At 40.5% G+C, this 576716-nt stretch overlaps 1 protein-coding gene, 1 long non-coding RNA gene and 1 pseudogene across 2 annotated transcripts; 2 read left to right on the plus strand and 1 right to left on the minus strand.

Moving 5' to 3' along the window:
• Nucleotides 1-39212: 39212 nt before the first annotated feature.
• Nucleotides 39213-42847, minus strand: LOC128054831 (UDP-GalNAc:beta-1,3-N-acetylgalactosaminyltransferase 1-like; annotated as a pseudogene).
• A 2905-nt stretch (nt 42848-45752) lies between these two features.
• On the plus strand, nt 45753-146792 carry LOC128054298 (uncharacterized). The gene is made up of 3 exons (XR_008200001.1): nt 45753-45823; nt 103023-103113; nt 146745-146792. It is a non-coding gene; the product is annotated as an uncharacterized LOC128054298 (long non-coding RNA).
• Nucleotides 146793-146970: 178 nt separating this feature from the next.
• Nucleotides 146971-318033, plus strand: FUT8 (fucosyltransferase 8). Its single transcript, XM_052646732.1, has 9 exons — nt 146971-147173; nt 208834-208949; nt 209066-209228; nt 224216-224330; nt 254237-254474; nt 293574-293820; nt 298344-298520; nt 306834-306984; nt 317036-318033. The coding sequence occupies exons 1-9, from the start codon at nt 146971-146973 to the stop codon at nt 317351-317353; spliced, it is 1728 nt and encodes a 575-aa protein (XP_052502692.1). The 3' UTR covers nt 317354-318033.
• Nucleotides 318034-576716: the final 258683 nt, after the last annotated feature.

The raw sequence follows: 576716 nt of genomic DNA on the forward strand, positions 1-576716 counted from the left end.
TGCCCGTTATATCAGTAGGTTGGTCTGGAGGGGGAGCTAGTGCCAAAGCAAAGCATGGCTTAATATATGTTTGAACTTTTTAAAACACCCCAAACCAGATTTTTATGACCAGAAAGAAATTTAATTTTTAGTTAAAAGAGGAAGGGAGTTGATAATGGATATATATCTTATCTGTCCATAGTTACTTGTGGAGTATATATATTGTATATTACAAATTAGTTAGAAGTTTTTTTCGTGATCTGAAAATAAATGCATAAGGTTTGTTAAATTTCTCATTTTAAACCTCTGAAAGTATGTCTCCAAACTTAGGGTATATGATGATAGTTTCTTAACCTTCTTATGCATTGCATCAGAAAGGAAGCAGTATTTGTTAACCCTTTGTGCATGTTGTATCTCCTTAAGTTTTTTCTTTATAATATCTATAGTCCTAAAATTTCAAAAGAGCTTCAAGTAGAGTCTTATAAGAGCAAAGATATCAAGTGTGTAGTATTTAGCTAGGTATTTATCAATAGCTAGGTATTTATTTATCAATGAATACTAGCTAGGTATTTATCAAAAGTAAAGGTAATTGCAATAAAAAAAAAGGGTCCTTTAAACATCTGGAGAGCAGGATCCCAAGGTCACTTCTTAACATCTCTCTCCTGCAATATAATGCAGTGAGTCCAGCTGATCTATGAAATTGAACTTGTGCTTTTGAATATGAAGCAGTAATTTTTTTTATCTGTGACACTTTATTTAGGTTTCTGAACTGCAATCAGTTTTGATTTTACTTCTTACGGTTCACATATTTTTCAAATTCAAGGTTAGGATTGATTGTGTGTACATTAAAATCAGAATATTTTAGTTTTCTGAGGGTAGTAGTTGAGTTGTTCTCCATTGCTATTCATTGTGTAAATAGAATTTCGGTGGTGGTAAAATAAAAAAGTAGATTCTTTGAAAGGAATGAAAATATCTGTGAGATACAGAATAGTGAGGCGTTTACTGTATTTAAAAAGTTAATGCTATAAATTAATCAGTTTAATAAGATATTCTAGAATATTTTCTTATTTTTTTTCATTTCTTTAATGGTTCTTTTTGATTCACTGCACAGTATGAGTAAGTCTCTTGGTTTAATTAAATGGTGAACATACCCATTTCATATTATAGCACACTTATAAAAGTAAAAGCATTTTCATTTCATAGTCATAAAAGCAAATGTAAAAATAAACATGTAATTAAGTTTCTTTACTTAAAGATAAAACAAAATTCAGATTCTAAACAACTCTGAAACCAGCATAATTTTTCTACTCAGGCATCAATACTAGTCCTACTGGTACTTTTCAAATGAGATGTCAATCTCCAGTCTTCTGTAGTCAACAGTAGTATTGTAGATATAGGATTTAGAGGATCAATACCAAGTTTCCCTTGGTTCTCCTGTTGATGATTCTCTGGCTTATATTTCTGTACCATATAGTATATGGTTTTGCAGTTTGAATTGATATTGAATTATACTATTGAATTGTAGCTTGTTATAATGAAAGAAACATGTCTAAAAGTAAGGAATAATTAAAACTGATTCTTTTAAAAAAGACCTGTTAAAATTCAGAGCAAAGAAGGTTATATGGGTATATATATATGTATATATATTTCTAACAGATTAATCTCAAGTCTCAACCTTCCTTTCTCTCTACATTCTAGTTTCCTGATTACATCTACCCTTCTCCAACCATCTTCCATCATTCTGTGATTTTCTCTTTGTGATAATTAGGAATCAAACCAATAAAATGAAACATATCATTCACTTAGCATAGTTTTTTCTTCCTTGATTAAATGACTTTATATCAGTCCATATAATATTTTAAAGATAAAGCCCATATGGACTTCATGCAGTAGTCTAGATTTTCCTTTTAATGGAAGAAGAGCAAATAGGGCCTGTGGGATTATAGCATGTATTTCAATACAAGAGTTATTCATGCTCTTTACAGAAAGTAGAGCTATAGAGTTAATTTCATTTACATTTTTAAAGATACAGGCTTTATTTGCTGAAAACCCAATATTACACTCATTTACTACTTTTAAAAATATCTTTTTGTGATAATTTTTTGTCAGAAAAGAACATGTGAAGAGGAAATGTGTTGAATTTTAAGTTTAAAAAAATTGACAAATTGACACATAAGGCTAGAACAGATGTAATTCAAACTTGCCTTTGCTATCATTCTCTTTTCTTTTGCATTGGTTCTATAGTATAACTTCTTCACTTAAGCACTGGAATAAAGCTTTGAAGATCACTCCTGAAATGCTCTCCTGTATTTGTTGTGTCTAAGAACTTGGGTTTTTTTTGGAAATTAAACTAATTCAGGGATAAACTGAATAAACATGATTTAACATATTTACATTAAGAAGATCAGGCTTAATGTTTCTACTTGTCACAGTCTCAGTGACTGGTAGGTGTAAATAAGGCTCATATTAGAAAATAAATAATAAACTATTGATGCTAATCTTTGATGTAAATGGGACATTAAGCTCATGTTTATTTTAGCATCTCAGTTATGAGAAGTGTTACATCATGTGAGTTGTAAGTGCTGTAGCTTTCTGTTTGTAAATGAACAAAAGTGAAGGGAAATGGAAGATTGTTCTATTTGATTTATCCCCAAATTTGTAACTAAAATGAGCCTGTTTTGTGTCTGTGTAAATCTTATTTTTTTTAAGACTGTTAATGAACCATGAATGAGTTTTAAATTTTTACTAATTTATGGCTGGCTGTTTATATTCCTTAGATGAGATAAATGCCATTTAATATGACTTAACACCTAGAGCTTTAGAATAAATTTGTCTGTAGTAAAAATGGTATTTACAAACCATCAAGCTGTAAAAGCATCCCAATGTTATTAAATGAGTTAATATTCCATAAGCTAGCTTTTAAAATCACTTCTATAGTTTTAAAAATTAATTTATTGTAATATCTTGATAAATAGTAAAGGTGGAAAAATATAGTTTGTAGCTTTTATATTTCATTCATTGTCTCAGCCTTAGGTAAGCTTGGGACCAGTGAAGGGTGGGAGACAGAGAGGGGATGTACTGGTTGATGAACCTGCTTTCTTTAGAGGTGAGGGAGATTTCTTTTCCAGTTTTTTCCACTCCATCCACTCCCTAGAGATGATAAATCTGTCTTTTCCAACAGTGGTGACAAATCTGGGAGTTACCTTTGCAGGATTTTTTTTTTTTTTCTTTCTTAGAGTTCATAGAATATTTCCTGGTAAAACATTAGCTTTTATGTTAACAATAATTTTTATTAAAATGGCTTCATTCTCTTGCAACAGTAGGCAAGAGACTGGAAGAAATACAGATTGACATGGGGTTTAATTATTGAAAGTCACTCAGTTGTGTCTGACTCTTTGCAACCCCATTGGCTATATATAGTCTGTGGAATTCTCCAGGCCAGAATACTGGAGTGGGTAGCTGTTCCCTTCTCCAGGGGATCTTTCCAACCCAGGGATGGAACCCAGGTCTCCCCCATTGCAGGCGGATTCTTCACCAGCTGAGCCACCAGGGAAGCCCAAGAATACTGGAGTGATACTGGAGTGGGTAATCTATCCCTTTTCCAGTGGATCGTCCTGACCCAGGAGTTGAACCGGGGTCTCCTGCATTGCAGGCGGATTCTTCACCAACTGAGCTACCAGGGAATCCCAATTCATTATTAAGCATTTATTAATGATTTTGTATAAAAAGGGATATGGGAGGTGTTGGTTCATTGTTAGGAGTCCTGTGTCAGTCATCTTATTGTTCTGCTTGCTATTAAATACATGGCAGTCCCTTCTTGCATTTCTTGAAATGCAGTCTTATGCCTTCTCTGTTATTTCTGTCTTCGTCTGTGGAGTTTCTGACTACACGGAATTGCTTTTTAGAATGTCTCTTTACCTCCTTCATCTGTCTCATTGGAATAATTTAATGTTAAAAAAAAAAAACAACTAACAAACCCAAACAGTAGGAACCTATGTCCATTGAAGAGAACAGCTCTGAAACAAAAATGGACAGTAATGTTCTCCTTTCATGGGAGTAGTTTTAGCAGACTTAAGCCAGTTATTGTGGAATATTCACAAGGAGAAAGTATATATTTGATGATCAGGGCCCTAGTCATTAGAGATCTGACTGATTCAATTTCTCTAGCATATGGAGTTGTACCTGAAAGAGATATATTCAGTAGAGATTGTAATTTTTTTTGTATGTGTTGAGTTTTGTGAGTAACTACTTAATTCAGTCAGTTACCAAATGGCAAAAGGTTGTAATTTTGAGAAAAATCTATTCTTTAAAATTAGAACTTAAGCCAGGGTAAATATTTTGTTTTCTTTTCGCAAGTTTCAAATTTTTATTTATCTTTTAGAAAGTTATTGAAATTCTAGGGTTTAGGAGGTGGTAATTGAAGCTCTTGAGTCAAAAAGTCTTTCTTTAGCATTGGTTAAATAAGCCTCAGTGGCATGAGAAAGGCAGATGTACTGAGTAATTCTGACTGCTTCCTCTGACATGATTATGGACATCTGGGCCTTCACCAGTTAGAACTGTTTGTTTTTAAGAACCAAGCAGTAGATTATCAGCTTGATACTTATGGTGTAAAGCATTCATAGAATGAATGATATAATGTTATTTTTAATTTGTAAGTAAATGAGGACTATGCTTCTTGTGCTGAGTAGGCTAAAGAGTTGTATACCTAATAAGGATGTACAAATAATAAACTAAAGAAACTTGCTAATATGCAGTTAGGAATGGTTCCTCTTATTAGTGTTTATAATGGCACAAATTATAATGGTGAAAATGAAATCAGCGAAGAACTCTGTTTTGGAGCAGTTTGTTAGATAACAGATATCTGTTCTATAACTGTCTGCAGAAGTTCACTTAGAGCCCTGCAGAATCCTACCTAAAAGGAAATAATGATCAACAAGTAAAGTATTTTGGAAGGAAATGTGAATTTTTTTTCTGTGTATATTTGCACAGTGCCTGTCACCTTCTCTTTCCATGTCAAATATAAGGTTAGAAAGTCAGGTATTTAACTTTTGAAAATTCTGAAGGGAAAAGGATCTGAAGTTTGGAAAAAGGCTGGTTTCTTCATGTTTTAGTACTCCTTTTTGACATAAAATTTTCTGAGAGCTCCACAGTTGTAGAGTTAAAATCTGAGTTCTTTCTTAGCAATTTTTTTGGATTGCTTTATTGAAGTTTATTGGACGGGGAGGCCTGGCGTGCTGTGGTTCATGGGGTTGTAAAGAGTTGGACATGACAGAGACTGAACTAAACTGATTGAAGTTTGATTTATATGTCATAAAATTCACCGTTCAAATTTTAGTAACTTTATATAGTTAGTGTCTCAGTGGTATAGAATCTGCCTGCCCATGCAGGAGATGTGGTTCAGTCCCTGGGTCGGGAAGACCCCCTGGAGAAGGAAATGGCAACCCACTCTAGTATTCTTGCCCGGAGAATCCCATGGACAGAGGAGCCTGGTGGTACAGTCCATGGGGTTGCGACTTCGTGACTAAACAACAATAATATAGTCATACAACAGCTATCACAATCCAATTTTAGAACATTTTTGCCTTCCAGAAAGCGTCCTCTTGCCCACTTGCCCAACCCCTATTCCTCCCCTCAGCTCCAGGCAACCACTTGTCTGTATTTTGTCTCTGTAGTTTTGTGATTTATAGAAATTAGACATTAATGGAGTCATACAGTAAATGGTCTTTTGTTTCTTGGCTCTTTTCACTTAGTATGGATTAAGAATGGATAAAGTAGAAAAGCTTTGAGCTTGGAATCTGGAGACCTGGATAGGAATATTATCTCTGCCACCCAGATGTGTAAACTTGGGTAAGCCATTTGCCCTCTCTGGGCCTCTGCTTCTTTCTCCATCAAGTGAAATATTTTAATTTTCTTCTCTTTTGGTTTTCACACCTTGGTAGACATTCACTGACCTTTCCCTGGAACGTACCTTAATTCTTTCCTTTAACACTTTATGTCTACATAAGTTTTTTCTGAATCAAAAACAAGGCTTATGGTCTTAAGAGGTGACTCAGCAATGGACAAATCTGAGACTGCCTTGAAGCATCAGGATGACTGATTAAACCTTTTCTTGGGCATTTTTTAGTTCATGTGTACAACTTTGAGAATAGGGATAGTCTTAATTGCTGACTTAATAATTAAGACTTTTGAAGAGAATAAAAGCAAAGTTGAATAATTGTCGGAGGTAGGGCTTTAAAAGTGATGGAAGCTTCTTAGGAACATATGAAAAAATTATGCTTTTTAGTTGTGTTTTGTTCTGGAAGTAGAAGGTGGAGTAGAGCATTTTTAATTAAGTTTGAGTCAAGTTGGGCTCCAGGAAGAAGAGCCAAAGGAGATATATGGCTACTGTCCTAGGGCTCATCTGGAGGCAAAGCTGACAGATAACATTCAGGTGACAAATTAGGGGAAATATATGTATATAGGGAATTAAAAATGAGGGGTGTGCATGTGTATACGTATGTGTAGCAGGTATAGACCACAGACTGAGTAGGCTGGTATCAGGTATATGCCAAGGGTGTAATTTTCAGTATAGTATAGTAAAGAATTGATGCTTTTGAACTGTGGTGTTGGAGAAGACTCTTGAGAGTCCCTTGGACTGCACGGAGATCCAACCAGTCCATTCTAAAGGAGATCAGCCCTGGGTGTTCTTTGGAAGGACTAATGCTAAAGCTGAAACTCCAGTACTTTGGCCACCTCATGGGAAGAGTTGACTCATTGGAAAAGACTGATGCTGGGAGGGATTGGGGGCAGGAGGAGAAGGGGACGACAGAGGATGAGATGGCTGGATGGCATCACTGACTTGATGGGCGTGAGTCTGAGTGAACTCCGGGAGATGGTGATGGACAGGGAGGCCTGGCGTGCCGCAGTTCATGGGGTCGCAAAGAGTCAGACACGACTGAGCAACTGAACTGATAGTAAAAGACAGGGTATTGAAAAACAACTAAATTTAAAAATGAGAGTGCTGTGACTACTTTTAAATATTCAATAATTTTGACTCTTAGAAACTATCAGAGGTTCTTATATCATTTGCAGTAATAGGAAGTATGGCTATAAAATGATTGAACCTTTATTTTATCCAACATAGTAGAATATACGAGTGGTGACCTGCAAATCAGGCCTTGTAGAGGAGGGGAATGTAGCTGTAAATATATTTTACTGATGGTGTCATTAGAGCAGCATAAAAAAATTTGTTCATGCTTTATAGTCACACTTTTTTGCTTGAAATGGTATTTTTATTTTAAATAAATCATCCTATGATAACCAAAAATATCTCCAAATCAAACCTGTATTAAATGAAGATTTTTCACTTTTGATAGTATTATAAAGATTGTGTTAAGACTTTAAAGGAGTTCCAAAAGTAGAATCCCAAAGCTTATTGTGCAATGGCAGCATTCTAGGAATAAATTTAAAGCTTTCTAAGGTGACCATTTTTATGACAATAATATTCTTTTGAATATATGCTATACCATGTATTTTTAAATGTCCCACTGAAATTGTGACCTCATGGACGGTAGCCTACCAGGCTTCTCTGTTCATGGGATTCTCCAGGCAAGAATACTGGAGTGGGTTGCCATTTCCTTCTCCAGGGAATCTTTCCCACCCAGGGATCAAACCCAGGTCTCCTGCATTGTAGGCAGATTGTTTATTATCTAAGCCACCAGAGAAGCCCACATATAAAATACCTAAATATAAATTATGTAATTGAAAAAATTTCAGTGTAAAGGAAGGGGAAACTTCTTTCTATAACTTATGAAGCTTCAAAATGTTAAAGATAATCATCATTCATATTTTCCCAGGGAATTTTAATTTTCAATCATAATAATAAGTGACAGCTGTCAGAAAGTATAGCCATTTCTACATTTAGAATTCTTTTTCTTTATATGAAGAAAGTGAAAGTGTTAGTTGCTCAGTCATGTCTGACTTTTTGCGACGCCGTGGACTGTAGTTCTACAGGCTCCTCTGTCCATGGGATTCTCCAGGCAAGAAAACTGGAGTGGGTTGCCATTCCCTTCTCCAGGGGATCTTCCTGACCGAGGGATCAAACTGGGGTCTCCCACATTGCAGGTAGATTCTTTACCATCTGAGCCACCAGGGAAGGATAGTTCTCTCAAATACTTGTCCTTAAGAAAGTAGCTATTAGGGATTTTTTGAATAATCAGATACTACTTTCATATTTAAGCAAAACACCAAGCTAGACTAGGAACTACATTAAAGCAATAAAAATGATTAATTTCTAAGTTTTAATAAATTCTTAATGGGTGCTGCAAAATACTTAACATTTGTTTAACAATTATTTTCTGACTGAGTTCCTACAGGGGCTATTTCAGACCTTTTCTACCTCTTTCCTAGCCTGTAATGGTATACTGCTCTCAGACTTTGCAGGTTATTTCACTTGCTTTTTTTTTTGGAAAGTGTAAGACAGTTAAGACCATCAAACAGAGGCTTCCTCAGCTTTGGTTTCTTTATCAGTAAATTGTGTAATTTCCCCTCCTCTGTACCATTTGGTGTCAGGGATGTGTCCGTTAGGCTTTCTCGACTACTTCATGACCATTTGTATCCCAGCTACTCTTTAGAATGGGTTTTCCCTGGTGGCTCAGTGGTGAAGAATCTGTCTGCAATGCAGGAGATGCGGGTTTGATCCCTGGATTGGAAAGAGAAGATCCCTTCTCTTCCCCAGGAGAAGGAAATGGCAACCCACAGCAGTATTCTTGCCTGGAAAATTCCATGGACAGAGGAGCCTTGTGGGCTACTGTCCATGGGGTCACAAAGAATTGAGCATGACTGAGCTACTGAGCACACAAGAGATTAAAAACAAAATTCAGTGTCGAACATTCTGTAACAAGATGAAGCTGTGCTTGTTCAAGTACCTTTAGAATATATAGGTTCATTAAGTTCACTCCTTTATCATTTTAATTTCAGTTTCTCCTAACAGCATCTTTACTGGCCTAAAAAAAGCAACAACAAAACCCCAAACCACTTTTCCTTATTCTTTCTGCCACTTCCTCCATCCTCTGCTCTTGCCCCCCACCCCCACTTCTTTTGGTGTTACCCACAACCCAAAGTAAAAGCAGTATGTCTCTTGCTTTAATTTTTCTACCTTCTTTTTCAGTAAAACTATTCTTCTTGTCTTTGTTAATGACCTTATGAACTGCCAAACAGAGGCATTTCTAGTATTAGTTTTAGCTTTTTAATTTTTCAGATCAGACAGTGTGAATCCCTTCTCCTGATTTTCCTTGTAACTCAATAGTCTTGGTTCTCCTATATATTCTAGAAACTCTTCTTTTCTTTCACAAGGTCAACTTCTTCATTAAGTATTAGCCTTATACATTTTTCTTAATCTAGACTTTTTTACTTGTAATGTTACAGTGTTTTTTAGCTTCAGTGAATACCTCTTTCAGACAACTCCTACCCATATGGAAGCTGCTTGACTTTCAGTTTCCAGCTTGAGAGCGCCACCTGTTTGTTATTCCATCAAGCTCAACATACTCAGTACTGAATCTTCTCTCATCCAAACTGTATTATTCTAACTTCCCTTTCTCTATTATTGGCTCATCCCTCTCGTCCAAACTTGAACTCTTGAGTTATCTTTGAGTTCCCTCCCCATCAGATCCTTTCCTTTCAAGCTGTAAATTCTGTTACTACAGTGTTTCTGTACTTCATCTGCTCTATTTCCTGTTTTTTAACTACAGAAATTTAAGTTCTCATTACTACTAACATAAATAATTATAATTTTGTAATTGTTGCAATAGAGGGAGAGGGGGAAGAGGCAGTTCTCCTAGGATGTGATCGGTAGGGAAAGAAAGTGACATTTAAGCTTAGCACTAAAGAATAAGTAGGGAAATTCTAGGCAGGCAAACTGCATAAAGACTTATTCAAAGTTTATTGTATGTTGTCAGCTCATAAGACTTTTGCTTCAGTCCTTACTGCATGTGGGTGTTTTTCCTATTGGCACGTGCTGTTGCCTTTCTTCAGATATTGACGATCCAGAGAATGAATAATGTAAAGCCAGAGTGACACAAAATAGTGTATATCTTATATTACCTAGCTTTGAGTGAGCAGAGTGGTGAAAATGTGAAGGGCTGAAAAGGGAGTACCGTTGGCACTGGTGACTAGAAGCTGTCTTGAAGGTCCCTGACACTTGGAATGTAAATCTTCAATGGGCAGCTGTTTTCAGTCTGCCGTTGATCTTAAACAACTCAGGTTGGACCTGTCCAGGTCCACGTATACTTTATATTTTCAGCAGTAAATGCTACAGTACTATAAGGTCTCTGGTTGATGGAATTTGTGAATGTGGAGGAACTGCAGTTACTGAGGGCTGACTGTAAATTACACTTGGATTAACCCCCACACATTTTCAAGGGTCACATATAACTCCATATGGCTTTATCTTTTATTTTTGCCTCTTTTCACACTTGTTTGATTGCCCTATAGTAGGACTTGGTAATATCTTTATATTAATAGTCACTAATAACAAAAGTAAATTAACTGAGGATCACAGCAAGTAAAGAAATGACTTACTATTTCTGTTTCCTTTGAGAAGCAAGATGTTTTGTGCTTTTCAAATGGGGAACACTGAAAATAACAACAGTTCTACAATGATTAAACCAAAATATAACTTTCTGACTTTGCAAGTAGAACAACCTAGGCAGCATATTAAAAAAACAGAGACGATACTTTGCCAACAAAGGTCCATGTCATCAAAGCTATGGTTTTTCCAGTAGTCATGTATGAATGTGAGAGTTGAACAATAAACAAAGCTGAGTGCTGAAGAACTGATACTTTGGAATTGTGGTGTTGGAGAAGACTCTCGAGAGTCCCATGGAATGCAAGGAGATCCAACCAGACCATCCTAAAAGAAATCAGTTCTGAATATTTATGGGAAGGACTGAGGCTGAAGCTGAAACTCCAATACTTTGGCCACCTGATTCAAAGAACTGACTCATTGGAAAAGACCCTGATGCTAGGAAAGATTGAAGGCAGGAGGAGAAGGGGACGACAGAGGATGAGATGGTTGGATGGCATCACCGACTCAATGGACATGAGTTTGAGTAAACTCTGGGAGTTGGTGATGGACAGGGAGGCCTGGCGTGCTGCAGTTCATGGGGTTGCAAAGAGTCGGACATGGCTGAGTGACTGGACTGAACTGAGAATGGAGATAGAGCACTCCAAGAACAGCCAGATCCAAAAATTTAAATGTCTTATGGATCTTCTCCATTTCTTGACTTCTCTCTTTGTGTTGGTCTTATTATCTGCTTATGTTAGAAGGCTTTTTTTGGCAGGAATGTATGGACTCTGACTACTGAGAACTTAAATTTCTGAAGGAAGACCTATAATTGGACCCATCCTTGGAGAATTGTCATTGTCACCAGAACCACATAAAATGACAGAGGGTCAGTTTCCCAAAGCATGGGAATACTATAAACCAGAGAAATGAGAGAAGGAATGAGAAGTAGGCAAAAACCATCCATAATCATTAGACAGGAGGAGGAAAGGAAGGGAGTAGCAGATACAGGGAAAGGAGAATGCATATACAGGAGAGAGAAGCAGGTTAAGGGAAAGGAACTGTTATTAGCTGAGAGTTTACTGTGTGCTAAGCCTTGGATTCCCCTTCATGGATCACAACCTTGTCGTGACTAAGGGGATTGCATACCTCAGTGATGCTGTGGGCCATGCCATGCAGGGCCACCCAAGATGGACTGGTCATAGTGAAGAGTTCTGACATAGTGGGGTCCACTGGAGGAGGAAGTGGCAACTTGTTCCAGGATTCTTGCCTAGAGAACCCCATGAACAGTATGAAAAGGCAAAATGATACGATACCTGAAGATGAGACCCTAGCTGAAGATGAGGAAGCATGGTGTCCAGTATGCTGAGGAAGAGCAGAGGGCAATTGCTAGTAACTTCAGAAAGAATGAAGTGGCTGTGCCAAAGTGGAAATGACACTCAGTGGTGGTTGTATCTGTTAGTGAGAGAAAAGGCCGATGTTGTAAAGAACAATATTCATAGGAACATGGAATGTTAGGTCCATGAATAAAGGTAAACCAGATGTGGTCAAGCAGGAGATCCCAAGGTTGAACATTGACATCTTAGGAATCAGTGAACTAAAATGGACGAGAATGGGCAAATTTAATTCAGATGACCATTATACCTACTACTGTGGGCAAAATCCTTTAGAAGAAATGGAGTAGTCCTCATAGTCAACAAAAGAGTCCGAAATGCCGTACTTGAGTGAAACCTCAAAAACAACACAGTGATCTTGATTCATTTCCAAGGCAGCATCACAGTAATCCAAGTCTATGCCCTAACCCCTGATGCTGAAAAAGCTGAAGTTGATGAGTTCTGTGAAGACCTACATACAACACCTTCTAAAACTAATACCAAAAGAAAAGATTCCCTTTTCATCATAGGGGATTGGAATGCAAAAGTAGGAAGTCAAGAGATACCTGGAATAACAGGCAAGTTTGGTGAACGAAGCAGGGCAAAGGCCAACAGAGTTTTTTTAAAAGAACATGCTGGTCATAGAAAACACCCTTTTCCAACAGTACAAGAGACAGCTCTACACATGGACATCACCAGATGTCAATACTGAAATCAGATTACTTCCCTCGTGGCTCAGTGGTACAGAACCAACCTGCCAGTGCAGGAGGCTTGGGTTCAGTCCCTGGGTTGGGAAGATACCTTGGAGAAGGAAATGGCAACCCACTCCAGTATTCTTGCCTGGGGAATTCCACGGACAGAGGAACCTAGAGGGCTCCCATCCATGGGGTTGCAAAAGAGTTGGACACAGGCTTCCCTGCTGGCTCAGATGGTAAAGCGTCTGCCTGCAATATGGGAGACCCGGGTTCGATCCCTGGGTCAGGAAGATCCTCTGGAGAAGGAAATGGCAACCCACTCCAGTACCCTTTCCTGGAAAATCTCATGGACAGAGACTGGTATGCTACAGTCCATGGGGTTGCAAAGAGTCAGACATGACTGAGCGACTTCACTAGTGACTAAACAGCAGCAGTGATGTTCTTCGCAGCTGAAGATGGAGAAGCTCTATACAGTCAGCAAAACAAGACCTGAAGCTGACTGTGGCTGAGATCATGAGCTTCATATTGCAAAATTCAGGCTTAAATTGGAGAAATCAGGGAAAACCACCAGGCCATTTGGGTAAGACCTAAATCAAATCCCTTATGATTATACAGTGGAGGTGATGAATGGATTCAAAGGATTAATTCTTGTAGACAGATCAGGTAGTGTGCCTGAAGAACTGTGGATAGAGATTTGTAACACCATACAGGAGGCAGTGGCCAAAACCATCCCAAAGAAAAAGAAATGCAAGAAGATAAAGTGGTTATCTGAGGAGGCTTTTACAAATAACTGAGGAGAGAAGAGACATGAAAGGCAAGGGGCAAAGGGAAAGATACACAGGACTGAATGGAGAGTTCTAGAGAATAACAGGAAGAGATAAGAAGCCCTTCTTAAATGAACAATGCAAAGGGACAGAGGAAAACAATAGAATGGGAAAGACTAGAGATTTCTTAAAAAAAAAACTGGAGATATCAAGGGAACATTTCATGCAAGGTTGAGCATGATGAAGGACAGAAATTTTAAGACCTAACTGAAGTAGAAGAGATTAAGAAGAGGTAGCAAGAATACACAGAAGAACTGTACAAAAGAGGTCTTAATGATTTGGATAACCATGATGGTGTGGTCATTCACCTAGAGCTAGACATCCTGGGTTGTGAGGTCAAATGAAGTATTACTACCAACAAAGCTAGTGGAGATGACAGAAATCCAGCTGAGCTAGTTCAGTTCAGTTCAGTTCAATCGCTCAGTCATGTCCGACTCTTTGCGACCCCATGAATCACAGCACGCCAGGCCTCCCTGTCCATCACCAACTCCCGGAGTTCACTCAGACTCACGTCCATCGAGTCGGTGATGCCATCCAGCCATCTCATCCTCTGTCATCCCCTTCTCCTCCTGCCCCCAATCCCTCCCAGCATCAGAGTCTTTTCCAATGAGTCAACTCTTCCCATGAGGTGGCCAAAGTACTGGAGTTTCAGCTTAGCATCATTCCTTCCAAAGAAATCCCAGGGCTGATCTCCTTCAGAATGGACTGGTTGGATCTCCTTGCAGTCCAAGGGACTCTCAAGAGTCTTCTCCAACACCACAGTTTAAACGCATCCATTCTTCGGCGCTCAGCCTTCTTCACAGTCAGCTCTCACATCCATACGTGACCACAGGAAAAACCATAGCCTTGACTAGAAGGACCTTAGTCGGCACAGTAATGTCTCTGCTTTTGAATATGCTATCTAGGTTGGTCATAACTTTTCTTCCAAGGAGTAAGCATCTTTTAATTTCATGGCTGCAGTCACCGTCTGCAGTGATTTTGGAGCCCCCCCCCCACATAAAGTCTGCCACTGTTTCCACTGTTTCCCCATCTATTTCCCAGGAAGTGATGGGACCGGATGCCATGATCTTTGTTTTCTGAATGTTGAGCTTTAAGCCAACTTTTTCACTCTCCTCTTTCACTTTCATCAAGAGGCTTTTAGGTCCTCTTCACTTTCTGCCATAAGGGTGGTGTCATCTGCATATCTGAGGTTATTGATATTTCTCCCGGCAATCTTGATTCCAGCAATGGCCAGAGGACTGAAAAAGGTCAGTTTTCATTTCAATTCCCAGGGCAATGCCAAAGAGAGTTCAAACTATTAATACCATACAGTTGTGTTCATTTCACATGCTAGCAAGGTAATATTCGAAATCCTTCAAGCTAGGCTTCAGCAATACCTGAACTGAGAACTTCCAGAGGTACAAGCTGGGTTTAGAAAAGGCAGAGGAACCAGAAATCAAATTGTTAACATTTGTTGGATCATGGAGAGAGCAAGGGAATTTCAGAAAAACATCTACTTCTGCTTCATTGACTACTCTAAAGCTTTTGACTGTGTGGATCACAACAAACTGTGTAAAATTCTTAGAGATAGGATACTAGACAAACTTATCTGTCTCCTGAGAAACCTGTATGTGGGTCAAGAAGCAACAGTTAGAGCCAAACTTGGAACAATGGACTGGTTCGAAATTGGGAAAGGAGTCCATCAATGCTGTATATTGTCATCATGCTTATTTAACTTTTATCTAGTGTACATCATGCAAGATAACTGGTTGGATGAGTCACACGCTGAAATCAAGATTGCTAGGAGAAATATCAACAACTTCAGATATGCAGATGATGCCACACTAATGGCAGAAAGCAAAGAGGAAATAAAGAGTTTGTCTATTCATCTGTTTAGAAGTTTGAGTTGCTTCTAGTTCTTGGCAGTTATAAGTAAAGCTGCTGAAAACATTTGAGAATAACTTTGTAAGAACACGAATTTTCATTTCCTTTTGGTGAATACCTAGGAGTGGGATTGCCGAATCGTATGGTAAGTGTATGTTTACTTTTCTAAGAAGCTGCCAAAATATTTTCTAAAGTTGGCTTCACCATTTTGTATTCCCGTGTTCAACATGTTTGAGCTCCAGTAGATCTTCATCCTTGCTAGCACTTGGTATTGTCAGTTTCTTTTTAAGTTCTTTTCATAGATTTATGTCATTGTGCTTTTAGTTTGTATTTTCCTAATGACTCATGATGCTGAGTATATCTGTGATTTAAAATGCATTTCTTTAACATTCTAAGAATGTGTATTTGTTTTTAAAAAAATGATTGCATTTTTTTCCCCATGTCATACAGTAAATAGCTTTGACAAGGCCTTTGATGAGCATTTGGGTTATTGCTCCTACATCACACAATCCAGAGGACACCATTCACACACACACACACACACACACACACACACACAACCATTCACACACACACAAAGTGCTCTGTGGAGTTGTGCAGTGCAGCAGTCCTGGCTATATTTACAGCTATTATCTTGAGTTATTGATAATTAGTTTCCGTGGAAAACTTGACTAGTATCAACTGATGCATTTAAAAAATAAGTTTTCAGGATTTCCCTGAAGTGAAATTTTGTCCAGGAACAGGTTCTGAAAAAATGCCTTACAGGCAGTATGGCTAACGGATCAGTCTTGGGAGATAGAAAGGCCTCTTTCAAATTCTCAGCTCCTCCATTTACAGCATTTACAGTGACTTTGGGCATCTTATCTGGCTTCTTCTGAAGCCATTGTTTTCCAGCAAAACAGCATTGATAATATCTCCCTTTTATAGATGATGTGATAAGAATTATCAGTAATGCATGCAGAATACCTGACACAGGGTCTTTTCCGTTCAGTTGCTCAGTTGTGTCCAACTCTTTGCGACCCCATGGACTGCAGTATGGCCAGGCTTCCCTGTCCATCACCAACTCCCAGAGATTGCTCAAACTCATGTCCACTGAGTCGGTGATGCCATCCAGCCATCTCTTTCCTCTGTTGTCCCCTTCTATAATCACGGGTGTGTTATAAAAAAAGACTTTGAAATATAGCAACTATTTCAGTTCAGTTGCTCAGTCGTGTCTGACTCTTTGTGACCCCATGAATTGCAGCACACCAGGCCTCCCTGTCCATCACCAACTCCTGGAGTTCACTCAAACTTAGGTCCATTGAGTTGGTGATGCCATCCAGCCATCTCATCCTCTGTCGTCCCCTTCTCCTCCTGCCCCCAATCCCTCCCAGTATCAGAGTCTTTTCCAATGAGTCACCTCTTCACATGAAGTGGCCAAAGTATTGGAGTTTCAGCTTTAGCATTAGTCCTTCCAAAGAACACCCAGGACTGATCTCCTTTAGGATGGACTGGTTGGATCTCCGTGCAGTCCAAGGGACTCTCAGGAGTCTTCTCCAACACCATAGTTCAAAAGCATCGATTCTTCGGTGCTCAGCTTTCTTCACAGTCCAACTCTCACATCCATACATGACTACTGGAAAAACCATAGCCTTGGCTAGACTGACCTTAGTCGGCAAAGTAATGTCTCTGCTTTTGAATATGCTATCTAGGTTGGTCATAACTTTTCTTCCAAGGAGTAAGCATCTTTTAATTTCATGGCTGCAATCACCATCTGCAGTGATTTTGGAGCCCCCCAAAATAAAGTCTGACACTGTTTCCACTGTTTCCCCATCTATTTGCCATGAAGTGATGGGACTGGATGCCATGATCTTTGTTTTCTGAATGTTGAGCTTTAAGCCAACTTTTTCACTCTCCTCTTTCACTTTCATCAAGAAGCTTTTTAGTTCCTCTTCACTTTCTGCCATAAAGGTGATGTCATCTGCATATCTGAGGTTGTTGATATTTCTCCCGGCAATCTTGATTCCAGCTTGTGCTTCTTCCAGCCCAGCATTTCTCATGATGTATCCTGCATAGAAGTTAAATAAGCAGGGTGACAATATACAGCCTTGATGTACTCCTTTTCTATTTGGAACCAGTCTGTTGTTCCATGTCCAGTTCTAACTGTTGCTTCCTGACCTGACTATAGGTTTCTCAAAGGGCAGGTCAGGGGGTCTGGTATTCCCATCTCTTTCAGAATTTTCCACAGTTTATTGTGATCCACACAGTCAAAGGCTTTGACATAGTCAATAAAGCAGAAATAGATGTTTTTCTGGAACTCTCTTGCTTTTTCCATGATCCAGCGGATGTTGGCAATTTGATCTCTCGTTCCTCTGCCTTTTCTAAAACCAGCTTGAAGTTCACGATTCACATATTGCTGAAGACTGGCTTGGAGAATTTTGAGCATTACTTCACTAGCTTGTGAGATGAGTGCCATTGTGCAATAATTTGAGCATTCTTTGGCATTGCCTTTCTTTGGGATTGGAATGAAAACTGACCTTTTCCAGTCCTGAGGCCACTGCTGAGTTTTCCAAATTTGCTGACATATTGAGTGCAGCACTTTCACAGCATCATCTTTCAGGGTTTGAAACAGCAACTATTTAGGGACTGAGAAATGCACTTTACTTGAGACAAGAAGATATGCGACTGAATACTTCTGGATACCATTTGTTCTGACCAGTGAAGTCAGGATATGTGAGGCACCCGTGAACTTTATAAGATTTTTCTAAACTTTATAATTTCTTGTTGTGATTCCATGGTGATTACAGTAAATGCTGAAAACAACAAGCCAGCAGAACCAGGGAGATTCTGGATACAAAGAGAGGGGTTTACCAAACAGTAGAGTGAGTATGGAAAGGAGTTTAGGTTGAGTTTCTGGACCTGGGAAGTAACTTAAAAGTCTTAACTGTAAAGAGTCATAAAATGATCTTGTTTGTTTGCTTGCTGTTTTTTTTTTTTTTGGTTTGGTTTTAAGCCGTCTCTCTACCTTGGTGTTTTCTGTTAGACTTATTGGTTTCTACTTCTGTATAGTAAGGAGGTTTCACAACTTTGAGTCACACTGTTTGGGCTCACAGTTCTGCTACTTTCCAAGTGATTTTTTTTTTGGGGGGGTAACAATACGAGGAGGAGTAAGAAATAGCTTAAGAAATAGAATTAAAGGTTCTTCTCTTTTTCCATTTCTTCTCTCTCAGGTAATATTTCATTCTAGTCACTTTGTAGCTTAGAGAAGGAGGATTTGCATTCACATGTCCTTTCTTCATCTGCCTCTCTTCCCTTTGATCTATTATGTCATGTTGTCTGTTTTTTTCAGGTTAACAAAACCTAAATATTTAGCACTATCTCCAGTTGCTGCCGCCAACCTCCATCCTAAGGCAGCTCCCCTTCTCCTGCTTCTCCGTCTGTGGTTAAACTCTTGGTACCATTTCACTTTTGCATTTCTTAAATTCCCGAAGTCTCTACTTTCAACATTTTTTGGTATATGTTTTCACCGGCACAGGATTACAATCAGAAGCAGTTGTAAGGGCTACTTATGTGGTTTCCTACATTTTAATTAGTTTTAAAGAAGTTTTTAAAACTGGTATATAAATTAATGTGTAAATGTAGTTGCTGGTATTTTGTTTTGTACTGAAAAAGATATAATTCCCCCCAAATCATGTGTAGCCATGAAGTACTACCACCACCCCCTCTTCTCTGCCCCCTAGTGGTGGTTTTTTTAAATTAAAATTTTCTTTCTTTTCTTTTTTTTTAAAAGGATAGTGAGGCCCCCGCTTTCAGGGTCTGTATTCGTACTGAAAATCAAGATCAAGTGAGCTTCTGCCCTTCTGTTCCATTGGAGGTTTCTGTCCTCCCTGAGCTTGCCTTAGGACACCTGCGTTACTGTTTGACAGGTGTACTGCCCCAGTCAGACTCCCCACCTGGCACTGTCCCCGGAGCGGATTGCGCCTGGCCTAGCCGGGCGCTTGGCACCAGAAGCGAGAGCCCCTTGGGGCCCACCCAGTGGTGATTGACATAGATTAGTTTGGTTAATTAGCCACCAACAACTCCTCCAGTGATTATGTCTAACTCACTAATACCCTCCTTGTAAACTTGTCAGTATTGCTGCCCAGACTTGACAGAGAGGCACATTTTCTTAGAAATTTATGTCACCTGTTTTGAATAGGGACACTTTTATTGTCTTAGACGTCTGTTTTCCTCTTTGTTAGGCAGTTTAATAGTATGTTCATCAAATGTTGTTTTATTGAGAAAGTACTGTATGGCAGACATTGTATTAGGCCCCAATTATGTCAACAGAAACGAAAATCCTCAAAGGGAAGGCACCTTAATCTCTCTGTACTAAAGTTTTAACTTATTTTTTCATTCTATTTGTAACTTTAAACTGCAAAAACAAAAACATTGCATTGAATTTCCATGTAACATCATTACAAAATTCAGCTAAGTAAATTTGAAAATTTGATTGGCTTTATTCAGTGATTCATGAATTGGGCAGCATTCCATTCTAGCTAGCAAATAGAAAGGAGCTTTGACGAGCTGAGCAAAATGGAAGGGAACAGGAACAGGGACAAAGAAAGAGCAGAGTTGCCTCATCTTTCTTTGGGGTAATTCAAGAGGTCTGTCAGGTGGTTTCTCTACTGCTAACCAGGAAATTCCAGATTGACTTGTTTAAGATTGCATTCCTGTGAGAGAGTGAAATTGTTTTTGGGTTAGGTATTAAGTCTTGGTTTGCGGACATGGGTCTTAGCACAAACAACTCCATTTTGGGCCTGTTGTCTCTTCCCTCAACACCTTTTTTGATGATATATCTTGATGAAAATCCAGAAATCATGCTGTTTTATCCATGAATAGAGAAACTTGAATTTCTTTTTGTAGTGTAATTACAATGCCATTGTTATACTTAAAAACAATTAACTGTAATTCTTAAAATTAACTGATACTCCCCTATTATGTACAAAAAGTCCTTTTGCATTTGGTTTGTTTAAATCTGGATCCCAAAATGGTCCAGTCACTATAATTGGTTGTGTAACATCTGTTTTAAATTTCTTAAAAAAAAAAACTTACTATAATCGGTTGTGTAATGTGTTTTGTTTCTTTGAAACTAGGATAGCCTGGCTCTCTATTTTTCCCTATGCTATTGACTTGTTGAAAAAAAAGTTTTATTTTGGTGTTTTTTTTCTTATAGAATTTAGTTAGATTTGGAATAATTAGCACTTGCTGCAACACATTTTATCTGTATTACTTCCACCTGATAAAACTTAGCTTTCCAGGTTGTCAGTTAGTTACCATAAGTGCCTTCTGTGTCTTCACTGAATTCTCTGAATAACTGCCTTAAGATGCATGCATCTATCTAGAATCCTTCTCCCTGGGAAAGACTTAACTTCCTGGTGATTTAAGGCCTTTAAAAAAACAACCAGCTCTTAGATTTTTATGACATTTGTGACTAGTATGTAAGTCACAGGTATTAACAAGAGTTAATTAGAGCCCATGAAGAATCAATAAAAGCATAAAGTGAGATACTATACATATTAGGGGAACATTTCACCATAGTCCAGTGATCTCTTTTGTTGTAGATGAGAAGTATCCTTGACTTGAGGAGAAACTTCCTTATCTGTGCAACAGTTTAGAACAACTGCATCTTGTAGTAATTATTTTAGGCCCAAGGTAACAAAACTGAAACTATATTTCATAATCAAACCACATCTGCCTTTAAAAGAAGAAAAAAGTGAATGAGTGTAGTGAGCAAGTTATACAGAAAGAAATGTGTTTTCACACATTTTAAGTGATTCATTTTTTATTAAGATGATATTTTGGATAAGTGGCAAGATATCTTTTACAGAGACAGTACATTGACAAGTAACTGATTTTCATTATAATTTTGGAAATTTACTCCCTTATTTAATACATGGAGACCTGTTATACACTTTGGTGATGCAGTTAGAGATCAGGGTTGTTGAAATGTAGATATCATTTTAATTACAGTTTATAGTACTTGTACCTTAAAATATTTTCATATATTTGTAGAAAAATATACATGTTATTAGTAACTCAAAAATTTGAACAAAGCTTTGGTTGACAATAAAATTTGTTTAATAAGTAAAAAATTTTAAGTTTAAAACTGAGTATGGCACAAAACTGAGAGAGGTATCATACCTACAAAATATCTCAGAACTCTTGAGTTGTTAAAAAGAAGGAAGGTTTGAAAAACTGTCATAGCCAGGAGGAACCTAAAGAGATATGACAACTAAATATAATTTGGTATATTAACTGGGATCCTGGAACAGAAATAGAGGTTTAGGTAATCTGCAGGCTTTAGTTAATAATAATACATCAGCATTTGTTTATTAATTTTAACAGATGTACTATACAGGGCTTCCCTTGTGGCTCAGCTGGTAAAAGAATCCACCTGCAATGCGGGAGACCTGGGTTCGATCCCTGGGTTGGGAGGATCCCCTGGAGAAGGGAAAGGCTACCCACTCCGGTATATTCTGGCCTAGAGAATTCCATGGACTATATAGTCTGTGCGGTCGCAAAGAGTCAGACACAGCTGAGCAACTTTCACAGACAGATAGACGTACTAATGTAAGATGTTACTAATTAGGGGAAACAGTGGGAAGGCAGTATATGGGAACTCTGTTATCTTCTGAATTTTTCTTTAAATTTAAAACTATTCTAAAAGAGAAAGACTTTAAAAAATGAGAAAGTTAATTTTTTAAAATTATGAATAATAACTGCTTGAGAACAGGGTCATTTGATATTAATATTTGTATGCATAAAGACTAAGCACTCAATAAATGTTGTATGACACTGTTTCACTTAGGTTATTTTGTGGAAGGCGTTTTGGGAAGATGAGAAGCAGAAATTGATAAGGAAGCTATTTAATTTTCTTAATTTTTATTAAAAAGTTGCCAAAAATTTGAGTTGACTTTATTTGAATACATTTTATACTGAATGAATTAAAAATGTTTGTATAAGGGTTCTATTTTTTCTTGAGGCCAGTTTGAAATTTTCAGTATTGTAAATGATTCTGCATCAAGCTTAGTTTAGTTTATAAAACTGTTTCATTACATTAACAGGCTGAGTGCTAAACATTAAAAGTAGTCCTTTAATAAGAAGAATTAAATATAATATTAAAAAAAACCCCGAGTATTTCAACATTATTAGCCATTAGGGAAATACAACTTAAAACCAGAAAGAAATACTACTGTGTACCTTTTAGAATGGCAAAACAAAACAAAGACACAAAACTGACAATACCAAGCTGGCAGAGATGTGAAGCAGCTGGAACTCGTATACATTGCTGATAGGAATGCAGAATTGTACAGTCACTTCAGATAATAGCTTGGCAGTTTCTTATATAAAATTAAACATACACTTAACATGTGGCCCAGAAATCTCACCAGTAGGTATTTGCCCAAGAGGAATGAATTTATGTTCCCTCAAATTATATACATGTCTGCTTTATAAGGAATTTGGTCTAAGTACTGGCTAAATAAACTTATGTTAAGTATTATTTGACATTTTCTTTATTAGATTTTTTCACTTTCAAGGATTTATACAAGAAGTAACTGATAATAAAAAAAAATTATATCAAAGAGTACTATAATCATTCTGTGCAAAGAATTTGACCTAGCAGTACAATGCCACATTTTTGAATAGGTAGTAATTATTTACTGAAATCATAACACTATCCAGTGAGCACTCTGTGAAACATTTTAACTATATGTTTTGCTCAGTATTATGGTTATTATTTTCTCCGTTTCACTCATGAGGAAACTGAAGCATAGAGTTATTAAATGACTTGCCTAGGATCACACAACAGGAATGTGATAGAGTTGGAATTTCAACTGTGTCAGACTCAAAATTACTTTCTTTCTTTTTTTTTTTTTTACAATTTATTATACAACAAAATATAATTATTATGATTGTAAAAATAAAGTACAAATTCAAAAAAAGACCACACAGAACAAGTCTATTTAATGTATTGTAAACTAACACAGTTATAGCCACCACCCCGGAAACTTGTAACTGTTTCCCTCCCAGTAGTAACAATTATTTTGATTTTTTGTGGTAATACAGTTTTATCACCCGTGTGTGTGTGTGTGTGTGTGTGATAGTACACATTAATCTTACCTATTTCAGTTTTGAATTTGGTATGCCTTTTGAGCCTTTTAATCTGTAGGTTCCCCCTCTCATTTCTTTCTTTTCTGCACAGTTTAGCTGCTGAACCCTGGCTGACGTGTAGAGTTTCCCACAGTTTGGTTCTGCTGATTGCATACTAATGGTTAATTCAACATGCCTTTGTCTTTTTTATGTGTCCTGCAGGTTTTCTGTGGGATCTAGAGTCTTGATCAGAATCAGGTATGATCCTGAGAAGACTATATGAGGTTATATTCATTGGGGGGACTTGATATCTGCATGAATCTTTTTTGTGATGTTACCAGCCATGGATATTGAATACCTGCTTGCTGCTGCTTAGTCGCTTCATTCGTGTCTGACTCTGTGTGACCCTATGGGCCATAGCCCGCCAGGGTTCTCTGTCCAAGGGATTCTCTAGGCAAGAGTACTAGAGTGGGTTGCAATGCCCTCTTCAGGAGATCTTCCTGATGCAGGGATTGAACCCAGGTCTCCTGCATTGCAGGAAGAGTCTTTATCACTGAGCCATCAGGGAAGCCCATTTAATACCTACATCTAGTAATTCATTGGGGATTGCAAAATGGTGATATTCTAAGTAATTTTTATTTATGATTTAGGGTACTTCCATATAATATTATCTTCAACTGTTATTTTGTTACTAGCACAATTTACAAGGAAGTTCAGTCACTCAGTCGTGTCCGACTTTTTGTGACCCCATGAACTGCAGCATGCCAGGCCTCTCTGTCCATGACTAACTTCCGGACCATGCTCAAACTCATGTCATTAAGTCAGTGATGCCATCCAAGTATCTTATCCTCTGTCATCCCCTTCTCCTCCTGCCTTCAATCTTTCCCAGCATCAGGGTCTTTTCCAGTGAGTCAGGTTGTCTCATCAGGTGGCCAGAGTATTGGAGTTTCAGCTTCAGCATAGGTCCTTCCAATGAATATTCAGGACTGATTTCCTTTAGGATGAACTGGTTGGATCTCCTTGCAATCCAAGGGACTCTCAAGAGTCTTCTCCAAAACCGCAGTTCAAAAGCATTAATTCTTCGGCACTCAGCTTTCTTTATAGTCCATCTCTCACATCCATACATGACTACTGGAGAAACCATAGCTTTGACAAGACAAACCTTTGTAGGCAGAGTAATGTATCTGCATTTTAATATGCTATCTAGGTTGGTCATAGCTTTTCTTTCAAGGAGCAAGCATCTTTAAATTTCATGGCTTCAGTCGCCATCTCCAGTGATTTTGGAGCCCAAGAAAATAAAGTCTGTCACTGTTGCCATTGTTTCCCCATCTATTTGCCATGAAATGATAGGACCAGATGCCATGATCTTTGTTTCTTGAATGTTGAGTTTTAAGCCAACTTTTTCACTCTCCTTTTTCACTGTCATCGAGAGGCTCTTTAGTTTTTCACTTCCTGCCATAAGGGTGGTGTCATCTCCATATCTGAGGTTATTGATATTTCTCCTGGCAATCTTGACTCCAGCTTATGCTTCATCCAGCCTGGCATTTCACATAATGTATTCTGCATAGAAGTTAAATAAGCCGAGTGACAATATACAGCCTTGACGTGCTCCTTTCCCAATTTGGAACCAGTCCATTATTCCATGTGTGGTTCCAACTGTTGCTTCTTGACCTGCATACAGATTTCTCAGGAGGCAGGTCAGGTGGTATGGTACTCCCATCTCTTTAAGAGTTTTCCACATTTTGTGGTGATCCACACAGTCAAAGGGTTTGGCATAGTCAATAAAGCAGAAGTAGATGTTTTTCTGGAACTCTCTTGCTTTTTCGATGATCCATTGGATGTTGGCAATTTGATCTCTGGTTCCTCTGCCTTTCTAAATCCAGCTTGAACATCTGGAAGTTCTCATTTCACATACTGTTGAAGCCTGACTTGGAGAATTTTGAGTGTTACTCTATTAGCGTGTGGGATGAGTGCAACTGTGCAGTAGTTTGAACATTCTTTGTCATTGCCTTTCTTTGGGATTGGAGTGAAAACTTGGAACAAAACCTTGTGCGCATCAGGACCCAGGAGGAGGAACAGTGACCACAAAGAAGACTGACCCTGACTTGCCTATGAGTGTTCACGAGTCTCCGGCAGAGGCATGCGCTGGTGATGGCCTGCTGCAAGGTCAGGGGCACTGAGTGTGGCAGTGCGTGCATCGGGCCTTTTGAAGGAGGTCGCTATTTACAAGGACAGGCAGGATAAATGCCTAATTCTTCATTTTTAATTACCCGTTTTCAAGAAAGTGGATATGTGCGGTAAAAACTGCTGAAAGTGTTTTAGTTATTTAAGGATCATTATGAACTCAAGGATTTACACATATTTAGATTTTAATATATTGCAGTTAATACAGTTAATGAAGCTCTAATTGTCCCATCTTTGACCAGTGAGAACCTCTTTAGGAGTGTTTTGAATCCTTTTATATGTCCTTGCTGCTGCTGCTGCTGCTGCTGCTGCTAAGTCGCTTCAGTCCTGTCTGACTCTGTGCGACCCCATAGACAGCAGCCCAACAGGCTCCCCCATCCCCGGGATTCTCCAGGCAAGAACACTGGAGTGGGTTGCCATTTCCTTCTCCAATGCATGAAAGTGAAAAGTGAAAGGGAAGTCGCTCAGTCATGTCCGACTCTTCTCGACCCCATGGACTGCAGCCCTCCAGGCTTCTCAGTCTGTGGGATTTTCCAGGCAAGAGTACTGGAGTGGGGTGCCATCGCCTTCTCTGGAAGATGACTATATAATAGATGACTATATAATAGAGTTAATACTAGTTGAGGAGAGCCTCAGCTGAGCCACCAGTAAAAACAGCAGGGCCTGGAGCATAATAGGAACTCAAGAAATATTTGTTGAATGGATATTAGGATGTGAATATCTTTACCTCTGTAATTTTGTACCTCTTCCCTCACAGTGGTTGACTCAGAGGTACTCAGTAAATGTAGTAAAGTGAATAATGAATAAGATCATGGCCTTTGATAGCGTATTAAAAAGCAGAGACATTACTTTGTCAACAAAGGTCCGTCTAGTCAAGGCTATGGTTTTTCCAGTAGTCATGTAAGGATGTGAGAGTTGGACTATAAAGAAAGCTGAGCGCCGAAGAATTGATGCTTTTGAACTGTGATGTTGGAGAAGACTCTTGAGAGTCCCTTGGACTGCAAGGAGATCAGTCCTGGGTGTTCATTGAAAGGACTGATATTCAAGCTGAAACTCCAATACTTTGGCCACCTGATGCGAAGAGCTGACTCATTCGAAAAGACCCTGATGCTGGGAAAGATTGAGGGCAGGAGGAGAAGGGGACGACAGAGGATGAGTTGGTTGGATGGCATCACTGACTCAATAGACATGGGTTTGGGTAGACTCCAGGAGTTGATGATGGATAGGGAGGCCTGGCGTGCTGTGGTTCATGGGGTTGCAAAGAGTCGGACATGACTGAGCAACTGAACTGAACTTGGATAGCAGACCTCATTCCAGAACCAAATATTAATGGTACGATGTTGAAGAGCGAAGTAAATTGACCACATTTCTATTTCTCTGTCTGTTAAATGGGTTTTATAACTAGCATTGTTATTATGAAGTTTAATTGAAATAACTTAATGCCAGCCAATAATTTTAATAGTCAACATAATGGCTGTTACATGGTAGATGCTTAGTAGAACTTAGCTCTCATTAATGACTGTTGTTTTTGGGTTTATATATTTTCTTCAACTAATTATCTCATTATATTTTATTTAGTATCAAAATAAAATACCAAATAGATGGAATATATATATATATATATACACTAATGGTGGGTGAAAGCAGCCCAACAGCAATGTGGGTAACAAAAATGAACCTGTTAGTATAGATTTCCTTTCGCAAAAGAATGTAGTTATAATGGTTGATGTATTAATAATTTAAGCTATAATGTTCACCAGATTGGCTATTAAGCATTGTGTTTATAGCTATGCTCCTCAAGTAGAAATAGATTAAAAAGGAACATAAAGATGTGTTTTCTGCAGTATACCAAATTAGCTTATAACATGGTTGGCTTTTGACTTATACATACACTCTATAGATATAAGTGCTCTATAGAATAGAGATTGCCTGAAGAAGTGAGTGATCTCTGTGTAGAGCAGTGCTGTCTCTTTTGTGATTGTTTAGGTTTTCCAGCAGAGACTATTAATTAATCTTCTCTGACCCTAGGCTCTGCTGCCGAATCCCTGCCTCTCTGCAAGGCTACCATGCTGCCTTAGGTGTCAGGGACGTCTCTGCTTTCACTGACAAACAGGCAGACAAATGAATTCTTGAGATCACAACTTGGAACTCCAAATATTAATACACCCACACTGCGCACCCTACCGCAATATGTATATTTCCCTATATTTATAAATAGTGGCTAAGTATGGTTGATAAATTACCATTTAAATATGGGTTGGCCTGGGACTAGAGTTATCAGTTAGCATGTTTCTCCATAAAAGGAAAGTGCATTCTAAGTTCTGAATAGGTTTTGGAATAGCTTGTTTATAGTGGACTGTTTATATATGAGGACCTTTTTGCTTGTCAGGGGCCAAGCATGAAATATTTGGTATATTTACTAATTTGTAATCATTAGGGATTATATATCTGAGTTTGGGGTTAAGCCATGTACTACAGATGATTTACATTTTTGTGTAATTGAGACTGAATGATACTGTTGCTGATATTTATTTAAATGAATGAAAGCTGTAATCTTTAATCTGTGTAACTTGGTAGAGTGGAAAAAAACTGTGGTTTAGTGTCAGATCTGAGTTCAAATTTTAGCCGACTAGTTACTAACTGAATTTGTTTCCTAAGCTGTAAAATAGAGATGATAATTACAGAGTGGTTATGAGATTTCAAGTGATTTAGCAGTAGCCCATGTAAAACGCTTAGTCAAAGCACTTGATACACATTAAACACTCAATAGCATACCATTAGATCCTTAATTCCTCGCATTAAGTTTTTTTTCACATAAGGACTTGTTTAAAAGTGGACATTTTTCTGAGCTACAGCATGGAATTATGTTTAAAAGGCATAATAGTAAATAGGTGTGATAGTATATGTTGATATTTCTTTGGCTATGTTGAATAAAAGATGGCTTTTTAATCTTTCACAATTTTATAATGCTCATAAACACCACTTATTAAGTACTTATTTGTAAAGCTCAAGTGGCAAGTAAAAACAGTGAATAAGGTAATGTGCTGTTTTTTGTTCAGATTATTATTTTATATAGTAATGTTTGCCTTGCCAGGAAGTCTTATTTTATAGAGACATTGGCTAAATTTTTATTTCCTGTTTTGAAATAGTCAAATTTTGAATTGTATATATGCTTCTGACATGCAAATTGGTTTATTAGTAGCCAGAACTGCTTTCCAGTGTAGATGGATATAGCATCACCAACTCAGTGGACCTGAACTTGGGCAAACTCTGGGAGATAGTGAAGACGGGGAAGCTTGGTGTGCTGCAGTCCATGGGGTTGCAAAGAGTTGGACACGACTTAGTGACTGAACAGCAACAAGCCAGAACTGACCTATAAAGCTATTTCAGTGAAAGTAGCGAGGAAACCTTAAAATGTAAATGAACTTGATAATTGTTCTTACAGGAACCTGATGATAAAAATATGCAACTCTAGTTAGTATAATAATGTTTACAGTTCAGTTTCAGGTTAATAAACTGAGCATAATTTAACAAAAAACAATAGTGTTTTTGGCCTTGGGCATTGAATATGGTTTGTGAGAAAGTTTGTCTTAGGTAACAAGTGCTTCATTTAAGCAGTGCTCTTTGAGTAGGCCATAGTAAGTATGAGATACCTAGAGAAAATTTGTCTGTGGGTATCATGTACTTAAAATGGCCAGCCAGCTTTGTGGAAGGTAGAGTTAGCAGGTCATTCATGCTTCTCCTCTCCTTCTATTTCCCCCTCTCCTTACTCCTACTCCTTGCCGCCTTCTCCTCGCCGCCTTCTCCTCATCCCTCCTCTTTTCTTTTCCCTTCTCTTCCTCCTTTTTTCTCCCCTATTTTTTTCCCGTTTCCCTTTACTCCTATAGTCTTTGCTGAGGTTTTTTAACCTGTGGAACATTTCAGACATATTAAAAGGTATAGTATATCAGATAGCAGACATTATCCACCACTGAAATTAATGTATTCCATTCCATCCAAAACGATTGACTATTTTTCAACATTAATGATACAGTAGGAATAGAGAAATTTGGAATGAGAAAATATGTAGTTCTAAAATTTCCTTCTCTTATATTGGAAAAAAATAGGTGAGGGAAAATGTTTGAAGATTAATAGCAGTGTTGCATTTTTGGAACATTTGTTTTACTTGTACTGAATTGAGTGGAGCTCTTCCCAAGTGGTTCAGTGGTAAAGAATTTGTCTGCTAATGCAGCAACTACAGGGGACACGGGTTCTATCCCTGACTTGGGAAGATCCCCTGGGGAAGAAGTGGCAACCCACTCTAGCATTTGGGATTTCCTGGTGGCTCAGATGGTAAAGAGTCTGCCTGCAATGCGGGAGACCTGAGTTTGATCCCTGGGTTGGGAAGATCCCCTGGAGAAAGAAATGGCAACTTACTCCAGTATTGTTGCCTGGAAAATCCCATGGATGGAGGAGCCTGGTGGGTCACAAAGAATCAGACACTACTGAAGCTACTTCACCTTATGCTGATCATAGGGCTTCTCAGGTGGTGCTAGTGGTAAAGAAGGCCCCTGCCAATGCAGGAGACATTAGAGGCACTGGTTCGATCCCAGGGCTGGGAAGATCCCCTGGAGGAGGGGATGGCAACCCACTTTAGTATTCTTGCCTGGAGAATCCCACGGACAGAGGAGCCTGGTGAGCTAAAGTCCACAGGGTCTCCAGAGTCGGACATGGCTGAGGTGACTTAGCACGCATACAGGCACATGATAATAATCACAGTTTTTTCTTTATTTCTAATTCTGTAGAGATTAGAGGAAGTTTTCTGACAAATCAGTTTGCTGCTTAATAGTAGTAGTTCTCAAACTTATTCTTAAGACCCATTTTACCTTATTAAAAAGTATTGAGGGAGACTACAAGAAATTTTTTTGGTGATTATATTGATATTTGCCACATTAGAGTAAAACAAATTTAATATAACTATTCATTAAAAATACCAATAATAAGCTCATTACGTCTATGTAAATAATATTTAATTAAAAATAATTTCCAAAACAGCCAAAAAAATTAGATTGCCTTTGTTTTACATTTTTGCAAAACTCTTTAGTTTTGCAGACTCTTAGTAGAAGATGTCTGGATTTTTATATTTGCTTCTGCATTATATTGTAATATATTGTTTTGGCTGAAAGTGAAAAGAAAGTGAAGTCGCTCAGTCATGTCCAACTCTTTGTGACCCCGTGGACTGTAGCCTACCAGGCTTCTCCGTTCATGGGATTCTCCAGGCAAGAATACTGGAGTGGGTTACCATTTCCTTCTCCAGGGGATCTTCCCGACCCAGGAATTGAACCCGGGTCGCCCGCATTGGAGGCAGACGCTTTAACCTCTGAGTATTGTAATATATTGTTTTGGCCCAAGTATATGAATAAAACATGGCTATTTTATGGAAACAGTGACAGATTTTATTTTCTTGGGCTCCAAAATCACTACAGATGGTAACTGCAGCAATGAAATTAAAAGACGCTTGCTCCTTGGAAAAAAGTTATGACAAACCTAGACAACATATTAAAAATCAGAGACATTACTTTGCCAACAAAGGTCTGTGTAGTAAAAGCTGTGGTTTTTCCTATAGTCATGTATGGATGTGAGAGTTGGACCATAAAGAAGGTTGAGTGCTAGAGAATTGATGCTGTTGAACTGCGGTGCTGGAGAATACTCTTGAGAGTCCCTTGGACTGAAAGGAGATCCAACCAGTTCATCCTAAAGGAAATCAGTCCTGAATATTCATTGAAAGGACTGATACGGAAGCTCCAATACTTTGGTTACCTGATGTGAAGAGCTGACACATTAGAAAAGACCCTGATGCTGGGAAAGATTGAAGTCAGGAGGAGAAGGGGACAACAGAGGATGAGATGGTTGGATGGCATCACTGACTCAATGGACATGAGTTTGAGCAGACTTCAGGAGATGGTGAAGGACAGGGAAGCCTGGCGTGCTACAGTCCACAGGATTGTAAAGATACAGACACAACTGAGCTGAATTGATAGTTTCTCAGTACACAGACTGTAAAAAAGGTGTGAATGTTTGAAATTTTAGAAAATAAAAATAATTTTAACTCTTTATTAAGGATATTCTTAAGTAATACTCACTCCCTTCTGCCTTCCCCCCAACTCCTTGCCAGTTGTTTGTCAGTAAAACATACACTGACTACTAATACAGTTTGATACCAGGGCCTTTGTTCATTCTAAGACACCGTCAGTTTTATCCAACTTGGTTTTTGCACTGTGCATGCAAATGCTAATTTTATGATAAAGGCGGTTACCATCTCAATGTTACCATGAAGATAGTTTTGGCCTTGTGAATCCTTGAAATGATTTGTGGGATACCAGTTGATTCGTTAATCATCCTTTGTATGCAGTGAGCCAATTTTTGGATATATCTTAATTATTAGAGGATAGTTATTTACTGATTTTTGTTACCTGAATTTTCCTGTTCAACTTATCTTAAATTAAATTTCATAGCTTTAAACAACTGTCCATTTTTAAGGAATCCAGATGTAGAAGGTTCTTGAAGAGAACCAGGTTTGACTATTGATTATTTAACAGTTTCAAAGACTTTAGAACAGGGAGAGGAAATAATTTTGCCTTGGTTTTGAATGGTTCTTTAGATCAAGGTTTAGAGAGGAAGAGTTTTTTTTTTTTTCTTAGCAATAGAGGGTGGTGCAGTAACTTCAAAATTAAGCCTGTCCTTTCATCTTTAAATTCTCAGAGCTCTGGAATCTTGAGAAATGGTGTTGGAAGAACAGACGTTAAGGGTTTCCAAACCTTCATTAGATTTACACCAAAACTAGAGTCACTGCACTTAAAAATTTTTTTTTTTTCCTGTTGAGGTTCTGTTTAGGATTTTAGTAGAAAAAAGTATTCTGTGGCTAAAATATGTTTAGAAACTTCATGTTTATCTGTGGGACTTATTTCTGAATAGCTTGATTCATTTTCTTAATGCAGATTATTTTTGCTGGTTGTTATTTACATATGGGTTCATCCATTTAATACATTTATTAGAGCATACACTGTGTTGCAGTCACTAGTTGAATATAGGAATGAGTTAAGACAGAAGGCAGACACTGATAGACATGGTTCTATTTCCAGTTATGTATATACTATACAGTTTTGGACCTTACACTCTAGCAGAATTTTCTCCATCCTTCAGCTGGTCCTGGGTCAGGTTCCCTATATCTGTTTTCCAGTTTCAAAATTATTACCCCAGTCAGTGACCTTTGAAGTTTTGTATTTTTAAAATAATTTCAGACTCACAAAAATGAATGGTGCAAGAACGGTATAAACAATTCTTCTGGGGCTTCCCTGGTGGCTGAGTGGTAAAGAATCTGTTTGCCAGTGCAGGAGACACGGTCTCGATCCCTGATCCAGGAGGATCCTACATGCTGTGGAGCAGTTAGGCCCGCGAGCCACAACTGCTAAAGCCCCCGTGCCTTAGAGCTGGTGCTCTGAGACAAAGGAAGCCACCATACTGAGATGCCTGCACCCTGCAACTAGAGGGTAGCCCCACCCACTGTAACTGGGAAAAGCCTGTGCAAAGAATAAACACCCAGTGCAGCTACAAACAAGCAAATAAAAGTATAAGCAAAAAATTATTCTGTACCTTTTGTCTAGTTTCCCAGATTTAATATTTTACATTTTATTTCTATCATTCTTTTTTCTGAACTATTTGAAGGTCACAAATATGATTCTCTGAAACTCAGTGTTTATTTTATGAAATGTAAGACAATTTCCTGAAGTAACCAAAGGACATCAATCTGTCTGTAAATGAATAATAAGTGAGGAATAATAATAAATGAATAATGAATAATATTCATTTAATCTGTCTATATTTGTTAAGTCTTATTTACTTTGTCTATGAATTTAAATTTTACCAACTGACCAAATAATATAGCACAAGAAAAAATATTTTTCTCTAGTCCAAGATCAATGGAGAAGGCAGTGGCACCCCACTCCAGTACTCTTGCCTGGAGAATCCCATGGATGGAGGAGCCTGGTAGGCTACAGTCCATGGGGTCGCTAAGAGTCGGGCACGACAGAGTGACTTCACTTTCACTTTTCACTTTCATGCATTGGAGAAGGAAATGGCAACCCACTCCAGTGTTCTTGCCTGGAGAATCCCAGGGACGGGGGAGCCTGCCGTCTATGGGGTCGCACAGAGTCGGACACGACTGATGTGACTTAGCAGCAGCAGCAGCAGCAGTCCAAGATCAAATTCAGAATCATGAGTTACTTTCGTTTTCTTTAATTTGGAAAAGTTTCTTTTATGACACTGACTTTTTAAAAATGTAGTCCATTTATTTTGTAGAGTGTCTCTTGGTTTGGGTTTGTCTAATGTTTCATCTTAAAATCTGATTATACATTTTTTCAGGGCTATGGTTGTGTCCTTCTCAGGTGGTTTTATCTGGAGACACATGATGTTGATTTGTCCCACTGTTGGTGATTCCAGTTTTGGTCACCTGCCAGTTTTATTTTTTATTCCCTACTCTGTGTTTTTCCTTTGTAATTAATAAGAATGTTATGAGGAAATACTTGAGACAATGTTAATATTCTGTTTCTTATCAGACTTTTATTAAGTACTGTTGCATTCCTTTGAGGAAGTTTGTGTGCTGTGTCTGCTGAGTTGTTCAGTTGTGTCCAACACTTCACAAACCCCTTGACTGTAGCCCGCTAGGCTCCTTTGTCTATGGGATTTTCCAGGCAAAAATACTGGAGTGGGTTGCCATGCTCTTCTCCAAGTCCTTCTCCTGCATTGCAGGTGGATTCTTTACCAGCTGAGCCACCAGGGATGCCCAATAATACTGGAGTGGGTAGCCTCTCCCTTCTACAGTGGATCTTCCCTACCCAGGGATCAAACTGGGGTCTCCTGCATTGCAGGCGGATTCTTTACCTGCTGAGCTACAGGGAAGCCCCCAAATTAAAACTGGAGTGGGTTGCCATGCCTTCCTCCAGGGGATCTTCCCAACCCAGGGATTGAACCCAGGTCTTCTGCATTGCAGGTGGATTCTTTATCATCTGAGCCACCAGGAAAGCCCAAGAATACTGTAGTGGGTTGCTATGCCCTCCTCCAGGGGATCTTCCTGACCCAGGGATTGAGCCCAGGTCTCCTGCATTGCAGGTGGATTCTTTACTGTCTGAGCCACTGGAGAAGCCCATTATTAATATGGTGGTTGCCAGTTGGTGAATTTCTCCTTTAATTAGCTGACATTCTAGCATGTACATACACACGGATTCTCATTTTACTTAGTACTGTCAAATCGATACCATTTATTTTGATTCTTGGCTTGTCCCAGATTTGGTCCCTTCAGACTGACTGCTGTATCCTTAAGACATAGTTCCATCTTTCTTTGAACATTTCCTTAGTTTCTGGAATAAGATGCTCTTGGTCTGTCTTGTACTGTTCCAGCCTTTGAAATGGAATGAGCTGTTTTATCTAGAAGTCTCAATTCCTGTTGGGAGAGAACAGGATTTAGATAAAAGGTCTGGGTGCTAGTTGTCCTATTCATTGTTAATGGGGTGTCATTGCTTCCAAGTTCCCTCAGTTGATAGAGTTAGGAGATACACACACTCACATGTTCTTATCTCTCTATTTATGTGTATGTATATCTACATATATAGTTCAAGTTGATACCTTCGATTTTAGTCCAGCACCATAAGATTCATAACTTTTTCAGCATTTCTAATTCCCTTTGCTAACAGTGATAGAGCTGACTTTGATTATTTACAATACATTCACTTAGTAAATCAATTCTAGTATGCTTAAAAGATAGTCTCAAAGTTGATCAGTCACACTAGTAGTAAAAATTAGCTAGTGGTCTTTTTGTTTTCAGCTTGACAGTATATAGGCAAAATAACATGTTCCAAAGTTACTTCAGTTAGTTCTTCCCAGTGGCTCTACCCATCTTTCAGTGTGGATATATTCAGTATAACTATTTGAAATACTTTTATGTCTAGTTCTTTCTGTCTGTATAGCACCTTAGGGGTTATTCCTCCTGTATCCTTGTTGATTTTCTTTATTTTTTGAGTATATGAAACATTCATATGGTTCAGAACGATAGGGATTACTGTCCTAACAGGAGTCAGAACTATATAGTTTGAAAGTCATTCGCCCATCTCTTCCACTCCATTTTTCACTTATACTCCCAATAGGCTGAAAGGTGGTCCCATGGGTGACATTCAAGTGCTAATCTCTGAAATCCGTTAATCTGAAAAAAGCATTTTTGCAGATTTGACTAAGACTCTTGAGACAGATTATTCTGGGTGGGCCCTAAATACAGTCTTGGGTATTCTTCTTAAGAGGAAAGCAGACAAGAGATTTGACATAGGAAAGGAGAAGGCAGTGTGATCATAAAGGCAGAAGCTGGGTTGGAGCCTCATGTCACAGAGTGTTAACAACTACCAGATGTTGTCAGAGACAAGGAACAGATTCCTTCCTAGAGCCTCCTATGAGTGAGGCCTTATTTACACCTTAATTTTAGTTCAGTGATACTGACTTCAGACTTCAGACCTTCAGAATGATGAGAGAATAAATTTCTGTTGTTGTAAGCCACCAGGTTGGTGGTAATTTTTTACAGCAGCCACAGTAAACCACTACACACCACTTGTTGGTAACCAGTCTTATTATTTTCTTGGTTAAATATTTTATTCTGATTCATGGGTATTTCTTATTTCATACTCAAAAGCTGTGTACAGTAAATAGTCTGCCCTTTATTTTGTTTTCTTTTATCTTGGAAGATCTTTTTCATCTTTCTAGAACAACATATTACTTAATTGTGTTGTTGCAATAATTTAGCCAACCACACTCCAATTTAAAATTTTTTGCATTTAGGGTTTTTCCATTAATTTGCAGTTGAAAGCAGTGATGTGGGGAATAACCTTGTCCATATATGTTTGTATACTACTATTTTATTTTTTTTTCATGGTATATTTCCAAAGTGAAATTGCTAAGTCAAAAGGTGAATATATTTATGTTTTGTTATATAAATTTTGTTTGTTGTTGTTCAGTTGCTAAGTCGTGTCTGACTCTTTGTGACCAAATGGACTGTAGCACACCAGAGGTCGATGTTTTTCTGGAATTCTTTTGCTTTCACTATGATCCAGTGGATGTTGGCAATTTGATCTCTGATTCCTCTGCCTTTTCTAAACCCCAGCTTGAACATGTGGAGGATCTTAATTCACAGAATGATGAAGCCTAGCTTGAAGGATTCTGAGCATAACCTTACTCGCATGAGAAAGGAGTGCAATTGTCTGGTAGCTTGAACATTCTTTAGTACTGCCCTTCTTGGGAATTGTGATGAAAACTGACCTTTTCCTGTCCTGTGGCCACTGCTGGGTTTTCCAAATTTGCTGACATACTGAGTGCAGCATATAATAGCATCATCTTTTTGGATTTTAAATAGCTCTGCTGGAATTCCATCACCTCTACTAGCTTTATTGACAGCAGTACTTCCTGACGCCCTCTTAACTTTATTCTCCAGAATGTCTGGCTGTTGGTGAATGACCACACCATTGTGGTTATCCAGGTCATTAAGATTTTTTTTTGTACAGTTCTATTCTTTCCATCCCTTCTTGGATCTCTTCTGCTTCTATTAGGTCTGTTAAGGCATTAATGTAAGGCACATTGAAAAAGAGGAAGTCAAGTTATTTGACATGGGAATGTAAAGGGAATGACGGTGTTATAACCAATGGAAATTTCAGTAATTTGTCTTCTGATTTCAGACTAGCTGAAAGGATGATAACTAAAAGGATATTGACTATAATAGATAAAGATATAATTTTTATTTCTAATTTCTCAGAAATATTATTCTCATTTTTTGTGATTCTACAAAGCTTATATGAACGAAGTTATGAATTAAAGATGACAGAAGTCACTTAAATATCTGTTCCAGTAATTTTTGGCATATAGGGCTGGCTGGAGGAAGAGGAAGAAAAAATGGGAATTGACATTTTACTGTCAAATGGAACCTACAAATTTACCTAGACCAAAATAGGAATAAAAATTTATGTGGGCCCTATTAACTGGTAAGAAAATAGATAAAGTTCATGGATTATTAGTTTATGTTGTCCATGTAGACAACTTCAGAATAGGAGAGGAAGTAGTGAGGACTTCTTCTTATTACTAACTTGGTTTTTTATTTTGCTTCAAAGGAATGTTACATTTCAAGATCATTATAGGAAATATTGCTTACCAATAATTATGAGTTTAACAGTCTTAGAATAGTGAATTCACTTTTGTTGAAACAGTGGACAGAACAGGCTTTTCAGTGTTTTTATTTTTCAAATTCATACTGGTTATCAGTTCAAAATATTTTCTTTTTTGTTCTCTTTTTATTCTTAGAATGATTGTTAATGAGAAAAAACATGGCACAGTTAATGATGTCACTTGAATCTTTTAGTTTTCCCTGTCCCTCAAGTATTGAAATATGACATTCCTTTCATGATATTCCTTCTGGCCATCATGTTCTCTTTCTTTTTAGCGTCAGAGTCCTTTCCAAAAAGAAATATGCTGCCTGGCATTCTGTATTACCCCTGATTTCCAGGTGGAACAGTGAGCCAGATGCGCTGACATCTAAAAACAAGGGGATTATATTTCTACAAACAAGACAGTAATTCAGATCTTCTTGCTTTAATTCTTCTCTGTTTTACCGTAATGAGATTTTTATCAAAGTCCAAGAGATGACTGATACACAGTAGTGACCAATGGCTTCATATTAATAGAGCTATTCATAATAAACTCATCAGTGAAGTATTGGAAAAAATTTAAAGAGTGATTTTTCACTGGTCTGTTTATATAATATTGAAACAACCATAGCACTGAAACACTCAGAAAGTACAAAACACTAATATTAAATGAAGATTGATAGCTTTGAAATACTGCAGCATCTTAAAGTATCTTGTGAATGACCAAAACCAGATAAAATTTTGGTATAACTTTAGTTTTTTTCCACAGAACTATATATTAAAAATACTGGTAATCCATGCAAGATGTATACAAAATCCTGAACTGACTAGATTGTTCAGTGAATAAATAATATTCCACACTGTTTTATTGTTACGGACAAATGAGCTTTATAATTCAATGAAACCCTTTTAAGAAGTTCTAGTCCATAGAATGATGTCCTCAAATTATTTGGTCCTATTAGTTTTATTAACAAAAACATTGCATCCTTCTTGGTGGTGGTGATGATTTAGTCACTAAATCGTGTCCAACTCTTGTGATCCCAGGGACTGTAGCCCAGCAGTCTCCTCTGCCCATGGGATTTCTCTGGCAAGAATACTAGAGTGGGTTGCCATTTCCTTCTCCAGGGGATCTTCCTGACCCTGGAATCGAACTTCGGTCTCTTGTATTGCAGGCAGATTCTTTCCTGATTGAGCTATGATGCTTAATTCCTCTGAATATCATCTTTAAAAGGCCCTACTTGATACTTGTCAGTATAAACCATAGGTCAAGTGCAACCCTCCCATCTTCAGTCTATGGGCTCTTCGTGAATTTCTGTTCCATGTCCAACACAATGACTGGCCCATGAGTTTTCCATTGGAGATTTAATGGTCCTTACTTCAACACTTTCCACAAAGTATCCCTTCCTTCTCTAGGTGTTGGGTAGAATGTCAGATTAATAATGGCATGTGGTGTTCTGTAGCATACCTGCCAAAATGCGATACTTTCCTTGGAAGAAAAGTCATGGGCTTCAGTCACGCATCTGAGTTGACAGACATCCAAGTGATTCCTATATAAAAAGAAAAGATTGGTGTTTTCTGGAATAGAATGTCCACTTTTAATAAATTCAAACAGATCCAAACATAAATATCTTCAGACCTGATGGATTTTATGTGCCTTGTCATTTTACAAATTGTATCGGCACCAAACCTCTGAACCTTATATAACCCAGTCCACTGCATTTGGGGGGAAACATCTTGAAGGTACACATGCTGAGTCACTTCAGTCGTATCTGACTCTTTGTGACCCTATAGACTGTAGCCCGCCAGGCTCCTCTGTCCATGGGATTCTCCAGGCAAGATTACTGGAGTGGGTTGCCATGTCCTCCTCCAGGGGATCTTTCTGACCCAGGGATTTTATGTCTCTTATGTCTCCTGCATTGGCAGGTGGATTCTTTACCACTGAAGGTATACTCCGAGTATGAAATGTGGGCTTTTTGGTAAAATCTTTTATAGGGATAAATATAAATTAGAAGATAACCTGTGAAAAACTTCTCTGAGTGGCTTAAATTTAAAAGATAATACACTAACTTGCCAGTATTGATGAAAACATCAGTGTCTGTCTTCATGATGTACCTAGCATTGGGGCAAAACTCAGTTATCCACCTAAATGCCATAATCATCTTCAAGATCAGGTTATTGTTGTCATTTAGTTGCCAAGTTGTGTCTGACTCTGCTACCCCATGAACTGTAGCCTGCCATTTCCTTCTCCAGGGGATCTTCCTGACCCAGGGATTGAACCCACATCTCCTGCTTGGCAGGTAGACTCTTTACCACTGAGCCACATGGGAAGCCCCAGGTTATTGTATGTGACTATAAAAACTCTTGTATTATATTGCCAGAACGGAGGTGTTTATCCTTTAAAGATAATGCTAACACTTCGTCTTCACTTTCAGCCTGTTGGCCAGTAAGAAAAATGTAAGAACCTTGTATCCCCACCAAGACTTCTTTTCACCCCAAATGACTCTAATGGCCTGTCTGACCTTCTCATCCGAGGGGTGCAAAATCACTAGGATGACAAGCAATGAGTTTTGATGAGAATAGTTTGAATGCTCTTGAAGTGTGAAGTGAAAGTCTTGTCTGTAAATGGACTCATAGAAGTACATCTGATTCACACACTGTCACGTGGTGGTGATGCAGACTGAGGTGCTACATCACCAGGAAACGGAAGAGCAACAGCAGCAGGAGGCTCCATTGGAGGGATCTCAGTGACATCCTGCCCGGAAGGGTGGAGCACTGGGGCCCTTTACAGCCACTCAGCAGCCCATGAGCCTCAGGTTCTGGCTGCTAGACACCGCACAACCCTAGGGGCTCCATTTAATCTCCTTGATTTATTCCTTCTGAGCAAAAGACCTTCAGTTTCACCAACAGGACATTCAGTAGTAAGAAGTAGTCAAAAATAACACTTGGAATTTCTTCTGAAAAACAGAGACTCTCAGATTGGCTTAAAATTCTGCCATATACTGCTTATAAGACACATGCCTGTAGAATTTCTGATGAAACCAAAGCAGTAGCTGAAGTTTTTGTTTTCCATACTCCATGCTATAATCAAAAGATTTGCCGTGAACTACTCTCAGCCGCCCGGGGAAAGGTTAAACTATTCCCATTTGAAGACTCCAAACCCAGATGTTCCTTATCTCTGGTGGGGCAGCTGATTGTCGCGGCGGCCTGAGCTTCTGGGTGCTTATTTTACCTACTTACTGATGTCTGTTTGCCAGCATAACATGTATGTTGGAAGCAGCAACTTCCCTTGTTATACCAGATTCATTGATGTATGTATTAATGCTACAGGAAAAGAGAGACAACATAGTATGTTTTTCTCCTTTGGGGCTTACTTTCCACCTCTTTGTGTATTCTCTCTTAATATTGTATGTGTGCTAATTGCCTATTTCACTTTTATGGTTACTGTTCTGAAATTCAACCACATAGTCTGCATTTATTATATGGTTAAGGATAACTTATTAACATGGTGAGTGGTGTTAACTGAATACATCTAATTTTTGGAAAATTTCAGCTTTCAGTGCAATCACAAAGTTAGATTAATTCATAGTTCGGGCTTCCCTGGTGGCTCAGAGGTTAAAACGTCTGCCTGCAATGCGGGAAACCTGGGTTCGATCCCTGGGTCGGGAAGATCCCCTGGAGAAGGAAATGGCAACCCACTCCAGTATTCTTGTCTGGAGAATCCCATGGATGGAGGAGCCTGGTGGGCTACAGTCCACGGGTCGCAGAGAGTCGGACACGACTGAACGACTTCACTTTCACTTTCCTTTAAAATAATTAAAATAATGCTTCCAGCCAAGTTGGAGTGACAGGGATTGGTATCCTTTTACTTGAAATAACTAGGCAAAAAACATGAAACAGCAGTTCTTGAGGCATTTGCCATCAGGCAACCCAAGACATTGATCCCTGAGAGACAGGAAACAGCCGAGACCTATGCTTGGTCTAGCCTGGGGAGTGTTTTTAGGCATGGAATAGTAGAGCAGTAGAACCCCAGAGAAGGCTAGAGAACGGCCTGAATTGAGGAGACGGTGCTCGGAGCCTGAGAAGCTGAGGCAGCTAGAGCTCACGGGGCAGAGTACCAGAGAGGAGAGGGTGGCAAGAGAATGTTACAGATCCGCAGAAGTCCCTTCCAGTAAATCAGCTGAGTACTGATCAGTACATGCCTGTGAGGAAACTAAACCACCCAGAAGGAATCCAGTACTCAGCTCACACACGTTAGGAATAGGGCCTGATTCACCGAGTGTCAGCTAGAGCATCTCTAACATTCTAGCTTTCATTTTTAGATGTTCGATTTGGGTCTTTTTTCTGTGTTTTTAACTGAAATTGCACTCAAGTCTTTTCTCTAGCTTCACAGCATATAGAATACATTTATAATAACTTTTAATCCTAGTTTCCTGGTTTTATAAAAACTGTGTCCTTTCTGGGTTGGTTTTCATTGATACTTCTCCTCATTTGTCTCTTATTTTCTTGTCTTTTTTTCTTGAAACCTCTTGGCAAATTAGTGAATGCTTGTTAGGTATGTAACAGAAGACATTGTAAATTATGCTTTGTTGGGTGCTGGATATTTTTGTATTCCTCTACATGTTCTTGAAGCTTTTCCTAGAATGTATTTAAGTTACTTGGGAAGTATTTAATCCTTTAAGGTATTCCTGTTTGGACCATTTAGTATAATTCTGCTGTATTCCTGAGGCAGAACCTTTCTGAATACTTTACCTGATGCCCTGTGAATTATGAGGTTTTCCATTTAGCTCACCATCTGTTTACAGATGTTAAGTTGAGGATCAGGTTGTTCCTTCAGGGTTTGTTTTTAAGCTCTGCTGGCATCATCATCGATTAATCTTTATTCTGGGACTAATTCAGCCCTGCTGAGGCCTCTGCTTATTGTCCAGAGTATGCAAGGTTGCTCTCCTCTGGTTAGGTACAACTCACATGTCCCTAGCTCTGAATGAACTGGTCATTTTTCTTAGCTCCCCAGCAGATTCCCTACCCCCCTCACCTTTGCCTTATGGAGTTTTACCCTGTGTGGGTGCATGCTAAGTCACTTCAGTCGTGTCTGACTTTTTGCGACCCTATAGATCATAGCCCACCAGGAGTTTTAATCCTAAGTATGTGCAAATTAGCATGAAGCCAAAGACTCAAGAGAAGATGTCTGAGACTATTTTCTTCATTACTCCCTCCTCTCTGGTATAGTATTCCAGTAATAATTGCCATATATCCCTTCGCTCATCTGATGTTTGTCTTTTCATGTTGGTGACCCTGCTGTGCTCTACTTTGGATCTCCCTGCCTGCAGTAGTGTCTGTAACATGTCTCTTAGCAGAAAGTCAAGGTGTATGTAGGCTTATCTAGCTTGTTTTCATCTCTTAGAGAATACAGATCTACACTAATTGTTGTCCAGTGTCTGGAAACTGTCCTGTCATCTATTTTGCCTAGTTTTGCAGTTGTTTACTGACTAAAGAGAAATCTGGTACCAGTTACTTCATGATGAAGTATAAATCCCATAATACTGAATTATTGTGGGAGGTTGGTGAAGTTTTGTGAAGGAATCATGATGAGCCTTGACTGATTTTGTAGTTAACGGCCATTTAAGAATTGTCAGTTTATGGGCCCTGGGGGTAGTTGACTTGGGAGTGGTTTGTCCTTTTCAATGAGAATTTTCAGAAAAGATAATGGAAATTGTAAAGTTTTAGTCGCTCAGTTGTATCTGAGTCTTTGGACTCCATGGAATGTACCCTGGCAGGCCCATCTGTCCATGGGATTTCCCAGGCAAGAATACTGGAGTGGGTTGCCGTTTTCTTCTCCAGGGCATGTTCCTGACCCAGGGATCGAACCCGGGTTTCCTGCATTGCTGACAGATTTTTTTACCTTAAGACAATATACAAATGTGCTTGCTTTTGGTTTAGAATTATTTATTAAATGTTTTTATAGGCTCTTGTGTCTCAGAATAAATTTTTGACTCTTGGAATTTAGAATGGACATAGTTGGATTACTTTTGGGGAGATGGAACTGGTAATGATTTTTCTGTATTATTTCTAATCATCAGAAATTGGTTTCAATAGGCTTTGCTGTCATTGGAGAAAGACTACATCTGACAATTTGAAAATAATCTCATGTTGTAACGACAGTAAATTAACTGGCAGAAAGACATGTTTCCATGGAGTGTTTTGTGTCTTTATGTTATTCTTGGTTTTTTCTACTTGGTGAGCTGCACATATGTACACACTCAGTGAACAGCATATGATGTGTGAATCTTCATTAAGACCATTTCACTTGCCGGTCAATCATAGTGCTGTGTGTCAAACATGTTACTAGATAATGGGGACTAGGTGACGAAAGAAGTAGGAGATAGTGTTGCTAACCAGAAGACTATATGGGATGGCACATATCAAAGGAAACAAAATATTCTTGCAGAGATGAATGGAGTACAGAATGATTTTATCTGCTCTCAGGCAGGAATGAGGAGCTGCATTTTGAGAAAGCTGATGAATATGCATTGATTAACAAAGAGGATAAGGGAGGAAAAATCCTTCTTTTAAAAAGAAGGAATGCTGTGTTGCCTGGTGACAGCTGAGAATGACAGAATTGTTCTGTGGAAAACAAGCAAATTAAATTGACTTGAATCAAAGTTTGTGTGGAATATAGTCAGAAATGAGATTGTAGAGCTAACTGAGGTATAGGGATGTAGATGATTTCAAACTTTGATCTGGAAAGAGATGTTTCTGATTGACCTTGTGTTAAGATGTAGACAAAATTAAGAATTTTGTGTTCACAAAGTAGTTTTATAGGTGCAGATTTATTTTAAGATGAACTATGAAGCAAATTAAGACACTGAGTGTTACTATGTTTGAATATAATTTGCAAAATGAAAGGCTGTTTCTTAGTGGGATTTGAAAGGCATTGTTGGTATTGTTCAGTCGCTCAGTCATGTCCAACTGCGACCCCATGGACTGCAGCACACCAGGTTTCCCTGTCCTTTACCTTCTCCTGGAGTTTGCTCAGACTCCTGTCCATTGAGTTGGTGATGCCATCTGAACCATTTCGTGCTCTGCTGTCCCTTTCTCCTCCTGCCTTCAATCTTTGCCAGCCTCAGGGTCTTTTCCAGTGAGTTGGCTCTTTGCATCAGGTGGCCAGGGTATTGGAGCTTCAGCTTCAGCATCAGTCCTTCCAATGAGTCTTCAGGGTTGATTTCCTTTAGGATTGACCAGTTTGATCTCCTTGCAGTCCAAAGGACTCTCAAGAGTCTTCTTCAACATCACAGTTCAAAAGCATCAATTCTTTGGTGCTCAGCCTTCTTTATGGTCCAACTCTTACACCCATATGTGACTACTGGAAAAACCATAGCTTTGACTATACGGACTTTGGTCAGGAAAGTAATCACTCTGCTTTTTAATACGCTGTCTAGGTTTGTCATACTTTTTTTTCTAAGGAGCAAGCATCTTTTAATTTCACAGCTGCAGTCACCGTCCACAGTGATTTTGGAAGCCAAGAAAATAAAGTCTGTCTCTGCTTCTATTGTTTCCCCATTGATTTGCCATGAACTGATGGAACCAGATGCCATGAGCTTAGTTTTTTGAATGTTGAGTTTTAAGCCAGCGTTTTCACTCTTCTCTTTCACCTTCATCAAGAGACTCTTTAGTTCCTTGTCACTTTCTGCCATAAGGGTGGTGTCATCTGCGTATCTGAGGCATATTGAAAGGTGTGGCCTGAAGAATAAGTGAATATGCAAAATTTTTACATGTTATGAGTAGCTACATAAGGGGAAAAAAGGGGACTTTAGAAAAGTATATAAAAGGGAACTTTAGAAAAGTATATAAAAGCTACATAAGGGAAAAAAAGGGGAGTTTAGAAAGCACATAATGGTAACTGAAGTTTGACTGAGGTTCATATTATATATGTATATTTTTTGTTCCAGGTTGCTGCTTTTTCTAAGAGAGCACCAATGACCCTGATGGTGTTTCCAGTTTTGATAAAGAGTTCTATTGCAGTTATTGATTAACTGAACAAATTCAGGTTAGTAGATTTTGTGGACAGTACTTCTCTTTTCCAATTATATGTTAATATTTTTAGAAATGGATAATTTTATATTTTGTTACATATGTATACACCAGTGAAGTAGAAAGGCCAAGTCAGTTTAAACTCTTACTGAATTATGTACCTACCACACTACCTATTATGTACAATTTGCAGTGCATAAAATGAAAAATGTTTTATTTCCTATTTAATAGTTTTTTACTTTAAGGTGCTGGGTAAGTTGTGGGTGAATATTGTATACTGTACCTTTTCATCATGTGGCATCTTTAGTGCTGAAAATAAACTACTCATCTTGAAATAGTTTGAAACTTTTAGTAGCTTATTTTGAAAGATTTCATTTTCATTCATATTTCAGTTATACATTCACATTTTTATTTTTTAATTTTTTGTTAAGTCTGTTAATTTTGACAAATATATGTTCATTACCATAATCTTCTAAATTCACTCTTGTTGCCTTTTTGTAGTCAACCCCTCTCTCCATCTCAATCTCTAGCAACCACAGATCTGTTTTTTTGTCCCTGTAGTTTACTTTTTCCAGTATACCATTTAAGTGAAATCATTTAATGTGTAGCTTTTAAAATCTAGCTTCTTTCATTTAGCACAATGCATTTGGATTTATCCATGTTGTGTGTACCAGTAGTTCATTCTTTTTTGTCACTGAGTAGTGTCCTATTGTATGGATATACTGCAGTTAGTTCCCTGGTGGCTCTGACAGTAAAGAATCCTCCTGCGGGGTAGGAGACCTGGATTTAGACCCTGAGTCTGGAAGGTCCCCTGGAGAGCGGAATGGGTTTCTACTCCAGTATTCTTGCCTGGAGAATTCCGTGGACATAGGAGCCTGGGGTCCATGGGGTGGCAAAGAGTCAGACATGATGAGCGACTAATACTATCTATCTATCTATCTATCTATCTATCTATCTATCTATCTATATACATATACAGTTAGTTTATCCATTCACCATATGATGGACATGTGGGGAGTTTCTAGTTTTTGGTGATTATTGCAGTTGCGCTTTCTTCTTTTTTAATCCTGTGATAAAATGCACATAAAATTTACCTTAACCATTTTAAAATCTACAGCTCAGTGGTGTTAAGTATATTCACATTGTTATGTAGCCGTCACCACCATCCATCCTCATAACTTTTCATCTTGTAAAACTGAAGCTCTATACCCATTAAACAATAACTCTCTATTCTCTGCTCCCCCAGTCCCTGGCAACCAGCACGATGCTTTCATCTTTATGATTTTGGCCACTCTAAGTACTTTATATGAGGGGAATTATACAGTAAGTTTCTTTCTATGACTGACTCATTTCACTTAGTGTAATGTGCTCAAGGTGCATCCATTTGTAGCATATTGCAGATTTTTCATCCCTTTTTAAGTTTTAATAGTATTTCATTGTGTGTATATATCACATTTTGCTTATCTACTCATCAGTTGATGAATATAGTTGAGTTGCTTCCATGTTTTAGCTACTGTGAATAGTGTGGCTATGAACATAGGTGTACAGTGATCTCTTCAAGGCCCTGCTTTTATTTCTTTTTGTGTATATACTCAGAAGCAAAATTGCTAGATCATAAGATAATTCTATTTTTACCTTTTTGAGAAACCACCCTACTGTTTTCCACAGGAGCTACACCATTTTATATTCCCGCCAGTAGTACACAAGGCTTCCAGTTTCTTCACATCCTTGCCAGTGCTTATTATTTTCTTTCTTTCTTTTTTTTTTTTTTTAAGTAACCATCTTAATGGTTATGAGGTGGTATTGTACTTAAGTTTTCATTTGCGTTGCCGTAATGATTGCTGACATTGAGCATCTTTTCATGTCATTTCATGTTGGTAATTTATATATTTTTGGAGAAATGTCGTTTCAAGTCCTTTTCTCAATTTTGAGTCATGCTGGTTTGTTGTTGAGTTCTAGGGTTCAGTTCAGTTCAGTCGCTCAGTTGTGTCCAACTCTTTGCAACCCCATGAATCACAGCACGCCAGGCCTCCCTGTCCATCACCAACTCCCAGAGTTTACCCAGACTCACGTGCATCGAGTCAGTGATACCATCCAGCCATCTCATCCTCGGTCGTCCCCTTCTTCTCCTGCCCCCAATCCCTCCCAGCATCAAAGTCTTTTCCAATGAGTCAACTCTTCGCATGAGGTGGCCAAAGTACTAGAGTTTCAGCTTTAGTATCATTCCTTCCAAAGAAATCCCAGGGCTGATCTCCTTCAGAATGGACTGGTTGGATCTCCTTGCAGTCCAAGGGACTCTCAAGAGTCTTCTCCAACAACACAGTTCAAAAGCATCAATTCTTCGAAGCTCAGCTTTCATCACAGTCCGTCTCTCACATCCGTACATGACCACAGGAAAAACCATAGCCTTGACTAGATGGACCTTAGTTGGCAAAGTAATGTCTCTGCTTTTGAATATGCTATCTAGGTTGCTCATAACTTTTCTTCCAAGGAATAAGCATCTTTTAATTTCATGGCTGCAATCACCATCTGCAGTGATTTTGGAGCCCCCCAAAATAAAGTCTGCCACTGTTTCCACTGTTTCCCCATCTATTTCCCATGAAGTGATGGGACCGGGTGCCATGATCTTAATTTTCTAAATGTTGAGCTTTAAGCCAACTTTTTCACTCTCCTCTTTCACTTTCATCAAGAAGCTTTTTAGTTCCTCTTCACTTTCTGCCATAAGGGTGATGTCATCTGCATATCTGAGATTATTGATATTTCTCCCGGCAATCTTGATTCCACCTTGTGTTTCTTCCAGTCCAGTGTTTCTCATGATGTACTCTGTTAAATAAGCAGGGTGACAATATACGGCCTTGACATGCTCCTTTTCCTATTTGGAACCAGTCTGTTGTTCCATGTCCAGTTCTAACTGTTGCTTTCTGACCTGACTATAGGTTTCTCAAGAGGCAGGTCAGGTGGTCTGGTATTCCCATCTCTTTCAGAATTTTCCACAGTTTATTGTGATCCACACAGTCAAAGGCTTTGGCATAGTCAATCAAGCAGAAATAGATGTTTTTCTGAAACTCTCTTGCTTTTTCCATGATCCAGCAGATGTTGGCAATTTGATCTCTGGTTCCTCTGCCTTTTCTAAAACCAGCTTGAACATCTGGAAGTTCACAGTTCACGTATTGCTGAAGCCTGGCTTGGAGAATTTTGAGCATTAATTGTGCGGTAGTTTGAGCATTCTTTGGCATTGCCTTTCTTTGGGATTGGAATGAAAACTGACCTTTTCCAGTCCTGTGGCCACTGCTGAGTTTTCCAAATTTGCTGGCATATTGAGTGCACCATTTTCACAGTATCATCTTTCAGGATTTGAAATAGCTCAACTGGAATTCCATCGCCTCTGCTAGCTTTGTTCGTAGTGATGCTTTCTAAGGCCCACTTGACTTCACATTCCAGGATGTCTGGCTCTAGGTGAGTGATCACACCATCGTGATTATCTGGGTCGTGAAGATCTTTTTTGTACCGTTCTTCTGTGTATTCTTGCCATCTCTTCTTAATATCTTCTGCTTCTGTTAGGTCCATACCATTTCTGTCCTTTATCGAGCCCATCTTTGCATGAAATGTTCCCTTGGTATCTCTAATTTTCTTGAAGAGATCTCTAGTCTTTCCCGTTCTGTTGTTTTCCTCTATTTCTTTGCATTGATCGCTGAAGAAGGCTTTCTTATCTCTCCTTGCTATTCTTTGGAAGTCTGCATCAATTTCTTATCAGATATAGGATTTGCAAGTATTTTATCCTATTCTGTGGGTTTCCTTTTTATTCTATGCATAGTATCTTGTGCACAAAATTTTTAATTTTCATGAAGTCAAGTTTGTTTTTTAATTTCTTTTTTACATGTGCCTTTGGTGTCCGCCTGTCCAAGAAATCATTGTGAAATTCAATGTCCTGATGCTTTAGTGCTTTGTTTCTTCTAAGAGTTTTATTATTTAAGTCTTACATTTAGGTTCTTGATCCATTTTCAGTTAATTTTTGTAAATGTCATTAGGTGTGTGGACCAGTTTCCTCAGCACTCATTTGTTCAAAAGACTTACTTTTTCCCCACTGAATGGTCTTAACACCCTTATCAAAAATCATTTGAGCATATATGTGCGAGTTTATTTCTAAGCTGTTTTTCACTAGTCTGTGTGTCTGTCTTTATGACAGTGCTGCACTGTTTTGATTACTATAGCATTCCAGTGAAAATTTGAAATCAGGAAGGGTGAATCCTCTAGTTTTTCTGTTCTTTTCCAAGATTTTCTTGGCTAGTTGAGGTCTCTTGAGAGTCTGTGAGAATTTTAGGATACTTTTTTCTCTCTTTGTGCAAAATTCTTTGGGATTTTGATAAGCATTGCATAGGCTTTGTAGATTGCTTTGGGTAGTATTGACATTTTAGCAATATTAAGTCTTTTAGAATATTAGCGTGATATTTGTTTCCATTTATTTATGTCTTCTTTAATTTCTTTCAGCAATGTTTTATTGTTTTCATTGTACAAGCCTTTCACTTCCTTGGTTAAGTTATTTCCTAAGTATTTTGTTCTTTTTTATGCTATTGTCAATTAAGTTATTTTTCTAATTTTCTTTTCAGTTTGCTCATTGTTTGCGTATAGAAATGCAACTGACTTTAGTCTTTGTATTTTTTTGCTGAATTCATTTATTACTTCTAACAGTTGTTTTGGTGGAGTCTGTAGGGTTTTCTACATAGAAGACCGCATTATCTGCAAGCAGAGATTATTTTATTTTATCTTTTTCAGTTTGAATGCCTTGTATTCTTTTTCGTAATTGCTCTCACTTCAGCTTTCAGTGCTGTAGCCAATAGAAGTGATGAAAGCGAGCATTCTTACCTTGTTCCTGATCTTACAGGAAAAGCTTTTAGTCTTTCACCATTGTGTATGTTGTTTGCTGTGAGCTTTTCATATATGGCTTTATTATGTTGAGGTAGTTTCCTTCTATTCCTGTTTATTTGAGTGTTTTTTATCATGAAAGGATGTTGAATTTTGTAAAACACTTTTTATGTGTTAGCTGAGATGATCATGTGAGTTTTTCCTTCATTTTGTTGATGTGGCGTATTACATAAATTTTTGTATGTTATGCTCTCCTTAGTTTTAGGAATAAATTCCACTTGTCATGGTATATAATATATTTACTGTGGAGTCATACAGTTTAAAATAAAAATGTGATTATATATTCTTTATTAAAATAATGTTACTTGTTTTTAAAGAGATCACAATGATTTAACTGTTGCCTTTTTGGATTGGGGTTGCATTTCTTTTTTAAAATGTCATTAAAAATTAACTAGAAAAAAATTAACAGATCTTATGGGTATGGGAAGAGACTTGCAATTTATGATCTTTTTTTAAATGATCATTTGAGTATAGAAAGAGGGGTGATGAAAATTATAAGATGGGGGTATATTGGAACTTATGTGTTATCCTTATTATGGAAAAATTAGGTAGCTTTCCTCAGTATAGTGGCAGATCAGAAATGTACAACTTTTTATGTAGTTAACCCTCATATAGGGAGCTCTAGGAGTTACCTGTTTAGAAAAGTCAAGTATTTATAAGAATTCTTTTGTCTTAAAAATGTATGTAAAAAGGACAAAGGTTGGGCGTGAAAAGTCAATTTAAACTTTCTTGAATGAATATTTGGGATGAAAATGATGGAAACTGTCATTCTGCCTTGGGGAAATTAAATTAGTAATATGAAAGATTAGCTTATTTAGTGGTATCGAAAAGCTATTTAAATATTTACAAGGAATATCTAGTTCATTATGTGCTTTAGAAATAAAAATATTTTGAGCAAAATGTCATGCTTAGATTCAGAAAATGTTGGTTTCAATTTCACCTCCAAAGCCTGAACACTAAAAAGAGTCAGTGCAACTTTGACCTGTTCTCATGTTTCTGTGTGTCTTTAGATAAATTATATAGCTTTCATAGTCTCTGTTAGATAAGTGGTATGCTATATTATGTTCTCAGGGAACGTTTCAGAAATAGATAAAACATTTTAGGCAGAGACAGAGCATTTTAAAGATGTTCCTGAGAGAATGTTTGTTCATTGGGCAGATTCAGCACAGAGTCAAAGATGATACTATGCTCAGAAGTTCTTCAGAATTTGAGCTCTTTTGTGAGTGTCTTATTAATTCTATTAGTTATCTGGCATAACTTTATAATAAACATGAAAAACATTTGTTGTTGTTCAGTTGCTCAGTCGTGTCTGACTCTTTGCGACCACATGGACTACAGCACGCCAGGCCTCCCAGTCCATCACCATCTCCCAGATCTTGCTCAAACTCATGTCCATTGAGTCGGTGATGCCATCCGACCATCTTGTCCTCTGTTGTCCCCTTCCCCTCCTGCCTTCTATCTTTCCCAGCATCAGGGTCTTTTCCAGTGTTTCTAAAACATTACTGAAAGCCAAATATTAGAAAAAGAGGTGAATTACTAGTTTGTGAAGTGAAGTCGCTCAGTCGTGTCTGACTCTTTGCGACCCCATGGACTGTAGCCTACTGGGCTCCTCCGTCTATGGGATTTTCCAGGCAAGAATACTGGAGTGGATTGCCATTTCCTTCTCCAGAGGAACTTCCCGACCCAGGGCTAGAACCTAGGTCTCCCTCATTGTAGGCAGACGCTGAGTTTGTAGGAATACTGATTCCATTTGCTGAAGAGCATGTCATGAAATTTTAAGGTAAATATTATATAGTTCCTGAAGTCTATTAGAATTTCATGTACCTACATTCCCAAGTAGACGATTGAACTTCTTCATGGTGAGGGTCATTTTAGATTTTGGTGTTTTCTAAAAGAATTATTTCTACCGCAAGTATTACTACTTGCTGAATGAATGACTTAGTCCCACCCATTAGTGGACTTCTTTGAGTTCATTAGAGCCCCATTGCATCTGTGGATTCTTCAAGCTTGTCAGGGCAAGAAGGAGAAAGTTAATTTTCTGAAATCATGAGAAAATAGAATCAATCAGAACTGTGAAAACTGTACTTGTAGAACTGTTAAGTGACATGGACCTTAAGGAACATTTAGTCTAATACTTTTTTTTTTTTTTTGTAAATAGGAAAGTGGAGACCTGGAGAGGTGAGGTGATATGATTTAGTCACACAGCTATCTGGAGACATGTTATGTAGTGCTCATTTTGCTCACCATATTGCCTCTCTTCCTCCAGGGATCATTGCTTGATCTTAGAGTTGAAATAAAGTTAAATTGCTCAATTTAAAATTGTTTATTTGCAAAACTCAGTTTTAATTTCTCTTTCAACTGATTTTAAGTTAAAAAAGGTTACTGTTGAAAGGGTATGAGATAGGATCTTCATTTTTAAACAGACCGCAAAAATATGCTGATATTAAATATGTGGCTAGAAAAATCTAGCAAATTATGTTTTATTTTTCAACAACCTTAAAATTTTTATGTGGATTAATTTAAAATGTATAATATTAAATGAGACCCAAAGTTTTACAAAGTTTAGATAAATTTGGACCTTGGATTTCTGGGTTAAAAATCTAAGTACTCTAAAATGTGGATTATATTCTGCTCTTGAGGATTTCATTTAATAATCGTATTTACAGGTAAAATTGGTGAAGTTCAGAACTAGTAAACAGTTTTCTATTTTTTTCTTTTAATTTTGGCTGCACTGCACAGCAGGAGGATGTTCAGTGTCCTGACCAGGGACTGAATCTGTGCCCCCTGCCGTGGAAGTGCAGAGCATTAACCACTGAACCTCCAGGCAAGTCCCTGTTTCTCTTTTTTTTTTTCTCGAGCACTACTGAACCTAGAAAATTAGCAAACAAAACAAAACAAAAACCCTCATTCAGTATACTCTTTTGAAAATGTAATAGTTTAAAATAAAAGTAAGAATCAAACATATAATTATTTACTTTTGTGTATTTGATATACAGGCTTGTTGAGAGAGACTGTTTAAGACACACGAAGTGGTTTTAGGTTATACAGGTAGTATACCTTTTTGTCTAAACGTTTTCTTCCTGGAACATTTTCTACTCATTGCTTTATACTAACTTCATCCTGATTTCCTAAAGTCTCTAGCCCTTTAGGACAAGGGAGATACCTATTGAGAGGTGATTCTCTATGATCTCTTATGCTTTAGCGCATCTTCTGAGCCAGAGACATTGGCAGCTTTTGTTGAGGGCCCTCTTTTGAAAGAAATTTGCATCACAGACAGCCTGAGAAGATAGAAATAGTATTTCCATAACAACAGAGGGCAGATTTCCTTACTGTCCAGGATAATCAAGATAATCTCTCTTGGGAAAAGGTGGGATATTTTTGCTTGCAACTCCTTTAAAATATTGACGGTTCCTAGGTTTCAGCTTTCTTCTCCTGTAATGTAACCCGCTGTGTGTGCAGCATCACCTGGCTTTCCTTGTATTGCCCTTTAGGAATTGGAGCTTGGGGAACCAGTGCAAAAGATGATACACTGGCTACAGCTGTTGTTTTGAGTAGTAAACTTCTCTTTGTTTCTGACCCAGGGGTATCATATTTTCTGCCAGGATTATCTGATACTGGCTCACCAAATATTACTAACACAACCTATTGATAAAACAAAGTTGAGTTTATTGCTTACTGTGGTAAAGGAGAATACCACCTTGACAGATATTTGATAATACCTTAAAAGGGCAAAGTCAAGGGGAAAATTTTAGAATTTGAAGTTTGATTTTATTTGAGTCTTGCAGTGGTGATGCTGGAGCTTGATTAATATTGAATAAGTATCACGAATATCAATACAACAATTTAGAATTGATCAAAACAGCAATGCAAGTATTTAAAAAACTGTTGATGCTTTCTGTTGGAGTCTTGATGAGTCTTTTGTGAAATTTCTGTAATGAACAATCAAGGTATGTTCCCCGTAAGAATATCCTGGAATAGTAGAGTATGCTAATGAAGACTTTGGACTAGTAAAGCCAGGCTTGTGTACACAGAAAGGGGTGTGTGTATGTATGTGTGTAGGTGTTTTAGTTTCCTAGGGATGCTATAACAAATTGCTGTATAATTAGTGACTAATTAGTCACTTAAAAGAATAGCCTCTAGGGGAATAATTTTTTCCTCTTTTCGAGCTTCTGGTATTTTTAAGCAATCTTTGGTGTTTCTTGGCTTGTGGCAGCATACCTTTAATCTCTACCTCCATCTTCACATGGTGGTCTTCCCTCTGTGTGTGCGTGACTCTTTGTTACTCTATGGACTGTAGCCTGCCAGGCTCCTCTGTCCATGGGATCCTCCAGGCAAGAATACTGGAATAGGTTGCCTCTAGGGGATCTTCCCTCTGTATCTCTGTCCAAATTGCCTTTTTTTTATAAGGATACTAGTCGTTGGATTAGAGCCCACCCTAATCCAGTATGACCTTACCGTTACCTTGATTACATGTGCAGAGATCCTGTTTCCAAGTGAGGTCAAGTTCACATGTTCCAAGTGGAAATTTGAGGGGTGGGTAGTATTAAATGCATTGCAGAGTATATGGTTTCAGTTCTGTGTTCAGTCTGTGTGTGGCTAGATGCTTTTGGTTCTCAGTAGCCAGGAAACTCTCACAGTCTCATTGCTTTGCATGCATGTAGGTTAAAAATCTCAGGCTCATCAGAGTTGTTAACAACAGCATGGTATATTGTGGAAGGAATACCAGTATGGAAATCAAGATGCTTTGGTTCTAGTTTCTGTCCAGTTAGTCAGTCAGTTTGGTTGCCTACTTGTGTCCGACTCTTTGTGACCCCATAGACCGCAGCACGCCAGGCCTCACCGTCCATCACCAGCTCCCGGAGCTTACTCAAACTCATGTCCATTGAGTCTGTGACGCCATCCAACCATCTCATCCTCTGTCGTCCCCTTCTCCTCCCGCCTTCAATCTTTGCCAGCATCAGGGTCTTTTCAAATGAGTCAGTTCTTCGCATCAGGTGATGGTGGAGAGTTCTGACACAATGTGGTCCACTGGAGAAGGGAATGGCAAACCGCTTCAGCATTCTTGCCTTGAGAACCCCATGAACAGTATGAAAAGGCAAAAAGATACTTTCTGTCCTGCTGTTAATTATAATAGCTTGGAAAAGTTACGGTTTTCTCCAGCTGTTAGTTTCTCAATGGGTAAAAGGGGAGGTTTGAAAGAAGAGAATAGGAATGTATCTCTGAGGGCCTCTCTAGCTCTCAGGTTCTAAAGTTCTGTAATTGTTGAGTGTCTGCTGTATACTGTATTGGTATTAGTTTTGTTGGAGTGACAAAATTAAAAAAAGAAATAGAGAATGCTTTAAGTGCTAATCTGATGTATTCTGACGTGAATATAGCCTTATTTATGTTTTGTTTGCTTGAGTTAAAATCATTAATGAAGATATTGGGTAAACATGGAATTAGCCCATTCTAGTCCATTCCATTCTCTCTGACTTACTATATTTTATTTTTCAGTATGAATGTTGTATTTAGACTAGAGACATTCTTCAGGTCAGTTGATTCATTTAAAGTTAGAAAAATGTTTTGTTGCTCTACTCTCTCAGCTGACTTCAGAAAATGAAATAACCTTTTCTGAAGCAAGCATGATGTAGACTATGGAAGTATTTGATTCCTTTTGTGATTCACAGTCTTCACTTTCTCTGTAGTATTTATTTTTTTGATTTTTGGATGCTTGAAAATCTAGAAAATATCTTTACCCTCCTCCCCAGCTACTCCTGCAATTCCGCAGGAAAAAAAGCAAGGAAGGAAGACCATGTTGAACACATTTTCCTTTTTTAAAATTTTCTTTATTTTTTATTGAAGTATAATTGACTTACAGTGTACTAGTGGAAAGTGATGAGTTGTTTTTTCAGCTTCTTTGACCAGTATAGGCCTATTCACATGATCTGTTTCTCCTTGAGTTTGCATTGGCAGATTGTGTCTTTCAAGGAATTGGTCCATTTCTTCTAAGTTAGCAAATTTGTGGGCATAGAATTATTCAAATCTTTCTTTATTATCCTTTTAATATCTGTAGGATTGCTAGTGATGGCCTGTCTTTCATGTCTGATATTCGTAATTGACTTCTTCACTCCTTTTCTCCTTAGGAAGCTTGGCTAGCAGTTTATTCATTTTATTGATCTTCTCAAAGAACCAGCTTTTAGTTTTGTTGATTTTCTTGTTTACTGTTTTTAATTTCACTGATTTCTGCTCTGATTTTTATTATTTATTTTCTGCTGCTTATTTTGAATTTAATTTTTTCTTTTCCTTGTTTCCTAAGGCAGAAACTTGAGTGGTCAGCTTTACTTTTTAAATTTAAATATATGCATCCAGTGTTAAGTTTCTTTCTGAGAGAGAAAATGTAGTACGGTATTTGCTGTATCCCACAGATTTTTATGCTTTATTTTCATTTTTATTTAGTTAAAATTTTTTTAAAAAATCCTCAACACGTTGATTCATGTATCATTTGTATATGTTGTTAATATCTACATACTTGGGGATTTTCTGGCTGTCTACTGTTACTAATTTCTAGCTTAATTTCATTGTGGTCTGAGACCATATTTCATTTGATATCTGTTCTTTTAAACTTGTTAAGGTGTATTTCCTAGCCCAGAATATAGTCTGCTTGGTGAATGTTCCCTCTGAGCTTGAGAAGAATGTATATTCTGCTATTGTTGAATGAAGTAGTCTATAGATGTCAATTGTGTGCTGTGTTCACTTATGTCTAACTCTTTGCAAGACCATGGACTATAGCCCACCAGGCTCCTCTGTCTATGGAATTTTCCAGGCAAGAATACTGGAGCAGGTTGCAGTTTACTGCTCCAGGGGTTCTTCCCAACCCAGGCATTGAACCCACGTCTCCGTGTCTCCTACAGTGGCGGGGGCATTCTTTACCACTGTGCCACCTGGGAAGCCTCTATGGATGTCCATTAGGTCCAGTTAATTGATGGTGCTGTTCAGCTCTGTGATATTCTTACTGATTTTCAGCCTGTTGGTTCATTTACTGATAGTGGGGTATTGAAATCTTCAGATATAATAGTGAATTTATGTATTTCTTTTTGCAGTTCTACTAGTTTTTATCTCAAGTATTTAGTTCTGTTGTTAGCTGCATGTATATAAGGATAGTTATATCTTCTTGGAGAATCAATGCTCTATCATTATATACTGTCTCTCCTTATTCTGGAAATCTTCCTTGCTTTGAAGTCAGCTCTTTCTGTTTTCTTTTGGTTAGTGTTAGCATAGTGTATCTTACTTTATCCCTTTTCCTTTAGTAAATCTATGCCTTTATAAGTGGGTTTTTGCAGACAACATATAGTTGGGTCTTGTCACTCTGAATTGGTGTATGTAGATCACTGACATTTAAAGTAATTATTGATATACTTATTAGTATTTACTGTATTTTAAATGTTTTCCAGAATCCCATGGATTGAGGAGCCTGGTGGGCTGCAGTCCACGGGGTCACAAAGAGTCAGACACGACTGAGTGACTTGACTTGACTTGACTTTATTACTTGCTCTAGTTCTTAGTTTCTTTTTTTTTTTTTTTTTCCTTTTTAATTTTTTTTTTTTTTGGCCTTCCACTCTGTTTCTGCTGTCTCTCATTTTAATTGACCATTTTATATGGTTCCATTTTCTATCCTCTTATAGCATATCATTATGTATCTTAAAAGAAACTTTTTTGAATGGTTGCCTCAAAGTTAACATTTATACATTTCTAGGTAATTCAAGTTCATTTTCAAATAATACTACACTACTTCATGGATACACAAGTACCTTAGAGTGTTCTCAGTTCCTTTCTCCTATCCTTTATCACATTTCTGTCATTCATTCAAGTTTCCTATAAGCTATGATCACAAAATATATGGTTTTGAACACATTATTTGTTAGATTAAGAATAAGAAAAATAAGAGTTTTAGTTTTGCCTTCATATATTGCTTTTCTTATGCTCATTTCTTTATATAATCCATGTTTCTTACCAGTATATAATTTTCTTTCTATCTGAAGAACTTGTTTTTGCATTTCTTGCAAGGCAGATCAGTAGGTTTTCAGTTTTCTCAATTTTTGTCTGAGAAGGTTTCCCCCCTCCCCCCACTTTTGAAGGATAATTTTGTTGGGTACAGAATTCTAGGTTGGTGTTTATTTCACTCATTTTGTTTGCATGGTTTCTGAAGAGAAAGTTCAATGTAATTCTTATTTTACTTCTTTGTAGATAAGGTTTTTTGGTTTTTTTTTCTCTCTTTGTTTCTGTCTCTTCTTTTTTCTGTTGATTTACACATCTGTTTCTCTGCAGTTTTAATATGATATGCCTAGGTGTTAAGTATTTTAGTATTTGTCCTGTTTGGTGTACACTGAGCTTCCTGGATCTGGTTTGGTGTTTATTACTAAAGACATTTTTGTTTTCTATTACATTGTTGTTGATTTGTAACATTTCCTATTGATCTTTTCTTAGAGTTTCCATGTTCTGCTTTTATTACCTGTTTGTTCTTACATGTTGTTCAGTTTTTCCATTAGAGCCCTTTGCATATTTACCATAGCCTTTTTTTAACCCATTGCTAATTCTAAAATTAGAGTCTGGTTTTGAGGCATGCTTTGTTTCTTCAGATTGTGTTTTTTTTTTGCCTTTACAATGCTTTGTAATTTGTTATTGCTATCCAAACATGGCATATTAGATAAAAAAGGGGAGGTAAATAGATCTTTCAGTTCAGTTCAGTCCCTCAGTCATGTCCGGCTCTTTGCGACCCCGTGAATCACAGCATGCCAGGCCTCTCTGTCCATCACCAACTCCCGGAGTTCACTCAAACTCATGTCTATCTAAATAGATCTTTAATGTGAGGCTTTATGTTTATCTGACTAGGATGCCATGCCATGCATATGTGTTCAGTTGTGTCTGACTCTTTGCAACCCAATGGACTGTAGACTGCCAGGCTCCTCTGTCCATGAGATTTTCCAGGCAAGAATATTGGAATGGGTTTCCATTTCCTCTTGGGATCTTCCTGAACCAGGAATCCAACCCTTGTCTCCTGCATTGGCAGGTGGATTCTTTACCACTGAGCTACCTAGAAAGCCTGTATTTGATGTCAGAGGCTAACATTTCTTGCAGTGTCCTTATTTGGCTTGTTCTTTTGTCTTTGGGTTATGTAGAGAATCTTTAAATGGGGTCTCAGACTTTGAAGTTCTTTTACCTATAATGCTCTGTTATTGTATAGAGTTGTACTGATATGGAGGTAAGGTGGTTGGGAGTTCTGTGGTATTGTGATCAGGTCTCAGTTTTTTAAACCTGATTTGTGTATCTCTTCTGTTCTTTGAAGGCTGGAGGGAGCTGGAGTTAGGTAAGGTACTTCCTGGTAGGCTAGGTTCTGTTAAAATAATTTTCTTTTCAAACTGTCCTTTTTAAGAAGAACAGAAAGCTTTGGGTATATTTTAAGAATTATTATGTCTCCCTTCCCCCTGCTGGAAATAAAGAAATTTTTCTCAGATTATCACAGTTGAAAACCTGGTAGGGCTCCTGGAGGTAAAACTCGAGAAACTGTTGGGGCCTTTCAAAGACTGAGCACTCTCACGGTTTTTCATTCTAAGCTAGTCTACACTGAGTCTCCAGCAGTTTGTCATTTACTGTTTATAGTGTTCCTACTGATATTGGCTCCAGCTGAAGATTTATCTTCCCAGGCTTTGCTTCTTGCACAGTGTGATTTTCTGTATCTACCTGTCTCTGTAGTTTTCAGGGTAGAGGTTTGCCCTCTGGCTTCAATTCCCTGATTAATTTAAGAAGAGTGGTTGATTTTCATTTTTTCTCTTCAGCTTTTTTATTGCTATAAGGACAAGTGTGATGAATTTCAAGTTCTTTACATGTTGGACCTGATTGAAGGTTATTTTTGAATCTTTTTGACAATGGTAAAGACTTGGTACAATACCCTGTCTGATTTGGCAGTATTACTCATTTGGAATGTGATTTCCTTCTGGAATCAGGTTTGCATATTTTGAGATCATGCATTGTAATTTGCGAGGATGAGTAAAGAACTTTTCCTGAGGGAAGTTAATATTAGGACTGATTTTCGTTATTGGTAAGATGGCTCGTTCTGAGCCCATTTACTGTTACTCTGCAAATTTGGTTTGGGGGCAATAGCAGCCTTTGTTTCCTGTGTTGATAGAGTTTCATTTTTATACCTTACAAAAAATATCTGATTTTACAGTCTGTTTCAGAATAAGGTCATGTCAAGTTATACCAATTTGCACTCTGATAACTATACTGATGATTCTAAGAGTGGTTATTAAAATCTTGTACTGATATTTTTGTATTTATGGAACCAATTAATTGGATGACCTATTTATGTTGAGTATCTTAATTTAATTAGATTTCCCACTAATTATTTTTATGAGTAGAATAAGGTAATGTTAATCCTTAAATTTTCTCTGATGTGGTAAAAAACTTAATGTACATCTTGCATATTAGATATCTTGATAACATGATTGTAGCTACAGGTGGCTGTATGTACCTTCCAGTACTTTTCTGTATATAGACTTTTTTACATAGTTGTGATCACGATTTATTTTAAAATGTGTGCTTTTCTTTTTGCAGTTAGTAGTATATTCTCTCATTCTGCATCATTGTGTTTCAAAAATAATATTTTTTCATTGAGTAAGGTATTATTAGATTGACCAGACTGACAGTTTATTGTACCTATCGCTGTCATGAACTGTATGTGCATTTAGCTTTTCCATGGTTAGCTTTTCTCTGTGCTATTTCCTTGCCTGGATTTTCAGAAGTCTCAGTTTCTCTTTCTTTCAGTTTCTCTCTCTTTCTTTTAAGGAGTATTTTATATATTTCATGTTCTCTCCCACAGTGCTAATTAGTTTTTACAAAAATGGATTTTTTTTTCTCATATGATCCGAAAGCAGTGCTTTCAGACTTATAGTGCCACAGTGATTCCCACAGTTTTGTTCTAAAAAGTTGAAGATTTTCACCTGGATGATAAAATGATCTCCTAGATATATCAAATTTGGTATTCTAGACTCCCACCCTTAGGCTGTATTAATAAATTGTCTTTATTCAAATAATTTAATATTTTACAAATTAGATTTTTTCTTTCCTCATATTTATGGGTTTAATATGATTTCTGTGTCAGGATTCCTTATTAGATTTTCTGTGGTCTTCTGACTTTTCCCCTGTCCTGTCATTTGTGCTTAGAGTTCAGTTGGATCTAGTGATTTGAATGGAAAGTCAGTACTCAGAGAAACTTACAGAAACTTCTGCTGAGTCTGATGATTTTGAACTTACCTAATTCTTTATGCACAATCTTTAGCAGCTTCTCAGCAACCATTAGTTAATTTTTATTGTAAATTATACACTAGATTATTGAGTGTTTTTTAAATGGGAAAATTGTTAATTGAACTTTTACTCTCTTGAGTGCCCAAGACAACTGCATGGATAAGATACGAATTAAAGTCTTGAGGAGGCAAAAGTCCAAAGGAAAGACATAATGCGCTGCAATCATGCCAAACAGGGAGCTATGCTCATATGAAAGATGCTTTGTGAACAGGGAGAGAGTAATGCTGTCCCCAGAGTGGAAGAGCAAGGAATTTGAGACCTGAAGGAAGTGACAGCTGAGTTATGGCAGAGATAGTTTTAAAGCTAAAATTCAAGTATCTGTTCTCCAAAATTTCTTCAACTCTAGACTTCTCTGGCGAATTTACAGTGTACCATAGCATTCAGTTACAGATCTATACAAAGAGAAGTACTGCTTCTAGTAAGGACCCTGATACTTGGCGTGGTTCAGGATCAACAAACCAAAACTATGTTTTCCTTGGCATATTCTGCTTGCTAGTCATATAGCTGTGGCTGCCATCCTGCCGCTGCTGCAGCTGCCTCTTCCGCTGCTGTCGCTGCTGTTGCCCCAGCAGTGCTGTTTCTAAAGCTGCTGCTCTCACTCCTCCTGTGCCTTCTGCCACCATCCTGCTGCTGCTACCTCCGCTGCTGCTTCTCCGAGTGATACTTGCTTTCACCAGGGACAACTTTATGCTCCTTACAGATTTAAGGTGGGAGATTAGATCATGGTTTGGGTACAGTTTTCAAGAGAAAAAAGGGATTATTTTCATAAAAACTTAAAATTACCCCCATTTTCAAGAAGTATTCTGGTAATTTCAAGTTCTGCTTATGAATGGTTATCCTGTGTTTCCCCTTTCTTTATGTTTCTTGGTAAGTATTACTTTATGCATGACAGTATGATTGAACTTTAATGATTAGATTTATTCCAAATAAAAAATCAACCTCAATGTGAAGCATTTCTCTAGTTAAATGTATGCTTTTGTTGTTGTTATTATTGTGTTCCTGAGGATTCTGATCATTTCTCTGAGCATTCAGGTCAATCAGGGTATTTCTAAGGTGAGTTCTAGGGTGTTTGTAGGGAGAGTTCTAGGTGTTGGTAGGGTGAGTTCTAGAATTTCTGTAGAGAGTATAAGCTATGTAGTAAGACAGGTGTGGTCTGATTCCTGATTTGGATTTGCTAGCTGTGCTTGGATAGTTAAATTAGATGCTGAGTTTCCAAATCTGTAAGATGTGGATAAATAATAATACAGAGTCTTTAGCACAGTGCCTGGTGTATGCATGAAGTAATGACTCAATAAATGTTAACTGTTATTACTGTTAACTGAATAGGCATTCCTTAAGTTTAAAGCCTCAAATGTATGGACCTTGAAGAATATCAATATTAATATCTTGGGGCCACTTCGAGCCAAGACTAAATTTTAGGAAGCACCTTTTTATTTATTCATAAAGAGTGATTTTTTTTTGCATTTTTTAACTTTAGCAAAATACATAAGATAATTCTTTTTATTTCTTTGCATATATATTTTTATAGAGAAGATTGCTTATAGAATGACCAGTACTCATGTGCCTTTCTGACCTGAAGCTAATCTAGTGTCTACAGATTTTGTCAAAAAAATTTTCAAAGAACCTTAATATTGTAAAACAGTAGTACAGAACACTTAGCACAGTACAGAAGAACAGGCTCTTGGTTTATGTTTAAATTCTGGCATAGGATGAGACCACAGGTTGTATAGGTTTCCCTGTGATGTGTATGTGTGTGCTAAGTTGCTTCAGTTGTGTCCAATTCTTCACAACGCCATGGACCATAGACTGCTAGGCTTCTCTGTCCATGGGATTCTCCAGGCAAGAATACTGGAGTGGGTTGCCATCTCCTCCTCCAGGGGGATCTTCTCGGCCCAGAAATCAAACTTGCATCTCTTATGTCTCCTGCATTGGCAGGAGGGTTCTTTACCAATAGCCCCACCTGGGGAGCCCCTTCCTGTGATGTAGATATTATATTATAGCAAGAGTTGATGAGAGAACCTTTTCACAGCTTCTAGTCTGCGTAAGTTGACTCACTTGGGATAAGTTAGAGTTATCTGAACTGTGTTGACAAACTGTAGGGAGAGATGTCTTTTTTTTTTTTTTTTTTTAAGTTCTTAAAGTACCTTACTTTAGGTGTTATCAGTGATACCTGATGAAGGCAGCAGAAAAGTCAAGAGACAAATGTAGTCAAATCTAGATTCTATCTCCTATAATCTTTTCAGTCAGGAGTTCTAGGTTCTAGAACCAGGTTTGTAAAATATTGAGGGACCTTCTAAAGGAGCCCACTGATAGTCAAATAATTAATATCTTTTTCTTTGTCTTTCTTTCTTGGGCAGTGGAGGTTGGAAATGCATTCAGGGTCACGAAACCTTTTTTTGTATGATTAATTTTCTGAAAAGAAATATTCCACCTTCCACCCAGATAGTGTTTCTCTTGGATACTTATATTTTTAGAACAATTATGTTACTGCGTTTTTAAGTTCTGAGTTCCTGACTTGGAATATGGTATAGACAGTTGCAGAATAGGTAAGTCTTACTTAAAAAGTATTCATTACTTCCTGTGCCACCAAATAGTACTAGTGCCTAATGTATACAGATCTGTATACTAATGTATACAGATACATTCTTAAAAATGCCAGGAGAGTTATCTTTTGGTGATAGTTTAATTTATTGATACACTGTGTAGTTTTGAGATATTAAGAAAGTGCTACTTTTTTAAATGAGAAAGGAGATGGCTTAAAAACAAGTTTCTTTTAAATACCAGTAAATTACTTGACAGTTTGATTTATTGTGATTGAAAGGGTTTTTAGTTGATCTAATTTTAGATTCTAGAGAATGCTTCACAAAAATACCTGGTTAGTCAGTTAGAACAGTGGTGGACTTTCCTGGTGGTCCAGTGGTTAAGACTCTGTGCTTCCACTGCAGTGGGCACGGATTGGATCACTAATCGGGGAAGTTCTACATGCCTCGGAGTACAGCCAAAAAAAAATTAATACAGTGGTATTTTTCATACATATTGTTAAAAATCAGAATTTGTGGAGTGATAGGGGTCGCTAAGAGTTGAACACGACTGAGCAACTTCACTTTCACTTTTCACTTTCATGCATTGGAGAAGGAAATGGCAACCCACTCCAGTGTTCTTGCCTGGAGAATCCCAGGGACGGGGGTGCCTGGTGTGCTGCCATCTATGGGGTCGCACAGGGTCGGACACGACTGAAGCCACTTTAGCAGCAGCAGCAGTGTTACACCGTGACACTTTATCAAGGAGACTGTATTAGTAGGCAGCGTCAGATAAGCTTTTCCTGACCACTCAGACTAAATATCTTGTAACTTTTTGTCATATTATCTTGTGTATAACACTCTTGTTTCCCTTGTGTATATATGTATGTATGTGTGTGTGTGTGTGTGTGTGTGTGTGTGTGTGTGTATTTGTATTTAGTGATTATTTTCATGCTGGAATGAAAATTCAATGAGAAACCTTTTTTTCTTTTTTATGAAAAGCTTTATTAAGTGCCTAAATGCACATGGCCTGAACTATGTATGTGCAGTTTAAGGCCTGAGTGCTTGGCTGAAGCCAGGAAAACCATTGGCCTTTATCCTGTTTGCAGAACGTCTACTGTTCATAGTTGGATCAGTCCTGTGGCATGCAAAGGAGAAGATAAATATCCCAGAGCAAGATTATGCTAAAGTGGAATAATACCGTGGGTATGGACACTGAGCCATCCCTTCTAGTTAACCCCTTGGAATATAACCTGAGCACCTAAATTATAGCTTCTGACTCATAGTGGGTAGTCAGTAAGTATTTGATGGTGAATGGAGGATATTCTTTTCTCTCTCTTCTTTTTTTTTTTTTGAGGGAGGAGTAGCAGGGTCAGATTTGAGTGCAATATAAATAACTTGAATTCATTTTCATAAAGACTGTGCCAGGAAAATATATCTGCTTACTAAAGAATACATTTAACAGTTTAAAAATGAAGAATTAAGAACTCCTTAGTTTAAGGCTTGCTGATTTTCATCATTGTAACTCTTAAAGGAAAAAATAAATTGTGATAATTAAATTGAAAATTCAAGAGAAATTTTGGTTGATGAAGTGATAATACATTTGTGATAAAAGTTATAAATACAATTAAAATTTTAGAAAAACTAGAATACCATGAAATCACTAAAAAAAAAAAAATTAAAGGAAAAATCTCTGAGGCAGACCTTTATTCTAGAATCTGGAGGAAAAAAGAAGTATAAGGTAGACTTTAAATAGGATAAAGATTGCCAGAGCAGGCCAATCTGAGGCTAAATGTCAGCCAGGAAAAATGCCCTAGAACAGATGTTAGATGGAGGAACCCAGAAGTAAAACCTGCAAGCTGCTGTTGAGTTAGATTGTGTTGGATCCATCATGGACTCCCTTGTTCAATGCAATCTTCTATGTCCAACACGATGTCTGGCATTTAGTATTCTCTGCATAAAAATTTTTCCTGAGAGCTGCATTCATATATAGGTAGTAAATTCCTGAGAGCTGATTTCAGACATTTTAGAACTTCCCTGGTGGCTCAGACGGTAAAGCGTCTGTCTACAATGCGGGAGACCCGGGTTCGATCCCTGGGTCGGGAAGATCCCCTGGAGAAGGAAATGGCAATCCACTCCAGTACTATTGCTTGGAAAATCCCATGGACAGAGGAGCTTGGTAGGCTACAGTCTGTGGCGTCACAAAGAGTCAGACACGACTGAGCGACTTCACTTCACTCAGAAGTATCTTTAATGCCAGATTGTGGTAGATTTTTACCTATATATAATTTTTTTAAAATTCTTTTAACGTTTTAGGGCAAAGGATCGGAACTTGTGCCTTTGGCTCTTGCTAATACAGTTGATCGTTGAACAGTGCAGGGGTCAGCAGCACTGACCGAAAATATCGTAAATTTACGTTGTCTGTTTACAAGATAAACCTAAATTGTCTGTCAGATACTAAGACTAGACATCAAAAAATGAAAAGAAAATATGAAAAAGAAATTTATATTTATAGCTATAACAGTTCATGCACTGATAACAAGGAATCTGATTGCTTTATTGTAGCCTAGTATAATTGATATGATTGCTTTGTAGTAGCCTAACCTAACACTAATGAATGAATCATTATAAAATTTTTATGGCGTGCAGTGTTTCAGTCATATTCATAATACAGTATTAGAAACATTGTTACAGTAAAAACACCCCACTTACTTGTGATGATAAGCAGTTTCTCCAGTTATGACAGAGCGTTTTGCTCTATTGTAATGTAATTGTTTGAAAGCAAAGTTATAAAACAGTAAGAAAACTAACACATTATTAATTTTGAATACCACTTACCTTATGCCTGTATAAGAACAGGCTGTCCACTTCATTGCAAGTTTTGCATATGATGTATTACCCAGTGAATACTTGGGTGATGATGATACAAAAAAATCTCATACAGTTCTTCTGTGTAGTTACTAAATTTTTCAAAGGAAGACCATACATATGCATTAGATGAGTTTGTTAACTGTATGGCATGATTAGCATTTACTGTTTAAGTGAAAGTGGGTCATAAGAAAGGTCTTCATCCTTGTCTTCACATTGAGTAGGCTGATGAGGAAGAGGAAGATAAGAAGTTAGTCTTGCTGTCTCAGGGGAGGCAGAGGTGGAGGAGGTAGAAGGGGAGCAGGAGTGGCAGGCACTTGGTATAACTTTCTGGAAATATTTCATAATTTCTGTCTTTTTTTGCTTTTTCATTTTTCTGAAACTTTCTGTATGGTACCCATCTTTCTACCATTTTGGGAAGATTCCCCTGGAGAAGGGAATGTCTACCTACTGCAGCAGTCTCACCTGGAGAATTCCATGGACAGTATAGTCCATGGGGTCGCAAAGAGTTGGACATGACTGAGAGACTTTCACTCTCACTTTCCTACCATTTGCTTTAATTTCAGTTCCTGTATCATAAAAGGGTCCATGTTGTAAAAAAAGAAGTCAAAAGCAGTCTTGAATAATCAGACCTTATCTGCCAGACATTAGATTCTGTCTAACGTCAGTTTGTTTCCTGGCACTCATTCTTCTCTCTCTCTCTCTCTCTCTTTTAAATTGAAGTATAGTCCATTTACACTGTCGTGTGAGTTTCTGGTGTACAGCAAAGTGATTCAGTTTTATATATGTATTCTTTTTTGTATTCTTTTCAATTATGGTTTGTTATAAGATAATTGGATATAGTTCCCTGTACTATACAGTAGGACATTGTTGTTTATCTATTTTATATGTAGTTTTTTGTATCTGCTAATTTCAAACTCCTGATTCGTCCCCTCCCTCCCTATTCCTCTTGGTAGCCATAAATTTGTTTTCTTTTTTGTGAGTCTGTTTTCTAAATTATCACATTGGTATCATATTTTAGATTCCACATATAAGTGATGTCATGTGATATCTATCTTTCTATCTAACTTACTTCACTTAGTATGATAACTTCTACATCCATCCCTATTGCTGCAAATGCCATTTTTTCATTCATTCTTACAGCTGTGTAGTAAGTACATTGTATATTACACATTGTGTATCCTGGTAGCTCAGCAGTAAAGAATCCACCTGCAAGGCAGGAGACACACAGAGATGGGGGTTTGATCCCTGGGTCAGGAAGATCTGGAGAAGAGAATGGCAACCCACTGCAGTATTCTTGCCAACAAAATCCCATGTACAGAGGAACCTGATGGGCTACAGTCCATAGGGTCGCTAAGAGTTGGACATGACTGAAGCGACTAAGCATGCACATATATTTATACTTGCTTGCTTGCCAAGTCGCTTCAGTCGTGTCCGACTCTGTGCAACCCCATAGACGGCAGCCCACCAGGCTCCCCCATCCCTGGGATTCTCCAGGCAAGAACACTGGAGTGGGTTGCCATTTCCTTTTCCCATGCATGAAAGTGAAAAGTGAAAGTGCAGTTGCTCAGTCGTGTCCGACTCTTAGCGACCCCATAGACTGCAGCCCACCAGGCTCCTCCGTCCATGGGATTTTCCAGGCAAGAGTACTGGAGTGGGTTGCCGCTGCCTTCTCTGATATTGATACTGCATCTTCTTTATTCATTTATCTGTTGATGGATATTTGGGTTACCTCCATGTCTTGGCTATTGTAAATGGTGCTGCTGTGAACATTGGAGTGCACATGTTTTCAAATTAGAGTTTTCTCTAGACATGTGCCCAGAAGTGGGACTGCTGGGTCATATGGCAATTCTGTTTTTTAGTTTTCCGAGGAACCTCTGTACTGTTCTTTATAGTGGCTGAGCCAAGTTACATTTCCACCAACAGTGTAGGAGAGTTTCCTTTTCTCCACACCATCTCCAGCATTTATTATCTGTTGACTTTCTGATGATGGCCATTCTGACTAGTATGAGGTGATGTCGCATTGAAGTTTTCATTGGCATTTCTTTAATAATTAGCAATGTTGAGCACCTTTTCATATACCTATTGGCCACCTAAATATCTTCTTTGGGAGAAGTATCTGATTAGGTCTTATGCCTTTGATTGGGTTGCTGCTGCTGTTGTTTTTGTTACTGAGTTATATGAGCAATTATTTATATATCTTGGAAATTAAGCCCTTGTTGGTCACATTGTTTGCAAATATTTTCTCCCAGTTGTAGGCTGTTTTATTTATGGTTTCTTTTGCAGTGCAAAAACTTATAAGTTTGGTTATGTCCCATTTGTTAATTTTTTGCTTTTATTTCTGTTGCCTTGGGAGACTTATCTGAGAAAATGGTATTATGATTTATGTCAGAGAATGTTTGCCTATATTTTCTTCTAGGAGTTTTATGGTGTCATGTCTTGTATTTAAATCTTTACACCATTTTGAGTTTATTTTTGTGTATGGTTTGAGGGAATGTTCTAACTTCATTGATTTACATGTAGCTGTCCAGTTTTCCTAAACCCATTTACTGAAGAGACTGTCTTTTCTCCATTGTATATTCTTGCCTCCTTTGTCAAAGATTAACTGCCCATAGCTGTATGGGTTTATTTCTGGGCTCTCTAGTCTGTCCATTGATCCATATATCTATTTTTTGATTGGTACCATACTGTTTTGGTTACTGTAGCTTAGTAGTATTGTCTGAAGTTTTGGGAGGGTTATGCCTCTAGCTTTGCTTTCTGTTTTTCAGGATTGCTTTGACCATTTTGGGCCGTTTATGGTACTGTATAAGTTTCAGGGTTATTTGTTTTAGTTCTGTGAAAAATGTCATAGGTAATTTGGTAGGGATTGCATTAAGTTTGTAGATTGCTTTGAGTAGTATTCTAGTCTTCTTCCTCATTGTCTGGCACTGATTCAGAAACACTCATCTCTATCAAGTCATGTTCTTATTAATTGCTCTTGTTTTGTGTATGTAAGCTCTTGAATTTTTTCTCCAAAATCCTTATCCTGAAATTCTTTTACCCCCAAAATTTTTTGCCATCTCTTTGAAGATCTCTCAGAATTGCTTTCAAGTCCTCAATTGGCTCTGTCATAAATCCTGTGAAGTCATGTAACATCTGGACACAGTTTTCTCCATGAGGAATTTGTTTTGGGTTTAATGGCTTTTTCTGTAACAGTGATAGCACTTTCAGTGGTGTAATCCTTTCAGACTTTGTAGATCTGTTGGGTTCTCTTCCATAGCTTTGATGGTCCTTTCCATAGAGTCCTGCATGTTATGAGCCTTAAAGGTCTTTACTAGAGAGGACTTTGGGAGCAAGTGGACCATTTTGATGCCTTTGACGTTGAACTGATGGGGTTCTGGGTGGCCACATGGACCTTTTCCCAATATCAAAAGAACTTTAAAAGTCAGTCACTTACTGGTAAGGTACTCCCTGACTTCAGGGACAAAACATCAATGGAACTGGCATTAAATTCTCTAGTTTTAGGGCCTTCTCCTTTCTGTTGCTTTAAGTTGTCATATAATGACTTCAATTTTTTTCTAATATTACATTCTATAGATATGCCTTTCTTATAGGAATCCTGTACCCAAATAAAAGCTGCATTTTCAATATGTGATAAAGAGGTATTCTGCAAAACGTGCAAGGTTTTCACACTTGCTGGCTTTATTGCAGTGATGACTTCATGAATTTTCTTTTCTTTTTACAGTGGTCCTTACAGTGGATTCATTTATCTTGAAATGGCAAGCATTGGCATCTGCAGACTTCAGTCTATGGGGCATATTGGGCAATTCAGATTTTTTTTGCAATGTCATGACTTTGCTTGTTAGAAATGTTTCTGGCATCACTAGTGGCATTTCATATGAGTCCCATGTTGTTATTCTGAGTTTATAGTATTGTATTGAACATGATAAAAAAAATATGTGGAAACTGGGAGAGATCACTTTTTACTGCAGTGCACAATTTATTGGAGAGACAAACTGTTCATGCAGAGGTGATTAGCATCACATGGCATTTTAAGCAGATAACTCAACACTTGAACTCATCACAGTGGAAATAGGAGGTGACTCTGAAATTATTATAGTATTAGAGTATGTACTGTGGTTAATTTTATACAGTTATGCTTTACTACTGTGTCTTTATATTTGTTTGCATTTTCCTTAACTGTAAAAGTCACTATGTATGGTCTGTGTTTGTGTGCCTAAGTTTTGATAAATTTCAACTTTTTATATTGAATTTGTGCATATTTTATAGTCATAAATGAAAAAATAGATTTGGATTTACATATATTTTAGGTATTCATACCTAAATTTTTCTTAATTTTTAAAATATTTCTAGGCTACATAGTTCATCTATGAGTTTTTTCAAATTGTCGCAAATCTCCAAAAACTTTTTCAGTATTATTTATTGAAAAAAAAACTGTGTAAGTGTAATGTTGTTCAAGAGTCAACTGTAATATGCTTATAATTGTTTGCTGCTTTATTCTTATCTGTAGCTGGACCCTTATTTTCATGAAAGATAGAGGGCAGGCCTCCCTGGTTTTTTGAGTTCTGATAGCTAGAATTGGAGTCTATGACCAGTGCACTAATACCAGGATAGAAAATCTTATATTTATTTTGTTCAGTTCAGTCGCTCAGTCGTGTCTCGACTCCTTGTGACCCCATGAATCGCAGCACGCCAGGCCTCCTTGTCCATCACCAACTCCCAGAGTTTACCCAAACTCATGTCCATTGAGTCAGTGATGCCATCCAGCCATCTCATCCTCTGTTGTCCCCTTCTCCTCTTGCCCTCAATCCCTCCCAGCATCAGGGTCTTTTCCAATGAGTCAACTCTTCACATGAGGTGGCCAAAGTATTGGAGTTTTAGCTTCAGCATCAGTCCATCCAATGATCACCCAGGACTGACCTCCTTTAGGATGGACTGGTTGGATCTCCTTGCAGTCCAAGGGACTCTCAAGAGTCTTCTCCAACACCACAGTTCAAAAGCATCAATTCTTCGGCGCTCAGCTTTCTTCACAGTCCAACTCTCACATCCGTACCTGACCACTGGAAAAACCATAGCCTTGACTAGACGGACCTTTGTTGGCAAAGTAATGTCTCTGCTTTTTAATATGCTGTCAAGGTTGGTCGTAACTTTCCTTCCAAGGAGTAAGCGTCTTTTAATTTCATGGCTGCAGTCACCATCTGCAGTGATTTTGGAGCCCCCAAGAATAAAGTTAGCCACTGTTTGCACTGTTTCCCCATCTATTTCCCATGAAGTGATGGGACCAGATGCCATGATCTTTATTTTCTGAATGTTGAGCTTTAAGTCAACTTTTTCACTTTCATCAAGAGGCTTTTTCTTTCCTTTTCACTTTCTGCCATAAGGGTGGTGTCATCTGCATATCTGAGGTTATTGGTATTTCTCCCAGCCATCTTGATTCCAGCTTGTTAGATCTTAGTAAATAAAGTTCCACAGGATTTAATTGCCCTGCTAAAGAAATCTGTATTACTTAGTTATATAAAGTTATGACGATTGAATAAAGGGGTGAGGAATGAGTCATCAAAGTTTTTCTCTTGCAGTTACTGTTTTCAAACTTGTGTGTGTGTTGGTAGCAATGAAAAATCACTTAGTCCTTGATGGACTTGAGAAAACACCTGGAATCTTAAATTGTGTCTTCACGGAGTCAAAGAGGTTGATTAAATTGCCCTATCACAAGTGTAAATAGGAAAAGGATTTAGTCTAGATTTTCTTCTAGGCTTCTATTTCATTTACAGTTTTTTTAATACTCCATTTTAATACATCCTATAAATTGATGAGTATACTTAATATGTTAATGTGCCCCTCCACCCAAAAAGTTACATTAAAGCAGTGTGGTGCTTTTAATCAGGAATATAATGTTAATTTGTTGTTCAGTTGCTCAGTCATGTCTTACTTATTGCTATCCCATGGAAGCAGAACGCCAGGCTTCCCTGTCCTTCACCATCTCTCAGAGCTTGCTCACACTCATGTCTATTGAGTTGGTGATGCCATCCAGCTATTTCATCCTCTGTCGTCCCCTTTTCCTCCTGCCTTCTGTCTTCCCCAGCATCAGGATCTTTTCCAATGAGTCGGCTCTTTGCATCTGATGACCAAAGTATTGTTAATTTCAGCATCAGTCCTTCCAGTGAATATTCAGAGTTCATTTCCTTTAGGATTGACTGGTTTGATCTCCTTGCTGTCCAAGGGTCTCTCAAGAGTCTTTTCTAACACAACAGTTAGAAAGCATTAAGTCTTATGATATTAATAGTTTAATGTTATGTCAACCAAAACAATCTTCCCTGAGGGGGAGGGTTTTGAAATTTACCACATAGTGATTATGCCTATGAAAGAATAAATAGATTAATCCTGTTATCAATGCCTGTTCTAATTAAAACCAAAGTATACATATTAGTAAGAGATATAGTAAATACTAGATTAAACCATTTTAACAAGAACAAAAAGAATAAACATAAGTTAAGACTAAGATACTGCCAGAGGTGGGATTGTTTGATAGGTCAAGGCTGTGAGTGCTATAAGAGGATTATGTGTGTTCTGCACATTATCTGCCCTGTAAGAGGTAGTCAGTACATAATGAGTGAGAAGTAACTGCTAGTTTATTAGCGGAGGGATTTCAGAGAATGTCCAGGAAGGAACAGAGGAACAGGAAACAGAGGGTTGTTTGAGCTGTTAATTGCCAGGAACCAGAGATTATATAAACAAGTGCTATCTAATATGGTAGCCAACAGCCACATGTGGCTGTTTACATTTTGAAAGTTAAAAATGTAATTTTTCAGTTTCACTAGGCATATTTCAAGTGCTCTGTGGCCACTATAGCTAGTGGTATATATATTCGATACCATATTGAAAAAATATATAGAGAGAACACTTCCTCATTGTAGATATAGCTGATATGGACATTTTCTCAAAGATTTTAATGATCCAGATAATCATAGTTTTTAAGATAAGAATCTTAGGATTTTTTAATTTAATATTTGTACTGTGAAATTTATTTTGATTTTCAGTTTTATCATGGATACTTCACTAATTTTTAATTGTTATTTTGTGTTTTTAAATGTTATTTTAATCTGATTTTGAGAATAGCTCCCATTTATAATATAAATTAATGGAAAAATGTGAAATGGTAACTGGAACTTGTCCTTCCAGTTAATGAAAAGCATCAATTCTGTTAAATAAGATAATGAATAGAACAGTGAAAATTCCTTTTAAGGTTTTTCCTGTCAGTATTTTAGGAATATGAAACTTTAAAAAATTGCTTCTACTTCTTTTGGTTAAACATGATAATGTATTTTTCAGTATAGTGCCAGGCTTATAAAAGTTTCTGATTAGGTGTTAGTTAGTTAATTCTTTCAATGCATTCATTGGGTCATGGATCCAAAACCAGATGATCATAAGAATTCCCTGAGAAGCCTTTTAAAAATACAGATATCCATGACATATAGCCTATGTATTATATATAGCATGTGTATTAGTATACAAAAGGATTTTGTCTAATTTTTCCTTAGCATTAACTCCTTGAGAGAGAATTGTTGGCTCAAAAGATTTAATCATTTGAGATTCTTGATTCATAGAAACAAATCCCCTTAAGAAAGTTTGTATCAATTTACAAACTTTCCCTCACATTTTCTCTACACTGGGTGTAGAGAATCTACTAGGTGGATTCTTTTACATATTTCAGTCTGTTCTCTCATAAATGATGTTTCAGGAGTGATCAGTTTCAGTGTGAGTGTGGGGGAATTGGATTAAAATTTTCTAGTATGAAGAAATCAGATATTTTGCTACTATCATTTGAAAACTGATCATTACAGTTGGTTCTGGGTGGTATTGGAATTAGTTTGAAACCATGCCCTTAATAATGCCATCTGACAAAACTATTTGTTGTACATAAATATGGTTACAACAGAATCCCCTTAATTTGGGGACTGTTTATCTTTGCATCCCTAATGGCTTATAGTATCTGGTCCTTTAAAAGAAAACTGATTTACTTTAGTCACTACACTTGATACCAGACATGGGTTTTCCACACCAAGAAACTCTATGATTCTCTAAGAACAACTGAGGGTTAGCACAGACTCCACAGATTAAGGGCTCAGGCCTACAAGACTATCCTTACTTCAGGTATCAGTTGCGAGTAGTGGGTGCCCAGGTTACCTGTACTTTTGTTTGACGTGACTGTAAATCGAGGTGGGGTGGGTGGGAGACTCCTGCAATCTCCTCAGGTTTGATCATTGCTGTCATGGTTCACAGAACTCAGGGAAGCATGTTTGCTAGTTTATTTTAAAGGATACAGTAAAAGATAAAGATGAAGAGCCAGATGATGAAGTACACAGGACTAGGTCTGGGATGGGTGTGCCCCCTCCCAGTGCATGGATGTGTTCACCAGTTTGGAAGCTCTCCACACCTGTAGTTTATGGATTGATCTATGGAGATGTCCTCGTGTAGATGTGATGGATTATTGACTCAGTGTCCAGCCCCTCTCTTCTCCATGGCAGACAGGAGCTGAAAGTTCCAAGCTTCTAATCATGACGTGGTCTCTCTGGTGACCAGCCTCCATCCTGAAGCTATCTAGGAGCCCACCAAGAGTAGCCTCATTAAAGTAAAAGAAATTCCGAGGGACTCAGGAGTTCTGTGTAAGATGCTTCTATCACCCCCATCACTCAGATGATTGTTAGGATTTTGGGAGTGCTGTGTCAGAAACTAGTGTCAAAGACTAAATATCAGGGAAAAAAATTGCTCCTACCACCTCTGTCATGCAAGCAATTATAAGGGTTTTAGGAACCCTCTGGTTCTGTATTAGGAACCAGAGACAGAGACCTGTGAATATGTTTCTTATTATGTCATGCCATGATTGGGGGGGGTTTAAGAATGCTCATTGATGTGATTGCCTTTTTATCTGAATCTGCTCTTTCTACTTTATTATTATGGTAACATCTCCCTTTTGGGACTAATAAAGCTATAACAAAGTATAGAAATAATCTCTGCTTTTCTCTTTGAAAATTATTTAAAAGTTAAAAATTGTGATAAAATACACATAGAACCTAAAATTTGGCATTTTAACCTTTTAAAGTGTACAGTTCAGTGGCATTGAGTAGATTTACATTCTTAATGCACTCATCACCACCATCCACCCATAGAACTTTTTTCATTTGCAAAGCTAGTACCGTTGGGTGGTAACTCCCCATTCCCCTACCCTCAACCCCTGTTAACCACCGTTCTACTTTCTGTTTCTGAATTTGACTACTCTGTGTTCCTCTTATGAGTGAAATCATATAGTATTTATCTTTTTCTGACTAGCTTATTTCTCTTAGTGTAGTGTCTTCGAGGGTCATCCGTGTTGTGCGAGGGTCAGAATCTCCTTTCAATTTAAGCCTGAATAATATTCCATTGTGCATGTTACACTGTATTCTGTTTATCAGTTTTTCTATCAGTGGACACTTGGGTTGCTTCTGTCTTTTGATTATCATGAGTAATGCAGCTGTGAACATGGGTATACAGATATCTCTTCTAATTCTTTTGGGTATAAACCCAGAAGTGGTATTGTTGAGTCATATGGCTTACTCCTTGGAAGGAAAATTATGACCAACCTAGACAGCATATTAAAAAGCAGAGACATTACTTTGCTAACAAAGGTCCGTCTAGTCAAGGCTATGATTTTTCCAGTAGTCATGTATAGACGTGAGAATTGTACTATAAAGAAAGCTGCGTGCAGAAGAGTTGATGCTTCTGAACTGTGGTGTTGGAGAAGACTCTTGAGACCCCCTTGGACTGCAAGGAGATCCAACCAGTCCATCCTAAAGGAGATCAGTCCTGGGTGTTCTTTGGAAGGACTGATGCTAAAGCTGAAACTCCAATACTTTGGCCACCTCATGCGAAGAGCTGACTCATTGGAAAAGACCCTGATGCTGGGAGGGATTGAGGGCAGGAGGAGAAGGGGATGACAGAGGATGAGATGGTTGGATGGCATCGCCGACTCAATCTACATGGGTTTGGGTGGACTCTGGGAGTTGGTGATGGACAGGGAGGCCTGGCGTGCTGCGGTTCATGGGGCTGCAAAGAGTCAGACACGACTGAGCAACTGAACTGATGGTAATACTGTTCTTAATTTTTGAGAAACCACCATAGTGTTTTTAACGTTGGCTGCCCCATTTTATATTTTCACCAGCAGAGCACTGGGTTCTAATTTCTCTACATCCTTGCCAACACTTATTTTCTGTATTTCAATAATTGCCATCTTAATGAGTGTGCTGCAGTGTTTCATTATGGTTTTGATTTTTCATTTCCCTATTGACTAGTGATATTGAGCATATTTTCATGTACTTATTGGCCATTTGTACATCTTCTTTGGAGAAATGTCTATTCAAGCAAATCCTTTGCCCATTTTTTGTTTTAGGAATTTTCTTTACATGTTGGGTATTAATCTAATTCTCTATATCTGGATATTCCCACATTAATTATACATTATATAAAATGTTTTATGATTCTGTAGCATATATTTCATTTTTCTTATAGACTTCAATATAGTATTTTTGGGGGGGTGATGAGGAAATATGGCTTTATTGTTTTTAGAGCATATTTATTGATATATGACTGACATTCTAAGCCCTGAATAGATTTGAAATATGCAATGTGATAAGTTTTGACATATGCATACATCTGTGAACTCATTGCCACAATTAAAAGTAGTGGACATATCTGTCACCTTCCAAAATTTCTTCCTGTCCCTTTGTAATTCCTTCTCTTACCCTCTCCTGATCTTCCCCCCTTTCAGGGAAATACTGATATACTTTCTGTCACTATAAATTAGTACATTTTCTAAAGTTTTACAAAATGGAATCTGTAGTATGTCCTTTTGGGAAGAAGTTGCTTTTTTCACTCAGCGTAATTATTTTGGGATTCATCCATGTGGTCGCACCTTAATTCTCTTCTCTTTGTGCCACTCAGGTACTCTCTTGAATGCTGTAGCAATCTGGGTCCAGTAAGGAGATGGAAACCATACAGTTGGTTAAGTAAGGAAAGTTTAGTATCAAGAATTATTAACTGTGACTAAAGAGTTAACTGTGAGATAATAAGGAAACTTTATACAGCATTGTAGGGCTTTGGGAGAGTACCCAAGGAGGGCAGATTTGGAAGGGGTTAAGATGTCATTGGAGAAGATGGGGTTCAGTTCACTGGATAGCAGAGAAGTTCATGGTTTGTATAGGCCAGAGGTGGTCTGAAGTTGCTGGATGAGCAGTAGGCAACTCATTGGAGTGTGAGGGGAGAGCAGGGGACAGAACTGACAGAATGGGTGTGTAGTGGGAGTCCAGGTGCCAGCAGGGGCAGGAAACTTTTGGAGTGGGTGGGCTGTCTTGGGGGCTTGCAGGAGAGACAGCTTGGTGTGTGTCCATCTGGGCCACAGGCAGCTATGTTCAGTCTCAGGGCTTGTAGAGGGAGTGTAGATGCTGGTGCTGGTAAGAGACCAAGCCCGTAAGGGACACTGACACTTTATTATACCAGGTTGAGGCTTCAAGGCCACAGAAGGATTGTTTTCTCTGCAGGTGGCTAAGACAGTACTCTATTGGAAGTCCTCATATCTGCACCTACTTCAGTGTCTCTTGAGTGCCCTCTATTGAGAGAGCTAAACATGGGGCATGTTGAAGGAATGAGCATACTGAAGGAATTTTCTTGTCTGTCATACAGCATATATTGATGGATGCATTCAGAACTGAGGGGAATAAATTGATAAGTGATACACATGGATATATCACAGTTTGTTTTTCCATTTATCTATTCATGGGCATTTTGGGTTCTTTTTTAGTTACTGGTTCTTACAAGTAAAGCTGCCATGAACATTTAATATACAAGTTTTTGTATGAACACATATTTTCATTTCTCTTCATTAAATACCTAAGTGTGGAATGACTGGGTCATAGAGTAGGAGTGCATATAACTTTTTAGGAAATTACCAAATAGTTTTCCAAAGTAGCTTTACCAAAAAAAAAAAGTAGCTCTTTTTATTTTTGGTTTTGTTGGCAGTGTATAGTTCTTCTGTATCTTACCAACATTTGGTATGGTCATTCTTTTTAATTTTAGCCATTACTAACTGGTGTGTTTGTGTGGTCATATCTCCTTGTGGTTTTAATTTGCATTTCTCTAATGACTAATGATATTGAGTATTAATTCATGTGTTTATTTACCATTTGTGTATTTTCTGTGGTAAAATGTTCAGATCTTTTACCCTTTGTTTTAATTGATTTAATTCCTCATTATTGAATTTTGAGCACTCTTTATATATTTTTTATTCTATGCTTTGCAGACATTTTCTTCTAGACTGTGGCTTGTCTTTTCATTCTCTTAACAGTATCTTTTGAGGAGCACACATTTTTAATTTTGATGAGGCCCAGGCAATCAATATATTTTTATATGGATGATTTTGTTTTTGTATCTAAGATGTATTTGGCTAATCCAAGCTTAAAAAGGATTTTCTACAAAGTTATCTTCTAGATGTTTTATGGTTTTAGGTCTTACACTTCATTCTATGATGAATTTTGAATTGTTTTTTAAAATATGGATCATAAGCTGCATGGAGGTTCATGTTTTTATGTAGTGATATCTAGTTCTAGCATCATTTGTTGAAAAGGTTGTCCTTTTGATATTTGTCAAAAATCAGTTTGTCATATATACGTGGGTTTATTTCTACCAGATTTGTTCCACTGAACTCTTTGTCTGTCTCGATGCTGCTATCATTTTGATTACTGTGACTTTATAAGAAGCCATGAAGCCAGGTCATGCTACCCCTCCAAATTCATTCTTTGTTTATGGCCTATAAGATATTGGCTGTTGTACTGGTTGTCAATTTATTGCCTCTCAGCTCCAGATTTATCCTTTTTTTCACTGCTTTGTGAAAATGTATCAGGTCCTTTAAATGTTTTTCTTTTGCCAGCTTGTACAGTGTTAAGCTTTGTCAATAGAGAATGCTGGAGAGACATTGCAGGAGAGTTTTGCTTCTTGGTTCTTGTGTGCTTGCTTTGTGGTCTCCAGCAGCATACTCATCTTCTCCAGTGTCAGCCCACATAGCTCCCCGAGCCTACATCTCCTGAGCATGTGCAGCTTTTCCTGCGCTAGGCTCCCTGAAGTGCGGAGAGAGCAGTGGCAAGCGCAGCCATCAGCTAGCAACTTCTCTTTCTATCTCTCCTTTGTGTGGTTTGTAGCAGATTACTTCGGTGGGACACTTCCAGGTCAACAGCTTTTTTTTTCATAGCTCCCTAAAGACTGGATTTCTGGCAGGATCCACGGGCAGATTTTCAGCAGGTTCTGCCTGCATGTTACCAGAGTACCTTCTCTACTTCAGTGAGATAGACCTGTGCCCTCTCCAAGTTCTGAATGTCAGCCCTGAAATCGCCTGAGAGGAGTTGGTAGAGGTTCTTGCTTAGCCACTCTGTCTGAGCCTTAGGAAGTATTGGCTGCTGTTGTGTTCTTTAGAGTTCTGTTTACTTCTCACTAATTAACTGCTATTACTTCAACCTCTTGTTATAGTTAATGATTCTATATACTTCACTTTCAGTTTTCAAATCTCTGTAGCTACTCTCCTGATTCAGTCCAGAGGGATGCAACTGTACTATGTCGTTTACATTTCTTTGTGAATTTTAGAAGCAATTTATAAATGTCTATCTGAAAAAAGGATATTGGGATTTTTGCTGTATCTGTAGAGAAATTTGGGGGAATTGCAGAGGATCTATAGATAAATTTGGGCAGAATTGAAATCTTAACAGTGTTGTTTTTTAACCCATGAATAAGGCTGTCTCCATTTACTTAGATTTTTAACTTTTTCTTAGATTTTTAATTTCTTTCAGCAGTGTTTTATAGTTTTCAGTGTACAGATCTTTCCCACACTTTGCCAGACTTATCCCCAAGTATGGTATTTTTTTCTCTTATATATGGTGTTTTATAGAAGATATTTTTAAACGGTATTTTTTAAATCAATTTTTTATAAATGGTATTTTTTTAAAATTCAATTTTTTAATAAATGGTTTTTTATGCCATTTATAAATGATGTGTTTAAAAATTCCAGTTCTGTTTGTTCATTGCTAATATATAAAAGTACAATTTATTTTTGTATGTTGGCCTTGAATTTTGCAACCTTGCTAAGTGAACTTTTCCGTTCTAGATTTTTCTTTTCTTTTTATCGATTCCATTGGATTGTCTACATGGACAATTGTGTCTTCCGTGAATAAAGAGAGTTTCATTTCTTTCAGTCCAATACAGATGACTTTTCTTTCTTTCTTTCCCTTTTTTTTTTTTTTACTGACTTCACTGGCTGGACCCTCTAGTATAATGTTGAATAGAACTGGTGATAGTGGATATCCTGGTCTTGCTTCTAGTCTTAGGGGGAAAGCATCTTTTCTTTCATAATTAAGTGTGATATTGATTATAGATTTTTTTCCTAGACCCCTTCATTAGATTGCTTTCCTTTCCATTCCTAATTTGCAGACTTCAAATCAGGGACAGATGTTGGGTTTTGTCAAATAATTTTTTGATGTGTTTATTGAGACGAGAGTTACTGTTTGTGTTCCAGCCCTGCTGCTGCTGCTGCTGCTGCTACTGCTGCTAAGTCGCTTCAGTCGTGTCCTACTCTGTGTGACCCCAGAGACGGCAGCTCACCAGGCTGATGCAAATGTCTGCTGTGCACAGTTTTGTATTGGCCGTTCCCCACCCCCCCCCAACAGAATGCTCCCTTCATGAAAGCAATCATTCTGCCTGTATAATACCTGGGTTTTAAAAAGTATTTTATTTTCAAATATCATTTATAATTGTTTAAAATATAAACTAATTATTGAACTATGGTATGAAAAAGTAGAGAGAAAAATTAAGAAATATTTGGAATAACATATACTGAAGTAATTGTTAACTTACAGTTGAAACATTGTATTCATTATGTTCAGCATTACTGATGGGAGATAGCTATAGGATACTTAGGCCTTTTTGTGAATGAGTTGCCCTGGGATAGTTGGGTTTAAGTCTTGTATTTACCAGTTGCTAACTTGATAAGTTTCTTAAACTAATTTTCTGATTTCTGAATCTGTCGAGTGAATATAAAAATATTCATCCCAAGGGTTATAGTGAGGGTTAAATAGAATCAACTGCATAAACGTACATAGCAGTGTTGTTAGGCACTTAATAAATGTTTTTGTCTCTTATTTTCTGCTAAGTTTCTAATGAAAGTTATCTTGGAACCATCAAGAAAATAAAGCAAATTCCTGCTTCTGGAACTTTTAAGCTCTGAAAGAGTTCTGACTTGGGGAAGGATGGTAGAATTTTTTTTATAGTGCTTTAGTAGGATGGGTGCAGGCATAGTACAACTAGTTTGGGGGAATGGTTGGTTAAGTATAACTCTCAGAGAATTGGTCTTGTAGATGAGCAGCCATTGGACAATTTAGATTTTATCAACAGAGTTGGGGAGAAGCAGCCTCCGGAGCATGAGAGGGCCAATGGAAACTTCCCAGATTTTTAGAGTCATCATAGTAGATTTTTCTATCATTGGCTCCTGAAGTCTTTTCCCAACCCCACAGTCCTCTTCCCCAAACCCCGAGTATGAGGGCCCTTTACCCTGGTCATGATTTTAGGCCTTTCTAGCTCTTGATCTCAGAAGGAATATCTTTATGAAACTTCTAAGAATAAGTAATTAAGTATTTTGTAGTGTTAAAAAGTCTTCTAAGTCTTCCTGTCTTCTTTGCACCATGTTTTGGATCTTGTTATATACCTACTATGCAGTAGACAAAACGATAATGTATAATAATGAAAAGCTTCAAAGTAGACATATGGCTGGAAGGGAGGGTTTTGCAGCAGCTTTTTTTTTTTTTTTTTGTCTTATAAGAAGTCGAATGAGATAATTTTTAATGGCTAGTTTGCAGACTTCAATATGTGCAAGCAACCTTTCAAAGCCTACCTGTGCATTTGCGGGAGCTCGGTTTGTGACTGAATGGATCAGCTATTCTCTTGTATCTTTTTAATGCATTACTGGTTTCTAGCAGCTGGTACTTAACACTGTTCAGTTATGAGTTTGGTTACTTGTCTGTGCTTCCTGTGATTTCTTTGCTTTTATGAGGTACTTTTTGACTACAGGTGGATACAGTATTCTATAAATATAATCTATGCTTTGAAATTAAATTATCCTTGTCCTCTTTGAATACTCAAATCGTCTTATTATCTGTGAGTTTGCCTCTTGTTTTGTGACTTCCTGTGTTCTTGTAATGCTTGCTTACGTTTTAGTATAAGTATAGGCATCCATGAAAGACTTCGGTCTGTTTAGATTTTAGGGAAATATAATTATTTGACCATCATATTTAGGATTATTGGGGTGTTTCTTCCTAACTTTTCAGAATATAGAAAAAGAATTGAATTTCCTATTCTTTCCTAATCAAGCTCTCTAAGCCCTTTCCTAATCAAGATCTTGCACTTTTCAAACTAGCTTGAATGAAAAATGATATGAAGTATAGTGTATCTGTTATTTCTACATGGATATGCTTACCATAACTATGGAAAATAATTTGATTTACTGTGAAGCTCTTTTAGGGTAAATGTGTCAGATATAATCAATATTTTAGTATTATCATATATACTTAAGTACTTTTCCATAACTTATGAGAACTTTATTTATTTATTTTTTGTTCTACAAAAGATCACGAAAATTTCAATAATGGAGCTTTCTCTTTTTGATATTCAGAGGAAGTTAGAGAACAGATTTATCTACATTTATATAATTTTATTTAAATTTGTCTACATTTTGCCAGTTACTGGTAAGAACCTTTCCTTCATGAACCCTACTTTGCTCCTTAAATGACATTTTACTCCACTTGTGATGTTTGGTGCTTATAAAGTAAATGTTCACTGTTCTAGCTTTCTTTAATTTTCTGGAAAGTATTTTTTTTTAGCCTCTATATCTTTAAATGTTGGGAACTCTGAAAGACAGCCTTTCTTATTTCTTCTCAAGAAAGTATCTTCATTTATTCTTGAGGTTTTTCTAGAAATTCCTGCTACCCACAGGTAGAAATGCAAATATGCAAATATAAAATCTCAGCCATTTAGGATATTTTTAAAATGACCAAGTCAGTTTATTTAAAAAGTTCCATTAGATATGTGGTTTTTTAATAACTACCCCCCAACCCCCGCTTTACTGAGTCATACTTGACAAATAAAATTGTAGGATATTTAAAGTGTACATTGTAGTGCCTTGATCTGTGTGTGAATTGTGAAAGAAGTCCCACCATCTAGTTAGTTCACATATCCATCACATCACCTATTTTATCTGTCTGTCGTTTTTTGGTGTGTGTGTGTGTGTGTGTGAGAACATTCAGATTCTCTCTTAGCAAATTTCAGGTATGTAATACAGTGTTATTAGTGAGTGTTGTTGTTGAGTCACTCAGTCGTATCTGACTGCAACCCCCTGATCTGTAGCCGACCAGGTTCCTCTGTCCTTGGGATTTCCCAGGCAAGAATGCTGGAGTGCGTTGCCCTTACCTTCTCCAGGGGATCTTCCCAACCCAGGGATTGAACCCATGTCTCCTGCATTGCAGTTGGATATTTTGGCAATGGCTGAGTTACCAGGGAAGCCCCAATATCAATGATAGAAACCACGAGAGGAGGTGAACTCAGAGTCTTTCTATTCAGCCATCTTAGTGAACTCTCCTTAAACCCATTCAGCTTTTATTTGCCTGGAAAACCCTTTATCTCTTGTTCAATTTTGAAGGACAGCTTTGCTGGGTAGAGTATTCTTGGTTGGCATTTTTTTCTTTTAGCACTTTGTATATATTATTTTACTTCCTTCTGGCCTAAAAAAGTTTTCAGATTTTGCTGAAAGAATCTGCTGAATATTCTATTGAAGTTTTCTTTTACTTAGCATGTGGTTTTTCTCTCACTGCTTTTAACATTCTGTCTTTGTTTTTACCTTTTGATAATTTAATTTAATGGGACTCAGTTTAGACTCGTCTTATTTGAAACACTTCAGATGGACTCCCTGTGTCTGGGTATCTATTTCTTTCCTCAGATTAGGGAAGTTTTCAGCCATTATTTCTTCAAAGAAGCTTTCTGGCTCTTTTTTTTTTTTCCTTCTGGGACTCCTATAATGTGTAGAGTCCCATTGGCTTTCAGAGCTAGATGATTTGGGGCCCAGTTCCTCAGATGAAGTCTTAAAAGTTGGAGTGGTAGATGTTGGGTCTAAACTCTTCATTTTTCAGGGAGAAGCTAGTAGTGGTGAATTCCTTCCCAGTTGTATATTGCTGTGCTGGGATTGGAGTTTATGAAGAGAATGTTTCTCAGCTTTTCCACTCATTTGATGTAGGTTTTTCCTTATTTACCCTCTTTGCAGTAGTCACTCGCTAGTCTCTGATTTTCTTTCAGAGGAACGTGCATGTTTGGGTGTAGATTCAGTGTGTCTGAGGGCCTCTTATGTAGCTGTTTGAGAGCCTCTTATGTAGCTGTTTTTGACCAGAATGAGATTTGTGATTTTTAGATACTGAATGAATAATGATCCAGAGAAATGAGATGCTGTTCATATCTTAAATATGATACAAAAATGAGTCTACAGTGTGTATAACTTCATTTGTGTTGTGTATAATGTAACCTTTTTAATGTCAGTACACTATTAGAGAATATATTTGAAATGTTATCAAAAGGACTCAATGTGTTGTTTATTGATATCATACCTATTTCTAGTTTGGGTCATATACTTGTTTCATAAGTATGCCAAGTGCACGGCATGGTGAGGGAGAAGAAATGTAAAATGTGAGTTTATGTAAAGATACTTAAGGAAGGAAGTGCAGTGTACACTTTCTTATGTGTTTTTTTTAATGTTAAAAAAACATTGAAAACTTGGACATCTGAGAAAGCTTAGAAAGCTTCTTGCATTTTGTAACAATTCTTATCTACTAGTTGCAGAGCAAAAACAATAGAAAATTAATTATATAGTAAAAAAGAAAAAACACCTTTAACTATGAAGTCCTCCTATCAAATTCTTCAGTTCATTAAACCTACTTTTGGTTCTTATTATTTAAAAAACGTATTTAGCAGTTTCAAGAAAAGCTTCAGAACAGCTGTAATTACAGCTGCCGTCTTAGTCAAAATAGGGGTTTTTAAAGGCTCCTCACTCTGCTTTCGCATCTCTTTCACTCACCCCAAGCAACCCAAATTTAGTTGTCAAAGTTTTGGTAAGCTCAGAATTCCCGAAACTGGAGTACCATGTGTTTAACTGCGTGTAGATGCAATGATTATCTGTGACTCTTTATTAAAGCTCCTGGAAACGTCTTCATTTTCCTGCTTCTCTGTGCACAGTTATATGATTGTTGTCTGTTCTGCCTGTTTCTGCATTGAATTTTATAGATATATGAATATTCCAAACACAGGTTAGTGATTTTTATGAAGGCCTAGGCATCTACTAAGAATATTTAGAGGGATAATAGGTTTCAATATAAGTTAAAGCTAATGTTGACATAATTACACGTTGATTGGAAATACCTGAAAAACTGTATGTCTGTGTTTTTAAAAATTACTTCCTCAAATTTTACTGTAATATAAACTTGCCTTTCACCTTTTCTGAAAACAAGTTTGGTAAATTTCTTGAAGCAAGTTCTGTTGCTTCTTGGAGCAAGTTCTGTTGAAGCAGTGAATCAGAAGTAAAATACATATCCATGTTAATGTTTCCCTTATTCTTCCTTCCTCTAGTTTTATGATCTGGGGATGTGGATGTCATTCTGAGGTCTGGTTTTCATGTCATCAGTTGGGAAATGGCTCTAAGGGTTATGAAGAACTGTGACTAAGCACAGGGTTTGGGGCCAGTCTCCCTGTCCCAAATAATTACCATCTCTTTGGCAGATACTCATTATGCTGAATATTGCTCATGGGCTCTAATAACTTAACTTGGGTTCTAACCAATTTTACTGTGCCTTCTCAGAAATTGAGGTGATTTGCTGTTGAATCACACGTAAGGAATTGAGAGTCTTCTGTCAGTGCTAACAGTTTAACACTTAAGGTAGAAAGGCAACTGAAACACGCCTGTATGTGCATAGCACCGTGTTAGCACCTCTTACGTTAGCACCATAAGCATCTCTTATCCAAAAGTATAAGGCTACGAAGATGTATAGTTCTTACCTTTAAATAAAGTAGAAAAGGTGCAGATATGTGCATTAAAATAATAAATCAACTTTTATAGGGTAAATAAACTTGGACTTAAATCGGCAATCTCAGGAACTCTTTAGAATTTAAAAGAAATTCCAAAGATCTAGACCAGTGTTTTTATTATCATACACAGTAAAACAGATTCAGAGAAGTTGAGTGAATTACATTGTCATTGATTAAATGGGAGGTTTATAGAACATTCTAAATATGAACTCAGTAGTGAAATAGGTAGCAAGTTAATGCTTTTATTATTATTTTAGTGTCAGCTGATGTTGGTTTATTGTTCAGTGTAGGTTTTCTAGAGAAGCTGCCAATTCGTTTCTCACAAAAGTATAGTGTATATATTAGTGGAATGTGGACTTAGATAGGTTATTTTTAGACAGCATAGCTTTGAACAAAAATCGTTTTAGAGAATACTGGCAAATTCAAGTGAATAATAAAACATTCATTAAGACAGAATAAGGAAACTATATTTACAAAATTACATAACCTTTAAAACATAATTTGGCTTATAGGCATGAGGGCAGATAGCAGGTAAAATTTGAGATGGAATGTAATTTTAATGATGAAAGTACAACTAATTTTGTGAGAATAAAGGAGGAAACTCAACACAAAGAAACTTGTAGGAAGGAAAATAAAACTTTGAGACTTTAATAAGATAGGAAAAAGGAAATGTGAAAAGCAGTTCAGTTTTATTTAGGGATCAGTCATACATTTATCTCATTATCAAAACTTGTTGTCAGTGTCTTCTTTGACTTCCTCCCTTCCTTTACTGGTTCTCTCTGAGAAAGGCCCTACCGTGGTGTGATATGGCACAGTGCTGTTCTGGCTTTGTCACTTATGACCAGCATGGTCTTGGACTAAAAATTTGCTTATTAAGACATACTAAAGTGAATAACTTTTAGTTAGTTAATCAGACATTTGAAATTCAGGTACTTCGTAGAAAATGAGACTATGTCTTTGCTGTGACTGTAGGATCATTGGAGTAATCAAGTGAAATCACGTGAAATTGTTCTAAAAACCAAAGACTTCACAAAGGTAAATAATACTGTTTTATGCTGTAACTATAAATTCAGTCTAACAAGACAAATATTTGTCTATCCAATATGTCAGAATTAAGGTTGCAGTTTTGAATTAGGGAAGATACAGTTCTAGCTTTTAAGATGCTTTTTGTCTAATTTGACAAAGTAGGAAATAAAATATATAGTGCAGTTGTCTACAGTATATGACAGAATATGAAAAGGGTAATGAGAGGTTAAGCTGAACTGAATTTTGGCTTTTAAGTTAAAGAGCTGCTTACCTGAATCTACTCCAGGTCCCTGAGACTCAGTACGCCACAAGTGACAAAGTGAGTATTTTGACCTTTGATGTATATGTCTTCTGCTTCTTGGGCTTTTAAGAGTGGACAGATTTTAACGTGAGTTGCCACGTGATAGAGGTCTAAACTTAGGCTTTCCAATAGATGCGGATAGGAACTTGTTAATTTTTAGGTGTACAGATATGAGTCAGTAGCTGACTCAAAGTTACAAAGAATGTACAATTTTTAGTCTTGTTGAGTGTTATCAAGGAGATATGTTCCAGGTTTTAACATCTGGGTTGGATACTTTGATAGGGGCATAGAGGATTAAAAGGGGACTTTAGGAACATCTGTTTCAACCCCCTGGAATATACTTTGTACAGGGTCCCAGAATTAGCTTGACTATTTATCATGCTGAGGAATCTTCTGGTTATGTCACATAGTACACTTTCTTATGGGCTCTTGTGTTTGGTATTCTTTTTTTTTTTTTGGCTCCGAATGACCTCCCTCTCATTGTTGTGTATTCTTTACCTTTTGTTGCATATGCTGCAGGTTTGGCTGAAGCGAGAACCTGTTGATGGAGCAGCCAGGAGTAGAAAGAGGAGAACGATAGGTTCAGGACGCAGGACAAGAAAGGAAATTATAATAACAGTAATAACTAATACTTATTAGCACTGAAGTCCCAGATGCTGTTCTAAATGCTTTTCTTATATTAATATGAGATGAGTTAAATGAAACATAATAGTATTTACCCATGTTACAGATAAGGGAACTGAGCTATAATGCTTTGCACAGTGGACGGCAGGGTTCATGATTTTGGATTCTAGAGAGTAAACCCTGAGCACTATCACAGATTGCTTATTAAAGATAACCTGGAGGCCCCTTTGTGAAAATTTCTCTGCCTTTTCTTCTCTAAATGTGATAGCCATTAGAGATAAAAGATGAATATTTTAAAAGATGAATTGGGTTGGGTGGTGATGCTGGTGGAGGAGGTGAAATACTACAGAATTTATTCAGCATTTTAAGACTGAATGATGGTATCAGAAAGGAAGGAACCTGAATATAATCTACTGTGCAAATCAGGGGGAAAGGGAATTTTGGTGAAGACCAGATTTTATGATGCTATAGAAGCATGAAAGCTTGATCCAGGAAGTTTAGTAAGGGCTTATGGTCACTGGTTTAGGTAGATCAGCACTGTACAATAGAAATACAATGTGAACCATGCTTGTAATTTAAAATCTTCTGGTAGCCACATTAAATAAGGTAAAAAGAAATAGGTTAAATTAGTTTTAATAATGTATCTTATTTAAATATTATTTAAAATAATTATTTAAAACTAATGAAATATTTTGCCTTCTTTTATTCCTACTGAGTCTTTGAAGTTAGCGTGTATTTTACACTTAGGGCATTTTTCATTTTAAACTAGCCATATTTCACATGCTCAGTGGCCACATTTGGCTACTGACTGCCTTACTGGACAGTGCATTTTTATACCATTAAAAGATAGGTTCTTTAAAAAGTTTCTGATTGAATTACACCTAGATGGCTTATTCTTCCTCTGTGAAGGAGTGGAGGGAGGTCTGGGGCCTAAAGGTATCCCTATTCAGTTGTGTCTAGAGAACCTTCTCATTACGGGGAACATATTTTTTAATACTTAGTACAAAGAGAGTGGGGAAAGATTTACCAAATGTTTAGGTTTCCTATCATTTGAGGTGCGTGGGTGTTACGCAGTTAGAGGGACTTCTAGGCCGTTCCAAATAATTTCTGTGGTCATATTAGTTCTGGGCTCTGGTTTCCATTATAAAGAGCAGAGTGCTTTTTCTGTAGACAGAGCTCTGGAAGAGAAGCACACCGTTCTTGAAACGTGGTGTCTGTTGGTTCAGGGACTCTGTGCTGCCATCTAGAACCCTTCACAACATCACTGATTTCACTGATGTGCTTTTATGGGATTTGATGTGTTTAAAGTTGCATTATTCCTCAGGCAGGGATTTCTAAAATCTGCTTTTTCCTTAAAAAAAAAAAAAAAAAAAAGAGAAAAGCTCCCACTAAATAAACTTATCACATTAAAAAAATGGCTAAATCTTTTGTAACTATTAAAGTGTAATATGCATTCTTTATAAAAATCTAGATAATAGAGTTAGCTGCTTTACATGTTTAATAAACAGATCTCGAGCACAGGGAAGTGTTCAGTCTGTGTTCAGTCTTTGGGTTCCTCCTGCCGTAATAAGATTCTTTGGGCAGTAGCTCTCCAGTGAATCAGACTCTCTGCATGGGACAGGTAGTGAAAAAGAGACAGTGAACAAGTGAGAAGTATGTGTTCTTTCTGCCTAAGATATATATGTATATTGTTCTGTATTATGGATCATATGTTATTTAACTAAGAGCCTAATTTGAATGCATTTCATTAAAAATCTTCTTAGTTATCTGTAAAACTAAGATCTATAAAACTAAGTAACTACAAGAGTTGCATTAACTTGTTGAGAGATACCGGGTTAAAATACAAGTTCTGTCCTGTACAGTTGAACAGAATAGTGTACACGTTATCATATCAGTAGTTTTCATTTTCTGAGTTTGTAGTTTTAGTGGTATGCTGATGTTATCAGGCTTCCCTGGTGGCTCAGATGGTGAAGAATCTGCCCGCAGTGCAGGAGACCTGGATTCAGTCCCTTGGTAGGAAAGATCTCTTGGAGGAGGAAATGGCAACCTCCTGGCAAGTATTCTTGCCCAGAAAATCCCACAGACAGAGGATCCTGGCGGATTACAGTCCATGGGACCGCAAAGAGTCGGACACGACTGAGTGACTAATACTTGCTTTCATTTTTTTGATGTTATCAGTGAATTGTGTTTTACTTGTGAATGTAGTTGTGGTTCAGGTGGGAGCAGGGTAAGGGATGTTTGTGGAAACCATTGCTTACCATTTCGGGGATGCATTGTGGGAAGAAGCAAGCGAGAAATATATTAATACTTGAGAGATAAGACAGTAGCCACATGGGAGCAATTTGAGATACTGGGAAATACATATTTTGAGAAAAGTTAGAGTGTTTTAAAAAATGTACAAAACTTAATCATTAGGAACATAATCAAATTTTATAAAATTTGAGTAGGAAACATTAAAGAGCATTAGAGAACTTTGAATTTCATATTTATTATGTTCATATTTTGTGTGGATGAAATATAGAGTCTTGTTTTGAATTGACCCCCTTGTGGCTTCTTAGACTCTTAACTAAGGATCATAGTCTTTATGTGTGGAGAGTTCCAAGACTGAGTTTGTCAGGTTATTGAATCTAAAGTCATTCAGTGTTAGCTGTTTAGATTTTATCAATCTGTATCTTCATATTTTCTGCTGGAAGGTTAACAGTCATATTGACCCTTGTCAAGGAGTTATTAGTAATTTATAATTCTAAAGTGCTGTGAAAGCATTAAACACTCTTTAAGTATTATACTTATTTGAACATTCCTTAATACAAAGTAGTTTATTCATCAACCCCTACCTGGTTTTGGTTACTATAATTACCTGTTCTCAGACGTCTGTCACAGTCCTGTGCCTGTCCTTCTTTAGTTATTAGCCTTGTAGGAACATTTGTGAGTGTGTGCTTAGGTCATTCCCCATGACTGACCTGGGCATAACTCAGGAAAATTCTTGTAAAGTGTGTTTATGACTGTGGAACGGTTTTGTATTGACTGTTGTTGCCTGGCTTCTTGAGGAAGTTAGCTTAGGTTAAAGAGTTCAGATTTTGGAATTACTTGGTTTCTCATGAATCCTGTCTCTTCTCCTTTACCACCTCTAGGCAAGTTACTTGCCCAGGCAAGTTGTTAAACCTTAGTTTCCTTAACTGCAACTTGAAATAAAAGCGAGTGCCTCTTAGGCTTGTTAGGACCCCTATAAGATAATCTCTCTACTATTAGGGATATAGCATTTTGCTGTTTGTTTGTTTGTTTTTGAATCAAGATGATTTCCTTTTTAGAGTGGTTTTAGGTTCACAGCAAAACTGAGAGGGAGGTATAGAGGTTTCCTGTATGCCCTTTGCCCCTGCACATGTATAGCCTCCTCCATTTATCAGCAGTTCCCACCAGAGTGGTACATTTGTTACAGTTGATGAACCTGCATTGACACATTGTAATCAGAAATCCATAGTTTACCTTAGGATTGACTCTTTAGGTTGTACATTCAGTGAGTTTGGACAAATGTTTAATAACATTTATGTATAATTATAAAACTGCCGGGAGCCAGCGTGAGGAACTCCACCCATGGGCAAAGGTCATGAGGAAGGAGGCTTCGGCATACGCAAAGGCAGGATCAGAGCCTCAGGAAACCCCGCTGTTCTTGAGCATCTACCCCCAAAACCAGAGTCCAGCCCCTCCCCCGTATATCCTCTGTGCCTTTTCATCACTTCTCCCCAACTTCCAACCCTGGACTATTCCTAATCTTTTTACTGTCTCCATAGTTTTTTGTTTTCCAAAATGGCATATTAGTTGGAATCAAACAGTTATGTAGCCTTCTCAGATTGACTTTGTTTACTTTAAGATTCCCCCCATGTCTTTTCATGACTTGATAGTTCATTCCATTTTAGTACTGAATAATATTTCATCGTCTGCAAGTACCAAAGTTTACTTATCCATTCACCTACTGAAGGACATCTGGTTGCTTCCTAGTCTTAGCAATGATAAATAAAGCTACTCTGAGCATCTATGTGCAGGTTTTTGTGTGGCCATTAGTTTTCAACTAGCAGCTACTTTTATTGAGTGTTTATTTATTTTAGCCAGACACTGTACTATATTTTATATGCAAAATATCATTTAATTCTTATTGTTTAGTCACTCAGTCATATCCAACTCTTTTGTGACCCCATGGACTACAGCACGCCAGGCTTATGTACGTATAATAGATTGTGAAGAATTTACAGCCCATAGTAATATATGTCCAATAACTGATTGCTATTGTTTTATCTCTGTGTGAGTTCTGAGCATGTAGTTTAAGTAGAAATTGAGGCTTTTAAGATGAGACTGACAGTGAGCATTCTGATCAGACCTCAAAGAATTATTAAGAAGTTGACAGTGGATTGAAGGTGAAGTGTATAGTAAATTGTAGTTCAAGGATAATCCACATGGTAATCATTTAGGAAGCCTGTTAAAATGTAGAGTTTGGGGTTCATTTACAGAAACTCAGGCTTTATGAATCAGAATCTCTGGCCATGGAGCTCAGGTTCTGTAGTTTTACAAGCTTAATAAGTAATTCTGATTCACTATGAAGTTTGAGAATCATATTTTTAATTTATTCTTCCTGATGAATACAAAATGATTCTAGTGATTTTAAATAGTTGTTTTTCTTTGATATAATAAGCTTTCTATTTTATTGGTGATGGAGCTGGTAAACTTTTTCTGTTAAAATTTTTCCATGTTATGAGGGTACGAAGGTAGTGATATTTGTTCATTCAACTATTTTTTAGTAAATGTCACTTCTTTAAGGTATATTTTAATTTTTAAATTAAAGTAATTTATAATAATAAATTACTTTATTATTCAAATAATATAGTCTTTTTGGATAAGAAAGGATAGGCATGCTTCTATGCCTATTATGAAGGTAGGTAGAGATGCATGCTATTATGAAGAGCATACTATTACGAAGATAGGTAGAGACACAGAGAGTGTTTTCTGGTACTAACTAGAAAGGAAAAAATAGCTATAAATAATTTATATAACTAACATGAATGATTAAAATCTGATGGAAGTTTTCAAAGAGTTTTGGTATGGGTTACTTTATTAGTCATATTAGTTAATGACAGAGTCATATCAGGAACGCTTAGCTTCTGTTGTTTTTTGACAGTTCCTTTCTCTCCTAAGAACACTGTTCTTTTGGGTTTTGTCTTTGTTGGCTTCCTGGGAAGTCTTATTCCAGATCCACAGTTTGGGAAATCAGAATTCATCCCTACAGTGCTTCACATGCACCTAACTTTCTTAGATTCTTCCGGTAAAACCTTACCCAAAGGAACCAATGAATTCAAGTCATAATTTTAAACTTAGGTCTTTAGAAGACTCCATTTCAGTGAGTCTTTGCATTTGTATTTTTAGCCCCCAAATCTTTCTGGCTCCAGCATCCACTTTAATAACTCTATGGGTTAAGCAGTGCTATTTTTTTTTTTTTTTTTGATGGAGCTATATTTAGGCTTTATTGACTCTATTTTTATTTTTTATTTTTTTATTTATTTTATTTTTATTTTTATTTTTTATTTTTTAATTTTAAAATCTTTAATTCTTACATGTGTTCCCAAACATGAACCCCCCTCCCACCACCCTCCCCATAACATCTCTGTGGGTCATCCCCATGCACCAGCCCCAAGCATGCTGTATCCTGCGTCAGACACAGACTGGCGATTCAATTCTTACATGATAGTATACATGATAGAATGCCATTCTCCCAAATCATCCCACCTTCTCCCTCTCCCTGAGTCCAAAAGTCCATTATACACAGCTGTGTCTTTTTCCCTGTCTTGCATACAGGGTCGTCATTGCCATCTTTCTAAATTCCGTATATATGTGTTAGTATACTGTATTGGTGTTTTTCTTTCTGGCTTACTTCACTCTGTATAATCGGCTCCAGTTTCATCCATCTCATCAGAACTGATTCAAATGAATTCTTTTTAACGGCTGAGTAATACTCCATTGTGTATATGTACCACAGCTTTCTTATCCATTCATCTGCTGATGGACATCTAGGTTGTTTCCATGTCCTGGCTATTATAAACAGTGCTGCGATGAACATTGGGGTACATGTGTCTCTTTCAATTCTGGTTTCCTCGGTGTGTATGCCCAGCAGTGGGATTGCTGGGTCATAAGGTAGTTCTATTTGCAATTTTTAAAGGAATCTCCACACTGTTCTCCAAAGTGGCTGTACTAGTTTGCATTCCCACCAACAGTGTAGGAGGGTTCCCTTTTCTCCACACCCTCTCCAGCATTTATTGCTTGCAGATTTTTGGATCGCAGCCATTCTGACTGGTGTGAAGTGGTACCTCATTGTGGTTTTGATTTGCATTTCTCTAATAATGAGTGATGTTGAGCATCTTTTCATGTGTTTGTTAGCCATCTGTATGTCTTCTTTGGAGAAATCTCTATTTAGTTCTTTGGCCCATTTTTTGATTGGGTCATTTATTTTTCTGGAATTGAGCTGCATAAGTTGCTTGTATATTTTTGAGATTAGTTGTTTGTCAGTTGCTTCATTTGCTATTATTTTCTCCCATTCAGAAGGCTGTCTTTTCACCTTGCTTATATTTTCCTTTGTTGTGCAGAAGCTTTTAATTTTAATTAGATCCCATTTGTTTATTTTTGCTTTTATTTCCAGAGTTCTGGGAGGTGGATCATAGAGGATCCTGCTGTGATTTATGTCTGAGAGTGTTTTGCCTATGTTCTCCTCTAGGAGTTTTATAGTTTCTGGTCTTACATTTAGATCTTTAATCCATTTTGAGTTTATTTTTGTGTGCAGTGTTAGAAAGTGATCTAGTTTCATTCTTTTACAAGTGGTTGACCAGTTTTCCCAGCACCACTTGTTAAAGAGATTGTCTTTACTCCATTGTATATTCTTGCCTCCTTTGTCAAAGATAAGGTGTCCATAGGTGTGTGGATTTATCTCTGGGCTTTCTATTTTGTTCCATTGATCTATATTTCTGTCTTTGTGCCAGTACCATACTGTTTTGATGACTGTGGCTTTGTAGTAGAGCCTGAAGTCAGGCAAGTTGATTCCTCCAGTTCCATTCTTCTTTCTCAAGATTGCTTTGGCAATTCGAGGTTTTTTGTATTTCCATACAAATCTTGAAATTATTTGTTCTAGTTCTGTGAAAAATATGGCTGGTAGCTTGATAGGGATTGCATTGAATTTGTAAATTGCTTTGGGTAGTATACTCATTTTCACTATATTGATTCTTCCGATCCATGAACATGGTATATTTCTCCATCTATTAGTGTCCTCTTTGATTTCTTTCATCAGTGTTTTATAGTTTTCTATATATAGGTCTTTAGTTTCTTTGGGTAGATATATTCCTAAGTATTTTATTCTTTTCGTTGCAATGGTGAATGGAATTGTTTCCTTAATTTCTTTTTCTACTTTCTCATTATTAGTGTATAGGAATGCAAGGGATTTCTGTGTGTTGATTTTATATCCTGCAACTTTACTATATTCATTGATGAGCTCTAGTAATTTTCTGGTGGAGTCTTTAGGGTTTTCCATGTAGAGGATCCTGTCATCTGCAAACAGTGAGAGTTTTACTTCTTCTTTTCCAGTTTGGATTCCTTTTATTTCTTTTTCTGCTCTGATTGCTGTGGCCAAAACTTCCAGAACTATGTTGAATAGTAGCGGTGAAAGTGGACACCCTTGTCTTGTTCCTGACTTTAGGGGAAATGCTTTCAATTTTTCACCACTGAGGATAATGTTTGCTGTGGGTTTGTCATATATAGCTTTTATTATGTTGAGGTATGTTCCTTCTATTCCTGCTTTCTGGAGAGTTTTTATCATAAATGGATGTTGAATTTTGTCAAAGGCCTTCTCAAGCAGTGCTATTTTTAATATCTGTAGTTTTTCTCATTTTCAGAAACTAGGTCAACCGGGCTTTGTCAAATGAAAAAAGGTACACTTTATTTTTTAGGAGTATCCTTGGACTGAATGTAGCTAAAACATAGACATTGTTGCTCTTCTTTAAATACTCATAGGATATAATTTTGCTTATTTTAAGCTCAGTCTGCCCAGTACAATAATATATTTATCTCTGGAAACTCTGGCTTTTCTATTGTACTGTTCAGAATTCACATGAATTATTAAAACTTTCTAGTAGGCCTTTTATCAATAGCCTTTTATCTGACCTCTTCTTTAAAGTTGTCTTCAGCATTTTCAAAAGAATCATCTGGGTCTTTCTGGGGCTGGAGATTTTGCTTCTGTAATGACAGAAGCAGAGAGTGAACTTTTTGGAAGTTAGTAGTAGTGGGGTACAAAAGAAGAGAAAAATCAGACTAAATTATACATCATGCCATTTCATTGTAAAAAATAATGATAACCTTTTGTCCTTTTCAGAGAGTGATGGTGGTGGTTATAGGAAGAGTATAGGGTGAATTAAGGAGACATCAAGGAAAATATGTCTCCTAACATAGAGCTTTAATTATTTCCCAAAGGTAGATAGTAAAGTGGTTCTTTCCAGAAATTTTTCATTCATAGGAACCCTGTCTGCAGTATTGGTATACTTATCATTCACCCTAGAATATTGACAACGTTGATGTTATAGGTGGTAATCTGAGTTACTGCTTTTGTGTCATATTCCTTTCTGTTTTAAGTGTGGGCTACAGACCTATAACAGTGTTGATATGATTGTATTACTATTGTAACAGTTTTTCTTTTTAAACCAGAGTAAAACACTCTGATTTTTTCCTTTGTTCTTATAGTATTTTTATTTTCAATAAGTACACTTCCTTCTGAATTATTTCAACATATTTGGTCAGTCGCTCAGTCGTGTCTGACTCTGCAACCCCATGGACTGAAGAACGTCAGGCTACCCTGTCTATTAGCAACTCCTGGAGCTTGTTCAAACTCACGTCCATTGAGTCAGTGATGCCATCCAACCATCTCATTCTCTGTCCTCCCCTTCTTCTCCTGCCTTCAATCTTTCCCAGCATCAGGGTCTTTTCCAGTGAGTCAGTTCTTCATATCAAGTGGCCAAAGTATTGGAGTTTCAGCTTCAGCATCAGTCCTGCCAATGAATATTCAGGACTGATTTCCTTTAGGATGGACTGTTTTGATCTCGTTGCAGTACAAGGGACTCTCAAGAGTCTTCTCCCACACCACAGTTCAAAAGCATCAATTCTTCGGCGCTCAGCCTTGTTTATGGTCTACTCTCACATCCATGCCTGACTGCTGGACAAACCATAGCTTTGACTAGACAGACCTTTGTTGGCAAAGTAATGTCTCTGCTTTTTAATGCATTGTCTAAATTGGTCATAGCTTTTCTTCCAAGGAGCAAGCATCTTTTAATTTCATGGGTGCAGTCACCATCCACAATGATTTTGGAGCCCAAGAAAATAAAGTCTGTTCACTGTTGCCATTTTTTTCCCCCATCTATTTGCCATGAAATGATGGGACCAGATGCTATGATCTTAGTTTTTAAATGTTCAGTTTTAAGCCAGCTCTGGATGTAGCTAGTCTTTAGATCATATCTTGAATATTAAAGTCATAGGCGGTCCCACTAGTGGTTCCGAATCCCTCTGTCAGTGCATTATAAACCCTTGGGTGTTTTTTTTTTCTTTAAACATGCCTAGACTCTGCCTCAGGCCAGTTAAGTCAGATCTCTGGCTGCAGTGTTCTGGACATGATCATCATCATTGTTTTTAAAATAATATTCTGTCATTCTCATATGAATAGCATTAAGAGCTGCTACTTTATTAATGTGAAGGAGAGTCATTAAGCTAGGTAACTCCATTTTATGTCCTCATTTACTGTTATCTTCTATCATTTTAAGCATCTGAAGGATAAGCATAAACTGGTCAGAATTCTTTAACTGGGAGGCAGCTTATAATGTTGGCTTGAAGTTTTCTTCACAATATACTGGACAGAAAAGTTTGACTCCTTGAACCCTTCTTCATGGCTTTTATTTCCTAGTGCTCTCATAATTTTCGTAATCTTCTATGGATTCTCCCTAATTTCTCAACAGCTTCTTGAAAGTATAGTAATCCAAACTCAATATAAAATTAACAAAACTGAATAGTGGCAGAAGCAGCAAATAAATTCCTTCTACTTCTTAAATTCTGTGATTTTTATTAAAGTGGAAAACATATTTGTTTCAGACTTTTTATTGGAATTTTCTTTATGCTTTAGGGAGTCAAAATGTGTTTTCTACCATGATGTTTGTTTTAGTACATTACTTTCTTAGGTTACATTTCCTCTGTTTTCTTTCTCAATTGTACTTTTTGCCACCATTTCCCTGTATGTATTTGGAAATAGTCAGTACATATTTTCTCATGGATTATCATGTTTTGGGAAAGTAGTTTTCCACATTGATCAAGTCATGGTAAAATTTTATTCCATTTACATATCAGTTAGAATCTAGACAGGGAAGCTATCTACACTATATTTCTGCCATAAAATGTGATACAGGGAGTAGGTTATACAGGCATTAATTAGAGGCTGAAAAGGCCAAAGGGAAATAGTGGAGTAACACAGAGACAATAATTGAAGAAAGCATCAGTCATCCAGAGGACGGGAACTGAGAAGAGCTTAGAGTAGAGTTTGGGCTCAAAACTTCTAGATGGGGTACTGACTATTGCTGGTACTTCTTGGAGTGTCAGAAAAACTTGTGGCTCTCACCAACTGCTGCTGTTGGGATGGAGGGCTTGTGCTAGGTCAATGCTGAGTGGAAAAAGCAAGCTTCTCCTTATTGGCAGCATGAGGAAGCTGCTGCTGCTGCTAAGTCGCTTCAGTCATGTCCGACTCTGTGCCACCCCATAGACGGCAGCCCACCAGGCTTCTCCGTCCCTGGGATTCTCCAGGCAAGAACACTGGAGTGGGTTGCCATTTCCGTCTCCAATACCACTACATGTGAATGAATGTGAATGTGAAGTCGTTCAGTCGTGTTCGACTCTTTGCGACCCCGTGCACTGTAGGCCACCAGGCTCCTGCGTCCATGGGATTTCCCAGGCAAGAATACTGGAGTGGGTTGCCATTTCCTTCTCCAGGAAGCTAGCTGGCAAAAGAGAAAAGTAGTTTCCACAGTTCTATTAATATTATCAGCATTACTGAGCTGAGTATTAAAGGGTGGATTTGTTGCTGAGAGACCATACCTGAATAACCAGCATGTATAGCTTTCTCTTCTGGTTATAAGATAGCTTTTGGTCTCTTGGTCTCCCTCTTAGCGACGGGAACCCTGCATGTTCTTGGTGTCTAGGATTTAGAATGAAAGGAGTTATTATTATTTTTAAATAAGTTGTGTAGCTAATGTGATTTGATAACTGTCACAGCCTTTCTTGGGACCTGAGATTTAATGATTATTCATTACTTTGACTCACAAGGGGTTTCTGTATTTCAAGATCCCTTATTCAAAATATAAAAATTGTAAGAGTGATGATAAACCAGAGATTAAAATTGGTTGCTTATCGGCCAAACTGTGGCCTATAGTGGGAACCAATCTTTAAACAGAGGAATTATACTTTCTCTCTCATTCTAGTATTCTTGCAGCAGAGCTTCTCAACTTTTAATATGTATATGAATTATTTGGAGATCTTGTTAAAATGCAGATTCTGATCCAATATGTCATTGGTTAGGGCCTGAGATTCTGAATTTCTAACAAACTCCCAGTGGAACCTGAAGCTACTGGTCCCTGGACCAGACTTTTTTTGTCTTCCCTTCCCTGGTGGCTCAGCTGGTAAACAATCTGTCTGCAATACGCAAGACCTGGGTTCAATCCCTGGGTTGGGAAGATCCCCTGGAGAAGGGAACAACTACCCACCCCAGTATTCTGGCCTGGAGTATTCCCTGGACTTAGCGTCCGTCGGGTTGCGAAGAGTCAGACACGACCGAGTGACTTTAACTTTCACTGCATTGGGAACTGTTGGTTTGGCTTGGATCCACTGTTGGACCTGGTTTTGGGTGGTTGAATGGTGAGTGGATCATGAAGTAGAGCTTCATTCAAGCTTATTTTCCAGAGATGTTTTGAGCAATTTTATTAGAGGTATTTATAGCTGTTTCTTTCCAGGTGGGCATAGAAGGGCAGTGCCTCCAAATAGGTTGACTTTTCTTCCATAATTTTGTTGCTCCTCTAGATGTAGAAGCATGCTTATCACTTGTAGTTTTCCTGGAATATCTGAGGCTTTTTGGTAACTGTGTACATGTTTAAGGGAAACTAAACTAATGGGAGACAGGAGAGGAGGACAGTTAGAAAATTCATGTATCAGATAGCTTGTGTTCTTTAAAGCCATTATTCTTGATTAAATATAGGGCTATCTATGCATTTAAAAAATTTGGTTTCAATTTCACACTAAATGCATTTTCCCACTTTTGACACTTTGGTATACTTAAAGTATAAGGTCTTCCTTGAGCCAAATAATAATAGTCTATCTTAATTGAACTTCATATACAGCCCAAATTTATGAAGTTGTTAATTGCTCTTTATATTTGGATTTTACTTTACCAAGGCATACCTGATAACATGAATAAAAAGTTAATCTTTTATTCAGTTGCTGACTGTCAAGCTCCTCTCCCTGCTTTCCTTATCCCCATTACCCCCAATTCCTGGATTTTTCTTTTTGTCTTTATAGACCTAGATTTTTTAAGACCGTAGGTTGTTTCTTCTTGTCTATTGGTGCTTTATATTTGTATGAATGTTACTCTCAAAATTTTTAAATTCAGGCTATAGGTAATATAATTCAGGGCATGGAATTGAAATAATTGGCCGCTTTATCAGTTGAGGTGAAAGGGTTAAAATGAAAGTTAAGGATCCAGGGGACCCCTACAGAAATGAAGGGTAAAAAAATGCTCAATTTTAGGATCCTAAACAAAGCATTTTGATTGGCATATAGAGACCCTTGCATGCACACAGACGTCCATATTTGAATATTTATAGAAGATAATCTGTCAAAATTACTGTTATTTTAATTTGCCAAGCTTGGCTGATTGCTGCAGTTGAATGTTAGTTGAATTCTAGATGAGGAACTGTAAATATGATCTGGTCTGGAACATACTTTTTGTCCTTGAAGCTGTTTGAATAGTACCCTCTTTTTTTTTTTTTTTTTTTTTTAATAGTGGGACCTTTTTATATTAGCTGAACTTTCATGTTTTCCTTTTTTTGGGGAAAAAAAAAAGTAGGGTGATAACAGTAAATGTTAAAATTTTGTTGTGTTGTTGTTAAAAAAACTATTTACAGTTAGTGATCAGCGATTATTTAAATAGTTTTCAGCTATTTGTCCAATCTTTGCTCAAAGAAGCCTTCCCTGGAGAGTTTAAACCTAGGGACATATATCTCTTCAAGGCTTGAGGTTTTGTGTCACATAAGTTTCTTGTTAACAAAGAAATGTATAATTGTAGATAATTAATGTTAACCCTTTCTTTGTCTCATTTTAAACAGTTGATAATTATAGTGACCTGGTTTCAAGCAGTAATATCTTCCATTGGAAATATGTGATTTCATCAGCTTCTTACATTCCAGGGGAGAAAAGGTAAGCCATTTTTCATACTTAATATTTAGTAACTTTGTAAATTAGTCAAATTTTTCTCTTTTAAAAAAGTTAAAAAATGCTTTTCTCTTTAGGTAGTGTTTTCTCATGCAGAAAACACTGTGTTATTTATTTACGTCATATCACTATTCCTCAAAAGATTCTGCTGAATCTACATTATTTCAGCTCTAGAGATAATATGATGGAGAAGGTAGCGGCAACTCTTGCCTGGAAAATCCCATGGATGGAGGAGTCTGGTGGGCTGCATTCCATGGGGTCGCTAAGAGTCGTACACGACTGAGCGACTTCACTTTCACTTTTCACTTTCATGCATTGGAGAAGAAAATGGCAACCCACTCCAGTGTTCTTTCCTGGAGAATCCCAGGGACGGGGGAGTCTGGTGGGCTGCTGTCTCTGGGATCGCACAGAGTCGGACACGACTGAAGCTACTTAGCAGCAGCAGAGATAATACGATGACTTTCTAAAAATCATACGACAGCTTTTTGGAGCAGGACTACATTCTGTGTGCTATCTACTGGGCTGTCTTGTCCCTTTACATAGCTATTCTCCCCTGAGTTTCTGGTTTTACATGTATAACCACTGACATGACTAGATAGTCTTCAGAGTTTTGTTTTCTTGCTTTTGATGTTTTCATTTCTTTATCTCTTGTAAACTGACATAATTGGATCTTGCTTTAGTAAGATAGTTGGTTATTACTTTTGTTAGAAACTATGTCAAGTACTAAGTCTCAGATTTACTTAGACACTGACTTTATTTTGGGGTTTGAGGAATGTGGGGGTCTCAGGAATATATTTTACATTTAGCAAATTGGGTGGAGCTTACAGAGCATTCTTTTCTTTTTTTTTTTTTTCACAAGCGTCCATCTTCTTTCTCTTTGGACAGTTCTTTTTTGTGTAGATTTTCTTTTTTCTATGAGTGTTTATATTACTGTTCACTTATTACTGTGATCTCTTTTCTCAGTTCTTTTTGTGACCATCTCTACTATCATTTCCAGTATATTTCTTACCCTAATTCCTCAGTGATCCTCCTAAGAAAATTATTTGTCCAACTCTGTGGTAATCCTCCGAGTGAAGAGTAAGATTCTTAATAATTCCTTAAGATGTTAGGCTTGCTTCTAGTTTTGTAGTGGTTCACCATCTGTTTACTATATAAAGGACTCAGAAGTATCTGTTATACCTAATGTATCAGGGATATGGATAATAACAAAATGAAATTTACATTTATGCAAAGCAAAGGTGGGGTTAATATAGTCCCTTGGGTTTGGCCATTCTGATATTCTTGCTATGTTTGGAGACTTATTTTGCAACCTACTTTCAGATTTTTTAAGGTGAATTAGATATGTTCATCTTATAATCAGTTTGCTTTTGGTTAAGTATGTTAAAACTCAAGTTGAATAAAATTTAAGTTAGTAATATAAAAAGTAATGAGCTGTTCTACAGTATGATTTGGAAAAAAATTAGCTGTACTTCTTGCTATAAGAACAGCAGATAGCACAACTAAGATTTTCTAAGTAAAGTAATTTTGGTAAAGGTTAATTTCATGGCAATAGAAAATGTTGGGATTTGGCATCCAAATGTCAAATTTCACATACAAATCCTAGCTTTCTACTGACTTTTCTTTTACCCCCAGAGGATAAATCTTAAAACTTATAATTTGTTTAGAAGACACTATAGTGCTGTTTCAGGAATAAGAAACTAGCTTTATTTTTCTATAATTTAACAGTAAGGGTAACCAGTGCATTACAGTACTTGTTGATAGGTTTTTATAAAGCTCTTATGGAAATTTAATATTCAAGTGTTTATGCAGAAAAAATTTTAGTTGGTCATAATGATGTGGGTTCTAAATGATAACCCATGATATTCACCTATGTGTTTTCATTGTTTCAGAAAGAAAGGATGAAGTGGATTGTTTAATAGTTTGCCTTTTGGTATTATTTATTGGGTAAACACCATGAGTAATCATATCTTAGCTAATTTGTGTGCCAGTGAGACAAATATAGATCTCCATTTGTTTCTTAGCTCCTTTATATCATAAGAGGGTTATATTATCACTCTGTCAGTTAGTTAAAGGGTAACAATTGAAAATGGATTTTTGTTTGTTTGTTTCTGGTATGGCATGTAAGAAGCTTAGAAGTCATTATTCTAGCTTAACAACAAGTGAAATAGTGAACAAACTAAGAAATCAAAACTCTTCTTAGATCCATCAGAGAAGTGAGGTCACAGGGCAAACCACTGTTCTCAAATTGAAGAGACAGGCAGATAGAGAATGACAGCTTAGCAGCAACCTCAAAAGAAACCTCTGGTGTGTAGGAAAAATCTAAAGTGTGATTGACAAATTATAGGAAGCTCCGTGTGGACAAACCTGACACGAAAACTCCAGGGGGACCTGGTAGCAGGGGATCCCCACATTTTCATGATTTTACTTCTAGGAGCTCTCTCAGGTCCTCACAGTGACTATCTGAGAAAAATCCCCTGGTGGTTCCTACAGGGGGAGGAGAAAATAACCATTTTGAGATATGCCAAGGCATCTTCCTTTTCTTAACAAGATCTGCTATCAAGAGAAAGTATTTTACCAGAGAGAGCCTCATCTGGTAGAGTGTTATCAGACACTAACTGACCTAGAAGAAGGGAGATACCCAACTCTAGCCTTCCATGTTGGAAGGAGAGAAAGATCCAGTTCTTGCCCTCTGTACCATCCTGTTCCACCTAGGAGGGGAGTGCAAGACTGGAAAGAACTTGTGAAGTTCACAGCCAGAGGAGCACAGTTCCACTGAAAGGCTGAGACCTAACTTCTACTCCCGCCACACCTTACAACATTAGTAAATTTCTGTTTGCTGTAGTTCCTTTTATTCTGTGAGTGATGTCTGACTTCCAGCAAAAAACTACAGGGCAGACTATAAGAAAAACCGCAGTTTAAAGAGAGCAAGCATCAGAATCAGACTCAAATGTGACAGGAATACTGGAATTATGAAACAAGGGATTTAGAACAACTGTGCTATACAAAAAAGATCTTAATGACCCAGTGAACCACTATGGTGTGATCACCTGCCTAGAGCTGGACATCCTGGAGTGGGAAGTCAAGTGGGCCTTAGCAAACATCACTGCAAACAAAGCTAATGGAGGTGATGGAATTCCAGATGAACTATTTCAAATCCTAAATGATGATGCTGTTAAAAGTACTTGCTCTCAGTATGCCAGCAAATTTGGAAAACTCAGCAGTGGCCATGGAACTGGAAAAGGTCAGTTTTCATTCTAGTCCCAAAGAAGGGTAATGCCAGAGAATGTTCAAACTACCACACAATTGCACTCATTTCACATGCTAGCAAAGTAATGCTCAAAATACTCCAAGCTTGGCTTCAACAGTATGTGAACTGAGAACTTCTAGATGTTTAAGCTGGACTTAGAAAAGGCAGAGGAACCAGAGATGAAATGGCCAACATCCACTGGATCATAGAAAAAACAAGAGAATTCCAGAAAAACTACTTCTGCTTCATTGACTATGCTAAAGCCTTTGATAGTGTGGATCACAACAAACTCTGGAAAGTTCTTAAGAAAATGAGAATACCAGACCACCTTATCTGCCTCCTGTACACAGGTCAAGAAGCAGCAGTTAGAACTAGACAAGGAACAACGGACTAGTTCAAAATTGGGAAAGGATGACATCAAGGCTCTATTCTGTCACCCTGCTTATTTAACGAAGGCAATGAGTAGAAAACGGTAACAAATACAGTAGGTATTAACCCAAGTTTATCAATAATTGCTTTAAATATCAGCAGTTTAAATACACTAAAAGACAGATTGTCAGATTGGATCAAAAGTCAAGATACATTGTGTACAGAAACTCTTTATATATGAAGACACATATAGATTAGACATAAAGAGATGGAGAAAGATACACCATGCTAACACTAAATAAAATAAAAAAGCTGAAGTAACTATATTAGCTTTGACAGAGCAGACTGCAGAGCAAGGAAGAGTTTCAAGGATAATAAAGAGCATTAAAGGTGAAAGTGCTAGTCATTCAGTTGTGTCTGACTGTGCGGCTCCATGGACTGTAGCCCCCCAGACTCCTCTGTCAGTGGAATTATCCAGGCAAGAATAATGGAGTGGATAGCCTTTCCGTCTCCAGGTGATCTTCCAGACCCAGGGATTGAACCCAGGTCCCCCACAATGCAGGTAGATTCTTTACCATCTGAGTCACCAGGAAAGTCCCAATAGGAGCATTATATAATAATAAAAGAGTCAGTTCTTCAAGAAGATATAATAATCCTTAATATGTGTGTACCTAACAACAGCTCATCAAAATATGTGATGCAGCAACCAACAGAACTGCAAAAACACATTGCTCAGTCCACTGTTACAGGAGGCGACACTTCAGCACTTCCGCCAGAAATGGACAGACATAGCAGAAAAGCAGTAAGGACACATCTGAACTCAACAGCAGTATTAATCAACTGGATATGATTGGCACATCATCCAGCAACAACAAGGACTACATATTTTGTATGATTTTTTTTTTTGAATAGGATTTGCATCCATACATGGTCAAAAAGAAGAATGAGGAACTCATTTTAAAAAATACAAAAAGCTGTCACCTGCCTCCCTTCTACTTCTTACATAATTTAGGGTATGAATTTTAAAATTTTGATCTTTTAAAATACTGAAACATTTTTCTTGCCTCAAATTTGGTATAATGATTGGAATAGTTGTGAGGGTTACTTTTCCAAATGAAACCTATCTGGCACTTTTTCATTTATTGATATTATGAAGGAATACCTCCTACAACCAACCCCTTGGTTCCATATAGCAAAATTTGAAAACTGAATCCCTCATGACCTGGCCAGTATTTGATAATTATTGACTTTTGCTCCTGAATAATAGACCTCTAGATACCCAGATTCTTTTGAGTGATATAGCGGGAAGAGCAGAAGCAGATAAGAAAGGCCAGGGGCGAGTTTGTAAAAGGAAGAAAATATTTATTATTATCATTTATCTGCCAGGTAGACTTATGATGGTGAAACCAAAGGGATTAATAACATAGGATTCTCTAAAGGATATAGATATCTGTTAAAATCAGTGAAATTGTTCCCATCCCTGTAGAATTAAAAACAAAACAAAACCAAAGATAAAACACATCAAATGAACTTTTCCCCTTTGGATCACAAGTAGTGGTATGAAGACAAGCTGTACAAACCTTGATTAAGTCAAATCACGTCTTACTTTGTTTCCTCATCTTCAAAATGGAAATAGTGCCTGCCTTACAAAACACTGGTAAGAATTAATTGAGAAAACATGTGTACAGTGCCCGGCTCATATTGGGCATGCACCAGGGTTACTTCTCCTCCTAGCTCCTTTCAGCATCAGTAGTAATATCTGGACTTCAGTCCTTGAATTCACTAGTTACTTGTCATGAGATCTTTATAAGATCAAATTATTTTGTCTCTCTGAGCCTTATTTTCCTTTGGTATAAGATCATTAATATCCAAATTATAAAGCTGTGGTTGTAATTCATTTCCTTGTATCATCTAGGAGATTTTCATTGAATCTAAATCTGATGTTAAACTGCTAAAATATGTGAGTTTTACTGAATAGATATTTTGGACACCAAATTCACATTTTTTTAAAGGAATATATAGTAGGAGGAATATAAGAAGGAAAAGTAAATCTCTAGTTTTGTTTTTTAATGGGAGGACTCTATACTAGCTTACTTAATTTTTGCTTAATATAATTCATTGGGAAAGTGGGGAAATTATGGGTTGAAGGATTTATTTTCACTTGAAATAGCTACTTCTAGAAAGGATATACATAGGGCACCAAGTTAGGGATTCCAAACGCTTGAATGTACCTCTTTCTTTCTTTTTGTTCTTTTTATCTTAGGTGACATTATTTTGAAATGAGACTTCAGCATACGGTAATGGTTTCGTGGGCAGATACTAGAAAATGATACTGTATGGTATCTTTTATGTGCAATTTAAAAACAATACGAATCAATACACATGCAAAACAGAAGCAAACTCAGATTTAGGAGCTTCACTGTTGGTTCACTGATAAGAACTTGCCTGCCAATGCGGGAGATGTGGGTTTGATCCCCTGGAGGAGGAAATAGCAACCCACTCCAGTATTCTTGCCTGGAGAATCCCATGGGCAGGGGAGTCCATGGGGTTGTCGAGAGTCAGACACGACTTAGCAACCACACAGATTGGAAAATTATTAAGTACTGAAAATTTTCTGGCTTGTTAATTACCAAAGAAAGAACTAATAAACTCTTATTAAAATTTAATATTAAACTTTAGTTGGTAAATTAAGACTCATAAATGAATCATGTTAAATGAGTTTGAATTAGGTCAATATTATTGGTGAATTCAGTAGTGTGTTAAATCAATATAAATTCTGTGACATAATCACAGAATAGAAATTGATATATGTATGGTATATTGTATTGAAGGGTTGCAAATTGATGAACTGGGAAGTTGGTATTTTTAATGATGTTATAAATCCATGAATTTCAGTTAGATTTACTTGAATATGAATCACTTTTATGAAAATTAGCAGTAAAATATTATTGCTTTCATATTCTGTAGCAGTTGTGTCAGCTTTTGCATATAATCAAATGAATGTAAAATTTAACTTATTTTTTTGCATGTTTCCCAAAGTTTAGAAAATGATGTAGCATATAGAGTGTTAATTACTGTTAAGAATTCCCAGTTTATCATTTTATTTGACAATATGTAGCTCCTTAAAGTGAGCGATTTCACTTTGACTTTTCACTTTCATGCATTGGAGAAGGAAATGGCAACCCATTCCAATATTCTTGCCTAGAGAATCCCAGGGATGGGGGAGCCTGGTGGGCTGCCATCTATGGGGTTGCACAGAGTGTGCACAGAGTCGGACACGACTGAAGCGACTTAGCAGCTCCTTAAAGTGAAGTTGCTCAGTTGCGTCAGACTCTTTGTGACCCCATGGGCTGTAGCCTGCCAGGCTCCTCCATCCATGGGATTTTCCAGAAAAGAATACTGGAGTGGGTTGCCATTTCCTTCTCCAGGGAATCTTCCCGACCCAGGGATCAAACCCTGGTTTCCTGCACTGCAGGCAGACTCTTTACCATCTGAACCACCAGGGAAGCCTGTGTAATTTCTTATTAAATGCTTATTAACAACTTTGAAAATGACCTACAAAGTAGAGAATAGTCTCTGCATGCAGTCTTTACCTGCAGGAAAAAGAATAGATGAAAATATAATAAAAACTAAATTGTGAATGCATTGAGTGCAGACAGGTTTCTGCTGACAAAATGGATGTGAATTTATGTGTGAATGTTAAGGACATGTGGATATGTTGATTATAGCAACTGTTAGTATTGTTGTAAAGCAAATGATTTGCAGAGTTAGGTTAAATGCATTGTGGGTATGGCTGAGATCAAAATAACATTAATTTGTTCAAAGTTTTTTTGTTTTTTGGTATTAAAAAAAATATTTATTCAGCGGCACTGGGTCTTAGTTGCAGCATACACGATCTTTTAGTTGTGACATGAGAATTCTATTTGTGGCATGTGAGGTCTTCAGTTGCAGCATGCCATTTCTTACTGTAGCATGTGGGACCTAGTTCCTCGAACAGGAATCAAACCCCAGCCCCAGTGCATTGGGAGCTTGGAGTCTTAGCCACTGCACCACCAGGGAAGTCCCAGCATTGTGTTTGTTTTTTTAAGAAGCCAGATACTTTTGTATAATACTAGGTAACTTAACTACTTTTCTGGTAATAATTTAATGTTAAGAACAAGTAGATTTTTTATGATTGTACATTTATAAGATATTATTTGGACAAGTCACTTATAAAGTAATATGATTCATATACTTTTCTTTTTTACTGTGATAAAGTATGTATAACAGAATTCACCACTTAACCATTTAAAGTGTATGATCCAGTAGTGTGAAACGTGTTCACATTATTGTGCAGCCATCACCAGTGTCCATCTCCAGAACTTTATCATCATTCTGAGTAAAACTGCACGTTAAACAGTAACTCCCCATTCTTCCTGACTTCAAGCCTCTGTCGCATGGAGTTGATATCCAAAATATTTAAAGAGCTCATAAAACTCAACATCAGAAAAACAAAAAGCCCTGTTAAAAAATGGGCAGATGATCTGAACAGATAATGCATGAAAAAATGCCCAGTATTGTTAATTATCAGAGAAATGCAAATCAAAGCCTCAATGAGATGTTACCTCAAGCCTGTCAGAATGGCAATCATCAAAAAGAACAGAAACAAATAATTGGCAAGGATGTGGAGAAAAGGGTACCCTTGTACATTGTTGACAAGAGTGTAAATTGGTGCAGCCATTGTAGAAAAAAGTATGGTAGTTTCTCAAAAAACTAAAAATAGAACTACTATATGACCCAGAAATTCCACTCCTGAGTATATATCTGAAATATTGAAAACACTGATGTGAAAACAATACGCGCATGGCAATGTTCTCAGCAGCATTATTTACAATTACCAAGATACGGAAGCAGCTTGTGTCCCTCAGCAGAAGAATGGATCAAGAAGATATGGTATGTTCACAGACACATACCCACATATACAAGAATGCTGCTCAGCCATAAAAAAGAATGAAATTTTGCCATTTGCAAAAACATGGATGGAGATTTAATATGGAGGATATTATGGTAAGTGAAATAAATCAGACAGAGAAAGACAAATACTGAATTTTATCACTTATATTTGGAATCTAAAAAAATAAAACAAATTAGTGAATATAACAAAAAGAAACAGACTCACAGATAGAGAGAGCAAACTAGTAGTTACTGGTGGGAGAAAGATGGTATGGGGGAGGAACAATATAGGGTCTAGGGGATTAAGAGGTACAGCCTACTATGTACAAAATAAATAAGCTATAAGGATATATTGAATAGCACAGTAAATATAACTGATATTTATAATAATTGTAAATGAATTATATAACCTTTAAAAAAATGTATCACTATGTTACACACCTGAAACTTACATAATATTATACAACTACAAACTAGTAAAAAATATCAAAATAATGGAAAGCAAAAAAACAAAGAATTCACATTCTCCCTAATACCCAGGCCCTTTAACCACTGTTCTGTCTCTGAATTTGGCTACTCTCGGTTTCTTATGTGAGTTGAATTATACAGTATTTTCCCTTTTGTAATTGACTTCTTTTACTTAGCATAGTGTCTTCAGGGTTCATCCATGTTGTCCCATGTATCAGAATTCCAGTCTTTTTAAGACTAATATTTCTTTATGCATATGCCACATTTTGTTTATCCATTTGTCTGTCGTTGAATGTTTGGGTTGTTTCTACCTTTTGGCACTTGTGAATAGTGCTGCTGTGAACACTGATGTGCAAATATTTGTTCAATGGTGGTCATGTGTATTTTTAATATATATTTTAACATTTAAAGATATTTGAGGTAATGAAATTCTATTTGAATGGACTGCATAAATATCTGTGTTTTCACTGATATCAGTGGTGGTTTATTGAATACCCCTCATGTATTCCAGCCCCCGGGCCACAGGCCACAGAGGGTCCCTGGCCAGTTAGGAACTGGGCCACACAGCAGGAGGTGAAATGTGCAAAGAAATGAAGTACTCCCCATTGTTCACATTACCACCTGAGCTTTGCTTCCTGTCCGATCAGCAGCAGCATTAGATTCTCACAGATTTTCATATATCACAATGTAGTGATGATAATAGAAATAAGTGCACAATAAATGTAATGCACTTGAATTGTCTTGAAACCACCCCCACCCACGTTTGTGGAAAAACTGTTTTCTACAAAACTGGTTCCTAGTGCTAAAATTGTTGAGGACTACTGTTCTAAGGGATATAAAGAGAATATTTATTGAATACTTACTGTGAATTGGAGATTAGGGACATAAAGAGTAATAAAACCATGTTACTAAAAAAAAAAAAAAACCATGTTACTGTCTTTGAAGAACTTGCAATCTAATAAGAATGATAGGATGTGTATGTGAAAACAGAACAACCTGGTAGCATATACTTTTTGAAGCTGAAGAGATGTTCACAATCTGATCCAGACCAGCATCTTCTCATGCTAAGATTTTTGCATGTCATCCTAATCAGTTAAGAGGCAAAATACATGACCATAATCAACAAGCATATGCCATTCAAGTATATGTATTTAACATTCAAGCATAAATTTTGTTATCAATCATTACACTCTGCAAAACAGTCTTCTCCAATAACAGCATCCTTAGAATGGCTTATATTCTTTTATCCAAACTCCTACCTTAACTCTGACTTAATCTCCTATCTTCACCTCCACCTTGAGTTGTATAATTTTTTGTTGTGGATGTGTTTATTATGCGTGTAAACTGACTGAAGTGTAGGTGAGTAAAAGGTGAAATGATGAACTCTGTATGTGTTTCAAGTTTCTTTCCAGGCTTAGATGATTCTAATTTTATCCCTATAGTACCTGGATTTCCAGGTGAAAGAAAACAGAATAAGCAAGTCTAGAGGTTTCTCAACAGATCTATTTCATAATAATTTAAAAGGAAAAAATTTTATTGGAATAAAAACATTTTGGTGTGCTTTGGTGTTTCAGTGATATTTCTCCCTCCCTCAAGCCATTTTTTTCTGGAAAAACAAAATTAATCCTTTGTGAATTCAGTCATAATTTTCGAGTTTAGTTGTATTTTTAAGGTTTTTCTGGCTGCACCGTCTGGATCTTTTAGATACCACTCTTTTTTTTCCTATTTCCTAACGTTTCTAACTGAAATGTTAGAAAGACCAAAGGAAGACATACAACCAGCTGTTAGATTCATATTTCCTTTGGATGATGTTTTGAAGTTCAGAAAAGGAACTTTGAAAAATTTAAACACAGCTGAGCAGAGTTTCCAAGAGGCAATACCGTAATACTACTTCTTTCTCCATATTTATTTTCTTGACTCAGTACTGAGCCTGAATTCTGAGTGGTGAAGACATTTATAGACTCATTACTCTGTAGGGTGAAAAAAAAAGGAAAAAGCTAATTTCAAAGTTAAAACTTAGAAAAAAAAAGATAATTGTAGAAGTGAGGAAGGATGAATGAATAAGGATGATCATCCATTCATTCAGCACACATATGAAAGTCTGCTATGTACCAGACACACCACTAAATACTGGAAATAAAGCAGTGAATAATATAGGATCAGTACCACTCCTGGAACTTTGATTGCTGGTAAGAGTGAGTAGGACCTAATAGGCTCTTAAAAATAACTTGAATAAATGAATGTCTTAAATAAATAAACTTGAATAAATAAACTTCAATAAATAAATATGTTGTGGAGAAGAATTTGGGGGTAAAGGACATTTTAGTGAAAAAGTATGAAGTGTCCTGTTCATTGTGTTTGAGATACTTCATTTAAAAAATGGAAACAAATAAAATACTTATTAATGGGGAAAATGACTTAGTTATGGTAATACATAGAATGTAATACATTGGAGCCCTTAAAAATAATGACATTGAAGTATGTTGGCTAACATAAAAGATGTTCTTTACTTAATGTCAAATTAAGCAAAGTAGGCTATAGAATAGGATGTATGGAATGATTCTTTTGAGATTATTTACATTTATGTAAAATATCTTTAGATATAGTGGAAACTTTGGAATCAGACATTCTTGGGTTCCATAAAAGCGTACTTCATAAAAGTTATTCGTTAACTACTGGGGTCCAGCCCCGGTTGGATCCAGGGTATCTGAAGTGTGGATGGCGAGGCGAGAGAGATATATAGATATAGAGAGAGATGAGGAAAGAATTTGCAGTTAAGAGAATAGAGGAGAGAAAAGAGGCTGATATTCCTTGGTTTACAGAAAGTCAATAAAGCCTCAGACAAGAGACTTGCTCTGTTCATGTAGGCCACAGACGCCCTCTTGAATAGCAGAAGGTGCACTGCCTTGGGCTCCCTCTCACGTGGGTCTTAGAAGCCCGGGCAGGAAAGTGAACTCAGAGGGTCCCCACATTCCAGGGGATGAGCCTGAAAAAGAGATAAAGAGAGAAAGAAAGTACGACCTTGGGAGGCCAAGCTTGTGCAAGACCCATAACTTTATTTTCAAAAGCAGGTTATATACTCTAAGTTTTACATAATGGAATATGCAGAGTCATGCAGGGGCAGTAGTCCTGACCCTTATCGATACCAGGCTTTCTTTCTGCATACCTTTCTGTATTCATTAGGTGATTTACATTATCTTCTGGCCAGGAGGCCTGTTAACATTGTATGGCTTTTTTCCTTGATAAATGTTAATCAACCAAAAAAACTCATTTTCCCTTGAAGTGTTTTTTCTTTAATCTGCATCACCCTCAAAGTTCTAAATAAAGTTACATTCTTATAGAACAAAGGTGCAGTAGGTTACAACAAAGAAAGTACTTAACTCAAAGATCTAATGTTGCTAATACCAGGGCTACTACCTGTTTTTTCTATATACCAACTATATCAACAAATAAAAGATATGAAAACTTGGCAGCAAGTATTGGCTCAGCAGTGAAACCCTTAACCAGTTCTATTATAATGGTTTTTAACTCCTCAAAAGGCTCTACATTCCTAGGGAGTTTTAAGCTCCCCGTGCCTCTTGTGGTTGGGAGGCCGTAAACAATCACATGCATAGTTGTAAGTGTCCGGATAAACCTATCAGGCAAGTTAGAAAGCTGTCAGAGGGGTTTGAATTGAAACACTCTTATCATGCCCAGGAGACTTATTAACTAGAGTTATAAGGTGATCAGGGACAGCCCCCATTAATATCAGAAGAGTTTGGCAAAAAGCATAAGATAGTAAGATGGACAAATTCTGGTTTTGGGGTAGGTGCTCGAGCAGGTCCAGGGGATCCCTCGGGTCCTGATCCACCTTGCCCGTCAGGTCTCTCCGCATGACCTTGTCATGGGTGGGATCTCCCGTGCTGGCTCCCGGCAGTTAACATGTGTCAGAGTTTTATCTAACTAATGAGGGAACAATCAGGAAGACCAAAGAACCTCTTATAAGAGTTTTTGAGCATCAGGAGTTCTTGTATTCATTTAGGAAAAGGATGCTAAGATAAAATTGCTAAGCCACACAGAAGTCTCATCAAATTTCTGAAGGAAAAGGAAACCATATCACCTTGGAAACTTGGAATGTAAAGCAGTAAGTTCAATTTAAATATCATCATGGTCTTTATCATCATCTCCAGTATCATCAAATATATCAGTTTCATTGATTTTAGTATGGTTTGGAAGCTTGCTATATGCCTTCAGAGTTATAGCTTTATCTACATTGTATTTTAAAATTACATCAGCTTTGTTACCCTATTAGTCTGGCAGACCAACCAATAAAATATCTGAGGTATTTATTTAAACCATTTTTCTCAACTTTCCTTTGTTACAGCATAGCCTCTTTACACATCAGAATACATTGCTTCTACTCATTCATTTCCCAACATTTTGATTTCCTGAGTATACTCTTCTTCATTCATACTCTTCATGCACCAACTTTTTGTATTCATTGTCTTTCTTACCCTTGCATCTGTTTAACCTCCTTAACCTTATTTTTGGGCATGGCAATGCCTCCCAGCATCTCAGGTGTGTTTCTTGTGGTGGCAGTGGTGGCTGCTCCTTTGAGTGGCACACGGGACAGAGTAGCATATAGTACAGATGGAACCACATATGTGGGCAAGTTTTGACTGAATTTTTCTAAGATATACTTAGCAGCATAAAAATTCTTTCCTTCCTTCTTCCCTTTCTGTGTGTGTTAATGTTTTAAGGTGTTGTTTTATTTTGGGGGGTGGGGAGGGCAGGTACAGAGTTATCTTTACTCTCAGCTTTCTTAGCCTCATTACTAAGGTGGACCTCTCTTCTTCCGTCTTTACTAATTGTCCCAAGGATTCCGTGAGGACTTTTATATCTTGCTTGTGAGAACTTGGATGATTCCTGGCCCTGTGTACGCACTGGGAATTACCTCCCTTTTGTTACCTGGTAATTTTTCTTGCCCGGAAGTTGTTTTTGTTCAACCATCTCATTTTATGCATATGCAAAATTGATATTCAGGTAAAATTTAAATAGATCTTTCCCCCTCTTCTTAAATAGGCCTTTGTGATGCTCTCAGTTCAGGACTGTAGCCAGTCAGCCTTCTCTGTCCATGGGATTTTCCAGGCAAGAATAGTGGAGTAATAGTAATAATGCCATTCCCTTCTCCAGGGGATCTTCCTGACCCGGGGATTGAACCCAGGTCTCCTGCATTGCAGGCGGATTCTTTACCATCTGAGCCACCAGGGAGGCCCCAGTTGCTTACATATGGAAGTTAATTCTGGATTCTGTTATTCCCTCATGGGTGAAAGTAGAGATTTCTTAACACTTTTAAATTGGAGAATGATATTCTTAGTGAGTGATATATCCTGCTCAAATTGTTATCAAATACTATTATGTGTAAAAATTCATTTTTAAAAGTGTTGCCTAAATGAAATTTATCTTAGTAACAACATCTCTTCTACACATAGATGTAAATAAAATCTGCTTTGGCTGCTTTTCTTCTAATATTAGTTACCAGTCAACTGATGCATTAAATGAAAGTTGGTGTAACCCTAATGATTTATAATAGCTGATACTTTTTGGTACTGCTTTGCTTCACTGAAGAGCACTGCTGTTTTATGGTGCTTCTTTTCTTTTAAACATGATTCAATTTAGCTAAAAGAACAAAAACAAAAGCAGTAACCTTAACATAACTCTTTATAGAAACTTTTTACTAATAAAAAATCTGTTTTATATTCCATCTATTGAGATACAGTGAAAAAGTATTAATTTAGTTACTAATTATTTCTTTGAAATTCTTTCAGTTAGTTTAAAAGCATTGGGAAGTGGTAGTAGAAGTGAATTGAGAATGTCTCATTAAGTTTGGAATTAAGAAAGTAAAGGATGTATTTGGTGAAGAACAATACAAATTTTGTTGTTTTTGTTTGTTTTAAGGATCTGAGATGTTCATGAAAGAGTTAACAACTGTCATGGTTACGGTTGATTCAGTTCGCAACATGAACTTCATTCTTTATCTTTAATGTTTCAGTTACTATACTAGGTACAAGGTGCCCTATCTAGTAGTCATTTTGTGTCTATTGTGTCCTTAAAAGAGATACTTGAAATTGTTAGGGGAATGTTTGAAAATGAGTCAGTAGTAGCAGTGTGATTTGAATGTCATATGCTGAGGCTTAAGGAAGGTATTTTTGTCTCTAGCATCAGAATTACATATAAGTAAATCTTTAAAAAAAATCCTAAAGAAATTTATAGCCCTAATTTACATGTCTCTCAAGGGATGAGGGTTAGGATTATAATTATAGATGAGAGAACTATAAAGGCACTAATTCTAACAGATGGTAGCAAAATGTCCAAATTTTTGTTACTTTTGTTATTTCTTAAAACTGTTTTCTAATACCTTTAAAATGACTGTTTTTAGATACAGCCATTGAGTTTGGTATAGCAATAGACTGTTTACTCTTTAATTTTTTCATAGCAGATACAAAATGCAGACATCTAATTATTCAGAATCTTTTAGACACTAATGGCTATTTACTTGTGAGAAAATTTAAACTGGTATGTGACAGTCACTAGATCCATCTGCCAAAGCAGCTTTAGGTTTTGGTCTGTTATTACTAAAAGCGATGGGTCTTACCATAGAGTGACCTAGGCCACATGGATGCACTGCATTTCTTTCCCTGAGATGACTTACCACTGAAAGTCATGGATTCAGTTTGTTATTTTGGTTGCATGTTCCCTTGTCACTTTGCTACTAAAGTGTAATAATCCCTCAACAATAATGGTTTTGGTCAGCCAAGCCATATTGCTTTGATTCATTTGGAGTCGAGAACAGGGACTCTGTAGTGAAATAGATCTGACTATGAATCTCTGCTCCTCCTGGTTTTGTGACCTTAGGTGAATTACTTAACCTCTGCTGATGCATTTGATATTAGTATAGTTTACTAGTTTAAATGTGTGAACTCTGGAGCTAGTTTGTTGGGATTTGAATCCTGGTTGTGCTGCTTATAAGCTGGGTGACTTCAGGCATGTTTCTAACTTTTTGCCTCCTCTTTCGTATCTGTAAATTAGAGATAAGAATAGTACTTATCTGTAAACACTTTGAGTTTTTTAAACCTACCTGGAATGTAATAAGTACTCAATGCATGAATACTAGTATTATCTATGTAAAAATGAGGACAGAAATAACATAGAAAGCTGTTATGAGGCCTGAATGGTAAAATAAATAAAGCACTTCACACTGGGACTTAGTAATGTTCAGTAAATGATGGTACTATAAAGAGATTGGGGCTTCCTGGGTGGCGCTAGTGCTAAAGAACCCACCTGCCAGTGTAGGAGGCATGAGATCCAGGTTTGAATCCTGGGTTAGGAAGATCCCCTGGAGGAGGGCATGGCAACCCACTCCAGTATTCTTCCCTGGAGGAATCCCTTGGACAGAGGAGCCTGGCCAGCCTGGTCCATAGGATTGCACAGAGATGGACATGACTGAAGTGATTTAGCATGCACACACATAAGGAAATTAATATTAGGATGCAGTAGATATATCTGTGGAGTAAGTATAGATCCAGGATTTGTAATAAAAGAGACCACACTGAAACTCCATTGCTAGTTGGTTAGGACAACAGTGAGTTCCAGCATTCTGTTAGGTCACTTGTACAAAACAAATCAACTTTTCTATCCCAACTGACACACAGATGGGGCACATGAAAAAATCCTATCCAGTGCTGGGCTGGATGAAGCACAAGCTGGAATCAAGATTGCTGGAAGAAATATCAATAACGTCAGATATGCAGATGACAACACCTTTATACCAGAAAGCAAAGAGGAACTAAAGAGCCTCTTAATGAAGGTGAAAGAGGAGAATGAAAAAGCTGGCTTAAAACTCAACATACAAAAAATTAAGATCATGGCATCTGGTCCCATTACTTTATGGCAAATAGATGGGGAAAAAATGGAAACAATGACAGACTTTATTTTCGTGGGCTCCTAAAATCACTGCAGATGGTGACTGCAGCCATGAAATTAAAAGACACTTGCTTCTTGGAAGGAAAACTATGATAAGCCTCAGTTCAGTTCAGTCACTCAGTCTTGTCCGACTCTTTGTGACCCCATGGATTGCAGCACACCAGGCCTCCCTGTCCATCACCAGCCAACTCCTGGAGCTTGCTCAAATTCATGTGCATTGAGTTGGTGATGCCATCCAACCATCTCATCCTCTGTCGTCCCATTCTCTTCCTGCCTTCAGTCTTTTCCACCGTCAGGGTCTTTTCCAATGAGTCAGTTCTTTGCATCAGGTAGCCAAAGTACTGGAGCTTCAGCTTCAGCAAAAGTCCTTCCAATGAATATTCAGGACTGATTTTTCGGATTGACTGGTTTGATCTCCTTGCAGTCCAAGGGACTTCTAAGAGTCTTCTCCAACACCACACTTCAAAAGCATCAAGTCTTTGGCACTCAGCTTTCTTTATGATCCAACTCTCACATCCATACATGACTACTGGAAAAACCATAGCTTTGACTAGACGTACCTTAACCTAGACAGTGTATTAAAAAGCAGAGACATTACTTTGCCAACAAAGGTCCATCTTGTCAAAGCTATGGTTTTTCCAGTAGTCAGGCATGGATGTGAGGGTTGGACCATAAACAAGGCTGAGCACTGAAGAATTGATGCTTTTGAACTGTGGTGTTGGAGAAGACTCTTGAGGGTGCCTTGGATAACACGGAGATCAAACTAGTCAATCCTAAAGGAAATCAGTCCTGAATATTCATTGGAAGGACTGATGCTAAAACGGAAACTCCAATACTTTGGCCACCTGATGCGAAGAACTGACTCATTGGAAAAGACCCCAGTAGTGGGAAAGACTGAAGGCAGGAGGAGAAGGGGACAACAGAGGATGAGATGATTGGATGGCATCACCTAATGGACATGAGTTTGAGCAAGCTCTGGGAGGTGGTGAAGGATAGGGAAGCCTGATGTGCTGCAGTCCAGGGAGTCACAAAGAGTCAGACATGACTGAGGCACTGAACAGCAACAACGGAGATTTCAGAATTAGAATTGCAGTCTTGGTGTACCTATTGTGACACAGTTTGCAACTGGCCACACTCCACAGCTGGCCAAGAAAGTAAATGCATTTATTGGGAAAAGCTTTTACATCAGCCACTAAAGATACGACATCAAAGTTTTCCCAATATGAAGGGTTATTAGAAATTTTGAAAAACAAAGTGAGTCATGATGCAGGCTCCTAATATTCTACTCAATCCTAAAATCTCATATTCTAGTCAATTCTAAAATTTACCCTTCTTCTGTAGTAATAGAATCCTGACTTTTTGTTTTTAGCTAGGCACATTGATGCCTGGAATAAAGACTATTTCCCAGCTATGTGACTAAGTTCTGGCAAAAGAGATAAAAACAGAAGCATTATGTGTGTGCTTAGAAAAGGCACTGACTCAACTGTACGAGACCCCATTTTGCCATTCAGTTTCTCTTCTTCTTTTTGACCTGTATTGAAGACATGATAACTGGAGCTTTAGCATACAGTTTGGGCCATGAGGTGATTTTGATGATGGAAGCCAGGGACCTAGAACGGTAGAGAAGTTAGAAACTTTGGTCCCTAAGGATACTTGCAATTGACATCTCTACATCACCTGTCTCTAGACAACTTTTACAAAAGAAAAATAAATCTCAATGTTGTTTAAGTTACTGCTGTGTTTGGGTATTCTGTATTGTGCAGAATATATTATTATACTGAGGGGAAGGAATAAATATTAAAGCACTATAAATCCCTTATGATTATACAGTGGAAGTGAGAAATAGATTTAAGGGCCTAGATCTGATGGAGTGCCTGATGAACTATGGAATGAGGTTCATGACATTGTGCAGGAGACAGGGATCAAGAACATCCCCATGGAAAAGAAATGCAAAAAAGCAAAATGGCTGTCTGGGGAGGCCTTACAAATAGCTGTGAAGAGAAGAGAGGTGAAAAGCAAAGGAGAAAAGGAAAGATATAAGCATCTAAATGCAGAGTTCCAAAGAATAGCAAGAAGAGATAAGAAAGCCTTCTTCAGCGATCAATGCAAAGAAATAGAGGAAAACAACAGATTGGGAAAGACTAGAGATCTCTTCAAGAAAATTAGAGATACCAAGGGAACATTCCATGAAAAGATGGGCTCGATAAAGGACAGGAATGGTATGGACCTAACAGAAGCAGAAGATATTAAGAAGAGGTGGCAAGAATACACAGAAGACTGTACAAAAAAGATCTTCACGACCCAAATAGTCATGATGATGTGATCACTAATCTAGAGCCAGACATCTTGGAATGTGAAATCAAGTGGGCCTTAGAAAGCATCACTACGAACAAAGCTAGTGAAGGTGATGGAATTCCAGTTGAGCTGATACAAATCCTAAAAGATGATGCTGTGAAAGTGCTGCACTCAATATGCCAGCAAGTTTGGAAAACTCAGCAGTGGCCACAGGACTGGAAAAGGTCAGTTTTCATTCCAATCCCAAAGAAAGGCAATGCCAAAGAATGCTCAAACTACCGCACAATTGCACTCATCTCACATGCTAGTAAAGTAATGCTCAAAATTCTCCAAGCCAGACTTGAGCAATACGTGAACTGTGAACTCCCTGACGTTCAAGCTGGTTTTAGAAAAGGTAGAGGAACCAGAGATCAAATTGCCAACATCTGCTGGATCATGGAAATAGCAAGAGTTCCAGAAAAACATGTATTTCTGCTTTATTGACTATGCCAAAGCCTTTGACTGTGTGGATCACAATCAAATGTGGAAAATTCTGAAAGAGATGGGAATACCAGAGCACCTGACCTGCCTCTTGAGAAATCTGTATGCAGGTCAGGAAGCAACAGTTAGAACTGGACATGGAACAACAGACTGGTTCCAAATAGGAAAAGGAGTACATCAAGGCTGTATATTGTCACCCTGCTTATTCAACTTCTATGCAGAGTATATCATGAGAAATGCTCGGCTGGAAGAAGCACAAGCTGGAATCAAGATTGCCGGGAGAAATATCAATAACCTCAGATATGCAGATGACACCACCCTTATGGCAGAAAGTTAAGAGGAGCTAAAAAGCCTCTTGATGAAAGTGAAAGAGGAGAGCAAAAAAGGTGGCCTAAAGCTCAACATTCAGAAAATGAAGATCATGGCATCTGGTCCCGTCACTTCATGGGAAATAGATCGGGAAACAGTGTCAGACTTTATTTTTTTGGGCTCCAAAATCACTGCAGATGGTGAATGCAGCCATGAAATTAAAAGACGCTTACTCCTTGGAAGAAAAGTTGTGACCAACCTAGATAGCATATTCAAAAGCAGAGACATTACTTTGCCGACTAAGGTCCATCTAGTCAAGGCTATGGTTTTTCCTGTGGCCATGTATGGATGTGAGAGTTGGACTGTGAAGAAAGCTGAGCGCTGAAGAATTGATGCTTTTGAAGTGTGGTGTTGGAGAAGACTCTTGAGAGTCCCTTGGGCTGCAAGGAGATCTAACCAGTCTATTCTGAAGGAGATCAAGCCTGGGATTTCTTTGGAAGGAATGATGCTGAAGCTGAAGCTCCAGTACCTTGGCCACCTCATGTGAATAGTTGACTCATTGCAAAAGACTCTGATGCTGGGAGGGATTGGGGGCAGGAGGAGAAGGGGACGACAGAAGATGAGATGGCTGGATGGCATCACGGACTCGATGGACGTAAGTCTGAGTGAACTCCGGGAGATGGTGATGAACAGGGAGGCCTGGTGTGCTGCAATTCATGGGGTCGCAAAGAGTCAGACACGACTGAGCGACTGAACTGAACTGATTGAGATTTAATCACTTGTGTATAGGGTGGGGGTGTATGAGAGGACTTAAACATAAAGGAGATTGAAGGGCAGTAGCAGAAATGATTAAAGAATTGAGAAGATTGTAGGTCTACTTTTATTATATTGGTGAAATTTTATTGTATTATTCGGAAATAAACTTCATGGGAAAATATTTCAAACAGTGACATTTGTAAACTACTTATTAAATTATATTTTGTTGGTTACAGGGCGTGGTTAGAAGAGCTGGTAAAACTGATGGGGGAGCATAGATAATTTTTACTTTACAGCATTAATAGTCTTTTATATTGCTAGGTTGTTATGCCATTGTTAAATAAAGTATTTATAACAGTAGATTTTTTTTTTCTGGTAAAGTTATTCTAATTAATGATATTTCACGTGTCCCTTGGAGAAGGAAATGGCAACCCACTCCAGTGTTCTTGCCTGGAGAATCCCAGGGACGATGGAGCCTGGTGGGCTGCCGTCTATGGGGTCACACAGAGTCGGACACGACTGAAGTGATTTAGCAACAGCAGTAGCAGCACGTGTCTCTAAAAATTTTGGATTGGCAAATATGAAAAAAAAGTTAGAAAACATTGGATTGACCATTTTCTCTAACATAGGTTGAGAAAAGATTATTTTGGAGCCTACACAGCAAATGTTTAAGATTTATTCACTGTTTTACATAAAGATTATTCTAAAAAATTATTTGTGTATTAATACTTGGGCCCTCACTTTTAAATGGTTTGTGTGACACCAAAAAAAATTGTTTGACATTTAATTTAATAGCTTTGGCTAGACAAAGGTTTAGATGCCTGAGCTGAAAATGTGATAATCTCTCTAATAATGTTGCCTAATTTATGACTTGGTTTTATTGGATTGTGTGGAATTACAGACCTGTCTTTAATGTAAATGTTTGCTAATTTGGTGTACCTAATGTGACTGATATGATGTGTTTTAATATATCTTTATTAATGAGCTTGAACATCTGTCTGTTTATATTATAATCATTTGTATCAACAGCATAATACAGTCTTAGGCACAAGAGCTTCTTTTCAATTTTGAATCCTGTGTCTTCTAGTTACTAATTATTTGACCTTGAATATGTTTCTGTGACTGATTGGGATGGGAGCACAGTATTGTGATAAGGGCATTACTTTTATAGATAAAAGACCTCGACTCTGACCTTCGCTTATACTAGCTTTGTAAATGCTTTAAGCAAATTACTTGATAGCTGTGAGCTATCGTTCCTCATCTGTAAAGGGATGGAGAATTAGAGGGTTTTTTTTTTTTTTGAGGAATAAACTGAAATAATTATATAGCGCTACAGAAATATAAAACATTAAAATACTTTATCTTCACTTAAAAAAAAATCAAGAATATTTTATTGTTCTAAGATTTTTTTTTTTCCCTTGGATTTTTTATCTTATAACTGGAAGTTTGTATTTGTTTGACCATTTTCATTCAACTTGCCTACTTCCCACATTTGTAGCCTCTAGCAACCATCAATCTATTCTCTATATCTATGAGTTTGGGTTTTTTTTTTTTAAGATTCTGCATGTAAGTGGGATAATGCAGTATTTGTCTTTGTCTGCCTTAGTTTACTTTGCATAATGCCCTCAATTCATCCAGATTGCTTCAGATAGCAAGATTTTCTTCCTTTTTTTATGATTGTATACGATTCTGTTGTGTGTGTTTGTGTAAGTGTGTGTGCATGTATGTGTATAAAATCCATTGTGTGTGTGTGTGAGTGTATATATGTATGAATGTAAGTATATTTTTTGAGGAACTGCCATACTGTTTTCCATAGTGGCTGCACCAATTTATACTCCTACTAGCAGTACATGAGGGTTCCTTTTTCTCAACATCCTCACAAGCACTTGTTATTTCTTGTCTTTTTGGTAAAAACATGTGAGGTGATATCTTGTGGTTTTGATTTGCATTTGCTGATTAGTGGTGTTGGGCACCTCTTCCTTTATCTGTTGGCCATTTGTATATTGTCTTTGGAGAAATGTCTGTTTAGATCCTATGTCTGTTTTTAAAATGGATTGCTTATTTTTTCTATTGAGTTGTATGAGTTCTTAATATATTTTGCATGTTAATGCCTTATGTATATATGGCTTCCAAGTGTTTTATAGGTTTCCTTTTTATTTTGTTGATGGTTTCCTTTGCTATGCAGAAGCTTTTTAGTTCAGTGTAGTAAGCAACAGTTACAACTGGACATGGAACAACAGACTGGTTCCAAATGGGAAAAGGAGTACGTCAAGGCTGTATATTGTCACCCTGCTTATTTAACTTCTATGCAGAGTACATCATGAGAAACACTGGGCTGGAAGAATCACCAGCTGGAATCAAGATTGCCGGGAGAAATATCAATAACCTCAGATATGCAGATGACCCCATCCTTATGGCAGAAAGTGAAGAGGAACTCAAAAGCCTCTTGATGAAAGTGAAAGAGGAGAGCGAAAAAGTTGGCTTAAAGCTCAACATTTTGAAAACTAAGATCATGGCATCTGGTCCCATCACTTCATGGGAAGTAGATGGGGAAACAGTGGAAACAGTGTCAGATTTTATTTTTGGGGGGCTCCAAAAATCACTGCAGATGGTGATTGCAGCCATGAAATTAAAAGACACTTACTCCTTGGAAGGAAAGTTATGACCAATCTAGATAGTATATTGAAAAGCAGAGACATTACTTTGTCAACAAAGGTCCGTCTAGTGAAGGCTATGGTTTTTCCTGTGGTCATGTATGGATGTGAGAGTTGGACTGTGAAGAGATCTGAGTGCCGAAGAATTGATGCTTTTGAACTGTGGTGTTGGAGAAGACTCTTGAGAGTCCCTTGGACTGCAAGGAGATCCAACCAGTCCATCCTAGAGGAGATCAGCCCTGGGTGTTCTTTGGAAGGACTAATGCTAAAGCTGAAACTCCAGTACTTTGGCCACCTCATGCAAAGAGCTGACTCACTGGAAAAGACTCTGATGCTGGGAGGGATGGGAGCATTAGGAGAAGGGGACGACAGAGGATGAGATGGCTGGATGGCATCACCAACTCAATGGACGTGAGTCTGAGTGAACTCCGGGAGTTGGTGATGGACAGGGAGGCGTGGCGTGCTGTGATTCATGGGGTTGCAAAGAGTCGGACACGACTGAGTGACTGAACTGAACTGAACTGAGTCTCACTTGATTATTTTTGCTTTCATTGCCTTTTTTTCATTTGCTGTCAAATTAAAAAAATATTGCCAAGACTGATGTCAAGGAGATGTTAAAATTTTATGGTGCCAAGTCAATGGAATTAAGGAAAAGCTGATAACTCCTTTAATTATTGAACTGTTAATTAGTTGTAGCTTTTATTTATCAAACCCATACTACATGCTAGCCACCATGACTAGCACTTACATACATATCTTAGTTCAAGACTACTTTAAATATTCATTTAAACTAATAAAAGTAAATAGAGTTAATAGTCTCAACCAGTATATAATAATAGCTATAATTGTAATTATTATATTTTTATTTTATTTGGTCCATAATGAATGTTATTAACTAATTTACAAAGAGGTTAAATTTTGGCCACAATCACACAGCTAGAAAGTTGAGGAGGAAATGGGCAAAAATTGTTCTTAGTGACTCTAAAACTCTCTATTAATTCTCCAGTTATTACATTGCTAAATATTATTGAATGTATCCCCTTGTATAGATATTTTAGTAGTAGCTTTAAGGCTTCCCTGATAGCTCAGTTGGAATCTGCCTGCAATGCAGGAGACCTCTTTGATTCTTTGGTTGAGAAGAGCCACTGGAGAAGAGATAGGCTACCCACTCCAGTATTCTTGGGCTTCCCTTGTGGCTCAGCTGGTAAAGAATCAACCTGCAATGCCGGAGACCTGGGTTCAATCCCTGGGTTTGGAAGATCCCCTGGAGAAGGGAAAGGCTACCTACTCCAGTGTTCTGGCCTGGAGAATTCCATGGACTCTGTAGTCCATGGGCTTGCAAACAGTCGGACACGACTGAGTGACTTTCACTTTCACACTTGAAGTATCGCATTAAAAATATATGTAACTTGTTAAAATCTACTGTTATTGAAGTTTTACCAATATGAAGTGTAGAAAATACCTCTAAAGTTCCTTTGCCCTCCTGTCATTTATAATATGATGGTCTTAAAATATCTCCTCTACATATATTTAAAACTGCAACAGACAGTTACACTTTTTGCTTCACTTGTCAAACATAGTGTAGAAAACTCAAGAATAGAGGTTAAGTCTATTACATTTACCCATGTTTTTGCTCTTTTTTATGCTTTCTTCCTTCTGGGATTTATGAGGCAAAAAAAAAAAAACAAAAAACCCCAGACCTCAGAGAACTTACTGCTGTGGTGTTCCTTTAGTCCCTAGATCCTTGCAGGTCTGCCTTTGCTTTCCAAGTTACCTTATATTTTTTAATATAGTGGTTGGGGTTTTTAGCTGTTCTTAGTGGGAGGGATGGGGAGAAGCTTGTGTTTTCCATCTCGGTCTGGAACTGAAAGTTACTTCATTGTACTTTCAATAATATATATATATATATATATATATATATATATATATATATATATATATATATATATAATTGGCTATGCTGGAGTTTTATGTTGTTTTCCTGATCGTGTGCTATTTGGGAGGAAAAAGCTTGGGGCCTTTAAATCTCTGGATTGAATTAGACTTGACATATCCTAGTGGTAGAGTTGCCCATCACTGGGGTTAAAAAAGTACATATAAAGGAGATTCTCTAGCTGCCCTTTCAATTCTTGGAAGTGAGCAGTTTCTTAATAATAATAATAATAAAATAGCTGTCATTGATTTTGGTTCTGCCATTTATTGACTTCATGATTTTGGGAACGTTATTTACTCTCAATGTGCCTTAATTTCCTCCACTGTAAAATGGGGATAATAGTACTTGAAAGGTTGTTGAGAAGATTAAATGGTATTATAATTGTAAAGTAATGAGAAAAAATACCTTACATTCAGGAAGAACTGTATAAATGTAGCTGTTATCTTCATTATTCTTAGAGTAATAGGCCCATATGATAGACGTTATTACATTCATTTTAAGAATAAAAAATTCAGGTTCAGAGAGAGTAAGATGCCTTGCCTGGTTCTTTTCTGGCCCAGTTCTATATAGGTATTCTTAGGATATACACGCAGAGCTGTATGATCTTACACTGTATGCTTTTCAAGGTATGATGCTATCCATCAACATCATCAAATCCCCATGCATCCTGTATTTTCACCTAGCATTATGTGTATTTCTCTTCATACTTGACATTTTAACCCAAGCTGTAACATCTCACCAATCATTGTACCATAATTTATCTAACCTTCTCTTATTTTTGAATATAAATTGTCTCTCTGTCATCCATCTGGCTCATGTATTAATGAATGCTCACCAATATCAGTATATTATTTTTATAATGCAGTAGTAATGATTGACCTTTAAAGGGCTTTATGCCTTTTATATGAAGATAGCAATGTGTTTTATGAAAATGTATATCCCACTAAAAATTTTCAGTAGCATAATATGTTTATTATACTTTTGAATCTCTTGTTCTGTAGAAACTGCTTTAAATCTGTTTGAATCTGAATTTTTGAATCTTTATTGTTATTTAGGAAGAGTTCTGTAGAAAGATTGTGCATCTTTATTCATTAGTTGTATTGTATGAGACTTGGAACTTTTGCCATATGTCTCCTGGCCCTTATTAAATGTAATGTGGGAGGACTGTGCAGGTTATCAAGAGTTGGCTTAAACGTAAGTCTTTGATTTGAAATTATATTTGGATATATTTCTTTCTGAGCATCTACAGTTTACATTTTCTGAATGTAAATATGGATGAATAAAGATGAAATGACTTTGAATCTTAGCTCTGATTCTTCAAAGTCTTTATTTTATGTTTATTTTGCCTAGGATTTTGACTATAGATATTAAATGAATACATGCACACTGTGTAATAGTCATACATTCACTTTTTTGTTCTACAAATATTATTATAGGGCTTGCTTTGTTTTAGACACTGCTCTAAATCCCTGCTCTTCTGATACATACCTTTTAGTATAGAAAAGAAATAAGCCAATAATTATTGTGATAGTGTGATAGAGAATAATGGGGGATGGTGAGTGCTTTTTTTTTTTTTTAAGACAAAGTTTTGTAGCATTCTTATAGCATTTTATAGTCATTCACTTTTTCTTGCTGCCCAAGGTCCTGGTTTTGTTCTGCAGCCCACCCTTGGGAATAAATTCTATTAGTCTAAGCATAATGTAATCCCATTTCACTTGTCAGTGGTTGAATTTTCAAGGGATGGGTTGACTCACTCTTGTTTAATAGGATGCACAGATTTGGGGGAGACTTCTTTTAGTAGTTTCTCTCCTTTATAATGCGAGTGACTAGAACAGTTGTTCTTTTTCACACAATTACCTGTGGCTACAGTTAAGATAGCCAACTTGTTACCACGAAGAGAGCTAGGGCGAGGACAGAAGCCGATATGCCAAGCGGGAAGAATAGATAGATGAAAAGAATTTTTTGACTGTTTCATGGAACAGTTGAATTAGTCAACTGTAAAACCTTTCTTTAATCAAGTAATCGATTTCCTTATTTTTGAACAATCATTTCTTTGGCTGTGCTGGGTCTTCGTTGCTGCGTGGGCTTTCTCTAGTTGTGGTGAGTGGGGGCTACTCTCTGGTTGCAGGGCAGGGGTTCTCATTGCGGCGGCTTCTCTTGTTCTGGCGCATGGGCACTAGGCTTATGGGCTTCAGTAGTTGGGGCACATGGGTTCAGTAGTGGTGGTGCATGGGTTTAGTTGCTCTTCAGCACGTGGGATCTTTCCAGATCAAGGATTGAATTCGTGTCTCCAGAACTGACAAAGGCGGAATCTTTACCACTGAACCATCAGGAAAGCCCTGATTTCTTTATTTTTAAAGCCATTTAAAGTTGGATTTTCTCTTACTTCTGTCCTAACATGTCGTAATTGATACGTGTTGTCAGGGACTATCCCTGAGAAGAGGGGACATTTAAGTAGAGGTTTGAATTATGAAGAAAAAGCCGAAGGGATTGTAGGTCAGGTAGAAGGTACAGCAAGAGTGAAGATCCCATGATAGGGAAGAACTTCCCATATTCTGGAAACAGACAGAAGGCTGGAATACGTAGTTTCTATTGACCGGGGAAAAGATAACAGTATAATATTTATAAATTGCATTACAGTTTCTAAATCATTTTTACTTATTTAATATGATCTTCACCGTTAAATGAGGATATACTATTATTACCATTTTGTATTTTGGTAAACTCCCCATATATTTATAGCTAGTGATTTATTTGAAATAGTTACTCTTTCTACTTTATCATGTTGGCATATGAGTATATGTTATGTCCAAAATCCCCTGGAGAAGGGCATGGAAACCCACTCCAGTATTCTTACCTGGAGAATCCCATGGGCAGAGGAACCTGGCAGGCTACAGTCTATAGGGTCACAAAGAGTCGAACACGACTGAAGTGACTTAGCACACAGCATACGTATGTTATGTATATATTTGATAACCAGATAAAATGGTAAGAGATATGTTTTATTTGAATTTGTTAGTGTTACCACTTTTTGGCAGTATTGATATGTTTAGGGCAGAAGGAACAGATGCCAAGGCCAGTTTTCTGGATCCATTTGAATGGTATAAATTAATTGCATCAGTAAACACAACCTGGTGTGTTGAATTAAAGTGAGTGACATGCTCCTGATAGAAACCATATAAATGTGATTATGTGTTTGCACTTCATAACTAGGAAGGTAAATTTCTAAGATATTAGCTGGTTTTAGTGAATTAATAGAGTATTTTGTGCTCATGTATTCAGGATGCCTGGCATTTTAAATTCATATGTGCATATACTGTGACCTTACTCATAAGTGTACTGTGAAAGCATGATAGATAACTGTAAGTAATGAATAAGAATTGAATTTTGTAATCTTGGTCGTTGCTATATGAAAATTTCCTTTCCTTTCCTTTCCTGTTACTCCCTCTTTTCCCCCTCCAGGCTTTCCCTTCTCTCCCTTTCTGTCTTCCCATCCTCTCCGCCTTCTCTCCCTTCATTCCACTTATCAGTTTAGTTATTTAGATTTCAGCTGTCATTAAAGGACCATTTTAATTTATGATTCTATTTTTACTTGTTTTTTCCTACTTCTTCCTTAAATTATTAAACAAAATGTTGTTACTGCTCTTTTCACATATATGGAGAATAGACAGAAAGATTTTAGGTAAAATCTTTACTTAATTTGAAAATGAATTAAGATCAGTTGAGAATATGTTTAAATAAATAGTTGTGGACTTGTATTAATCTGGAATTGACTTGAATTATATATACATAGGGCTTTTTAAATATTTGTACTTTATAATTGATAATTAGCTTTTCTCTAAAAGTTTAATTTGATTTCCTTTTATCAACCTGATGCCTTTAAAATATAACAGTTAAGCTTAACCTTTGCTACATTATAGTAGTCATTCTTTAAATTTGTTGAAAATGATTTTAATTTTCTTTTGAAGTTTTAGGTTTATTCTGTTACATTGAATTACTTTAAGGAGCACTCTGTAACAGTGATTTGCTGTTTACTCTTTCAGTTACTAAAAAATCATCCTAAAGATGATAGCTCTCTAAACCATAGTATACACTTATTATAATCTAAGGAATCATTATTATTTGAATATTTATGATCCTTTCTTTTGGATTGAGAAGAAGTTAGGTTACTAGGAAGATACAGAAAAGTTGCATTGTAGTTTGTTAGTTTTATAGTTACTTCAGTGGAGTCTCATTTTCTTTGAAATGTGTAAAAAATAGAATTTTCACATTAACAATTGGATTGAAGTTGATCATATCTATAGAATAATTACTTTTGATTTCTTTCATTAAAAGTAAGTATGTATACTGATGATTTTGCTGAGGAAAATCTCATAGAAACTCAAAATGCAAGCAAATAATTTAACCATTTACTGAATTAGCATTCTTCAGTTATTGACATTTTCAGTTACATTCACAAGACAGTTTAAATTTTATTAAAATTTTTCTAATAGATTTTTCAACTCTATTGAAGCATTACTTACATGAGCAAAAGGTACATATAGTAAGTGTACACTTAGATGATTTTTCTTAAATCTGTACCTTCATACAACTGTCATTCCCCTTTTTAATCAGTTGTATGCATGCTCCCTGGCAATCAGTAATCTGATTTTAGTCACTATGTGTTAGTTTCTCTGTTCTAGAACTTCATAAATGTGTATTTTTGTGCCTGGTGTCTTTCAACAGGCGTATTTTTGAGATTCATCCAGGTTGTTTTGTAAATCAGTAGTTCTTGTTTGTTAGCCGCTCTGTCGTGTCCGGCGGTTTGCGATGCCATAGACTATAGCTGTGGCTCCCCTGTCCATGGAATTCTCCAGGCAAGAATACTAAGTGAGCAGCAATTCCCTTCTCTAGGGGATCTTTCCAACCCAGGGATTGGATCCACGTCTCCTGCATTGCGGGCAGATTCTTTACCATCTGAGCTACCAGGGAAGCTAGTTCCTATTTACTGCAGAATAATATTCCATTTATGTGAACCTGTTACCTGTTGATTAGACACTTGGATTTTTTTTCAAAGTTTGATTCATTGATAAAGTGGCTGTGGTGTCTTCTATAAATATTTGGTGGAATTCACACATAAAGCCATGTGGACCTAGAGTTTTGTTCCTGGGAACATTTACTAATATACATTCATTATCTTTAATAGATATAAGGCTTATGCCTATTCAGGTTATCTATTCTTTTTTGAATAGCAGTTGGCATTGGCAGTTTGTTTAAGAATTTTATCCATTTCGGGTCCGGTTTCATATATATTGACCCTAAGTTGTTCATAATATTTCATTATTATCCTTTTGTAGAATCTGTAATGATGCTTCCCTTTTCATCCCTTATATTGGCAATTTATGTCATCTTTTTTCCCTAGATTAGTTCATCTAGAATATTATTAATTTTATTGATCTTTTCAAGGAACTGGTTTTTAGTTTCATCAATTTTTTTCTTGTATTGTTCATCTGTTTTATATTTTATTGTTGTTCAGTCGTTCAGTCGTGTCTGACTCTTTGCTACTCCATGGACTGCAGCACACCAGGCCTCCCTGTCCATCACCAACTCCCAGAGTTTATCCAAACTCATGTCCATTGAGTCGGTGATACCGTCCAACCATTTCATCCTCTGTTGCCCTCTTCTCCTCCTGCCCTCAGTCTTTCCCAGCATCATGGTCTTTTCCAGTGAATCAGCTCTTTGCATCAGGTGCCAGTGTATTGGAGCTTCAGTTTCAGCCATCTGTCCTCTCAGTGAATATTCAGGGTTGATTTACTTTAGGATTAACTGGTTTGATCTTGTAGTCCAGGAGACTCTCAAGAGTCTTCTCCAGCACCACAGTTTGAAAGCATCAATTCTTGGGCTCTCACCCTTCTTTATGGTCCAAATCTCACATCTGTATGTGACTACTGGAAAAACAATAGCTTTGACTAGACGGACTTTTGTTGGAAAAGTGATGACTCTGGTTTTTAACACGCTATGTTTGTTATAGTTTTTCTCCAGGGAGCAGATGTCTTAATTTCATGGCTGCAGTCACCATCTGCAGTGATTTTGGAGCCCAAGAAAATAAAGTATCTCACTGTTTCCATTTTTTCCCCATCTATTTGCCATAAAGTGATGGAACCAGATGCCATGATCTTAATTTCTTTTAATGTTGAGTTTTAAGCCAGCTTTTTCACTCTCCTGTTTCACTTTCATCAAGAGACTCTTTAGTTCCTCTTCACTTTCTGCCATAAGGGTGGTGTCATCTGCATATCTTAGGTTATTGATATTTCTCGAGGCAATCTTGATTCCAGCTGTGCTTCATCCAGTCCGACCTTTCCCATGATGTACCATGCGTATAAGTTAAATAAGCAGGGTGAAGCTTTTACCTATTTCACCAAACTTTCAAATGCCTGCCTTCTTCTTGAAATATAATGTAGACTTTAAAACTATATTGTTTTTTCTGCTTGTCATACATACATCTTGTGACTTTGTTGTAAACTCTATAATATTTGTGATTTTAGTTTTAAAGAATCAAATTTATTTTACTTTTGAATTAAATTTATTTTAAGAGATTAAAAATGAGGAAAAACTTCATTTATATATATTCATACATTTATTCATTGTTTACATTCAAATTTCCATCCACAATCATTTTCTTTCAGTCTGAAAAGCACCCTTTTAAGTATATCTTGTAGTGTGTATCTGTTGGTAACAAGTTCTTTCAGCTTTTGTTTCCAGAAAATGTATTATTTTGCTTTTATCTTTTAAAATCTTTTTATTTTACAATTACAAAAAATTTTCAAAGAAAGAGTTTTCATACACTTTTTGTCAAGGCTAGCCTAATGTTAACATCTTACATAGTCGTAGTGCATTTGTGAAAAATGATGAATTAACAAGGTGCAATATTATTTGCTAGACTACACACTGTATTTGAATTTTACCAGTTTCTCCATGGTGTCCCTTTTCCAAGATCTAATCCTCGATACTCTGTCTCCTTAGACCTCTCTTATCTGTGACAGTTAGTTGCTTCATTATTTTTTCATGACCTTGATAATTTTGAAGAGTATATTAGGGTCAGGTATTAATATTTGGTTGGATGTCTCTCATTTTGGGTTTTTTGGTAGTTTTCCCATTTTTAGACTGAAATTTGGGTTTGGGGGTTGAATACCACAGAGATAATGTGCCATTCTTCTGTACCAATTTAAGAGTTGTTTCATCGCTGTAAAAATTTTCCTGAAACACCTTGGTGATCAGCCCTTACTTACACCTTCAGTCCTTGGCAACAGCTGATCTATGTTTCATTCTGTAGTTTTCTTTTTTCCATAATATCAGATAAATGAATCACACAATATGTGTCTTTTGGTTCTATCTTCCTTCACCTAGGAAAATGTCTTTTTAAGATTCACCCATTTTGTTGAGTGGGCCAATAGTTTGTTCCTTTTTATTGCTGAGTAGTAGCCCTTTATTTTTGATAGATTATCATTTGTTTTGATAAATGAATGTTCTCATTCACTTATTGAAGGCCATGGCGATTTTCTTCCCGATTTTTGTCTATTTATATATGAAGCTGCTATAAACATTTATGTAGCAGTTTTTGTGAGAATATGAGCTTTCATTTTCCTTGAGGTGATACCTAGATAGGAGTGGGAATCTTGTGTAAGTGTATATTTTTAACTTTGAAACCTTAAACTTCTTAAAGCAAACATTGGAGAAAATATATTGACCTTGGATTTGGCATTGAAGTTTTAGATATAATAGCTAAACCACAGTCTATTAAAAATTATATTCAAACAAAAGATTAAATTTTTGCTGCATTCAGGACACTGTTAAAATGCAAAGACAAGTTACAGACTGGTGGAAAACAATTGAAAAGTTACATATCTGATTATAGACATGTATCAAGAATATATAAAGAACTCTTAAATCTCAAATGTAAACAATCTAATAAATAAATGGACAAAACATCTCAATGGACATGTCACCAAAGAAGCTATATGGATGGAAAATAGGCAGAGGAATAGATGATTACATGCTTAGAGAAATTGAATGCAAATGAAATCTGCATTGAGGCACCACTACACATCTATCAGAATTGCTTTAAAAATGGAAAATACCAAGCGCTGGAGAAATTGCAGAGTACAGGAACACTAATTTTTTGCTGGTAACAATTTAGGATGTAAATTAAGGATGAAGAAGTTGCTTTGGAATACAATTTGGCATTTGCTTATAAATACATATTTTTCATACGACCCAGCATTCTCAATCCTAGATATTTACCAAAGTTAAATGAAAGATTACAAAAACTTGCTCTTCTGTTTGAAGGTATTGTGAGTTCAGTTCAGTCGCTTAGTCATGTCCTACTCTTTGCGACCCTATGAATCGCAGCACACCAGGCCTCCCTGTCCATTACCAACTCCCAGAGTTCACGCAGACTCATGTCCATCAAGTCAGTGATGCCATCCAGCCATCTCATCCTCTGTCGTCCCCTTCTCCTCCTGCCCCCAATCCCTCCCAGCATCAGAGTCTTTTCCAATGAGTCAACTCTTCACCTGAGGTGGCCAGAGAACTGGAGTTTCAGCTTTAGCGTCATTCCCTCTAAAGAAATCCTAGGGTTGATCTCCTTCAGAATGGACTGGTTGGATCTCCTTGCAGTCCAAGGGACTCTCAAGAGTCTTCTCCAACACCACAGTTCAAAAGCATCAATTCTTTGGCGCTCAGCTTTCTTCACAGTCCAACTCTCACATCCATACATGACCACAGGAAAAACCATAGCCTTGACTAGATGGACCTTTGTTGGCAAAGTAATATCTCTGCTTTTCAATATGCTATCTATGTTGGTCATAACTTTTCTTCCAGGGAGTAAGCGTCTTTTAATTTCATGGCGGCAGTCACCATCTGCAGTGATTTTGAAGCCCCAAAAAATAAAGTCTGCCACTGTTTCCACTGTTTCCCCATCTATTTCCCATGAAGTGATGGGACTGGATGCCATGATCTTCGTTTTCTGAATGTTGAACTTTAAGTCAACTTTTTCACTTTCCACTTTCACTTTCATCAAGAGGCTTTTTAGTTCCTCTTCACTTTCTGCCATAAGGGTGGTGTCATCTGCATATCTGAGATTATTGATATTTCTCCCGGCAATGTTGATCTCAGCTTGTGTTTCTTCCAGTCCAGCGTTTCTCATGATGTACTCTGCATAGAAGTTAAATAAGCAGGGTGACAATATACAGCCTTGACGTACTCCTTTTCCTATTTGGAACCATCCTGTTGTTCCGTGTCCAGTTCTAACTGTTGCTTTCTGACTGGCATATAGGTTTCTCAAGAGGCAGGTTAAGTGGTCTGGTATTCCCATCTCTTTCAGAATTTTGAAGGTATTGTCAGTGGATAGCAAAGGGTATTTGCCGTTTCTTTTTATTTCAGCACTTTTTAAAGATAGTGTTCTGTTGCCCACTAGCTTGTATTTTTTTCTGATAAGAAGCCCCCTGAAATTCTCTTTGTAGCACCTGTGTATTTTCCCCGTGTGACTAATCATCTTCTCCAAATTATGGTTTTATTTGTATTTAAAAGTACATTGGAAATTCTGCATGTGCCCATGACTAAGCTAGTTTTCAATATGTTACTTCAAGTTTGATGATAGGTTTTGTTTTGAGAAGTCCTTTTTTGAACTGAATGCCAAAATGGGGGGAATGCCTGTACATTTCCAACTGGCCCCAAAGCGATTAATGTAAATTGTTTTCTTGCTAATGATGATGAGTGGCTTTAAAGTTTTAGCACCTGACCAGATTTTAGTTCACAATGATAGTTACTTTAAGGTGATATGACTGTGCTGAAAGCTGTTAAACACTGTAGTATCTGAAGATAGGTGCCGTTAACAGTGGCTGCTTGAAAAAGTTACTTTTTTTTAAGTCAAACTTTCCAATTTTTTTCTTTCTGTATAATTTTCTCTTTGAGTAATTTTTTTAAAAACTGACATGTTACATTGTATTAGTTTTAGGTATACAACATAATGATTTGATACATGTATATTGTGAAATGATTACTGTATGAAATCTGGTTGACATCTGTCACCATATATAGTTACAGTATTTTTCTTGTGATGAAGATATTTTCTGTCTGTCTTCAAATTCACTTAACTTTTCCTCTGCAGTGTCTAATACGCTCTTAATCATTACCAGAGAATTTTTTAATTTTCTAGATTGAAAAAAAATGATAGATGTTGCCTTTTTGTTAGTTCTTATTTCTTTTATCAATGTATTCATTTTCTAAAATTTAAATCCTAGCATATATTTTTAGTAATCATTTTAGGGTCCTTATCTGCTGTTACCATCACTTTGTCTTCTGGGTCTGTTTTAAATTGACTGATTTTCTTCTTGGTTGTGAGCCACATTTTCCTACTTGTTGCTTCATAGAAAAAATATACATTTCTTGAAAAGTAATTCAAAATTTCTTCAACCATGTTTCTATTGATGAGCAATTATGTTATTTGTAGTTTTAAATTGTTGCAAACAATGTTTTAATGAATATCCTTCTGCTGTGTTTTGTTCACATGTTAAAATTCCTCTTGGTATAAATTTCTGCTAGTGGAATTTCTCATCAAAGGACCCGCTTATGCAAATATTTGACATATTATGCCATATTTCCCTTTCCATAGGATGTACATATTTTATATTAAATAAATACTGAATTTAAGTTAAATAAGTACTGCATTATTTTTAAGTTTAGAAGAAAATCCTGTAACGAACATGGTTCATGGCAGAACACGCCAGGCTCCTAGAGATTTGCTTCTGTAGCACGTTGTCACAGATTCATCTTTTGACCTTAACCTTAGTAAACCCACTTGAATGTAACTCTTGGAAACTTTCACATAGTCAGATGCTAAAAGAAGTAGATATTGTGGTCATTTTTTTATATTTTGAATATGCGTGTGTACTAAGTTGCTTCGGTTGTGTCCAACTCTTTGCAACCCTGTGGACTATAGCCCGCCAGACTCCTCTGTCGATGGGATTCTCCAGACAAGAATACTGGAGTGGGTTGCTATTTCCTTCTCCAGATATGCTGAGTATAAGAAAAGTTAATTTGATAGTGTTGTAATAGTACTACATTTTGTTGTTGTTCCTTCTAATGGAATGGTTACACTATTTTTAAGGAATTAATTGGGTGATATTGTTTATATTTAGTTTTTACTGAATTAATCAGAATATTAATTGCTATAAGAAGAGGCTTTTGGGGGGGCTTGTTTTAGTGACAGTACTGCCCTTGCAATTTGAATCAACTAGGATATTATCCTCGAGGGTAGAAATTTTTTTGTCTTTCTTGTTGTTGCAGATCCCTAAAATTCCCAAGTGCTGCCTTATTTTTGGTTTGGGGCTTGAAATGCTGGAGTGTTTGCTCTTTTTTCTAGTCACTGCCGGTAGCCTTTAACAGCTTTTGGAATACCACAGGTGATCTCTCTCCATGTTCTTTGTAATTTTTGGTTAGTTGCTGGACAGTGTGAACTTTATATAGTTAAGTGTCTATTTTATTGCATTTCTTTAAAGAACATTGAGTTTTATTTTGAGAGGCATTTATTTCCTTTTGGATCACTTTGAGCTTGCTTTTACAGCTTGTTTTTAAGTTTTATTGTAAATCTTGTTAGCATAGCCTTTATTCTGTGGCTGGAGTCATTAGACTTGTCTCATGAACAGATCTGGGCTACAGCCCTTGAGCTAAGAATAGACTTTACATTTTTAAACAGTTGTAAAGAAACAAGAATAAAAGCTAAGAATATGTGGTAGAGGCTGTATGTGTCCCACATAGTCTGAGATATTTACTGTCTTGCTCTTTACAGAAAACATTTTCTGATCTTTGCTCTAAGACTTGCTTAATCCTAACTTATAAGATGTTTTATTTCTTGGCTTTCTACTGAATATCCCAGGTTTTCTGTGATATTTTCATTCTGTTTGATTGGAACTTATATGTCTTCCCTTTATAAAATCTCTGAAAGATGTACAGCTTTCAGCTACATTTAATTTTTCTTTCCCTGGTATTCTTTGCAAGTCTCATGTGGTCTTACTGTGCGTGCAGAACTTAGTATCTAGCCGGAGACTCTGAGGATCACCTCTGCACATTTCTGGAGCCTTTTCTCTGGGTAGCTGTTTTCACTTTGGTACACTGACTCACAGATTCCAGCCACCTTACATTCCCTTAACTTTTTTTATTTTAATTTTATTTATTTTAAAATAAGATAATGTTTTAATACAATATATTTTTTAACTAAAGTTAAGTTTTAAAAACATGAGTTGACCATGTATTTCTGGGTTTATTTTTGGACTCTCTATTCTATCCCATTGGTGTCTGTGCTGGTATCATACTGTTTTTTTTTTTTTTTTTTTTTTTAACTTTCTATTTTATGTATGGCTGAGTCACTCTGTTGTGCACCTGGAACTATTAAAACATTGTTAATTGGCTATACTCTATAAACTTTTTTTGTCTCTTATCTTTTCACCTCAAAAAGATAGCTGTGCTTTGCTTGAATTATCCATTTTTGTTCTAGTGTTCAATAACGTTTAGTTAGAAACCTGCAGTGAACATAGGACTTACATTTGGTTGTTGACCTCCTCTCAGGCATTACAGTCTTGTCTGACCTTTGCCCAATGTCTGAAAACTGTTTTCCTAAATTTTTTTCTTTTTCTTTTAGTTTTCTAGTTGTTTATATGTGAGGCCAAGTCTAGCATCAGTTATTTTTTCATGGTGAGAAGTGGAAGTTTGTTTCAGTTCAGTTCAGTTGCTCAGTCGTGTCCGACTCTTTGAGACCCCATGGACTGCAGACCACAGCACACCAGGCCTCCTTGTCCATCACCAACTCCCAGAGCTTATTCAAACTCATGTCCATTGAGTTGGTGTTGCCATCCAACCATCTCATCCTCTGTCATCCCCTTCTCCTCTCACCTTCAATCTTTCCCAGCATCAGGGTCTTTTCCAATGAGTCAGTTCTTCACATCAGGTGGCCCAAGTATTGGAGTTTCAGCTTTAGCATCAGTTCTTTCAATGAACACCCAGGACTGATCTCCTTTAGGATGGACTGGTTGGATCTCCTTGCAGTCCAGGGGACTCTCAAGAGTCTTTTCCAACACCACAGTTCAAAAGCATCAATTCTTCAGTGCTCTGCTTTCTTTGTAGTCCAACTCTCTCATCTATACTTGATCACTGGAAAAACCATAGCCTTGACTAGACAGACCTTTGTTGGCATAGCAATGTCTCTGCTTTTTAATATGCTATCTAGGTTGGTCATAACTTTTCTTCCAAGGAGCAAGCGTCTTTTAAGAAGTCTGGTTAGTAAACATTGATAGAAATGCTTTTAGACTTTTGATATATTATAAATTAATAATTATACTTTTTAAAAATATCTTATTTGTTGTAAATTGAATTTAATTTTTATAGATTTGTAAAGAGGTATTAGCAGGATATTAAGGAAACTGATTAAGATTCAGTTCTGTTCTGCATCTTGAATGCCTACTCTGTGTCTCAGACTTTGTACATCTTGCTGGGGACAGAAAAAGTAACATGTGATTTGAAGGCCAGGTACTCAGTCTGGTAGGGAGAGTAGACCTATGTATTATCTATTGCTGCATGACAAATTACCCTAAGACTAAGTGGTTTAGAAAACTTAATCTCTTGGCCAGGAATCCAGCCATGGCTTTAGCTGGATCTTCTGGCTCAGGATCTTTCAAAAACCTGAAATTAAAATGTCAGTCAAGCTGCAGTGGTATCAAGGCTTGACCGGTGGAGGATCCATTTCCAAGTTCACTGACATGGTTGTTGGCAGAAATCAGTTCCTTTCCACATGGGCCTCTTGACAGGGCAGCTCACAGTGTGGTAGCTTATATCTCTTGTAACCTTATCTCAGAAGTGAAATTCTGTCATTTTCACTGTATTCCATTTAAGAAGTAAGTCCTTAGGTCCTGCCTACACTCAGAAGGAGGGGATTACACAAAGATACGGATATAGGACACGAGGATCGTTAATAGCCATTTCAGAAATTGCTTTAATAACCCATGGTATATAAATTGCATAAAATATTATAACTGGGTCTATAAAATAATGTTTTGTTTTATAAAGAAATAAAGTTTCAGAAGGAAACCTGGTACATTTTGATCCATTTACTATTTGCAGATGAAGGGTTGTATGTGAATCTCAAACAGAAATGAATTCATAAATACTTGACAAGAAAACAACCCACTCAGAAGAAATCTCAGCAAATACTGTTTATAAATTTTAGTCAGAAATTAGCTCATATTGTTAATGTTGAAATATTTTTGCTAATAAATTTGAAATATTTTCATTAATAAATTCATCCACAAATTAACTGAGTGACTCATTTCAAAGGCTGTACACACTTCCTATAGCTATCTCATTGTCTTTGCAAAGGGAATCTTCTAGATGAGGAAAAAATTAAGACATAGAGAATTATTTTTAATGGTGAAAGGTAACCATAAGATTGCTGATCTTATTGGCTTTTTAGACCAGTTTACTTTAATACTTAAGGGGGTGTCTTGTAAAATATATGTTAATAATAATAAACCCTAAAGTTGTTGAATGATTTTATTTTCCTTATAATGGCACTGTCCTCTGCATTCTACATTCGTATTTGCTTTCTGGAGCATAAAATGCAGTTGAGGTTGATGTGCCCAGATTTTGTATCATGTATCATAGAGGCACATGCCATTATGACATCTTCACTCACTCATTCATTTATTTTAAAAAATATTTGTAATTAAGTTTTAAATACTGTTCTAAGTACTTTGGATATGTCAGTGAACATGGATAAAAATCATTAAGTTAACATTTTGGTTGGTACGGTTCAAAAATAAACAATAAACATGATAGGTAAGTAAGCACACATTCATTATAGATAAGAAAAAATTATATATGTGCTCTTTTAAACCATACTAAGGAAAATTACATAGAAAGCTACTTGGTTTTCAGCTTATTTTTGTTGATCACTTTTTAAAATATTGATCAAGACAACAAACTTTGGGGAAATATTCTCTCTAAAGACAGAATTAAAATCATGCTATTAATTAAGAAATGACCATGTTTTGCTCCTACAATAATTTCTTGCTTTTCATATGCAATATCAATATTACTCTAAAGTGCAGTAATTTAATGGGTTTCTGAGGTGGCTCAGCAGTAAAGAATCTGCCTGCCGATGCAGGAGTTGCTGCAGACGCAGATGCGATTCTTGGGTCAGAAATATACCCTGGAGGAGGAAATGGCAAACCACTCCAGTATTCTTGCCTGGAAAATTCCATGGACAGAGGAGCCTGGCGGGCTCCAGTCCATGGGATCACAAAGAGTCGGATACGACTGAGCAACTGAGCACAATTTCTCCTCTTCCACGTACTAATTTAATATCTTAAGTATTTTTGGTGGTTTATAAAATCCCAAAGCACTTGGTATGACAAAATTATGTTTCTGTAAACTTGTTACTGTTCGAATTATTTTATACTTTTGCTGGCTTTGAATATTTATGATAATTGTTATAATTTTAAGTAAAATGTTACAGCACATCTTTTATTATTTGTTATTGAGGTGATTCTTGTTTAGAAAACTCTATAGTTTTGTTTATCACATTTGTCTTTCTAGGTTAGTTTTTTCTATGAAGGGGAAGATTTAACACTTTTAATGTCTTATTGGTAAAGGTCAGTTTTCATTCCCATCCCAAAGAAAGGCAATGCCAAAGAATGCTCAAACTACCGCACAATTACACTCATCTCCCACACTAGTAAAGTAATGCTCAAAATTCTCCAAGCCAGACTTCAGCAATATGTGAACCGTGAACTTCCAGATGTTCAAGCTGGTTTTAGAAAAGGCAGAGGAATGAGAGATCAAATTTCCAACATCCGCTAGATCATGGAAAAAAAGCAAGAGAGTTCCAGAAAAACATCTATTTCTGCTTTATTGACTATGCCAAAGCCTTTGACTGTGTGGATCACAATAAACTGTGGAAAATTCTGACAGAGATGGGAATACCAGACCACCTGACCTGCCTCTTGAGAAACCTACATGGAGGTCAGGAAGGAACAGTTAGAAATGAACATGGAACAACAGACTGGTTCCAAATAGGAAAAGGAGTACGTCAAGGCTGTATATTGTCATCCTGCTTATTTAACTTCTATGCAGAGTACATCATGAGAAACGCTGGGCTGGAAGAAGCACAAGCTGGGATCAAGATTGCCCCGAGAAATATCAATAACCTCAGATATGCAGATGACACCACCCTTAGGGCAGAAAGTGAAGAGGAACTAAAAAGCCTTTTGATGCAAGTGAAAGAGGAGAGTGAAAGAGTTGGCTTAAAGCTCCACATTCAGAAAACGAAGATCATGGCATCTGGTCCCATCACTTCATGGTAAATAGATGGGGAAACAGTGGAAACAGTGTCAGACTTTATTTTTTTGGGCTCCAAAATCACTGCAGATGGTGACTACAGCCATGAAATTAAAAAACGCTTACTCCTTAGAAGAAAAGTTATGACCAACGTAGATAGCATATTGAAAAGCAGAGACGTTACTTTGCCAACAAAGGTCCATCTAGTCAAGGCTATGGTTTTTCCTGTGGTCATGTATGGATGTGAGAGTTGGACTGTGAAGAAAGCTGAGCACGGAAGAATTGATGTTTTTGAACTGTGGTGTTGGAGAAGACTCTTGAGAGTCCCTTGGACTGCAAGGAGATCCAACCAGTCCATCCTAGAGGAGATCAGCCCTGGGTGTTCTTTGGAAGGGCTGATGCTAAAGCTGAAACTCCAGTACTTTGGCCACCTCATGTGAAGAGTTGACTCATTGGAAGAGACTCTGATGCTGGGAGGGATTGAGGGCAGGAGGAGAAGGGGACGACAGAGGATGAGATGGCTGGATGGCATCACTGACTCGATGGACGTGAATCTGAGTGAACTCTGGGAGTTGGTGATGGAGAGGGAGGCCTGGCATGCTGCGATTCATGGGGTCGCAAAGAGTCAGACACAACTGAGCAACTGAACTGAATGTCTATTGGTTTAGCTTAGTATTGAGTAGAATGTATTATAGGTTCAACATATGGTAAGACAACATTTTACAGTGGTGCATGTATTGTCAGACAGTATAATAATACATAAACATTAATACTTCTTTTGTCAACTTACTGAATTAAATAAATCCCTTAGGCCATTAGGGTAGATTTTTTTAAATTGAGATTTGGGGTTCAAAAGGACAAAAATTGTAGTCATGTTCTTTAATTGTTGAAACCGTTTCTTCAACTTTTCTGTGTAGTCTTTCATAACTACTTAATGAATGGTTAAGCACCCATCACATTGTTTTATATATAGAAACTATCTTTTCTCTCTTTTACAAGGACCTCAGTGCCTGGAAATAAGACTTTTCTTACATAGCTCTGAACTTGTCAAATGGTATTAAAGTTATATCTTTGCCTACAGATATTTTTCTTGGGGAGAAAATTGTTTTGTTTCCAAAAAATTCAAAGCTTCGTGATGTAGAAGTGACAAATGAAACCAATAACCTAGCCTGAGACAGCATATCTATTTTGTAGTGTAAGATGCACAGTAACTAGAATTTAACTGGTATTAGACTTCTGTTGCAATTGTTGGTATTTTAAAAAAAAATTTGAGGAAGGAATAATCTACCATAATCCATATGAATCTTTGCTTATGAATCTTTGCTTATGTTTGGAGTGGTTGCCAGCTGTATAATGGCTGTGATAACCTTTACTTGGCTAATTGCCTGTCACCTGCAGAGTGAAATGGTATGACAGCTGAGCAGTGAGAAGGGGGTGGAGTTTAAATTTTGTAGAAATGAATTCATTCATACAGAGACCATGTTTCAGTTTGAGATAATGGAAAAATCAGCCCAGAATATGTAGTTGAGTACATTTGGTTTGGTTTTGAGTGAATTTTCAAAGATACAGTCTTTAAATCTCAGTATCTGTGCTATATTGCACAGTGATGTTAGAAGGAAAAGTAATAATGGCGTTTGGAGGACTTTCAGTCTTAGAGCTAATTAATTTATGTTGTAGAGCCTTGATTTAATATGGAGATGTAAAAGCTTTTCCTTTTTTCTTGTTACATTATTTGCCAGCCTATTGGCTACTGAAAACCAATATGTTTCTTTTAACTCCATGAATTTCAGCTTATGCTATTTTATACATCCTAAATAATTTAAATAATTTCCTTCTCTTTCCACAGCATGTAGAGTCCATGAAGCACAGGAAAATAAAACTTCCTACTCATACCACCAGGAGGATCTCTTGAAAAGAGTCACCATAGGACTACAGGAGAGACTAATTTGTCTGAAGCATCATGTGTTGAAACAACGGAAGGCTACAGCCTTTGCACTGCTTAGAAATAGAGTGATGATGTTTTTAATTCTGTGAGCTCCAGGACCCCAGGAGAGTGAGTTGAAACTCTGAAAATGCGGCCATGGACTGGTTCCTGGCGTTGGATCATGCTCATTCTTTTTGCCTGGGGGACCTTGCTGTTTTATATAGGTGGTCACTTGGTACGAGATAATGACCACCCTGATCACTCTAGCCGAGAACTGTCCAAGATTTTGGCAAAGCTTGAACGCTTAAAACAGCAAAATGAAGACTTGAGGCGAATGGCTGAATCTCTCCGGTAGGTTCCAAGAAACTGGGAAGAATGGTGAAATGTTGTACTTGGTTTTTAGGTGTAGGGCTTCAGTCAGCTATTAAAAAAACGCGTAATGATTTCTGTAAACTGCTATTTTTGCAAAAATTTAAATATCTTAGTAAGGTACTTTTTGTACTACTTCTCTATGTAGTTAACATAGAGAATTACTCTAGCAGATTTTGTATTTACATATGAATTTTAGTATAGAAAAACTGTGCTATTCAATTTATGTACTTATATTTTGTTTCAAATTATCTTCAACATTTTGATTATTTTAATTAAGCTTTGTATGATTTGAATTAGTCCATATTAAAATGTTCATCATGGACTGTAATAAACATACTATAATAATTGAGAGACTAAGTTAGTCTAACTGTAACTTATGAAATGAAAAAAATTCATTCTTAAAACAACTGTATCTGGAATCTAGAGATTTACTGTAGTTGCTACTTCTAGTCTATTAAAAAATGTGACAAATATCTGTTAGTCATCAACTTTGGGGAAAAACAAAGTTCTGTATTTTGGGGGGCAAGTGAATGAGGTGTTAAATAGATAATCTATATTTGTTTTCAAAGTTATTGAATTTAGAAGTTCTTTAGTATCTTCTCATTCCTCATACTTAAATGTGAAAGTGATTGTATAGTTAATGCTTGCTGTCTCTCAAGAGAGCAGTTGAAGATTTGAGAAGATGAAAAATTGAGACTCATCTACAGGTGGTAATTGGCTCTAAGGGAAGTAGTGTAGAGAAAAAGAATACTAAGTCATTTCTTTTTTGAGAAACAAATAAACTGAGGAGTTGAAAGTGGAAGCGTTCTGTTGTGCATGGAGCCTTCAGAGTAATTGGAGAAAGAGAACTGAGAGAGTGATGCTGTGGAGGCTGAGGAGCCTTCTCCATTTCTACAGCCTTCTACATTTCTACATTCTATGAGGAAATGTAGGTGGCAGCATCATCCACCCTTGGTGCCTCACTGCCCTTCACTCTTTACCTAGAACTCAGTTCTTTCCTTTTGTTTAGTTCCATAACTTTTCTTCACCCTGATATTATTTTTGATCTCTTTATGTTCTTTGGAAAGCTGGGATATGTGTTAAATGAGTTTTACAACAATGAATGAAACATCATCCCTGTTATTTGTAGGAGTAGTACCAATCAGCAAAGTACAAAGTAATCAGGAATTAGAAAGCAGACAGATAACTTTTTGAAATTTGTGTATCATTTTATTTCCTTGTTGAGAAGAGCCAGGGAGGATCATGGAAAGGATGGTCTTTCAGTAGAGTCTTACTCATTTGTTATGGGAACCAAAGATTGATAATTAGAAGATGGTAACAATAGCTGTCATTTGTTGAGAGTTTATTTTGTGCCAAGTACTATGCCAAGGACTTTATATTATCTCATTGAATTCCGCAACTTTTTGATGGGATGCTGGTTCTGATTTTATAACCATTTTACAGATAAGGAATCAACAGAATATTAAGTGATTTAATTTTTCCCAAGATTACAGTTTTCACAAATGATGGCACTTACTTTGAATCCTGGCAGTTTGAGTGGACAGCCAGGGAACTGGTGAATTGTTTTGCCTCTGAATAGAGGGGCTTCCCTTGTGGCTCAGCTGGTAAAGAATCTGCCTGCAATGCATGAAACTTGGGTTCCATCCCTGGGTTGGGAAGATACCCTGGAGAATGGAACAGCTACCCATTCCAGTATTCTGGCCTGGAGAATTCCATGGACTAACTGAGTGACTTGCACTTTCACTCTTGGGTAGAAACCAGTGAGAAGTAAATGATTCAGAAATCTCAACAAAACATCTCATGTAGCAAATCAGCAAGAGTAGTTAATTTTGGAGAATCCTTGTAGTAAGATCTTATTCTATATTATAGGAATTTTGCTCCTTGAAAAAAGAATTGCCTCTTAATTTAGGCTTATAAAAAATTGCCAATTTTCCCCCTAATTTCAACTTAAGTACTGATACTTCAGTTGGCTTATTTCTAACTGCCAGGCATTAGGTTGGCCAAAAAGTTTGTTCAGGATTTTCTTTAAGATGTCATGGAGACATCCTGAATGAACTTTTTGGCCAATCTAATATTTGTTTCTATTGCATGAAGGAAAACTTGCCTTAATATGAGTTATTCCTTCTGAAAAATAATCTTTGAGTTTCTTAAGTCACTTTCTTTGTAGTCTTTCATGTTTCTGAAGAATTAAGTTCTCAGCTTCTCAGATGTAGAGACAACTTCTAAGAGTGTAGACATTTAATATGTCATGTTATAGAGCATATATACAATCTGAAAGCACAGATGGAGCAAATGAGCCTATATAGACACACACAAATAATTTTAAGAAATGTAATTAATTAGGGAAGAAAACTTCCTCAGGCCTTTCCATCAACTTTATTGATAGGACCATTTGTGTTTTCTCCAAAGAGATTTTATTTTAAAGTCCCTGATACCAAAGGAAGAGCAGTAGAGGTGCTAGTGGCATCGGTTTCTTTTTCTCCCTTTATTGTAATATTTCATACTCAGTTTTCTGTGTCTTTTTTTAATAAGAAGATTTGTTCAGAAGGTAGACTGTGTAGAATTAATTCAGATGTCTGTAAAGCTAGATTATTTTTTTGAGATATGGTATGTGGATTGGAATTAGAAAGTAACCCAGAAGCCTGCATGCGTGCATGCTGAGTCGTGTCAGACTGTTTGCAAATCTATGGACTGTATAGCCCACCGGGCTCCTTTGCCCATGGGATTATCCCTGCAAGAATCCTGGAGTAGGTTGCCATTTCCTCCTCCAGGGGATCTTCCTGACCCAGGTATCAAATCTGCATCTCCTGTGTCTCCTACATTGGCAGGCGGATTCTTTATCACTGGAACCACCTAATTCAGATGTCTTGTAAAGTTAGGTTATTTCTTTTAGATAGGGTATATTGCTTGAAATTGGAAAGTAAGTCAGAAGTCTGATTTACTTAAACATTCAGGACAGTCATTTTTAAAAAGCAATTGCCCAACCCTCTAGCTTGTGTTTGCTAGTCTCATTGATAGGACTACAAATTTAGGAAAATAATTTGAAGATCATTACTCTGAGGGATACAAATGTTTTAGATCAACCTGGGGAGGTTGCTGTATGTTGTTGTTTTCCAGTCGCTAAGTCATATCTGACTCTTTGCAAGCATGCCAGGCTCTTCTGTCTTCCACTGTCTCCCAGAGTTTGCTCAAATTCATGTCCATTGAATCAATAATGCTGTCCAACCATCTCATTTTCTGCCACCCGCTTCTCCTGTTGCCTTCAGTCTTTCTCAGCGTCAGGGTCTTTTTCAATGAGTTGGCGCTTCACATCAGGTAGCCAAAGTATTGAAACTTCATGTTCAGCATCAGTTCTTCCAATGAATATTCAGGGTTTATTTCCTTTAGGATTGACTTGATTTGATCCCCTTGTAGTCCAAGGGACTCTCAAGAGTCTTCTCCAATACCATAGTTCAAAAGCATCATGCTGTGTGTATTTCTGTGTGTATCTATATGTATATTTAATTCTGAATTGTTAATGAATAATTCCTATATGGTAAAATTCACTCCTTTTAGCATAAATGTCTATGAATTTTGACAGATTCTTACAGTCATGTAACCAGCACCGCAATCAAATTATAGAATTCTGTCTCACTCCAGAATTCTGTTGTTCCCTTATGTAGTTAAAATTATATTCTACCTTCTGTCCCTGGCATCTACTGATCTGTTTTCTATTCTGTGTTTCTTTTCTGTTCCAAAATGTCGTATAACTAGAATCATGCAGTAGGTAGCCTGTAAGTCTTTTCTTTTTCATTTAGCATGGTATATTTGAGATTCATCAGTGCTGCTTTGTGTTCTGATAGTTCGTTTTTGAGCAGTATTCCATAGTATGTTTGTGTCAGTGTTGTTGTTGTCTTTAAATGCATTCACCAGTTGAAAGATGTTAATATTTCCATTTGGGGGGCTATTATGAATGACGCTGTTAAAAGCATTTGTCCTGAGTTTCTGCGTGTGAGTTTTTGTTTCTCTTGGGTAAATACCTGGGAGTGGAGTTGCTGGGTCATGTGTAAGTGCATTTTAACTTTATATAAGAGGCTACCCAAATGTTCTCCAGAGTACTTGAACTATTTTTTATTTCCACCAGCAGTGCTTGAGAGTTACAGCTCTCTCCTTTGCTAGCACATGCTGCTGTCAGGTGTCTTTACTGTAGCTGTTTTAATAGATCTGTAGTGTCATCTCCTATAGTTTCAGTTTGCATTTCTGTAATGATTAATGACGGTGAGCATTTTTTTTATGTGCTTATTTCCTATTCATATATGTGCTTTGGTGAAGTATCTACTCAGATTTGTTGCTTATTTATAAATTGAGTTATTTGTTTTCTTATTGAATTCTTTTTTAAAAACTGGGGTATCATATATAACAAAATGGATTATATATATATATATGCATAGATATAAAATAAAAACATAGTAGCATAAACCAATAAACATTTATTTGCTTCTGATTATTCTATTTCAGTTGGCCTCAGCTGGACTGGTCACTGATGTGGTTGTAGCCATCTGGTAGCTTCATTGTGACTGGGCAGTCTGATGACCTGACTCATGTTTGGTGATTAAGGGACCGTCAGCTGCTTCCCCTCTATCTGGCTTCTCTAGAAGGATAGCCCTGGTTTCTTACCTTGCAGTGTTCTAAGCAGGCAAAAGTAGAAACTGCAAATCCTCTTGAGGCCAAGCATGAAAAGTTACACAGTATCACTTCTGCCACATTCTGTTAATCTTTGCAAGTCAAAGGGACTTTCCACATGCAGGGAATAGAAGTAGGAACTGCAAAGAATTTGTAGCCATTTTGACCCACAGTTCTCATCTCTAGATATAATGTTGAATAAATTAGGTCACATTGTAGTGGTCTTGAACAGCCAGAGTTTAGTATAGGCTTGGTTGATAGATAACAAGAAATCATAATTGGTTTTTCAGCAGAGGCGTATCACTGTGAAAATGGTTGAGGAAGATTTAGATTTTCAGGTAGATTCGGCCATGTACTTGACTGGAGTGAAATTAACTGGGAAATACAGTATTAATCTAGACGAGGTGTTGTTGACCTTAATTAATGATTGAATTGCATGGCTTTGGTACCAAGGTACATCTGCTTATTTTCCCATGTTTCCTCCATGCTTTTATCTGGCTTTCCCCAGTCATCCTTTTCTTACTTGTTGATTGCCAGCATCTTGAGTATACATGTAATATCCTTCTTTAAAAGCTTAGAAGTCATCGCTTTTTAGCGTACCACCCTACAGGAATGCCTTTTCAAATTTCATATTTGTCTTGTTTCAACTTTTACTAATGTGAAGTTGCTATCAGTTTACAGAATCTTTGCTTCTTAGGATTTGAACCTGCCATTCTGCCTCTCAGAGTAGAAATTAGCAGAAAACACCTGGAAAATTACTGAAACTTGTTCTGAAACTCCGTGAGCAGTGAACCTCATTGACAGATGTCAGAACTGGACAGAACTTGTAAAATTTAAGGAGTGCTTAACTGAAAGCTTTCCTCTTAATTCCTTATTCTAGTTCCATTTATTTTGGGGAGCATAATTTTAAAAATTCAGTGTGAATTTGTAGCCTTTTTTTTTTTTTTTCTTTTTTTGGTCTAGGAAAGAAAAGATTTCTTCTGGAATTTAGATATTAGCTATAAGCTAAATTTTACATGAAGATATAATTAACTTACGATTATCTGTGTTTCTGAGCTACATGCTAGTCTCCTCAGTTGGATTAGAGCCAAATCATGAATCTTCCAGTGGAAAAATTTGTCTGATACAACGAAAGTATGAAACACTGCCATGGGTAGGAAGGAAACTGATGCAGTTTTTCGTAGGTCATACCTTACTTCAGTTTGCGAAACTGATATTAGAAATTGAAGATGCCTTTGTTCCTGCTGGTTGTTTAGAGGATTTGCTGTAGGCAACCTTCTCCATAAATGCTTGTCTCATTTGTAAAGAGTGTACTTGTATTGAGTCGCTCAGTCGTGTACGACTCTTTGTGACCCCATAGACTGTAGCATGCCAGGCTTCCCTGTCTGTCAACCATCTCCCAGAGTTTGCTCAAACTCATGTTCATCGAGTTGGTGATGCCATCCAACCACTCATCCTCTGTCGTCCCCTTCTCCTCACGCCTTCAGTCTTTCCCAGCATCAGAGTCTTTTTCAATGAGTCAGCTTATGCATCAGGTAGCCAAAGTATTGGAGCTTCAGCCTTAGCATCAGTCCCTTCCAATGAATAAAGGATTGATTTCCTTTAGGATTGACTGGTTTGATCTCCTTGCTGTCCAGGGGACTCTCAAGAGTCTTCTCCAGCACCACAGTCCCAAAGCATGAATTCTTAAGTGCTCATCCTTCTTTATGGTCCAACTTTCACATCCATACACGACTACTAGGAAAACCATAGATTTGACTATATGGACCTTTGTCAGAAAAGTGATGTCTCTGCTTTAGAATCTGCTGTCTAGGTTTGTCATAGCTTTTTTGCCAAGGAGCAAGGGTCTTTTCATTAGAAGAGCATACTGATTCTATTCTTATAGCAAGTGAATAGATTGGAGTATATAGAGCATCTAGCTATAACCTGCCCCCCACCTTTTTTTTTTTTTAACTTTTATTTTTGCAGTCTTCCATCCATTATTCCTTGTGCTATCAAGAATGTCTTACTTTTCCATATGGAAAATATTCCTTTCCTATGTTAGAATATCTTAGTGAGATTTTTAGTCAATATTCCTAGTCTTCTCAGTCTAACAATCAGATGCTTTCTCCCTGGAATTTGTATTAACCTTTTCATATATAGCTGTATTAAATTTGCTAGTGGATTGTTTGCTATGTTAACAAGACATGCTTACCTGTAATATTTCCTTCTTACAGTGTCTTTAGGGTAGTTTTAAGGTTATACAGAAAAATTTTATTCTCAGATAGTGTTTGTGTAAAATTGGAATCCATTCTATTTTATATCTTTGTTACAATTTCACCAGTGAAGCTGCCTGGGCCTGAAGTCTTTATTTTGGGTGAGTGGGGGGAGAAACATAGGTTGGTTTTCGTAGAGACAGGAGACATGTGGGAAGGCTTCAGATTCTAAAAAAAAAATTTGTTTTTCTTTTTTAATAGAAATTGGACCATGCATATTTTCTTTTTTTTTTAATGTCAGTTTTGGAAAATGGATTTTTCAAAAAGTGGTCCATTTTATCAAGATTTTCAAATGTATTAGCATAAAGCTGTTCATAATTCCTTTTTACTTTTCTACTTTATACCTATAATATCTGTAGTACTTTTTCCTTTTTCATTCTTGATTTGTTTATATTTTCCCCTTTTATCTTGCAAACAGTTTATTGATTTTATTTATTTTTTCAAAGAACTTCTCCTGTTTTTTTCCCCCCTATTGTATGTTTGTATTTTGTTGATTTCTATTCTTAGTTTGTTAATTTCCTTCTTGTAGTATCTTTGGAGGTTTTTTTTTTTCCCCCTTTCTTTCTGTTTAAAGCTTTTTCAGAAAGAATTTTTATATTATTGATTTTAAGCCTTGCTTTTTTCCTAACATATGCCTGGAGAGCTATAAATTTCACACTAATCAACTAATCACAGCTGTAGAGAGCACAGTTGCATCTTGACAATTCTGTCAGTGACTTACTTTAATTGATATTCAGTCAAAAATAGTTTCAAATTTCTTTTGTGATTTTTCTTTTTAACTTGCTAGGTATTTAGGACTGTATTTTAACCTACTGTCTGTTACAAAGTATGCATTATGTTATTATAATTTTGATTTAAATTAATCATGAAGTGAAGTGAAGTTGCTCAGTTGTGTCCAATTCTTTGCGACTCCATGGACTGTAGCCTACCAGGCTCCTCCCTCCATGGGATTCTCCAGGCAAGAGTACTGGAGCGGGTTGCCATTTCCTTCTCCAGGAGATCGTCCCAACCCAGGGATCCAACCCCAGTCTCCTGCATTCCAGGCAGATGCTTTAACCTCTGAGCCACCAGGGAGCCCCAAATTAATCATATTGCTCTATAATTGACTACATATTTATTCTTTCTAATGTTGTTTACTCCTTCCTGCAGTTTATTTCTTCCATGCTGATCATTTCCCCTCAGTCTAGAGAATATCCTTTAGTATTTTTGGTAGTGCAAATATGATGGCAATAAATGTTTTTTTATTTTCTTTTTCTGAAAACTTTTAAAACATGTGTTGAGATAATGTTTGCTTGTATAGAATTTAATTTGGCACATTAGAATTTAATTTTTTTTAGCACTTTTAACATGTCATTCTATTGTTTTCTAACTTACATAGTTTTTGTTGAGAAGTTAGCAGTTTTACTTGAAGTTTATCTTTTTCTTTGGCTACTTTTGCATTTTAATTTTTGTCTTGGTGTTATACAAGTTGACCGTGATGCCCAGATATGACTTTGTTTTTATCTAGTTTGAAATTCACTGAGCTCAATTCTGAGATTTGATAAATCGTAGGTTTTAGAAAATCCTCAGCTATTACCTCTTTAAATACTGCTTCTGGACTATTCTTTCTCTTTTCTCTTGAAACTCCAATTATACATGTTAGTACATTTCCTTTTATGGTGTTTCACATGCCTTTTATGTGTCTTTCACAATCTAATTTGTTTTTGTACTTGATTTTATGTGTTTTGTTTTGAACTGTCCTCCAATTTATTTAATCTGTCTTCTGCACTCATTCTGATGTTAAGCACACCCAATTAGTAATTTTTTATGTATTTTGATTCCAAAATATCTAGTTTATTCTTTTTTATGATTTCAAAATTCTTTGTAAATTTTCTATTTTTCATCAATATTGTCCATGTTTTTAAAATAATTTCTTTAAGTCATTATTCTAACATAGCTATTATATTGTCTACTAATACCTGGATCATCTTTTGTTCATCTTTTCCTATTGATTATTGGGCGGATTTTTTTCCTCTTAACATGTCCAGGATTTTTTTTTTTTCCCTCGTTTTTAAGAATACTGGTGTGGGTTGCCATTTCCCACTTCAAAGGATCTTTATTTTTGTTAGATAGTGTGACAAAATATTTTGAAAATATGTTGTCTAAAAGTAGTTTGGAAATTATGGAAACTTCCCTCTGATATGGATATATTATTTCTGGGACTATTATTTCATCTGGTACAATTAGGGATTGAGCTGGGTCATGGCTAAATTATGGTTTTAGTAATACTTAGTCCACTTCTTTTTCTTGCTTGTTGCTGCTGCTGGGTTGCTTCAGTCGTGTCCAACTCTGTGCGACCCCAGAGACGGCAGCCCACCAGCTCCCCCATCCCTGGGATTCTCCAGGCAAGAACACTGGAGTGGGTTGCCATTTCCTTCTCCAGTGCATGAAAGTGAAAAGTGAAAGTGAAGTCACTCAGTCGTGTCCGACCCTTAGTGACCCCATGGACTGCAGCCTACCAGGCTCCTCTGTCCATGGGATTTTCCAGGCAAGAGTACTGGAGTGGGTTGCCATTGCCTTAGGCATAAATCTTTCATGCTTTTTAATTGAGGACTTGATGGATTTCTTTCAGGACTTAAATACGGTGGGAAATTTAGTCTGCCTTTTAGATGTGTTTAGTCTTGCTCATTTGCGTGTTAAACCATGTATCATATAAATATAACAAACACTGGGAAAAAAAAAAAACTATGACTTTAAGGTAGGTCTCAAATAGGACTTTGTCTTGTAATATCCAGGGCTGAAAAATTTTAGTCTGTCTTAAAATTTCTGTCTAGCATCCCATGACCATTGGTCAGCAAACACTGTCTTTCAACAACACAAGAGGTGATTTTACACATGGACATCACCAGAAGGTCAGTACCAAAATCAGATTGATTATATTCTTTGCAGCCGAAGATGAAGAAGCTCTTTACAGTCAGCAAAAACAAGACCTGGAACTGACTATGGCTCAGATCATCAGCTCCTTATTGCAAAATTCAGGCTCAAATTGAAGAAAGTAGGGAAAACCACTAATCTATTCAGCTATAACCTAAATCAAACCCCTAGTGATTATACAGTGGAAGTAATGAATGGATTCAAGGGACTAGATCTGATAAGAGTGCCTGAAAAACTATGGACGGAGGTTCATAACATTGTACAGAAAGTGGTGACCAAAATGATCTCCAAGGAGAAGAAATGCAAGAAGACAAAGTGGTTGTCTTAGTAGGTCTTACAAAGAGCTGAGAAAAGAGACATGAAAGGCAAAGGAGAAAGGGAAAGATATTCCCAACTGAATGCAGAGTCACAGAGAATAGCAAGGAGAGATAAGAAAGCTTTCTTAAGTGAATAAATACAAAGAAATAGAGGAAAGCAATAGAATGGGAAAGACTAGAGATCTCTTCAAGAAAATTGGAGATACCAAGGGAACATTTCGTGAAAAGATGGACACAAAAAAGGACAGAAACAGCAAGGACCTATCTAACAAAAGCAGATGAGATTAAGAAGAGGTGGCAAGAATACATAGAACTATACAAAAAAGATTTTAAATGACCCAGATAACAACAATGGTATGATCACTCATCTAAGCCAGACATCCTGTGATATGCAGTCAGTTGGGCCTTAGGAAGCATTACTACAAACAAAACTAGTGGAGATGATGGAATTCCAGCTGAGCTATTTCAAATCCTAAAAGATGATACTGTGAAAGTGCTACACTCAATATGCCAGCAAATTTGGAAAACTCAGCAGTGGCCACAGGACTGGATAAGGTCAGTTTTCATTTCAGTCCCAAAGAAAGACAATGCCAAAGAATGTTCAAATTATCATACAGTTGCATCCATTTCACATGCCAGCGAGAATATCCTCAAAATCCTTCAAGTTAGGCTTCAATGGTACGTGAACTGAGAACTTCCAGATGTATAAGCTGAGTTTAGAAAAGGCAGAAGAACCAGAGATCAAATTGCCAACATCCACTGGATCATAAAAAAAGCAAGGGAATTCCAAAAGAAAATCTACTTCTGCTTCATTGACTATGCTAAAGCCTTTGATTGTGTGGATCACAATGAACTGTGGAATATTCTTAATGAGATGGCATTACCAGACCACCTTACCTACCTCCTGAGAATCCTGTATGCAGGACAAGAAGCAATAGTTAGAACTGGACATGAAACAATGGGCTGGTTGAAAATTGGGAAAGGAGTACGTCAAGACTGTATATTGTCACCCTGCTTATTTAACATATATGAAGAGTACATCATGTGAAATGCTGGGCTGGATGAATCACGAGCTGGAATCAAGATTACCAGGAGAAATATCAACAATCTCAAACATGCAGATGATACCACTTTAATGGTAGAAAGTGAAGAGGAACTAAAGAGCCTCTTGATAAAGGTGAGAGAGGAGAGTGAAAAAGCTGACCTAAAACTCAGCATTCACAAAACTAAGATTGTGGCATCCGGTTGTATCATTTCATAGCAAATGGGGAAAATGTGGAAACAGTGTCAGATTTCATTTTCTTGGACTCCAAAATCAATGTGGACAGTGACTGCAGCCATGAATTAAAAGAGTCTTGCTCCTTGGAAGAATACCTATGACAACCTGCTACTGCTAAGTCACTTCAGTCGTGTCTGACTCTGTGCGACCCCATAGATGGCAGCCCACCAGGCTCCCCTGTCCCTGGGATTCTCCAGGCAAGAACACTGGAGTGGGTTGCCATTTCCTTCTAGACAGTGTATTAAAAAGCAGAGACGTTACTTTGCTGACAAAGGTCCATATAATCTAAAGCTATGATTTTTCCAGTAGCCATGCATATGCGAGAGTTGGACTGTAAAGGAGACTGAGCACTAAAAAATTGATGCTTTTGAACTGTGGTGTTGGAGAAGACTCTTGAGAGTCCCTTGGACTGCAAGGAGATCAAACCAGTCAATCCTAAATGAAATCAACCTGGAACATTCATTGGAACGACCTGCTGAAGCTGAAACTCCAGTACGTTAGCTACCTGATTCAAAGAGCTGACTCATTTGAAAAGACACTGATGCTGGGAAAGATTGAGGGCAAGAGAAGAAGAGAGCAACACATGGTGAGATGGTTGGATGGCATCTCTGACTCAATGAACATGAGTTTGAGTAACCTCGGGAGGTGGTGATTAGGTAGGGAAGCCTGGTGTGCTGCAGTTTGTGGGGTCGCAAAGAGTGTGACAAGACTTGGTTACTGAACAACAACAAGCATCCCTTCAAATTAAGCTACTGTACCGTGGACAAAACTGGCTATAAATTTGTTGTTCCTATAGTTCCCAAAGTTTCAAAATCTTTTGTAGAATCTACACCTGTACCTCACGTCGTAGCTAGAATCAGTAAGTGCTCCCTAGGTAAAAACATGGGCTAGTTATACAATGCTGTTCTCTGGACTGTTAGTTAATTTAATCCTGCATTTGAAAATATCTCTCTAATGGCTTTAAATGGGTTATATTTTCAAGTTACTTGTTTTCAAATTATTTTTATTGTTATTGTTACAACAGGGTTTCCCTGGTTGCTCAGACAGTAAAGAATCTGCCTGCAGTGCAGACCTGGCTTTGATCCTTGGGTTGGGAACATCTCCAGGAAAAGGGAATGGCTACACACTCCAGTATTCTTGCCTGGAGAATTCCATGGATGGAGTTGTCTGTCGAGCCGACAGTCCATGAGTAGAGTAGGGTTTGCCATTAACTATTATATTCTACCTGAAACGAAAACTACCTAGATTGAAAATTGTTGGAATTCATTTATCTTAATACAGCTGCTATAAAGAGATTTCCATTAGTTCCTATATTTAGGTCCCTAGAGCTGTTCTGTTTCTTGCCCATTTTAAGGTCTGATTGTTCAAGTTTTCCTTTGATTTATTTTTAATTTTTCCTCCCATTGTACCCCCTGTTGTGTGGTAAAGGAAAGTAGGATTTTGGGCAGGTTGGAAGTTTTTTTTTTGTTTTTTTTTTTTTCTAATATCAGTGATCTCTACTTCATTGACCAATATAGTGTATCTCTTAGGAGAAAGAGATCAAGATGAAATCTAGATAGATTGAGCTTGATGTGCTTTCTAAACCTATCCAGTAGAAGGTCGGAAAGTTAATCTAAAAGTCAGGGAAAAAGTCAGGATGAGAGAGAAAGATACCTTTGGGAATAATCTATATAGAAGTGATTGCCAGAAAATGTGTTGCACAAGGTAAAATTTGTGTGTTTATTTCAGGTAACCCACAGTCATCATAGGTTTGGAGAGAAGTAAGTGTGGGAATAGTTTTAAAGGAGATTTTAAAGCATATCTGGAAGAACTCCTTTCTATTAGTAGTTTGTCAATAAATAGCTCTTTAGCTAATGATAGTTGATAATTAAAAAAACCACATAATTTAAATACTTTTCTAGAACTCAGAATACTTGTTTCTCTTTAATAGACAGGAAAAAAATTCATATTAAATATTTAGCATAACACATTAGATTTCATAAAATGTACATGTTCCTCAGAGTGACTGTTTTCCCTGAGAAAATCAGTTGACTTCTTTTGGCCTAGAATACAAAAGTAGAGAAGGTTGATTGGGATAGATGATCATATTGAATAAATTTGTAAGTCTTTACAGAGACAAAATAATTGCATAATATACTAGGTCATGAAGGAGTATAGAATAGGTTTTGTTCCTTAGGATTTGGCTTTTATAACTGAATTATATGAATTTTTTTAAGATGATTTTTGCTTTTATATGTGGGAATTATATTTGCCCACCATGAGCTTTATTTAAAATACATAAATTTTAATTATTCATTGTAAGTACTCAAAAAGGCCTTTAGGGAAGACTGCACCATTCTTTGAGAAAGGTGTCGCATGAGTAAAGATATTAAAAATCCTAACTATTCATTGGAAGGACTGATGCTGAAGCTGAAACTCCAGTACTTTGGCGATGTGATGCGAAGAACTAATGCATTTGAAAAGACCCTGATGCTGGGAAAGATTGAAGGCAGGGGGAGAAGGGGATGACAGAGGATGAGATGGTTGGATGGCATCACTGACGTGATGGACATGAGTTTGAGCAAGCTCTGGAAGTTGGTGATGGACAAGGAAGCCTGGCATGCTATAGTCCATGGGGTCGCAAAGAGTCAGACACAACTGAGCAATTGAACTGAACTGAACTGACCATGAACTTTATTTAAAATATAGAAATTTTAATTATTCATTATAACTACTCAGGCATTTAGGGAAGATTGGACTGTTCTTTGAGAAAGGTGTCACATGAATAAAGATATTAAAATCTTAAATAACCAAGATGAAGTTATTTAAACTTTGTGTGTTAGTTTTGTCATATAGACAAAGTGCTGCTGCTGCTAAGTCACTTCAGTCGTGTCCGACTCCGTGCGACCCATAGAGGGCAGCCCACCAGGCTCCCCCATCCCTGGGATTCTCCAGGCAAGAACATTGGAGTGGATTGCCATTTCTTTCTCCAATGCATGAAGGTGAAAAGAGAAAGTGAAGTCTCTCAGTCATGTCTGACTCTTAGCGACCCCATGGACTGTAGCCTACCAGGCTCCTCTGGACATGGGATTCTCCAGGCAAGAGTACTGGAGTGGGGTGCCATCGCCTTCTCTGATAGACAAAGTGAGTGTGCATTAGATATTTTATGATGTTTGGATATTTGAATTTAGGGGCCTTGATTAAACATTTTTTTAATCTTTTATTCTTTTATGTTAGTATTAATGAACTGATAATGGTTTCAAACACATATTACTGATAATTAAAGGTAAATAATAATACGAAATATGGCCATAGTGATTCATCAGTTTCAGTGTTACTTCATTTATAGATGATGCATAATCTGCTATAAACAGTGTACAGGGGAAAAAACTTTCCTGAGCTATTTCTCTCATTTTTTTTAGGTGTACTTTTATTTCACTGGGAAGTTTTTTTAATGTTTTTGAGATGTCATATTACCATTTTATAATTCATTTAGGTAAAATCATGAAACAAAGTGGTTGTTTAGCTTGATCAGGATTCTAGACAAAGCTGTCTGAAAGAGAATGAATGTAAAAAAGTCTTCAATGTATTTTAACTTATGAATTACAGTAGCTAGAAGGTGGTCTTGTTGCTGGTTCAAATAGCATGAATTTGATCTTAATACAGTCTTTTTGTTCTTTTAAAATGTATGCAGATGTGGTTGCTTGGCGGAGATAATTGTACATCAGAAATGCATAAGAGAGTATAATGTTTGGAGAGAAGCCGGGGTGCACTTAATAAATACAGAATACTGTATCTTCAATAAAGACAAAAAGAACACTCAAAAGTATAGTTTAATGTTAATTCTCATTTATATTCAATAACACTTCAAAAATATTATCTGTTACCAAATGTTATGTACAGAAACTAAAATGACTTAGTCATTTTTCGGTAAGTCAGTGTCAGAAGTAAAAGCAGAATCTTCTGAGGATTTAGGAGTTTGTATCTAATTTTCAGTACACTCCCTATTGGTCATTTTTTAATACCTTCTCATGTTCCCCTTCTGTTAAATATTATCTTCAGAACAATGTGTTTTACTAGCCTACAGATAATGAAAACTATCCTATTTATTATTACTATTACTTTTGATAATTGTTCAATGTGATCAAAGATGTCCATATACCAGTATTAGAGAATTGTCACATCTTTTAGTTATATAAATGCACCTGTGTAAGCTATAGTGATGGTGTTTCATGTTTATTGAACTTAAGTGTAGTAATAGTTTATAATCTGTGTAAAGAAATACAGATGGCACATTTGACACAGTTTGCTGTGATCACAGTACTGCAGTGTTTAATGAGGGTCACAGAATCTGTGGGAAGAAACCACATACTGTAAGTTTAAGTTCTAAATTTATTTGGTCAACAATACATAAATATTTTAGAAGTATGACCATATGGAGTGGGAATAGATGTAATGCATCTACATGTAGCTTCCCTTAGCCCTTTAGAATTCCTGGTACAGTCATAAACTGCTAATGCAGTTGTCCACATTAGGTAATATCTTGCCATATCTGGGTTCATTTCTTGTTATGCTATAATAATCCTTATATTTGGGCCCAGTGTCACATTTTTTGGAAGACTGTACACAAACTATTTTTCATTTAAGGAGATATGTACAAACTGAGATTTATTAGTTTTTGAGCCAAACCTAGCATCAGTCCTTACTCTGATCCTTGAGAAGAATACAAAAGTCATTTCACTGTATCTCAGTCATCAATGTACTTCCTAGCATTATGAATAGTACATTTCTCCACATACTGATAGTGGTATGTACTGTGCCTGTGCGTGCATGCATACACACACACACACACACACACACACACACGTGCATGCATAGAAGTTTGTTGTAAACCAGCCAAGTCATTATTAATTTGATTTTTTTTTCTTTAGTGCTATTGGTAGCTTTCAAAAAGCAGAGGTCAGTGAGGAAGATAAAACTCTCCCCCATAATTTTGCTCTCTTTAATATGTTACAGTGTTAGCAAGACTCAGATCGAGTCCTGCCACACACAAATGTTTGTAAGTGGGTACAAAAACAGTCACAATCTGTTCTGTAACTTTGTCAGAGGGCATGCTCTTAGTCTTCTTTAGTTGTTTTTATAGTGTCTTTTGTGAAGGGCTCTCTTGAGGCAGTTGTGAGAGTCGTTCTGATAACATGTTTTGGTGTACTTTCTGTTCGGATGTTAGAGAATGTCCGAATGAGCCCCTGGACAACATATGGTTTTGAAACCTAGGCCTAACATGTAATTCCAAAGGTTGTGATCTACTGGAGTTACTATGTTTGTACATATTGTTCACAAAATTGTTCGCAAAATTCTTCTACAACATTTCTAGGTTCCCATTTTCATATATATTGAATTAATTTTACCAGTAAAATAATATTTATAGTATCTGCTGCTAAGTCGCTTCAGTCGTGTCCGACTCTCTGCAACCCCTTAGACGGCAGCCTACCAGGCTCCGCTGTCACTGGGATTCTCCAGGCAAGAACACTGGAGTGGGTTGCCCTTCCCTGGTGGCTCAGAGGATAAAGCATCTGCCTGCCAATGCAGGAGACCCGGGTTTGATCCCTGGGTTGGGAAGATCCCCTGGAGAAGGAAATGGCAACCCACTCCAGTATTCTTGCCTGGAGAATCCCATGGACAGAGGAGCCTGGTGGGCTACAGTCCATGGGGTCGCAAAGAGTCGGACACAACTGAGCGACTTCACTCACTCACCTACCTAATAACAAACTACCTTTGATTGTAAATGCATGACCTGACATGGATGTATGCTCAGTCATGTCCAACTCTGCAGCCCCGTGGACTGTATAGCCTGCCAGACTACTCTGTCCATGGGATTTTCCAGGCAAGACTATTGAAGTGGGTTGCCATTTCCTTCTCCACGGGATCTTCCCAACCCAGGAATCAGACCTGCGTCTCCTGCGTTGACAGGCAGGTTCGTTACCACTGCACCACCTGGGAAGCCCTTGATTAGAAGCAGAGCTGGCTAAGGAACTTTAATATCAATCACAGCCCAGGTAGTATGAACTTTTCCCCAGCTTTACTGACCTACAGTTGACACATATCATTGTGTAGATTTAAGATGTGCAGCGAGATGAGTTTTGGGGGAGTGGGAAAGGCTGCACTGGGTCTTAGTTGTTGAACGTGGGGTCTTTGTTGTGGCACACAGGCTTTTCCCTAGTTGTGGTGTGTGGGCTCAGTGGCTGTGTGCAGGCTTAATTGTCCCACGGCATGTGGGATCTTAGTTTCCTGACCAGGGATTGAACCCACCTCCTCCGCATTGGAAGGTGAATTCTTAACCACTTAACCATCAGGGAAGTCCTCAACGTGATGATTTGGTATATGTATATATTGTGAAATTTTTTACCATAATTAGGTTAGTTACACATTCATCACCTCACAACATAGTTATCTTTTGTCTGTGTGTGTTCTGTAAGATTTTCAAAATCTACTCTGTTAGCTCTCAGGTATACATATAATACAGTATTCTTAATCACAGCCATCATATTGTACATTAGATCCCCAAAACTTATTCATCTTATAACTTGAAGTTTATTCTCTTTGATCACCTTCGTCCACTCCCTCACCGTCACTCCCCTATCCTTGATCCTGGAAACCACCAATATACTCTTTGTACTATGAGTTCAACTTTTTTAGAGTCTTTACATAAGTGAGATCATACAATATTTGTCTCTTTTTCTCTGATCTGTTTGATCCTGGAGCCATGCTTTCAAGGCTCATCTGTGTTGTCACAAATAGTAGAATTTCCATATTTTATCATGGTTGAGTAATATTTGATTGTATGTATATACATCACATATTCTTTATTCTTTCATCTGTTGACAGACACTTAGGTTGGTTCCATGTCTTGGGTATTGTGAACAATGCTGTGGTGAACACGGGAATTCAGATATCTCTTGGTGATATTGATTTCGTGTTTTTGAGATGATAATTAGTGATGTTGAGCACTTTTTCACGTACTTGTCAATTTTTATGTGTTTTGAAAAATGTCTATTGAGTTTCTCTACCCATTTTTATTTATTTATTTTCAATCTTAATTTTTTTAAATTATTTTTTTTTAACACCAAAAGCATTTGGTATTGGGGTATAGCCGATTAACAATGTGTGGTAGTTTCAAGTGAACAGGTATACATATACATGTATCCATTCTCTCCCAAATCCCCTTCCCATCCAGGCTGGCATATAACATTGAGCAGAGTTCCATGTGCCTCTGCCCATTTTTAAATCAGATTTTTTTTATTTTTGTTATCAAGTTCATGAGTTTGTTATCTATTTTTGACTATTAACCCACTGCATATGGCTATCCAGTTTTCTAACACTATTTATTGAAGAAATTACCCTCTCCTCATTGAGTATTCTTGGCTCTCTTCTTAAATGTTAGTTGGCTGCATATTTAAGGATTTATTTCTGGGCTCTTGATTCTTTTCCATTTATCTATGTGTCTGTTTTTATACAAACACATGCTGTGGGATAACTATAGCTTTGTAACATAGTTTGAAATCATGAAATGTAATGCCTCCCACTTTGTTTTTCTTTCTTAGGGTAGCTTTGGCTGTTCAGGATATCTTGTGGTTCCGTACAACTTCTCAGGTTGTTTTTGCTACTTCTGTGGAAAATATCACTGACATTTTGATGGGTATTGCATTAAATCTTTAGATGTAATGTCCTTTCCATTTCTTTACTTTGAGCCTGTGTGTGTCCCTAAAACCGAAACGAGTCTCTTGCAGGCAGCATATATAGGTATATCTTAAGAATCTCAGGTTCAATTCTAGACCACCACAAGAAAGCAAATAATGCAGTAAAGCAATCACACAAATTTTTTGGTTTCCCAGTTATAAAGTTTATACTATATGGTGGTCCATTATACAATAGCATTATATCTAAAAAATATGTATATACCTTAATTTAAAAGTACTTTATTTCTAAAAACTCCTAACCATCATCAGAACCTTCAGCAAATTGTAATCTTTTTTGCCGGTAGAAAGTCTTCCCTCAATATTGATGGTTGCTGACTGATCAAGGTGGTGGTTGCTGAAGGTTGAGGTGACTGTGATAGTTTTAAAATAAAACAATAATGAAGTTTGTAGCATCTTCACCAGAAGTAGATTCCATCTCAGGAAAGCACTCTCTGTACTCATTCATAAGAAGCAACTCCTCGTCCATTCAGGTTTTTCATGAGATTGCAGCAATTCAGCCACATCTTCAGGCTCCCCTTCTGATTGTAGTTCTCTTGCTATTTCTGCCACATCTGCAGGGACTTCTTCCATTGGAGTCTTGGACCCCTCAAAGTCATCCATGAAGATTTGAATCAGCTTTTTCCAGGCTTCTGTTGATGGTGATATTTTGACCTCTTCCCATGGACAGAGGAACCTGGAGGGCTACAGTCCATGGGGTTGCACAAGTCGGACACGACTTAGCGACTAAACCACCACCACCACCATGAATCATGAATGTTCTTAATGGCATCTAGAATGGCGAATCCTTCTCAGAAGGTTTTCAGTCGACTTTGCCCAGATCCCTCAGAGGAATCACTGTCTGTGGCATCCATAGCCCTACAAAATGTAAATCTTAAAGAGTAAAACTTTGTTAGCAGGCTTAAAAGCAACTTGAATCTAGTCAATCTGTATCTTTTGATTGAAGAATTCAGTATATTTACAATTAGAACAGTCATTGATATGTAAGGATTTACTAATGCCATCTTAATATCTGTATAGGCCAAAATATTGGAGAAGAACAGATACTCCCAACACATTATGTGAAGTCAGTATTACCCTGATATCAAAGCCAGATAAATGAAGCAAAGCAGAAAACTACTGACTGCTGTCTCTGATGAATGTGTAAAAATTCTCAACAACAACAAAGCATATCTTTTAAGTATTTATTCCCTAATAAAGAGTGAGATATTTGCCTAATAGAGTGAAGTCACTATTCCTAGAGTGTAAGTTAGAGCATACACCAGTATACACAAACACATACACCACATGTACTACGTACTAAGGTATTTTACTGACCAAATGGCATAGTTGTATAGAGACTGACTATTAGCATAATCCTGTGTAAATTATGGTTTTTACCTTGTTTCTGTTATGTTTCTAATAGCATTTGTATACATAGAACTTCTGTTTTAGATCAGATGCATGTTTGCCTGATCTACTCATCTAAAAGAAATAAAAAGTTTTGCAGAAATCATAAATTATATACATTTTTTTAATGACCACTTTAGTTCCACTAGAGTATAAAATTGTTACACCTGTAGTTGTTTGTGAAGTGATTATCTGTAGTGAGGGAAGAAATCTTAAGTTACATGAATAATTCTTCAGTTCAGTTCAGTTGCTCAGTTGTGTCCGACTCTTTGCGACCCCATGAACCGCAGCACTCGAGGCTTCCCTGTCCATCACCAACTCCTGGGGTCCACCCAAACCTATGTCCATCGAGTCGGTGATGCCATCCAACCATCTCATCCTCTGACGTCCTCTTCTCCTCCTGCCCTCAGTCTTTCCCAGCATCAGGGTCTTTTCCAATGAGTCAGTTCTTCACATCAGGTAGCCAAAGGATTGGAGTTTCAGCTTCAACATCAGTCCTTCCAATGAACACCCAGGACTGATCTCCTTTAGGATGGACTGGTTGGATCTCCGTGCAGTCCAAGGGACTCCCAAGAGTCTTCTCCAACACCACAATTCAGAAGCATCAATTCTTCAACACTCAGCTTTCTTTCTAGTCCAACTCTCATATCCATACATGACCACTGGAAAAACCATAGCTTTCACTAGACAGACCTTTGTTGGCAAAGTAATGTCTCTGTTTTTTAACATGCTATCTAGGTTGGTCATAACTTTCCTTCCAAGGAGTAAGTATCTTTTAATTTCATGGCTGCAACCACCATCAGCAGTGATTCTGGAGCCTGGAAAAGTAAAGTCAGCCATTCTTACTAGTCTAGTAAGTGAAAACAAGCAAGTATTTGCTGAATTGAATTATGGATTATACTATGTATTAATGTGCAAAGATAAAACAGACTTAATTTAATAATAGTTTAAGCTTCTATATTTAGAGAACCAAACAAACTAAAAAGAGCATTTTGCTTTCAAGGTTCAAACCTGAAGAGAATGAAGTTTGTGTATATATTAAATATATCTATGCATGTCTAAATGTCCATACATTCATACTCTTCTCCCCTGCCCTGAGTTACTAGACACTGTATTAAAAATATTAATAGACTGTTTTATATTAACCCTTTCCTTCCTTTGTAACTCCCTTAAAAAAGGGACTGTTTCATTCACCTCTGTATATTCTGCAGTATTGAGCATAGCACCTCCTTCACAGTAACTTTGAATATGTTTTTAGGAAAGCATTTATTCAGAGTTCTAATACCAAAATATTCCAGAGAAATTCACTGTAAGGATTATGTTTTGTTTTTTTTTCACTAATTGTTCTACCTGTTCTTTATTTTTCTTTTGTTGAATCCAAACTGCTTCAAGGCAAGATTCTTGAGACTAATTAGTTTGGGAAGCACCCTGACATTTTCTATGAATATTTGAAGTGTAGGAAAAAAGAATATGTATCTTTAATCAAAGTGTAAAAATTGACAAGAATTAATGGTAGCTATAGGAAGATGGGTGTTTAAAGTGTATACCATATAGGTGGCCATTTTGCCTCCCCTGTCTTTACTGAATTCTACCTTTCTCCTTTCCGCATATTCAATCACTAGGAAAGAGTAGGCCTGGAGTTGTTTCTTTGACTTTAATTGCCAAGATTATTAATGGTGTTTAAAAACTTTATAAGACTATGATCTGTACTTCAGTTGATGACTGCTTTTGTTACTTTATAAATGAGAAACAGGATGGTTTACATGTTTAATGTAAAAGACAAATTAAAAATAATTTCATACTCTGTATTTTCTTTAACAGAGTAATTAAAATTTTTTCATTGGGGTATAGTTGATTTACATTGTTGTATTAGTTTCAGGTGTACAGCGAAGTGAATCTGTTTTACACACATAAATACATCCACTCTTTTTTAGATTCTTTTCCCACATAGGCCATTACAGAGTATTGAGTAGAGTTCCTTGTGCTATATAGTAGGTCCTTATTAATTATCTATTTTTATATAGTAATGTGTATATGCGGAGAAGGCGATGGCACGCCACTCCAGTACTCTTGCCTGGAAAATCCCATGGACGGAGGAGCCTGGTAGGCTGCAGTCCATGGGGTCGGTAGGAGTCGAACACGACTGAGTGACTTCATTTTCACTTTTCACTTTCATGCATTGCATAAGGAAATGGCAACCCACTCCAGTGTTCTTGCCTGGAGAATCCCAGGGATGGGGGAGCCTGGTAAGCTGCCGTCTATGGGGTCGCACAGAGTTGGACACAACTGAAGCAACTTAGCAGTAGCAGTAGCAATGTGTATATGTCAGTTCCAATCTTCCAATTTATCCCTCTCTTCCTCTCCTTACTCCCTGGTAACTGTAAGTTTATTTTCTACATCTGTAAGTCTGTTTCTGTTTTTGTAAATAAGTTCATTTGTAGCCTTTATTCTTTTAGATTCCACATTTATAAATGAGAAATGAACGCTTTGCATGTTATGTTTGAAAATGAAAGTGTTAGTTGCTCAGTTGTGTCTGATTCTTTGTGACCCCATGGACTGTAGCCCTCCAGACTCCTCTGACCATGGGATTTTCCAGGCAAGAATATTGGAGTGGGTTGCCATTTCCTTCTCCAGGGGATTTTTCCGAGCCAGTGATCGAACCTGGGTCTCCTGCATTGCAGGCAGATTTTTTATTGTCTGAGTCACCAGGGATGCCTTCTGAATGATGGAGCTCCAGTCCAGAATACTGGAGTGGGTAGCCATTCCCTTCTCCAGGGGATCTTCCCAACCCAGGGGCTGAACCCAGCTCTCCCTCATTGCAGATGGATTCTTTACCAGCTCAGCCACCAGGGAAGCCCAAGAATACTGGAGTGGATAACCTGTTCCTTCTCACAGATCTTCCCGACCCAGGAATCAAACCAGGGTAGATTTATAAATATAGATAAATATTGATTCCACATTTAGAAATGAGAAATTGATGCTTTGCATGTTTAGTGTTTAAAAAAAACTTGAAAATAATTCATACTCTGTAATTTTGTTCTTTAATAGAGCAGTTTTTTTATTTTTTTAAATATAAATTTATTTATTTTAATTGGAGGTTAATTACTTTACAATATTGTATTGGTTTTGCCATACATGGACATGAATCCTCCACAGGTATACACGTGTTCCCCATCCTGAACCCCCCTCCCCCTCCCTCCCCATACCATCCCTCTGGGTCGTCCCAGTGTACCAGCCCCATGCATCCAGTATCATGCATCGAACCTGGACTGGCAATTTGTTTCATATATGATATTATATATGTTTCAATGCCATTCTCCCAAATCATCCCACCCTCTCCCTCTCCCACAGAGTACATAAGACTGTTCTGTACATCTGTGTCTCTCTTGCTATCTCGCATACAGGGTTATTGTTACCATCTTTCTAAATTCGATATATATACGTTAGTACACTGTATTGGTGTTTTTCTTTCTGGCTTCCTTCACTCTGTATAATCGGCTCCAGTTTCGTCCACCTCATTAGAACTGATTCAAATGTATTCTTTTTAATGGCTGAGTAATACTGCATACTGTATATGTACCACAGCTTTCTTATCCATTCATCTGCTGATGGACATCTAGGTTGCTTCCATGTCCTGGCTATTATAAACGGTGCTGTGATGAACACTGGGGTAAATGAGTCTCTTTCAATTCTGGTTTCCTCAGTGTGTATGCCCAGCAGTGGGATTGCTGGGTCATATGGCAGTTCTATTTCCAGTTTTTTAAGGATTCTCCACACTGTTCTCCATAGTGGCTGTACTAGTTTGCTTCCCACCAACAGTGTAAGAGGGTTCCCTTTTCTCCACACCCTCTCCAGCATTTATTGCTTGTAGGCTCTTGGATCGCAGCCATTCTGACTGGCATGAAATGGTACCTCATTGTGGTTTTGATTTGCATTTCTCTGATAATGAGTGATGTTGAGCATCTTTTCATGTGTTTGTTAGCCATCTGTATGTCTTCTTTGGAGAAATGTCTGTTTAGTTCTTTGGCCCATTTTTTGATTGGGTCATTTATTTTTCTGGAATTGAGCTGCAGGAGTTGCTTGTATATTTTTGAGATTAGTTGTTTGTCTGTTGCTTCATTCAATCAATGTAATACACCACATTAACAAATTGAAAAATAAAAGCCATATGATTATCTCAATAGATGCAGAGAAAGCCTTTGACAAAATTCAGCATCCATTTATGATTAAAAAAAACTCTCCAGAAAGCAGGAACAGAAGGAACATACCTCAACATAATGAAAACTATATGACAAACCCACAGCAAACATTATATTAAATGATGAAAAATTGAAAGCATTTCCCCTAAAGTCAGGAACAAGACAAGGGTGCCCACTTTCACTACTACTATTCAACATAGTTTTGGAAGTTTTGGCCACAGCAATCAGATCAGAAAAAGAAATAAAAGGAATCTAAATTGGAAAAGAAGAAGTAAAACTCTCACTGTTTGCAGATGACATGATCCTCTACATAGAAAACCCTAAAGACTCCACCAGAAAATTACTAGAGATAATCAATGAATATAGTAAAGTTGCAGGATATAAAATCAACACACGGAAATCCCTTGCATTCCTATACACTAATGAGAAAATAGAAAGAGAAATTTAAGAAACAATTCCATTCACCATTGCAATGAAAAGAATAAAATACTTAGGAATGTATCTACCTAAAGAAACTAAAGACCTATGTATAGAAAACTATAAAACACTTGTGAAAGAAATCAAAGAAGATACTAATAGATGGAGAAATATACCATGTTCATGGATTGGAAGAATCAATCTGATGAAAATGAGTATACTACCCAAAGCAATCTATAGATTCAATGCAACCCCTATCAAGCTACCAGCGGTATTTTTCAGAGCAGTTTTTTAAATATAAAATTTGGAAAGAGAAAAATCCTAGAATGGTTTATAACTAGACTTCTGTTTTCATGGAACACCCCAAAGTAGTGGCTTTTGGTGTGGTCATTTGAAAATGGCATCAACATTTCCTTAAAATTCTTAGAACCCCAACATGTTTAAGCCCCATCCCAGAATTATTGTATCATACACTGTGGAGATGTGGCTCAGTGTTCTTTATTTTAGCTAGCTCTTTAGGTGGATCTGATACATGGTAAAGTTTTCAACCACTGCCCTGAAGTATAAAAATTTGATATTTAAATTCCTGACAGAGAAACTTCATAACAGAAAAAGGAACAAATATAACCAATGAGTGAGTCATCTTTGGGAATTTATCATGACAGTGTTAATCTTGGGCATCTGGAAGAATTTACTAATGAAATAAACATGTACATCTTGTTTCCTGTTAAGTGTAGAACTTCATGTAATATGATAGAAGTGATGCTCAGGTCAGTTCAAAAGCATTTATTGGGCAGTTTCTATTTATTCACCTTAAGAGGACAGATTTTAAGACCTGTATTTACTCATTTATATAGCCAGAGCTGTTATATAATAGCACTGGCCTTGAAAGAAGAGTGTAAATTGATTATTGTTGTATGTGTGTCAAAAAATATAAACCAACATGTGCAAATTTTAGCTTACCCATTCCATCCTGGTTTTCCAGTTAAAACCTACTAAGATCTTTTTCCTTCCATAATTCATCCATATGTGAGTTGGTATGTTTTATTATTAATAGTAGTAAATATATAGATACCAACTATTTTTACTTTTTTGTTCTACCCATTTTTCCTTTCTTGAATGATGCCTTTATTTCCAAATCAGCAAAGATATATTTATTTATCATTTCTCTGTTTTCTAATAGGACTTTTGCATATTTACATAAAAATTATAGTTAAAGTAGCTGCCTGTGCTTTGACAGTTTTGACATTTTTATTTTCTCAGTCTTGGCTGACTACAGCTTATTTTGTCTATTACATCTGACTGAGACCATTAGAGTCTTGTTGCTGAAACTGTAAGTCATGGTGTTAAATTTACCTTTGAGGTATACAAAATAGAACTGTATACTTGAGTGCACTTTGCCTCAAAGGGGTGTAGCCTAAAAGGAGCATAAATGTTAATGTGGCAAATATAACCAGATTTTTCTTCATAGTATTTCTTTCATTTAAATTTATGTAACTTTTCCTGGAAATTTTATGCTATCCTGAGATATTTTAATATAAAATATATTTACCTTGATATTATTAGATATTTTAAGAATGTTGCCATTTCATGATCTCTGCTTACCTCACTAACCTTTACTCTTAGTACTTTCTAGTTTGCCTACTAAATAAACGTCTGCTTTGTTGAGCAATTAGTATTTCTTCAAAAATACTATGCTTTCTGACTCTGTTCCCTTTTACATTTTACTACTTTGCTGATTCAGCCCCCACTCTTATCTCTCCTGAGCATTTTTAGTATGTCATAGAACCAGCCATGAAACAATGGACTGGTTCCAAATTGGAAAAGGAGTACATCGAGGCTGTATATTGTCACCCTGGTTGACTTTCACCATGGTTGTCACTTCTGTGCAGAGTACATCTTGTGAAATTTCAGGCTGGATAAAGCACAAGCTGGAATCAAGGTTGCCAGGAGAAATATCAGTAACCTCAGATATGCAGATGATACCACTCTTATGGCAGAAAGCAAAAAGGAACTAAAGAGCCTCTTGATGAAGGTGAAAGTTCAGTTCAGTTTAGTAACTCAGTTGTATCCAACTCTTTGTGACCCCATGGACTGCAGCACGCCAGGCTTCCCTGTCCATCACCAACTCCTGGAGCTTACTCAAACTCATATCCATCAAGTTGGTGATGCCATCCAACCATCTCATCCTCTGTCATCCCCTTTTCCTCCTGCCCCCAATCCCTCCCAGCATCAGAGTCTTTTCCAGTGAGTCAGTTCTTCGCATCAGGTGGCCAAAGGATTGGAGTTTCAGCTTCAGCCTCAATCCTTCAGTGAATATTAAGGACTGATTTCCTTTAGGATTAACTGGTTGGATCCCTTGCAGTCCAAGGGACTCTCAAGAGTTTTCTCCAACACCACAGTTCAAAAGCATCAATTCTTCAGCACTCAGCTTTCTTTATAGTCCAGCTTTCACATCCATACATGGCTACTGGAAAAACCATAGCTGTGAATAGATAGACCTTTGTGGGCAAAGTAATGTCTCTGCTTTTTAATATGCTGTCTAGGTTGGTCATAGCTTTTCTTCCAAGGAGCAAGCGTCTTTTAATTTCATGGCTGCAGTCACCATCTGCAGTGATTTTGGAGCCCAAGAAAATAAAGTCTGTCATTGTTTCCATTGTTTCCCCATCTATTTGCCATGAAGCGATGGGACTGGATGCCATGATCTTAGTTTTCTGAATGTTGAGTTTTAAGCCAGCTTCCTCACTCTCCTCTTTCACCCTCATAAAGAGACTCCTTAGTTCTTCCTCACTCTCTGCCATAAGAATGGTGTCATCTGCATATCTGAGGCCACTGACACCTCTCCCAGCAATCCAGTCTCCAGCCTGTGCTTCATCCAGCCTGGTATTTTGCATGATGTACTCTGCATATAAGTTAAATAAGCTGGGTGACAATATACAGCCTTGAAGGTGAAAGAGGAGAGGAGAGTCCATGGGGTTTCAAAAAGAGTTTGACACAACTGTGTGACTGAACAACAACAGCAGCTAGTTTTTAGGACTCAGCCCAACCATGTCTTTGTCTGAGAATCCATTCTTGATCCTTCTCATCTGGATAAGGTCCTTTTTCTGTCCATTCCTGTGCTTGGCTAACTACTGTCACTGTACTTATCATAGTATGAAAACTTTATACAGTTTTCTCTTTGAATCTTCAGTCTTTTGAAGTAATGGATCATATCTTAATCCATTGTTGTATTACAGTGCTGAGCTCAGAACCCAGTACATTTAATAAAATGCCCATCAAATGAGTGAGGAACAAATACATGAATGAATAATACTGATTGATTTGGGGGGGCATTTGTATTTGACTGAAACTCACTCCTGTAATATCAGTTGATATTTGTCATTTTAGATGTGCTAATCCATGCTTGTTATATCTTTGATCCCGTACCTTGGACCTGGTGAATATTGTTACATAAGTGAATTGGACTTTAGGACTATATTTTGTGTAAAATCATTGTGTACAATGACATATTTAGATTTAGGCATTTTATAATTAAACTCTAATCTTCTTGGAGGCCTCTTTCTTTTAAAGATTTGTTGATCTGCCTTATACCCCATTGGTCTAAGTATTCCTTTTGCATATTTGGGTTCCGTTTGGAGTTACGGGTTCCATTGCATTGTGGATTATTTTGTAACCTAGATAGAGGATTCTTGTTAATATCATATAGTAGTTTCCTCTGAAATTCTGTGTTCTCATATCATTATGGTAGATATTAGACATAATAGTTTTGTACTTCAGTTAACTATGATAGTTATCAATGTTATAAAATATAAACATATACCCTGTTATTCATAACCAACAGGAAAAACTAATAACTGACTTATAGTTTCCAGCAACTTAAGCAATATTGAATTGATTTGGATTGTTGAAAACAAGAAGCATAAAAAGAAAAAGGAGAACCCAGAGTCAAATGTAATTCACTCAGCATATTACAATACTTTGATTTTTAATGATTAATCAGAGAGCACATAGAGATCATTGTTTTTTCTTCCAACTCCTTATTCGTATATTAATCATCTCCTTTGTTGTGTAAAGGAAGATATTTAGGAAGACAGGTTTCATATTTATTTCCTTTAAACTTTTTGGATTAGATCTGAATTGGCAACTAGGAGTTTTTGTTTTCTTCTTAATACCAAACCTTGAAACTTCTTATTCAAGGAAGTGAATTGCTATCTATAACTGTTGCTATTTGCTTACCAAGAACATTTATTTTTCAAAACTGGAACTAAGATGGAAAGGTGGTAGATTAGGCTGTTAACAAAGAGCAAGTAGAGAGAATAAGTCAAGATTTTGAAGGTATGTTAATTCAAAGTAACATTCTAATATTTTAATCTATTCTGTATGCCATAATCTAGGTACTTTCATTTATGTTACTTTTAAGTTATTTAATCTCAAGTGAAAATTGTGGTTTATTTTGCCATAGGCTCTTCTTTTATATCATTTCAGTGCTTAACATTTTAGTTTATATATGTTTGCATTTGACATATTAGTTGGTCAAATTTTATTCATTTTTATATACACTTAGCCTTTGTAGTCAGAGAATTCTGAACTTACAGTTCATCTCTGTTGTTCAGTTTTTAGCTAGGTGAATTACTTATCCTCTGAGCCTTAGTTTCTTCATTCATAAACCAAGAAATTAAACTTCTTGATTAAAGCTTATTTTGGTTTCAGGCTCCAGAATTCCACTTAACCACAAAATGGAATTATTTTTAGGACTACATGGATATCTTTTGGAACTCACAGTAAAGTCAGGAAGCAAGTCAAGACCTCATAAGACTCTAGAAATGGAATTGGAAAGCTGTTAGAAACCCAGACTTTTAATTTCTGTCTCTGTCTGTCTCTTTGTGTCTCTGTCTTTTCCTTATTTATTTTCTCCTTATCTCTGATTTCTGACTCTCTTTGTATATCTGCCTTACTCTTCTCTCTCTTCCCCTGCGGATCCTCTTTTGTTGTTTTAGTGTGAATTTAGCCAAACACTAAACAGGAACCTGACAGCTCCTAAATTTGTATAACTTCAGTTTGAGTGACCAGCTGGGACTAAATGGTGGCCCTTAGTTTATATACTAAATCTCCAGGAGAAAGAAGCTAATTGATCCAGCTTATGTCAAGGCATGTGTACCTTGTCCAGGCCACTGTGGGTTAAGGAGGGAGGGCTCCGTAATACAAACACAGCTACTCTATAGTTGGTGGCAGGGGTTAGTGTTAAAGTGGGTGATAGCTGGTAGCTGTCCACTTAATGGTGTGTACACATAGACCACACACACACACACACACACACACACATATCAGATTCAAAACATGAGTGATTATTTAAAATTGCAAAACATAAGTTAGTTTGTAACCAAAGGCTATGGAAGTTCTTAACTACTTCATTGCTAGGCAGTCTTTGAAGGGAAGGAAGATGAAGAGATGGGCCTAGTGGAGTATTAGTTGCGTTGCTCATGCTGTCCCTGTCTGTTTTAACAGTATGAAAGTGGAGTAATAAACTCATTGAACTAATAAGTCATATGTAAGCACTGTCATTGATTGTTTTTAGTCATTAAGATAGTGTCAGTTAGTTTGTATGTATTCATTGTGTAAGTAAATGTGTAAACTGGTAGAAACCTAAACTTGAAGGTATTTTTGGCATTTGTGGTGGCAGAGTATAAATCATCTGTCATTCTCAAAACATGCCTGTGGCATTGGAATAAAATTCCTTTAAAGAGTTTTCTGGCACTCTGAAAGGACTAGTTAGAGACTTTTCAAGATGTAAGATAATATTATCCTTTTTGTTCAGAAATATTAAGAAAACAACATCAAGTGATTTCTTTAATCAGATGGAAAGTTGAAGCAATCTTGATGAATTCACTAAAATGGTTTGCTATGGTTGAGTATTATGAAACAGTTTTCAGATGTTTGTGTAGCAGGTCTAAAAGTGACCAACTTACAGAACAGGAGGCAGATTATTTCATTAGCTTATATGTTGCTGTTGTATATGCAGCGAATCTAAGGTAAATCTGCACAAGGTATGTGGCTTCTATCCCTGGAAAGTCTGATGTAGCATCAAAGGCTAATTCTTTTTAATTGATGATCTGTCATTTTATGTAGGCTTCCTTGGTAGCTCAGTTGGTAAAGAATCTGCCTGCAATGCAGGAGACCCCAGTTCGATTCCTGGGCCGGGAAGATACTCTGGAGAAGGGATAGGCTACCCACTCCAGTATTCTTGGGCTTCCCTTGTGCCTCAGCTGGTAAGGAATCCATGTGCAATGCAGGAGACCTGGGTTTGATCCCTGGGTTGTGAAGATCCCCCAGAGAAGGGAAAGGCTACCCACTCCAGTATTCTGGACTGGAGAATTCTATGGACTGTATAGTCCATAGGGTCACAAAGAGTTGGACCTGACTGAGTGACTTTCACTTATATAAGACTTCAAGAGAGCTTATATATTAGTATAAAGAAGTTCTAAGTTTTAGATGTGATTAAAATAGAAGTTTAGCCCCATATTAAAACAGACTAGAAGATACAAATTCATTATCTAAAATTAATATTTAAAGCTTCAGAAAAAATTGTTTATGTTTTTGAATAGATTATCAATCACAGATTTTTTTTTCCTCCAGTTAGATGGTATTTTGGGACTCTTCGGATGTTACCTACCTTCAAAATATATGTTGCATATGACATATCATATGCAGTTTTGAGCATGTTAAAGTTTATTGATGAAGGAATTAATATAGAAATGACTTAAATAAAAATTTGTTAATTGGACATCTGTATGAAGGAAATCAGAATATGTAAAGAAAATGGGAATTTGGAGGCTGGAGTAAGCATGCTGCTTATAGCACTTTTCCTTCTCTATTGAAGCTCAGAAATTTAGTTGGTTTGTGAGTAGCTATTAATAAACCATTCATTACCTTCTGCATAAAAGGCAAATATAATTCCACCAGGTTTATAAAACAGGTAGCCCTCCCTGAAGTTAAAGGCATATGTATGGTTTTAGGAATCATATAGTTAACTGCAAATCTATCAGCTACAGTGATATGAGCCCAGTGACTATGTGACTGTGCCTCTGGCTGATAAAGACATTAATGTTGACAAAGTATAGCAGCAGCGTCAGGTAGTTGAGGGTTATGGCTCAAGTGCAGTATATCATTTTATGAGAAATACCCCTTTAAACTTTTACTAACAAACCACCTTAGCTTTGAAATGAGGAGAGGCTTTAAGGCAATTTTCCATCAGAGAAGACAAGCACAAAATTCCTTGCCAAGTAATCTTTTAGAATTTCTTAAATTGCAGACCTCTGCCCCCAAAGTATATCCATCATCTGAGGTGTAAAGAGCCTCTCCTGACAGTTTTTGTAAACCACGCTTAGGTATTTAATTTAGTCTCATATAAATTCCCATAACTTGCAGAATACAAAGCAATCTAACATTATTTCCTACAAAAATAACTACCAAAGTTTACTTCTGAAACAACTGTTAGAATGGCATATTACCTTTTAATTCAGGCTGTTTATCACAATGATATGGAGTTTGAGTCATTTGGCCTAGCTGGTGTCAAAGACCATGATTTTAAAGAAAGCAGCCACAAGTTGAATCCACACCCAAAACTGTTAGATTTATATAGAGAGAAATTCTCTTTTATAATTAGAGATAGCATTCTTCATCTTGTATACCTTCAAGTACCTGTCTTATTGATTCCTTACTCTGTCTTTGAACAGTGCCTATTTGAGAGGTGGGTTAAATTTTTCAGGCAAGAAAAGAGAATAAACTGCTCAAAGCATATATTCCATTGGCCTAGTTCTTTAGTTATCTATTTTTACACTGGGATTCTATTTAGGTGTTTTAATGTCATTTCATCTGGATTCCCCCAGAACAAGTAGAAGAGTAAATTGGAAGCTGCATTAGAAGTCACACTTCGTCACTATGCAGTATTGTATCAGTTACTACACAGATCATCGCTGTTCACTGTGAGAAGGGACCTGTTCAAGAGAGTGCACACCAGGAAGCAAGGCTCTTGGGGCCATTTTGTAGGCTACCTGCAATACCTCGTGTCTGACTCTTTGCAACCCCATGGACTGCAGCATGCCAGGCCTCCCTGTCCATCACCAACTCCTGGAACTTACTCAAACTCATTTCCATTGAATCGGTGATGCCATCCAACCATCTTATCCTCTGTCGTCCCATTCTTCTCCTGCCTTCAATCTTTCCCAGCTTCAGGGTCTTTTCAGATGAGTCAGTTCTTCGCATCAGGTGGCCAAAGTTCGAGTTTCAGCCTCAACATCAGTCCTTCCAATGAATATTCAGGACTGATTTCCTTTGTGATGGACTGGTTGGATCTCCTTGCAGTCCAAGGGACTCCCAAGAGTCTTCTCCAACACCACAGTTCAAAAGCATCAACTCTTCAGCACTCAGCTTTCCTTATAGTCCAACTCTCATATCCGTACATGACCACTGGAAAAGCCATAGCTTTGACTAGATGGACCTTTGTCAGCAAAGTAATGTCTCTGCTTTTTAATATGCTGTCTAGGTTGGTCATAGCTTTTCTTCCAAGAGAAAGCATCTTTTAATTTCATGGCTGCAGTCACCACCATCTGTAGTGATTTTGGAGCCCTTCACAATAAAGTCTGACACTGTTTCCCCATCTATTTGCCATGAAGTGATGGGACCGGATGCCATGATCTTACTTTTCTGAACGTTGCACTTTAAGCCAACTTTTTCACTCTCCTCTTTCACTTTCATCAAGAGGCTGTGTAGTTCTTCTTCTTCACTTTGTTCTTTTAGAGTTTATAATGTCACCATTGCCAGTAGTAATGTATTTCAATTAGAGGATATATGGAAACTATTTATTTTAATAAGTATTAATATTCCTACTTGTTCTTATTTAAAAGCACTTCTGTTTCATTTTCTTCCTACATCCGCCCATAGAATATTCTCCCTCTCTTTCATTTCATCTTCCTGTCTCACTTTTATGGTTTCCTGACCTAAGTAATGGTTGATTTGAAATGATAGCCAAAGTAAGGTTCTAGCTGTATAGAATATGAAATAGTAGGAAATAGCATAAACCTGCAGTTGTAAATCTGGATAATTTAAGCTGCTCCCCTTTATAATTATTTATACTGTTTATTAAAACTTCATGCTAGAAGCAAAAATCAAAGAGTAAGTATTATTAAAGGGATGTAAAAAGAATGAAGACTGAGGAGTGGCATGTCTGGTTACCATAGTTCCCTTTGGAAGTAATGGCTCCTGATTTCCTCAAAATTGAGAAGACTCAGCATATGGAAGTCAGACTGCCTTGCCTCAGAAAGATAATGTTCTTCATGGTATCTTAAAACATAATTACTGAAATAAATAAAGTGCAAATAGCAAGGGATAGAAATAAAAGCTAAAAATTAAATTACTGGCACTGAAGTAAAGCTTGACTCCTGTTACAGAGAGTGAAGAAGAAAAAGCAAGAAATTAAAACAGAGAATATAATAGATAATAGAGGTCCAGCAAAGATCCAACAGTAAGATAATTGCAGGAAGTAGGGAATGGAAAATGTGGAGGAGAAAAATTATTCAAAGATATAATAAAGTTTTCTCTGAGAAGAATTAACAATTGAATCCTCAAGTCAAAATGATATTTTGAGTCCTAGGGATTTTGAGTGCTTGGCATACCTAGGTTAATTGATAGAACTTTTGATATTTCTCCAGGTATTCAGAAAAAAAAGGGCATATCATTTCAGAGGAGAAGGGCAAAATAAGACTCTTAGTAAACCTCTTCTCAGGGACAGCCAGTGCCGGAGATCAACGTAGCAATAGCTAAACACTTCTGAAATAAAGAGGATGTGATCCAGAAATATTGTTCCTAGCCAGGATACCATTCATTTATAAAGTCAGCAGGCAGACATTCCCAAATACTCATGAGTCTCTCTTGAAAAAAAAAAAAAATCTCTTAATATGAAATCCAGCCAACTAAAAGGTAAAACAAACTGGTAACAAGATTGGCAGTGACTCCATTTAATATGAAACATAAGATATTTATGCAGTTTATGATTGTGGATCTGATAAGTTTGACTGTGAAAAATAACATGCCAACAAAATTTTGTTTTGATAGGATGTATGAATAATCTCGTATTTTAGTTAATAACATCTAAAATTTTAAGTATAATTTAAAGTAGATATTATTCTACAAATATTTTCATATTTTTTAACCTTAAAGCTTTTAGAAAATATCCATTTGAAATTGAGGAATTCATATATTTTCACTGACATGTTTCTGTTAAATTCAGGTAAGATTAAATGTATTATATTTTAAAAGCACAGACAGTATCATCCAATTTTTATGAAAGCTTCTAAAATCTGTTTTCATATGGGCATTAAAATGGCTAGAATTATGTTAATGTAAATGTTAGCTTATTGTAACTTTCTGTGTAATCGTATTTGAGGTATCTCTCTTCATACTTCTTATTAAATCACTTTAATCCTTTCAAAGAGTGTGTACTAACTTTTATAAAAATTATTTATTTAATTATTTTGCCCCATCCAGTACCTTATATTCTCCTATGTGCCATATACTCCAGCCATATAAAATTATTTCCATGTTTTCTTGAATGGAGTGTGCTCTTTCATACAGCTCTTCCTTCTGCTTGAGGTAACTTTCCCTTCCTTCATCATCTAAAATCCTTAATGTTTAGAAATATAATTCAAATTTCAGAATTTGTGTCTGACTCTTCCACCTGGTTATGAAATTCTTAAGGATAGTAGATGTTTCTGATTCGTGTTTGTGTCCTTCTGTCATGTAACAAGCACTAAATTGTTTTTTTGATTGAGCTATGATTCTTGCTCCTACAGAGATCATAGTATCAGATTTTCCTTCTTTCCTTTCTTTCCCTCCTTTTTATCTTTCTCCAACATTTCTTTCACTCTCTTTCTCTTTCCCTTATTCTGTCTTTTTTTTTTCTTCTTCTTCAATGATATACAGAAGACAAGAAATTTAAGTAGTAGGTGTTTGCCAGACAGAAGAGAGTCCAGTTTTTTAAAAGATGATCCATAGACACAGTAAAACGTACAAATACTACAAAGAGATATACACTGGCAAATAATTTCCCATACCGACTCAGCCTCCAACTCCTGGATTCCCCTTCCCTTTGTGTATCCGTTCAGAGATATCTCCCTGTCTGGGAGGAAAGAAACAAATACGTGACATACCAATGTATTACTTCTCTGGTTAGAATGATCTCCTAGCTCTGTGTTTGGTGTTTGAGAGCTCTGCCTACTTGATTTTGTCCTTATGAGTTCATATTTTTTTTCTTTATGACTGTATAGAAATCACATTGTTGACCATGAGTTCACAGGTAGAAAATGTGACATTTTAATAGCCACTTAAAACATGAAAAACATTAATTAATTAATTCTAAGACTCTGGAATTGGAAATTACTTTGCAGTGAGTCTCTTCAACCCAACAAAGCCAGTTCGTTTTTCACATGGGATAAAAAGAGACAGGAAGGGGGCAGAGTTTGTGCCTTTGCTGAAGTCTGAACACCTTGACCTAACTAAAGAGTTGTTCTTATATTTTAGATTCATGGGGCCAAAAAATAGATGCCGTTGGGAAAATCCCTTGAAATGTCTCTCTCTCTCTCTCCTCTTTGGCAAACACTGGGGAATACTTATAACTGAAATGGTTTCATTACCTAGAGAGCAGCATGCTGGCACCCAGTATGCTCACTTGTCTATTTCCTAAGTGTGGATTGGTGTCCAGAATATATTAGGCATATGAATAACTTACAGTTCTTTTGTGAAACCTATAATTTTTCCTCCGGAGAAAAGGTTTCAAGACATTACCGTGTAACTATAGGGTTCAATACCTCAGTGAAATCCTACTTAAGGTGTTGTTTTCTTAGTTTCCTGGTATTTGTTGGAAATAGATTTCATACATCAGGCTGGGATTTATATGCCTGAGGGCAAAGGATAGTAATCTTTCACCTCCTTCTGCCACTCCATCTGCCTTGATAAAAATCTCTGTGGGAAGAAGTGTTGTTAGTGCTATATTTTGGGAATTTGACACATTTGTAATTTCATTGGAGAGGAAAAACAAACAAAAGCATTTCATTATTGACTTGGGAAAATGTCACATCCTGTAGCTTGGGTTATTTTATCTATGTTTTGTTAATACACATGAGTATACACACACACACATATTTAGCACGTCAGTTCAGTTCAGTCACTCAGTCATGTCTGACTCTTTGCCACCCCATGAACTGCAGCACGCCAGGCCTCCCTGTCCATCACCAGCTCCGGGAGTCCACCCAAACCCATGTCCATTGAGTCGGAGATGCCATCCAACCATCTTCCATCTTTTCCTCTGTTGTCCCCTTCTCCTCCTGCCCTCAATCTTTCCCAGCATCAGGGTCTTTTCCAATGAATCAGCTCTTCACATAAGGTGGCAAGGTACTGGAGTTTCAGCTTCAGCTCTTCACATAAGGTGGCAAGGTATTAGAGTTTCAGCTTCAAAATCAGTCCTTCCAGTGAACACCCAGGACTGATCTCCTTTAGGATGGACTGGTTAGATCTTCTTGCAGTCCAAGGGACTCTCAAGAGTCTTCAACACCACAGTTCAAAAGCATCAATTCTTTGGCACTCAGCTTGCTTTATAGTCCAACTTTCACATCCATACATGACCACTGGAAAAACCATAGCCTTGACTAGACAGACCTTTGTTGACAAAGTAATATCTCTGCTTTTTAATATACTGTCTAGGTTGGTCATAACTTCCCTTCCAAGGAGTAAGTGTCTTTTAATTTCATGGCTGCAATCACCATCTGTAGTGATTTTGGAGCCCCCAAAAATAAAGTCAGCCACTGTTTCCGCTGTTTCTCCATCTGTTTGCCATGAAATGATGAGACCGGATGCCATAATCTTAGTTTTCTGAATGTTGAACTTTAAGCCAATATTTTCTCTCTTCTCTTTCACTTTCATCAAGAGGCTCTTTAGTTCTTCCTCACTTTCTGCCATAAGGGTGGTGTCATCTGCATATCTGAGGTTATTGATACTTCTCCCGGCAATCTTGATCCCAGCTTGTGCTTCTTGCAGCCCAGCGTTTCTCATGATGTACTCTGCATAGAAGTTAAATAAGCAGGGTTTCAATATACAGCCTTGACATGCTTTTTTCCTATTTGGAACCAGTCTGTTGTTCCATGTCCAGTTCTAACTGTTGCTTCCTGACTTGCATACAGGTTTCTCAAGAGACAGTTCAGGTGATCTGGTATTCCTATCTCTTTCAGAATGTTCCACAGTTTCTTGTGATCCACACAGTCAAAGGCTTTGGCATAGTCAGTAAATCAGAGATAGATGTTTTTCTGGAACTCTGTTGCTTTTTTGATGATCCAGCAGATGTTGGCAATTTGATCTCTGGTTCCTCTGCCTTTTCTAAAACCTGCTTGAACATCTGGAAGTTCTCGGTTCACGTATTGCTGAAGTCTGGCTTGGAGAATTTTAAGCATCACTTTACTAGCATGTGAGATGAGTGCAGTTGTGTGGTAGTGCCTTTGGCAGTGCCTTTCTTTGGGATTGGAATGAAAACTGACCTTTTCCAGTCCTGTGGCCACTGCTGAGTTTTCCAAGTTTGCTGGCATATTGAGTGCAGCTCTTTCACAGCATCATCTTTCAGGATTTGAAATAGCTCAATTGGAATTCCATCACCTCCACTAGCTTTGTTTGTAGTGATGCTTCCTAAGGCCCACTTGACATCACAAATTCAAGATGTCTCACTCTAGGTGAGTGATCACACTATTTAGCACTCATACACACTATTTAGCACATACTGTAGTATAGTCAATTATGGAAGAAAATAGGAAGTTCTTTGATGTTACCTGAAAACAAAGCCTAGGGCATAAGATGAATTGTTCCTTCATAGGATTAGTTGTGTGAATACATTTGAGTGTAGTATTAGTTTAAAATTTCCCATTTCAGTATGAAAAAATTCAAATTTCTTTTACCTTTGAACTTGATATTAGTAGTCTGTGGCCAATCACTGTCTTTGATGAAAGGCTAAAAAAAAGTTTTTATTTAGTTCAGATTTAGATTGAAGTATTTAAGAACATGAAAGTGGCATAAGATTCTACCTCGGAAAGCTTAAAATGCATTATGTCTTTTAACTTCAGTTTCCTTGTTGTGACAAGGCAGGATGGCATACAAAAAGAACGGAAAAGCTCTGAAAGGGTTAGCCCTCAGTTGTTGATAATGTTTACCTCACTGGGGTGTTGTACAGCTTCCTTAGCACTAGCAAAGCAACTTAATACCGCTGGATGAAAGACAGTTAAGTCATTAAGGGTATGGTAGTGCTGTTATGAAGGGGTGTGGCAAACCAGTGATCATTTTTCCATTGGTGACGTGGAGGGAAGCTGTGATACAGAGCAGTTTGAATCTAGAATGCTTGATGAAGTAGCTCTCATCTTTAATCTATCAGCTGAAAATCAGTGGTTGCCTTTCTCTTAAACTATTCTGGTGTGTAACCAAGACAAATGTATACTTTTACAGCAGACTTTTGCGGTGTGTGTGTTGCAGGGAGGGGGTTGTGTAACCCAGTAGCAGTGTACTTTACAGATACAGTTAACAGTGCAAACAAATCTCAGATTGATTATAACAATTCTTTACATGACTTGGTTGTGACTAGAAAGGTGTAAAATCTATTGCAAGATGTAATAAAAAAAGTTTTAACTGGGAATAAACAAAGGTCATTGCTTCTAGATCTCACCTCCTAGTTCTTCAGGAAATTTCCAGTTGCTTATTAACTGAGGGATTAATTATGAGAGCTTTTCTGCAGCTTTGTGCATTTGTAGCCGTATGTGCAGTTGATGTTTTGCCAGCTCCATTCTTAAAATAGACACTGAATGCTTTTGGATATATATGAGGCTTTTTCACTTTGGTTCTGTGTCATCATTGTTTCTTTGCTGAAAAATTGTTCACAAAAAATGATTGTGTGAGTGTGACTTGAAGTAAAGTATGCATTTATTTATAATTTGTGGACAGAATGATTGGGTTCCCTTTATTCTAGCAATGGCTTCTGATAGGGAATGTGATTGTTTTCTTTTAGAGAATGAATACACAAGTGATGAGGTCTTCATTAATTATCAAAGACAAAGATCTGTTCAAACTTCAGCCTTTGGTGGAAAGCAAAGAAAGACTCTGCTAGAGGATGAACTTGCATTTGGGAAATGTCATTCTTTCATGCAGGTAGCCTAGTTCTGTCTTAATAAGGGCTTCCCTGGTGGCTCAGTGGTAAAGAATATGTCTACCAATGCAGGAGATTCAAGTTCGATCCCTGGTTTGGGAATATCCCCTGGAGGAGGAAATGGCAACCCACTCCAGTATTCATGGCTGGGAAATCCCATGGACAAATGATCCTGGCAGACTCCAGTTCATGGGGTTGCAAAAAGAGACATGACTGACTTAGTGACTTAACACCGACAGTTTCTAAATACTAGTGGAAGTTTGCAGACATGTTAATCACCTTTTCCTCTAAAATAATCCCTGTGGACCTGCCATCCAGTGATATACTACTATTTTGTTTGAACCTGAGTGGGTTATTAGCAATGGAAATAGCACATTTTATGTATTTCTGTCTTTTTTGGGGGGAGGAAAAACTTGTTGGGAAACTATCTCCAGTCATTCTTCAATGCATCATTCATTTGATAGCCATTTCTTGAGCATTTACTATAGGTCAGCACTTGGGCTGGGTCATGACATGTTTATTGATAGGATATGAATATGATATGGTAGCCGCTGTCTGAGTGGAGAATTATCATTTATGGATGTATTGGGTGTTTTGCACTCATTCCTTCCCAGGATCCCTCCCTTCTCCACCTCCCTTCCTTTTTCATTCAAAGCAACAGATAATATTTGTGGTTATTTTATTAATATGTTTCCTCTGATACTGTAGCATATCTTCACTGAGTCTTCCAGAAATTCCTTAGCAATGATAAGATGGTTACTATTCTATAAAGTGCTTTTTGTTTTCAAACAACGTATTTACTTTGTCCTTCTATGTGTCTTAAAGTATCAGTGTACTGTAATATCATCTGGGCTATATTAACTTAACTAATAACAATGGAATCCCAGGCCACCTTACCTGTGAAAGTGTAAGTTGTTCAGTCATGTCCGACTATTTGCAACCCCATGGACTATACAGTCCATGAAATTCTCTAGGCCAGAATACTGGAGTGGGTAGCCTTTTCCTTTCCCAGGGGATCTTCCCAACCCAGGGATCGAACTCAGGTCTCCCACATTGCAGGCAGATTCTTTACCAGCTGAGTCACAAGGGAAGCCCACCTTATCTGAATGCAGAAACATAGATGCAGGTCAAGAAACAGGAGTTAGAACCAGACATGGAACCCTGGACTGGTTCAAAATTGGGAAAGGAGTATGTCAAGGCTGTATATGGTCACCCTGCTTATTTAACTTATATGTAAACTATATCATGTGAAATGCAGGGCTGGATGAGTCATAAGCTGGAATGAAGATTTATATTGCTGGGAGAAATACCAGTAACCTCAGATATGCAGATGACACCACTCTAATGGCAGAAAGCAAAGAGGAATTAAAGAGCCTCTTGTTGAAGGTGAAAGAGGAGAGTGAAAAAGCTGGCTTAAAACTCAACATTCAAAAAAATAAGATCAGGGCATCCAGTCCATCACTTCATGACGAATAGATGGGGAAACTGAAAACAGTGACAGACTTTATTTCCTTGGACTGCAAAATCACTGTGGATGGTGACTGCAGCCATGAAATTAAAAGATACTTGCTCCTTAGAAGAAAAGCTGTGGTAAACCTAGACAGCATATTAAAAAGCAGAGCCATCATGTTGCCTACAAAGGTTCATCTAGTCAAAGCTGTGGTTTTCCCAGGAGTCATATACATATGTGAGAGCTGGACCATAAAGAAGGCTGAGTCCTGAAGAATTGATGCTTTCAAACTGTGGTGCTAGATAAGACTTTTGAGAGTCCCTTGAACTGCAAGGAGATCAAACCAGTCAATCCTAAAGGAAACCAACCCTGAATAGTCATTTGAAGGACTGATGCTGAAGCTCGAATCCTTGGCCAGCTGATGCAAAGAGCCAACTCATTGGAAAAGACCGTGATTCTGGGAAAGATTGAGGACAAGAGGAGAAGAGGGTGATAAAAGATGAGATGGTTGGATGGCATCATCAACTCAATGGACATGAGTTTGCACAAACTCGGGGAGATGTTGAAGGACAGGGAAGCCATGCTGTCCTTGGCTGTCCATGGCATGCTGCTGTCCATGGGGTCACAAAGAGCTGGATATGAATGAGCAACTGAATATCAATAACAAACAATGGAAATGAAGTTAAACTGACAAATTGCTGATATCAAGTCTAATCTTTGTCAGTAGAATTGAAATTAATTTCTGTTCCACTTAGATTGTGTTGATTTTTTTTTTTTTGACCTTTGGAATGATTATTTTTTAACTTAGCTTAAATAAATATACACAGAGATGATTCCATGTAAATGCATATGCAAAATGGAAAAGTATAATTTTGACGTGGTATGATTTTTAACTATAGATCTATATTAGAAAAATCAGTTTTTACTTCGTGTGAGCATGCATGAAGATTAAATGTACTTATTAGTCATTGATTTGACAGCAGCATTGTTCAGTCAGAATTCCTTGATACTGGTGTATAATTTTTATAGAATTCTTTCCAGAGCTATTAATTCACTTGCAGCAGCTATCAAGGCTGGTGTTCTGAGGAAGGATTGTATTCCTTTCTTCATGTGATAGGCTATTTTAATGTGACCAAAATTTTTAAAAGCCACCCTTCTTTCATATTCCTTCAGATTTTCCTTGGAGACTATGGTGTGAATGTGAAGAATAGCTAGGGAAGTTACTAAATCTTACTTACTATCTTGATAGTTTTCAGCTAATGTCTCCAAGATAGCATATTAAGAAACCAGATACGAAACTATACATTCTTTGAAGACTTAATGATATTCTTTTTAAAAAAGTAGATCATAGGTTAAAATTTGTGAAAGTTTCTCTCATAGGACTTACTATATTCTAGTTTATTGAGTTTTCCAAGCAGGGTGCTGTGTAAACACTTACTTTGATATGGAAAATTTTATTACTACTTTTTTAAAAAAGATCAGTCTTTCTACTGATCAGTTTTATTACTGATTTTTTTAAAAATCAGTCAGCTGAATTCGTATGACAAAACTTCATATTCTTTATAATGTTTATAAAATTTTAGGAAGGTACTATAAAGATATTCCATAATAGTATGTGCTATTCTACAATAGAACATGGTAAAAATGTTAATAAGTAACATTTATTGAGCCTCCACCTTTTTGAAGCATTTCTTCTTCAACATGAGTCTTTGTGGGGTGATTGTTATTTTCATAGTGCAGATAAAGAAATTATTATCAACATTATAGTTATTTAACCTTAGAAAGGAAATTATTATAAATGTATTAATAACCTTTCTAAGGTTAAATAACTTGTTTAGAGTCCCATAGCTAGTAGCACCCTGATCAAAGTCCTTCTTCCTCTAGAACCTATTGTTTTAACCTTTGTACAGTTACCCTAACCAGCAGTTAAGTAGACATTGATACAAATGACCTGTACAGTGAGGGTGATGAATTAATCTAAATTATTCACACTTACGAGAATGTTATATATCCCAGAGTCGCTTGGCTTGGAGTAAAAGACATGCTGGTGTAACCAAAGTTTTCTTTGGAGGCCTAGAGACTCTTTGTCTATATCTTTAAGCAACTAGGATAATTAGCTCTACCGTCACTGCCCTACATGAACAAACATATCCTGGTAACATTGAGATGGATATTTATAGCTTATGCCATCTCACAGTGAATTTGTCTTTCATGTATTTTGATTTATTCTGTTAACTAACAGAAGGGAAGAATAACAGAAGCCTGGATTCTGGTTCTGGCTACACTGCTTATTAGCTTTGGAACCTTGAACAAAGTTGCTTAACCTCTCTGAACCTCACTTTCATAGCTATAAGGATACCTCTTTTTTCTTGATTGTTCTGAGTTGTTGTAAATGAAATAGTTTTCTTAAATGTCAATCATAGTACCTTGAAGATAATGAGAGTACCATATGTGATAATAGTTATTATTATTTTCATTATGGATGTAGAAAAAGAACAGGGAGTAAATTTTAAAAAACAACAGAACTTGCTTTACAAAGTTGAGTGTTTTGGAAACCAGCAGTTCAGTGATAAGCATTAAGATGGACTAATGAGAAATGCTGGACTGGAAGAAACACAAGCTGGAATCAAGATTGCTGGGAGAAATATGAATAACCTCAGATATGCAGATGACACCACCCTTATGGCAGAAAGTGAAGAGGAACTAAAAAGCCTCTTGATGAAAGTGAAAGAGGAGAGTGAAAAAGTTGGCTTAAAGCTCAACATTCAAAAAACGAAGGTCATGGCATCTGCTCCCATCACTTCATGGCAAATAGATGGGGAAACAGTGGAAACTATCTTTTTGGCTCCAAAATCACTGCAGATGGTGACTGCAGCCATGAAATTAAAAGACACTTACTCCTTGGAGGAAAAGTTATGACCAACCTAGATAGCATATTGAAAAGCAGAGACATTACTTTGCCAACAAAGGTCCGTTTAGTCAAGGCTATGGTTTTTCCAGTGGTCATTTATGGATGTGAGAGTTGGACTGTGAAGAAAGCTGAGCGCTGAAGAATTGATGCTTTTGAACTGTGGTGTTGGAGAAGACTCTTGAGAGTCCCTTGGACTGCAGGGAAATCCAACCAGTCCATTCTGAAGGAGATCAGTCCTGGGATTTCTTTGGAAGGACTGATGCTAAGCTGAAACTCCAGTACTTTGGCCACCTCATGTGAAGAGTTGACTCATTGGAAGAGACTCTGATGCTGGGAGGGATTGAGGGCAGGAGGAGAAGGGGACGACAGAGGATGAGATGGCTGGATGGCATCACCGACTTGATGGATGTGAGTTTGAGTGAACTCCGGGAGATGGTGATGGACAGGGAGGCCTGGAGTTCTGCGATTCATGGGGTCGCATAGAGTCAGACACGACTGAGCGACTGAATTGAACTGAATGAAACCTACCCTTATTTTAAAAACATTATAGTCCTGGAAATCAGAGTTTTTTAGTGCAAACTGCATATTCTCTTGCTTGGTGTTTGGAATAAGCCTTTCTCTGCCCAAATAAGCAAATAGAAGCCCCCAAATATTATAGTCCTTGCAGTCTGTCAATCTGTTTAATTTAAATGTCTTCTAAGTATACATGTTTATATCTTTAGATGTGTCTGTGTGCATGTATATGTGTGTGTGTGTGTGTGTGTGTGTGTTTGAAAAAGAGTATATGTATGCATTTGTTTAAATCTAGTTTGTTTGGTTAGTGGTCTTATCCTTAGTTTACTCGGAATTTTAGTAAAAATTTAGTAAGAATTTTTGTAATTTTTGACCTTTTTTTAAACAAGCCATTTAATATGAAAACTTAATTTTTGCCTAAGCCCAGTTTTCCACCTTATAAATGGAAAATAAGCAAAAACAGAACCAGTCATCAACAAAAAGAGAAAAATATGTTTTCAGAATATGGTATCCACTCTATATCAGGAATATAAATAAGATAATTTTTCTGAAAAAGCTGGAGGAGAGGAGAAAAGAGAAAACCTAAACTCACTGAGAATTATTTGTGTTTTTACCCTCCTTTCCATGCATATTTTTAAGTGGTTCAACTCTGCCTTATCTTAAAGCATTTCTTAAAAATTGGAAGTATGCCTGAAAAGGAGACAGAAGTATTCTTTGGGAAATATGTTTTCCAAAATGAGCATTTTCTAAGATGTTCTAAATTTTTACTTATCCTCAGAAATGGCTGGTAATGGGTTATCAGCAAGCTATTCAAGTTTGTACCCTTGTTGTATATGACCTTACCGCTGTGTTACAGGGAGCATCTGCTTAGAAGGATTTGGGGATATGTTCCTGGGCCAGACATCCAGAAATACGGGTTTGCAAGGTTTTCAGTGTTTTGTTGTATGGGTTCGGTTTCACTTACTGAGCTAATAGTAACAGTATTATCATTTTATCCTTTGAATCTGACAAATCTAAAAGATTTGCAGTAGATTTGAACTGGCAGACAACCAAGGTCTTTGCATTTCTTAATATTGTCATTCACTGCTTTCTTAATTTGTAAGAAGAGCTTTCCAATAATAGTTTATTTTAATGGGCCTACTTGGTACATAAACTCTGACAAAAATTCAGTAATCTGCTGTAAATGCAGTGCCCAGCATTTTCTCACCAGATCCTTGCCCTTTTGAGAATATGAGGTAAATTAGCTGTTACTATTGAGAAATGTTAAAGCTCAACATTCAGAAAATGAAGATCATAGCATCTGGTCCCATCACTTCATGGGAAATAGATGGGGAAACAGTGGAAACAGTGTCAGACTTTATTTTTCTGGGCTCCAAAATCACTGCAGATGGTGATTGCAGCCATTAAATTAAAAGACGCTTACTCCTTGGAAGAAAAGTTATGACCAACCTAGATGGTATATTCAAAAGCAGAGACATTACTTTGCCGACTAAGGTCCGTCTAGTCAAGGCTATGGGTTTTTCCAGTGGTCACGTATGGATGTGAGAGTTGGACTGTGAAGAAGGCTGAGCACCGAAGAATTGATGCTTTTGAACTGTGGTGTTGGAGAAGACTCTTGAGAGTCCCTTGGACTGCAAGGAGATCCAACCAGTCCATTCTGAAGGAGATCAGCCCTGGGATTTCTTTGGAAGGAATGATGTTAAAGCTGAAACTCCAGTACTTTGGCCACCTCATGTGAAGAGTTGACTCATTGGAAGAGTCTGATGCTGGGAGGGATTGGGGGCAGGAGGAGAAGGGGACGACAGAGTATGAGATGGCTGGATGGCACCACGGGCTTGATGAACGTGAGTCTGAGTGAACTCCGGGAGTTGGTGATGGACAGGGAGGCCTGGCGTGCTGCGATTCATGGGGTCGCAAAGAGTCGGACACGACTGAACGACTGAACTGAACTGATTGAGAAATGTTGAAATTTAGAAATTTCTCCAAAACCCAATAAACATTAAAAGTGGAATAACTTGGTATCTGATAACCGTGGCTAGAACCATGTCTCTTCGTATTTTCTGTTTCTTCCTGGTTCAGTCTTGGAAGGTTTTTCTTTTAAGTATTTATCTATTTCTTCTAGGTTGTTCAGTTTATTGGCATATAGTTGTTTGTAATAATCTCATATGATCCTTTGTATTTCCATAGTGTCCATTCTAACTTCTTTTTCATTTCTAATTTTATTGGTTTGGATCCTCTTTTTTCTTGATGATTCTGAGAAAACATTTATCAATTTTGTTTATCTTCTCAAAGAACTAGCTTTTAGTTTCATTGATCTTTGCTATTGTTTTCTTCATCTCTATTTCATTTATTTATACTATGATCTTTATGATTTCTTTTTTTTACTAACTTTGGGTTTTGTTTGTTTTCTTTCTCTAGTTGCTTTTAGGTATAAGGATAGGTTGTTTATTTGAGATTTTTCTTGTTTCTTGAGGTAGGATTATATTGGTATAAACTTCGCCTTTAGAATTGCTTTTGCTGTGTCCCGTAGATTTTGACTTCCCTGGTGGCTCAGACAGGAAAGCATCTGCCTACGATGCAGGAGACCCGGGTTTGACCCCTGGGTGGGGAAGATCCTCTGGAGAAGAAAATGGCAACCCACTCCAGTTCTCTTGCCTGGAAAATCCCATGGATGGAGGAGCCTGGTAGGCTACAGTCCATGGGGTCATGAAGAGTTGGACACAACTGAGCAACTTCACTTCACTTCACTTCACTTCACTTCACTTCATAGATTTTGAACTGTGTTTTCATTGTCATTTGTTTCTAGGTAGTTTTTATTTCCTCTGTGATTTCTTCTATGATCTCTTTATTAGTTGGTAATATATTATTTAGTCTTCATGTGTTTGTGGTTTTTTTTTTTTTCCCCTGTAACTGATTTCTAATTTCATAGTGCTATGGTCAGAAAAGATGCTTGATATGGTTTTAGTTTTCTTAAATTTACTGAGGCTTGATGTGTGACCCAAAATGTGATCTATCCTGGAGAATGTTCCATGTGTATTTGCGAAGAAAGTGTATTCTGCTTTACTATGGAATGTCCTATAAATATTAGTTAAGTCTCTCTGGTCTAACATGTCATTTAAGGCTTGTGTTTTCGTACTTCTGTCTGATTTGTCTGTTGGTGTAGGGAAGGTGTTAAAGCCCTCCGCTGTTACGGCGTCACTGTCAGTTTCCCCTCTTAGGGCTGTTAGCACTTGCCTTGTATTAAGGTACGCCTCTGTTGGGTGCATGGTGTGGAAGTATTAAGTCCCTTAGTCGTGTCTGACTCTCTGTGACCCCATGAACAGTAGCTGCGAGACTTCTCTGCCCATGGAATTCTCCAGGCAAGCATACTGGAGTGGGTTGCCATTCCTTTCTCCAGGGGATCTTCCCCATCCAGGAATCAAACCCAGGTCTCCTGCATTGCAGGCAGATTCTTTACCATCTGAGCCACCAGGGAAGTCCTATGTTGGGTGCATATATATTTACAATTGTTACGTCATCTTCTTGGATTTATCCTTTGATCCTTATGTAGTATCCTTTCTTGTCTTTTGTAACAGTCATTATTTTAAAATCAATTTTTTTCTTATACACGTATTGCTATTCCACTTTCTTCTGATTTCCTTTTGCATGGAATATCTTTTCCACCCCTCAGTTTAACCTGATTTGTAAATCTTGCCCCAAATTCTTTGTGTTAACAAGGATGCTTTTCTCTTATTTGAAGTGAGCAGGGACAACTGTCAGTCTAGATTGTTCTGTGTTTGGCTCCTGGATAATGAAACTATGGTCTAGTTTACACTTTCTATTTCACTTGTCAAAATAAACATCGACACAGATTTCCTTGGAGAATTGAGCCTAAGACCTACTTAATGTTGATATCACAGTATCTTGGAGCTGAATTTCCCTCCAGACTTTCCCATGTGATTATTCTTTTAAAACTGATGTTGTTGCTTAACCCTTCTACCAATCCTTGGGTTCCATTTACATTTTTACATACTCTGTAAAATGAATAAGCATAACTACAAGAAGCAGTTCATTTGAATAAAATGATACTTTCTCTCAATAGATAGATCTCTTCCATCTATCTAATTTGACAAAGCTTGACATTTGAATAAATGCGTTTATTTTTTGTGATTTTGCTGCAAATATTTTAGTCCCGTGAGTGCCCATTTAAAATTCTAACTGAAAAAACCAACACACAAATTTAAAAAATGAGCATATGTCAAGTACTGAGTATAATTCTTATTTTCAGCCAGTTTAGTTCATATTTATAAATGGTCCAACTTTATGACAGGCCTAGTAGTTTATTGGCAAGATGCCAATAATATAGATGATAGATTGCTTTTTTAAAGAATTCTTTTTATTGGGTGAAATGATCTTATCTTAGCAGTTGTAGTCTTCCATTGAAATGACAGAGTTTAGGCAGATGATGAACAACTATGTTGGTTAATCTCGTCTAAATAAAAGATATTTTAGTTGGTATTTTTACAGCAATATTCTTTTTTTTCTTTTTAAAATTTTAATTATATATTTGTATATATCGTTTAGTAAAGTTGATTTACAAAGTTGTGTTAATTTCAGGTATACAGCAAAGTGATTCAGTTATATATATATGTGTGTGTGTGTGTGTGTGTGTGTGTGTGTGTGTGTGTATATATGGAGAAGGAAATGGCAACCCACTCCAGGATCCTTGCATGGAGAATGCCAAGGACAGAGGAGCCTGGTGGGCTACAGTCCATGTGATCATAAAGAGTCGGACAAGACTGAGCGACGGACACATACACAAAAACATGTATACATATATTATATACATATATATAATTATTATGTTCATTTATATCATTTTTTTTAGATTCCACATATAAGTGATATCATATATTTGTCTTCATTTTACTTCACTCTGCATGACAGTCTCTAGGTCCATCCACATTTTTACAAATGGCATACATATTTCTGCCTATAATATGTATATAATATATATTCTTTTTCAGATTCTTTTCCATTATAGGTTGTTATAAGATATTGAATATAATTCCCTGTGCTATATAGTAAACCGTTACTGCTTCTCAGTTTTCTTTAACATAGTGGGTATATGTTAATCCCAAACTCTCAATTTATCTCTACCTCCTGCTCCACTTTGAGAGCCATAAATTGGTTTTTTATGTCTGTGAGTCTTTTTCTGTTTTGTAAATAAGTTCATTTCTATCATTTTTTTAGATTCCATATATAAGTGATATCATATATTTGTCTTCATTTTACTTACTTCACTGTGCATGACAGTCTCTAGGTCCATCCACATTTCTACAAATGGCATAATTTCATTTCTTTTTATGACTGAGTAATATGCCTTTGTGTATATGTACCGCATCTTCTTTGTCCATTCATCTGTCTGTGGACATTTAGGTTAATTCCATGTGCTGACTTTAGTAAATAGTGCTGCTGTGGACATTGGGGTGCATGTATCTTTTAGAATTAGAATTTTCTCCTGATAAATGCCCAAGAGTGGGATTGCTGGATCACATGGTAACTCTATTTGTAGTTTTTCAAGGAACCTCTGTATCATTTTCGGTGGTACCTGCACTGGTTTACATTCCCACCAATAGTATGTGAGGCTTCCTTTTTCTCCACATCCTTCCCAGCATTTAATATTTGTAGACTTTTTGATAATGTCCATTCTGACCTGTGTGAGGTGATATATACCTCATTGTAGTTTTGATTTGTATTCTCAAATGATTAGTGATTTTGGAGCATCTTTTTATTTGCCCGTTGGACATCTGTAAGCCAAAGAGAGAGGCCTCAGATGAAACTACACATGTCAACCTTTGATTTTGAACTTTTAGCCTTCCTAACTATGGGAAAATAGCTTTGTATGAGCTACCAGTTTATGGTATTATGTTATGGCAGCCCTAGCAAACTAATACAGCATATGAGAGTTCTAATTACTCTACATCTCACCAACATTCAATCTTATACTCTTAATTATTATCATCACTGGTCATAGCAAACACCCTCTTCCAACAACAAAAGAGAAGACTCTACACATGGACATCACCAGATGGTCAACACCAAAATCAGATTGATTATATTATTTGCAGCCAAAGATGGAGAAGCTCTATACAGTCAACAAAAACAAGACCGGGAGCTGACTGTGGCTCAGATCATGAACTCCTTATTGCCAAATTCAGACTTAGATTGAAGAAAGTAGGGAAAACCGCTAGACCATTCAGGTATGACCTAAATCAAATCCCTTATGATTATACAGTGGAAGTGAGAAATAGATTTAAGGGCCTAGATCTGATAGATAGAGTGCCTGATGAACTATGGAATGAGGTTCGTGACATTGTACAGGAGACAGGGATCAAGACCATCCCCATGGAAAAGAAATGCAAAAAAGCAAAATGGCTGTCTGGGGAGGCCTTACAAATAGCTGTGAAAAGAAGGGAGGCGAAAAGCAAAGGAGAAAAGGAAAGATATAAGCATCTGAATGCAGAGTTCCAAAGAACAGCAAGAAGAGAAAAGAAAGCCTTCTTCAGTGATCAATGCAAAGAAATAGAGGAAAAGAACAGAATGGGAAAGACTAGAGATCTCTTCAAGAAAATTAGAGATACCAAGGGAACATTTCATGCAAAGATGGGCTCGATAAAGGACAGAAGTGGTCTGGACCTAAAAGAAGCCGAAGATATTAAGAAGAGGTGGCAAGAATACACGGAAGAACTGTACAAAAAAGATCTTCACGACCCAGATAATCATGATGATGTGATCACTAATCTAGAGCCAGATATCTTGGAATGTGAAGTCAAGTGGGCCTTAGAAAGCATCACTATGAACAAAGCTAGTGGAGGTGATGGAATTCCAGTTGAGCTGTTTCAAATCCTGAAAGATGATGCTGTGAAAGTGCTGCACTCAATATGCCCGCAAGTTTGGAAAATTCAGCAGTGGCCGCAGGACTGGAAAAGATCAGTTTTCATTCCAATTCCAAAGAAAGGCAATGCAAAAGAATGCTCAAACTACCGCACAATTGCACTCATCTCACATGCTACTAAAGTAATGCACAAAATTCTCCAAGCCAGACTTCAGCAATACGTGATCCGTGAACTCCGTGATGTTCAAGCTGGTTTTAGAAAAGGCAGAGGAACGAGAGATCAAATTGCCAACATCTGCTGCATCATGGAAAAAGCAAGAGAGTTCCAGAAAAACATGTATTTCTACTTTATTGACTATGCCAAAGCCTTTGACTGTGTGGATCACAATAAACTGTGGAAAATTCTGAAAGAGATGGGCATACCAGACCACCTGACCTGCCTCTTGAGAAATCTGTATGCAGGTCAGGAAGCAACAGTTAGAACTGGACATGGAACAACAGACTGGTTCCAAATAGGAAAAGGAGTACATCAAGGCTGTATATTGTCACCCTGCTTATTTAACTTCTATGCAGAGTACATCATGAGAAACGCTGGACTGGAAGAAACACAAGCTGGAATCAAGATTGTTGGGAGAATTATCCATAACCTCAGATATGCAGATGACACCACCTTTATGGCAGAAAGTGAAGAGGAACTAAAAAGCCTCTTGATGCAAGTGAAAGAGGAGAGTGAAAAAGTTGGCTTAAAGCTTAACATTCAGAAAACGAAGATCATGGCATCCAGTCCCATCACTTCATGGGAAATAGATGGGGAAACAGTGCAAACAGTCTCAGACTTTATTTTTGGGGGGATCCAAAATCACTGCAGATGGTGACTACAGCCATGAAATTAAAAGACGCTTACTCCTTGGAAGAAAAGTTATGACCAACCTAGATTGTAGATTCAAAAGCAGAGACATTACTTTGCTGACTAGGGTCCGTCTAGTCAAGGCTATGGTTTTTCCTGTGGTCATGTATGGATGTGAGAGTTGGACTGTGAAGAAGGCTGAGGACCGAAGAATTGATGCTTTTGAACTGTGGTGTTGGAGAAGACTCTTGAGGGTCCCTTGGACTGCAAGGAGATCCAACCAGTCCATTCTGAAGAAGATCAACCCTGGGATTTCTTAGGAAGGAATGATGCTAAAGCTGAAGCTCCAGTACTTTGGCCACCTCATGCAAAGAGTTGACTCATTGGAAAAGACTCTGATGCTGGGAGGGATTGGGGGCAGGAGGAGAAGGGGACGACAGAGGATGAGATGGCTGGATGGCATCACTGACTCGATGGACGTGAGTCTGAATGAACTGCGGGAGTTGGTGATGGACAGGGAGGCCTGGCGTGCTGCCATTCATGGGGTCGCAAAGAGTCGGACATGACTGAGCAACTGAACTGAACTGAACTGAACTATCATTCAATTAAAAGATCCTTTTATAATTTTTATTACCTTTATATCCAATCAATTTGGTCTGTGATTACTTCTTCAGGGAATATATGATATTTGTCATGCATATCTTAGTATTGTTTAGATTTATTCCTTCCTTATCATTTTGTTTGCTGTTTTAAATGTGATGTATTTAAAAGATACATCTTGTAATTTGTGGTTATTGTTTAGGGATATTAAACTAATTTTTTATATTTTTATACTGTGTCTAGAAATTTCCTTGAACTCTCTTAGTGCAGTTAGTTTGTACATTATATTGGATTTTCTACATTAAAGATCATATCATCTTTGAATATCAACAGTTGTTTCTTCCTTTCCTATGTTGGAAGTCTTACTCTTTCTTACTGCCTTGACTAAGACTTCCAGAACAGCGGTTAACAGCAGTGATGGCAGACATTTCTTCTGCTGTTTCTAACTTTAAAGGGAATACTTTTAATTTTGATCCATGTGATTTTTACTATGAAGTTTTTGATACATACTCCTTATCAACTTAGGGAGTTTACCTTCTATTCCTTAAGAATTTTATAATGGATAAATTTTAACTTTTGTCAAATGATTTTTTTCCTGTTTCTGTTGAGGTGGTAATTTTATTATTGCCTTTAACTTGTTATTGCATTGAATTTACATTAGTATCTTTTCTAGCTATAAACCAACTAGATATTCTTGATAAAGTCTAGTCATGGTGTATTTTTTAAAACATTGCTATGGTAATATATCACTTAGGATTTTGAAAACAAATTTTTAGTTGGCCTTTAATTTTCCTTTTTTTGACCTTTATACCACTTTTCTATCAATTTTTTACTAATTTCAGGAGTGGGAGTTTGGAACTTCTTCTCTTTTTATTTTCTGTAGGAAAAAAATTTATATAATTATGAATATTTGTGAAACTAATATATAAAAATGCCTGGTCCTAGAGTTTTTTTACTTAAATAGCTTTTTGATTACTGATTAAATTTCTGTTTCTTCTTGAATCTATTTTGATATTTCAGTTTCCTCTAGAAGTTATTTTTTCCCATATCTTAACATTAAGTGCCTGAAAATATAGTATTTTATGATGAGTTAAAATTCTTCATCTGTGCTTGTAATTCTCTTTTCATTCCTAATATTGTTTATTTGTGCCTAGGTTCTCTTTCTTAATAACGATCTTTATTGTTTCAGCATTCATGGCAAAATCATTGGAAGTATTAATATTTAAGAAAGGCAACCTATTTTAAATGAACTATTAAATACATTTCTGATGAGAAAAGTTTAATTTTTCTGAGAGAGCTGTATAATCATAACACTTAGGCTACAGATTCACTGTTTTTCATATCTGACCACAAAACAGGAATTTACTGATTTTTATGTTTTCAACAGAGCCACTGAATTCTCTGAAAAGTGGCTTATGTTTGTGTATTAGAAGGACAACATCATGTTTGAAAGATTTTCTTCAAATGGTTTATTCCAGAGAATTTCATAATTTTTGAAATAGGCATAATATTAGAAAACCTGAACATGTTGACATTTTTAATGGGAAATGAATATCATCTACAGGAAACCCTGTTTCATATTCCATGACATTAAATATAATCAGTGTAATAGACCAGCAACACAGTCTGCTTTCCTTTCATTCTCTGATGACTAATGATGTTTAATCTTTTAATATGCTTATGTTTTTAAAATTTATTTTGTGTGTGTGTGAAGTATCTATTCAAATCTTTTCCCTTTTTCCCCCTGCTTGGGTTGTGTTCTGATGATTGGATCCTTTATACAATTTAGACAGAAATCTTTTAATAGATATAGGATTTGCAGATATTTTCTTCCAGTCTGTGTCATGTCTCACCATTGTCTTAACAGTGTCTTTTTAAATAAAGAGTTTTTAATTTCAGTGAAGTCTGATTTATCAGTTCTATCTTTTATGGATCATGCTTTGGTGTCATATCTAAGAAAACTTTGCCTAACTGATGATCATAAAGGTATATTTTTTTGTTTTCTTCTATGAGTTTTATTGTTGTAAAAGCTATTCTTTCTCCACTAAATTGCTGTGACTTTATAATAAATCAGTTTTGCATACTATGTATGGTCCTATTCCCGGATTCTATTCTGTTTCATTGATTTCTTCATTTATCTTTATGCCAGTACCTCGCTATATTGATTATTGTAACTTTTCAATCTTGGTATCAGATAGTGTTGGTCTTTCAGTTTTCTTAGTCTTTCACAGATTTGTTTTAGATGTTTGCCGTTCCATATGAATTTTAGAATTGGCCTGTCAGTTTCTAAGCAAAGTTCATCATTTTTACTTTGCAGATTTTATCTTTTTCACTGCATCATATTTAATTTTTTCATGATTTTGTTACTTTGAAATATCAGTTTCCCATTGTTTTTTCCTAAATATAGAAATATATTGAACTTTATATGTTGATTTTGAATTCTGCAACCTTATTAAACTCCCTCAGATTTTCTACTTGGGAACTTACAAGTTTCCTGAATTTAGATGTTCAAATAACTCACCAGAGTTGGATATTATTTTTAAAAATAAGCCTTCTGTCCCTTCCTCTTTTTCTTTTCCTGTTAGAACTCCAGTAATCATAGATTGCTTTGCTTATGGAATTTATAATTTGATTTTGGGAATATATAATTTCCTTAGTCTTCCTTCACTCTTCTTTTTGTTTCTTTTTGCTCCTCTGAGTAGATAATTTCAAATGAGCTGTCTTCAGGTTCACTAATTCTTTGCTTGATCAAGTCTGTTGCTGAAGCTTTGTGTTGAGTCATTGTATTTTTCAGGTCTAGGTTTCCTGGGTTTGTTTTGTTGTTGTTGTTATGGTTTCTGTTTTCTTATTGAATTCACAATTTTGTTACATGCATTGTTTTCCTAATTTTTATTAGCTATGTTTTTTCACAGTTCACTTAATTTTTTTCAGAGGATTGCTTTCAGTTCTTTGTTAGACAGTTGATAGATCTTCATTTCTTTGGGTGTAGTGATTGGAGCTTTATTAGTTTCATTTGCTGGTTTTATATTTACCTGATTCCTCATGATCCTTCTGTCCTTGTGTGGATATATTCTCCTTTGAGAAAGTGGCATCTTTTCCAGCCTTTACTGAATTAAGCAGGGAGAGACCATTACCAGTCAGCCCAGCTTAGGGTTCTGGATGGGCAGCTGGTAGCAGCCTTGGACAAGGAGTGCTTACATTCAGGGTCTTGAGTTAGAGAAGGCTACTGTGTGTGCTCTGAAGTTGAGGGACAGAGCAAGTGTTATTTTTCTGCATTTGAGTAGGTCTCAGAGCTGGGCTTTGCATTTTCAGACTGAACTGCTAGCTGAGATCTGTGTTCAGGTAGGGGTGCTTGCTGGGCTCTGTAGTCACCTAGTCAGGCAGGGTTGTGGGCCACGTTCTCTGGCCTGCTGTCCAGGGATTGCTGTTGGTTGCATTTTGGGAATGAGCAGGGCCATACACTTTGCTCCACATTCATCCATGGTTGGATGGGGCCTCAAGCTATGCCCCCTGACTTGATGATACCATTGGGAAGATTCTGTATTCAGTTAAAGCCATACACAGAGCTCTATGATCAGACGGGAATTCAGGGTGTACTCCTAGATCAGATTGGGACATACACTGTGCCCCAAAACTGGGTGGGCCTATAGGCTGGGTTCTGTCACTTATAAGGCTATTGTCTGTACTCTGCTGTTTGACAGTCTCTTGCTGGGCTTCTTGGCCAGGTAGGCTGCCAGTTGTACCCCACAGTTGCATGAAGCTTGAAGCTATGCTCAGTGGTTGAGGGGTTGCTTTTTGGGCTCACTGGTTGGGTGGAGCCATAGGTTATGCTTCATGATTAGGTGAGGTGGCTACCTGGACATTCAAACTGGGTGGGTTTTCATGCCATGCTCAGCAAATGAATGGGTTGTAGGCTATGCTGTGCTGCTGTACAGTGCCAAGGGCTGGTCTCCACATAGTCAGTACCAGAGGCTAGGCTTCACAGCTGTCGAGGGATGCTGTTTGGACTTCCTCAGTCAGACAGGACCAGTGGTCATGCTCTGCAGTTGGGCAGGGCTGCTGGCTTGTCTGTCCGCTTGAATGGGCTTATAGGACGGGCTTCAGAGACCAGGGTCTCTGGTCACCTGTGAGGCTGGAGACTATGTTTAGCAGCAGAGTGGTGCTTCTGGCTCAGTTCTCTGCTTGAACAGACCTACAGAACAGGCTCTGTGGCTGCCTGAGGTCCCTGGCCAGGTTTCCTGGTCAGGTTGGCAGTACACTGGGCTTCGCAGTTGGGTGGGCGTGCTGACTTGCTTTCCTCCTAAGTAGGCCATAGGATGTTTTTCATGGCTGCCCAGAACTGTGTGGCATCTTTTGCCAGTCTTCACTGTTGGATGGGATCGGAGGCTATGCTCAGTGGTTGCATGTGGCCAGTGACTTTCTTCCCTGCTTGGGTGGCCATAGGATGTGCCGAGTGACTGCCTAGCATCTCAGGCCAGTCTTCCTGCTCAAGGTGGGGTTGAAGGCTATGCTCAGCAGCTGAGTAGGGCTGCTTGCTGACTTGCTTCCCTGTATCAGCAGAGCCCTAGAATTTGCTCCTCCTCCAAGACAGCGCTCTGGCTGAGGAACCAACCAGGCAGAACTGCCAGCCAAATGCCCAGACCAGCTGAGGTCATGAGCTCAGCTCTGCAAGAGGTCAGAGTTGCTTGATCAGGATCTCCGTTCAGGCCCAACTACTAGTAGGAATGTAGTCTGCCAAGATCTGCACACTGACTGCTGTGAGCCCTTTCCTCCTCCTCTGTCTCTAGCTGATTCTCCTAGTAGTCCCCATGAAGTACTTAAGTGGGCCTCCCAGGAAGCATCTGGAATGCTGGGGAAGCTTCATGTCCTCTTACACTCTTCTTTTCCTGCAGGAGAAACTTTAGGCCGAGGGGATCTCTTCAGTGCAGCACTGTGCTGAGCTGGTGAGGGTTGGGGTTGGGGAGCTGGTCAACGTGAACTCACTCCTCTTGCTCTTCTAATGCCCTTTTTCTTGGCTTTTATGGTTGAAGGGGATACTTCATACTCACCCTTTCGTTCTGGGATCTTTAAAAAGGTATCTAGTCTGTGAATAGTTGCTAGTTACTCTTTCCCTGAGGAGTACTGAAGCCAAGAATCACCTATTTTGCCCTCCACCTTTCTCCAGATTCCAGTTTTATTAAACCATTGTTTCATATGTTTTACTGGGTTTTCACATGTTGTTTTTGTTGCTGTTGTTCGGTCGCCAAGTCATGTCTGACTCTTTGTGACCCCATGGACTGCTGCACACCAGGCCTCCCTGTCCTGGGTTTTCACTTGTTCCAGCCTTAATGATAAATCTGACCTCTGTTACTTCATCTTGGCCAGATTCTATATATCTTTTTGCACAGTGAATGTAATAAAACATTCAGTTACCTAAATATTCAGGTAAAGAGATTGTTCTTACAGATTTACTCTTTTCTGTATGGGATTTGGAAAGAAAAGCCCTTATTGTGTTCATTTTTTGCATTGACTTTTCTATTACTTTTCTTTATCTATAGTTTATCCATAGTTGGGTTACATTATTACATATAAATCACTAATTCTTTTCTGTTCTATTAGGATTAGATCGGATTTAATGCTTAATGGAACTCTGCTGAAAAGACCTTATGCTGCTTTTCCATGCCTGTTTTCCCCTAACATTATTCCATCAAAGTATGAAGAAATGAGATAAAAAGGAGAACCTGGACATATCTTTCTATTGACTGAAATTTTGTATCACTAAAATGTAATCTGGAAAAGGACATCCTAATCCTATGGTATATTGCTGCCATAATAAATTACAAGAGGTGGTAATTTTATTTTGTTTTCAAATTATTTCCTACAAATCAGCCATCTAATTCAGAAAGCGGTTAAGAGCCAAGTTTTAAAAATTATGTACCAGGAAATGCCTCATTTATGAATGTATACGTATTTGTGCTCATAAATTGGGTAATTGTGCACCTAACAACTCTCTTCATTTTACCATTATTCTGTTGTTTGTATACAAATGAGGCTTTTTTAAATTCAAATTCTGTAGCCTGGAACATTCACGATTAATGGATGACTATCATTTCTGCTTCTGTTCAGTGTTAATGCATACAATTTCATGTGAAATTATAGAATATTTTATTTACTCTGGTATAACTGTAGCTTCCCTGATGGCTTAGACAGTAAAGCGTCTGCCTGCAATGCAGGAGACCCAGGTTCAATCCCTGGGTTGGGAAGATCCCCTGGAGTAGGAAATGGCAACCCACTCCAGTACTCTTGCCTGAAAAATCCCATGGGCGAAGGAGCCTGGTAGGCTACAGTCCATGGGGTCACAAAGAGTCAGACACGACTGAGCAACTTCACTTTCTTTCTTTCTTTATAACTGTAACAAGAGCTTCTTTACTAAGCATTCATTCTGAAGTTAATTTGGTTTATCTGTTATATAAAAATGCTAGAAAAGGTATTTAAGTTTTATATTACTTTTTTCATCAGGTTGATATCTAAATTTAAGTTTGGTCAAGTATAGTTTAAAAATTGGAATGATTGCAATGGTACAAATTAATATTCCAGGCATTTTAAGGTTACAGCTTATCTCGAAAATGACTGAGCCCAGATACAGTAGTCCTGAGCCCAGATACAGTAGTCCTGATGAGGTTTATTGACAGATACTCTGCTAGCTATTTAGAGACATTTTATCATTTAAATAGATTATGGAAGAAAAAATCAGCCATTTTTTAATTTTCTCAATATTTTTCCAAAAGTATTCCTCAATATATTTCCAAAAGTATATATGCATATTTATATATGTGTATGTAAATATGTGTGTATGTATTAGTTTCCTGTTGCTGCTGTAACACATAACTATAAACTTTTTGGCTTAAAATAGTAGAAATTTATTATCTTACAGTTTGGGAAGTCAGAAATGAGTTACATGGAGCCAAAACCTAGGTGTCTATGGGGCCACATTCACTAGAGACACTCCAAGGGAGAATCTGTGTCCTTGCCTTTATCAGCTCCTAAAGATGCCTTTCTTGCATTTGTTGCTCATGACCCATTCCTCCATCTTCAAAGTAATAGGTATGACCTTCTCCTCTTTTATAATAAAATTTCCTTCTACTCCCCTCTTATAAGAACACTTGTGGTTATAATTTATGACTCACTTGGGTAATCCAAGCCTATTTCCCCTTCTCAGGATCCTTAATCACACATATAGTTTTCTGTCACCTAAGATAGCATTACAGATTCCAGGATTAGGATGTGAATATCTTTTATGGCAAAATTGGAGTATAGAATACTGTCAAAAATCACATAAAAACAAAATATGTTAGAAATAAGTACAGTTTGGAAAAAAGTTGTACAGGTTGATAATATAAGCAAGAAATCCTGGAGTTCCTCTGCTATGTTCCAACATTTTATATTGACTGGTAGTTTTCATAAACATAACATAAACATAAACATAAACAGGACATTAACTGTCAGGTGTTTTTCCTGGTATTCTTCATCTTCTATTCTTGTCTTTCCCTTCCTTGTAAAACCAATGCTTAGTAATCTAAGGTCATAAGTTCATGAACTGGAGCACAGGTCTACAACGGCCTGATATTGTGATTAATTTAGAAATAATTTGCATTTGATATTTGAACATAGACACATTTTCAGTTACATGCTTTCATACTCCTTTTAAGCCTTTTTGTCACCCTCTCCTTCATCTTTGTTTTTCTCAACAGCAGTGAAAGAATTGATCAGTTTGGCACTAATGATGTTATTCAGAGTAGTATGAGTTTTTAGGAGACAATTCTAAAGGTTCCTTAATTCTTCAAAGATCATACATCTCTGAGCTAGATTATTTTTTTCTGTGTTCAGTATCATTCCAGTGTTTATGTCTTACCCTTTTACCTTTGGAGAGAAAATTTCATTTGGTACTTCTAATATGTGTTATGGTCCAGTGACTTCTAGAGTTACCAATAAATAGGTTTTAGCAAAGTAAGCATGTATTTTCTTGCATAATGTATAAGCTAAATGTTTACGTTTTCTTTCTTGAACTACAGAATACCAGAAGGCCCCATCGATCAGGGGCCAGCTTCAGGAAGGATTCGTGCTTTAGAAGAGCAGCTTGTGAAGGCCAAAGAACAGATTGAAAATTATAAGAAACAAACTAGGAATGGTAGGTAATCATATACTGTTTCTCCTCTTCAATATACTGATATTAGTACAAATAATTGAAAGTTTCCTTTCATCAGAATGTTGGAAATGCTAATACTCTCCATTGCTTGACAACAGGTTTGGGGAAGGATCATGAAATCCTAAGAAGGAGGATTGAAAATGGAGCTAAAGAGCTTTGGTTTTTTTTACAAAGTGAGTTGAAGAAATTAAAGAATTTAGAAGGAAATGAACTCCAAAGACATGCAGATGAATTTCTGTCAGATTTGGGACATCATGAAAGGTACTTCCTTTACGTTTCATTTGGGATTTAGTAAAGATTATAATCTAAGAATGGGAAATGGAAACCTTTGTTAATTTCCCTGCTGAATGGCAAATGATATCTTCCATGCTGGGAAAGATTGAGAGCAGGAGGAGAAGGGGACGACAGAAGATGAGATGGTTGGATGGCATCACCGACTCAATGGACATGAGTTTAGGTAAACTCTAGGAGTTGGTGATGGACAGGGAGGCCTGGCATGCTGCGGTTCATGGAGTCGCAAAGAGTTGGACATGACTGAGCGACGGAACTGAACTGAATGTTTAGAAGCAGTAGAGTGCCTGAGGGCTCAATGGACAATAATCACTGAAAGTAGTTCATCACCAGGAAATATTATTTTAAATGAATTTCTAGAAACCTTTATGCCCTGAATAAACTCTGAAGGTAGTGCTCAGTCAGCTAGCAATACATTAAAATATCTTCCTTTATATCTCCTTGTTATACAACTGACATTTGAAGTGGAGTGTGCAGTTTACATTATAGTACATTCATTGGAACACATACTGAGGCTGGCAGTTATGTTTTGAATTGAAACACTGAAAACTTCAGCAACTTTTTGAGATTTCTAGTGAAAAGTTAATAAGTTTTTGATAAAAGGAGCATGCTATTAATTGCTCTTCCATTTAGTTGCTAGAAAGAAGAACCTAAAATCTGCCTAGTTAAATTTGTTTCTCCTGTTTGCACATTTCTGAAAATGTGGAGTTTATCTTCCGTGGCAAAGGACACATTTTGGTCTGGTGTGTTCATGCAGAACAAAATGTATCTGAGAATCTTTATAGATATGTAAAACCTGTCCATAGGCCTATTATATTTGCAAGTCTATATTCTCAGTGGGATTCTGATGGCAATTACTGTCTCATTAGTGAACAATAAAAGAAAAATTGTTGTATTAACACAGTCTACCACTGTGAAGAGGAAAAGAATTACCCCACAACCTAGAGATTCATATATATTAACATATCAGCAATATTGTAGTTATTTTAAAATATTGCTTTGCTGTTTTAAGTGAAATTACAAATAAAATCTGTCAGTTTATTGGAATCATTTCAGTATTAGTGAATCTATAGCAGTTTAAGATAGCATAAATTTCAAGGGGCATTGATTTACTAGGCCACAGATTCAGCAGTCCCTTTGAAATTTTTGCCTAACTTGCAGTCAGGCCATACTTAGACCTTTAAACCAAATATGGACTGATTCTGTCCTTAATGCTTCTCCACCCTAAGCTGATTCTGGGCACCAAGGTTCTGTTATTTGGAGCTTTGTGCTTGCGTGCTTTGCTTATTGCAGTTTTTTAGGAAAACGCAGATCTGAAGAGGATTTGAGTTGGGCAGACTATATGGTATTTTAAAGGATAAATTTTGGCTCTTCTGATAGAATATTTAATTTTAAAGTTTGAATGATTTAATTACTTGAAAATTTCATTTTTCAGTTCAGTTCAATAACTCAGTCGTGTCCGACTCTTTGTGACCCCATGGACTATAGCACACCAGGCTTTCCTGTCCATCACCAACTCCCAGAGCTTGCTCAAACTCATGTCCATCGAGTCAGTGATGCCATTTTATTTTTTTGCCTTTTCCAAATTAAAATATTTAAAAATTATTTTGTGCTTAGGTTCTGTGACTGTATGTAGGAATTGAAAAAATATGTGGAAATAAAAAATGTTGGGCCCTGAAAAGTTGATGTAAATCAGTGTTGATTTTTTTGTGAGTTGAGTTCAATCTTAAATACATTTTGTTTCTTGCCACTGCCTCTTAGTTAAGTAATAATATTTTGCTGAAAACAAAAAGGGAAAGAGACCCAAAATACCCAGTTTCTTTTGCTGTCTTAAGCAGAACTTATAATGAACTTGGGATACAACTTCACAGGGTAGTAATTTAACTCCAGGCAGCCAGATTAGAATGCCGTATTACAATAATGAACAAAGGACAACCAAAAATTAGAGAAATAACCTTTAAAGTAATGAATGTACAAATAGAGAGGATTTGTATGTATGTAGCATATGCTGTCTTACTGTTAATTTCCAAGATGTTAAGTATAAAAATTAAAATAGACCTTTGTCTCTGGTGATATTTACATTACACAAAATCCCCATTTTCTTTTTATGCTGGCCAAAATTATAGCATACAAGTGGCCTCTGGACTGAAAGTCTATGTTCTCTGAAAAATTAGTTAGAGGTTGTGTCTATCAGTTTTCTTGTTCAGATTTCCCTTTGAATCACTCATGATTTTTTTGTTCAGAAAGACATCAGTTATAGCGAAATTACTAATGAGCTTTTGTTTTTTCAGAAGGGCTTTCTTTATGTCTTAAAATTTTGTTCTCATAGAAACTCTGATCTCCTTTTTTTTTTACTTTCTAAATCAACTTTATTGTGTCATAATTTATTTACAATGAAATGTACATAATGTAGTCTATAGTTCTGTGAGTTTTGACAAATGCTCCTAGTTTTATAACCATCACTGCAATCAAGATACAAAATTGCTACTGCCCTAGGAAAATTCCTTCTGCTCCTTTATAGTCAGCACCTTCCCACCCCCAACTCCAGTCCCTTACAGTCACCAAATCTGTATCCGTCCCTATAATTTTGCCTTTTCCAGAATTTTATATAAATGGAATTATACTATGTAGATTTTTGAGTGTGGTTTCTTTCACTTGGCATAATGCATGTGGGATTCACACATGGGAGAAAAATAGAAGCAGCAGAACTTGATGACTGATCCAGTGTACAGAGATGGGGGACTTAAAAGTAATTGAGGACTTTGTATTTTGCTGGAAGGATAGCTTTCATAAGTGGAGATCATTGTTTCTTGTGTAGTAATTTGATTTTTTTCCCTGACAAAGTATAGTCTCCTGAAGACTAGAACTCTAAATTCAATACCTTCTCTACCCTGCAGTGCTAAGCACTCATTATTTAGTCTACATTCAGTAAGTTATGTCTTTTTTATTTAATATGTGCATTCTTTGATTATTTCACACTCTACTTTGCACCCTGTGCAAAAACAAAATCCTACTCCATCGAAAGATTTGTTAATTTTGTGCAACTAAAGAAAATTATATAACTGAGGTCAAAATTGTAAAATTTTGTAATTGAGAATTGCAAAAGGTATAAAGGGTGAGTTATAGGAGAAAAGTCATTTACCTCTAAGTATAAAGCTAGAAAGCTCCAGTTGATTTTAACAGTGAATGCTGCAAAACAGAGTATCTGTTAGAAAGTGTTATCAGAGTCATGCTGAAAGGAAGCCTGTGGGACCAGAAGAAAACCTGACATTTTGTATTTTTGTACTCAGTGCTCTTGACTTCATGTTTGATTTACTTTGGAGGATTTAAGTGATCCCTGTATCTAAAAGTAGTCATGAGACTTCAGTTATCCATGAATCACTAAAAATATAGTGTTTCCAGTTTGGAGTATAATTCTGATTCTAAGCAATGAAGTATGAACTTTCTTTGAATGTAAATGATAAAAAATAATGTTGCTTACTGAATATATCTGATCATTTGTTTATATTTCATGGGCCCTGTGCTCAGTAATTTTTTAAATGCATCAAAAAATATATTGAAATTGAAGGGGGGGAAAACCCACTTTGCCTCATCATAGACTTACTAATATGGTTGTTAGAGTCAGAGAACTAGTTTAGATTTTATGTTTTACTCCATAGTGCTACTCTTCCTTGAAAGAAGAGGAGAAAAAGTAAAATGAATATGGAACATTATTTTCTTTTGATGACTGTGAGCTCTTGGTTCCAATCTATTTATTTTACAGACACAACTGGAAATTCAGTTTAATATTGAAAAGGAAAAAATATGTATCCTTTGTTGTTTTTACACATTTTTTCATACTCAGCTTTTATTGTCTCTTAGGCCTTATAGTTTCACTTATATGATAAGTGAAATTGCACGTCTTTCATTTTAATTCTTAAAAAAGTAATATACTGCAAGTATATAAATCAGAAGTCCTTTTGTATATGTTTATTAGTGTATATTAGATTTCTTTTTATTTGTGTGAACAATATGAATGGTTTATAGCAATGTTATTATGGAAAGTATATTTTAAATAAGTCAATTCTAAGAGCAGAACTCCTTATTCAGTGAATAAATTTCCTAGAACCCTAATATAGAACACTAAATGTTGAGTAAATCACAAATATTGCTAATGTCTTCAATTGTCATACTAAGTAGAAAAATTTTAATTTCTAAACATTTTTAACTTGTGAAGTCATGGTCATAGATATTATGAAGATATTTGAAATTCAGTACTTTTCATCTAATAAATAGAGGCATATCTCACAACAGTCTCTTCTCAACATACAGGTAAATTAGAAAGTCAGTGGCAAAATCAAAAGTGCTCCGTGCCAATTGTTAAGAATTTTTGTGTGTCGTCATTGCTGCTACTGCTGCTAAGTCACTTCAGTGTCGTGTCCAACTCTGTGTGACCCCATAGACGGCAGCCCACCAGGCTCCCCCATCTCTGGGATTCTCCAGGCAAGAACACTGGAGTGGGTTGCCATTTCCTTCTCCAATGCATGAAGGTGAAAAGTGAAAGGGAGGTCGCTCAGTCGTATCCGACTCTTAGCGACCCCATGGACTGCAGCCTACCAGGCTCCTTCGTTCATAGGATTTTCCAGGCAAGAGTACTGGAGTGGGGTGCCATTGCCTTCTCCGGTGTGTTGTCATTACCCTAGTCTTTTTCAAGCTTCAGCAAGGCATCAAGAGCACCTGGAGCACGTCTTAAAACACGGATTACTATATCCCATCCTCAGAGTTCCTGATTCAGTAGGTCTGGAGTGGGGCCGGAGAATTTGCATTTCTAACATCTTCCTACGGAGAAGGCGATGATGGCACCCCACTCCAGTACTCTTGCCTGGAAAATCCCATGGACAGGGGAGCCGGATAGGCTGCAGTCCATAGGGTTGCGAAGAGTCGGACACGGCTGAGCAACTTCCTTTTCACTTTTCACTTTCATGCACTGGAGAAGGAAATGGCAACCCACTCCAGTGTTCTTGCCTGGAGAGTCCCAGGGACAGAGGAGCCTGGTGGGCTGCCGTCTATGGGATCACACAGAGTCGGACACGACTGAAGTGACTTAGCAGCAGCAGCAACATCTTCCTAAGTGATACTGTTGGTCTTTGAGAACAAAGGCTTTACAGAATCCCTGGTTCTTTTTATTGGTTCACCACTGATAGAGGCTATGTTAAGTTTCTTGGGAAAAGTCACATGTCTCTTTAGGTTGGTGTGCCTTAACAGTAAACTGTGCGGGGGGGGGGGGGGGGGGGGGAATACTCTTTTCTTTTGCTCCCCACTTGATGCTGTTTCTTTTAGTGAGGAGACCATATTTCTGTTCTAGAATGTAGCTTTCTCACTGTTCATTACTCAAAATACCTACCATTAATGCAGCCTGGATTCCAGATATCATGTGGGTTTCAGCTCTCCTGAGATTTTTAGCAAAATGCTGTTGACCTGATTAGCCTATTACCTGGGAGCTAGTTAATTAATAATATTCCTTGACTTTTAGGAGTTTTTATTTTTTATGAATTTAGAGGGGCTGATGGCATAATAAATAAATACAGAGTAGAATATTATTATTACCTGGTATATTGATCTCAAGCATTAATATCATTTGATCTTTCAGTTGATGGTCATTCTAATGATTGTATGTGACCATGCTCCATAGTAATACCATCACATTTACTTGATGCTTCTGATATCATTGACCATGAATTGACCCTGGCCTCTTGGAAATAGCAAGAGGGGAATTAGCAGTTTAGAATGGTTATTTTTTGTCATCATGACTTGATTTATGTAGTAGTTTTAAGTTCAGTGCTTGGATTTATGATTTTTTAGATTTGGCCCTTAGTTTCTGAGGGTATCATGGAAAGTTTTATCTTACCACCCTTTTTGCTTGTTCAGAAATACATTTCACTTAATCATTGTTGCTTTGGCTCTTTTTGTCATCTTTATGGCGCCAGACACCAGCTTATGAAATAGTTAACTGGAGTTGCTTCTTTCTTATTTTAAATCATACCAATTATTAAAGGATAGGAGGGCTCACAGAACTGATAAGCTATTTCTCAGTTAAGTTGACTGAAACTGTTGAGATGCAGCCTAGTAAAGTAGCAGTCTCATTGCTCCGGCCTGGTTTGTATCATCTCATTACCAGTAATTTGTAAAGCAGCTTTGCTAAGGCTGAGAACAGCTATGTTTCCCAAATGATGACTGATTCTTATGACTAACTAAGCTGATTAGCTTTTTGCTACTGTAGGGGAATATGTAACAAAAATACTTCAAATCAGGCAAGGGGTGTGATATCTGACTGGTTATAAGGGAATATTGGTAGGTTAATATCTCACAGGTTTATTTGATCAGAATTGCTAGTCATAACCATTGTGGTCCAATAGCTTGGTTTTTTTCCTCTCTTTATAAAGTAGACTCTCCTCAACTGTCTTTGAAAGGTCCAAGAACTGAAATTTTCATTCTTGAATAGTTAAGTTTTGTGAACCTTCAAATCTATCATTCTTTGTGCTCTATTTTATTATATACATGCACTTAATTTTTTTAACATGTGTTTTGATTCTTACATGAAGCTGAAATGTAAATATTCTTTCTCCAGTTGTTAGTATCTTTAGGCAAAATGTTTCTGTATGATTGTTTTCCTACTAAGGAATTTAGTGATACTAAATATCACTAGATATCACTAGGTACTATCTAGTGATACTAGAACATTCCTCTTAATGTCCTTGGACAAAGAGAGACATTGTCACATGAAGTTACTCTTATTCAGCTTGTTACTGAATTTCTATCAGCCAGATTGTGATTCTCCATCTTCTGTAAGGGAACATTCTATCCTGAAATAAAATTTGCATTGGAAGGAGAATCTGGTAGAAAAGTGTGTCTTATCTAGTGGCCCTAATTCTTGTTTTGCCTGTCCCCACCTTACGTCTCCTTGGGTGTGGTTTCCAAGCTCAAAATATTTTTTGACACGAAAAATACTTAACTTACTAAGGATATCCTATGTGCTAGTCACTGTGATAAAGGCCATTTTCTTGTTTTATCAACATAACAGGAGACACAAGAGACACAGGTTCGATCCCTGGGTCAGGAAGATCCCCTGGAAAAGGAAACCCACTATTCTTGCCTGGAAAATTCCTTGGACAAGGAGCCTGGAGGGCTGCAGTCCAAGGGGTTGCAAAGAATCAGACACAACTGAGCATGCACGAACAATATTTTGTGGCAAACCTCCTTATTTTATGATCAATACTGTGTGGCAAACCTCCTTATTTTATAAAAAAGCTATACTCAGGCCTAGAGAATTTAGATAGCTTATGCAATTAAGTTAGCAGAGCTGTTCTATCTAAATTTCTTTCTCTTAATTGCTAAATACTTCTCTGAGCTTTATTTTTCTCTTCCACACGTGGGGATATAATTCCTGCAATAGTAACATTGTGATGATTAAATGTGGGAAAATAAATAAAACACTTTCCACAGTCACTAACACATTGTAGAATCTGGTAGACTGTAGTCAGACCTGCCCAAGGAAAGTCCCATAGAGGATATATATAGAAAATTCCTAGATCCTGCAAGGAAGGCACCATTAAGGGGAGATTGTCACAGTGCTAACAGGAAGAATTTCAGGGTCTGAAACCTAAACATAAGCCTAGTGGAGCTCACTTAACGAATAGCATAATTATTGCCCTGTGTTTTTATTGCTGCCCTACTGGACTCCCCTCTGTCTGTGTGGGCTGTTGGAATGGCGGTATTCTAAATTCCTCCTGAGACAACATGGGACGCAGTGGGAGTACTGTCTGCCTTTCTGTCTACTGGTCACAGTTTTATCCTTTGCACTGTTTTCTTCTGCCCCAGGAGCAAACCACAGTATTGCCCCTGATGCATATTGACCTGTGGGTTAGGTTTCATAGTGTACCCTCCCTTAGTCACATTTGCTTTCCGTTCAGTTCAGGTGCTCAGTCATGTCTGACTCTTTGTGACCCCATGAACCACAGCATGCCAGGCCTCCCTGTCCCTCACCAACTCCCGGAGTCCACCCAAACCCATGTCCATTGAATCGGTGATGCCATCGAACCATCTCATCCTCTGTCGTCCCCCCCTTCTCCTCTTGCCCCCAATCTTTCCCGGCATCAGGGTCTTTTCCAGTGTGTCAGCTCTTCACATCAGGTGGCCAAAGTATTGGAGTTTCAGCTTCAATATCAGTCCTTCCAGTGAACACTCAGGGCTGATCTCCTTTTAATAAATGCCAGTTCTTTCACTTTGGACTTTTCTTGCTTGAATTACATCTTCTCTGCCAACCGTCTGGGGGAGAATCCCTCTTCAGCATTTTGAATCAGGTATAAACAATACTCTGCTCGTGGTTCTTCATTGGCATAATTGAGAAAGACTTGAACATTTAAAAACAGTTCTGTGAATATTAATATGTATAAAAATAGGAAAATTAACAGCAAACATAAAGAATATAAATGTAGGCCAGCTTTGGAAGAAGCTGACAAATATCAAACTCTTGCTGTTAGAGTCACAGGTGTTTGTCTCATCTGTCACTTACCTTCAGACGTGTGTATTCTACCCTGAAATGACCAGTGCTGTTCTACTGGTCCTTTGCCTGGATTTGTATTGATATTTCCCAGGCTTTAATACCTCAGGACTTTAGATTCACCATCCACCTCCTAGATTTATGGTAATCTTCATAGTCAAAACCAAGTCAGCTAGATTATCCCAGCTTTTGGGACACTTCCAAGAGATTTGATTTTAGGAAGGAGTCACTGAAAATCCAGAATTTCTGTGGAATGATTTTCAGACACCATGTTTCCCAGTAATGGGCTGGGAAACTGAATCTTTCTATTTGATTATCCTCATGTCTTTCGCTAACAGGTGACAAATTTTGCAGGATGGTAACTTATAAACATTATTGGATTAGCAAAGAACTACAGTTGACCCTTTAAAAAGTGTGGAGGTTTGGGACACCAATCCATTGCACAGTCAAAAATTCACATTTTGACTTCCCCAAAATGTCACTAATAAATAGCCTTCTGTTGACCAGAACCCTTACTGATAACATAAACTGTGGATTAACCCATGCTTTGTATGTTGTGTATCAATATTACATACTGTAGTCTTACAATTAAGTATACCAGAGTAAAGGAAATGTTATTAAGGAAATCATAAAGCAGATACATTTACAGTACTGTACTATATTGATACCAGAAGTTTATGTCCTCTGTTTACAAGATGAATTGTCTCTCAGTAGCTTCATCTGTCGGAGAAGGCACTGGCACCCCACTCCAGTACTCTTGCCTGGAAAATCCTAGGGACGGCAGAGCCTGGTGGGCTGCAGTCCATGGGGTCGCTAAGAGTCAGACACGACTGAGCGACTCCACTTTCACTTTTCACTTTCACACATTGGAGAAGGAAATGGTGACCCACTCCAGTGTTCATGCCTGGAGAATCCCGGGGACAGGGGAGCCTGGTTGGCTGCCGTCCATGGGGTCACACAGAGTCGGACACGACTGAAGCAACTTAGCAGCAGCAGCTTCATCTATACTATTTTATAAGATACAAAACACGATAGGTATTATACATATTATAGTAGAAAGCAAAAATGAAAAGATAGCATAAAAAACAGCTATAGCAATACATGTATTATACCTGTATTAACAATGATTGCTTTAAAGGAGGAATATAATCAATATAATTACTTTGTGGTAGCCTAGACTATACACTAATAAATGAATTGTTATAAAATTTTTATAGCAAACAGTTTTATAGTCATATACATAACACAGTATTAGAAATATTACATTTTTTTAAAAACCTATGATAATAGGCTAATATGCAGTTTCTCTAATTATGAAGAAGAAATATTCTATAATAATATAATTCTTTGAAAGCAAAGTTATGAAACAGTAAGAAAACTAGCATATTATTAATTTTATATTAAATATAATTCACTTTATGCCTATGTAAGCATGGATGAGTACCAGCATATATTTTACACATTTATGGTACATCTTTTTCTCAATTTTTTTTTGTTTTGCTATTTCCATAGTATGTGGTTCATCTGTGAGTTTTTTCAAATCATCTCAAATCTGAAAAAATTTGTCCAATTTTTATTTTTAAAAACCTGCATATAACTAGACTACTTTCACAGTTCAAATTGTGTTGTTCAAGAGCCAACTGTAGGTTGAATTTAAAGTCATTTCCTGGACTTGTCTTCGTTACGTGATGTGCATGGGGAGGCCAAGAAGAAACGATGTACAAAGCAAGCTCAATTTAGTTGACTCTAGAAATAGAGTGACTTATTTTGTGATTCTGACTGCATCATCATAAAAAATTAGTGTCTTTTTTTTTTTTGGTCTTTGGTCTCCTAGTTATGAGACTGGTTATTCCACTTTCGTGACAGAGATTGAGATGAATATGAATAATTGATTGCTAAGACTTAGTACTGATGTAGCTTGGTAAAAAACATTCACTTTTATGTTTTCTAATTTATTAAAAAATACAGAGATCAGCTTTCATTCCCAGTGGTAAAGTAATGATTTGATTACTATGACATGAAAGCATAAACCATGCCAATTTTTATATTTCAAAGAATTTTCCCCTCTAAATTATACCTAATGTAGTTTTACCTGCTTGAGTCTGTGTAGTGATTGTCATGGAATGTATTGCTATTTGTTTGTGCGTATGTTTATTTTTAATGTAACACCATGCAGAGCATATTGAATTTCCTTTATTCCTTCGACATTTGCTGATAGACTGGTTATTTATCCCGCTGTATTATTACCTCTCCAGAAACAACACTGTTATTTAGAGTTGAGATTTGCGATAAAAATTGTGATTACTCCTATTTAATGGGTAGGAAAAAGCAAATGACCATGTTTGGATATGATGAAACCTATGAAATATAAAAAATAATATGGGAGGAATGGAAAAGAGGCCTTATAAAACTGAGAAAATAATTTAAATAAAATTCAAGAGCCCTATAACACCATTATAGTTAAAGACATCTCCTGTTTCCATGATCAAGTCACACAGTTTCATATGAGTGGTGACTTTTCCCCTAGCAACTATAAAATGATATTGTAGGCTACGTGATAGTCCATAGGGGCCTCAGTTTTGTAATATGAAGAAAACCTGAACTTCTGTTCAGTGTATAAGACTGTAAGTTAATTTCCTAGGGAGGCATTAAGTTGTAGATACGGTTTATCCAACTAAAATTGCTCTTTCAATGAAAAGAAGTGTTTTGAATCTTAGGTTGGAATAATAAGTATAAAAATAGATAAAACATCATGTATTAGATTCTTGCCCTATTTTTAAAGGGTAAACACGGAAATAGGCAAGCTGTGAAGTGTCCTGTGCATGAATAATGTTGACACATTGAACAAATGCCTGAAATGGTTCACAGATGACCCTGTTATTCCAAAGCACTGTATAAAACTGTTCCACTCTTAGTTGTGTGAATATTCTAAACTGTAGCTATGATTTTGAATTTTTGTGTATATATTATTAATAGTTTTGCTTTATTCAAAGGGTCTATTACCAGATATTCTCTGTTTATTGCGTGTCATTCTGATGGTTTTCTATAACAGTAAATAAAACTTTAATTTTTCCAGTGGGCTGCCATTTCTTTGTCCCTAAATGATTTATCATTTAGTTAAGAACCAGAAATAAAAGAGAACTGAGGCTGTCATGTACTCCTACAGAAGTCACAGTTGTTAAGGGCTGGTTTCATTATCTGTTAAATGAGTCCTTACTGATCAGTCCCTTTCTTCAGGGTGCTATAAAGCACTGACTGTTGGGTCATTTTTCTGAATGGCCATTAGTCCCACATATACTGTCATCCTCATACCCAGTGGATCCGTCCTCTTAGTTGTAGAATCATTCGTAGGTCCTCCTCAGACACGGGTAAAAGCTCTGAAGCAACTCTCTGAGTCATTCTAGCATAAATAGCAGTGTCTTAGTATATTTGGGTTACTGTGACAAAAATACCACAGATGCATAGCTTTTGAACAACAGAGATTTATTTCTCACAATTCCGGAGGCTGAAGTCCTAGATCAACATACTGGCTGATTTGGTGTCTGATGAGTGACCTCTTTCTGCTTCATAGAGAGTGCCTTCTCACCATGCCATCAATGTGGCAGAGAGGCTAGAGAGTTCTGTTGGGTATGTTTTATAAGAGCACTAATCGCATTCATAAGGGCTCCACTCTCAGGACCTAAGCACTTCCCACAGGCCCGGCTCTTGAACACCATTGCACTGGGCATTGTTTCAATGTGTGCATTTAAGGGGACCGCAGATGTTCAGTCTGCAGCAAGCAACAACCACATATATTATTACTTTGTTTCTATTATCATTAATCCTTTAAAAAACTATGGCAGGCATTAAAAAACTATAAGGCAGGTATTATAATACTTATTTTTAAAATGAAGTAACTATATCTGTGTTGTTCAGGACTTTCCTGGTGGCTCAGATGATAAAGCGTCTGTCTACAGTGCAGGAGACCTGGGTTTGATCCCTGGGTCGGGAAGATCCGCTGGAGAAGGAAATGGCAATCCACTCCAGTACTATTGCCTGGAAAATTCCATGGACAGAGGAGCCTGGTAGGCTACAGTCCATGGGGTCCCAAAGAGTCGGACACGACTGAGCGACTTCACTTCACTTCACTTCATATCTCAAAGATGTCAAAAAGAAAGCTAGTAAGAGGTAAATCCCAAACTGAGAGACCTATCTGGTTCTCAAAGCTTTTTCTCCTCTGATGTGGAATCTTTCTGATTTGCATATTTACAATGAATGGTGTCCACATTTTTGTACTCTGGACCCCTTACTTTAATATTTGTTGTATGTGTAACATACAAAATACGTTAATATTGTTTATGTACTCAGTAAGGCTTCTGGTCGACAGTAGTGCTATTAGTAGTTAAGCTTTGGGCGAATAAAAAGTTGTATGCATTTTCAACTGTGTGTGGTGTGGGTACCCCTCATCTCTGAGTGTCTCAAGGACCAACTGTATACTTTTCTGATAAATAGAAATAAATGTCTAATTTTATAATTTTCAGAAACAAATAGTACATACTTAATAAGCATTCTCTAAATGGAAGAGTTAATACAAAATATGGTGAGGGAGTAAAGCTGGAGTTATAACTAGTTAAGGATTATTCCCAGAAATTCTCTAGCACAAAATTGAATTTATGAAAGATAAAAATTATCAATATTATCTCATCTAAAATTCTTGAAGAATTTTTTTGCTACTTTTTCATTTAATTATCTATTCAAAATGTCTACTGGACATTTTCTATGTGATCAGCACTGTTCTGTAGGCTGATTTGTGGTGGTTGGTGGGTTTAAAAAGTACTCTGCTACCATAGAGCTTAAGTTCTAGAAGGTGGAGGAAGATAATAAAATAAGTAAATGATGTATATTAAAAGATGATAATTGCTTGGAGAAAAATAAAGCAGGGAAGGAAAAGAAAGAAAATTAAGGGATGTGATGGTAACTGGGTGTTGAATTTTTAAGTGAGAGTCTGGAAAGCCTTTTAAAACAGAAAGTGAGCACAGATTTAAATGGTATTTGGGTGAGTCACGTGGAGGATATCTGGGAAAGCAGCATTCCAGGAGCAAGAAGAGCAGATGCAAAGGCCCTGAAGTAGGAACAAGGCTGACATGTTCTGGGGTTAATAACAAGATTATGTGGCTGAAATAGAGTCCACAGTGAGGACAGTAGTAGGAATGAGATCAGAGAGATGAAGGAGGCCATATTGTCTGGGGCCTTGTAGTTCAAAGTAATAACTTCCAGTTTGATGAAGTGAGATGAAGAGCCAGTTCATAAGAGCAAAGATATAGCATCATTTGACTGGCATTTTCACAAGATCTGGCTGCTGTGTTGAGAATAGACTATAGAGACTGGCAAGCGTGGAAGCAGGGAGACCTGTTCAGAGGTTGCTGTAACAACTCAGGTGAGAGAAGATGGTGGCTCAGTTGATAGCAGTGCCAATGATAATGCTTGGTCAGAACCTGTTTCAGTATTTGCTGATAGGTTGTTGGGGGTTGTTAGAGAAAGAGGAGACTTGCTTTTTACTTTTCTTTATTGGTAAAGGTAAGTCATAGCTTATATTTAGTGTAATGTAAGTAAAACCATCTGCACCAGCCATCACGTTTCTCTTACCTTGTATACTGAGCATTTTAGTTTACTTTGCAGGAAATTCAGCATGTTTCAATTGACACTACCAATTCTATGCAGAATGGCAAAGTGTCTTACAATCATTTTATTAATTTAGACCAAGAATTGTCAAATTATGGGCCAAGGGCCAAATCTGGCTCATAGCCTGGTTTTGTGAATAAAGTTTTATTGGAACATACACACATTTTTTTTTTCCCTGCATATTGTCCATGGCAGCTTTCCTGCTTCAAAAGCAGCAGAAACCCAGGAATCCTAAAATATTTACTGTCTGGCCCTTATAGAAAAATGTTTGCTGACCTTTGGTTTCAACTATTGTGTCAGAATTGTGCCAAGATTTTCCTCTCATCTTTTTCCAAGTATGAAGAGGAAATTTAAGAGGGGTCAGAAAGTGACAATAGGGGAACAGAAAGGTAACATTCAAATACTGGCACCAGCGTATTTCTCTCCCTTATGTTAATCTGCCTGTTTCTTTGCTGTGGATATCCACTTCTCCCTAATCTCTGAAGTGCTCTGTGTTGAGATATAAGTACACATAACCGGCCTAGGGGAAAAAAAAAAAAAAAGATTTGTTTTTCTCAATAGTAAAAATTTACTGTAGGAATGAATCTTGGATGCTAGAAACTAAATTGTTGAATTTGATAGAAAATAAAAGACAAGTACCACCATCAGCGTGAGCATCAATCTTTATGAAGAATTTGACTCATCTTATGATTTTGCATAGTCCTGTACAAATGAAGTACAAATAAGTTAGACCCCCATTGTTGTTTGGTTTTTATAGGTCTATAATGACGGATTTATACTACCTCAGTCAAACAGATGGAGCAGGTGATTGGCGGGAAAAAGAGGCCAAAGATCTGACGGAGCTGGTGCAGCGGAGAATCACGTATCTTCAGGTAAGAAGGTTGGGGTAATAAATAAATTCCAGTGGACGATAGGAGGAGAGACATTAGAACTAAGAGCTGCTGCTGGTTTTTAGTTTTCCTAGCCCTTGCTTTTTGAAAGTATTTGTCCATTCATTTTACGAATTTATTCAAAAAGACACCATGTCATGCCTTGAATGGAATATAAAGATGGCTAAAACAAGATCCCTGCCCGAACAGGAGCTACTTCTGACACACGCACACACAAAAACGATAGTGCAAGATAGAAGTGCTGCAGGTATGAGATACGATGAAATGCTCATTGGAGGAAGATGTTGCAGATAGCTTTCTGGAGAAGATATCATTTGACCGAGCTGCAAAGGATAATCATATAGGATTTAGACGTCCAGAAATGGAGAAGAGCGTACTAGCTACAGCATGCTATTTGCTGTGCTCATTCGCTCACTCGTGTCCGACTTCAGATGATGTGAGTAGAGCTCCTACCTGGGAAAGAGCAGTACAGGAGCCCAATGAGAAACAGGATATTTCAGTTTGTCTGGAGTTTTGGTTGTGTGAAAAGGAGAGTTGGTAAAGGTAGGTTCAGGAGCCAGATTGCCGAGGTCCTTGTGTACAGGTTAAGCTTTATGGTACATAAGCGGCAAATGGTTGCCGAAAGATTTTATTTATTGCCTAACATCATTATAACAACAAACAGGAAATATAAATCAAGGGTAAACTCCAAGTCCCAGGCCCTTTTAAATGTTCTCTCTTCACTTTGTGTGTGTGTTTTCTTCTAGTTCTTACTTACATGCTTACCCAGTCTTAAAACGTTTGTAAAGACAGAATTGATTTAATTTTGAATTTTTTTTTTTCTTAATATACCATAAACCTTTCTTGTTTTACAGTCACAACCTACTTTTGAAAAATTTGTGTACATAAGAGTATCATGATAAGAGTGGTGCTTTAGTTATACTAATCTGAAAGGTAGAATTTTGCTTGAACTGGATTCATTGGCAGAGACTGGAAGGAGACTGTTTAGGACAGGAGTCCCCAACCTCCAGGGGCTTCCCTGGTGGCTCAGCTGTAAAGAATTCGCCTGCCAATGCAGGAGACACAGGTTCAATCCCTGGGTCAGATGAAAACCAACTCCAGTATTCTTGCCTGGGAAATCCCACAGACAGGGAGGAGCGTAGCGGGCTGCAGTCCATGGGTCACAAAGAGTTACACAACTTAGCGACTAAAACAACAGCAACTCCAACCAGTGCCTCCTGCCATAGGTTAGAAATAAAGTGCACAATAAATGTAATGTGCTTGAATCATTCTGAAACCATCTCTCCTCCCCCCGGATCCGTGGAAGAATTTTCCTCCGCTGAACCAGTCCCTGGTGCCAGAAAGGTTGGGAACCACTGGTTAGGATATAAGGACAGTATTGCAGGTGAGAAATATTGAGGTGTGTGGCAGTTTGCATTGGAAGGGAAGAAAGGAATTTGAGAAGATCGAATAGATAAGCCTTTCCAAGAGGCTGAAGGACCTGGAATGACTAGGGTAGTGGGGTATTAACTGAAAAGGAACTTAATAAAGTTGAATGCAATCATCAGGAGGAAACAATGAATTAGTAAACAGAATTCTGTAATGCTCCAAACACTTGCAGTTGGGATGATCCTCCCCATCCACTTCTGGTGATGGTATGCTTTCTGTGTATACTCACTCTGTTTCCCTTTGAAAAGTAAGGTGTCTTATAACAGCGAAATAATAGCCAGTGACTTTATTTTGTATATTTTAAGATGCACATTTTCATACACTTAAATAGGAAAAAAGTAGAAAATCAAGTGCTTCAAGACATCATTAAAAACAAAACTGATCTTGGCATGCTGTCTTGTCTCGTGCCCCATGGCCATTCATCAGAGGTGTCTGTAGAATGAGCAACACTTGCCTCCTGTAGGGAAGAGGTAATTATCTCCTATCAACTAGAACCTCATTCAGTGAACTATAAACAGCTGGTGGTGCAGAACTATCATCCTCATTTAAAATGGAAATAACTATGGTTTCTGAGTTTCTTCCATTTCCACATATTCATTAAGTTTTCACCCCACGAAAGTTATTTAAACTATGATTTGGCCATACTTTAGCTCCCCTCACTGTAAGGAGTACCTACCACTTGCTCTAGTTTCTTTTTTCCTCTTGGTTTTTAAGAGGCCAAGTGCTCTCACCGGTAGCATGCAGTTCATCTTCAGTGTGCTGTTTTCAGTGGTTCTGTTTAGAGAATTTCACTTGTAAATCACTTATAGCAAAACATCATTTCACATGGACCTAACTTTGAATAGGTATTCAAATATTACCTATTTTAAAAATTCTTGCTTTTTTGCTTTTCTTTTATTTTTTTTCTATTGGAAAAGAAAATGTGATTTTTTTTTTTTTAATATTCAAGGAGATGGGGAAAATCTCAATAGGAAAAAATGTATTTTAGAAAAAATATTTTTCTTTAATTATTTAATGAATTTATGATCATTTTTTTCCATTTTTAAAGAACTATATTTTTAACATATTATTTTTTAGAGGTTAAAGTTGCCAGTCACTCAGTCTTCAACTTCTTTGGATATAGGTGAATAAGCATCCTCTCTCCCATTCCAACAAAATTAAAGATATGTATTTGTAAGGAGGACTTGCCCAGTGGCTCAGCAGCAAAGAATCCACCTGCAATGCAGGAGATGCCAGTTTCATCCCTGGGTTGGGGAGATCCCCTGAAGAAGGAAATGGCAACCCGCTCCAGTATTCTTGCCTAGGAAATCCCGTGGACAGAAGAGTCCAGCAGGCTACAGTCCATGGGGTCATAAAAGAGCTGGACATGACTGAGAGACTAAACAAGAACAGTAGATCATAAGGAATCTTTCTCTGACTTGGATTTTTATTCCTTTTAAAAAAGAATGATTTGGGGACTTCCCTGGTGGTCCAGTGGCTAAGACTCTATGCTCCCAATGCAGGGCGCCGGGCGCCGGGGGGCGGGCCGGGTTCAATCCTGGGTCAGGGAACTAGATCACACAGGCTGCAACTAAGACCGGTGCAGCCAAATAAATAAAAAAATAAATAAATCATGATTTATCCCTGGTTTAACTTAATGGATTAGAGAATTAATCAGAATAGTTAAGCTATTTATACAGATGTTTTAGAGTGATTGCATTTTTTCCCATTACATCTTTTCTTGGTATTCAAATCTATTGATGTTTCCATACTATTACTTTTAAGCCTTTTATTACTGTTAAAAGGATATTTAAGCAACTTAGATTCTGAAAGACTTCAACAGGGCTTACAAAATGAGAAGTATACTAGGAAATAAAGCTAAAAAGGGATAAAGGACAACGTCTTTGACTTTTGATTCAGTTCAATTCAGTCACTCAGTTGTGTTCAACTCTGCGACCCCATGAACCACAGCATGCCAGGCCTCCCTGTCCATCACCAACTCCTGGAGTGTATTACCCAAACTCATATCCATTGAGTTGGTGATGCCATCCAACCATCTCATCCTCTGTCGTCCCCTTCTCCTGCACTCCATCTTTCCCAGCATCAGCGTGTGTTTGGTACCTATATTCAAAATAAAAACAAGCATTTCATATAACTTATAGATGGAGATTTTAGAAGGCTTTCCTTCTTTAGCCCATCAGCCAGCTATTATATAAAGATGCTAATATTTTTTATCTAAGTAGAAAATAATAAGGAAAAGGTACAATAGAAACAAATATTTTCAACATTTTAAATCTCTGGGAGATTTTAGTCACTGAAATACTTGCTGTAGTCATAAGTAATTCAGATAATTTTATAATTTACTTTTAATGGTTTGTTTGAATAGGTGAAAAAACATTTTCAGTTTTACTAGATTTTTACTTATTAAACTTGTGACTTCTCATTAACACAACAAGAATTTTTTAAAAATCCTGATAGATTTAGGTATAATGTAAGACCTAGTACAAATAGAAAAAACCTAGATTAAACCCCTGTCTTAATCCATAATAGGTTTCTTTTTAAAATCTAAGCCTTTCTTTCTGCAGTTCTCCAGTCCTCTGAATTGAGCAAATATCCATTATGTCTCATGAAGATCCTGCTTGACTCACAGTCGTATAGCACAGTGAAGTTTGGTTTCAATATTAGATTTCCATTCAGTTATTATCACATATGTCATGTCTCTCATGTTTGCTGTGCGCAGTCGTGTCTGACTGTGTGACCCCATGAAATGTGTGTAGTCCATCAGGCTCCTCTATTCGTGGAATTTTCCAGGCAAGAATACTGGAGTGGGTTGCCATTTCCTCCCCAGGGGATCTTCCCAACCCAGGGATCGAACCCACATTTCTTGTGTCCCCTGCACTGGCAAGCGAGTTCTTTACCATTGTGCTGTCTGGGAAGCCCTTATTGTCATATACCTGGATTTTACTTGGGAGAAGTAATTGCACCATACACTGGAAGATAAGAAGGTACTAGAGCAAGTGGACTTCAGTGGGACAGAGTTCTATAGTTGTCTTAATTAAAATTATCTTATCCTTAGAGTTCAAGGCCCTAAGGCATGGCATTAAAGGACTAAACTTACTAAAAACTATAATAATCTTTTTGAAGACAACCCCAGGTATGCTGTGTTAGTCTCAAGTAGAATGGACCAAGTAATTCTCTTAAGGTCTTAATCTTTTGTATGTTTATCTAAGAAGTTCTTCACCCATACAGTGAACAGGTAGTATTGGGCTGTTTAAAATACTATGTTGTTCTGGTCTTTAATCTTGTGCTACATGAATCATAACACATTGAAAAGTTTGTTGAATATATTTCTCTAGTTTCTGATGTTAACTTCAGGCTCACTTTAAAAAACACACTGCTAATATATTTGTTATGTGTCTGCATTCTCCTGTAATGCATGTCATTTTCCTAGACTTTTGAATGACATGGAAGAAATTCTTTGATTGTGGTTATTAGAATATACTTTGCAGTTTCTAATCTGCTCATATTAAGCACGTTGGAAGAGATCACAATGCCTTGTTTTTCCTTAACTTGCTTGAAACAAGTTGTAAGTTGGTGACTCTGGTGAAGAGAGCAGCTAGTTAGGGCACATAACTTATAACAGAAGGCATTTTCCAGTTTAACTGGAAATTATCCATGTTTTGGTACTTAAAGGTTCTTCTTTTGTTTTTTCTACCCAGCTCTAGAGTTGACATTTTAAGCAGAATTGAACCCATTTCAGGTAGAATCTAAGTGTATAGAAAGTAGCACTAGTTGGAAGTGGGTTTTTGTTTTTGTTTTTTTCTTTTCGTGGCTTCCTTTGGGGGCTTTGCTTTGTTTATTTGTGTTTTGAATAGGACTTTTCTTGGAAATTGGTAGGTTGATAATTTTCCGTTTTTTGAGAGAAAACTAAAAGCTATGGAAATAGAGAAGATTTTACTTTTAAAAAGAGAATAGAGCTTTGTTTTTCCATTCAAAAGTAGACTAGTTGGAGATAATACAGATTTCTCTTTTCCTATATGGATTCTAGTGACTGCGGACGGTCTTTGGAATGGAAAGTGGCCAGGTTACACTAAGAATGTATTATTGAGGCTGTTAACATATTTTTCAAATATTTTTCAGATTATGGGGAAACCCTCCACTGTAACACAGGATGTGTCTAACCCCCTTTCTCTTCAACAGGACAATCTTTAAAAATAGATTTAAGGCCAGACTATAACTATAAACTTGATTCATCTGCTAGTATGCTCACCATGAGATCAAATCTTTCATCTGGTGCCCTCAGAGTTGTGTGTTCTAATGAGTAATTCAGTGTATTTCTGCCCAAATGGGGACCAAAATAAAGCCAGAAGTGGTAATAATTATAACTCACTAGAAAATGTCATTAACTTAGCTACATTAGGACATTCATTAAATGCTTAAAACAATTGGCGTAAAGAGAAACTTTCAGGACTTTTCCCTGTTTGAAAGATATTAGTTTGAGGTGAGATCCGTTAGGGAGAAGGAAAGAGTATTTCAGAATTAAGGCCTAAGAATATACTGACAAAGAATATCTTTCCCAAGATAAAAAGTATAAACAAGTTCAATGAGGAAAGAAAAAGAAATGGTAAGTGAATATGGTGGCAAGGGTAGCTTTCATGAAATGAAAGAGGGAATTACTCCACTGGAAGTCAGCTGAGGACAAAGGTGGTGATAGGAAGTAAAAAAAGATTTATTAAAGGAAGTTTTCTAAGCATTATTAAAAGCTACATTATTTGGAATCTTACAGATTTTATGGAGCCCTTGCATGTGGGTATGTAGGTCTCATAGAATTATTTATTTTTTCATTTATTCAGGAAGTATTTGGATGTACTGGATATCCTAGGCATTAGGTGCATTGTTACGGATTTAGGGTGAACCAAATGGACATGGTATGGTGTCTGCCCTCAGAAAGCTTGAAGTGTGGTAACATTCTGAGAGTATCTCTGAACTAATTATCTTCACACACACACGATTTATTTTACCCCTCCATTGTGTAGTTTTGACATTTATTTCTCTGACTCATCATTTGGATATTTTATTGCTTCCCCTATTGCTGTTACACACATTTTTCCTATCTATGTGGTTGCTCAGTCATGTCCAACTTTTGCAACCCCATGGACTGGCCCCTGCCAGGCTCGTCTGTCCCTAGGATTCTCCAGGGAAGAATACTGAAGTGAGTTGCCATGCCCTCCTCCAGGGGATCTTCCCAACCCAGGCATCAAACCAGGTCTCCTTCACTGCAGGCAGATTCTTTACCGACTGAGCCACCAGCCACCTTTATCACTCCTTCAGAAAAAAAAACCTTTTGTTGTGGAAAACTTCAAGTTATGTAAGTCAGAAACCATTGAACCCCTAGTACCCATAACCCAGCTTTAACAGTTACCAATTCCTGGTCAACTTTGTTTCATCTGTGCTTCTACCACACCCCTTGCATATCCAGGATCATTCTGAAGCAAATCGCAGACGTTTTATCATTTCATTTGTAAATATTTCAGAACGAATTTCTGAAGGTTAAAGATAATTTTTTAAGAAAATAGCCACATGCTAATCATATCTAAGATTACTAACAGTAGTTCTTTAATATCATCAAAATAATCATGTAGTGATCATATACCCCTGATTGTCAAACACATTTTAGTGTGCTATTTAAAAACTGATTATCTGCAGAGGGATTCCAAAAAGATGGTAGACTAGGAAGCACCAGGAATTTGTCTCCCTACCTATACTGTTGCACTGGCAGAAACCACCTGATATAACTTTGAAGTCTGTTGAAGGCTTACAGCTCCGGGGGAAAGTTTGTACCATAAATTGCAGTTAATTTTGGTTTTCAGCTCTTAGCACAGTAGAAGCTATCCATTCCCAGCCCCAGATCTGTGGTAGACAACAGTGCACTTCTTCCTGAAATGCATAAATGGTTCAACATGTGAAATTTGATCATTGTAGTATGCCACATCAACAAATAAAGGAAAAAAACACATGATCATCTCAACTGATGCAGAAAAAGCATTTGACAAAATCCAGTACCCTTCATGATAAAAACACTCAACGAAATAGGAATAGAAGGAAACTGCTTCTACATAATAAAAGCCTAATTTTTTAATGTTGATCTTATATCCTGCAGCTTTACTAAACTTATATATTCTAACAGCTTTTTTTTGTAGATCACGTTAGATTTCCTATATAAGTTATCATGTCATATGCTAATTAACATCTTTATCTCTTCATTCCCAATCTGGATGCTATTTTGTTGTAGTTGCTTAATAGTTATTCACCTTAATTAGTATATTCTGTTACTAGCAAACCCAGAGAAGGCAATGGCACCCCACTCCAGTACTCTTGCCTGGAAAATCCCATGGACGGAGGAGCCTGCTAGGCTGCAGTCCATGGGGTCGCTAAGAGTCAGACACAACTGAGTGACTTCACTTTCACTTTTCACTTTCATGCATTGGAGAAGGAAATGGCAACCCACTCCAGTGTTCTTGCCTGGAGAATCCCAGGGACGGGGGAGCCTGATGGGCTGCCGTCTGTGGGGTTGCACAGAGTCAGACACGACTGAAGTGACTTAGTAGCAGCAGCAGCAGCAAACCACTTAGGGTTAGTAAACTGCAAATTTAATTCCTTCTTTTAAAATCCTTGACAACATCTGATTTGGGATTTTAAGTTTCTTCACAAGAGTTTAAAACCATCTTGACATGCCTGATGGCTATAGAGGAACTTATTAAATTCCTAGCAGTGCACTTAGCACAATTCTATCTGCATTTTGTCATTTTAAAGTTTAAATATTTCTTATATATTTATATCATCTTGATTATCAATAATACAGGTTTTTAAAACATCATTCCTTATTAAAGATATATGAGAATGCATATGAGGTCCTTAACATTTACTATCTAGAAATAAAATTAGCAGCTGATGGAAATCTAGATGCTGCTCCCTAAAATCATTTTATCTTTTGAGAGTAGCACCACCTAATAAAGTATCTTTTTACTTTCTTGAATGTAAGTTGAACTTAGATTTGACTCTTATTTAATTTAGGTATATCAGCCCCAGTGTTACTCTGTTTCCTCAGTAATTTTCTCTTTCTAGAAACATACTCTTTTTTTCCTAAGAAAGGAAAAATTTTTATTATAGTTTGATCCTGCCCTAGATCACAATATACATAGCATAATTATAGAAACAATTTTCCAAATTTTAAAAGAAATCTGGGTTTCATATAGTCATAGTGCAATAATTGGGGATTTTGGCCCTGACTATGAGGTCCCAGGCTGTAGATTCCTCTTCTAGAATCCTGGTCTCAATCCCAGTGAGGCAATAACTGGGAAGTAGCAAACTCTCCTGAGGGGGAAATGAAGGCTCTTGACCAGACATGGATCCAGATTTAGAGAACGGGCTTGAAGCCTCTAGTTTTTAGTACTCTCTTTTATGTAAAGAAATACAAATATAAAATTAGATATTAGAATAAATTCACTTGATTCTCATTATTTGCTCCAGTTGTATTCTATAGAGTCACACAGAATTATTGAATAGTGAAACATTGATTCTAAATACCTTTAAGTCTCTGATCAGTTAATCAGTATATAAACTTGATCTATGTGTTTTCCTGTTTGAAAACACCAAATATGTATTGTTGACTCATTAGCATTAAACTGATAGCTTTATGGGCTTCTCTGGTAGCTCAGATGGTAAAGCAATGAGGGAGACCCGCAATGAGGGAGACCTGGGTTTGATACCTGGGTTGGGAAGATCCCCTGAAGAAGGAAATGGCAACCCACTCCAGTGTTCTTGCCTGGAAAATCCCATAGACAGAGGACCCTGGTAGGCTACAGTCCATGGGGTCGCAAAGAGTCAGACATGACTGAGGGACTTCGCTTTTACTTTCATAGCTTATAGCACAATAACTCATACTTGAGTAGAACTTGCCTAACACATATTTTTCTCTGGAAGGCATCTCGTAGCTTTCTAGTACTTAGGAACCCTGGACAGCTTACGAACACTTCAGCACCACGCTTATGTGCCATTTTAAACAGTGAAATTACCAACAAAAAGCACCAAAATGAAAAGAAAAAAAAAGGCTCTAAATAGACTGTCAAAAGGACCCCTGTTCATAGAATGAGAACTGAAACAAGAAGGTAAATGGCACCTTATTTGACCTCAGCAGAGAGTTTGTGTTTAGGAGGCTCCCATTTTTCACTGTATTACACTTGTCCACAAGTGACCTGAAAGCACATCAAGTGTTGATTTTGAGGTTACAAATAAATTTTAGCTAGTAGGCAAATTTGCAAATATGGAATCTGTGAGAGTAAGGATCAACTATGTATAATGAAAACAAATCCCAACAAATTACAAATTTTATGAAGTTGACAAATACCACAAACACAAAATTCCAGAAAAATTAAAAATTTTCTGACTCTTTATAATACTGTTTCCTCACATTTCTCAGGTGCATACTCTTCGATTACAGTTTGTCATATTTTCTATAAAGTGAATTGACAATGATTTTGTAATATTTTTTATAAAGAGAATGGAAAGATTAAATCAGATTTTTGATCAACAAAATTTTGTTTTTAATTATTCATATTTGTGATACATAACCTTTGCAACTTCAAATACAGATACCTCGTGTTTGTAGTACTGCTATAAGCTAGTGCCCTACATAAAAGGGAATTTGTATAAGTTTTATTTCATGTGATTCTCATCCAATAAAAAAGAATGGAACATATAGTTGTTTTATGCTATAATTTTAATAGTATATGTTACATTTTTGAGGTTATTAATAATAGAAGAGAACTTTTGTGTTAATTAGGCATCACTGAGAACCGACTCCACTTCTCCATGGGGCACATTCATATCACAATGCAACCTCCTGCCCTGTACCTATATTTATGTCACAAAAATAACTGTGCAAAAGCAACCATGAGCACATAAATACATACCTCTAAATGATTACTAAATTAATAAATCTAAATTAAATTAATTCCTTGCTTAATTTTCCCATAACAGGACCTCAGGAATGTTGAAGACCACTTTATTTCCTCCCAACACTGATACCAACACTGGGGAAGTGAGGTGAATGGGAGGGGGCTTCACGTGGGAAGAGACAGCTGTCTTTCTCCCTGTGGACAGATTTTGCAAATTTTGACTGGTTGAACATACTGCACAAGTCCCCCTGCTCGCAGGGCCTTTGAAAGGATCTGTGTAAATGAGGCTCCCTGAAGCATACATTTCAGTAAATCCACTGCACCCACAAGGTAGTCCTTCTCATTGAACTAGGAGGGAACCTGGTCACTTAGGGGTTTTCAGTCCTGCTCCAGACGTGAGATTACTCAAGAACACTTAATGGTAAGCAGCCTGAAATAGAGAAAGGCTTTGCAAAATTAGATGAAAAGTGATAAATACCGACCTTTATGATTCAATGGGTTCTGTCTCAAGCACATAAATACAGTAAAAACTAGGTTGCTTGCAATTAAAATTTTGCTTTAATTTGATATTAGAACAGCAACTTTCCATTAAAGAGCTATAACTTCTGACTAGAACATTCACTTTCATCTCCAGGACTCCCTAGAGTATGCGGCACTTTCTCTTATTGACAACCCCAGAATTATCAGTCTCTCTGTTCACTGACTGCTCACAATGTTTGTGAAGGGCATCTGTGCTCTTGGTGTGAGTCCTGGTTATTGTAAACCAAAACTGAGCAACTTTTCCCTGACTTTTCTGTGTATGTCCAGTAGGCCTCACTGCCCCTTCTCGTAATTGCTTAGCTCAGGATAGCGTGTTGACTAAGAATCTAAGACCAAATAAGTCATAAATATGGCTCAGTGATGTCATTAGAACATAAAACTACATGTCTGTGTAATCAATTAAAATACGTATATCAGTTCAGTTCAGTCGCGCAGTCATGTCCGACTCTTTGCAACCCCATGAATTGCATGCAGCACACCAGGCCTTCCTGTCCATCAGCAACTCCCGGAGTTCACCCAAACTCATGTCCATCGAGTTGGCGATGCCATCCAGCCATCTCATCCTCTGTCGTCCCCTTCTCCTCCTGCCCCCAATCCCTCCCAGCATCAGGGTCTTTTCCAATGAGTCAGATCTTTGCATGAGGTGGCCAAAGTATTGGAGTTTCAGCCTCAGCCTCAGTCCTTCCAGTGAACACCCAGGACTGGTCTCCTTTAGGATAGACTGGTTGGATCTCTTTGCAGTCCAAGGGACTCTCAAGAGTCTTCTCCAATACCACAGTTCAAAAGCATCAATTCCTCAGCGCTCAGCTTTCTTCACAGTCCAACTCTCATACCCATACATGACCACTGGAAAAAACCATAGCCTTTACTAGAGGGACCTTTGTCAGCAAAGTAATGTCTCTGCTTTTAAAGATGCTATCTGCTATTGCTAAATCACTTCAGTCGTGTCCGACTCTGTGCGACCCCGTAGACAGCAGCCCACCAGGCTTCCCCGTCTCTGGGATTCTCCAGGCAAGAACACTGGAGTGGGTTGCCATTTCCTTCTCCAATGCATGAAAGTGAAAAATGAAAGGGAAGTCGCTCAGTCGTATCCGACTCTTAGCGACCCCATGGACTGCAGCCTACCAGGCTCCTTCGTTCATAGGATTTTCCAGGCAAGAGTACTGGAGTGGGGTGCCATTGCCTTCTCCGAAGATGCTATCTAAGTGAAGTGAAGTCACTCAGTCGTGTCCGACTCTTTGCGACCCCATGGACTGTAGCCTACCAGGCTTCTCTGTCCATGGAATTTTCCAGGCAATAGTACTGGAGTGGATTGCCATTTCCTTCTCCAGCGGATCTTCCCAACCCAGGGATCGAACCCAGGTCTCCCGCATTGGAGGCAGACGCTTTACCATCTGAGCCACCAGGGAAGTCCTAATGCTGTCTAGGTTGGTCATAATTTTCCTTCAAAGGAGTAAGCGTCTTTTAATTTCATGGCTGCAGTCACCATCTGCAGTGATTTTGGAGCCCCCCAAAAATAAAGTCTGACACTGTTTCCACTGTTTCTCCATCTATTTGCCATGAAGTGATGGGACCAGATGCCATGATCTTCGTTTTCTGAATGTTGAGCTTTAAGCCAACTTTTTCACTCTCCTCTTTCACTTGCATCAAGAGGCTTTTTAGTTCCTCTTCACTTTCTGCCATAAGGGTGGTGTCATCTGCATATCTGAGGTTATTGATATTTCTCCCGGCAATCTTGATTCCAGCTTGTGCTTCTTCCAGTCCAGCGTTTCTCATGATGTACTCTGCATAGAAGTTAAATAAGCAGGGTGACAATATACAGCCTTGATGTACTCCTTTCCTTATTTGGAACCAGCCTGTTGTTCCATGTCCAGTTCTAACTGTTGCTTCCTGACCTGCATATAGGTTTCTCAGGAGGCAGGTCAGGTGGTCTGGTATACCCATCTCTTTCAGAATTTTCCACAGTTCATTGTCATCCACACTGTCAAAGGCTTTAGCATAGTCAGTGAAGCTGAAGTAGATGTTTTTCTGGAATTCTCTTGCTTTTTCTATGATCCAACGGATATTGGCAATTTGATCTCTGGTTCCTCTGCCTTTTCTTTTTTTTTTTGGGGGGGGGGGGGTTTAGATTCTGTTAGTTGTCTATTGCCCATAACTTTTTTTTTTAATTTTTATTTTTACTTTATTTTACTATACAATACTGTATTGGTTTTGCCATACATTGACATGAATCCACCACAGGTGTACATGCGATCCCAAACATGAACCCCCCTCCCACCTTCCTCCCCACCACATCCCTCTGGGTCATCCCCATGCACCAGCCCCAAGCATGCTGTATCCTGCATCGGACATAGACTGGTGATTCGATTCTTACATGATAGTATACATGTTTCAATGCCATTCTCCCAAATCATCCCACCCTCTCCCTCTCCCTCTCCCTCTAAGTCCAAAAGTCCGTTATACACATCTGTGTCTTTTTCCTGTCTTGCATACAGGGTCGTCATTGCCATCTTTCTAAATTCCATATATATATGTGTTAGAATACTGTATTGATGTTTTTCTTTCTGGCTTACTTCACTCTGTATAATTGGCTCCAGTTTCATCCATCTCAACAGAACTGATTCAAATGTATTCTTTTTAACCGCTGAGTAATACTCCATTGTATATATGTACCACAGCTTTCTTATCCATTCATCTGCTGATGGACATCTAGGTTGTTTCCATGTCCTGGCTATTATAAACAGTGTTGCGATGAACATTGGGGTACATGTGTCTCTTTCAATTCTGGTTTCCTCAGTGTGTATGCCCAGCAGTGGGATTGCTGGGTCATATGCCTCTGCCTTTTCTAAACCAGCTTGTCCATCTGGAATTTCTTGGTTCACATACTGTTGAAACCTAGCTTGAAGGAGTTTGAGCATTACCTTGCTAGCAAAATTCAGACTTAAATTGAAGAAAGTAGGGGAAACTGTTAGGCCATTCAAATAGGACCTAAATAAAATCTCTTGTGATTATACAGTGGAAGTGACAAACACACCCTGAGCTGCCCATTATATCATGCATCTTTCTTTCCATCTGATAAAAGATGAATATCTTTTCTATTCCATCCAGTTTTCCATTGTGTTCTATACATAATAGAATAAGTCCTTCAATATTCCAAGTACATTTATGAATTGTTACCAAACTAAAACATGGATCTGCTCACCTGACACTGGACTGTGGTAAAGGAAAATACAGCATTCACTACAGGACACTAAGCAAGGAGAGGAGAAGGCAATGGCACCCCACTCCAGTACTCTTGCTGGCAAATCCCCTGGACGGAGGAGCCTGGGGGACTGCAGTCCATGGGGTCGCTAGGAGTCGGACACGACTGAGCGACTTCACTTTCACTTTTTACTTTCATGCATTGGAGAAGGAAATGGCAACCCACTCCAGTGTTCTTGCCTGGAGAATCCCAGGGACAGGGGAGCCTGGTGGGCTGCTGTCTATGTGTCGCACAGAGTCGGACACAACTGAAGCAACTTAGCAGCAGCAGCAGCAAGCAAGGAGAACAGACACCTCATGCTCAAAGACCCAAACCCACCAATGGTTTTCTGGGGAGCATTTTTTTTTCTTTTTTTCCTTTTTTTTTTACTTTACAATACTGTATTGGTTTTGTGAATCTGCCATGGGTGTACATAAGTTCCCACTCCTGAACCCCCCTCCCACCTCCCTCCCCATACCATCCCTCTGGGTTATCCTCTGGGGAGCATTTTTAAAGGCAACATTTGGGTGATGGTTGCAGTTTGTGGACTTGCTTCTATTGGTTGGAGGTGAGATGACAGGCTGATGTTTCAGGACTCTTAATCATCAATGATTCTAGCTAATCTGGGGGCTGTGTGCTTGTGGTCACCATCCTCCACCAGGATGAGGGTCTTAGTTTTTGCTGAACAACTGAAAGATATGCGTCAGATTGTTGTGTATATCCCCTGAGGAGGAACTAGGGCTCTGTTTAATAATCATTACTTTACTTGTTGCTTTTGCTTTATTTCTGCATTCCCTCACTTCCCTACTTAGTAAATGTTGTAAATCTGTTCCTTGGGACTCAGAAGGCCTAGGAGTTGTTGTTTAGTTGCTAAGTCATCTCCAACTCTTTGGCAACCCCATGGTCTGCAGCCCGCCAGACTCTTCTGTTCATGGAATTCTCCCAGGCAAGAATACTGGAGTGGCCATTTCCTTCTCCAGGGGATCTTCCCACCTGGGGGTCAAACCTGCATCTCCTGCATTGGCAGGCAGATTCTTTACCACTAGCCCCAAAGCCTAGGAGACTAAGCCTTTTGCTACAAACAAATGGGGGACAGAGTGGGGCTTTGGTACCCAGGGGGACTCTGCAGGGTCCTACTCAGTCCCCCTTTTATTTGATAATTCCTTAGTCCCATTGGAAATATGAGTGGGACAAGAAAAGAATAGAGTTTTGGATAGAGAAGTTAATCATACCTTAGCAGGGAAACTTGGTGGTAGGGGCACTCAGTTTGACTAGGTAAAACTAGTCATCAGAAAGATGAGTCTGAATTTTAGCTACTCAGACATTAGGAAAATAATGATGCTGATTTAAGCAGAAAGTAATATGGGCATTAGAAAATCTCTTTAGGTTTATTGAAAGACTAAATCCATGTGACTCACTAGTGGTAGAAAGTCTCCAAAGTTTTATCAAAGTAGAATACAAAACAGAGCAAGATATAATTTCTTAAATCTTTATGGAACATGTATTCCTTTCCATCTTCTCCGATGTTGCTTTTCCTTTAGCCACACTATTTTTACAGATTTTGCAGGCCTAGACTAGAGGTCAGCAAAGTACTGCCCTCTAGCCAAATTCAGCTCAACTGTTTTTGTAAATAAAGTTTTATTGGAACATGCATACATGCTAAGTCACTTCAGTTGTGTCCGACTCTTTGTGACCCCATGGACTGTAGCCCACTAGGCTTCTATATCCATGGGATTTTCCAGCAAGAATGCTGGAGTGAGGTACTATCCTTCTTCAGGGGATCGTTTGCACTCGGGGATAGAACCCACAACTCCTGCATTGGCAGGCAGATTCTCTACCACTGAACCACCAAGGAAGTCCCAATTTTTATTATATCTACCTTATTCTAGGTGAACATTATGAGAAATATTTCCTCACTGCTCTCATCAGGTGTCTTACTTGTAGAGACTGCACACACAGTGATGTCCTCCATGCCTGCCCTGCAGTGAAAAGGGCACCCCTACCTCTCTCAACTGGTGTTACAGTTGCAGAGACTTTGGACAAAGCCTTGTTCACCACCACACTGCAATAATGGGGCAGTTGCCGTTTCCCTCCCATCTGGAGTAGAGGAAAGATTATGAAGAGAAGGGAGTTAGATAAAGAGATTTCCTACAATCTGTGTTTAAAACCCTGGGCAGACCTCTGAAAGTAATCAGAATCAATATAGAAAAAGGTTTGAGAACTGAGCTCTGGTGTGGTATCCATCAGGCTTCAAACTGGCCTCTGGGTAGTCCATAAGTGGAGCAGAACAAAACACTGAAAAGGCATTAACAATTAAATTGACGTTTGAGCCACAGCTCATAAAGGTGAGCTTGGAGTCCAAAACAGTTTGCCTACTAAACTAGGTAATTTAAATAGAAAGCAGAGTCTCAGAACATAATACTCATCATCATACCAAGAACCAGGAAAACCATAATTCACATGACAGAAGATAATCAGCAGACATCACACTGAGATGACACAGATGTTAGAACTACCTGACAAGGATTTTAAAGATACTATAGTAATGAAAATGCTCCAAAAAGCTATTACAGGCTCGAAACAAGTGAAAACATTTAAAGTCTCAGTAAAGAAATAGATTATATATTTAAAAAATCAAGTGGAAATTTTAGAACTGAAAAATTTAATAACCTAAGTAAAAAACTGGCTCATAATAGAATAGCTATAACAGGGAAGAATGACTGTGCTTTAAGTTAGATCAATAAAAATTATCCACTATGACGACAGAGAGAATAAAGATTTTTTAGAAAGTAAACAGGGCCTCAGGGACCTGTGGGCAATAACAGCGACAACAAAAATTGTACGTTTGTATCTTATGATTGAAGCAGTGATTTGAAAACTTCCTAAATTTGGTAAACTCCTAAAGGGAAAAACCCAAAGTAATGTATTCCCAGACACATCATAAGTAATTTGCTGAAAACTAAGACAAAGAGAAAATTCTTCAGAGCAACTAGAGAAAAGCATTTTATTAGCTAATATGCTTCTGAATCAGAAAACATGGAAGCCAGAAGAAGTGGTAAGATATTTTTAAAGTGTCAAAATGAAAGAACTAACAACCCAGAATTCTTCATGCAGTGAAAATATAAGATGATATAAAGACATTTTCAGATGAAGGAAAACTAAGAGAGCTTTTTGCCAGCAGACTTGCTCTAGAAAAGGAAATTCTTCAGACAGAAAATGATAACAGAAAGAAACTTGGACTGTCAGGAATAAAAAAAAAAGTACAAATGAGAGAGTAGATGTAGGGTAAATGACTGGTTTTCTCCCCTTATATTTTTAAAATGTTTGATGGTGAAAATCAAAATTTATAACATTGCATGTTATAGTTTTCAGTGTATATAAAGGTAACATTTTTTCATTCTCAGTTTTTCCTGAGATGTAAAGGTAATTTTTAAGACAACTATATCATAAAAGAGGAGCGATAAAGGGAACTAAAAGTTAGTAGGATTTCTGCATTCCACTTGAAATAGTAAACTGTTGGTATGAGTAGACTATAATAAACTCTGTGTACATAAACTGTAATACCCAGTGCTGCTATTTAAAATACTCTATGACAAGATGTACTTTAGGAGGGAAAAAAAACACTATAGACAAGTCAATATTGAATGCTAAAAGAGGTTCAGAGCATGCACAGGAAAGCAGAAATGGGTGTTGGATTTTGTCAAGTGCTTCTTCGTATTAATTAGTGTTAATTAAACTGTTAATGGTTACACTAAATCAGTTTGGAATACTTAACCAGCTTTGCTTTCCTAGAATAACCCTACTTGGTCATAATATATATGTGTGTGTGTGTGTGTGTGTGTGTATAAATGATAAAAAAATATTTTGACATATGAATATTTAACATAAATAGAATCATACAATATGTGACCTGTCTGCTTCTTTCACTTGGCATAATATTTTCAAGTTTCATACATGCTGTAGTTTGTTTTAGTACTTCATTCCTTGTATGGATATCCAGTATTTGTCCATTCATTTGTTGATGGACCTTTGGGCTGTTTCTGCCTTTTGTTATTTGAGTACTGCGAAGACATGCTTCTACATGTATTTGTTTGAGTATCAGTTTTCAGTTCTTTTGAGTATATACTTATAAGTGGGGAATTGATTTTTGAGAGGGTGCAGAAGCAATTCAAGGTTGGAAGCATAGTCTTTTCAATGTATGATGCTGAAATAATTGGAAACCTCATAAGCAAAATATCGCCCTTGACCTAAACCTCACACTCTACTTAAAATTACTTAACTCAGAATGAATAGTAAATCTGACAGATAAAATAAATGTGATATGTCAAACTATAAAGCTTTCTATATGTGAAACTATAAAGAAAAACTTAGGAATGAATCTTTATAACTTAGGCTAAAAAGTTCTTAAACATGACACCAAAATGGTTCATAAAAGAAAAAGAAATAAATTGGACTTTACAAAAATTAAAAACTTTTGATCTGGGAATGTAACCCTTTAAAGAAGATGAAAAGGCAAGCCATAGACTAGGAGGAAGTCTGCAAATCACATGTCCAAGAAAGGTATTGTATCCAGAATGTATTAAGAACATTCTAATCTCAATAATCAGAAACAGTTCAGTTTAAAAAATGGGTAAAAGTTTTGGACAGCTTTACCAAAGAGTAAATATGAATGACAAATAAGCACATGAAAAGGTGTTTAAATCATTAACTATTTTTAAAAATGCAACTTAACAATACAGTGAGATACCATTACATACCTATCAGAATGACTAAAGTAATGTTGAGCAGCTAGCCCTCTCATAGATTCTTCATGGGAATGTAAAATGATAGAACCATCTGGGAAACAGTTTGGCAGTTTGCTATAAATTTAAACTTGACCTTATCGTGTGATTCAGCAGTCATACTGCTGTACACTCATCCTAGAGAAATGAAAATTCATGGACGCACAAAAATGTATATACTCACATACATGGCAACTTAATTGTAATGATCAAACCTTGAGAACAACCCACATATCTTTCAATGGGTAAATTAACTGTGGTACATTCCACATAGTAGAATACTACTCAGCAATAAAAAAAGAATGAACTATTGATGCACACAGTAACTTGGATGGATCCCAAGAGCATTGAGTGAGTGAGTGAGTGAGTGAGTGAAGTCGCTCAGTCGTGTCCGACTCTTTGCGACCCCGTGGACTGTAGCCCACCAGGCTCCTCCATCCATGGGATTCTCCAGGCAAGAACACTGGAGTGGGTTGCCATTTCCTTCTCCAGGGGATCTTCCCAACCCAGGGATCGAACCCGGGTCTCCCGCGTTGTAGGCAGACGCTTTACCGTCTGAGCCACCAGGGAAGTCCCAAGAGCGTTATGCTAAGTGATAAAAAGAGATCATTGGTTCTGGAGATTAAGGTTTGAAGAAGGGTGTGACTCTAAAGGGGATAGTGTACAAGGATTTCTTGGTCTTGATGAAACGGTTTGTGTACTGATTATGGTAGTAGTTAAATGAGTCTGTATAGGTTTTGAAAGTACTACACCAAAACAAACAAACAAAAAAAAGGTGTGCGTGTAAAAACCAGTGAATCCAAATAATATCTGTTTTTGTTATTCAGTCACTCGTGTCTAACTTTGCAACCCTGTGAACTGCAGCATGCCAGGCTTCTATGTCCCTCATTATCTCCCGCAATTTGCTCAAACTCATGTCCATTGAGCCAGTGATGCCGTCCAACCATCTCATCCTCTGTCACCCTCTTCTGCTGCCCTCAATCTTTCCCAGCATCAGGGTCTTTTTCAGTGAGCTGGCTTTTCACATCAGGTGGCCAAAGTATTGGAGTTTCAGTATAAGTCCTTCCAATGAATATTAAGGTTGATTTCCTTTAGGATTGACTAGTTTGATCTTGCTGTCCAAGGGACTCTCAAGAGTCTTCTCTGGCAGCATAGTTCGAAAGCATCAATTCTTCAGTGCTCAGCCTTCTTTATGGTCCAGCTCTCACATCCGTATATGGGAAAAACCATAGCTTTGACTTTATGGACCTTTGTTGACAAAATGATGTCTCTGCTTTTTAATATGCTATCTAGGTTTGTCATAGCTTTTCTTCTAAGGAGAAAGCATATTTTAATTTCAGGGACCATCTGCAGTGATTTGGGAGTTCAAGTAAAAAAAGTCTGTCACTGTTTCCATTTTTTCCCATTCCTCTCCCCCCATCAATTTGCCAGAAAATGATGGGACCAGATGCCATGATCTTAGTTTTCTGAGTGTTGAGCTTTAAGCCATCTTTTTCACTCTCCTCTTTCACTTTCATCAAGAGGCTCTTTTAGTTCCTCTTTTCTTTCTGCCAGTAGGGTGGGATCATCTGAGGTTATTGATATCTGAGGTTATTGATATTTCTCCTGGCAATCTTGATTCCAGCTTATGCTTCATCCAGCCTGCCATTTCGCATGACGTACTCTGCATATAAGTTAAATAAGCAGGGTGAAAATATACAGCCTTGATGTACTCCTTTCCCTATTTGGAACTAGTCTGTTGTTCATGTCCGGTTCTAACTGTTGCTTTTTGACCTTCATACAGGTTTCTCAGGAGGCATGTAAGGTAGTCTGGTATTCCTGTCTCTCTTAAAAATCTAGTTTGTAGTTAATAATGTTGTTTAACATCAATTTCCTGATGTTGATAATCAGGAATTCGGTGTTGTAGTTAAGTAAGATGTGTTCATTGAGGAAGGCTATGTGGAAGGTACACAGTAACTACTGTTTTTGCAATCTATTGTGGATCTTGAATTATTTACAAATAAACATCAAAAAATGTAGAGTTAAAGATTTTCAAAAGTAAAGAAAATAACATGAATTGGTTAGAGCACTGTTATACTGAGGCAGTGAGAAAAGTGATCTAAGAGGTTTTTTAATTAAAATAATAATAGCTAAGGATTTCAAAGAAATTTTTATTCTGCTAATAGTAGATTCTCAGTGCTTGGTCAGCTACATGGGAAAGTGGGACAAAGCCTCTATCCAGGAGAAGTAGCAGCAAGATTTGACGTCTGGTTTAATTATTGTTGATGGTTTGATTTAAAAATCAGTGAGGGACAAGTGATGTAAGTATCGTTTCTACTCCAAAGAATGGCATTTTGCAGAATGTAACAGCTGGCTTAACAGTGTTAAGTTATTCTTTTATTTAAAACAAAACAAAGCCTTTGCACAAGAAAAAAATTCCAGCTACTGTTTCTCTTTTGTGTCTGCTAATCTATTTTAGTTTTGAATCCTATATAAGATACAGCTAACCTTTCTGGGAGGGATTGGGGGCAGGAGAAAAAGGGGACGACAGAGGATGAGATGGCTGGATGGCATCACCTACTTGATGGACGTGAGTTTGAGTGAACTCCGGGAGTGAGTGATGGACAGGGAGGCCTGGCGTGCTGCGATTCATGAGGTCGCAAAGAGTCGGACACAACTGAGCGACTGAACTGAACCTTTCTGGAGCTTGCCTTATTTTTATCTTTCTTTCCCCTTCTTCCCTCCTCTTTTCCCTCTCCCACCCCATTCCCTCAGCCCTCTACCTACCCTCCTTCTCTCTTCCCTCCCTTCCTCTCCCCTCTCTTCCCTTCTCCTTTTCTCTTCCCCCTTTCACATACTACTGCCTTCTCCCCCTTTTTCTCCCTCTCCCTCTTTTTTTTTCTCCCTGTAGAGACTATCTGCCAGTATCATCCTTGTATTTTGATTTTGAGGAGGAAAGCCCCATAAGTCTTGTTAAGTAGAATAATGGTGGATGGAAGGGCTTTCCAAAATTCGACCTTAATTTTGTAAAGCAGGCTGGTTTTAACCTGACCAGTTCAGTTGGTTCTGAGACCTGGAAATCAAGCTGTCAACTTAGGAAGAAACATTGAAGGTACTTGAGGAAATTCATTTTCTGTGCATTCATGTAGGATTGGCAGAATCTGGCTCCTCATATAACAACTTTTCCTCTGTAGCCTTGGAGGGAGTTGTGTTTACATTCGATTTTGAATGAGAGAATTAAGCTTGGATGCATCTCACTCCTTCTCTGTCTCTCCTCTGTGGCCCTTATGGAAGCAGACAGTGTTCCTAAGGTTGCACTGGTGTACTGAACTTGACACAGAGGTCTTTTAGGGACTATCTGGAATACCCAGAGCTGATAGAACACTGTCTCAGAGACTATCAGTGGAAGACATTCTCCACTTTGTTGCTTTCTACTGGATCTATAGAATTTCCATCTTTTTAAAGATGATTTTCAGACATTCAATAGAGATTTCTAGGCAAAGGGCAAAAGTTTAAAAAATGCATTTAAAGTAAGCCAGTTACTGGCTTTACTTACCATGAAGAGCTTTTCTCTTCTATAACCATGTAATGACTACCTACCTTTTGCTTCAACCCATCAGGATAACAGTCTGTAAACTATGTATCTTGATCTCTTACTCTTAAAATGTTACAAAATACCCACAGGGAAATTGAGTTCCTGAAGCAGTGGGTGGCCTACTTGTGAGTAAGCTAGTTTTTTCCTTACTATTAATAATTACAACAGATTGTTCTTCTCTGTGTGTGCGCGCTCAGTCCTTTCCAACTCTTTTCAGCCTTATAGACTGTAGCCCTCCAAGATCTTCTGTCCGTGGAATTTTCCAGGCAAGAATACTGGAGAGGGTTGCCATTTCCTACTCCAGGGGATCTTCCCGACCCAGGGATCAAACCCATGTCTCCTGCATTGGCAGGCGTCTAGAGGTGTGAAAAGCACACCTTAAACTACTTTAACTTTGCTATGAAAATATTCTTAATATGTTAAAAGACAATGATTTCCGGTGTTGGCTTTTGAAAATGGGAATGCTTTTTAACTTTCTCTTTCATGGTTAATTATGCCCAGAGTCTTTATTTTAATCACCACTATGCAATACTTTAATTCCGCTGTTAGCTTCATTACATTCTCTGCTTTGGTTTCTGAAAATAATTTTAGAGAAATAAAACCAAATTGTTTCCAATACAATGAATTGTTTTCACCGCACTATTAATGAATCTTTTCTTCATTACCACCACAAACCTAGATGTTGCGAATGTTTTTAAATAAGCAAATTAAACACTATTTAGTCTTGTGATTATAGTAAACAAAGAGCACAATAAAATTTAACTTACCTGACTCAATCCTCTAGTTTTTACTGACCTTTCTTTATTGGAAATAGCTATCTGTCGTTTAACTTCCCCCTATAGAGGTAATGTTATTAGAGAGAAGCTGGAAGGATTCCCAGGGTTTTGATTCTAAAGTGTAAGACTTGAAACTGTAAAACCAATAGAAGAAAAAAGAGGGGAAAAGCTCTTTGACATTGGTCTTGGAAGTGATTTTTTTCAGATATGACACCATAAGCCTAAGAAACAACCACAACAAATCAATAATGAGACTATATAAAACTAAACTTCTGCACATCAGGAGACATATGAGGAGTCTTCAGGTATATGCAAAGGTGCTCAATATTCCTAATCATTAGGAAAATGCAAGTCAAAACCACGATAAGCCAGATCACCTTGTAATTGTTAGAATGGCTATCATCAAGAAAGACAAAAGAAAGTAAATGTTGTAGAGTATGTGGAGAAAAGAAAACCTTTATACCCATTCCTGTTGGTGGAAATGTAAATTGGTAGCGCTATTATGGAAAACAAGATGTTCCTCAAAAAATTAAAAATAGAACTACCATATGATTCCAGCAATCTCACTTCTGAGTATGTATCTGAAGAAAATAAAATCAGTGTCTCAAAGAGATATTTGTACACACATGTTCATTTCATCATTATTCACGATAGCCAAGATATAGCAACAACATGGTTCTGTCAGTGGATGAAGGGATAGAGAAAGTGTGTGTGTGTACAAACAGCAATGGAATGTTATTCAGCCATAGTAGAAAGAAAATCCTGCTATTTACAACAACATGGGTGAACCTGGAGGATACTGTGGTAAATGAAATATGACACACAAAGACAAATACTACAAATACTCACATATATGTGCAATCTGAAAAAACTCAAATTCATGAAAGCAGAGAGTACAACAGTAGTTACCAAGGTCAGGAAGGTGGGGAAAATGGAGATGTTGATCAGATGGTACAAAGGTTCAGTTACGTGGGATGAATAAGTTCTAAAGAGTTAATGTACAGCATGGTAACTGTAGTTGTTAATAACAACACTGTATTGTGTACTTGAAATTTGCTAAGAGAGTTGATCTTAACTGCTCTCCTCGCCAAAAACTAAATTATAACTGTGTGAGATGATGGATATGTTAATTAGTTTAACTTTGGTGATCATTTCAGTTTTTACATATTTTAAAGCATCCTATTGTACACCTTAAATATATTCAGTTCTTATTTGTCAAGTAGACATTCATAAAGCTGAGAAAACAATGACCAGCAAAGTGCTGTGAGCCCGTACTTTCCACTGCATCTTTTGTTGAAGGCTTCATGGGGAGGGGACAAATAAGAGCACGGAGCAATGGGTCAAGACCTGAATTCTAAATTTTGGCTTGCTACCAGTTAGTATATTTTTGTGACAATGGAATTGACATCACCTTTGTCTTGTACATGCGGTCCTGTTGAACTAACAGTTAGTGAGCACTTATTCTTTGCAAGAGATGCTTGGAGATATTATATCCAGTTTATATTGACTAAATGCTTTTGTTTGTTGTTGATTTAGCCTTTTTCTTCAGTGTTTTGGTCCAGAAAATTACACTGTGACTGGAAAATTTTCCTCTAAAGAGGCTTTTATTTGTATGGAAAATCTAAATAATCTTGGCAAAAGGTTTTATCTGTGATTTAAAAGCCATAGAATTGATACTATTTTGTAATATTACATCAATTCTCGATTACTACTAATTTATTAAGTGAAGGAAGTAGAAACCTCTCAATCCTAGCAGTGCCTAAGTTATATAATAATGCTTATGGTTTACTAGTTGATTCAAAATTATTCTTTTTTTAGCAAAATAGAAATTGAACTGGCTTCCTAATTAAACTGGCTCTTCACATCCCAGAGTGACTATTTTTGTGTTGTAACCCAAGTAAAATAAGTATTTTAGCATTTTGATGGTGCCTTTAATGAATTGCTTCCTTGGTGGTGCAGAGGTTAAAGCGTCTGCCTGCAATGTGGGAGACCTGGGTTCGATCCCTGGGTTGGGAAGATCCCCTGGAGAAGGAAATGGCAACCCACTCCAGTATTCTTGCCTGGAGAATCCCATGGACGGAGGAGCTTGGTGGGCTACAGTCCACGGGTCGCAAAGAGTCGGACACGACTGAGCAACTTCACCTTCACCTTTAGTGAATTAGTAATCATTTAGGCTTAAGAGATGCTGCTTCCTTTAATATACTGTATTAGTTAGAGGAATATTGATTTAAATATGCTTCCCAATGTTTATTCACAGATCAGTGAAAGCAAATGCAGATTTCAGTTCTGCTGAGATAGGATCATTCTTAGAAACTAACAGTTTCAGAAGAAATGCCTCAGGTAGTGGGTTTTTTTTTTTAAAAAGAGCTGAACAAAAGGAATACAGAAGAACTCTGTTTTATCTCAAGTCCTTATTCTTATATGTACTATGGTGACAGCTTTACTGCAGAATTATAACTGTAAAATTGTTACATAACATTGTTAGCTTGTAAGGGCCCATGATTGGGCCACCTCATAGCACTAATTACAAATAGAACAGCATTTATCCAGTGCGAAGTAATATCTCTTGAGATTATGAGAATAAATGAGATAGTATGTTTGAATTAGCTTTGAGTGTATGCACGTGTTTTAGTTTCATATTATCTCTGAGATAGAAGGATGGGTGAGCAGGGAGAGGTTATGGAGAAGGTAATTTTTATCTCAATTATACATTACCAAATTGAAGCAAAAATCACAAAATTGAATTCATAACAGAGCTTGAATTAGGAAAAAAAAACTTGTATCTTAAACCTCTCTGCAGTTCTTCAGGTAGAACATGATGTCTTAAGTAATTTTGACAAATTTACCTCCTATTCTAAAACTTAAATAACATCACCATTGAAAGGACCAAGAATACATGTGTCTATTGATGAGTCTGATTTTAAGAAGACCTGGTATACAAAACCCTACATTATAAATATAATTTATAGAGTTTGTAAAGTAATTTCACTTTGCCCTTTACAATTATTCTTTGTATTATGGACTACCATTGAATAATTGAAAAAGTACATTTACTTAGCATTTCAAAAACACAATAAATTATATATTGAAGGTTTATTTTAAATGCAGTTTTATTCATAACCCTTTCAGTCCAACTGAAAGTGATTTTTGCTTCTTCTGTTCCTTAATGCCTTGTTTACCACAATCGTAAAACATTTAAATTGTCTACTATTGTGGTTATTTATGTGTAGAATTTCTTATTCTATTGGATTGTCATCTCCTATGTTTCCTTGTATACATTAAGTGCTTAACAAATATTTATTAAATGAACAAAGTTTCACCTATACTTGATCACACAGTGGTAATCAAGGCAAAAGGAGGGAGAAGTAAGACTCTCTCCCAGGGGACTTATGGGGGAACATTTTCATTCTATATTTCCCCATCCCCATCTCCCGCTCACCAACAAGAACTGCTTCTTAGTGAGTCTCCATCTGCTGGAAGTGAATCATATTCCAAGTGTGTGTATGTGTGGGGTGTGTGTGTCCGAGAGAGAGAGAGAGAAAGGGCGATAGGGAGGGAATGAGAGAGGGAGGGATGAGTGGAGGGAGCAGTGTGAAGCCGTAAGGAGGAGAAAAAGCAAAAGAATTACAGCAGAGAACAGAATTATCTGCCTGCATTTTGGCATTTCTAGTAGAGAAATATAGAAGAGGGTGCATTAGGCACACAAGAAGCAAACAAAAAACAGATTTTATCATCAGAAATAGCTACCCTGATAGAATGATAACATGATTAAAGTAAAGCTTTTAGTAATGAAGCCCTTCTCTATATTCTTGCTTACGAATAATGCATACACACTTCAAGTTTTTTGCAGACAACAGAAAAGTCTAAAACCAGGATCAGTGGTAACTGACAAAGTCTGTTTGGTAAGAAATTTGGAGATATGTAGATGAATGTATGTATGTATAACAATGGCTCTGTTTTCACGTTTATAGAATTCCATAAATATCTTTATTTGTTGCTACTTTGTAACAGTGGTGGATAACAAAGACTTAGCTCTGATAAGGGGTTTTCGTATATAAGGTTCCTTTCCATTAGAATAAGTCCCTATCCATGTCAGAGTTGTTGCTTTATCTGCTTTTTTTTTTCCTAGATATTTATTCTGATGAGTCTAATCTTGTGTTAGAACATAAACTTTTTCTGTTTCTTGCTATCTCTCTCTTTTTTAGGAATATTTTATGAACAAGACCCTTTGAATTTTGCAGACTTTTAAATATCATTTTGGTTTAAAAAAAAAAAAAAAGGGCTATAGCTCTGAGTCTTTTCAGGGTTTTGTCTAACTATTGCCATTCCAAACAGCCATTCATTGTCTCCGATCACTCTCTGCCTTAGAGTCTTCCATTGGTTACGCGCATATGTAGACCTTTCTCATTCCAGAACCAAACATAATAGACTTTTTTCCCTTTTTCTGTGTTATCTTTGACATTACAGAAAGATTTAATATATTCTGTCACCAGCTTACTTGGAGACACATTAAGACTCTTGAATTACACTTCATTTCATAAATTATCCTCTTTTCCTTAGACTTCAGTTTTTGAAACATTGGGTTCTAATTAAACTCTTTTCTCAAGAAATATAGATATATTTTTTAATGTAGATGTGAGTCTTCTTTTCAGCAAAAAAATCTACAGTTTGAAAACTAAAGGTCAGATGTTTTAATTATTATATTCCTTTACTCTCTTTTTTCCTTAAAAAAAATTAAAACTAATATAAGATATAATAATATGGAAAACTGGTTGGTTGTGAGGTATGTGGGATCTCTGTACTAACTTTGCAATAATTCTGTACATCTCAAAGCAGTTCTAAAAGAAAATGTTTATTGAAAAATATGTGAAGGACATTTTCATTCATATGAATTTCAGAAATATTCAGGGTGTTTTATTTCTTACACATCATGAAAAATCTAACAAATGTCAATACTCTTTGCTGTCTTAACTATTGAATTAATAATAAAGCTTTGAATCAGTTTGAGAACATTATTTACTTCCAGATCCTTGTATAATATTGTAAGAAAGTAAATGATGAATTGGTCTCCCAACATCAGACCCACTCTGTTCCTCTCAAATCTTCCGTGGCTGAAGTGGGAATTTTTATAGCCTGAGGAGTCTGTCCTTGAGTTCAGTCTCAAGCAAAGAGAATCAGCAACTCTAGAACTTGACTGAGGAGACAGCATTGACCACATCTTGCTGAATTTTATCTGGACTTTCTTCAATTCTTAAGGGCTCTAACTCTTTTTACAAGACTCTTGATGGTATAGGTTCTTCTTTGATCTGAAAGGACTAGCCTGCAGTGGCACATCTGAATATGAAAGATAATTCTGAAAGTAATTGTGTGTTGCATTTTCCCTTCTCAGCTTTTTTTTTTTTTTTTCCTGAATCATTTTATAGCCTAATCATCCTAGCTTTTGTTTCTAGGGCTCTACTTGACATGACAAGTATGATGATGATATGACAAGATGATGTCCCTAGAAAATAGTTGTAGATTTGTGGTTTAGCAACTGGTTTATTAAAGGCTGATATAAATTGAGAACTGATTACCTTGCTTATTGCTATATGGAAGAAAAGATGCTGTTCCTAAAGGACCCGTTCTTTCTCTCCCAGACCTGCAGACAGAACAGCTTGAAAATTTTCTCAGGCTAAGGAGTCCTTGTCAAAACAGATTTCTATTTGAAGCACTAAGCTGCCTAGGGTATTTACAAATAGCCCAAATGAAATACGATGGGGCTGAAACCTTAGAATGGGAAAAAAAGAATTTTTCACATTTGCTTAACCCCACTGGACCCATTGTTAGATAATTACAAATAATATTAAAGTGTTTTAACCACTTGCTAGTCATCTTATATCAAAGTATGTAAGTAAGAAAAAATGGCTAGCCTGATTAAAAATTGGACATAACACATTATCAATATATCTGATATAAAGCCTGTTCTACATTTTATTTTGAAAATTACCAGCAGCATCAATTTTGTTTTCTTAAAGTCCTATGACTGATATTTTTAAACTGTTGTACTCATATCCTGTTACAGTATTCAGTGGCTTTACTTCAATAATGAAAAAGTCCATTTTGTTGGTGACATCTTGAAATCTGGAATAGGTAGCAGTATTAGATAAATTACAGTTTTTCCTTTAAGATAATTTGAGTTTCATCTGTGAAGGTAATAAGCTCAGAATGCTGAAGTGCAGCTGGAGTAAACAAACTATTTTCCTCCTTTTATAACTGTTTCAGTGTGTGCAACTTTGAGTTCAAAGAGGATCATACTTGAATGTACTGAGTGAAAGAGAAGCGAAAGAATATTATTATTGTTATTTTTTTATGTAACTGCTTAATTTCACATTTGTTGGTGATGTTTCTGAAGTGTCTGGCCTTTTTCACTGCCATCTCCCAAAGTATGCACATAAAATTTTCAGTGGATTGTTTGAAATCTAATCTTAAAAGCTAAATTCCTTGCTTAGTAAGATATACTGAACTGGTCCTGGCTTATTATATTGATTTTTGACAGTTGCCACCTATAAAGAGAAGTTAACCTCTCCATACAACTAGTTTATTGTCGCCTTTGTTTCTCTTCCTTACTGACAGAATCCCAAGGACTGCAGCCAAGCCAAGAAGCTGGTGTGTAACATCAACAAAGGCTGTGGCTATGGCTGTCAGCTCCATCACGTGGTCTACTGCTTTATGATTGCATATGGCACCCAGCGAACACTCATCTTGGAGTCTCACAATTGGCGCTATGCTACTGGAGGATGGGAAACTGTGTTTAGACCTGTAAGTGAGACCTGCACAGACAGATCTGGTGTCTCCACTGGACACTGGTCAGGTAAGAAGCCTGTGCAACTTGTCATCTCTCTGGGTTGAACTACTGCATAACCAAGTTATCGGATTTCTACTTACAGCCGTATAGATTATAGTATTTTTCTCTGCATTGTGAATACTATACGTTATCCAGATAAAATCTGGAATGGTAATATTTTATTCACAAAGTGTTTCATGATAAATGTTTTATTTTTTGGCCACACCACACAGCATGCAGGAATCTTAGTTCCCCAGCCTGTGCCCTCTGCCGTGGAAGTGCAGAGTCCTAATCACTGGACTACCAGGGAATTCCCCCATGATCAGTTTCATCTCTAATGTTCATTTTTATCTGGATCTAGCAAAATCACTAAGTTTTTTCAAGGAACATAATTTATTCTTTCAATGATGATGACGTACCTTCGCTTTTTGGGGTGCTTTCACATTATTGTACTCATTTGATCCTCGTAATTATAACATAGATTGCTGGTTCTCAAACTTCAGCATACATGAAAATTATCTGGAAAGCTTATTAAAATACTGTTTTCTGATTCAGTAAGCCTGAGACAGGGCCTGAAATTTGTATTTCTGACAAAGTTTCCAGGTTCAAAGACCATTCTATGAGAACCACCTAGACAGTGCAGGTACCTTTATCTCCATTTTATAGTTGAGGACAATGAAGCCTAATTTGTTTATGTGATTTTAATTTTATTCAGGAAACATTTAATGAGGAACAATGTGTTTAAGGTACAATGCTAGGCATGAGAAGAGATGCAAAGATGAGCAAGAAATTTCTCTCCAAGGACTTGGTGATAGAAGGGATAGAGTATAGATAGAGTTTCTTACCACTAATGTTTTATGTTTTTCTACAGTGATGATCTTTAAATAAGGTCCAAAGTTGGGCTGCCTTTGTTAATATCTTTGCTGTATCTTTTTGTAATCTTGGGCAAGTAAAGTTAACCTAGGCCTTCATTTCCTCATTCATAAAATGAAGAGTAACAATTAACTTGCCTCTTTGAGTTGTTGATAGGATTAAATACACTAATATGTGTAACGCACTTAGCACAGTACCTGACATATAAGCTCAAGTAATTGTTAGATGCCTTTAATAGTATATTCACTGAGGGCCAACAGTGTGACATATACGGAACTAAGTGATTAGGTGAAATGCGTAGTAAGTCAGTACGCTATCTCTGCACTCACATCTTAGAAGTCCAGCATTTTTCAAAATGCTGAGGCATTTCAGTTAATATAATTTCTTATGGAGTTGAGCACCTTTTTTCACACGTTAAAACACTAGGTGTGAATTAAGGAGCGATGTCATTGGCAAAGTGAGTAACTTTAGTTCCTTTGTTTGTTTTTGCCTCCTTTGGGAAATACAAGTAACACTTCACAGAAATGTCAAGAAAGTTAATTGGGTAATTTCTTCTATAAAATGCCTTAAGTTGCTCTATAAAATGTCCTTTATGGATTTAAAGTATCATCTTGTGATAAGAATTTTGTCTTCTTTGGGAGCCTTATTCTGTATATCAGCATTTGTTTTTTCTTTGTAGCTCACTTCAAATTTTAAAGTGAACCTCCTAATCTAAAACTTAGCTGAGCTTTAGTTTTGAGGTTTCCTCTTCCATTGATCCAGCTTCTCAGGTCTTTCAGTGGTAAAGAATCTGCCTGCCAGTGCAGGAGACACAGGAGACGTTCAGTCCCCTGGAGGAGGAGATGGCAACCCACTCCAGTATTCTTGCCTGGAAAATCCCATGACAGAGGAGCCTGGTGGGCTTCAGTCCATGGAGTCACAAAGCGTCGGACATGACTGAGCGACTGAACACACACGCACTCCCGTTGATCTGGTCTGTGGTTTATAGCTGGTACAAACAGATTAGGTGTCAAGGTTAGGGAGATACAGAAAAAGCAACTCTTATCCATCTCACTGTGGCTTTTTCATTTTGTGTACTTAGTTCAGTTTCAAGCTTCTTTGATTGTGGAAGCATATAGCCTGCAAAGAATAAGTTTCAGCGTTTCAAAGGAGAGGTAACTTTATGAGTAGCAGTCAGTTAATAAAAAATGTGAAAAGTTAGCCTCACTAGACTTTCCGATTTGATACATAGGTTGGCCATGCCAATATGCTACAAGTAGTTATTTGGTTTGTTTGATTGTAATCCTTCCTTATATATTTTGTAGTATGTAGTGGCAACTATAGAACATGAAGATTAAAAATATAAAATATGGAGAAAGGAATGGCAACCCACTCCAGTATTACTGCCTGGAGAATTCCATGGACAGAGGAGCCTGCAGTCCATGGACTCGCAAAGAATTGGACATGACTGAGTCATTGAGACTTTCACTTTACTTTGAACAATACCTGTTCTAGTAGACATAATATTATTGGAAAAGAGTCTGTTGTGTTTTTACACATCTACAAAACAGCAGTTAGAAAATATAATTACTTTTGCACAAAAAATATAAGATTCTCAGGAATAATAATTAAGAAAAGCTAAGGACGGCTGTTACGCTGGAAATTATAAAGTGCTATAGACAGCCAATAAAGATGGCCAAAATAAATGGAAGGAAAATAAATATATAAAATAGACAACTAATGAGAACCTACTGTATAGCATATGGAAATCTACTTAATGCTCTCTGGTGATGTAAATGGGAAGGAAATCCAGAAAAGGGGGTTATATATCCACATATGGCGGATTCACTTTGCTGTACAGCAGAAAATAACATTGTAAAGCAACTATACATCAATAAAATATTTTTATGTAAAGGCTTGAATTTGAAACATTCAGAATTTCTTCATGTTACAGTTAAACAGACTCTCCAAATCATCCTTACTTTTTTATGTGGATTCTTAAGACCTGGTAGATGCTAAGTGGCTTATCCACAATCACAGAGCTTATAAACGACAGAACTCTGGTTAATACATTCACTCTACCTACCTCCAGTCTAAGTCCTTCCTAGTACGCTACTGTCAAATGCCTTACCTAGCAGAATAATGATTAGAAGCGTAGAACGGTTTTTAATGTCTGGGAACTAAATAATATGATGAATTTCATAACTCTATCCTCTTTCCTCCCTCTACCCTGTAACTTTTCCTGAATCTTTCATATAATTTTAGGTACTGAAGAGTTACCAGTGGTATTTTCTTCTTAGTAATTTGCTGTCCCTGATTAAAGAAATCATTTTATTATGGTATCATAGAATTATAATTTTAATTAAATATATCTTTGCTTTTTCACTACAGATACTGTATAAAATCATACATCTTTCTTCATGCTAATGAATTAACCTATGCCTGTTGGACACCTTTAATTAAACTAGTAGTTATTTTCAATGTTCTTTCAGAATTCATTATAAGTAAAATAATTTAGATGCTAATCTTATATCCAAAAGAAGAGGTTTATTTTACAACTTAGAATACCTTAATTTTTATGAGAAGTATGATTGCCATCCACTTCTATGTCTGTTTATATACACTATATATGTACCTTTTGGAGAAACCTATTTCTAGAATTAGAGAAATCAGAGTGAATTTTAATAAGCTCTTTGACATTAATCCTTCAGTTAACCATAAGTCAACTAAAGCTGTTATTATTCTGACCTGTACAAAGATTTTTAGGATATTATGACACGACTGCCATGAAATTATTGCTGTTTGTACTCACTTGACACGATGTGCCTGCAGGTGGAATTTAGTGACTTCTGTGCAAATCTGTCACCAGTATAGAAATTAGTATCCACATTTGATCATTTGAATAGCCAAATCATAGATTGTTGTAAGTTCAATTCTTTGTTTTTCCTCCTTCATTTTTTTATATTTGTGTATGAAACCATATCCTTTGTAGTAAAATGCTGCTGTTTAGTTGCTAAGTTGTTTCTGACTCTTTCTGACCCCGTGGACTATAGCCTGTGAAGCTCCTCTGTCCGTGGGATTTCCCAGGCAAGATACTGTAGTGGGTTGCCATTTCCTTCTCCAAAAATTTGGTTTAGTGAAGCAAAATATAAAAATTATGCTTCCAATTGAAAATAATAATCTTTCCTTGTTACCTACAACTGTCATGTCGGTTCTAAGGTTGTTGATAAAATGGTCAGTTATTTTTCTGTATTGCAGAATGTTTCCTAAACCTGAACTAACTACATGTAATAGGCTTGATTCTTCCAAATAGATTCCTTATGATAATTTAGAATGGGAATCTTGGCATTTAATAGTTTGAAGTATCTTTCAACAGTAATTGATTTGTTAAATTTTGTTGACTGTTTTAGGCTATGTATGACTACCGGTTTCCAAGATACTTTTGTAGTTGCTGTTTACTCTTGAATACATTGATTTAGCATTAGGGAACTTAAGCCATTTAAACTCAGTTCTCCATTATTTTTTTCCCTTCATGTTCAGATTAGCAATTAAACCATTTGGGTGTTTTGCATTTCCTTCTCTTGTCTTTCATTGTCATAAATTAAACTGAATTACTTAATTTGATAAATCTAATTGAAAAACTTTCTTTTAAATGAAAATAATGACTAGTAAGAAACAGTGCTTATAAATATGAAAAAATTTAATGCCCTAGAGGTATCTGACTTAAGTGTATGTTTGGATAGATTGCTGCTTGCTGGAAAAAGTTGGCTTAAACCTCACGTTCAGAAAATTAAGATCATGGCATCCGGTCCTATCGCTTCATGGCAAATAGATGGGCAAACAGTGGAAAAGTTAGCTGACTTTATTTTTGGGGGCTCCAAAATCACTGCAGATGGTGACTGCAGCCATGAGATTAAAAGATGCTTATTCCTTGGAAGGAAAGTTATGACCAACCTAGACAGCATGTTAAAAAGCAGAGACATTACTTTGCCAATGCAGGTCCAACGAGTCAAGGTTATGGTTTTTCCAGTGGTCATGTATGGATGTGAGAGTTGGGCTGTGAAGAAAGCTGAGTGCCGAAGAATTGATGCTTTTCAACTGTGGTGTTGGAGAAGACTCTTGCGAGTCCCTTGGACAGCAAGGACTATGTACTATCTGGTCAGCCTGGGGGAAAGGCAGACAACTAGAACAAACAATTAAAATTTATTGTGACATGGGTAAGTCCTTAGTACTCTAAAGTACATATCTAACGTGTATTTGGGGGTCTTCTGCCTAAGGCCCCTTACCTTGTGCTCAGTCATGTCCAAATCTTTGTGACCCCACGGACTGTAGCCCGTCAGGCTCCTCTGTCCCTGGGATTTTCCAGGCAAGAACACTGGAGTGGATTGCCATTTCCTGTTCCAGGGGATCTTGCTAACCCAGGGATCTAACCAGCATCTCTTGGGTCTCCTGCCTTAGCAGGCAGATTCTTTACCACTGGGCCACCTGGGAAGCCTAAAGCACTTACATAATGCTATGTTTCCTGCATTTTATTTAAAATTTGCATAATTGTTGTCTGTAGGATAACAATTTTGCATTACCGTTTTATGTAGAGAGAATAGGAAGGTAATTTAGTTTTCTACCTTGGTTGAGCAGTTTTTTTCCAATTATATTAGAGATGTAATTGACATAACATTTTATTAATTTGGTAAAGCATCTGTCTACAATGTGGGAGACCTGGGTTTGATCCCTGGGTCAGGAAGATCCCCTGGAGAAGGAAATGGCAACTCACTCCAGTATTCTTGCCTGGAAAACCCCATGGACAGAGGAGCCTGGTAGGCTACAGTCCATGGGGTTGCAAAGAGTCAGACACGACTGAGTGACTTTCCTTTATTAGTTTAAGATATACAACATAAGTTTAGTAAAAATCTATCTTCTCACATGGCTAGAAATGTTTTCTCTTGTAATGAGAACTTTTAAGATTTACTCTATTAGTTACCTTCAACTCTACAATACAGTATTGTTAACTATAGTCACCATGCTGTATGTTCAGTTCAGTTCAGTCGCTCAGTCATGTCCGACTCTTTGCAACCCCATGAACTGCAGCACGCCAGGCCTTCCTGTCCATCACCAACTCCCGGAGTCCACCCAAGCCCGTGTCCATTGAGTCGGTTATGCCATCCAACCATCTCATCCTCTGTCGTCCCTTCTCCTCCTGCCCTCAATCTTTCCCAGCATCAGGGTCTTTTCCAATGAGTCAGCTCTTCGCATCAGATGGCCAAAGGATTGGATTTTCAGCTTCAACATCAGTCCTACCAATGAATACCCAGGACTGATCTCCTTTAGGATGGACTGGTTGGATCTCCCTGCAGTCCAAGGGATTCTCAAGAGTCTTCTCCAACACCACAGTTCAAAAGCATCAATTCTTCTGTGCTCAGCTTTCTTCACAGTCCAACTCTCACATCCATACATGACCACTGGAAAAACCATAGCCTTGACTAGATGGACCTTTGTTGGCAAAGTAATGTCTCTGCTTTTTAATATGCTGTCTAGGTTGGTCATAACTTTCCTTCCAAGGAGTAAGCGTCTTTTAATTTCATGGCTGCAGTCACCATCTGCAGTGATTTTGGAGCCCAGAAAAATAAAGTCAGCACATCCTCAGAATTTAGATATCCTTTTCTTTTGGAAGTTTATACTTTTGACCACCATCACCCCTTTCCCCCAACTTTCCCTGTCTTCACCTCTCTTTACCTCGGGCAACCACCAGTCCATTCTCTTTTCCAATGAGTTTGTTTTTTTTAGATTCCACATACAAGGGAGATCATGCAGTGTGTGTGTTTCTCTGACTGACTTATTTCACTTAGCATCATATCCTTAAGGCCTGTCCATGTTGTTGCAAATGACAAGGTTTCTTTCTTTCTCATGACTGAATAATATGGCATTGTGTATATATAAAAATGTGTGTGCATATATATATACATATACATATGTGCATATATATGTATTATTTTCTTTATCCATTCATTCACCAATGGATGTTTGAGTTGTTTCCAATGGCTGAGTTATTATAAATAATGCTGCAGTGAACATAAGGGTGCAGATATCTCTTCAAGATAATGATTTCATTTCCTTTGAAATATACCCAGAGATGAAAGTGCTGGATCATATGTTATTCTATTATTAAACTCTTTAAGCAAATACCTCACCAAGGTTAAAAGGAAAATCTTTAGCAAGCTGAGACAAATTAAATTATACTTTAACTTCTTCCTGTGAAACTAGTATTTGTGACATTTACAAAACTACCCAGATATCTATTGAAGTCATCCAAATAATCTAACAAGCTTGTATCCTTAACAATGGTTGATCTCAGATGGACTGTTTGATAAACTAATGATATGGTTGATAATCTATAGACATAACCTGTTAGGATAGACTACGGACCTGCTTCTACATAGTATTTTTACGGCAGTATTTTCAGCCTTTGGTGATTAAGTAGAATATGAAATAAGTGCATTTAAAATTTTAGATCCCGTGCTGTAAAAATATCTTTATTTCTCTGTTTAGGTAATGTGAGGAAGAGGAGAGGATAGTGGTCTATGAGTTTAACTGTGTCTGATCTCAGTTCTGTTGTTTTTAGCCTTCTGAACTTAAGCAGTTAATTATCACTTCTGAACCTCAGATTTGCTTTAATAAAGCCCATGATATTCAATACTTATCTCCCTACACACTTTTATGGGACTGTAGTCATAAAGGAAAGTGATTAAAAGCTATAAAAGGTATTAAGATGATTTTCACAGAGTTTCTTTTCATTGTCTATGTTTGGTCCCCAAGTTTTAAAACAAAAATGTTGTAATGGAATATATTATTAGATTATAATTTGCAAAAATAGGAAAGTTATCCTTTATTCTGAGATGAAAACTAGGCCTTTATAGGGACTTCATAGACAGTTTTCCCTTTTAAAATTATAAAGTTACATGGAAAAATTGAAAGAGATCCAGAGAGGAGAAATAACTTCTGAGAATAACCTTAAGCACTAGACTCGCTCTGCAATTAAACATAGTAAAATTGTGGACCAGTCAGATAGTCTCTCTGCAGTTGCCTTAATATTTTTTCTGCACCAGTATACCTGAGATAGAAGGTATACTCCTACCTATAACAGTGGCTCACTGTAATCAGTGATTTTAAAATTGGCTGTGTCTGTGGGATTGGGGTAGTGGTACAGGGAGACAGTCTGAAGACTGAGCTAGCTATCCCTACTTCCAGACTCTAATAGGTCTCTCTGCCCTACACCCTGCTCTTTTGAGAACTACTGACTTAAACACATGTCATTTGCAGGTACATAAAGACTTTCATTTCAGCCTTTGCAAGACTTCTTTTGCTGTTCATGGTCCATAAAGGAAAGAAAGATTTTTGTCTCAGGAATATAAAATACCAGTTAGAATATATGTGTATCTCAGAAGAACTCAAACTACCTTTCCCTCTGATACTTTCTTATCTTCATCTTAACACCTGCGGAGAGAAAGGAATCTATGGTATCTTATTTATAGTTATGAAATATGGGAGTAGAGAGCTGAAGCTTTGTCCACACAACAGTTTTGCCCAGAGTGCACCCACGTCTTAAACATGGCTGTTGATATTTATTTCCATGTTTGTCCTACAAATGCTTCTTATGTTGAGATATGAGTAAACATGGAGAAAGTGAGTCAGAGGTTTGCAAACTGCCAGGATAAACACAGTACATTTTTCTGGACTGTCAATTTTATTTGCTGGTATGTAAGCTAAATCGTTTTCAGATGATAAAACAGACAGGATATATAATGGTGTAAAATGAAAATTTTGATAAAATAGCAAATTCAATCCATAAGTTTAGTCCAGCCTTCAAATCCTTAGTAGTAGAAGTTTACCCTCCTTTGCTGTTGGGAGCATTTTGAAGAAAACTTTAAGCAGTACCATTCTGTTGGGTTGGCCAAAAGGTTTGTTCACATTTCCCTAACATCTCGCAGAAAAACCCAAATGAACTTTTTGGCCAACCCAATATTTTTGCATTTTTTTAGCTATTTATTTTATCTTGAAGGCGATTACAGACAGCAGCAGGGCCTAGGTCTTCTGGGTTATTTACACAATGCCAACCACTTGACCAACACACAATAAATGTAATAAAAAAACAAAATCCATCTCTTGTGGTGGTGGTGGTTTAGTTGTTAAGTCATGTCTGACTTTTGCGACCCCATGGACTGTAGCCTGCCAGGCTCCTCTGTCCATGGGATTCTCCAGGCAAGAATACTGGAGTGGGTTGCCATTTCCTTCTCCGGGGGATCTTCCTGACCCAGGAATCGAACCCAGGTCTCCCACATTTCAGGCTTCTCTTCTGTATCCTGGTCCAGTGTGACTATACTGTGCAAGCTGTGTGAAGCACTTTTACTAAATTGTCATTTTTTTAAATGGTCTGTTGCTAAGAATGAATTTTTTTAGCAATATATCCTGCCCCTTTTGTACAAAGATCTGGCAGAATGAGTTCAGAGATGAAAAGAGGTATGCTTTAGGAAGCAGCAATACATAATTAGCATAAGAAGTCATTGAGGAGTGGAAATAATTTCATTGGAAAAGTTTTGAAAAATCCTCTTAAGTCTCTTTAGAACCTACCCACGTTTGCTAGAAATAGAATCATCCAGGCTCTCTCAGTTTCCCATGGGAATGTCTGGGGCCCTGACCTTGATACCTGTATCAGAAATTATCAATGTTTTTGTAAGTACTCATATACCTTTTATATTAAAAGTGTGTTCTTAAAATTTGCTGTAAATTGAATTGTTATAATTAAGTTATGTTTTAAATATTCCAGTGGGACTATGTAAAGAATTCCAAAGGAAATCTTTTCATAAAGTAAAGACTCTTTTTTTCTAATATGAGCTCTTAGACCCCTGGTTTGTTGATCTGTCTCTCTTCTTCTCCCTCTCATATTCTCTTTAAAATGCAATCAATGTATTACATTGTGATAAGAGTCTTATTTGTTTACAGTCTGTAGATCACATGCAAGTTTAGAATGATTCTATAATTAAGATAATTGTTGACATGCTAAAGAAAGCTAAATGCCACCTGACCCTTTTGGCAAGTTTTACGTGCGAGAGCTCTGGGTATGACAGAAATGTAGAATTTCTTTATCTCTCTTCCATTGGTTTTTATAGATTATAGACTAATTCCATGGAGTCAGAAATAGTAATAGGCCATCATCTTTAGTGGAATTATACATATGTGAGTCACCTACAAAAGCAGGGAAGTGCATTAGTCACCATGTAAAAATTTGAGTGTTTCTAGATGCTAAAGGGAATAAGATACAGCCTCTGCCTTTTAGGAGCTTGCATTGAGTATGTTAAAACAGAGATCTGTAAATGTGACAAAGGTAGGATATGTTAAGTGTCGTAAGAAAGGTTTGGAATTTTGTGGGTCATCAGAAATCAGAGAAACTTTCTGGCTGAAGTATTAAAGACATCACTGGGAGTGAAAGTTATGACCAACCTAGACAGCATATTAAAAAGCAGAGACATTACTTTGCTGACAAAGGTCCATCTAGTCAAGGCTATGGTTTTTCCAGTGGTCATGTATGGATGTGAGAGTTGGACTATAAGGAAAACTGAGCACAGAAGAATTGATGCTTTTGAACTGTGGTGTTGGAGAAGACTCTTGAGAGTCCCTTGGACTGCAAGGAGATCCAATTAGTCCATCCTAAAGGAGATCAGTCCTGGGTGTTCTTTGGAAGGACTGATGCTAAAGCTGAAACTCCAATACTTTGGCCACCTGATGTGAAGAGTTGACTCATTGGAAAAGACCCTGATGCTGGGAGGGATTGAGGGCAGGAGAAGGGAACGACAGAGGATGAGGTGACTGGATGGCATCACCGACGCAATGGACATGAGTTTGGGTAAACTCTGGGAGGTGGTGATGGACAGGGAGGCCTGGCATGCTGCAGTTCATGGGATTGCCAAGAGTCGGACATGACTGAGCAACTGAACTGAACTGAACTGGCAGTGTAAGCTAGGCCTTTAAGGAAATGAAGAAGGGCATAGTCTATAGGAACAGATCAGTGTCTTTGACTTGGAATCCAAACTGGTTCTATGTACCTTCAGAGTCCAAGGGACTCTCAAGAGTCTTCTCTAACACCACAGTTCAAAAGCAGCAATTCTTCGGAGCTCAGCCTTCTTCACAGTCCAACTCTCACATCCATACATGACCACTGGAAAAACCATAGCCTTGACTAGACGGACCTTAGTCGGCGAAGTAATGTCTCTGCTTTTGAATATGCTATCTAGGTTGGTCATAACTTTTCTTCCTAGGAGTAAGCGTCTTTTAATTTCATGGCTGCAGTCACCATCTGCTGTGATTTTGGAGCCCAGAAAAATAAAGTCTGACACTGTTTCCACTGTTTCCCCATCTATTTCCCATAAAGTGATGGGACTGGATGCCATGATCTTCGTTTTCTGAATGTTGAGCTTTAAGCCAACTTTTTCACTCTCCACTTTCACTTTCATCAAGAGGCTTTTTAGTTCCTCTTCACTTTCTGCCATAAGGGTGATGTCATCTGCATATCTGAGGTTATTGATATTTTTCCCAGCAATCTTGATTCCAGCTTGTGCTTCTTCCAGCTCAGCATTTCTCATGATGTACTCTGCATAGAAGTTAAATAAGCAGGGTGACAATAGACAGCCTTGACGTACTCCTTTTCCTATTTGGAACCAGTCTGCTGTTCCATGTCCAGTTCTAACTGTTCCTTCCTGACCTGCATACAGATTTCTCAAGAGGCAGGTTAGGTGGTCTGGTATTCCCATCTCTGTCAGAGTTTTCCACAGTTGATTGTGATCCACACGGTCAAAGGCTTTGGCATAGTCAATAAAGCAGAAATGATTCAAACTGATACAGTCTTTAACAGCACTTTATATGTTCCAAATCACCCTGTTTGTTACTATCACTTTGGTTTTATGAGAACAAAGCAGAATAGCATAATTGGGTCATGGGATTTCAGCAGGGCTTCTTTTAAGAAACTTTAACAACCAGTGTTAATCAAACTTAGAAGTATTTGATGGCTTCTTGTGAAACTCTTTGAGAAATGTAAATGAAAAGAGAAGAGGGAAATTATGATAGAGGAGCAAGGTGAAGACATCCACCCCCTCCCTTACTCAACCTCTCACTGAGAACCAGATCAGCTTCACTGCAGTCCCAGCCCAATTGAACGTCATTCCTCTGTTCCTCTGGGTTTTATTTCATTGGCCCAATGAAATCTTAGTGTATGGGCTGATTAGGGACTAGGAGTATGCTCCTGTCAAGGAGACCTAACCTTTTTCCCTTTAGTTTGGGGGACTGTGTTGCCTGCTTAGCTAAAGCCATCGCTGACCCCAGTCACAACCTTCCTGACAAAACATTAGTCTTCTATTAGTTCTTTAGCTCTCCAAGCTGATAGATGATGATTTGGGGAGGGAAGAAGGGGATGTGGTATAAAACATGCTATCTTGGAGCTCTAATATGTAGGTAATGCTAAGGGAATCAAGAATTAATTGATTCTTTTAATATTAAGAATACTGCTTCTACTGCCGTATCTTGTCAGTCTTGATCCATGCAGTTCAGAATACCTAATAATAGGGTTGACAAAAGTAGACAATGTATTCTTTGTCCCCTGTTTTCCTAGATTATATTCAGTACCAACCACGGTGCCACCCAAATTGAGCGACTAACACAAATTGAGATGTTAGAATATATAGAGCAGTCCATGGGCAGCATCCTTTGGAAATGTCTGGCCAGTAGTACCTGGATTTACTCTAGAAGGTCAGATAGTCCTTTAAGAATATGATATCTGCGTTTTAAAGGGCTGTGGTAGATCTGTTTCAGAGGAAAGACTGTTATCTATGGCTTGTCATGAATGACCATTTTAGAAGCACCCATTTGTAATATATGTTAATAAGTGGACATTTAGTTCATTTACCTACTGTGTCTATTGTGCCTTTGTATTCCCACATTGATGGACATTTAAATTATTCACGTTTTTGCCATTATAAACAGATATATCTTTGAATACCTTTGTGTATGTCTCTTCGTTCATATGTGTTAGTTTCTCTAGGGCAGTGCTTATCAAACTTTTCCACATCATACTGTATGTAGAAGATATTTTTCCTACCCATATTATCACCTGAGAGATGATGACATATGGCAAAGCCATAGAGTTCTCTATGGCGGAGTGTTACAAATAAAATCTTATACTCTAAAAGTGAGGCTAGGAAGCAGTCATCCTCAGCTAAACTCATCCCTCCACCCATTTTGCAAATAAAGTTTCACTAGAACACAGCCACGTCCATTTGTTAACATATTGTCTATGACCGTATGACATAGGGTAATAGTATGAGCTTTCATACTACAGTGGCAGAGCTGAATAGTTGCAGTAGAGACCATCTGACTGCAAAGCCTAAGTAGCTTTTTACAAAAAAAGTTTGCTGACTCCTACCTTAAGATAATAATTACCAAATATAGTGTCAACGACTGTAAACTTGTGAATAGATTTTTCTTTGTTTGGTCTTTTTCATGTACTTGTTAATTTGAGATGAAATCAATTTATAGTAAACAGATTTTAAATGTATAATTCAATGAATTTTGATAATGTAACCAACACCTCAGTCTTTTCAAGTCTTTTCTAATTCTTAAAAGTGGATTATTTTTACTTCTTATTTTTAATTTATAGGAGAGGCGTGTGTACTCTAGATACAGATTCTTTATCAGAAACATAATTTACAAACATTTTCTCTCAGGGTTCATTTTCTTAACAGTATCGTTAGAAGATCAAAATTTTTAACGTTACTGAAATCCAGTTAATTGATTTTTTTTCTGTGACTTATAAATTAGTGCTTTTTGTGTCCTAAGAAATCTTTGCCTATCTTAAGGTTGCAAAGATATTGTTTTATGTTTTCTTCCAGAAGCCTTATGTTTTTAGCTTTTATGTTTATGTCTGTGATCCCTTTCATATTGATTTTTGTGTGAAGTATGAGGTAGGGGTTGAGGTTTATTGTTTTCTATATGTTTATCCAGTTGTTCCAGACTTACATATTGAAAAACTGACCTTTCAGTTTCAAATCATTTTGGTGCCTTTGTAAAAAGTCTATTGACAATGTATGGATCTATTTTTGTGCTCTCTCTCTTCTGTTCTTTTTATATCTGTCTTAACTCCTTAAGTTTTTATCTTCCATCAAATATTTTGCAACATATTGATTGGAAAGCTGTACATGTGCCTAGAAGTGTGTTGGTAGGTCATAGTGAAGTATATTTATCTTTAAGTTATCTTCATATCCCTAATCTCTCTCTGTCTCTTAACTGTCCCCTTTGCTTTCAGAAGCTATCCCCTTTTAATCCATTCTCCACCCTGCCAGCAGAGTGATAGTTCCAAAATTAAACATGACTTTGTTTCTTAAAAGCTTTCATGGCTGTGCAGTTTCTAGAGAGATACATATTAACTCCTTACTTAGAAAACATAAAATTAAGCTGCTGCTTCTGTACTGCCCACTTCTCAGAATTTGCCCTGGATTCCTGGTCTCACCAGCCCAACTACAAATTTATTCCTTCAAACTTCTGTGCACTTTTATTTTATGCTGGGAACATACTTATTCTTTCTAGAAACTCTTTCCTGTATTTCATCCCGTGAAATCCTGTTTATCTTTTAGTATCACTTCCTTTGTGATCTTTCTCTCCAATTGACCTCATGTTCTCACTTAAGAATATAGTCTTTAAATAGCTTGTTTACTTGTCTATGTAAGTATATTGTGACTTTTTTGAGATTCTTATTTGATTTATTCTGTCCCCTTTTTACCTAATAGTGCCTACCCAATAATTGTTACTCAGTTGTGGAGCCTTTTTTTTTTTTTTTTTTTTAACTAAATCACCTCTAAGCAAAATGAGGTAGCCTCCCTCATAGCTCAGTTGGTAAAGAATCTGCCTGTAATGCAAGAGACCCGGGTTCGATTCCTGGGTCAGGAAGATATCCTGGAGAAGGAAATGGCAACCCACTCCAGTATTCTTGCCTGAAAAATTCCATGGACAAAGGAGCCTGGCAGGCTGCAGTCTGTGAGGTCGAAAGAGTCGGACATGACTTAGCAACGAAACTACTCAGTTCAGTTCAGTTGCTCAGCCGTGTCCAACTCTTTGTACCCCATGAATCGCAGCACGCCAGGCCTCCCTGTCCATCACCAACTCCCAGAGTTAACTCAGACTCAGGTCCATCGAGTCAGTGATGCCATCCAGCCATGTCATCCTCTGTTGTCCCCTTCTCCTCCTGCCCCCAATCCCTCCCAGCATCAGTCTTTTCCAATGAGTCAACTCTTCTCATGAGGTAACTACTACCTCATCAAGCAAAATGATCCTTGAAAATGTTACTTTCCATTTCCAGTTATATCAACTAAAGGAAATATAACGTGATAATGATTATATTATGATTCTAATCTATATGATTCACAGGCTCTTGATGCAGAGCACATGAGATCATAGGCATGGTAATGTTTGGAAAATGTTTTTAAAATATGGTGGCCTAATTGTTGTTATACTGAAAAAATGCTATTTTAAAAAAATAGCAAAGTTTAAAAGTACTTTATGGACTAGAGCATTTTCCTATATGAAATCTCAGCTATATGTGTATGTGTCTGTCTCTTTGGATATCTTTGATTCAGTAAATATTTATGGAATACTTCCTCAGTTCAGGTATTATGAAAGCAATATTACATACAGCAATAGCTAACATTTAGTGAACCTTAAAATATAACAGTGCTTAAGAACTTTGAATATGTTATGTTATTTAATATTCACAATAAACCTTTATGATAGGTGCCATCATTATTCACATTTTATATAGATTAATCATTTGGCAGAGATAATAAGAAATCCCCAGTCTGACCTCAGAATCTGAAAATTTTGCCAATCTCAGTGTAAATAATTGAGACAGAATCCCTGTTCTCAAGAAGCTTTCCGTCTAAAAAGATTAACACAAACATTTTTCAAAATTTGTTTCATGAGGCAACATGTGGTTAGTAGTTTATAAAGATACAAACAAACCAGGATACAAACCTTCCCAAGACTGGGAGGTACAGTCAGTGCAGCCAAAATAATGAAAAAAAAAAAGGCATTTGAACTGGTCTTGGAAAAGCTGTAAAATGACCAGAAATCTTAGATATAGAATTCTGCACACTTGAAGTGCTTGGAATGATGTGTTTTTGTTTTTGTTTTTGTTTTAATGCTATGTGCCTATTATATCTTACTTAGAGCAGTGCCAAAGTATCAGAACTGGGCATCATTTCCCCTTCTGCCTGTGATTTGCTGAGTTATGTGGAAGAGAGCATTAAACCATCTGCTTCTCAGTTTAGTAGAATGTGACTGAAAAATCAGTCAGATAGCTAATTATGTTGTGTTTCTCAAGGGACTCCAAATCAAATTTGATAGAAGATGCTTAGATGCAGGTATTTTTTCAGCTATAAAGGTATGAAGATGTTTGTGCTTTAGTTATATAAAACCTTACATTTTATATTCATTCACTACTGTCATTGAATAGGTAAAACTGAAAATCAATGTTCACATTCAGAGTAATTGCAATTTTTGTGATAGGTTTTGTATTTATAGGAATACAACACATAATTTTATAACTCATTACCAACAGTTTGTGGCAAACAATAAATAAATGTAACCATGCTTTTGAAGAATATCAGCAAAAGTAATTAAGTTAATATAGAATTGCTTGTTAGGAAATGTTTTGATTAAATTGAGGATGTGACATAGGATTAACCTTGTTATTATTACTCGACCCTGTGTTACAAATAGTGCCAAAAATATAAACAATGAATGTCACCCTGAAAGATTTGTACTTTTTAAATTAAACACACATGAAAGTATTAAACTACATCAAGAGGTGCATTTTCTGCTAATGTAATTTAGAATATGATGTTAAATTATTAATCAAATGGTTGGATATGGGGGAATTTTTTCAAAGAGAAAAAAGGATAAATTGCTCCATGTCAGTTGAACAGTATTCCAGACACCAAAAATAAAGGCAAGGGAGGCATAAAGATTCCCTAATTTTGTAGTATGTGCATATAGGCATCCATGATATGAATAGTAAATGTTATGTCTATATTTGTGACATTTTTAAAATCTGATAATAGCTTCAAGCTCCTTCTTTTTCTGGGTCATTAATGTTAATATGTTAGTATTGAACTAATTAATGTATATATGGACAAATCACTGTTCCCTGGTCTGCTGTGAATAATTTAAATGTTTCTCATTTGATTAAATAAAATCTGTTCTTTGAACTTTTTTTTTTTTAAGCCTGGAAAGCAATATACGTTAGTGATAAATAGCAATCGTGGTTTCTATGTTCTATGTTGATATAAACATTTAGAATTGGTTTTATATAAAACTGTATATTCCTTGGCATTTTCAGTTGTTTAACAAAAAAACTAATACATATTTTAATATAACAACTGTAATATGTCCTCAACTATTTAAACATGTTTCTCTCTGTTTTAGTAGCAGAATTATCTATGAATTTGAATAAAATCAGGAGTGGCCAAAGGTACATAAGAAAACTCCTACGTAAATTGATGCATTTGCCATACCGTTTCTTATAGACTGCCTTGCAGTTCAGTCTCATTGAAATGAATTGCCTGGGTCTTTAGAGTATGCTGAGCAGATGAAAAGAAAAGGAGGGAAAAGAATCATTTGGGAAAAGTTTGAATGAAATCCTTGCATTGTGGCTAAAAAACAGCCTGAACCCTCTATCTTGTTATGTCATTCTTTAAAATAACAGGGAAATAAATGATTCCAGGAGCTGTATTTTGAGAAGATTATCTGTTGTCAAGAGCAAACTAACATTTTAAAGTTATTGCCTTTTTAGTATAAAACATAATATGTTGTTATTCAATTCCATGTTTAATTATTTTAATTTGTAACAGAGACCACAGGTAAGAGCTACTTACAAAAAAAGCCTTTGATTTGTGGAATTTTTGAAAGGCCATTTCTTGTTCTCCTATCCTTTCTCTTTTCTGTGGTTTGATTAGTGACTACCAGAAATAAGGAGAAGGTGAAAAGCTCAGGCTCTTTTTTTTCCCCCGTTACTTGTTATTTTGCAGTCTCTTTTGTTATTGGAATGAGAGACAACATATATTTTCAATCTCCCAAATTAATTAGGAGAGATATGAATATAGATAATATTAAATGATAGATATGCAAAAAGTCATTTTTCCATCACTTTGAATAGTTTTATGCCATGCTATGGTAACCTAACCCCAGGGTACAGAAATGATGTGCAGAGGCCATAGTCCACCAAGTGGATAAGACATACCTCAAGAAATAGAGAACTTTTGTATTATTGTTGCATGATAGTGAACAGCTGTAATCTCAGTGAGCTTGCCCTTTTTGGCAGCTGGCTTTATTTAGCATTTTTAAAAATTGCATGCTCTTTGCCTCTGGTGCCTGGCATTCTTCAATTAAAATTTTAAATGTATTCTTATCATCCCTAACACAAAGCTTATTTATGCAGCCCCAAATCTAGCCTGAGACACCTGTTCTTGAATCCATTTTTTTTTAAAGTTCAGTATGAAATAAATCTGTAGCTAAGTCATGCTGGAATTAAAGAAATCATACATTATTTTAATGGAATCTGATCAAGCTACTTATGGGCTTAAGTGAATGGCTGAGGTCTATTAATGGGTATGACATTATTACATGAAAGCTATTTCAATAAAGGATTAGTGTTGTTAATTTTAAGAGTTGTTTTGTTTTATTAACAAGAGTCTGGAGACAGTAAATAAAGGGGCTTGATTATCTCTTTGATTTCTTTTAAGCCTTAAAATTCTATCAGTTAGCAAAAAGGAACTATTATATGTAAGGGCAAGTTTTTTGTGTCTGTTTGCCATAGAAGAAAGAGAAAGCTGTTTTTCCACTTATATCAAATTATAGTCTTCCTATCAATATTGACCAGAAAATTCTTAAAGTCGTGAACTTGAAAATATCTACACTGATGTAGAAATTAAATACCTTCAGATAGAACAAGTTTCTTCCCAGGGAAGAGGTTTCAGGTAACCTGTGACTCATACTTTATTGAATTTAAGCTGCTTCTCCACGTAGCCTTCCAATTCAACTGAAAAAGCCTTTGATTTAATAGAACACTCTCTTTGTGCTTGTAATTTGTGATAAGTTTAGCCTTCATTAGTTAGAGGTTTCATTGAATCCTTACCAAGCCTAACTCCCTCTTCATTCAAAGGAAACATCTTATCTTTTCTCATCATTAATAATCTTTAATAGGTTCTATGATACCTCTTTTTTTAATTTTTAACGCATTTTATCATTTGTTCTCTCTAGAAAACAACACCAAGGGGAGGTAGCATGATTTTTAATTAATATAAAACAACAAAAAAGGATTAGAGATTGTGTTAACTGGATAAAGTATCAGCAATTAGAATTTTCTGGATATAATTTCTTCTGGATCATATTGTTGTTCTCTTAATGCTAAATTTATTCATTCTACTTGACATAATTGCTTTAAAATAATTTTTAAAATATTGTATGTGTATTCTTTTAGTCTGTTTTGAATGCCTTTATTTTTTAATTTATAGGCCATTTCTTAGAGCAGTTTTAGGTTTATAAAAATATTTATTAGACAGTAGAGTGTTTGCTCTTTTTCCTCCCCTTATCTCTCTCCATAGTCCAGTTGCCCTATTATTAACATTTGCTCTGATGCAGTACATTCATTACAATTGATGAACCAATATTGATACATATTATTAACTAAAGTCCATAACTTACATTGGGGTTCAGTCTTCATGTAGTATAGTTCTGTGAGTTTTGCTAAATGCATAATGTCTTGAATCAACCATTACATAATCATACAGAATAGTTTCACTGCCCTAAAAATTCCATGTTCCACCTATTCACTCCTGTCTTTACCTACCATCTCTGCCAATCACTGATTTTTCTGTCTTTATGATTTTGCTTCCTAGAATGTCAAATAGTTGGAATCATATGTTATGAAGTCTTTTCTGATTGCTTTTTAAAAAATAAACGGTTCCTCCGTGTATTTTTGTGGCTTGACAGCTCATTTGTTTTTATTGCTGATAACACTGAATTGTGCGGAAGTACCACAGTTTGTTTATCCATTCACCTATTGAGGGACGTCTTTTGGCAGTCATGAATAAAGCTGGTATAAACACTCGTGTGCAGGTTTTTGGGTTGGCGTACATTTTTAACTAAATTGGGTAAAGACCTAAGAGAGGGATTGCTGGGTTGTATGGTAAGCCTATGTTTAGCTCTGTAAGGAACTGCCAAATTCTTTTCCAAAGTGGCTGTGTTAGTCTTCTTAGGCTGCTGTCACAGAATACCACAGACTGGGTGGCTTAAACAAAACATTATTTTTTGCAGTTCTGGAGGCTGGGAAGTCCAGAATGAAAATGCCAGCAAATTTGGTTCTTCTTAAGGGTCCTCTTCCTGTCTTGTGGGCAGTTGCCTTCTCGCTGTGCCCTTGTGTGATAGAGTCAGAAATCTCTGTTGTCTCTTGATCTTCTTCTTAAGGGCACTAATTCCATCACTGGGGCCCCGAATCATTACCTCGTTTAAACATCATTACCTCCCAAAGACCCTACTTCCTAATATCATCACACTGGGAGTTAGAGCTTCAGCGTATCAGTTTCGAGGGGACACAGCACTGAGTCCATAACAGTAGCTGTACCATCTTACATTCCCAGGAACAATGAATGAGAGTTTCTGTTGCTCCACATTGTCCCCAGTGTTCGTCACTGTTTTAGATTTTAGCCATGGAGAAGGCAGTGGCACCCCACGCCAGTACTCTTGCCTGGAAAATCCCGTGGACGGAGGAGCGTGGTAGACTACAGTTCATGGGGTCGCAAAGAGTCAGACACTACTGAGCGACTTCACTTTCATTTTCACTTTCAGTAGGCATGTAATGGTATCCCGTTTTGATTTGCAATGTCTAATGACCTCTAAGGGGCTTCCCTGGTGGTGCAGAGGTTAAAGCGTCTGCCTACAATGTGGGAGACCTGGGTTCCATCCGTGGGTCGGGAAGATCCCCTGGAGAAGGAAATGGCAACCCACTCCAGTATTCTTGCCTGGAGAGTCCCATGGATGGAGGAGCTTGGTGGGCTACCAGTCCACGGGTCACAGAGTCAGACACGACTGAGCGACTTCACCAAAAAAAAAAAAAAGACCTCTAATGTCGAACACCAGTTCATGTGCTAATTCACCACCTATACATCTTCTTTGTTGAGATGTCTGTTCGGTTCTTTATCCATTTTATCATAGGATTGTTTTCTTATTGTTTAGTTTTAAGAGCTCTTTAAAATTTTTGGATATAAGTCCTTTATCAGATATTTTCTTCCATTTGTGGGTTTCATTTTATTCTTTTAACAGTGTCTTTCAAAGAGTAGAAATTTTTAATTTTAATGAAGTCTAGCTTTTCAATTTTTTCTTTTATGGATTGTACTCTTGGTGTTAACATCTGAAAACTCATTGACAAACCAGAGACCACTTAGATTTTTTTTCTTCTCAAACTGTTTTGCATTTTACATTAGGTGTATGATCTATGTTGAGTTATTTTTTGTGAAAGATATAAGGTCAGTGTCTAGATTTTTTTTTTCATGTGGGTATGCAGTTGTTCCGGCACCATTTGTTGAAAAGACTGTCCTTTCTCTGTTGGATTACCTCTGCTCCTTTGTCAAAGATCAGTTGACTTTATTTGTGTGGGTCTGTTTCTGGGCTCTTTGTTGTGTTCCATTCATCTGTTTGTGTATTCTTTCACTGGTACCACGGTCTTGATTACCATCACTTTTTAGTGAGTCAAGTAGTATCAGTCCTCTTTATCCTTTTTCTTCGACAGTGATGGCTATTTTGAGGCTTTTGCCTCTCTATACAAACTTTAGAATCATTTTGTTGCTAGTCAGAAAGTAGTATGCTGGGGTTTTTATTAGGATTTTGCTAAATCTACAGATTGAGTTGGAAGAATTGACCTCATAACAATATTTCATTTTCCTATCTATGATTTTCATTTATTTACATATTCCTTGGTTTCCTTATTCAGAGTTTTATAGTTTTCTTCCTATGGATCTCATACATTTGTTTGACTTAAATTTTTTTCCTTCCTCCCTTCCATCTTCCATTCCTTCTTCCTCCCCCAACACTCTTTCACTCCCTTCCTCTATCCATTTGTAAATGGTAATATATTTTTAATTCCAAATTCCAGTTACTTGTTAGTGGTATATAGGAAAGCTATTGATTTTCATATATTAACCTTACATCCTGCAGCCTTGACTTAATCACTTATTTGGTCCAGCAGTTCTTTTAGTGATTCCTTGGAATTTTTTGCATAATGGTCATATCATCTATGAAAAAAAGATCCTTCTGTATCTTCCTTCCCAATCTGTTAATCTTTTATTTCCTTTTCTTATATTATTGCATTAGCTAGGACTTACAGTACAGTGTTGCATAGAAGTGGTGAGAGGGAATATCTTGCCTTATTCCTCTCTTAGGGAAAAGACATCAAGTTTCTCACCATTATATATGAACATAGCTGTAGGTTGTTTTTAGGTATTCTTTAGCAAGTTGAGAAAATTCCCCATACTAAGAGTCTTATCATGAATGGATTTTGGATTTTGTGGAATACTTTTTCTATATCTGTTGATATTATATATGATTTTTACATTTTAATATGTTGATGTGATGGTTTACATTAGTTGATTTTCAAATGTTGAACCAGCCTTGAATAACCTGACATATATCCCACCAAGTCATGTTGTATAATACTTTTTATATATTGCGCCCCATCCCTGGGATTCTCCAGGCAAGAACACTGGAGTGGGTTCCCATTTCCTTCTCCAGTGCATGAAAGTGAGAAGTGAAAGTGAAGTCGCTCAGTTGTGTCTGACTCTTATCGACCCCATGGACAACAGCCTACCAGGCTCCTCTGTCCATGGGATTTTCCAGGCAAGAGTACTGGAGTGGGTTACCATTGCCTTCTCCGAAATCAAATCTAACAATATATAAAAAGTATTATTCAACATGACTTAGTGGGATATACATCAGGTTATTCAAGGCTGGTTCACAGAGTCGGACACAACTGAAGCGACTTAGCAGCAGCAGCAGCAGATTTGATTTGCTAATGTTTTCTTGAGAATTTTGCATCTATGTTAATGAGAAATATTGGTCTCTTTTTTTTTTATAATGCATTTGTGCAGTTTTGATGTTAGTATAATGATGGCCTCATAAAATGAGTTAGGAAGTGTTCTCTCTGGGTCTGTTTTTTGGAGCAAATTGTAGAGAACTGATATAATTTGTTCCTTAAATATTCGGTATTATTCACAGTGAAACTATCTGGGTTTGATGCTTTCTGTCTTGGAAAGTTATCAACTATTTATTCAACTTCTTTGATCAATATAGGCCTATTCTCCTTGTATGAATTTTGGTAAATGTGTCTTTCAAAGAATTGCTCCACGTTATCTAAGTTACCAAATTTGTGAATATAGAATCTGTTCATAATATTCCTTTATTATCCTTTGATTGTCCATGGGTTCAGTACTAAATGGTACCTCTTTCATTACTGATATTATTTGCGTCTTTTCCTTTTTTTCTTTTTACCCTGAGTAGAGGTTTATCCATTTCTTTGCCCTTTTCAAAGAATGAGCTTTTAATTTTGTTGATTTTTCTCTATTTTCTCCTGCTTTCAATTTCTTTGATATTTTTTCCTCTTATTTTGGACTTAATTTATTCTTCTTTTTCCAGTTTCCTAAGTTGGATGATTGATTTTGGCTCTTTTTTCTTTTAATGCATTTAATGCTGTACATTTTTCTCTAAGTACTGCTCTTGCTGCATCCCACAAATTTTGATGTCTTTTTTTCATTTAGTTCAAAAAGTTTTTTAATTTCCAGAGATTTCTTCTTTGATTTTTGTATTATTTATGTGTGCTGTTTAATCTCCAAATATCTCAGGATTTTCTAGCTATGTTTCTGTTAATGATCTCTCATCTAATTTCATTGTTGTCTGAGAGCATACTTCTTATGGTATCTATTCTTTTAAATTTGTTAAAGTTTGTTTTATGGCCTAGAGTATGCTCTAACTTGGCGAAATATTCCCTTTGAGCTTAAGAAGACCATGCATTCTACTGTTACTGGATGAAGTATTCCGTAAGTGTCAATTAGATCCACTTGATGGATGATACTATCCTGTTCAATTATATCTTTACTGATTTTCTGCCTCCTGGTTCTGTCAGTAACTGAATGAGTGATATTGAAGTCTCTAACTATAATAGTGAATTTGTGAGTAATCTTTGAATTAAAATAAATAACGAATTCTTGCAGTTCTAACAGATTTTGCCACATATAATCTTATACCTGTTTATTAGGTGCATACGTTTTAAGAATCATAATGTCTTTCTGAAGAACGGACCCCCTGTCATTTTGGGGTTGCAATGAGTCAGACACAACTGCGCCTGAACATTACACAACACTTCTCTGTCACTTACAATTTTCATTGCTTTGTCTGAAACTCAGAGGTATTCCACCTTTCTTTTGATTAATACTGGCACAGTATATATTTCTGTATACCTTCACTTTTAATGTTTGTTGTCTTCATACCTAAAGTAGGTTTCTTGTAGACAGCATATAGTTGGGCCTTGCTTTTTGATCCACTCTGACAGTTCTTGTCTTTTAATTAGTGTATTTAGGCCACATACATTTAAAGTGATTATTGATAAAGTTGGATTAATGTAAACCATACTTGTGACTTTTCTATTTGTTGACCTTGTTTCTTTATTACTTTCCTCTGTTCATCTACCTTCTCTGGTTTAATTGATCATTATAATGACCCCACTTTCTCTCATCTTAGCATATAAATTACAACTTCTCTTTTAAGTAGTTACCCTAAAGATTATAACACACATTTATAACTACTACAAGTCTACTTTCAAAAAACAGTATACCACCACTTCATGGGCACTTCAAATACCTTATAACAGAGTAGTCCCAAATCTTCCCTCCCATTCCTTAAAGCACTGTTATCATTTATTTCACTTATCCATAAGCTTGTTGTGCAGTCACCCAGTCATGTCCGAGTCTGCGATCCCATGGATGGCAGCACACCAGGCTTCCCTGTCGTTCACTATCTCCTGGAGTTTGCTCAAACTCATGTCATTGAATTGGTGATGCCATCCAACCATTTCATCCTCTGTCGTCCCCTTCTCCCCCAGCCTTCAGTCTTTCCCAGCATCAGGGTCTTTTCCGATGAGTGGGCTCTTCACGTCAGATGGCCAAAGTATTGGAGCTTCAGCATCAGTCCTTCCAATGAATATGCAGGGTAGATTTCCTTTAGGATTAATTGATTTAATCTCCATGCTATCTAAGAGACTCTCAAGAGTCTTCTCCAACATCAAGCTTGAAAAGCATCAGTTCTGTTCAGCACTTATACTTTTTTATGATCCAACTCTCACATCTGTACATGACTACTGGAAAAACCATAACTTTGACTATATGGACCTTTGTCAGCAAAGTGATATCTCTCTTTTGAGTATGCTTCCTAGGTTTATCATAGCTTTTCTTCTAAGGAGCAAGCATCTTTTAATTTTATAGCTGTGGTCACCTTCAGTGATTTTGAAGCCCAAGAAAATAAAATCTGTCAATGTTTCCATTTTTTTCCCCATCTATATACCATGAAGTGATGGAACCGAATGCCATGATCTTAGTTTTTTGAAGCATAGCTTATCCATAAGTTATGATCATGAAATATTTTTTTGCTGTTATTACTTTAAACAAACTGTTATCTATTAGATTAATAAAGAATAAGAAAAAGAAAAGATTCTATTTAACTTTCATTTATTCCTTCTTTAACACTCTTTGCTGTATATGTATGTATGTATATATGAGTTCTTGACATACTTTCTTCTCTCTGAAGCTAGCAACAGTTTCCCTCAATTTTTGTCGGAGAAAGTCTCTTTTGACTTTTGAAGGCAGTTTTACTGAATACAGAATTCTAAGCAGCTGATTTTTCATTCTTTAAAAGCAAAGTGTTTTACTCCAGTCCCTTCTTGCTTCCATGGTTTTTGAAAAGAAAAGTGAAAGTGAAGTCGCTCAGTTGTGTCCGACTCTTTGCAACCCCATAGACTGTAGCCTTCCAGGCTCCTCTGTCCACGGGATTTTCCAGGCAATAGTACTGGAGTGGGTTGCCATTTCCTTCTTTAGGGGATCTTCCCAACCCAGGGCTCGAACCTGAATGTCCCACATTGTAGACAGACACTTTTACCATCTTAGCCACCAGGGAAGTCCTTTTGAAAAGAAGGCCTGTGTAATTCTTATTCTTGTTCCTTTATTGATAAGATTCTCCCCTACCTCCTCGACTTCTTTCAAGATTTTTTCTTTGATTTTCTATAGTTTGAATATAACATTCATGATATAGATTTTTTATTTATTTATCCTGCTTAGTATGTTCTCTGAATTTTGTAGATCTGTGGATTGTTGTCATCATTAGTTTTGGAAATTTCTATGGCATTATTATGGGCTTCCCTGGTGGCTCAGAGGTTAAAGCGTCTGCCCACAATGCGGGAGACCAGGGTTCGATCCCTGGGTTGGGAACCTCCCCTGGAGGAGGAAATGGCAACCCACGCTAGTATTCTTGCCTGGAGAATCTGCCCCTGGAGAGAGGAGCCTAGTAGGCTACAGTCCATGAGGTCCCAAAGAGTTGGACACAACTGAGCAACTTCACTTTCACTTTCATGGCGTTATTACTTCAAATATTTCTTCTCTTTCTTTCTCTCTTTTTTTTCCTCTGGCATTCCCATTACATGTATGTTCTCCTTTTGTAATTGTCTCAGTTTTCAGATATTCTGTTTCATTCATTTCATTTTTTTTTCTCTTTCCAGTCAGTTTTGTAAGTTTATATTGTCATTATCTTCAAGCTCATTGATTCTTTCATTCAGTCATGTCCAGTTTACTGATGAGCCCATCAAACACATTCATTCCTGTTATTGTTTTTTGTTTCTAGCATTTTCTTTTGGTTCTTTCTTAGCGTCTTCATCTCTTTGCTTATGTTACTTATCTCTTCTTGCAAATTGTTCACTTTTTTCATTAGAATTCTTAACATGTTAATCATAGTTATTTAAAATTCCTGGTCTGATAATTCTAAAATGTCTGTCATATATAAATCTGGATCCAGTGGTTGCTTTGTTCCTTCAGTCTGATTTTTTTTCTTTTTTTCGCCTTTTAGCATATCTTACAATTTTGTGTTGAAAACTGAACGTAATGAATTATGTAAATGCAGAACTGAAATAGATAGGCCTTTGGTGTGAGGTTCTATGTTAATCTGGCTAGGATTGAGGCTGTGTTTACTATTAAACTGTGGTAGCTGTGGTGTCCAATGTTAAATTTTCCTCTAGTATCTTCATTTTTTTGTCTCCCTTGTTTTTAGGTTTTCTTAGACACTCCTTAAATAGGCAGTTTTTTTAGATGTTGTTGGTTCAGTCTCTTCAGTCGTGTCCAGCTCTTTGTGACCCCATGGACTGCAGCACAGCAGGTTTCCCTGCCCTTCACTATCTCCTGGAGTTTGTGCAAATTCCTGTCCACTGAGTCTCTGATGCCATCCACCCATCTCATCCTCTGTCACCATCTCCTCCTCTCCCGAATCTGGGTCTAGTATTCCCATCTCCTTAAGAATTTTTCACAGTTTGTTGTGATCCACACAGTCAAAGGCTTTTGCATAGTCAGTGAAGCAGAGGTAGATGTTTTTCTGAAAGGTAGAAGTAGATGTTTTTCCTCTTTACTGATCTTCAGTTTAGGTTAGCAGAGCAACTTGTGAATAGACATTTATAGTCATATTTTTACTATGATTATGATAATAGGAACAAATCTACATGAACACTGTTGAGATGACAATGTGATTCATGCCTATAATACATTTTTTTTCTATGAGAAAAAAATAAAATTTTTGAAACAGGAAAAAATAATAAATTCCTAAAAGTCAAAGATTTACTATACAGCAGTTATTATGTCCTTACACTTCTTCTGAAAACATCTGTTTGGGCAATACAGCCCTTTACTGTTTTATGGATATCATGTAACCACTCCTCCCCTCTTGCATACATCCATACACACACATGCACAGGTATATTCACAGATGTAGAGGCCAGAATGAGTATCTGACTCTGAGAAACTAACCCGTTAGGCTGGGCTGTGCCAACAAGTTACCTGTTGGCAGGTAATCTAATCTTGCACTTGAGCACACCAGCTGTGGAGTCTGATGGGTCTGTCTTCTAACTCCTTCACTGGTCATCTGTAAGAATACTTGCCCTGTAGGGTAATTTTTGTAATTAAGAGAAATAATATTCATAGGTGTTTGGCACAGTATTCAGCACATGATCTCAGTAAACATTAGTATCCTTACAAGAGACTCTGCTTATCTGAGGGTGAGACTAAGTTGTAAAATCCTGTAGACTCAAGCTGATGGCTACAAGATGGGGCACTGACAAGAGAGAAGTCACTTAGCAAAGAGTGTAGCTGACCTGCACAGACGATGGTAAAAAAAATTGCAGGTTTCTCATTTTCTGTAAAATACAGTTGTATTTCTTGTTTTTGTTTTGTTTTGTGTTGGCAATTCTCTTATATTCTTTCCTTTTCACTTGAGCTAGTTTGACCAGGTTTCTAGTCCTGCAACCAGTGACCTCTCAGTGAATCCTTTTTCTGGTTTTTGATACTGACAAAAGCAAATTATCATGTACAAGTTTTGTCCTACAAAACTTAACTATGAAGTACCAATGTCAGAATTCCAATATCCTTTATTTTATGAATTTTATAATCTTTTCTAACCAAGTAAGCAGTATCAGCAGACATATGTAATATTATATTCTTCCTCCTTTTATCTTCTTCTGTTTCAATGGTATATCTACCCCTATCTCCAACTGAAAGGAAAAGAAATAACAGTTTGTTAGTACACAAAGAAAAAGCATCCTTTAGAACCAAAATGTAATGTAGTCTTATTATCTTGTATATATTGTTTCCTGTGCATTGAAGCCTAAAAAGGGCATTTGGGGTCATATTATTGATTCATCCAATTCAGAACTCTGATTTAGCAGCAGTTCTCACTGACATATTATAAGAGATATAGTTGCCATCCATGATATCAAGGTCTGAACATTTATATTTTTTTTCCCAGATATACTAAATCTGGCTTTTATCTTCTCTTGGGGTAATGAGTTCTGTAAGAATTTCACCTATTGTGTAAAATTAGACTTTATTTATTCTTGAAGTTATTTTTTCAAGCACTAGTGAAACATTCCTAATTCTAAGATTTGGGGAGTACATCTTGAACACATTATCTAAATCTTTCATGATTTTTATAGGCTCTGAACATATCCCCTCTTAGCTCTCATTTTTTCAGGTAGAAGAAAATGATTCTCTTCTTCTTCTTCTTATCATTTGGAAGATCTCTGTCCTCTTAAAAACCATTATTTCTCCTTATTCTTAAGATGGAGTAGTTGAACTTCACAGATTTATTCACATACAAACATAATTGTAATTTCCTTTTTCATGTATATTCAACCTAGTAAAAATTACTTTTTATCACCTCTAGAAGTTCTTTTTGTGATATTTTTTAATTTTTCAGAAATTCCACTGACATGAATAAAGTTAATTTTTATAATAATCAAGGCTGGAAATGTTTCTGAAAATACAAATACTTGTATTTATTTTATGATTTATTTTGGATGCCATCAGTTATTTTACCGTAACTCTTGGATCATATCATCAACACTAGATACTTCAGTGTATAAGGTTTTCGTGCTTAAGTTGAAATTTGTTTACTTCTATTTATCCCTAATATACCACTTAAGAAATTAAAAGTAGGTTTTTTAAGGACAGAAATATTTTAGATTGCAGAATATTTTTTGCTTTAATGTTTAATCATTGAAAGTATGTAAATAAATAATAAGAGAATGATTTATAAGTTTAATAAATATGTTATGACAACTTTGCTTCCATATTCTATGTTATGAAGTAGGCTATTTGTTCTTCATGGAAAGCTTATTTTATCATTATTAGGAAATAAGACTGTCGTTGGTTGGCTAATTCATATTTTCTTTTTACAGTCAAATTGTGAAGATATTATTAACTCTTAACCATGAGCTTTAAATTGACTAACAAGCACTTTATTTCATATGAATAATTTAAAGTTGAGATCATCTGTGTTTAGTTACTGTTTCGTTTCTTGGGAGATCAAAGTGTGAACCCAAAATGACAAATGATATCGTTTTGTTAAGCCACAACTCACATCTTCTGATAGTTTTATGAGTACACATGATCATCGTTTTATGTCCTTCACTTAACATTAAATTTCTAGATCCAGTGCACTCTGCAGAGATAGGTCTAGATCTTACCTGTGGGAGTTGGCCTTACCTCTTCCTTTGTCTTGCTATTTAAACTCACACCTGGAGCCTGGCCCTCTCCCCTCTCTCTCTTTCATTCCATGAGAGGTATTTTGGCCTTCTCTGAAACTTTAAGGAAGTGGAATAGGAATGGAGTAAGACTTTAAACTCAGGAATCAGAATGTCTAAGTTCAACTCCTGAGTGCTTGCTAAATGACCTTAAACAGGTTACTTAACTTCATCTGTAAAATGGGGATAAGCAAGTACTCACCACATAAAGACTTTGTAGACTAATTAGGATAATGTTATGGAAAATGTTTAGTGTAGAACCTGGCATGTGGTTGGTGTTCAGCAAGTGTCACCTCTCGATTCAAGATGCTGATGGAGAGGTCCAGTGGGGAGGGAGTGGATGTGGGAGCTATTTTAGAAATGGCTTATGGCAGAGGTCATTGAGAAGGAGCAAAGCATATGGGAAGAACAGACTCTGGACCTTCATCCCTGCCAGACTCTTTATCAGTTGAAATGAAGATAGGATTATGATAAATAGTGGCCTCTGATTTAGAGATCTACCAGATTTAGACTTTAAATCTACCAGATTAAGACTTTGTGGTCTATTGATAGATAACTGTCTACAGGTTGAAAAATATGTTGCATATATAATAGGAAGCAGTAGGGATCATCTCATTGGAAAAGACCCTGATGCTGGGAAAGATTGAAGGCAGGAGGAGAAGGGGATGAAAAAGGATGAGATGGTTGGACCGCATCACCAACTCAGTGGACGGGAGTTTGAGCCGTGAGGTATCCTGCACTGCGGGTAGATTCTTTACCATATGAGCCACCAGGGAAGTGGGCTACAGTCCATGGGGTCACAAAGAGTCCAGCACGACTGAGCGACTAAGCACACAGCACACACTGTAAGGAAGGTTTGTTGTTCCTATTTTAGTAAGCTGATATATTTGTCTGTTTTATCAGTAATTTGTAGTACTTTAATACAGCACCATACTTGATTGTCTTTTTCCCTCACATCCTACAAAAGTCTTAACTGTTTTATTATTTCCTTCTTCCAACATGAGTGTATTTTCATTTCCTTCTCTCATGAAATAACCAAAATTTCTTGTTATAATTCTTGCATCTTAGGGTTTTAGGATGGACCGTTACTCTATCACCAGGGAACCTTAATTAGGCTTTTCTGATGTAACATAATTGGATGATAACTTAGTGTAAAATTACAAGTAGTTGTAAAGTCAACATGAAACATCACATTCCTAACTCTTCAACTTTGTGCTGACCGCAGAGACAGCTATAAAACTACCCCATAGCAAAAGGGAGCACAGCGTGCCACCTGATAGCTCTGTTCTGCAAGAGCCTGCCAGCACTCCTGCTCACCCTTTCACTTCTTCCAGGGATTCTCAAGGAATGAAAGACTGTTATCACCTGGAGGTCCTTCCTTCTGGCTCGCTCTTTCAAGGAGACATGACATGTGATGAAAGAATAAGAGGAATATGACAGTGGAATCGTGATTTTTTTTTTCAATCATGGGGGAAAGAGAGGTTGGGGTTTGGCTCTTTACTAAATTTGATGAAATTGAGGTTTGTCTTTGTTTCCGCTTCTTTTCTCCGTTTCCGTGTTTCTTACCAATGAGAAAAGCTGTTCTAGAATTCTCTGGGATCCTTTGGGTTAGAAGGAGGTTCTAAGTTAGAAGAAACTATTCCTGAAAAACAAAAAACTCCCCCAAACCTCTAGTCATAGAGTTATAGGACCTGCGCAATGTGAATCATCCAAAAAAAAAAAAAAAAACCTGTTGTCAGCATCCCCTTTATGAACATAGCATCTGTGGACTGTCTGGAACCTCTTGGCAAAGTAACATATATGTATACAAAAGTTAAATGACTAATTTTGTTTCAGAAACATTAAGAATGACTTCAGGAATTCTGTTTAGTGCCATGAAGCAAACAAATATCTTTGGTCTTTTTGCTTTTGACACTGTCCTGCCCACCTTATCCTGAACTGCATAATTCACTAAGCTATTACATATTTTCCATTAGCTGTTCTTTTAGTCCTCGATCCGGAGTTAAGACTGTCAGAATATCATTGAGGTCAGTGAACCATGAGCCTGATTGCTTTTGCAAGGCATTTCTGTTGCTAGTAAAAGCAGCAAGCACCTCATAAGAATGCTGCATAGTTGTTCACATAGTGATATGCTAATTCTTAAGAATGTTGCTAACAGTGCAGTGTGTTTCATATGATTGAATTTGGAACTTTTCACTCAACTGGTTCAAGCATTCAAACTGGAAGTAATAACAGTCTTTTGAGTTGTTGCTTAAATAGAGCAGTGACGGAATTCATATGACAGATGACAGTTGTTCATTCAAGTTCAGGAAGAGATCTCTATCAGCCACAGTGGTTGAAAAACAAAAGGAAAGTGGCCCAGATGTTCACTTTTTAATAGTATATCTTTCCTTCATATTTTAAATGAGAACAGAGCTCATCCATTAAATGAGGATATAAATATTAATGTCATGTTAAAAATCCCAAAGAACAGAGCTCACACATTTATGTGATTTTTTTTTTTTTAAACAGCCTCCTATAAATTAAAGAAAATCAAACAAACCACCCCCGCCCCCGTGCCTCTGGAGGTATCAACACAGGTGGTTAACTTTCGGTCTTTTTACTCATACCTTCTCTAACAAGTCTCAGAGAGTTGAGTAAAATTTAATCAGTCATATTTGGCCACACTGTGGCAAAGAAAATGTAAATCCCCAAAGTCCAGATAGCCTTTGTGGATATAATTTAAGCATATAAATTTCTTGCTGTGACGTGAGCAGGAAGTATTAGCAGTTTAGACAACTTACTGCTATTCTGAGCTTTCAGTATAGCACAGAATTTTGGTCAAGATAGTGATGATAGATTATCAGAATTTTCACATAGATCAGAATTGCTGTTCACTCTGTGTTCAATTGTTATTGCCTGTGGTAAACGGTATGAACAAGATTTACTTTGGGTGTATATCTTATATGTCCTTATCTGCTGTATTCGGGAGCATACCTTTGGCTCACTGAAATGGGGCACTTTGATATATTTTTCAGAGAATATGATATTTTGGTAAATAATCTCTTCCTGGACCTAACGATAGCCAGGTTCTTGAGAACTGTTCAGCAGAATTGGTCCCAGGATAAGAGCTAACATTTTTTGAGAACTGCTGTGAATCAGGCATTGTATTCAGCTTTCTCCATGCAATATCTCATCCACAGAATTAACTTGATGAGTAAGATACTATTATTAACCCTATTTTACATATGAGAAAATTGCTGTTATCAATGACATTTTCCAGATGAATAAGAAGGGGTGAAGTTAAATATAACCTATCCAAGATCACATGACAGTTAGGTGATAGAGAATTTGAACTCTAATTTTTATGACTCCAGAGCCTATACTCTTAATCACTGTGCACACAGTCATGGTTCTGTATGAATAGGCATTTGCTTTGCTATATTTCGTTTGATGTCACTCCCTGCTCTAGCCTCCAGTGGAGCCATGAGTCCCAGCAGTTGACACAGTCTTTGGTATGGCTGTTGAATGGGATGGCACCTAGCTGCTAGACCCATTCAAGACCACACTAAGGAGGAGAACTAAAACCTTATTCTGTCTCTCTGTACTTATTTGGAGGAAGCCAGAACCTATGTGGGTATTGACGGAAATCTCTTTAAGAAGTTTGAGTCCAAAAAGTAGACAGGTTTTCTGGTTCAGAATCACCAAAAAGTTACTAATAACTCCCTTCTCCCCCCAAGTGAATTTAAGTTCTAGATAGTGATATCTTATTGAAGATGTTTCTCAACTGACAACCCTATTCCAGACCTCTTTGCTTTGACCAGTCTGAGCTCTATGAATTCTGTTTTTAGGAGAGTCCCCCTTCCTGAGTTCTGCTTCTCTCACAAGACAGTAATGACAGAGGAAGTCTTATGGACTGGGGCCTAAAATCTTTGCATCCTTGAAACATTTTTCATTACAGCAAAGCCCATTAATTTATCAGTTCAGTTCAGTCACTCAGTCGTGTCCAACTCTTTGTGACCCGATGGACTGCAGCATGCCAGGCTTCCCTGTCCATCACCAACTCCCAGAGCATACTCAAACTCATGTCCATCGAGTCAGTGATGCCATCCAACCATCTCATCCTCTGTCGTCCCCTTCTCCTCCTGCCTTCAATCATTCCCAGCATCAAGGTCTTTTCCAATGAGTCAGTTCTTCGCATCAGGTGGCCAAAGTATTGGAGTTTCAGCTTCAGTATGAGTCCTTCCAATGAATTTTCAGGACTGATTTCCTTTAGGATGGACTGGTTTGATCTCCTTGCAGTCCAAGGGACTCTCGAGTGTCTTCTCCAACACCACAGTTCAAAAGCATCAATTCTTTGGCGCTGAGCTTTCTTTATAGTCCAACTCTCACATCCGTACATGATTACTGGAAAAACCATAGCTTTGACTAGACGGACCTTTGTTGGCAAAGTAATGTCTCTACTTTTTAATATGCTGTCTAGCTATGGTGGATATTAAGCTTCTAAAGCCCTTTCTTTTGAAGACTAATAATTCTGATTGACTATCTGCAGGGCTAGTGTCTCTGACTTATGTTACATAAAACAGTAGCAGAGTAATGCTTTTAAACAGAGCTGTTATGAATTGACCAGCAGGGAGGAGGGCTCTTCTAGAGGTACTTGCTTGTAGCTGAGAAGATCATCCCTTACAAAGAGCTGCCTATGCTCCTGCCAGAGAACAGGCTTGTTGTGTACTAACAAGCTTTTTGAGTCTTAATCTGCCCTTGGCAAAGAGAATGACCTGATAAAATAGGGTTATCAACCAGAGAGGTCATCTGAAATATGAGATAATTAATAATGACCGTATCAATTCAGGTTGAACTGGGCAGTCAGTTGTGTAACACCCAGGCTAGTTTGCACTGGTTCTTTACAGATGAATAGTGCTAACTTAACGTATAATTTGTATATCTAAAATATCCTCGTTTTAGAGACTGATGCAGTACTTTTTTTTTTTTTAACCAATGCTGATGTCTTAATCTGGGCATCTGTCATGGCTCACTGGTAAAGAATCTGCCTGAGTTCAGTCCCTGAGTCAGGAAGATCCCTTGGAGAGGGAAATGGCAACCCACTCTGGGATTCTTGCCTGGGAAACCCCATGAACAAAGGAGCCTGAAGGGCTACAGTCCATGGGGGTCACAGAGTCAGACACAATTTAGCAGCTAAACAACAGTCTTAGAATGGCAGAGCACTCTTCATTGGTAAACAGGGATGCACTTAAATGCTTTTTTTTTTAATGCATGTTCCAGAAAGCAGAATGTAGTATAGTAGAGTAAGCACTGCTAAGTCACTTCAGTTGTGTCCGACTGACGCTGTGCGACCCCATAGACGGCAGCCCACCAGGCTCCCCCGTCCCTGGGATTCTCCAGGCAAGAACACTGGAGTGGGTTGCCATTTCCTTCTCCAATGCATGAAAGTGAAAAATGAAAGTGAAGTCGCTGAGTCGTATCTGACTCTTAGCAACCCCATGGACTGCAGCCTTCCAGGCTCCTCCGTCCATAGGATTTTCCAGGCAAGAGTACTGGAGTGGGGTGCCATTGCCTTCTCCGAGAGTAAGCACTAGAGTCTGATTATTAGCTAATTACCTTTGAGAAATCCTCTTAACCACTCTTACTCTGTTTCCTCTGGAAAATAAGGGGGTTTAAATAAATGTGTTTCCCAAAATTCTGAAACCTACCACAGATTACTAGAGGTGACTTTAGGTGGCATGTAAGATCATGTCAGGCAGTTTTCTGAAAAGAAAAAAAAATTTAAACTTTGACTCATAGCTGAGTTATTCCTTATTTAGTCTTTTAATAGAATCTGGGGACTTCCCTGCCATGGGCGGAGTTCCTCACGCCTTCCTCATGACCTTTGCCATGGGCGGAGTTCCTCATGCTGGCCCCAGGCACTTCCCGGTGATCCAGTGGTTAAGAATCTGCCTTGCAATGCAGAGTTAGGCAGGTCGATCCCTGGTCACGGAACTAGGACCCCTTATGCTGCAGAGCAGCTAACCCCACGCACAACTGCTGAGCCCACACCCCAGAGCCTGCGTGCCATAGCTAGAGCGCTCACATGCCAACTGCTGGAGCCTGCGCCCTCTGGAGCCCACCTGCCACAACTAGAGAGTCTGGGCACTGCAACAGAAGATCTTGCATGATCCAACAAAGATCCTGTGTGCCACATGCAGCCAAATAAATTTTTTAAAAAATAGTAATCTGTCTTGAACTTAGTGCCCTTTATAAGCAAGAGAATTTGTATAAAATTTAATAACATAGTTTTGTTTGTAGCAAAGTTATAGTTTCAGTTACCATATATAAAATAAATCAATTTAAGTTTTAAAAAGTGGATTTTTAAACATTAAATAGTACAGATGGTACGTATGGATATGGCAGAAATTACAAAGGTGGTACATAAATGACTAAAGTTTAGAAAACTGTGAATAAGATTATCTCTAGGATCTGTTCCAGGTTTAAATTCTTTTGAATGTGTATTCCAATAGAACAAGAATGTTTTATGGCAAACCAAGTATAAAAGAAAAGAACTTCCAACTTAGCATGTACTATGTAATTTTCTTTCATTTTGAAATATGTCATTATTGAGGAGGCTAAAGTTTTATTCTAACAGTTTTTTTTTCATTTATAAATATGAATATCCCTTTCTTAATATTTTACTGGATAACTGAGTATTGATATGTTTTAGATAGCGTGTTTGTTGGTGATGATGGTATTGTGTGTTCCTTTGTTTATTTGTTTCACCAAAAGCAGTCTGGTTCTGAGTGAGGTTTTTGAACTAGAAATCTTGAAAGTCAGTAACCATGTCATCACTCTATAGGCTATACTCTGACTAGTACAGTGTTTTAGCATAGTGTAGTGTTCAGTAAATATTTGAACAAGTGAATGAATAAATAAGTCAATACAAATATACTGAGTTTGTGTCTGGAAGGTGCAAGCGTAGTTTTCATTTCTGAAATGAAATAGTCAATAGAGCTATCTATGCAGAAATTAAGGCCTTGGGACAATTATTTATAGAAGGTAATACTTTCTCTTGAGTGAAGTTTGGAGTTAGTTACATGGGAAATTTAGCATAACCTTTTCAGGAAGAAATTACAAAAAGAAAGTAGCTCTACTAATTTTGCTTTTGTTTATGGTCATATAGGAGAAGCTAGGATTTTCCTTCTTTTTTCTCTTTCTTTTTTATAAGAAAAGGCTAGCTTTCTACCTTACTTTTTTTTCCTTCTCATACATATACTACTTATCATCTCCACCCTGGGGAGAGCACCCTAATTTTCCTTGCCTTAGGGGAGATATTAGAGCTTAATTTAAAATACAGCTCACTGTTTCCCTAAACACTCTTGATTACAGTTTCTCATCTGATAAAGGTGCCCAGCTCTTTCTTAACTGGCATACGAAGTGAACTGCAATACTGGTGGTAAATTTGTTTATTCTCATTTATTCACTCAACATTATGTGTCAGGGGTTTTGTTCTAAGACTCCTGAAATGAGTTTTACATATCAGTGAGAATATTAACCAGATGTTTCTAATCCTTAACTTTACAACTGACTTTCTAATAACCATGCAGTTGGTTTGAGTGACATGCCCGGATCATGTAATTTATTTTAAAACACTTTTTCCATTTACAGAAAAACAAAATTTAAGGACTGTGTTTCATTTTGGTGAATATATTTCAAACATATTCTATGTCTGCTCACTACAAATACACTCTTTCTTTAATGGCCCAGTGATTAACTGTGATTCTGATTTATTATGCACAATGACAGCATCTTAACTGGAGTTATTTTGCATGTTTAGGTTAATATGTTTTGTTACTTAAAATTTAAGTCAGTATATTTTATATTTGTAAAATCTTTCTGCCTAGTATGTTTGTGTTTTCTAGTTATTATTAATACTATGTGGTCTTTAAAATGTGACATAAACTCTGAGGATGCTGGTTATAACATCTTGGTTTGTTGTCAACATATTATAAAGTTGATAGAACAGCAGTAACATTAATGGTACATAGAAGTTGAATTTCAAAACTAATCATAATTTACAGCAATTATCTATCACTTTTCTAACTTGAAATTAAAATTATTCAGGTATACAATCAACACAGATTCTATTATGGTCATCATTGAAAATATAATAGATCTAATTTTGTCCAGGCAAAAAAAAAGATTTTGGAACTATCTTATTTTGTTTCTTTAAAAGAGATACTTGTCTTAAAATTGTAATCTTTAGATATCTCTAGAGTCATTGTGCTCTGTCATGAAAGTGTGCAAGAGCCATTTGCTATCATGACATGCTGGAAGTTTTGAGAACTCTTTGTCTAATTCAAAACAAACAATTACAGATTCCACATGTAAGTGCTATCATTTGATATTTGGCCTTCTCCATACAGCAGAAAGTAACACAACATTTAAGTCAACGGAACTGCAATACAAATTCTAAAAAGAAAAACAGTTATGAAAAACAGGACTTTGCCTACGGGAACATGTCCGCTGACAATATGGTTATTCTCTGATTAGATGCTTGGAGTGCTGGAAGCCATCTTTATCTGGGTTATGAGGTATTGATATGGCAGCCCATTATGGTAGAAAAGAAAAGGCCACATACTTGAGAGGCAGACCAACCTGAATGTGACATTCGGCTCTGTCACTTTTACTCTGGTACCGAGGGCAAGTTACTTAACTTCCTCTATAAAATGAAAATTATAACGCTTTGGAGTTTCTGTGCCAATAAAAGCACCCAGAGTGAGTTCTTGTCAAATGGCAGTTGTACACGCAATACAGTGTGATGACATGCTCTGATATTCCCTCAGGTGAGATAAAGGACAAAAATGTGCAGGTAGTCGAGCTCCCCATCGTGGACAGTCTTCATCCTCGTCCTCCATATCTACCCCTGGCTGTACCAGAAGACCTTGCAGACCGACTTGTACGAGTCCATGGTGACCCTGCAGTGTGGTGGGTGTCCCAGTTTGTCAAATACTTGATCCGCCCACAGCCTTGGCTAGAAAAGGAAATAGAAGAGGCCACCAAGAAGCTAGGCTTCAAACATCCAGTTATTGGGTAAGAACCTGATTCGTTTCTCCTAAAGTGATATGTAGTAACATGGGTGCATAACTTTAGAGAACAGGATGAATGTTACAAGATTTAGTATAATTTTCATAGCCACACCGCAAAACAGAGGTTCCAGTGTTCACCTTAGGCCACAGGGAGATCATTCTTCCTTTGGTCACTTAGAACAGCTGAGTCATCATAATTTAGTCACTTAATAATTTGTTCATTTATTCGTTCAGCAAATATATTAAAACACATTTCGGAAATTAGCTGTCTCTCCTGGGGAAACAAGCAAAATTTTATTTTATCGGGAGTATTTTAGATACTAGACATGCTTCCTATCTTACTCTAAGAGGGCCATGAGATGGGGCGCTCACATTTATAGCTTTTCTTTTACGCCTTATTCTTAGGTTTCTTTCGTTGCCACTAGTGGTGATTTTGCATTTTTGATGTTCTGTTTTCTTTTTTGTTTTGGAACCCATTTTGAGAACAAGATTTCATTTGTAGGGTAAGATAATGTTGAAATTGTTATTTAAAGTTGTCTCTTAGCCCACTTAGCAATTACTGTTTATATATGTATTCAGTCTCATGCTTATGTTAAGGGAAATGTATCAGGAAATCTTGGAAGCAAAAAAAGTCCAGAAGAGCACTTGTACTCACAAGCATGTGCTCTGTCCTATACCAATACATAAAAAGTTATGAATAAGGCATTTTTCTTGTCCTGATGCCAGATTTCACACCACAGGAAATGTTCTTTGCCTAAAGGAAAGAATATGAGTTAAGTGACCTTGGTAATACTCCTGCCTGTTCCCTAATTCTGGGTCAAGTTACTTAATAATAGTATTATTGAGCTTTGATTTTTTTTCCATTTGTAAAATAGGGAAGGTAATACCTCCCCTAAAAATGATGATGTGATAATATAAGAATGAAAAAAGGATTTTGGTTCTGTAGGGAGAAAATACACTGTAAAATGTTATTACCTTTCAGAGAGACTGATGCTTAAGTAATTCCTGAAAATAGATTTGTAGGCTAGACTATGGCATTCTGCAGCTTCTACTGTTTGTAATAAAGTCAGCTATTGATTAATATTAATACATGTGTTGATTCATTCACTTATCTGCAGAACATTTATTGAATACCTGCTACTGTGGGGGACCAAGATTAATTTTTTTTAAATGACTCCTTTCAACTCATTACAGTCCATGGGAAAAGAGACTTAACTAACATTAGACTGGGAGAATGTGATTAATGCCCTGAGGAAAAGCATAGAAGTCTTATGAGAAGTCAGGGAAGGGGAAATGTACTTTCTGGACCAAGAAAGCCTTCAGAACCACAGTGTTGGAACAGAATTTTCAAAGGTGGAGAAAGATGGAGGATAGTAGTTACATTCCCAAAATAACTTCAACTGCATTATCTCAGTGATCCTGTAACACAGTCCGGTGAAGTAGGCAGAGATGACCATTTTACAGCAAATCTCTTCCCAAAGTTCCAGAGTTTATAAAGGCAAAACCAGGACGTAAAGCTTCTTAACTTTGTTTGGATAACCTGTAGTTTTACATAGCAGAAAGCTACCGTTATTAATTTTTCATGGAGCATCCCCCACATTGAGAACTGACCAAATACAGGAACTTGAAGTTCTGCAGACAGCTAAGTTATTTGCACACTGAAGCAGTGTGTTGTCTGAAAGAGGGGTGCACTAGAATTCAAGATCTAGGAGTCCAGACTAGTTTCTGCCACTTAGCAAGTCATGTCACTTTGGACAACTTGCTTGGTTATCCTCGGCCTTCCTTAATTGTCACTGTTTGTGTATTAAAAAAAAAAAAGCACTGGGTTAGATAATAGGTATCTATTAACACAATAATAGACTTTTGTGTCTACCCATCATTCATTCATTCATTTATTTGTTGTGTTTGGTGGAATTGGGAATAAATAAAATCAGATTCCTTGCCCTAGAGGAGCTGTGATAATGAAAATCAGGCAAGTACACAAATAACTTTTACAAGACTGGACTGAAATGCAAGTGAAAGAAACCAGCATTCCTTTTTGCCTTATGTTGTCATTTTGTTTCCTGAAATGTCTTCAGAGGCCTCAGTTTCTTTAACTGTTAGATGAAAGAGTTATATTCTAATATCCTTCACAGCTCTAACATTCTAATTCTTTCATGAAATTCCATTTAAGGTCCTCTCTCAAATTATTGGTCCAGGCCTAGTTTTAGGAATACTTGGAGAACTGAGAGAATTGCTTAGTAGTACTCTGTTCCTCTTGCTTTGATTGTTCCTTTTTGTTATAGATCTCCTTTCCCATTTTTCCACTTGTGTCTTCGTCTTCATATGTACATAAGTTACTGACCCCTGTTCTAAATGGTGCTAAAACAAATGCATGGTAAAAATCAGAATTTCAAGTAGTGTTTCTTCTTATGAAACTTCTCATTGAAATTCAGTGGAATTGTTCCTTCTGTCCCATTTCATCTCCAGAGCACAATGAACAATTCCAAATTTCCTGAGAGAACCAGTGACTAAGAAGATTGTAAAAAGGAAAAGGTGTGATACAATAGGTGCTCATATGCTAGTATTCACACCTGGACTATCATCTGAAATGCAAAGGAAAGAATAGCCGTGAAGATGACAGAGTAACTGCAGTGAAACTGAAGCCTCACTCCAGATTCATAATAAATGGGAGCCTCATAGGCTGCCGTCTGTGGTCGCACAGAGTCGGACACAGCTGAAGCAACTTAGCAGCAGCAGCAGGCTTGACCTACTGTGAAAGTGTTAGTCGCTCAGTCATGTCTGACTCTTTGTGACCTCATGGACTATAGCCCGCCAGGCTCCTCTGTCCATGGAATTCTCCAGGCAAGAATACTGGAGTGGGTGGCCATTCTCTTCTCCAGGGGATCTTCCCAACCCAGGGATCGAACCTGGGTCTCCTGCACAGCAGGCAGATCCTTTACCATCTGAGCTACCAGGGAAGCCCCAGGCTTGACTTAAGACTTGCTCATATATTATGACCTAAAAGGAAACAAATCTATCTTGTTCTTTTCTTTTTATGAGCAGTGGTTTAGTAACTTGGGAAGAGAGGGGTTGTAGAAAGGGCAAATGTAAGGAGTGTTTTAACTTATGAAAACCAACTATGATTACTATTATTCTTAATTTCATTAAAATACTGTTGAAAGTTGAGGCGTTATTCAGTGCAAGACAGTGTAACTTTTGTGTCCCCAGTTCTACAATTTCACAGTTTTTGAGCTTTTCTTAAATAGGACAGATGAAATTAGTCTCTGCTTGTATTTAGTAGGGTAAAACAGCAGAGAATGGAAATTCATTATACCTACAACAAAAAAAGTTTGGAATGGTTCTACGAACTTAAAATAGTAAGAACTCTTAACAGGTTTGCCTTGCTTTGATTGTGCTATAGAGAGTATCCTTGCAGGTCTGTGTTTTCCTTAGCTTTAAACTCTATAAGCTGCTGTTACAGTGATGATATAGGATAAAATGAAGAAAAAGAAAACTTGGCATCAAGACATTACAAATGATATATTTAATGTTCTATAATAATAACTGTGAGTCTTGCCATCCTTTATTGTCAAAAATATTAAAAATTATTTCTAGTTTTTTGGTTGGTATTTGCTGCCTTGTATACAGTCTAACCCTAGAATCTCCCATTTACTTCTGATTTGCCAATTACTTTCTCTTTAAAGCATTTTTCAAAGACTTATTTTCTAATCCCCCTTGTATTAATATGCAAATATATTTAGAATACATGTGTTTGAATTTTTTAATATTGGTTTTATTTTTTCTAATGTTGAAAATGAAAGAAAACTTGGTTTAAATGTACATAAATGGGGAAACCAGAATTGAAAAAGACACATGTACCCATATTCACTGCAGCACTATTTACAATACCCAGGACATGGAAGCAACCTAGATGTCCATCCACAGAATAAAGTTGTGGTGTATATACACAGTGGAATATTACTCAGCTATAAAAAGGAACACATTTGAGTCAGTTCTTATGAGGTGGATGAACCTAGAGCCTACTATACATAGTGAAATGAGTCAGGCAAATACTGTATATTAACAGATATATATGGAATGTAGAAAGATGGTAGTGATGATCCTACATGCAGGGCAGCGAAGGAGACACAGATACACAGAACAGACTTTTGGACTCATTGGAAGGAGAGGGTGGGATGATTTGAAAGAAAGCATTGAAACATATTCATTACCAGGTATAAAACATAGCCAGGGCAAGTTTGATGTATGATGCAGGGCACCCAAAGCCAGTGCTCTGTGACAACCTGGAGGAATAGGGTGGGAAGGGATGTGAGAGAAGGGCCAATTTATGTTGATGTATGGCAAAAACCATCACACTATTGTAAAGTAGCTATCTTCCAATTAAAATATATAAATTTTTTTAAAAAGAAAAGGAAATGTCCATAATGCCACCATGAATAGAGGTATAAAGCTGAATACCCTAAAAGTACTCTCTGGATTGGAGCATTTTCAGCGGAATCTGACTTTATCTCTCTGTCCTTACAGAGTCCATGTTAGACGCACAGACAAAGTGGGAACAGAAGCAGCCTTCCATCCCATTGAGGAATACATGGTGCATGTTGAAGAACATTTTCAGCTTCTTGCTCGCAGAATGAAAGTGGATAAAAAAAGAGTTTATTTGGCCACAGATGACCCTTCTTTATTAAAGGAGGCAAAAACAAAGTAAGTTAGATGAACTATGATTCTACAGTGGATCGTCTCTTTTCAGTCAGAATGAATCCTTAATTCCCACGACTGGTGATTCTTGTTACATTGAATTTTATTACTGATTATTGGGGGTTTTAAATTCAAACAGCTGTGTGCTCGTGCAACTGTTATTATGATCAAAGCATATTTGTGGTGCCAGCAAGGTGTAGACTTCGTTGTGAAACCCCCTTCTCTCAACTTGTAGGCAGCAGTCATCTCGTAATATACTGACACGACCTTTGTGTGCTTGGAAGGCAGAGGGGCAAGCTTTCTGGTGTCCTTGTAAGGACGCCCATTCCATCATAAGGGCCCCACGCTAAGGATTTCCCAAAGGCCCCATTTCCAAATATTATCACATTGGGAGTTAGGGCTTACACATATGAATTCTGAGGGGACACAAACATTCAGTCCATAACACTAATCAATTCACAAGACTGTTAAAAATGAAACACACAACGTACTTGTCCTTTTGCTCTTACAGTCTTCACTAAGAATTGAAGGCAACTGAAACCATGTGTAAGATACAAGTTTTCACCTTGTAAAAACTTCTGGAATTTGGAGATTCTATTTTTTAAAAAGAGAATCAAAGGAGGAGTTTTGTTGGTGAAAGAAGAAGGACTGCCAGCTCGTACTGAGCAACACCATTGATACTGAGCCCACCCGCCTGTATTTCAGGCACTGTGCTAGGTGCTGGGGGGTGCACGGCACACAAGACACTCTCTGCTCCCAAGGAATTCCTACTCTTGTAGGGGAACGGGCAGTACGAGTAGCGCTTTTGCTGTTGTTCAGTCACGGAGTCGTGTCCGACTCTTTGTGACCCTGTGGACTGCAGCACGCCAGGCTTCCCCACCCTTCACTGTCTCCCAGAGTTTGCTCAGATTCATGTCCATTGAGTGGGTGATGCCATCCAGCTGTCTCATCCTCTGTCATCCCCTTCTCCTCCTACCCGCAATGTTTCCTAGCATGAGGGTCTTTTCCAATGAGTTGGCTTTGTATCAGGTGGCCAAAGTATTGGAGCTTCAGCTTTAGCATCAGTCTTTCCAATGAATAATCAAGGTTGATTTCCTTTAGGGTTGACTGGTTTGGTTTCCTTGCAGTTCAGTAATACCATCTACTCCAGAATCATCCCTGAACCCTTGACTAAGTGTTCCTCCCCTAAGTGCATTTATCTTAATATTTAGCACTTGCTTATTTCTGGTTCCCTCACATTATAAGCACTTTGAAACTATACCTAGTTCTAGTAAGTGTTCAGTAAGTACTGAGTTATGTTCATTTCAGTCCAGTCAGTTTGAAAACATTTTATTAGCAGTTAGTCATTTGACCTATTTGACTTTTAATTAATTTGCTTCTCAATCCTTTTTATGTCACAAAGAAAAACAAATGTTGGGAAGAAAAACAAATCTGGAATGAATACTATAATGCAAGCATTTATCCAAATCACTGGATAATCCTTTAAACCCTATTTCTACCTCATAAGAATGTAAATTAACCTGATATAAATTGCTTTTTCTTTAAGGCTCCCTCTATGGATTATACACACAGACACACACTCTTTCTCTCTCACACACATATATACACATACAAGCCAAAAGGCCGAGAAATTCATCAGCCAAATAGAAGCCAAGTTATATATTATACTTATAATTCTTGTATAAGAGTTAGGGATTAAATGAAGATTTGGACACAAAACATAAGAAGTAAATTCCACAGATACTATTCCAGTTTGATATGCAGACCTATTAGAAACAAAGTAGAAATAGTTCATCTTAGTCCTTCATTTTAAAACACCTGACTGAATGTGTAGCTTAGTTGAAAAAAATCTTAAAATATTACTTTATTTACTCTTTTCCTTGTTCTTGAATGCATCATAAATTTTCCCCTTGATTAACAAAATAGTTCATGCTCATCAGAAAATATGGAGTTGGTGAGTATACAAGCAAGGAAAAGAGTTTACTCCTGACCTCATTACTCAGTGGTAACAACTACTTAACTGTCACCATATTTCCTTCAGATATTTGTATAGTTTTACATTTTAAAAGTTGATCATATTCCATATAATTTGAACTCTTCTTTTTCTTAATACAGCAATAGATCCCTTTTCACAGTTTCCTTAAAAAAAAAAGGAAAAGCCATTGTCTCCTTTTTTTTTCAGTGATTAAATATCCAGTGAATGGAAATACCATTGCTTGCTTGACCATTCTCCTAATATTTGACAGGTTGTTTCCAGTGCAGTGAGGTGTGCCTAAAATTATCCATATTATTTCCTTAATGTGGATTTCTGGGCTTGAAAGTATTTAGATAAAAGAAAATGAACATGTTACAGCTGTGATCCATAGCACAGCATGATATTCTTACACCAAGCAATCCTTATAGTACAGTTGGCAGTAGATACTACTACCGTTGGCAGTCAAAGAAATAAGAACTGTCAAAATTGTCTGTCCAATATTGTACTCTGAGATAATGGAGATTGAGGGTAGGAGTGGAACAGGAGGAAAAAACAAGCCATTAAAAATCTCTCAGATTAAATATTTACATATTTATTTTGCTCTTTATGAAAAATGCAGGATGAGCTCTTCCTAAAATTAAGTTTATTTAAATAAATAGAAGCAAGGGAAATCTGTTAAAAAGGTTTTCTAAAGCATTTGGTTGCCATATCCAATGAACAATCAGCCACAGTGGTAAATGTCTTCACCATTTTATCTAACTACATACAATTTGCTAGACACAGTTACAGGGCATTCAGTTCAGTTCAGTTCAGTTCAGTCGCTCAGTCATCTGTGACTGTTTGCACCCCATGGACTGCAGCATGCCAGGCTTCCCTGTCCATCACGAACTCCCAGAGCTTGCTCAAACACTCGACTCATGTCCATCAAGTCGGTGATGCCATCCAACCATCTCATCCTCTGTTGTCCCCTTCTCCTCCTTCCCAGCATCAAGGTCTTTTCCAAAGAGTCAGTTCTTTGCACCAGATGGCCAAAGTATTGGAGTTTCAGCTTCAGCATCAGTCATTCCAATGCATATTCAGTACTGATTTCCTTTAGGATGGACTGGTTGGATCTCCTTGCAGTCCAAGGGACTCTCAAGAGTCTTCTCCAACACCACAGTTCAAAAGCATCAGTTCTTTGGCACTCAGCTTTCTTTATAGTCCAACTCTCACATCCATATATGACTACTGGAATAACCATAGCTTTGACTAGATGGACCTTTGTCAGCAAAGTAAAGTCTATACTTTTTAATATGGTGTCTGAGTTTGTCATAGCTTTTCTTCCAAGGAGTAAGCGCTTGTCTTTTAATTTCATGGCTGCAGTCACCATCTTCCGTGATTCTGGAGCCCAAGAAAATAAAATCTGTCACTGTTTTCATTGTTTCCCCATCTGTTTGCCATGAAGTGATGGGCCTGGATGCCATGATCTTCATTTTTCTGAATGTGGAGTTTTAAGCCAGCTTTCTCACTCTCCTCTTCCACTTGCATCAAGAGGCTTTTTAGTTCCTCTTCACTTTGTGCCATAAGGGTGGTGTCATCTGCATATCTGAGGTTATTGATATTTCTCCTGGCAGTCTTGATTCCAGCTTGTGCCTTCATCTAGCCTTGCATTTCTTACATTAGGAATATACAAAGAAACCAAAAATAATATGTGGCTTCTCCTCTCAGGAGTATCTGTCTAACTGATAGGCAGTATACATGTCACCCTTAATCACAGTGTCATCATATATCAGTACTTGTCCTGAAGGAGGTGTATACTAGGTAGTGAAGTCAAGAAGAGTCTTTCCCTCAGTCTGAAGAAAGACTTTGCAAAAGAAAATTTGATACGATTTTTAATTTCAAGTTAGTTCGTGTGTGATATAAAAAATAAATTTTTACGGCATGAAAGAAGAAAAGATACTTTTTTAAATCATTGCCAATCTCTGCAACCTGACAGTGGAAGACCTCTTCTGCTGCATACTTGTGGGCATAAGACAAGAAAGAAGCATGTTTGTGTGGAGTTTTCCATGCTCATTGTTGAAAGTACAGAATCTCCTTCCTTCATTATTTCCATTGTTTCTGTTTTTTTCAACACTCAGTATCCTTCCTCAAGCTCTTTTGCATATAGAGATAAGGCCTGAGGAACTTAGGTGCCCTTTTGGTTTGGTGCCAGGAAGAGGCCTTTAAGTTCAGAAGGGCATAATGTTAGTGTTACTTCTCAGTAAAAGGATCACTCTGTTCCACTCAGTACCCATAGCACGCTGACAGAGTTAGTCTTTACTCTAGGATACAACTTGTACTGGTGTGTTTTAACAGTTTCCCTCCTCCTTCACCCTCCAGCCTTTTCATATTTATTTGTTTCTGTTTTAGCCCCTTGCCTGGATATATGCATCTTCACAGGAATCACATTAAAAGTCTCTTTGGTTGTTTTCTTTATAGAACAAATGTGACATTTCCTTCATCTCCCTGATTCAGAGCTGGGAGGGCAAAATGTCAAAAATAATGAGGCCAAATGGATCTGATCACTGAATACCAGTCTGAAACAGTGCTCAGAGACTTTTTCTTCACAGTCATTATTAGAGGCAGTAAGAGAAAGCTCCTTGGAGGCTGTGGAATGAAGAGAAATCTGAAGCAGCTGTTAGGGAATTAGGAAAACGTCCCAGTCATAGGTAGCACTCACTTGTTCGTGTGTTTATCCACATGACTTTATGTGGAGTTCTAGATGCTGTGATGCAAAGGAAAATAAGGCATAGTTCTAACCTTTGGGAAATACTGTGTGGAAAAAGCCACGTAAACTGACGCTTGCTGTCTCGGGGCTTATGAATAGAAACTCCTGTTAGTTCAACAAATACTTACTGATTTTCTGTTACATTCTAGATTCACTTTTAGGTGCTAGAATAACAGAGTAAACAGAGCAGAAGAAATGCCTCTCTTTACAGTTTGCATTCTAATTAGGGATGATGGAGGTGGGAATGAATGCAGACAGTGAACCGTTGTTATTTAGTTGCTAAGTCATGTCTGACTCTTCTGTGACCCCAAGGACTGTAGCCTGCCAGCCTCCCCTGTCCATGGATTCTCCAAGCAAAAATACTGGAGTGGGTTGCCATTTCCTTCTCCAAGGGATCTTCCTAACCCAGGGATTGAACCCAGATCTCCTGCTTAGCAGGCAGGTTCTTTACCACTGAGCCACCAGGGAAGCCCAAAATAAACAGTAAATTAATATTATGCCCAGTGATAAGAGCCATGGAGAAAAATTAAACAAGTAGAAGGGTTAAGGTTTGCCAAACTCCTCACTAAGAGCTAGCATTTGAGCAGAGAGACAAGGAGGAAGTAAGAGATAAAACCAAGTGGATGTCTGAGGAAAGAATGTTTGACAGTCACAGCTAGTGATTAGCTAAATTTATTGAGCATTTACTGTATACGAGGTACTCTTCTAAGCTGTTTATAGTACTTAACTTAATTATTAAAAAATTATATAAAGTAAGTACAGTGGTTATCCCTTTTGCATGTAACTTCCCAAAGTTTACAACTTAACTCTGATCTATCACATGTACTGAGAAAATTTATTCACTCTATACTGAAATATAATTAAACCTCTGATTCAGAGTAGAATCATTTGAACATATGGTAGATTTTTTAAAGACATCCTGTTTCAATATTTTTAACACATATCCTCTCAGGACTACTACAATATTAGTTGGTGGACATCTACATGGAATTTACTAACATAAATTTATTAGAATGATTCCTTTATCACCATTATTTGTTAAGATGGTGCTAATAGGGATTAGGGCTTCACCAGTGACTCGGCGGTAAAGAATCCACGTACAATTCCCAAGACACGGAATTGATCCCTGGGTTGGGAAGATCCCTTGGAGGAGGAAATGGCTAGCCACTCCAGTATTCTTGCCTGGGAAATCCATGGACAGAGGAACCTGGCGGACTACAGTCCCTGGGGTGGCAAAGAGTCGGACATGACTGAAGCAACTGAGCATGCATGCATGCCAGACCTACATATGGAAGTTAAAGGAGACAAGTCTGAAGTATCACAAATTCTAAACTAAAATTTTTAATGAGATTTAATGATGATATTTATATTCTAAAGGAAAAGCTCAGTGACCAAATTTGAAAGCAGGTTGGAGCCTCCTAGAGAGGCAGAAGGCAACTGGGACTCCCCCTGATGATACAGACCCTGGCCACAGGCATTCTACCACAGAGCCCCTGGTGCTAGCAAGCTCCATTTTCAAGTCCTCCTTCTAGCCTATTAGCACTGGGGGCTTATGTGCCCACTAGGTGATTGCCTCCAGTACTGGGATCCCCAGGCCCCAAAGCCAGCGGTGCTGGGACCTAGCACTTCCCACCAACAAGACCAGACCAGCCTTAGAACCTGCACACCTGCAGTCGGGAGCACCAGAACCCAGCCCCATCCAGCGGTGGGCTGGCACCAGCCCTAAGATTCCGCAGACCATGTAGCCAGCTGTGTCAGGACCCAGACCCACCCACCAGCCGCTAGCAGCCCCCACATAAGGCAGGACATGACAGCCAGCCAAGCTGAGAGCTAGCCCTCCCTCCCAGCCTGCCCACAGTGGTTGGCCCCACCACAACAGAAGTGCCCCCTCAGCCCACATACAACCTCTGTTGACCAGAGGGGAGTATGTAGCTGGACCCCATAGGACATCTCCTACATAAGCTACTTCTCCAAGAACAGAAAACATAACTGGCCTGTCTAATATATAGAAATAAACACAGAGAATTAAGCAAAAATGAGGCAACAAATAATGTGTTTCAAACAAAAGAACAAACCCCAAAAGAACTAAGCAAAGCGTAGATGAGCAATCTATCCACACCAACACCACAGAAATCAAAGGATCAAAGGAGATTACTGCAAACAACTATATGTGAATAAATGGACAACCTAGAAGAAATGGATAAATTCCTAGAAATCTATGGTTTTCCAAGACTACATTAGGAAGAAATAGAAAATGTGAACAAATCAATTACCAGTAATGGAACTAAATCAAGATTAATCAAAAAGCTTCCAACAAACAAAAGTCCAGGACCAGATGGCCCCATGGGTGAACTTTATGAAATATTTAAAGAAGAATTAATGCCTGTACTTCCAAAAAATTGAAGAAAGAAGACTTCTGAATTCATTCTGCAAGGCAAAGGTCACCCTGATTCAAAAGCCAGACGAAGATGCCACAAAAATGGGAACATACAGACAAATATTGATAAGATACAAAAATCATTAACAGAATGTTAGCAAGCTGAATCCAACAATACATTAAAAGGATCATACACCATGATCATGTGGTTACAAGGATAGTCAATATTTGCAAATCTGTCAGTGCAACACACCACATTAACAAAACAAAGGATAAAAATCATATGATCATCTCAATAGGTACAGAAAAAGCATTTGACAAAATTCTACATTTATTTATAATAAAACTCTAAGTAGATGTAGAAGAAATGTACCTCAGCATAACAAAGGCTGTAATATATGACAGTCTCACAGCTAGCATAATATTTAGCAGTGAAAAGCTGAAAGTTTTTCCTCTAAGATCAGGAAGAAGACAAAGATGGCCATTCTCACCACTTAAATTCAACGTAGCGTTGAATGTCCTAGCCACAGCAATTGAAAGTTGTTAAGACATTATATCCCTAGAGTTTTCATCACAAGGAAAAGTTTTTCTTTTTCCTTTTTAAAAGATGTTGTCTCTTTAGGAGGTGAGGGATAGTGACTGAACTCATTGTGGTAACCATTTCGTGATGTGTGTAAGTCAGTTCATTGTGCCTTACACTTACATGATACTGTATGTCAATTATATATCAATAAAACTGGAAGAAAAAGACAATGTATAAATTACACTATTAAAAAGATGAAAAGGATAGTTTAAGGATAAAAGTGGGAGAGGAATGCATAAAATGAAAATGTGTCAATGTGAAAAAAAATGAAAGCAGGCTGAAAAAGCTCTTCAAGGTCACTCATTACAAAGAAAGAGCTTTCTATTTGCAATTTATTTCATGAACTGAAAGGGACATTCTGATGCATATGTGTACTTTATATGACATGCCAATAACTTTAACTTTAACTTTTAACTTTTAACTTTAACTTTTAACCTACAGGACACCCCAGAATGGTTTCTTCCCCATCAGTGGATTCAAAGATGTTTTGTCAGCTACTCTATTGAGTGCCAGAGTTAAAGCTCTCCTTACTGTTGGAAAGAGAGGCACACCTGTGTACAGGAGGTCCACCTCCTGTTGATAGGATACTACTTCCTGATAGAATTCTATGATTTCAGTGATTTTGTTTCTTTTTCCAGGTACCCCAATTATGAATTTATTAGTGATAACTCTATCTCTTGGTCAGCTGGACTACACAATCGATACACAGAAAATTCACTTCGAGGTGTGATCCTGGATATACACTTTCTCTCCCAGGCAGACTTCCTGGTGTGTACGTTTTCATCCCAGGTAAGCATTTTTAAATGGTCAATATTCTGTGGTTATATTAGGTCAGGAAGTTCTTGGATCTTTTTTAAAAATGTTAGTTATCATGATTCAAGTGCAATGTTTTAATATTGGGAAATGATCTCTTTTATGAAAAGATGAAAAGATTCCAGAAAGCATAGCTTTTCTATTACATTGAACATTTAGTTGTTTCCAAGCAGTTGTTGAATACATCTCTAATGAAGCCAGCTACTGGGGTTGTTGTAAAGGATATTTGGCTTATTCACAGCATTTAACAGAAACAGCAAGTAAGTTTACTTAATACTTTCTGATTTTGCATGCAATCAATATGTAACCAGAATCCATCCATTTCTACACGTCAGTGCGCTGATACTGAGAGACTTAAATGCTCAGCATTTTGCCTTACTTCATTGCTTTGTAGAAAATAAGAAAGAGGAAATGTAATTCCTCAAGTCCTTTTACATTTCTGCTACTGCTAAGTTGCTAAGTCACGTCAGTCGTGTCCGACTGTATGCAACCCCGTAGATGGCAGCCCACCAGGCTCCCCCGTCCCTGGGATTCTCCAGGCAAGAACACTGGAGCGGGTTGCCATTTCCTTATCCAATGCATGAAAGTGAAAAGTGAAAGTGAAGTCACTCAGTCGCGTCCAACTCTTTGCGACCCCACGGACTGCAGCCTACCAGGCTCCTCCATCCATGGGAGTTTCCAGGCAAGAGTACTGGAGTGGGTCACCCGTGCCTTCTCCTTCTCCTTTACATTTCTACCTAGCAAGAAATAGTACAATATATTTAACCAATACCATATTATAAGCATTCTTTAACTATTACAGAAAAATTATATGTCATTGGTTTGGTGTATGTTTTTATGAGTGTCCAATCAGCCTTATTTGCCCAGTGGAATATCAACATAGAAATATTTGTTGTGGATTTTATTTAGCTCTCTTATTTATGTGCATATTATTGGTTAGTTTATTCAACAAGCTATTAAATGGTTGTTTGTGCTCAGATCTATGCTGGGGTAGAGGGAATTTCATGGGATTGAAGATACAGGTCTTAGCCTAGTCAAGAATCTAGTGAGCAAAATATTCACATGAAATAACTAGAGAATAATTACCAAGAAATATAAACCATGTAAGATAAATATATGCCTAAAAGCTTGAAGAAGCAGAGAAAAGAAAATGTGAAAAGGAAAGTCACATCATTTACATGGGAATATACTGCAGAGAGTATAAAGAAAATAGGAAGTTTATTGTATGACAATGCACTTTATCGCAATGGTGTGGTGTTATGATTGTTGGGAAGATACTTACCCTAACAAAGGCTGTATACATTCCTTCAGTGTGGAATAAGACTACAATTAAGACCCAAAGACAGCTACCCAGAACAGGAGTCACAAAGCAGCAGTCCTCATCAGAAGGGAAACGTGAAGGCATCTATAGCTGATATTTCTCCCTTAGTGGGGTTAGGATCCTATCGTTGAGATGGTCCCTTTTCTATTCTTATGGGAGGGGGGGGGAGGAGTTGTAACTACCTGCTGCTGCTGCTGCTGCTGCTGCTGTTGTTGCTGCTGCTGCTAAGTCGTTTCAGTCGTGTCCAACTCTGTGCGACCCCATAGACGGGGCCCCACTGTCTCTGGAATTCTCCAGGCAAGAACACTGGAGTGGGTTGCCATTTCCTTCTCCAGTGCATGAAAGTGAAAAGTGAAAGTGAAGTCGCTCAGTCGTGCCCAACTCTTAGCGACCCTATGGACTGCAGCCTACCAGGCTCCTCTGTCCATGGGATTTTCCAGGCAAGAGTACTGGAGTGGGGTGCCTTTGCCTTCTCCGTGTACCTACCTAGTCCCTCTCAACTGCTTTTGATAATCTGGCTGTGTGCCTGTGTGATCAACAGGTGCAAATAACACATTTTCGAATGGTTGTTGTTAGAGCAATTGAATCAAGAATTTCCAAATGCACCACCTCCTCCTTTAGTTCACTTCAGTTCAGTTCAGTCACTCAGTCCGACTCTTTGCGACCCCATGAATCGCAGCACGCCAGGCCTCCCTGTCCATCACCAACTCCCGGAGTTCACTCAGACTCACATCCATCGAGTCAGTGATGCCATCCAGCCATCTCATCCTCTGTCATCCCCTTCTCCCAGCATCAGAGTCTTTTCCTGCCCCCAATCCCTCCCAGCATCAGAATCTTTTCCAGTGAGTCAACTCTTCGCATGAGGTGGCCAAAGTACTGGAGTTTCAGCTTAAGCATCATTCCCTCCAAAGAACACGCAGGGCTGATCTCCTTTAGAATGGACAGGTTGGATCTCCTGGCAGTCCAAGGGACTCGCAGGAGTCTTCTCCAACACCACGGTTCAAAAGCATCAATTCTTCGGCACTTGGCTTTCTTCACAGTCCAACTCTTGCATCCATACATGACCCCTGGAAAAACCATAGCCTTGACTAGACGGACCTTTGTTGGCAAAGTAATATGTCTCTGCTTTTCAATATGCTGTCTAGGTTCGTCATAACTCTAGGCATAAATTTTAGGCCTAAGTCTGTTCCTTCAGTCCAGGGTTTCTCAGCCCGGCACCATTGACTTTGGGGGCTGGAGAAGTTGTTGTGGGCCATTGCACTGTGCACTATAGCATGGTTAGCAGCATCGGTGGCCAGTAGACCCTCATCTCAAGTTCGAACAGTCAACAGTGTTTCTAGACCGTTGCCAAATGTCCTAGGTTGGGGAAGTGAGAGGGCAAAATCGTCCTTGTAAGAACCACTGCTCTAATTATAAAGCTCTAAAATTAAACAAAGGGCTTTCCAGGTGGCTCAGTGGTAAAAGAATCCACCTGCCGACACAGGAGACACCAGTTCAATACCTGGATCGGAAAGACCGCCCCCTCCCCCCACCAGAAGGAAGAAATGGCAACCTTCTTCAGTATTTTCGCTTAGATAAACCCATGGACAGAGGAGTTGATCTTTGCCTAGATAATCCCATGGGGTTGCAAAGAGTCGAACACACTGAGTGACTGAACACATACACACACACTCAAATATAAGCATGTCTAAACATTGGCAGATCTTACGTGTAGGTAGACAGTGAGACTTACAAGCGCTCTGTGTTTTCCATCCTTTCTTCCAGCTCTCCTTAATTAGGCTGTTAAGCTCATTCTGGAAAGAAAAAAAGAAATTTTTTTTTTCCTTTTCAGTGATGTGCTATAGAATTTTTGATCCTTGTAGCCTCACAACACTTTTGACCCAAAAGTCAGGAGCTCTGTCACTTCATGATAATGGAAACCTGTCCAGATTTGAAGAACATATTGTTCATACTTCTTTGTTCTATTTTATGCATAATATTAACCTCAGTGTGTTCTTCAGACCTCAGATCCAGAAAGACAGTTTATATGAAGAAAGAGTGCTGAGAGGTCTGATTGTATCCAAAGGAATAAGATTCGTGATTATATGTTATATTGTTCGTTAAAACTCTTGGCAAGTCAAAGTTCATCCAAAAGAACTCTCCTAATTTGAACCAATATTTTGTGTCCCAAAATAGATTTGAATATCTCAGACATTTTATGTTAGGGTTCAGAATAAAAGTTTAATAGTAAAAATACCTTATATTTATATAATGAGTAGCAGTTTGCTAAATGTGATCACCTCCTTTCTTGATGACTAATGGCTCTAGCATTTGATATGGTGGAATAATTCCACACTTGGTGATAAATCTTTGAGCTTACTTGCACTTCAGTATTTTTTGAAAATATTTTTAACATAAAGGCATTTGATACAGTTTAATATTTTTATGGTGTGAGTGAAGTTGGTTGCTGGCTCGCAGTTTCCTTGCCATAAATCAAAATTGGGATTGTTTTGAAAAATGCCCCCAAAATGTCTCAACAACAGCAGCAGTGGAGTTGGAGAAAAACTCACTGATGGCATAAGTGTCAAGCTTTTAACTTCACAAGGCAGGGAATAAGAATGAGGCATTGTAGGTTCTGGGATCATACTACCTGGGTTTTAAATCCATCTTTGACCACTTAGTGACTGCAGCATTTGAACAAATTACTTAGACTATCACTGACTTTTTTTTCCCCTCCCTATAAAAATAGTAATAATAATACCTACTGCATAAAGTTTTAGTGAGGAATTAAAGAGTTATTATAGGTAAAAAGCACTGAGAATAGTACTGAGCAATATATTAAATGCAGCGTTAGCTGCTGTTATTTATATGGGACTTCCCTGGTGGCTCAGACGGTAAAGCGTCTGTCTAGCAGTGCGGGAGACCTGGGTTTGATCCCTGGGTCGGGAAGATTCCCTGGAGAAGGGAATGGCAACCCACTCCAGTACTCTTGCCTAGAAAATCCCATGGATGGAGGAGCCTGGTGCAGGCTGCTGTCCATGGGGTCACAAAGAGTTGGACACGACTGAGCGATTTCACTCACTTCACTCACTCCCTCACATTATTTATGTAGGAATAGGACTGTCTTTGCCTGTTAGACTCTACAGTGTTTATGTGAGCAGCTCTTTTTCACATGGCCCCATTTCAGACTGTTTGTTCTCCCATTTGGGAAGGAACATGAAACCTGCTATTCAAGGACACCGCTGCCTCTACTTATGGTCACAAGTGATGTGTGGGGTCCACATAGCCACTGTGTGCATTGATGCATGTAACAGTTCTTCATAAAGAAGAACAAACAGGAACATTCAGCATATTAATTGCTATGCCAAGGCACCATCTTAAATTTCTTTAGCTTATTGAAGGACAGCATCACCATATAATGAATTTTAAAAAACAAAAACTCTTCATTCCCAAAGGGTGAGTGATAAGTAACAGTATTTGCTGTCGCAAATGTAGGTGAACTTATGTATAGTTTTAACTTTAGGAAAATTAATCTGCAGGCTTTCTTATATATGCCACAGGCATGCTAGAAAGTGGGAAGGGGGACAAGAAAATAAAACAATGAGAACCAAATCTCAGCCCAGAATAAAACATGGACAACCAACTTTCAAATTTTCCTTGATGATAATATCACTTCAAGAAATGGTGAGAAGGAATAAAAGTTTAGACTCTTCTTCATAATGCTTTGGCAATCCTGCAGTTTCAGTCATGTAAACTTTCTGTCTCCTGTATACTTCTACCCTTTGAGAGCGTTTATCCTGTATAACAAGTGAGAGTTTATATGTTGACTGTGTGCTGTTGTAGAAAATCCTGGAAGAATAAAATGCATTGTTGGAGGGAAATTGCAAGGCCTGGTTGATGTTTAAGAAACTATAGACAGAAATGTCATGACTCCTTAATCAGGATTCTTTATAAGGTTTTGGATCCATTCTTCTCAGCCTGAGGGCTTCTAAACATCCTTGGTTTTATATCCACAAATAAGGTCTGGGAATTCTCTCTCCTTAAGTGAAAAGTTTTTAAAAGCCAAGAATATGACTGTGCTCTCTAATTTTGTTTCTGTTGTTCCTCTTAGTTTTCTGAATTCCTTCATCAAAGCTTTTTCTCAAAGTCAGGTTTGTCCTAAAAGCTTCATAAATTGAAGAAAACAAGCTATAGGATTTAGTCTGAAATTTAGAGGCAGTATTTTTCAAGAACATCAACTAAGTTTTGACAGCTATGCAGTGAGTCATATTCCAGACTATTCTACCAAATACTCTAACCTTGTTCTGTGTTACTGGAAGTTGTGTATGCCCTAAGCATCTACTGTGTCATTTATTTTCATATTTAACGAAACCATCTTAAATCTGAAGCAAAGAAATTACATTTGGAGAAATAACAGCAGTTGACAGCTCACTCTGGGCAAAATATCAGAAGGGTTTTGTTTTTTTTAATACTGCCTATCAAGTTTTACAGTCAGGTTTTATCACTTGAAATCTCATTTACAAAAATGGTTGTAGATGTCCATTTTAAAGACTATAGGTAATTGATGTTTTTTAAGGAGCAGTCAATATTTGTTCAGTAGTTTCTCAGTCATTAAAATCACCATAGGACACATTTTTTTCCCCTTGTGACACTTCCTGTGTGGCACTTAATGCGACATTCTTGTGGCATTTTCTGTTGTTTCATTCCAAATCACACACAACACAACTTGCTTCGTCACAGTTTGTATCAGATTTTGGAAAGCCCAGAAGGAGAAGCCAGACACTGATTGATTTTATTTCCAGACAGACAGCTCTCGATAGGGATCTCCAGGGAGGTGTGGTTATGAAATAGCAGTGGATACTGTCCTCTCAGTGAAGAGCAAAATAGAGCAGTTTACAGTAAAAATGCACAGATACCCCAGCCTCACACAGAGAGACACGAGCCCACTTCCAACTTTTCACACTTGAGAGATCTTTCTGGCCCTGTCTATTTTGACAAAAAAACAATATCCCATCTGCTCTCAGAAAGCTTTGGAGGTTCATGCAAAGCTCAGCTGGTTGTTAGGGACAAAATTCAGACTTTCCTTGGACTTTCCTTCCTTTTTAAATTTTTTTCTTAATACAGTCATATCTGTGTTTCATCCTTTGGCAGGATTTTTGCTCTTACTCATAACTGTGTGCTTAGTAGTGTTCTAAAAACAGTACAGTGACACGTCAACAGTGAGTGAAATAAGGCATACTACATATGGCTATCCACTGCTTTGCAAACCATAAAGACGACTCCTCACAATCATGCTACCTGTCAAGTATCAAAGATGAGTATTGACATCAGCTGGAAGGCATCATTTACCTGCTGTGTGATTTGGATTTGTAAAGCCCAGAGAGGACGCCTGCTGCTGCTGCTGCTAAGTCGCTTCAGTCGTGTCCGACTCTGTGCAACCCCATAGATGGCAGTCGACCAGGCTCCGCCGTCCCTGGGATTCTCCAGGCAAGAACACTGGAGTGGGTTGCCATTTCCTTCTCGCAAGAGGATGCCTAGAGTGATTAAATGCAAACATTGACACTATAGTCAGCTTTCCAATTCTTTACAGTAAATTGCCCCCTGGTTAACATAGAGAAAAAATTTAATTGCTCAGAATGTGCTATATGGATCTTAAGGATTAATATCACCAGTGGACTTGAATCTCAGCTGCTGGACTAATATTGTACATGGAGCTGTATTCATTCAGAAGGTATTTATCGAATGGCTGCTTTGAGGCAGGCACTATTCTAGGTTCTTATCCTAACACTCTAAGGCAGTTGAGTGTGTGGTTTAGAGACAGAGTCCTAATTACATTTCTGCCATTTCAGTCAGTTCAGTTCAGTCTCTGAGTCATGTCCAACTCTTTGCGACCCCATGGACTGCAGCACGCCAGGCCTCCCGGTCCATCACCAACTCCCGGAGCTCCCTCAAACTCATGTCCGTTGAGTCGGTGATGCCATCCAACCATCTCATTCTTTGTTGTCCCCTTCTCTTCCTGCCTTCAATCTTCCCCAGCATCAGGGTCTTTTCCAATGAGTCAGTTCTTCACATCAGGTGGCCAAAGTATTCTGCCATTTACTAACCCCTTTATTCATTTTGTTTAATTTTTGGAGATTTTTGGAAATATTAATATAGTTTCTTCAGCTATAAAATATAAATAATAATAGTAACCAAGTCATAGGGTTGTTGTGAGAGTTAAATGAGTTGAGAAAAAGTGTGTGTACAAGCCCAGCTATTAGAACAGTGGTCAGTAGGCTCACCTGCTCTCATTATTGCCGTTATTATAAGAAGGAGCCTTTTATTGGCCCCCCATTCATAATTTCTTTGGCATAAGAAGGTATGTTTGTTATCCATCAGGTTAATACATCAACAACTATTGATTGTTGTTGTTGTTGTTCAGACACTAAGTCCGGACTGCAACTCTGTGGACTGCAGTATGCCAGGCTCCTCTGTCCTCCACTATCTCCTGGAGTTTGCTCAAATTCATGTTCGTTAAGTTAATGATGCTGTCTGACCATCTCATTCCTCTGCCACCCACTTCTCCTTTTGCCTTCAATCTTTCCCACCATCAGGGTCTTTTCCAGTGAGGTGGCTCTCTGCATCAGGTGGCCAAAGTATCAGAGCAACTATTGCTAGCCAAACATAAACTGATCATTAGGAATACCCTCAAAAGAAAGCACATTCCTAAGGGTGTGGGACTGAAGGCAGTGTTGTTTTTATGAGAATGAGAAGTTAATTAGTGAAAGGGGAAGACACATTAGGGTCCATTGCCATGATGGACATTGTAGTCATCCCAAGGCAGTACAAGGTCTAGCATCCCTGACTAGGGATAATTGAAAACAGGGTGGAGGGGCCCTGAAAGTACAATTCAGGTTTTCCCAAGGCGTGCCTTGGCCTTACGCTATCCAAAATGTGAGCATGGAGAATAGGATCTGCAAGAAAAAATATGCTTAGCAGTTAACAAGTATACACATTCTGCCTAGGTTCAAAACCTGAATATGCCACTTAATAATAGTATAACTCTGGCCATTTTCCTTAACTGATCTTTGACATCCATAAAACAAACATGATAGAATATTATGGGACTCCTGACAATTAAATTAGACCTTGGAAGCAATGTCCGACAGAAAAAACTAAGTAAAACTCAGTAAACATTAACCTCTGTCATTGTTATTGTACTTTGCTATTATTGGAGCTACTTTGTTTTAATTATTTAGATTCTTTCCAAAGTCTTCACTTGATTTTGTGAACCCTGTATGGGCCTCTGACTAAATATGAAGTCCAAGTTCAAAATCTTTTTTAGCCTCATTTTATTATAGTTTCAGTATTCTACCAGTGATGTCAATTATACTGTGACATTCCCAATATAAAATTAGTTTGTTGACAAAGTAGCAGATTTGAAAGCAAACTTATTCTCTTGGTTCTAGGTCTAGTTGAAATCCTAGCACTAGAATTAGTCTCTATCTGCAAAGTTAAAAATACTGTGTAAACTTAGTTTTATTTGCAGATTATATATGGCATTTAAGAAGTGCCCCTCCAGTTCCTGAAATTCAGATTTTTTTTAAAGACTTAAGTTGATTATTAACCTAAGCAGATTCTATTTACTCATAACACTTAAGAATTCAGTTTTGATATTGTGAATGCCAAAGTTTTTAAGAACTACTGGGTACCTTAAATTGCTCCACTGAGAAGATTAAGAGTTATTATTAGCATCATTTTAAATATGTGCAAAAGTATTGATATAGGGACAATAAAACTTCATTAACTGAGATAACTACAACTGGAGATGTAGAAAAATTTGACCTCAGTTGAGTCCTGTGTTCATAGTACATAATGGAAGAATTTTCTAAGCAAAATGATAGTATTCTCTTTTGTTTTCACTTATTCTTAAAAAAGTTTCTGAAACCCATTTACTATATAATGAATATATTTATTAGTTGTTTAGAATGTTATACCTCCATTAAGATAGTTTACCTTTTTAGCAAGTCTGAAGCTCAAGGACTGAGGAATTTCAGCTGCCATCCAGTGAGAATGTTAGGTGTTCTTTGGACAGAGGGATCTTTTAAGTAGCCTTAAATGCATCAGGTAGATGCGCCTTCCCCAGGGGCTAGTTCATCTTGTTTCAATCTAGACTGCTGCTATCTACACATCACACACAAAACTCTTCAGAGCAGAAGTGGCAGATATGTTTTAGCTCATTTGGCAATAGTTGATTGTCAGTAATTACATGAGTTTCTGTTGAGAAGAGTTCTGAGACCAGATCTAAATTAGCAGAAAAGAATATGTGATTTATTAACACTGAATGAAAGGAAGGGAGCAGCAGCATTTGTGTAAAGTATTTATAACCCTGAACCTTAAAGTTCACCAAGGGCACAGGCTATGTTATTTTTGCCCAGCACTCTGTGGCTCTTAATAAGTGTTTATTCTCAAAATACTTTGCACAATATATACATATACTTTTTTTCTCTGCAAGATCCTAATTGTAATTATCTTTTATGTTTAAAAAAAAGATACAGGCAAAAAAATGAAGAATGACTTTGTACCATCATCTGAGAGCAAAGGGACTGGAAACCTGGGACTGGAATCTACCACTCGTTCTCTCAGCCCCGGTCCTAGCTTAGTCCTCGTCTCTTTGGCAAGGGCTCTCAGATTGCTACGAAGGCGATCTTACATGTACTAACAGATTTTTTTTCATGCTTTCCCAAGGTCTGTCGAGTTGCTTATGAGATCATGCAGACACTGCATCCCGATGCCTCTGCAAACTTCCATTCTTTGGATGACATCTACTATTTTGGAGGCCAAAATGCCCACAACCAGATTGCCATTTATCCTCACGAACCTCGAACTGCAGATGAAATCCCCATGGAACCTGGAGATATCATTGGTGTGGCTGGAAATCATTGGGATGGCTATTCTAAAGGTGTCAACAGAAAACTGGGAAGGACGGGCCTGTATCCCTCCTACAAAGTTCGAGAGAAGATAGAAACGGTCAAGTACCCCACATACCCTGAGGCTGAGAAATAAAGCTTAGATGGACCAGAAAGACCACCAAACTCAGTTCAAACCATTTGAGCCAAACAGTAGATGAAGAAGGCCCCAACCTAACAGCCCGTGGTTAAAACGAGTCAACATCTTCAGCATCAGGAGCAGCTGGGATCTGCCAGATGCTTCATTGGTGGAATTCCTCTTTAACAAGGGCTGCAGTGCCCTTAAACCCATGCACAGTCCAATAATGTACTCATGTATAACATGCAAACAGATTGTTTTCTACGTTACCCCTTCTTTCAAGACTATGTCCCCATGAAACAAACACTGCCACATTGTGTAATTTAAGTGACACAGACATTTTGTGTGAGACTTCAAACATGGTGCCTATGCCTGAGAGACCTATGTGACCAAATGAGATGACTTGAATAGTTCCCTCTTGTGGGGAGCTTGATCCTTAGCCAGTGGTGGTATTGTAACCACTGAATTCACTCCAGTCAACAGATTCAGAATGAGAATGGATGTTTTTGTCTGGAATTTTTTTTTTTTTTTAAGTAATTGCACCGGTTCATCCACCTCATCATTAATAAGTGAAGGATACAACAGAAAATAAAATATTCACACTCCATTAGGAACTTTTGTAAAACAATGCCATGAACAGATTCTTTAGTACTCAATGTTTCTGGACATTCTCTTTGATAACAAAAAATAAATTTTAAAAAGAGGAATTTTGTGGAGTTTCTAGAATTTTATATCAGATGATGATGTAGCCAGCATTATAATGGAAAATGATGATAAAAAGAGTTTTACAGTTTTTCTGCTTTACTTTTTTATTTTTCTGTTTTGGATTGAATGGCTTAGCTCAGAGAGTCACTGGTCCATTTGAACACCGAACACTGAGTTTAGTTGGTACACGTTATAGAGTTGCTCAGAACACTCTTTGGAAGTTTTTCTTTTATTATTAATATTTTGGACATTGTTTATTTGTTTTAATTAATCAAATAATCATACTCCTTGCTGTCTGAAGAACTATTCCCTCCATTTCCGAACTAATAATTTCAGGCTTGTTCTTTCTTATTGGAGCTATTGTCACTTTTTGTGAGTTGAGTCCTGTTATTTCAGCCAAGAAATGATTTTGTGCCCTTTACTATCATGTCCTGCTTTTGAGAGTACCAGGAATCTGTGGTGTTGGGAAGCTGGCTCTGTTTCTGAAATGCGTGTCCAACAGTATATAGAGTTTGGTGAACAAAGTAGAGGGGAACCAGTGTGAGACCAAAATGAACTTGGGATTATCCCATCCAGGTATTTCTTTTTAGTAATTCTACATCAGAATCACTTCAAAAGACAAGACTTTGATGCCCCCTATGCTTTCTCTCTGAACATCACTTTTCTCCTTATAAGATCACTTCCTCTTTTCAGCAGCCTGCCTCTTTTTAGATGCCTGGTAGGAGTATTTCATAGCATTGTTTTACCTTCTGAAAGAAAATTTTGATCCATGTAGGAACCAGTAGCAGGCCTGGTATTAAATTTTAGGAATCCTAAACAAAAAAATCCTGTCCTTCATATCATCTGTAAATGAAAATGCCTGTGTATAAAATATCCCCACCAAACTTCCCTAAATTCTTCCTACTTTTCCAGTCAAGTCTCCCAGATATAACTGTCTAGTATCAGTAAGCAATTTTCAATTTAATTTTGGTACAAGTAAGTCATTTGAGACAAAAATTTCCAACTGAGCAGAGGTACTTTGAAATGCAAGTTGTTTTCTAATTCTCATCTCACTTGTCATCAGAGCGTCAGTAACCATGGGTTTTTATTTCCTCTGCTGAAATCTCTTGTTTTTATTCATTATGAGCTCATTTTCTTCTGCTTCTTTGAACAGAGTTATAATAACTGCTTTAAAACCCTTTTCTGCTAAGTCTAATACCTAATTAATCTCAAAGTTGGTCTCTATTTGTCTTTTCTCTAGAGAAAGAATCACATTTTTCTGGTTATTCAAATATTAAGTAAATTTAGATTGTATCGTGAATATTAAGTGTTTATGTTGTAGATTCTGTTATATTCCTCTTAAAACACTGATGTTTTTGTTTGTGCAGACATTTAACTTCATTGGACTCAAACTGTAAACTGTCTTGGGCAACAACACAAAGCCTAAATTATTTTATCTTTACCTGGAGTCTGCCCCATACGGATATGGTTTAGGAGTCAACTAGAGACGAGGGTAGATTCTACACATAGAATTTGAAGCCCTTTCTTTGGCTTTCTGTATTCTGAGATTTCCATCCTCACTTTCCAGCAGCTGTCATTGCTCTGATTCTGTGACATCCTCTGCTTCTTCAGCCAGAAAGATGGCAGTTTTCTATCCACCTAAAAGCCACAAAAATGGAAAACTCATCTTGTACCTTTCCCTTCTTCCAAGTTTCAGTCTCTTTCCAGAGTTTGTCTGCCACTTCAGTGACTTTGAGTAGCTTTTTTTATTTTGTCAAATGTTGATCGTTGTTATCCATTGGAAGATCTGTTCAGTAGATGCTAAAACTCTGTCATACAGGAAGTGAAACTCTGAAGCAGAGATTTAAAATGAAAAAGTATGGTCGGGGAGGGAAGAGCCTCTGTTTAGATTCTGACCTTAATAGCCAAGTAGCCAATAGCTTTAAGCAGGAAGCAAGACAAAACTACCAAATTGTTCAACCTGCGGGTGTGAATGGCTAATGAATACCACTGACCACTGCCTTCTGAAAAACTTTTCTGAGCCACGTTTTTGCAAATCATCAAGTACATGCCATACAGGCTGCCCTGTTGGGAGGACTGATATTTCTTCACCACTGTTGTAATTTCTCCATGAAAATCTGGTACTTTAAAAGTCTGCATGGTTTTGGATCAAGTGGCCAAGGCCAAATTAAGATTATTTGGGTCTTTTCCTTGTTACTAGACCCATTTCTGAAAGAGCCTTACCTAGAACAAAGTTACTAGCCTGGGCTCATTGGATTTACATACCAGCATCCTGCACACTAAAGACAAAACAGTTACAAAAGTTCTTCCTGGTCCTGCCACTCAAGTCTGATTTAGTGCTGAGCTGAACTTAAAGAGTTCATGCCGGTTGTCAAAGTGCTCTCAGCCCTCTTGCAGGATTTCTTTGTGTCCCAAGTGAATGAGACTCATTGCTTCCTTCTCTGATCTTTAGGTTTTTTCCTATCATATAGAGCGTAGCCTGTTGAGAACATGAATGGCCTCAGCTTCTGAGGGGCTTGAGAGTTTATAAGAGAAAAAGCACATCTAAAAAGCTATCTCACAGAGTGATTATTGTCATCATCTTTTAGTTAGAATGCAATCACTTTGTATTCTTTAAGCAGAAAAAGTATTGGGGTCTAAATGGTGCCTCTAGAAGAATGTCCTCAGTCTCAGAATAAATCTCTTTTACTTGAGGTGCAGCAGACATGTCCTCTTTGACCACAGCCAACTCCCTGATACTTCATTTGTTCTCCTGGGAGGCTGTACAATAGCCAGAATCAATAGGCTGTACAGAATAGTTGTATGGCTTGGGAACTTGGCAATAACACCCTAATTTGTGCCAGATGCAGACTCTGGGTAATTTTTTAAATGCAGTGCCCAGAAGGAAACACGAAGGAGAAGTTGCCTCGGCAATTACTGGTTCCTGACAGCAGTCTCTGTCTTGGAAACAGGGAGAAGCTGTTCCAGGATCCTTGGCAGGGCAGACGCAGGCCAGGGCAGGTTCTCTGGCTTCAACTTTCACTGACGCTACGCATGTTTGAAGTTGCCCTTCGACAGCACATTCACTTTTGGTTCCTTCATACAAGTCAGAATCTCTGAGTACCTAATCAGCTGTTCAGCCTTGCCATCTGCAGTCCAGTTAAGTTGCCACCTGCTTTTCCCTCTCCTTATTCTCAAGACAATCTTGAGTTTATCTGTCTACAGAAAATGATCTCATGTGAATGGTTCCTTTGTTATTGTTCCATTGTTCATGCAGTTCCTATGCTAATTACTTAGACTATAGTTTTATCATTGGCATCTCCCAGATAACAAGGAAACATCAACCCCCTTGGACAGTTTGAGGTAATATAGGCCTGAATCTGAGATATAATGGTGCTGTTAATATACTGTGTATTTGTGGGCATTTAACTTAAGCTAAACATTTCAAAGGCTTTTAACAAATCAGTGCCCTTATACTCAAGGGGAATGTGGCCAGGGCATCCTTTGCTTAAAAACTATGTCAATCAGAACAGAACCTGCACTTTTTTAAAAAGCAGTGTATCGAAGGTCATGGCCATAACTATTTGATGTTTTGGGAAGAGAGCCAGGGAGAGAGTTCAGAGCCCCTACTGACCTGTCATCTGTAACTGTAACCTCTCCTCCTTTTTTGAGTCAGTGTCCTGTGGAGGCTATTGTTCCCTAACTGCCTGTGTGGGTAGAGAAAAGGCCATTAACCAAGAAAAAGCGGCATGTTTGTTTGTCACCCAGCTGGGCATGAGAGCATCTGGTGGAGGCTGGGAATGTGCACTGCTTTGTTCAAAGAGCACAGATAGTTTGGACTGTGGGTGTGGTCAGCAGTCTGAGGAATGCTGGGACTTGGCGTTTCTGGCTAGTCTTAAGCTCCCAGCTCCCTCGTGGATTGCAGCCCCTAAGAATTTTCTGGCCCAGCATAGAAAAGAAGGGAAGTTAAGTGTGTGCAAAGTCAGAAGACCAGTTCTCCATTTTGTTTCTCCTTGTCACAGTGCCTACGAGCTGATACGTTCCTGTACCTCAGATTCTCTAGAGGAAAGATGAGTAATACTGAAAATCTCTGAACTGGGGTTGAAAACAACTGGCCTTCCATTTTGTCTCTGCCATTGAATGTCACATCATTCTCGAAGTTCCATTTTCTTCGTCTGTGAACTGAATTGTTTGGATTTAATCAGAGTTTGTAAATGTTACTGTCTGTTTGGGGTCCATAGGTCTAAATTGGGTGGCTACTACTCAGCCTCAGCGGATTATTGTGCTAAGGCATAACGTGGCCAGATCCTTGTTTTTCAAGAGAAGCCAAATCTATTTTTATACAAAAATTTAAATACTAGTATCTCATTTAAAAAATGTAAGACACTAAAGAGTATAGAAATAGATGGGGAAATAGTGGAAACAGTGTCAGACTTTATTTTGGAGAGCTCCAAAATCACTGCAGATGGTGACTGCAGCCATGAAATTAAAAGACACTTACTCCTTGGAAGAAAAGTTATGACCAACCTAGATAACATATTGAAAAGCAGAGACATTACTTTGCCAACAAAGGTCCATCTAGTCAAGGCTATGGTTTTTCCAGTGGTCATGTATGGATGTGAGAGTTGGGACTGTGAAGAAGGCTGAGCACTGAAGAACTGATGCTTTTGAACTGTGGTGTTGGAGAAGACTCTTGAGAGTCCCTTGGACTGCAAGATCCAACCAGTCCATTCTGAAGGAGATCAGTCCTGGGTGTTCTTTGGAAGGAATAATGCTAATGCTGAAACTTCAGTACTTTGGCCACCTCACATGAAGAGTTGACTCATTGGAAAAGACTCTGATGCTGGGAGGGATAGAGGGCAGGAGGAGAAGGGGACAACAGAGGATGAGATGGCTGGATGGAATCACTGACTCGATGGATATGAGTCTGAGTGAACTCCGGGAGTTGGTGATGGACAGGGAGGCCTGGCGTGCTACAATTCATGGGGTTGCAAAGGGTCGGACGTGACTGAGCAACTGAACTGAACTGAACTGAAAGAGTATAAAAGAGATATCAGTGGCTACTTTGAGTCCCTGGTCCATTAGTTTACAACCTCTGGGCTAGATCTGGAAAGTGCTAATGTCAGGACTCTGTCTCTGGAAAGGATTGGTCAGATGGCTAACAGCTGTACAGTGCTTTCAGGTTCAGTTGCTATGTATGTCCTAATTCTTGGGCAGTGTCTGCTCAGCTGGCTCTCATCCTGGGCTCAGAAGTAACTTAACGTGCTGAAGACAGCTGTTGCTGTGATAGCTCAAACCCTGGGTCCCTCTCAGACTTGGTCTTGAGAGTCCTCACTGGCTGTGTTCCAGCTACCCTGACCACCAGTCTTGCTTTCCTGCAGTAGGTCCACAGACTAGCGATGACTCCACAACCCATAAACTGAGCAGGAGTCCCTGCTGTTCTTCTCCATTACATCCAGATATCAGGATGTCAGAGTATGCCTCAAGTCTCTGGTTCACAGTATAGAGGGGTTGGGAACTTGTCAATAACACCCTAATTTATGCCAGAAGCAGACTCTGGGGAATTTTTACAGGGATTTTTGGTAGTCTTTAAGAAAGTATGGTGAACTAAGAGGTGCTAAATGCTTGAAAATGAGCAGATATTTTTGTTTTTAAAAATGAGAAGAAGAGAGACTATCACCATGTATATTGATAAATTTGACAAGTCCTAAGTAAGGCTTCAAACTAGATTATTTAAAAGTTAACAGTGATAACTACGTAAAAACCAGACATATCAGACTAATCCTATTTCTTACTTTCATACACTTTAGAGTAATGAGCATTACAATAATAGCTAACATTTATTGAGCACTTGCTGTGTACCTGGGGTTTCTCCAGGTACCCAACTTATGATCACCATAATCATAAAGTAGGTACTATCATTATTAACTCCATTTTATTAACTAGGAAACTGAAGCGTTGCCTGTGACAGAGCCAGGATGCAAATGCAGCACGCCTGGCTTTTAACCACGCAAGGAATGCTGTGTTGCTGCATACTGTCTCTAGGATTTCAGCTTGGCAGTAACTTCATTGTGGACCAAAGGAAAACAGCTGAGGCTACATGAGCATTTATTCAAAAGGTTTGATTAACTCAGTGTCTGCTGGTTTGTCATAGAGCTCTAGGCTGACTTGTTCACATAGGTTATTAATGCTTTGAGAAAGGACAGTGATGGGAACAATGTGATGTAGTAGTTAAAAGTATGAGTTCTGTCAATTTTGTTGGGTTCAAATCCTGGGTCCTCTACCTATTGGCACTGTGACCGTGAGCAAGTAACTTTTCTGCACCTTTGCTTAACCATCTGTTAAATGAAAATAGTACTAGTACATAACTACTTCATGAAGTTTTTGTGAGGGTTAAACAAGTTAACACATGAAAACCTAAATGTGAGCTATTACTGCTATTCTTTTTGCATTATTAATCATAAGTTTTAGTGACTAAAAACTGAGACAATAGCAAATTATATTGTTTGGGAGAATTAAGGTCCCTAAAAGTTGCTTAAAAATTGAAATTAAAAGGTAAATCTAGCTGAGATAGATTTAGCCCTGAATACTCAGGGCTGAGAATCACTGCACTGAATAATAAATACTAGAGCACTCAACATACCCTATGAGCTTCCCTGGTGGCTTAGATAGTAAAGAATCTGCCTGCAGTGCCAGAGACCCAGGTACACTCCCTGGGTCTGGAAGATCCCCTGGAGAAGGGAGTGGGTACCCACTCCACTATTCTTGCCAGGAGAATTCATGGACTGAGCAGCCTAGCAAGTCACAACAAATTGGACACAACTGAGCAACTAACACTTTGACTTTTAACATAGTGTACAGCTTGCAAACATAGTTCCTGCTTAGATCTAGAAGGTCTGTTGTGCTTCAGGTCAGCCTGTTGGAGATGTAACTAAAGACTTAGAGAATTTAGTTGCCAGTAAAAGTGCTGTGACACCACCTCACACTCTACCCTACCTCTCAAAAACAGAAGTCTCCAGAAGGAAGGTATTGGAATCTTGAATGTCACTTTGAGTCCTGTGCTGGGTACGCCACGGTGGCAAGTGTAGGTGCTGGTGAGGCTGCTGTGTGAAGCAGCAGGTAGGCTTGCTTCATGTGACTGCAAAGTGCAGAAGTAGCAATATTAGAGTAGCTCAACCCGTGAAAGAACTTTATGACAAATTGTGTTGTTGATCATGACACAAGCTAGTTTAGATGACAGTTCCCTGTCCTTTCAGGGGCATCCAAGCAGAACTGAATGCTGAAGGGAACTTCAAGCATGAACAGGGGTTAGATAATCTCCAAGTTCCTTCCGGCCCTAAATTTCTAAAATGGTCATTGATTTATAGTCACATTGTAGGGACTGAAATTCCATCTGGGTCATAAGTGGTGCCAGCCTAAAGCTGCCTGATTAGAAGACTGGACAGCTTAATCTGGTAGCAAAGAAGAATAAGGGCCTATCTATTTGGTAGACCAGCTGACTGGGTCTTTTTCTGGATCTCAGTTACAATCAAGAGACTTAACTTCTTATGTAACACAACAGGCTTTGTAAATCTATCCGTTTAAATTTAGACACTCCTCTTTTGTTTGTTTTCTTTCCTACCTTTGTTTGCTGGTAAAGCTTCTTTCATAGAATCACAGCTTTATTTTCATCTAAGTGCAAATTAATGAAGGTGCTCCTGTAGACAGTTATTGTAATATATTTACTTGTATAACAAAACTCTTACCGCTATCTGCCAGGAAAATTGCGTAAGGCTACAAATCTGCAGTGTCTACAATAGGCATCGCACTTCCCCTGTATAGCCATATGCAGCAGCCCCAGTGCCAGAATGGAAAGGAAGCTATGCTTGTAGTCAACAGACCTGGGTTCTGCCCCTAGCTCAGGACCTAAGCTGCTGATCCCCTCGGCAAGCTGCATAATCTGTCTAGGCCTCGATTTTCTTACCTTTAAAATGTAGGTAAGTTAGTTAGCTGTAGAGTAGACGTGAATTTGCTTTGTGAAGCCAGGTCTCCCACATTGTAGACAGACACTTTACTGTCTGAGCCACCTGGGATGTCCCACTTGTAAAGGCTTACAGCTCTGCAAGATCAATCTCTAGACATTTTTTTCTGGACAGCTACTATAGTTCGAGAACTATGATAGGTGCTGACTAGAAGGAAATTAGTTTAAAGAACTTACAGTCTTACCTGGAAAGCCGTACACATGTGAACTGCACTGGAAAGTTACAACCTAACATAAAAAGTCATGTACGTTTGAATAATTAGAGCACGGGTAACTTAGTGATCCTTGGCATTTGCTGAGCTCCTACTATGTTGGACTAAGCCCTTAACATGCTTTATCTCACATGCATGATCTTCACATTAGCCATGAGTGGTTGGTGTTATTATCCTCATCTTTAAAGAAAAGGAAAAATAATAACTAGCATTTATTATTCATTTACCATGTTCCTGACACTATTCTAGTACTTTATGTATTTTATTTCATCCTCACACTACCCTATATGTACTATTATTCACATATGAGGAAACTTATTCAGAGATTAAATCAATGCTTTCCAATACTTTTCACAAGATGGCACACATAAAAAAATATTTGTTTGGCATTTGAGGCATTTTAGAGCATCTTTATGGGTTAGATGAAAAATTCAATGCATCTATATTAAAAATTTGATAAGATACTTAGTGGAGGATTGGGAAAGGTATATATGATATAGTAATTCATTGCTCACTGGCAGAGGGTACTAGGTATAAGTGTGCAGTAAAATAACAATTTCCATATTCAAGAAATATCACAAGCAGCTGTATGAATATTGTTTAAATGTAACTTCAACTGTTATAAATTGTTGAATAATTTTTATAAATGGTTCAAGTATTTTATAATTATAAGAAAACTTAACAACTGACAGCATTTTGTGGTATTCCTGCAACCTGGCAAACTCTTGAGATTTTTGTTTTTGTAGTTTTCTTTACAAAGCAAATGGCTGGTGGGTGGCTAGGTGGAACCAAGTCTTGAATCCAGGACCAACTCTTCAGTCTGTTCTTCTAGGCTCTGTGCTATCTTGCCCTTCTTCTGTGAAGAGCCAAACCGTGAGACCCGGACCCCATTGATCCTTAGCATATTTGATTATTGGATAGTTTGATCATCCAGGCTTACACTAAGGGGAAGCTTATAATTAACCATGGTCTTCAATTAACCTAAATTTCCCCTACCAAGTTCTCCCTGATGGTTTTGGAACTAGCATTCCATACTTCTTTCTATTCACTCTCTGTATGTTAGTGGCTCAGTTGTGTCTGACTCTTTGCGACCTCAAGAACTGTAGCCCGCCAAGCTTCTCTGTCCATGGAATTCCCCAGGCAAGAATACTGGAGTGGATTGCCATTCCCTTCTCCGGAGGATCTTCCCGACCCAGGGATTGAACCCTGGTCTCCTTCATTGCAGGCAGATTCTTTACCATTTGAGCTACAGGGAAGTCCATATTTCTACTCATATCCCAAACAAGAAATAGATGGGCATGTGACACAAGCGAAGATGCTGAGAGGTGGCAGGCAGCAGACTGCCCCTGTACTCTGGAGGTTCCTGCTGGGCTCACTCTTGCCTTTGCCTCTGCTTGTCTGCGCCCACTGGAGGGCAAGTCCTGGCAGAGTGGGATTCCCAGCTCAGCCTTCGGCGCTCACTGGAGATGCTAAATTAGAAATGCTAAATTATATGCTGGATTATAATAAAGTGGAGTGAAAATGAAAGTAGTGCAGTCATGTCCGCCTCTGTGACCCCATGGACTATGCGGTCCGTGGAATTCTCCAGACCAGAATACTGGAGTGGGTAGCCTTTTCCTTCTCCAATTATAATGAGAGACTCTTTTAACTCTCACTTACTCAGCATCTCCATGCAGAAAGAACTCTGGATGTGATTCTGTCTGCCTTCTGTGCTTCACAAGATACACCTCTGAGCAGAAACAGTCTTCCCAGCTGTGCCTCACAGTCCCATGCAGATGACAGTTCTGTGGCTGAAGCTGATGTTGGAATTTACATACATATATATGGAAACATTGATTTAATGTGAAGCTTGATATTGCATGTATGTGTGTTAGTCACTTAGTTGTGTCCCACTCTCTGCAACCCCATTAACTGTAGCCTGCCAGGCTCCTCCATCCATGGACTTCTCCAGGCATGAATACTGGAGTGGGTAGCCAAGCCCTTCTCCAGGGGATCTTCCCAACCCAGGGATCGAACCCAGGTCTCCTGCATTGCAGGCGGATTCTTTACTGTCTGAGCCACCAAGGTGCCCTTGATATTGAACATAGGTTTTACCTAATGATGGTTTGTCTAATTTCCAAGCCTACTTGCTTTTGAACTTCATTCTCCAGCCTTCTGCACAGGAGGAGAGCTGAAGGAGGTGGAAGATAAGGATGGTATTTTATTCCTGGCTTTGTCTGGCATGCTGAATGACTGGGGTACAGGCAGTGAAATGTGGCAGGACATCTGAGGCAAGGTTAGTGACCCATTAAGGTGACCTGAGCTCCGATTAGAGAGAGCTTGGAGCCAGCAGAGCTGTCAACACTCAGTATCTTTTTGATTAAGATTCTGCCTCTTAACCCCTGGAGGCCACTTATCCTTCCCACCTCCAAGAAAAGACAGAGTTAAAGCCTGAGGTCATTGCTTAGTGGAAGCCCCAGGAGCTGATTTGGCCAAATAGGGCCTCTCTTAGCCTCTCTCGGCAGCCACTCCATCATCAGACTCCCCTACTGACAGGTGAGCTCATGCCCATGATTTACAGAGCTCCTAAGCGACAATGGCTCTCAGAGGAGCAGCTTCTCAAGGAAGAGGGAAGATGCTTATGGAAAACCACTGGTGAGACAAGGAGATCAGGGGAAATAAGCTTATTAGTTATTGTGGTCACTTTGCCTGTTTCAAGGGTGATTTTTTTTTTTTTTTTGAGCCCATGCTAGAGGATGTATCCTCCCAAGTAAAGAGTTCTGTTTTCTGTTATTGTGATTCAGTCTAGCTTATCTCAATAAGCTTTAGTCTATAAGCTCCTCACTCAGCTGCAGCTCCTTAAAGGCAAAAATTGTATCTTATTCATTATCGTATTCCTAGTGCATGCGTGGTGACTGGCACATAGTAAGTGCTTGAAAATGCACTGTGCTGAAATTATCATAGATTTACTGATGCACTATCCTGGATTTGCTTTAAAGTAATATAGGAGGAAGGGAGAACTGGGTGGGAGTGTAGATAAAACAAGACTGGTCATGAGATGAAAGCTGTTTAAGCTGAGTGGTAGGTCATGGGGCTTTGTTATACTATTCTCTCCAGTTTTGTTCAGTGTTTTCCATATGAAAACTTTTAATGAATATCTGAATTAAATATAAAAATTGCTGAAAAATGAAGCAAAGACTGGCCCAGTGCTCCCCTAACATCTCATCTTTTTCCAAGCCTAGCTTGCTTTCCTTGCCAGATTCCACTTTGCAGGCAGGCCATGTGACTTAGGTTCTGGCCAATAGAATGCAAAGGCCCTTCTAAGTGTGAACCTAATCCTGCCCCATCCTCTAAGCTCTCTGTCATCCCTAGCCTCCAGGCTGGATGCAAGTTATGAAGAACTCTGGCTCCTAAGCAATGATGGAGTCTAGGTGAGTGAGCCTGGACCTCTGAGTGACTTCCTGGAACAAAACTGCCTCCCACACTCTGCTGATGAACCTGCAGTAGACTGATGTGACTGAGAGATAAGCCTTTATCATGCTTTAAAAAAAAAAAAAAAAAAAAAAAAATATATATATATATATATATATATATATATATATAATAGAAGGAGGGCTTTTAGTTATTTGGCCTTCTAGCTTTGATGATAACATTTACTGTTTACCACTATATGCCAGGTATTGTTTTAAGGGCTTTATGTGTGTTAACTCATTTATTCCACGAAACAGCCCTATAAAGGAGAGACTAGTACGCCCATTTGTAGAGGAGGGAACTGAAAGAATAACTTGCCTATGTCAAACAAATTATGTAACGAAGCCAAGATTCAAACTCAGGTCTGAATCTCAAGCTCTGTCTCTGTCCCAGCCTGTAATACTGCCTAAATATGTTGGACTTCCCCATGGGGAATGAATACTGGCATGAAGTATTAATCATTTCTGAGCAGCATGATGTATCACCAATAGAAGCAGTGCCAGACCCTCATTCTGGGAAAGAGTATGCAGAACAGAAAAGAACCAAAGTCTGCTCTTCCCCTGCCCTTGTAAATGGTGTCCTGATGGGCAGAATTTAATGATGGGATCCTTGATCATCTGGGATAAAACCAAGTGTGAGGGTTTCGCTCACTCCAGATTGCTCTCTGAGATAATTCTCTTCTGTCTCCTCTCAGCCTTCACCTCTCCTGTATTTGCCACAAGGAGAACATGTCTGCCACTTGCTCCACCCATAAGCCCTACTTGCCCACAGGCCCCACCTGGCCCACCCTTTGTGACCCTCTCTCTCCTTGATCCCAACCCAGAACCTATGTCTCTCCTCCTTCCCAGTCTGTTCAGGGCATATGTTGGGGGCAGAGAATCATGTTAATGCTCATTAAACCTCCAAATGACAGTGGTAACTGATAACTGCCTTGCTTCCTGACCTCAGCTGCCTGCTGCAGATGCTGCCAGTCCTCAGCAGCCAGCAGAGCTGAGAAGGGGGCACCATCAAGCTACCCAGGACAGGGGTTTTAAACTGCATTCTATGGAGAGGCTTTAGGAGTCACCTGAGAACATAGGAGAAGATACAGAGAATGTTAAATGAGTAGGTATCCAAAACCCCTAACTCAGCTTCTATCACAGCACTTTCACTTTGTCTGCTCATGTGAGATTGCATGGAGAGAATTGTTCCACTCTGGAAATAGGGGGGGAAAAAAAATCCTTGGAAGTTCCTTTGAGTTACCAAACCTTTGAGCCCTTCTTTCATTTTGTGCCTCTCAGGTCCCACCATTCCTGCCCACCAGAACAGAAATGGAAAGAAGCCCAGCTGACTGTCCCAGTTCCACTCTCTAGGCTCTGGATCCAAGGGGAATTACAGCAAAACAGAACTCATGGAGAAAGGGGCCACGGGTTGCTGCTCCCCCTACATGTCCCACAGTTCTGAGTCTTACCATGCCTTGCATAAAGGAGGTGTTTAGTGAACATGAGAAGAGTAGATGGATGGTTTGATCTCTGTTGGTCAGGGTGTAGTTCCAGTGGGAGGATAGGAAACTGGTCTTGATCTCAGAACGGTCACAATATTTATTCTGCAAGATTCAGAGAGGCAATTTGGCATAAACATTAAGAAAGTAGGATCTAAAATAAGACCATGTGCTAAGTCACTTCAGTCATGTCCTACTGACTCTTTGTGACCCTATGGAATATAGCCCGCCAGGCTCCTCTGTCTATGAGGTTCTCCAGGCAAGAATACTAGAGTGGGTTGCCATACGTTCCTCCAGGGGATCTTCCCAACCCAGAAATCGAACCTGCATCTCCTAAGTCTCCTGCATTGCATTGGCAAGCAGTCTCTTTACCACTAGTGCCACCTGGGAAGCAAAATAAGATCCCCTGGCTTCAAATCCTGCCACTTTGAAACTGTGTGGCCTTATCCTTGTAAAATAGGAATATTATTTCCTACTCGTTAGGCTGTTACGAGGCTTAAATGAGTTAGTATGTGTAAAGCACTCAGCACCCGACATGTTAGTGCTCAGTGAACACTGATAGACATGAGCTCTCATTGTTGTTACTCTGATCACATGCCTCCTGATTCTCCTAAGCAGAATTCAGTATTCTCTGGACTTTCGAAGCACTTTGCTCAGGTCTCTGGGGAAACTGTCAGGATTTATTTTTTCCAAACTCTGAATCACATTAGATGGTAGGGACAATAAAGCAGATTCTTCAAAGTCAGGATGCGTAAATAAGTGAAACCCTTACTCCCTCCATAGCTATTGTGGTGGTTATGTATCTGTCTCTTCCCCCCTACCCCTGGCTCCTTTGGGATAGAGTCCACATTTTTATCCATCTTTGTAACCAAGGGCTGGGGGTTGCTTGAAAGGATGAGCAGCCTTGTTTCTGTCTGGACTTGGCAGTAGCCTCCTGGCTTTCTCACCTACCTCATTTCGCAGAGGCTCAGCTCCTCTCTTTGCCCCAAGATAGGGTTAAGGTTAAGCATCTGGGGTGCCGCTTCTGGGCTTGACTGTGAGGCTTGGGAATTGAGACCGTGCAGAGGAAAGTAACATGTGCTGAACACCTGCCATGTTCCTGGAACCTGCAGGGCTCTTTACAACACGTAATTCCCACAGCCAACTAGTGGAGGTATATTCTGATTAGTCCTGTTTTCTTAGGTAAGAAAGCTGAATTTAAGCAACTTTTCCAGGGTCACATAGCTGACGTGTCTGAGGCAGAATTGAAAGTCTGATTCCTGAGTTTGTGCCCTTTCCACTGTCCGTGCAAGTTTCCACTGAAGCAAGCTGAGCTCCACATGGCCTCCCACCCCCTCCACCTCTCCTCCCTCCTCCTCTACCTCAGTCTTTCCTTTATTCTCCCATATTATCCTCCCTAATATTATTTTTCTTCTTGAGTTGGCTTATTTATCACTTGGCCGTGTCTCCTTATTAATATACCAGAGCTTAAACATTATGCATCCCCACTGCCTCGTTTGCCAGCACGGTGCTGAGCACTTATGAGCTTGGCAATTAGACTGAGCTCAGAGGGGCCGTAACATCTGCATCTTCGGCTGCTTTCATAGGGAAATGGGGTAGAGAGGAAAGGCTGTAAGACGGGGCAGGGCATAGCACACGCATGGTGGAGGAGGAAGGGGGTGGGCATCATGATGGGGGCACAAATAGGCACCTCTGTGTCCGCAGCCTAAATGCAAAGACCTGCGTGTGGCCCGAGGCTGTGAGCCTCCAGATGCTAAGGTCATTTCTGCCAAACAGCCCCCTTCTGTCTTATTTCTATGCCTGGTATCACGATCACCATCAGCTGCCACTCATTTATTAAGTACCTACTGTGTGCTTTACACACATCTCATTTGGTCCACACAACAATCCATGAGCTCTATATTTATGCACTGTTATACAGATGAGGGAGCTATAGCTCAGAGAAGGAACGTAAGTAACTTGTTCACACTCATAGAGCTAGCAGTGGCAGGGAAAGGGAAAGGGGCAGAAAGACCTAAAAATTAAGAGAAGCTGGGGTGAGGGACATCTGACCAACGGAGTTGGCCTCTCAAGGCTGCTTCTGTTTGGGCCTGTGCCCTGGCAGGGCAGCTGAGTGCCCCTGTCAGCTCACCTCACGGCCTACCCGGGGAAGAAGGATTGTTCAGCCCCGAACGTTGATGATGTGATTTCATCCTGGCTTTCCAGGGAGGCTTCACAACTGGAAGAAGTTGTTCAGGGGCCAGGAGGATAAAGTCCTATCCTATCAAGTCCATCATGCCTTCCCGTACCAAGGCAGTTTACATCCAAGATACCTCAAGACCCCCCCGCCTGAAAAGATACCTGCCCAGCTGATTGATTGTTCTGCCCCAAAACTGTTCTTTTCTGGTGGTGTTTGCCCAACTTTTTAACTTATTTCATCCCTTTCTCCAGTCTCATGGCTTCCTGGGCCCAAGCCTTCCAAGCCCACCTGGAACCCCTCCAGCAAGGGGTTCCAAGACAACTGTTGGAAAGTTGAAGTGGAAAGTCAGCTGTTCCAAGACAGTTCCCTCTGAGTCATGACACAAAAGAAAACCAGGCTATCTGAGATTTTATTAGTTATCGTGGAGTTGGTCCTACCCTGCAAAGTCTCCTAGAACCCAGCACTCCTCCAATTCACAGACTAAGGCTATGCCACGTAGCCCAGAAAAGCCAATCCCAAGCATTTTTGTGGAAGAAGTCACTAACAAAAAAGTAATAAGCTTTGATGGAACAATTGGTTTTTTTGTTTTCATTCTTGAAATATATTCTTAAGACACTGATGTGATTAATAATGCAGGGCTAAGTATTAATAAGGCAGGTCTTGGTACCACTAGGGAAGGCTGGGTGTGCTTGGTGGCCCAGAGCTCTTCACACCTCACCTCACCTTCCCTAGCCTCTCCTTCCTTGTTCCCCTTAGTCCCGCATAAATAAGGTACTGGTTGACAATCCCCACCGCCAGTGTGTGTACCTAATGAGCAGCAAAACGGTGCTCACTGGTTACTTTAAATGTGATGAAGAACATGGGGGTATTTGGAAGGACTTTGGAAACAACTGAACAAATATTTATTGAATGCATACTATGTGCTCGACATCTGTTCTAAGCCTTAGAACAGATGACAAAGATTTTTTATTTTTATTGGAGTATAGTTGATTTACAGTGTTGTATTAATTTCAGATGTACAGCAAAGTGCTGAGTCACTTCAGTTGTGTCCAACTCTTTGCTATCCTATGGATTGTAGCCCACCAGTCTCCTCTGTCCATGGAATTCTCCAGCCAAGAACTGGAGTGGTTTGCCATTTCCTACTCCAGGGGATCTTCCCGACCCAGGGGTCGAACCCACGTCTCCTGTGTTGGCAGTCAGATTCTTTACCACTGAGCTGCCAGGGAAGCCTCCTGATATATGTTAACTGCTCTTTTAATGTTTATCAGGAAAATAGAAGCAGAATAAATTTTAAAAGTGACCTGCAGTGGCAAATGAACAAACACACTAGTTTTATAATCTAAAGCCTTGCTGGTGGATGGCCAGGAGACAGAAGCCAGTGTTGCTCTTCCAAGTGGGAAGGGCTTAAAGTGGGGAATTAGGGACTTAGACTAACCCTGGATAAGCTCGAGCAGTGAAGCTCAGGGAAAACACTGCTGGAGGTTACAAGATCAGACTGCCGGGCTCTCAAAGAAGCCACTTCCCGTCTCCACTGCTCACGCTACAGAAGCAGGCGACTTGCAGAAACTTGCCCAGAGATCAATGCAAACTGTAGTTCTGCCATCTGCCTATATATTTGCCCCCAGTTGCCACCAGACAAAAATTACTTCTCTTAATCTCTCATAATCACTTCTCATTGGCAGCATAAAAGCCAGAACCTTTTAGGAAGAAAGATCCTCAGCAATGTAGGTCCAGACTCCCCTCCTGCATCAAAGAGGAGATTTCAGGAGAAGGCAGTGACTATGCCGCACCGACATTGTATAGCACGGCAACAGATAGCACGGCGCAGGTGGCTTCCCCATGTCTCGTCTTTGAGAACGGAGGTTTGCAGAGCTCTGGTAACATCTAGTTTTACTTTCCCTGCCTCTAGAAAGCTGTCGTGTTTGATTCAAATGTCTTCCTGCTGCAACAGTACAACACTTATAACATTTCCATACAACCAACTCATGAAAATCTGCAGTGTAGTAAGCAGAACCCAGGCAGAGTCAAGTGGCAGAAAAGACTCCAGTTTTGGAGGCAGATATACCAAATGCTAATCTCAGATGTACTGTTTAGTTGCCATGTGAATTTAAAGAGTTATTTAGCTCTTCTGAAAAAAAAAGAAGGATTAATAAATAATCAGAGCTATGTATAAAAATACATATAAAAGAATGTTTACAACAGTATTTGTAGAGAATTTGTTAAATAAATTATATCCCCATATTAAATAGTATGCATCTACTTAAAATTATCTTATACACGAAAAATGTTGACATGAGAAAATATTTATGGTGAGAAGCAAGAAAAGCAAGTGAGCTTTTCAAAAACAGTGAAAACTGGGATTCCTTTTTTTGCATTTTTAAAAATTGTGTTGAAGCATAGTTTATTTACAATATTGTGTTAATTTTTGCCATACAGTGTAGTGACTCAGTTATACATATATGTGTGTATAAAAATTCTTAAAAGAGATGAGCATACCAGGTCACCTTACCTGCCTCCTGCAAAACCTGTATGCAGGTCAAGAAGGAACAGTTAGAACCAGACATGGAACAGCAGACTGGTTCCAAACAGGGAAAGGAGTACATCAAGGCTGTATGTTGTCACCCTGCTTATTTAACTTGTGTGCAGAGAACATCATGTGAAATACTGGGCTGGGTGAAGCACAGACTGGAATCAAGATTGCTGGGAGAAATAACCTCAAAAGTGCAGATGACAGCAGCAGAAAGTGAAGAGGAACTAAGGAGCCTCTTGATGAGAGTGAAAGAGGAGAGTGAAAAGGCTGGCTTAAAACTCGATATTAAAAAACCGAAGTTCATGGGATCTGGTCCCATCACTTCATGGCAAATAGAAAGGGAAACAATGGAAACAGTGACAGAGTATATTTTCTCGGGCTACAAAATCTCTGCAGATGGTGATTACAGCCACGAAATTAAAAGATACTTTCTCCTTGGAAGAAAAGCTATGACCAACCTAGACAGCATATTAAAAAGCATAGACATTACTTTGTCAACCAAGATCCGTCTAGTCAAAGCTATGGTTTTTCCAGTAGTCACGTATGGATGTGAGAGCTGGACCATGAAGGCTGAGCGCCAAAGAATTGATGCTTTTAAACTGTGGTGTTGGAGAAGACTCTTGAGAGTCCCTCGGACTGCAAGGAGATCAAACCAGTCAATCCTAAAGGAAATCAATCCTGAATATTCATTGGAAGGACTGATGCTGAAGCTGAAGCTCCAATACCCTGGCCACCTGATGCAAAGAGCTGAGTCATTAGAAAAGACCCTGATGCTGGGAGAGATTGAAGGCAGGAGGAGAAGGGGACGACAGAGGATGAGATGGTTGGATGGCATCACCGACTCAATGCACATGAGTTTGAGCAAGCTCCAGGAGATGGTGAAAGACAGGGAAGTCTGTCGTACTGCAGTCCATGGGTCGCAAAGAGTCAGACATGACTGAGCAACTGAACAACAGCAACTATATGTATACGTACTTTTCGTTATGGTTTATCACAGGATACTGAATGTAGGGCCCTGTGATATACAGTAGGACCTTGTTGTTTATCCAACCTATATATATTAGTTTGCATCGCTAGTCCCAAACTCCTGGGCGTTCCCTCCCCAACACCTTCCTTTCCTTGGCAACCACACGTCTGTTCTCTGCGACATTACATTTTTAAAATTTTTTATCGGAGTATAGTTGCTTTACAGTGCTGTGCTAGTTTCTGCTGTACATTCAGGACTCGATAGGATTCCATTTTTATAAAAACAACTATACCAGTGAAAGACTTTGCACCAGAATTTTAACAGTAGTTATCTCTAAATGTAGTTGGGATTACAGCTAGGGATTTTTTGTTTGTTTTTCTTATGTGTGTAAGTTTCTCAGATTTTCTGCATTGAGTATGTATTACTTTTATAAATTAAAAATACATATAAAAAGTAGGGTTCAAAAAGAGTGAGAGAAATAAATTAGACAATACTTGCAAAGTTCCTGATACACTTTCAACAAATGATAGTTCCCTCTCCCATTCACTTAAGAATGGTGTTACTTTTATATTTTGAATATATAATAGTCACATCTAAAACTAAATTCTCCCTCCTTCATCAGACATCCAGCCAGCCACTCAGTTCCTTTTCCAATGGGAAATCAACATTATTTGGTTTGTTCCATATCTTTTAGAGAAAATGTATGATTTATAAGCAAATATATAAAGTTATCCATTCTTTTCATGCCTTCTTTACACAAATAGTAGATTATACAACTTTATGCCCCTTTGTATTTTTATTTTCCTTTTATTGATGACTGTTCCATATCAAATATACAAACAATACAATAATTGGTAACTGTACTATCCTTTATTTTACCAGTTCCCCATTGGTTAAAATTAAACTTGGTGATGCCTTCTTAAGGTGGCCTTGGATAGAACAGCCTGCACCTGAAGAATGACCTTCGTGCCCCTGGTCTCTTCTGCCCTTGCAATCATCATCATCTCCCTAAATTCCTGCCACATCTTGGTCCCAGCTTCTGAGGCCAAGGGGCTTCAGGAGACCCTGTACTAGTCACAGTCTTTTTACCTACTTCTTTTTTTGGCTGTGACTGGATCAGGCATGGTACTGAAGATATTCTTGTCCAGGATCTAAGAAGTGATAAGCCATATGCTGTGTTTTAAATAACCTGGTCCGTCTGTAGCGCTGTTGATTTCCACACCATCTCCCACACTCAGTGTTACTTCAGGAATCAACCCTGAATACCCATTAGAAGGACGGGTGCTGAAGAAGCTGAAGCTCCAATACTTTGGCCACCAAATGGGAAGAGCTGACTCACTGGAAAAGACCCTGGTGCTGGGAAAGATTGAGGGCAAGAGGAGAAGGCGGCGACAGAGGATGAGATGGTTGGATGGCATCACTGACTCAAACGGACATGAGTTTGAGCAAGCTCCGGGAGACAGTGCAGAACAGGGAAGCCTGGCGTGCTGCAGTCCATGGGCTCACAAAGAGTCGGACACTGGGTGACTGAACAACAGCAAGCCTGTTGATTTCCACCCCACCTCCCATTCGCAGTCTTACTTCTGGAGAAGTCAGTGGCCCACCCACTCTCCCACACCAGTATTTTCCTCGTCCTCTTTATTGAGGACCTAGAAATAGGACTGTGGTGTGGCCACCTAACCTCACACCCTGGATGACAAATGGAGCATGGCGGCAATGAGGAGCCAGGCCAGGAGTGCCGTGGGGACTCAAGGGGGTGCTAGCTGGATCTGTGAGCCCTGTGACATGATTAGGAGTGTGGGCCCCATGCGGCTAAGTGAGGAGGGGTAGCCTATGGTAGGGCTTCTGAGTGAGAATTTCTTTGGTGGTGGTTCAGCGGAAGTAGTTAGGATCTAAAAGCCAGTAAGAATGGTTTAATCCCCATCCTTACATGAAGTCTATTTTTAAAAAAAAGATCTTGTAGGTCATTGGTTAATTTCTTAATTACACTCATATTGATTGAATGTCTATTGCATGCAAAGCACCCTACTAGATGGTTCTGCAGTCTCTGTTCTGTTTTGTTTGGGTTTTCATTGTACACATTGTGATTTTTCCTCTTTTGCTGGAGTCACTAAGCCATGCCACCGCTTTCCTTTGTGTTGCCATGAACTTTTGTGGTCTTTCAAGGCCTATGAGTTTATTTTTCCCCTGGGGCTCTGAAAGCAGAGTGGAAGTCCTTGAAAGTCAGTTTCAATCAAGGCAGTCACAGAAGCAGACCTCTGACTAGGATGGCATGGAGAATGTGCGTAATCAATGTTGTCTAAACTGAACTGATCAGGGTCAGTGAAAGCCCTTCGGCAGAGCCACACCAGGTACAATGTGCCCTCAACTCACTGGAGATAATGGCCTTGGGAACAATTATCAGCCTAATTTCTTTTTATATCAATGTAGATTTGATGTCCAATAATATATGTATTGTAGCTTTAATGGTCTTTTAATGATGAAGAGGATCAAAAGTATTTCAGATCTGAACCTGCATCATTAGTTTCCATTTCAGAAATCCACTGTAATTACGGCAGCTGCTTCTCCAAGCCCTGCCAGAGCACTGAGTTCCTGTGAACGTATCGCACAGTTCATCACAATCAGCCCTGAGCCAGGTCTGATGCAGGTTCGGGGGTGCTGGTGGTTACTGAAGGTGGAGAAGGACAGGGACAGGGTGAGGGAGGGGGAGTGACCGGGGGAAGCAGTGAAGGCCTGTGTCATTCAGGGCCCGGAGGGTCAAGTCACTGAGAAGAGAGGTTCTCTCCACTCTGGCCCTCTCCTCTCTCCTCACAGAGAATAGCTGACTTACAGGGTGACATGTAATTTGCTATAAAGCCTTCTTTCTATTGGGTTCTGCAAGTCATATTGGAAAAACACTAAGTTTTCTCAGTAGTCCTATGTTCTCTCCCATCCCGTTTATGAGGACGTGCTGGGCGCAGGGAAGGGTGTGGGGTGTGTGGTTCAGTGTGCCTGGCTGGGGCGGATGAATCTGGACAGGCAGGATTATGGGGAGAGAGCACGCAGGGAAGGATCTGAGAGAATCACCTCCTAGGGACAGCAGGTGTTCAGGTGGAGCAGCTAGGATGTGGGTTATTCTTGTGAATCTGTCTGCTATTCTCTGTGCCCTGGGAAGACGACCTCTGCGGACTGCATCACCCAGGCTCTCTTGCCCTCTGGCTCGCAACTGGCGTTGACTGGAGGTCTGAGGGTTGAAGGAGGGAAGTATCAGGTTATTTCCTCCTCCACTCCCTTCCTGCTTAGGTATTGCACTTCTGGCACTGGTAGCATCCTTCTACAACCATAGCTTCTTCCAGGAAGCCCTCCTGCCATGGCTCAAGCTCTTTTCAGTTCTAATAATATGCTTTCTTCTCCTTGCCCTTGGACTATAAACTTCATAAACAAGGGAGATATAAACTTCCTGTTTTTGCTAGTCCCTGGATGTGTCAAAATCCCTTATAGACTCTCTTCACCCCATTCACACCTCTGTAAAATAGCACCTTCAATAAATTCAAAATCCCAGTTAGGTGTGCCATCTGTTTCCTGCAAGAAACCCGATTGATACAGTGGGTGTGTCAGAGACTGACTAAGGCCTGCCCATCCTATTTCCTTTTCCTGAACACATAGAAAGGCTACATTTTCCAATCTTACTCACACCCAGGTTGAGGCTGTGCAACTGGGTTCTGGTCAATGGGATCATGGTGACACTTCCAAAGAAAGAAAGAAAGAAAGTGAAGTCGCTCAGTTGTGTCCGACTCTTTGCGAGCCCATGGATTGTAGCCTACCAGTTTTCTCCGTCTATGGGATTTTCCAGGCAAGAGTACTGGAGTGGGTTGCCATTTCCTTCTTCAGGGGATCTTCCCGATCCAGGGATCAAACCCGGGTCTCCCACATTGTAGGCAGACACTTTGACCATCTGAGCCACCAGGCAAGTCGCTTCCAAGTCTGGCCATAAACTCCTGTGCAATTGTCCCCACCCTCTTCTTCTCCCAAGATGACACTGGAAGCTACTTGTTAGAGTGTCTTCCCCTGGAAGTCACTTGGATTCCTGAGTGACTGCTTGAAGGAGAATTGCCCAACTGAAGTCAACTAAATATGAGTGAGAAATAAGCCTTTATTGTGTTGTACAACTGAGGTTTTAAGAGTAGTTTGTTCCCACAATTAAGGGTGATTGCTTTGACTAATTCAGTGAAGGTGTTAAATGAAGAGGCCACCTGGAATGATGGTACATTCAAGACATAATTTTCTAGATTGGGTGAGACCACAGTGAAGGCTAACAAAGAGAGCAACATTATTGCTTTGTGAAAGGACCAGGGGTTTGGATATCAGAGTCGAGTTTAAATCCAGGCTTCACTACTTCCTGCTATGTGATCTTTACTTTTTAGTTTTCTTATGTGTAAAATGGGTAAACAGCGCTTATCTCACAAGGTTCTTTTGCGGATAGATGATTTATTTTATAATACATAATTGATAACAATACATATCCCTTTTTTTTCCTCTCTTGACTGTAAATTCTAAATTCAGTGCCTCCAGTGATTGGTAATTTTGACTTGTGGTTATCTGTTTCCTAATTTCTCATGGCAGAGGACAATTATCCTGAGTATACCGTTAAGTGGTTTGAATATTGACAAGTACAGAGGGATTTCCTTTTAGGCATTACTCTTTCAGTTCTCTGCCCTCCAGGGCCCCATCTTAAAATTTGTAGGCCACCTAACACATGTGCCAAGTCAGCAAAATTGAGACTTCAGAGTCCCAGTGAAGGACTTTTGAATGAATATGAATCCTGGGACTAAAGTGTCTTTGGAAAAGGAAAGAGAGAGGAATCCCCACAGAAATTTTTTTAGCTTCGTGAGAGCTTCTCTGCTCATCTATCAATCCGTTCATCTATCCAACAAATAATTGTTTAGTGCCTACCCTATGTGAGAAACACTGCTAGGCCCTACAGTAGATACAAAGATCCATTAGACACATCCTGCTCTGAGGAACTGAAATTCTTGCAGAAGAGAAGATAATTTATCTTCATAAAATAAGTACAAGACAGATCAGGATGTGATAAGCATGGAAGGCAAGTTCCAAGTTCTGTGGAATTCAAAGAAAGTAAACCCCTCTTCTGCCTGGAGGGATCAGGGAGCATTTGAGTAAATTTTGAAAGCAGGGCAGGATTTGAACATACGGACTTGAGAGGAGGGTCAGACGTTGGAAAGCAGAAGAGACCTGTGGGGAAATCACCCTTTGGGATCGAAGTGAGCTGGATAATAGTCTGGCTGCAATATAACTGCCAAAAGCGGAGCTGGAGGAAACAATTTTAGAAATGTCACCTGAGAACAGATTGTGCAGACCCTGAAGTTTAGGCCGAAAGGCTCGTGATGAGGACACAGAGAGGTCATCCAAGGTTTCTGAGCACCGGGGTGGCGTGCGCCCTGGGAAGGTCAGCTGAGAAGCTGTGTTCAACACCTGTCAGAGACAGCAGGCTCCAGAGGTGAGGAAGCCAATTAAGAGACCTGCAGTCATCCAGGTAAACCTTAATGTGGGACTAAACTAGGCGAGAAGAATATTGGATGGAATCATTCAACATGTATTTATTACATATCTATTAACCATCTGTCAGTCACTGTGGGGGGATGAAAACTCAGGAGAAACACAAATCTTCCTCCTAGGTGCTTAGAATATGCCTTGAGGGATGAATCAGTCAAGGAAAGCTTGTCCTTGCTCTACTCTCTCCCTTATAAACACACAGCATAAGTTAGTTTACTCCTCACCCCCAGCCCCGCTTCTGGACCCCAACAACAGCAGCTCACTTCAATCCCAACAACAATTAAGTGTAAAATTCTAAGTTAAGGTGTGGTCTGCTGTCCATCCTTAGTTAACAAATATGTGGCACTTACTGTGTGCCATATACTATTTTGAGAGCTTTATAAACACTGCATACTTTTACCCTCATAACAATCTTATGAAATAGGTACTGTTACCGTTCCCACTTTGTGAATGAGGACACTGAAGCCCAGAGATGAAATTATTTTCTCAAAATCATGTAGCTACTGAGTAGCAGACCTACGATTTAGAAACTCAGAAGTCTGGCTCCAGAATCCTTGCGCTTAGCCATTATATTATACTGCTCCCCTGTTTCACTGCTTTCTCTTGCCCACCTGTAATGAACCATGGCCAGAAGGGAATCGCTCTTCAGGGAGGCCTGGCGGGCTGCAGTCCATGGGGTCGCAAAGAGTCTGACACGACTGAGCGAGTGACCTGACCTGACCTGACCTGACCTTGGCCTGAGCTTGGCCTTATCCAGCCTCTCTGAATCAGTACCGTCTTCATGGCTTTCAGTGCTGTCCAAGGCCACAGTCGTAGCTACAGTCTGCTCACTGATCTCTGCTGTAGCCATAGCTACAGTCAGCGCCTTCACTGTGTGCCCTGCTAGGTAACCAGCCAAGAAGGTGAGTGGGGCAGATCAATGATTTGGTGAGGGACAGGAAGTCCTGACCCTACAGGATCGTTGACCTTCTCAGAGCTGTCGAGTTGTGCCGCTGCTCAGCTTGCCTCTCTGGATGAGGCAGATACTGTGGCGGGGCTTAGAGCCTGGGTTCTGACATTTACTACCCATGGACACTCAGCCAAGTTATTTAACTTCCCCAAGCATCAGTTTCTCCATCTATAAAATGAGGGGATTGAATATCATGATAAAGTTGTGATAAACAGGAAATGAGACACTTTCTATAAAGTCCTAATAAACACAGAGTCTGACATAGAGCAAGTGTTCAGAAAATGTTAGCTGTTATTATCTCATCCAGGTAAGAACAAACTCTTCACTTGATCCTGGATGCTAGACTCAGAAGTATTCAGAGGCTCCAGGGGGGCTTTTTATACCCTTATTCAAGAAAAGTACTAAAATATCCCAATAGCCTTTTGGGATAGAGGAACAAGCAATTTGGGGCCCTGCCATATAGATATGTATATTATTACTTTACATTGTACACTGGATTGCAAGGCAGTCTTGAATCATGGTTAAGCTGTTGGATTCTGGAACCAGACAGCCTGGAAATAAATCTTAGCTCTGCCATTTAGCAGCTGTGTGACCTCAGGCAAGTTCATATGCTTGAGCTTCAGTTCCGTTGTCTGCCAAGTGAGAGGATGATGCTCTCCTCCTCAGAGGGTTGTTGGAGGACAAAATGAGTTAGTAAATGTAAAGTCTTACAACAGTGCTTGGCACATTATAGGTACTCAGTAAGGATGGGCTATTACCAAAGCATCCTTAGGATTAAACTAGTAAATTCCTTTTCTTCTAGAAGAGAAGGCTGGGGCAGATTTTTTCTTCCTTAGTGGAGAGAGATAACCCACAAAATCCAGGAAAGGAGATAAAACCAGACCTTGGAGGTGAGAAGTTTTCCCCTATCCCATACCTGGGAGATGGGGGGAGGGATCCAAGCCATCCAAGACTCTGAATCCAAACATGAGCCTGGCATAAGGACCAGGAGGGACCTCAGGCAGCCACATTGAGTTGAGGGTAAAGAAGGAGGTTGTGATCCTTTTCTCTGAGGCTTCTTGGAGCATCAGTGAGTTGCCACACCTAGGTCTTCCTTGGAGACAACTGGGAGTCTTTGAGTCACTGGCCTTCCCTTCAGCTTGATGCGGAGACTGGAGACTTCATTACACAGGTCTTTCCACTCAGGCTAGTAAGGCCTTCCTTTGCCCTCTCAAAGACACTTACACAAGACAAAGTGGGAGATGAGACACACATGAGAAGACCGCTGATAATCCATGGGGTGTACGCTCCGTGCCAGAGAGGGACGGCATCATCAGCAAAGCTTGGCTTTAGTTCCAGATCTGCCCCTAACTAGCTGGTGTATGTTAGGTGAGTCGCTTCATCTTTCTGGGCTTCAGTTTCCCCATCTGTGGAATGCTCTCATCCCAACCCTCAACACACTGAACGATCTCTGAAAAACATTCCCCCAGCTCTGTGAGCCCATAAGTGTTCAGACGATAATTCCATTAGGAGTTCAGAGGAGGGACAGATAAGTGAGGGGTGAAGTGGTCAGAGAAGCTTTCATGGAAGAGGTGAGCCTGGGAAGGATGTTTCCTTCTTGTTCTCACGGCTCTAACCCCGATCCTACTGCTGGCGACTTTTCTTGATTCATCAGGGCAGAAGAATTTCTCACCAAGGGGCCTCAGCCCCTCTTTTTGCCCCAAGATGTGACGCAGCTACATCAAGGAACCAGCAGAGCCTCAAGCCCAGGAGTAAGCTGACGGAGATGGCACCACCTCGAGGCCACCTGGGACAGTCTCCTCTCTAGTCTGAGGAATTGCTTTCCATGTGTCTCTTGATGCTCATTCATGAGTAGGGTGCAGGGGGCGATTGTATCCCTGGATCTGACATCCCCACTTCTTATCATCCTCCCCACGAAGGACCACCAAGGAAGCTGTCCTAGACACATGCTTAGAAAGACATCTGTCCCTTTGCATCTCATCCCCTAAAAGGGTGCTACTGACCTCCCTGCCAAATCCAGTTTAATGACACAAAAGACCCTGGCTCTCTTTCTTTTTTTTTTTTTTTATAGTTTTTAATTTTAAAATCTTTAATTCTTACATGTGTTCCCAAACATGAACCCCCCTCCCACCTCCCTCCCCATAACATCTCTGTGGGTCATCCCCATGCACCAGTCTGGCTCTCTTTCTAAGCTAATCACATGTCCAAGAAAGGTTAGAAGGAAAGGAGAGAAATCAGATTCCAAGAAAATGGTACCAGTCAAAACACTGTGGAAAGCAGGTGGGAATTAAACTTCGTGCCATGGACCCTTGCTCTGATCGCAATGCTTCATTCCCAGCTCTTTTTAAGGGCCTCTCTCTACCTGCTTAAAAACTCTACAGTGAGGTAATTTTTCATAACAGGAGCCATCTGACTATTTGCCTGTGTAAGAAAGGTGATATATTTCCCTCTTCTCCTAAAGGAAGAGGAAAGGAAAGGAAAGTCGCTCAGTCGTGCCCAACTCTTTGCGACCCCATGGACTGTAGCATACCAGCCTCCTCCGTCCATGGGATTTTCTAGGCAAGGGTACTGGAGTGGGTTGCTCTTTCCTTCTCCAGAAGATCTTCCCGACCCAGGGATCAAACCCAGGCCTCCCACATTGCAGATAGGGGTCAAGCTGATATGCTCCCACGTGAGACAGCCCCAGTGTGCTTGTCGTGAGTGGCTGAGGGCTCTGACAGACATCAAGTGGTTGCAATACCTCCACCAAAGCAAGTGACCAGGGGGCCTGGCTGCCTCAGGGTGAGAGGTTGAGTCCAAGTGAAAGTTCCAAGGCCCATGGTAGTAGCTGCCCCCTCCATGAACCCTCCTGGTTATCAGCTCATGGCAACCTCATCCGCCCAGTCCTCATGCTTTCCTCCACCTCCAGAGGCAGTCGGGAGCAACCCAGCCCCTCAGTTCTCTCAGGCTCCAGACCCCGGAACTGCCCTCAGCCTTTTCTGCCAAGTGACATGGAGGGTTATCATTTCAGATTGTCACGTACAGACGACTTTCCAGCATCTCTTCTTCCATTACCATCAGAACAGACTGCAGTAGGGAACAGAGGTTTCCTTCTGGGTCATTACTTTTTGTTTTAATTACTCTTCTGAGTTAAGACCTTAGTTTCTCCTGTGTCACATTCTTCTCTAAAATGAGAGGGGGTGATGCTGACCAAACATTGTATGGCCTCAGATGAGTGATGATGCCCTCCTTCTATGGTGGAAAATTTTCTGCTCACTTCTTTATTTTTCTGACCCCTCTCTAAGGAAGGAGCCCAGAGTCATGGAATGACATGGCTGGAAGGAACCTTAGAAATCATTCTCTACTTTTCAAGCTGAGGGAATGAGGTTCAGAGGGTGAAGTGACTTGAATTTTCAGAAAATATGACCTTAGAAATGCGGTTCCCACTGACCCCTCTCCCCTCTCTCTGTGACCTGGGGAGAGTTAATGCTCTTTATGTTCTGGGGTCTGACTCTGTCATCTTGGAAGGACATCAACCAAACATGGAGGATATGAAAAAGAGAGTGTTATTTCCCCCTCAGGGTCCGCTCACCGGCTCCACCTACCTTCCTCTCCTGGTTCCAGTGCCTTGGGCCTTCTGGGCGTCCCTGTTGACATGCACTGAATCCGGGCCGACTCTGCTAGACACATCCAGACTTGCCCCCTCTCTCCCACCTTTATGGAAACCCCAGGCACAGCTGACGGGAAACCCCAGGCACAGCTGACAGGAAACCCCGAGATAGACACCTGACCCTGTGCCGCCCCATTCGTAGACTGGTCATCTGCCCGCGACATGGCCTGGTTCCAGACACTGAAAGTGTGGTTGTTGGTGGTAGGTGATGGACTTGGATCCAGGTGGCCATATTGGACTTTGTGCAGAAATAGTAAGCACCTTTTTTAGTAATAGTAAGCAACTAGTTTTCACCCTAGTTTTTGTTTTTGTTTGGTTTGGTTTTTAAAGAAGCGGGGGAATGGTATCAATACAGACTCATGGCGATAGGCACCCATGATCCACTGGGAGAAGGGAAGAGGGGCTTTGGCTCTTGCTGATTTCTGGTGTCATGGACTCTGGTTTACTTATTTCCCACCTTTGGCCAGCATGAAGTTTCAGTCTCCTACCCTCTGTCCTTTATTTTTATTGGCTTTCGTCCCCTCCAACCACAGCATCCTTAATCAGAACATTATCTCATACCATACACACGTGTAGATCTTGTTCCTCTAACCAGGAACAAGCTCTCAAAGCCCAGACATTTACGTCTTAGTCTTTCCAGTTAACTTGTACATATGACAGCTGGTGAAAGGTTGAGCTGAAAGGCTTTCTGGGGATCCAGTTCTATAAACCCTTTTAAATATTTACATCAATTTGCCCCGAGGAAGCCTTTTTGAGCCTTCCAACATAAAGCTACTCAGTATTAACTGTCATTATAGTTTTAAATGAGTTCCAGTGGGTGTTGTGTAGCCCTAATTTCCCCAGGCCTCTTCATCTGGCAGGTGGAGATGGAATTACAGGGACTGTACAGAAGTCACCAGCTCCTCTAGCACCTCAGCCTCTGAAAGTGCCCCTCCTCAACTTTCCTATCTCCACACCTAGTCCTTCTGCCAAGCTGCCACCAGAGCCATCTTCCAAGTGCCCATCTTATCACATGGTTCGTCTGCTCCACACCCATCCCTGGCATGTGCTAATAGTTGCCATGCGTCAGTCATCCCCCACAGCCTTTTCCCTTGTTGGCAGAGCTGACCTCCTGGGAAAGAGGCAAAAAGGGCAAATATCCACCCTCTCAGCCTTGCAACTAGAGCACAGGGATATGATCCAGTTCTGATCAACTGGACCTTCTGAGGGTTTCTGAGAAACATGTTCCTCCTTAATATAAAAGACACAAGTGGGAGAAACTCCTTTTTATCTCATTCTGGATTTTGTGCATTGAAGCCATGACACCTGGATCTGGATGTGATCATGGATGGAAGCTGACACAAAGCCATGCCTTGATGAGTTCCTGAGGCTTTCTACTGCTGGACTTTGTATTGTACAAGAAAATTAAATTTCCTTATCATTCAAGCCACATTTAGTTGGACCTATTTTTGTTACAGGCAAAAGTGACCTAAGACATGGTCTATAGATCTCTACAGGAGAAAGTCTAAGCTCCTTAGCATGAGTACATAAGGCTTTCACAAGTGTGCCCTGTGTCCTGCTCCAAAGTCTTTTTTTTTTTCCTGCCAAACCCACCTTCTATTCCCATCCCCCAGCCACACCAAACTATCTGGTAAATGGGCCAACCTGAACCTGAGCCTAGAATGTCTATCCCTGCCCGGGTTAAAGCTTACCCATATTGAAGACCCAATTCAAGTTTCTCTTGATCCTTCACACATTTCTTGCAGTGGAATGTCCCCTCCTTTGTGCCCACAGTAGTACTTGTAACACCGAGTTTTCTTTGGTTGGTTTTATGTCTGACACTCCTTCCAGCTATAGGTTCTTTGGGGACAAGGCCATGTATTTTTGTCAGCTTTGTATACCCAGTGCAAGTGCTTAATAAATAATTGAATGAGTGATTAAATTAGTTGAGCCCAGTTCTCAACTTTCCCTTATTAACTGAATAATTTTCGGGTTTCGTTTTTGTTTGTTTTTCACTGTGTGAGTCTGTCAGCCTGTTTTAGACCAGAGCTGCTCACACTTTAATGTGCCGAAGAATTTGTGAATACACAGATCGTGATTCAGCAAGTCTGTGTGGAGCTGGGACGCTGCATTCCCAAGCAGCTCCTAGGTGATGCTCACGCTGCTTGTCCAAGGAGCATATCTTACATAGTAAAGTCATCAGGACAGCAGCGTCCTCGAGAGCAGATGTTGCCCTGTCCTTAAGTGGAAAAAGTCCTAAAAAACAAGTGGAGACTTACTGAAAGTGACAATTGGATGATAAGGAACATACTTGGTATTCATCACTTCTGTTCAGCAGCTTTGGTCCCCTCCTCTGAGTCATCTTCCGTGACGGGCTGAGCTCTTCTGAAGCTCTGATTTCTCGTTTTCTCCAGTGAGAGTCTAACCTAAGTCACAAACACTGCTCCCTCCATACCTCTGTGAGAGCTGTCAGGAGCTCAAGTGAGCTGGGAGAGAGCGTTGAGCTGTGCCAGGTGTCCCGGCAGCTGATTAAAGCAACAAGTCGGAAATGAAAGAGTAAAGCTGTTAATCACTTACTGCAATGTAATAAGCAAGATTCTAAAGCTGGATGCCAGCTCCTCCTGCTCCCATTTGCCCTGTGGAGGGGCACACGAGCCCAGGGTCGGGTGGATCAGTGTAGCTGATGAGGGAGCTCCAAGCATAAGAGACTTCAGTTTTGTGGATCCTGAGGTTGGGGAAGTGGGAAGGGGTGAGGAGTGGGAAAGTACTGGGTTCTGCGTCTGACCTGGTTGCCCCTTCCTTCCCCATTCCTACCCCTACAAGGAAGTTTCAGCAGAGTCAGGCACCTGAAGAGGACCTCTGCTGAAGACCTCAGATGGAGAGACCTAGGAAGGAAGGTGCCTCTGAGTTAGGAGTGTAAATACTCGAAAAGCATGACCTGCGTGGGGGAGGGGAGGTCTGAGTTCTTGACTGCAGCTCCCTCCAGAGACTGGGGTGACGTAGGCTGTGCTCCACGGCTGCAGTGGGGAGGGCAGCTCCCCCTAGGCCTGCCAGGCAAAGCCTTTCCGCTCGCCTATGGTTGGGATTAAAAACTCGCACAATCACACCTAGATTTTTAATCAGGAGTTAGACTCTTCAGTAGTTTTTCTCCCTAAAAGTGTTCACTTAAAATTCACTCATATTCATTCCTCCTCTGCCTACCTGTCTGTGTCCTTCTCTCCCTGCCTTCTTCCCGCCACAGGCACCGCCCCCTGCCATCCTACTTGTGTTTCTCAGCTGTATGAGTTCCCTATTATTGCACAACAAATTACCCTCAAAACTTAGTGGCTTAAAACAACAAACATTTATTAGCTCAGTTTCTGTAAGTCAGAAATCAAGGTGGGGCGTAGGTACCTACCTCTGGCCCAAGGCCTATCGTAAGGTTGAAAACCATCAGCCGGGGCTTCAAGTTTCATCTCGGCTAGTGGGGGCTGCAAGTTTCACCTTGACTAGTGGGACCACGTCCAAGCTCACTCACGTGGTCACTGGCGGCGTTCAGTCCTTGTTAGTCATTAGCAGGAGGCCTTCTTAAGCTCCTTGCCATGTAAGCCTGTCCTTAGGGCATCTTATAACATGGCAACTGGGTTTCCCTGTGGGGAAGGGAGCAAGTAAGAGAGGAACCAAGATGGAAAGGTGCAGTCTTTTTATAACATAATGTCAGAAGTGGCATCCCATTATCTTCTGCTTTTTAGAACCAAGTCATTAAGCCCAAAACAAAGGGCAGAAGTGGAAATGTAATAAAGATTTCAGACAGTAACTTGAAGTAGAGGATTTATGTGGCAAAAACAGAATTATATTCGGCAACATGGAACTGAACATTATTTTTCATACAAAGTTAAAGGCACATTGTTATTTCCTTCCTGACCACTTACCCAGTCTCCATCTCTTTGAGAGAGACAAGCTTCAGCTAAATTATTTTTATCTGATTGATGATTGTCATTTATAACTTTATTGCTACTTCTGTCTCAGGTATTCCTTTGGAAAAGTTATGTGGATTTGTTACCTATTCTAATGTATTGTCTATAGATTATAAGATTAAGTCAAGCATGTATCTGCTGATACTTTTAAAGTTGACCTGTCTTTATACTTAGAAATGTCTCTTAATAGTGAGCTTCCCTGGTGGCTTAGATGATATAGAATCTGCCTGCAATGCAGGAGACCTGTGTTCGATCCCTGGGTCTGGAAGATCTCCTGGAGAAGGAAATGGCAACCCACTCCAGTATTCTTGCCTGGAGAATTCCATGGACAGAGGAACCTGGCGGGCTACAGTCCATGGGGTGGCAGAGAGTCAGACATGACTGATGACTATCACTGACTAAGCCCAGCATACACAGGAAGGGGAGACCAAGGGTTTGTATACAAGGAGGGGTGGGGGACTCTTAGGGCCATATTAGAGGCTGCCTGCCCCCGAAATCTAGCCAACCTCTCACCTCTTTCCTAACCACTCCTTAAGCGCACTCTTAAGTCAATTTTCCCTATAATGAACCTTTTGATTTTACTCTATTCTGTACCCCTGTCTTATCACCCAAGTGTTTGAGGCCCCTCTTCTTTATAGAATTCTGATTCCCCAGCAGCAAAGACCACCAGTTCTTGTTCCCTACTTCTCTTATAAGCCCCACTGTACCCATCCCCAGGACTAGAGCTATAATACGTATTTGTTGATTATGATCAGCTCTCACCTTCAACTTATTTAAACTTTTTCTCTTTCAGCCCAGCTTTCTGAGGCTCTGGGATTTCTGTGGGAGACTTTCTATTCAGTCTTTTCCTGCTGAGCAAACAGACCTTGTCTGGGTCAATAATCCTTGCTGGGAGGGTGAGGCAAGGTTATTGTTTATACTACAAAGCTGACTTTTAATGTCTTTAATGTTGAAATTCAGCTATTGAGAGAACCAGGAAAGATTTGGAGCCCTTTAGAGCTGAAAAAATTGAAACAAGAGATCTAGCACTTATGTTATGTATACATACTTACGTTAAGCAGCTCATTTAGTCCTCCCGACATGAAGTGGAGCTTATCACCCCCTACTTTGCAAACATGAAGCTTGGGGCCCCATGGTTAGCAAGCAGCAGAGCCAGGCTCTGAGCCCAGACAAGGGACTCTCAGCCCCGCCTTATGCTCCCGGGTGTGACTTTCAGACTAATTTACTCTCAAATCAGGGCCCTTCCTGCTAGAGCTCTTGCAGTGTCCAGTCCCATTCTCTATGATTTCTGTGGCCCTTTTCTGTGTCCCGAGATGTCAGGATCTCATCTTCTGATTAGTGAATTCTTCCTTCTCTAGAGGAGGAGTGGCCAGAGGTCTTCCATACTCACTCCCAAAGGCCAGGCAGACCACAAAACCCACCCAGCCAATGTAGCTGACCCTGGGAATGGAGGGGTGGGGTCAGTGGGGAGAATCTGGGTCAGGTGAAGTGTGGCAAAGAGATCTTGTGAGAAGCTCTGACATCCCAGGAGGAGAAGGTCCCTTGAAATGAATGTATGTGAGCAGATTTGTCTGTCCTTTTCCGAGAGGTCCTGCAGTGGCCTCAGCCCCCTGAGTGGGCCTCTTGGTGGGCGTAGTGCCACAGGGGACACAGAGCAGACCCGAGACTCTTGTCTTTTAAAAGGCCTGCTCATAAGCCTGGCTCTGGAAACTTGGCTCTCAGGAGGGTTCCCACCACCCAGCCTGGTGAGAGAGGCTCGGTACATCTCTGTACAGACAATGGGGTTCACACTCAACAGCTGCTTTCCTTCTGGGAGTCTGGTATTTGTGGCCATGGTAGGCAGAGTGTGCCTACATGACCAGCCCCCCCAATAAAACTGGGGCCCTGAGTGTCTATCAGGCTTGCCCGGGTGGCACTGAACCGTATGAGCTGTCATGATTTGCTGCTGGAGGAACTGTGTCCTGCATGACTCCCAAGAAAGGGTTTTTGGAAACGTGTGCCTTTTCTTGATTTTACCTTGTATCTTTCCATTGTAACAAACCTCAGCCATGAATACTGAACAACTCACGTGGGTCTTCCCAGAAAACACTGAACATGAGATGGTTTTGGAGACCCTGACATCCTAGGGAAGAAAGGAAGAGGGAGTAGGAGTTGGGGTGAAAGCTGGCAAATTGCCAAATGTGTACGAATTCTTCACTTCACAACTGCTCAGCCTTCTGCCTCCAGAACTTCCCCTCACCATCTTGTGGTCTCTCATTTTCTCCTTTCCCTCATTAACAGTCTCGTTATTCAAAATAAATGCTCGAGGCTCTCCCCCATGACTCAGCTTAGTCTGAGCTCTGAAATGGGAGAAATAGGTCAGGGCTTAGTAATGAGAAAGTCTTGAATGCATTAATTAACAAATAAAATGATAATAAGCTGCCTGGAGGTGTGCCACTTAAAATTCTCGTCTTCTGTAGAATATCTGAGATGGCGTCCTTCTTTCCTAGAATGTAGGTGGGTGTCACCTGGAGGGTGTCACAGAGCAGAAAGAGTGTCAGCGTGCCCGCAGCCTCCTGCAGGTCCCCCAAGCCACGTGCTTCTGAGGTGGCTGGGAATGCGACTCCTGTGGGGCTTCCTCCCCGCCGGGGCGGGGCGGGGGGGGGGGGGGGTTGGCAGGGACCGTGTGGGAGCAGGGCCGGATGCAGGGACGGTTAGAAATATTCTTCACTGTGAATTTCAATTCTGGTGCAGGGGGACTGGGAGTCACAGGATGGTTTTCAGCAGAGGCAGGGCTGAAATCTCGAGTGTCTTTTCTAGTTCAAAGACTATGCACACCAACACCTCAAAGTCTCCGACCATCCCTGAAGGGATACAGTGCCATTTGGAAGAAGTTGGTGCCATTATTTTATGTCCTTTTATTGCAGTTTCTGGGAGCTGAGAGTCATGAAATCATCATCAGGGATCCCGCCTGGCTTGACCCTCTTCATTCCTCCCCTTCCTCCTTGCTTTTTCTTTAAGAAATAGAGCTCTAGCCTGGGATGAAAAAGCAGAGCCCACAATTCTTCGCTACAGTATTGTCATTCAAATTAATTCATGGAGTGAATGGGCTTATGATTTGCATTTAGAAGAAAATTGCTATTTGAGTTTTTACCTAGAACAGTTGGCTGGTAAATCAACAGGGCCTCATCGTATGATTCTCCATTTCTCAGTGGAATAGAACCTCCAGGCCCAGCCAGGCTGCTGGGGAGCACCTCACCTTCTGCTCAGACACTGACCTCCTGTGATTAAGCCACATTCGCCCTCTAAGCAAAGGTGTAGAATTGGTAGATTAATCATGCCATTGTGAAATACAAATGCCATTAAAGCAATTCGAAAATGATGAAATAAAAATCTTTCAAGAATTTAAAGCTAAACCCAACATTTGTAATGCAATCTTCTTCCCCTGATACAAAATGACTTTCCCAGATAAATTTCATAAAATTTTTATTGTGTGCCTACTATGTGCCAGGCAACATTCTTGGCTGTTTGTCTGTGTTATTTAATTCTCACAGCAACCCTCTCTTTAATAGAAACTATTATTACTCCCACATGATGGTTAATTTTATGTCAACTTGACTGGACCAGGGGTGCCTGGATAGTTGGTTAGCATTATTTCTGATGTGTCTATAAGACTGTTTCTGGATGATGTTAACATTTGAATTGGTAGACTGAGCAAAGCAGATTGCCCTCCCCAGTGTTGCTGAGCCTCACCTAATCAGTTGAAGAACTGAATAGAATAAAGGCTGAGTAAGAAGGAATTCTATCTACTTAACTGTCTTTGAACTGGGACATCCATTTTCTCCAGCTTTTGGACTTAGACGAGGACTGGACCTTATACCACTGACTTTCCTGTGTCTCCAGCTTGCTGACTACAGATCTTGGAATTTCTCAACCTCCATAATTGTCTGAGCCAATTCTTTATAGGAAATCAATCAATCTCTCTATTTTTCTTTCTTTGGAAAATATATGTATCTCTGAAAAACATATGTGTTGTGGGTTCTGTTTCTCTAGAGAACTCAGACTAACACATCCCACTTCACAGAAGTGGGGTCTAAGGCACAGAGCCAAGATTAATGAGCTCCGGTCAGGGCTCTGGTAAGAGGGAAGAGGCTGACTTCAAATCTCACCAAATAGTAAAGAAATGCAAATAGCAATGAGAATTTGGCTCTTTAGCCTCTTAAATTAGCAAATATAACAGACAATGAAGAAACCTCTATGTGTGAGAGACGGGCAATGGGTATGACTGTGCAGTTTTGGTGGGAGTACCAACTAGTACAACCTTTCCACAGGGGAGCTTGAGGGCATCACGATGCAAAATGTCGTAAAAGGCTCCATGTCAAAAGCTGGCTCCCCAAATATCACCAACACAGCCTGCTGCTAAGACACAGCTGAGTTTATTGTTTACCACTGTGAAGGAGGCCACTGTCCTGAAAATCTTTGGCAACATCTCAGAAAGGGGAGGTAAAGTTAGACCTTATTGATAATGATGTTTAGTTCAAGGTAGGTCTTTCAGTGGAGGTTGGGGGGGGGATGACACTTAACTGGGATTGGGTCAGAACCACACCACAACCATCCAGGGTGGGTGAAAGCAGCAAGAATAACATCAGGGCACACTCTGACTCTGATCAATGTTCTTTATTTATTTATTTATTTTAAATATTTATTTATTTATCTGGCTGTGTTGGGTCTTAGCTGCAGCATGCGGGCATGTGAGATCTTAGTTCCCTAACCAGGGATCGAACCCATCTCCCCTGCACTGCAAGGCAGATTCTTAACCACTGGCCCACTAGAGAAGTCCCTTGACATTCTTTATTGATGAGCTGATGGTCTTTGAGAGGTTCCCGTAATGAACAATCAAACCATTAGCTTGTGCAGGACAGTGAGACAAAGTCAAATCTCTGATCCACAGGGCAGAGATGGGGTTCACTGCTCATTTTTGTATAAATTATATTGACCTTAAGGTGGATTTTTAAAGACTGATGAAATATAAAGACCCTTCAAATGGTTAATTTTTATATATCACTTAAACTGTTGCTTTAAATGTCTTTAATGGATATTCATCACAGCATCATTCATCATAAAGTGAATGTCCAACTACTGGGGAACTGGTTCAGTAACGTGTGACGCATCAACACAAGGGAAACTGGCTATTCTGCCGTTAAAGACATGGCAGACTTAACTAGTATTATTCACCAACCTGCCTACGTGTCTTTTTTAAGCCTTACAGTTGCCCAGGCTGGCACTGCAGAGAGGTACTCCCTAGGATAATTGGAAAGTGGCAGAGTGAAGACATGCAGAAACTTGATGTAGAGGCTTTGCTCCTACTATAGGTAGCGTGGTCTAAATGAAGAGAAATTCCAGTTTTCTGGAGTATGGAAAGCTCTAGTGTTGGCAGGTGTGGACTCTGACCCCGCGCAACTCCTGGGAAATGAAAGAGCCTGTCACCCACACATCCTGACCCACCTTTCCCACTCCAGGACCACAGTCCTGATGCCCCTTGCATTAGAACTGTGCCCCACCTCCCCTCGCATCTGGATTTCCGCTTCGGTTAGTTGCTTTGACTCAGCACTGTTGAAGCTTATACACTCTTCCTGTATGTTCATCTCTACATGCTTATCACACCATATTGTGATGTGTCTCTTCCTCCATCTTCCATCCTATTGTGAGCTACCTGAGGGCTGTACCTTGCTTATTATTCCTAGTGCCTGGCACATGAAGGCACTAATCATTCAAAATATTTTACTGAACAAAGAAATAGATGAATATCTATCATTAAGCCATTTGAAGTGTTATCTTTCCCTTTCATGACCAGGTCAGAAGACCTGTGTATCTTGTGTCAGATTCTTCCTTTATCGAGAGGCTCTGCAAAAAGAGAAGTTACTCTGATAGCAGTTCCCCCCGATCCCCTATGAAGAATTGTCCAAATGGCCCATCTTCCAGACTTTCCACTTCTTTAGGTCCAAGGCCAGCAAGTCGTCTTTGATTCTTTGTTTAAAGCTCAGAGTGGGGGCCTGAGATAATGTATGAAAAGATTTTCCTCTAGGTCTGAGATGAGGACAAAGAAAAAGGTTTAGGTAGGTGGTCTGTGACTTCCTTGATTTCTCTCAGAACCTTGGATCAGATATAGGGTAGCAAATTTGCAAAGAAAAAAAAATTCCAGATGAACCCATACAACTTCAAAGAGAAAAAAGTCCCTTGAAGAAAACTGAAAAAGAGTTTTGGAGAAGCATGAAAGTGATGAGAATCCTGGGGGATCAGAGTTTTATTTACTTTGTTCTTGTGTAGTCTGGGGATGTGGTGGAGAGGCGATGTTGGGGAAGCAGGAAGTGCTCGGGTCCCATTTCCTTTGCCACTTTGGAGGAAATTACCTCTACATTCTAATGAACTACAGCTCCAGGGAATGAAGAGATCAAAACGTTGGCCAACATCACTGGAGAATATAATGCAATCAAAGTGGTTTGGAAAAATGTCTTGTATACCTTTCATTGTCATCTTTGGGGGTTAGATTTATCCTTCTTCCATTTTCTTCTTCGTGGAAAATTTCTCAAAGGGACCCAAGATTGAGTTCTGAGGATTGAGGCTTATTATATAAAAAGGAAAAAGGAAATTAAGATCCCATTTCTCTCTTCATTATTGTGCCCTTTAGGAATTTTTCTTACTGAAGGGGCCTTTCATCTATGCCTGCAGAAAATTATAGGGCTAAGCTGCTTTATCATTCTGCTGAGCAGCCTTTCCCATCCCACTTCCCCTCCTCCATTTTAAAACAGTTTGATCAGAAGAAATTGGGAAACGGCTCCATTTGTCATAGCGTACAGCAGAATTTCTGAAGCTCTCAGAAAACCCTAACCTGATCAACTTTTATAAACAACAGAAATGATGCACGGAATACCAGTGGGCACTGTCAACTGTTCTGAATGAGGTAACTCTGAGTTTAAAATTTCCAAGAAGTAGCCTTTCATTGGCCTTGGCATCTGCTTCTCCCTATGCGTTTTGAGAAAGAGTCAGAACGTGGAAATGAGAGGGTCTATATCACTGAGGAAAGCATTCAGCTGCCAGTAAAAGAAAAATCCAACTATGATGGTTTTAAAAAATGGGGTTTATTTTTCTCTCCAACAAGAAATCTGGAAATAGGCTCTTGCTAGTGTTGTTTCAGAGGTTTGATGGTGCCAGGGCTAAGACCGAAGGGATGTCACATGGCTACTCAAGCCATCATATCTCCATCCAGGAAAGGAGGGTAGGAAGGCAGGAGGAACAGAAAAGGTGGTACTTTTTTTTTTGTTAATTGGGGAAAACAGTCACCTTCTAGATATTTCTAGTAGAGATTATTGGCCAGAATGATGTCATACCCCAAGCCTACATTCAGAGGATACTGGGAAAAAAGGGACTTTAGCCTTCTTAACTCTGTAGGAGCACCAGTTAGAGAACGAGGCTGGGAGTGTGTGTTGGTTCTCCCAATTTTCAGCTTTCCACGGAGACCCACAGCCTTGGGTCTGAGACATTCTTGTCTTCTATTATGTTTCCCTGTTGTCCTTGCCAATTCACTTTAGTTAGCACAAACCAGTCAGCTCAGTTTTTAGACCAGTTGAAATGGATTTAACAAACATTTCTCTAAATGGGAACAGCACACAGTTGTATAGGAAACAGAGGTGTGCGAAGAAGACTGGGTGAAAAAAAAACACATGGGGAAAAAACTTTGGAGGAGGATGTTCTTTACATGGTTAGACATTGAAACATGTCTGCCTAAAATACTCTATTGTCTCTCTCCAAACAGGTGAAAGCCAGTCCTGGTGTGAAACAGTCAGAAGCTTACAGCTTTGGGGGTGCAGTAGGAAAGAATGTCCCCTAGGGACACAGCAGAGGGGAAATTGGGCTCCTCTTTGAATTAGCTGAACTCAGAAGCCTCAGAGGCAATTGTTCACAACTTCAAATTGTTCTTTGGAGGGCCCATTAGAGCATGATGGAAAAAGGACTCCACCAGAGCCCCAGAGAATGCTGAGCTGTGAGGAGGGCCAAGTAATGTTCCATCTGAATGTGGAAAGGCTGGGCTGTCCATCAGAAAGGCTTTGCGGGAACATGGAGAGTGGGCTGAACAAGCCAGTCATTTTCTCAAACGGGGAGGCCTTCTGGTGCTCTCTCTGCACCTGTGTGGCCATAGCTCTGCAAACTCAGTGCTTTCCGCAGCACCAGTGACTTCTGCACCCTGATGGTCGAAATTGTCCATCACCATAGCAACCTCAAGAATGGCTCCGAATGAGATCTCTCTGATCTTTGGGGAGGCAGCCGTGCTTCTCTTTTCCTTTCCTTTCCATTCCCTTCTTTTCTTTTCTTCTTTTCTCCACAAGGTAGGGTAGGGCAGTGGTGAAAGGATGGTCAAAGACAGAACTGGAATCAGTGGCTGAATTTGCCCATTCCAACAAGAAATGACACATGCCTTGAGGCAGAGATGAACAGATGGTGTGTGACTGATGGTAACTTGTATTATCAGCCTCTTGAAGCATCTGCCCTCACACAGATTCTCAGACCCTCTCGAAAGGAAGAGGGGATTTGCATTATGGCAACAGGAAATATGAGAAATGGGATTGCTCTCATAGGTAGAATTTTGATACATAAACAAGAAAATAAGAATTAATGTGTTTCTGTTACTGCTTTCTCTTGTGCTTCCTTGTTTTTTCAGAAACAATCTGGTTTATGTGGAAAGATTCAGCAATTCGATAAATTCAGCAAACTTTTATGGAGTGTCTTCTCTTTATTTTTATTTCATCTCTCACCACTCACCTCTTCCAACAGGAATTCCAGATAGCTTACAATCAAGGGTGTAAAAGATGAGACTAATAAAACAGAAAACTAGGACCAAAGAAAGAACAAAGCAAATATTCTAATCATGAGTGTTAACATGATGCCAACGGAGGATCCAAATTTAACTTTGAGAATCCTAAACACAGGAACAAAATTTTTATATTCTTATTGATTTTTCTTGGAAATCAATTTTTGTTCTACTAAATTCTAAGAGAATTCTCTGGGGGGATTTGGATTTCGTTGACATTGAATGACCTATCCTTCCTTCCCCTCCTCTCCTTCTTCTTCATTGTCATTATCACTGACATTTATTGAGAGCTATCTATTGAGTGAAACTTATTTATTGATACATTGAATATGCTAGACACTGTTCTAAGCACATCAGATATACCAGCTCATTCTTGAGATGATCCTGGGAAGTATATGCTAGGGTTATGCTCATGTTAGGTGGGAAAATTAAAACATAGGTGGAGTCTTCCACGTAACAGACTTGGTTCCTGGGCTACTATTCCTGCCAAGAAGACAGGTTCATCTGCTGAACCTAACACAAGGGTGCCCTTAAGGACCAAGACTAGCTTGTGTCATGGATCTGTTAAGCCATCCACATGCCCCTGGAGAGTCCCTTGCTTTCTAAGGGACAAGAACATGGGGCTTTGCCTCAGTCAAGATGTCCTTGGCTGATGTCCTTGGCTGATGAACTTCAAAGCATTCCGGTCCCACTGCCAAAGTTGTTCATGTTGTGGAAGAAAATGAAAAAGGCTGTTTCTGGTCAAGGCCAGCTATATTCTTTTTGGAGTAAGAACTGAGCCATCAAGGCACCTTTGAGGCATGTGGTCCCGTCTCATGGAAACTGAGCATTCCATGACCCACTCGGACCAGTGATGGCTGAACCTCCTACAAGACCTCAGTTTCTCCAGAGTGCATTGCCCTGCCTCACTCATAGACGAGGGGGTGACAGATGCTGTTCCATCCCAGAAAATCCTCTGACATCCAGCTCCAGCCATATGCGACAGGGTAATCTGGTGCAGGTAGCAGGCTTCCAGGATGAGCTCCAGAGGACAGAGGGGCCTGTGGCCCTAAGTGGAAAAGTCTGTCCCCAAATACTTTTGCTTTAGATAACATGCCAGTGGTGCCAGTGAAGGGCAACAGTGGTCTGAGCAACTATTCACAATTTCCTTCTCTCTCTCACTTTTGCACAACAGAGTCCTCTGCTTAGGTCGTGTGGTTATGTCCTTAGAAGAATCTGGCTCCCTGTCTCTCTAAAGCTGCTGAATGGTACTTTCTTCTAAGTCAATACCCATCTTTCTCTGGCATTGTCCACATTTCGTAAGTGAAATAACCCTCCTCCCACTGCAGCAGCCTGGCATAGCGAGTGATTCTCTCCCTTCCAGATTCTTCCTCCCCCACCCCCCACCTCCACCATGATTTGCATGGACATATCTGAAATTTGTCACATTCTGTTTCTTAAGTGCTTATTATGTGGCAGGCCTGGGACTAAGGGATTCACACAATTTATTTATTGAAGCCTCCACTCTTTAGATTAGAGTAGGATTGTTGTCATTTTATGGAAGACAAAACTGAGGTTCAGAGAGGCAGGGTCCTCTTTGGAGTCAGTCTCCAGGGGTCCAATCCCATTTTGGCCACTTTACTGCTCAGGGTCCCTTAACTGATAAGTGGCAAAAATGGGACTGGACCCCTGGAGACTGACTCCAAAGCCTGGATTTGTGCCACTACACACACTACCTTCAGCTTACACTGTTCACTGCAGTACTGTGATGGAAAACTTTAACAAAATGGAGCACAGAAGCTATTCCGCATACAGCATCACACATTGCTTAAACACACAAAAAAGGCAGCTTTTAAAATTAACATTTTACTCTACGTTAATTATGAATATTAGGTTGTGTTTATAGAAGTTGTCTTTTAACTGTTTAAGAATGGATAGTTACTCCTGAAAGAAAATCTCTCAGGACTCAACATGAAAAAAATCCTTCTTAAATATTTTGTTAAAAATCATTTTGTGTTGCCACTAAAGCAACAGAAAATAATTAAATTCCTTTGCATTTTATGATATAATTTACATAAGCAGTCACGCTATTGCTATATGTAAATGCCAAGCATCCTAGTTTGGGCCCCCGGTGGTCACCTGTGTTGGGGTAATTTTGATTTCAGTGTTGCGAGCCAAGGCTGAGTGATGACTTGGCAGTTCATTCAACACACAGGAGCTTCTGACTAATCCTTGGAAACTGACAGTGTGGACCTGGACCCGGAAAAGTTCCCATCAGCCCTAAGAATTCTGAGAAAATGCAAAGAGAAGGATCTGAGGCCAGCTCTCGGTGACCGCCCTTTCCCAGCCACTGCCTGCTTTGCAGCGGGTGTTCAGAGACCGACATCACTATGCTTGTGCCTCACACCACGAAGTTCTGGGCAAGTCCAACAACCTTTTCTTATTCTACCCCTGACTCCCAAATGTGAGACCTTGGACCATCTTATCTCTATCCGTACCTGGGTTCTTCCATCTTTATAAAAGTTCTTCTCTTCCATGTTAGGAAATGGTAGGGTTTATTGTGTTTGTAGTTTTGGCCACACGGCAAGTGAGATCTCATTTCCCAGACCAGGAATAGAACCTGTGTCCCCCTCCATTGAAAGTGAAGAGTCTTAACCACTGGACCAGCAGGGAAGTCCAGGAAATGGCTGTTTTGTAAAAGGCTTTGTGTTCACTGAGGAAGGGCTCTTTCCAAACAAAAGATAATGCATCCATGTCTACATTTTTCTTTAATGTTAGGGAAGTTATGCTTTCCATTCTCTATATTCTAGGGAGTGTGGGAGTAAGCGGGAGGAGTTGGAAGGAGAAGAGCAAAGGCAACAGCCTCCAGATAGCTCAAGGACACAGAGAATAAAGATTTTCTTGTTTCCTCCTGCAGGGCTTGCAATGCAGCAAAAATGATCTGTCTTTGGGCTAAATGAAGGGGTCTGGGTCAGCCACACAGACCTTTATAGATTTTATAGCCTTAATTGACTACATTTAAGTTAGCCATATTAATCAACACTTCATTGGTGTGTAGGGAGAGCCAGATTTTTAAAGTGCTTTGAAAATTTTGCCATGCCAGCTAGTGATGGCCTGGTGCTGGGATCACACGTCATCATAAACCCAGAATCTAATACCAGGATGCTTGCTGGGATTTAACCACTGTTGTCCACTGGGAGACCCATGCAGCTTATGAGAGGTTCTTAAATCACAGGGAACAAAATTTGATGACTTGGAAAGAAGACAATGCAACCACTTTAAACCCACTGCTTCCTGTTGGGAAGGAAATGAGTGGGGAACTCAGGAGCCGCAGGGAAGTTCCAGTACGGATGACCATAAACTGTGAGGGTCCCAGCCCAAGAAGAAACAATTTCCCCAGCACCAGGCCCAGGAGGGATGGAGAGAACAATGTAGGGAAGGGGGACTCTAAAGAAAGCTATAAAACCAGAAGGAAAATTGGGAAAAGAAGTCCCTCGGGCAATTCATTAAAAAGAGGAATTAATTTCAAGTCAGACTAAGCTGCCTCAGGTCTTGTCTACTGAAATGAGGTGGCTGCTCAGGGCATTCATCCATTTCTGCATCCCGATGAGGTCTCAAAGATCCCAGGCTCTCTGGACTAAGACTCACAGTGCCACATCTGTCAGGCTATAGAGAGGTACAGTGGCTCAGATGGTAAAGAGTCTGCCTGCTGGGTTGGGAAGATTCTTTGGAGAAGGGAATGGCAACCCGCTCCAGTATTCTTGCCTGGAGAATTCCATGGACAGGGAGGACGCTGCTGGGCTACAGTCCCTGGGGTTCCACAGAGTCAGACATGACGGAGTCACTAACACACACACGCAGACAGGGATGAAGAGGAAGTCGTAGAACAAGACAGTTTCTGGAGACCCGTAAAGGGAGCCCAGCAGAAGGCCCTCGGCGACCTCACGGTTCTGGTGGGAGACTTTCCTTCCAAACAGAAAATCTGACCTTAGTTTATTCCCCTAACTTTGCAGATGGATTATTCAGCAACTTGTGGCTCAGAGAGGAAACGTTAAACAAACCCACAGAAACCAAACTAAGAAACAAAACAAACAAACAAACAAAACAGCGAAGGAAAGCCAGCTACAGTGAGACTGGGGCAGTGTAATGCCTTAGACTGCTTTTCTCTTCTGTGAGCTGAGAAGACTAGAGAACAATTCATGTTTGTGATGAGCAAGATTTTGCAAAATCCTTTCTGAGCAGCCTGGACACTTCAGGCTGCTGTGCTGCTCAAAATTTGATAGTTGAAGGGGTTTCTTCTTTCTCTTGAAGGGTGATAGGATTGGGTCAGTATGGAAAGATAAGCAAAAAGAGGACATTGAAAAACCTGGGTTGTCTTCATATCGGGATGCAAGAAAAATTCACTTAGTTCAGTTTTTCTTCCCAAGAGAGTAATCCATGATGTTTTCTCAGCTCATAGCCAAGTTATGAGTTTAAATGACTTTTATTAAAGTATGTATGAAAATGTTTAAACTCATTAGTATATCCTAAGGCCACATATCATAAAACAAAACCAAGATGTCTAATAATACACAATTAAGGCAATAGAAAAAGAATGGCTATTCCAGAGCACATAAAGGAGTATTTGAATAATCTGAACCTTTGTAAACAAATAAATCATCTTGCATCCTTGGGTGATAATAAAATTAGACAATAAACTGTAGGAATGGAGAATGTGTGTGATTGCGCAGGACTAAAGGGAGAAAAGGTTAGCTTGGCTTTGATCTTCATGTTTTTAGTGATGTTTAAAATTGTAAGTGAAGAAATCTACTCCTGGCAATTGGGTAAAACAAAGCCAGGGCAATAGGGGGAAAATGCCTGATATAAGGCTTTTTAAAAAAAAAATAAAGACAGAAGCTTTATCTGAGAAGAGGGACTGAGAAGCTAATGGTACAAAAGAAGGTGAAAATATCTTGTTGGCAAGCTAGAGCAGGTGGTGCCCGATTAGAAAGGAACACCAATGGCACTATCCAAAGTGAAGAGAAACTTCTGACTCTACCGCTCATGGGATACTAGGTTCAGAATTGATTTATTCATAGATGTATTCCTTCTGTCAATATTTATTAGTATCTGTGGTATAGCAGGCTTTGCTCTGGGCATAGAGGGTATCAGGGTAAATAAGACAAATAAGGTCTTTGCTACCATGAGGCTTATGGCCTGTGGAGAGTAGATTGAAAATAACTAAGTAAGCCCATAAACTGACAAGATAAAACCAGATAATCTCTGTGAAGAAATGACAATTGGATGATGGGATAAAATGTGACTGGGGTTGGTGACAGGGATAAGGAGGACAGGGAAGGACTCTCTAGGGAGGCGAGTGGCATTTGAACTGAGATCTGAATGACGAGAAAGAGTGGAGACCTTGGAGAAAGACAGTCTAAGCATTAGGTATGTGCAGAGGTTTTGAGAAGGTCAGAGGCTTACTGTGCTTAAGAAAAGTAAGGTCCAGATCAAGATGGCGGAGTAGAACACCCTGAGCTTGTCTCCTCCCACGGACACACCAAAACTACATCTACAAGTTGATCAACTCTTTCTGAGAACAACCTGAAAATTAGCAGAACAGAGCAGATTTTCCACAACGAAAGATACAGAGAAAAGGTCACACCAGGATGGCTAGGAGGGACAGACACAATCTAGCCAGAACCTATCGCCTCAGTGTAGTCACCCACAAGTGGGAGGGATATCACAGTTGTGGAGGTTTCCCACGAGGAGCGAGAGGTTTGAGCCCCACATTGGGCTCCTCAGCCCAGGGAGCCCAATATCTGGCCTTAAAAACCAACAGGGGCTTATGTCTGGGAGAGCCCGAGGGCTGTGGGAAACCAAGACTGTTTTGAGGGAGTCTCACAGAAACTCACTCGCTCAAAGTCCCAGCACACTGGCAACAGCTGGGAAAGCACCTGGGTCACAGGGGAAGGAGGTTAATTGATAATTATAAGCACATGCTGGAGGGGCAGGGATTTGCTGCAACTTTCTTTGGCAACCCACCCTAGTACTCTTGCCTGGAGAATCCCATGGAGGGAGGAGCCTGGTGGGCTACAGTCCATGGGATCGTAAAGAGTCGGACACGACTGAGTGACTTCACTTCACTTCACTTCTCTCTTTGAAGGTGGAAGTACTGGCACGCTCAGTTGCTCAGTTGTGTCTGACTCTTTATGACCCCAGGACGGTAGCCTGCCAGGCTCCTCTATCCATACTGGAGTGGGTTGCCATTACCTCCTTCAGGGGATCTTCCCAACCTAGGGATGGAACCCACATCTTTTGCATCTCCTACACTGGCAGGTGGGTTCTTTACCGCAAGCACCACCTGGGAAAGAAGTACTGGAGGAGAACTTTTCTTTTTTTTTAACTCTCCTTCCACATGAACCCAGAGACACACACCAAGACATTATAATTAAAATGTCCAGAGTTAAGGGATAAAGAGGCAGAGACTGGAGAGATGGTTCTACAAGTCAAGGGACAGCAAGGCTACGGGACAGTCACCAACAATTTGGGAACAGGCTGGCCCAGATCCTTCCTCAGGGCCCTCAGATGGAACTGACCCTGCTGACTCCTCGCTTTTGAACTTCCAGTCTTGGGACTGTGAACCAGTACATTTCTGTTGTTTTAAGCCACCCAGTCCACAGCACTTTGTTCCAGCAGCCCTAGGAAACAAGTATACACAGGTTAAGCCATTCGCCCAGAGTCCTACAGCTAGTGAAGCAGCGGAGGAAACGTAAGCCAGGTAAATTTCAGAGCTAATGCTCTGAGCCTCCCTCCCCTTGGTAACAGGCAAGCAGTGCTGGGTTTTACATTGCTGTGTATGTTAAGTCACTGCAGTCATTTCTGACTCTGTGCGACCCCATGGACTGTGGCCCGCCAGGCTCCTCTGTTCATGGAATTCTCCAGGCAAGAATACTAGAGTGGGTTGCCATTTCCTTCTCCAGGAGATCTTTCCAACCCAGGGATCAAACCTGGGTCTCCTGCATTGCAGGTGGATTCTTTACCACTGAGCTGTCTGGCAAGCCCAGGTTTTATGTTGGAAGGACCCTAATCGGATTCAGGGATGCTCAGAAGAGGAATCCAAGTTGCTTTCTCTGCTCCTCTCTGCTCTGCTTTGCATTGGTCGGGCCTCAGGCTGGCCATACACAGTTAAGGCATGGGCAGCGAAGTCTGAATTGGACCACATGGAGGCAATGAAGGTGAGCCCACCACACTATTGGACAAATGGTCACCCAGTGGCTCCCTGAATACCTGCTGGGACTCGGCCAGTGGTGGTGGGTGTGCAGCAGGCAAGTGGGCGCTGGGCGCTGGGCTTGAAATCCTGCTGGGCCTCCCCTGGGCCCCATTGCCCCGCATCTCGGTTTCCTCGTGTAGAGAAGGAAGACGACCAACCCTCAGTGTTATTGCACCAAATGTGACAACGGAAGGGACCACGCCAGGGCCTGAAGCAGGACCCTAAAAGGCGAGAGAGAGCAAGCGGGAGCCCTCCTTTCTGTCCCTTCCCCCCGGGAACCATGCACCACACACCACAAGTAGATATCACGGGTTTTCCTTTTTCTTCCCTCTCTCTGGCTGTGTCTTAGCCAGTGACTTGGAAGCTCAAGTTTGGCTCTTAGTATGCTGCAGCCCTTCCCTACGCTTCCAAGTGGGATGATCTACATGAAAAATTAATCCTGTATTCTCTCTTTTTTTTTTTCAAGTAGAGAAATTATTTAGGGCTTTGGGGAAGATGGGGCGGCTATTTGCTATGCAGCGGCTCATCCCCTTAGCCATCACCCCTGCCATGTTCAGCAAATGATTCTTCTATTTTCTTCCCGGCAGGTGGTCTCGCAGCTACATGTGTTCGGCGCATCCAGCCGGGTGCTCCGGGGAGCGCGATGTGGCGAGGACTGCTGTTTCTAATTACTGCAGAATCAGGAGGCAAAGGCGAGAAGTGCTGCCAGTCTGGTGGGCCACTGTGGAAACAGACAGTTGCAGTTATTGGGTTCCTGGGGCTGGCAGGGCCTGGCTGCCTGACTGGTCACTTGGAAGTGAGGGTTCGCTTTTCCCCAAAACTCAACATCTGAATAATCGAAGGGGACACCACAATCGATCTAGGCTGTAGCGTGCTCTTGGTTTTGCACTAAGTGCTGGGGCTGGGTGGAGGCAGGGGTGGAGAGGGGGCGGTGGGGAGTGAGGATAATACAAGTAGTGATGAACACAGCTCTGTCCTTCCAGAAGCTTCCATGGTAGGTAGGGACCAGGACAAAGAAACAAAGACAAAGTAGCTCAATTCATCCATCTAATGGCTTTATTGAGAGCTGCCCTTGTGGAGTTTATGGTCAGTGGGGGAGAGAGAGAGGAATCCAATGCTGTCACACGTGTGCAGCTGCTAATAGTCAATGCAGTGCAAAGTCAGGAGCCAGTAGTGCATAAATGGGGGCCTGGTTTGTCCAGGGGTCGGAGGAGGATCTCCAGATGAAGAGGGGCTATGAACTCCATCCTGAGCATGGAAAAGAGAGGTTATTCTAGGAAGTGTTTGGAAAGAATGAAAATGCTGTGTGGACATATGCAGGGGTGAAGGACAGGGGTGTTAAGATGACTAGATGATTTCTAAGTTTCCAACAGGAGTAACTGAAAATCAAAGATGCTCTTGTCAGATCAGGAGGTTGAGGGATGGGGAGTCCAACTGCAGGGGAAGCAGTATCGAATGGGGCTTCCCAGTTGGTGCTAGTGGTGAAGAACCCTCCTGCCAATGCAGGTAGACATAAGAGACACGGGTTTGATCCCTGGGAAGATGCCCTGGAGGCGGGCCTGGCAACCCACTCTAGTATTCTTGCCTGAAGGATCCATGGACAGAGGAGCCTGGTAGGCTGCAGCCCATGGGCTCTCAGAGAGTCGGATGCAACTGAACAAGAAGCACACATGCATGCCCAGCACAGAGCGTGGCAGCTCAGAGGGCAGAGGGAGGGACGGGAGGGTCTTTGGGAGACTGGGAGTCAAGGAGGGGCATGGTGTGACTTCTGTGTGACAAGCATGCTGGGAGTGCTGTGTGGAGACTGTTGAGTGGGGGGAAGGGGGCAAAGGGAGCAGATAGGAGACTAAGGCAGTGATCCAGGTGAGGGTTGATGGCAATCTGGACTAGAGTGGAAGCTGGGGACGTAATGAGAAGAGGTCAGATTCCGGAGGAGTTTGAAGGCTGGATAATTGCTAATGGATCTAGCTGACTTGTTTCTGGACCTTTGTGTTCAGTTTGTTGACAGAGGGAGTCTTATGGGCCCAGAGCAGCTTCTTAGTGAACCAAGCAGAGAGGCAGAAGGGCAGGGCAAGTGGTACCAAGCAACACTCAGGCAAGCGAGTGAACTAAGCAAGATGTGGCGTGCGGTTGGACTGTTTCCTTCACTTAGGCCAAATCATTTAATGATGTTCGCAGGAGCCCGAGAGGGAGGGGTTGTTATTCCAGTCTTCCATTTAAAAAACAGGGGCTCAGAGAGATGACTCACTTGCCTAGGAAGAAGACAGCTGGAAAAAAGGAAGAGACTGCTTTTGACCTTTGGGATCCTGTCTGATTCTGAAGACTGTGCTGTAACTGCCAAGCTAGGCTCCCTGGGGCATAAAGAGAAATGCCCAGGAGGAGGCAGGGAGAGGTGTAAGGTCCTGGAAGTCCCCAAAGGAAAGTCTGAGGAATGGGAAGGTGGCTAACAGGGCTGGTGTCAGGGAGAAGCTGGTAAAGGGAAGTGGGAGCTGCCTTTGCAGTTGCCAGAGGGACCTTGCTGCCCAGGATCAGGCTGCGAGGGAGAGACAAGGTCAGTTCAGCAAAGGATGGCAAGTGGCTGGAGGAGGGCTGGGGGGTGGGAGTGGGGCCAGAGGACTGTGGGCTCTGCAGTTGGAGGGACGCTGCTGGTCATGCCATCTTGGGCAGTTACCCTCTCGGAGCCTCCACTCCCCATATGATCATGGCAGCTGAAACTAAGTTGTGTGTGTGTGTGTGTGTGTGTGTGTGTGTACGTGTGTGTACACATGTGTGGGTGGGTATGTGTGTATGTGTACGCTCAGTCGTGTCTGACTCTCTGCGACCCCACGGAGTGGAGCCCACCAGGCTCCTCTCTCCACGGGTTTTCCCAGGCAAGAATACTGGAGTGGTGGCCTCTTCTGCAGAGGATGTTCCTGACCCAGGGATCAAACCCACATCTCCTGCATTCCAGGCGAATTCTTTACCACTGAGCCACCCCCCGGGAAAGGCAAAATTAAGTTATACTGTGTTAAACCATCACCGCAAAAGTTGATTCTTTTCTGCGTTCCTTGTTCACCGTGGCCTGGCATCAGGGCTACTGCTCCATGCCATGCTCACGGTGCACCAGGGTGATAGAGCAGCCCCTGCTAGTGGGGACAGAGAGGAGGAGAAGGGAAGGGAGAAAGAGAACGGGACTGTCATTGATCACTGTCCCAGTGAATGGGAGAGGGGTATTGGATTGGCCAAAAAGTTTGTTTGGGTTTTTTCAGACAAACCAGACTGAACATTTGGCCAACCCAAATACAATCCCCCACCCTGGTGAAAGGAAGTAAATATTTGAACAACACTGGTGGCTCAGTTGGTAAAGAATTTGCTTGCAATGCAGGAGACAAGGGTTTGATCCCTGGGTCTGGAAGATCCCCTGGAGAAGGAAATGGCAACCCACTCCAGTAGTCTTGTCTGGAGAATCCCATGGACAGAGGAGCCTGGCGGGCTACAATCCATGGGGTCTTGAGAGTCAGACATGATTTAGCGACTAAGCCACCACCATCATCTAGCCCCATACCTGCCTTGAGGGCTTCAGAAGCACTTCCCACAGCATCCTGACGCATGTCGAGAGCCCCAAATGAAAGCCACTGCTGTTAGTAACAGGCTGCAGTGCCCTGAAGGGCAGTTTGCTGGTTGCACCTAGGAGAAGCTCCGTCTCTCTCACGGAGTAGCTTGTCACTGCAAAGGTGAAAAAGCAGTAGAGCCAGGGGCTTGTTTTTTGAGCACCAGCCCCTGGGTGAGCAGAGGTCCTTCCCCTCCCTGACAGCCCCGCGGCCTGGCCTGCCTCCGGCCTCAGGACATCCTGAGCTCCTCCTCTGCGGGGGTTCATAGTTCGGTTCACATCTTTCCTTTCCCCCTCAGTTCCTCTCTCCTCCAGGCACTTGCCTGCTCTTCTGCATATATTTTTCTTCAAAATTTTAACAGAAATTTGAGTCAAAATCTTCTATAAACAGATTTTGGGCAAGAGCTCTAGCTAGTCACGTTGTGCTGGAGTAACGATTCCTTACTTTCAAGAGTGCAGAGTGGGGAGAAATTTGCCTCCAGCTTGATGTCTAATTGAAGAGAAGAAAAAATGAAGAGCTGAGGCACTTTCAGCTTTCACAAACCCAGGGAGTCGTCTCTGAGTGGGCCCATCACCGTCGTTTCTGGTTGCAGTGAGTACAGGCCCTCGCACTGCGGTCCTAGGATGGATACTGCACACAGATTCACACACAAAAAAAATTGGGATGGGCACAGTCTGACTAGGAATCCACAGTTTAAAAGAAACACACCACTGCTACTTAGACACCCGTCGGGGTGCGTTTTATCCAGCCTTGTAGTGGTAGCTGAGAAAGGACACTTTTACTTACCTGGGAGGGAGGAGAAGCAGGAAGATTTGGTAAGTCAGGGATGGAAGGAGGAGAAAGAACCAGTTAGGAGAAGATAATGCCCACAATTGGCTTTAATTTTTGCCTGGACCACAGATTTAGTGATTCTCAAGGTGTTTTTTCTCTCTCTCTCTCTCTCTCTTTTTTATTTTGGCCTTACAACAGCCAAACTTCTCTACAGCCTTGAGAAGTAGAAAGACCTGATATGTTTATATGTATTTTCATACACAAGGTAAGTGAAGTTCAGTGAGATTAATGATTGAGTTGAAGACACAGTCAGTAAATGAGAGAGGCCAATATAGTTTGACTCTTTGCTACATGTCATTTTTTTTCATTGCTACAAGTAGCCTCTAGAAGATGAACATAGGTTTTATTTTATTTATTTAACTTTTAATGGGTCATTTAAATTTTATTCTGCATATATTTATAAATATTCTGTTATGAAGACATATCATTTTTATAATTGGAAAAATTAGTGCAGAGAGATAATGGGTCATTATCTTTTTAATAATGTTGTTATTCCTTAGTCACTTCAATAGTGTCTGACTCTTTTGCAACCCCAGGACCTGCAGCCCACCAGACTCGTCTGTCCATAGGAATCTCCAGGCAAAAATATTGGAATGGGTTGCCATTGCCTCCTCCAGGGGATCTTCCCAACCCAGGGATCGAACCCATGTTTCTTGTGTCTCCTGCATTGGAAGGCAGATTCTTTTTACCACTAAGCCACCATTCTTTGGGGAAGTCCCAGTGAATACTAACTAGTACCTAAAGCTCATGTATTAACAAATCTTGTCAACATCTCTGTTTGTAAGGTGGTGGCTGGAGCCCTGGACCAATGAACCTAAGCTTAACTGAAATAATTGATTGCAACTCAGGGTCAGAAGTTAGCCTCCACTAAATCTGCTTTCTGTTACCTTTGCTCATTCCTCAGCAAAATCATCGGAATCTAAAATTCCTAAGGAAGAAAGGAACAATGGTTCCTCAAAACCTTTGTTCAAAAAAATTTTTTTTCTTAGACATCTACATTTACACGAGAACCTTTTAATAATGCTTTTGTGATATGGGAAGAGGGGGGTAGATTGGTGGAAAGCATTGAAGGTGGTGGTGAAGGTGAAGGGATTGGGTCAATCAGTAAAGAAGTAAGCAGGGAGGCAGGGAGAGAAAGGTCTACATGCCGGGCTTGAGGAAGGATTGGGGTTCGAAGTTATTTCCAAAGCAACATCTCGTAAGGTGAGAGGAAGTGCTTCTGTGGTGTGTTGTGGTGAGTTATGAATCAAATCACTGTTAATAGACAGTCATCCCTCAGGATTCGTGGGGGACTGATTTGAGGAGCCCACAAATCCATAGATGCCCACGTCCCTTCTATAAAACGGTGGACTACAGTGAATACAGCCACCCCCGTGTGACCTCATGAGTCACAGCCATGGGTCAACTGAACTTGGATCAAAATTTCGGGTCTGAAACCCACGGACACAGAGGGCGGGCTGTACTTTGCGAGATACAAGTGAAGATGAGCAATTCCCTTTTAGTTATGTGTGGGCCCTGCACGCTGTGATTTTGCATGTGGCTCTTTACGTAGACTGATTGGGTAGAGCTCTGGGGTTTTTTTTCTCTCTCTCTTTTTAAAAAATTTTTTATTTTACTTTACAATACTGTATTGGTTTTGCCATACATTGACATGAATCCGCCACGGGTGTACATGAGTTCTCAATCCTGAACCCCCCTCCCACCTTTCTCCCCATATCATCTCTCCGGGTTTTATTAGGCTCACACTGATGTTTTGGGTTTGCCGTCAAAGTTCTGGGGAAGCAGGTGGGAGGACAGGCAGGTGAGTGTGGTCGAATCCCTTCTTAGTTCTGTCCTAGAATTCTTTATTTTAGTTTTTCCATGAGGAAAAATTTAAATCTGCTTAAACTTTCCTTACAGAGGTAAAACCTGCAATGACTTTTCTATAAAGTGAGTATATTTCTGGTTAGGGGTTAGGATGTACATGGATATGCCTTAAACTTCCCTTATAAACAGCTCATCATTTTAATACTAAAATAAGAACTCCGGTGTACTACTTCATAGATAAGAAAACTGAAGCACATGATCCAACCCCTAAAAATATATTTAGGCTAGTCTGATGTTATTTGGAAGCCACCACTATCATCTTCATTAAATAACTAACTTCCTGAGTAAGCATTCCACAGGCCTCGTAACCCTCTGAGGTCGAGCTCCTCTTATCTCCATCTTAGAGATGAGAAGAGTAAGGTCACTTCCTTGTTTATAGTTGCACAGGTAATAAGATAGAATGTCGCAAACTAGCCCGCCTGTCTGCAGAGCCCACACTCTGAATGCCTACCTTGTACCTCAGTTACCTTGTATCAACAAGTTACGTTGTCGATAACCCAGTTGACTACTCATTGATCTAGACTCTATGTGGTCACTGATTAGTTCTGTCTACTAGTAGGACCATTTCATTATCTCTGGAGAAGGAAATGGCCACCCACTCCAGTATTCTTGCCTGGGAAATCCCATGAACAGAGGAGCCTGGCTGGCTACAGTCCATGGGGTCGCGAAGAGTCGGACATGACTGAGCGATTAACACTCCACTACTAGTTGGACACATTTACTGTAACTGCTATAATATTCATAACCCAACCTATTATATCAGTATAATCAAGAGAACTTTTTTTTTAAAAAAGGTCCATTGGTAGGTTAATGAATCACTTTTAGATTAATTAGGATTTGCTAATTAACTAATTTAAAATAAAACCCCTGCCTTCAAGGAACTTAGAACCTAGTGAAAATGTCAGATGATAAATAATTGCAAAAAATAAGCATACAATTACAGATTCTGATAGTGATTAGTTCTTTGAGGGTAAATTTTGGTAGTGGGTATGGATGGGGAGAAAACAGAGTGGCCGGGAAGCAGTTAGCTGCCTCAGAGTCTGTCATCCATCCGTGCAGAAGTTATGTATGTCCTGTAGGTGGACGCCATTGTGCCAAGTGCCACAGAGGGGAGGAGGATGGATAGGAGACAGTCTTGCTTTCAACAGGAACTCAGGGGAGGAAACACGGGCATACAAATAACCATAAAATCATGAATGGGGATGACATGATGGTAGTGATGATTATAAGAGCTAATGTTTCTTGGCACAGTTTGAAATACTCTACATGGATAATTCATTAATCCTTAAAACAATCCTATGACATAAATACTATTATCTGCAAATAGTCGGAGAGGACATGGAGAGCAGTTGAGCATGGGTACGTCTCAAGTTTGACTCAGGGCCAGGAGATGAGGCAATGGAGGCTGACTTGAAGGGATGGCAGAGAGGGGAGGATAAGATGTGATGAGTGTTCAGAGAAGGGGGAGCAGACTTCTGGCCGAAGGAAAGTGGAGAAGCCTCCTGCAGGAGTGGGTATTGGACGTGCGCCTTGAAGGATGGGGAGAATTCAGCAGGGAAATCCTGGGCGGCAAAGAGAGTGGGGGTGTGTGATGGATGTGGGGGGCTGGGCACAGATCTCCCAGGTGGCTGTGTAGGGCTGTGGTTCCTACACCCGGCAGTGCTTCAGCAGCCTGAAACTTTTTATAAATACAGATTCCTGGGATCCACCCCCACTAAGTCTCAATAGGTTTGACTCAGGCCTGGAAACACTCATTTTTCAAAGCACCTACCTGTCTTCCCCTTTCTTGGATGAGTGTTTTGGAAGTGTTAGTGGACCCATCACGTGGGATAGTTGCTTGAGGCAGGGTGCGGCTAGATTCTGCATGGTGTGCACTTGGGACTTCCAAGTTTGCTTTATAAAGTGAGAGTCAGCTAAGAAGACTCATCAGTGGAGCCAGGCTCCAGGAAGGTCAGTCTGATCCAGAATGCTGGGTCCCTTAGGAACCTGAAGGCAAGAGGACTAGTTAGTGGCTAGTTAGTTGTCTGTGTAAGAGGCACATGGTCTGAGGTGGTGGCAGTGAGTGTGACCTGAGAGCCCGGTGAGTCATGGGACAGAGTTACTAGGATTTGGTACCAGATGGATGGGGAGGGGATGGAGAACAGCAGGGCAGTGCCATGTCAGGACCCAGGGGCTGGCCCGACACAGTGTCTTTAGAGAAGTTTCTACTCCACAAGGGGAGGTGAGGGATGAGTTGGTCGATCAGAGGCCTGGCTTCCTCATGGGAGTCGTGTCTGGTCTAAACCCTTCCCTTCACTATGTCTCTAAGGATTCTCTCTAGAAGAGGCTTTCCAAATATCTTAGAAACTCAGTTAAAAAGTGAAAGTGAAAGTTGCCCAGTCGTGTCCGACTCTTTGTGACTCTATGGACTATACAGTCCATGGAATTCACCAGGCCAGAATACTGCAGTGGGTAGCCTTTCCGTTCTCCAGAGGATTTTCCCAACCCAAAGATCAAACCCAGGTCTCCCGTATTGTAGGTGGATTCTTTACCAGCTGAGCCACCAGGGAAGCCAAATCCTCTAAGCTGAAAGGACATTTGTTAAAATAAGAAAGGAAGGTAGATACAGGAATGATGATGCCATCAAGACCAAGACAGGGGGAAGACCTACCTGCTGAGTGATTTGTTTTGGCTCATAAATAATCATACAACAGTTTCAGCCAAATAGCAATAGGGTCAACAATACTCACAATGAAAGTGACTGGGCACCAACTCAGGGATAAAGACTGAGTTAGAAGCTTCATCTCGTTTAACTCGTGCACTGGCCCTGAGCAATCCTGACTGGAGTCTTCTTAGCTCTAGTTATCAGATGAAGAACATCCCTGGTGGTCCAGTGGCTAAGACTCTACACTCCCAATGCAGGGGGCCCAGGTTCATCCCTAGTTGGGGAATTAGATCCCACAAACTGTGAGTACAAGTTGGCATGCTAAAGATCCCAGCTACTGCAACTAAGATTGAAGGTCACACATGCCACCACTAAGACCCAGTGCAGCCAAATACATAAAGGAATCTTTTCTAAAAAATGATAAGATAAAAAAAAAAAAACAAACCCTGAGGCTTAGATAAAACCCGTTCAAGGTCCCACAGCACATGAATGGCATGGCCAAGATGCCATGTAAGCCCTGGTGGGGCCATGCTGCCTGAAATGGGATGCTGCCTGAGAGGGGTATGAGGATAAGATAGAGAGGGAAGAGTGCTGGGTCTGGAGCCAGAATACCCAGGGCCCAATCCCAGCTCTGGTGAGTTGCTCCAAACTACTTCTGTTCTCACCCCGCCTCCAGGGGTGCTTGCAAGGCTCAAATGAAACAGAAGAGACATCAAGAATGCAAGATGTCCTTCTGCCTACCTCTGCAGGGAGAAGCCGCCATGCTAACACTTACGAATGTAAAGGGCGCAGTCTCAGCGGAGACTGGGAGGGACAGGTGTACACAGATCCGTTCTGCTCAGCAATCTCTGAAGGCCAGCTCTGGGCTTGGAATTGTGCCTCGTAGGCATCAAAAGATTCTCGATGATTGGTCCTTATTTGAAGGAGCAGAGAACGTATCTGAAATATGAAAGTCAACACCCCACCCCTACAGCATGAGGAACAATGAGAATGAACAGTACGGTGGAGACGTCCTTTTCCACGAACTTCAAAACCTGGGAGATGGCTGGATCAATAGACCATCATTTTGAAAAGAACTGAAGGGAAGGAATATGATGATTATTAGTAGGGTGCCTGGATATGCTAGATACAAATCATATTAACACTGAAACAGTTTCCTTCCACCCCAAGATAACTGGTTTTGGCTTGGGGGCAACAGAAAGTGGATTTAGAGGAATATGGAGGGTCAGTGGAGAAATAACTCCTTTAGTTTCCTCTGAATTCTAACGTGGGGAGCCAGCCCATGTACTAGTTCCCCTAAACTAGAGGGGGGACAGAAAAGGAGGAGAAAAACTGCCTCTTAGTTGGGATTTGCTTGAGAACATGGCTGAGTTTGCCTCCTTTTCACTCAAGGTGAAATTCTTCCATTGAGGCAAGGTTGTCCTGGGGCTCCTAAGCGGTGGAGGAAAAATGTTTATTGATTGAGTTCATGCATTTTACAAGGGCAGAATGCCCTGGATTACTCGGAATCTATTTTAGTGTGTAATTGTTTCTTATAAGTAAGTATTTTGTTTTTCAGCATCAGCTTCACGTAGCCTGCACACATGCCTAGTCGCTCAGTCGTGTCTGACTTTGCAAACTTTTGGATAGTAGCTCGCCAGGTTCTTCTGTCCATGGGATTCTCCAGGCAAGAATACTGGAGTGGGTTGCCATGTTCTCCTCCAGGGAATCTTCCCAGCCCAGGGATCGAACCCACATCTTCTGTGTCTCCTGCATTGGCAGGTGGATTCTTTACCTGCTGAGCCATCAAGAAAGCCCCTCTACGTAGCCTGGTGCTCTTCAGTTGCCTCAGGCATGTATTTTGTTTTTCTAAACAAGAAACCAAGAAAAGTTAGGGGAGATGTGTAACCCTCTTCCTCTGCAGGTTCCCTTCCCCCAGCCCCGTCCCGATCCAGCGGTGAAAGCTCTATTGCCCAGCCTCTTACTACCAGATACTGCCTGAGCTTGGGGTTGCTGTGGTGTACGCCAGAGCTGCTTATTTATCGTGCACCATCTATCTGGCTGGTATATGAGTATGGGGACTTGTCAGATGGGGTTTATCTCACCTCACCAATAAATGCAAAACTGTTAAGCCTCTGTGTGTTGTGATTTGTAGCACTCAGGGTTGATAAGACATCTACAAGACTGTAGGATCAGATCTGCCCACCTGGTACTTACATGATTCTTTACAGTTTGGGTGTGAGTCTTGACTCTCACTCTTCATCCACCCTTTATTGAACACCTACCATGAGCCAGGCACCATCTTGCTGATCTAAAAAAGCTGAAAGACCCTCAGCTCTTAAAAGCCCAGAGTCTGGAGGGGAAGACAGACACAGAAACATGCGTTGGAGTACAAAGAAGTCGGAGATGGACACGAAGCTGTCCCAGGGGCAAGTGGACACCTGCTTCTGAGGGTCACGAAAGGCTTTCTTGAAGAGGAAGAAGATCATTTCTCTGGATTTTAAAGGGCTCACTAGGAGCTTCTCACATGGTCTAGGTTGGACACCCCTCCCTAAGGTTACCCTATGTGGGAGGAGAACGACACAGACTGAGGGAGGGGGGCCTCGAGCAAAGTTGGGGCTCTGTGATAGGAGACAGGGAAATGCATGTCAGGCAGGCAAAACCAGGAGCAGAGTTTTGCGTCTTAAATTCTCAGTAAGATGTGAATTCCTTGAGCGGGCAACCTGGACCATGGGCTGGTCTTTTTTTTTTTTTTAAGTATTATTTCTGTGTTTTTTTTTTTTTTCGTATTTGGCTGCGCTGAGTCTTCATTGTGGCGCACGGACTTTCTCTAGTTGCAGCAAGTGGGGGCTACTCTCTGTTGCAGGGCGAGGGCTTCTCATCGTGGCAGCTTCTCCTGTTGCAGAGCGCTGGCTCTCGAGTGCTGGCTTCAGTAGTTTCTGTAGTGGTGGCACATGTTGCTTAGTTGCCCAGCGGCATGTGGGATCTTCCCAGACCAGGGATTGAACCCATGTCTCCTGCATTGTTAGGCAGATTTTTTACCACTGAGCCACCAGGGAAGCCCCGCCATGGTTTTGTCTTGACTCCGTGACATAAACACTCGCTGCAGAATCAGCCTGGTCTTCAGCCACAGTGTGGGGCCACCTGAGAAGCAGCCATCAGCACCAACTTGGCTGAAAAGAGGCTGGGGAATCCTCCTTGAAGTCTACCCTTCTTGGCCTCTCACCGGCTCTCCCTTTGTGCCCTAGGGGCAGTAAGCACTTTGAGCCTTTCCACCAGGGGGCGCCCTCACTGTCCCGCTGAGGGGCTGCTGTCTCTGGAGACCTAGCGGTATCCACATCCTGATCCTCACCACCTCCTCCAGCTAGATAGGGCCGGGCATAGCCACATAGAGAACCCCTTTAGTTAGAGTTAAAACGTCTTCTGATGCATGGGAATTGCTGCTCTAAGGAGCTGCAGACACGGCCTTGTCGTTAATTAAAGTGACAGGGAACTATTCAGCCCTCAGCTCTGAGCTGTCTCTTAACAAATGATGGAGGTATTCAGGGTTTTCACACTTCATGACTCAAGGTGGACAGGGAAGGGGAGTGGGCTGGGAGTGCAGCAGAGATGAGCTCTTGGAGCAGGGAGGGCTTTGGAAGCAGCCTTTCAGCAGCCAAGGTCAGAGCTAATGTCACGGATGACCCAGGGCTGTTTGTACCAATTCCGGGGGTTCCTCGGTTAAGGGAGTCTGCACCTGAGGGGAAAGCACTAGATCATGGGCTGGGAAACTGGAAGTCAGGGCCCAGCTCTGCTCGAGTCGGCTGAGTCACCTGGGACAAGCCACTGTCTGCATCTCAGTTTCCTTATCCTGGGCTGGTTGACCCATGAGGACAGTTGTGAGGGTCACTCAGGATTTTTGGTGCTCAGAGCTTCATCTGTTTCCTCATCTGTAGATGAGAGAATTGGGCTTAGTCTCAAGGACTTATCCAGCCCCCAAATCCAACTGCTATTTCAAAAAATGAAAAATCATGATACAAATAGTTCACATCATTATTGCTGTTGTTATTTCAAACTGTCAGCTAAAGATCTTGCTAAGGTACTAACCACCCTGCTTTTTCTTCTCTAGTGGCCAGTTCTTAGCCAGAGGAAGCTAGGCAGCTGAAAACTGATGGCCAGCCAGTGAAACCTGCTTGGAAAGGAGACTTCCACAAGCAACTGAATCACAAAGGAGACTGCCAGCATATCCCCCTGACAAGTTATTGCAACTCGTTTTAACAGCAAAAAGAATATTTTTGGGGAAGAATGGATACTACAGTAAAAAAATAATAATAATCATTTGTCTTTTGGCTAGATTAAAAAAAATACATCCTCTAAGTGTGGTCTCATGTGGGGTTATAGAGAGGGGAAAGACAAGGTCCCTTACACTCCTGCTGGGAAAGCGGGACATCTGAGCTAGAGGCATGCAATAAAAGTAAGTTAGGGGCCTCCCTGGTGGTCTAATGGTTAGGAACCCACCTGCCAATGCAGGGAACACAGGTTTGATCCCTGGTCAGGAAAGATTCCACATGCTATGGGGCAACTAAGCCTGTGAGCCTCAACTACTGAGCCCACACTCTAGGGCCTGTGAGCCAGAACAAAGAGTAGCTCCTAATTGCTGCAACTAGAGAAAGCCTTCTTGTAGCAACAAAGATCAAGCCCAGCCAAAAATAATTTTTTAAAAAAAAGACAAGTTAAGTGAGAATATAGTGAAAAGTCTATGGAACTTGTGGGTGTTCTGTGTCTAGTTGGTGAGTGGCTGGCTGGTGGAGAAGGGTCTGTGAGGATGGGAACAGAGGTGTTGCTGGGAGCCAGGTTCATGAAGCTTGATTTTTAAGGACAGCCAGAAGCTACGATGGCAACCTTGCTAGGTCCCCATACCCAGAAGTCCAGGCTGCTGATGCAGAAGGAAGGTTACATAGGCTTCAGTAAACCCAGAGAACTCATTCCTCCTGCCCCCTTGTAACTTCTACTTCACAGAGTTCACTCTCGGCATGGGAAGATTTTGAGATCTTCTACTAAGTCTTTCAAGAAAGAAGCCCTCTGGTTCAGGAAGTTGTCAACTATGGGAAAATTGTGTAACTGTATCTTCACGGCTTTCTCCTGGAATGCATAGAAAGCGCTGTGAAAAGAATGCTGCATTCAGAGGTCCGGTGGCTCAACCTTTGGATCTTGGACAAATCACTTAAACTCTCAGGGTCTCAGTTTTATTTGTAAAATGGGTTAATTCTTGCAGGCTGTGTGAAACTCTGAAATCAAAAGAAAATATTCTATGCTGAAGAGCTTTGTCAACTTTAAAGTTGTTCATGAAAACTGAAAAATGTTGTCTGACGTACCTCTGCCCTGACTAGTGCTTTGAGCTCCGTTTCCTTGTCTGTAAAACCGAGATCATAAGAGTGCCTGTAGTGTGGGGTCATTCTGGAGCTGACGCCAGGCTCTGCTTGTGATGTATCTGATACGGGGCCGGCTCCTGGCGCGAGCAGAATCCACGTTTTTTCTTCCTCTTCTAAAGATGCAAAGCTCTGTCACCAGGAAAGTTTGAAGCCTTGTTAGCAAAAGATTCCATTATAAACACTCTGGTGACTGTCACCTCTGGAGAGGATCTAAGAATTAAAGCAGGCTTAGGTCACCTGTCCAGTCCAACAATTCACAAGCAGATAGAGATCCTTAAAGAGACAGCTCAAGCCCTCTAGCAAACTGTCAAGCAGACAGCAGTCTATTCTGACCTTTCTGGGCTTCCAATCAGGGCAAGTGAGGTTGTTGTTTAGTCTCTCAGTCGTGTCTGACTGTTTGCGACCGCATGGACTGCAGCCTGCCTGGCTCCTCTGTCCGTGGAATTTTTCAGGTGAGGATACTGGAGTGCGGTGCCATTTTCTCCTTCAGGGTATCTTCCTGACCTAGGGATGGAACTCATGTCTCCTACATTGGCAGGCAGATTCACTGGGCCATCAGGGAAGCCTGGGCAAGTGAGGAGCAGATGACAAATGGTGTGAAGCCAGAGGAGAGGACCCTCAGGGACCTACCTCCCATATGGGGCTCTCTCCACCTGTGCTGGCTTAGGTGGCCCCTCTGTGGAGGGTTGTACCACTGACGACCTGAGGCAGTGCCGAGTAGCCTTGCCAGCAGAGAGCCCCATGGTGACTGCAGTAAGTTAGCACTGCCAGTTCTGTGTGGAGCAGGCCATCAATCCTGGTTTGTTAGGACAACCTCCGCATTGAGGGCCGCTTTGCACTGGCTCCAGAAACCTCAAACTACCCTGTGTGAAAGCGCGATTGCTTCTCTTGGGCAACTGCTTGGAGTCTTTGAGACTTTCCTTGCCTTTGGCAGATATTCCCAATTCTACCTGTCTGGTCCCATTTCCTTCTCCATCATTCAACTGTGTGGGCTGCTGACCTTTCTCTTTTCTCTTCATGGCCCATTGGCAATCCCACCCACCACCTTGGCTCTAACATCCCATCATGTTGATGCTGCCGGATCTTGCATCTCCATCCTCGCCTTTCTCCTGAGTTACCTGCCCATATCTCCAGTTGTCTACTAGACAGATTCACCTGCGTGTCCCACATGAACCTCATATCCCAAACAGCCCAGATCTCACCCGCTGTTTCTCCTACATTTTGGTCTACATTTGGGAGCCAGATTATATGTTTCACAGGATGGTATTTCATCCAAGTCTATAAAATGACTCAGGTGACTGTAGCTCAGAGGATGGGCATGATACATATTCCTGGAGGTTTTATTTTTACAGGAGAGCAAGTAAAATACCATAGAATAGGATAAAAAATCTATATTTAAAATTAAGGTGGCACTTCAGACTTTAAAATAAAGTGTCTGCAAAAGCTGACTTAGACTATGCCCCCCAGTTACCCATGGGGTACAAATGTGCTCTTTCCATAAAGAACTTGAATTACCTTGGACTGGAACATAGGTACGCAAAGTCATCTGTAGCAGAGAGAGAATGAAAGAGTTCCCACCCAGCAGCCCTCGGTGGTAACTGACTGAATGTGTTAGCTGGGGTTGGCCAGCCCTGGAGCCCCAGGAAAAGGAGTGTACTCCCATGCACTGACCACAGAAGGAGAAGTCTTGGCCCGTAAACGTCTGGGCCTGTGACAAAGGCCTGTGTAACATGAAGACCAGGTGAGCAGGCGTACCCAGCCGACCGTGAGCATCCCCACAGCACCGACAAGAGCGTACAATAATAAGCTGTAGGCTGCAGGGGAAATTTAAAATTTTTCCTCGTAGTATTTGCTCATTTCCTTTTCATTAACAGTGTTTGTTTCTCAATTAGTGTTTGAGATTCACCATCCCTCATTCTTTTTTTTTTACTTAACAATATTGTATTGGTTTTGCCATACATTGACATGAATCTGCCACGGGTGTACACGTGTTCCCCATCCTGAACCCCCCTCCCACCTGCCTCCCCATCCCAACCCTCTGAGTAATCCCAGTGCACCGGCCCCAAGCACCCTGTCTCAAGCATCAAACCTGGACTGGCGATTCGTTTCACATATGATAATATACGAGTTTCAATGTCATTCTCCCAAACCATCCCACCCTCACCCTCTCCCACAGAGTCCAAAAGACTGTTCTATACATCTGTGTCTCTCTTGCTATCTCACATACAGGGTTATTGTTACCATCTTTCTAAATTCCATATATATGTGTTAGTACACTGTATTGGTGTTTTTCTTTCTGGCTTACTTCACTCTGTATAATAGGCTCCAGTTTCATCCACCTCGTTAGAACTGATTCGAGTGTATTCTTTTTGATGGCTGAGTAATACTCCATTGTGTATATGTACCACAGCTTTCTTATCCATTCATCTGCTGATGGACATCTAGGTTGCTTCCATATCCTGGCTATTATAAACAGCGCTGTGATGAACATTGGGGTATACGTGTCTCTTTCAGTTCTGGTTTCCTCAGTGTGTATGCCCAGCAGTGGGATTGCTGGGTCATATGGCAGGTCTATTTCCAGTTTTTTAAGGAATCTCCACACTGTTCTCCATAGTGGCTGTACTAGTTTGCATTCCCACCAACAGTGTAAGAGGGTTCCCTTTTCTCCATACCCTCTCCAGCATTTATTGCTCGTAGGCTCTTGGATAGCAGCCATTCTGACTGGCATGAGATAGTACCTTATTGTGGTTTTGATTTGCATTTCTCTGATAATGAGTGATGTTGAGCATCTTTTCATGTGTTTGTTAGCCATCTGTATGTCTTCTTTGGAGAAATGTCTATTTAGTTCTTTGGTCCATTTTTTGATTGGGTCATTTATTTTTCTGGAATTGAGCTACAGGAGTTGCTTGTATATTTTTGAGATTAATTATTTGTCAGTTGTTTCATTTGCTATTATTTTCTCCCACTCTGAAGGCTGTCTTTTCACCTTGCTTATATTTTCCTTTGTTGTGCAGAAACTTTTAAATTTAATTAGGTCCCATTTGTTTATTTTTGCTTTTATTTCCAATATTCGGGGAGGTGGATCATAGAGGATCCTGCCGTGATTTTTGTTGAAACTAGAACACTTTCTAACACCATACACAAAAATAAACTCAAAATGGATTAAAGATCTAAACGTTAAGACCAGAAACTATAAAACTTCTAGAGGAGAACATAGGCAAAACCATGCCTCATTCTAAACCCACATATTTCAGGTATGGTCTTACCCCCAAGTCAAGGCATAGAGCATGGATAAGCCTAGGCCAGTCAATATACTTCAGTTCCTTGATTACAGTATATGAATCTCAGGCTTTTACAGAACTCCTAGAAAAGAGGCTGTGTCCTTACCTAGTTTTGAGGTTGTACATGTGAGGCTGGAGCTGATGCCACTTTGCCACCATGTGGAAAGAATTTGTCTGAGAAAGGAGTCAACCAAGAGAAAGGAGGGAGAAGAGACGTTGGGAGAGAAAAGGAATCCCTTTGAGCTCTTGCATTAAGTCCTGCCTGAGGTCAGTTCTCCTTCTGGATTTTTCAGTTGTATGAAACTATAGATCCCTTTTTTTGTTTAAGCCAGTTGGTTTGGGTTTTCTGTCACTTGAAACCACAGAAATTCTAATAGCTACTTGTACATCAAAACTTCTAAGCCTGATGGCAATTACACATTTGTTTCTTCTCACTTTCCTTGATTTCATTTAATTATTATCAGGCTGCCTTCTGATTATTGTTGATTTTTCAAGTGGATCTTTCCAGGGGGAATAAATGTTCTCACTATTATATGTTCATAGGTTTTTCTCACCCAAGTAACAGTTTTATTTTAATTGTAAGAAAGTAAATGTATTTTCCTGCTTTTTAAATTTGATCGCCCTGAGCCTGATTCCTTTAAGAAGGTGCAAATTGGGTTTCTGACTTAAAAAATTGAGGGTCGGGTTGGCCAGGGTGGTAGATGCAGCCTCTCGGCCTTTTTCGATGGAGAACAACCAGATGTAATGTGTAGCTGTGTGAGTATCAACACCCTTTTATTTCTTCATTCTTCAAGAACCATGTGGAATATCTCCTCTTTTCTCATTCACTCAATGATTATTTACCAAGCGCTTGGGTACACATAGTGAAAAAACTGAGAAAAACCCTTGCTATTATTGGGCTTACATTCTAAGAGGAGAGACAGACAGTAAACAAGACAAATACTTAATATAGATAGTAGTAAATGTTTGGGGAGACTGGGATGTTTTAAATAATGTGATCAGAGCAGATCTTCTAACCAAAGACCTAAGGAGAGGGAGAGAAGTACCTGGGTAGTCATCCGATAACAGCACCCAGAAAAGGAAGCAGCCCATGCCAAGGCTGTAGCTGGCCTGGTAGGTGGGTGAAAGCTGAGCAACAGGAGATGAAGTTAAAGAGAAGCAGCCCAGGGCACATGGTCACGTAAGGGTCAGAGTGAGGGTGTGTGAGGCGGGAGCATTAGAGAACTCTGAGCAGAGCAGTGACGGGACCTGACTCACGCTTGGGTGGGCTTGCTCTGGCGGCCACTTTAAGGATGAGTTACAGGGGCCAAGGCTGAAGCAGAGGACCAGCTGGGAGGTGATGGTGGCCTGGATAAGAATAGAGGCTGGCAAGACAGGATTTGCTTATAAACTGGATCTCAAATGAATATTGAAGGATGGCCCAGAGGTTTTGTTTATTTTTTAATTTATGCATTTAAGTTTGGGTGTGTCAGCTTTGTTTATGCTACAGTGGAACTGATCTTGTAACATTAGCATTTGTGTGACTGTCTGTTCCACTGGACTGTGGGCTTCTTTAGCATCCGCTGGCTTTATTTTTTCATCTTTGTCCCTGTAGAATCTCTGTAGAAGACACCCCTGCAAGAAGAATGTGTGATGAAACTGAAAGCACTCTGTGATGGGAGCCCAAGCAGCTCCTCTGCAAGTGAGGAGCAAGGAAAGAGGAGCGTTGGTTCCTCTAAGCCAGTAAGGAGCCAATAGTAGCTGACGACACAGGCAAGCCATGCAGTTGTGAGAGTAAAGCTCAGCAGTGCCTGGTGGGGCAGACCCCGAGGGCTTTTGGAAGTCAAGGACAAGTAGACTGGGCATAGTGTCAGGAGCATCAGCGGTCTTGAAACGTGGCAGGCCACCTCCAAGAGTACAGAGCAGAGCAGAGATTAGCCTTCCAGAGGCACCTGGCAGTGGCCACGGCTGGAAGAGCATCCAGCTGGGCAGCCTGGTAGACTGAGGTGCACCCAGCACATGGCACCAGCTAGGGCCAGGAGATTGGCAGTGGACAGTCACATGGAGGAGTGGACAGAGGCTGGAACAGGGAAGAGAGGTTGATGACAAATGGAAATATCCCAGCTAAAGGTTCTTCATTCCTTTGAAGATTCTTAAGAAAATACAAGAAGGCAGCGGGCTGAGACCGTGCAACTTGGCAGCCAGGTGAAATTGATCTAGAGGACAAACTACAAACGAGGAAAGTGACCTTGCCGAGGGGAGGGTTTTGGTTTGTGAGCGTTGTTCCTTTAGTGCAGTTCTGCTGATGACTGCCAACCTCCCCTGTCTTCTAGATTGCCGGGGTCCAGCTCCGGTGGATCCAGGGTAATTCGAAGGTGGGGACGGAGTCTGCGTCCTGGAAAAAACTTATTTAATTGCAGATACAGAGGGAGATTAGAAACAGATAGTGTAGTAGAAAAAGAGGCTGAATTCAGCTAGGAAAATGGGGAGCGAGAAAGAAACGACACGGGGGAATCAGTCTTTCCAGAAACTGATCCGATTTCTTTATTTTTCAGGTTTGTTTACATATCTTTTTGTTATACAGAGGGATGAATACAGAGTCACGCAGGGGTCAGCAGACCTGACCCTTGTCGCAATCAGGTGCTTCATATAAAATTATACAAAGGTCTTATAAGTTTCATCATCTGGCCATGAGGTCTGCTGACATTTTATGGCCCTTTCTAATACCGGTCAGTTAACCAGAAAACTTATTTTTCCAGGGGTGATTTTTTCTTAAATCAGGCGCCACCCTCCAAATAAAGTTGCATTCCTATAGGGTGAGGGTGTAGTGAGTTACAATCAAGAAAGGAATTTACTTAACCTAAGGTTTAACATGATTAATCTTAAAGGTTAATACTTATTTCTCCTATATGCTAGTTATATTCATTATAAGGGCAGGAATATGGAGATTTAGCAGCAAATATTGGCTCAACAAATGTAAACCCTTCACCAATGTTTCCCTTAAGATCTATTTAGTCTTAAGATAGTGATAAAGTTACATTTTTACATAGCATAGTGATTTATAGTGATTTATAACAAAGTACAGTGATCTATAATAAAAGAGAAGACTCATTAACTCAAAAGTCTAGTATTGCTAACATCAAAAAACTACTATATTTCCTTTTCTATATTCCAAATACATTGATTAATATATTCCCAGGTGCCTAAGGATATGGAGGCCTGATGGCAATCATTGACTCATCAATGAAAAAAGCCCTATGCTAATACTCCAAACTCTCTGTGCTGTTTATGGTTGACAGGCTGTCACACAAGCTAGTCTGTCAGCAGAGAGGTTTGACCTGAGACATCCTTGTCACACCCAGGGCAGGGAATTAGCAGTAATTATTGGCAGGACAAATGAAAAAACCCTTCACCAATATAATTCCTAATCAACCTACTAATACTACACTAATGATCTTCTAACTTCTCAAAAGAGTCTGTATTTAGAAAGTTTTAAAACATCCCGTGCCTCTCACAGTTGGGAGGCTGTAAACAATCACATGCGGCTGGACGAGCCTGATCAGGCAGGCCAGAGAATCTTCAGGGTTCGTAAGTTGAAACACTCTTGTCACGCCCAGGAATTTTTATTAACTGGAGCTGCAAGTAAACTCCTTCTCTGAGAGAAATGGTTATGGGGGAGAGCTCCCCATAAAGTACTCTGGTTTTGGGGGTAGATGCTCAGGAACAGGGGGTTTCCTGAGACTTAATCACGCCTTTGCGTATGCCAAGCTTCCTTCCTCATGAACTTTGCCATGGGTGGAGTTCCTCACGCTGGCTCCCAACACTAGATATATTAACAACGGTAAGGTGGTTTCATTCTGGGTCCAAACATCTTCATTTGTCTCCTCTTTAGTTCTGTGGTTTGTGGAAAGCCCATTCTTACCCATGTGCCTTGCCAGCCCCTGCTGGTCAATGCCATGCCGGTTGCTTGCCTGCGTCAGAACTTATGGAAGGATGGCTGTGTACTCTGTCTCTCTGTCCACAACTGTTTATAAAAACCAGGCTTTCATCTACACAGACTTCTGCCTCAATTGTATAGCCTTAATCAATTTGGCTTTCTTTATTTCTTTTTATGAGATCTATTGTCTTCTGATTACAAAAGAAATACATGCCCATTGTAGAACTCAAATGATTTTCTAGATTATTGTAAATTTGCATTCCCTGTGAATGCCCATCTGGCCAATTTGGGAGATACTGGAGGGGCGGCTCTCCTTGAATGCAAATTCGTTCTGTGCAGCCTCTGTGGGTGAAAGGACTTCTGGGGAAACCGGCGTTCACAGCTGAGTGCTGCCTGGACAACCTTTCTCATCGTGCAAACATCCTTCCCCTGGAGTTGTTTTTTTGTGCCCCCCTTTTAAACATGCTTTTAGCAACAACAGCTGGAATTAAAAGGCATTCACTTACCAGAGAATGCAGTCTTGAAGGGGGCTCTGTGGCTTCCTTGTTGTGAGCTGTCCACTTTGACAGCTCACATGTGATTTGAAGGGCTACCTCATTTGTGTAAAATTTTGTAGTTCCTTCGTGTGCTGATTTTATTGGGCACACGCTTTGGTTTCTGAGTATGCAAGAGCATTGCACTTACATTCACTCAGAAGTAGGAAAAATTAGGTAGTTAACAAAGCCCAGTTATTGCCACACATTACACATTTTCTCTACCTTTTTCCTTCTCCTGAGCTCCTTAAGTGCTATGGGTCATACACGTGAAAATAACCTGTTCTCATAAATGCCACAGAGAAAAGAATAACATTTGTGAAATATCCTGTTTCTGTCACTCACACATCTTACATGATGCATAGTCCTCACCGTGACTCTGGGAAACGTACTGTTCTCATTTTAATTAAAGTCCCTGGTAGACATGAAGAAACTGATAATCAGAGAGGTTAAATACCTGCCCAAGAATTTCAAATTCGGTCATCAGACCTGGCGCAACACTGGTTGTTGTTGTTTAGTCACTGAGTTGTGTCTGACTCTTTTGTGACCCCATGGACTATAGCCCACCAGGCTGCTCTATCCATGGGATTTCCCAGGCAAGAATGCTGGAGTGGGTTCCCACTTCCCTCTCTGCGGGATCTCTCCGACCCAGGGATGGAATCATGCCTTCTGCATTGGCAGGTGGATTCTTTACCATCTGAGCCACCAGGGAAGCCCCGCTATAACTTTGGATAAGTTCTTACATACTATTTTAGGGCTAGGGTCAGAAAAGTTGCAACTTGAAGAGAACAAAATAAATTGTTAAATTGCAAAGACCCAAAGTGTTGATTTTCTGTCCAGATTATTCTTTTCAACTTTTTCTCAATCTACTTTCTCCTCTTAAGCAACTCATCCAGCTGGTTGCTCAGGTATTGACATAAAGCGGGAAGCAGATTAATGTGCCCACGGATAGGAGGGCTCTGGGAAAGCCTACCGGCCTGGCTGCTGAGGGTGACAGCTTGGTAATGGGCCTCTGAGAGTGTGTGTGGGAATTAAGCACCTTTCATCTCCTTTGCTACAACAACATCAATTAAGCTTGAATAATCCATGTGTTTCCCCCATTTTCAGACAGAAGAAAATCAGCATAAATTGGCTGGTATGTTTTTTCCTCTAGCCTTTGATGGTTAATCGTCTTCAGCTCTTTCTTGCCTTTCCCCCAACCCTTTAAAAAAAATCCACACTGCAATTTCTGGCACCCACTGAAAACATTTACCAGGTGATCTGTTCAGTCTTGAGTGTAATGAAGACATGCATTCAGTGTTTTGGAGGCTGGTTCTATGGAGAAGGTGCCAGCCTGTTCTGCTCAAGGTTGGAAGAGGGCTCATTCAGGGTCCTTTGTGCAAGCTGGCAAAGCTGATGGGCTTTGATATCATAGTCTGGTCCCTGTACTTGAGCCAAACAGATGTGTCTCTGCAGGCCTCTCCATCCAACACCAGCCAGAGGAAGCCTCATTTGTCTTTGCAAGGCCTCCGCAACCCACATTCTTTTTGGAAATTATGCTGGCATTTCTGTGCTCCAGGAGTTGCTCCTGGCAAGTATTGCCCTGGTTTTGGGCTTCACTGGTGGCTCAGACGGTAAAGAATCCACTTGCAGTGTGGGAGACCTGGGTCTGATCCCTGAGTTAGAAGGATCTCCTGAAGAAGGGAATGGCTACCCATTCCAATATTCTGGCCTGGAGAATTCCTTGTACAGTTCATGGGGTTGCAAAGAGTTGGACACGACTGAGTGACTTTCATGTTTCACTTTAGGTAACTCTGGGCCCACGATGGGATCCTGGCTCCCTGGGATAAGGAGACCTCATGGGGTCATCTAGCTCCTCCTTGGTTTCTGGGGGTGGGATGCACCCAAACCTTCCAGCAAAACCTGCCACTGCACCTCCTGGCAAGCCCACACCACAGTTTACTCACCCATTTTCTGGTTGATGTGCACTCCAGTTATTTCCAGTTTTCCAGTATTACAAACAGTGCTGTGATGAACATCCTTACCTGTGTCACTGTGTACGCATTTGAGAATTTCTCTAGGAGTGAATTTCTGGATCTAGTTGAATTAGCTACTGCATTTACCGGCTGTGTGACCTTGGGCAAGTTACCACCCTTCACCTCTCCAACACTCACTGTCCTCAATTGTAAAGAACTCTGGTGGAGTCCTTGTGCAGTTTAGAGATAATATGTGTGAATCACTCACAAGTCAGGCACTGCTCTGACCAAAGCCAGGTCAGGGCCTGATGGACAGCACTTTTTATTCTTGGCCTACTGCTTGGCTCAACACATACAGCCACACAGACGCATACTCCCCACATACATGCACTTCCCCCATCACACACACATACATCCACCACACGCACACACACATAGACACACACACACATCATTTTGTAGGTGGTTTCTCATCTGCTCATCTGACCTGGTCAAAAGGAGAATCTCTGCTGAATTTGAATGTGTTGATGGCCATTCTGATTTCTCTGAGAGAAAAGGACACAATTTCGCTACTCTACCTGAGAAGTTCAAGAAAGTAAATGGAGGGGAAAGAACAAAGTCACAGTTCAGGAAAAAGTTTCAAAAAATGAATTAAAAAACCCATCACCTTTTTGGTCGTAGTTCTGGCAAAAACATCTTGGGGAATAGCAGGTCAAAAAGTTGCCTAAAAAAAGAAGGGCTTGGGGGTGATGTCTTGCTTCCTTTCCCAGGTAAGTGAAACTGGATCTTTGTTTAACTCAGATGACTCCACAGAGGAGATGAGAACCACAACAGTAGCATCGCCTTAACATTGTGCAGAGCGTTATAGTCTCCAGAACGCCTTGACTGTCGTCACGTGATTAGGGAACAGTGGGGATATGTCGAGGCTGACAGCCATCTGCTCTCGTCAACCCCATAAGCTCTGGCAAAAGAGCAGTGTGTTTAGATGCACACCGAACTACCATCGAAAACCCTAGTCAATGCGAAAAATAACCAGGCAATGTAAAATACACCCACATGCAACATACGGGCATATTTTGTGTTACATGTTATAATCTTTGGGGGCAGAATGAGCAGGAGTGCCCACCCTTCCAAGGAGGGGATGTAGTTTCTTGAGCACTACTGGGCTCAATCCTGACACATATTCTACATCCACATGGGTGCTATTATTCTCCCCATTTTACAGATGACAAAACTGAGTCAAGTAACCTGCTCACTCAGGTCACACTAGTAATCAGTAGTGGGGTCAGAACTGCCACCAGGCAGCTCAGCTGCAGAACCTGAGCTCCCACCTGTGCCACCCAAGCTGTGGTCCAGCACTCTGATGCTGGGGGTTACTGTCACTGGGGGCAAGGTCAAAGACAGGCTGTCAGGAGGAATACGCTTTCCTCATGTGAGATTAGACTGTATTTTCATAAGAAAAATGAATATTCCATGAAAGTTCATGTTGGAGAAACATGCTTGCCTGTCAGGCAAACAAACCAGTGAGAAAGTCAGCTTTGACCCCATCACTGGTGGGAACAGCCTGGGGTCTAGCCCTTGTCTCATGTGCTCGGGTGATTCCTATTGGGATTATTGGCATTTGAGATGGAACATCTCATATGACCATGATCAAATGACCATAGCTAGAGGATTAGCATCCCTGGTGATAAATGTGGAGAATGCCCAGTCCTTGTGGCTGACCCAGACTCCCCTCCCACCCCAACCCCCTTAAACCTAATGAGAAGGCATCTTGCTGGAGGTTGAGTGTGGAGTCTGAAGAGCATGGGAAGGATCTGGGGGGGATATAGCACCTCCTCTTGTCGGGGAGGCTGGAGTCTCCACTGTGACGAGGAGGAGAAGGACACTGGACTGGGGACTCCAGGGAGAGGCATGCATGGAAGGGATGTGAAGGGAGAAGGGAAGAGAGACCCAGGTCTGGGGAAAGGGGGCCTTCAGGAAAGATCAAGTTTGTGGAGGCTCTTCTCTGTAAGTTCAAGTACCCGCTTCTGCTTTTCCACGGCCGACTGCTCAGTGAGATTGCCGTCTGCTCTGGCCTTGACACGGAGGAAGCTGAGTAGGTGGAGTGTGTCTGAGAAGGGGCCACAGATGCTTCCACATCATCTCGCCGTGGCCTCAGCCAAGGAGGAGCTGACCCCTTCACCTCATGGCAGGATCCCTTTGGCACCAAAGACCACTCTAAGAGAGGGGTGTTGCAGGGGCAGCTCTAATGTTGGCATGAAGGGTTTTAAGAGGGTGCCCTGTTTGGGAGGGCATTCACATAGAAAGTCACATTTAACTCTGAATTATATTTAGACTAATTTCAAGGCAGTTGCGAGAATGATCCTATTAAAATATAAATCAGATCATGTCACTCCTCTACTTAAAACCCTGCAATGGTTCCTTATTTTAGGCAAAGTAAAAAGCTCCTGGTGGCGCATTGGTAAGGAATATGTCTGCAATGCGGGAGATGCAGATTCCATCCCTGGGTTGGGAGATCCCCTGGGGGATGGCATGGCAACCGACTTCAGTATTCTTGGCTACAGAATCCCATGGACAGAGGAGCCTGGCGGGCTATAGTCCACGGGGTCTTAAAGGGTTGGACACCACTGAGTGATAGCACATTCGCACAAAAAGCAATGTCCTCACAGAGGCATGAGATGCCTGTTTGGAGATGCTGACCTTGACCTCACCTCCTCCTAGCTGCCCCTCACTCACTCTGGTCCAGCCACATTTCTCTCCCTGGAACATACTGCTGCTGCCTCAGGACCTTTGCACTGACTGTTTGCCTGGAGTGCCTGCTCTTTCTCTGCATACATGCAAGGCTTTCTCACTCTCCCACCTTTTATCATCTTGATTGAAATGTCACCTTTTTAGTGACGCTCCCTGACTACTCTTCAAATTGCAAACAGTTCTTCCCTGATTCCCAGCACTTCTTATCCTCCTTACATTTATTATTATTTTTTTCCATAACAGTTGCCACCAGCATCTAACCTACTAGATCATGCATTTATTTACTAGATCATTATTTATTTACTCCTTCCCTTTACAAGGACATTCGCTCATAAGAGCAGAGATTTTTGTGAGATTTGTTCACCGCTCCCTAGTGCCTAGAGCTGTGCCAGTAGGAACTTAACAAACACTGTTGAATGAAATATTTCTCTTCAGCTGGAATTTGTTTGGAGAAAGGGGCCCTAGAGATCTGACCAAAATGCTTCCCGGTGCTTCTCATGTTTGTACGTGCTGGTCCTCCTTTCAGGAAAGGAGGCTGGGTGGATGCTTTCAAATGATTTCCTGTATGGCACAGCACCTGAGAATCTAGGACCCTCTGCACAACCTTGCCAGCTTCCTCTGCTTCTCATTTTAGGTTGCACTGACCCAGGGAATGCCCTTTGGAGCTCAGCTTGGCCAGCTTACAGCATTGCTCTGGGGAACCATGGGACAGCCTCTTCCACCCTGTGTTTTACGAGCTTCCTGGTCTCCTGTGCAAGTCTGGACCTGACAATCCATGACACAGATCCCCTCTCATCCCTGAGCCAGACTCCTGGATGCTCATTTCTAGCCTTCCTATAGTCTCTGTCCCCTCTCCCCCCACCTCCACCATGAGCTAGAAGTTTGGGAACTGGGAGACACAGATGAGAAACAGGGCATGCCTCCATCCACTCTCAGACAGGAGAGTTAAAGGATTTCTTCCAGGCTGGAGATGAGAATTGCTTGGCACTAATTTAATGAAAATGACACGGAGAAGCCAGAGTTAAGCCAAAAAATAATTCAGAAAATCTAAAAATTAGAATTGATCAGCAGGTTAAGAGTTCTTTAAAATTCTAATGAGCTTTCAGCATTTGTGCTGTTTCCTGGGCTTAAAGAAACACAAGGAAATAAAGAACAAAAATTGCCTTTTAGGTTTGGGTGATGATGGCTAATGCATCTATTTCCCTTGCTACTTTCAGTTTCCATTTCATTCCAACATCTTACTAAACCCAGGAGGTCGCCTTCAGGTTTTCAGCACTGTAGGGGATGATCTAAATCTAAATAATAATAAAAAGCCACTGCTTTTATTGGGATTCTATTTTATAAGTTGATGGAAACATTTCATATACACATTAGGTTTTGTAACCCAATTTTGGTACTTGCTGAGTCCCGGAGGGGCTGTTTCACTACTTGGGAGTTCCCTGACATTTGCATTATTCCTCCAAGGCAGAAGAAAGAAATGGTTTCAGTGAATAGTGTTTTTATTTTAAAAAAATTTCACATTTAAGGTGGGACACACATTCTTAGGTACACACACGCACACTCTCTTTCTCACTTTCTTAAACAGGGTATATCATAAAATTGTAGAGTTTTAGAATTGAAAGGTCCTTAGAGGTCATCTGTTCTAACACTGGCAAGTTACATATAAGGAAGTTTCTTCCCAGACAGGTTAAGTACCTTGTCCAAGGTCACCAGCCTCCAGGGGAAGGGACCAGACTACAATTTAGGTTCCCTGACTCAAGTCTAATTTTCTTTCTGCTACACCACATTGCCTCTCAAATAAGTTAATGTATATGAAATCATTTTGAAAACTGGAATGTATTATGCAAGTACTGGGTGGGGAATGGAATGGGGAGAGAGCGTGATAATGAGATTTCTTTCTTCTGAGACAAGCCTGACTTGCTTGGCCCTCTTTCCAAATAAAGAAAATTCATGTTACATGAATCACACATCGCATTTCTAATTAGGTTCCTGGATATAGCCTCCAGAAATTGAGCACCAAAGGGGTCAAATCCAAATACATTCTTCATTCAAATACATCTGTCTGTCCCGTCTTTCTTCCTTCTTACCCTCCCTGTTTACCTCCCTCTAGCGTCCATCTTTAGTTACTGCGTTACTGAGTGTATGCCATCCGGTTGCATACAGACTTCGCAAATATTTATGTATTGTTTATTGACATTTTGTGGCCTATATTTTGATATTAGCAGCTGCTGACAAGAGCAAATCAGAATGTTTTCATATCAACAGGAATAACTGGCTAATATAAAGGCTTTGATATTGTTTGTTCCCTGGGTTGGGGAGATCCCTTGGAGGAGGGCATGGCAACCCAGCCCAGTATTCTTGCTGAAGAATCCCTATGTCAGAGAAGCCTGGAGGGCTACAGATCATGGGGTTGCAAAGAGGCGGACATGACTGAACGACTAATTCAGCACAGCGCATTGTTAAGAAAAGTCTTTAAAATAGTTTTGAAATTAGAATAAGACTGTATTTAGAGCTTGATTATTAAATTGTTTTTAATAGACTTGAATCACAAAAAAGTCCTTGTAACTAATTGAAATGTTTAAATTACAAGGAGATATAAAATTTTAAGACCAATTAAATTAGCTAACGCATGATTCAGCAGAAGAATGAATAACTACTTTACTTGGAATAATGACAATTGCTAAATATTACTGCAAATAAGTTGAAATTTTATTTTGGTGCTATTAATATATTAATTCACTAAATCATATAGTAATGATAAATAATTTTTGTGTTGACCTTTCTGACATATATATTTCAGCCCTCATCCATTATAATATCTGTATTCCCTTGAAAGAAGCATGTCCAATCTTTCAGTATTCTAGCCAGGCCCCTTGTTAGGGTGTAAAACATTGGCAAGATCATTGGAGGGAGATGCGTTGGCAGTGTTTGGACCTCACTCTCTGACCTCATAAAATCCATCTGAAAACACAAGTGATATTTACAAATAAGAGCCTTCTACGAATTTCCAGCTCGTGTTGGCATGTGACAAATAGGTCAGTGTACACAGAGAGGAGAAGAGGTTCCTTTTTTACAATTAATTTTTATTGGAGAAGAGTTGCTTTAAAATGTTGTGTTGGTTTCTACTCTACCAACACAAATGAATCAGCCATATGTGTGTGTGTGTGTGTGTGTGTGTGTGTGTGTGTATCCCCTCCCTTTTGGACTTCCTTCCCATTCAGGCCACCACAGAGCATTGAGTAGAATTCCTTGTGTTCTACAGCAGGTGGAGAAGTGGTTCTATGTGGCTCTCCCCTGCTGCCTGCCTGCCTTGATCTACCAGCACTTGGCTCTCCTTCCACACCCCTCCTCATCCAGGAACACATAGAAGATGTCAGGCGCCCACAGGCACACGTGCATTCTGAGAGCTGAAAGGCAGGAAGTCATTCAGGTGGACGGATGGAGCCAGGTCTTAGAGGAGAGGTGGGCCCGGGCTGTGAATCACCATGCTGGCTGGTTTCCCCTGCAGCTCAGCCTTAGACAGGTGTCTGGGGACACCTCTCATTTCCTGTCTTCTTTTACAGGGAAACTGCCAAATAACAGAGAGAAGAAAATTCACCCGCAAATAAACATTTTTATGGCTTTAACATACAGACTAAACCCTACTTTACTACTCAAGTGTGGCCCCAAAAGTTCTGTCACACAAATTGGAGGGGTGCTTTATTGCCAGGTTAATGGAATGATCTGTTTGAGCCTGCGGTCCAGGGCTGAGTCAACTGCCAGGTGTGGAGTTTCTGAGTGGGATTTCTCAAGGGTGCTCATGAGAAAGGAAATCAAGGTGGCCTTGTTTTCAGTCTGTTCCTTTTCCTGTCCCTTCATCTAGGGACAGACTTTCTCTCTGCTTGTAAGGGACAGCGTGGGACCCAGGACAGACCCATCACAGTCCTCATTCCCAGCTGCACGGATGGGTCCAGGCACTCACAGGGCAGGGCAGTCAGAGTCCTTCCCTGATACTGTTCTCTCTTCATGAGGCTGTAAGGACCTAGGTCCAGACTGGAGTGGCAGTCTTGCCACAGAATCAGCTTTGTGGAGATATGCAGACACCAGCTGAGACAGCATCTAAGAAAGAAAGAATGTCCCAGTGCTGTTGTCCCCCAGGCCAGCTGTACCCAAACCCTTTTTTTCTGTCTTGTTTATTATTGTATTATTTTCAGTTCAGTTCAGTTCAGTCGCTCAGTCGTGTCCAACTCGTTGCGACCCCATGAATCACAGCACGCCAAGCCTCCCTGTCCATCACCATCTCCCAGAGTTCACTCAGACTCACATCCATTGAGTCGGTGATGCCATCCAGCCATCTCATCCTCTGTCGTCCCCTTCTCCTCCTGCCCCCAATCCCTCCCAGCATCAGAGTCTTTTCCAATGAGTCAACTCTTCGCATGAGGTGGCCAAAGTACTGGAGTTTCAGCTTTAGTATCATTCCTTCCAAAGAACACCCAGGACTGATCTCCTTTAGAATGGACTGGTTAGATCTCCTTGCAGTCCAAGGGACTCTCAAGAGTCACTTTTAATTGAAGTATGGAGTTCCCTAGTAGCTCAGAGGTCAATGAATCTGCATGCAATGCAGGAGACCAGGGTTTGAGCCTCAGGTTAGGAAGATTTCCTGGAAAAGGGAATGACAACCCACTCCAGTATTCTTGCCTGGAGCATTCCATGGACAGAGGAGTCTGGTGGCTATAGTCCACAGGATCACAAAGAGTCAGACACGACTGAGTGACTAAGACTCTCTCTTTCTTTTCAATTGAAGTATAATTAATTTACAATGCTGTGTTAGTTTCAGATGTACAGCAGAGTGATTCAGTTTTATGTATAATATATTCTTTTTCAGATTATTTTCCATTATAGGTTATTATAAGATATTGAATTTAGTTCCCTGTCCTTATTGTTTATCTATTCCCAAATCCTTTATTGCAGTTTACTGTTTTCTCCCCCTTTCGGTGTAAGTTAACTGGAATTGAGTTTCTGTTACTTGTAACTGAAGGACCTTTGAATAATACAGAAGCGACTCTAGGGTCTGAAGACACGTTAGTGAGGCAGCGGTTGTGAGCGATGAAATTCCATCTTCAATTAGCTTCATTGTATTGGATCAGGGAACCAGCGTGCCCAGGAGAGGCTCTTGTTTTAGATGCTCAGATGGTATCTTCAGGATCTTAATTTTTCTCCAACCCTACCCTCCACCTTGCTCAATCCTAGTTTTATTCTCAGTATAGCTCTCTGCTCGGTGGCAAATCTCCTCCACCTCATACCCAGCCCACTTAGGAGCTACAGATGTGCGAGGAAGGTCCCTGGATCTCACAGTGCAGAAGGAGAAGGGCTCTCCCTCTCCCATCACCCAGATGACTCTCACTTCCCCCACAAAGTCAACCCATCATCGTGTCCAGAGGAACGCGCCCTCTGACTGATCAGAGCTGATCTCTGACCCGGAGGCTGGGAGTAGGTGGCTGAGCCACCAGCTACTGGCACAGACAGTCGTCATCATAGAAGTGGGAGAGGGATGTCCCCCCTTTGATAGATGGACTGCTATGACTACCCAGACATGGTGGGTCATGGCTGTAACAGATTGAGTGCAGCTGAGCAACTGCGAAGCGGCAGCAGGCGAGGCTGGAAGATAAAGTTCAAGCACCCAACCGGGTGAAGTCCTGTGGCTCCACCTGGGAAGGCTGGTCCCTGCGAGCCCTCTGTGCACTCACGAAGATGCCCAGGCTCTCAAGTGATGGACAATCTCCTGAAGGGAGTCAGGGCGGGCAGCCTGCCCAAGCAGTGCTCATCTGGGCAGGGCTGTCTGCAGGAAGGCAAAGAGGAGCACAGGGCAAGAGCCTCAGCCAGCGACCCTGCACACCCGAGCTCGGTCTGGGGCCGCCAGCAGAGGGACGGATGAGAAACCTATCTGTGGGGATTTTTATCCCTCTCCTGGTTTTCTCTCTTTTTTGTTTAATTGACAGCTCTGTTTCCTGTTGGCTCGAGCAGCGTGAGAAGGAAGGAGGGTTGAATTAGCTGCAGAAAGCAGACACCTTTGCTAGGAGCCTGGGGTCCTTTTAAAAAGACACAGCTGTGTGGTGGCTTCAAGGTGTCATCTGGAATTAATTGCCATGAATGGATCAGGTGTGAAAAATAGCCATGAACAAATGCTGATGATCTGAGAATATACTGGGTCAGCCTTGAGCTGTTTAGCATGGGATGTGCTTGTCAAGTCTAGGACATGGAATTGCTGAATTCCCTGGTCAGCTGATTTCTTCTCTGGTTCCCATCTGAAGTGCCCTGAAAACATCTTTGGCGAGCCTGGGTGTCCTTTTAGGCTCGCCTTTGGGCTTCCCATGTAGCTCAGATGGTAAAGGATCTGCCTGCAGTGCAGGAGACCTGAGTTTGATCCCTGGGTCGAGAAGATCCCCTGGAGAAGGAAATGGCACCCCACTCCAGTATTCTTGCCTGGGAAATCCCATGGACAGAGGAGCTTGGCAGGCTACAGTCCATGAGGTCGCAAAGAGTTGGACATGACTGAGTGACTAACACTTTCACTTTCACCTCTGCTCGGCACTTGGAGTTTGGAGAAATGGATTGGCAAGAAATTCCAGGCTGAGAACTAAGCCAGGGGGAAAGGGGATCGCTGGCTTCAGAAGAGGCCAGGTGATTTGGGGGCAAAGTTGATAATCTCTTCTCCTTCACATGAAGGGTGAGGCCATGGGGGGAACCCAAAAGCAGAGATTCAGAGGCTTGTCGAGTTTTCTGCGCAAGTTCTTGACAGGACCATAAATCCATCCCAGCTGAGAAAACTGTTTACTTCCAGCACCAAGCCAAGCAAGTCTGGCCTTAATAGACTGAAGCTGGTTGGATGCTTCTATTCTTGAATTTGGTGCTGTTCACAGAATATTGATTTAAGGCACTTTTGTTTCCCAAACCCCTCTCAAACCTGGATGAAGAGCTTGGCTTAACCTTGGCTTAACCTTGGCTTTAAGTAGAAAAGGCAGAGGGAAAGATGGGGGCTGGCTGTGAGGGTACAGTTGCAGGTCCCAGACACCCCTCTTCTGGGGGGTGGGCGTGGGTGGGGCTTTAGAGCTGGAGACCTGTGTTTACATTGGCATCAGTGGGAGGGGTCACTGAAGCACAAGGCGTGGTCATGCCCTGTGGGAGCATCTGGTCAACTAGCAAATCACAAGCAAACCCCATCAAAACTGTCTAGTTATGTTCCTAGTACCTGGTATGAGAAAAACCATAAATAAAGTAACCCAGGCAGTTCAGAGAAGGACTTGGGGTGGGAAGAGAAGCTACAGTGAAGAGAAGTGGAGTTCATCGTGGTGGGGTCTCTGGAGGATGGGAGAGGAGCTTGGCTTAGGTCTTAAAATAAAAAGAGAAAAATTGGCTAATTTATCACTCACAATACCCGCTGGGAACCACTCTGGGTGGGACTCAGCAGGACGGAGAGGAAGGAGATAAAGCTGGAAGGGCTTCTCCATCCCTGTGATTCCAGTGCTGCTCAGGCCACCCCCCCCCACCCCCACCCGAGGCCCAGCTGAGGCTCACCTGTGAGTGGGTGACAAGAAGAGAGGAGGGAAAGCAGAGGGTTCAAGAAGGCAGAGTCTGGTTTTCATTCGTTGCATAGGACTGGGATGTGAAGTAGGATGTGGCGCCAGCCCTGGGTCACCCGTGGGACAGGACCTGTGGGCTCTTCTCAGGTCTCCATGACGGGGCTTGGGGGGTGGGAGGTGGAGGTGGGGCAGTGAAAGTGAAAGTGTCAGCCGCTCAGTCGTGTCCGACTCTTTGTGACCCCATGGACTGTAGCCTGCCAGGCTCCTCTGTCCATGGAATTCTCCAGGCAAGGATACTGAAGTGGGTTGCCATGCCCTTCTCCAGGGGAATCTTCCTGACCCAGGGATGGAACCTAGGTCTCCTGCCTTGCGGGCTGAATTCTTGACTGTTTGAGCCACCAGGGAAGCTGCTGGAAGTTGCAGTGCTGAAGTTAAATATCACATCTCTCCGAGTTTCTCCACCACATTCAGGAACAAGGGGCATCACACCGTATTATTTGTTCTGAAGAAAATGGAATCTGTCTCCTAGCTCCTACTTGTCAGTGGTAAGAAGTCAAGATGGGTTAAGGGTCAGCCCCACCCCTCCCTCAGGGTCTTTTGGAAACCCTAGAATATTCAGGCAGAGCAAGGTCTTCGGGGCAGGGCCTCTGGTCACCACAGCCTTGGGACACTGCTGAGGAAAGGACGGGGTGGCTTGCTGCTTCTGGGTCAGGTACGCTCTTGGCTGCGACTCCCAAGCTGCCAGGCCTGATGGCCATCTTCAGAGCATCCACATAATGGCGCTCTTCAGAGAGAGGGGTCCCACCATCGCTGGGGGCTGTGTGGGAGAGGAGGCTCCAGTTCCCACCTCCTGTGTTATCGTCATCCTTTCCTACCCTTCGGCTTTGAAGAAATCACCCATTTCTCTTTCTGGAAAGGCCGTTCCCCCTACTTCATCTCCTTCATCATTGACCAGGTCTTCCCTACCATGTGCTTCCACATTAGGGGTGTTTCGTAGATGGGGGAGGGGAGGAAACGTGTGCCTGCCTGCCCGTGTGTGGCTGTCTCTGTGGTAGTTACAACTTCTGGCTACAGTTCTGAATGGCAAATGCCAGGGAAACTCCCTGGAGACTAAGGAGCCCAGCTGTTTAACACAAAGGCCTCGGGATGGGAGAAGAGAAAGTGTCCCCCATTTCTGACTCTTACTGAAGCCAAACCAACGAAGTAGGTTATTCCGCACATGCCCATTTGCATTTGATGCTTGATAGAACTGTCTCTGTTTGCATCTTCCTGGCTGTATAGGGGCAAAGATGCTTGAGAAAGAAGAGATCAGGGTCCTGAGAGAGAACTTGTTCTCAACCCTTCACTATCATCATGATAACTACTAACACACACACACACACACACACACACACACACACACACACACACACACAGAAGCGCAATGACAGAATGCCAGGTCTGACAGTTTTCTTCAACCAGAAAATGACCACAGGGTCCCTTAGAGCAGCAATCCCCAAACTTTTTGGCACCAGGGACTGATTCTGTGGAAGACAATTTTTTTCCCAGACCCGGGGTGCGGGGGATGGGTTTGGGATGATTCAAGAGCATAACCCAGGTGGCAACAGTGGTAAAGAACACGCCTGCCAATGCAGGAGACATAAGAGACCTGGGTTTGATCCCTGGGTTGGGAAGATCCCCTGGAGGAGGGCATGGCAACCCACTCCAGTATTCTTGCCTGGAGAATCCCATGGACAGAGGAGCCTGGTGGGCTACAGTCCATAGGGTCGCAAAGAGTCAGACACGACTGAAGCGACTTAGCATGCAAGAGCATTACATTTATCGGGCACTTTACTTCTAATCGAATGCCACCACTGATTTAACAGGAGGTACCCGTCCACAGCCAGCTCCAGCAAGGGAGAGGGTGGTGCCTCTCCTGGCTGGGCCTCCAGAATTGTGGCATGTTCCATGGCACGCTTAGCAGGTGGCCCCCAAATCTGTGTTAATTAGCATCTGATGGAGGGAAAACCCCTCTACATCTGTCAGGTTGGAGTGGGCTTCTTCAGCGGCCAGGGTGTGTCCCAAGCAACGTGGCTGCAGATGCATGAGCAGGAAGAGCTGTGCCCTCCTGGGAGCTCACCCTGAGCCTCCAGCAGTGTCTTGTGCAGCGCCCTGTGCATCGGGTGGGCCGTGTCTGGGTGAATGCAGGATCTGAACACTGCTTCTGTCTCCTCCACCCGAGCTGGGCAGGGGGGTGCCTGAGACACTGAATTCCTTTGGAAGAGCTGGTGAGGAAGAGCTAGGGTGTGGAGCCTCCAGGGGCCCCTCTGGGTTCTTGGCCCCACAGCAGGCTACAGTAAGGTAAAGGGCCCTCAGAACCCAGGCAGAGATGGCTCCTGCTAGGAAACTGGGGGGAGGTCAGGGCTACTGAGCTTCAGACTGCTGCTTATTTGCAAGACTTACCACCAAATACCACGTAGATCAGGTGCAGCTTCATTCTCAGCGGCACTGAGTTACCCACAGGTCCTCACCACCCTGGGGAAGGCGCCACAGAACTGTGATGTCCCAAAGATAATGATGACTGTATCTCTGGAGAATTTCCTCCTAAAGTATAGGCTGCCATCTGAAGCATGTGGGCCCATTTGGTAAGGAGCTTAGCAGGTGATCCAAATGATGTGTTAATTGAGCCCGTGGAGAAAAATTAAATAGATCCAATAAAAATCATCGAGGAACGGTTTCTGAAACTGCAGAGTACTGGGGACTCACTGATGGCTCCCTTCTATCAAGTCATTAAGCTGGTTGCAATAATTTCTCTTAGAAGATAAACCTTTTTCCTAGTTGGTATTGTCTGTGTTTACCTTGCTGTTGTCTCCACCATTTTCACAGCTGTCAGTCACTTCAGAAAGCCCAGATGGAAGGAACCGTGGAGGGCATTTCTGATCTCTCTCTAGGGGACAGCTGTTCTTCGAGCATGTTCTTCTAGGCTTTGCTAGGGCTAGTTTTAAAAGGATCCTGAAGTGAGGTCCTGCCACCTCCCCTGGGGAGAGACGATTCCATGGTTAGATCTGATCACACAGACAACTCTCCCCTTGTTATTCTTTCCCAACTTTCTGTTCTAAATGTCATCCTGGCAATCATTCATCACAATGAATAGGAAGTTATAATTAATAGAGGCCCAAATCATTCAAGTGGAAGATTACTCTTTTGAATTCTTGTATTTTTCTTGGAAGATGTCCTTGAGTTAATTATTTAGTTTTTTTTTTTCTTCACAGTCTTGTTTCCAAAAAGAACAAATTGATCACAGTAATGCAGGGGATGAAGGGATTATGTACAATGTATGTAAGAGACGAACGTTAGAAATAAAATTAAAACAAGGCCCCAGAGCTTTGCGGCTCCCCCTGCTGGCTTTTTTAGAAAAGAAAGAGATGCTGCCCGGGCTCAGAGCCGCACAATGAAACACAAAACCGAGAGAGATCCACCGTTTGTTGGGTTCCCTTAGGCACCGGGTTTGGCACAGGGGGTAAGAGGAAGAGGCGTTTTGCAGCCTATGGGAGGGTGCAGTGGCTGCAGTTTCCCGGGCCCTGCCGTCAGTGCACCGCGGGGTCCTACTTCTACATGGAGCCTCCTCGCGCTCCCAGGACCAACAACCTACATCCACGGAGAGACTATGGAACATTCATGGAGGCAGCCCTTCCGCAGTGAGCCACGGAAGAGGGCAAATTAGAAGCCACACAGCCCCGGACTCTGATTCTGTGGCCCAGAGGGAGAGGCAGTGCGCGGAAGGCTCTAGGGCGCCGCCTACAGGCCTCCCTGTTCCCTCAGTTCAGTTCAGTTGAGTTCAGTGCTCACTTGAGTTCAGTACCCGCTCCAGTGCTCTTGCCTAGAGAATCCGAGGGACGCGGAAGCCTGGTGGGCTGCCGTCTATGGGGTCGCACAGAGTTGGACACGACTGAAGCGACTTCGCAGCAGCAGCTCAGTCGTGTCCGCCTCTTTGTGACCCCATGGACGGCAGCCCGCCAGGCTTCCCTGTCCATCACCAACTCCCTGAGCTTACTCAAACTCATGTCCATTGAATCGGTGATGACTTCCAACCATCTCATCCTCTGTCATCCCCTTCTCCTGCCTTCAATCTTTCCCAGCATCAGGGTCTCTTCAAATGAGTCATTTCTTCACATCAGGTGGCCAGAGGATTGGAGTTTCAGCTTCAGCGTCAGTCCTTCCAATGTATATTCAGGACTGATCTCCTTTAGGATGGACTGGTTGGATCTCCTTGCAGTCCAAGGGACTCTCAAGAGTCTTCTCCAACACCACAGTTCAAAAGCATCAATTCTTCGGTACTCAGCTTTCTTTATAGTCCAACTCTTACATCCATACATGACTACTGGAAAAACCATAGCTTTGACTAGACAGACCTTTGTCAGCAAAGTAGTGTCTGCTTCTTAATATGCTGTCTAGGTTGGTCATAACTTTTCTTCCAAGGAGCAAGCGTCTTTTAATTTCATGGCTGCAGTCACCTTCTGCAGTGATTTTGGAGCCCAAGAAAATAAAGTCTGACACTCTTTTCCATTGTTTCCCATCTATTTGCCATGAAGTGATGGGACCAGATGCCACAATTTTAGTTTTCTGAATGTTGAATTTTAAGCCAACTTTTTCACTCTCCTGTTCCTACCTGCTGGGATCTCAGTTTCTGCCCTGGGGTGGGCATTAGCATCGTGTTCCCAGAGGCAATTCATATTTATGTTTTATGTTCCCTTGTTGACCTCAGTCTGGCCACTTGTTAATGGCATTCTATCATGTATACTATCATGTAAGAATTGAATCGCTAGTCTATGTCTGACGCAGGATACAGCATGCTTGGGGCTGGTGCATGGGGATGACCCACAGAGATGTTATGGGGAGGGAGGTGGGAGGGGGGTTCATGTTTGGGAACACATGTAAGAATTAAAGATTTTAAAATTTAAAAAATAAAAAACTTAATACTAAAAAAAATAAATAAAGATAATAATATCAGATAAAAACAAACAAACAAACAAACAAACAAAGACACCATTGTGTGCTTATTCTCCAGGCTCAGCAGCTTCTGGGGTTGCTGAGCTCCGGGGCAGAGTCCTGAAGCTGCTGAATGCCCTGAGGTTTGAGGCATCTCCCTGGCATTGGATTACAATGCCTGGACCGAGTTCTCACTGACCTGACTTCACCCTGCTGCTCTTGGGAAAGCCCTGAGTCAGGAATCACGGGAGCTTCCCTTATGAAGGGATTCCTGGAGGGAGGAGAGGAGCTCCAGCTGTGAGACTGGAATCCTGGATTATGCAAGGGTAGGAATGCAGGGGGAAGGGGTGCTTAATCCACGACCACGGGACTGAAATGCGTTCATTCATTCATTCCTTCTCACCTTCTTTCTCTCACTCTTGAGGCATTAACCTGATTAGAAATTTGTTCTACTAGTGAGTCCATGTGGCTTTTAAGGAAAATCGTTTCACAGCGATGACTCTGTCCATGTTGTGACAAATTGTTGGCGAAAAGGGTCCCAATTCTTTCCCTCCCTGCATCATATAGAGTGTTAAAAATGGCTTTGCATCTTTCTCCTTGAATAGAGGAATTTTTTTTTTTTTTGCCCTTGAATCTGGACTGGTTCTGCCACTTCCTTTGACTTAGAATGTGGCAGAAACAATAACGCCAGTTCAGAGCTAGGCCTCCAGAGTCCCTGGATAACTCTGCTTTCAGAACCCTGCCACCTTGGAGACAAGCCCAGGATAGTATTAATCTCTGGAAAAAGAATAGAGGCCACATGGAGGAATCAAGTGCCGTTTGTCCCAGCCCGAGGCCATCATAGATCATCTTTCAACTTCTGACCCCTAGACACGTGAGAATCCAGCCATGATAGGGAGGGCTGCCTCCCCCACCTTGAGGGGACTGTCGGTGCATGTGTGAGGCCAGCTGACTCGTAGGCTTATAACCAATAAGCAGTGCTTACTGTTTTGAGCCACTAGCTTTCAGGATGGTTTGTTACACAGCAATACTGGCAAATGCAGTTTTAGCAATGAGTGGGCAAGGCAGAATCTGTCCACCAAGCCTGGAAGAATTTCTTGTTACCAGGAGTTTCAATGATATCCGTCAGCTGGGGACATGGGATGGAAAGGAAGTTGTGGCATGATTCCTGAGAAACCAGCTCACTTTGGATAGTTAAAACAGGGCTGCTACCCGCTGTGGCCAAACTTTTAGGAGGAACAGAAAGTTACTATAACTGACACACCATATTATGCTGTCTAATGCCATTTGCTAGCCAGGTGTCCAACAGACACATCTTCAGTCTTATTGGCAGCACCCCCTGCCCATCCCCTTACTGCCCACCTCTGTGGTCTGTGGACCTGGGCCTGGCAACCACCTAGGAGAAGGATTCATAGTTGCTGGTGGAGAGAAGGTCTCCAGTGCTTCAGGACCAGGAGGCCTGCCTAAAGTGGGGTGGCTCCTACCTCTGCTCAGGAGCTCATCACGGCTCCTGGTGGGTGACAGGGCTCAGGAAAGCACCGCAGGAGTGCTGTGTGGCCCTCACTGAGGGGGAGTGAGCTGCCCCTCCTGCTGCTGGGACTGTGGTTCTAGCCCAGGCCTAGGCAGAAAGGAGGCGGGGCCCTTGACAACTGGGGTGTGAGGTGAAAGCAGGATTCCTGCTTTCTCAAAACCCTGTTGAAGCCCTGCTCTTCTCTGCACTGCATCTGGAATTCTCCCCATGAGAGTCATCAGTTGACCTCTTAAAATGGTCACCATGCACTCATTTTCTCATTTGTGTTTTCCTCACACGTGATGCAAATGACAACGTTCTCAGTTTCGCAGAGGACACTGAGAACAGGCAAGGTGACTAACCTGCCCCAGGTCGGGCTGTTCCTGTGACAGAGCTGGGGTTTGAACCCAGCTTGCCTGGTTTGCAGGGCACAGAGATTACCCGCCAGGTTACACCAGCTTCAACAACAGGCGCTGCCTTCAGAGAGCCACTGTGAACCCTGACCAGAGGGAGGGACTGGGAGCCCAGGGTTGTATCAAGGGGAACAAGTCAGGGTCACCTCAAAGGACAGGAGATGGCGCCCGGGAGCCCTCAGTTGTTTAGGGCTGGGGGTGGGAGCACAGAGTGGGTCTGATCCCAGGGGCTCCCTCAACTCCCACGATGCTATGCACACCTCATTCTATTGGATGTCCCACCACAAGCCCACTGGGACTTTCTCACCTCCTGGGGGACCCCTGTGAGCCTCTTGAGATAGGAGTTTACAGAATTTTTATTGCCCACGGTGGGGAGGACTCAGTGACTACAGGTTCATAGCAGGCCTGGGTCTGGGTGAAGCTTGGCGGGTGGCTGGGCCCACCATCAGGAAGACAGGCCTGGATTTGCCTAAAGTGGAGCTCCAGAGTGGCTGAACCCTCACCATTATTAAGAGAAATACAGGGCTTCCCTGGTGCTCCAGTGGATAAGAAGCTGGCTGCCAGTGCAGGGGACACAGGTTTGATGCCTGGTCTGGAAAGATCCCACATGCCACGGGGCAACCAAGCCCAAGTGCCACAACTACTGAGCCTGTGCTCTGAAGCCCGCATGCCCTGGAGCCCCCATGCTCCACACAAGAGAAGCTGCAAGGAGAATCTGCCCACAGCAACTAGAGAAAGCCCAGGCGCAGCCCAGAGCGGCCAAAAAAAAAGTAATTCAGAACCTCTAAGTAGAAGAGATCATTCTCAGAGTTCAGAGTAAGGAGAGCCCTTAGCCCTTACAGAGAGAAGGTCATAGAGGAGGAGGGTTGATACCGGCTTTGAGATGAGGGAAGAGCTGCTGGTCCAATCAGAGCCAAATCAGAAACTCATAGGACTCATAGGATGGGGCCCAAGAATTCCTATATATTTTTAGGAAAAAAATATCTCCAGTGGACTTTTAAAAATTTAACAGTGTGTGTTGTGTGTGTGTGTCATAAGGTTTGGACCATTTATAAAGTCTGTATTGGATTTGTTACAATATTGCTTCGGTTTTACATTTTGGCCTTGAGGCCTGTGGCGTCTTAGCTCCCCGCCCAGGGATTGAACCTGCTCTCTCTGTGTTGGAAGGTGGAGTCTTAACCACTGGAGCACCAGGGAAGTCCCCCGAGAGGATTTTGATTCTCAATCAGGTTAGGGAACCACTGGGCTCTGCCCACTCTGGGTCACACACAGGTGACACCAACAGGCAAACGGTTCTTAAAGGAGCACTCAAGGATCACTGTCTACGACTGTTCTTTGAGTATACTTACTCCGGGTATGCATTTATTTTTTAATGTGGGGGCGCTCTGAGTCAACTAATTTTTGAATCTTTGAAAACCAGACGGAGAACAATGAACGTGAACTTACAGGGGGTAAACTGAACAGCATGCCATCTGTAGCAACATCAGCATATATTCCCCAGATGGCATCGGGCTGCCAAGACAACTCTCCAAGCCTGCACTCTCTGCTTTCGTAGAGCATGGGCCCTGGAGAGGTTCAATTATCTCCACATGTGTGCTCCTAGGGAGCCTGGCAAAAGAGAAAGGACTGGAATGCTCAATAGTAAAGTTCCCAGAGCTTTGAATAAAGGGAAGGGCAGGTGAATCAGAGCTCAGCTTGCATTCCTGTTATAGATCTGATTGCTAATAATTAGCCAATGATTCAGTTGTGATACTTACATTTTGACCTAATTGAAAAATAACTGGTGGACAGCATCCTTTTAGGGACACATATTGCATATGAATATCCACTCATTCATTTCTGGCAAATATTTGTCTGCCACGTGCAAAATACTGGAGAAGCCATATGGCTCCCACTGTCCAATTGCTTATAGAAAGGAAGGTGTGACATCAGAGAGGAGATACTAATTGAAGACTTTGAGGGACATATCGTTCAGGGAAAATAAGGATGCTTTTAGGGACGAGATGAATTTGAGAAGAGCTTTGAGAAACAGGTTGGATTTATAGGAGTGTAGCTTAATGGCAGGGCTTCCCAGGTGGCTGGGTAAAGAATCCGCCTGACAATTCAGGAGATGCAGGTTTGATTCTTGGGTCAGGACAACCCCTTGGAGAAGGAAATGGCAACCCACTCCAGTATTCTTGCCTGGAGAATCCCATGGACAGAGGAGCCTGGTGGGCTACAGTTCATGAGTTTGCAAAGAGTTGGACACGCCTTAGTGACTGAGTGTACACACACACACACAGCTTAATGGCAATGGGGAGGAGAAATGGCAATACGAATAAAGCACAGGGGTAGGTGGCTAGACAGCAGGTTTGAGGAGCAGTGCAGTGACTTGTTTTTATTTTAACCAAGAGATTGGAGAGTTCTAATGTTAATAAGATGAAAGGTGGGCCAAAGGATGGGAAGCCTAGAAGTGGATTGGCCCGTAGGAGGCATGGGTGTCCCATTGCCCAATGCCAGTGCTTATGAAAGACATGACCAACTGATCCTGAGCATCTTTTCCATTAACTCTGGAGACAGCTTTAGAGTTTTTTCCACACTGTGCTCTACTTGTGTGTGCACGCTAAGTCGCTTCAGTCATGTCTGACTCTTTGTGACACTATGGGCTGTAGCCTGCCTGGCTCCTCTGTCCATGGGATTCTCCAGGCAAGAACACTGGAGTGGGTTGCCATGCCCTCCTCCAGGGGATCTTCCCAACACAGGGATTGAACCTGTGTATTTTATGTCTCCTGCATTAGGAGGCAGGTTCTTTACGACTGGTGCCACCTGGGAAGCCCTATTCAGTCAACTCCAATCAACTGCAGTCGGCTCATGAAGGAAAATTCATTCCATGCCCCTCTTTGTCTTTTTGAAGGTCAAGGAATTCTCATTTTATTCTGGAGAAACTGGCTGGGGGGGAACAACCTTTCCTCCCCTTCTCTCCCTGCTCCCCCAATTGAAGGGGTGATGTAATCAAACACAGTGTTTTGAATGACTAATCTGATGACAGAGTCTGGAAAAGGGGGATGAGGGCAAGGAGCAGCTGAGGCTGGGAGGCCCATCAGGAGGTTGTTGCAACAGATGAGTAAGGAGCGACCATCATGATTAGAGAAGCGGCAGTGACGAGGGAGCAGAAGCAGGAGAACAGCACTGGCATAGCTGGGAAGCTCACTGGATACTGGGGGCCGGGAGGGGAGAGACTGGAGGACTGCAATTTACAGTTCAGAGTACAACAGTCAACTTTGCCAACAAAGGTCGTCTAGTCTAAACTATGTTTTTTCCAGTAGTCATGTATGGATGAGAGAGTTGGACTATAAAGAAAGCTGAGCGCTGAAGAATTGATGCTTTTGAACTGTGGTTTTGGAGAAGACTCTTGAGAGTCCCTTAGACAGCAAGGAGATCAAACCAGTCCATCCTAAAGGAAATCAGTCCTGAGTATTCAATTGGAAGGACTGATGCTGAAGCTGAAACTCCAATCCTTTGGCCACCTGATTCAAAGAACTGACTCACTGGAAAAGACCCTGATGCTGGGAAAGATTGAAGGCAGGAGAAGGGGATGACAGAGGATAAAATGGTTGGATGGCATCACTGACTCAATGGACATGAGTCTGAGCAAACTCTGGGAGTTGGTAATGGACAGGGAAGCCTGACATGCTGCAGTCCATGGGGTCACAAAGAGTCGGATACGATTGAGTGACTGAACTGAACTGTAAAACAGCAATAAGGTATGAAGAAGGGGTCTCAGAAAGGGCAGCAGGCTTCAGAAGTGTAGATGGTGAATTTTGTTCTACATTATTGAGTTTGAGAAGCTGGCAACACTTCAGGATGTTTGGAGGCATGGAACCAAGGTCGGGGAAAAAGAGGAGCTAAAATGTGCATTTGGCATCCTGGGTCTGCAGGTGATGGTTGCAGATACAGGAGTTGATGAGATCATCAGGGGAATGGATGGAGAGGAAACAGAAGGAGGAGGGGAGCCAAGAGGAGAAGGCAAAAGACAATTGCAGCCTGTGTGTTGAAGCTATTACAGAACAAGCTGTACTTGTATTTATTCTCCTGAGTCTAATGGTTTCCAGCCTATTCGACAAGATCCACTTTCATGTACTAAAACCCCTTGGTAAACACAGCCTCCCCACAACATCCCTAATCAGTCAGATTCAAGAAAAGACCTAAACACCAAACACAAGTTGATAGATGTCAATGGCTGGTCCCTGTGGACGCAGGATTTTGTTGCTATGCAGACACCGGGCATGGAAACGTACATGGAGAGGGGCTAAGGAAACCCCTCCTGTATACAGGAACCCAGTGCTTTTCGCCTTAAAATGCTACCTAACAGGTCCTTCATTCTGGATGAAGAGCAGAAAGGGTGTCCCAGGGCCAGCCGAGCCCCGCTTCAAGGTCACAGCCTCTGTTTGGGCGGGAAAGTGGTTGGCTGCTGCTCCTTGCCAGATGGCAGGTGGCTCTGAGCGACCACAGGAGAGGGTGTAGGACAAAACTCTGGCACAAGAGGGCTTGCTGACCCCTCACTGGAGTATCCTCTTTGGCTTGAGGACTGAAATGGGGGCACCAACCCTAAAACCTTAGGGGTCCCCAAACTTCACTTGTACAATGCCACGTGTGTTCAGGCACCCCCCTTAGCTCCCACGCTGTATTTAACCAGTTGAAGAGCCTCACTGGATCCCAAATCAGGCTGCTGAAGCAGGCAAACATTATGCAGAAGTATATGCTGGGGGGAGGACCCTTTAATAAATGAGATTACTCCATAGGCATGCATAGACATGGGTAAACTTATATCGACTTCTGGAATTTTCTTTAGAGCTCATTTTCCTGGCCACTTCTGTTGGACCCCTCACCATCCAGACCCCTCTAGTCCTCCGACCTGTGAGGAGACTTCCCAGTGGGAGATCTCATCTCTCTGGTTCCTGCAGCAACTACAGCTCTCTGCTCACTGCCAGCCCTCCCCCAACTCACTGTCACCCCTTCCCTCTCCTCCTCGTTCTCTTCTTCACAGGCTCTGTGTTAACCTTCTTCATGTTCCTCATCTTCTTGGCTGTCTCTCCCTCCTGCTGGGTGGGACTTCTGCCCTGTCTGGATTGTCTGTGGGGTGGCCACAATGGAGTGGCCTTTGTTTGATGGGAGTCCTCTGTTTTCTTGGCAGGTGACATTCCTGCCCTTCTATGGAGGGTCACAGCTGTTTCCTTGCCAGAGAGGTGTTTACCACACTTATTTTGGCTGATAAAAGCTTTGCCTTTGTCTTTGAGTCAGTCAAGAGCTTTGCCCTTGTCTTGAGAGGCAACATAGTCACTTCACCCTGATATCCACCTAAAAAGTTAACAATGTCAATCATTTTTGTGACAATAGTCAGAACTTACACAGACTGTGCTTACTGTGTGCTTGGCACTGTTCTGAGATCTTCACATGGAGAACTCACTTAATCCTTAAAATAACCCTATAACATTGAGGTAGCCAATATAACTATCCCCATTTCACAGATGGGAAAAACTGAGGCTCAGAGAGGCTAAATCACATGCTCAAGGTCCTTATGAAGTCTGAAACATGGTAAGCTCTATAATAAGCACTAGTTGTTTATTTCTGTTTTTAATTCACATCTGCCTCTGACTGTTGTGACCTGGGAAATGTACCTTGTTTTTGTAAAGTCTCAGTTTCCTCATCTGTAAAATACAAATCATCTGAAATCTCCCTTCCAATTATAACCTTCATGCTCTTTGTTCATCTCATCCCTGCTTTCCTGTAGAATATAGAACGGGCTTCCCTGGTAGCTAAGATGGCAAAGAATTTGTCTGTAATTCAGAAGACCCCAGTTGGTTTCCTGGGTTGGGATGATCCGCTGGAAAGGGAATGGCAACTCACTCCAGGATTCTTGCCTAGAGAATTCCATGTACTGACCATTCAGTTGAAAAGAGATGGAAACGACTGAATGAGTAACACTTTCTTTGGAATGAGTTCTTTTTTCCCAGGAAGTCTATCTCTCTAGCTTTTCCTGGATTTTACAAAGAAATAATTGTTTGACTGCTCTGGGAGTTTCAAGAAAACAACTTAAAATAATGCCCAGGGGGGATTTTGTCATCTCTCGTTTCTCTCAGAAGTCACAGCCACCTCAGCTGTCTCTAAGAGCTTTCATTAAGCTGGCTTTGTGATACTAAATCAATGTTTTCCAACCTGAATTCCCTCTGGGAGCAGTGAGGGAAGAATCGTGAGAGGCTGGAATAGTCCTCAATCACACTTCTCCTCTGGTTAGTTCTTGTTTCCCCACTGAATTAAGCAGACCTTGCTGCACCACCTTGAGTTTGGCCAGAACAGAGGTTAGAATCAAGGGCTCCCCCTTGGCCATCAAAAGGCTTCCTTTCTTTGGGAGAATCACAGAGAAAGAGGTGCACTGGTTTTGCTTCTCGATCTGTTGCCATTTATAGGCAATTGAAGTTCTGAGCTCTCAGTGCCTCAGAGAGATAGGTAAGCCCACTGGCTAGTGAAGTGGGCTGAAGACCATGGTGCAGGCAGAGTGCCCTCTGATCCCATCTGGTAAAGTCTAGTCAAACAGCACCACAGGATTCTGGAGTCTCTGGCCAAGGTGCTGAAGGACAGATTGTTAAGAGGGGAAAACTGTCTTTGAATTGTGCAAAGCACAGGGCAGTGCCCTTGCCAAAGCAACACGGTGGGAGCATGCTGGGTATTAATAGCAACAGCTAACATTTATGGAACACTTGCAGTGTGCCAGCTGCTGTGCTAAGCACCATTTAATCCTCACGATGACCCTCTGAAGAAGATCTTATTATCACTGCCAACACTTTGACGAGGACAAAGACACTAAGAGAGGCTGAACTCCTTGCCCCAGTTACACAGCAGAGCTAGGTTCTGATGCCAAAGCTTGCATCCTTATCCTCTGCTCTACACTGTCTTCCTCCGGAGCCGTTGGTGCTAAGGACCCCGCAGTGCAGATAAGGGGATCCAAGAGCAGCAGCTGAGAGGCTGCTTTGGGCCCAACATCGGGCTGGGTTTGTATCTTTCAAGACCCATTCTGGGTTTTGGCACTGTGATTTCAGAAGGTCTGTTATCATTTATTTAGAGGGGGTGGGGTTGGGCCTGGGGCAAAGAATTCCTACTGATCTCAAAGAAGAATCAGGACACTGGAATCCAGATGTTTGTATCCAAGGTGACCCACACCTGCCAGTTCAGTTCAGTTCAGTTCAGTCGCTCAGTCGTGTCTAACTCTTTGTGACCCCATGGACTGGAGCACGCCAGACTTCCCTGTCCATCACCAACTCCCAAAGCTTGCCCAAGCTCATGTCCATCGAGTTGGTGATGCCATCCAACCATCTCATCCTCTGTCATCTCCTTCTCCTTCTGCCTTCAATCTTTCCCAGCATCAGGGTCTTTTCCAGTGAGTCAGTTCTTTGCATCAGGTGGCCAAAGTATTGGAGCTTCAGCTTCAGCATCAGTCCATTCAATGAATATTCAGGACTGATTTCCTTTAGGATTGACCGGTTGGATCTCCTTGCAGTCCAAGGGACTCCCAAGAGTCTTCTCCAACACCACAGTTCAGAAGCATCAATTCTTCTGTGCTCAACTTTATTTATAGTTCAACACTCACATCCATACATGTGACTAGACAGACCTTTGTCAGCAAAGGTCCCACACCCACCATTTTTATGGTAATCCCTCTGAGGAGGCGGTCTGCTCAGGAGACCACACAGCAGATCTGAACACTGCTCAGGAGACATTTCCAACAGTGAGCAGCTCTTCTCTTTTCGAGGGATACTCCTGCCTGGTGTATTGGTTCTGGTCTTTGGAAGTCAGAGTGCCTTCATTCTTGATCTTTACTGGTGATGGTTCAATACATTCTAACTTCATGTATTTTCCAGTATTTCTCCTTAGGCCCTCCCCACAACTTCCATTATCACAACATTGCTTTAAAGAAATCATGGCAACATTTCTGAGGTTTAGATATATTTTATACCATGATATTAAAATTTCTGCCTTCCAAAGAATTGGAAGGAGAAAAGCATTAGGAGGCAGGAAGCTGGAAGCCAGGCTCAGGGCAGGTCAGCCCACTGAATAAGAGGACTAGAGATGGTCCAACCCATGCAGTGAATGAAGCTCAGCATATACTCCTGCCTGGACTGGGATGGAGACACAATTAATACCCCTGGCTGGAGAGTCTTGGAGAAAGGGGGGCGGGGCTCAGGATAATGATGACCAGGAGGGGAGATAAAACAGTTCCCTACAGGGGTGCACTTTCTGGGCCATTTTAAGTGACGCGCTTCCTGCAACTGAGGGGTCACCCCTGAGAAGCCCTCAGAAGAAACTTCGCTGATTGACGGCAGCCACTGTCCAGACTTTGAGGTATGCAGGAAACAAGAACAGGAGCTGAGATAGACATGGTTGATGCGGACTTCTCTGTGGGTCACCTTCATGTCACTTCTAAGCATTCTGCCTTAAGGGAGTCCAGGCAATGTTTTTCAACTCTCCTATTGTTGATAAATAAATTACCTTCTGGGAAAGTGATTGCTGACCTAGAGATCTGGACTTCCAGGTTTCATTAGAGATATTTGAACTATTATCAATATTTCATAAAGTTTTTAGGAAGTTGTACGTTTACACAGATAATAATGCTTGTGCTAACAAAAATGTTCAGTTCCTTTGCCTTTGGGCTTGTTGTTCAGTCACTCAGTCATGTCCAACTCTTTATGACCCCATGGACTGCAGCACTCTTGGCTTCCCTGTCCATCACCATCTCCTGGAGCTTGCTCAAACTCATGTCCATTGAGTCAGTGATGCCATCCAACCATCTTGTCCTTCATTGTCCCCTTCGCCTCCTAGCCTTTCGGCTAGAATTATATTATTATCTTGGTGTGGCAACACTGGTTATCCTCATGCTAATAGGAAAAGTTGATTGGCAGATATCTATATTATGAATGAATAATGAGCAGGGAAAACAATTATACCTACTTATTTGTCATTTACACCCTGTCCTGTTACACAAAAGATTGGAGGTGGCTGAATTACTGTTTGATTTTTTAAATTATAAAATATCTTTCATAACATTGAGTCTGCATAGGAAAAACCTAATGAAAGTCATGTGAGGGAATGAAGGATTGGAGGGTTCTCTCTTGGCCTTATCTCTTATCTCAAAGTTAGGTGGCAGTGGAGGGTCAATAGAGGACACCTTGATGCCCCTTAGTAAGGAGATCAGCTTCACAGATACCCTTCTACTTGGGATGCAGACAACTTTTTTCTACTTTCTGATAATGTCATCTGTATGCTTTTGTTCACCTGGGTTCTTGAACTGTCCAGTTGTTCAAATTCTCAAGGACTGACTTAACTCCCAACCTCTTTCTAAAACTATATCTTGTAGACCAGAATCATCATTTGCTTCTCTTAACGACAAAGGTCCTTTCTTCTTCACCCCGTTTAGCAGGTAATTAGGCATTGCCTTAGTGTCTTTGCTATATGCTTCCCTATTATACATCTCTCCTGGGGCCTCTGGTAGGCTCCTCTCAAATCTTTAGTAGCAAAAGATGTAATACAGTGCCACCAGGACTTTATCATTCTGTGTGTGTGTGTGTGTGTGTGTGTGTGTGTGTGTGTGCGCGCGCGCGCGTGCACGCGCATGCGCTTAGCCACTCAGTTGTGCCCAACTCTTTGTGATGCCGTGGACTGTAGCCCACCAGGCTCCTCTGTCTGTGGGATTGCCATTTCCTGTTCCAGGGGATCTTCCTGATGCAGGGATTGAAGCCGAGTCTTCTGCATCTCCTGCACTGGCAGGCAGATTCTTTACCACTAGAGCCACCTTATTATTCTACAACTTTTAGCATTTCTAAATGCCTTAGCCGTCATCACCACACACGATCCTCATCACATCAGTCAGGTGAGGTAAGTGGGAAGATGTTAACACTCTAGTTCTACAGACAAAGAAACAGAGGCTCAGGGAGTTAAGGTGACCCAGAGTCACCCCATGGACGAGTGGAGGATCTGGAACACGAGCCACTGATGTCTGATTTTCACTCCACTGTACCATATGCCTTCTTTCTAGATATTCAATTTCAAGTGCAGTGGCTTTAAAATTACATCACCTTCCTGGGCAGTATTGCAGTAAGTATTTCTCAGAGGATCTGAGCGAGTTCCTAGAATCCCTGTTGAGTGGATATGGGGCTAACCCTGGTAACAGTAAAGGCTGTGCTATAGGCTTCTTTGCTTAGCTGGTTTCTTTATTCTTCCATCTGATACTGGACAAGTCAAGCAGTAGGAAAGCCCTGTGATGCAACAAATCTGTTCTGCCAAGAAGATTGAAAAAATAATAACCACTTGGGTAAATGAAGCTACCCAATAAACAAGGAGAATCAAAGATTCGCAGATAGAAGCAGACCCCTTTTGTCTCACGCATCCCAGCTGCTTTTCCTAGCTTGTTGGTTTCTGTGTCCTTTGTTTTCTAGTCTTTTCATTACCCCACTGCTCACTTCAGATTCTATGTCTGGGTTCATTAAAGAGGGTCACTTCACCCCCAAAGCCTCACTTCCCCTCTCAGTTGGGACACAGCGCTGACCTGGAAGGAGGGAATTGGCATGGGTCCTCTGAAGCCTGCAAATACAAGTTCTGCCAAGCCCAGATCAGAAGCCCACCTCGCCAGCCAGCAGAAGGATTTGAGCTGTTCCTGTGGTCTGGCTGCCGAGTCTTGGTCCCAGGCCCGTGACAAACGGCAGTCTCCTGGGAGGCTGAGGAAGGGGTTGCTTCACTGCGAGGCAGCCAAATGGAGAGATGGTGGGACGCGTCTGCTTCGAAATGCCTTCTAACGGCAAATAACATTTGCTCAATTATGCCTGCAAATATCACCATGGCATTTGCTAAGTTAAACACATGCTCTTGCTTGCTTGACCTTCACCTTATTCCAGACCCAAGATGATTCTGGGTTTGGGAGCTCCACACTGAGGAGGGACTCTCCTCTCAGCTCTGACCTCTGAGGGTGAGATGCTTCCTTCTTGACCTGGGAGAACACATCTCTTAACACATACAGAATCCAAAAATTAAACTAATTCTGATCTGGTGGTCCGTGACATGGAGGCAATGATAGTGAGTCCTTACACTTTCTATTTTTTGCCTCTCATTAGCCTACAACACATAAGATGATAGACCTTGTCCATCTAATTTCCATTGTACTGTACAACCCTTTTGTCTTGATGTTTTTATATAAGTGTATTGCCTTTCCCAAAGGTGATAAGCTGCTGGTGGAGGGAGACTGTATCTTTTATTGCAGAGTTATCCACGCATGTTGATGGGCTACGTTTAGACATAAGTGCAGATACATCTGTATAAGATCATATAGGCATAGGGAGTTCCCTGGTGGTCCAGTGGCTAAGACTCCATGCTTCTAATGCAGGGGGCCCAGGTTTGATCCCTGCTCAGGGAACTAGATCCCACAGGCAGCAACGAAGAGTTTGCATGCCACTACTAAAGATCCTGGATGCTGCAACAGAGCTGGAAGAACCCGTGTGCCACACCTAAGATGAGGAGCAGCCAAATAAATAAATTTTGGAAAAAATCCTATGGGTGTAAAGAAGCATATGGATGGGTACATATTAGGTTATTAACACAGGTTATGTGAGTGAGACATAGGTATATGGATGGAAAAAAGAATAGGAGCATGGTTAACAAAGAAAAAGGACAAAAAAGACTACACTTTAAGAAAGAAGACATTCCTAGTATATCAGTTCAACTTTGCGTGCAAAAGAAAGCAAAGAGGATGAACTAGCCAACCACATTTATGCATTTATGTAAAAATTTACATATATATGTCAAGAAATTAACAGACAGAAGAGGTAAGGTAGATAAAAATAATACTGTGCCCATACAGACATTCAACAATGCCTGTATGGGTGAATACATTCACAAAAAATATCTGGTGAATGAATGAACACTGGATAGTCTGTTGGATGTGATAATTTTGTAGACTGGGAATTTCAAGGACCGATTTATTGACTAATGTTACCATGACCCAGCAGTGCTTGCAGGGTGTTGTCATAATCAGAACTACTTAGGTTCTCTGGTTCGAGGGTGAAATGATCTGCCTGGGAGAGTCCCAGTTTACTCTGTGGTCACCCTGTTCACTGACCGTCTGGAGTGATTGATATAAGTGGAAATGACAGGCTCCAGCCTGGGATTCGAAACTAGCTTTGGTGGGGGGAAGGGTAGGACTTTGGAATCTGCATTGTTATGCTCATTACAGCTCCAGAACTGTTGCTCTAGGCATTGTTAGCTGCCAAAGTGATGTACTGCTTTTATAATTAACTATTCTTCAAACAAAACAAAACAAAGAGAGATTTATTATTTGCTACATATAAAAAAAAATCATGCCTCGGTGTCTGACCTTCCTTGGTTGCCATTTCCTTCCCCAATGCATGAAAGTGAAAAGTGAAAGTGAAGTTGCTCAGTCGTGTCCGACTCTTCGCGACCCCATGGACTGCAGCCTACCAGGCTCTTCCATCCATGGGATTTTCCAGGCAAGAGTACTGGAGTGGGGTGCCATTGCCTTCTCCATAAGACCGAATTCATGTGAACTTTGTAATGTGTCCACAGAACTTGCAATGAAGCTGTCATTTCTTGAACTGAAAACACATTAGTGCCTTTTCTTGTCCCAGCTTTGTGCAGGTGCTGACCTGTCTTGGCAAAAGAATCTTCGGTCTTTTGTCATCCCAAAGCAAGTTTCTGAGAACAAAATGCAATATATCAAATATTAAAAATAGATTGGAGGCTAGCCCTCCATGCTCTTACCTCTCAGCTTCACCCAGTTGTAACATTTTGTTATACTTTCTTCGAATATACATTTTCATAAATAAAACATTCTAGAAAACAATTGTGTAGCCTTCTGTGACCCATCCTTCCTTCCCCCTTCCCAAAGGTAACCGTGGAACTGAATTTAGTGATTTTATTCCCATAAATATTTGTGTGTGACTGTATAATGTATTCATACACAATTTGGTTTGACATTTTAAACTTTATGTAAATGGCATCATAGGGTGTGCATTTCTTTGCTAATAAATATGTTTTGCTCAATGATTTACCATTTTGGCATATGCAGCTCCAGCTCATTCAACTGCCATATAGTATTGCCTGGTGTGGTATAGCACTGTATCATGCAGAATGGTAATACATAATAGTATTTCTAGTACAGTATTAATAGGTTGCTGTTGTATGAATGTAGTCCCACTTTTACCTTTTCTTCCCCACTGAAAGGACATTTACGCTGCTTTCCTTTTTTTTTTTTTTTTAACAATTACAGACAACGTTGAAGTGAACTTTCTTGGTGAATTTCTCCTGCTGTGTGGTTTTTCTGCATCTACGACTGGACCTCTGTGTTGCCATGTGTATACATCTGCAGCTTTGTTAGATCTTGCCAAATTATTCTGCAAAGAGATTGCACCAATTCCCATAACCACTTCTTGAATATTCCAGCAAGTTTTCCTTTCTGAGGACTCAAATTGAAGAACAGAAAAGAGAAATACAAGCCAAAGTAAGAAAACAGCTTTGAGAATGCATTTAATGATCAGTGGAACTTACCTCAGGCGTATTTTTCCATCCAGGGGCATTTCTCCCATGGACCACCTCCCTTTAAATATAATCAGTGCATATTGGCTAAGCTCTGGTGACCAGGCATTTGGGATTCAAAGCTATACATGCAAGAAGACTTATTTTCTGAGAGTCTAAAGATTAACTGAGGAGCTAAGACAAACTATAGGCTAAAGTTAATTATTTAAATAACAATTTAACAGTAAGAAAGAAAAGATCTCACTGGATAATGCTGATTCATCATTGAATCAATTGTGTCTGCATTAATTCTCCAGGAGTTCCCCAGACAGGGAAGTCAGAGTTTAGGCGATTCTAATTTGGTTTCCTAGCAACCACCACTAGATGAGAATCAGCTAACTCTGCTTTTTTGTAGCAGACTTTATTTCTTTAGAAAAAATGAGTTAAATAAATACCAGCTTAAGGTAAAATTTCACCACATAAAATTATATCTGAAACATGACTTCTGAACCAAGATCTGAAGTGGTTTCCTTTCCCAGAACCTAACAAAGGTGGATGTGTGGAAATGCAAGTAGCATCAGATTTTAGGGACTTGAGCATATGACTTTTCCTAGGAGTTGGAGTTGGACAGTGATGAGCGAAGAGACAAAAGACAGACTCAGGGGGAGAGAGTGCGGCAACAGAACCCTACACTTACAGTACAAAATTGAGCACTTTCCCAGCCACATCTGGCCCAGAAAGTTTTAGGGTTCTTAACTCAGAGGTGGGCAGATGAGTTATCTGAGCTCCAACCCTGCAGACTTGCTCTACTTCACCGAAGTCTGCTTTGTCTCTGGAGATTAGTTCCAGAGACAGAGATTAATTCTCTGGAGAATTGCATTCTGAATTTGCTGACATAGAAAAAAAAATTGATTGTTTCTATTTCTCTTACCACTTCTTTCCAGCTCACCAAGCAACGGTCTGATTGGAAGGGGTAAGACCTTGCAGAGTATTCCCAGGGAGAAGGCGCAAGGAGAGGGCTTGTTTATGTATCTTGACTTTACTAAGCACTTGTTGCCACAGCCCCACTGAACTTGACAGAGGAAACTCTGTCATCACTGAAGGACAGGTCTCCAAAGCAAATTCTGTCAGCCACGATCACATCAAAAGGACATTTCTTGGGCCTTTAAATAGAAATGGAGACTCACAGAATTCTAGAGCTGGAAGAGAATCTTCCAGATCAAAAATATGGAACAGTGTTAACCAAAATTTCAGAAATGAAGACCTGATTGAAATAAAAAGGTGTTTATTTGGGGTTTGTTAGGACTGTAGCCTTCAAGATACAGATTGAAAAGAAGCACCTGAATTGTGTTCTCAACTACAAAATGGGGGAGGCTTACAAAGATAAAAACTACAAGATTATGGTTAGTTACAGGAGATGTTTATCAAGAATTATAATTGAAGCTGGCAAGAAGTAAGGGCGCTTGTTAAGTCAGGAGTGGTTGGGGTCCAGAATGGTTGCATAGTTACAAGGGGACGCGTTGCGACCATAAGGCTGCGGCTGGCAGGTGGTGTTCTGCAGACTGCTGGTGTTGTCCTTGGGGCTGGCACAGTTCAAAGAAAGTTCAGGTTATTGATGGTGCAGCCACATGTCTGAGACCAGATCCTTAATGGCAGCCTGACTCCAATTTTGTGTATCTGAACTGTGATCACTCATTATAATTTCAATTTGTCATCAACGTAAAGGCATACCTTGTTCTGCCTTGTTGTTTAGAGTTTTACTTGTACCTGACTTTTGGAGAAGAAAATGTCTCTTTACCTTCCCCCTTTGTACAAAACAAATACCCTCAGGGGCTCTCAGAGACATTTATTTATAAGAAAAGGCATAATTTATTTTTAAACCTTAATAAAATTGAGAATAAAATATAAATGAAAAGATTCTGAAAAATTCTTATTATTCTTAAAATCTAAGGTTTTAAGATAAATTTAGAGTTAATAATGGATCATACTAGTGCAATTTTTCAGCACTTTAATTTCTTTTTTTTACATATATATATTCTTTTCATTTTCTTTTCCATTATGGTTTATCAAAGGATATTGGGTATAGTTCCCCATGCTATCTAGTAGGACCTTGTTGTTTATCCATCCTATATATACAAACTGGCATCTGTTACTCCCCAATTCCCAATCCATCCCTCCCCCATAACCCCTCCCCCTTGGCAGCCACAAGTCTGTTCTTTATGTCTGTGAGTCTTTGTTTTGTAGGTATGTTCATTTGTTGTATTTTAAATTCCACACATAAGTGACATCATATGGTGTTTGTCTATCTCTTTCAGACCTTGCTTAGTGTGATAATCTCTAGGTGCACCCCTGTTACTGCAAATTGCACTGGTCTTTTTGATGGCTAAGTAATATTCCATCGCACATGTATACACCACATCTTCTTTATCCATTCATCAATGATGAATGGAAACTTAGATTGTTTCTATTCTTGACTGTTGTAACCAATTCAGCGCTCTAATTTCTGTTACATATTAAATGTGATTATAAGCCTTTAGAAATCAATGCTATCCCAACTTGAGAACTTTAGTGACAAATACTTTTTCTAGACGGTGGACTAAATTATACACTTTAGGTATTCCTTGACATCATTTTTTTATATACCAATTTTTATTAAGAGTAATTAAGTTTTGAATGTAACCATGAGGCATGCCTGCTAAACTGCTTCAGTTGAATCTGACTCTATGACCCTATGGACTGTAGCCGTCCAGGCTCCTTTTTCCATACGATTCTGTAGGCAAGAATACTGGAGTGGGTTGCCATGCCCTCCTCCAGTTGATCTTCCCAACCCAGGAATAGAACCTGCATCTCTTCCATCTCCTGCCTTAGCAGGGAGGTTCTTTACTATTAGTGCCGCCTGGGAAGCCATGGTATATCAAGGAATCGTGATACTAGATACAAAAAATGTAAGATTCCAGCCCTACCAACTCTGGTGGGCTTTCTGGTTTCTGTCCCCTGAATCTAGCCTGTACTGGAAGATACAGTGGTATGTTGGGGTTGGCTCTCTTCCCAACTTCATGTTCAGTGATGATGCTAGTACTTTGGAACAAGCTGTGGTAGGAGTATTCACGTCACTAAACGTGGCAAGCACTGTAAATCAGGGCTTTTATTGTAGAGCCAGTTGTTAGAAATTTACCAGCACATCCCTGGGCAGATGTCATCACTGTTATCACTGGGAACCATGAATCCTAAGCCAACTTTCCTTCCACTGTTACTTACCACCTAGCTTATGTTTGCCCAGGGCATAAACTTAATTCTCCAGTTTATCCAAGCAAAACAGAAACAGAAAGGTAGTTTAGAATCACTTAAAAAAAATTAAAACCCAACCCCCTCCACGCCCCCCCCACCGCCAAATCCTCATAGAAACCATTCCACAACTGTTAATTATAATCTTGAATATTTTGGTTTGAGGGATTATCCATATCTTAGAAACCCCCATTCTCATATATAATGGAGACATCTCTTGAAAGCCAAGTCAATCTTCTCAAATATTTCTTGTTTATCTTTTCCAATGGGCTTTCCAGGTGGCTCAGTGGTAAAGAATCTGCCTGCCAATGCAGAAGACACAGCTTTGATCCCTGGGTCTGGAAGATCCCCTGGAGCAGGAAATGGCAACCCTCTCCAGCATTCTAGCCTGAGAAATCCCATGGATAGAGGAGCCTGGAAGGCTATGGTTCATAGGGTTGCAAAGAGTTGGACACGACTGAGTGACTAACACTCACTACTTCACACTTTTAGCTTAGCTTTAGTGCTGAGTGTTCTTCCCCTTGCTGGTTAAATCCCTTGTTTTATCCTATTGGTTGCACTAAGATTATCACTAAATATTCATCACGTGTGGGCAGTGTGCTAGGTACTGGTCTGCTGGGAAGATAGAAAGTGTTTTGTTGCTGTTGTTTCTCAGTAAAGCTCAGAGCCAATCCAGTATGACAGCGATTGAATGAGAGGTTAGAAGGAGCCCAGGAGACAGGATCCTTGGTTCCTTTCCTGTCCCATTTCAAGGCCAGAATTAGCTGGTACCGAGACCTGTACAGTGCCCAGTACTCCTGGTACATTTTTGATGATGCTGATACAGTTTAAAAAAAAAACAGTGAAAAATATACTGTCACCTGGACTTTGAGAATAAGTCTTTTTAGGCAGAATAGATATCTATCTATCCATCCATCCCATGATGACATTGCAAAAACCTAGGATCTAGTCTGTGTAGCCTCTGTGAGAACAATTTGCCCATGAGTGGCAGTGGTTGGCGAATAGGAGTTGCAGAATAGGGTGCAGAATCTACTTATTATCAGCTTGCTCCCTTTTGGGTGCTGGTTGTTGTGGGTGATACCAAAGAACAAGAGGTCTTTCCCTGTGAGGAGTTTATTACAGCAGAGGAGCGCAGCATCTAAGCTGTTGGCCACCACGTCATCCGCAGTGAGAGGGGTGGAGACACAGATTTCACACCTCCTGCATAGTCTATTCCCTCGAGTCTCTAAACAAGGTGCTTTAAAAGATAAAATATTCAAAAGGTGTTGAAAGAACCACTGATAACAACCTATAAGCCCTTCTAGGGCAACCTCTGGAAGAGGCAATGGCACCCCACTCTAGTACTCTTGCCTGGAAAATCCCATGGACAGAGGATCCTGGTGGGCTGCAGTCTATGGGGTCGGAAAGAGTCGGACATGACTGAGTGACTTCACTTTCACTTTTCACTTTCATGCATTGGAGAAGGAAATGGCAACCCACTCCAGTGTTCTTGCCTGGAGAATCCCAGGGACAGAGGAGCCTGTTGGGCTGCCGTCTATGGGGTCGCACAGAGTCGGACACGACTGAAGCGACTTAGCAGCAGCAGCAGCAGCAGGGCAACCTCCTTTCCCAGTTTCATCCTGAGTCAGGCTTCCCTGTTTCTCAGAAGGCAAAACAGGCCATGGCTGAACCACAGCCTCCTGCGTGGCTCCAAGAATGTGCTTGCCCCTCATACCTGCTGACCTACTGCATCTTGAGGGCACAGGGCTGCCCCAACCTCTCCATCATTCTCCTGATGTGTCAGAAACTCTGTGCTATGCTTACCAACTCAGAGAAAAATCCAAGCAGGAAATAATAATTTGGTGGAAGATCACGTTTCAAAAGTTGAGTTTCGTCCTGTGTTGGTCCCATTGATGCAATTAGTTACCCAACAGCAGAAAGCTTGTTCTGATGTTGGCAGGTACCTTGGCACATTACCCGAGGAACAGGTGGCTACTGGTTCCATAAATTAGATTTTCAGATAATTGCATAATAGTCACCCAGCCACTCCTCCCTGGCCCTTCCTGCCTCTCTGGTGAATAGGAGTGGGTCTGTGTAAATGCACTGACTTCCTGCCAGTTAACCATTCTTCTGGGTGGGAATGCAGTTGAAGCAGAGTCTGAGGGAGGGCAAAGAAATTTGATCTTTCAGTTCAGTTCAGTTCAGTGGCTCAGTCATGTCCAACTCTTTTTGACCCCATGAATTGCAGCACGCCAGGCCTCCCTGTCCATCACCAACTCCCAGAGTTCACTCAAACTCATGTCCATCGAGTCGGTGATGCCATCCAGCCATCTCATCCTCTGTCGTCCCCTTCTCCTCCTGTCCCCAATCCCTCACAGCATCAGAGTCTTTTCCAATGAGTCAACTCTTCTCATGAGGTGGCCAAAGTACTGGAGTTTCAGCTTTAGCATCATTCCTTCCAAAGAACACCCAGGACCAATCTCCTTTAGAATGGACTGGTTGGATCTCCTTGCAGTCCAAGGGACTTTCAAGAGTCTTCTCTAACACCACAGTTCAAAAGCATCAATTCTTCGGCGCTCAGCTTTCTTCACTATTTAAATAATCTGCAATGTGATCAAACCAGTCAATTCTAAAGGAAATCAACCCTGAATATTCATTGGAAGGACTGATGCTGAATCTAAAGCCCCAATACTCTGGCCACCTGATGTGAAGAGCTGACTCATTGGAAAAGCCCCTGATGCTGGGAAAGATTGAAGGCAAAAGGAGAAGTGGGTGACAGAGGATGAGAAGGTTGGATTTAGGCATAGATTTGGGCAGAATAGATATCTATCCACCCATCCATCCCATGACAATTAAACACAGCAAAAACCTAGGATCTAGTCTGTGTAGGCTCTGCAGGAATAATTTGCCTGTGAGTGGACCAGGAATTGGGGGATAGGAGCTGCACAAGAGGGTGCAGAATCTAACTCAATGGACAGGCATTTGAGCAAACTCCAGAAGACAGTGAAAGACAGGAAAGCCTGGTGTGCTGCAGTCCATGAGGGTCACAGGGAGTCAGACATGACTCAGCGACTGAACAACAATCTGCAATGTGTACATCTTCTAGCCCTTTCCCTCTATCCTTATTCCACCTCTCCCAGATGTCCTATGTATTTACTAACCTGAAGATACCAGATCTTGCTTCAGACTGCTTTATCAGCAGGTTGGGAAGGAGTCCCCTGCTCCAGGTCTATCCTTCTGATTCACGTTGATGTGTTGCAACTAAGGATCTTTCCCTATCACTAATGAGGTAAATAGGAAGGGATCTTCCTTAGAAGAATTGTTCATCAGTCCCTTCCTGCCTCCACGATCTCTCCTTAAAGGAATTACATAACCCTCCTACCCTCCAGACAAGTCCTTCTACTGTGTATCTTCCCTTCTACCTTGATGGCAGTTGACTAGGAAGGTTGGTCAACCCAATGTTCATAGCCACACTATTCACAATAGCCAAAGACAGGGAAGCAACCTAAATGTCCATCGATAGATAAATGGATAAAGAAGGTGTGGTACAAATATACAATGGACAACTACCCAGCCGTAAAAAAGAGTGAGATAGCAGCATTTGCAGCAACATGGATGGACCTAGATATTTTCATACTAAGAAGAGTGAGTCAGAGAGAGAGAAGCATCATATAGTATCACTTACATGTGGGCTCTTAAGGGAGACGCAAAAGAACTTATTTACAAAACATAAATAGACTCAGCATAGAAAGAAAATTTTAGTTACCAAAGGGGAAGGCAGAGGGAGGGATAAATTAGAAATTTGGGATTAACAGATATACACTGCTGCTAAGTCGCTTCAGTTGTGTCTGACTGTGCGACCCCATAGACGGCAGCCCAACAGGCTCCCCTGTCCCCGGGATTCTCCAGGCAAGAACACTGGAGTGGGTTGCCATTTCCTTCTCCAATGCATGAAAGTGAAAAGTGAAAGTGAAGTCGCTCAGTCGTGTCCGACTCTTCGAGACCCCATGGACTGCAGCCTACCAGGCTCCTCTGTCCATGGGATTTTCCAGGCAAGAGTACTGGAGTGGGGTGCCATTGCCTTCTATAAAACAGATAAATGACAAGGACCTACTATATAGCACAGGGAACTATACTCAATATCTTGTAATAACCTATAATGGAAAATAATCTGAAATTATTATTAGATATATATATCTAACTGAATCACTTTGCTGTACACCTGAAACATAGTAAATCAACTATATTTCAATAAAAAATGAAGGTTGGTCAGAAGACATCAGATTCCCTCTCAGAAATGAAGAGGGAGGGCTCAGTGAGCAGAATGATGTCAATAAACAGGCAGTGGGGTAAAGGTCTAGGTGCTCCTCAGATGCCCTCAGCATGGTCCTGGCTCCAGGATCTAGTTGGTCACCTTCTCATTGGATCCCACTTAATCTGAATCTTTTGAATAAAAGCCCCTTTGTTTAAATTTGCATGAATGCTTTCTATGCAGCTAAATGATTTATCTCTGGTCCATTCTCTTACGTCATTTCCTTCCCCAAAGGAAAATCACAGAAACCATATCACTGCCTTGACTATGACTATCCCCCAAATCCTGAAAGTTCAGATGTCTATCCATCTACTAGGCAAAACCTTTTTGAGCCAGAACTATAGTCAAGTTCCACAGGGATGAAGTGGGAATTTATCTGAAGGCCTTTCACCTGCGCTCTACCCACTAGGGCAGCTCACATTGTCAGTGCCTTGAAATCTTGAAGCTGAAGTTTTTTTCAGTATCTGGGTTTACCCACTCTGTGGTGTTTGGATCGTTATACTAAATGGATTGAATACTAATTGTACCCCTTGTTTTTCCTGCTTTTACAGGAAGGTGGTTTAAAGAGCAGTGATGCTGTTCATGGCAGCGGTGGGTTGGGACCTGCACAGTCCTCCATCAAGGATGCAGCTGGGCTCAGACTTGGAGCCCTGGAACCAGGCTTTGGTGGAGGAGAGCATCCCGGAGGTAGGCCTAGGGAATGCCCAGCCAGCTGGAGAAGAGGTATGTCCTTTTGGTTTTATTTGGTTTGATTTTCTCACATTTTTAACATTTCTGACATTTTTTAACCCTGTCTACCAGGGTATGTGCCAGGAGCCCACTGGACTCAGTCTTTGTAAAGGGGATGATTGGCACTGTGGGTCCAATGAAAGGGATCTTCCAAATTTCCTGCATAAATGACAGGGGAAGGAAAAGCAGAAGCATCACCCACATCCTTACTCCAGGCTCTAGACTTGGGATCTTTGAGGCCAAGCCCTGGTCAAATCAACCAGTGGCAACTGTCTGTTTAGTGTGTAGAGAGTCCTGATCTAGACTACTGGGGAGCTGCCAGCCAGCCTGATGAGGGACTCGGGGTAAAGCAATGTCTCTGTTGTCATACTGCATTTGGCTGAAGGCACACAAAGTATAGCGACCATGGGTGATGACCCTGTCTCCCTCTTTAGCATGTTCCTTCTGTGTCTGAGGTCTTGTTTATATGTTTGGTGACCAGCTAACTCCAAATTGATGTCATCATCAGGGACATGCTGGGCCAAGTAAATTGTCCCCTTTGGCCAGGAATGTCTGAGTTTGTGGTTTGCATAAGGCAAGACAGTGAGGTCTCGCCATCAGGAAAAGGCCAAGCAAACTGCAAAACGATCATTTCCAGATGTGTCCAAGTTTGGTATAGAGCCAGCTACCTCATGCAATCAGGCTGGTGCCCTGTGACATAAGGCTAGCTGAGTCTTCAGTGGGAATTGGCTCTTGTTCCCCTGGCCTACATTCATTTATCTTCTTTAACTTCTTTAAGCTGACCTGCTGTTTCCTTCCTTGAAATCCCTGGGAGTTTATAACCAGATGATTAGGAAATTTAAATAAGCAGACACTCAGAAAGTGAGGGGAAAATATTAATATCAAGCTTCAGACCTCGGGCAATGACCAGGTTGCAGAAAAGCAGCCTTCCCTGTGCTTCATGGGACCATCTCTGATTGGGGGCAAGTGGCTTACCCTGTTCTGTTTCCCGGGTGAGCAACTGCACTTGACCTTTTCTTGCATAGGAGAAACTTTTGGCCTCAAACCCATGACTGGAATGCTAGCAATTTAGAAAGGGTTTTTTCTTCAATTTACTACCTGAATGAGTAACAAAACCCAAATGGCATGGTTTAAAAAAAAAACAAACAAAAAACAGCCAAGGCGCAAATACATCAAAGGATGAATAAACCACAAGGACTGCAATAAGTGCAGGGAGAGATGGTTTTACAGGAAAGGGTCCAAACCTCAGCCCCTCTTAACAGCTCTTTTCATGCAGTGCCATGCAATTCGGGACTGACTCCATGTCAATCTTCCAAGGCTACATTAGGCCATTTGGTCAGGCAATGTCTATTGGATGTTTGCTTTATGAAAGGCATAGGATTAAGAGCTAAGTGGGGAGAGAAAAAAATCTGAAGACTTGGTTCTTGCATTCGCAGAGTTTGCGATCTCATTGGGAGATATCCTGCAGGTCAAGCAGTGTTGAAAAGTAGTTATCTGAAATCATAAACTATTATACCAAATACCAGCAGCATAAGGAACACAGAAGAGAGAGACTGAGACAGTGAAAATTCATCCACCTTGTCTGGGACATTTCATAAACACATTTCATAAACACATAAACACATTCATAAACACATTTCATAACACATTCAGTGTTATGATATATCCAATCAAGTTCAGGGTCTAGACATATGGATGTAAGTATCTCATGAGGGTCTCTGATCTGCTTAGCTTCTCCAAAGCCAATGGCAGTTTAGTTCCATCGATATCACTTGGGGACTTTCACCAATAAGACTGTTAAGCAAGAGCTCAGCATGAGTCATCATCTTCTTTTTTCTACTGTGATTGGATGGTATTATTACACATGAATACATTGTTGCTACCATTTTGCCAGGAAGGTGTGTGTGAGGTTAGTGCTTTTGTTGGGTATAAGGGCAATCATATTTCTGGATATATGTATGCTGGAGAGAGTATATGAGTGTATGGTTAAAGGGCATATAGTATTTAAAGCTTAGGTGAATTCTTAATATATGACAGGATTAATGACCCCAATAGAAGGTGAATGTTTTGATTTTCAACATTAGTCCACATGTGACTATTAATTTTTTCTTTGTTCTTGGTTGGCCATTCAAGGTACCTGGAACCACATGGGCCTTGGTCTGTCATTTCTGGCTTTGGAAGCCAAGCAGCCAGGCTCCCAAGAGGTTCTGATTATTTAACCAAAGTGAATAACATGCTTTGCCTCTTATTTTTTTTTTAAACACTCTTTAATTAAAACAATGATTCACACGCATTTTCTAAAACTTTACTGCTTACTTTTAAAGATGGCTGAATTTTGGAACAATGATTAAGGAAACAATGAAAACCTATGGGCCACGTGATGGACCTGTGTAGAAAATCTTGGCACATTGTTAGGGGATACTCCATGGAACTTGAAAGGCCAAGATAATTCAAGTAAAAGGATGCATATATCCCACGTTTGGCATATGGAGTTTGTTATCCAGAGGAGATATTAATAGAATAGGTGGAAGATAAAAAGAACTTAAAATGGTGTATTGGTTCTTGGGTTGAAATTGATAGAAGCATACTGAGGAAGATGATGATTGGACACATAGGACTATAATATTTCTAAATGAGAAAAGAGCAGAGCTTTCTGTACATTTGTTACCAAGCCCAAACTTGTACTGCTCACCACAGGACAGGCCAAAAAATCAAGAGACACTTTGTTGGGTCAGGGAATGATGACTTTATAAGGATGGTCTGCAGACAGATAAGATGGTAGACCTATGTCCTAAAGAATCATCTCACCTGAGTTAGATTTTAGGCTTCTTTTATACTAAAACGGGAGGAAGTCAAGTCAAACTTGTCCTGGCTTTGGTCTCCAGAGATGTGTTAATTTCTTTCCTCCTACAATCATTCACATGTGGGCCTGGTCAGGATGTTTCCTGTGAGCGAAACAAAGGTATTTTAGCTTAATGCTTACCACCTGGTTCCTAAAGATGGGCCATTTTGTATAATTTGAGCTTATGGGAAGCATCCTTTTACGAATTAACTTGTAACAGGATACAAAGATTCTTCCCTATTATATGTTCCCTCCCCCAGAAAAAAATATTTCTTGGAATCATGCTGGGGAAAGAATGATGGACTGAACTGATTCCACATAGAAGGCCTTTTGTATAAGTTGACAGTAGCTCTCCTCATCCATATCCTATGTAATATGACAATGATAAGAAGCTCCGCACCAGTGGAGAGGTTGTCACTCAGCTCATCACCAGCTCTGTGAGGACTGCCTTTACATTTCATTAAGAGAAACCTGGAGACTAAAGGGAGGGAGAAGATAGCTCCATTGCATCCTCTTCTAAACAGATCACTTCTGGAATGCAACTTGGGGTGCCAAGGATTTCCAAGTTTGAGAAATAATACCTAAATACGTCTACATATTTTGTCTATGTGCTAGAGTCCCTTGGACAGCAAGGAGATCAAATCAGTCAATCCCAAAGGAAATCAACCCTGAATATTCACTGGAAGGGCTGAAGCCGAAGCTCCAATACTTGGGCCACTTTACACGAAGAGCCGACTACTTGAAAAAGATCTTGATGCTATGAAAGATTGAGGACAAGAGGAGAAGGGGGCGACAGAGGATGAGAGGGTTGGATGTCATCACTAACTTACTGGATATGAATGAGTTTGAGCAAACTCCAGGAGATAGTGATGAGCAGGGAAGCCTGGCATGCTGTAGTTCGTGGGGTCACAAAGACTCAGACATGATTTAGTGACTGAAGAACAACAACGTGGTAGAGTTCTCCAAGTGGCTCCATTTATTATCTCACTATTCCTCAAAATAGTCTAAGTCTATGATTTAATATTATCCCCATACTGCAGGTGGGAAAACTGAGGCCCTGAGAGGGTAAGAGGCTAGCCAGGAGGTGGGGTTCCAGATCTTAGATACAAGCTCTTTGGCTCCGTGACTGGTATTTTCTCTGCCATTCCATGAACTGAATTGCAAGAAGACCAGAGGCAGGGACCAGAAATGAGGGTTCTGGAAGCCACTTTCCATAAGGTGCTTTTGAAGAAACCAGAGATGCCTCAAAAAGAGATGCTTTAAGGGGGCCTGTGATAGCTGTTGCTAAATATTTGAAACTTGTCATAGGAGGAGGGAGGAGATATTTTAAAGGCTCCAGAGGGCAGTAGCAGGACCAATTGTTTGAAATTACACATGAAGCCAGAGGGTGGTGGCAAAACTGTGTCTGAAAGAGTGACAAGGGCAGAATTATGTCCAGATAGGTCAGCAAAGCAGTGACCCCAGCACAGCGAAGCCAGCCCAGCTGCCTAGACAGGTGGAAGGGCGGGGCACGGGCACAAATGTCAGCAGTTGGGTTTTCACCTGCTTTTGTGGTCAGGTTGGACCATTCTAAAGCGCTGTTCCGCTGGGTTTTGATTCCTCTCCCAGCAAGTTCCTTGATGTGGATCTTATCCTAAAAGAGAGCCCTGGCTACTCAGCTTGGAAAGGTCATGGTTCAGAGCTGGCTGCAGCTCCCACCCACCCCCACCCTCCCACCCACCCCCACCCCCCCACCCACCCCCACCCCCCCAGCCCTCCACCCCCCACCCCTCCCCCCAACCTCCCCAGCCCTCCACCCCCCACCCCTCCCCCCCACCCCACCTGGCGCCGTGGCTGGATGGGGCAAAGCCCTTCCCAGCACCAGCTGTTCTCTCCAGGCCCACAAGCGCTCCCACCTGTTAGCTACTTGGAGGTTTTCCTGTTCTAGGTCTATAGATGCCTGGTGGCCCACTTCTGCTTCCCCATAGGTGCTGAGACCACCTGGGGCTACAACTGTTGGGGTTTATCCCAATTTGTTTGCATTTGGGGTTTATGAGAATACTTATCCATCTGGTTTTGTCATAAATGTCCCCTGTGGCCAGGTTAGTTGGTTTTCCTACTTAGCAGGTCTGTTTTTCTGTGGGGATTCAAGAAGGTCCCACACCTGTGTTTCCACATCACCGCCACCTTGCCAGAATTCTCTGACCCACTGCTGTAACTTCAGGTTCCTCTTTCTCTCTGGTTAGGTCTCTGCTGATTCAATCATCTCCAACTGTCTCTTAGAATCAAATTATCATTAGCATATAATAAATCACAACAGTTCTATGAAAGGGTTTGGAGTTATACAATAAGCTTTGCCACAACACAACTTAAACTCAGGAAGATTTTTAAAACAGAGAGGATTTTTTTTTTCCCCACACTGAGTTGTGGTCCTGGGCTGGGTAAGAGATACTATATATACACATTTGCATTTTCTGCCCCAGAAGAAAACGATTCTCACAGTTGGGTGTCCAACTCAGGAATCTGTCGTTTTTGCTTGACTAAAGTCACATCATTGATTGATGCCAGATTTTGCTCAATTAAATGTTTGTTTTTCTTTGGGCATCAGCAAAGGCAACATCGATGATGGGTTATTAGCATGCACCCCTCGGATTTTGGATGCTCTGGGGGCGTTTGCAGGCTGCTGTTTTCAGCGGCCCAGGGCTCTGAGCCACCTTTCTATGCTGGGCCCAAGGACACCTGCGTGTGTGTGACTGAGGAGGGGACCGCTCTGTCAGGCCCTTTCTAGAGATGAAAAGAGAGAAAGGATCTTCACCCAGTCTGTCTCACTCCAGTCCCACACCCCCAAGCTAAGAAAAACAGTGATATTTTGTGATCACATTTAGGTTATTCTTGTCTATTTGTTCATTTGTTTATTCATTCAATGAGTATTTTGGAGAGCTGGCTTGTGGGGCAAATGAGAAAAGAACAGAGACTCTAGAAAGAGGAGCCCTAGCCTCGTGTGAGAGCTGTCTCTGCTCCATCTCTGGAGCTCCCGAGCAGATGTGGAGACTATGAGCCAGCGGCTGCAGACACAGCCTCACACGGGCCGTCTCTGAGGCTTTCCGGGGGAGGATAAGGCTGCAGCCAAAGGACTTTCGGTTCTCACACACCATCTTCCATTTGGGGATGGCCCCCAACCCCTCAACATGCTTTGGCCTTGAGCTGTGCCTCCACTGATCAAGACTTCATGGGTTGACATATATAAGAAAAACAGCTAGTGGGAAGCTGCTGTATAGTTCAGGGAGCTCACCTCCGTGCTCTGTGATGACCTAGAGGAGAGGGATGGGGGAGGGGTGGGAGGTCCAAGAGGGAGGGGATATATGTATACGTTTAGCTGGTTCATGTCACTGTACAGCAAAAATTAGTACAACATCGTAAAGCAATTATACTCTAAGTATGTTTTTTTTTTTAACAAAATTTAAATTAAAAAAGGAAAAAAAATAAAAAGGAAATTAAAAAAAAATGAAGAGTGGCTGCTCCTCCCCGCAGGGCTGTGGCCTCCAGGAGGCGCCCTCTGGCAGGATGGAATGATGCCCAGTTCTGTCCCCGCACTGAGGCTTCTCTGTGTTCCAGCCTTCTCTCCTGACCAGGCCCACATCTCCACAAATATCCAATGCATTTGTTCCCTAGGGCTGTGCAACAAATGACAGCAAACTTAGAGGCTTAAAATTAGTTTATTATCTCGCAGTTCTGAAGGGCAGAAGTCTCACTAGTCTGAAAACCCTGGTCTGCAGGGCTGGGTTCCTTCTGGAGGCCCCAGGGGAGAATCTGCTTCCTTGCCTTTGCCAGCTTCCAGAGGCATTCTGAGTCCACGGCTCCTGACCCTCTTTCTCCATCCGAGAAGCTGGCATTACAGCACCTTCTCTCCTCTCTGACCCTTGCTTTTGTCTCACATCCACTTCTCTGACTCTGACCCTCCTGTCCCTCTTGTAAGGACCCTTGTGCCTGGATTCACCTGGGTAATCTGGGATAAGCCCCAGTCCTTCAGGTTCTTAACGAATCACTACTGCAAAATCCTTTTATCATGTAAAATAGCATTCACAGGGTTGGTATTAGTAGGGTGACCTTTTAGGGGAAGCAGGATGCTGTCTGCCATACCCAACTTCTTTAAAAAATTTTCTTTGGTTTGTTTTCATTCTTTTTGCTTTTTTATTGTATAAAATACACATACATAAAATTGACCATCATAGTCATTGTCAAGTATACAGTTCAATGATATTAAATACATTCATAATGTTGTCCAACCATCACCACATCCGTCTTTACAAGTTTTCATCTTGTAAAACTGAAAGTCTGTGTCCAGCATCTTTTATCCTGACCAAGGTAGGATAATTCCTCAGCACAGCGCTACAGTGGCATTTGTTCAAAATGATAATCAGAAGAGCTAACATTTATTGATGCAAAGAACTGACTCATTGGAAAAGGCCCTGATGCTTGCAAAGATTGATGGCAGGAGGGGAAGGGGACGACAGAGGATGAGATGGTTGGATGGTATCACCAACTCGATGGACACGAGTTTGAGCAAGCTCCGGGAGTTGATGGTGGACAGAGAAACCTGGCATGCTGCAGTCCATGGGGTCGTAAAAGCCAGACACGACTGAGCGACTGAAATGCTGAACTGAACATTTAATGAAGTCTTGCCACAAAGGATAATTAGGCAAAAAAAAAATAGATAGTTGAGGAAACTGAGGCATGAGAGGTTAAATATAACCAAACCAGGAAGTGAAGGAAGCAAGCAGTCTGACTGCAGTTGCAGGCTGTTTCTCTGGAAAGGAAGGCTTATTAGGACCTCAGGGGGGCAGACAGATAAAGAGTTGTTCTCAGATGTTGCCTGCAGCAACAGAGGAACTTGAAGATAAAGCTTCTCAGATGCCTTTGCAGCCAGTGTCAGTTAAACACCATTGCTCTATGAGGTTCTTAATCAGACATTTCTGCCTAAAAAAATAATGCTCCCGAAGTAAACAGGGCTTCTCTACAGTTACAGAATAACTGTCAAACTTGTTAGTGGAAATTCCCCATCCCCCGCCCCGCCCCGCCCCCTTCATGTGGTTGGTTGCTGACGCTGCTGCAAAAACGCCCTCCAGTGCTTTTTCTCGCCAAGGTCTCCAGACGGTTCTCTCTTCTCATTTGCTATTAGTGGTGCTGTTTCTGTGGATCTCCAGGAGTCCAGTTTTCTTTTTGGAGGAGAACTGGCAAATCTTCACAAGAATTCTGTGACTCTACAGCCCAGCTGAAAGATGGGTTTCAGCCCAGCTGAAAGAAAAACTCTACAGCTCTGTGAAAGATCAGAGTTTAGGGGAATGAAAGGGCTCACAGCTACTCACCCGGAAGAACATGAGCCCTTGGAGAATCCAGGAAATGAAAATGAAATGCCCAGTTTGGATGCAGGGCCAGCTAGACAAATCTTGCCCATAGTTCAGTGTTAAAAGATGCCCTTAATCCCCAGCTCTTGGGGTCTGGTGTCTCTGTTGAACGTTGATCAGCCTTAGTGTTCTCTGCACCGACTTTCAGGGCTGTTTGCAGGCACAGTAAATATTTGTCCTGTCAAACGGCATTTGGCTGCTCACATGTCTTATTTAAGAGATAAATGTCAGGGGTTTCTCTCTCTCTCTCTTTGGTGTGGACTACAAGGAGATATATAAGCATCAATATCATTCCTACTTTCCTAACAACTGTGAGGCCCCTGATAAAGACAAATATCTTCAGAGTTTCATATCCTGATTGGGTTTGTGTCAAGTCGAAGTGAAGCCACCCTCGCCTCAGTAATATACGTGCCATGGAGAGCACAACCCGTACCAGACTGGAAGCAATTTCTGTTCTGACATCTCTCTGTTATTAAAAAGTTAAGGAAAGCAGAGGAGGGAATACAAAGATTGCATCTATCAAAGACAGAACTACAAAGTTAATGGTACTGAGCCGTCTGTTTGGAGAAATGAGGAAATCCATGATGACTTAGCCAGGAGGAGACATTGGAAATCCACAGGAAGGATCAACCCAGGGAGAAAAAGGAAATAAAAGAAGAAAGAAAAAGAATATGTTTGCCTTATAGATATTATGTCAGTGTTACAGACACAGAGAACAATCATATGGATACCAAGGGGAGGGGGAAAGGGGAAAGGGATGAATTAGGAGATTGGCATTGACATATATATCCTACTGATACTGTGTATAAAATATATGACTGATGAGGACCTATTGGATAGCTCAGGGAACTCTATTCGATGTACTATGGGATCTAAATGGGAAGGAAATTCAAAGAGAGGGGATATATGTATATGAATAGCTGATTCATTTTGCTGTACAGTAAAAACTAGCACAACATTATAAAGCAACTATACTTCAATAAAAATTTAAAAAGATTACAAGGATAAAGGATAGTAACCAACGATCAGGGAGCAAGTGTTGGGTCATGGAAGACCAACCCCTTTGCCACTATTGCAAATTAAAAAGGACATAACTGGAAATGATGACTTCACGTTTTCATAATTGCATATTCATAAATGACCAGTGATTGATGGGAAGGCAAGGGGGTCTTTTTGTGTGGGGGCTTAGAGACAGCCAGGGGTAATGGTTTTGTCTGACCTTTGGGAATTTTCTCAGGCTGAGGAAGGGAAGGGGTGTGGTGAGAAGCAGCAAGAGATTTTCCTAAATCTGGAGTGGCAAGGTGTGTCCTTACAATGGTCTTATTGTCCTTCTTGCCACTGGGGAGAAAGCCTCTCCAAGGAACAGCCCTGCGAACAGGTCCGACGAAGCGCAGAAGTATCAGTGGTGAGGATTCTGCGTCCAGAATGAATATTCTCCCTGACAAAGATTATTAGAAAGTGAGCTTTATTAAAATTATCCTGAGTACCTCTAGAACCCAGAGACCAACCATTGTGTAGAAACTATCTGTTACATAACACACATGACCTCATGCAATTCTCCCAGCAGTTGTGAAGGGAAATTAGCCATCCATTAACTTTATTTGATGGAGAAGGCACTGGCACCCCACTCCAGTACTCTTGTCTGGAAAATCCCATGGACGGAGGAGCCTGGTATGTTTCAGTCCACAGGGTTGCAAAGAGTCAGACACGACTGAGCGACTTCACTTTCACTTTTCACTTTCATGCACTGGAGAAGGAAATGGCAACCCACTCCAGTGTTCTTGCCTGAAGAATCCCAGGGACGGGGGAACCTGGTGGGCTGCTGTCTATGGGGTCGCACAGAGTTGGACACGACTGAAGTGACTTAGCAGCAGCACAGCAATTCTTGGGCACTCAGCTTTCTTTACAGTCCAACTCTCACATCCATACATGACTACTGGAAAAACCATAGCTTTGACTAGATGGACCTTTGCTGGCAAAGTAATGTCTCTGCTTTCTATTATGCTATCTAGGTTGGTCATAGCTTTCCTTCCAAGGAGCAAGCATCTTTTAATTTCATGGCTACAGTCACCATCTCCAGTGATTTTGAAGCCTCTCAAAATAAAGTCTCTCACTGTTTCCATTGTTTCCCCATCTATTTGCCATGAAGTAATGGGACTAGATGCCATGATCTTTGTTTTCTGAATGTTGAGCTTTAAGCCAACTTTTTCACCATCCTCTTTCACTTTCATCAAGAGGCTCTTTAGTTCTTCTTCACTTTCTGCCATAAGGGTGGTGTCATTTGCATATCTGAGTTTATTGATATTTCTCCCAGCAGTCTTGATCCCAGCTTGTGCTTCCTCCAGCCCAGCGTTTCTCATGATGTACTCTGCATAGAAGTTACATAAGCAGGGTGACAATATATAGCCTTGACATACTCCTTTCCCTATTTGGAACCAGTTTGTCGTCCCATGTCCAGGATTAGTGCCCTCATAAGAAGACACATGAAACAGATGGTTGCCCTCTTTGCCATTTAAGGACACAGAGAAGGTGGCTGTCTGCAAACCAGGAAGAAGTTCCTCACTAGGCATTGTATAGGTTGGCACCTTGATCTTGGCCCTCCAAGCCTCTTGAACTGTGAGAAATAAATGTTTGGTGTTTGAGCCTTGCAGTCTAAGGTATTTGTTACAGCAGCCTGGACTAAGACGTTTCCCTTCCAATTAATGCCATATCTACTCTTCCTTGTCTTTACAAACCTGAGTAGACACCCAATGGTCAAAATACATAAACTTGGGACTTCCCTGGTGGCCCAGCAGTTAAGAATTTGCCTTGCAATGCAGGGGACTCAGGTTTGATCCCTGGTAAGGGAACTAAGACCCCACATGCCTCAGAGCGACTAAGCTCATGCACTGCAGCTGCGGAAGCCGGCACTATCTGGAGCCTGCGTGCCACAGCTAGAGAGTCCACACACCTCAAGAAAAGATCCTGCATGAAGGATCCTGTGGGCCACAGCTAAGACACAAGGCAGCAAAATCAATCAACAAGTGATTTTTTTAAAAATACATAAACTTAACATAATGAGTAGCTAAAAGTAGTGATTGCTCCTCCTCATAAACCTTCATTTATTCATTCAGCAGGTGCTTGTGGATCTCCTACTCAACATCAGGTACTATGCCAGGCACTGGGTGTCTAATAGCATCTACTCTCGTGAGCTTATGAGCCAGTCTGTTCATAATTTAAAATGAATGATCACTGGCACCAAAATAATTATTTAGCAATGATTTTCTATGAATCAAATACTTACAGAGGAATCATAATTACAAATGAAGAGAACTCTGATGGAAATGAATGCTGTGTTAAAAATGCAAAGATCAAAGAGAGCTGAACTGTTGGGGAAGGAGGAGGGAATGTAGAATATTCTCCTCTGGCCCCTCAAGACCCACTCTTACCTCTTTCTCAGGTTGCTCTGACCCCTAATGACTGCACCCACGGGCTTCTTGGTCCTCGGCCTTAGGGTGGTTTTGGCCCATGGGAGACACCAGCGAGGAGAGGAAGGGGAGAGGGGTGGAGGTATTTGTGCCCTGGTACTTTCCCTGCTGGACTGTAGTTTGGCAGTGATTTGTGTTCTTCTACTGGAAGTCACAGGCCTGTCAGGAGGCTCCTCTCTTAGAACCACCGCTTCCTCCCTTTGCCCCTTGAGACCCAGGAATGCTTCATCAGCCACTGTTGGTCCCTTAACTGTGCCTTTTTCTTGTAACTAGTCCCTTCATTAAACTCCCTTCAAGCCAACCCTTCTTGGGATGTACTCTCTGTTTTCTGCTGGGACCCTGACCAGTATTAAAGGTTGCTGTAAGGAAGTCTTCTGATTAAAAATTAACCAAGAAAAGGAATTGGGGTAGGGAGGAGCATGTATCAGGCAGAAAGAATAGGTTCAAATTCTGTTGGCTGGTGTGGGCCAGACACATTTGAAAACTAGAATGTGGCTGAGTGCAGAGAGCTAGGGTGAGACTGATACAAACTGAGGCTGGAGAGATAGGTCAGGGCTCAGGGCCTGGTGTACAGCTGTGCAGGTTGCGTACTGCCTGACTTCTGAGGGAGACTCTACCCAGACTATCCTGTGAATGGTGGCTCCTGGAATTAGACAACTTTGTGGCAGAAACTGCTGGGTCTTATAGGCCATGCTAAGGATTGGAATATGGATTCTAAGAGTAATGAAAAACAGTTAAAGAGTTTTAAGAAGGGTAAATGGTGTGTGTGTGCATATGAGAGAGAGAGAGAGAGAAGAAATCAGAATTGCATTTTGAGACATCATTCAGCTTTTAGTTTTCAAATATCTTTCAGTATTCACTTAGGGCAAAAGGATATGTAGAGAAGACTGGTTAAGTGTGTTATTGACCAAGTGAAAAAAGATGGTGGCTCAGGGAGAAATGCCAAAGAATGGAAGGGAATGGATAGATTTAGCAAGTATTTATAAAGTAAAATCAGCAGTATTTGTTGATGGATTAGATGTAGAGGGTAGGAAAGAAGGGAGTGTTGTGGATGACTCCAGATTGTTTGGCTGGTGCAGCTGGTTAGATGATAATACTACTTCTGAGCTTGAAAGTACAGATCAGGACCAATTTAGAGGTGAGGCTGAGAAATCAGTTGCCTTGAGACATCCAAGGGAGTCTCCAAAGTATGAAATGCTACTCAGACATTAAACGAGATGAAGACTGAAAGCTGCCCACTAGATTTAACAATTAGAGATCGTTGGTAGCCTTTGTGTGAGTTGTTTGTGGGGAGCAAACAGCTAGATTGTGGTGGTAAGGAGGGGGTAAGAGGTAAACAGACGTAGCCAATGAGTGTAGACTGCCTCTTCTGAGAAGTTTGGCTGTGACTGGGCTGGGGGGTGGACAGAGGTGAGGTGTTAACTGGAGGAGGTGGGACTGAGTGCGAATTTGCTTTTTAATGGGAGAACACTTATGGAGGGAAATCCAATGGAAATATAGAGACTGCATGTACAAAAGAGAAAAGGATCACTGAGAGTAAAGATTCCTGAGAAGGAGGAAGATGATGGCATCTGAAAAATAGTGGAAGAACTTGACTTAGATTGGAGGAGGAATTCCTTTGTTAATAAAGCAGAGGGAAAGGAAGAGAAGAAGCATGCACAATCAGATATGTGTGGATTGTAACTTTTAATATGTAAAGCTTCAGGAACTTTCCAAAAGATGGCTTCTATGTCTACATGGAGTAGGGGACTTCATAAGAAAGTCACCTACTTAGAGTGAACTGTAAGTGTGTGAGTGTGTGTGTGAGAGAGAGAGAGAGAGAGAGCGTGAGCTCATATGCTCATCTGCATTTTGAGGAAAGCCTAGAAGATTTGAAATAACCAAGTGTAACATAGAAAGTTCTAACTGACAGGAGTTTTGTCTTCTGGATCAGAAGGAGCCTAGTCCTGGTCCATTGCCAGGATTATGGATGGGACTTCAGCACCTTTTGAAGAGAGACAAGGAGGCTGGTCTTCTTGAGTGTGGTTTACATCTTTCCCTTTGTATCACACTTGGTCCTCAGAAATGACAGGTGAGGAGAGAAAATCTACAGATGTACTTCAAACATGGCTGTGATGTTTACAGGACCGCAGATAAAAATAGAAAGTCTGGATGTGGTTTAAAGTTTGGGGAAGAGAAATTGATCACTCAGGAATCTTTGGCTCAGAGCACTGAGCTCCTCTGAAAGCTTATCTGTGAAGACTTCTCTTACTAAGATGTTTGTTTACAGGTGAGTGATGGAAATGTTTCAGAACCACAAGTTGAAAGGTTAGGGTTTGGGTTAGGAAAGTCCACACTACAGTTCTATGTATGATTGTCAGAAGGACTTAACTCTTCATCCTCAGGCTTCCTTAAGGAAATAGTCCAAATGACACTTCATATCCTTGATGATTCTCAGGTGAAATGTTTGGAAGCCATTTAGCTGCAGGTCTAGTGGTAAAGAACCTGTCCCAGTGCAGGAGACATAAGAGACACAGGTTTGATCCCTGGGTCAGGAAGACACCCTGGAGAAGAGCATGCCAACCCACTCCAGTACTCTTACCTAGACAATCCCATGGACAGAGGAGCCTGGTGGGCTACAGTCCATAGGATTGTAAAGAGTCTGACACGGCTGAATTAACTTAGCACACATGCATGTGATCTGATCGCTGCAAATCTAATGTTTTGATCTCCATTTTTCTGACATCTATTTCTAGATCTCAGTTGGCTCAGATCACAGAAGGGAGAGTGGGGGATTTACTGCCCTCCTTCAACCAACCCGGCTGCCAGTTAGGGCCTGGGGTTTTCATACATTATCTCATTTCACATCAAAACACACTGAGGGCCAAGTGTGTTTACTCTTCCTTTGTGTGTGCTCACACACTCAGTTGTGTCTGACTCTTTCGAGACATCATGAGCTGTAACCTGTCAGCCTCCTCTGTCCATGGAATTTTCCAGGCAAGAATACTAGAGTGGGTTGCTATTTCCTCCCCCAGGGCATCTTCCAGGCCCAAGGATCGAACCCGTGTCTCGTGTATTGGCAGGTGGATTCTTAACCGCTGGACCTTAGGGGATGAAGAACTGGACCTTAGAGATAAAGAAACTGATGTTTAGAGAATTTCAGTAAACTAACTCACTCTGCTGGGCAGGGACAGGGCTGGGCGTGAACCCTGTTTATTGATAGCAAGCAGAGCCCTGGCACCTCCTCTGCGCCAGACTGCGGCTGTGCTGCTGTGCTCACCCAGCTCTGTGCCCGTGGGGTGACACCTGAATCCCTAGTTCCCCGTGCACAGTCTCAGACTCTTTTCAGAGGCAACTGCTAAGCACAGCAAGGCCAGCTCGATGATACTCCTGGTCCTGATCCTACCCCCTCAGCAGTGAGTGAAGGGTCCTTTCCCACCTTAGACGTCAGCACTCACCCAGAGCCGCCCTGGATTCAGACGCAGCAGCGGAACCCACGGGGACAGGCCAAAACACCGTGGCTGCTTCCGCTGAGCTCTACTTCAGGACTTGGCCGCGCGGAAGACGGGCTCGTGCTTTCAACAACACAAGCCCTTTGCAGTATCCCTGCATTCGCTGACAAATAACTTCTTCGGGAACGGAGAGTGGAATCCAGACTGGAGTTTGGAGTCTGGGTTAGATCCTGGCCCCCCAGGCCCTGTGATCTCCATTCTGGCTTCATTTCAGCCAATATTGAGCCTGGGGAAGGATTCCCGCCCAGCTCAGGCAGGAGTTAAGGCTGATTTTGGAGCCGGCTTGGCTCAGAGCCTCTGGGATTTCAACCCATTAAGGCTGGACTCCTCCTGTTTCCTCCTGTAATCTTCCTTGTAACTTTCCAATTTGAATTTGTTTAAATTGTTGCTAGATTGTACAGCTTTGCTTCAAAAGACTCGTTCCATTGTGAAATAAAAAGTGTTCTCTTAATATGTAAATGCTTATGCAAATCGTGTCTTCCCACCACCAGTTCCTCCTTCCCAATTCAGTCTCTGCCACTCTGATTGCTGCGGTTCACAGGATGCTTGATCCACAGAGAAGCAGAAATCTGGGGCAGATGTTGCCATGACGACCGCTTGTTGGGCACTTACTCTGTGCCAGGGACTGTGTCAAGATCACTGTATCCGTTCTCTCCTTTTCTTTCACAACTCTTAGGGTTAGATATTATTAATATTATTTTAACAGGAAGATTGAATAACTCGCTTCAGAGTACATGGCTTCCAGCAGGGCCAGGATTGTCCGCCATGTGTAGAACTGAAACCTGGTGCCCAGGAGTACTATGCTTTCCAGTTAAGATGTCTCCTTAGCCAAGTTCAAGGATATGGGGCCCTGGCGTAGGTGAACCGAAAGGAGAAGGTTTGAATCACCTTGATTGGATTCCTTCAGAAGAGCAAGTAGAAGACCCAGTACCATATCCAGGATTTAGAAAAGGCAAAGACTCTGAAATCAGAGACATGTGTTCAGTATCGTCTCTGGTGTTTAGAGCTGTGCAACCACAGGCAAGTTATTCACTTTCAGTTAGCCTGTTCCTCAGCTATCAGCTGGAAATATTAATAATAGTAACAGCCATTATTTTTTTTTCCAAAGATCTCTCTGCTTAATTTGCTTATTGTGTTGTCTTCCCTATTTCTAGGATAGGTAAGCATACATGGCACATGGACCAACAAAATTGTAGATATTGTTGTAATTCACTCATGTATTCAACAAGTATTTACTGAGTGACTATATTGATTTTACCCCATAAGCATAGTGCCTAGGACTTAAGAGCTTTTCAAGTGCCTACAAGAATATCTAACACCTAAAATAATAAAATTATTAGCTCTAAGATAAGAACCCACTTCCTGTGGATTCAAAATTAATAAATGCTTAATTGAATATCCACTAAAGTAACATTGTATCAGTGAACTGTTAACAATTAAATTCTTAGAGTTATATATGAATAATAAAGATAATAGAGTTTACACCACATGAATGATGGGAAGAATTTAATATGTTAAAGGATAATTTTTGAAAGAAAAAATCATGATTGTCAAATATACAAAGTGAATATAAACTAAGTGTTTTATTTAACTTATTAATTAATGAGGAAGTCAATAAAATGTTATAACTGGTTCAAAGGAGAATTCAAAGAGCAGAGACATAAGTGGGTCATGAAATGACTTTACAAATAAATGCAAAATTGACTTTTTCCATGATGGAGAAGAGGAAGGGATCAATTGTTCCTCCCCCAGATGGAATTAATTTGCATGTTCATAGATAATAATTATTTGCATTGCTATCATTTTAAAAAGTAACTCACAGAATTGTAAAATAGCTCAAAGACAATGAAAATGTTAAATGCCATAGAATCAGATAATCCAAAATGGTATGCTCTAGGACTTTCTGGGTGGCTCAGACAGTAAAGAATCTGCCTGCAATGCGGGAGACCCGGGTTCAATCCCTGGGTTGGGAAGATCCCCTGGAGAAGGAAATGGCAACCCACTCCAGTATTCTTGCCTAAAGAATTCCAGGGACAGAGGAACCTGGCAGGCTACAGTCCATGGGGTAGCAAAGTTGGACACAACTGAGTGACTAATACTTTCATTTTCACAGCTAACGTATAGATTGCTCAGAAGTAGAGGCAATCATTTGGTTGCGGGGGCGCGGAGGCTTCCCCGATATCTCAGTTGGTAAAGAATCCACCTGCAATGCAGGAGACCCCGGTTCAATTTCTGGGTTGGAAAGATCTGCTGGAGAAGGGATAAGCTACCCACTCTAGTATTTGGGGGCTTCCCTATGGCTCAACTGGTAAAGAATCTGCCTGCAATGCTAGAGACCTCGGTTTGATCCCTGGTCTGGGAAGATCCCCTGGAGAAGGGAAAGGCTACCCACTCCAGTATTCTGGCCTAGAGAATTCCATGGACTGTATAGTCCATGGGATCACAAAGAGTCAGACATGACTGAGCGACTTTCACTTTTGGTACATTTCAAAGTCTTTCACAATTTTTTTCTCACAATCTCTCTCCATTTGTGATTGTAGAATTTCAAAGAAAGATTATTCTTGATCACAAAATAAGGCTGACTTCGATGAGGTTCGACCTGATTGTTTACATAAATGCAGCAAAGGTTTTCACTTAACATACAGACTTCCTTAAGTCTGCTTTGCAAATCTTGGTCCATACAGTGTTGAACAACTACTAATGCAACAAAATTAACTCCTCTCTGAGAGTCTTCATAAGGAATCTCAGACAGATTTAAAAGCCTCTACTATTTACTATCTTAAGACCAGGAAACCAATCCTAAGAAATTCTCTTCACCAAAGCTCACCTGCAGGTTCTAGGAATTTAGTGAATTCTTCTCTTCATAAGGCCACCAAATATTCTATAGTTCTTGATCTGCTAGGATATAATCTTACTAATCACCTGAAAGGCTGTGACACTGTCAGCCAGGAACTGAAACAGCTTTCCTAGGAGGGTTTTGTAGGTATTAGTTCTATAAACACAGCCAACCTTTGTTTCCTAAAACAAAGTGGTTGTCATATCTGATTAAGTGAACACCATTCTCAAATATAACACTTCAGATAAGATCTTCATTGCACAATCAATTTGTCTGATTATACCCAGTAAAAAGGAGGACCAATTCTTCTGGAAACTATGAAATAACAACATTGCCTTGAAAAGTGAGGAGATTTAGAGTTTCTGAGTTCTGCAGACCCAGTGAGAACCAGATATCATTTAAAATTTGTTTCATTTCAGTTTACAAAAGCAAAGTTTACTATATTGTTGTGGGTTTCAGAAATGTGAAAGGAAAGAGAAATAACTTTCTTATAGATCCAGAAAATGGAGCAATTTTTAAAAATCAACAATATTCCAGATAGCCAATAAGTTTTCCCTTATCAGTTTGTTCAGTACTATAAATAATTCTTGTTCTGGTGGGTCTTGGGTTAACAACTACATGAAGCCTTCTGCTTCTCAACTGGAAAAGGGTTCTGGAAATCTTGACTCAGCCTGCTAGTACCCGCTGAGAGTTGTTTAAGGCATGTCATCTCAGAACACTGCACCAGAGAGTCTATTTTTTTGAAATGTCAGTAGTTGGAAGTACTTTGTAAAGTCTTTTTCCACAAGACTCAGACTGTCTTCTTTTTTGATGGGTGAATTCTTGCCTGCTTCTTTTTATTTTTTAATTTTTGGCTGCACTGTGCAGCATATGGGATCTTAGTTCTCCGAACAGGCATTGAACCTGTGTCCCCTGCATTGGAAGAGCAGAGTCTTAACAAGTGGACCAAGAGGGAAGTCCCTGGCCTGCATCTTGTAGCATCACTTCCGAGAAGCATCAGAGTAAAACAAAAACCATCTGTAGATACGAAAGACTGAGAATGGCTGTCTTTAATTTATTACTGATCATTTTGAAATTTAAAATGTCTGGTGATATGCAAAACAAAGATAATTAAGTAAATTTTAAAATTTAGGCAAAATATCACTAAGGATATTTATTAAACTTATCTCTGAAGAAGTCAGTGAATGCTACATTTGGTTTATACAAATGTATAAATATGATTTCAATAAAGAAAAAAAATCTTGAGATACAGCATATAATTAACAGTTGTGAGACATATACACACTATATCAAGCGTTTCAAGTAAAAAGTGTCAATAAGTCTGGATTTTATTTTATATTTTATAAAATATATAAATGGACATTTATATTCCCAGTTTTTATGCCCATACTCCATTGGTAAAATTGATGTATTTTTTGACTGAGAACCATTGGCCTAGCAGCCTCTAGATTCAAATTAAAGAAGTAAGGCTTTGACTGAGTAGGTATTTCAAATAATAATTGAATTTATAACAGATAATACCATACTGCTGTGGCTTAATATCATCAGGTAAAGTATCTCTGGGACGCTAATAAAATATAAGAAAACTTGAAAGGAAAAATTTCTTAAGAGTTTTAATCAGTGCTTCCCCTAAGGTGAAAGCATATTGTAGAAAGAATGAATACTGACAAATTTCCAGGGACTTCCCATAAAGCATACCCTTTCTCAAGTGTATTTTTTTAATACCATTTTACTTACAGAAATTTAACCTGGGGCAGGCTGAGTGTCTCTGCTGACAGTACTTCCATGAAACTCTTACAATAGTCACATATCAAGCCATCTTACTTATTTCTATTACTTCCCTTTTTATAAAATAAAAGAAAAAATAACTTTGTGAGTTTTTCCAGGGGCTTTCTGGGAAATTGTAGTTTTAGATGTAAAAAATATCTTGACAGTTTTACTTGTTTACCCATTCTGGGAAGGAACAGTTTAGAAAAGTTTTCAAAAGAGTTCAGACAGTTGATTAAGCTAGGCTCATGGATTCCTGAGAAATAGTATTTGATTACCTAGTTAATCAAAGCAATAATAAATATTTAAAAACATACACTGGCAGCAGTGCAATTGGAAAGAACCATATTTCTTTTACAAATGAGGAATCTTTGCTTTTTTTCTTTAGATAATCAAGGACATAATAAAATCCACATAAAACATAGAAAATTATTGTCGTAAGACGCAGAACTTTTTCTTTCTAGACAATTTACACAGAAATAAAGAATCATCATTTATATTGTAAAAAAAAGAAAAAGGCACTTGTCTGTAAACCAAGGAAGCAAACCCATAAAAATAGAGTGAACTTCGCTGAGATATTAACACATTTCATAACTTCTTTTTCAGACTTTGTTTTTATCAACTAAGGCAAATAGAATTCATTTCTGAGTTTGATCTTTATTATCCTTGTTCATATTCTGAAACATACTGATACTTTACATTAGAACAGATCTCAGGAGGCCCGCAAGATCAAAAAAAATTTTCTTAGAATTCTGAGATGCTATTTACATAAACAGGCAATTTGTTTATTGCTGCTATCCTCAAATTTAATAATAAACCAGCATTTTAGAAATTCTCAGTTTGAGTTTCTAATATGATATTGATAGTTATAACCTACATACACAGAAGTCCTTTGGGAGCCTGAATAAGTTTCAAGAGTAAAATGATCTGGAGACCAACAAAATTGAGGTCTACTGCTTTAGGATAAAACTACTGTTTTTCTTTGAAGAATCAGAACATATCTACAGTTAAATTCTCTGTTATTATTATTATTATTATTGCTCCTAAGTGTAATTGCAACCATTTATACTAACTACAGGGGCGTCCCAGGTGGTGCAGTGGTAAAGAATCTGTCTGCCAATGCAGGAGAGGCAGGAGACGCAGGTTCAATCCCTGGGTCAGAAACCGCCCTGGAGAAGGAAATGGTAATGCACTCCAGTTTTCTTGCCTGGAAAATCCCATGGACAGAGGAGCCTGGAGGGCTGCAGTCCATCAGTCGCAGAGTTGGACATGACTGAGCACGCTTGCATACTACCTATAACCTTTAACCAAAACAACTAACATCTCGTTCATAGAGGAAAGTGCAGGGTGGGTGATTGAGAAATTTGTCATACACCAACAATACAGCAAACTAGAAAAGTTCGTGAATATACTTTTCTATTACCACACATAGAAGTCTTCTCTTTTACATGTTCTTAAAGTAGAAAAAATGAACATGTTCATTAAACATGACCCATAGATATAGCTCCTCTAGAGAACAGTGTTAATTATATCTCAATATACTATCTTAGAAATAATCTAGATATTCAGTGAATATCCATTAATTAACTCAATTTAATACCAGTTCAAAGTTTTAAGCCACCTAGGAATCCTGGATATTATCTTTAAGCTGACATGCTACAAAGCATAATTATTCTTGAAGTTATGAAAACCTTGAACACAAATTTATATTATGTAAGAGTAATATTAGTTTATTTGACCAGTAGCTTGTATAACTATAGGAAAAATAAACCTAATTAAAATAAAATATGTTTCTATTATACTCAACACTGATAAATCAGAGAAGATATAATTGTTCTATTAAACCAGACATTTCAAATCAGTCACATTGGCCAAAGATTTACCTTAATTATGTGAACATGGATTCTTAAAATGTTTCTGAGTTAATTTCTGAAGAAATTTCTTATTAGTGTAGCACACTTAATACATTAGAAATTAAATCTCATGTTATTAAAATTTTAGGAATATTTGATTTATGTAAAGAACCTGCCTGCCAATGCAGGAGATATAAGAGATGCAGGTTCGATCCCTGGGTTGGAAAGATTACCCTGGAGGAGGGCATGGCAACCCACTCCAGTATTCTTGCCTAGAGAATCCCATGGACAGAGGAGCCTGGAGAGTTACAATCCATAAGGTCACAAAGAGTTGGACACACAAGCACTTATTTATCTCTTTAAGTCAGTTAGAATAGATACTTGATAATCTGGACTTCCTTGGTGGCTCAGCGGTAAAGAATCTGCCTGACAATGCAGGAAACATGGGTTTGATCCCTGATCCTGGAGGATCCCACGTGCCTCAGAGTGATTGAGCCTGTGCTCCACAACTATTGAGCTTCTGCTCTAGGGACCTAACAGAAGCAAAAGAGACTAAGAAGAAGTGGCAAGAATATAGAGAAGAACTATACAAAAAAGGTCTTAATGACACAGATAATCATGATGGTGTGGTCACTCACCTAGAGTCAGATATCTTGGAGTGTGAAGTCAAGTGGGCCTTAGAAAGCATTACTATGAACAAAGCTAGTGAAGGTGATGGAATTTCAACTGAGCTATTTCAAATCCTAAAAGATGCTGTTAAAGCACTGCACTCAATATGCCAGCAAATTTGGAAAACTCAGCAGTGGCCACAGGACTGGAAAAAGTCAGTTTTCCTTCCAATCCCAAAGAAGACAATGTTAAAGAATGTTCAAGCTACTGTACAGTTGCTGTCATTTCACATGCTAGCAAGGTAATGCTCAAAATCCTTTAAGCAAGGCTTCAATAGTATGTGAACCAAGAGCTTTCAGATGTACCAGCTAGATTTAGAAAAGGCAGAGGAACCAGAGATCAAATTGCCAATATCCACTGGATCATCAAAAAAGCAAGAGAGTTCCAGAAAAACATCTACTTCAGCTTCCTTCATTGACTATGCTAAAGCCTTTGATTGTGTAGATCATCACAAGCTGTGGAAAATTCTGAAAGAGATGGGAATACCAGACCACCTGACCTGCCTCCTGAGAAACCTGTATGCAGGTCAGGAAGCAACAGTTAGGACTGGAGAAACAATGCGCTGATTCCAAGCGGGGAAAGGAACACACCAAGGCTGCATATTGTCACCCTGCTTATTTAACTTAAATGCACAGGACTTCATGTGAAATGCTGAGCTGGATAACTCACAAGCTGGAACCAAGATTGCTGGGAGAAACATCAACAACCTTAGATATGCAGATAATACCAGAAAGCGAAGAAAGTGAAGAGGAACAAAAGAGTCTCTTGAAAAGGGTGAAAGAGGAAAGTGAAAAAGCTGGTTTGAAACTCAACATTCAAAAAACTAAGATCATGGAAAATGGTCCCATCACTTCAATGGGCAAATAGATGTGAAAAATGTTGAAAAAGTGACAGATTTTATTATCTTGGGCTCCAAAATCACTGCAGGTGACTGCAGCCACTACATTAAAAGAAGCTGTCTTCTTGGAAGAAAAGCTATGACAAGTCTAAACATCTTACTAAAAAGCAGAGACATCACTTTGCTGACAAAGATACTTTTAGTCAAAAGTATGGTTTTTCCAGTAGTCATGTATGGATGTGAGAGTTGGACCATAAATAAGGCTGAACACTGAAGAATTGATGGTTTTGAACTGTGGTGCTGGAGAAGACTCTTGAGAGTCCCTTGGACAGCAAAGAGATTAAACCAGTCAATTCTAAATGAAATCAACCCGGGATAGTTATTGGAAGGACTGATGCTGAAGCTGAAACTCCAATGCCTTGGTCACCTTATGTGGAGAGCCCATTTATTAGAAAAGACCCTGATGCTGGGAAAGATTGAGAGCAAGAGGAAAATGGGGTAGCAAAGGATGAGATGGTTTGATAGCATCACTGACTCAGCAGACATGAGTTTGAGCAAACTCTGGGAGATAGTAAAGGACAGGGAAGCCTGGCATGCTGCAGTCCATGGGGTCACAAACAGTCAAACACAACTTAGTGACTGAATAACAACAACCAAGACCCCAGCTGCAACTAGTTAAGCCAGCGCATCTAGAGTCTGTGCTCTGCCACAAGAGAAGCGACAGCAATGAGAAGACCATGCTCTGCAATGAAGAGTAGCTCTTGGTCACCACAACGGGCAATGGCCATGAACAGCAATGAAGACCCAGCACAGCCAAAATTTAACTGACTAATTAATTTTTAAGAGTCCTTAGTATTAAAAAAACAGATTTATATCTGTTTATTTGTGCAGATGAAATTCATGGAGGATAAATGAGATTGATTATCTTAAGGAAGTAAGTGGGAGAGGGGTGGGAGGAAGTGGGATGGGAATGTAGTAATGGATGAGGAGGGAGCGATATCTCTGAGTGTACATTTCATACAGCCTTGGCTCTTAGAATCAGCATGTTTTACACACACCTCAAAATATAAGTGAATAGTTAAGAGCAATCAGGCTGTTGAGACAACCAAAATTGAAATACAAACCATAACAAATGAGCCTAATTGTTAAATGGTGAAAAGCATTGAAAGGAATGGGGAAGAAAAGACCTGACTTTCATAACACTGGAAAAGTTATGTGGACGGATTCTATAAGACAAAAGACAAAAGGAACTGCTCACAGGTACTGTACTCTAGTCAGTAAATCTGCTTCTCTTAGAGGCATGGTTAGCAATTCTGTAACTACTTCATACTAGAGTTGAATAAACAAGCATAGATAATGAGAACCAGATATCTCACTGGTGATGAAAGAAAAAGCTATAAATAAGGCAAGGAGAAATACTAGAAACAGCCTGGTGGTGTTGGATTGAAATCAGAGGTATTAGTGTAAACTAATGAAATATATGAGTGTGTATATATATATATACACATAAATACATACACCTAGACATAGAAATAAATGTAGATATATGTATGTGTGTAGTTTCATCCAAGCTGTGTGTACTGAAAGGGCCCCCACAGCACTAAGTATACTAATTTCCTATTCTTGGTTTCCCTAGTAAAAGGAAACAGTGCTCCGTAGAAAAAAATGGTAGAATCAGGATTTTGACATAAAAAATTCAAAATGAGCTTGGAGTATCTTGTGGCACCAGGGAAAAAATGAAGCACTTGAAAAAAATACAGGGATATAGCTAAAAGATACGGGAACACATCTGAGGGAATACCAGTGGCTAAATTTCAAACAATTTGAGCAAATAAATAAATAATGAAAGAACTGGGTTATAGACTGAAACAAATATCTGTGAGTCCCTACGCATGTAAGCAAATCATAGGGAAATCTACACAATTCTAGGATGCGTGCATCCTGGAATTACTCGGTGTAGTAAGCAGAGAAATGCCTCCCTACAAAGAAGCCCACATCTTAATCCCCAGAATTTGTGAATGGTTCTTTATGTGGCAAAGGGACTTAACAGATGTGTCAATTATTGTCTTTGAGTTGGAGAAATTATTCTGGATTATATGGGTAGGCCCAAATGGCCAACATCTGCTGGATCATCGAAAAAGCAAGAGAGTTCGAGAAAAACATCTATTTCTGCTTTATTGTCTATGCCAAAGCCTTTGACTGTGTGAATTACAATAAACTGTGGAAAATTCTGAAAGAGGCAGGAATACCAGACCACCTGACCTGCCTCTTGAGAAACCTATATGCAGGTCAGGAAGCAACAGTTAGAACTAGACACAGAACAACAGACTGGTTCCAAATAGGAAAGGGAGTATGTCAAGGCTGTATATTGTCACCCTGCTTATTTAACTTCTATGCAGAGTACATCATGAGAAACACTGGGCTGGAAGAAGCACAAGCTGGAATCAAGATTCCTGGGAGAAATATCAATAACCTCAGATATGCAGATGATATCACCCTGATGGCAGAAAGTGAAGAGGAGCTAAAAAGCCTCTTGATGCAAGTGAAAGAGGAGAGTGAAAAAGTTGGCTTAAAGCTCAACATTCAGAAAACGAAGATCATAGCATCTGGTCCCATCACTTCATGGGAAATAGATGGGGAAACTGTGGAAACAGTGTCAGACTTTATCTTTTTGGGCTGCAAAATCCCTGGAGATGGTGACTGCAGCCATGAAATTAAAAGACGCTTACTCCTTGGAAGAAAAGTTATGACCAACCTAGATAGCATATTGAAAAGCAGAGACATTACTTTGCCAACAAAGGTCCATCTAGTTAAGGCTATGGTTTTTCCTGTGGTCATGTATGGATGTGAGAGTTGGACTGTGAAGAAGGCTGAGCACTGAAGAATTGCTGCTTTTGAACTGTGGTGTTGGAGAAGACTCTTGAGAGTCCCTTGGACTGCAAGGAGATCCAACCAGTCCATTCTAAAGGAGATCAGTCCTGGGTATTCTTTGGAAGGAATGATGCTAAAGCTGAAACTCCAGTACTTTGGCCACCTCATGCGAAGAGTTGATTCATTGGAAAAGACTCTGATGCTGGCAGGGATTGGGGGCAGGAGAAGAAGGGGACGACAGAGGATGAGATGGTTGGAAGGCACCATTGACTCAATGAACATGAGTTTGGGTTAACTCCAGGAGTTGGTGATGGACAGGGAGGCCTGGTGTGCTGCAGTCTGTGGGGTCGCAAAGAGTTGGACACTACTGAGTGACTGAACTGAACTTCACTGAACTGAACAGGTTACATCAAATCCCTTACGATTATACAGTGGAAGTGAGAAATAGATTCAAGGGATTAGATCTGATAGACTGAGTGACTGAAGAACTAGGGACAGAGGTTCGTGACATCGTACAAGAGGCAGTAATCAAGACCATCCCCAAGAAAAAGAAATGCAAAAATGGAAAATGGTTGTTTGAGAAGGCCTTACAAATAGCGGAGAAAAGAAGAGAAGCTATGGGCAAAGGAGAAAAGGAAAGACATACCCACTTGAATGCAGAGTTCCAAAGAATAGCAAGAAGAGATAAGAAAGCCTTCCTCAGTAATCAATGCAAAGAAATGAGGAAAATAATAGAATAGGAATGACTAGAGATCTCTTCAAGAAAATAAGAGATGCCAAGGGAAATATATCATGCAAAGATGGGCTCAGTAAAGGACAGAAATGGTATGAACCTAATAGAAGCAGAAGATATTAAGAAGAGGTGGCAAGAATGCACAGAAGAACTAAACAAAAGAGATCTTCATGATCCAGATAATCACAATGGTGTGATCACTCACCAAGAACCAGACATCCGGGAATGTGAAGTCAAGTGGGGCTTAGGAAGCATCACTATGGAAAAAGCTAGTGGAGGTGATGGAATTTCAACTGAGCTATTTCAAATCCTAAAAGATGATGCTGTGAAAGTGCTGCACTCTGTATGACAGCAGATTTGGAAAACTCAGCAGTGGCCACAGGACTGGAAAAAGTCAGTTTTCATTCCAACCCAAAGAAAGGCAATGCCAAAGAATGCCCAAACTACTACACAATTGCACTCATCTCACATGCTAGCAAAGTAATGCCCAAAATTTTCCAAGCAAGGCTTCAACAGTACATGAACCATGAACTTCCAGATGTTCAAGCTGGATTTAGAAAAGGAAGAGGAACCAGAGATCAAATTGCTAACATCCATTGGTTCATCGAAAAAGCAAGAGAGTTCCAGAAAAACATCTACTTCTGCTTTATTGACTATTTCAAAGCCTTTGATTGTGTAGATCACAACAAACTGTGGAAAATTCTTAAAGAAATGGGACTACCAGACCACCTGACCTGCCTTCTGAGAAATCTGTATGCAGATCAAGAAGCAATAGTTAGAACCGGACATGAAACAATGGACAGGTTCCAAATCGGGAAAGGAGTACATCAAGGCTGTATATTGTCACCCTGCTTACTTAACTTATATGCAGAGTACATCTTGCAAAATGCCGGGCTGGATGAAGCACAATCCAGAATCAAACTGCTGGGAGAAATATCAATAACCTCAGATATGCAGATGATACCACCGTTATGGCAGAAAGTAAAGAAGAACTAAAGAGCCTCTTCATGGAAGTCAAAGAGGAGAGTGAAAAAGTTAGTTTAAGCTCAACATTCAGAAAACTAAGACCATGGCATCTGGTCCCATCACTTTATGGCAAATGGATGGGGAAACAGTGGAAACAGTGACAAACTTTATTTTGGGGGGCTCCAAAATCACTGCAGATGGTGACTGCAGCCATGAAATTAAAAGACACTTGCTCCTTGGAAGAAAAGTTATGACCAACCTAGACAGCATCTTCAAAAGCAGAGATGTTACTTTGCCAACAAAGGTCCACCTAGCCAAAGCTATGGTTTTTTCCAGTAGTCATGTATGGATGTGAGAGTTGGACTATAAAGAAAGCTGAGTGCTGAAGAATTGATGCCTTTGAACTGTGGTGTTGAAGAAGACTCTTGTGAGTCCCTTGGACAGCAGGGAGATCTAACCAATCCATCCTAAAGGAAATCAATCCTGAATATTCATTGGAGGAATTGATGCTGAAGCTGAAACTCCAACACTTTGGCCACCCAATATGAAGAACTGACTCATTGAAAAAGACCATGATGCTGGGAAAGGTTGAAGGCAGGAGGAGAAGGGGATGACAGAGGATGAGATGGTTGGATGGCATCACTGATGTGATGGACATGAGTTTGGGTAAACTCCAGGAGTAGGTGATGGACAGGAAAGTCTGGTGTGCTGCAGTCCATGGGGTCGCAAAGAGTCGGACAAGAACTGAGCAACTGATCTGAACTGAACAAGTTACATACCTAACAAATTAGCAAAACAAGTAGAGTGGTTAAAAAACAAAAATCTTGATTACTCCTAAAAAGGGCAAAAAAGAAGAGAAAAGGCAATGTAGAATAGGCAGGACTACTAGAAAGCAGAAAATAATATGGGTAGATTTAAATCCGAGACATGGACTGAAGTGAATAAAGCAGGATGCTGAACTATATGCGTCTTTTAAGGAATTTTTAATAGTTTACTAACTATTATTTTTATAGACTTGTCAATTCTGTTTTGAAGGTTTCATAGAAAGTCTTAGATTAGAAGAAGTCTTCTCTTTCATTACCTCTACTCAAAATCTCTGACCATGTGAATGTACTACATTTCCAGTTTTAAAAGCTAATTAAAATAAATATTTGTTGAATGAATACACTGGATATGAAAATTCATGGAACAAAATTATCTTTTGGTACAAATTTAGATTTTCATCTCTCCTTCCTCCCCAGTCTTCTCTCTCCTTCTCTCTTCCTTTTCTAATAGGTTGTGCCTAAAAGTGGATTAAAGTGGCTTGATTGAAATACTGCAAGTTAAAAAGTACATGATGTATTCCACGTTGTGTCTGAGACATGTGTTTCAGTAGTTCATCTCTGGTAGCTTGGCACAGGATACTGCCTCATCCAGAAATAGGCTGTGTTTGAGCGGGCAGGAAATATTGATAATTTCTTTTTAGGCTAAGCTTGAAATTCTCCTAATGTGTGTGTTTTTGTGTGTGTGCATGCGCGCATGTATGAGGGTATTTCTAGAGATCTTTAAGACAAACTTAAATGTTTATATGTATTAATTTTTTATCAGCAAGCTTCTATTGACTGTATTTTAATCACAGCCTCTCACCAGTAGGCAATCTAGTATTTTGAAGCCAGTAATATGGCAGCAAAACCACTAAGATTCCCAGAATTAATCATTTCCATGAGACCAGTGGCTATAAAACATGATTGGCAAACTACAGTTTGTGGCCAAAGATGACTCACGGCCAAATCCAGCTCAAGGTCAAATGTAGCTCACTGTCTCTTTTTGTAAATAAAGTCTTACTGAAACACCCCTTTCTATTTATTTATATATTAGCTATGGTTGCTTTCATGGTAAAATAGCATAGTTAAATTGTTCTAAAAGCCTGAAACATTTATTCTCTGACCTTTTGTGGAAAAGTTTGATAATCCCTCTTGTAAATTCACACAGAGTCTAACACGCAATCTGGAGACACATCCAAAACTAAATTCATTTAGTAAAGACAGGCAGACAGGAGAAATTTAGGGCCACGGAGTCTGATGGTTGTTTAGGACCTAACATTGCTGTACTTTTTCTCAGCGAGTTCAGGCTTATCGTGGTATACCCTGGGCATGATGATGGGGTTTAGCAGTAAGGGCAGAGTGGATTCTGTGCGCATCTTGGCAATTTGATAGTGGTGAGTGTGAGAGAGAAAGGATAAATGCCATGGGTTTATACCTATGGGTGCAGCAGCTAGAAGCATTGGATTTGATGAATGCTTAGCTACATGAATGGATTATAAAAACTTATTGTGCAGGGAAAAAGTGAATGGAATGAGATCTATAATGCCACACCGCTTATGTCAATTAAAATATATGCCTGCAAATCAACAATCTATGTGCTGTTATACCCCTTATAATCAAGGAGAAATATATTAAATTTATAGTTGGCTTGTGAGGGAGGACAAAGAGGGTGACTTTGGGCGTGAGTCTGGAGTCATCAATAAACTAGATGAAGGACAATAAAATGGGCAAATGATGGCAATGCACCTTGAAGGGAGGCACCTGAGGTTTAAGGACAACAAAATGATAACCAGAAAGAAAGAAGCAAAGACGGGCAGGAGAGAGGAAGGAATCTGGACACATTCCTTGATTCTGTTATCAATTCAGTTCAGTTCAGTCGCTCAGTCGTGTCCGACTCCTTGCGACCCTATGGACTACAGCACGCCAGGCCTCCCTGTCCATCACCAACTCCCGGAGTTTACTGAAACTCATGTCCATTGAGTCGGTGATGCCATCCAGCCATCTCATCCTCTGTTGTCCCCTTTTCCTCCTGCCTTCAATCTTTCCCAGCATCAGGGTCTCTTGTAATGAATCAGTTCTTCGCATCAGGTGGTCAAAGTATTCGAGTTTCAGCTTCAGCATCAGTCCTTCCAATGAATATTCAGGACTGATCCTTTAGGATTGACTGGCTGGATCTCCTTGCAGTCCAAGGGACTCTCAAGAGTCTTCTCCCACACCACCGTTCAAAAGAATCAATTCTTCGGTGCTCAGCTTTCTTTATAGTCCAACTCTCACATCCATACATCACCACCAGAAGAACCATAGCTTTGACTAGATGTATCTTTGTTGGCAAAGTGATGTCTCTGCTTTTTAATATGCTGTCTAGGTTGGTCATAGATTTTCTTCGAAGGAGAAAGCATCTTTTAATTTCATGGCTGCAGTCACCATCTGCAGTGATTTTGGAGCCCAGAAAAATAAAGTCTGTTACTGTTTCCCTATCTATTTGCCACAAAGTGATGGGACCAGTTGCCATGATCTTCGTTTTTTGAATGTTGAGTTTTAAACCAACTTTTTCACTCTCCTCTTTCACTTTCATGAAGAGGCTCTTTAGTTCTTCTTCACTTTCTGCCATAAGGGTGGTGTCATCTGCATATCTGAGATTATTGATATTTCTCCTGGCAATCTTGATTCCAGCTTGTGCTTCATCCACCTTGTGCTTAATTCTGTTATAGCTCTGGCAACTAAATGGATTTGTGACCTGGTAACAAGCCTTCGGTACTCACCTTACAAATTAGCCAGAGTCTGAATGGTGGAGGCAGTGATGGTGGTGATGGGGTATGTGTGTGTGTGTGAGGTAGGGAAGGGTCAGAACCAGGAAACTCCAAGCCAAATGGGGTGCATAAAAGGGGACCAGTCTACAGTAAGTAAACTGCAAGCATCCCAAGAAAGTTGGGGTTCAGGTCTCAGCTGGGATCCAGTCCAACAGAGAACATGGTGATGAGGATGGACCTTGATGTGGGTTCAGGGAGAAGTCTCCAGCTCTTTAGACATGCACCTCAGGCACGCTGGGTCTTAAACTGAGTCCTCTCTGGGGAGTGGGCGCTGAGCATAATATTGGATTCTGAGTGGCCCCGGGACTGAGCAGAAGCCTTGGGCAACAGCAGGTTCAGTTCAGTTCAGTTCAGTCACTCAGTCATGTCCAACTCTCTGCGACTCCATGAGCTGAAGCACGCCAGGCTTCCCTGTCCATCACCAACTCCCGGAGTTCACCCAAATCCATGTGCATCAAGTCAGTGATGCCATCCAACCGTCTCATTCTCTGTTGTCCCCTCTCCTCCTGCCCTCAATCTTTCCCAGCATCAGGGTCTTTTCCAATGAGTCAGCTCTTCGCATCAGGGGGCCAAAGTATTGGAGTTTCAGCTTCAACATCAGTCCCTCCAATGAACACCCAGGACTGATCTCCTTTAGGATGGAGTGGTTGGATCTCCCTGCAGTCCAAGGGACTCTCAAGAGTCTTCTCCAACACCACCGTTCAAAAGCATCAATTCTTCGGTGCTCAGTTTTCTTTGTAGTCCGACTCTCACATCCATACATGACCACTGGAAAAACCATAGCTTTGACTAGACGGACCTTTGTTGGCAAAGTAATGTCTTCGCTTTTTAATATGCTGTCTAGGTTGATCATAACTTTCCTTCCAAGGAGTAAGCGTCTTTTAATTTCATGGCTGCAGTCACCATCTGCAGTGATTTTGGAGCCCCCCAAAATAAAGTCAGCCACTGTTTCCACTGTTTCCCCATCTATCTGCCATGAAGTGATGGGACCAGATGTCATGATCTTAGTTTTCTGAATGTTGTGCTTTAAGCCAACTTTTTCACTCTCCTCTTTCACTTTCATCAAGAGGCTCTTTAGTTCTTCTTCACTTTCTGCCATAAGGGTGGTATCATCTGTTAAATGTCCTCAAAGGCAATCTTTAGATTCTTTGGGCAAATATCATCATCTTTCTGTACTTAATATCTACAATTTGGAATTGTAATATCTGTTCCGGCTATCTCATTGGATTTTTTTAATGGTCAGATCAGAGGACATATAAAGAGGAGTTCTGGAAAAATTAAGTACATCACACCACAGTTATTAAAATATTTAAGCAACTTATTAGAATATAATTCCTTCTTTCCACCTGCCCTACCAGAAATATTTTTCTGGATAGAAATAATAAAAAAGAGAGAGAGCTGATAAAACTCCAAACATCCAATTTACTCTGCAAGACTTGAGAGAAAACATATTAGCTTTTTTTTAAAGCAATTTTCTTCAAAAGGAATGTGTTTTATTACACATAATTTCATCTTTCAACTCTAAACAATTAAACCAGTTCTTTCTCATAGTTTTCAAATATTTCTGAGATGCATCTCAGGACAGCCCAATTTATAGCCAGTTCCTAGCAGGCTGTCCTAGCTGCTGACACTGGAACTTTATCTGGTCCTAATCTATCAACCTTGGAAAACAAGAAAAATGAATATGGTTTTAAAGTTAGCAAGTTAGTGCGCTTTACACATAGGAAAGAATGCATAGGGAAGAAATGGAAAGCTCACTGGGAGAACTGTTCTTGCTAACTCAACTAGATCATATTTTAAAGGAATACGATAAATATGCTAGTATCATTTTCTATAATCAGATAATCCAGATACATTTCTAAAACAACATTTTTCTCATTTAAAAATAATTTTGTAATTACAGTAGAGCCTAACAAGAGAGTGAAGAAGTGAAGTGAAGTTGCTCAGTCGTGTCTGACTCTTTGTGACCCCATGGACTGTAGCCCACCAGGCTCCTCTGTTCATAGAATTTTCCAGGCAAGAGTACTGGAGTGGGTTGTCATTTCCTTCTCAAGGGGATCTTCCCGACCCAGTGATTGAACAGAGAGTAAAATCCATCAAACTTTTGGGGGACATACACTCACTCATATATATATATATACTATATACTACAAATATATATACTATATACTACAAATATATATACTATATACATAGTATATTCATTTCTTGCAGCATGAGACTCAAGCCACAAGTTTTGTGTTCTGCTGCTTTTAAAATATATTATTATTAAAAAATATATATATATATTATTACATCATGAGCACCTTTTTATATTACTAAATTTTCTGCAATAATGTGAGTTTTAAGAACCAAATAATATTCTAACATATGAATGTGCCATGGTTTATTTGACCTTTTCTCTATTTAGGTTACTTTTAATATCTTTTTACTACTATAAATAACATTTTCATGAACATTCTTTTACACAAATCTTTAATAACATTGCTGATTGTTTCCTAGGATAGAGTCATGAAATTGGAACCACTGGGACAAAGTATGTTAACACTTTTAAGTCTCTTACAAATTGTTTATCAGAACCATTGTGAGGTTATGTGCCAATCAGTACATATCTTACCACACCCTCAACAATGTTAACTTTCATCTTTTAAAAAGTCCTTGCCTGTTGAAAAATGAACAGATTGTTTTGTTTTTACCAGCATCCCTTTGGGGAACAGTCTTTCTCCTATTTCATAATTATTCAGATCAGACCCTAGAAGTATAAAGTCTACACTGATGAATACAGAGTATATGCCTCCATGTGAAAACACCATGTATTTTATTGCTTAAACTGGCTTTGCACTACAATAAGGATAGCTCCTATAATCTGTCCTGATTTTTTTTTTAAAGTCTTGTGCAAACAGAGATTGTTAGATAGCATCACCAACTCAATGGACATGAACTTGAGCAAACTCTGGGAGATAGTGGAGGACAGGGAAGCCTGGGATCCTACAGTCCATGGGGTCTCAAAGAGTTGGACATGACTTAGTGATTGAACAGCAACAATGCAAGCAGTATCTGGCATACACACTACTATTCTACAGGAATAGAATATTCCTTACCTTTCAGTGATGAAAAGCTCTCCAGGGTATATTTTCTTTTTGGATTTTTGGCTCTGCACAGTGTCAGCCCTATGTATTCATTGCAAATGATGGTATTTATAGCCTGGTGTGTAATACTCTGTGGAAGGAAAGCTTGTAAAAATCATAGACTGGACACCGAGTGTGAGACAGGGAGGGATGTGGCAAAAAAATAGTGTGAACCCACCAAAAAAATACTGGAGACAGAAATAAAGAATACATAGAATGAAGCAAAGAACAAGCAGCAAGAGAACTGTTTTTCAAGGTCTTGAGATCTAGTTTGCTTTTAAATAAAAGCAGGACCTGATGTAAAAGATTGAGTTTTCACTGTTGAGTTTAGCTGAGGAGAGGGGCAGGGATCAACTACGGGGGAAAAAAAAAAAAAAAAAAAAAAACAACCAGAAACCTTTTGGAGAACAAAATGAAGGACCTACAAGCACAAAAGCCTACACTCAGGGAATTAGGTTCAAGAAACCTCTAGATAAGACTTGCATCTCATACAGGAAGAGAGTGGGCTCAATCTAAGAACCACCTGGAATTTACCTGTTCACACATTGCTCCTGTTTCTAAGAGTCCTCAACACGAGAATCAAACAGTATTTTTAGTTAGTGGGTACAGAAGTTAAATACCCAACATGGTTGTTTTACTAAAGAGTTATGATGTTGTGGGGGGAAAAAAAACCTTCAGCGTGGAAGAGAGTGCTTAAATCTCTGTTACTTCTTCCTGAAAAAGAGTTTATTCATAACTCAAGGCTCCACGGCTTCCCTTTGGCAGCTCCTGGAATTGTTTGCATCAAGTCTAGATGGAAAAAGCCAGTCTCCATAGGGTTTGCCTGGCAAATGGTACAGAAGAGTTTCTTCTGAGTCACCGCTGGGAAGAGGCGCTGAAGGGAAACGAAAAGGCATAAACTGCCAATTATAGGCTAAGAGAAATACTCCAATTAACTTCTTATTTTAGCAAATGTTTAAAGTGTGCATTCCCTAACCACCGCTCTCATGAACTGTTCAGCTATTAAGCTATTGTCTCTCACTCCTAACCCATTTCCGTATAATGTTTTGTGATACTGGTGCTGGGACTTCAGAAAGCAATTTCTGCTTTGCCAGATGGCTCTCTGTTTGGCTTTCCAATAGAGGGTGCTACAGGGAGACGGTGACTCTGGAGGAGGCAGGAGGGAGGTATTTCTTATTTACTTCCTGCTGGCTTCTCCTTCCCATCAGGGTCATTCCAGCTAGTGAGGCACCTGGGCTGGGAGGTGGGGGGGTACTCTCTGCAGTGGCTAGCTCATAGAATTCTCTCATTATTCTTTCAAATGCCTAGATTACAACTTTCTATCTGGTTAACAGCTCCTTATACTAAATTTATGCATTTACCATTAAATAATTGGTGTGGGTTCTAACCTCTCACTGACCCATAAGACCGTACAGGTCTTTGTACATAATAAGCAAGTGTCTGGGGAAGTATCTCCTTTTGATTAGGTGTTTTGGCTTCTCTGTCAGTCATTAAATATTTTCTTGCTCTGTGTGTTGAAAGTGGGACTAGACTGTGGGGACACAGGGAGAACAAGACATGATCACTGCCCTTGTGGAGTAATTTTTAGGAGCTGATGACAGGAAGTGCCAAACACAGCAAGTGCAGCAAGTGTGCATGTACTGACACACGGTTCTCAGACTTGATGGTGGATCAGAAGTCCCTGGAAAGCTTAAGAAATCACAGGTTGCGGAGTCCCACTCCCAGAGTCTCTGAATTAGTAGGTCGGGGTGGGGTCCAGGAATGTGCTTCTCTAACGAGCCCCAGGTGTTCACTATTGTTGAGACCGCCCTCTAAGACCACTGTTTCTTGCTGGACGTTGAATTTCCCACTGTTTAACCACAGAGGATAAGTCAGTCTGGCCTTCCCAGGTGGCACTAGTGGTAAAGAATTCACCTACCAATGCAGGAGACGTAAGAGACAAGGGCTTGATCCCTGGGTCAGGAAGATCCTCTGGAGGAGGGCATGGCAACCCACTCCAGTATTCTTGCCTGGAGAATCCCATGGACAGAGGAGCTTGGCAGGCTAGGGTCCATAGGGTTGCAGAGTTGGACGCGACTGAAGCAACTTAGCATGCATGCACATAAGTCAGTCTGGCACCTCTCTCTCTCCACCCCGCCTCACATCTATCCATCTTTTATCTGTTTTTCCCACCAGCACAGTAGAGTGAGTGGTTAAGAGCCCAGGCTCTGGAATGTCCGAGTTCCAATGTTCTTCCTCACTAGTTATATGACTAAGGATAGCATTGCTACCTACCTTTGGTTTCCTCTTCTACAAATGGGGATAATATAGGGATCTATGCCTACATATTAAGCTTTCAAGGACTGAATGAGATAGTGCATGCCAAGTGCATAGTCTGATATTTAACAGCCAGGCAGTACACAGTCAACTTTGCCTCTCCTTTCTTCAGGCATCCATTGAACAGAATAAGACAGAAGTGCCACAATCAGAGATGCTGGTGGCAGGAGGCCTGAGCCAAGCAGGGTGAGGAGTTACCAGCTGGGATGTATCTGTCAGTTGTGATGTGCTCTAAAAAGGCTGAAATTAGGAGCCTTGGAGCATGAACCCTTCCAGCAGCTGGGAAAAGAAGCTGGTCCCAGAAAAGAACAGACTTCTTTTCAGTCCATTATTGGAAAATGTAATATAAAAAAATATTTTTAAAGGCTATCTTGAAACGTATATTGCTAATGCCTCAGAGCAGAAGTATGCAATTTTTGTTCCCAAATAGCTGTAAATGTCAATTTTGTTCCTTATATGTTTGTCAGGAGGGATTTTACGAGCCTATTTCCTCACTCCATGTGCAGTCTTCAATCAGGGTTCTTTCACGTTCAGTACTCGGCCATTCTTAGTGCCATCTTTCATCGGGCACCCTCCAGGGCACTTGGCAACGTCTTGATGGTCAGTTCTTATGGCATGCTGTGATGTTGAATCATTCCCAAACAGTCAGTGGAGGGTAGTGACTCCCCCCAGCGTTATGTGGAAAATAGGTTTCAGGAAGTGCCATAGCCGTGGGGTTCTCTGCAGATTACTTGGTCTGGTCCCAGGAATCCTGCATATATGGAACAGTGTGTTGGTGAGGGGGGCTGTTGCTGGATAGCAGAAAGTCAAAAGAAACAGACAATATTTGAGCCTCCCATTTTAACAGTGGGTTGGATAAGGAGGAGGTGTGTTTGTCTTAGCCCAGTGGTCTCATCAACAGTGAGCACCTGGAGACTAGTTAGAAAAGCACATTCTTGGGCCCCACCCCAGAGCTACTAACTCAGAGATTATGGGAGTGGGGCTCTGCAACTTGTACTCTCATAAGCTTTCCAGGGGCATCTGATCCACCAAAAAGTCTGAGAGCTGTGTGTCACCACAGGCACAGCCTTTATGACCAAAACAACAAAGAAGCTGAAAGGGACTGTGTAGGGTGTACTAACCTTGAAACGAAGATGTGAGGGTAAATATCAAGCCTGCCTTCCAAGGTTGAATAAAAGGGAAAAGTAGGGGCCATGTCTTCATTTTCCTTGAAATTAAAGCACAGAATGTGGAAAGTAAAAGTGGAGAGACCTTCATAGTTACCCCCTCATTTTTCTTCATGACAAAGTTGAGGTCAAGTTGATGAAGAGAACTGCCCAAGGGCGAGCTTGAGTCAAGAATTCAAAGCTAGAGCTCTTGACACCTGCCTGGCACTCTTTCCTGGTGCCACCTGCAGGGCTCTGGGAAAGTCACTCAGTCTCTGCATTCCTTTCCAGTCCAGGCCTGAGTCACCTCCATCAGGATTATTTCCACATCCTCCTGGCCTGCCCTTTTCTTCAAGCATCTTCTTGCTTTACATTTTCCTGATGTTACTCCCTTCAAGGTTATATTCTTCTGAATGTCCTGTAGTGGCTCATTTATTTCTCTATTTTTTTGCCAGGCTTTCTCAGCCTCCATCATCTGACTCCCTCTTTCTCTTCCATTTTATATTTTCTACTACATTTTGCTGATGTCCTTTCCCCAGCAGGCATGCCTTACTATCTTCTGCTTTTTTTCTTCTAAATCAGCGGTCACTAAACTTTTTCCATAAAGGACTGCAGCTGCTGCTGCTGCTGCTGCTAAGTCGCTTCAGTCGTGTCCGACTCTGTGTGACCCCATAGACGGCAGCCCACCAGGCTCCCCCATCCTTGAGATTCTCCAAGCAAGAACACTGGAGTGGGTTGCCATTTCCTTCTCCAAAGCATGAAAGTGAAAAGGGAAAGTGAAGTTGCTCAGTCATGTCTGACCCTCGGCGACCCCATGGCCTGCAGCCCTCCAGGCTCCTCCGTCCATGGGATTTTCCAGGCAGGAGTACTGGAGTGGGGTGCCATTGCCTTCTCTGCCATAAAGGACTAGATAGTAAATATTTTAGACTTTCTGGGTCACATGTTTTTTGTCACAACTGCTTAACTCTGTTGCCAACAGGACAAAAGCAGCCAGTTGTAGAAAACATGTAAATGAATGAATATGACTATGTTCCAAAAAAAAAAAAAAAAACTTATTTACAAAAACAGGCAGCAGGGATAAAAATGCTTGACAAATTAGGAACAGAAGGGAACGTCCTTAATCTGATAAGGGGCATCTGCAGAAGACCCACAGCTAATCTCATGCTTCATGGTGAAAGATAGAATCCTTTTCCCTTAAGATAGGGAAGAACAGCAGGATATCTGCATTGACCTTCTATTCAGTATTATACGGTAGAGTTCAACCGGGACAGTTAATCAAGGAAAAACACTTGAAAGACATTCAGATTGAAAAGTAAAAAGTAAAACTAGCTCTATTTGTAGATGATGTATTATGAGCAGACATAGGATATTTGCATATAGACTATCTTAAAGAATCCACTGAAAGCTATTAGTATTAATAAATAAGTACTGTAGGATACAAAATCAATATACAAAAATAAATTGCATTTATGTACACTAGCAATGATATTCTGAAAGCAATTTCATTTACAACAATATAAAAAATACTTAGGAATACATTTAATAAAGAAATTTAAATCTTGTATAGAGTACTAAAAATTATAAAGTATTGTTAGAAATTTTTAAGAAGCCCTACATAAACAGAAAGACATTCCATATTCATGAATTGTAAACTAAATATTATTAAGATGATTATGCTCCTCAAACTGATCTACAGATTCAATGTATTCTGTCAAAACCCAGTGGGTTTTTTTTTTTATTTTTTGGCAGACATTGACTGATTGATCTTAAAATTCATACGGAAATGCAAGGGACTGAGAAGAGCCAAACTAATCCTGAGAAAAAAGAACTAAGTTAGAGAATTGAACTCATACCTTCTGATTTCAAAACTTACTACAAAGCTATAATAATCAAGACAGTGTCTACTAGCATAAGGATGGACAAATAGATCAATGGAATAGAATTGAGGGGCAATTGATTTTCTACAAAAGTGCCAAGATCATACAATGGGGAAAGAAGTGTCTTAAACAAATGGGGCTGGGACAACTGCAGAGCTGCATGCAAAAGAGTGAAGTTGTACCCTTATCTCATATCATATAAAAAAAATAACTCTAAATGGCCTAAATGTAAGAGCTAAAACAACAAAACTCTTAGAAGAAAACCTAGGGGTACATCTCTATGACTTCAGATTTGGCAATAGACTCTTAGATATGACACTAAAAGCAAGAACAACAAAAGAAAAATAGATACATTAGACATTATCGAAATTAAAATTTCATGTGTTGAAGAATATCATCAAAGAAACTGAAAAGAAAACCCACAGAATGGGAGAATATTTTTTGCAAATCACATATTATATAAAGAACTTGTATCTGGGATGTACAGTTGACCCATTAACAGCTCAGGAGTTGGGGCACCTGTGTCTAACTATAAAAATCTATGTATAACTTTGGTCAGTCCTTATGTCCACAGTTCTGTATCTAGGGCTTCAGCCAAGTTCAGATTGTGTAGTACTGTGGTGTGTACTTAATGAAACAATCTGCTCAGTTCAGTTCAGTCTCTCAGCCGTGTCCGACTCTTTGCGACCCCGTGAACCGCAGCACGCCACGTCTCCCTGTCCATCATCAACTCCTGGAGGCCACCCAAACCCAAGCCCATCGAGTCAGTGATGCCATCCAACCATCTCATCCTCTGTCGTCACCTTCTCCTCCAGCCCTCAATCTTTCTCAGCATCAGGGTCTTTTCAAACGAGTCAGCTCTCTGTATCAGGTGGCCAAAGTATTGGAGTTTCAGCTTCAACATCAGTCCCTCCAATGAACACCCAGGACGGATCTCCTTTAGGATGGACTGGTTGGATCTCCCTGCAGTCCAAGGGACTCTCAAGAGTCTTCTCCAACACCACAGTTCAAAAGCGTCAATTCTTCAGTGCTCAGCTTTCTTTATAGTCCAACTCTCACATCCATACATGACCACTGGAAAAACTATAGCCTTGACTAGACGGACATTTGTTGGCAAAATAATGTCTCTGCTTTTGAATATGCTGTCTAGGTTGATCATAACTTTCCTTCCAAGGAGTTAGTGTCTTTTAATTTCATGGCTGCAGTCACCATCTGCAGTGATTTTGCAGCCCAGAAAAATAAAGTCTGCCACTGTTTCCACTATTTCACCATCTATTTGCCATGAAGTGATGAGACTGGATGCCATGATCTTAGTTTTCTGAATGTTGAGCTTTAAGCCAACTTTTTCACTCTCTTCTTTCACTTTCATCAAGAGGCGTTTTAGTTCCTCTTCATTTTCTGCCATAAGGGTGGTGTCATCTGCATATCTGAGGTTATTGATATTTCTCCCGGCAATCTTGATTCCAGCTTGTGTTTCTTCCAGTCCAGCGTTTCTCAAGATGTACTCTGCATAGAAGTTAAATAAGCAGGGTGACAATATACAGCCTTGACGTACTCCTTTTCCAGTTTGGAACCAGTCTGTTGTTCCGTGTCCAGTTCTAACTCTTGTTTCCTGATCCACATACAGATTTCTCAAATGAAACAATATCCATATATAATTGGACCTGCACTGTTCAAACTTATGTTGTTCAAGGGTCAACTGTGTAAAGGACTCTTGCAAATCAATAATAAAAGGAAAACTAATCCAATTAAAAATGGGCAAAGGATTTGATAAACATTTCTCCCAAGAAGTTATACAAATAGCCAATAATCTCATGAGAGGATGATCACCATCATTAGACATTAGGGAAATGCAGATCAAAAGCACAATGACATACTACTTCTTATCCAATTAGAGGGCTAGAATCAAAAGTCAGATAATAACAAGAAACAATGAGGATGTGGAGAATCATAATCCTAATTCATTGTCAATAACTAAGTAAAATGATACAGCCATTTTGGAAGAGTCTGTCAATACCACAAATAATAAAGCATAGAGTTGCACATGCCCCAGCAATTTCACTTTTTGAGGTATACATTCAAAAGACATGAAAACATATATCACTGTCCATGAGATTCTCCAGGCAAGAATACTGGAGTAGGTTGCCATTTCCTTCTCCAGAGGCTCTTCCTGACCCAAGGACTGAACCCAGGTTTCCTGTATTGTAGGCAGATTCTTTACCATCTGAGCCACCAGGGAAGTCCTATTCAAAAGAAATGAAAACATATATCAACACAAACACTTATACACAGATGTTCATAGCAGCATTTTTCATAATAGTCAAGAGGTGGAAAACCCAGATATCCATCAATTGAATGAATAAACAAAATGTGGCATATCCATACAATGGAATATTATTTGACCATGTAGAGGAATGAAATACTGATAAATGCTAAAATATGGATAAATCTTGGATCAGTTCAGTTCAGTTCAGTTGCTCAATCGTGTCTGACTCTTTGCGACCCCATGAATTGCAGCATGCCAGGCCTCCCTGTCCATCACCATCTCCCAGAGTTCATTCAGACTCACGTCCATCGAGTCCATGATGCCATCCAGCCATCTCATCCTCAGTCATCCCCTTCTCTTCCTGCCCCCAATCCCTCCCAGCATCAGAGTCTTTTCCAATGAGTCAACTCTTTGCATGAGGTGGCCAAAGTACTGGAGTTTCAGCTTTAGCATCATTCCTTCCAAAGAATACCCAGGACTGATCTCCTTTAGAATGGACTGGTTGGATCTCCTTGCAGTCCAAGGGACTCTCAAGAGTCTTCTCCAACACCACTGTTCAAAAGCATCAATTCTTCGGCGCTCAGCCTTCTTCACAGTCCAACTCTCACATCCATACATGACCGCAGGAAAAACCATAGCCTTGACTAGATGGACCTTTGTTGGCAAAGTAATGTCTCTGCTTTTCAATATGCTATCTAGGTTAGTCATAACTTTCCTTGCAAGGAGTAAGCGTCTTTTAATTTCATGGCTGTAGTCACCATCTCCAGTGATTTTGCAGCCCAAAAAGATTAAGTCTGACACTGTTTCCCCATCTATTTCCCATGAAGTGATGGGACCGGATGCCATGATCTTCGTTTTCTGAATGTTGAGCTTTAAGCCAACTTTTTCACTCTCCTCTTTCACTTTCATCAAGCAGCTCTTTAGTTCCTCTTCACTTTCTGCCATAAGGGTGATGTCATCTGCATATCTGAGGTTATTGATATTTCTCCTGCCAATCTTGATTCCAGTTTGTGCTGCTTTCAGCCCAGCGTTTCTCATGATGTGCTCTGCTTAGAAGTTAAATAAGCAGGGTGACAATATACAGCCTTGAAGTACTCCTTTTCCTATTTGGAACCAGTCTGTTGTTCCATGTCCATTTCTAACTGTTGCTTCCTGACCTGCATATAGGTTTCTCAAGAGGCAGGTCAGGTGGTCTGGTATTCCCACCTCTTTCAGAATTTTTCACGGTATATTGTGTTCCACACAGCACCAGTGTCTTGGATACATTAAATGAAAGAAGCTAGGCACAAAAAGTTATAAATTATAGATTCCAATCACATGAAATGTGGAGAATGGGCAAATTAGAAAGCAGCTCAGAGGCTACTTAGGTTGGGGTGGGAGTGGAATGGGGATGGGTAAGGGAAGGGAGTGGGGATTGACAGTTAATGGAATTTCTTTAATGCTCGATGAAAATGTTCTGAAATTAGATCATGGTGTTGGTTGCACAACCCTATGAACATACTAAAATCATTGAATTGTACACTTTAAAATGTGCATTGAATGGTATATGTATTATACATCCAAATAACTGTTAAACCATCCAAGCGATGGGCCAGGTTTGGCTTATAGGCTTGCTGATTCCTACTCTAAACTTATCTAAATTCTATCCATCAATGAAGACATATAAATTAAAAAAATCAGTCTCTTGAGGTCTATGATTTCTAATACTCAGTCATATGCTCTTAACTGTTCTATAAATATTTGAGAGCTGGCACATGTTAGAAACTGCAGTAAATATCTGGAATATAAAGAGTTGTTGGACACAGTTATCATTCTAAAGAAGATTATGATCTAGTAACAAAAGCTCATGTAACCAAATACCCAGTGCAAAGTACCGTGGTTTATAGACTCTACATGTTCTTGATATAAAGATGGGATATTATCTAAACTTTTCTCTGACGGCTGGTTGTTTAGGGAGTGCTGATCAGTGAAAGTGGCTGAGTGGTGAGACTTCAAAGGAGGCGCAGGAGTTCTCCAGGCAGACAGAGGAAAGGGGTGTTGCAGACCTGGAGTGTGAACAAAGCTAACAGCCGTGAATCAGCACCAGTGTCTGGGAACCTGAGTGGTTCTAAGGGTAGAAGAGGGGGAGAGGGAGGGTGGCAGTGCGACAGGAGCTGGACTCAAACCTGTGCTCCCTGTTTCTTTATCTCTACAACCTTGCTTCTCTTTTCTCTCAAACTACCACGTCTCCTTTGTCCTTGATTCCAGTGTAAGCTTTTCCAGCCCTCCGTGGTCTCTCTTGACTGCCGCGTGTCCTCCTTATCTTCTTCTGTCTTCCACTTAATTCTCCACCATGACACTTTCAATGAAAATATTATCTATTTACTATTTTCCTGCAAATCTCTTGTCACCCTCTGTTAAGTCTTTCCCACTGTTATTGCCAGTTTTGCAAAGAATGTTCTGGCTCATCTCTTTGACCTGTTAGCTTTCTTAAACTTTTTGGAAGCTAAAAATCCAGAGGTCACTGTTATGCTACGTTCTGCTTTCTGCACTTGACCAAGGACAAGCTCTGATTAGTATTCAAAAATGATACAGTCTGTATTTTTCTCTGTAATGTTTTACCCTCACCAAGACGATAGAGCAAGGGGGTCCCGTCTCATGGGGCATCCATGAGACGTGACTATCATCCTGTGGTTCCAGGAATCTCCAGGGTCAAGTGCCTTTTACTTGGACACCAAATTCATCAAATGAATAAAGTGCCCAAAGCACTTTTTAACTTCTAACCATAATAACATTGGCATTTCATCATTTTAGACAAGAAAACCCCATGCCTTGGCTCTGGAATGGGGAAATAAACACATTAGGCCATAATGTTCTCTCTGCCAAGGTATAATCTCATCCAGGTAGTGACCAAAATAGGAATATTTTGTGGCATTAGGGGAGAATAAGAAGCGAAGTGGCAGGTGGCAGAGAGGGGAAAGAGACAGAAAGTCATGGTGATCTGGGGAAAAAATGTGGTAGTTGGGGATGGTCATGCAAGTATCAGTTTATGGCAAGAATGAGATCTATGTAGCAGAAAAAGTTTACTAACGCCTTAATACTCCACTCAGTCCTAAAGCCAGACACAAAAATTCTTGGAATGTTAAGAAAAATGAAGTTGATGTTTTGGGGGACTGTATTGGGATAGGATCTGGGTACCAGTGTCAGCCGATATGACGGTGCAGTAGATCCAGGGCTGGAGGGCTGGATGAGCTCCCTGTAGCCCTGATGCCCACCTGAGGATGGAGGGAGAAGTTTCTGCTCATGGATACGTATCAGGTTCTCTCGAAAGGTGCCATTTGAGGAACTGGCATGTAATAGCCTGCCAGGAGTTTCTTTTAATTGTATTTTCAATAAATAGTCATATCACAATCATTATCAAAGATTAGTCATAGGAATTGAAGTTTCTCTTTTAGTTGGGTCTCTCCAATGTACTTTGTTAGCATAATGAAAATAAGTGGTTTTTGGAAAATGGATTTTGAGAGGGCAATGAGTGAGTCATACTCAGGACACAGTGGAGGCATTACTCCGGCCTGTGAGTGGGTGAGAACCTGGCCTTCTGACCTTGCCTGCCTCCAGCTCTGCAGCAGCTCTACAGACCACCCCCGACCTCCCACCATCTGTCCTTGCTTTCCTTATTTTATTTTTCTTGCCAAGCAAAGAGAAAAACCTCTGATAATCTCAAGTGTCCCTTGGTCGGCCAGGTTTGAATTACATTCTGAGTACAAAGACTGAGTAGGAATGAGCATCAAGTCTGCCCTTCATCTTCCTTTTCCTTTAATCTCCTCTCTGCTCTTCCCTGACCCCTGACTCCTCCCTTTTTTCAGGAACAACAGAAACAACAAAACCCTCAACTACCAGAAAAGCATGAAATGAACTCAGAGCTACCTGACCTGGGCACTGTCCAGTCAGCAGGATCTGGACCCCTATTTCAACTCGCTGCACGCTTCGCTATATTTACCATCTCTGGTTTTATTTGGCATCAGCTTCACCATGCAACAAACCATGCGGTGACACGCCTGGGTGGGCCCCAAATATAGCATCAGTGTGACCATTGATTCCTCTCACCGCCGGGCCGAAGGAGAAGAGTGAGGCCCAGTGTCTTGCCAAGGCCAAGCCTCTTTCCCAGGGAGCTGTTGACACAAGATTTCTTCAATTATCCTATAAAGCCCACAGTCTCGTGTGGCTTGCTGGGAAGGTGAAAATCCTATTCTTGCATTTCTAATTAAAGAACATTCCTTCTCAGCTTCTAGGGATCCTCCTCTGGGGTGCCCCATCAAGTTCTGGTTAGAGTGTAGTTGACCTCGCTGTGTGAACACTGCCCTGAAATATTGTGATCCCAGAACCGGCTCTGCAGATGACTGAGTTTGGAGATGAGCTGAATTATTCAGGAAGCTTCCCTGCTCACCTGCAGAGGAAACTGAGGAGGCCACTGGGAACCACAGGAAGGAAACAAAGACCAGTGGGGACACTGGGTTTATCTTACTCAGCCTTCCCTTTGCTAGGGCTCTGTTGATGCCTATGATTAAAATCCTGGCCCTGCCCACTCGCCCAGCATAAGGGAGTCATTGGGCAGCTGTGGATTTACAAGTATTTCTTCTTCTTTTTTTTTTTTAATGAGTCTTTCTTGCATTAACTTTATTAAACCTCGGATTCCTCAGGTAAACAGCAAATGGAGGAAGAGAGCTGCCTGCCTGGAAGACGCTGTGATTAAACCCTGAGTAGTAAAGCCATCCACTGATTTCAAACTTCTGTTTGTTGTCTCTTTGGCTTCCATTGGAGATTTTTGTGTTTTCAGTGCTAACAGCTCCAGTGGAATGCGGGGCCATGGGGATTCAGGGTGGGCTGTGTGTGTGGTCCAGGGAGGGCATGCAGGTCCAGGGAGGGAGAGGTTGGCAGGTCTTGGCTTCTCTTTATTAGAACTCCAGGACCATTTGAAGCACATCATGAGGGACCATTGGCAGACAAAGCTGCCCTCAGGTCGTTCAGGGCCGCTCCAACACAGGGTCTCAAGGTGTGCCTACAGGTAACAGGTCAAAGCGGACAGACCGACATCGCTAAGCTGTGAGTGGGGTGTGAAGCTGACTTTCTTCAGCGACATCAGCTTTGCAGGATAAGGGCTGGAGGATCTTATCCTGGATCTGAAGCTGCTTGTCAAGGTAGTGATTCATGGAGATAGAAAGACCCCTCCACAGCTGTGAAGGTGTATGGCAAGAAATGTTTTCCCCTTATAATACTTCTAAGGAAATTTGACGATTATTTACTTTAAAAAATAAAGTGTTCCCATATTATTTTTAGAATATCGTCCCTGATATTTATCTGTATTTGGATATGGTTTCCTGCCTGGGAGCCAGCATGGTCAAATTATAACCACCCTCCCAGTTATGTGATGATGCATGTGAGTCTAATCCATTGAGGGTGGTAGACAGCCTCCAATCCTAACCACTAGACCACCAGGGAGCTTGGAGTGTAATCCACTGGGTATTTCACTATTACCATGTAGGAGACTGAAAATGAGAAACAACAACAATGAAAACATACGACCAGATGGACAAAGGCTAAAACAGCACATGGCATTCTGTTTCTGACTGATGGAGGCTGCGTGTAGGAGGGACCCAGGACTGTGTCTGAGCTCCATGGGTGATGTCTGCTCTTGGAGTGGTGGGGGGCTCACCTGGGTGTATTTGACAAGCTCAAACTATAGGATGGCCTTTCATAACCAGCTTCATTTCCGCTTTTCCTACTCCATTCTCTAATCCTCTCCCCTAGGAAGAGATTGTTGGCTTGGATTAAGCAGGGAAAATCAGAAACCTTTTAATGGCCATGATGGTCAACTTGGGAGTTCAGCCTCAGTATGTTCTCACTAAATGCTATTTCTTGCGAGTCACTGAGTTATCTGTGTCCCATGAGAGTGACCATGAATGTTCCAATGATCCATCTTACATCCATGTGGCGCAAGTGTCCATTTGTGTCCCACCGGCTCAGGAGGAAGGATTTCCATGCATTTTGCCCCTTCTTAGATATTGTTGTTCAGTTCCTAAGCTGGGTCTGACTCTTTGTGACCCCATGGACTGTAGCATACCGGGCTTCCCTTCCTTCACTGTCTCCTGGAGTTTGCCCAAGTTCATGTCCACTGAGTCCATGATGCTATCTAACCACCTCATCCTCTGCTGCCCTCTTCTCCTTTTGCCTTCAATCTTTCCCAGCACCAGGGTCTTTTCCAATGAGGGTCTTTTCCCCTTCTGCCTGTTGGCAAGTATTGACAGGCACCTCCCAGGCCACTGAGTAAGTCCATGGTATTTCTCTCTTTCTTTGCTATCAGAGAGAGAAGTAAAAGGACAGGGCATGAGAGATCGCTTCAAATACTCCAGAAACTCCAAATCCCTCACTGGATGAAAAGCAAAGTAAGGATCCCTGACAGGTTAAAGTCAAGCATTCAAGGTTTTTCCACTGTTGTGAATGAGTTTCCCATTTAATAACTCTCTCAGAACTCCTCCTTCTCCTCTGTACTGTGATCCCGTCAACTGAGCTTATTTCTGGTGTGTGTCGTGAGTTTTAAATCTGACAGTGGCTTTTAATTAAATCCTTGTTTATCATTCAGTTCATGGGCTAAAACTAATGATGAAAGGAAAAAGGAAGTTTTCCACGATATTCTCGCCCATCATGTGATATTTGAGACAAATAATGAAGTGATTTACTCAAGGATGAGTTCATGTAAATGCCATTTCCCCTATTTGTTCTTCTATATGATTTCTGGAATGGTGTGGGATAGCCAGTCACTCTGCTTGAGTACATCCAGAAATGACTATAAATCTGTCCGAGAGAGTTTAGAGACATCCAACTTCTCCCTTTAGCCAAGAGCCACTGCAAAGTCTGGGCACACCGCCATTTGCAGTGTGATCCTTGAAATTTGAGAAGACAAGTCTTCAAGGTCACCTTTCTTGCTTTTCTTCATGTGTTTACCCTGAGAACTTTGAGCACATTCTTGTGAAAATCACACCAGCTGTCCTGATTTACCTGGCCTCATTTCCCATGTGTCTGCCTCCTCCACTCCACCCGCTTGAATTTCTAAATACTGAATAGGATTTTGAAAGTTGGGAGTCCTGCAGTGAAACTCTGTGACTGGCTGCTCAATCACTTTTCTCTCATTTCTTCCACTTTTAAAGCAGAGATAATTGTACTAGTCTCATAACTATCAAAATGAGATTGTGAGAATTATGGAAGTGAAGCTTTAAAACGAAAATAAAAGAAGAAGCCATGAGCCTCTGACTATCTGAGGATATACTTGGGCATACTTCCTCCTAAGCTGTGGACAGGAAGGTGCCACATGGTGCCACAAGGTGCTGCAGGAAGGTGGATGTAAAATGGGTGGTTGAGATGCTCATGGTCATTACCATGGCGTGTATAGAAGACTGACTCCCAGGTACTAGTATGTGGTGAGTGCATACTAGAGGTTGAGCTCCCCAGTTGACCATTGGGCCACTAAAATGTTTCTGATATTCCTTGCTTAACCCAAGCCAGTAGCCTCAAATTTCTTCACTGATCTTATAGGAAGGAGGTTAGAGATAACATTTAATGCATCCTAAATGTAGGCCATTTGCTTACTTTCTGAGGATTCTGAATTCCCACAATGAGAAGTCCTAAGTGGGTGTGTCCATGAATAGGATTCGAAGATTCTATGTACGTAGATAGAAAGAAAAAAAAACAACAACACATCTTTGTTTTCTTTAAACCTTGAACTAAAGTTATTTTCCTCAATTATAAATGTGAGCAATAAAAACTCAATAGCATAAGCAGTAAACTGTCTCTTTGTTACTCTCAGAGAACAAAGATATTTTCACATGATACTACTGTTGTTGTACATAGTTTAAAATATCATTTATACCTGTCTCTGCTTTGAAATTGTAGAAGTTGCTAGACCGGCTACCAGAATAGATTGAATTAATCAAGAAGCGCATGTATAATGCTGTATCACACACTTAATTCAAAACGTTTTTCTATTTCAATGAAATTGGTTTCCTTTGAAACCCCATGTATTTGATTTTATGTATTTAAAAACATTATTCTGTGAAGGACTTATTAGTATTCTGTGAAGGTTAGAACCGCCTGCGCAGAGCTGGTGTCACGCCTTCTCGGGCCTGAAGCACAGCTTTGAGCAGGGGAAGAACCTGGGCCTCCCGGTCACAGGGGCTGGGGCCAGGCCCTGATTTCACCCCTGACTAGTTGTTGGGTCACTTAACTTCTCTGAGCTTCCATTTTCCCCCTGTAAAAAGGAAGCAATAATAATTTCCCATATGGTTCATGAGGCAATCAAATGAAATAATAAATGTCAGGATGTTTTGCAAACTGTAAAGTGCAATGCAAATGTTGCATATTAATATTCAGTGGTGCCAGACACTTCTTTCACTTAGCATCAAACCAGTGATGAGGGGAAATGAAAGAAAACAATCAGGGGGCCAGATGTTTTGTGTGCAAGAAACCAGAGGAGAAGAGCACATTTGTGGCTTGAATTATGGAACATTCATGCATATGGTTAAGAATATGAGGGAATCAGATAGATCTGGGTAAAACTTCCTGCTCTGCCACTTACTAGCTGAGTGTCTGGCAAATTATTCAAATGATCCAGTCCTCAGTCTGCTTATCGGAAAAATAGAGACAGTAGCTACCTCATAGGGTTGTTGGTAAAGACTGAATGATGCTCATTCCTGTGCTAGCCTGTAGTGCTCAAGATCTGTTTGCGTTACTCTTCCAGACCAGATGTCTCTTAGAATCCAAGATGGACCAATGAGAGAAACAGAGAGGGACACAAGAATTGTCTGCAGAATTTCTTCATGAGTTGAGCTCTCCTCCAGAAGATTTATTTTTCAACAATGCATTTTCGATGAGAGTTTCACCAAGGACATTTGATGGGCTTGGCCTTTCTCCTGGTAAGCAAGAGTGTCACTGGTAACCTTATAACACCTTAATCCTCACTGCTGTTGTGGACTTATAAAATATTCACAACCTAAAAGCTGAGAGTTATGTTTTATTTGGAGGGAAATTTTAAGACTTCAGGTCTGGAAGACAGAACCTGAAGTAACCCTGAGAGAATTGCTCTGAAGAGATGAGGGGAGGAGCCAGCTTATATAGAGCTTTTGCAATGAAGGGCAGGTAACCAGAACATTCAAAAGATTATTGTTAATTAAAGAAAAGTAAATATCCCAAGTTAATGTATTTAGTGCTTTTCTATGTATGGGAAGATGCAAGAGTTGGAGCTCACTGAAATCATTCCTTTGCTTTGCACCTCACCTATTTGGGGCCAATGTGTTTTTCACATTCTGAGTTTCTTCAGGGTTCACTGTAGGGAGTGGTTGCAGTCTGATGGCTGCTAGAAGGCAGGCATTCTTTCCTTCCTGAGTTCCCTCAGGGCTCACCAGCTCACGGTTCATGGTGGCTGCAACTGCTGACGATTGTGACATCCTTGTTTACTGATACGCAGGAAATATTCCATTTCTCACTGTCCAGTATGGTAGCCACTAGCCACATGTGGCGATTTAATTTTAAATTAATTAAAATTAAGCAAAATTTAAAAATTTTGTCCCCTTATTTGCACTAGTCACATTTTAAGTGTTCAGTCATCATATGTGGCTAGTGGCTACCAAGGAATTATAGAACATGGCCATCACTGTGCAAATTCTACTGGGCGTGCTGTGACTGGCACAGTAGAGACTGCTGTTGAGGGGCACAGTAGAGACTGGGTAGGGTAATGTAGGTAAACTAGGCCAGCAAGCTGCCTGGCATGTACCCTCCCAACTCCCTGCTCCTACCCCATGTGAAGTGTAGCACAGATGCAGGTGGAAGGTGCCCACTAAAGACTTGTTTGTGTTAATACACAATATTTGTTTTTCTCTTTCTGACTTCCTTTACTCTGTATAATAGTCTCTAGGTTAATCCAGCTTACTAGAACTGAGTCAAATGCATTCCTTTTTATGGCTGAGTAATATTCTTTTGTGTGAATGTACCACAGCTTCTTTATTCATTTAAGTTGCTTCAGTGTTCTAGTTACTGTAAACAGTGCTGCAATGAACACTGGGGCACATCTGTCTTTTTCAATTATGGTTTCTTCTGGGTATATGCCCAGTAGTGGGATTGTTGGGTCCTATGGTAGCTTTATTCCTAGTTTTTTAAGGAATTACCATACTGTTCTCCATAGTGGCTGCATTAATTTGCAATCCCACCAACAGTGCAAGATGGTTCCCTTTTCTCCACACCCTCTCCAAGATTTATTGTTGGTAGATATTTTGATGATGGCCATTCTGACTGGTGTGAGGTGATACTTCATTGTAGCTTTGATTTGCGTTTCTCTAATAATGAGCAATGTTGACCATCTTTTCATGTGTTTCAGTTCAGTCCAGTTCAGTTCAGTCACTCAGTCGTGTCCGACTCTTTGCGACCCCATGAATCGCAGCACGCCACGCCTCCCTGTCCATCACCAACTCCCAGAGTTCACTCAGATTTTCGTCCATCGAGTCAGTCATGCCATCCAGCCATCTCATCCTCTGTCGTCCCCTTCTCCTCCTGACCCTAATCCCTCCCAGCATCAGAGTCTTTTCCCATGAGTCAACTCTTCACATGAGGAGGCCAAAGTACTGGAGTTTCAGCTTTAGCATCATTCCTTCCAAAGAAATCCCAGGACTGATCTCCTTTAGAATGGACTGGTTGGATCTCCTTGCAGTCCAAGAGACTCTCAAGAGTCTTCTCCAACACCACAGTTCAAAAGCATCAATTCTTCGGCGCTCAGCTTTCTTCACAGTCCAACTCTCACATCCATACATGACCACAGGAAAAACCATAGCCTTGACTAGACGGACCTTTGTTGGCAAAATAATGTCTCTGCTCTTGAATATGCTATCTAGGTTGGTCATAACTTTCCTTCTAAGGAGTAAGCATCTTTTAATTTCATGTGTTTATTAGCCATCTATACACCTACATATGAAATCTAGAAAGATGGTGTTGCTGAGCCTATCTGCAGGGCAGTGATGGAGACATAGATGCAGGGACAGACTTGTGGACACAGCTGGGGAAGGAGAGGGTGCGACGAATTGAGAGACTAGCATTGAAATATGTATATTACCATGTGTAAAATTAGATAGCAGTAGAAATTTGCTGTATAACGCAAGCAGGGAGCTCAAATCTGGTGCTCTAGACAACCTAGAGGGGTAGGGTGGAGTGGGAGGTGGGAGGGAGGTTCAAGAGGGAGGGGACATGTGTATATCTATGGCTGATTCATGTTGATATATGAATAGCTGAAACCAACACAATATTGTAAAGCAAGTATCCTCCAATTAAAAATAAATAAAATTTTTAAAAGGCTTATTTGCATAGAGAGTGAGCATATAGTGCCACCGGAGCTTGTGACAATCCTCATGGGATGGTTTGTGGAAGAGAAAGGAGCATTCTTTCTGTCCACCTCCATTCTACTTCCCTCACCCCCTTTCTTTCCAAGGGCTCTGACAATTCTTCTGGCAGGGAGCTGAGGCTCCATCCTGTGTTATCTCGCCTACGCTGGAATTTATCTAATTAGAATTTAAATTGGGAAAGGATTGTAGGGAAAGTAGTGATTCCAGTGTGAGCTTTCTCTTTGTGTGATCACAGTGGAGGAGAGCAGTGTACCCACCTCCTTTGATATGGTAATATCTGTAGTCTTATTTGCAAAAGCTCATTCACCGGTGGAATGGGAGCCAGAAAACCAGCAGCCTTGATTTGACGAATTTCTCAGCAAAGTTAAACATTCATTTTCTCCTTCATAACATGGGAATGTCACTTCCCACCACTCATCACCTTTCAAGTATACTGGGAACATCATAAAGACATGCTTTATAAAATCACTCTTACTGGCTAGAAGCTTAAAATCTCTTTTCAAGATTCCTTTCACCTGCCTTCTTTTTTCTCAGCATAGTCTTGGAAGGAGTAGCCTTCTCTTTCATTATCTTGTCTGTTTGCCAAAACCAATGAACTAATTTCTATGTACTGAGAAGGTGTCTTTCTGGATTCACAATATGGTTCCAATAGAGGAGGAAACTGTGACCTATGAAAATCTGTCACTGTGACCTCATAAATATGAGGCTGTATTAGTTAAGCTAATGCTAACTACTACCGTAGGGGAAGGGTTAGTGTTAGTCGCTTAGTCATGTCCAACTCTTTGCAACCCCATGGACTGTAGCCCACCAGGCTACTCTGTCCATGGACTTCTCCAGGCAAGAATACAGGAGTGGGTTGCCATTCCCTTCTCCAGGTAATTTCCCAACCCAAGGATCAAACCCGGGTCTTCTGCATTGCAGGCAGGTTCTTTACCATCTGAGCCATCAGGGGAAGCTAAAAAGACCTCCAAATATCAGTGGTTTAATGCAATGAAAGTTATTTCTCACTCAGATTTCATAAGAGGCTGCCCATGGTGAGTTTTGCAGACCCAGAAGCACCTACTTTAGCATTTCTATCTGCTAGAACTTCTAAAATTAGCTCACAGGTTGGAAAGTGACAGGCTAGAAGTAGCAGATAGCACTTCTTTTGCCTAGTGTATTAGCTACAGGCATGTGAAGACTTTAGGGCTTGCATGATGACATCTGTCTTTGTTTTTTTGTGTGCGCATTGTTGGTTTTTCATTGTGTTAAAAGTCACATTATATGAAATATACTGTGCTGTGTGCTTAGTCTCTCACAAGACAAGAGTTGTGTCTGACTCTTTGTGACTCCAGGGACTGTAATCCACCAGGCTCCTCTGTCCATGGGGATTCTCCAGGCAACAGTACTAGAGTGGGTTGCCATGCCCTCCTCCAGGAGGTCTTCCCAACCCTGGGGTTGAACCCAGATCTCCCACATTGCAGATGGATTCTTTACTGTCTGAGCCACCAGGGAAGCCCAAGAATACTGGAGTAGGTAGCCTATTCTTTCTCCAGGGAATCTTCCCAATCCAGAAATTGAACCAGGATCTTCTGCATTGCAGGTGGATTCTTTACCAGCTTAGCTACCAGGGAAGACCATGAAACATACTATTTTAACCATATTTAACTGTACAGTGTATTTACATTCACATTGTTGTGCAACTCTCGGCCTCATCCATCTCTGGAGTTTTTTCCCTTCTTAAACTGAAACTCTGTTCCCATTAAACACTAAGTCCCCACTCCACCCTCTACCCCTAGCCCCTGGCATCTACTGATGTACCTTCTGACTCTATGAATTTGACTATTCTAGGTATCGACTCAGTCTGTCTTTGACTAATGATTTTCCTCTTTTGCCAGCAGTGGGGAAGTGGGGGCTTGCGATGCCAGGGCCAGCCTCAGTGTCTGTTTCTTATTTAGAGCTAACCGTCGAGTCTTGGTTGAACAGAGTTAATCAGATTTGACTGTAGATGCAGCTCCCACATCCACAAGGGGATTGTGGCTAAAGAGGGTTTAAAGGAAGCCTCCATCCTTGATCGAGCATGAAGATCAGGGCCCGGATTTCCATTTCTCCGCTGACAGGCTAATCCTGAGGATGTGTGAGTTTGGAGAGACACCCGTCCCCAGCGAGTGATGATAACTCCCCCGAAAACTGCTGTGTGATGTCTTTGCCACCCACCCTAGAAGTAGCTTTTGTGTGAGTGAGAGAGTGGTTGATCTCAGGTGCCCTCAGCCCGCAGTGGCTTGGAGCAGGATTTCGGTTCCTGGCCAGAGATTAGAGAGGGCTGAATTCTAATCACTAGACCACCATTGACCAGTGATAAGGCCCTGGCCCATCAGCTGTATAGAAATGAATTTCCACACAGAGACAGAAAGTAGTGAAACAAGTGAAGTGTTTATTGGGAGGAAGAAGAGTGCATGGGGATAGACACATGGGTGGGCTCAGAGAAAAAGTTGTGCCCTCATGGTAGTTTGAATCCCTTACATAGGGCCTTTCTGCTGAGCTTTCTTTGGAGGATCATCTTGCTTTGCCTGATTCTGCATCCAGGTTTGGTTTATCTCGGGGTCCTCCCATGTGTGTGAGAACATCTCTTAGCCAAGATGAATTCCAGTGAAGAGGCCTATGGGTAGGTTGGCATCACTATGAGGCAATGCTCCCTCCCTTCTTGATCTTCAAGGAGCCCTTCTGTGCATGTGTACTCAGGAAGGTCTCCTTGACTTCCAGAATGAGGAATATGTGGCCTTTTATCTCTTACCTGTGCAGGGCCCAGCTCTCCTCTTGCTTGGGGTCTCTGTCCACAGGGGGCAAACTCTGGCTGTTCACCCCTGTTCACCCTGGGGCCCATCTGGCTCCTGACTCATGGTGACCTCGGGTAACTCTCAGCCCTTAGAGGCAGGTCTTCAGAGACTTCGTCCTCACAGAGTCCCAGCAGCAGATGGTTCCCATCAGATCCTCTTTCCTTCCCTAGAGCGCGCCAACCATCTCTTTCCACTCAAGCTGGTGTCAGCTCAGGCAAGGCAAACTAATTTTAACCCGAGGGCAAGTAAAAACATAATTAAGAAGGTAAATCTGTTTCCCAAAAAGCATACAGTACTCTGTTCACTGTGCATTTCTTTTGGAAGCGTCTGGAAAGACAAAAGACATGCATTTGTCAGTATGGAGACAGCTGCTCATTTGTTTATGGAATTTGCAATTAGATACCCAGCTTCTGCTGCCCTGTGTGGTCTATTTTGGAGGGCAGGAGAGAAAAGAATTTTAACTCGAAGTGTTGAGCAGAGGGAAGTAAAACCCTGTACAGGCAGCGAATTCTCTTTGAATAGAAATGTTTGGTGCACCTAGGATCTAAATTGTCTCCTGGGTGGTGCTGCTTTTTGCTTAATGTAATCTCGGCACCTTCATATTCCCCTGGAGAAGCCAACAGATCAAGATGGATGAGCTTTGCCAGTTGCTTAAATAAGCAGGCTCCTGCTCCTTCCTGGAGGCTGTGGTTTGACTCCTTGTTGGGCTGCAGCTGGGTGCACTGTTGTGTAAGCCTCCAGTCCCATTGTTTCAGCAGGTGACAGCCAGTGAAATGACAAGCATTGGTCACCAGAGCGCAGGGGACTGGCCCGCCACCTCCCTCTCATGAAGGGCAGGAAGCTCTTTAGTATGCCCTACTTAGCTCGCAATTCAGAGGAGAAGGTCGCTCTGTTCCCAAGAAGCCATTCAGTCATAATAGATATGGTGAGAATGATAGCCCAGAGGCTGTGGGTTAGGAAAACACATTTATTGGAAGAGGCCCGAGACCGCAATAATTAACTGACACAAATGAACGCAAGTAAATGAAATCTCACCCCCAATGTGTGCACTTCACTACCCTCCTCTCCTCTCTGTGCAGCAGCCGGGGCTGGAGAAAGCAAGATCAGGAGATGAGAACTTCTGGAAGGCCCTCCTCCCCCCAACCCCCACCCCCCACCCCCCAGCAAATTCTTCTAGAAACTTAATTCTGAAGGGGGAGAGGGCAGTAAATCCTGGACCTACCATGTCATGTCCCCAGATTCAGCTGGCAGCTTTGGATGTAACTTTGGACTGGCCTTTCTCTACTTTAGTTTCAAGGTTTGCTGGCTCCAGATTCTTTATCCTAGTCATTTTGAAGAGCATAAAGTGATTCTTAAAAAAAAAAAAAAAAAAAAGCATTTAAACAAAAGCAAAAAGCGCAAAGATGACTGCAGTGATACACTTACCAAGTTTTATCATCCATTCTTTCTCTTAGCAAAAATTTATTGGATGCTACCACATGTCAGGTGCTGAGACTATAGCTGTAAATGATCATAATAATGAACCTGATGACAACACCAGCGACAGTAATAATAGCCGACTCTTGAGTTTACTACTTTCCAGGCACTGCTGTTTAAGTGTGTCAGTATGTTAATCCACTCATCCTTGCAGGAATGCAGTAATACGAAAGACAGCCCAAGGCCCAGGCCCTGCCCAGAAAGAGGAGGTGAGGAGAGTCCTCTGCTGGGGCCTATCTGCGGGTTAAGGGCACAGGGAGGGCAGGGCCAGTCCTGGGAGGCTAGGGAAGGCACTGGAAGTGATGCAGACTGAACCCATCAGCAGCCACTGAGGCAGGAGGACGAAGTGGCCCGGAGTGGAGAAGAGACACTGAGAGGGAACTGCAAGATCAATAGTTCTGCTGGCTGGAGTCTGAGGTCGTGGTGAGTGATGTTGGAGGTGGAGGAGAGAGTAGAGAGACATCCTAAAGGAGGGCACCAGGGATGTCCCCCGGAGACCTGAAGGCAGAGTGGGAGCTGGCCAGGCAGGGGGCAGGGGGCATGGTTCAGGTCCTGGAAAGCCTGAGGATGGGCACCCATGGGGAGGGTGGGAACAAGGCCATCACCGCTAGAGGCATATTCAGGGGGCAGCATCTTATTCTGAGGGCACAGTCAGATTTCCCTTTGAGGAAGAGCTTGTTGGCTGCAGTGTGGGGCATAAATAAAAGGAGCAGGGGGATAGCAGGGAGATGCTAGGAGACTGGGTGAGCCATGGCAGTGGGTGATGAGGGCTACGGCAGGAGTTCAGAAGGAACTTTTGAGATAAGCAGGAAGTAGGGTGGGATAGAGGGTGTGATCCAGGGTGATTCTGGGATCCCCACATCTGTGCACAGCAGGGACAGCAGCGGGGCTGCAGGGGGAGGTCGGCAAGGTCTCCCCCTGTCACCACTCACGTTTGCACTGATGCCCCTCTTCCTCTGTTCTCCTGGGGTCACCGAGGAAGGTTTCTCCGCTAATGGGGAACAATGCTGCGTCCTACTCAGTCCTTCCCCTATTGTCCACTCCTTCCTGTCTGCACCCCACTGCTCACCTACACAGCATCCTCACGGCCCTGTGCACACCATTGGTTTAAGTGTTCAAGTAAGTCTATATCCACAGTGGGGATCACTTTAAAATTTCTTTAAATTTATTACATTTATTGTTGGCTGCACTGGGTGTTCACTGATGTGCATAGGCTTTCTCTAGTTGCAGTGAAAGGGCTTCTCATTGCAGTGATTTCCCTTGTTGCAGACTACAGGCTTTAGAGCACAGGCTCTGTAGTTGTGGCGCACGGGCTTAGTTGCCTCGCAGTATTTGGAATCTTCCTGGACCAGGCATTGAACTCATGTCCCCTGCGTTGGCAGGTGGATTCTTAACCCTTGGACCACCAGGGAAGTCCTGGAGATCGCTTTTGAATGCAAACATCATGTCACGGCCCAGCAGCTTCCCAGAGGGCTTCCTCAGGAACCTGATGGCCTGGCTCAGAGTTTGACCCTGATATATTTGCTCCTAGATCCTTCCTGACATCAGTTCTGGCAGTCTGCAGGCTTTTCTTTCTCCCACAAAAGATTCTTATTTGTCGGACTCCCTCAGATCCATGGATGGGCTTCAAGGGATCCAGGGTCACTCTGGAATTCTGTGTAGTTTTGATTGCATGTGAGGTTTTTCCTGGGAAGAGCACGCAGACCTGTCAGGTTCGCTGAGGGGTTCATGATCCCCTGAAAGCTTAAGAATGGTTGGTCTGGGCTTTGATGTCAAGGTTAAAATTTTTCTGGCCGATTTTTACTGTTATTATCACCATCACGTCCCAGAGCTGAAGTCCTTGGATCTGTTCACCTGATCTCTTCGCAGTATTGCCAGGAATTAAAAATAAGCATTTACCTGTTAACTCTTATTCCCATCTTGCCCTGGAAAGCCTCGCTACCCTGCTGAAATAATTAAAATTCTGCTGCTGCTGCTGCTAAGTCACTTCAGTCGTGTCCGACTCTGTGCAACCCCATAGACAGAAGCCCACCAGGCTCCGCTGTCCCTGGGATTCTCCAGGCAAGAACACTGGAGTGGGTTGCCATGTCCTTCTCCAATGCATGAAAGTGAAAAGTGAAAGGGAAGTCTCTCAGTCGTGTCCGACTCTCAGCGACCCCATGGACTGCAGCCCACCAGGCTCCTCCGTCCACGGGATTTTCCAGGCAAGAGTGCTGGAGTGGGGTGCCGTTGCCTTCTCCGAATTAAAATCCTAACCTCACGTATTTACACTCTCTGGTAGGAAAAAGTCACCACCAGAAGTCCGTCACGCCACAGGCCCCCATCGCTGTTGAAGAGAGAGAAACTTGCTGTGTGCTCGCCTTCGTCTAAATCTCCTGATTGACAACCCTGTGCAATGGTAGCAGCTGATGGTGTTGGTACTTACGTGTCAGGCACTGTGGTAAACACTTTACTAGTATTCTCTCATTTAAAACTGTGAGATGGACACTAGAGTTATCTCGGCTTTAAAAGGAGGAAACGGAGGCAGACAGTAAATAGCCAATAGGGAGCAGCAGACCCAGGAGTCACGCTCAGGTGGTAGAACTCTCGAGGCTTTGTTTTACCCTCCCACTGAGCCCTGTCTCGCCTTCATCTGTTCCATTGTGATTGCTACTCTGCCTTCCCCAACCAGGAGGTCACTACCCCAACTTGCTTCCCAGCATGGAATCAGTACCATCTAGAGGCAGATCTTAACTCTTTCTCACTGAAGTCCCTTTTGGAAGCAGCAGAATGCCAATGTTCCAAATTCCAACATTAGATATTCATTCCTTTGGATTGATTTTCTTCCACTTCACTTGAACCCCTTTAAAAAACAAAGGAATAGACCTAGGGATATGAATTAGGGAGTCTCATGAACTACAGTGATAGACCTGGAAGATCTGAGGGCAGAGAATGTTCAAAGAGGGAAAGGAGTACATAAAAGGACACTCCTTGAAGCTGTTGCTAAGGACCAGCCCTGCATAGGACCCCTACCACATCACCACGTCAGAAGGAGTTTTGTGAATTAATTCATCCCAGATCTCCGATATCAGACTCTCCTGTGTCCTAGTTGGTACTTCCACAGCTGGGAAAGTCTGCAGGCTGACAGTCTAGCACTGTGCAAAAACTCTTGAGGGTTCCTTTGCATTTCCCCTTTGTGAGGTTGGGAGTGGCGATCTGTCACCTCTGGGAAGTTGGCCAATGGCCTGACATTACCTGATTTAGAGAACTGACCTGGGTGTCTGGGAAAGAGGGTCTCATAGTTATACAACAGGGGCAGCATTATCCCGGGGGGCAGGGATACAAGTAGTCAGCTAATGGCTTGAGAAAAGCCCCCAAGAGCCCTCTCTTCAGCCCCAGTGCTGGACATCAGATTTTCTGTTTTCCTGTGGAGACCACTGGACTATTAACTGGGAGAGGCTCTGTTATGAGTTGAGCTGTGTCCTGTCAAAATTCCCACGTGAAGTCCTAACCCCAGTGCCTCAGAGTGGCTGTATTTGGAGCCAGAACCTTTAAACAGGTGGCTAAACTAAAATGAGACTCTTAGGGTGGACCCTAATCCAATCCGACTGGCATTGCCCTTATAAAAAGAGGGACTTGGACACACAGAAAGTCAGCAGGTATGCATGCACAGAGGGCTCACATGTAGAGAGGTGGCAAGAAGGCAGATGTCTTCAAGTCAAGGAGAGAGGAAACCAGCCCTGCTGAAACCTTGACTTTGGACTTCCAGCCATCAAAACTGAAAAAAGTAAATGTCTGTGAAAAAAAAAACTGTGCAAAAATCTAGTCTGTGGTATCTTGCTTCAGTGGCCCAAGCAAACCCATACAATCTCTGTGACATTTAGAACAAAAATCTCCAAGATGTTATGTACCTAGATGATCCTTTAAAGATGAAGAAAATATTATAACGTGTCTATTGATTTCCATTTAATTCTATGCTAATTTCAATTTCTTTTGTATTATAAAATTTATATAACAAAAGGTGGTAACTGGACATGGAACAACAGACTGGTTCCAAATAGGGAAAGGAGTATGTCAAGGCTGTATATTGTCACCCTGCTTATTTAACTTCTATGCAGAGTACATCATGAGAAATGCTGGGCTGGAAGAAGCACAAGATGAAGTCAAGATTGCTGGGAGAAATATCAATAACCTCAGATATGCAGATGACACCACCCTTATGGCAGAAAGTGAAGAGGAACTAAAAAGCCTCTTGATGAAAGTGAAAGAGGAAAGTGAAGAAGTTGGCTTAAATCTCAACATTCAGAAAACTAAGATTGTGGCATCTGGTCCCACCACTTTATGGCAAATAGATGGGGGAACAGTGGAAACAGTGTCAGACTTTATTTTGGGGGGCTCCAAAATCACTGGAGATGGTGACTGCAGCCATGAAATTAAAAGACGCTTACTCCTTGGAAGAAAAGATATGACCAACCTAGACAGCATATTCAAAAGCAGAGATATTACTTTGCCAACAAAGGTCCATCTAGTCAAGGCTATGGTTTTTTCCAGTAGTCATGTATGGATGTGAGAGTTGGACTGTGAAGAAAGCTGAGCACTGAAGAATTGATGTTTTTGAACTGTGGTGTTGGAGACGACTCTTGAGAGTCCCATGGACTGCAAGGAGATCCAACCAGTCCATTCTAAAGATCAGTCCTGAGATTTCTTTGGAAGGAATGATGCTAAAGCTGAAACTTCAGTACTTTGGCCACCTCATGCGAAGAGTTGACTCATTGGAAAAGACTCTGATGCTGGGAGGGATTGGGAGCAGGAGGAGAAGGGGATGACAGAGGATGAGATGGCTGGATGGCATCACTGACTCGATGGACCTGAGTCTGAGTGAACTCCGGGAGTTGGTGATGGACAGGGAGGCGTGGCGTGCTGCGATTCATGGGGTCGCAAAGAGAAGGACACGACTGAGTGACTGACCTGAACGGAACTGAAGACATGCTTACCACGTATAACATATTGGGGACGTGTGCTTAGATACTTTTATAGATAGGATGAAAAATATTGCAGACCATTGAGCCGAGATGGCAGCTCTCTGTGTATCTCTAAATCCTAAAGACAAAGAAGAATAATTTATCTTCTCATAATCACAAGTGCCCTAAAGAGTTTATCATTTGTTCCCTACTCTTTCCTCAGCTTACTAAAGATGTTTCAGGAGCCTACTCATTTCCTACATCAGGGAGATTTATGTCGTCATTGCTATAATTGTTATCTATGAGTACTTGTGAGTAATGGTTCATAGAAATGTATTCTATTGAAGGGACTGGAGGCAGCAGAAAATCAATCCATTTAAAAAACGTGCCTTCCTTAAACCTCTCAATTCCGTTTCCCCCCGATTTTTCCTTTCTGCTCTTGAAGAAGAGACTCAGCATTTTAGGATTCTGAAGTTGCTAAAATCGCAAACTAATAATATTAGAGAAAAGTGCTTGGCAGATCTCTGCAACTCTCTCTTCTAGTTGCACCCAGTTGCATTCAGCCTCAATTCTGGTCTCAGAGCAGACTTCACAGAGCCTGGTCGGACTGAGGGAGGTGGGACTCATCAACTTCTTCTTCCAACCCTTGAAACTCTGCTTATGACTCCTTGAAGACCTGTCAGTAGGGACTTCCCTGCTGGTTCAGTGGCTAAGACTCGGTGCTCACATCGCAGGGGTCCAGGCTTGGTCCCTGATCAGGGAACTAGATCCCACATGCCTCAACTAAAGATTCAGAAAGAAAGTCATGGGTGCTGCAGCAAAGATGCAGTGCAGCCAAGTAAATAAATCATAAATATTAAAACAAACCTGTCAGTAAACTGCTTTAGTGTACACGCCCCCAAATTTCAATAACACCGATTGTGCATCTGAGACTCTGAAACTCATGAAGAAATCCATCCAGGCCTCTTGCTCCTCCAGGGGAAGAGGCAGGGATGGCCCACCTCAGGCCTGACTGTATGTTGGCCAAGTTCGCTCTTTGCTCTGTGGTTGGGCAGGAACCATTCATCTTCATTTAAAAGGAGGAAGATGCCCAGCCTAATTCCAAAGTGGGCCACTTTGGCCTGGCTCTGTCAGGCTCAGACTCATAACGGTCTTGTGATAAGACAGGACATGGAAAGCTCCTGGGAGTGACTTCCCCTGGCAGACCGGGCGGGTGGAAGGCTGTCCACAGTGACCCTGTACCGAATTGAGCCAGCCAAATGTTTGAAGTCAGTGCTACAGTGGTGACAGTGAAAATGTCTCTTTGGCTGAGTGGTAATCTCCTTTCATTGTTTAAATGTGCCTACAGGGCTCAGGAAGGTCACAAATCTCCATGAAGGGAAAGCGCTCTCAGAATTCTTATCTGGCAGATATATCTCTCTCCTGACTGCTGTGAGGATGCTGGGCAGCCTGTACATTACCCCTGCATCAGCCCTGGGGAGTCACCATGACCCCTGTCCTAAATAAGTGCCCCTCTGACAGGAGCATTGGCCAAACCGGCCTCCCAGGACAAGGCCCTTTGAGACCAATCAGGCCATCTCTAGTTTGGCATCTCCATGGTGTCATTTTAAGACCACGTTGGTCTCATTTGGAGCCATATACAAGGTCTTAGAGCTTTGCTCAGACCACACCTGTCAGGTTTGGTTCTCAGCTTTCTGGAATAAAGAAACGTAGCATTACGGTGGAAAAAGGAGGGGTTCTACAGGCAGGCAGATCTGGTGTGGGATGCTAACTCTTCATGGATGTGAGATCTTGGGAGAGGAAACGAACTTCTCTTGCTCTCAGTGATTTCGTCTGTAAAATGGGGATAATAAAATCTACTCTATAGGTGTTACTGTGTGTGTGTGTGTGTGTGCATTGAGTCTTGTCCTACTCTTTGTGACCCCCACGAACTGCAGATCACCAGGCTCCTCTGTGCTGGAATTTTCCAGGCAAGAATACTGGAGTGGGTTGCCACTTCCTACTCCAGGGGATCTTCCTGACCCAGGGATCAAACTCTTGTCTCTTGAGTCTGCTTCAGTGGCATGTGGATTCTTTACCACTGCACCGCCTGGGAAGCCCAACATGTTACTGTGGTGAGGGCTAAATGCAATGATGTCTGCAGAGCACACAATGGACACGCAATCATGTGAGCTTCCTCCCTTTCCTTCTTGGCCAGCAGAGGGTTGGGGCAGTTGGTCACTATATTGTCTCTGTTTGCAGTCATCATTCATAGCTGTGTTCCCTTTGTGTCCAGCTCAACATGATTAAGGCTAATTTTGATTTTTTTTCCCTCAATAATGTTAATTCGGTTTTTTTATTCAGTCATTCAGCACACATGCGTTTTCCTGGTACTATGCAGGTGCGGGGACTCAAGGTTGAGCAAGTTAGATACTGTATCTGCCCTCAGAGAGCTTCTGGCTCACGGCCAAGGTAGACAAAGATTCACTGGCCTGTCTTAGCAGGTGGTCAAGGGGCCTCTCCCAGGAAGTGATGTTTGAGTGAGACCTGAAGGAAAAGCACTAAAATGGCCACATTTCCTCCTTCTGCTGCCTCATGGTCAAGGATGGACGTTCACAAGCTGGCTGAAAAGAGTACACAAAGCTTATCAGGCAGAGAACACACCCACAGCCCTGGCTTTGTTTATTCTGTTCTCTAATCAACAGAACTGGCCAGACTTGTCCTCAGTCTCAAGTTTGAAGTGGAACTCGACAAAGAATGTGGGACTCAACAAAGCACAGACCTCGGTGATCTGATGACACACAAGTTTGGCACTGATATTTTGCATGCTGTTTGACTCAGAAACCCCACTTGTGGAAATTTATACCGAAAAACTAATAACACATTTGACTGCTGCTGCTGCTAAGTCACTTCAGTAGTGTCCGACTCTGTGCGACCCCATAGACAGCAGCCCACCAGGCTCCCCTGTCCCTGGGATTCTCCAGGCAAGAACACTGGAGTGGGTTGCCATTTCCTTCTCCATTGCATGAAAGTGAAAAGTGAAAGTGAAGTCGCTCAGTCGTGTCCGACTCTTAGCGACCCCATGGACTGCAGCCCACCAGGCTCCTCTGTCCATGGGATTTTCCAGGCAAGAGTACTGGAGTGGGGTGCCAACGCATTTGACTACAAATGTTAATTGCCAAATTATCTTAGCATAAAGTCTACACATTGCCAGACATCACAGATAAACAAAGAAATGAGTGCTTCTATGATTCTGTGAGTATTTTCTCCAGGACTCCTGGATCCCATAGTTACGGATGGATTTTTCAGAACCACTTTGCCCACATGTAACCACCACCTATTCTACCTCCATTATGAGTGACCCAAGAATACCCAGGCCTTAACATTTCCAGTGAGAGTTGGACTATAAAGAAAGCTGAGCATCGAAGAATTGATGCTTTTGTATTGTGGTGTTGGAGAAGACTCTTGAGAGTCCCTTGGACTGCAAGGGGATCCAACCAGTCCATCCTAAGGGAGATCAGTCCTGGGTGTTCATTGGAAGGACTGATGTTGAAGCTGAAACTCCAATACTTTGGCCCCCTGATGCGAAGAGCTGACTCATTGGAAAAGACCCTGATGCTGGGGAAGATTGAGGGCAGGAGGAGAAGGGGACGACAGAGGATGAGATGGTTGGATGGCATCACCGACTTGATGGACATGGGTTTGGGTGGACTCCGGGAGATGGTGACAGACAGGGAGGCCTGGCTTGCTGTAGTTCATGGGGTCGCAAAGAGTTGGATACAACTGAGTGACTGAACTGAAGTGAACTGAACGTTTCCAGGATCTCACATGTCGTATAAACACACACATACACACACACACACACGTATTGCATTTTTGGCTCATCAGTCATAGAGGTCCCTAGTAGGAACTGAGTGAATCGGATTTGCTCTGCATAACAATGTCTAGGTTGACAAATTTAAAGCAATCCATCCTTCCTCCTCTTCTCCTTAAAATCTAAGTGGCCATCTCAGACATAAAATGGGATCGGCTCTTGAGGGATTAGAGACAGTCCCGTGACACAGGGGCTAGTACCCTGCACGTGCAGCAGACAACCACACTGAAGACCTAATCTCCCCTTCCTTCGGACAACACAACAATGTGGATTTTTATTAAATATTGTTTGCAAGTAAAATACAAACAACTGAAATTGCTGAGAGTAGAAGTTGAGCAGAAAGACTTCAATAGGTAAGTGAAGAATCGTGCACCCCACAAAAGAGGGGAGATGGCAAAATATGCTCTGACACAGAAGGCAAGACCAAGCTGGGACACAGGAAGTCCATTTCAGGCCAGTTTTGTTGCTTGACTTCAACTGATGACCTTTGATAGCTTTCTTGGCTCCTTGTTCACTTTTCCATTGCCTTTGGGAAATTGTCCTGGCCTAACCAGATCCACTGAATAGGAACCCATTCCAAAACCAACGTAATGCATCGCTAGGATTGGACAAGCACGTTACTTTCTGTGACAGAGACCTCTCTTTTCTTCAGACTTACCAAGCAGCTCAGAGTTGATGGAACCAGAAACAAACACCAAGAGTCCCAAAGATTATTTGTCTGAGGTCAGTATCTGCCTTGAGGTAACGAGATGACTTATCTGTAAAACAGGGGTAATAATAACTATTTCATAGAGATGTTGTTAACATTAGTAATTAATGCATAGAGAAACTTGGCCTATACTCAAGGAAGGAAAGATAATGTCCCAAGCTCATGGGACCTTGTTAGAAAATTGAGATTCTATTTCATTTATGTTCCTTTAAAGGAATATGAAGGTACAATCTATTTCAAAGGATTAGTCTAGTCACATCACTTTCCTTCTAAATAACATTTCTGCTTCTGATTGTATTTTGGATCCACTGCTAATGTGCATGAGTTTCCAATTTCCCTCCAGCCACTCTGTAGAAGTGCAATATTGGTTCTTTGTCTTAGGGATATTTCATTTCCTCAATCATGTTAAATCAAACAAACCTCCCATACCAGCAAACAGAAAGGAGCAGCTTTGGGCCTCTGAACTAATTTGCACTGGCAAAACTGATCAGGCCATCCTCCAGTGTCTTAATTAGGAGACTTAATCCTTTTTATTTAAAACCAGAAGAAATACAGGTCATGGTAGGAAACTGAGCATATTTATTTAATGCAGACAAAGAGGGTTTAGAAAGTTCACTTAATATACAGTGTCAACAGAAATATATGTCCCTTTCTTTCTAATAATTCTTCCAGGATAAAGTATGGCTCATGCTCAGATTGGAACCGTCAGCTTTCATGTTCTCTTTCATTTAAAGAGACAGTAATTCCCAACCCACTCTATGTTTCCAGAGACTTTTGACTGGTTTGCTTTAATTTCTCCTGTGACATAAGGAGAGAGAGACTCAGAAGACATTCAATATGGTTCACATTGAATTTTTTAAAATGTGATGAATGGGTGGTGGTGGATGGAGTTTGGATGTGAGAAAATGAAGACAGAGCAAGCATGATTATGAATCATCTCTGTGGACTCAGAATAGGTCTTCCTGCACAGATACTAGAATGCCTCTGGGATTTGGAATAAGACAGGTTTTTCTTGAAGCCCATTCAAGGTGGTTCAGTTCTTGAGGAAACAAGCAGATGATGTCAAGGTACACTGATGTAGCCCTTCTAAAGGGCTGGTGAAGTGTATGTTCAGCAAGGGGCTCAGATCAGCATGCTGGGATATCCTCCACTGGCATGATCAAGTTAGGTTCCTGGGCAACTTGCTTTTTTACAGAATCACAAGCACGTGAGCATTTGTTAAAACTAGGTGTGGATATTGATAACTGAGGTAAACCTCAGATGCTTTCAAAATGATCAGAAAGAGATTCCACGACTGAATGGGCCCAGAGCCCTGATTAATTTTCAGTCCATTTTCTCCTACAGAGAAAAGACTGGATCCTCAGAAACCTCGGCTTCCTAAGAGGTGCATCCATTATTTCAGATGCTTCTCAGCGCTGAACCCAATCATGACATCGGTGATTCATGGTATCAATTTTAGGATGCTCCAGAAGAGTCTTAATGCCTTTGGTCTAATGTAGTGTCTTATAACACTTAATAATCAGTGTAATGGTGAGAGCTACCAAGGCTTGGGTTCACACAGAGACCACTGGTTTTATGTTCCCCGAAAAGATTATCTTTTTAGAGCTAATTGTTCATGATTTGGAATAGAACCAAATTTAGTCTATATGTACTTAAAAGAATTAATTTGATCACTTTCAAGAACATGGAGTAAACCTAAAGTCAAGACATTTTTAAAAAATGGCAAAAAACCCAAAAAGTAACCTCAGGTATTTAAAATACTCTTAATGCGTCAAATAATTAGCTGACTGCAGCATTTCATTGTCATAGCTTTCGTTTCACTTATTTTTACAGTACGCCTGTGAAACTGACGAGTCATATTTCTACTTTACAGAAAAACAAAACAAAATGAAACCAACTAAGAAAGCAAGCTAAGTAAACTGTCGGGAAATATAGAAATACAGGATGCGAGTTTAGTCTCTCAACTAGTAGACTCCAGAAGGATTTGGAAGGAATAAAACAGCTGTTTGAATGTGACTGTTTGCACTTCTAAAAAACAGGTGATATTGAAAATAATTAATCCTCTGAAATACCTTAAGCATCGACCCCTGCAGTTTTGTTTACGTTTTCCTTTAGGAAAAGATCTGCTTGAGCACTAATCCACATCCCATCCAAATGATCCGTAATTCTGAAATTAGTGAGATCTAATAAAATTTTATTATTTACCATCCCTTAGCACATAACTATTATCCTCAATCTAAAGCCTGATACTATATGATTATCCAATAAAGTTGGGGTTATTTATTTATATATATTTTTTTGGTCTCCCAAATGTACTGCTCGGCTTTGTATCAGGTAGGTTAACAAGGAAGTAAGAGGGCCCACCTGATTCCTAAAGCCATGGAGAGGCCTGAGGGGTTCAGATGCTGGCAAGTCCATCCCCTTGTTTCCCCAAAGATGCTATTGATTTATCTGCTGCAGACCACAAACATGGGATGAGAAAGCCACATAAGCATATGAGACAATTACAGATCAGCACACCCAGCCGGCTGTCAGCACAGAAAACTGCAAGCACCGCTGAATAATTATGGCTTGAGCTATTGATTGGGACCACAAAAGGGTTTCATCCAAATGCTTTTAATTTGCCAAACAGAGGGAAGAGTGTTGCAGAGAGGTTGCTTCCAATAACGGCAATTGTCCCTCTGCTAATTAAGAGGAGAGCATAACAAGGTGAAGGGGATTGTTTTAAAATCTTGCCAGGTAAAATCTATGGCCATTTGAGAGGGGGTGAATGAGACATGAGGGCTTGTCTTAAGAAATGGCCCAAAACAATTGGTCTGGGATGAGTTGGGTCCTGTGGGAGACCCTCATCTGGTCAAGCACCCGAGATTTTCACTGGCCTGAGGGTTCTTCTGAGAGATGATGCGTTGAAGGCTGAAAAGATGGCTGGAGGCCAAGCAAGGCCGAGGTCCCCTCTGTGGGTTCGTGCACATCTGCTCCCCTCCTGTGACCTCAGAATCTCTTTATCTCAACGTTTGGGCCCCACCCTTAATGAGGAAAGACAATAGTACCTAACTGGAACTGAGAAGGGATTTTTTTTTTTTAACCTTATTATTAACTGAAGTCCATAGTTTATTCAGATTTCCTTAGTTTTTACCCAATGTCCTTTTTCTCTTCTAGGATTTATCCAGGATACCACGTTACCTTTTGGAGAAGGAAATGGCAACCCACTCCAGTATCTTGCCTGGAGAATCCCATGAACAGAGGAGCCTGGGAGGCTACGGTCCACAGGATCTTAAAAGAGTCGGACATGACTGAAGCGTCCTTCTGACTGGGGCAGTTTCTCAGACTTTCTTGTTTTTGATGACTTTGAGTTTTGAGGTATAGTGGTCAGATATATCATAAGATGCTCCTTTACTGGAATTTGATGTTTTTCTCATGATTAGACAGATAAAAAGCACAGGATAAACTTAGCCTAATTAAGGTAAGGAGCCATAATTAGCCATAACAGGAAATTCCCTGGCAGGCCAACGGCTAGGACTCCATGCTCTCACTGAAGAGGACCTGGGTTTGATCCCTGGTCGGGGAACTGGGATTCTGTAGGCTGCACAGCATGGCCAAAAAAAAAAAAAGACAACTAACCATAACAAACATATGCAATAATTCCCCCTTCCCCAAACATAATACACACATAAACATACTTTGTGTCTGCCAAAGTGCCCAGCTCCAGTCTTCAATACAGAGATAATCTGACATTTGAATGAATGAACAGAGTGATGGATAGATAATTTTTTTTTCTCCACTGCCATCGTCTCTACTACCCTCATGTAACTCTTATGTTAATATCACTTTAAACCTTTCATAAGACTTTCAGCCTCTTCTTATTATGACACAAGAAAATGCATAATATGTGTCTTCGCTCTTGTTTTAAGTACTTCTTATATGACTCCCCCAGGCTTAACTTGGCCACAACTGTTGTAAGACCCCAGTACTGGTGGGATCTCAAGAAAAAATTCTTCACAGAGATTACAATACACTAGCCCCTAAAATAAGTCCATCTCTCTGTATCCTTCAACAACAGTTCTTGAGCTTCAAAAACTGTCAGATATAAGATGAAGTTCATTATAAAGGGGGCTAAAAGTTAAATACATTGGGAAGGAAAAGGCTATGGATGAGCTAATTACAATCTTCTAGGAGAAGGCAGTGGCACCCCACTCCAGTACTCTTGCCTGGAAAATCCCATGGACAGAGGAGCCTGGTAGGCTGCGGTCCATGGGGTTGCAAAGAGTTGGATACAACTGAGCAACTTCCCTTTCACTTTTCACTTTCATGCATTGGAGAAGGAAATGGCAACCCACTCCAGTGTTCTTGCCTGGAGAATCCCAGGGACAGTGGAGCCTGGTGGGCTGCCATCTATGGGGTCGCACAGAGTCGGACACGACTGAAGTGACTCAGCAGCAGCAGCAGGAGTGTAGAAGAGTTGAAAGAGTCACACAAGCTTGACTTCTAGTCCTGGCTAGAACTAGCTGTGTGACCATGGGAAAGTTACCTGACCTCTCTGTGCCTCCATTTTCCATCTGGAAAATGAGAAAAATAATGCTGACCTGGCAGTGTGGAGCTAGGCTTATAAGGAGATAACATATGTTGTGTGCTTAGCACTGTTCTTGACACAGACTGGTTATTCAGGAAAATTTAATTCCACTTCACCTGCTATGTGATCTTACATATGATAGAAATAAAATGACTTCCTATTTTTATGAGCTTAGAAAGCGTAGAAAGCATCTTTTCATGATTTAGGTTGATAAACCATGGTTGTCCTAGTCCTCCAAAGCCCAGGTAAAAGAAAATGAATTTTAATTCAAGAAACAGTGATTTGGGTTGGACAAAGCACATTTTTGGCCATTGAGATAATAAAACTCAGAACCAGTTATCTGGGGGCACTGTGGACTCTGTCCTTGGGGGAGTTTCAAAAAGGAGTGGGCAGCTCTGAGTGCCCAGCGATGACCTCACCAACACCAAACAGCTGTCAGAATCTTGGCTGATGGGGAAAAGATGGTGGGTCAGGAGGCAGGAAGTGCTTTTTATCCTTAGGATACTCCAAACCCGCCTTCTGCTTTTGGTGATCTTCCCAAGTTCTGCCTCTAGATCCCATAGCTTCCTGGAACAAATGTTGCTTGGTGGAGGTAAATCATCGTGCATAACCCAGTGAGCCAGAAATAGCTTGTTTCCACGTTGTTTAAAACACCAGCTTAATCCAGCTCTTATTTTCTCACCTGAGCTTGTGAGAGACTCAGTTGCAGCCATCTGGGGGCTGCTCCCCAGGGCTGTGCCAAGGCTCTGGGGGCTCATCTGGTGCCAGAGACCTACCCCGTCTTTTTGGTCCTGCGGAGACCTCCTGGCCATGTTGGGGGGGGTTGTCCCTTCTCTTATCACAGTCACAGCACCGACACCCACACTGTAGTTTCCCACTGGGGGAGGGGGTCTGACTCCCCTTCAAAAGACCCAACAGCTTGAGAACAGGCCTGCATCTTCTCTGAGCTGTCTCTAGAACTGGTATGACCACTATGTAGCAAGGGCATAAGGAGGTGTTAATGCATCAACACATGTTTCCTTTATAGCATGCAGTACATTAGATGATTTTTTTTCTTCCCCATGACTGTGAGCCCACTGCAGGGGGCAAAGGCTGGGGCTTTTACCTCTGTTTCCTCCATGCTTATAACCTGCAGCAAACATTGCTTGAGTAAGTGCGGGATGGTACTTCTTTTACTGTGCACTGTTCTGTCTGGTTCTGTCTGTCTTTGTGCCTGTGCAGTCCATGGGCAGGGCCCCAGCTCAGTCATGATCATAGACCGTCGTGTCTGTTTTCTCCTGCAAAGAGCCTCTGAGTTTCAGCTGGGCATATGACTGCCCCTGATAAAAACAAGCTTTTCCAGCCTTTTTTTTTTTTTTGACAGAGCACATGACTAAGTTCTGGACAAAGGGATACCATTACTGTGATGTAAGCACCATACTTTCCCCTTCTTCCTCCCCCTCACAGGATCCAAGAGGGAAGTGCCCTTTGGCGAAGGGGGATGAGTGCAGCACCCTAGGAACAGCGGCACAACAGGACAGAGGAGGCTGGTCCCTCGTACAGTGGGGCCTCCAAACTGGCCCCAGATACTTGGGGGCAAGAGGACTACTTCTACCTTGTTTAAACCACTGTACTTGGTGTCTCTGTGTGTGCGTGCTCACTTTTGTGATCCCATGGACGGTGGGAGCAGCCAAAATTTTACCCCTCAGTACCTTGCTGCCTGAGCAGGACCCCTTCCTGGCCTGTCCCTCTCCGCATTTTCATCCTACCACATGGCGCTCCCAGGGGAGGTCACGCTGAGGAGGCAGGAAGGCAGCCCGCCTTCGCTGCTCCAGCCTGAGTCAGCAGCAGTTTTCAGTTTAACGAGATGACACAAACAATCGTGCCTCCCTGGGAGGAATGGGGCTGTCCTCCCTGGAGACCTATGGAAGGTCCTGGCATTTCCATCATTGCTGAGGTTGGTGGTCAACAGGAAGACAGGAGTCTTAGAAAGGGGCAGGAATGTCACGGCATTCACTGCCCCAGAACCAAGCCCAGACTTCAGTAAAAGGGAAGAGAACAGTACCCGGGCTTGCTTCACCCTGGCAGGTGCCCCTGAAAGTGCCCTCCTGACTCTCCTGGGTTTGCCAGGCCATGCTTCACAAGCAGGACACTGTTCATACCCCCAAACAGCTGTTTGCTTAGCCCTAAAGGCCTGGAAAATCCCATGGACAGAGGAGCCTAGTGGACTACAGTCCATGGGGTTGCAAAGAGTTGGACATGACTGAGTGACTGGCACACACACACACACACACAGAAATGGTGCTCACCGACTTTGTCAGGCATGCAATGGTCCTTTGGCTCCTGGCCCTCCTGTAGCCTTTGCAGCTCTGGTGCAGCTGATTCTGCATTCTCCTGTGTGCTGGGCTCCTCTGGGAAGCTCGGGACCTGCTCCTGGAGCCTGCCCCAGCACTCCTGCCTATAGGCCCCCACTCTCCAACCTCTCTCCAACGAGGAATTCCTGCTCCTGAAAGCCCTGCCTGCTCCCCAGTCACCCTGTGCCAGCGCAATCCTTGGGCTCTCCTTAGAGCTCTGGTTTCCTTTTCTGAACTCAGGTGATAGGTCAGACAAAGGCATCACTATTTTAAACATTGTTTAGTTTGTATGTTTTGGTGGTGCATGTGATAAGCAGCCATTTCTCACTCATGAAGAGCGGTAGGGCTGTGGGACCTGAATGTCTTCTTTTATCTAACACACGTGGAGTGCTCACTCTGGGTCAGGCGCTTTGCTAAGCACTTCCATTTAAATTAGCTCAGTGAGTCTCTCCAGCAATCTTATGAGGCTGGTGCTATTCTGATCCCCATTGTACAAACAGAGAAGCCAAGGTTGTAAATCAACTCTACTTCAAACACCAAGAATGAAGCCAAGGCTTGGAGAGGTTCAGGAACTCTCCATGGTGATCTGGCTCACAGCAGAGCCAGGATTTACAGGGCATCTGGCCCAGGTGCCTGCTAGCCCAGGTGCCTCAGGTGGATTCCTTCCCTTCTAAAGCATATGGTGTGGGACACAAATGCAAAGTATCTTCAATGAGCATAGAAAAAGGCAGGGCCAGACATGCGGTATCGAAGGTCAGACATACATGACAAGAGCAGAGCCGGATAGAGTGTGAGGTCAGAGGTCAAGTTCCAGACTGACCAGGAACAAGACTGCAGGGCAGGTGGGGAAGAATGGGGCAGGGGTGTGGGCTGAGAATAAGGCAAAGGGCTAGCAGCTTCCTCCTACCAGGTGTTGGCCACCTGGGTTAGGGAGAGGCCACCTGTATGCAGGTGCTAGTTGGGGTCTGGGATAGGGAGATAAGTTGGGTGTTAGCATCTCAGTGAAATTAGCTGCTTCCTATGGCTCATCTCCCTGCGTCCCTGTCTTGCAGGAGAAGATCCCTTGGTGTGGAACATGAGTATCTCCTCCAGAAATGGTGCAGAGGCTGAGGGTATGGCCACGACCCCTTCCTCCCCTGACTTTCTGCAGCACCCTCCCAACTGCTGGGTCCTCCGGCACTTCCTGAGCAGCAGTCCTTGCCAAACCAGGCTTCCTCTGTCCCAGCCATACTCCATTGACTTTCAGGCTTTATGCACTTTAAAATAGCCTTGCTGATAGGTGTCCAAACCCAGCAGACCTAAAAAATGCTTGCCAGGATGAAAAGACTGAAGGTCAGCCTCCAGACCTGATTCTTCGTGGCCTCACCCTCTCCTCTTCCCTTCCATCTCCTAGAGCCCATCTCCAGGCAGAGAAACCCCAGAAACCTCCCCCAAGAATACAAATTCCCGAGAAAAATCAATGACAAACTGATGGAAAGGATGAGCCCTAATGGTCTGGCAAGAAAGAAAACTCCATTTCCATCACCCAGATGCCTGGATGAGCCAGGTGCTTGGGCTGGATTCACAATGAATTTGGATTCACTCTGCAGTTTGGAGGCTGTAGGGAAATGAGAAGCAGGAGGGAGGCGAGTGACAGCCTAGCATCCATTTTCTCAGTCTCTCGGCTCCATTCCCTTCCCCATCGGCCCGTCAGAAGCTTCAATGCCCAGGGGAGGATCCCTCGGGGTGTTCATCCCTGGGGAGGTCTCACTGCACGTGATGTCGCAGACGGGACTGGCTGCTTCAATATTTGTGTAGTCAACAAGCAGCACAGAGGTCCCAGATACTGTGCTGTGCCTGGAGCAGACAGAGATAAAGAAAATAAGTAAAACACGGTCTTTGCCCTGGAAGAGAGTCAAGCAAACACAAAGTACCATAGATGTACACCACAGGGCACCTCACATCTTGGGAGGCGAAGGAGGGCTCTCTGGAGGAGGTGGCCTTGAGGCTGAGACTGGGAGGAGGAAGAGGGGATGGCCACTGGGGTCCCCATGCAGGGAAAGGGCATGCACAGAGGCCCAGAGGTGAGATGGAGCCAGCTGTGTCTATGAGACCAAGGGTGGTTCAGCGTGACTGAGGGTGAAACGCCGAGGGGATGGTAGGCACCGCAAGGTGGGCCCAGATGCTGGCGTTTGAAGGGTCTGGACTTCACAAATGCAGGCCTTGTTTTGTTCACTGCTGCAGCTCCCTGCAGCACAGAGTGGAGGCTCGGTATGTATCTGTGCTTGAGTAAGTGGTGAGCACGGAAAGATTTTAAGCAGAGATGAGCTCTACCAAGTTCTGCCTTTTAGAACTGCCACCTGGATTGCCATGCAGACAATGGATTTCAGGACAGTGGTGCTGGGGGTGGGAGGTAGGGAGCTGACAGAGGCCTGGACCACAGACGTCGGTGGGGGTGGGTGGTAGGAGCCACAGGACGGGGTGACTGGCAGAGAGGAGGTGTGAATGTGAACCTCGGCGAGCACTGGGCGAGGTGTAGACCACAGCGCTGGGGAGGGTGGCCCCCACGGGACGTGCTAGCTCACTCACCTCAGAGTCCAGGCTCGGCTGTGGTATTCAGCTTCCTCATCTGCAAACAGGAAATACTACGGCTCACAGGGAGGGAGGGAAGAGATCATGCATCGGTGTGAGGCCCCCTGTATTACATGAGTGGGGCCCTGAGGGAAAGGCATGCCTCCAACAGCGGGAGATGGGTCGGTGGACGTTCCTAGGGGAAGGGAAGGAAGGAGCCAGAAGTTCCTTTCCAGGAAAGCATGAGGAACATGGGTCATTCAGCTCAATGGAGATGCAGGCAGCGGTGTGGGAGTGATGGAGGTGGCGATAGTGGGTTGGAGAATATGGAGGAGCTCAGAGGCCACCCGCTCCCTGATGCTTCCTGAATGCAGCCTCTGATGACTCATCAGGGCCTTACCTTCTCCCGCCTCCAGCCTGGCACCTTGTCATCCCTTTTCCAGGCTGCAGCAAGGGTTTGCATGCAGCTTGGAACTGACCCAGCAGCCATGAGGAGCCCTCAGGAAGGCTCTGGGCAGTGGAATGAAAAGTGGGTGGACACTATTGTCCCGCCCAGACAGCAAGGCTATGGAGTGAGGGTCCTGTGCCATCTCAGCAGCGTATCCGCCTGTCCGAGCAGGCCCCTGGGGCTCTCCGCTACCTACAAGGATGACCCAACCCACTCGTGTCTTCTGTGAATCTCTCAGAGATGCACACTGTGCCCTCCCCCACAAGCCCTCTCACAGCACACCCAGGCACCCCCCTTGTGTGTACCCCAGGTTTCCCCTTCTTCCCTCCAGTGCACCCCGTAATGCAGATGAGAGAGACCAAGATCCCACGATCTCCATCCGTAGCAAAAGAGAGGACCCAACGACACACAATATTTCTTTGAGGGCTAACGTTTCATCTTAAAAACTGATGCTGATTTTACCTTCTACTGTATAATATTCATACTTCTTTTAATTAAAAAATGCATTTAGTCTCTTCTTATATACCCCAGTCTACCCCAATACTTAAGTAAAATGAACACCATTGGAAGATGCACCCTACTTATTTTGAGGCTTTGAGTGTGAACTTGACCTACAGCCATGGGGACCCCATCAGATGGGTATCCAGCTTGGGAGGCACTGCCCTATATTTATACTTGAGCTGTATATTTTTGCTCAATTTCTCCTGCTTGGGGTGCCATCCTTTCTTGAGGTGAAGAACTCCTATTTATACTTCAAGACCCACCTCAAATGTTACCTTTTAATTTAATCAACTCATTAATTCAACAAATAAAGGCTCACGAGAGGCTCTCCCAGTTGCCCTGCCCAGCCCTCCTCCCAGTAGGATGAATTTGTACTTCCGCATACTTTGCAACACCTCCATCAGCGTGCTTAGCCCATCCCATGAGAATGTGGTTTGATGTATCTGTTTGTCTGCCCCAGTAGTTAGCTGAAGGCAAAAGCAAGAGAGGATCTTGATCATGTTTTGCCCTGGAGCCTATTACAGTGCCAGCACAGAGCAGGGACTCTGATCAACAGGAGGGAGGCTGAAGGTTTTGAATAGTCTGTGGACCTGAATTCTCTCACAGCACACAGCAACAGGACTCCCTGGGACCCTAGTGGCTCCCTTCTGCAGAACCCCAGTGGCTGGAGTGGGGTGTCCCAGCCCAGCTTCCACTCACTGCAGGAGAGCAGCAAGACCCTCTCTTGAGGCAGCAGGGCCCTTCCTCTAATGCTAATCAAACACACTTTTGCTGCCACATGTAAGTCCAAGCCAGAAGTCTGGGGAAGAAGCATCTTTTGAATACGTAAAGAGCCATGCCTGATTGAGATGCTGTCTCCATCCCAGGGGCAGACTGGGGCTCTCTGGCAGGTTCGTCAGCCTCCATGGGGGGTTTACTGGCAGCCTCCAGACCACCTCTGCTTGGAGGAAGCAGAGTCTCCTACACCCCTCCGGAAACAGCCCAAGGGACCCTCCCTCGATCCCCCTGGTTCTGCCTTCTATTTCGCTTTTCTCGGAGGAGTTTCCCCAAACTGGGATCTCAAGCCCTCAAGAAAGCACTCTCCCAACCTCCCACACGGAGGAGTCCTACTGTTTGCAGTTTCAGATAAAGACCACTGGATTCTGCCACACATTCAAGGTCTAGATTTTGACCTTGATGGGATATATTGTCTCAGGCTATCCAAACAAGGATTTTAAAGACTGCAGGGGTGGAGTGGTTTTTCTTCTTGTGATGCTTCTGCTCCTGTCTTGGACTATTTATAAAGTTCCGGCTCCAGCTTCTGATGGCTCCCAACCTGCGGGTGGGCGTGGCAGTCTTTTCTCTACCTTCTATTCACCTGTCTTTGCAGCTGCGGGAGACTAACATATTGTCTTCCCGTAAGCAGTCTCCCCAGACTTGGGAGCACAAAAAAGAGTTGTTTTAGACAGAGCTGTTAAACTAGAGGAATCTTTGTCCAAAAAAGAGGAAAGAAATCAATGTTTATTTAAAGAACAAAGACCAAACTTCTCCAGGAAAACAAAAGAAGATTTTGAAATGATCAAAGCTGGCTTTAGTAATCACAGAAGGAACAAAACTCCTTGAAGTTTGTAACTGGATGCATTGCTAGGTTAAACCCCAGGCCGTGGGTAGTTGCTGATGTCCGCCTTCCTTGCTTCCCCTTGGCTACATCCTCTTCCCACCTGACCCCATCCCCTTGCCTCCATCCTTATCTCCATTCTTTCCTGGCAGTTATATCTTCCACTGTATTATAATCCCTTACATGTGGATACGGTGGAGAGAATGGGAGGAAACAATGAAGCTTCATTTTCAACACATATATGATTTCTTGCTTGAGTGGAACCTACTTCCCTGGCTCCCAACCTACCTCTCTGGCTCTAATTCTGTCCCTCTTCACCTCCACACATCTGCTGCTCAAGATATCTGTCTAAGATGTAAATTTGACAGTGCCTGATGCTGGCAGCTTTTACGCTGCATCCCAAGCAAGGCCTCTGGGATTTAACCCTGCCTCTCATCGCTATGATCCAATCTACCACCAGAGTGTGGTGACCTGGCCTTCTTCCTTGGATGCAGGTTCCTAACACCATGCCCAGTCTGAAAAATTGCCTCTCACCAGGTCTTCCAAAAGAGCAAAAATCTAAGTTGAAAAATAAATAAAGGAGAAGGATAAAGAGACAACCTACCAAGAAAGGCTGTGCAATGGGACATAACAGAGAGAAAGAACATTTTTCTGCATCATGTTGGATGACGGCAGCCGCAGAAATAGCTGAATTAGGAATGCTGGTGAAGTGTGCTCCTTTTTTCCTTTAATTTTTTTCTTCTTTGGCTTTTATGGAAGTATAAAAGACATTCAGAAAACATGCATAAATCATAAGTATATAGCTCATAGAATGCTCACAAACTAAACACGCTCATGTCAGCAGCACCCAGACAGAGACAGAGAACTGACTGGTGCTCCCGGGAGCTCTCCTCCCCATCACTACTCCTGCCAAGCTGACCAGACTGGCCACCAAGACTCTAGAACCTTCTGTCCATTTTTGAAATTTATGTAATTGTAAGCCTTCAGAAGACACCCTTTGGTGTCCAGTTTCATTTGCTAAACACTGTGTTGGTAAGATTCAACCATGTCCTTGCAGTTGGTTCATTCTCCTTGCTATATAATATTCAATTACGCAAATATACCGGTCCACTGCTGATGCTCATTTGGGTAATTTCCAGTTTGGGGCTATTATAAAAATGCTGCTCCGAGCACTCTGGTCCATGTCTTTTGGTGAAGATGTGTATGACATCTTACAGATTAGCATCCACCCTGGGCTGTGGGAACCGGATATGTTCAGCTGTAGTAGCTGCTGTCAAATGTTTTTCCAACGTGTATGAACTGAACCAAACATGGAGAAGCTCTACACAGTCAGCAAAAACAAAACCAGGAGCTGACTGTGGCTCAGATCATCAACTCCTTATTGCCAAATTCAGACTTAAATTGAAGAAAGTAGGGAAAACCACTAGACCATTCAGGTAGGACCTAAATCAAATCCCTTACGATTATACAGTGGAAGTGACAAATGGATTCAAGGGATTAGATCTGATAGACAGAGTGCCTGAAAAACTATGGATGGAGGTTCATGACACTGTGCAGGAGGCAGTGATCAAGACCATCCCCAAGAAAAAGAAATGCAAAAAGGCAAAATGTAAGGCCTCTGAGGAGGCCTTACAAATAGCTGAGGAAAGAAGAGAAGCTAAAAGCAAAGGAGAAAAGGAAAGACATACCCATTTGAATGCAGAGTTCCAACAAATAGCAAGGAGAGAAAAGAAAGCCTTCCTCAGTGATCAATGCAAAGAAATAGAGGAAAATAATAGAATGGGAAAGACTAGAGATATCTTCAAGAAAATTAGAGATACCAAGGGAACATTTCATGCAAAGATGGGCACAATAAAAGACAGAAATGGTATGGACCTAACTGAAGCAGAAGATTTTAAGAAGTGGTGGCAAGAATACACAGAAGAACTATACAAAAAAGATCTTCACGATCCAGATAATCACAATGGTATGATCACTCAACTAGAGTCACACATCCTGGAATGTGAAGTCAAGTGGGCCTTAGGAAACATCCCTACAAACAAAGCTAGTGGAAGTGACGGAATTCCAGTTGAGCTATTTCAAATCTTAAAAGATGATGCTGTGGAAGTGCTGCACTCAGTATGACAGCAAATTTGGAAAACTCAGCAGTGGCCATAGGACTGGAAAAGGTCAGTTTCCATTCCAATCCCCAAAAACGGCAATGCCAGAGAATGCTCAAACTACCACACAATTGCACTCATCTCACATGCTAGCAAAGTAATGCTCAAAATTCTCCAAGCAAGGCTTCAACAGTACATGAACCGTGTACTTCCAGATGTTCAAGCTGGATTTAGAAAAGGCAGAGTAATCAGAGATCAAACTGACAACATCCACTGGATCATTGAAAAAGCAAGAGAGTTCCAGAAAAACATCTACTTCTGCTTTATTGACTATGCCAAAGTCTTTGACTGTGTGGATCACAACAAACTGTGAAAGATTCTTAAAGAGATGGGAATACCAGACCACCTGACCTGCCTCCTGAGGAATCTGTATGCAGGTCAGGAAGCAAGAGTTTGAACTGGACATGGAACAACAGACTGGTTCCAAATAGGGAAAGGAGTACTTCAAGGCTGTATATTGTCACCCTGCTTATTTAACTTATATGCAGAGTACATCATGAGAAACGCTGGGCTGGAAGAAGCACAAGCTGGAATCAAGATTGCCGGGAGAAATTTCAATAACCTCAGATATGCAGATGACACCCCCCTTATGGCAGAAAGTAAAGAAGAGCTAAAGAGCCTCTTGATGAACGTGAAAGAGGAGAGTGAAAAAGTTGGCTTAAAACTCAACATTCAAAAAACAAAGATCATGGCATCTGGTCCCATCACTTCATGGCAAATAGATGGGGAAACAGTGGCAGAAATTATTTTGGGGACTCCAAAATCACCACAGATGGTGATTGCAGCCATGAAATTAAAAGACGCTTGCTCCTTGGAAGAAAAGTTATGACCAACCTAGACAGCATATTAAAAAGCAGAGACATTACTTTGCCAAGAAAGGTCTGTCTAGTCAAAGCTATGGTTTTTCCAGTAGTCAAGTATGGATGTGAGAGTTGGACTCTAAAGAAAGCTGAGTGCTGAAGAATTGATGCTTTTGAACTGTGTTGTTGGAGAAGACTCTTGAGAGTCCCTTGGACAGCAATCAATCCAACCAGTTAATCCTAAAGGAAATCAGTCCTGAATATTCACTGGAAGGACTGATGTCGAAGCTGAAATTCAAATATTTTGGCCACCTGATGCAAACAACTGACTCATTGGAAAAGAACCTGATGCTGGAAAAGATTGAAGGCAGGAGAAGGGGACAACAAAGGATGAGATGATTGGGTGGCATCACTTACTCAATGGACATGAGTTTGAGTATACTCTGGGAGTTGGTGATGGACAGGGAGGCATGGCGTGCTGCAGTCCATGGGGCTGCAAAGAGTTGGACACGACTGAGCCACTGAACTGAGCTGATGAACTGAACTAGTAGGAGACTCCTGGTGACACCACATCCTCTGGGTAGTCAATCTCCTTCATGTTAGCCATTCCAATAGGTCTGCAGTGGCAGTTCAAGTGGTTTTAATGAGCATTTCCCTCATACACAAGTTGAGTGTCTATTCATTTGGATATTAAAAAAATTTTTTTCATGTGGGCCATTTATTAAATTTGTTGCAATATTACTTCTGTTTTATGCTTTGGTTTTTTGGCTGCAAGGCATGTAGGATGTTAGCTCCCTGACCAGGGATGGCACCCACACCCCCTGCATTGGAAGGTGAAGTCTTAATGACTGAACCAGCAGGGAAGTCCCTCATATGGTTATTGATAGCTAGATATCATTTTGTGAAGCACCTGCCCAGTTGTTTTGCCTGTTTTCCATGAGTCACCTGTCTGTTCCTTATGAGTTTGTAGGAGAAGCTGTCTTTCAGAGTAATCTCATTCTCCACTTTGTCCCTTTAAAATCTATTCATAGAGTAATTCACTTTAGCCGTTTTGAGGGCCATAGCTCTGACTATGTCGGGGACAGGGGATGCATAGAGGAATGAGGGCCAAAGCTCACCCTTTGCCCCTGAGGCTGAGTCCTTGTATTTTGGAATCGAGACCTCCCGCCCCCTTGTCAGCTAGAATTCCTCTCCCTCCCATCCTGTTCACACCAAAGCTTGGCCTGCTAAGGCAGGGGTCAGGTTGATTTTCTGAAGCCCTGTGGTTAGCTCTTTTTCAGGTTTCCATGAAAGAATCAGGGAGACAGGATCCAATGACGTGAAATCAACGAGGCATTACTGACTCCATCCCGCTTTACGGATCACAGAAGGGGCCGCACTGAGGAGCAGCCTGGTTGCCACTCCCTCCTCCCAGGAACTGATGGCAACAGTCAGGAGCAACAAATTGATATTGATGCCGCCTCACTTCATGCCTTCCAGTAGTAGTCAGTACTTGTTTGGCTTGGAAGACTTGAGCTTTCCATATAACACTTATTTTAGGATTCTATTGCCATCTCTTAACTGAGGGCTTCTATTTCTGCTGATTCTTAATGTTGCAGGACACAGACATTGAGCCACAAGAACCTGCTAACTGCTGGGCAGAAAATTCTCTCTGGATTCAGTGAGACCTTGTATTGATCTCATTTTGCAACCTGATATTGTTCAGAGAGATACAGAGTTCAATGAACCATACTCAGGAGATCTGGATGCAGACCACCACCTGACCCGGATGCTGTGTAATCTTCGGCAAAGTGTTTAATTTCTCTGATCTTTTCTACGCCATTCATCTGCCGGATGGGAATATTAATCTCTGTCATGTCTACCTTGCCAGGTTTCTGGAAAATTCAAATAAGGTGATATATATGAAAAAACATTTTGAAAAATGTAAAGTGCTAAGTAAAGGTAAAATCCTACCATACACCAGATTTTGTGCCAAGATAGCAATCAAAGCCCAGGTCTTCTTTTAATCATCCATTTCCATTTTACTTGTATTACTGGTGCTCAGCCCTGTTAGCAACCCTTGGCTTCAAATTCTTTGATGTAAAGGGTGCCTCTTTGGTCTAGATAAACTCTTGTACATTGGCATTTCACCACACAGCTACTTCCTCTGTGACCTTTTACTTCCTTTCTTTCTTCCCAGGGTCTAGCAGACCTTTCATCACCTGGACAGGATACACACAGGCAGCCTCCAAGCCACATCAAGGGATTTTAATTTCCTTGTGGCTTTGTTAGCATTTCACATTGTTGCAGGTCAAAACATAAGGTTATTAACTAGGAATGGGAAATGTCACTAATGTGAACTGTGGGAGCCCTGTGGTTTCCCTGCAGGGATTCTGAACAACACACGGCGCCCATCGCTGTGGCAACTTAGCACAGACACTGACCTCCCTGGGCGCCTGGGCCCGGGGTGCTTGACCAAGGTCTGATGGGAGGACAACCACCCCAGGCTGGGAAATGCCAACGCATGTTGGATTTATTCAAGCAGCCTCTTCCTTCACTTGCTGCCACTGTGTCAAAGAAAATTCTGGAAATTTCAAAATCTATTTTCTAATCAATAAGGAAGTGGGATGAAGATATTTCTCCACTCATTCAAAAGTCACCGTTTCATATTTCTACTCACTCCTTTCATGGTGAGCACATATTGTGCAAATACCAGTGGGAGTGACTGTATATGTTTATGTATATGCTTCACCTGCTTCATCTTTCTATCATGATAAATGTAGCAAAGAGATGTGGTAAGGGAGGCCGTTGATAAGGAGGGACCCCACAAGTTCTAAAGGAGAAAGGATGCTTTTGGTAATCGTCAGAAATAGAACTTTTTGTAACTTCCCACTTTCGGCTTCTACAGCCGCACCTTCTTCCTTTCTCACCTCTCCTGTCCTTTAAAGCAATGAAACACCTCAGGGGTCTGTCCCAGGCGCCATTCTCTTTTCACCAAGAAGGTCCCAGCTGTTCTCTGGCTAGAAACGTCTTCCCCAGGCTGCCCAACACCCACTTCCATTTCTAGCCTGACCTCTCCTTTGAGCTGAAGATGAGTTTCTAGCTTCTCTTGTCCACTGGGAAGAATGAAAAGCCTCTCCAGCTTTGCATGCCAATGATGGCGATGTCTATCTTCTTCTCATTCCTGCATCTCCTCACTTTTCTGCATTGGCCCGAAACCCAGGAGACAATCTTGACACTCCCCTCTCTCCTATCTCCCACCCCATCCACCACCTGTGTGGTCTTCTCAGAGCTGTGTAGCTCTAACCATCCTCTTTCCAGAATCACTGCAGTGGCCTCCAGGCCAAGCCTCCCCACTCATCTCTCTGCAGGAAGAAACAGCAGTGTGAGATTTGGATCACAGTCCCCTTCCCCCCACCCAACTCCCCGCCCTGTTTGAAAGCCTGGGGGCCTTCCTGCTACACTGTATGCAATGCAAGCTGCTCACAGGAACCCGGAGGCAAAGCTTGCCCTCTCCGCCCTGCCCCTCCCACTCTGCTCACCTCACACCTGCAGCCTCTCTCAGATGCCAAAATCAGGATCTCCACTCTGGCACCTGCAATCTTTTCTCTTTTCTATCTCAGACCCAACATCACTCCTCAGGTGGGCCTTGCTTTGCTTCCCAATTTATGTACCTCCCTTGTGATCCTCATACAGCCCTTTCAGTGTGCAATTATCCTTTTATTTACATGTGAACTGATACAATGTCTGCTTCTTGTATAAGCCCCGTTAGACAGGGATTAGGCCTTCCCCTCTGTGTCTAGTAGAGAGCAGGAACTCAACAAATATTTGTGCAAAAATTAAATGTCCAAACTATACAAAATCAGGTATTTAAATTCCAAAATATATACATTCTATCCATTCTTTCAAACTAGAAATCCTCATCCAGGGAACAGTGACCTGGGATCTGTGCTGTCAATGCTACAGTCTGGCCTCCCCTCTAGCTGTGGCCCTCCCTGTGGGGTAAGGAGTCCCTGCCCCATGGGATGGTCCTGCCCAGAGCTCCTGCCCCAGCTAGGGTGGCCAGATTCAGCAAATAAAAATATATGAGTCACAGTTAAATTTGAATTTCAGATAAACAACCATTAATCTTTTTTTCAGTGTGAGTATGTCCCATGCTCTGGGAAATGGTGACGGACAGGGAAGCCTGATGTGCTGCAGTCCATGGAGTCGCAGAGAGTCGGACACGACTGAGCAACTGAACAACAACAACAACAATAACAATAACGTTTCATGAAATATTTGGGACATATTAACACTAAATTTTTGGAATTCAAGTTTGGCTGGATGTCCTATTTTATTTGGCCACCGCAGCCCCAGCTTCTAGACCAGGGTTCTTTAAACTTTGGCTTGTGGAACAAATTCAATTTGCTGCCTATTTTTGTCAATTGTTTAATTGGCACACAGCCACACCCACTCATTTTTATATTATCTATACCTGCCTTTGTGATACAGTAGCAAAGTTGAACAGCTGCAACAGAGACTGTAAGGCCCACAGAGCCTAAAATATTTACTGAGGGACCCTTTACAGGCAAGTCAGCAGACCTCTGTTCCAGACAGGATGCGAGTCCCCAGGACCTCTTAAGTGTCTTCCCCACAGTTCTGAGCTTCCTTCCAGAGCAGGCAGAGGCTTCTCCTCTGCTCTGGCCTCTAAGGTGGAGGGCACAGGGGTGTGAATGAGTGTGGAGGGCCTTCAAGTGCAGGATGGAGCTGGAGGAAAGGGGCTGAATGCCCACCTTCTCTGAATCACAGTTTCTGTCCAGAACCCGGAAGATTTCAGAATTTTAAATTTGCACCTGGCCTTCCATTTCAATAGGAAGATGTTTTTCAAAAGTGAGAAACATTTCATTTACTTTGGGTATCAGATTGATTTAACTTTTAAATGATTAAACTTGTGGCAGGCAGGCTTCCTTTGTACTCGACCTGGACCCCTCAAATGTCAGGTTTGTGTTAATCAAGGCCGAGAAATGTCATCAATAGTGCCATCTTGTGGTGAGATCTACTATTACCACTTTCTAGTGTGAGCTACCCAAATACTTCAGTCTTTTGCACTTGCCGCTGCTGCCGCTAAGTCGCTTCAGTCGTGTTCGACTCTGTGCGACCCCATAGACGGCAGCCCACCAGGCTCCCCCATCCCCGGGATTCTCCAGGCAAGAACATTGGAGTGGGTTGCCATTTCCTTCTCCAATGCATGAAAATGAAAAGCGAAAGTGAAGTCGGTCAGTCATGTCCGACTCTTAGCGACTCCATGGACTGCGGCCTACCAGGCTCCTTTTGCACTTAGGAACTTAGAAATTCAGCCCATGACAATAATAAGCAAAATTCAAAATTATGCCACTGAACCATCGAAACATTCTAAAATATGTTATGAGACATTAAAAATATATTAAATGATATTCAGCAAAATTGTCTTCAAAATTAGTCATCTACGGGTGGCCCATAATAATAATTTTTTGTATTTGAAGTATTTTCAAGTTTATAAATCATGTTCACACATGACTTCATAACTGAACCTCACCATCATACTGTGATCCACTGAAAATAGAGCATTTCTTTTTTTCTAAGTGAAAGAAGGTTTATGCAGGGAGATACACACTCCATAGGCAGAGTGTGGGCCATCTCAGAAGGTGAGAAGTGCCAGGATATGGGGTTGTCAGTTTCTATAGAGCTGGGTTATTTTATAGGCTAATGACAGGATTATTTCAACTAGAAAATGGAGGCTCTTAAGGACCATGACTTGCTGTAGCCAGTTCAGCAGGTCGAGTGTTCTTATCATAGTAGGGGCATCTTGCTATTAACCAGAAAGGGGTTGAACAGAAAATCAATTTCCTTAACCATGAAGGGAAAAGGGAAGTTACATTTCAGCACACTGTAACCTTGATGATGATATTCTTTTAGGGTTCACAGGCCAAGATAAGAGAGAGAAGTTTTCTGAAAGAGTATTATCATCCTTCAATACGAGAGACTGGAGACAGTTTCTTCTTATCCACAACAAAGAGCATTTAGGGAGAGCTGATGTTGCTCTGCCATTTCCTTTATTCCTCATACAGCTGTGAAAACCCCCTTCTCTGCTCAGCTGGAGATAGCCCACAGGAGATGCCCCAGGTCTGGACCTTGAGTCAGGGCTTGTTGGGGTGAATCTTCATGATACTTCCACTCCAGCAGACCCAGGGAGGTCTGAGCTGCTTGTTGTTGTTCAGTCGCTAAGTCATATCCGACTCTTTGTGACCCCATGGACTGCAGCACGCCAGGCTTTCCTGGTCTTCACTATTTCCCGGAGTTTGCTCAAACTCATGTCCATTGAGTCGGTGATGCCGTCCAACCATCTCATCCTCTGTCGCCCTCTTCTCTTGTCCTCAGTCTTTCCCAGCATCAGGGTCTTTTCCAATGAGTCAGCTCTTCACACCAGGTGGCCAAAGTATTGGAGCTTCAGTTTCAGCATCAGTCCTCCTAATGAATATTCAGGGTTGATTTCGTTTAGGATTGACTGGTGTAATCTCCTTGCTGTCCAATGACATCTTGTCCAGAGAGAACAGTGAAGACAGCTTTTGCCCACCAACCCAGCAGTGAGTTAGGGAGTTCACCATTGCTGGGGCAGAGCACAAAATCAAGTTTCATATCACAGCTGGACATTCATGGAATGAGCCAAGGGGCTGGAAGCAGCACTTTTCTTAAATTACACTTTTCTTGAAGATAAATAGATGGTTCAAGGCAGTCCATTGATGGGGGTGTTTGTGTGGCTCTTGATGAAAGTGAAAGTGGAGAGTGAAAAAGTTGGCTTAAAGCTCAACATTCAGAAAATGAAGATCATGGCATCTGGTCCCATCACTTCATGGGAAGTAGATGGGGAAACAGTGGAAACAGTGTCAGAATTTATTTTTTGGGCTCCAAAATCACTGCAGATGATGATTGGAGCCATGAAATTAAAAAACGCTTACTCCTTGGAAGAAAAGTTATGACCAACCTAGATAGCATGTTGAAAAGCAGAGACATTACTTTGCCGACTAAGGTCCGTCTAGTCAAGCCTATGGTTTTTCCAGTGGTCATGTATGGATGTGAGAGTTGGACTGTGAAGAAAGCTGAGCGCCGAAGAATTGATGCTTTTGAACTGTGGTGTTGGAGAAGACTCTTGAGAGTCCCATGGACTGCAAGGAGATCCAACCATTCCGTTCTGAAGGAGATCAACCCTGGGATTTCTTTGGAAGGAATGATGCTAAAGCTGAAACTCCAGTACTTTGGCCACCTCATGTGAAGAGTTGACTCATTGGAAAAGACTCTGATGTTGGGAGGGATTGAGGGCAGGAGGAGAAAGGGACCACAGAGGATGAGATAGCTGGATGGCATCACTGACTTGATGGACGTGAGTCTGAGTGAACTCCAGGAGTTGGTGATGGACAGGGAGGCGTGGCGTGCTGCGATTCATGGGGTCGAGTCGGACACGACTGAGCGACTGAACTGAACTGAACTGAACTGAAGAAAACAGTTGTGCTTCTCGCTTCTGGGAGAGCCGAGCTGATTCACCTGAGAGGTGCTTTTCTAAGGTTTTGATCGTGCATGATGCGATCTGTGAGAAAATAAGTTTACTTTCTTTTCATCGTGGACTTCTGGGTTCTGCAATGAGCTCGGAGACTACGTTTATCAGATTCAGGCTTGCTTGCTGAACTCCAGATTCATTCGCTTATTCAAGCATGTATTCAATAAACGTATAGTGAGTCCCATCTGCACCTCAGACACTCTGCTCGGTATCAAATTAATGAGACTTGACTATGCACATGTGACACTCACAGACTCACGTTGCAGGGGACTCACATTGCAGCAACCAGAAAAGCTTTCCAGGGCAAACCCTTGAGTTGGGTTTTGAAGGACCAGTGTCAGCTAGCCAGACACATGGGGACAAAGGAGGGGAACCAAAGCTGGCTGACACCAAGGCGGTAGGCATATGGCTTCCAAGGATCTGTATTAACAGGGAACATCTCAAGAGGGGACTCACCAAGAGAAACTCTTTACCTGAAGCCCTCACTCCCTTGAAGAGCGCTGACTTCTCTTACACCAATGGGAAGTGAGTGAAAGTGAAGTCGCTCAGTCGTATCCGACTCTTTGAGACCACATGGGCTGTAGCCTACCAGGCTCCTCCGTCCATGGCATCTTCCAGGCAAGAGTACTGGAGTGGGTTGCCATTTCCTTCTCCACAAATGGGAGGAGGGAGGCAAAACAGACACAGGGACTAGTTAAGAAACCAAAGCAACCCCAGGAAAGTCTGACATGGCTTGATGATTCTGACCAGCAGGGGCCAGTGCGAGGCTCTTTTTGGTGTTAGACTGTGCCCTCCCCAGGTGGCGCTGGTGATGAAGAGCCTGCCTCCCAATGCAGGAGACACAGGAGACACGGGTTCGATCCCTGGGTTGGGAAGACCGCCTGGAGGAGGGCATGGCAATCCGCTCCGGTATTCTTGCCTGGAGAATCCCATGGACAGAAGAGCCTGGTGGGCTATGGTCCACAGGATCGCAGAATAGGACACAAACGACTGAGCAAGCACACACACACCTTTCCCATGGGAAGGTCCCTGAAGGTAAAGTGAGCCAAGCAATCTCCCCAGGAAGATTGCACCCCTTTTTATTGTCTTCACAGTGCTTATTACCTTCTGAAATGTCATCATTTGTTTGTTATTTTCTTATTACTTTTCTCTCCCTCTTTTAGGATATAAGCTCCATGAGCAAAGGGCCTTGCCTGTCTTCTTCTCTGCTGCATACCTAGTGTGTACATTAACGCCTGGCATGTGCTGACTTCTCATTAATATTTTTTAAAATAAGTTAATGAGTTTGTGAATCTATGTGACATTGAGAAATGAGCACAGTAGGAAAACTCAGACCTAAGTGTTTCCTTTTGCTCCTGAAAGCGTATCTTGACATATGGTCTCATTCCACGTTTGCAAGATGGGCGGCCAGAAACATGGGGGCCACAGGAGAGCTTCTTTGTTGGCAAAGTAGACACTCTGTGTGTAATCTGGGCTGAGCGTTGCTGGATTAAGGCAAGCTGTCAATGCCTGGCCAGGAGGCCAACGTCAAGGACCAGCAGGAGGGAGGAATGGCAAGGTCTGAGCCTAGTCCAGCAGCAGCACAGGAAGTGAAAGGAGGTGAGAGAGCCTGGTCCAGGGAGGCCAGGCTGAGATCAGCCTCAGTGCAGCCTGAGGTCTGCAACAGAGCAGAATGAGGAACAAGATATGGAAGCCAGACCTGGGCTGTGGGAAGTGTGGGCCAGCTTCATGGGATCATGGTTGTCTGTGCCTGAGGAACCTTCGAAGGCCAGGCTCTCCCTTTGTGGGCATGTGGGGTCTGACTCCAGGGCCAGAGTTCTGATTCCCACTTCTACCGTTATTCTAAAACTTGCTCTTAGCTTTAGCCGTCTAGCCTCTGTCACTTAGGGGCACCCCTTCGTCATCTAGATTTTTTTTTAAGGAGAAATCTAAGTAAAGAATAAAAAGCCAGGTCGATGTGCCATAAAAAGAAAACAAACTGGTCCAACTAGTTGGTGATATATACTGGCCACCCATTATGTACATGGAGTGTGCTGGGAGCTTGATGTGTTGAGAGTAACGTGTTGCTAGCCTCTTAATGGACTTCAGAGAAGAAGAGAGACTGACATTCACCATAGGTGCTGCCTTCAAGACTGAGCAGTCTGGTCCGACCTGTGACTTGCTGCGGGCTCTGCTTCCTGGGGCCAGGGTCACAGAGTTACAAGTGGCAGTTTCCACGTTTTAAATCTACTCAGCTCCAAAGTGATGCCAGAGCACATTTCTGGTTCTTCACCATCTGCTCTACACAATTAGAGCCCAAGTTATATCTATTGAAAGTGACCACCCAGCCTGGCTTTCCCAGGAACGAGGGTGTTCCCAGGATGTGGGACTTCTTGGTTTTAAAACTGGGACATCGCCAGTCAAACCAGGATGTGTTAGTCAGCCTGTTATCGGCACTGCCAGTGGCAGTTTGCCTTTTTTTCACTCCTTAGCGATGTTAATGGTCTTTATTTCTTGCCTTATCCTCCAGTCTCCTCTTGTCCTTCCCTTGCTTTCAGACCTCTGTCTCTGGTTCATGAGACTGCCCGGTCTCTCCAGGTGTCCCAGGCACCACAGTTTGACACCATATGCTTGTTGCTTTGTTATTGCCGAGGATTTTGCCCCTAAATTAGTTTGGAAACTGTCAACACCACTGTCAGGTCAGATGTAGCAATAAAAGACTATTTCATAACCCTCTTCCCTAATGTGTGAGGTGAGGCAGGGGCAGGGAACGGAGGCTTTAAGTGTTTGTGCGGTGCTGCAGTCCAAACCATCATTCACGCGTCAGGGTTCTGGAAAAGCAGGTCGTTAACTACTGCATAAGCAGGGCCAGGCAAATGGAGGCCCCACAGAGATGCTCAAATTCTGCCAGATGTAACCGATGGGCTCGTGCTACCTGTGTGCTGACTAAGCAAATGAATGAAATGGCAGCTGTCACGTCTGCTAGATAAATCTTCCTCATTGAGATAAGCAACCATTTAGAAAAGTCATTCAAGGTGCAAGTTACCAGACAATATTGCTAGCCTTGTGCCGCAAATGTCATAGCCTAGAGGAGATGGCATATATTTTACTCTCCCCACCCTGGATGACAGAATTTCTTCCAGTAAAGCCTTTGACCTTGCCTGTCAGGTCAAGGGGAGTAACGGTCATTATCCCTACTTACAGGCCACAAATAAGAGGGAGGGAGTCGTATAGAGAAGATGTTGAGCAGATCCAACTGTGACTGTGAGTTTGTTCTGGCAAGTTCAAGTTGAAGGTAGTACTCGGTCAATGAATATGAGATGACCTCTTAATGACAATAGAAAAGCTACAAAATAGAAACACTAGTGATCAGACAGTAAAGAATCTGCCGGCGATGCAGGAGACCCAGGTTCAATCCCTGGGTCAGGAAGATCCCCTCAAGAAGGGAATGGCTACTCACTCCAGTATTCTTGGCTGGAGAATTCCATGGACAGAGTAACCTGGTGGACTACAGTCCGTGGAGTAGCCAAGGGTCAGACACAGCTAAGCTACTAACAGTTTCCCAGAATAGAATGCAGTCAGGTGGGGTTGGAGGGAGGGATTTTGAAATCCATATTAGGTCTTTCTTTAACAAATGACTCATGCTCAGAATATCTCATAGCTCTAAAAGTATCTGAATGTCACATGTCACCTTTTTGTGCCATCTAAGGATCCCTTCTTCTAAATTTCTGATTTAATTTTGTGAATGAGGAGGATTTACGAATTTTCATCAATTGTAATCTTGCTATAAATCTTGGTTGAATATATACATCTTCATTACTAACCTTCAAGAAACTCTTAATTTAATGGTTTCTAAATCAAAGCCATCATGTTCAGTTGATCAAGTTCTGCAGATGAAAACAGTACTTTAAAATGATATAAGTTCTTTTCTTTAATATCAGAAACTTGAAAGTGGAAGTGTTAGTCACTCAGTTGTGTCTGACTCTGCGACCCCACGGACTAGCCTGTCAGGTTCCTCTGTCCATGGGGATTCTCCAGGCAAGAATCCTGGAGTGGGTTGTCATGCCCTCCTCCAGGGGATCTTCCTGATCCAGGGATCAAACCCAGGTTTCCCGCATTTCGGGCAGATTCTTTACCATCTCAGACACCAGGGAAGCCCAAAATACTGGAATCGGTAGCCATGCCCTCCTCCAGGGGATCTTCCCAACCGAGGTATCGAACCCAGGTCTCTTGCACTGCAGGCGGATTCTTTACCGTCTGAGTCACCAGGAAAGCCCAATCATTTATAAAAAATTATTTGAAAAGAGAAATAATGTAAGGAACATCTGCTCTTTGTGTCTATCCTGTGTCTCCATAAGGTTCTAGAAAGACCATGTGTCAGTCACATGGCTCTGCCTGTCCACCTCAGGAGTAGTCTGAAACTCCCATTGCCTCCACAGTGACTGGTCCAGGGTTGAGCACCCGATTCAAGCAGAGCCAATCAGAGTGTGTTATGGATGCTGTGGGTGGTGGGGGGTGGTGGTAGAGATGTCTCTATTTTTCTGGGATGATGGGGCTTTCTTCCAGTTAAATTGCTGCTAGTCTGAATGCAAATGAAGAAAATAGCCAAGTGGAGCTAAGAGACTGTACCAGTTGAATACTGAAATTCAAGTCTACCTGGAACAGTCTTATTTGGAAATAGAGTCACTGCAGATATAATTCGTTAAGACAAGGTCACATGGGATTAGAGTGAGTCCCAGTGACTGATTTCCATTTTCTTTTTAAAAGATAAGTAGATATGGAGACAAGCACATAAGGAGCATGCCAAGTGACAACAGAAACAGAGATAGGAGCGATGTGTCTCCAAGGCAAGGAGGGCCAGGGACTGCTGGCAACCTCCAGCAGCTGCAAGAGGCAAGGAAGGATCCTCCCCTGGATCCTTCAGAGAGGCTGGCTCTGCCTGTAGCTTGATTTGTTTTTAACTGTTTGCTTCCTGCTGGGACCCTCAGTAATACTGATACCCCAATCACTGCTGTCAGTCAAGTTTTGAAGACTTTTCCTCTCTTTGGGAGCTCTCATTGTGTGCTGGTTATTCCAGTTTATCATGACTTAATCTCTGACTTACTTAATGATCTCTTCTCTGTCTCTCAAGGATAGGGACCTGAGGAGGAAGGCGTGGTATACTCTTTCCTTTCCTGCTCCCTCTATCAGGCATCTCCTGTGTTCTGATGGCATGTTGATTTTGGACTTCTAGAACTGTGAGAGAATAAATATCTAGGTTTTAAAAATGTGTTTGTTTTTAATTGTGGTAAAATATGCATAACACAAAATGTGTTATTCTAACCACTTAAAAATAATATTAAGTACATTCACATTGTTATGCAAAAAATTCTGTTGTTTTAAGCCACCAACTTGTGGTACTTTATTAGAGCAGCCCTAGGAAAGGAATATAGATATATATATAGAGAGAGGGAGAAAGAAAGAATCCTGATGATATTGTTTAAATACTTGGATCTAGCCATGCCTGAATTCCCTTGGACTCACTGATATGAGGCAATAAATGTCATTTATCAACTCATTTATTATTTTTGTTAGCTTTTGTCACTTCAGTTAAAGGACTCCTGACTAATGGGCAGGTTACTGGCAAATGTTTTCATTATTATTTTAACAATGAAGGTATAAGAAGAACAGCCTCATTCATAGTTCTTCCAGCCCTTTGATCCTCTACTTCTCTCGTGGTTCTGATTCTCTCACTATGTTAGTATTTGTGTCCAGTTGGGTATTAGCAAATAACAAAATATTTTGGAATAATAACCAATTCAAAGACAGAAATTAAGGAACAGCTTGCAAAATTCCAGCTTGATTAGAAGAAGATTCATTAAAATGCTAGGTAGGGGGATGTAGAAGTGAGATGAGAATTAGGGAGTAAGAGGAGAGAACGTGGTGTGTCTCAGAGAACTACCCAGCTATTCCAAGGCAGCTCTAGGCCTTACTTCAAGGGAATGAAATTGATGATGCATAGCAAACAATTAATTTCTGTTAAATACCAACTAGTTAATAAAAAATATTTTCAAATCCAGGACAATCCCAAGAAGGATGTACTTATAAATGGAATTGATATTTAGCCAACCAACCATGTCCGTTGCAACATTTGAATTTAATGGGACTGGTTGCTTTGTATTAATTAATTGCAGATTGATTGCTGCCTGTATTTGTTGAGATTCACACAGGTGATTATTCAATAATAGGAGAGCTATTAAAACTCGTGCCATGATTTCTTGAAGAGTTACATGATATCATACAGAAAATGAACAGCTATGCTAAAGAAAGGTCAGAGAGACTAAAGAAAATGAGGTTTGAATATGTGGAGAGTCATGGTGAGGTCACTGTGCGTGCATGCATGCTAAGTCGCTTCAGTCGTATCTGACTTTGCAACCCTATGGACTGTAGCCCATCAGGTTCCTCTGTCTATGGGATTCTCCAGGCAAGAATACTGGAGTGGGTTGCCATTTCCTCCTCCAGGACATCTTCCCGACCCAGGAATTGAACTGGTGTCTCTTAAGTCTCCTGCATTGGCAGGTGGATTCTTTACCACTAGCACCACCTGGGCAGCCCTACCTGCAGTTAAGTCACAGCCTTGGTAGGTGGTGAATGACTGAAATAGTTACATTGTATCTTCATGGACACCATGGACTCTGAGGTCTGGGTGGGACAGAAATAGAGTAATGGCTAATTATTGGGCCACCACTCAACAAGATTGTCACTCAAGTTAGGAGGCAAGAGTAATGAGTAGTGCCAGGTTTCCGAGCAGATTAAATGGAAAATGGTGTGGATACAGTCAACTGAGATAGAAGGAAGGGGTAGGTCCAAGGCCAGGCTCCACAACTGAAAGGCTGGTTGTCCTTGGGCAAGTCTCTCGTTTTCTTTATCCTTCAGCTATAAAATGCGGGCTAATAATGGGTTTTCATAAGGCTGGGATATTACAGTGTGTGTAACATGCTTTGTGAATGTTAAAGCCCTAAGCCCTGGAAGACTGTTGAGCTTGTTCCTAAGGGCTAGGTGGGCCAGCTGAGGACTGCTCACTGTCCCTAAGACACCAGTAGAGGGAAAATCCCTGCAGCTGGCCAGCAGCAATCTATGAGGCTTGTCAAAGCTGCTCCAGCCTGAAGTCCCCTGTGTGGTGCAGCCCCTTCTCATTACCCCCTTGTCTTCCTTCACAAGATGTGGTTTTGTCCTTCTCTGGCTCCAAGCCAGGCCCTTCAGGTTTCTGATTCTCTCCTTAGAATCACTGACACATAGCCCAGATCCACTCTGTCTCTTGCATGGAGACCAAATCCAGGGCCCAGTCTCCCACTGATAACCCAGAGTGGCCTCGGACTCTTGTTTCTGAGGTTCCCATCCCATGGATGGACAGACCAGGGCACGTGGAAAGCCTGGCCTGAATTCCTCTCTGCTGCTGGACAAGTAGCTCCAAATTCATCTGCTGATGACCAGCAGCTCCATCTTCTGACGTATTTTTCAAAGCACCCCGTGCATTTAATAATGATCCTAAAAGAGGCAACAAGGGGAGGCAGTGGGATCCAATGGTGGAGGGAGAGGGGGCTGCAACATGGCAGGGAGTGGAGGCACAAGTGGAAGACCCCCCAAACGCTGGAGAGCCACAGGACAACCCACACCTCCAGATCTGTGTCACCAGCAGGATTGCAAGTGTGGGAGGTTAACCCACATTCCTTGATTCTGAGTATCACGTGGCCAACTGAAGCCTCAGAAAATGGCATCCATCTTCCTGCAGCAGCAGGTACATGTCTGAGCTTCTTGTCCAACTTCTCACCTTCCCAATTGCCATTGTTTGTGTCCGCCTTCCTCCTCCACCCTGGGGAAATGTGAACTTTCATCAAATAGGAAGGCCTGAATCATCAACTGTGAAATTGCTCTCTAAACACCTCCAATGCCTAGTCATATGCAGTATTTAATTTACTTTTAATAGTATGGATTTTTTAAGTGCCACAAAACTAAAGCTTTGGCTAAGGATGAGTTTATGTCAACACTTGTTTAGAACGGATTTTTGAAAAATTACCTTGAGTATCCGAGCAGTTCCTGTCGAGACAGCTGCAGGCTCCCTTGTTTGATGCTGAGCAGTTTGCTATAAATTAGTGCAGCATTATATGCTGCTTTTAGGTGATTCTCCAGTTATCTGATGCTTGCATTTGCATGTGGATTTTAAGATCCTTGCCAGGAAGGGATGAGAACTCACTTTCTGAACTCCTACGAGCAGGGTGAGGCCCTTCATTAATCCTAATCAAACCCACAGAGGGTTTTAATTTTTTTACAGAGGGCATTTTACTGTCCCCATTTTATAGATCAGTAACTGAGAAAGGGGAGCCAGAATCAATTCAGGGCCGTTTGATTCTTTCCATTATTTCTTTGATTTGCACCTTCATGCCTAAAACACATTGTTGGTCCATTGATGTTGGTTCAGTGCCTAACTGCAAGATTCACCATTGCTTTATTGGTTCATTCCGACACCCAGGACAGGCCCCTTCAGCGAGCTTTCGGCTGCAGAATTCTCTCGGGGAGGCAGGTTTGCCACACCCTTCCACAAAACAATGAAAACTAGATTCTTAATGGGAACCCTAGGGTGTTGAAGATCCCAAAGCACTTCCTAAATCCACAGAGTCAATGATTTTCAGTTCGACTTGCCATCTTTGAAATTCCTGGCACTGTGTATCCTGCATAGCATATTAGGGAACTCTTCTTGTTGAATTAAAAATAGGAAAAAAACCAATGTGGTTGTTAGCCAAGTGTGGTCAGTAAACTTGACCGTTAGTTGCCTGTTTCTTATTCTGAAGATTCACAGGAGCTGTTACTAGTAGCCTACTCTGCATCTTGAAGAAATTAACTAAACCCATGCTGGGCAGCAGGATTGAATCAGGGCCAAGGTGAGGCTCAGGCCCTGGTTCAGGCTGTATCTGTGCCCGGCCTTCATGCCAAGTCATCTGTTAGACTAGAATTGCTAATACTGTGTAGTTTTCCTTACTGTGTGTGTTTATGTAGCATGTCAGTAATGAACAAAATATTCACTTGACACGGACCCTCCCCACAAAGTGTATATTTTAGGCAAAATATATGTATTAATCAATGCATCTGAATTCACAAATCCTCATTGGCTTGGACATACACAGAGCACTGTGCTGGCGTCAGGGGGAGAGTGGTATAGAGACATAGAAAAAGCAGCATTTACCCTCAAGTGGCTAAGAGGGTTAGCAGGAGATAAGACATACCGGAGGGGTCTCCACTAATAAACAGCAGACTTGCAAATGTCCGTATCTACACACCAACACAGATACCCTCACATCACTAAGGCTGCTCGTGTGTAATCTTCTCTATTTCTCACCTGGGTTGTATGCAGCGGCCTTCTTCTGCCCTCACCTCTGTGAAGCCCTCAGTTTCACCACCAGTGTAAGTATAGCTGTATTTTACCAAACTGTGCTATCATCATTAATCTTATGCCGTGGATCATAAGCTTCTTGAAGACAAAATCTACTCTTGATGTCCAGTGCCTATTCTAGAGCCCTGCCCAGAGCAAGCGTTCAATAAATGTTTGCTGAGTTGAATATGATAGTTCAAGAATAGGATATAGGGGTTAGCTTAGGCAATGACAATATTTATAATATTTTTTTTCTGTGAGCAGAGAGTATTCCAGTGAAATTTTAGAACTCATTTAAAAGTTGTAAAAATGAAAATATGTATATAAATAAGAGATCACTTCCCTGAAACTTCAAAGACAAATTGTCATGACCTCATGTTCTCTGAAATGGACTTATAAAGACAATGGGATGGAATTCACTTACAATTTATTGTGTGCTTCAGTTCAGTTACTCAGTCATGTCTGACTTTGCGACCCCATGGACTTCCCTGTCCACCACCAACTCCCAGAGCTTACTCAGACTCATGTCCGTTGAGTTGGTGATGCCATCCAACCATCTCATCCTCTGTCATCCCCTTCTCCACCTGCCTTCAATCTTTCCCAGAATCAGGGTCTTTTCAGATGAGTCAGTTCTTCACATCAGGTGACCAAAATATTGGAGTTTCAGCTTCAGTATCAGTTCTTCCAATGAACACCCAAGACTGATCTTCTTTAGGATGGACTGGTTGGCTCTCCTTGCAGTCCAAGGGACTCTCAAGAGTCTTCTCCAACACCACAGTTCAAAAGCATCAATTCTTCGGTGCTCAGCTTTCCTTATAGTCCAACTCTCACATCCATATGTGACTACTGGAAAAACCATAGCCTTGACTGGATGGACCTTTATTGGCAAAATAATGTCTCTGCTTTTTAATATTTAATAGGTTGGTCATAACTTTTCTTCCAAGGAATTCACTTGGAATTGAGTGCTTATTGTGTACCAAATTTTATGCCAGGTGCTTTTGTTTAAAAGATGAAGATTCCACAGTCTGGAGGACCAGGGAGGTGGCAACGAGAAAGTTAATTAAAATGCAATGTGATAAGTTTTCTAATAATCAATATTTAAGTTTGGAGAATTGACATAAAAAGTGGAAAAACCACTGGAATCGAGGAGCTGTACATTTTGCTTAGGACAAATTCAGCCTACTTGGGTTAACATTTTTTTCCTTTGGTTCTATTGGATTAGTGGTAATTTCAATACCTGGGTGATATTCATTAACTGTAGCCAACACATTTGCTTATAACTGACAGGCAGGCTCTGTGTCATTTTGATGTTCATCTGATCTATGAGTGCTGACATGAAAGAGAACCCAACCAGCCTCAGTGCTGGGACATCGTACGGCTCAGGTCACTGCAGGCTCTCAGGGGCAGGTGCATAAGCTCAGAGGATTCCAAAAGCTCACCAGAAGAGGACAGAATAAGAAAAGGTCACTGAGTCCATCTGTCTCACTTGGTCTTATTTCTTTTCCAACAAATCCCTGCAACAAACTTGTGCAATGAATCCACCCCCACCCCCATTTTCCTTATCTCCTTGCTAATTTGTATTTAAATTTCATGATCCAGGGTAAAGAATTCAAACTTAACCTTGTCAGTGTGGAAAGTCCCAGAAAGTTTTTGAGCAGGGATTTGACACGGTAGAAGTGATCTTCCAGAAAGAGGGGTTTGTTATTTGTGCAGAGTTGGGAAACCCTTATGAAAGTCTAAGCACAAACTGGTGAGAAACTAAGACAATGGCAGCAGGGGTAGACATGATACCCATTCTTGGGTGTACATGCTCAGTTGCTCAGTGTGTCTGACTCATTGTGACACCATGGACCGTGGCCTGCCACGCTCTTCTGTCCACGAGGATTCTACAGGCATGAATACTGGAGTGGGTTGCCATTTCCTTCACCAGGGCATCTTCCCAACCCAGGGATCGATCCCAGGTCTCCTGCATTGGCAGGCAGATTCTTTATCACTGAGCCACCTGGGAAGCCTGTTGTTTTAAGAAAGTTTGTGGTAATTCGTTACATGGCAATAGGAAACTAATACAAGTAGACAATGCAGTCATTCATTTTTTCACTCTGATCATCAGTGTCAGATGTATCAAAGTGTTCTTGATAAATGAAATACATGGATATAAAAATTTTGTTTTAATCACTAGTTTTAATCTCTTAGAATCTCATTCATCTTCAGTTAAACTGAGTTTCTAAAAAGCGTAACATATCTCTGGAGTTTCTCATTATCAATCAGTCTCTCCTCTGTTATTCCTTCTTTCCTCACTCCCTTCCTCTTTCCCTTCTCTTGCTCTTTATTAAATACTTGGCCAGTAACCCATGGACTGCCTTTTGAACCCTATTAATTAAACTGAGCTCTCTTTAAGTTATATTATCTCTCTTCCTATTATAATTGCTCATTTATTTGTCTCTACCCTTAGAATGTAAGCCCCCTAAGGCCCATACACTATAAGTGCTCAATACATATTTCTTGACGGATCATTGACAACACAGCAATGTTAAGGGATTCCTGGAAAATATCTCATTTGGAAATCACATCTAAACTGAGATCTAATTTAGAGATGCTCCAAGCGCATCATGCCCCGATCCTCATCAGCGAGCTTCAAGCTAGAATTTCACTAACCCAAAGTGAAGGCTGAGTTAGAAGAATTTGGCTTTTGCTGTTTTAATTTTCTCTTCAGTGATTTTAGCCTCTTGGTCATTTGTAGATCACAAAGTTTGACAATTTTTATCCTTGCCTATTTTGGATGCTAATTATATCTTTGTTTCTAATAACTTTACAATCCCCAAGGGGGCATTGGCAGGGTTCTGGCAAAAGGTCCAAGAAGCAGGCTGGCAATCAGTATGGTCACCATAATTTATTTCCTGCTCACACTCTCAGAAAGTTTACCAGTTTCCGGAATACACAAAGTCTCCTTACTAGAAGAAATGAAGGAAAAAAGAAAAAAGAAACTACTTGACTCACATTGATGTGAAAGGCCAAGTCCTTTCAGAGATCTAAGAAACTAGTGATTTTTTTTAATACTAGCTTCATTAATTAATATTTCTTGAGACTCCACTGCAGGACTTGCTATGCAGAGGCTGAGGAAGCAAATATCAAAGAATCATGCTCTGCATGATAATCACAAGCCAACATGTACAGGTTCCTTACCATGTGCCTGCTGATTTGTAAATATCCACCCATTTAATCATCAAAACAACACTAGGAGTCAGGTACAATTATTACCCCTCTTCACATTTGAGTAAACTGAGGCTTGAAAATGTTAAGTAATTTGCCTACAGTGTCCCAGCTTGTAAGAGGTGACTTTAGGATTTGAATTTAAGTAGATGACACCACTCCCTCCCTTATACAGGGGAGTGTCCCCAGGGCCACATATTAATTGGACAAAATGCATAAACGTCTCCAGCTGAGGTTCGCTCTTACCTAATTAACTGCTGGAAAGCCCCACCTGAAGAAATTCTCTCAATTATTATAAACACAGCAGATGAGGGCTCTCTATCTCCCTGACTATGGCTGCTTGGCATCCTCTGAAATGACCCTAGTGGGAGGCTGAAGCATCTATTTAACAATAGTAAGGGCCCCAAAGGGTAGGCTCATGGGTGTAGGCCTCAGTTATACCACCGTTTACTTGGCCTTTGGGTTTTAGAAACTAAAACTGTTGAAGTTTAGCTTCAATCTTCTAGGGTCTGTGCTTTATCCCATGGATTTGGCTGGTCACTGCCCTTCACAAAGCCCTATGGCCTATTAAAATGCCTGTATTCTTTTTTTCTAATGCCACAGAACACACACACTAGAAATTTCATGAGAGACATGTCCAAGTTATAAAATAATTACAAAGCTATCATCTGTGTCAATCCCCCACATAGAGCTTTCATGTCTAGGTGAAGATTCTTAGCATCTGCTGACATCACAAAAAGAGATCATCAGGCTTTATGACCCTCTGATGGAAGTGCCCAACCTTACTTAAAAAGAAGTCTTACCAAGAACACTGAACCCAAGTCAGATGAAGCTCTGGATTGAACTGCCAAGGTATACAACCATACAGGGAAAAGAGGAACATTAAAGTTCTAGAGAAGCAATCAGCAAAATTCAGATGTGGGGAATCTCTGGAGGACAAATGATGTAGATTCTTTAACAAAACCACCAAATTGCAAGGAAAAAAGACAGAAGGGAACACTTACGAGACCTATCAGACTAGCATAGATCCTGATTTGAACAAACCAACTGTAAAATATATTTATGAGACAATTGGGTGTTGACTGAATATTTGATGATATTAAGGAAATTGTTTTAAATATAATACTTGTATTGTGCTTGTATTAGAATAGTCTTTATTGAGATAGATTCCTCCGAAATGTTCTGCTTTCTGGCGTTAGAATGGAAATGACCCAGTGGGGGTTATACTGGAAAGTGGGTGGGGTCTTAAGTGGAAGCATGTGTTGGGGATTGAGGCTGGATAATGTGCCCATGGGAATCCATTATACTATACTGTCTACTTTCATGTACGATTGGAAACATCTATCATTTTTTAGACAGTTCTGCTTTTAAGGTACAATTTAAATGCCACCTGACTCGACTCAAAGCTGATCTTTTTTTCTTCAGTTGCCTCACACAGCTTTCTCTGCTCCAGACTCAGTTCTCCTCCTCTGTGTTTCTCTGTGCACTTGCTTTCCATTCCCTCCTTCCCCTGGGGACCCCCTGATGTCTTGCACACTGCCTGGCTGCTGTTCAGTAAACATTTACTGAATTACGTGGAAAGAGATACCAGGATACATTAAAAGGATTTTTCACAAAACCCAACAGCTGCCCACACCCCCAACCACCCCTGGAGAAGAAACTTCTGAGATAGGGACAGTCTTCTTCTTTCCACGTGTAGGAAGACTGAGGCCTGGAGCGGGGCCCAGGCAGGCTGAGTCCCGGGTACAGGCCTCCTTGGTTGTCATGGTAACTCACGCAGGTCCACCTCACAAAAAGTCAGCCACTTGCCCAGGGAGCCCTTTCAGGCCCAGCTCTGGCTGAAGAGCCCTCAGTGAGGGATCTGCTCTCCACAAGCTTTCCTCATCCTCTCTGGCCTTTCTCTCTGCATCTGAGACGAGCAAGAAAGTCCTAAGTGTTTGAATAAGATCAGGATGTGTTAATGCTTCACAGTAAGCATTACTGCCTCAGGAGATTAAAGATAATTGTGACCAAACAAATTGTCATAGGATAATGCTGAGTGTAGGCAATTGCCTGAAACCATCTAAAGCTTCATGGGATTGGAGCACTCAGGCTGAGGGGCTGGCTGCTCTGCAGGCATTTGTGCAGCCCAGGAATCCCACTCACTGCCAACAAAGCTAGTTCATCCTCATTCCGTTTTCATCTGCATTAGGATCTTTCTTCTTCTTTTTTTTTTTGAAAGCTTTCAGGTAGATTTTATTTATTTTGTTTGTTTGTTTGCATTTTTTTCAGTTTTCATCCTTTTATTTTTAACCTATCTGAATCTTTGTGTTTTTTTTAAACTTTTTATTTTTACTTTATTTTACTTTATAATACTGTATTGGTTTTGCCATACATCGACATGAATCCACCACGGGTGTACATGCGATCCCAAACATGAACCCCCCTCCCACCTCCCTCCCCACAACATCCCTCTGAGTCATCCCGGTGCACCAGCCCCAAGCATGCTGTATCCTGCATCGGACATAGACTGGTGATTCGATTCTTACATGATAGTATACATGTTTCATGCATTAGGATCTTCACAATCATCTTGTCCGCTATTTCTCAGCATCATTAGATGCCATTATGTGTAAATAAGCTGAGCGCCATACAATACAAACAGGCATTTCTGGGGAGAATCACAGTAAACAGCAGCTGAATTAAGTTAAGAATTGCAGCTATTTAAAAGCAAATATGCAATTTGGGGGCAGGATAAAGGAAAACACACCTATGTTTATGGGAGGGCCCACTACCCCGAATGTCGAATCTGTGTATTTTGAAAAGAAGGTACAGCAATTGAAAATGGTGCTGAAGAGACATGGAAAATAAGGGAATGGCTTCTAACCCTAAAGTAATAACGGCGTTTTCTCCTGGAGAAAGAGGAGACCCCATTAGAAGTCTGGTTTGTAATGATGTATCTTTGCCATCACCTTGGAAGATTAAAGAATAAGAAATGGGCCTCATCAAGAGAGATTTCAATTAGAAGAAAACTGTACCCAGGATCAAAAGCCAGAATAGGCTCTCAAAAGAGGTCATTGAGCTTCCACTGGCTCAAGCTTTGAAAGCAGAATGATTCCCAGTCTCCCGTACGTGATCTAAGAATAGGTGCACTTAGGGACATTTGGCTAAACCAGGCGACTTTCGGCTTTAGTGCTTCTGCCACTCCTCAATGCTGCCCCCCATCCAGGGCTTACGGGTCACGCCCTGGGTGCCTCCAGCCCCTACCTACCCCCACAGAAGTGCATTAGGCTGTTTGTACTGAGCTGGTGTGACTTAGCAGCCACTCACTTGGCTGGCAGATATCAGCCTAAATCTGAGTTTACAGCTGTGGCTCTGACCATGGGCAGAGGAATTGGCTCACTGGGTCCAGGCTCATGGCATTATTCTTTCACCATCTAAGCCATTATGAACAACTTCACATTTCACACTCTGAGTGCCACTAAACCCAGGGTTCCTCGAGGCAGGTCCACTGCCTCTTCCCCACCCCCTCCTCCGCCACCCATTTTTCCATAAAGAATTCTGGGTTGAACATGGCCTGGTAAATCTTTGCGTCTGACCCTTTCATTGTGCAGATAAACAAACAGGCTTGGGGAACTGACCTGCCCAGGGCCAAGTGTCTGCCAAGGCCAAGACGCAGGCAGGTTTCTGCTGCTGCCTAAGCTACTCCCTGCCTCCTATTTCAATAGCCAAGGCAAGTCTTAGGCAGAATGGAAATTAGCTCGACTCTAGCTATAGGCAAAAGATGAAAGGGTTTTGCAGATGCGGGGTTATTATTTTTTACCATTAAGTCCCCCTGGCTTGAAAGAGTAAAAGGGATAGAATGCCTCTACTGGATCGAAGGACAGAGGTCTGAACTTCTGGAAAAATCCAAAAGGCAAATTTCTTCTTCCTCATCATAGAGATGGACTAAGCTGGCAAAGGAGTAGGTGCTAATCCACATCCTTGCCTCATTCATTCTTTCATTTATTTATTTATCTTGGGCAGTGCTGGGCCTTTGTTGCTGCATGGACCTTCTCCAGTTGTGGAGAGTGGGGGCTACTCTTGCTTGCAGTACGTGAGCTTCTCATTACAGTGGTTTCTCTTGTTGTGGTGCCTGGGCTCTAGAGCACTGGCTCTGGAGTTGTGGCACTTGGGCTTTTAGCTGCTCTGCAGCATGCAGAATCTTCCTAAAGCAGGGGCGAAATCTTGTCCCCTGCGTTGGCAGGCGAATTCTTATCCACTGTACCACCAGGGAAGTGCCTGCCTCATTACTTCTTTCATTTAACATTTATATAGGAGGACCCCCTACGTGCTGGGCACTCTGCTCACTGCTGCGATAGACAAAGATAAATAAGTCTCTGATTTCAAGTAACTTTCGGACAGGAAGCCATCAAACAGTCCCAGTCTCTGTGCCTGAGACTCTGGGAAGTCGCAGCCAGAGCCGATAACCTGGGCACAGCTCACTCTAGGATCAGAGCAGTCAAGTGCAACCCTTCTGAATCAGGAATACTAGCACTTTCTTGAGTTCTTTTTCTCCTTCTTGAATCTCAAGTCTGGAATGAGCCTTAGCAATCACTGAGCCTGTCTATCTTCACTACGTGGGTGAGTAACCAAAAGAGGGTGCTCATTGAATACCCCATGTTGGGTGGGGTCTGGGCTTAAACACCCCCTACAGTGTGCAGCCCAGTTTCCCTGGGATCAGAACATGAGCTGAGCTGCTTTTCTCCTAGTCCTTCCCTGATCAATGTCAAGACCCAGTGCAAAGCCGGTTTTTAAGCAGAATCCTGCTAAATGTGGACACACTGAATTATTCATATTTGGGGTCATAAATAATGTATTGGGTGCTAATATCATACATAAATGCATTCATAACCATAGGGGTAATTAGTCACTGCTATATGCTGCTCAGAGGTAACAGATTACCTGGCCCTAGTGTCCTTGACTAGATCTTGTTCTTGGGGGTGGTTCCCCTGCAAAGAGTGATGTTCTGCCTGTCTCTGTCCATCTACTGCTGAATAGCAGATGTCTGAGCTCAGAAACAGTCCTCCAGAGCCCCAGCATACTTCCAGCCACCAGCTCTTGACACCAGAGGCTTTATCAAGCACCTCAAGTGTGAGGCCTCCAGCATACCCCCATGGCTTGACACTGGATCCAAGAGCCCCTTAGTTCTCGCCTCACAATTTTAGAGAATCTACCTAGATGGCCTCATTCTAAGTTGATAATATATAGCAAAAGCATTCTTTCCAGTCATTTTTTTTTTGTACCCATGTTACTGCTGGGTAAAGATAATCTGGAAACGTGTAGGGCATTATTTGAAGGTCAGGCACTGGATTGCATTATGGGAGAATTTGGGGATATGGTAACAGATAGTCCATAGGGATGCAAAGAGTCAGACACAACTGAAGTGACTGAGCATGCATGTAACAGATAGTCCTGGGACTCACTTCCTTCTAGATAGGGAGGAGCTAGAATGGGAGGCACTGGTCCGAGAGAGCCAAAAGAAATCTAGTCTTCGATGTCTTCGAAACCAGGAGAAAGGAAGTGGGGCAAGAGGTGGGGCAGGAAGTGTCTACTAACTGTGTGAAAGTGAAAAGACACCGAGAAAGAGGAGAAGACACGGTCGCCCTTGAAGTTCCTGAGAGAGGACCTCTGGGTTCTATGCACAGAGGACAAGGCCAGCAAGGTCACCTCAATGAACAGTTTTGCAGTAGACAAAGCTTTTGCAGGTCCCTGAAGCCCAGACCAAACACAGTACTAGGGTCCTCCTTTTACTTTTATCTCTAGGCTCCAAGTCTGATCTTGATCCTGTCTTATCACTGGGGGTTAGAAGCAGCAGCACCCTCTCCATTGGAAAAGAAGTGAGGGAGCCTTAGTGCCCCTTTGGGGCCAGAATGAGCCTTAAGAGTGTGGAGGAGACACCTGGCTTGTTAGCTAGCATCCTGCTCACCACTGGAGTTTTGTCCTTGATTCAGAGAAGGGCAAGGGAAGAGGTCTAAACCCCTAGTGCCTTGTCATATGGATAGGAACACCCACACTGGCTGCTGCTCCTGACCATAGGAGGGGGTCCTTGGGGGCAGAATGGCCTCTCCACCTACGCATCCCACTAAGTGATGCCCCTGAACTCTCAGAGGGGCTCAGGCAGCGAACCGGTGTGTGTGTAGCTGCTTCTGCGGCACCCACTCTTCACAGTGATGAGAAAACAATAACATTATGCCGTTATTACAAGGGGGCACTGGCATGTTGATGCAAATGCTCATTTCCGACAAGACCGAGAAAATGAAATGGCTCAGAAGGGAATGGGGAGGTGTCCAGGGAGTAATAACTGTTATGCTGTCGAAGAGCTTTGACAATGAATGGCTCTGCTGTGATTTCATCAGCGAAAAACCCATTAACCCCCAAGGAGCTGTCTACTACACGGAGCTGGGTAGTGGGAAGTGCCTCCAGCAATCTCCAACATCCCCCTTCCACCAGCTCAGCACTGGAGCTGGCATGGTTCCGAGGGAGAGATGTCCATGAAAGCCACACACCTTTACAGGTGATAACCCTGCAGTCATCTGGTACCCACTAGTGGTACCCACCAGGACTCAGGTGGGTCAGGAGTCAGCTAGACCATCTCATACCACCTGCTTTGGGTAACAGGAGAAAAAACAAGAGTGTTTTGGACAGACAGCACCCAGGATACCTTCAAGGGAAACCGGTCTTTCAGAAGCTCCTGCAGCTTAGAGGGTCTGCTTTTAACCAAGTGACTCTGTTCACCTCCCTTTTAGGAGGAAATTGACAGGCCTGAAAGCAGGCATTGACCTAAGCACAACTGCCCCCATAAGGCTGATCAGACTGGCCTGGCAGGAAAAGGTGACCAGAGCCCATCAGATTCCCTCTCATGTTACCTTAAGCTAGAGGATGTCTGAGCCCATGTAGGCAGGTGGAGTGAGTCATGAGGTTGGAAAGGGCTGTGATGGGCCAGGACAGGGCAAAGTGTAGAAGGAGCAGAAGTCGTGAGTGCACAGATGGGATAGCAGCAGGGAGAGAGAGAACAGAGCAGAGGGGAGATGCCAGGAAGAGTCAGGCGGCCTTGGAAGGAGGTTAAGAGAGCAGCTGCTCCCTGGATCTCACCTCCCTCATATCCAATCGGTTCTTGCAGGCACACATCCAGCCTCTCTCCATGCATGTGAACTTTTGCAGTGACCACTACCCTGCATTTTCTCCAGGTGACATGAATGAGCCCCTCTTTCTTTTTTTTTTTTAAATTTTTATTTTTACTTTATTTTACTTTACAATACTGTATTGGTTTTGCCATACATTGACATGAATCCACCACGGGTGTACATGCGTTCCCAAACATGAACCCCCCTCTCACCTCCCTCCCCATAACATCTCTCTGGGTCATCCCTGTGCACCAGCCCCAAGCATCCTGTATCCTGCATCAGCCCCTCTTTCTTGAAACCCAAAATGCCTCTGTGGAAGAATGTGGCCAGGGAAAAAAAAAAAAACCACACATTTCACATAAAGTCAGAAAAATCACATTCAGACATGAAGACAAAGACCCTGGTCTTGAGCATGGAGAGGCTGGAGCTGATGGGAGTAAGGTCCAGAACAGGCAAGAAGGGTCCTGGCTATCTGAGGAGGACAGAACTTTCCAAACCATGCGTGGTAATACCCCACTTTTCTTCCCTGCCACTCACTGCAAACTGATTTTTCAGTCAGTAAAATGCGATAAAAATGTTGTGGTAACGTCAAATTGCTACAAAAACTTCTAGAGCCTCTTAGCACAGGGACCTCACCTGGTAGCATGTGCACAGACTGGGGTAAGAGATCGTCATAGAGGGGCTGGGAGGGTCAAAGGCTTATGGTTATGGTTATGGGCTGCCAGCTACATGCTGGTGGCTGAATAGAGTTGGCTTCAAGTGGTACCTCGCAACCGGGGGGTGGCCTTGCCCCCAGCCCTGCCAGAGAGGCCCTAAAAGAAATTGTCTTGCCACAAAGCCAGAAGCTCCCCTGCGGAAAAGCAGTGGTTTGGAGCTTTAAGATCAGGGAGACCCTGTCCTCTGCAGGAGATTCTTCAGCATTCCTGCTGACGGATGGCCTCCTCAGCCCACATCTCTGCCTGAGAACAAAGAGGACGCAGGTCCAAGACAGGGCAGACGGAAGGGTGTTGGAGGGGGAATGCCGGGCTCAGAGCCAGGCAGAGCCTGAAGCGCCCAGGGACAGGGAGATAATGTAACCTTTGACAAACTGCAGTGGCTTAAGCATTGTCAGCTCAGACAGAATTGCCTACATCCATTTAATTAGATTTTAATTTCTCTTTACACATTTGGTTTTCAAAGATTCTAGAAGTAATTATTTTCAGTATCAATTGACTAGGAGGAACAATCCCCAATTTAGAATAAGCAGCTTAAGGAGGTCTGCCTCATCCCTGTTCAAACACAGCGCCTTCCAGACACTGCGGGGCCACATCACAGGCCCGCGGAGGCCTGAGGCCTGGAGAGGGGGGACCGGCAGGGAGGGGGCAGGAGAGGTCTTAGAGGCGAGGGGAAGAGCTCACTGGCCTCTGTCACCTGCGTCTAGGATATTGAAAGAGGGAAAAGAAACATGAAGCCATTCAAGGCTCAAAGTTGCGGGAACTGACGGGTGTAGAAAAATAAATAAGAGCGCCTTACTTAGCAGTTGGTGTTCAATAAAACTGTCTATGCTTGGATAAAAAGTGACATCCCCTTCTCTCTGAAGCACCTTTTAGAAGACAATAAGTCACCTTATAAAGGGACCCTTACAGAGTGTTTCACCTCAGAGCACGCAGCCATTGGTTACCTTATTTTGAACCTAAAACACTGAGAAATTACCCAGCTAACATCGCAGAGGTCACCTCTGATGGACTCAGTTAAGAAAAAGAAACAGGAAGCAAAGAAATATAATGGCATTTTAGCTCCTTTAAATTGCTGAGTGAGTAATCTCACAATTTTAGCTTCATTATTATTGAGCTCTTATTTATTAGTTTTAGCTCCATTTATTATTGCTGAGTGTGTTGTAACCTCACAATTGCAAGTGTGGTTGTCCTTGCAAATAAGCCTTCTAAAGATTCACTGTCAGAGACAATATGGCAAGAGGCTGATAGGTTATAAAACTCAAGAATATGTCTACAGGAATAATATTTGAAATATCTAACAATTTCTCAGAACAGAGTGCAGGGATAAGCCTCATACACCAGCAAATACTAGCCCTACCCACAAGACACATGTTCAACCAATTGTCCTGATGTTGTGAAAAAAGCATTTGTGTGTGTTTGTGTGTGTGTGTGTGTGTGTGATACGAGATAGTTCCCAGTGACCATGTGATACCTGTATTGAAAAACTGGTATGTTTCAATCAGTGAACAGCCATGTGGTTGATGTCCACCAGAAACCTCTACTAATGTTACTAAATGTGACTTCAGAGATGGGAAAACAAAAATCAGATGCGTGTGAGAAGTTCAGATGAAGTTGTTTTATGGGATATGAAAATGGAAAAAGCAATGTTTCTAAATTAGTTTGCTACTCTGAGTAATGCATTGTTTTAACTGTGTATATTTGTGTGACTAAATTCACACTGATATGGCACACCAGGCGTGCATTGGGAGGCCAGTCTGCTTGGATTCAGCTTCATCACTAACGAGCTGTGATCGCGGGCAAGATGCTTAGTCTTTTTGTGCTCAGTCGCCTTATCAGTAAAATAGATTTTTAAGGATTAAATAAGTGACCTATGTGGAACATTTAGAATAATGTCTGGCATGTAAATATTGGCTGCTATTTTTAGGATTTTATGCTGTGAAGATAACCTTCTATGGGACACATTTTTTTTTTTTTTTAATTTGGTTTTCCTTTCCTTTCAGATCCCACTAAATCCCAAATAACAGGTCACTATGGCGTGCTGCAATTCATGGGGTTGCAAAGAGTCAGACACAACTGAGCGACTGAACTGAACTGAACTGATGGCATCTCAGATCCATATCAAGTACTTTCTCTGTGTTTTAATGAAGGTATTTTAGAGATATCACTGTGTCCCAGAGTGTTCTCACTCCTAGAGTGTCATCAATTCAATAATCTCATACTACCCGTTCCCAGTATATTCTCCATATATCTGAGGACTTTATATCTATCATGATGGGTAGGACACAGTCTAGACATGGGGACAAGACAAAGATGCAAATGGTATAAATACAATCAAACTTCAGAGAAGTACAGGGACTTTCCTGGTGTCCAGTGGTTAAGACTTTGCCCTCCAATGTGAGGGGTGCCAGTTTGATCTCTGGTCAGGAAGCTAAGATCCCACATAACTTGTGGCCAAAAAAATCAAAACATAAAACAGAAACAGTATTGTAGTAAATTCAATAAACACTTTAAAAATAGTCCATATTTTGAAAAAACTTAAAAAAAAAAAAAGAGAAGAATAGGCCATGGGGTAATGAGAGGTCAGAGAAGGCAGAGATCCCGTCTGGAGGAAAGGCCATATGAAGGTGATGATGGTCAAGGAAACCCTTTGAAGAAGGCCAGAGCTAGAGCTAGAGATCAAGTGGAGCTGGAGATCTAAAAAGGGAAAGATTTCCAGACTTTTTACATAGAGGGAATGGCAGAAAAATGAAGATGGAAATGTCCCAAGAGTCATCTAATTTGATTGATGTGTAAGGTACGATTGTGTAAGAAAGAGTTGGGATAAGCTAGATCAGGGCTTTGCCGTAAAAGACCTGAGAAGCAAGGGTGAGCAATTTATACTTAATTTGTTCATCAGTGGGGAGTCATTGAAGGTTTGGTAAAAGGACATCTAGTCACAGCTGTGCTTGAAGAAGAGTAATTATTCTCATAAAATGACTCAGAAGGAAGAGGGATGGGTAGGGAGACAAGAGAGGAAGTCTCCAGACTATTCCAGATGAGAATTAATGTGGGTTTCAAGGGTGGATTTGGGGAACAGGGTAATGGCAGAATCTAGGGGACATGATAATTGATTGTTCTGGGAAAAGGAGCAATCAAAGATGAAGCCAAGGTTACCAGCCTAGGGGACTAGAAGACTGATGGAGCAATTAACTGAAATAGTAAACCAAGTGGAGGAACAGCTTGTGGAGGCTGGTAAATCAGGGTTGAGGTCCTAGATAGAGATATAGGTAACATGGAGCTGGAGGACAGGAAATAAGACTATCTCACTAGTCCTGCAGCTGTGTTATTTTCTCCTTCATCTGCAGCATCTAATTCTATGCTTAATACATAATAGGTGCTGAATATATGAATGCTCTCAGTTGGAATGCTCTCAATCTCTTTGATTATGATAACTGAAACCTAAGGAGAAGCTTCTCACAAAAAGAACAGTATGGGGGTAAAACTGTGAGGAACCTACAAGTGCATTTAGGGATGAGACATCTAGGGATGTGAGCCAGAGAGGAGGAAAGAGCAGAGCAGTAGAGGGGTAAGGTAATGCTGAGTGAAGGAGGTCAAGACAGGATAGTGTTGATTTGCACAAGTTGTAAACAGAACAGATTGAAGATGCAAGAGGAGGACTTTAGTAGCTGCCACAGCAAAGTGTCACAGGCTGGGTGGCTTAGAAAGGAAATTTATTCTCCTGCACTTCGGCAAGTTAGAAGTCCAAAGTCAAAGTGTGGGCAGGGCCATGCTCCCTCTGAAGCCTCTAGGAGAGGATCCTTCCTTGTCTCTTCCAGCCCCTGGTGGCCCCAGTGTTCCTTGGACATCTCTGTCTCTGCCCCCATCATCACACTAGAGAGGAGCCTTTCTCCCTGTGTGTCCCTGTGTCTTCTTGTTGTTCTCGTATAAAAACACAAGCCATACTGGAATAAGGACCACTTAAGTAGGACCTCATCTTAACTAGTTATATCTACAAATTAGGTCACATGCTGAGGTACTAGAGATCAGGACTTCATCATGTGTTCTGAGGGGACATAATTCAACCCCAAAGAAGGACCAAACACAGACTGTTTGGTTTAGTAGTTAGGAGGTGGCTGGTAAGGTTTATGAGAAAGCTATTTGGCTCAAAAGGTGAGGATGGAGACCAGATGTCAGGAGGAAGTGAGTGAAGGGTGGAGGGAAAGCAAAAAGTGTGCTGATGAGTGGAAGGTGGGGTTGGCATGAGGGGCATCTGTCTAGAAGTGATCATTCCTTTCCCACAGGTATGGGGGATGGCTACGTGTTCTGAGGAAGGTTTTGGTTTCATGTTACCAACATTCACTCAGTGACTTGGTGGTTTTTCCCCAGACAGGGTTGCAAGTCCTGACGTCAGACCCTGTTTACTCAGGATCTTAGTGACCAAATTAGTTCCCATTTTGGTTCAAACAACTTTTCTTGTCAAACTAGATCACCTGGATGTTTACACAGGTATTTGTAGTTGGGGTTTCTTCATCTCTGAAGCCAGCTCCTAAAATGGAGACAAGAACATCTGTGTGACCTGGTCCTACTTTCAAGTGGAAGAAGAACTGGGTGACAAGTAGGCATTGGAGAATAACATACTGATAACCAGAATGCACTCCTGCATGAGTTAAACAAAACGATAAACAAATGCGAGTCTGCAGATTTCTTAATTAATTCAAAATCAGCAATTGAAAATTAATGACCCACTCAAAACAACAAGGCTGTATTGATAACTCAGACTTCCCCCAAATTTCAGGAACCCTGTATATCCACAGGCATAGTCTGAGCTTCACCCATATTCCTGTGTGTGTGTGGCAACAGCCAGGCTCCTGGTGGTCTCCTGGACTAAAGTCCTCAGAAAACTCCATAAACTGCCCATTTTAGCTCATAAATATACATCGTTCACTTTTTGACAATGTTTAATTGCATTCATAGTACGTTATTAAGAATTAGCTCTTATTCTACACAAAAATGCACCTGATTGAGTGACCAGCACATTTCTTGATCACTAAATGGTTCCTAATTATATTACCAGACGTGATAACCATATTATCAGACATGAGTTCAAAAGGGCTGGTTGGGAAATCAAATCACACAGTTGGCCCTAAGAGGAATTCAGAGTCTCAGCCACTAAGGTTTTCCTAAAGGATTAAGCTTGTTGTTTCTGGCTCTTGTATTTCGAAAATGGATCATCTCCTAGGACAATTCTTAATAGACTTTATTAGCCCACCCCATGAGTTAGACGACTTAACCACAGACTTTGGACCCAACAGAATCTTCTTACTACAGCCATTCTTCTAATGAACTGGGGAACCTTCTGAACAATGGAGACCGCGATAGGGCAGCAGGGGCGGGAGGGCGGGATGGGGTGGGGAAGGAGAGCACAGGAGTCTCCAGCCTCAGCAAATGCTACTCAGTGAGCCAGAATCTGAGAACTCACCCCCACCTGCTTTATAAAAGTGACTTCCCCACAAGCAGCTATATATGGTGTCATCTAGATGAGCTGAGTGTTGCCTAGGGAGACTGCTAGTTTTCTAGATAGCCATTCAGTAAAGCAAAGGGGAGGTTGCCCTTCGAAAACATCCCCCAATGGATCTTTTGGAAGAGGCAGAGATGGCTGAACTCTCAGCTTAAAGAAAACCAGAATTGCTACCTGCAAAACTACTCCATTTTTCTTCCTTTCCTCTCCATTTCTCCTGGGCCCTTTAACGCCTTGTGAAGCCAAATTTGTTCAGATTATAAAGGCAACAACCTGCAAGATTTATTCTAGGACCTGGAGGGAGGCCTCCTGTGTGTTCTGTGACTTCCCTATGGGACCCTAGGCTGCGGGGGAATCTGCTCCAACACTCTTTTTCTTCTGCAAACTGGACTCATTGTGTAAGGAGGGGGTCCCAAGAAATTCACTAAGGCTTCACAGTGCACCCAGGGTCTATGGAAGATATCCAAGCTTGGTTTCCAAATGTATCTCAATAACTCTGTTTTCACTAGCCAGCTATCCAGTCCTGATGTGTGTTTGTGGACTGTGAGTGTGTGTGTGTGTGTGTGTGTGTGTGTGTGTGTGTGTAGAGATTTATTCACCTAGAATCTTATTGCATGATAGCAAAATCCAAATTCTGGATGAAATCTGAGGGAAAATACCAGCTCAAGTCAGATTACCATATCCAAAGCAAGTAATCAAATCAGGAGCACAGAAAATAAGGATTAGAGGCAGAGAGAGAACCAGATGGAGACTGAAAACTCAGAGAGAACAAAGAGGGTCAGAACACATGAGCGTAATGCCGGTTTTGAGTTGTCCTAGAACCGTAGCTACAGTCCATGGGGTCCCAAAGAGTCGGACACAACTGAGCGACTTCACTTTCACTTTTCACGTTCATGCATTGGAGAAGGAAATGGCAACCCACTCCAGTGTTCTTGCCTGGAGAATCCCAGGGACGCGGGAGCCTGGTGGGCTGCCATCTATGGGGTCACACAGAGTCGGACACAACTGAAGCGACTTAGCAGCAGCAGAACCGTAGCAAAGCAGCCAACTCATGTTTTATGTGCTTGTAGGATGTGATTTTGTGGATAGCTCATATGTGTGGAAGTGGCCCAGCTGAGAGATCCTGACTAATATGCTGAGATCAAAAATACTCAAACCACTCCATCTTTATCCTCTGTCTGTCTATGCTTAGCTACTCAGTCACATCCAACTCTTTGTGAGCCCATGAACTATAGCCTGCCAGGCTCCTCTGTCCATGCGGATTCTCCAAGCAAGAATACTGGAGTGGGTTGTCATGTCCTCCTCCAGGGGATCTTCCCAACTCAGGGACCGAACCCAGGTCTCCTGCACTGAGGGTGGACTCTTTACTGTCTGAGCCACCAGGGAAGCCCTTATCCTCTGTAAGTTGTATCAAACATTGCCTTGCCCATCTCCTTGTCAACTTGGCCCAGCTTTTCGGAAGTTGGGTTTGTTTGGGGTTTTTTTCAGTAATAATTTTGCCAAAGCTTATCAGTACTAGATATCTTCGTTGATGACAATACCTTACTTCATAGACCTACTTTTCTCTGATTACCTGCAGAAGCAGGTGGACGACCACCCAAAATTTGTTTCAGATGTGGAGGCTGACAATGCCCTATACACCAAGAGAGAAGAGAAGGTTTGGATCACACAACTGAGGTCTCTGAGGGGAGCAGGGCAGGCAACCCAGGCAGGTCTGAAATGGCTGAGAACAAGCAAATGAGAGGGCTTAGGGTTTCTATTGTGGTCTGGGGAGAGGATGTGGAGATGGAGCCAGGGTGAGAGTTCCTGCACTGGCATCACTGGCTGTGCTTGAATCTCCACCCTCCCCAAAGGAGGGAGCATCCAGGCTTTCTTATCAGCTGCTGTGGGCATGAGGGAAATAGGGAAGGGTGAGGCTCCGAAACTGTCAGCAGCCAGACATCAAAAACTGGTGCCTGACTCCTCATTACATAGTCCTTTGCCAAAACAATTGTCTCCCCACTGGTATGAGATTCAGCCCAGCTTTCTGCCTTTAGAGTGTGACTCACATGCTTCTTAAACTTCCCACCCCAGTGCCCCGCTTTTCACCCAGTAGGTTGTTCCTCCTTGTGTGGCCTTCTCACCAAGTTCAACTCCATCCTTACCCTTCCCTACCTCTGGGCCTGGGTCCCACCCCACTCCTCTTTCTAATGCATGACCCACATGGTGCCTGATCTGCTGATCTCACTTTGGAGACAGTAGTTATACTTGGGGGAGAGCCCTTCCCTTTCGGGCTTCCCAGGTGGTGCTAGAGGTAAAGAATTTGTCTGCCAATGCAAGAGACGAAAGAGACGTGGCTCGGGAAGATTCCTGGAGGAGGGCATGGCAACCCACTCCAGTATTCTTGTCTGGAGAATTTCGTGGACAGAGGAATCTGGCAGGCTAAGGTCCATAGTGTCACAAAGAGTCAGAAACGACTGAAGCGACTTAGCACACCTTCCCTTTAATCACAGAGTCCGTGATTAGAAGGGAGTAAAAGGATTTTATTTTTTGAGGATAAAAAGGTGGGGTGCGGAACAGAAAAGTAGAAAAGAAATGCCTAGTGCAGAGGGGAAAGTAGATGGCTCCGTGAGTGGAGACAGAATTTTAGACTGTGTCCGCTGTTCTCACCGTCCTAAGTGATGAAGTGTCTCTGCAGCCGCAGGAGCATTCTGCTTCCCTTGGGCCATTCTATCTGGTGCCCCAGGATGAGGCCTGGGGGAACGTGGAGGAGAACAAGCCAGGGGGAGTTAGAGTCTGGCCAGCTCTTCAGATCTCTTACGACTGTGACTCTGGTTTTGCTCTTTGTCTGAAGGAAACTGGTAGATGGCCAGATTTTTTTTTTTTAGAAAACCCTGCTCCTGAGGGCTTTAATTGGCATTTTCGTTTGTGTACAGGTGTGAAGGCATTCTTCTGTCTTCTTTGCAAATACTTTCCTTTTCTCTAGAGTAGAGTGATGGCCTCAAGCTTTAGAATAGATTTCACAGGCAGAGAAGGGAATGAAAATGATTTTGTGAGACTCTTTTCTCTGTTGACTTGAGACACAAAGACACAGTCTCCCCAGTCCAACCATCTTACCAGCTGAAATTGGCTGCTTTGTCAAATGAAGGAGAGACGTGGTGAAAGAAGTCGGATAGAGGCTCAAGCCATCAGGTCCCTAGCTGATTTTCTCATTTTAAGGCTTTCTCTTTTCTTTGTACTTGTCCTTTTCCTGTCACCATTTCTACTTCTGTGGAATTTACTTTTTCCTTCACTTTTTTTTGAGGGGGGTTCCCTATTTTTATGTCTAGAATAGCTGAGCTGAATTCACCTGTTTTCAGATCTTAGATTGCCCAGTGGCTTCTGATAAACAGTGAGGAAGCTTTAGGAAACAATTTCTCTGTTGGCATAATTACAACATGTCATGGTGCTCTAAAAGGATACACACACACACACACACACACACACACAATTATCTAAAACTTGACTCTGGCAGAAAATATCACTCTGTTATCAGGAGATAATCACAAGGACTGCAGGTATGAGTATAATAGGTAGTCTTAAAGGTCACAGGGAGGTTGGGTATTAAAGTAGTGCCAAAGATAGAGTTCTGGCCAGAGGACACAGGAATACTTGAAGCTTGCCCATGTTAATCACTTCTTTCTGCAAGTGAGGTCTGCGACGGAGATTATATGCACAGGACAGTGGCTGGCCAAGCAGAAACTTCGTGACAGTGGAGGCTATGAGTGTAGGACCCCAGGTGAACTTAAGGGAGCTAGATTAGGTCCTGGGGTACCTCCTTTGTCCCAGGCTAGAGAATTAAATGACCTTGTTATCCCCAAGCCATACCCACCAGTAACAGGAAAAATAAAACCAGAAAGAGCAAGAAAAAGCTAAATCAATGCCCTGGAATCTGGCCAATCAGCCCATGTGTTCCTTGCCAGAGAGTGAAGAGAAGGAGTTGAAAGCGGTCCCAGATACCTTCTCCTGAAGACCAGAAAAGAAGCATCTGGAAAGCTTGATGTCTCTTAAGGAGAAAAATACTTGCACTCTTTTCATCAAAGCCCTCAGCCACTTCTTGTCCCCCTCAGTTTCCTTCCTCAGCCTAACTCTAAAAGTTGGGCTTTGAATAGAACATTTAACCCAAGCCCTCTCGCTCTAATGTTAATTAATTAATTAATAATTGCTCCTAGACCTACCCTTAAGCTGCCTTGTCGTGCTGTATCTTCCCTTCATTTCAAAGGAAGTGTTTTCTCTAATAGACCTCCCCACCTCTACCAGGAGTTATCTGTCCTCTCCTTGTCCTGCCATTTATCTCTCCCTTCAGGATCTGTATACATTGAGCCATATTTACTCCCGGGCACTCTCACATTCTATTTCATACTGTACGGGAAGAATGACATCTTCTCTGTTCTGCAGCCTTCTCTCCATTGCTCACGTATTAGTCAGTTGCCAGGTTATGCTGCGGTAACAAATATGTCAAATATCTCAATGTCATAGTCTCAGAATCCTTAATCTTCAGTCCTGTGAGCCAGGACGCAGGAGCATCTGCTAATACAGTCCTGTGACAGAGGGCACAGAACTACGAGATGGCTCCTGAAACTTCCACTTGGAAGTGGTGTGTGGCATGTCGCACGACACTCTCTATTGTGCTCACAATCTATTGGCCAAAACATTATATGGCCAATCTCATGTCGATGGAGTGAGAAACTGCATCCTTGTATAGGGAGGGAGAGCGAATAATTGAGAACAATGATATTATCTATCTCATTTCACAACTGTGGTTGAAGAGTCACATACCTTTTGAGTAACGACCTAAGGGTAAGCTCGATAATTAGCATCAACAAGACATTGACTACTTCTCACTGGAAGACTTATCTAAAAGTTCACTTCTTACAATTGGAGACATATTTTTCTTCTCAGATTCTCCAAAATATATGATATACTTCTTAAACAAATGGCCCTCTTAACCAAATGCTCCTGCTTACAACGTAGAGGTTTTCTCAGAGGTTTGGGGTTACGATTATGACCACCAACTTGGTACTGATGGTATGACCATCAGCTTAGTACAATATGGTAATACTCCTAAGGACACCAATAAATGGAGGGCTGTGGGCCATTTCATTAAAGTCCCTGCTTTTGGAGCCCAAGACTCCATCTTGTCTCTTCTCATAACACTAGGATCTCAGCTATCATATCATGATAATGAGAACAAATCTTCCTCTAGCCCTTGTTACTCAGTAACATCAGCATCACCTGGGAACTTACTAGACATTCAGAATCTGGGCCTCAATCCAGGGCTTCTCCATCAGATTCTGCATTTTAGGAAGGTCTCTAGGTGCTTCCCTGGTGGCTCAGTGGTAAAGAATCTGCCTGCAATGCAGGAGACCTGGGGTTTGATCCCTGGGTTGGGAAGATACCTTGGAGGAGGGCATGGAAGTACTCTTGCCTGAAGAATCCCATGGACAGAGAAGCCTGGTGGACTACAGTCCCTCGGGTCGCACAGAGTGAGACGCGACCGAAGCGACTAAGCAGTAGCAGTGAGAGTGAAAGTGGTTCCGTCATGTCCAACTCTGTGCGATCTCATGGACTGTATAGTTCATGCAGTTCTCCAGGCCAGAATACTGGAGTGGGGAGCCTTTCCCTTTTCCAGGGGATCTTCCCAATCCAGGGATCAAACACAGGTCTCCAGCATTGCAGCCAGATTCTTTACCAGCTGAGCCACCAGGAAAGCCCAAGAATACTGGAGTGGGTAGCCTATCCCTTCTCCAGTGGCTAGGTGCTAAATCTGCACTTTACTATTGGAGAAGCAGCTCAATGGATCTCAACCTTGGCTTGCACACTGGTATCACCTAAAGAGTATTACAATACTGGGGCCCCAGTGCTTTGATGTGATTGGTCTGTTGGGCTATGTTGCAGCCACTGAAGGGGTGGCAGGTGTTAGGAATTCCCCAGGTGATTCTAATATGCAGCCAGGACTAAGAACACTGCGTGGTGTTACTTGAACGTACTGGTTGAATGGTTAGAGACGTAAACTTACAGTTGTGCAACGTGTGTTACTGACCATTAGAATCGCCAAGGGCTGGAGAGAGGCTGACCTCAGTGAAATAATAATAGCTCCTGTTATTAAGGAGCTTCTATCGGCAGAGAAGGCGATGGCACCCCACTCCAGGACTCTTGCCTGGAGAATCCCATGGACGGAGAAGCCTGGTGGGCTGCAGTCCATGGGGTCGCGAAGAGTCGGCCACGACTGAGCAACTTCACTTTCACTTTTCACTTTGATGCATTGGAGAAGGAAATGGCAACCCACTCCAGTGTTCTTGCCTGGAGAATCCTGTGGACAGAGGAACCTGGTGGGCTGCCATCTATGGAGTTGCACAGAGTCGGACACGACTGAACCAACTTAGCAGCAACAGCAGCATGGGCTGAGAGCATTATCTCCAATCCTCACCACATTATTTTACCCTGATTAAAATGTAAGAAACTGCACCTCAAAGAAGGTGAGCAACTTTTCCAAGGTCACACAGCTCCCAAATGGTAGAAATTGGATTTAAATACATCTCCGCTTTTAAAGTAGGGCCTTTTTCTTCCAAACCCTGGGAAGTTTTGCTCCCCGCTCTTGTGAACTGTGATGATTGGACCTTGGAATGCTGCTGTGGCTGCTAATGGGCCCTTATCGCTGTCTTCTAGAGCAGCTGGGGTTGGGGTCCAATTAGGCAAGGTTAACAGGTGAGAGATCACACCCCAAGATGAGTGACTGCATATGACTCCTGACCAGTCTTCAAAGTGTGTCATTTCACAGAGGGGTCAATTAGATCACCAGGAGATAAGTTACATGGTTCTAACAAATAACATGATAGAAACTGATCAGTGCAGAGAAACTGCATGACTTCCCAGGAGAGGGAGGAACCATACCCAAACCAAAGCAGGCTTCCCCAGCGTCAACTTCTCAATTGTGAGGACTTTACCATGCCACGCCCCCGGGAGCATTCTCTCATATAATCTTCACCACATCTGTTGAATCTGATGTTAATTTTGTCCATGTTATACATGTAGAAATGGATGCTGGGAAATAAATTTGCCTAACATAGGATAGTTAAGAGCACAGCCAGCCTGGAAATCTATGATCAAAAAACCTGTGTAATACCATCCACATTTTATGACTTCTTAATTTCTTAAGTGTACTATCCTGCTAATTGGGTTCCATCTGGTTCACTACCTCTTATGTACCAGGTTTGGGCCAAATGGCTCAGCACCTTTTTTGGGGGGAGTACACCAGGTCTTAGTTGCTGCATGTGGGATCTAGTTCCCTGACCAGGGATTGAACCCAGCCCCCCTGCACTGGGAGCACAGAGTCTTAGCCACCGGACCACCAGGGAAGTCCCTGCTCAGCATCTTGACATGGGGTAAGCAATAGCTTTGTGTAGAAAAGGAAACAGTCTCAGGTAAACCAGAGAAGAGAGGGGGAAAAAAGGCTCCATCAACCATTAATCCACCTGAGATGTGCTGGTGCCAGGGTGCCTAGCTCCATTGCTATTTCTGCCTTTTCATTGATCAAAGGTGAGCCATGACCCTGTTAATTGGAGAACAAAGAGGCAGTGCAGCCCCAGGCAGTCTGGATTTGGATTTGTTCACAGAAGCTGTCTAGGAATCCAACTGCTCCTGAATACTCGAGGCCCTGGTATCACAGACCCTTTTCTGGTACAAGGAAGCCCCTGGTGGCTCTGGGAAGCAGGGCTCAGGGACAGGAGCTTCCCTGGGGAGAAGCAACACCCATCTCAGGATGGCTAGTTCATTTTCTGGGTCAGTTCTGGAGAAGACACTCCTGGGAATAATGGAATTTGAGTCATAAACAGAAATGTGGGCAGGCTGCACTGGCTATGCCTGCAGTCAGCAGAGGTAACTAAGTAGGAGGAAAGAAGGGGAGGGAGAGGATACAGAGCTCTGGGGTGTGGAGAATTCTGTCTCCTTCTCACTCTGGGCCTCCCCACCCCCCGTTTTTGTTGTTGTTGTTGTTGTTAATATGTTCGGCTGCATCAGATCTTAGTTGTGGCATGTGGGGTCTAGTTCTCTGACCAGGGAGTGAACTTGGGTCCCCTGCTTAGGAAGCACAGTGTCTTAGCTGCTGGACCACCGGGGAAATCTGCCTGGGCCTCTCATTTTAATTGTCAATTCACCCTGGGTGGTGGGAGTGGTGGGGTGGCAAGAGGGAGTCAGTAAGTTCAGTCGCTTAGTCTTGTCTGACTCTCTGCGACCCCATGCACTGCAGCACCAACTCCCAGAGCCTACTCAAACTCATGTCCATCGCGTCAGTGATGCCATCCAACCATCTCATCCTCTGTCATTCCCTTTTCCTCCCATCTTCAATCTTTCCCAGCATCAGGGTCTTTTTCAGTGAGTCAGTTCTTCACATCAGGTAGCCAAAGTATTGGAGTTTCAGCTTCAGCATCAGTCCTTCCAATGAATATTCACTACTGATTTCCTTTAGGATGGACTGGTTGGATCTCCTTGTGGTCCAGAGGACTCTCAAGAGTCTTCTCCCACACCACAGTTCAAAAGCATCAATTCTTCAGTGCTCAGTTTTCTTTATAATCCAATTCTCACATCCATACATGACAGTGGGAAAAACCATAGCTTTGACTAGATGGACTTTTGTTGGCAAAATAATGTCTCTGCTTTTTAATATGCTGTCGAGGTTGGTCATAGCTTTTCTTCTAAGGAGCAAGCGTCTTTTAATTTCATGGCTGCAGTCACCATCTGCAGTGATTTTGGAGCCCCCCAAAATAAAATCAGCCACTGTTTCCATTGTTTCCCCATCTATTTGCCATGAAATGATGGGACTGGATGCCATGATCTTAGTTTTCTGAATGTTGAGCTTTAAGCCAAATTTTTCACTCTCCACTTTCACTTTCATCAAGAGTTCTTTAGTTCTTCTTCACTTTCTGCCATAAGGGTGGTGTCATCTGCATATCTGAGGTTATTGATATCTCTCCTGTCAATCTTGATCCCAGCTTGTGCTTCATCCAGCCTGGCATTTCACGTGATGTGCTCTGAAAATAAGTTAAATAAGCAGAGTTACAATATACAGCCTTGGTGTACTCCTATCCCAATTTGGAACCAGTCTGTTGTTTCATGTCCACTTCTAACTGTTGCTTCTTGATCTGCATACAGATTTCTCAAGAGGCACATCGGGTGGTCTGGTATTCCCATCTCTTTAAGAATTTTCCACAGTTTATTGTGATCCACACAGTCAAAGGCTTTGGTGTAGTCAATAAAGCAAAAGTAGATGTTTTTCTGGAACTCTTGCTTTTTCAATGATCCAATGGATGTTGGCAATTTGATCTCTGGTTCCTCTGCCTTTCCTAAAACCAGCTTGAACATCTGGAAGTTCATAGTTCACATGCTGTTGAAGCCTCTCTTGGAGAATTTTGAGCATTACTTTGCTAGTGTGTGAGATGAGTGCAATTGTGCAATAGTCCAAGCATTCTTTGGGACTGGCTTTCTTTGGAATTGGAATGAACACTGACCTTTTTCAGTTCTGTGGCCACTACTGAGTTTTCCAAATTTGCTGGCATATTGAGTGCAGCACTTCCACAGCATAATCTTTTAAGATTTGAAATAGCTCAACTTGAATTCCATCACCTCCACTAGCTTTGTTTGTAGTGATGCTTCCGAAGGGCCACTTGACTTTGCATTCTAAGATGTCCGGCTCTAGGTGAGTGATCACACCATCGTGGTTATCTGGGTCATGAAGATCTTTTTTGTATAGTTCTTCTGTGTATTCTTGCCACCTCTTCTTAATATCTTCTGCTTCTGTTAGGTCCATACCATTTCTGTCCTTTATTGTCCCCATCTTTGCATGTAATGTTCCTTTGGTATCTCTAATTTTCTTGAAGAGATCTCTAATCTTTCCCATTCTGTTTTTTCCTCTATTTCTTTGCACTGATCACTGAGGAAGGCTTTCTTGTCTCTACTTGCTATTCTTTGCAACTCTGCATTCAAATTGGTATATCTTTCCTTTTCTCCTTTGCCTTTCGCATCTCTTTTTCCCTCATCTCTTTGTAAGGCCTCCTCAGACAACCATTTTGCTTTTTTTGTATTTCTTTTTCTTGGGGATGGTCTTGATCACTGCCTCATATACCATGTCATGAACCTCTGTCCATAGTTCTTCAGGCACTCAGACTATCAGATCTAGTCCCTTGAATCTATTTCTCACTTCTACTGTATAGTTGTAAGGGATTTGACTTAGGTCATACCTGAATGGTCTAGCAGTTTTTCCTACTTTATTCAATTTAAGTCTGAATTTGGCAATAAGGAGTTCATGATCTGAGCCACAGTCAGCTCCCAGTCTTGTTTTTGCTGACTGTATAGAGCTTCTCCATTTTTGGCTGCAAAGAATATAATCAATCTGATTTCGGTGTTGACCATCTGGTGATAGCCATGTGTAGAGTCTTCTCTTGTGTTGTTGGAAGAGGGTGTTGGCTATGGCCAGTGCGTTCTCTTTGACCCACTTCATTTTATACTCCAAGGACAAATCTGCCTGTTATTCCAGGTAGCTCTTGACTTCCTACTTTTGCATTTCAGTTCCCTATAATGAAAAGAGGACATCTTTTTGGAGTGTTAGTTCTAGAAGGTCTTGTAGGTCTTCATAGAACCAGTCAACTTCAGCTTCTTCAGCGTTACTCGTTGGGGCATAGACTTGGATTACTGTGATATTGAATGATTTGCCTTGGAAATGAACAGAGATCCTTCTGTCGTTTTTGAGATTGCATCCAAGTACTGTATTTTGGACTCTTTTGTTGACTATGATGGCTACTCCATTTCTTCTAAGGGATTCTTGCCCACAGTAGTAGATATAATGGTCATCTGAGTTACATTCACTCATTCCAGCCCAATTTAGTTTACTAATTCCTAAAATGTCGACGTTCACTCTTGCCATCTCCTGTTTGACCACTACCAATTTGCCTTGATTCATGGACCTAACATTCCAGGTTCCTATAAAATATTTATCTTTACAACATCAGACTTTACTTCCATCACCTGTCACAGCCATAACTGGGTGTTGTTTTTGCTTTGGCTCTGTCTCTTCACTCTTTCTGGAGTTATTTCTCCACTTTTCTCCAGTAGGATATTGGGCACCTACCCACCTGGGGAGTTCATCTTTCAGTGTCATACCTGTTTTATACTGTTCATGGGGTTCTCAAGACAAGAATACTGAAGTGGTTTGCCATTCTCTTCTCCAGTGGACCACATTTTGTCAGAACTCTCTGCCCTGCCCTGTCCATCTTGGGTGGCCCTACATGGCATGGCTCATAGTTTCATTGAGCTAGACAAGGCTGTGGTCCATGTGATCAGTTTGGTTAGTTTTCTGTGATTATGGTTTCCATTCTGTCTGCCCTCTGATGGAGAAGGATAAGAGGCTTATGGAAGCTTCCTGATGGGAGAGACTGACTGAGGGGGAAACTGGGTCTTATTCTGATGGGCAGGGCCATGTTCAGTAAATCTTTAATCCAATTTTCTGTTAATGGTGAAGAGACAAGTCAGGTAAAAAAATAAGCTGATCACAGACTGTAGAGGTCAAGGCATGGGGTCACATTTGCTGAGAATGGAAGGGAGACTTGAATTGAGTAGAAATCTTTAAGCATTAGTATCTCAAATTTTTGCTTCCTCTAAATATCAGTATTCTGGCAAAAGCCCTCTTTCTTTGAACAACCAGATTTCAGCAGGAGGGAGGTTTTCTCCCTCCTCCCTATTTCTTAGGAACTCACCAATACATACATTCCCATCAGTCACTCATCTCCTCATCCTTTCTTATCCTCACCCATCCCTCCACTCTCACCAGCCCAGGAATTATTTAATTTGCTAATATATTCTCCTAAATTTTTCACCTATGACATGAATCCCATCTTGTCTCCTAGGGCCCAGGTTTTTAAAATTCAAAAGTCTGAAAGAGTCCTTGCTTGTTCCCCTTCCTGCTTCCTGCTATTACATCTCTTTCCCAGGAAAATGAATATTGAACAGCCTGGCTCCCTAAATGGAATGTGGGTTAAAGTCCACTGGATGATGGGAGATTGGGGAAAGATCGTCAGTTCACATTTCAAAAGTATTATATAATTTATAAAACTAAATACTTATCAAACTAATCCATTCTTTCCTTGATCCAGGGCACTATGATAAGCCCCTTGTTGGGTGTGAGGTAGAAGGCAAGTGGGAGTGGAGAGACCCTGCTAGCACAAACATGAACTATACTGAGGCCTTGGTCTGGAAGAAAAGACTTCCTCTTGTCTGGGGTCTCACCTCTTGTTTGGGCTCTCACCCTATGGGAGCCTGTTCAGGTCAAAAGACCCCATGGGAGTGAGGAAGAATGAGTCTGAGGGAGACAGAAAATGACTTTTCCCCAACATCAGGGTACAGATGGGAAGATTATTTCTTTGGAGCACAGTCCCTAAAGTTCTAGAAAGGAGAATTCCTTCTTGAGATGGAGTTCTTGAATTTAATGAACCTTGCTTCATCCTTGCTGACTGCTCCAGGAGAAACGACTCCCTATTTTGTAGACACTTCCTGATTGCTCTCACACGAGGGCTGAGCAGCACACTCCCTTTTCTTCTCCTTCTGTAATCCCTCCTGGCTTCAGGGGGTGGGGATGTGGCAGATGGAAGGAGAGGAAAAGGAAAAAGATGGTATTCTTCTGGCAAAGGGGACACTGATGACTTGAAAGGTTTGTGAGACTTTGTATATTTCCCCTCCACTGCTAAGTGAATTAATGACTTAGATTAAAGGGATATTCACATTTACCTGTTCTTCGCTTTGCTCTTGTTCTTCACTATTCTTTTTGCTCATGGAAGAGTGGGACAGAATTGGGGGTGGGATATGGCATGTTCCTCCATCAAAAATGGGGTGCCTTGTAACTCTGGAATTTCCAAACTATTTTCTCATGGGGAAAGTGAATTTGTAATGTCCCCAACCACCTGCTCCTTTTCCTGTATTTCCGATGTTAATTGGTGGCACAAAGGTCCATGGAAGTACCCAAGTTTGGAACCTTGAAATGATCCTTCCTTCCCCCACCCCCGCCCCGCCCCACTGCGCACTTTCGGTTGGACAAGTTGTGTTGATTCGACCTCTCAACTGAATCTCAGGAATCTGTTTCCTCCAGTCCCAACTCACTGCCCTGTCTTAAATATAAGTTTAAACTGCCCTCTTAGTTTAGAACAGGTGCTTTCCTCTGCAGCATGCTGGAGTAACGTAAATAGCTCCTTGCTTTCTCTTGTCCTTCAAGCCACACTGTCACCATCTTTCTAAAGCACATCTCTTCCTGTCACTCCTTTGCTTAAAAACTTTTACTTCACACCCACTTGCTACAGGGTGAAGTCTCAGCTCCTTGATATGGCACACAGTGCTTTTCATATGCTGACTCCTGGACTTGGTTCTAGCATCATTTTCTGATGAGGTAGAAAATGATGAGGTAGCTCCCCTTCCCCCTTTCAGGCTGACTCTGAGCTCCCAGACAAGTTTACTCAACTTCTACTCTGCATCATAGTTTTTTAATTTAAATGTGTTTTTTTTCTATTGGGCAGACTTTCTCTATTGGCATGGACTATGCTAAACACATAGTAGCTATTGGATGAAGTTCGAATGGTTAATAGGGTCTCAAGTTCCAAAGACACACAAAAAATGTTTTGCCTTAAAAAAAAAATACCAGATATGTTTTTAAAAAAGGAAAAAAGTATATTTTTATATACAAGATATACATAAAATATGGTCATTTGGTTTATCAGAATAAACTATTGTAAAAAAAAAATACCAGCCGTTTGCGCTTAGACAGTCACTAATGCTTCTCTTCCTACTTTCCCCTTTTCTCATCTCTCTGCCCTTTCCTGTAGCTACCAATCACTCATCTCCCCTTTCAGCACGGTTTCGCTCACTTCCTGGCCTGACAACACTTTCCTCTGGGAGAGTGCTCACCTGCCTCCGTCCTAGAGGGAATGTCAGGAAGACAAAGCAGGGCCCGCCCCCAGGGACGAGGTGTTTCTGCACATCTGTCTGCCAGTTTGCAGCCAAACCTCAATACAAACCATGCTGCCAAAGAGGAGGCTGGAAATCGCTCAAGCGGAATCAGATCCAGAGACGACGGAACAGAGAGGGGAGAAAGAGATGTCAGTGTCAGAGCCAGCGTCCCCGAGGCCAGGTCTGACGTGGAGGCTGCTCCTAACGTTTTCCGCACAGAAGAGAATCTGTTAAACAGAGAAGCTGTGAAGCCACTGCACGATGTGACCAGAGATGGGTGGGAGAGGCCATTGAGGGCAAGGGCGGCAGGAACACATAGCAGATAGATTCCCCCAACCCTGAAACACAGAGGATGTAGTCCCAGGGATGGGCAAGAGAGACTTTGGGTTGGGCTGGGTTGAATGCCTGGGGAGCAGGTTGTCATTATTAATCATGTGAAAGAAAGTGAAAGTGAAGTCGCTCAGTTGTGTCTGACTCTTTGCAACCCCATGGACTGTAGCCTACCAGGATCCTCTGTTCATGGGATTTTCCAGACAATAATACTGGAGTGGGTTGCCATTTCCTTCTCCAGGGGATCTTCCTGATCCACGGATCAAACCTAGGTCTCCCACATTGCAGGCAGACACTTTACCATTTGAGCCACAAGCAAGGCTCTATTAATGACGTGAGGACTCTGCTTTTCAGCAGTTGTGACTCTAGGATGCCGAGGTAACTTCAAATGAACCCAGGTTTTAAGAGGAATCTTGTGGAATCTTAGGAGGGATCTGTGAAGGGAATAGTGCCTGTCATACCAAGGGAGTGAGGATTTGGGGGTTTCCCATCTCTCTGCAGGAAGGACACTCTTTGAACAAGTTTTATGGAAGAAGAGGCAAAGTTCCTCCAGTCCAGCTACCTCTAGATACATCCCCCATGCTGTGTGGCAGGGAAGGAGGGGGTGCTCACTAGGAAAGATGGGGTGAGTTGGTCTGCTATTGAGACCCTCGTTCTGTTCTCAAAGATGTCTGCTAACATGAACCCCTGATGAGAACTTGGCCATCTTCAAACAAGCATGGAAGAATCTGGGTTTTACCAGTTATCATAGTTTGGAGTTCTTCTCCAGCATTCAGGGCCGTTGGGTCAGCTCGTTAGTAACTAGGTTTTTATAGACTCTGAACATCAACAAAAAGAAAGATGAATGTTCTACCACAAGCAATGTGCACTGTAATTACTTACTTATCACTGGTAATTAAGAGATAAGGTAATTTATAGATGAGGTAATTCAAGGTGGCAAGGGTCACATTGTTTAATTCCCAGACCTTCAAATCCTTAAGTAGGGAGTCCACAATCCCCACCTCTCAGCACAATGCCTTTGAGATCATCCATGTTGTTGGTAAATATATAGTTTCTCTCTTATTATTATTATTGAATATATTATCTATGAATAATCTACAACTTGTTTATCCATTTTCCTTTTGATGGACATTTGGGTTGCCAGTTTGGAGCTATTGTGAATAAAGTTGTTATGGATATTCTTATACAAATCTTGTTGTGGACATCTGTTTTAATTTCTTTTATGTAAATATGTAGAAGCAGAATTTCTGGGTCATCAGTTCAGTCCAGTCACTCAGTCGTGTCCGGCTCTTTGTGACTCCGTGATCTGCAGCATGCCAGGCTCCCTGTCCATCACCAACTCCCAGAGCCCACCCAAACCCATGTCCATTGAGTCGGAGAGGCCATCCAGCCATCTCTTCCTCTGTCGCCCCTTCTCTTCCTGCCCTCAGTCTTTCCCAGCATCAAGGTTTTTTCAAATGAGTCAGTTCTTTGCATCAGGGGGCCAAAGTATTGGAGTTTCAGCTTCAACATCAGTCCTTCCAACGAATATTCAGGACTGATTTCCTTTAGGATGGACTGGTTGGATCTCCTTGCAGTCCATGGGACTCTCAAGAGTCTTCTCCAACACCACAGTTCAAAAGCATCAATTCTTTGGTACTCAGCTTTCTTTCTAATCCAACTCTCACACCCATACAAGACCACTGGAAAAACCATAGCCTTGACTAGACAGACTTTTGCTGGCAAAGTAATATCTCTGCTTTTTAATATGCTATCTAGGTTGGTCATAACTTTCTTTCCAAGGAGTAAGTGTCTTTTAATTCATGGCTGCAATCACCATCTGTGGTGATTTTGGAGCCCAGAAAAATAAAGTCAGCCACTGTTTCCACTGTTTCCCCATCTATTTCCTATGAAGTGATGGGACCAGATGCCATGATCTTTGTTTTCTGAATGTTGAGCTTTAAGCCAACTTTTCACTCTCCTCTTTCACTTTCATCAAGAGGCTCTTTAGTTCTTCACTTTCTGCCATAAGGGTGGTGTCATCTGCATATCTGAGGTTATTGACATTTCTCCTGGCAATCTTGATTCCAGCTTGTGCTTCCTCCAGCCCAGCATTTCTCATGATGTACTCTACATATAAGTTAAATAAGCAGGGTGACGATATACAGCCTTCTGGGTCATAGGATAAGTGTATAATTGGAAACTGTGAAACAGTTTTTGAAGTGATTGAACCACTTCGAATTCCCACCAACAATGTTTGAGAGTTCAGTTGCTGCAAATCTTTACTGTCATTTTGAGCAGTCAGTCTTCTTCACTTGTGCCATTCTTGTAGGTATCTTATCAGGCTTTTCACTTGCCCTGATGACTAAGAATGTTGAACTCTTTTTCATGTTGTTGTTGGATATGTTTCTTGGTTAAGTGTTCACTTATATCTTTTGTTGATTTGAAAAAACCGGGAAGTTCTTCTGTTAGAATTGCCTGGTGATTCCACTAGAGTTCATAAATTTAAGTCTTGCCTTATTCATACATCTGGATTCCTGGCTAAACCTTGTTCTCCTGTGGTCATTTACCACTTAATAGTCCAACTTGGGTTTTGTACATAGTTGCAGAAGTGTTCCAAGATGAAGGTGGAAGTCACTGGACCTCTTGGTGGTGAGCCTTTTTAAATACCAGGTCATGTCTGTTTACTCTGGCATCAAAGCAAGTCACAAGGCCAGTCCAGATTTCAAAGATGGGAAAATGCATTCCAACTGCAAAATTGACGCCCTTATTTTTCAGTTTCTCACAGCTTCCTATTGCACTTTGTATGACGTTCAAATTACCTGTTGTTTATGGCCACTTCTGACCACATTAGAAGTGAAGTGAAGTGAAGTCACTCAGTTATGTCTGACTCTTTGCGACCCCATGGACTGTAGCCCGCCAGGCTCCTCCGTCCATGGGATTTTCCAGGCAAAAGTACTGGAGTGGGTTGCCATTTCCTTCTCCTGACCACATTACTCTGTTTTATTTCCTTATGGTACTTAGCAATGTCATTTTTTTATTCATGCATTCATTACTTATCTTCTTACCAGAATTTAAACACCATGAGAGCATAACCATTTTTTCTGCTATTTCACCTCTGTATCCTCAGTGCCTAGAATGGTGCCTGATACCAAGCAGATGCTGTGATGATTTGTGGAAGCAATGAACCTTGCAATATTTGCCTTTATAGCTTTGAAAGTGTGTATCCCCTTAGAAGACAGGACAAAAGTGGATGGAAAAAATGAATCTCCATCCTCAAGGTTGGAATTTTTTAAAAAATGTAGGCTCTTTTCCTGTAATTAGGGTACATAGTGAACAAGAAAGTGTTCCCAGGTGGTGCTAGTGGTAAAGAATATGCCTGCCAATGCAGGAGACTAAGAGATTGGGATTCATTCTCCCGGTCGGGAAGATCCCCTGAAGGAGGGCATGACAACCCACTCCAATATTCTTGCCTGGATAATCCCATCGGCTCTTCACATCAGGTGGTCAAAGTATTGGAGCTTCAGTTTAAGCATCAGTCCTTTCAGTGAATATTCTGGGTTGATTTCCTTTAGGATTGACTGGTTGGATCTCTTTGCAGTCCAAGGGACTCTCAAGAGTCTTATCCAACACCACAGTTCGAAAGCATCAAACTCGTCACTCAGCCTTCTTTATGGTCCAACTCTCAGATCCATACGTGAGATAATCCCATGGCATAATCCCATGGATAGAGGAGGCTGGTAAACTATGGTCCATAAGATCTCAAAGAGTTGGGGACAATTGAAGTGCCAACAAGCAGCAGTAAGTGCCTTACTCATTTTGTGCAATCAAGTGGGCAAGGGCTTTTCCTTAGATTCAAATGGTGTTTGTCCAAGTCCAAATTAACAGATTTATAATCATTTATTTTCTACTTTTAAATTATTAATTATTTAAAATACTTTTTAAAAGTACTGCTTGAAACAACAATAAATAGTAAAGCTGCTTATTCTTAGAGAAACAGTTTTTTTCTCTGTGTATACATTAATTTGTCATTAAATCTACTCTTTTCCCATAGCCATATTCTGATTAAAAATTTGACATGAATTCCAGCATAGAGTCCTTGTGCCTCAAGGCTGACATGTGGAGCTGGGCCTTCAGGCTACATTTACATTGCAAAGCTGTCTGACTTCTCTCAGCTGTCAGCTCTACCCTCATTTAATGCCTGCTGATGACTTATTCTCTGTGTGTCGATTCCCCTTTTCTCAGCACTGGCTCTTTTATTTCTCTTCCCTATATCAGAAGTAGGAAGAGAGAGAAAAGTACACTTATTCCTTTATCTTGGACCTACGATTCTGCCCCAGATTCTTTCCAATACAAAGAAAGTGATTGTCCTTAAACAAGAGTCAAATATCTCCCTTTATTCAGTTTTCTCATTGGGAGTTCTTTAAACTAGTGGTTATGTGCAATAGGATGTATCATAGCTAAGCCATTGCAATGATTGGCAAGAGGCAGTTTATACAAACTGTTTCTGTGATAAGGGTTCTTTAGAAACTCTTCTTCTAAGGAAGAGATCAAGCTCTTAAAGAGAACAATGAAGCTTCATTTAGACAAAGCTCCTGACTGGGCATATGAGCTTTTCTGCACAGCTCCTCTGAAAAGTGCCAGACCCAAAGGGTGGACCTCGTGAGTCAGCTTGTAGGGACCCCACTGTGAGTCACGGTAAGATCTCTAGGGCCACATCCTCTCCTTAGTTCACATTTCTTCCCCAAGCGTGCTAGGGATGCATAAGTGCTGCTGAGTACTCTACAGGGATGATCCAGACTCAGGGCATCCACGTTACAGCTGCTTAGTCCAATGTAAAGATAATACCTTTTTTCTTTCTATGGAAATGACCCATGTATAATTTTGCATATTGCTAACAAAGTCTGACCACCCTCAGGTTAAATGTCTTTTTGAATATATATACAATCAGAACTCATTAAGACAATATTTGTATAGAAGAAAGTTTCATTGAATGACTGAAAGAAAATGACCATTTTGAGTTCATAGTCTATAAATATGTTAATTTACATCAGCGTTCTTTGATATTTTTGGATCGCATATCTCATTAGTTAAAAAATAAACAACTCTTAAAATGTATATTATTTAAAGTTATTCAAATGTACTACTATGTACATGAAGATATACACACAAAATGCAAACTTTTAAAGGGACAAGATAAAAAAGAAATAAATAATGCATTTAAGTGATTGCTCTATTTATTACTGATGTAATTTTATTCTCACTATAATATTTTACACATTACTAACAGTCTAGTGAGAACAATGCAATTGATTATGCTTCTTTATACTTTAAAAATTTGGTTTAGGACTTTGTGATGAATCATTCAGTGGTCTAGTTCTAAGTTTGATTTGTTTTCTTACTTGGTTTTAGTTGCTATCAGAAGATAAAAAAGCTACTTTATAGATCCAAACAGAAGCCTTTTACCATTGGCCTCTCTTACTGAACCATAGTGATCATTGTTTAATCATATTCACCAAATATGCAAAGGTTTTTGTGGAAATTCACTAATACCTTTCTATAGTCTCTGATATCAACCTCATTTTCTTCGAAATGAATCAGAAGAGGTGTTGGTGGACTATAGTTATGTTTTTATACTTTTATAAAATGTATTCCAAACTGACTATGTGAATGATTTTTAAATGCTAGAAAATTCAATTTCTTAGTGTGAAGAGATAAACGTTTCTATAAAAGCTACGGTGTCATTTGCAACAATAAAATCACATAATGATGAAAACAATGCTCTCTCCATAGCACAGGTTGTTTTGAGGAGCAGTTACTTTCTTCCTTATTGGGAAACTGCGACTTTCACCTTGAGAGACAGATTTAGCTGTATGTACATATGGAGGTGTGTATGTATGTATTTATTTAATATCTATTGAGTAGAATTTCATTAACCGCTGTCATTATTTACTTATCTATTTAATTCAGGTACAGTTAATTTACAATGTTGTGTTAGTTTCTGGTGTGCAGCAAAGTGATTCGGTTATACATATGTATATATATTCCTTTTTGTATTCTTTTCCATTATAGTTTAAACAAGATATTGAATATACTTCCCTGTGCTGTAGAGTAGAACTTTGTTGCTAATCCATTTTATATATAGTAATTTGCATCTGCTGACACCAAACTCCTAATTTAAACCTCCTACTCTGCCTTTTCCCTTTGGTAACTATAATTTTGTTTTCTATGTCTGTGAGGCTATTCCTGTTTTATAAATAATTTCATTTGTATCATTTTTTTAGATTCCACATGTAAGTGATATATATTTGTCTTTGATTTACTTCACTTAGTATGATATTCTTTAAGTCCAACCATTTTGCTGCAAGGGGCATTATTTCACTCTTTTTTATGGCTGAATAATATTCCATTGTGTGTTTATGTGTGTGTATATAGATATATATGTATGTGTGTATATATATATATGCATGCCACATCTTCTTTATCTGTTATCATCTGTCAAGGGACATTTAGGTTGCTTCCATGTCTTGGCTATTGTAAATAGTACTCAATTAACACTGAGATGCAGGTATCTTTATGAATTAGAATTTTCTTGAATAGAAACCCAGAAGCACGGTTGCTGGATCATATGGCAATTCTAATTTTTATTTTTTTCAAGTCACCTTCATTCTGTTTTCCATAATGGCTACACTAATTTACATTCCCACCAACAGTGTAGGTGGGTTCCCTTTTCTCCAGACTCTCTCTAGCATTTATTATTTGTAGACTTTTTGATGCTGGCTCTTCTGACTGATGAGCTTTTCAGGTGATGCAGTTGGTAAAGAAAACACCTGCCAATGCAGGAGATGAAAGAGACACAGGTTCTCTCCCTGGCTCAGAAAGATCCCTCTGAATAGGAAATGGCAACCCACCCCGGCTTTCTTACCTGGAAAATTCCAAGGACAGAAGAGCCTGGTGGGCTACAGTCCATGGGGTCACAAAGAGTACCGTGATTGAGCGACTGAGCATGCACGACTTCTGAGTGGTGTGAGGGGATGCCTCCTTGTATTTTTGATTTGCATTTCTCTGACTGCAGCCATGAAATTAAAAGACGCTTACTCCTTGGAAGAAAAGTTATGACCAACCTAGATAGCATATTGAAAAGCAGAGACATTACTTTGCCAACAAAGGTCCGTCTAGTCAAGGCTATGGTTTTTCCTGTGGTCATGTATGGATGTGAGAGTTGGACTGTGAAGAAAGCTGAGCGCTGAAGAATTGATGCTTTTGAACTGTGGTGTTGGAGAGGACTCTTGAGAGTCCCTTGGACTGCAAGGAGATCCAACCAGTCCATTCTGAAGGAGATCAGCCCTGGGATTTCTTTGGAGGGAATGATGCTAAAGCTGAAACTCCAGTACTTCGGCCACCTCATGCAAAGAGTTGACTCATTGGAAAAGACTCTGATGCTGGGAGGAATTGGGGGCAGGAGGAGAAGGGGACGACAGAGGATGAGATGGCTGGATGGCATCACTGACTTGATGGACGAGAGTCTGAGCAAACTCCGGGAATTGGTGATGGACAGGGAAGTGTGGCGTGCTGCGATTCATGGGGTCGCAAAGAGTTGGACATGACTGAGCAACTGAACTGAACTGAACTGAATAATCTAATAATCTCTAATATTGGGCATCTTGCTGTGTACCTATTGACCATCTGTATGTATTCTTTGGAGAAAAGTCTGTTTAGGTTTTCTGCTTACTTTTTGATTGGATTGTTTGTTTCTTTGTTATTGAGTAGTATGAACTGCTTGTGTATTTTGTAAATTAAGCCCTTGTCGGTCTCATAATTCACAAATATTTTCTCCCAGTCCATTGGTTGCTTTTTGTTTTGTGTATGGTTTCCCTTATTGTGAAAAAGCTTTTAAGTTTGATGAGGTCCTATTGTGTTTATTTTTGCTTTTACTTCTATTGCTTTGGGAGACTGACCTAAGAAAAAGTTGCTATGATTTATGTCAGAGAATGTTTTGCCTATGTTCTCTTCCAGGAACTTTATGGTGTCATGTCTTATATTTATATCTTTAAGCCATTTTGAGCTTAGTTTTGTGTGTGAAATTAGAGAATATTCTAACTCCATTGATTTACATGTGGCTGTCCAGCTTTCCCAACACCACTTACTTGAAGAGGTTGTCTTTTCTCTACTGTAAATTCTTGCCTCTTTTGTCAAAGAATATTTGACTGTAGGTGTGTGGGCATTTGCTGTTATTTAAAAGGTCACAAACTTGCAATTTTGCTAATGCACAATCATCGGCACAACTCTTAAGGGCTTTACCACAAGACAACCAGCAAACCTTGCTGTGGTACAAATGATGTGCATGATCACTCCACATGTTATTACAAAATAATCTAAAGCTTTCTGTATACTGTAAAGGAACATATTTTTATAAATTAAAACCAACTTTAACATTCTCTATTTCTTTATAGTCTCACAACTCAAAGAATGGCTCAGTGATCAGCAGCATCAGCATCACCTGGGAGCTTTTAGAAATCAAGACTCTCAGGACAGGACAGACCTATTGAATCAGAATCTACATTTTAACGAGACCCCAGGTGACTCACGCATACTTTCAGAATCCAGAATACTGCCCTATGAAATTCTGACTTCTACTTTTTCACTTCAATAGCTTGTTTAGGAAGAAATGAAGTGAATGAATTTCACACATGGGGCAAGCTATAGCCTGACTTCTGAATTCATTTTTCCCCCAGCTGACCTATCTGCGCCTTTGGTGTGGTAACATTCGCCAAGTTTTCGAGAAGTCATTTTCTGTAGAGAATGCATTTTTTTTAATGTCCCTTCCCCTTGCGCTGTGCTGGGCTTAGCTGCTCAGGTGTATCCAACTTTTTGTGACCCCATGGACTGTAGTCCACCAGGCTTCTTTGTCCATGGGGGGATTCTGTAGGCAAGAATACTGGAGTGGGTTGCCATGCCCTCCTCCAGGGGGTCTTTCCAACCCAGGGATTGAATCCAGGTCTCCCACATCACAGGCAGATTCTTTACCAATTGAGCCACCGAGGAAGCCCAAGAATATTGGAGTGGATATCCTATGACTTCTCCAGGGGATCTTCCTGACCCAGGAATCAAACTGGGGTCTTCTGCATTGCAGGCAGATTCTTTACCAGCTGAGCTACCAATGAAGCCCCACTTACCCTTAGTGACTCACAAAAAATACTGTAGCTTTTTACACAGTTATTGAAAAAGGATCTACCACTAATATAGACATCTGTATTTTCAACCTAAAGCACAACAACCTCCTGCTTGGTGTAGTTTGTTCTGTACCCATTTCTTACAACCTTTAACAATGTCTTCTGTGCATCTCTTAATATAATTTGCTGTTAAAGGAATACATTTTGGTTTGCTCCATACTCTTTCCACACCTGTTTCAGCCATTTTTACCACAGAAGGAAGAACATAAAAGGATGTGTGGTCTTTTGCTTCATCTAAGAGATCCTTAAAGATGCTTCTTTATTGTTCAGTAACATTTAAAAAAATATTGGATTGGGTATCACCTGATCTAAAATATTGCTAAGGCTACTGTAGAGATTTGTATTTATATTCTGGATGCTTAACTTTTGGATATCCCACTACTCATGATGTCTTCTTACACTTGGTATAATATCAGGTACAACACACACCTGGGGCAAATTGATGATAGTTAATGACATATTATAAATAATCTTCATCATTTTCAAAATTTTCTGGCTTTTCACCAGAAGGGATCAAATCACCACTGTTTCACTTCACAGCGTGGACTGTGACCCAGGGCTCGTCCTTGAGTAATGGTCAGCTCAGCCATTTCTGCATTGTCTGTCTGTGCAAATTTTTCAACTGCTATTTCTTTGCAGGAAATTTTTAAAGCCTTATATCTATTATCTGAGAGTTAGTTTAGTTAAAATTGGATACTATATTTCCTCAATACCCCTAACAGAAAATACTTCACACTACACTGAAATGAAAGAAGAGGGGGTGCCGTGCGTAGACCTCTGGTTTATGGAAGTGCAAGCTCTATGGATGATAACGATGTATGCCTTGGCCAGCTGTTTATAAAACTCACAGCATCATGCTTCAGTTCTGTTTCCAAAGCAGGGGGGTGGTGTCTGTAGAATGGTTCTGACTGCAAGCAGAGAGAAGGAGGACAGGTGTGAGGACCTTGGGGATAGTTAAGCAGCTTAGGGAGAGCACCCCCTATGGCAGATGCACTTCCCTGCTCCCTGGACTCCCCCTTTCAGTGTGGTCCTGGGAAGCCTGACTTCCCCCATCCAGGAGTTCCAGGCTCACCCGCCTAGGTGTAATATAGATGGAACCCACAGCTGTCTTGCTCTCCCCTTCACAAACACTTCTGTCTCCACATACACATTCTGAAATTAAACTCCTTCACAGCCCAGTGTGCTTCTCCATAAACAAGATTTGGAGCAAATATTCTTTTCCTTTCACCCGGGGAGCAGATTCTACCTGCTCTGTTGAGGTGGTGGAGGGCGTTTCCCTCTACAAAAGCAATAAAGCTGACTTTGCTGTCATTAAGTTTTATAAGGTAACACTGACCCTGTCATGAAGCGTCCTCCTCCAGACTGCTTTACTCATTAACCACAGTCGAGTGTTAACCTTTCCAGACATAAATAATACAGCAGCACCTTGGCCTGAATAGAAGGGAGGAAACGGTCAGGGCTTTACTTTGTCTTTTCCCCTTGGAGATTTGCAAACTTCTTTCTCTTCTTGTGTTTGACAAAATGTTAAAACCGTATTTCTCTTTATCTGTGCTAAGAAATTCTTCATCCTCTCCTGAACCTGTGCCCTCTGCCATTTAACTTTGCCACACGGGTGGGGTGACTTGACCCTGGGCTCAGATGAGGGACATGCTCTGACCAAAGGGATATTAGCAGACCTGACAGATGGAGGCTATGAAGGGGTGTGGGCATCAGGGCTGGCTCCCCTCGTCTCTGCTCTCACCCTGAGAATGGCAAGCCAAGGCTAGCCCACAGGTCCCAGGATGGGGCCAAGGGTTGTATGAGCAGAGCCCAGTCACCCCAGTCACCCATTACCACAGATTCATCCAGATTAGCTGACATCCCCGGAGTCTCAGACAGGTGAGTCCAATCAAGGTCAGGGGAGCCACTTAGCTGACCCGCAGTATTCGTAGAGTAATTTGAGCAGCTACATGCTCAATCGCTTAGTCATGCCCGACTCTTTGCGACCCCATGGACTGTAGCCCACCAGGCTCCTCTGTCCATGGGATTTTTCAGGCAAGAATACTGGGTTGGGCTGCCATTTCCTACTCTAGGGGATCTTCCTGACCCAGGGATCAAACCCACATCTCTCACATCTCCTGCACTGGCAGGTGGATTCTTTACCATTAGCACCCCCTGACTCCCAGTTGACCGCAAAATAGGAGCATAGACACTGATGTATGTGCCTGGGTTTCACGGTCATTTGTTAATGGGAGCTTGATCTATCCTATCTAAGGCCGGTCCCTTCCACTGTACTCTGGAACCAGGCATGCCCCCTAGGCAGGGGGCCCTCCCTAATGATCACCCCCTTTGACACCGGTTTCATGAATATTTTCTTCCTCAGCAGCTATTATTCATCAGCATTTGAATCCTCTCAAGACCCTCCCATCACGTAGTTCCTAAATAATTGTCTTCTGTCCTATTACTCTCCTTGTCCACTTATCACCTCATCTTCCCTCTTCCTTCACAGGCAGAATCTTGAAACAGACCAGTTATACCTAGCGCTAGATTCTGCTTTTCCACCTCCCATCAACTCTTAACCCACTTTCCCATCACAGTGAAACTGTGAAACTACTCTCACCCAGGCCTCCAAGAATCTGCTTGCTGTTGAGTCTAATGGATGCTTTCCCTCCTCCTCCTCCCCGTCCTCATCCTTCTCCCTTCTCGTTCCTCCAGCACAGGCTCTCCCATGCCTCCTGCCCCACTGCTCACCCTCACACTGCCTCTGGGCTTGTCCATCCTCATTCCATCCCTTTGACGTTGGTTGGTTCCCACGGGCTCTTCTAGGAACTCTTCACTCTCTGCTGCTGCTGCTGCTAAGTCGCTTCAGTCGTGTCTGACCCTGTGCGACCCCATAGATGGCAGCCCACCAGGCTCCACTGTCCCTGGGATTCTCCAGGCAAGAACACTGGAGTGGGTTGCCATTTCCTTCTCCAATGCATGGAAGTGGAAAGTGAAAGTGAAGTCGCTCAGTCGTGTCCGACCCCATGGACTGTAGCCTACCAGGCTCCTCTGTCCATGAGATTTTCTCTCTACCTGGGATCATCTCATAGTCTCTGTTGCCAACAATAGGCTGATGCCCCCCCGATTTATAATTCTTCGCAGCTCCTTGTACTGAGCTCCAGATACATACATCTAAGAGTCTATTGAATAGGGCACAGACAAACCTGAAATATCTAAAAGTAACTCACTGCTGTTTCCTTTAAACTCCCTCTTTCTGCAGTATTCACTGTCTCAGTGAGTAGTACCATCTCTCCCGTCCAGTAACAGGAGCTGGCATCCTCAGCACTGCCCTTAGTTTCTTTCTTCCATCTTTCATATACAGCCTATTCTCATGTCCTATTAATTCTATCTTCCTAATATATCTTCATTCTGTTTACTCGTCTCTATCCCATGTCAGCTACCTGAGCTAAGGTCACTTTTAGCCTTTGACTGATTACTTTGATTACTTTACCAGGCTCTTAACTTGCCTCCTAGCCTCATTTTCCCACCTCCAAGCCATTTCCCATACTGCTACCAATACCACCTTTCTAATACGGAAATTTGATCACATCATCCCCCTGCTTAGAAACTTTTAGTGGTTCCCATTGCCAGGAATCACAAGAAAGCTCTTTCTGATCTGGATCCCTGGTTACCTCTCCAGCTTACATCTTAACATAATTTTTCTTGAACCAGAAGAAGCCATAAAGAGCTACTTGCAGTTGCTCAAAGATATCCTATTTTCTTTATCTTTGCAGCTTTTGTACCTCTAACTCCACCTGTCTGGAACAGCTCACAATCCAGCCTTGTCCTGGCAGGTTGGGTAGGAAGCATTCTCGTTTTCCCCACATGCACTAACACATCACCCCTGCCTCCTCTCACTCATCCCAGCCCCTTGCACTCCAAGGCCTCTTTTCTGTGTATCATCCAAATCGAAGGGCCTTGAAGCAGGGGTTGTGTCTTGTTCAACACTATCCCTGGAACCTGCCACATTTGGGAACATAGTGGGTGCTCAATGAATGTTTTTTGACTGAGCGACTGAGAAAATAAGTAAATAAATTAAGATGCACATGAATCACAGATCTGAGAGCTTCTTCATCTTGTGGAGTGAAGACCTTTTAGTTCCTCAAAGATTTCCTCCTCTCGCCTATCATCTACAAATGGGTTTCTGTCCTTATTTTATTGGTACTGTCTTTAGGTCCTATAAAAATATCTCCAATTTCTTTTACTAGCTGTCTCAGAGCAATAAGCTTCTCAAGCTTCCCCTGTCTCTAATGACTGCCATATGGGGACATGATACGCTAATGGTTGTTTCAGTAAGCTGGAGTTATCGTTAAAACAAACTGAACTTCCTCCAGCTCACCTCCCATTTTAAAGGGCCCACTAAAATTGATTCTGTGAAATAGGCTTTTAAAAAATATCCTCTTCAAGGAGAAAATATAAACAGGGGAGGGTTTCTAGCTTGGAAAACACAGGCCTATTTGGAGACCCAGTTTGTCTCACTTGACCGCACAGGAGGTAATAATGCCCGTTGGCACAGTGCAGTCTAAATCTGTTTCCATCCACACTAATGGACCAGAGCTCTCAAAGATTCTTAGAAACAATGACACAAGCTTCAGCTTTGAATGACTTGGGGATTGACTTGGCTATGACATGTGCACAACTCTTGTGTACAACTCATGTGTCTATGTGATGGTGGTGATGGTATGTTAGACAAGCATTGTAACATGAAATTTTTTTTGTTTCTCTTGTTTGTTTCATGGTTCCTCCAGACTTCCCTGATGGCTCAGACAGTAAAGCGTCTGCCTACAATGTGGGAGACCCAGGTTCAGTCCCTGGGTCGGGAAGATCTCCTGGAGAAGGAAATGGCAACCCACTCCAGTATTTTTGCCTGGAAAATCCCATGAATGGAGGAGCCTGGTAGGCTACAGTCCATGGGGTGGCAAAGAGTCAGACATGCCTGAGTGACTTCACTCACTCACTCTCCTCCAAACTACTAAACCAGAATATCACAATTCTTTTCTTTGGCTGTGCTGCAAGACATGTGGGACCTTCATTTCCCTGATAAGGGATCGACCATGCATCCCCTGCAATAGAAGCCATGGAAGCGCAGAGTCTTAACCACTGGGCTGCCAGGGAAGTCCCCCGGGTATCACAATTCTGAGTGTAAAAACTTTCCTATGACTGTAAGAAATCTGTGGATTACACCAATTTAGACACACACACACATACATTTTAAAATTCTCCAAGCCTTCTATTCACCATCTTCTTGGCAACCCACTCCAGTATTCTTGCCTGGTAAATGCATGGACAGAGGAGCCTGGCAGGCTACAGTCCATAGGGTTGCAAGAGTTGGACTCAACTTAGCAACTAAACCTACCTACCTACCTATGACTGTAAACAGTAAATAGCCCCAGACAGAGCACTTCCCTGCAATAGGACTCATTTGGGGTCATGTTAGGAATTGAGGCTCCTGGAATCATCATCAGAAAAGTACTTCACGGCTAGAACCCAGTTTCAAAACAGGGAAGAAAGCTCTGACTCTGTAACTCCTATTTGTAGACTACAAATGACCTTGTTTGTGTCCTTGTGAGACAGAATTTTTCCCTCTTCTGTCCTTTTACTGAGGGGGTTGCCCATAGAGGGTCATTCAGCCAGGCTGTTTCTTTGAGACCTGATCACTGTGTCCACTGCCAGGATGAAATGTGTTCTCAGGGGCTTGAGTACATAACACAGGGAAAGCAGAGAGACAGGCAGAGGAACATGCACTGGGGTGGGGGTGGGGGTGGGGGTCGGGGTGGGGTAGCTGGAAGGGCAGTGGGGTCTCAGCCCAAACACCCATGCAAGCTACCTGGAATGCTGATTTGGGGCTATGAAGTGTCAGTTGCTTTTGTAGGTGCTGAGATACATATATACTTATGTCAATTCTATTTTTTTCCCTTTAACCAGAGAAATTAAATCTTTGTGGAATCCACAGGGTCAGTCAAAAACTTTGGAAAAGCATATTAGGCAGTAGAGAGAAATGCTGAAATAAGAAAATATGTGCTATAGCAGAAGAGCAGAAATGAGACTTAGTAGTGGATCTGTTAGTCAGCCGCAGCCTTCCAGCCGTGGGCCTGGCAAGCACCTTACCACTCCCAGAGCCCTGGGATACCTGGACTTTTTTCATTACCCACACCAAACCTTTTGTTTCTGGTCTGAAGAAGTAGAGTTCAAATGTGTGCAAACTTCTGGATGTTTTCACTCCAGCTATAAACATCGTAAGAAAGCAGACAACGGCTTCCTATGGCTTTAAAAGGTGGTGCAGCCTCCAAACTCTTGTGATCACACACCCCTGTCAGTTTTAAAATGTGTATGTATTTATTAACACATTGTAAGCATGCGCTTCTCTACTAATATAATGTGCATGTGGTGAAGCGTATATGAAGCATAGAAGCTAAGCAGTGTATGAGCTAAATACACAAGCAGAGGTCCTAACACAATGTTTTCGTCCCACACTATAGGAGATCGCCTCTGTCCCTCCTATTGTGTGAGCGAGTGTCCCAACTAAGAGGAAAGATGACTTCAATTATGCACACGCAAACCTAGAGAGAACAGAAGGGAGATCAAGAGAAAGGGAAGCTGGCAAATTTGTCAGAGAGGGGGTTTATCCATGTGGAGATGTGGACTTCCATTTCTGGAAATATGCTGGACTCTGATGCAAAGGACATGAACTTGGGCAAACTTCAGGAGATGGTGAGGGACAGGGAGGCCTGGTGTGCTGTAGCCCATGGGGTTGCAAAGAGTTGGACATGACTGGGAGACTGAACAACAGAAATTCTGGAAACCTTTCTACTCCAAAATAAACACATAGCAATAACTTAAAGTGCTGAATACAATGTTTCAAAAATTCAGAACCTTTAGGATAGTGGAAGTGAAGTGAAGTCGCTCAGCTGTGTCCGACTCTTTGCGGCCCCATGGACTGTAGCCTATCAGACTCCTCTGTCCATGGGATTTTCCAGGCAAGAATACTGGAATGGGTTGCCATTTCCTTCTCCAGGGGATCTTCCTGACCCAGGGATTGGAACCCGGGTCTCCCACATTGCAGGCAGATGCTTTACCCTCTAAGCCACCAGGGAGAAAAAGACACAAATTGTAGCGATACAGTGGCTGTGAAAGACAGTGACTTTCCTCAAGGGTTTCGACTCCCACCAAGCACCCATTCTAGCGCCTTGGGTTTTACGGCCATGTTTAGGAGGTGGAAAGTTGGAAGGGCAGGGACCCCCTCCACGCTACGGCCTCAGAGAGATGATACAGTAGGGAAAAATTCTGTTTCACAAGCACACAAAATTGTCTGCCTATGCCTTGGCCCTTGGAAA

The sequence above is a fragment of the Budorcas taxicolor genome, chromosome 10, assembly GCF_023091745.1.
Source record: "Budorcas taxicolor isolate Tak-1 chromosome 10, Takin1.1, whole genome shotgun sequence".
Classification (NCBI taxonomy): domain Eukaryota; kingdom Metazoa; phylum Chordata; class Mammalia; order Artiodactyla; family Bovidae; genus Budorcas; species Budorcas taxicolor.

What these genes read in the sequence shown, in the direction of transcription:
- FUT8 (XM_052646732.1), top strand. Translation starts at nt 146,971, where the DNA reads ATGCGGCCATGGACTGGTTCCTGGCGTTGGATCATGCTCATTCTTTTT. An exon ending in GATTTGGGACATCATGAAAG is followed by an intron (nt 209,229 to 224,215) that starts GTACTTCCTTTA and finishes TGGTTTTTATAG; the next exon opens with GTCTATAATGACGGATTTAT. An exon ending in GGAGAATCACGTATCTTCAG is followed by an intron (nt 224,331 to 254,236) that starts GTAAGAAGGTTG and finishes CCTTACTGACAG; the next exon opens with AATCCCAAGGACTGCAGCCA.